This window comes from Bombus flavifrons, chromosome 8, assembly GCF_040668555.2.
Source record: "Bombus flavifrons isolate JBK064 chromosome 8, iyBomFlav1_principal, whole genome shotgun sequence".
Classification (NCBI taxonomy): Eukaryota; Metazoa; Arthropoda; class Insecta; order Hymenoptera; family Apidae; genus Bombus; species Bombus flavifrons.
The window spans coordinates 4,674,409-5,173,144 of NC_138449.1; the positions used below are offsets into that span (position 1 = coordinate 4,674,409).

At 36.7% G+C, this 498,736-nt stretch overlaps 5 protein-coding genes and 1 pseudogene across 12 annotated transcripts; 2 read left to right on the forward strand and 4 right to left on the reverse strand.

Moving 5' to 3' along the window:
* The first annotated feature begins 19,302 nt into the window (after window positions 1–19,302).
* On the forward strand, window positions 19,303–369,572 carry cv-c (RhoGTPase activating protein). 4 transcript variants are annotated; one of them, XM_069119364.1, is made up of 16 exons: window positions 19,303–20,085; window positions 50,144–50,383; window positions 142,028–143,620; window positions 144,135–144,309; window positions 145,096–145,335; window positions 146,252–146,491; window positions 147,476–147,669; window positions 156,478–156,520; window positions 291,603–291,674; window positions 337,433–337,593; window positions 365,328–367,038; window positions 367,230–367,567; window positions 367,784–367,935; window positions 368,253–368,534; window positions 368,669–368,848; window positions 369,166–369,572. In XM_069119364.1, the coding sequence occupies exons 2-16, from the start codon at window positions 50,186–50,188 to the stop codon at window positions 369,278–369,280; spliced, it is 5,694 nt and encodes a 1,897-aa protein (XP_068975465.1). In that variant the 5' UTR covers window positions 19,303–20,085; window positions 50,144–50,185; the 3' UTR covers window positions 369,281–369,572. The 4 variants fall into 4 exon arrangements, with proteins under 4 accessions (XP_068975465.1, XP_068975466.1, XP_068975469.1 ...); XM_069119365.1 differs by having other exon boundaries at window positions 19,303–19,561; XM_069119368.1 differs by lacking the exon at window positions 146,252–146,491 and having other exon boundaries at window positions 19,304–20,085.
* On the reverse strand, window positions 193,670–194,325 carry LOC138182610 (histone-lysine N-methyltransferase SETMAR-like; annotated as a pseudogene).
* Window positions 369,573–372,454: 2,882 nt separating the features above from the next.
* LOC138182277 (cilia- and flagella-associated protein 298) lies at window positions 372,455–486,253 on the forward strand. 3 transcript variants are annotated; one of them, XM_069117947.1, is made up of 6 exons: window positions 372,455–372,648; window positions 373,721–373,870; window positions 374,621–374,706; window positions 374,854–375,024; window positions 375,222–375,437; window positions 485,095–486,253. In XM_069117947.1, exons 1-6 carry the CDS (start codon window positions 372,510–372,512, stop codon window positions 485,203–485,205), a joined length of 873 nt encoding a protein of 290 aa, XP_068974048.1. In that variant the 5' UTR covers window positions 372,455–372,509; the 3' UTR covers window positions 485,206–486,253. The 3 variants fall into 3 exon arrangements, with proteins under 3 accessions (XP_068974048.1, XP_068974046.1, XP_068974047.1); XM_069117945.1 differs by lacking the exons at window positions 372,455–372,648; window positions 373,721–373,870; window positions 374,621–374,706; window positions 374,854–375,024; window positions 375,222–375,437 and adding exons at window positions 451,738–452,362; window positions 457,010–457,342; window positions 466,874–467,161; window positions 468,132–468,325; window positions 472,318–472,637; XM_069117946.1 differs by lacking the exons at window positions 372,455–372,648; window positions 373,721–373,870; window positions 374,621–374,706; window positions 374,854–375,024; window positions 375,222–375,437 and adding exons at window positions 457,241–457,342; window positions 466,796–467,161; window positions 468,132–468,325; window positions 472,318–472,637.
* Window positions 387,876–419,869, reverse strand: Teh4 (tipE homolog 4 phospholipid transfer protein). Of its 2 annotated transcripts, XM_069118574.1 has the most exons (7): window positions 419,311–419,869; window positions 417,119–417,296; window positions 415,659–416,054; window positions 414,457–414,667; window positions 405,254–405,708; window positions 394,760–395,057; window positions 387,876–392,049 (listed from the first exon to the last, which is right to left on the reverse strand). In XM_069118574.1, exons 3-7 carry the CDS (start codon window positions 415,799–415,801, stop codon window positions 391,780–391,782), a joined length of 1,377 nt encoding a protein of 458 aa, XP_068974675.1. In that variant the 5' UTR covers window positions 415,802–416,054; window positions 417,119–417,296; window positions 419,311–419,869; the 3' UTR covers window positions 387,876–391,779. The 2 variants fall into 2 exon arrangements, with proteins under 2 accessions (XP_068974675.1, XP_068974674.1); XM_069118573.1 differs by lacking the exon at window positions 417,119–417,296.
* Window positions 422,894–427,996, reverse strand: Teh2 (tipE homolog 2 phospholipid transfer protein). Of its 2 annotated transcripts, none has more exons than XM_069118341.1 (4): window positions 427,710–427,996; window positions 427,148–427,406; window positions 426,239–426,406; window positions 422,894–425,759 (listed from the first exon to the last, which is right to left on the reverse strand). In XM_069118341.1, exons 1-4 carry the CDS (start codon window positions 427,993–427,995, stop codon window positions 425,714–425,716), a joined length of 759 nt encoding a protein of 252 aa, XP_068974442.1. In that variant the 5' UTR covers window position 427,996; the 3' UTR covers window positions 422,894–425,713. The 2 variants fall into 2 exon arrangements, with proteins under 2 accessions (XP_068974442.1, XP_068974443.1); XM_069118342.1 differs by having other exon boundaries at window positions 426,228–426,406.
* Window positions 429,088–431,385, reverse strand: Teh3 (tipE homolog 3 phospholipid transfer protein). The gene is made up of 2 exons (XM_069118340.1): window positions 429,759–431,385; window positions 429,088–429,225 (listed from the first exon to the last, which is right to left on the reverse strand). Exon 1 carries the CDS (start codon window positions 431,110–431,112, stop codon window positions 429,769–429,771), a length of 1,344 nt encoding a protein of 447 aa, XP_068974441.1. The 5' UTR covers window positions 431,113–431,385; the 3' UTR covers window positions 429,088–429,225; window positions 429,759–429,768.
* Window positions 486,254–498,736: the final 12,483 nt, after the last annotated feature.

Consider the following 498,736-nt stretch of genomic DNA (forward strand, 5'->3'; position numbering starts at 1 on the left):
TTACGTAATAAGAATCTGATATTAATGTAAGAACACATCCCGTATTAATGTCTATATTACTGTCTCTCAATCGAATAACTATTGTCATTTATTTTTTGTTAAAAAATTGACATTTCGTGAACAAGACATTTGTTGCACGTATTGAGGCAGATTTCTCAAGACAGACGACCAAAATTATGGCAAGAGGATTGATCGTCGTGCTTACTTCGTGAAAAGGAAGTGCGCCGTTGGAAAGTTTGCGTCTGCATCGCATCGTGACAAAACAATAGACTGACATTTCTTTCCAAGCTTCAACAAGCATTGTCAGAAAAGTGTCTGACAGCTCCGGAGTGTATTGATACGAAGATCCTTGTCGCGTGATAATATATCGATAGGTGTTTGTGGCTAACGAGGCACCTGAATCATGGGTCGAGCGTGGCAATCGATTGGACACGCACTTGGGCACCGAATAATCGCCTCTCATCTTCACCGACGATGCCTTAACGAGATCACAAAGAGAATCATGTGATCATAGGAATGTTTGGAAACTGTAACCGATTTTCCTATGTCTCGTATTTGTCATATGTACATGTCACATGTACTTCTGGATCCATCTCTTGACGTTTCATGCCCCATAATATAAGTACATATCGTTCTATTTATTGTGATTGATCGTAAAATATCATTCTCCTTTCATTTCTACGAAAAATTTTATTATCTAGACATGTGGACATTTTTATCAACGAATTCTAATTGATTTCTAAATTACAGAAATTTTAGAAATTAGGATTAGAACAATCAATTTCTATATACGAAGGGATGATAGAAAATAAGAAAGAATTCCATATTGATGTTCTGAAAAACAAAATGACAAAACTTATGAAGAAATGTTATTGTTATGATAAAATAAAATGACAAAAATAATCTAATATATCCTTCTCTGTCAGAAATAAAGCGAGATACAAGATCCTTGAGATTCCAGGTTACCGTAACTCAGTGTGAAACGTGATTTGCACGACGTATGAAACATTCTGCTCAAACCGCAGTTTCCTGCGTAACCTCACAAGGAAAGAGCCTCGCGACGAGCCGGATAGCTCGTTTTCTATTAGCGTTGTTCCGCGATGGAGTTTCTAATCTCCGTAAATTGAACTTAGTAACGTTGTGGAAAACTCTCACGGAGAAAACACTGTGTGTTTCCTACTTTGGTTGGAGAGATCACATCGAATACCATTAGGGTTCGTAATAGAATTCGCGCCGGTGAAATTCGTGATCAGATTTAATCGAAAGGGAAAAAGGGAACCAACCGGGCGAAAGAGGAGGCAAGAACAAAAGGATGGCATTAATTGTACCCGAGAATTTGTTACATCGTTAAAGTATCCACTATTGTCACGAACCAACAATGAATCACACGCTGGCCGTAGCATTGTCAAGTGCAGCTATAGTAATTTATCGCGTTGCTGTTAATCCTGTCCGCTGTGTCTCTTAATGTCTTCGATTTAAAGTACGCGCAAATAAATTGTATAAGAACGTTAATCGCGAAATGATTGAAGGTTTATAAATGCTTTATCTTAACGTTCCGATTATTAATTTGCAAACAAACTGTAACTTGGCTTTGTCGTGGAACACTCGAACTTCATCAAATATAAGAAATTGCAAATTTTAAATTTCAAATTATTTGGGATTGTACTTTAACATCTCAATCTATCTCATTCCTCATTGATTCGTTAATGCAATACGTATTAGCTACAGCTATGCCTCGACCGTTTTCTCCAGCTCCACATATTCACAATTCGCCTTTCATTTTTGTTCTTTATTATCACCTTTCCTCCGCCCAATGTCGTTCGATACTGATTTAAAGAACCGTAGCACGTCGGACTCCTTGTATTTTTAAGCGGGGCCCGTCTGAATTTCTGACTCGTTCGAACATAAATTCTTGACTGGCAACAGGCGCGAGTTTCTTCGCAGGGTGAATTATGAATTCCACTCTGCTGCAGGACCCCTTTATTCTTCGATCCCCTTTGAAGAATCGTTGAAACTCCATTCGTTCGTATTGCCGCCACGCCTGACCAAAGAAGGTTGTTATACGCATTTTTCTCTTTTTAATCTCCGTGACCTTGTGCCTGGCACATTCCATTTAGATTCGGAGATCCTCTAAGAGTCAGGTTTGCAAAAACATCAATTTCAAGGAACAGGTGTGCAGAAAACTAACTGGTTCTGTTTCGTTTTAGGAATTCAATCAATTTTATGTCTCTCCTTTTAAATTTTATTCCTTTTATTTACATATAAAATTTATTGAATTTCATAACTTTATATCTATTAACTGTATACTTTTTTATTCCAAAATTTAATATTTACGTACAAGATTTCTTGAATTCTAAAACCTCCTCTAGAAAAAGACTAATACGCAAATAATAAGTTTTATTCCTTACTATCTTACTACAAGAAAATGTCTGCGACGTATCATTGACATTTCCAACGTTTACATGGAATTATTAAAAATATAAGAACATACAATTTTCTAAGTACTCGACCAAAATATTTAAGACATGTTTTTTGTTTGTATTTCTAAATTTTTAATTTTGTGTATTTATATCTTAGATTTCAGTGGTTCTGTACGCTAGTATCGTATTACATAAACAATTGTAAAATGGACAAATCAGCGTTTGGAAGTAAATAATTGTTAAAAAATACAAACAAATTGAATTCTTTAAGCTTTTTGTGTTTAAGGAATTTAAATGATAAGCACAAGATCCGGTTTTAAAGTTACCAATATGTATGTTGCTCTTATCTCGAGCACATAACAGTATCTCTTACATCACAGATAAAAGGCATCACAATCGAATTTCTTGTGCAACACACGTTCTTCCTTAGAACACTGTAGTCACGTTTCAACAGTCGGAAGCGCCGATGATTTACACTTAACGTAACTGATGGTTTGTAAGCGGAAAATCGGTAAACGAAGGAAATGGAAGGAACAGCCAGATCTACATCCAGATTTATCTGGATTATTATTAGACTAATGTTTATCGCGCTCAGGTTCTCCATTTAGATCCCCTATAAAACGCATCTGTTGCATATTGACGAAATATTGGTCACTTCCTTGTTGCTTCACACAAAGTGTTGTTTTAAGAATTTGAACAGTTTTTTATACAAAACTATGTATCACATGAACTAAATATAGATAAACGCTCGAATATGTAAGATATCTTTACTATCTTTTTCTTCTATTAAGAAGCTTTTAATATTGAAGACATTTTTCAATAAAAGATGATTTAGTCTAATAGAAAATATTAGTGTTCTGTAATTCCGTTAATCGGAAATGTATCATCGTGTGATACTTCACGTATTCCAAATCACGAGGGTTTACTTTCTTTTATTTGGATATCCAGTGTCTACTTAGAGGGGTTCCGACTAGAACTAAATATTTGAAGAGGCACGTTCCAAGGGTGAGGCGTCTATTTCTACGCGTATAATCCAAGAAACCGTACATTGGTTCCTCCTTAATAGACGTGTGAAGATTCTTTTCGATTTTAAAACTGCTACACCTACAGCTTACTATTTTGAGAGTTCTTATCAAGAATGAAGCTAAAACTCCGGAAATGTAGATTACGAGTGTCGATTCCGGCATTAAATCTTGAAAGTTGCTTTATTAAATGATAATTAATAACGACTCTAAAAACTACAAAGTTAAGAGAAATGCTTAATTCACATTTTATTTATTTATTTTAAATTCCACATTAATTAAACGTATTTTGTAAATAGTAAATAGAATAGAACATAATAGATTAGAGAATGAATATCGAAGTACAACGGCTAGCGATGTCTTAATATAACAATATAATAATAAGTCATTGTTAAAAACACTAAAAAATCTTTATTCTAAGATATGAAAAGAGAAGTAAAATTATAATTATAATTATAATTATTGTTCTTATTATTAATTAAACATATTTTATCTCTCCTGATCAATACCTAATATAAACCCTTAAGCTCCTAGATCTTCCCTAACATCATATATATTAGGTATTGATCAGGAGAGATAAAATATGTTTAATTAATAATAAGAACAATAATAATTATTATAATTATAATTTTACTTCTCTTTTCATATCTTAGAATAAAGATTTTTTAGTGTTTTTAACATATTTAACTATATATATATATATATATATATATATATAGACAAACTAATCTACAAATAAATATATAACTAGTAAGTTATACTTGTAGAACAAAGGAAACTCGATATCTATCCTCCAAGTAGAGGCAAAATTTCTTTACGATAACCAACGATATCATATCCGAGACAAATACTGTTTTGTACACTAAGCGGCATACGTATAATGTAAGAAACAAAGCTGGAGTTCTTCGCGCCAAGAAAAGGACCCTATCTGTTTAGTCCATTGGACGTTTTACAGCTTCGCGATACTATGTTTAGTAACCTATACTATGTTTAGTAGTAGAGTAATACCGTTAGTAGTAGAGTAATATCGTTTTATCATATTATAATGATCCCTTTGCCGTGGAGGGATCCGCTTACCAGCCAACCTTCTCTTTACCTCGAGGAGCAACCCTTGAAAACTGACCTTCCTGACCAACCCCACGTGCGCGCCACACAATGGCCTCTTTATTAGAACTCACATACACGTCGATTTTTTGACCAGAAGAGGACCATGCCCCTTTCAGCTTTTCGAAACAATCGTACATGGTATTTGAAAACCATGATTTATTTATCACACAAATTCCATTAAGCAAATCAGCTCGTTAAAGCCGTTTGTGGTAAGTGTTAAAACATTAATCGCATTATTATTCCAATAAAGAAAACAGGCTGGTTTTATTGAGCTGTATAGTCCAGATGGAGTACGATGGTTGCTTTCAACAATTCACGTTTGCTGCTAATGAAACTTTCTGAACTAGATTGACAGCTTTTATTAATTTCCTTTTCTGAAGGTAACCAATATTTTTATCTAGTAGTAGAATAATGATATATTTGAAATAAAAATTAAATTAGAATTTGATAGAAATCTTCTAGTAGGGAAATTTGTAAAGAAAGAGGTGCCAGAAAAGTTATATCGGCAATTTATTTTAAAAATGGTGTAGATAACTATTGCAAGTATACTTTTTCCAGTCAGATGTAACGATATATTCTTGAAATGTGATCTCTCCCTTTTATTTTACTCTAAGTTTTTTGGAGTAGGTTTCCTTAAATATTATACCAGCTGTTGGACAGGACACAGAGATAGGTACAGGGATAGATATCGAAGAAAGACTAACTGAAATAGAGATCCTTAATGGAAAAGTTATCAACAAACAGATTTTTGACGCCGGCTTTTAGCTGAAACCAAATAGCTTAAATCAATAATCCCTTTATCAATAATACTAAAATATATAGAACACCTTAGAAACAATTGTAGTAGTACGATCATACAAACCAATATCCGTAACAAATTTTTTTTTTTTTTATTTAGTTGTTTACATTCACAATTTGTCCGATTTGGACATTTGGTAGAATTTCCATAACAAATGCAACTAAAATTAATCATTTGTATATATCTAAATCAAATCCGTGTTTACATGAAATCCTTTATACCCACAATAAGCATCAAACTGGAAAAAATGAATCAAAAACTTTTTGACAACTCAACCCATCATAAAATCGCAGTTCATAAATCTGTCATTCTCACCCTCGAATTTCATAACCATTATAAAAGCACAACAATATCACGAAATGAGAAACACGTTTTCCAAGTAAATCTTAAATCACGCGGGTAGCCCACAATTCTCTGGTGAGTAACCGCGAGAACAGCTCAACGGTTGGAAGCAACTGTTCGTTGAATGGAAAACCCGCGCGTTCTACGCTAACCGCTTGGCGATTTATCGCGATCGCCAGTCTGTTTTTCAGCCAGCTTTATTAATTCCAGACCGCGAGACAATAGAACGAAATCTCGTCGACAGGCTGACGGCTCGCGGTCCACGAACAATGCTAGGATTGGCAACGTGCGGTGAATGTGGCAGCCACGACACTTTGTCACGCAGAAATTGTCCACGCCGCGGTACACGATGGCGCCGTACAGAAAGAGGGATGCCCCGCCGCCTGTTTCTCGATGCGCGTCGTGCCGGAAATAATTTATCGGCCGTCGCGTCAATAAATAATTCGTACGCGCCGAGATGGTCGTGCGCTTCTTTAAGAAGCTGTAGACCGAACGTTAGGGTGTGACTCGGTGTGACGCACCGTGCCACGGACACCCGACAACAAAACGGTATTAAAATGCACGACGATACACCGTCCCGACCCAAGGACGTGCCCTTTCGAGCTCCGTGTTTTTCCCTCCTTTTACGTCCCTGGGAAAGGTTCGTTGGAGAAGGCGGATAAGAGAGTAAAGGGGCTGCTTTGTTAGAAAATAGTACGTCTGCATTATTTTTCGGCTTACTAAGGGTTGCTTTGTTACAAAATACTATAAGCGTGAATTATCTTTTGAGATGTTATTATTAAGAGTTGCTTTGTTACAAAATATGATAAGACTGAATTATTTTTTAAAGTATTGCTATTGTTAACCTTCTATTCGCGAGTTACATAGAAATTGAGTTCTGTTTATTTTTTATTTCGTCGAAAACTTATTACGAAATCGAATTTTGTATAAATAATATTCTTAAATCTTCATAAATAAGCCATTAATAGGGAGTGTATCAAATCTTTTTCTGTGGGGGGGGGGGGCAGGTAAATGTTAAAAAGGTTGTTTCATCGACCGAGAGATTTCTTTGTGAGAATGGAAGACGGTCGTTGCTAAATAATCGTCGAGGAACAAAGATCAAAGGAGGCTTTGGTTGATAATTCGTCTGTTATCCTAGGTTCGATTTTTAGGTGGTTGAGAAGGGATAAGAATTGCCTGTTTGGACTATCCTCCTTTGTACGTTTTGGTTCCTAGAAATGCTACGGCGACGTTTGTTACGGTTGGAGAAAGTGGATTTCCTTGTGCTGTGATAATTTTAGATGGGTAATTTTGGATGTTGAAGGAGGTTTAAAAAGGGCGAGTACATTATGTGTAGCGTGTTCGAAACCTCTGTATAAAGGAACATGGCACTGTGCTGCTACAAGCAAATAATAATTGTACCATCTATGTAATTAAATTCACTATATCTACACCATTTAAAATTTTCGATCGATATGTTCACTTTTTACAAACAATAAAAATTTGCTTTTTTGTAAAGTAATTAAATATACCTCGTTATTACTGTGCTATTTAAAACATGTGGACTTATAACCTAACACAATTTCTACCTCTCATTTGAAGTGGGATTACGACTTGTATACCATTTTCGCCTTAGTTGTTCAACAGCCAATATTTCCTTGCGTACTTCACGCTATCTGAACTTGGGATTCCTAACGACGGATTCCTGACGAAGTTAGGCCACTCGTCGGCGATCGCTATCTTCTCAGACTCGCTGAAGACAGTCCTGGCGGCTGGCGGCGCTCGAAGACGCTCGGATGAAAAACTGTGACATGCACCGGCCAGACAACGGCGCACCTCTAAACACAGGCCAAAAGATAAAGAAAGGCTAAAGAACATAAAGGTGAGTATTCGTTGTCCTGTGGAGATAGAATGAAATGGGCGTCTACTACGCGTCCTCACAACTAGACTCGCATGTGGGTGGCAGACGAGCGACTTATATTATACAATACCTTTGTATCCATTTCTGAAAACTTTCTGCGTCTGCATTATAATCCACATAAATCTGTATGAGATTCTTTTCCTTTTTGTTACTTATCCTTTTTGTTGATACGATCGTACAAAGTGCATTTTTATTCTTTTATGAGATCAATTCTTTTAAAGTTTAAAATATGTACAATATACACAGGAAATGTATAAACTGACACGCGTTATGTGAAAAACAAGCTCATTATTTTGTTGCCTAATCAACATACTATAACACAATATTTTTACATGTATGTTACACTGGTACTATTTCTCGAGCGTAAATTATTTATAATCAACCGCATAACTTCCAAAGAGAATTACACACTAAAATTTTATACTCCATGACACACAAATACCTCTGGCGTAATCTTGGTTTTTACCACCGAGTAAATTTCGGTCCTGTCAACGAACGGTTCGAGAATCCCCCGAAAACTAATCATACGGATTAAATACGTCGTATTTCATTCCCGATTCACCGGACGCGTCTCTTTAATGAAGAAAAAGAGCCGGTCGGAACTTTATTCCCCTTTTATTTTTCGGCTGATGCTCGAGAAGTGTCGCCGCCGTTGAAGTAAGAAAAGAGGGATGAAGATGCATCGTAAACGGAATTCTGTCCAGAAGGAGAAGGAGAAGGAGAAGATGAGAGGGAGGAAAAACATGCGATTTTGTCGTTCACGGTTTTATCGTGTCGAGCGTGCCGTTGCCGAAATATTTTCAGTCCGTGCATAAAAGGGAGTCTTTACGGGTTACGTATACAGACGAAGGTAGCCGAAGCAACTCGTTAACCCATTTCGAAGTGGGTGGAGGATAGGCTGGACGACGATCGGGGAAGAGACGTAAATGCTTTATCGCTCCGTTTCGTGGAACTCCTTATTCAGTCTCGACAGCTTGACGAGGGAAAATGTACTTTAGCTTTCCTGCATCCCTTTTCCCGTTGGCTATCGTGCCACTTCTATTTCTGGAAGTTCTGTAAACTTCTCCTTTTGGTTTCCTTGGAAATTTCTGTACGATTTCAGCACGATTGCACGGCTACACACGTTTCGACGATTCTTTCGGAAGAGAACCCAGTCCGCGGCCATTCTATTTACGTTCATCTTTCATAAAAGTTATACGCAGAATAACGCATTCCAAAGTGATTTATGTCGATATTATATGTAGTAAATGGACCAAGCATAAGTTGTACGATTTCATGACGGTTGTAACATGGATCAAACGAATTCTTTCTAGGTGATGGCGTTTCAAAGATTTAAATACGGTGTTCAATTTTTTTATGTAAATCTGACGTATATTGTTTTCGGACAGGATTATAGCAGGTACTATTTTGGATATAAATATATCATTTGAATTTCATGAGGGTTAACTTCCAATTTCACTTTTGTATGGAATCCATTAGCTATTTTCCTATCAATTTTCGTTGTATTCTATATACATACATATTTCCTCATCAAAATAGTACATCTTTGATAGTCATCTAATAACCCAGGATAAAATTCACCATTTACCATTGAAGAATTCTGTCTTACTTCAATTTTCCGTCTGATCACGTTTCTCTTACTTTATTGAAGTAAATTTAAACTAAATTAAAAATTAAAAATAAATTTAAAGCTTAATTTAAATTAAAGTAAATGCTGTTAGTACAATTTTACAAATGGTAAAACATTTTATCCGATATAAAACTGTACAATTTCGAAACAGAGATTTATAACCTATAACTTGAAGCTTCTCAATTCGCTAATACTACTAGTCGATAAGTTATATTCTACAGGCACTTTCAACTACTATTTAAACGTCTATATTCACCGATAAGCATAATTATTTATTAATGATAAATCTATAACCCGCGACTTGTGACATGTCAATTCACTAATATTATTTGTTAGTAAATTATTGCGCACGACTAAGCAGGTATTTCAAGCTATTATTTACACGTCTCTACTCACCAACGAACCACCAATTCCGTGAAACTTCTCTCATCACTAGAGCCTCTTCTATGTCTCTTGGTTACCTGTGTGTCTCAGTTACACCGTGGTACCAACTGTTTGCATTGGTTCGCGGTTCTTTCGCGCCATTGCCGTTTTCCTCATAACGCGCGCCGGCGGCAGAACGAACGGTGATTTCCATTCGAGAAAATGTTCCTCTCGATGGTATCGAACCGGTTTAACGATGTTTTCCGTGCGGTAGTTAACGTCTCCCCTTCATAGATAGGCTCCTTTGCTTATGCACACGTCCGCATACCTGCGCAACGTTTATGCACGTTCTTATTGCGGCGTGGTGAACGCCGCCACGTCCCCCTGTGTCGCGTGCACACGCAAGCGCGCGGCCGTGCGGATAGAAGCGCAGCTGGCAAAACTAGGTAGCCTTGAGGGTCTCCGTTTTCTACCAGCGAATTCTATCCGGGCATCTGCATGCCAGCTACGTTCACCACGCCTCGTCCCGCGCCGTTTTTATTTAACAGAGAACTACTGACGTGTGTCATCGATTTGCATAGTCACTGTCGTGATACACACGCCTGGTTTCCGTTCGCGTAATCTTGTTTCCAGTCCCGTGGCAGGCCTCTTAGCTTGCGCTTCGACGCGCCAGCTCCAACGCGATCAGGTACATCGTAGCCTCCCTAGTGTTTTTTGGGAATATTTTATTCTATTCAATTTTGGAAATTGTTTTTCGAGGTAATGATTCGAAAACTAGACTAAATCTTTTGCGAGTTATTGCGGAAACGGTGACTTTTTAATATGTCAAGGGAATATGGAACTTCTATCTTTTAATATAAGAAGATGATTGATTACGTGAATATTGAAAGTGATGACGTATTCTATGATATAGATGATTTGTTAAACAAGTAACGATAAAGAAAACCGAGCTTTCCAAGAAGTCGGTTTGAAATAGAAAGTTTGAAACAGCGAATTATTAATTATTCAACTATTTAGAAAAGGAAATATTGTGGCTTTCGCAGTTTTCCTAATTGCCTTTGCGCTTTGAGGGTCAAAAATAGAGAGGGATAAAACAAAGGAGATTAACTTACATATGTAATGATTATTTAGAAGTTTACATACCACTACCGAAGAGTAATGAATAGTTTTAGTAAATTATAAAACAGTGTACAGTAAGATGAGTCAAGTTTGTGCAATCTATGTATATTTTATTATATCAAAAATGTTAGAATGTTCTAAACCAAACGTAATTTACTGAGATATCCACTTTGCACACAATCCATGGATTTTAATTAACATACCTATAAAACGTGTTTGTAAAGTAACATATATATTTACTATCGATATTTTACGACCAAATAAATCTGGAAGCTATGCTGTCCACGAACTTTTATTGGGTTGGTGTCTTTCAAAGAGAACTAACGAAGTTCGTAATTGTACAGTTATACGAGTTAGTTCCTGATCCTCAATTACGACAAAGTAAATAATCCGAAGAAAACAAATATTTTTCGCGAATTACATTATTACATCAACTTTCATTTCAAGGTTTAACGGGTCGTCGACTGTTCCCCTGCCGACGTCAGCCTACGTTATTATCAATTATCGTCTGAAAATAAGCTGAACCGCCGTACGCTGGATTGTAACACATACAGGTTTTGTTTATGCTGATAAAATACCAGTGATAACCGTAATGTGTTGCGACGTTCGCAGTCTGCATAATACTCTGTAATATTCAACATACAGCTGAGCAATTACAAAACTTTTATATTTAGAATTTACTTCCAATAAATTCTCATTCGTTTCCCAAAAATATCACAATAGTTTTTAAAATCGAATTTTAGATTAATTTACAATTATATTGAATTGAACTTATTGATTGTAATTATAAGTCAAAATAGAATACATGTTGCTATCTCTTTTCTTTGCATTTTTTCATGCTTCTTCGCAGCCTATATCGATTATTATTATTTTATGCAGTTGGTACGTTTGTTATGTATATACTGTGTAATTGAATATTCTACCATTACGATTAGATAACAATTATCTAAACGAACGCTTCCCTCTGTCACTCCGGCGACTATTTCTACTTCCTAACCATTTACAATATCTATTAGCTCATAAATTTATTGTAATAAATTCGACTATGCTCTGATATGGATCGATATAATACAGTGGTGGTTGGTAAAAAATGTGATGTAAAAGGAATCGTTTTACAAATGAACCGGTTGGACACTCGATCCTCCGGTTTGAAGTAAAGGACGAAACGAGAGCATCGATCACACGTATTACATCAACAATGAAGAACTTTTTATAGAAAACCAATTCCTACGGAACACCCGCCATTTCACAATTTATTCGCATCGTAGAAATTCGATGCCACATCCTAAAGGGGTGAAGGTACTTCAAGAAGGGAAAAATATTTCTATTGAATAAAATCGAAGGTTTCTGGTTTAGATACAATTGTAATTTAAACCTTGAAGCATGTTTTTCCCAGAATGGAACTTTTGTTAATTTATAATTTGTTTAAAGAATAACCCGTCATTTCCTACAGGACAGTGGAAAAATTGTCGGTTGAAGAACTCATGTGTAAAAGACACAAGGAACCATTGAAGTCATCATGATAAACCGTGTGAAAATCATTAGAAAAGGGTATCAGGCGACATCGAGCTTAGGCTGGTTGATTTCGTGTGAATAACAATTCGATCTTTATCGGGGTACGTAGTTTACAAGGTCGCCAGTAATCGAAAAAACAGCGATTCGTAGCGTTATTTAAATGATGAATTTCTCTCGGTTCCCTTTAAATAATTTCGTTTACTTGAATCTGATTCACGTTATTAGACTTACGCACGGTAACGAGCAGCCTAATAAATGTCCCTTATATGTATGTTTATAATGTAATATATCGATTACAACAGCGAGAGAAATATCCAAATACATGTAAATATTTAACAATGAAACCCTTGTTAGATACAAGTGTAAAACAATCGAATAAACTGCAGATGTGCCGCGGTTATCAGAAGCTTTTCTACAGAAATCACGTATACATAATTGGTTTATCAAGACAATTCGATAACTAGACGTGAGGAAATGTGTCATAAACAAAGAACTACACTTTGTACTTTTCACGCTGATTTCCTATTATAGACAAAGACTCCACCCGTCATCAGGAAGGAAACATTCTCGTAACTCTGATTTCTCACCACAAATTTTTCACTGCGATGATAATTAATTTAGTCATTAACAAACAACTACGTTTTGTTTCAAAACCCATCAATCAATTTCTCTCATATGAGGAATATCACAAAAATTAAATTGGTCAACTTCACCGAGCTTTCTGAACAAATCAGAATTGAACCAGTCTTCGTCATTCGAAGATTAAGAGAGCTCTTTTTCTTTTTATCCCTATTTTACCGTATCTTCGTTTAATTTTCATTCTTTTTACTTCAACTTCGGACAAGCGTTCTTCAAGAAACCGAAACTGGTCCTTTTAAATAAGGACATCAAAACGAAATGAAGATATCTGCACGAAATGCAAAGAAACTGAACGTAGAAGTGCCCATGGAAAATGATCACTTTCAGCTGTCAAGGGATTCGATAGTAGTAGCAAGAGGCGTCCTTATATTCAGCAGAACTGTTTATCGAGGACCCTGCGAAATGAAAAATTTAATGGCCACCGACTCACAAAAGCGAGGCTACATGACAGTTTGTAAGGTCACGTTCGGCAAAGATTCGTTTTCGTGGTTGTGGTGATGGTGCAAACCAGATAGTAGGTAGAAGCAGACACGGAGATACAATCTTCCGGTAAAAGGAGAAGGAACCCCCTGGAGTGACTTTGAATCTATGGACCCTTTTAAGGTGTCCCTTCGCCGAGGCTTGTTCAGTTTGGCTTAACGTCGGAAATGCAGCAAACGATTATGTAGCCGCCCAACGAACCGTTCTTCCTCTCCTTCTGCCCTATTAGAATCCACTCGTAGCGCGATATTAATCTAGATGAATCGATAAGTAACTTCACTGCTATTTTTCTATTTAATTCACAGCCAGTTCGTGAAAATTTGCGAGCTTCCATGATAGTTCAGAAACGATTTAAAATACCATTGCAACGTCTTTTTACGTTTCTTCTATTTTGGGAAATCATTAAGATTATTTAATCGTGGTCTATGTTTAGGTATAATGCAACGATAAGCGATAATTAATTGCAACTATTCAGGGAGGATCGGTATTAAAACTTTCCGGTCACCTCGAACAATCGGCACATAGAACTTCGTTCCCCGTCGCATTATCTTCACACTTGGCTCCTCCGGATGCTGGTTTCCATTGTTTGCTGAATCTCAAGTCCGTGGAAAGAATGTCAGAGAGATAGGGAGCGACGAGTTAAGTTTGTGTCAGTCCCTGATTTAACGCCCGCATTTTCATCCGACACTTTCCACAATCGCGAAACGAGCAATGCTTCTCCCCCGTTCCGATATTTGTCATTAATATTGGCTTTTTTGTGATATTCGACAATTCGATTATTTGTAGTTTTATAAAAGAGTCGAAGTGTTGAACTGGAGAGTCCATTGCGTAAAAAAATCATAAAGTCGGAAGGTCTTTGAACAATTAAAGGAAGTAGTATTGTATCATGGACTCTCTCTTGCTATAGCAGTGATTTTCTTCAATCAAATGCTCTTATTCATAATAATCGTTATTCCTTACTGGTTTGATATTAACCTTTCACAGGCAAATAATGATTGATTGAATTCTTTTTAAAGCAGTTTATTTAGTTATTTCAAATAATTAACTATTTCAAACTATATACTTAACTTAACGAGTAATCGTATAATATAACGGAGACGTAATATAATTCATAAGTATTTCAAGATCTTTTTAGATTTTTCAAGAACAGAATTCAGTGAGCTAAGTAGGGTTGGACATAAACAATAAAATTTACCTATAAGGGTCAGATACAATAAATTAAGTAAAAAATTATGTTTAGAAATTACGCGATTACGTAATATTATTTGAATAAGAAGAAAGTTTCAAGTTTAATAAGTACTAATCACTAATTCCTCACGTTTTATCAATATATCCAAAGAAGGATTTCAAAGTGGAAATACAAAATATGCTTCCCACGACCTACAACAGTCAGCATGAACGCTGAGCAAGCGGCGTGGTACACAGCAATAAAATAGTTACTACTCAATAAATCGTGTCAGTGACTTGCCTAGCAGTGTGTCATCAATCGGTCGGGTTCGGAGAGAATAAAAGGAGGCGAAGGGACCGGTTGCAGAAGGTGGGCACACACAATCACCGGTTCACGACCCCACTTTCGTTAACTGCTTTTAATTGCCCCGTAATTGAGATTAATGGAAAGGCATGCGGGCGTTCATGATATCACCCCTCAGCGAATTAAAATTAAACCATACGACTCCGGGCTGTAAAAGAAACCGCCGCGCTCGTTTGCTGTGAGTTCGTCACGCGATCCTCCGCGGTTCATGCAGACCAAAGAAATCATTATAAAACATCACGCTATAAAGCTTCATCGTTTTGTCGTTCGTTTCGCAATTTCATGGCGTACAGTGCATGTAGCTGAAAAGATTCAAGTGCTGGGAAGATGGTCACTCGATATCCTCGTGCGATCCTTTTTTGCTAAAGTCTCATTCGGTATTGTGCAACGCGACGGTCTCTTCGTTGCATGTCGTGCGAATTGCCCCCGTTATTACTTCATCTAGTTCAGAATGGTGACAGCCAACTGCTTTTCGCGGGACGCAACTGCGTAATAAATTTTATTACGTATTACACATTACACGCGAAAGTTATATGTCCGCTGGTTTTAATTCATACTATATTGAAGCTTTAATATCTTTTGGATAATAAATAATTTTTAGATAATTTAACTGGATTCTATTGATTCGAATATTATGTAGAACATTGATAAGTCAGACTGTAGAGCAATGAGACTAAATTATTATGTATATGCTTAGCGCGAGTAAAATTTCTTTAGCGACTTTTTTTTATTAAGGGAAGTTTCAAAAATTTGATGTAACGAAGGATTGTATAACTTAATAAAAGAAAATGATCAGTACCCCAGATAAATGTTGGAAATATTATAACCAGCGATTTACATTGTAACATGAAGTACATACGATATATTACAAATTACAATGAACGTTGAAATACATATTCAACACGTTGAAGAACACACAAAAATTTAGTGAAAAGAGTAAAAACACGAATTGTTCATACGAAAAACATTTTAGACCAGGTCTTACATAAAGCAAAACAAAATTCCACGAAGAGATTCACGTCGTCGGAATCGTCTCGCGAATATTACACATCTCAACTTTCCCATGAATACTACAAACGCTATCTTTTTATTATATCCATATCTGTCTACTAATACGTATGTTGCGTGGGTGTGCCCATCATTCCTTTGACTCGGACCAACTATACCGTCGCGTTGCTTCGTATAGTTCGTAGAGTTCGGGTGTCGCTTATTCCCTCTTTCTTCGCGTTCTTCTTAACGCGTCGACCGCCTTAAGGGTCCTTGAAATGGACCAAAATCTCCGTGGTTTTCATGACCATCAAGTGGCGCTAGGACCACCCGCAAATAACGCGTGCCATTAATTTCTAAAAATGAAATTCTATGATGCTGATTACTTCTGCTAATCTCATCCTTGATGAACATTCCGTGAAATATTTCAAAACATCTCAAAGGATAGTCATATAACGTATCTACACTAATTTTAATATAATTGGAAACAAAAAAAAAAAAAAACATGAATGAATTAAAGAATTCGTATACAGTTTCACGAAAGTATTCGACAATAACTCTGAAAATACATACGTATATTTAGAAATTACAAGATATACATTGGTTTCCAATTTTATTAATATAATCATGGCAGTCGTGTCTCATTATATAGTACCAGTGAAATTTCAAAATGGTTCATATAACACACACAATACAAACATAAAAGTTTCCTATGATAAGCATTCGAATGCTTTTCACGGGCCAAGGTATACATGTAAATTGTTGAACAGAAATCGAATATTGCTCCATTCTACCTACATCCGACACTTCGTTAAAGTGAATGAGCAATAGTTCTCGATCCATTCCCAATTGTATTTTTAAACTTTCTCCGATAATCGAGAAAAAGAATAACCCTTTCAAACAAGTAACAATCATGTTTTGCACACAAAGATCGACCAACGCGTCAAATAGTACCAGACAAAGCTCAATCAACGCCCATAGACAATAACGCACACTAATTTAGAAAATGTATTCTAACATCGGTTCATTGGCCTGTTAAGTCGAAATCGCTCGAGTTAACGTGAATACAGGCTATTAGCACCAACACAGGTTTAAAGCGAAGTTACTCGAGTCCCGTGACCCCATGTTTCGCCTACGAAACATTGTGGAGTGCAAGGCGGGAACCCGTTCGAGTGGTAGACCGTGAGGCGACACATCGTGCCGTAGTCTATTCACTCGAGATAGGGAAACGACGTTGCATACGTGTATACAGAGACGGTATACGGAGAACGTAGGAAACAGCTGAGAGCGGAGAGAAGACGAGTGTTCCCCGGTATGATACATCCACGACGAAATTAATGTCCCAGGATTCTCGGTTCCAAGGACAGGGGCTTGTACGTTTCGAGGACGAAACATTCTATCGCAACAGTGCCACCAACATCCTTGCATTCCGCCGATCGACCGATATACGATAAATTTTCCGCGGCTGTGCGATGTGCGGTGTCGGGAAGTACTGATCGCGTTTAAAGTATTTCAACCTATCATGGAAATACGAGAGGAGCCACTTCAATAGCCGCTTAACTGTTTATTAAGCTATTACGCGATCTGAGCTTGATTCATATATTTCAAAGTATGATACACTAACGTTACTTTGAAGTTCGTAAAAAGTGCGAAACGTGAGTAAATTTCTGTGTAAATATAATAGAACTTGATTTATCTGAGTATATAGTATAATATAGTAAATAGTATAAATGCTGAAGCACTTATTTGAACAAATCTTTCATAAAATGGGCTTTTCTTGATTGTATCCACCTATATAAAAAATTTTTATTATTTGAACAAAAATTTATAGGTAGTACTGACTCATAATTGGCGAACACTAATTAACTGAACTTGTCTAGGATATATTTATACTATAGTTTAAAGGTTTAGGGGTAATTTCAGGAAGCACTATTTAATCTATCTAGTAAATGTTATCACAATTACTAAAACAGTTCGGAAGTACATGATTCTTTGTTGAATATGATATAATTAACGTAACGAAATGTAAATTCGTCGAACGGGTGGCAACCGAATATTTTTTTTAATATGTTCAATGAAATTTAGTCAAATTTTTAATCACTTACCGAATTCAGCATTTGTAGACTATTTTTACTTACCGTCAAACACATCTACACAGGTGAATATAACATGTCAATGTAATATATTTCAACAATTACGACATATTTCAACAATTAATTACTACATGGCGATTCAGAAGCTGTATAACTACATTATTCGGAGCGTAACCAGATTTGAAGTAAATCAAGGGTTAAGACAAACTAAATTTGTTTTCTCGACAACTTAATATTTTAACCGAGGCGCATTATGTGCACTAATTTACAATATGTATACAGTATTTATCCTACACAGGTTCACCCAAACAGGATTGCACTGTACAACTAACGTGAACAAGCATCTGAATCTACAATCTATATCATAAAATAAATTTTCTCATCTGAATTAATTAGCTTGCTTACTTCCAGATGCGACGAAAAAATTTCAACAGCAGCCGGATAGAGCGCAATTGGAGGTTCGTCAACCTCGATGCATTCCAGCGTTAGGACTCCAAATACTTGAGAGGTTAAGTATACACCCGATTCAAGTTAAAAGAACGAACTGCATACTTCGTCACCAGAGGAAACTCAGACATATAAAACATCATGGTACATGTCGAAAATCTGCGGAACTTCTTTCATCGATGAACACCCACGTCCGGGAGTAACGTGCACTAATACCTTGATAACGTACGCGTTCACGCATGTATTTATGCGTACATGGCAAAAGAACCGCGCGAGAGTTGCAGCAAGGAACGCATATACGTATCACATTGACGAGTTCCCGCCCGAGTCGGCGGTTGGTCGTTGCTTTGACAGCTCCTCGTCTCTTCCAGGTAGCGCGCGAATGCAAGAAAGAGAGAGAGACGACAGAGAGGGGGTCGTGGCGACCAGGACAGAACGGAACGAGAGACAAGTGGATAAGGACGGAGATAAGGGAGCGTAGGAGAGAGATAGGCAGCGTGAGCGAGCGAAAAAGTGCGAAGGGAAAAAACGAGGGAACGAGGGGAGAAGATTATACAGAGGCACAGAGAGTCAGAAGAAGACGCATAGAAAACACAAAGGTACGAGAAGAAGAAAAGTGGCGGAAGGAAACGAGCAAGAACCGTTGATACAAAGAGAGATTAGAGAAAGAAGAGAGGAAACGGTAAAAACAGTGGAAAGTAACAAATACCTAGATTGGAAAGGTGAGAGGGGGGACTAAGAAAAGTACGGGAAAAAAGAGGAACGAGCGGAAAGAGTAGCGGTAGAAAAGAAGAGGAACGGTGGAAAAGGGACGGAGAACCCGCGTGTAAAAGAGGAACGCTGCAGGGGAGTGAAAGAGAGAGAAAGAAAGAGGGGTAGAGTGCTCGTATGGTCGGCTTGCCGCCTGCCGCGTAGTAGTAGCGTGCCGAGCGAGCAGCAAGCAGTGCTGAACGTCGTCGTCGTTTCTCAGTGTCGCCGCGGCGGTCGTGCCAGACGGTTCTCTTGTAATAGTTTTTCGTGGTGCGCGCTCAACGTTCCGTTTCGTTTCGTTTTGTTCCGAGCGCGTCAATTTCGGTGCAACGTGCGACTTGTTTGGATTAAATTGGATTAACGTATACTCACACAAGGACGTGTCTCCAGAGGATTCGGTGGCAGTCTCGTATCGCTGTAAGAAATCATTTAGAAAATCTTCTAGGGAGAATAGATTTTTGAGCAGCTTGTCCAAGGATATCAATATTCAGCAGTGTGTGACAGTAATTACGACTTTATTGGCGGTCCTCATTCCTCGTTGCGGGGCACTTGTCGTAGAAAGGATCAGAGTTTGAAACATGCGTGAACGAGGAAACACCGCACAAAACGAACGGCAGATGCGAGTTTGAAAAGTGTAACGACGCCAAACGCCACGTGCTACACAGGCGCCATCGCAGGCTGAATTTTGAATTTCGCGCGATACATACGGTGAAGTTTGGTTACCGTGGACGGTCCTAACGCGTTTTTCTCAGTGAAAAATCGTGGTTATTGGTGGTAATCTCTCTCGTGGCCGTAGAACACGGCGGGTGGCACATTGTAGCGTGTCTTGCGCCGCGTTTGTACAAGTGGATTTAACCTTGCGATCGAACACGTGGATGTACGCTGTCCTGTCGACGATGTCGTGATTCTGAGCGGCCAAGCTGTCTGCACGAAAATTCCAGGTTAAAAACATGTTTCGTCATTTTGACTTTCATCGCTTTGACTGATGTGTTTGCCTAAGGGTTATCTATGGTGCTATGTATAAGTAGCGTGCTTAATTATTTCTGATTATTCATTGCTGTTCATAATTATTCCAACATTTGTGATTCTAATATATGTACATATTTCTTTTCTTGTATGAATTAGTAACTCGAGTATATTTAACATATGCATCCTCTAGAAATGTATCATAAAAACTGAACTTTTTCAAAACAATACAAGAAATCATTTTCTTTTTTTCATATGTTCGACTAAGGTTAATATTATAGAATATAACTTAGATATACTCTAAGATTCGAATACTTACGAACAGTAGACAGATTTCGAAATGTAAACAACAGTCGAGCGTTGTTTATTTTCATGTCAACTAGCAAAAATATAAACGGAAATGATATTTATTTATTATGGTATGATTTTATCAAATCATTCGACACTCACGTACGCTATATGCATCGAGCTGTCAAACCTGGTTCTGTTGAGTGTCGAAAGTGAGGTGATAATTGTATTGACTTATCCCAGACCTAACCTAGATTGTGAAACCATTTGTTTTAGAATATTTCCCACAAATCCATCGTGGATGCTTGTACTGCAATTTCAGCGTTATTTACGTTTGACGTTAGATGCTATTTCAGATCGTTATCCTAGATAACCATCACTGTATTACTCTTATCGCTGGCTCCGTTATCACCTGACATTGGCGTTACATGAATATTACTATAGCAATAAAATCGGTGTTCTAAATTCAAGGTGACATAATTTATTCATTAACCGGAACAAAGAACAGCTGTTAACAGTATTCTTTCGAGATCTATCTGAAATTGACAATAGATATCTTTACGAATCAGATATTTATAATTGTCGTTATAGTGGTTACTTCACTTTCTTTATATGTAGATATCTAATAATCGGGGTTTACTTTAAAACACATTTATGAACCTTACAAAGGTCTCGTATTTAAGACTGTTTTCTTCTTTTTTATAAATATTTTTTGGGACCACTAATTATTAGAATTTTGCATAAACATTAGATTCAAATATTATATTTATATTCTACTGGCTTTTAATGTTCCAAAATAATAATAATATTATAGGAAATAGTGTAATGAAAATAATACTAGTGTAAAGAAAATAATACTATTTTAAAATATTAGATTAAAATGATTAGAATCAGAAAATAATATCAGAATACTTTTATTTAAAACAGATTATATTGTATTTTATTTGTATTAGGTATTATAACTTTAAAAGAAGTCAGCAATGAGTAAGCAATAAGTAAACACAATGCAAATGAATCTGTGGAATAATGTCGCTACTACTGTTAAGAAGAGTCCATTCGATTATCTAATACTGCTCATTATTGTTTGAACAATAGCTAATTTTAATTTTACTACTGTCGTATAATTATTCTTCATTGTCAAAACATGACTGTGTCGTTCGGTATCGTTACATTACGAAAATACGACGAAGTATATTCAGTTTATGCCAAGCTTCCTCATTATTTAGGTAGTTCATGCATATTAACTCGTATTATCATTGATTTTAAAACGAACTCAATTTGCGTTAAAAATTACAATCATCGTTTGTTTTGTTGCCTTGAAGATATTTATTTGAAATATAGGTCATATAATATCACATATTCTCTTTGACAATAACGAGCATTAAGCTTTTTTACAATTCTTTATTATCAACATTCTCATGGTAATCCTCATATTTATACTTTAGAAATATTATTTGTTAATAGTTATCATCATTAATTGTTCTAATATTTTGCAAATATTTTGGACGAATATTTTACGTGCATTATATCGATTGTCATAATTCACCAAAGTTTATACAGACTAAATTTCAACAATTTAACGTATTCTGCATCGAGAAAAAACAATCGATACTTCGCTTGATTGGGTTAACCTGAAAAAGATTGGAAAATAACCGCTCGTATCGACGGAATAAAAAGGATCGTGTTGTTTGCGACGCAGTCATCCGCGTGTAGCTTTTAAACGAGTCGAAGAGAGTTGCTGGCTGGTCGCTGTGTAGTGCGCAGCAGCGACAAACGGTAGTAGTGGTTCGTAATCGGTCGATTTATCGAACTGCCGATCGGTATCTGCCGACGAGTCGTTCGGCGAGTATGCGCGATTCTCGAAGGCGAAATCCTGATTACGATTCTGTTCAATGTCGCAATGACATCATCGAGGATCATCATCCTCTTGGAATTCCTTGCCGATTAAATCTGCACGCGTCAATTGTGACCCCTTGTGTTGCCCGCTTGTGATATGTACCCCTGGTCCTACATTTTCCAACCATGAAAAATTTACGTGCATAAAGATGAATAATCATTTTATGATTTAGATCTAATTAACTATGTCATAAACGTAAAACGAATGTACATACTACGTTTAACATTAAATAAGACCTCGGCATTTGTATTCGTTAATACTGTAAGATTAATTGATTTTAATATTAATACCTATTCTTTGATGTGAAACTAAGACTATTAGAAACGCTAAAATGATTTACCTATAAAATTTACTTCTACAATAAATACAAAATTGATTTCTTTTATTTACAGCATTATCAATGACAAGAATCGATATATGATCGAAACATTACCATTCGAAATAAAATTCCTTCTACGTTGTCAAACGGAAGCTCGTTGATTGAAACCGCGGTGCTCCTGTTGACCTCCCTTTCCGCCATCTATCGCTATTTATCGCTATTTATCGCGATCTATCAAATGTTTCGAACGAACCAGATACAGAGTCGACAAAAGGGTCTTGATGTCGACAAGAGTTCCGGTATCGTTGTAACGTACGGCCGTTCCTATTCCAACAGTGTTGTATTCCTTGTATTATCGCATAGAAGGGGTTCACATAGTCGCACAGAAAGCGAATTGTCGTCGTGTCAACTGCGAATGATTGCGAAACTAAAAAATCCAGTGCCGCGACAATGGCGCGTAGCCGGTACTTCATCCGAGCCAGGGGACCGAGCTATTTTCTGCGAGTCAAAACACACGCGATGCCGATGAGCAAATTTTGCGAACGTGTCTTGCTTTTAATCAACGATAGACCGTGTTTAAGATTTCATAACACTTGCTATGCGATGTGTCCGTATGCTATTGTTCTCGATTATGGTATTGCAAAGACACCGCATCGAAGTCGTAATTAGAGGAAGTTCTATGGATGGTTAAGTAAGAAGGTGAGGAAATAACAAAGACAAAATTAGGCAAATTTTAATCGACCTTCTCAACATATTTCGTAAGACTAGTGCAAAGTCGTGGTAAATAAGAGATCAGAGATGAAGGATTTATGTATCTTTACAGTATAGACAGTCATGTGGAGTAATAAAATAGATACGACCAAACTGATAAAATTGTATAAATAATGTAAGATACATGGAATTGCAGAGCGAATATAATATTTAACGAATAAAATAAGTAATTTGACAGGTTTTTCTACATGTTTAGTGTTTGAGTGGAATGGTGAAGTGTATAGACACGAAGAATAATTCTTGAAGACTTCTTTGAAATTCAATTTATAGATAGTGATATTTATACTACTGATATTTCTAGGTCCTATGTGAAATGGTGTCTTTATTTTCGTAATAGAAATGTTAAATCTATTTTGCCAAAGTTTACATTTCGTTGGAGTTTATACGAAAAGTAAGTTACAAGATGGATTCTTTCTTATAAAGAGTTACATATTATAGGTAGCGATTGCTACGACCGATCGAATTCTTATGGGAAACACGTGCGAGCTACCGTGGATGGGATCACGAAAGTATTTCTTCAACCATAAATCGTTCTTACGTGATGTTTCCGGCGTGATCGACAGTCTGCCGACTTGTGAATGGCGGTCGGACATTTATCACCTCCGAATAAACATAATGCGCGTGTGTTTTCAGACTGTCGAGTCACACAGATATTCGTGTTTGTCGTAAGACTTGTACCGAGGACTCTCGTCTCGTCTGTGATAAGATTGTGACTTCGATTTTTCTCCACATTTTTCTCTTTTTTGAAACACACCAACGGTTATCGATCACTGGAGATTGAAATAATTGGAAAGCAAACGAGTCTGTTATTGTTTTTCGCTAAAAAAAAAGACGCATTTGAATTTTCTCTCGTTTACTTTATGCAATGGTTTGACGAAACTCGTATTGGGTCGTTCATATATATTCACAGATCGTTATTAGCCGATCATGATTTTACAAAGTTTCGAAAATACAAAAAAATACTAAAATACTAAAATTTTTGGTCAGCTATTATACTTTTTCAATAGTTTACATTTAGATAGAGCCCAACGCAACTTTCGGTGCATATGAAAGACCACGTGGGCAACACGTGTTGTTTGTCGTTTGGGAAAGACTACGCCCCTTCGATGTTCTGTTCCGCGCTGCAGCCTCTGTACACCAAGGAACTATGTTGTTTAAAATCGCTCAGTCTCCTCCTTAGTTTCAGTACGTTCTTCATGAAGTATTTACAAATGCAAAAATTTTTTTCATTTAACATTTCTTCTGTTTGAGATTACTCCACTTTCGTTATACGTATATTTCATAATTCGTACAAGATCTAGTTCGTAAAACAACGAAACTCGGCAAATCGTTTGAGTGAGCAGTCGCAGCGTCCAGTCCCTTTGCTATTCCTTTTCGATTTCATTCATAAGATCGATTTGAATCGCATTGATCGAAAGAATGAAATCTACCAGTAACTCATCGAATAAAAAGAAAATGCTGGAGAAAACTATAAAAAGGAAACAGTTGTAGGTACGTGTAATCACGTACTCGCGTGGAATTCACGTAAAATAATCTCGAGTGACTGTGGTGAAGATAGCAGCCGTTGTTTATAGTCTCATGCCGTGCTGGTATTCATGATCGGAGATCGCGCTTTTAATGATGAGATTCGTTTTTGCCGCGGTTCCGTGGAAATACGTGGTTGGCATTCGTGTCCAGTGTCTTCGCGAAAAACTACATCGTGATTCACGATACACAGCACGAACCTCATACCAGCGGCTATAATCGAAAGGAACTTCCGATGCAAGACATTGCTAAATGTTTCTTTTCTTGACGAAGTGTAGGGACGATTAGGTTTGGAGCAGGGGAGGTCGATGTGTGAACGACTCAGCAGCCATACTGATCGACTGTATGTATGGTAGGTTAGTGTGAATTCGATTCGAATTCAATCAATTACGTATATTCGATGTCCCGACAGCAATCGAGTATTTGTTCTTGATTGCTGGATAAAGCTATGTGTAGTATTAAATTGATAATGCCAAAACTATTCGAAGGAAACATTGTTTAGAACATTTTGCTCATTTGGATGGTTTCTTGATGTCTTTTACATGGAATAAATATATCGACCCAGTATGTTTCTCTTTCCTCGATAGAAAAATTGTTAATGGTCATTGGTCAATAATTAGTTTCCAAATGACTGAAGAATAGTAATGTCATTTTCGAATAAGTATACCGCGATAGTTATAAATAGGTATTGTAGGAAAGAAGCTATTTGCTATCCACTGATTTATGATCGTAGCCAATAGAACTTTCTTCGATTTAAATGGAAACGCTGACTACGTTCGGAGAACCTCTCGGAACACGTCAACGCTTTCAGCAACGCTTTGATGCATCGCGTTGAAAAAGCCATGAAACCTGTTGAAGCAAATAAGCACACAAGAAACAGAAGCTGTCTAGTATCATGTGATTTACAATCGCAACCAGTACAATTCCTCCTCGATTCGAATGGAAACGCTGTATTCATAGAACCTTTTGCATCGTAATACCAATACCGATACCATGCTAAACTCTGACTGAAAAGACGTCTCTTACAAACTCAATAACTTACGAAACACAATAATATAATATTCTTGTTCTCACGAAAAATCATCATCGACAACCCAGCCTTTCAAATAAGAATCACTCAGCTTTATTATATAATATAATTTACGAAGCAGCAGTTTGTTCAACAGTCTCTAATTTACAATTACGTTGGGTACGATCCCTTCGATTCGAACGGAAGCATCAATCTCGCCGCGAAGGAAGCCCTTTCAAGTCGATTACCACGACGTTTTGCGTCGCCAACGCGTTTCGTCTTTTCCCTTTTAAGCTTGCTTCCCTCCCGCGTTCTGACTGTCATTTCTACTAAGCTTTACGCGCCTCTACAGAATCGACCGCATCACCGGTCATGATTTACATCCTGCATTTATGACGCAATGTAAAATCGCGCTGAAGTTTTCGCTGACTAGCGGACGCAGAGCCAGGAGCGGTTAAACGCCTTCTTCTCCTTCCGTGACCATTCCTCTCTATTTCCGGTGTTGCGCCTCTTCTCACGCACGCTACTCTCTTTCACTTGCATGTCTCTTGTAGTATATTATATGAAACACGATATTAGTTGGGTTGATCAACAAGTTCTATCGTCAAATTTTGCTTGTATATTTGCCACTTTACTCGGAGGTTTCTACAAATGGCAAGTACATTGTTGAATTTAGATGATAATTTATAAAGGTGTGGGCTAATATTGTTCTGTAACAAAAAATTGCAGACAATAAAATTTGTAAAATGTAGCTTTCATCGTTTTCTTCGTATGGATTGATAGTTTGACTAGATTTTTACGAAACTTTGAGTCAGAGGCACTGGAGGAATAATTTAGTAATAAAAATGAAAAATTCTACGTCGACAAAATCAGATTATTTCTAATATTTCATGTCTAATATTTCTACACGATCTGGATTTTAATCCTTAAGTCCGGTTGCTTCCACAGATAATACGTCCCTGTATTATAACTGAGATTGAACGTAAAGGATTTTTGGTTATTTATGTCCACATATCTCGGTTTTGAATGGGATTACCGCTTGGTTCTGTTTCCTTTCGTGTTACGAAGTTCGCACCGTCAAATGGAACTTGATAATGCCGAGGAAATAATGTAATTACTTATATAAAAATTCTAAACACAAAAACATTTTTATTTCGATTCTTTTTATTACTTATTATAAGTAGTTTGAAAGTAAAATATACAAAATTTTCTCGGATCTTATTGGATATGCCTTACCGAAATTAGTCTTTCTTTATTTATCTAAAAACGAATTGAAAGTTTCCCGATAATTTAATACAATTAATCGCGTGTAAAAGGTTTTCAAATTCTCAGTGAGACGGTCGAATGAATCGTTTAGCAGAAATCGAGGTGAAAGGCTTGCCTATCGTTTGGTGTTGCATAAAAATGATTTATTACAGCGACGATTGTACTCAGTGAAGAAGATATCACATCGACATTTTATATGCAATGCCGTGTTCCCTGCGCGGCACGCACCGCTCGCAAAAATGAGACGTCCGTTAATTTTTATGGAACAGCGCTGACGATGACTGACGCGGAGAACGGTTAAAGCGCATTCTCCTCCGTCTATCTTTCAATGGTTTATCGTATGACCGCAGACATCTGTATATCTAGCAGTACGATGTATGAAATATTTATGCGCAACCCGGCCTTTATTCACTTGACATCAATGTGCTTCCCCCTTTTGCGATGCGTTGGTAGCGATGCGTCCACATTATCGGATCGAACGTTCGTATACTCGCCGAATAATGCTTCTGCGTGCACGGATTTTTTTCTCTTCTACGATAAAAATCTCGATGTTCCATCGAGATGCATTTAATCGTTGACGTTCAGAGGAAAATAAAAATATGGGGCGTAGCATCGAGTAGGAGCTTGATATAGGTAGGAAGGAAGAAATGGTCATTGGAGTGATGGAATTTTTTCGTTGCTTGAAAAGTTTATGTTATAGAGAATTGCATGGCTGGATATTTTTTTGTAGAGCGATGATTAGTGAAAAACAGAATATTTGAAATCTTAGATTTTATTCATTTGTAACATTTTAATGAATTATATGCTACTTATATTTGCATTAAACATCGAGACATTTAAGTAAGTATTATTTGAGAGAATGTAAGAAATATAAAACCATCAGTTATACATACGTATTATATGTATACGTACTATATACGTGTACATAAATAGTTTCAAATTGATTGCACGCACATTATATAATATTGAACTATCGTTTCGTCGCGTTTATATTTCAATATTTTAATGCATATATTCGCGAGGTATTAAGTCCACGGCTGGCAACGCACCGTTTAGTTTCAATACTTTTTCCTTTTTTCCCTAGTAACAAGCGACTTGCGGTATGAGGTTTAAATATGTTGTAAATTCTTCGTTCAACTGATAGGTTTATCGACAAAGAAGAAGGCGCGCGGTGCATCTGAATGTACATACACGTCAGGTGGACGAAGTAATTTATTATTTGAGAAGTATTCGCTGTTAATAAAGCCCGGTACTATGTAGGAAGCTAAGCTGTTCGTGAACGCAAGAAACAATGACTAAAACGATGCAAAATTAACGAGCCTACTTGAGCAACAAGAGTTTGGAACTGACTTGTCGTTGTCGCTGATTCTTTTTGTTTTCCAACAACGTGATGGATATTAATAGTTACGCCAATATAGTACTTCTTATTAAGGAATACTAATAAGTCAGACTTATTATCGAAATTGAGAAATTTCTGTTTATTATCGTGAGATTGGTAGATGAAATTCTCAGGTGTATTTTAAGAATCTAAATAATACATACTGTACGATAAAATTTTTTAGAATGATTTACAACCTGATTGATGAATTATTATTATTTTACATTTACATATTATTATTTTATCGAACCACATTGACAGCTTTATTTTTAAGTAAATTTATACCAAATCCAACAGGTGTTCTAATACTTATAGCTGACAGTTTACAGGTAAAGTCGACTCTGTCTATTTTGTGACACGTTAAGACATTCAGTGACATGAAGTTTACAAGTAGTAGAGAAGTAAGATAGAAGTACAGTTATTAAGCAATCTCGTTCATCGTCTTTCACTGAAAGAAGCGCGGCCCGATATACTCAGCACCATTGTAAACGCATGGTTTACTTATGCGTGGCTCTCGATGAATTATAACCGTGCAAAACTGTAGCTTGACTTTTATCTTTTGAAAGCATGCTACGCTTTCTCGTGAATCATATTTGTTTTCCAGGCAGGGTTGGGATATACGGGTTCGGGTACAATTTTTATTCGCACGACCGATTTCGACATTGCGGAACGTTCGACTTCAGGACGCGGAAAGGATACTTCATCATCGTTCACGAAACGCGTGCGCGCTTGCGCGGTAACACGCGCTTTAAAATTATGCCTGACGTGTCTACTACTTTCACGTAGAATTACATAGCCGAACGAGTTCCGTTCGACGAGCTCTCGTATGTAACTCGCGTGGCTCTTGCAAAATCGAAACAACGATTCGCGGGACACGTAAATGTCGCTCCCTTTAGGGCACGGTTATGATTCTCGACGACCTCTTACTTTCGCTACGCGCGGAGCGAGAAAAGTCTCAAATTGCTCCATTAGTTACTTGGGAATTATCATTTCGCTACGGAACTGTTGGATAGGAAAAGAGGACGCAGACAAACATATGACTAACCGCTTTGAATTATCGATTTGTCTTCGGTAGAAATGCGCTATTATAGTATTTTTAAGGAATAAATCTTATTTGCTTTTTACCGAAGGTTAATTTAAATGACTCAGGAAATGAAGACGATCTAATAGATAATAGGAACGATAGATGGAGGTAAACGAGGAGTTGTGATAAAAATAGCATTCAGAGATGATGTTAAATAAAAAATATCACATGCTTTTATTACATAGATTCATGAAAGTGTTCAAACATTTATTGTAGGAAACTTTAATGGTTATATTATGTACATTATGTGATATTATGTATATTATGTAAAGCTTGTTGAAACTTCATTAGCATTGTAATGGGACACTGCTATTAGGATTATGTTGGTTCTGTGTACATCTTCGAATTTGTTTCAAATATTACTGATATCTATAATTATAATAACTGTGTTCGATCACAGTGGTGATAAAATGTTCATATTCTATTAATAATTCTAACTACTCTAATAATATAAAACATACGATACATTCATCAAGGATTTTCATTTTAATTGTTGAAATATTTCCACGGGTATATATCAAATTCAAAATAACAAATTATAGAATTGCTCGTCGAATATCTTTGTCGTTTGCTCAGTTGTCCACAGAAGTAGCTTCGAAGGAAATTGAAAACAATTATAGGCAATTAAAGAGCGAGGGGCTATTGTCGCTGCGAATGAAAGCTTTCTGTCGGCAGTCGTGCATGAAATTAAACAAAAGAGGAAGCCAAGAAACGGACGGGTTCCAAATGATGTAGATACTTGTGAAAAACATTGTCATCATGATTTTCAGGTCACAGGAAGTCTGGAAAGTGTGGGCCGTCTTCCTTTGATAGAACAAATAATGATACCGCGATAGCTGTCTTCAAATCTCTATCATGAAGTAGGAAATGAAAGTATTTCATGATAGGACTTCCTGTATTTCGAGAATCTGAGAAACTGAGAGTCATCCTGATAAAGTAAAATTAATTGCTTTGAAAAAGAAGGCCGAAGAATTTCTCTCAAAATGGATAATTTTCATATATTGATTATTCGGAAAGTTCATAGTATTTTTATTATGAATCTCTGGCGCGTAATGATATGGTTGTACAAATACTCTTTTTACATGAATGCTGAAAATAACGAAGGAGAAGTATAATCAAAATTCGTTCATAAAACAGGTTTTCTTTTTTCAACGAAACAATGCTAAACTAATATATTATTCAATAAAATGCTAATTCTTTGAAAATGCATATCTAACCCGAACCTTTCTTAAATTTCGCTATGAACATATTTTCTAAACAACCTAATAAAGTACGTAGCTTAACCCGAAAGCAACGTAGAGCATAACCATAATTCGTACAAAAATATGACTCTACGACAACTAACGATAAGTGCCAATCATGATTGCACGTTATTGGTCGTGAGTCACCAAGAAAATTAAATTCCCACGCGTGATTTTCTACTTCTTTACATCGCTGTACACCGCGAATAGACGCATCGCGTGTTCGCGGAACCGACATTATCACCGTGATTTCCACGTTAGAGCTCTCATCGAACAAACAAGTGAAACATCATCCTCGACACCAGACCTCGACGTCAAATAACGAGCAAATTAATTAGTGTTGTTGTTCGTCAAAGGCTCGACCGAAAAAAATAGCAATTCCGGTATAAGTATATGCAGAAAAAAAAGGAAGATTGTCATCGTTGTGTAGTGCTGAGAGAATACTCGTGCTTCTAATTAGACAAATAGAGGATCAATGGATCGCGAGGACCGCAGCGTCGTCGTTCATGTGAAGATCCTTGATGTTTCTCTCTTTGTTACCTCGTGGCTTCCTCTCTGTCTGTATCTCGCGTCCTTATATATATCGAAATCGACCGCGTGTAAAACCAGTTCTGCGACTCGAGGATCGCGAGAGGATAGAGCACCTTATACTCGGTGCACGCGGCTTCTCAAGCAAAATGGTTCACACTGATCACGCTTCATTGTATTTTTCCTGGCCTCACCTTCCTCTACGCGTGCATCCATCGTGGTTCTCCGGTTGTGGATAGTCTGACCCATTCAGGGTATCTCTTCGTTTAGCCGTGTATCGTGTGTCGCTTTTACTTAACGGCGAGGCCGAGCACTCCGCGTCGTGTTCGTCGCGATCCGAAGTGCTTCGAGACTTCTGCAATGATAGCTCGTCGTCGCTTTGTGGCTGCCAAGTGTTTTCTCGCGTGACACTCTGTTTTACATGGAAGAGGGAGTGAAATGTGACGAAGTGCGTCGAACATTTTGCCACGTGGTGTTGATTTCGTCTCGATGGAGCCACGAGCTCGATGATTTTTCATGTTAAGAAAAAATCTGGATATTTGCGGACGATGATCGTCGTTGGTTTTGAGAAATTGTAATCTGTTGACTGCGAATTTAATATATTCGTTTATGACTACATCGAATGTACTTTTTTTAAAGAAGTGTATTTTAATGACGGTCAAATGTTAGCTGGATTATGAATGGTTTATCACGAAGTGGACAGAATTATTTATATATTTTTACGGAGAAACGAGTATTTTTGTGTACAGCCTTTTTCTGGTTTTTTAAAATTATGCAAAGAATTTTGAATAAAATAAATTTTAAAACGTGATTTATTCAAGTAGCAGAAATAACTTGTCGCGCAAAAAAGCAGTATAATCACACCAATTAACTTATCACTAGATCTCGAATGTTTATGCAAATTTATTTTTTTATGAATTCGACTAAAAAGTGGAATCTAAGCAGAGATTTGTTTCACACGTTAATTACTAAAACCTGTGCTACGTACTTTATATATTTTTGCATATTATACGTATTCTATGCATTTTCGTATTTTTAAGTTTTGTATAAGTGCATAAACATCCGCAATCTAGTTATTACTCTCGATAAATCGGCGAACAGAGCCAGTCGTTCTCCCAGTGACATTTGAAACGAATTGGTATCGGAGCATATATTCCGCGCGTGTACTGTTCGGGACACGCAATTGTGCGGACCTTCGACTGTCAATCGACATTATGAGAATGTCAAAGCATAAGAGAACATTGGCTGAACAAAAGGACATTGACGATCGCGGCGCCGCACAATACTTGGTAATTAAAGGGTGCACGAGAGAGGGAAGACGCGAGCTGGAATCTAATCGCGCGTAGACTGCGCTTTCGATACGAAATCCGTCGTTCATCGGCATCCCATGAATCTCCGCTCTTTTCTTGGCGTCGCTTAAACAAACACCGCGTCTGAACCGATTCGAGACATGCCAGCGTTTCCTTATTCTCCTGCAGCCGAGACGACGCGACGTGCCGTTTATTTAAATTGCTGCAGTGCCTGCTGGCTACGGTTGAAACATTTTAATTTCGCATTATGGGAGACCGCCGTTTATTTTCCAGACGGATTACTCGGTTGCCCGGATAATCGTTTGTTATGGAATTACGCGAAAACCCTCTGGAGTCCGTGAACCTTTGTCTTCTCCTACCTTTTTTGCTTACATATGGAAGTGAAATGAAGGATGCTGTTCCCCAGAAATTTGTTTGGACAATTATGGTTCCTTCTTAGAGAAATTTGCTAAACTTAGAATAGAAGTTTCTGTTGAATATTCTTCTACCAGTAATGCAGTATATACACCTTACAATAAAAGGATAAATAAAACTCATAGTTGAATTTACTAGCAGTTAACACTAAGCGTTTCTCTATTCATAAGCTCGTCACTGTACAAACTGTAGATTATTATTTTTATAAAACAATAACCATCGATAATATCTTATCTCTTGGTTAGTTGTTTAACATGTTATTTGGTTAGTAATCGATAATCAAACATTACGTATTGCAAATAAAAGCTTTGTTAATCGTTAACGCTTATACTCTATATGGAATCGTTACAGTTAGTATAGAGTTTAAGACCTTTCTGTTTTGAATGCATATATTTGCACTGTGTGATAACTGAATGGCAGATGGAAATTATATCAAATTGGCCGTTTTATATCAAAAAATGAAAATGGTACCTTATATCTGAGCAATTAAATCTTGTAAACGTTTGAAGAAGACGAATGTTTGTATAAATGAGTCAGACGAAATCTCATTTCTTCTGTGTGCAACGTCATTACTTGTGCCTCTGCTGGATCATTATCATTACGATGCTGGCATATCAGTTAATTACTATGATTGCAAGGAAGGTTCATAGTCGAAATATTAGTCAGCGATTGTAATTTTTCTTTATTTTCAATTTATGGAGTTGATCAATGTGGCTTCTAAACGGCTTATTTATTATTCAATTAGAGAGCGAAGTTTGCAAACTACCACAAACGCGAATTTCTTTGAAATTAAAGATCCTGTTAAATTGACACTGATAACACCATGTTCGTTACCCGTGAAGATACCAACTCGATGTTTTCTAGTTACACGTTCCCTAAAACCTCTCATTAAGTACTCAAGGGGTAAATTTAGATGGTGCAAGCGGTAAACTGTAAGTCATGCTTCAGTAATAACCTTCGTCATGTAATCATCTCGATCGCGTCGTATTTTCAATATACCCTGAATTCCTCTAAGTGCGCGTCAGGATAATTACATGTTGCACACCGTAGTAACATTCAATTAACGATGAAGATGTAATAAGTAACACGACGTGTCAACATTGTAATGAAGGGAGTTACTTAACGATATTCTAAGTGGCGCCAAGTTTATGCCTTTTATTACAAAGTCGACTATCATTAGTTTTAAACGCATCCATTTTGCGATTACCAACATATACATATAGTTTTCCTCTAGCTACGAATCTGCTCTGTGATTATCTTTTAAAATCAATTTTTGCTCGACAATTATGTTACAATCGGTATAATTAAATACCTAGTGTAATTAAATAGTGTTTCATAAATTTCTCAATACGTTTTTTAAAAGACCCTTTGACATATGAGAACTGAAAGTTAGGTAACGTTAGACTCGTTAACACAAACTCGAAGGAGGTTCATAGACCTCGCTAAGAGATAGGTAACCTTGCAAGGCCTCCTCGCAACCTCTCTCTCCCAGCAAGGAACCCGCTACAAGACATTCAATGGAAGGAGACGAGAACTGGAAAGAGCCTGCTTACCCAGGATGTTGGATGCTCGCGGTATTTAGCAGCCGTTAATGGTTCTAAACAGCTCTTATGGAATGGGCAGTTCCAGTCTATTTCTTTCTCTTTCGCTCCTCCGCGAAGAGACGTAGATTCGACGAGTACTCAGAGAAACGGTCGTTCAGTTTGCGCCGACCTTCGTCGATTACGCTAATTCCGTAAGGTAACAGCTGAGCAAGGCCTGATTCGGATTCCGTCGAAAATCGCGGGGAAACATTATGATTACAACTCGCCTGTTACATTCTCATTTGCGTTTACAACCGGTCTGGCTGGCAGAGCTGTTGCGAATTTCCGTTTTCCTAAGCGATGTGGCTGGTTGACTCATATTTACGAAGCGAGACGAACGTCGGTTTTTCTTCGAACATTCCTCGTCAGTGAATCCGGAGTAGGTAAGGCAGAGAGTCAAGATCATTAACAATCCTTTCCCTCAGGCATTCTTCGTCACGGTTTACCGATCGATCAGATGTTCCGTCCGGCAGTGTATATAGTCTCTTTGTGCTTTACCAAGTTCTTGTTGCGGTAGCCAACAGACATGACTCAGACTTTATTAGACATTCCGTTGAACGTACGGCAAGAAGATAGTACGAAGCTTGCGTTCCCCGTTTTTACGCTTTCCTCCGCCAAGTCGCAAGATAAAACAAAAAGAAAAACATTTGTCTATCGATATTGAAGGCTCATATTGGTAGATTCAAGATCTATATAGAAATAATTGGTTTTTGTTGAAAAAAATCATAATTAAACTAGTATGTTTGTTTTTCTTATTTCTGTATACGTTTTCAAATTGCTATAAAATTTCATCAGTACAATCATGATAGTCGTGCCTAACTACGATGCTGAAGAACTTTTAAAATGTACTATATAATACATAATATACAGGGTGGTTGGTAACTGGTGGTACAAGCGGAAAGGGGGTGATTCTACGCGAAAAAAGAAGTCGAAAATATAGAATAAAAATTTTTTTTTTTTAATTTTTCCATCGAGACAACGATCTACAATGCGATCCGTTATAACGAGACGTGATAAAGTGCACGCGTACCGAGCGAAAATTCAAAGTCGATTTTCTCGAAAACAAAGCCTCAAACGAAAAATTTTTATTCTTCTTTTTCGCGTAGAATCACCCCCTTTCCGCTTTGTACCACCAGTTATCAACCACCCTGTATATCTACATAAGTATTATGTATGGTAAGTATTTGAATACTTTCATGAACCACTGTACATGTCTTCTATGTCCAGATTATTCCTGACCTTACCCATATGCATTTCTTTTGTTGAAGTTATTCGATGTGTAAACAGAAAAAACTGGATAAATTGTAAGGCAGAAAATATATTTAAATAGAAGTGTAATTATAAATAAGAATACAATTTGAGCTGGTCCAGATCCGCACGCTAGCTGTGTTGCCCAATAACTGAAAACCCCGAAGCCAATGTCGCCTGTCTACTGTTTATGGTCTGTCTTCGTCGCAGTCTTTTGTCTACACGCTGTCGATGACTTCAGTGCTTGAGAAAACTAAAAAGACCAGATGTAGAGTTTTCTTATAAGTGGTGACCACTTTAACATCTTTAATCCTTCGCCAAGAATATATATGTATGTCAAAACATGCATCCCTTCTTCCTTGACCTAAAGCGCGGTTGGTCGGCTACTCTTTGACACTTTAATGCGTAGGGTGCGAGGAGGCAACGGTTGTGTCGCAATCGTAATACACTTTGTAATTACCGGTCGTCATTATGATCGTGCTACTCGAGTTGACGCGATGATTACGGTGCACCGACGTAAATAAATCGCGAATGCTCGGCTACGGTTCGTGGCCACTGAACAGCCCGCAGCAACGAGCACGATCAGGTAGTGCACAGCGATTAACGCAGCGACGGCCTCGCTTGTACGGAGTTATCGCGGCTGAGATTGAATTTTACCTGGCAACCGTCCGAGTCGCGAGCTTTTTGTTTGTCGGACGTGTCTGACTCGACATCCGCCGTTTTTGTTCAGGCTACTCGAGTTGGATGGTGCGACGCTTTTTTCTAAGCTGCCAGCGTTTAAACCTCATTTACAAGGTAAATTTGGATACGCTGAGTGATCGTACATACATCGTGTTCCTTGATTTCAACTCATTAATACACAAGGTTAATAGGAAGTTTCATGTAACAAGATCATGACTTGTAGAAGCGGATTATAGCAGTTTCTTATTGTAGGTTACTGGGGCAAAATTGTGTTTATGGCTCGACATATCGTTAGCATCCTCATGTATTAGATATTAGAATTGAACTTTCAAATTTAGTGTTAAGATTTACATATAAATTACAGTTTTCGTGCGCCAAGTTTAGTTTCTCGCTGTTCGAAGGTGTTAAAGGATGTGGAAAATTTCTGGGCTTCTTATTAATTTTTATATTATATTGCACAATTAGTCGTTAAATATTTGTAGCATTTTCTGATAGTTTAAAAATATATACAAAATTTATTAATAAACAGAACTTAATTCCTATTACCTTTACCATAATACTATGATGATCTATTTCTAAATTATTTTATATCTGCCAATCATAACAATATTCTAACTACAATCCGTTTTATAAAATAGAGTGTCTGTCACATATTTTAACATCTCTCATCTACATTCATAAGTCTATCAAAATCCATCACAAAAAGCTTCCATTCAAATTTCAATTCTCCTTCCTATTACGTCTACGTTTCTCACAAACAAATGTCATTCTATGCAGATAATCTTTGAATCTTCGAATTTCGCTCCGATTGGTCTCTCGTACAAATCGGTATTCAGGCAATTAAGGTAGTCGGTATCGCCCGATCATCTACGTTTGGTTCAGAAGAATTTTCTATCTCTTTCCTCTGATGACACATAACGGCATCGTTGCTTTACGTGGCCAAGGATCGACGAATCCTCAAGACCCGCGCATAAGCGCCACATAATAACGAAGTTTATCTTCAAGGAACGAAGCTAGTCGGAATCGTAGAGTCGCGTGATTAACTAGCCAAGGGAAGAGGACGATTGTGACGGCGAGGTGTCCCGATGGGGAACAGCTTCGCGTAGGAATGGATATACCGTGTACCTCTAATTATTGTCGCTATCACAGCATTTATCATTCGAGCGTCAGCAATGGCGACTAGGGGGAAGCATTGCATTTAATTCCAATTAGTCGTCGCGATCCGAAACCAGTTTCGAAACCACCGAGGATCCATTCGATGAGGAACTATGTATTGCCTCTTATTCTCTCGTCGAGATATCCTTCGCACGTGTGAGATACAGTAGAACCACGCACCGCGATTACTCTAGCTCACGAGCTTTCCTATTCCTCCTCTTTTCTTCCTTCATTTTGTCTTTTTGAGATCAGCCACGCCGCCACTGCCTATCTCTTCTACCGTTGTCGTAGTTATCGGTTGTTTCGTAATTTGAATAATTTATAACGTCGATAAGGATAGAGGCAGCCAGAATAGAAAAGAATCTAGCTGGGTGTATGATTAACTGTTGCTTCCAAATCCTTCATCGAGCGCATGCTCGGTATTTCTATATATCGATAGATTCGTTTGTTTCAAAATCGTAATAAAAACCTTTACAGGGTATTCCAAAATATGAAGCTCTGCGATTATTGTCCGAACTATCTACTGTAAAAAATATTTCAAGTCATTTTATCATCAATACAAATTTTGTTTAGGTGGACGTATTTGCAAAATTTCCAAGAAATGGAGCTATACGTTTTCATTTAGATAAACCATTTCCTGATGAATTTATCCATCAACAATATGTTAGCCTTCCAAATGTACGAAATGTTAAGAGAAGTTTTGTGAACTTGTAATTTGAAGTATTACGACGATGCTTCCGTTTGAAGCTTAACATGTTCGAAACTTCATGCAGTCCTGAAGCAACTAGGAATTCTACAGACTTGTTCACACTGATGGAAGTAGCCTATGTACCTGTCTCGACTCGTACCTTTCATTACTCAACTAAATGTACACAAACGTTTAACGAGTGTTAAACCCATAAAGGTGTTGCTGACACTATGAGCTCGACGCCTCCGCTTCTTCAAGCCGAGGTATTCCGTTACTTTCTCAAAGTGGGCTACGCAGCACGTATCCAAGTCAGAAACGAGAACAATTTCATTTCATTTGTGAAAAATCGTTTGCTCGGTCAGTATATTAACGATCTTTTATCTGCCTTTTCTTCTGCGTATACTTTTACGTTTATTTATAAATTTCCAGACAATTAGAAGCACACAGAACGAACGATTCCACGTTAAAAAAATGAAGAACGTACTTGATGATTTATCTTGTGATCTTCATATGGAAAAACCATGTAACTCTGACGTGTGATTGAATTTTATCTTTGCAGGATGACTCGCGCGTCATATCGCACTGTCGTGTAAACGCTTTGCACAATGAATAGCTTCAGCAGTTCGCAAATACCTGTTCGTGACAATAATACGCATGGAAACGTTCGAAAATAACTCACATTTTCTGTTATTTACTGTATCGCGTGGAACACGATGGATAGTTACATAAAATGTCTGAACGATGTGTTCCTTGATATAATACCCCTTTTTCCCTGGATAGAAATGAAGAGACCGTGTTGACTTTTACACGTAATATCAATGATATGATCAGAAAATTCATTCGAAACCTACATCCAGGAAGCGTGACGGAACGTTCGATAAAGTGTGATGATACGCCGTCGTAGATGGTGACTATATTTCTTAACGAATAACTTTGGAGCAGGGGAAGTCCAATGAATTTACTTTTTTACAGCACCCGCATGATTGCTGCTAGTTCTATCAGATTAAATCTTTGGAATGTTTAAGTAAGCTATAGGGAATATGTCGTAAAAGCAAAAAAAAAAAAAGAAGCGTGTAATGTGATCAACTTTAGCTCGTCAGAGCTTTTCTAATTATCCATTTATGCATTAGAAAAACAACAGTTTCAATTTTCAGAATAAATTTCTTTTAAAAAGAAGTTTCAAGATTGCTTTCTAAATTATTATTACGACATAGGATTAGGTATCTAATCGGCTTTTTACTCTTTTTAGTTAAAACGTGTAATTCGGAAACTGAGGAGGACACAAGCTTCATTATTTTCTGTGGTTTCCATTGTGTAATTTAATATTAGATTTACTTATTATCGTATTATTCTACTTTATTTTTATATGTCTCATTAGGTGCATTATGACCATGCAATTTATCCATAAAAATTATTGGTTTATACTTCTCGTGTGAAAGCAAAAAAACTACATAATTAATGAAATACGAAGAAAACTGCGAGTTAAACAAACAATATAGTATTATTTTCCCTATGGAAGATAGTGCATAGCACGATTGTATCACATGCGTATATAAATATGGAAAAAACATCTTACTCCTCCGGCTCTTCCAGCTCGGCAGACTATCCTTCCAATAATTTGTTTTGCAAACGAGCCTTAAGGTGTGCGATAAGCATGACTGGTCGATGAAGCTTGTCATGCGGATTCTCGTCCTCTGTATATCTCGCTTTCTTTGCTCCTTCGCGTCCTTCTCTCTCTCTCTCACTTCCGTTTTCTGCTGTTCTCGTCCGCGTGCACGCCTTATGTGTACCAACCTGTCGAATCGGTTGCAACTCGACTTGTCCCTTCAGACGGAAGAAACGACCAGGACGGTCTCCATGGCCGCAAGATACCATCGAACTTTTTTGCGTGGGTGATTGATCGAGGACCCAGCTAGCTCGCCCTTACCAACCGATCTTCGCATAATGTGCTTTGCTCCTTCTTTCGTGGCTTATTGTTTGCTCGTTCTCGTGTATCTACGCGTGTAAGGGATGCGTAAGTTCAACGATAACGTTCTGCTGCACTTATGCTGCACGATTTTTTACGATGGCGATTTTGTTTATGGTAATTTGAAGCTGGTTTCTGTGGAATGATGAGTGGCCGAGATATTGTATTATATTTAGTAGTTGAGAATGATTGATCATACTACAAAATAGATTTATTGTTTTGTTATGCTGTGTTTAATATTTGGAAAGTTAATTGATTGTATTGTTAAATATAGTTAGTAATAGAACCTCGTTTATCTGCAGTTGGTTTATATGAACAAATCAATGATCAACTTTAAATGGACGTATTCTTATAATGAACATATGCAACCACTTCTTTTTATTGAGAATGAATTGTACTTATATATTAAAGAAGGGACAGTTGAACGTGATATAGAAGCAATTGATCAGCTTCAGTTTCCCGAATATCAGCACCTATTGAAATCCGCACTAATAAAAAGAGATTGTCGAAACTATTCGATTATCCAAATTGTTTTCTTCTCGACTTGTCCGGATAAACGAGGTTCAGTGAGGTTCTACTACGGTAAAATTCTACTCATCTGAACTCTATTCATTGGGATTCCTGTTGATTAAATACACTTATCTAAACGTAAACTCCTACTATTTGAATAAGAAATTGTAGGTAGTAGGGAGAATCAATGAACTCGTATTAATTCCAAACGTATGAACTGTTTGTCTCTTGACAAGTTCAAATGGAGTTCTCTTGTACGCACCAAAAATTCACCTAAATCTATTAACTTAATTCAACTTCATTAAAACATCGATTACGAATTTATCGCGACCATGCAAAGTTTTGAAAATCCATAATAAAAATCAGGTTTTGATCCCCATCCCTGTTCAAATCAAATCGTTTGTTAACAAGTACGAAACCTTAAATACTCCTAAAAACAATATGAAAAGAACAATTCAGGGCTCTCACGCGATTGAATTGCGTAAATATCGATGTCCTCGCCAGCAAGGCCCTAGTGATAACGATCGGCATTGATGCACGCACGTTTCAAGACACGCATCACACAGGTTGGCGAAGAGCGCGGAGCAGCCTGGCAAGCCGAACGACCGCAATTAACCTTACGTAACTTGTCGGGACGTTCCTGGTGGCCTCAGCAGGCTATGAGCCGCAAAGATAAACTGCACACAATGCGTCGCACGGAAGGCTGAGTCCGCCTTGGAACGCTTCGCGAAACCGGCCTGAAACGAGACGTAAGACGGTGTCTTCCTCTTCGTTTTCGTCCGTCCGCGTCTCGCGAATATATCGGGCGATAATTGTTTTTAGTGCCTCCACGCCACCAGGAAGGCGGACACGCCGGCCATATGCTAATCGAAATCGTAAATCCGACCGATAAGAACCGAGCCGCGGTTACAAGCTCGCGCGACGTATTCGCCGCGTGGAACGAAGCTCCGCTGGCAGAGAGAGACCTTTCTATGCTCACTGCATTATGATCCGGTTTCGATGCGGTGGGCAGACATTTTTGTCACGCTGTCATTAGCGTGCATTGCTTTCGCCGATAAACCGCTACGTTGTCCAGATATTTTCGTCCTTATTTATGTATCGAGCCTAACCCGCCTTTGGCCGGTGAGGAAAGTCGGCTTTTCACGCGCGTGACATTGATTTTCGAACTTCGGTGTTTTGCTTTATGTTTGTAAGATAGTTCAATGAGAGATGCTAATGGAGGCTCTGCACTGTTTGAAGTTTACGCATTTTAGCTCTTCCAGAATTATGGATGCACGCTATTATGGCTTATTTTATGAAAATATCGTTTTTCAACAAGAAATTTTTTACATTCTTATATTTCGATGGAAGAAATAAACAAAAAATGACCTTAACTCGAATGTTCAGAATTCACCAAGAATTTACATCATCGTTCAACTACCACTTATTCTGGTCTTTACAAAACGTCCTCTTCGTAACGAGAAGTTGAATATTTCAGAAACTCGCAAGAAACACTGGGAAGAATTCATTGCTACGAGACAAATTTTCCAGAATAACGGTCCGATCCAATAGTAAACTGTTATCTAAATGAAGCATATATACGTTATTCAATTAAATTTTTTCCTAAACTTACGAACTTTTCCAAGCAATAAATATCCAGAATTCCTTCGGAATATCTTAAAATTAGCAATAAAGGTGTTGAAAAACTTTGGAACGTGCCTAAAGATGCTGAAGATGAAACAGCTATGTATTTCGAGCGGTAAAATGAGCTACCTCTCGAAAAACTCTGGAATCGTATGGAGAATTCGCGAATGGAGAAAAAGCAGGGGAATGGATTGTTGGCCGTTTACGCGTGCTCCGCGTCGAAACTATTTGCACAAGCGGTCCCAGCGAAAAAGCGCGGCACCCACGGTGTCTTTGGCCGCTGGATGGAAAGAACACGGGATAATATGCAGTGTCGTATTGCTAATAATAGAGAGCAAGTATCCACGTGTCTGGCCAGTGCGGATATTATTATCGATTCCGTTACAGGGAACTGTCCTTAACGTAATGGCACGCTTCTAAAGCGTTACGACCGCGTGCTGTCTTGCGACTTTATGAAGGAGGAAGGCCGCGTAAAGGGTTTTCGCGGTTGTGTTTATGCGACCCTTAAAATTCGACGATTGCCTTTACGCCATGTGATTAACATACTTCAATGTACGTATCGTAAAAGCGCTGATGGAGAGTATCATCGTGGCGTTACAGCATTCGCGAATAAATAACCTAGTGTCACGTGCAATTGATTTTCTACGCGGAGATGAAGCTTTAAAAGTCGTCAGTCGTTTCCATGCGATTACTGTGTTCGTGTTCTATGCGCTATAAATATCTCGCTTCGATAGGATTGATTTAGAAAGATCCTTGTGTCAGCAAATAATAGATGCTCATTTGGTTTGTATTCTAACAAAAGTAATTTACGCTTGTGTATACATGTAGAGTGGCCCATGAAAGTATTATTCGAACACTTGTAGAAACCTTTTATGCATATACTTTGTAGGTCATATGAAACATGTTGAATGTCAGTGTATATAGAAAGCGTATATAGAGGCTACCGGATATTTAGTGCAAATACATATTTCGCAGAAATCATGAACGTATTTAAACAGCCAATTATCCATTATATCGATAAACCACAATATTCAGCGGGAGCATTTTTAATATTTAAGTACTGTGCGTCGAAGATAGATATTCATACTGTATACTATTTGCTTATTAAATATATGTTTGCAGTAATTATCTTAATATTCCTACATACATCTTCAGACTAGTTCCAAATTTTACCAACGCAGTTATCACACTCGTGTGTCATTATAATGCTAATGAAATTTTAAAACCTTTTATATGGCACACAATATGTACATAGAAGTTTTCCATGGTAAATATTTGAATACTTTCATGAGCCACTGTATAAAGTACAAAACTCCTCCTATCGGTAATTTACAGAAATAACATACACGCGTAATCGGATTAGTATCAATCATAATATAATATATATAATATATAATATATATATATATATAATATAATCATAAAGAGGAGCATGGAAAGAGCGAAAGAGAGAGAGATTAGACGTTGGTCGCGCATCGCATTATTTCTGCGCTGTAACGCGCGATAGAATTCATGATTTAACGCACGTCTCAACTCGGATTCCTTCTTTAGCAAGTCCCGACGATCATCGTAAGCGGAAACGAACAACGTGACGTTTCGAGAGGGAGGACAAGGAGGAGGAAATTTCGTGTCAGAAAATCAAGGAGACGCGCGGGGGGAATATAATTCGAACGCGAACGACTTCTCGTGTTCAGCCTGTGAAACCAGTGGTATTTGCATTGAAACGATAAGTTTATTCGGTAAAGACATATGTATGTAGTCCATTTTTTAATGTACGGTATGCAAGACATTTTAGGCGCGCAAGGATATTCGCGCGAAGACATAAAGGTTCGATATTTGTTGACCGTTGACACGTTGAGCATCACGATGGTCTAAATTTTTTAGACCGATTAAAATAAAGCAAATTTCATTAACCAAAAAGCTTTCAACAATGCAGATTGTCAGGAAAAGGTGTGCAAATACAATATAATATTTTTCAAAAATTAAATGTCTCGCTGTATATTTCGATCTATTGTGGCTCTTGGGGAAGATATATAAAATTCGCGTGACAGTCAACATGTTAACGAACCGCGATCGCGATCCTTTGTCGAGGGAAAGAAAGACCGTTCTGCTTGTTCCATGTTACCTGTACGGTTCGAGGAATTGTCGGCGAAATTACTGTTGGTGTCCGCTTGACAATGTCGGCGTAGGACGTGGGAATTTGTGGCTAGCGATAGGTCAGCAATGAACGCCTATTTCAATAGCCTTGATAGAGGTATCGCGAATGGAATTACGGCGAACAGTAATATTTCGTATTCACAGCTGGAGAGAAAATATTTCGTTACGGTTTCTTATGGCAGTGGAGCAGAAAAAATTGTCTAGTCGTGATCGTACATTTTAAATATAATTGTAATATATGAGACATTCTTCTTTTCATCATTCAGATCACATTTTGTTAAATTTTCTCATAACAAGCTTCGTTTAGATGAACTTAACTATCTGTGGAGGTCGCGTTTGATCTGATAGGTACATATGAAACCTTTTTATAGAACAATGTTTTCGAGGATAACTGTTATATAATGACTCAATACTACCTACACGTATACTGCGGACTGCAGTTGAAATTTACAACAACAAAATTGCAGCTGATGTCATTAAAAAAAGCGTTTCATTGCAATAACCGTAATGAATCGTATCTTTATTTAACGTTCCTTTATTTATGACATACTCTGCTTTTTTTCGAATTTGTATCTTCAAAAATAAAAAGCTTTAATTATGCCCTTGTTCTTTTACGGTACGCTAATAAAAAAAGAGGAATTCAAGTGTGCCAGGGGAATGAAACCACGAACTTACTCGTTCTTCCACTCCGTCTATTTAAAATATCCATATAACGTTAGCGATGTTAGAGATGATTGTTATCCGATGATAGCATCAAAACACCTTTTACCGCATATAAATTAATATTTAATTGATAAAAATGTTAGTTATTCAGATTTATCAAAGAAATGAGATTTCTTCTCATAATCGATTAACGAACGATGAACTCTTACTCCGATATAAGAATATATATGTATATTATCGCTCATTGTTATTGCATGGAACTTCTTTGTTCAAACCAATATAATGATAATACTAGCATTTTTCAGATTACGATACTGAAAACTGTTTAATTGCCAAAAATGGTTGCGCCAACAACTCTTCTTAATTTGTCTCAATCAGCTTCTCGCCTTGTGAAGAAAAGCCAGCAGTCGGTGAAATTCCAGTCGACAACTGCCTGTCACCGAGATGGCGTGGGACGTGGGAATTTGTGGCTCGCGATAGGGACGCGAGGGGCGTCAGAATGCTTGGCAAATAGCTTCGATACCGATGCCTCGAGTGGTATCGATACCTCACCCCGATCAAATGCCATTCTCGACCACGGTGGACACGACCAGTTGGTTCGACTGAATTAAAACTCGCCTTGAGACGCGTGTCTTTCTTATCGCTTAGAAATTATTGTCAGTAATTTATTCTCGATTGCACGAATCCTGCGAGACTTCACACCTGGATAGCTCAGATCGTAGAAATAACACGGATCGTTTGTGTCGACTGCAAATGTCTGGCAATGTAGCGTCAAAGTGGCGCCTCAAGCCTCCACGCACAAAGCTTTCGCGACGCCAAGCGCCAGTTTCCAATGTTTTTCATTTCTTTTTTCTCCTCTTTCTCTTATATTTCTCGTATTTTTCCCGCATTTTTTTTTCTTTTGAATGACAAACATACGATCGTCGTCGTTGAAATCGCAGACACTAATCGTATTCCCGCTAATAAATCAACGTCGATCGAGAAACTGGTCTACGAAACCAGGCAGACTTGGCTTGATTTGAGCGTGTGTGTTTTGATCATTGCGTAAAAATTAATTAAATATCGATGTTGTATATCGCCGTCACAGGTAGTTAACAGGGCGTCACAGGACCCGACAGGCAGATATAAAACGGCGGACGCATGGCTAATCACGGTTTTGCGGAATCGATTCGAACGTAGTCGGCGTTCCAACAACGCGTAGAGGCGTGCGTACGTCTCCTCGTATAATTATCCAGACGTACAATATTTTCCATCGTGCAATGTCTCAATTTTAGGTGTATGCAACAACGAAATACACTACAGAGCGCCGAGTTTCACCTCTGTGCCACGCATCGAAGTAGTCTCTGTTTTATAAATGGCTACTTTCTAACTATATTATTACCGCTATCTTTGATCGCCGCTGAGCTCTAATTAAAAGTTGGATCAATTAATTTCACGGTAGAGCGGTAAAGTGTAATGATACATTTATCAAAACGACGACCAAATTGTCCGTATATGTGTGCGTACATGGAAATAATTTTATAATTTGATTTCCTACCCACGCGCCGCTTTTTCTGGATTTTAAATTAACTCATAGCGTTAATGAAGTGGAAGCGAATATAATTACTCGAGAGAGGTAATGTTTTTCTTGCTTGTTGTAACGTCTTTATTCTTCGAATTCCAGCCAAGTTATATGCGATAATTACTTGGAATATCGTATACGAGGGAGCAAGAATTCCTTCGATAAACGATACGACGTTAATCAATTAATTTCGAGCTAAAGCGATAAATTATAATAACAAACTTTTATTACAGGTTCCGAATTACCTAACGTAGATACTTCGTAACTTGTTTTGCTGTCTACGTATATACTTACATTCGTGTTCATGTATATTTATAATTCCTCTTCTTCTCACAGCATTAACGGAAGAATCTATTACGTGTTAGACCATGTTGGCCTCGCGAGTTTCTCGCGCGGAAATCATGAAATCGCTATGACGTTGCTCGAGCATCATCGTTCACCTGTGAAATCACCTGACATATTGAGTGTCGACAGGTTATTGCGATCCAGACATCCGGCGATTTTCTAATATTACGTCTGCGCCTCTCGGAGCGACTCGTGCATAACTTTATTGTTGCCGGACTCACTGAATGAAACGGTAGTCATATCATGCCCTATAAGTATGCCACTTGACTCCGCGCAATCGACACACACGATCTCGCTGTAGATCGCTCGATCGTGATTCAGGTCTCTGATGATAGAGACCCGTTGAACTTAAAATGCTCGCCAAACTCGTGGAAACGAGACCCATTCACAAGAGACCGTATACTCCATGCGAATGTTCAGCAAGGAAATGGATGAAACTATGAAGTCAAGAGTCTTAGGGTGATTAGATTAGTGCTTCCATACGGAGATACGTGTATGAGAAACACAACTAAGAGTGAAGTATAGGAAGAGATTCAGGGATGCAGTGTTCATCCTAAGAAGGTAGTTGGCTGTTCTATTTCCTATAATTAATGACTTTGTAACAAAAGCTACTTTTATTAAATTATTGGGCTTGTTAGATACATAATAACGTACGCTAATAAACAGAAACGAGATACGTGATACGATGAAATTGATATTATAAAAAATGATCTATGTTATGGCTTACTGTGCAGTGAAAATTAACAACTTTGTCATGGTTCCACAACTCCACACTTTAATTAGATACGATTCTGTAGTCATTCAAAGTAGTTATAAAATCCACATATGTTTAACAAGAGACTGTAACGGAATTTCTCTGTAGATGGAGTGTTACGAAACTCGATTGTAAGAACGGCAAGAGAATCGGGAAGAGAATGTTGCTTGCGTTAATCAGTTTAATGATGTAAAACGATCATGAATAAAGAGAGAAGAGAAAGGGGCGGGGGAAAGACGCACAAACTGCAGCAGTAATTTCAGATCAGTCTTCTCGCGTTTCGGCGGGCAGACTAATCTGCGAAATATAATTAGCTCTGGTGACTAACGCGAACGGTTCTGCTAAATTTAGCCAAATGCAATCATAACAGCGCAGGTGGCCATTTTACCCTTTTCAAGTGTTTGACAAGCCGGGATTATACGAGCCGCTACACGCAGCGAGCCTAGTAGTGAGTCACACTAGGGCTAATTATAATCCTTTTGCCTGTAGGTATCCACCTGGTCTCTTCTTTTGTTCTCCTATTTCATCGTTTCAAATGCTAATTTGTATCTCCAACGATAACAATATAAATTATAGGCCTTTTTGAAGAGCAAATATGGATTAAAAGGGGCTAGGAAATCTTTTGCTGACTGAAGACCGTATAAATTACTCGTTGATTGAGAACTTTCGTTCCTTCCTCTGTCCTTGGGTTACGACTAGATTTACTAGTGTTACAGTACTATCAATATTGGTCCAATTGAAATTAAATATGTAATACTGTTGGCTTTGAGCGTGGAGAAGGTATTGGCCGGTACTGTTTCATTAATTACGTATTCTATTCCTTCAAGAGCTAGCGCATGAATTCTAATAAATCATATTTCTACGATGAATGTAATTATACACAGGCTATTACTATGATTATATTCAGCACAGACTATAATGTATTCAAGTTGAAACAGTATACGTTAATTATAATTTCGAAAATGGGATACCTAATTCTGTTTATAATGTAATTAGAACAATCCGCGGACATGTGCCTAAAAAGTTACTGTTTCTTCGACCATTCGCGGAGAGAAAGCACATGGCGAGAAAGCACATCAACGGGAGTCGTAAATTCCCGTTACGATTAGATAATCGACGCCACGAAATGATCGATCCCCTGATTTCTGTTACGATAATAGGGGTGGTTCAATTGAGGTTATACTGAATTAACAGGTATAAATTAATGTTTATTCCAACAATTTTGTAAAGAAGATAATTACACTGATGCGTATGTATAAGTTACATAAGTGATTGATTTAAGGATAGAAACCCGGTAATGACATGTTGAGTATTCTAACGATGAAGAATAAGTGAGGTACAGTGACGATGCTGTGTCGGAGGAAAGCTAGTCGTGGGTGGGTCTAATCTACAAGAAGGAGCTGATTTGTCAAGGGCAAGGTTTCATTGGGAGAGTGAGGGAAATACTTCGCTGTCAATTGGTTAACTTTCTAGGTTGGTTGGTGAGGAAGGGTGCTAACCGCCCCCGAGAGAGAGTTGCTAGTGGGAAGCATCATATGTGAGAAAACTAACTTTCCCGTAGTAACAATAAGCTTTAGAAACGATTCAGTAAAGAGATGTTTGTTCAGTCTGAAGGACCTTAGCTAGCAAATTCCTGAGATTTATGATGGGTCCTTAAGACTATTGAGGGTACGCAGTGAGGATGAGCGGACATCTGGTTCGCATCTTGCCCGCGGTGTGTGGCCTGGTCTAGGTAGAGTGTCGCCTGACATAACAGTTACCTTGATACGCATTGTATCATTCTAATAATAACCTGAATTTCAATTTATTTTTAAATGATAAATAATTATTTAAGATTCCACAGTTCACAATTCTAGCGAAGTTTAGGAAACAAATCAAGTGCGTGAAAGATGTCAGACGGATACATAATTGCGAAACGATAATACACGATACATGGCGCCACGATAAAGTTTCTATCTCAAAGGTCATGGAATTAACCGAGGCATATCAATATGTCGCGAACTTTCTTCCAATTATCCGACTGGATCGCTTTCTGAATCACACTGATCGTTATGTTCCTCGCTGTTACAGGTGCAGAAGAAAATGCGCGTGAGGTCAAGGTGACGGTAGAGCATGGAGACCATGCAAGACAGCGGCGGGCTGTATGTCGATGGCTCGAAAGGAAGTGTCGCGTCGGGTTTACCCATCTCGAAAACAGTGAATCAGTTGAAAATAGTGGAAAGTGGTAATGAAAGTGGCAAGGTGCTGACCGCAACTAAATCGGAGATGGATCCATATAAGGAATTGGAGTTGTATCTCGCCAAAGTAAACGTGAGTTTCCCACGTGAATTTTTATACGCGATTTCTTTTTATAAAATAGAATTGTATTTTGTGAAAGAATTTTATTTTATAAAAAGATATTCCATATGTGGTCAATTGAGAAATCTACATACATCCATTGAATTTTGTGTATCAAATTTATCGGTAAAAACTAAAAATGTTCTTTATTACAAAATCATTTACACTCGCAAATACAAAAGCATGTAAAATGACTTTGAATTTAACTTAGTATACCAACGAATGTCCAGTGGGAATTAAAGAGGTATTCACTTTTAGTTCGCAGAAGTCGCAGAAAGAAATTGCTTTAGAAATTAGAAGCCCTTTAATTTTATCATGTATAACAGGTACATATATTTCCTCTTTTATAATATTGCATATTTTTTTTTACTTTTCCTTCTTAGTGTTATTTTTTCAAATATGTGTCGAAGTTCAATTTGTTACAATATTTCAAGTTTAATGGGCGTATGTAGATTTTTGTAACTGACTGCAATTGTTTGCCGAGAATGTTGGACGTTTTATGTTTAATATCAAAGTGAAGTGATATCACTGACGCTGATTGATAATTTTAATCACGGTCGAACGTAAGCGACGTTTTTAATGAAGCGTTAATACGATCCTGTTCATAAGACGAAACTCTTCTTCGACACGACACAACACGGTTCAGTTAGGAATCGATCATCTACTTTATCGATGTTTTCGCTGAAACCGTGCACAACAAATTGAATGTGACGCCATGACCGCTGTGCAAGATTCCAAAACGCGTTCCGTCCATGACCGTCAGGTCCAACACGTCGTTTTCTTATTTCCCCTCGTCCTTTCCTTTTATTCTGTCTTTGCTTACCGCGGCACGGTTGTTTTAGAGACCTCGACTACGAAACTAAATGCCTTGAATGACACCCGAAAGCGTAAGCCAGTTTTCGCCTTCAAGTTTTGTCTTTCAACGTCCTATCGGTTTCGGGGACTGACGCGAAATCGTATTAAATTTGCATCTCAAGAACTTCCACTCTGGTAGACAAGGAATTTTAATAGCTATCGGATATTTTTCATAACTAAAGAATAATCTCTAAATAATTCAAATTGTTCTTCTTTTAAATTCTATTGTGGACTAGTTTTTATTGCATAATTATTTAGCATTTTTTAACAGGTAGGTATATTTTTCTTGCGCTTCTAGTACGTTTTAATGTTTGGATGCAGATTAAATATCATCAACGATTTTATGAAATCACGAGAAAGAGAGAGCAAAGGCTTACATCGATTCAAGCTCTAAAGATATTCACCGATAGCAACTAATACCGCATCGTTGGAATTCTTCTTATTCTCGCCGCCTAAATTGGTACACCTGTTCCAGAATCTCTACCCAACGAATTTAAACGGCACGAGGCTCCTGCGGTATGAGAAAAAGACGCGCGCGACCGGTTACCATTCGCGAGAGTCAAAAGCTTGTACCTGGCCGCGTACATGAGACCCACGGAGCAATTATTTCTTACGAATCGTGTTGGTGCGTCGATGTAGCTTGTCTAAGTAGTGTATATAGGCCTCGTAATGCACCGATGCATGTCAACACATTGCAAGGCGAGCATCGAAACCGATATTTACACCGAGCAAACAGAGAATTTCGATCGGTCGGCACACGTTGTTGCAACATCGAACGTTGCTTCTAAAAACGAAGACGATGCGGAAGCAGTCCGTCATCCTCCCACTATTTCTGCAGCATTGCGTGACTCAGAATTTTCTGCCAGTTTGGCGTTGTCTTTTTTTTATCTTGTTGCCATGATTTTCGCACAGAAAGTGATAAAAAGAAGATACGAAGAGCTTGAACGAATCTATCATGCATCATCAACATGTTTCATTATCTTGTTATGGATTACACACAATGAAGAGAGAACATACGTATATGTATGTGCTATGGCATCACAGTTCAATCTTAGCTTTGACTTTAGTTCCATATTGGAACAGTATGAAATATTGAATGTGAATTGCGTACGATATTTGAATGATTCGCTTCAGACACAGTATATAATACATTTACTGTTAAAGTCATAAGTAGTTAACGGCGATGAATATAGCCAGTGAAAAAATCGTAAGATAATTGGTGGCAATATGACTTAGCATATTTAATGTTCTATCGAGTGGTAGATCTAACGTGTGTTCTTCGAAAGGTCTTTTCCTGATATTCTATAAATCTGTTACATTCTATAGATGGTTTGTAAATAATTGCTACTTCTGTTAATTTCACTAATACAACTCCCCTTAAATATAGTGTAAATTTTGTTAGGGATTTAGTGATCCAATTTTCTTCATCTCATTAAAAAGATTCGGTTATTTAGGTTCTAGATATATGTATATTAAATAAATCCCGAATAAAAGGTAGATAAAAAGTCTGGATAGAAATTGCTAATGCTTTTCTAAATACACAATTTACTAAAAATAATCAGACATCAATTCACATTTATTACGACAGTAATACACTCAACTAGGTACAAAATTAGAATAACCTTTAGCAAATGCAAGCATTTCGATTTCGACAGAAGCTGTCGCTGCGAAGTTTCAACCGTCAAAAGTTCTACGTAGCATATTTCTTTCACGAGAGGGATCCCAGCAGTCAAAGAGATTTGGTCAAGGTTACTTTCCCAGTCAAGTAGCTCCCTACAGAGTTCAGTCTTCGATCCTATCGTACTCTCCCGCTTTTCGATTGCTTGAGAACGTCAGCTTCTCTCGATCCTCCGTATACGAATATTTCGTGAACAGAAAGAAGGCGAGGCGGGGCCCGAGAGGTCAGAGGCCAAAAGCGAAGAAAAATGATGAAATCGAGGGCTCGAGTGCGTTTCCCTTGGTTCGTGGATGGGCTTGGTGGACCCTCCACGTTCGCACGATCGGGAGAAAAAGCAAAAACGCTTGTGTCATCGCTCGTAAAAAGCAGCAGAGATCCGTTTAAGTCATCTGTTGCTCAGCTTGTCGTTGATCGCGCTATGGGTCCCTTCTTTCTAGGCGAATGACGCGAAACTTTACTGCTTTTTTCAAGCAAGCTAGATAGTCGAGGCTTTGTAGCCATGTTCACCGACACGGGGCCATGAGCGAATTAATTGCTTCGCGGATAATTAATTAAGCGGTTACGTTGAACAGCCGGAATTAATTGGACAGATGGTACGCGCTGGGACAGGCTAGTGCGTCTTAAAATATTCGCGTTGCTGCTAGAGAAATAAGCCACGAGGCATCAGGCGAGTGTTTAAATATGTCATAGGAGACGTTCGTGGAAAATTCATGGTAAGATAGTAACATAGATGAAGAGCTTTTGTTCATTAATTTCGTATATTGCGGAGTTACGTAAGCAGTTTTCTTATGACAAATGTAAAGTTTCTTTTACAGAAAAATAAGTTTTGTTGCAGTTGATACATGAACCGTACACTTATATAACGCATGGTATTACAAACTTACTTCTTACCTCTTTTAATCGCGTTGGTGTAAACCGCGCTAGCTTGACAGTGAAATTTTGTAGTATTTAGTTTTAATAGGAATAGCCTTTCTGTGGAGTGTATGAAGATTTTCACGAAAGATTATACACATCAAAAATCTTCTTTCAAAATTTACATATTGTAGAACCGCCTGAAATAAAATTCTATAGCTTCTAACGAAATTACTTGAAATATCAAAAAGTCATAGTTTACCATGTTAATTTAATTCAAAAACATTCATTCGTATTCACACTCATTTAAATAGAATATAAGATGAATATATGTACTAATATCTAACATGTAATAACAGTATAATAGTAGTAGTCTATCTTATAATTTATCTATCCGTAATATGTATCTATAATTAATTACTTAAAGCCCAAAGCTTGCACTGATTAAACGCTATTTTGAATAACATGCAATTCCCTCGAAGCTGGCGAATAATAAATTGATGAAAGTGATTCGTCGATCGGACAGTTGATTTAATCGGTTAACTCAATTGTTTGGTAACCGTTGGTTATTTTGAAAGTTTGGCCATGGAATTTGCGGCGAGATCAGTTACCAAGGAGCCTTGCGAACGTCGTACAAACAGGATCCTTGTTTTCTCGTCGCAAAAGGAATGAAGTAGCGCTCATCGACAGCCTCGATTCCAAAGTCTAAAACGATTAAGGAGACTTGTTTCGACCGTGTCAAATTTAGGGCTGATCTTGCAGTTTGTTGATATTCCCAACACTCGTGTGCAAATCACACGAACATGCAAGTTCTCGAAGTCTTTGAATGGCTTTCATGGAAAATATTTATTATAGTAAGGAAGATACGTAGTAATTGCGGTTGATGGTTCGCGAGAACGATGATTTAAATTTCCTAGATTTCCAGAAACTGTTATTCACCAGAGAGATGTGCAAAGCATGAAATCAACAGAAATTTATAAACTGATCTTTGAGTATTGCGAAGGATAGCAAATCTGATGTAAATGTTTGTCATCGCTTCACAGGTAAAGGAAAGGTTGCGAGGATGTTTTCGGAAATTTTAATACAATTGTTTCCAACAAGTATGTTAACGACCACTCAATACATACCTGCTCATTAGCTCCTCATAAATCGTATTTCTTTTTATCGCATACTCCTTAGGCATTACAAAAATTCCAAGAAAAATTTCACATTCCCACAAGTGTCTCAAAAAAGTCCACAAATCTCTATTTCCACGAAACAATAACTATAATAACTTCCCAAACGTTCTCTGTAAAAATAAATAGCTACAAGGGACTGGTATAGTGGGCTGGAATGTTGGGTAAATTAATTAAGTGGCCAACAGCGGAAAGGTTCCGTGGAACGATTATGCCGTCGAGTGGAGATTGTCATGCGCGGGAATGTCGTTCATTGTGTCAGCGATCAGCTTCTATTATTCCTACGCAATTTACGCCTCCGTGAACGCAACCGAGCTACCCGTTCGCATGGGATCCGCGTAGGAGGGACAAACTGTGTAACAGATTGGCCGAGTGGCCGATCACCAGCTCGGAATTATTGCTTAATGATCGTGTATCATGGAGAAATGTTTGCGGTCGGCGATCAGCAGCTCGATCGCTTGGCCGCGACAGCTTTTGCGACGCTCACCTGGCACACAGGAGACAGGTGAGTCAGTAGGTCGCCGAAAGTGAGCTTGCTTTTTACAGCACCTCGGTTGCGATTCTTCGCTTGAAATTTCTTGCTGGAACACGGCGTCCCATTAGCTCGTGTAGAGTACATCGAAACACGATGAATTGCGATCTTCCGGAGAATTTCGTTAAATTTCTCTGGGACGGTAACGAGTGAAAGTTCATTTGCACGGTATGAGGAAAAACATGCAACAACTTTATTGAGGAAATCAAGATTTAATGCTTTGGTTTAATGGCGAAAGAAGAAGGATCCATGAGTTTGATGGTGTCGTTTTATGAAGTTTTTATAGTAATCAGGAAGAACAATTAAAAACAAAATTGTTAGAAATTGTGAAAATAGAAACGGCGAGAATACTTCTTTAGTTGTTATACTTGGAGGCCTTTCGTTCTCCATTTTCAATTAATTCATCGAATCTTTACCGTATTCCTATGTGAAAACTTCTAATTTTGTGTAAAATTAGACATGTGACTCTCTAGACGTTTTTAAAATTGAAACTAGAATGTAAATCTCAGTCTACAACTTACATCGCAGCGAAAATATGTCAAGTCTTTTATTTGCATCAAAAGGCAAAATAAAATGTAGATTCTTCGATTAGTATATTTAGGAGTGAAGTGTGTTCACATTAATTACAACTCTCGTGTAGAAACTTGATCTAGCTACTTTTGGAAATTGCGTCACGAAACAACGGGAGTGCGATTTCTAATCTTACTAAACCAGAAAAAGGAAAAAAGAAGCTTGTAGAGATTTTGGGCTTGTTTTCATCGTATCGTTCGAAGAATTTATGATGGACCATCGTTTCAACCGACCTCGCGTATAAATCCTGGCGAGCACGTGTTTTCAGTCTGATGTAGAAATCGATTGGTAGTAGTCGGAACGAAAGGTTGTTACATCGGGCACGATGCCCGACGCATAATTTAGTTACATACGAGCGGTACATCTCCTTGATGCGCGTATCTGTGAGAGTTGCTGTAAATCGTTTGACCCTCGGCGACTAAATTACAAAATGATGTCTGTTTTAACCCTGTGCAACATCCTCTAATGGACGTCTATATAAGAAAACGATTCAGCTTGATGACAGTAAATGGGATTATAGTTTCACCAGCTATACGAACTATAATGAAAATATATTTCAAGCTTAGTTTTCTGCTAAGTTATCTGCGAATTTTGGCTTACAAAATAATCATATTCCACAGGATTTTAATTCTTTTGTGAAATGTATTTATCATAAAAAGCTTTTTGTGACATGTCAACGTGAATACAAGTATAAATTGTTATATCTGCTTCGAAGAGTTGTAGCTTGCACAATGAAAAGAGCTTGATCGATTCAAGCCTCTTTCGATCGCTGTAACTAGTAAGCCGTCAAGCGGTAGTATACTTCTAATTCAGTTTGAATTATACAACATTGGATTATTATTATACATTTACCTGATCTGTTTCATCCAAAACTGTTTTATTGCTACAAATGTAATTTTACGAATAAATATCATTTACAAGCATTTGCAAGCATTCACAATAAATTTCGTCAATTTACTTCTACTTCTACAAATCGTTTAAATCTTATTGAAATCTTTAACCACGACCATTTCTTTCATCTACCACGCACGAATCAAATAAACTCAGAACTACAATGCTTTGCCAGCTCGGTGATCAAGCTGCTCCGTGTCCTGCGCGGGTTCTCATGGTCGGTTCCCATAATCTGGGCTCGTTCGACGGCTTAAAATTTCAATCAGCCCCCGCGACGTCGAGGACACGAATTTATTCCGCGCTCGAGCCCGTCCGGCGTGTGCACGCGGTACGCGTACGTGTTACCGAGATCGGAAGATAGCTATGCAGATAGAGCGTTGCTGCGCGCGAGAACTGCAGCTAGCGTTTGCGTTTACGCTTCAGGTCGCCGCGTTCCGTTCTGATTATTATCCGCCACTTCGAGCACGACGTGTGCTATCGCATCCGTGCTGTACGAAACGTATTTGCATTAAAGCATCGTTCTCAACGCCTTCGTCGATCTACGCCTTCAAACCAAGGAAAACATACCCCCATGAACTTAGAGAATCTCGAGTAAGAATCGTCGACCGATTTTCAAAGTTATAAAAAATTTGGTACACGACACAACGACGAACTAACGAAAGGAAGAGTTACGAGAAATGCGACTGCACACTTGTGACTGTAGTCAAGAAACGTGATGTCCCTGTGGAATATGCTCGAGCAAAATTGTTTTCGAATGGTTTCACGATTATCGGTAACCTCCATGTTAATGGAAGCGAGTGGATCTGGAAATAAAGGAATCGCGTATAGATAAACGTGCGAACAGGTTGCAGTTTGCATACAAAATGTTTGTAGTTTGCATGGAATATTGAGAGACGAGTGGAATTCGTACGAAGATATGTAGGAATTGGATTAGTACTCGCCTTATATATTGAAACATCGGTTGATTCGGGTGTGAAGATTGCTGAGATCAGCCGTGATCCGAAATACGAAGACCGGAAATCTGAATGCATTCGTTCCTCGTATCACTCTGACTCGGGAATATTTCTACCGATTAGATAGAAATTGACTCCGTTGTTGGAACGAAATTATAGATTGTGTCTGGGTAGAGCAGCGATTTTTCTCCAAGTTCAATTTTCAATTTTTACAACGGTGTCAGTAGTTTTGGTAGTTTAAAAGTAATTTTATGTTGCATAGCGATTTCATGAAAATTCGTGTTTTTGTTATAAATGACCAGGAATATTGCAACTTACATGTAAAATACGAGATCAACCAAGACATATTTATTAGGTTGCCTGAAAAGTTTCTTTCGTTTCATAAGGTGATAATAGATGAACAACAATTTCTGTTTCATATTATTTTATTGAATTAGGTATGATCCATTTCGTTCTATTTCTCTTATTACGTTTGTGCATAATTCAATAAACTAATATAAAACAAAAAACATTGTGCGTCTATTATTTCTTTATAAGACGAAAGAAACTTTTCGGACAACCTAATAAATTCTTTCTTGTACTTTTTCTCAAAATAATACTATTTTCTTCTGTTTGAAGTCTAAATTAAATGTATCAAATAAATTGTTGCATTAGCGTATTAATTCTGCAAATCACGCATCTAAAAGAATAACGTCAAACGCGTGAACACCAGAAAAATAAAATTCCTTCAGCAAATATGGTAAACAACGAAACATCTAACAATTTTCCAAGGTTAAAAATGTCTTTAGCGTTCGCACAATTAAGTGTACAGGTGATTGTATAATTATAATTCAGTGTAAAGTTTAGTACGGTTTAGTAGCAGTGTATTGACTTGAAGCGCTTTTATCCCTGACGAAATGGCATAGATCACGTACGCGGAAAGAATCTCCGTTGGGGGCGCAGGCATTCGGGCCACCGAAGAGAATTCCAAAGAGTTTCAAGATACCAGGAACCCACTAGAGTCATCCAGCCGGATGTCATTCCGTATTCCAACGTTCCCCCCTGTTGTCGCGCTCAGGCGCCGCATTCTAACTCTTAGTTTGCTCATTTTGCATCCGAAGATTTTATCTGCTGGCGTCGCGCGTCACTCCAGAAGACGATTTATGCCGTGATGCATTGGTATCGGCGGCGCGGCGCGGCGGCGAGATCAAGTTCAACGCGAATGTCAATCGATGCGATCGCCGTATGTATATCGTTTCGATCGAATCTTTGTGAAAATAAATTTATTCCGTTTTATTTAGACTTTTGAGAGAAATAATATCGTAAAAGCTATTTTTCTTGGTATTATGTAATACACATTTTACTGGCGAATGTTTCGAATAAACGATTTTTTAAAAATAAAGTAATTATATTTTCTACATCCTAAAGTTTTTCTAATAAAATATTAGTTTTGTCATTGCAAATTATGATAATAGACAGTTATTCAAGCATCTTAATTATTTTGTCTAATTGCAAGTGTAGAAAATTAAGCTTATGAAACACAAGCTTTTGAACTATTCTTATAAATTTAAATTTATCAGTTTATAAAATAGCTTATAAAGCGATTATGTAAACAAAGTTTATTTGAATTAAAAGAAGTCTGTTCTGTTTTGAACAGAACCAACGTACACACAATTCGTCATCGAAACAATATACAGGATGTTTTTCAGTTTATTGGGGAATATAAATGTTTTCTCAAAGCATCAAAAGCAGTTTACATCGAACCGTGCTGCACGGCGAAGCGGAATAACAAATCGTAATTTCATGCGAACGCGGGTTTCTAGAAAACGTATACTTACAAGGAAAACACGATATTTTATTCATACGATAGCCGAAAAACGTAAAAAATATAATGCAAATAATTTCTCAAGAAGTCTAGAGGCAAGCTACTGTGATCTCTGCGTTAATTCTTTAACGACCAGCAGTTCCTCGAACATTCGTAGACATATCCATTCCTCAATCTTTAAAAAAAGGTGGTTTTATCGATTCCCATGAAGTCGTATTTTCGTCGAGCCTTGTTTATGGCTCAACTTCTCAACGATCAACATAAGGTCTTTTTCTTTTAAATCGATAACTAGTTTGTCTTGCATAAAAATATTTTTACTAGAACAAATACGTCTGAAATACAAAAATGAATAAATTCGCTTGAAATAAATTATGGAAATTATAGTAATCACGCGATCGATTATACGATTAAGTTAGGTCAGTAGCTAAGGAAATTAATACAGGTTAGCACGATAACTTATTGAAAACTAGCAATTAACGTTAATTTCACTGAATTTCTTACTGCAATCAGAACTCCAGTATTAGCCTCGAATTAAAGACCACCTTCCATGTTTAATAATATTCAAGCACATTATAAAGCAGTAATTATTATTAACCTAATTTTATCATTTGTAAGTAATCGCTGTTGCTTTAAACATTTCTATTGCTATACAGTTGGAAAGAAGCTATTTTATATCATAATTATCAATAATTACCAGTGGAAAAGATTTAATCTTGATTGGTACATATGAAATTCTACAGTGATATAAAAAGAAAAAATTTAATTAACACTTTCGTTATGAAAAGCCACTATAGCGACAGCTTGTGGCTCTATCGTTAAAACATTTTATTTTCCTTTAATAATCTCCTTAAATAAGTTTTACGAGGGAACGTATAATTACGAATAGTCTCGCTCATTGAAACCTTTTAATTAAAGACAAATTTTTTTTGTCCTATTTAGTTTTTCTTTTAGTTATCTGTAGACAAGTACACATTTGCTACACTAGCACTTTTTCATTTTAATTAAGCTTCAATGATAATTGCATCGATAAAATTGGGAACAGAATTGGCATTTTCCTTTCTAGATTATAAAAACAACATCCTGCGTTATTTTGATTTTATAGGAGAATTTTACGTAATCGATGAATAAATTTTTCGTCTCATTGGAATCGATTATATTAAGCTTTTTGTTCACTTCGTACGCCGTATAATGAGTCGTGCAACTCGGTAATGAAAGAAGGACAATAAAAGAGCAGATCGTACAAAGTTGCATCTCGAGTCGCGTTCCGCGACCGGTATCATTTCCAGTGCTACTTGAACACGATCTAATGTTCAGATGTAATTTACACGAGGCGAGCACTGTCGGCGTTCGCTGAGTCACGCATTTATTAGGCCACTTGAAATTACGGCATCCTAATGAGCATCGCTTGATGAGTATCGTTTTTAATAACTAGCGGCTCCCATGAATCCACTATGTTGCCTATGAGATGGTATCTGTTGCTAATGGCATGCATGGCAATTGTCGTAAAAATAGGAAAAGAAAAAATAAACGAAGAAGAGAAAATTAAGAACTGCATCGTTTTATTACTTCGATGTTAATTGCTTCGTTTTCGATTGTCTTTATTTTCCATGTCACTTGCGGTAATATCTCCATCGTGCAGACTGTATCTGTAGAAACTCGAAATGTAGCCGCACCGCGACTTTAGACGCAATTAAACAGCATGACCATTAGAATGTGTGCAATCGACTGGTTGTTGCAATCGCAAATATCCTGCGTTGACACTTCTCGTTAATGTCGCAAAGATAAATAGTAACGCCACGAACAATTAATAAGCGACGCGAAGTCGTATGTTTGTCGGTTCTTCGATCGTTTGCCGATTTTCAATGCATAATAATGAAAGGTTAACAAAGGCTCGATGGCGCTCGATCTGCATTGAATAGCTGAAATCAGCTTGAACGTTATCAAGGAACGCGACACACGTAGCAGTTGCGGATTTTTGCAGCGTAAGTAATTGCTTGATCGCCTTTCAGACATTCAGGTTTATTGTGTATCAGTCATTTCTCGGAATTGCTTTCTCTTCTTTGTGAACAACTTACCAGGTTACGTAATTGGATTAAAATTGCTACCATAAGGAGACAATTGGAATATTGTATCTATTTTATTGCAGGAGAAAAAGAGATATAAATTTCATATTTGAAAGATTCATATTTAAAAATGTCAAAATGTATTACTTGAAAGGATGATCTGGTTTTGAGTTGGTTTTTAATGAAATGGAGTAGCAGTCTCTTCAATCAGCAAACAATTGAAAACATATCGTGGAAGGAATTTTCGCCTCATGTTTCAACACTTTTTCTTCCAATTATTCTCTTTTTGTCGTATTCTTTTCTTACGCGAATTATTCCGTGGTGATCTGAATTTGTTTAAACCCTAGTACTCAGTTCAGAGAAATAATGTTCGTGGGCATTCGAAAGAACGTGTACGGCCTTGGAATTCCTACGTAACGTTCAAGTTCGCATGCAAATCTCTGGCGAACGACGAGAGGTTTGTGTACGCTCGGAGGCGGAACGTAAATAAAATTGTAACGCGCGAATAACGCGGTATATGGGTAAATAGAGCGGGTCGAGATGGAACTGGTGAAATATACGAGGGACGGCTTCCAACTGAATTTGCGAGGGACGCTGCCAGTCTACAGAAAATGCCACTTAAAGCGGTTCCAGCGATCCAGTACTTCGTGGCCTGTCTCGTTTCTCTCGTTTCACGTTGAACAGGTTCAATTGCTACGGAAAAATGTGTGTGTCTTTGGAACGTTATAAAGTATTCTATATTCTTGCGAAATACTATTACAAAATGCATGAAAGGTGTAAGGAATATTTGAATATAATATTCGTCACATATTTTAAAAAGAACAATTATCAAGTAATACAATGTTTCGTTTTTACGTATATAAATAATTTATGTTTATTGGTTAATTACAATTACACATAATTGGAAATTACGCATAAATATCAATGACAAATTTGTTGTAATTATATACAAATAATTACACAAGAGGTACAAAAATCAATTAGCAAACTTTAAAATTTTCCCCTGTTTCATCTCATGTTAATGTTTCGTTAATGAAAAATCTATTTCGACAAAAATATTTTATTGGTTTTCATTAATTCACAATTGACTCCATAGACATAAAACATGAATTACTTAGAAAGGGGAAAAGACTAATCACAGTAAAAAAAGCAGAAATATATGGCGTTCGCTAAAACAGTTCGAAGATCAAAGTTCATTCGGTGCAGGTTAAGCGATCGTTTGCATCGAAACGATCAGATGGTTTTCTGCTTCGAAGATCCTTAGTTCGACGATAGTCGTCCAATGATAGAAGGAAACAAACCGAAGAATGCCTAACCGGATAATACACATTAATACGCTGCATGATGCTTGTAGCGGTCGAGGTTAAATTGACGAGGAATATAAAAAAGACTCGGTTTATCCGGAAAGAATCTTCCAATTAGGATAACGAATGGCCAGAGAATCCGGTGGACTTACCGGACCTGTGACCGAGAATTAGCTGTTTGTAGCCAATCACAAACATCGGTGCGTGATTTCTAATTTATCTTACGATCGTTTGCGATCGAACTTTGACCTCCAATTTCATTTCCATTCCTCGAAAGGCAAATATCTTGACCATTCTTTACAAGATTCCGATAAAAATTCCTCTTATTTCGCTGGTGATTTCGCGAAACTGTTAAATGGATGACTGGATCTTTTTTATGATACTGTCTGCTAAAAAGGAAAGATTAAGAATTTGACTGTTAGTTGAAAAAGCTTTGGGTTTCTTGAGAGTTTTAAATGTTTAATCTTATGATGATGGCAAATTTATGATGACTCTAGGCAATTTAATAGTAGAAAAGCCAGTTTGGTCAAAATTATATTACAGGAACTCAAATGAAAATAACAAGGAATGAGAAAATGAAAATGCAGAAACTTATATTTCTGGTATCAAAGCGAATAATCAAAATCCTATGAAGCAACATTTATTTCAAGTCTGCCTGAAATACTGCAATTATAATAGTGACACGCTTGTATCGTAAAACAAACGTCGACAGTGCACCTCTCTCTGAAAAGATATTCGAGCGACATAATAATATCCCAATTACCATACATCTAACAACAAAAAACAGCGTTAATAACCACTAGATGCAAAGGTGACATTTATCGATGGAAAGATACGCGCCTATTAAATTTACCGTCTAAACCGTCCAATCGTTAATCAAACGCGAGCACATATATAAAATAAACGATCAGTTCTATCGACCTGTATCTCTTTCTCATTCATATCGACGATATTACGAAAAAATGAAGGGAAAAGGCACTGCTGATCTATATATAAGAGTCGCCCGCGTCGACAAGGGGTTAATAACGATTTAATAATAGACCACCTCGGGTCACGATCGAAAATTAATATTCAGCTGTATATCGAGAGTATTATCGGCATATCGTGCACGTTCGAATGCAGTTAGCCTTGCGTTCGATAGCTTGATTAACGCGAGAGCCACAATTAACCTTGCACTTCAACGCCTGCGCTGCAGTACCGCAACCTTGCCAGAAATGCAGAATCCTTCCCCGGCCAATGACCGTAACGTCGTTCCCTCGAATTCCTCAATGACTTCTTTGTACCCAGGCTCCTTGGTACTTTCACTCTTCATCTCCCAGCCAGTTCGAGCAACCAGGTATATAACGCAGAACCGTGTCTTCGTGTGTCGGTTCACCGAGAATTGCACGCGTGTATGCACGCAGCTGCGTGAGCAGCCGCGTCTCTCCCTGGGTGCTGCACCCGACCGCCTGTTCACACGTGGAAGCCAACTATTTGCCTGTGTGGGTGGAACTGTGGGACTGCCGCACATCCGGTTGGGTGTGTCGGATGCGTTCGCTGCTCAGATTACGTTCGTACCTCGTTAATTTTCAACCCCCATCGACGATTTGGCTCAAGCGAAACTGTGAAGAACGAGGAGGATTTGGAACGGTCGCTTAGGATCCAAGAGTGTAGTTCTTTTCTTAGTTCTTGGCTTGCTTCGAAATTTCATTTTAGGCTGGGCTTGTCGGTTGAGTAATGGGTGATTGGCATAGATATACAACGATTTTTGGTGCATTTTACAAGTAGATGAAGTAATTTTTTATGAATAAAATGAATTAATAATTCTGAGTATTCTCGGGACGTTTCAATTTTAATAGAAAAAAAAAGAATTTCTTCATTTTTTTGTTCCTATTTCTGCTGTATTATAAAACGGTTAAAAATGCTTCTAAGAATTCTTGAGAAGCCTCAATTGTAAAAAGAGAAAGGAATTTTTCAGTTTATATTTTAACATTTTGTCTGCATCTTTATGTTGCTTGTATATAGCAACTTATAAAAAAATCATCTTGTTAGTATTATAATTAATTGGTATAATTACGGTATCGTGAAATATGATCTTGCGATATACATATAAAAGTAAATTCACAGTCTCACAACAGCCATGAATATTTTAACTGAACCAGTATGTCGTCGATTCTAAAAACGGGCAATAAATTTTAACTTCACGTAGTGGATTAAAGTCAAATTCCATGGTGAACAAATACACACCACGTGTTCTATTATGTACAACTGAATACCTTAGCGTAAAGAGTAAAGCGTAGAAAGAAGTGAAACAATCGTTAGATTTGAATATTTCACACCGAGGAAATGGCAAACGTCGTAGGTAGCTCGTGTCGTTTGAATGTTACGCTTGTCGAAAGAAGCGTGTACAACTTTCCTGTCTAACGCGAGTAGAATTCTTCCAAGGGAGGAACGTGTCGGGGAGCTTGTTTTTGAGGAATGCGAAAGGAATGCAAAGGTGTTTCGAACCGCCATTTAGAGGTGTCTTAAAATGAAACTGTGTATTTAAAGGCTGGATATAGAGAAGGGAAAGGAACTCTGGTAATAATTGTATAAGCTTGAAACGTATACGCGGGAAGCTTAATAAATTTCAGTTGGTTCGGTGCTTCTGAAGCGGCGATGTTCAGGAATGCGACGGCAAACGTCGATATTCTGTTTGCCGTGCGATATTTTATGCATAGTTATAAAAGAGAGTACCGCTATTCTCGGTAATCGCGGCTAAACGTTCCGATCATTCTGAAAAATCTAGCGTAGCGTGCAATTACTTAATAAAGTTAAGCACTTTTCATGCATAAAACTGTTTATTATCTATTCATTATGTCTTTATGCGATGCATTAGAGATTTATGAAGGTTGATAATTCAGGTTGCACCGCGATCTCGTCGTAATATCTCGATTTGAATACAACGGACGCGGTGTCGGTCTAATCTTGATTTAAATGGGACAGATTATACCAGCGGAAAATCACTATGCCAGCGGATGTTGTATTTAACCGTAAAATATTACACACCATGAACGTTTAATTTTATTCCTATTTATCAATCGTCAGCGATCTCTTAAATGCACATTATGATTATATAATGCCTAGTGTATCAATGAATCCTAACTTAGGAAAACCATCGAAACTATTTCAAGAACTCTGTCATACACCAATCCCGCTATTTAAAAGTATTGATCTCGATTCTAGTCACCTGCGACGTAATTACCTTTCCATTAATTGCCTTTCGTACACCAAGATCGACGGTATCGATACAAACTGTCACACGCATTCGTAACTGTTATTAAAACAGCAATTGACACCGATTTGTCGACGACGAAGGCCAAGAATCCATTCTTATAAATTGTTTGACTGGTACGTTTCATTGATGAACAAGGAGCACTCGACCTGATTGAATTCAAGAGCGAACTTGCTGCGGTATAACGCGTTTCCTCAACGTGTGCCAATGTTAGTATTATGATAGCCGAGTGTGCAAGTGCGTGCGTGTAGGAAGGTATCAGAAAACGCAGCGGAGATCGGAAAGCCGTATTTTTTATAGAAATATTTAAAATTCAAATTAATATTAAAATTCAAACCGCTTGCAGATTTATGTTTATTGTCAAGAAGTAATTACTCGAGAATGATTTATTTTATTTTAAGGTAAAAGAAGATGCTTTTCTTATATCATTGTGTATGAAGATAAAGAAATTGATGGGATAATTCATTACTTCAAATCTAAAATTCAAAATAAAATTTGTCCATGCCCAATGTATAATTTAAAAAATTTCATTTTTGGAAACTTTAAACGACGAATCGTCGATTCTTATTTTATTATATCGCCTGCTAGTAAATTCAAAGAGTCGCTCGTTCGAGTAGATTCTAAGAAATGGTACGAATAACGAAGTTATATTATGCGGAGCATTTCAAATTACGCTTTCTGAAATTACATTACCGTACATGTTAGCTTTTATGAATGGGAGAATCCGATGTGTCAGTGAACTCATGACTCGAATTCACCGTTTCCTGGAACGTGGTTCTCGTGCACGTAGAAAACACGAGTACGCAGGTGCGAATGCGGATCACGCAAGTTCTCGTACAATCACGTGTTACCAAAAATGCAGTCAATCGCCTTGCTGAGAAGACGGCTTGGGACGAGTGGAAGTGTGTGGACACTCACTTTCGATATGTTACGTAAATCACTTCGGGGATCCGAATCGTTTTAACGAGTGTGTCGTAACATGATGTTATTATGACTTTTACTCGTTACATATGGCATCGTAATTTATTTTGTTCCGAGAAATATTTTATATAATTGTTTAATATGCAATATTTTTTTCGATAAGTTATAAACATTTATGCGTGAACTTAAATTAATAAAGAACGAAAGTTAATGAAATTGATAACTTCTTTTTTCTTTTAACTTATTCTCGTTCAATATATTTCCACTTTTTCATTGGAGATATTACAAACTATTTCTTAAACTTGAAAGAAATTTCTTATTTGCGAACAATTTTTTTTTTAATTTTCAAAGTACGATAGACGTTTACAATACTTCGTGTCATATTTACTTTTCATAAAATCTTCGTAAGAAGGTGCTCGCAGTTAAATGTCTAAATCTGGAACTTAATCGAGCGAATCGACGTTAAAACAACTAAGACCGCTTCAGCCATTCGTCTCTTCCTCTGGTTATTGCTGTTGGCTAAATTCCTGCTGCTTGCATAGAAGGAAAGAAAAAGAAGAAGAACCGAAAAAAATGTCCACGTGTGGAAAACAAAAACGCGAAAAATTATACGGCCGTCAAGAGGGGACTGGATCGCTTTCATCGTTCGCCGCGACGAAGCCGATTACGTCGGTGCTCGACTTACAAATCCGCTCGGGTATTTCCATCTTATCAGCATTGCAAATTGAAAATACGCCAAGCTAAGGAGAGACGGGCCAGTTTGACCACGAGGAAAGAAAAAAGAGGAAAAAGGTTTATTTGGGACCATGAACCCCGCGCCGAGATTAATACAACAGAACCAAACTTCGTTTCGTGGGTTGACATTTATAATCGACCATTGTTCCTTTACGGGAAATAGCGAGGCGTTACATCAATAAAGTATTAAGAAGAGGAATCTTAAAGGTATATGCGAAGTTTTGACTTTGTTCGAGAAGAAACATATAGGTTGCATAATTTTGTATTTCTTTAAAACAGCGCCGAAGATTGTTTGCAGTCTTTAAGTTATTTGACGAATACTCGAAAACAAAATTTTCCAGATATTGGAATGATTAATATTAGTAATTTAAACTTCCCATGCGATGTGTTTGGTCAATTTTATATTAATGGGAGGTCAACATAAATATTTCACGGTATCTGATATTTATGCTATAAAATATAGTTGAGAAGGATTTTTCGAAAGTTGTAATTCCACGCACGAAAAACCTGTTCCATCGACACAAGTTGGCAAGAGTTATTTTTCGAAGAACAACCTTTCATCCTCTGCTCTTTTCGTGTATCGAACGCGTGCGTCTTTCATGAAAGTCTCGTTAATTCCTACCACATTCCTCGGTGTAATAAACGACGCATCAGCGGTCCATCGTTCGAAAATCAGTGGTTTATGTATTACAAATACTGTCAGTAGTGTTTAAGCTTCATTACACTCCTGCGAAAATCCGTGACCAAAAACCAGTTGTTTACAAATTCCAAATACTGTCAGTTCTCGTTAAGCTTCGCCACATTCTCATTGCAACAGTGTATGATCACCTGTTGTTCATAAGCCATTTATAAATTCCAACTACCACAATCTATGTAACAATTGTATACAAATAACATTCTTTTTTAGGAAGTTCGTCCTAGAGATTCTTACGACTACTTAACAGTTTTTATTTATTAAAATATTTTAACTGACGAAAGATCTACGATGTTTTTATTGAAATTGGTTGCTATACGAATACTTTTAATATTCACTGTAAGAAATCTGTCGATTCTCATTAAATCCTATTGCGTTCTTCGAGAGATTCTCATCATGAAGGACATATCATCGTCCTTTGGGTTTAAAGACCAGTCATTCGCAAGTTGCACACGACGTTTTTCCCCGATGTGAACGACCTCGTGTAGCGACGTCGAAATTAATTCGCCCCCATCCCCTCGGCCACGGGCAACAGCCCTGATATATACTCCAGTTTTCTCTTTTTCTAGCCAGCTGCAACGCGGATGTAACCGCCGGAGCAGATGCGGCGAGCTGATCTCGACGTGTGGTTAACTCGGAATTACATCTATTTAGTGGCATCGCCGCGTTTCGTGGCGGCTTTGTGCCGACAATTTGCTCGCAACGAGCGCGCGTCGTCGGACCAATACACCATTTCCGGCGTTAATTCGTGTGCGACCGGTGTATATCTTCTCCCGTTTGACTACCATAAAGGAGAACTTTATGGTCCGTGGGTGGTAACTGATAAAGCTTGTTAACGTTCACGAGCGTCTCTTTGCATGTGGCGAACCGATCAACTCCACTTTCGCTGCCCCTCAATTTTTCGATTCCCTCTCCACCTTGTTTTCTCTATTCATGCGTTTCGTTTCGCTTTTCCGCGATTGCTTCTGGATGTCATATAAATTACTCCATTATATACGATTAAAGAAATATATTTTTTATCTTCATTTCTATGCTCTTTTTTCCTCACATGTTTTATTTCACTTTTTCGCAATTATTTATGTGTGTCATGTAATTATTTTATTAGTAGACTGTGGATTTTTGTCGCAATTTCATGTTGTTATGAACTAGAGAAACAAGATGAGATAGTTGTTTGTGGCGTTGCTTAATGAATTTCATTGTTTCTAACGCAAACCAATTTTCGTGGCATTTTCACAGTACGTCAAAGTACATTTGACGTACACGAAATTACATTTGAACCATTTTGGAGATAACAAAAAAGATAGTAGTCGTGCCGCAGTTTGCGGTAGCATCGCAAAAGGAACAGCGCAAATATAGTTTTCCTCGAGGATAAGAATTACGTCAATGACCGACTGTGCGATAAATTTCTCCGAAGCTTACGCAGAGAACCGCGTACATGACAAAGAAAAACATCATCGTACGTCACGAAGAGCATCCGTGACGATACATCTCGTAATTTTCGTCCAAAAAACATACTTCTTGAACTTACATGTACATAAAAAAAATCACATACCAGCATCCGCCAGAAAATTAAGTCTTCTAAAAAAATGTTGTTACGACCTGATTCGCGAAGAATTATAAAAAAGGTTATTACTACCTTGTTCGTGAAGAAATGAAGAAATAAAATTATTTTGCAACAATTATCAAGACTTTATGACGTGGTCGATCATCGGTGAGGCAATGATCCTAATGTGAAGGTAGTCTAAACATGTAGGCGATTATGAAGTGGTGGTGGCATTATGTCATCGCTAGAGTCACGCCAGCCTCTCGTTTCATACCGTTACGTTACGTTTCCTCGCCACGAAGCTAATTCGTGCTACCTAGCCGAGCCACCCTGTACTACATCTTGTAAGCAAGTTCTTTGTCGCGTGCCAAATGTTGTGTTCCGCATGGCGATTCAACGGAAAGCATTTTTACCAGGATTTAATGCTTTTGAAACGCTGGATTTTCTCAGATAGTGGGTGGATGCTGAGTTGCTTTAGTTACTTCCTGGTAGAACTGCTTTTATTTCTCCTTACAGTGGATTAAATAAATTTCGTTTGTAATCATCTGCAATTGTTTTCACGGGAAAAGTATGTGTTTTACTTGTGAAATGTGATCCTTCAACCTTGCATTTAACTTTGCACGCGAAAAATTTCTTTTGGTAGCCATACTGTCAACTCAAAGCAATTTTCTAAACAAAATTTTGTTCGTTTATGATAGATACTTCTAGTTTTATAAATAGGATGATATTGTCTGAAGAAATAATAGATGTTCGCTGACATTCTTGGCATTCTGTGTCGAATTGACGTCGTAAAACTTTTCTCGTCGCGCGTTCCACTGCGTAAATGAACATATAGGACGCATTTTTTTCAAAGCCACGAGTGCAGCAAGTTGATGACGCAAGCGATTACGCTTATGATTACGTGGAAAGTGGAAGAAGGGACGCATTATCTCGACGTGTTTTCACTATTTCATGTCACTTGCTGACTCTAATAGCATAATAATAATCGCGGTCGGTCCGCGATCGTTGGCACTCCCTATGTAGCGCTAGTTGCCAAGTTTCTGTCATCTGTCGATGTTACAAATTTTGGCAATCGTCCGGTGAGATATCCGTTCCCGAATTATTTCGGTTCTAATCATTTACTGAAATTTTTATATTTTTTACACACACTCTTTTATATTTTATTACACACACGCACACACGCGCGCGCGCGCGCGTGTATATATAAAAATGTATGTATTTTATTTAAAAAATATATATATATATTTATAATTTATAAGGTTGAGTTTTATTTATAATTTCTAGAAAAGTTTGATTTTGTTAAAAAATTTTAGCAGTTTTGAATAGAATTTTCGAAGTTTTATTTTATGAGACTTGATCCCAAGATTTTTAAGAATATGTATACATTCTTTTTTGTCAAAATATTTTAGATAAACAAAATTCCACGGTTTCTATTAAAATTGGTCATCGTATAAATATTTATCACATTTATTGTAGATGAGAAATGAAAAGAACAAGAAATATTTAGGACTGAAAACAAAAAGGACATTATCTATGTTTCTCGAAAAATTGAAATAATTTTTTTATCCTGTTATATCTCTTATATACGTTTGAAGTATTCGCTTATCAGTTACCATGTAGATACAATTGTGTTGAAACTACGATGCACTTTATGTCGACCTTGGAAACAGTGGATTACAACAATAAAACACTTCCTACTGAAGAACTTTAAAGACACTATAGAACGAGTTAATATAGCAATCTCGAGTCACAGCGTTGTCTTCGTGTCGTTGTCACATTCGCTGACATTATCGATACTTTCTTTTCCCTTTGCAATTTTTCCTCGATAACAGTCTTCTCTGCCCACCTGTTTACCTATCGAAAGCCCACTGGGCCACTTCCACGATATATACGATATGTATAGTTTAGCCGTGGTCGCACGATATATGCACTGCATAGAGGTACACCCTACACGAGTTAGGTGAAACCGCGTCTGTTAGAATATCTATCGACGTCGAACATTTTATCGGTAGATTTGTCGTTCTAGGAACGATAATGTCGTGTACCATGTAGTTGAAACGGTCGCGTTTGGACATGTTAGAAAATTTCTTCTCCTTCGTCTACTGAACTCGAAGATTTTTGTTTTCTTACTGACGCATAGTTCCTATCCTGTTTATGTACATAACGACCAAACAAACGACTTGAAGAGAAGAATATAACAAACAGTTCATTGGTACAAACGTTATTACTGTAAAAATATTTTCGATATAGAAATTTGTAATTCCAAAAATGAATAGCTATATCTTTTATCAATGTATTAGGTTGTTCGAAAAGTTTCTTCTGTTTCATAAGATGATAATAGACGAACAACAATTTCTGTTTTATATTATTTTATTGAATTAGGTATGATCTATTTCGTTATATTTCTATTATTATGTTCGTGCATAATTCAATAAAGTAATATAAAACAAAAACATTGTGCGTTTATTATTTTCTTATAAAACGAAAGAAACATTTCGGACAACCTTCGAATAATAAATTTTCGTGACTAAGTTTTTGCAAAGTGTGAAAATTAAATTGTTGAGATTCGATTAAAGTAATATACTCTTCGATAGTATAACGAGATTAAAAAATTGAAAGAAAAAGAAACTATTATGAAAGTCGTAACAAGTCTATACACGCTTTTTAGTACAATTCTTTACGTGTTTTCTTCATAACTAATGATTGATAAATGGAAATTTGCAATTTCTCATGAACACCTCATTTCTCAGATACACCAAGAATTGCCGGTTAGCCAGCGTGCTCTAATCCTGTGACGTTTTTCAGACACAGCTGTGTGCCAGTCTTTATTACAGCATTAGAAAGTTATGCATACACTCGCTATTACCTTTCTTGCGTTCTTATCATTCGGAATTACATTCTCGGAAACGATATTATACGCGAGTTAGTTAACACATTCCTGTTCGCGGGAAAATCAACGGCCTGGAAAGAATCCCGTCGTAAAATTATGAGATTATCCGTAACTCGAATGCCAAGGTTGTATCAGTTATTTCTTCGATGAGCAATGAAGTTTAAATAATTTTCAATTCGATTGCAATAACTGTTATCGGAAAACAGTTTCGAAAGAATTTAACAAATAGAATACGAGATCGTGTCGTTTCTGATAAGACGAACCAGTTTTAAAGATTGCGATGTACGCATCATTTGAGTCGTTAATTTTTGCCTCGCGAACTATCACCGCGAGGAGAAAATGCTCGTTTCGCTTTCACGATAATTGGATTACTTGCGAAATAATAGAAACCGTAAAAGCGTGTCAGATCGAGCAAACTTTGCTTCATCTATCGTGATCACAATTCACGTTCGTTTGGATAAGAACCTAGTGTCGGATAACGGATTTCAATTGCAGCGTTGATTTCGTTGTTCGCTCCCTTCGAGCTATTGATATCGTGTGTAAACACTGAAACTTTGTTTTCTTGTTTTCCGAAACGCTACACGAATCATCGATAGTTCTGCAAAATTTACTTCCACTGATAACGAGTGATAAGAAACGATGGCCAGTAATTCTGATGAAAAATAGAGTTTCCCTGATACTTTTAACTTTTCTTTTCGTATTCCTTAAAATCGTTGTACTAAAATCGTTAACAAATATTTCGTTTTCTATATGTACTTTTTCACTCTGCGAATTTGGATTAAAAAATCTAGACGTTAATTTAATGTCTCAAACTTGTTTTCGTTTTAAGAAAAAAAAAGAAATGATTTACAAAAATCTTGAGAAATCCTAGAGAAATATATGCAAAAATGTTTCTGTCGTGCTAAAAACAAAGGATGTTCGGCATGAAAGTATTGGCATACCGTTATATTTATTTGATAAGTTTAGTATATAATTCCGCTATAAAAACTCTGAAGGAAAACCGTAAAATCGCAGGGTCCTTTCCAAACAACGCAAAGTAATGGTGCAAATAATAATCTATCCTTGGCCTACACGCGATTCGTTTTATTTTTCTAATCAACCGGAGATTTATTGGCCGTGCGAGATTTTCCCCAAGCGATAGTGTCGGTAGGTTCAAGGATCAGACACGAAATAATCGCGAACAGAATACAGAGAAGTTCGATCTGCGGATTTCTCGCGGCGGACGATTTTTCGATGCATTCACTACCTTTCCACCGTTTATCGAAGCTCGCATCTAATTATTTTCCACTTCGTACGAGCGGGATCGACTCGTGTGTTCTATCTACCGTGACGCCGAGAGAGAAACGTGTCGAACATGAGCGCAAGACGTCGTCTTATCGAGCGGCTGTAAAGTGTGTGCCTTTGTCGAGAGCGACGAGTTTCTCGAAACTTTAATGTTTCGATCGCCGCACGGATAGCAACGATTGGAAACTACAAATTATTCGAGGCACGCGACAAACGGCGCGCCATATTTTTTCTCGCAAGCGGATGAAAGTCTGTTATTGTCTCCTGCCGAGGGAAATTAAAGGCTGATTTTAAATCTGTAGATGATAACGATCGGTGTTATTGTTTGCATTTCCGTTTATCGCCTAGGGCAAGTTATAACGTGTGGTCGTTGAATCAATCAACGTTTATTTACGGTCGTAATGTGATTTTAATCAGTGATAGTATATCTTTAGAATGACTTGCGAAATTTGTTATGCGGTCTTTTTTTTACACCGCGTGAGGTCAGATTTAGCTTTGACAACTTAAAAATCTGAAGATTTAATGATTTGAAGGTTTAAAGGTTTGGACGCTAACAAGTTTGAGAAATGTGAAAGCGTAGAAGTTCGAAGGCTTAAAAATTCGAATATTTGAATATTCGAAAGATGGAAAATTTAAAGATTCTATAAGCTTTCGAATTTTCCTTGATTGGCGGAATCACTACCTAGCACCATTTTTATAATTTCTCAAGACTCTCCTCTATGACACATGTCCTTTACTTATCATAGAACTTTGATATGAACGAAATTCCCACCAGTAAGCGTGATCAAAATAAAGCAAACGTTCACACCAATCCAATCGCTGAATCACTGAATGCGGTCAAACTTTATGTTTCCTTCCTCGCTCTAATCTCTACAAAATTCTCTTGATTCAGAACATTGAAATACCTCCCTTGAACTGCGTGTACGTCTAATCAAGATATCGCCATGCAACGGTATCGCGATCGCGTAATTTTTCAAGTGGGTACGTGTCGACGTTCCGCGAAAAGTATATGTTCCAGTGATTATACACTCCTCGATCAGTATCGATAATTGCTGGAAACGGCGACACCGGTGTGGAATGCTAAAATACGACGAGATTTATCCGTTTGGTCGTTGATAGCAGCGCGAGCGTTACTTGATTATCCTCAGGTGGACAGTGGTAATTTAACTAATACGTTTAAATTGACGTAAGTTGAGTATCTAGGTCGGTGCGATTAGAGGGAAACACCGTGTTACCAGATTAATTTATTGCCACGGCTTAACCCTTCCCATCTACAATTTCACATAACATTTAAACGAGGATAACACGTCGTTTTAGTCGAATTTTGTCTTATTTCTTATTCGTGACCGGTTAAAAAGAATCGAGTGAATGTTTATGTCTTGAAATGTCATCGCGTTGTAAATATGTGAAACTGGAAATGAAGATGCTCGCGCAGGTGGACACTTAAAGAGAAAGTATATAGATACTCATGGTTGTTAGCATGGTTGGCGACGTTTGCTCGATCAATCACAGATATATTAATTGCTCAACCGAATGAAAGAAATTTCATCGCGATACGGTATGTACGTGAAGATAAGGTGAAAGAAGCAGAGGAGTTTCTTTCGATTCCCGGATGGAATTTAATCGCATTGGAGGAGAGAAAAGACAAGAGGACGTTTCCATTAGCAAATTGTGAAGTTGAAATGGTAAGCAGTATAAATAATACAAAATTAAATCCAGATTTTTATAGTGGGAAGTGATGTCAATTCCACGCAGAATATATTGAAAGATTCATCATTAAATTCAGCTTGGAATTTATTATTATTCATACCATCTTTTTTATAATAAATGAACTTATGAAAATAATTAGTTTTCTTCTATACCTGTATAATGAAATTTAGGAATTTAAAAATAGTAGAATTGATCAATTTGTCTTCTAACATTCTGAAACAGTGCAACTATCACAGTTAACTGAAATTTCGCATTCACGTTTAACGGATGTCCTTAAGATCAGAATATGGATCGATGAAAGTAAAGTTTCATTCAGTAAAGCATGTCCACCTCACACGATTGCTTCTTTTGTCACGGTTTTTACGAAATGTTGTGCCATTAATCCTAAACGATGTACCGTTTGCTCGTTTCGCGATCTTTCTTCAAGAAGCACGGCCTCGGAAAGGAAGCCGACGATGCGCCGCTTATAAATGTATCACCGATCCATCCGTTTTTACCCTATTATACTATAAATTAAGCTTACGATTAGAAAGTTGTAAGTATCTATGTGAACATACCCTAACGAGAGAAACTCTCTGTCGATTCACGTGACGAGTTGCGGTTTCGGATTGAAGATTACGCGCTTCTCTGTCGGTAATGACAGAGAAGAAGTTTTCGCAAAGAAAGATTAAGTATAAGATAGGAAACGCACGATAGGAAGTGAAGGTGGGAAAAGAACCATTAACTTGAGATTTTAACTTTACAATTAAACGTCACGCATCTTTTTCTGTACAATTTCCGTAATGATTTATAGCCAACTTATTTAAATCAATCCTGTTGTTTGATATCATGCCTCTGAAAGGGGATTCCAAGAATTTGCTTAGTATTTTTTCGTCATTATTTTCTTCCACTTCCTATACCTTACAATTTTACGAAGATAGCAAAGTATAAATACTGGTATGGTAGAAATTTTCTAATTATTTTCTTTTTTCTAATTATCCTTTTCTAATTATAGAAATTTTCCTTATGCTTCTGATTGCTATAACGAATTCCTTTAAAATGTCTATTATTTTAATATATTTTTTACTTTGACGAAACTGTATATTTTTAACAGCGTTACATTTGCGCGAATTTTACTCTGCTACTTGGTGAATTAAGAACAATATTAGTATTTCTAAGATTAGTACAATCAGAAAGCATGAAGGAATGATAATGTTTGCATTGTGTTCTCTATATTTATCCGTTTAGTTTAATGCACTTGCCACAGATATATTTGCCTTTACCTCGTTACGCTATAAATTTGTTCCGGGATTAGAAAGCTGTAAGTTGTTTATAGGAGCGTGCCCTATCGAGCGAAATTTTATCGATTCGTCTGGCAAATGGTAGAATTGCCTGGCGTTAGACTCTAAATAATTGTACACCATTCAATGACGTAGATTTTCACCTGGCATCGTCTTGCCTCTTATTCTCTCCATTTCAATTAGGCGAAAAAATAGCCAGCAGATAGAAAAGCCGTTTAACGTGTCGATTAATTAATCATGAAAATCACGAAACGGGCAAGTTAGTCCTCTCGATTTCATTCATTTTAGTTTAGAATTGAAATTTTAAAGCTTTCACGACCAGTTTTCCCATCGGCACGCGTCCAACTGTTTAAAGAAGAGAATCGTTGCTCAACTTCGTTATCTGTATGTTTTCGAAATGAAATCGAGTTCTGTATAGAATAAAAATTCTCAGCTGTTTTCACCAAATGTTCACCGTTTTCTCGAAAATTCACTCGACTAATTACAAATTCTTACAGAAAATTCTTCTTCGTGACATATAACATTTAAAAATCACATTAGCACAGTAATAAGGTACGATCATCATAATTACATCGGCAAAATTTCAATCGAATTTGAAAAGACATGTAAAAGTTACAAAATATTAATTGCAAATATACACTTTGCATAACAGTCGATTATCCATTATATCAATACAGCTCAATATTTAGTGAGATTGTCTTTATATACATTCGGTGGATTTTTACGCTTTAAAAATAAATATAAGAAAGTCTGCGGTTTAATAATCGGATATAGCTCTGAGGAATTCACAAAATTTATTTCTCACATATTAGAAATTTCACTTTTTCTGCCTACAATCGTTAATCGTTCTCTCGTATAAATACCTCTAACCGAACGACCGTTCAGTATCAGCAGAAAAATCCACCCACTTACCCAACCACCGAACAAAATACCGTGTATACAGTCGGAACTCGAAGCCAGCAGCTTCAGAAACTGTTCTGCATGGTTCGAAAGGCTGCGTAGAAGGCACGTGGCTCGGCAGAGGCCTCGGTTGAAGGGTTACAGGCTGGTCGCGCTGGCATTTCTCATTAAAGGCGACCGCGCGCTCGAGCGGGAATGTCTCCGGGCATCCTCGTAACTCCTCGCCCGTAACTTTCCTTCCTTGTTCCGCGATAAATAACCGCGCGGTTGGTCGCGCCTCCGCCGCGTGTTGGTCCATGCCGAACCGGGCAGGCTTCTCTTACACCGAAAGAGAGAACGAGAGAGAGAGAGAGAGAGAGAGAGAGAGAGAGAGAGAGAGGAGAGAGAAAGAAATACCTTGGAGAGAAGTAGAGGAAGGGAAGAGGGTGGTAAGGCCGTTGGTATCACTCTATCAGCGTTCTCCAGCTTCAGGGTGAGGCGATGTGATCGGATTATGGCTTGCGGACACGCTTTACGCCCGGCGAGAATTTATGCGGCGCTGCATTCGCGAATAATTATGCGGGTCACTCTCGCAAGGATTACGTAAGCCGAACGTTCTTTCATTTTCTACCTGGCTAGGACCTCTCTCTTTCGCCTATCCCTTTGCTCTATTGGAAACAACCGTGTTGTCGTTCTCTCGTTTCCTCCCTTTGTACAGCTACTGCACTTTCTCGATCTTTCTAATCGCATTGTTTATCGTTTCGGGGCACGTCTGGTGGTCGCGCTTGGCGGATTCGGTGAACAGAGGGATATCAATGAGCGGGGGCTACCCGTGTCCATTTGTGGGTTTTTCGTGTAGGAGTTCATGGTCCGCTGATTTGCGCCTGTCCGCAGCGAATCGCCGCTTCCTTTTTGCTCCCGCCTTTCTTTGCTCCATTCTCTCGCTGCTATTATGAAACTCTTTTCCGTTAAATCTCTTAGAAGTTCCTTGATTGTAGGCAATGGACAGTGGAGAATTTGGTTAGACGGTTCGTAGGGTCTAGTTGTAAATGGACGTATCGTGGCTGCCAAAAGAAAGTTTAGATAGTAAGCAATGGGGACTTTAGCATATACCTAGACAAGTATGTATCAATTCTAATCTTTCTTTCGTTCGTTACCGAATGGAAGTTTCTATCCGAAAGTAGATCGAGAGATGCGTAAAACTTTACATTTCTTCGATTTACAAATTTTGAAACAATATTCGCTTATTTTTAGTTTGATTTATCGAGATGAAAAGTTTTTAGAGACGGTTTTCCCGATAATAGATGATCGTTGAGAATCTTTGTGCTACGACGAAGAGTAAAAGATCATGAGGATCTCTTTCGACGAATTCCTCGTTTGTCAAAAGGATAGTTCGAAGGATACGCCTATAAATCGTCGGCACTTTCGCGGGAGAAATCTTAAAATAAGCCCTGGACTCTCGGACCTCTCTCGTTCGGCTCGTTTTGTTTTGAGCCAGCGTTTGTTGAGTCACTAGTACGTTATGCGGCGATAAAGTGTCGCAATACATCAACCTGCAACAAGTTATCGCCGAACAGGCAGTATTTCTGCCGGCGATAATTACTCCTGAACCGGGCATCGTTATTGCTGGGATAGCAATTAGTTCCACATACATGAGCGATTTCTAATTGGAAGTCTATTAAACACGATGCCTGAGTATTTTCTTTTTTTTCTATTCCGTTTTTGTTTTCGTCTAATCAAAACGATATCAGACTTAACTGTGTACTGTCGGAAGTTTCCAAGATGTAAGCAATAGTTGTATATTTTTACATAACGAGAAGCGATTGAATGTTCGATAATTTATAAACTCTATGTTTTGTGATTTTATGAGATAAGTTTTTAGTTATTGTTCCTTGATTGTGAAATTTTTAAGAAGGTCAGGAGCTGCCACGATTTTTAGGACATTCCCATACCTATGTAAAACTTTGATTTTTTATCGAAGAAAAATTGTTTCGGCGGTTTTTAATATTGCACTTTTCGCTTTCTACCAAGCCAGGATAATTTTACCATTTTTTATATCTTTATTATTAATATCGCACTTTGTTATTGCATTATCGTTCATAAAGTCGATCTAGTACCCTATAAAAATGTATTACGAGTTATTTCATCTTGACTTATATTGCTTCTTCAAAACACTAACCTATTTCTGAGACAAGGAACCTCATTCATGCAGTCATTTAGATTACGAGGAAGCTTAGAGTTCATTCCAAAAATAGAACGCTTGTCAATAGGCTAAAGAGCTTTCTGCCAACTCGATTAACTATGTCCTGTTTGCTCCTCTATCTACCATGTCGCGGTAGATTCTTGATCGACCGTGCTTCAATCCAATCTCCTGTTTATCAGGATATAGAGTTAACGGGAATCGTTAATTACGAATCTGTCGCTGATGATCGTTGACATAATTCGATCGATAAGCTCCGAATACATTTTTGGAAAAGCACGTGTATTGCGTGTACGTTCGATCACTTTACCCACGTGTTCTCATTCACTGATTCAGTATTAGGTCATCTAAAATTAGTATTACATACTTCGATCGCAGCCGCTTCATTTAACTCTTTAACATTTTCTCTAATTATAATGTTCATATAATACTGTATAAAATTAAAAAACAAAAGAAAGATTTTAATAATCTTCAATCAATAGAAATCTATATTTATTATACGGTGTCCTAGTGTATGTGTACAATATGTAATATACAGTACTTTAACAAATTCTTAACTAACTGTATGATGTTCCATGTTAAAAGTGATCTTTATATTATAAATATACCAGAAAAATATATTTGCATTACTAATAAAAAACATTTTCCCACAATCCGGAAAACTATCAGTCCTTATCGTACTTATAGAACATCCTGACACAGTTTTCCCAGAAAAATGCCACAAACTGTATATTATTTGTAGAAATTACTAATTCGAATAAAAGTATTAGATTCCTGGGGAACGGCAAAACACTCAGTTGCTCAATCTTGAACGACTTCTCAAACGATCGTAAAACAATTATCAAGGTTGACAGGCGCTTATGAGAGACAAATATCGTACACGGATGTACAACATCGGGGAATCTTGATTATAATATCACCGATTGATTTATATCGTTTACGCGGCACGCTGTGAACGCGCGCGACGTGGGTTTTTCTTAAATCGCGAACAAGCCTGCAGATTCCGCGCTATCGCGTTTATAAATCACTCGGTTCCGTCTTGGTGTGCTTCCTAGAACCTGGTCTGGCGAGCCATTGCGTTTTCCATCTGTATCGAAAAGATTTTTCACCCGGTTCCACGGACCAGGCTGCTCTTACTCGCTTGAGCAAGGTGCGAGATGCTTACGGTGGACCATCGATATTTATCGACTACTCTAATGGATATGTATTTATCTCGATACGCAAAGCAGATGGAGAAGTAATAAAAAAGAAAAACGAGATGTTGGTTACAAATTCTACGGATATTTATAAATAATGTAACCACGAACTGCGCGCGCGCTTATCTTGTTTACGAGCACTCGTAATTGCACTAATATTTAACGTCGATAGACAGTTTTAATGCCGTCCTAAGCCGCTTTCTAGGATCCGCTTTGACTCACGTCCAGCTATCATATTTTGTTATGTACCTTTAAAACCTGTCCCCGATGCGGACAGCCGGCCGTTAGAAGAATGAATGGTACCGGCGGATGTTTCCGTTCTTAAAATGAGACATGTTATCGTCCATGAAGAAGTAACGTTCGCGAATAAACGGGTTTCGTAATTGTATTTTTTCCTTACGCGGTGTCACTTATCGCTTTTGGTTATATTATTACCGATGGAAATCAACCTCTTTTTTTTTTTAATACTAGAACTACTAAAAAGATGATTAATTACCTTCTAAAAAATTGGACGAGCGTGTATTTTTACATAATTTACTATTCTTTACCAGCACGTATACCAAGGTTTCTCCAGTATTCCATTTTTTCTCACATTCTTTATGAAACTCCTATGAATTCAATGGAATTATTCATCAGGAACATATGCTCTGTGAAACTCAATGAGTTCTATTGAATATTATTAATCCCCCCCCCCCCCCCTCCACGAAAAATATCTCAAAACACCTAGACTGCCGTTTAAAAAAAATCTGTATGACTTCTTCAAAGAAGAATTCTCCAGAATATATCGTTTGCTTCTTGAAAAAAATTACACAAGCTAAAACTTTCATATTATTAACACCCACGCTATACTTGCCCCTCCAATTTCAAGCTACAATCCCATACATCGCATTCTCACGCAGCGCACCCACCAAACCAGTGCACGATAATACATAAGAGGATAATCCTAACCACCGTTGCAGCTTTCTATTCATAAGTAATTTTTCCATCTAACGTGGGACCGGGGGCGGCGTGCACCGCACGGTGAGAAGTATCGATACTTATCGATAATTCTAATGGGTCTGCTCACCCCGTGATTACGGGGGTCGACGATGAGTTATGACCGCGGGGCGTATCGTCGAGTCCGAGCTGCTTCCACTCGTTTCGTAACACGGTAACGCGCGAATCGTGCCGCAAATTGACCGATTGGAACTCGGCTAGCAGGTATAACGGCTACTCGGCGTCGATCGATCGATCGGAATCGATCCTTGCACTCTCCTACACATGCGCACGGGCCACGAATGCATACCAGAGGGCAACCGCGTGATCGAGTCTGAAATCGTTCTGCACGTGCTACGTTGTCCGTGAACGCGTTCCAGCTGAGATTGAATTACCTGCCCCATAAGAGATAACACGCAAACCCTGGTTTTCCTGGATTACACTGATGATCCAGGCGTTCATGGTTCGCGATTAAATGGATTCATGGCTTCAATCTTCGATCTCTGAGAATTTTTGTTATCGTATCTTTGAAAGGGTGGAAATGTAAGGGTACGAAATAGCTTTGATATCAAAATGGAAGTACAGTCGTGTAGGTGTACTATCTCTTAATATAATATAATATACCAAGGAATGATTGACGGTTTTTTTTATTGAGAGTTTCTTAAATATATTCTATGTTTTTGTACTGCTGTACTAAATTGTTATGTTGTATTATTGCAGTAAATATGTTACTTTGCCTTATCTGCTTAATTTTGGTAGAGACATTTTTTTCACAAAACTTTCGTGGACGAATGTTACAGTTAACATTTTTATCGAGTTGGATTAAGAGTTAAATAGTCTCAGGAACGTAAAACAAAAAGGATATCGGCTAAAGAATTTACTTTTCCTTTCGTACACCAGAGACAGGGATTCCTTTCGCTTACAGTTTCCATGAATTTATGCAGTAAGATAATCACGAAGCAACGCGAAGTTTAACCTCCATCCGCCATTAAATATCCAGTTCCTTTTGTCACGCAAATCACGGAGGCACGGTTCACGAATATTTGAAACACGGCTAGTTCGGGCTGTTACTTTCACACGTAATACGCAGAAAATCCGACGTAGAGCCCAAAAAGACCACGGCATTAAATCAGCGTATAAGGAGGACATTGCGTAAGAACACCTTGCTTCTCAACGACATAATTTCATCACGATTTACTACGTGTTGCCTTGTGACCAGCCATGTTAGAATGTTAAAACGACCGCGTCTTGCCGCCAACGGTAGGCTTCGGTTAGTTCAGAGTTTCGTGAAAAAGATCGCTTGGTGGGCCCTGTAATCGGATCAGCCAAGAGGATACCTCAGAAAGCCGACAACGAGAACTCGTTGCGTGTTCCTGGGGATTAGAAACGATGTACGTTCGGCTTACCGCGTGTACTAGCCATGTTTACGGGAGTCTGTGCTTGAAATTTTGAGAGCAAAGGCTGGGCAAACACGAGTGTCATTAATAGATTGCGGATTTTTATGTAAATTTATATTTCAATAACGATCTAAGCATTTGTAAAAACTATTTGCAAGGGTTAGAAGAGAATGAATTAAGAATCTTACCTACGTGTTGCTCTTTACACTTTCATAAAAAATTCTAAGAAATTTGCTAGGAATCTATATAAATCGGAATTTGGAATTCAATAAAAGCAAATTTCACAGCTAATTTTGTAATTTTGCTCAGATTACCTGAAGGTAATTGTAAGTAACGACTTTCACAGATCATTTGCAACGCGTTTATCGTGTTGAAGGAGCGTAGGTATAAGCTGAAAATCGTCGGTATATTCGAAGCGCTCTTGGCGACGAACTAGAACGACCGACAATCTCGATTGGCACGGTAACGTTGCACCGTTATGTCATAAATAATTGGTCACGACCGTGCTATCACCAAATCCGCTTTAGACCCTTCCGTTCGGTTCACGGTTATGATATTTTTGTGTAAGTTTGAACAACCTTGATGATAATATTGTCTAATTGGGAAGATGATTGTCATTCTAGCGGTAATCGTGATTTTCCTTTCGAATCGTCTAGTAATAATTACTTTGGTTCATAAATTTTTGTTACTACGATTTCGTTTTTTTTTTTTGCTGCTGTATCTATATTTAATTCGATAATTACAAAGATAACAGCTGATTGATACTTATCGGATGATCTACTTATTACGGAAAGTAAACTGGATGTCTTTTTATATTTCTGTCATTAATCATTTTCCTATCGGCGATAAAGTTAGTCGCTCGTAAAAGGAAAAATATGCGATAGATACGAGATAAATAGAGATATATAAACGCATAAGACTTGCCTTTATACATTTTGACACATTTATTACACATTTTAATCTCTTTATTACGTATATTAAACTCTTATATCGACTATACACCAAATATTTCTTTTCTCAAACGTACGATCAGTCCACGCATCTCTTCATAGCATCAAACTTAATTTCAGTTCATCTTACTTATTAGACACAAATGGGTCATCTGGAAATTAAACTAATCGACTCCATCAAGATCAAGCATTTGATTTCTAAAAAGCAAAACATTAATCATGTGTAGTCCGATACTGAAATTAAGAAATCTTCACAAGACGTAGCATATCACTGTAGCATTTGAATGACTCAAATAATCATCCGACACCCTAAATACCACTTGCCTCGACTAATCCATCGATCTATTCGTTCAAAGATCTTCCACATCGAAGAATCTCTCTGCCTAATAAAACTTCCGTCACAATAATTCCTGGATCATTAAGGACGAACATTGTACATAAATCGTTCTCATTAGAAGCCGAATCAGATATCGGGGTCTTCGATCATCCGTCGCTATCGGGCCGCGTCCATCGGACCCACGGCGGCGGGTAGGAAAGAACTAGGAGAGGCTGGCGTACGAGTAAATTTCCCTCTCATTAAAATCCTTTAATTGCCGGTCAAAGTGAGCACTAATCGGTTCCTATCTTCCTGTGCGCCGCCCTGAAGGGAAGACCGCCTCGACTAGGTATTGAAGACGGTCAAAGAGGACACAGAGGCGAGGGGCACACTGGTAAAAAGGTAAGCACGACCAAAACAATCAGCACGGCGCTAATAGGCGTAATTACTGGCTGTACGGATCGAGCCTGCCAACGACTATCCATCTATTCGTGGCTTGATCCGCACGAATGCAAAGCACGCCTTTGCGGACCCTCCTCGCGATTCAACACCAGGAGTAGCTTCGAAGAAGACTACGATGGTTATAGTCAACCGTCTGTCTTAGAAATGCAAAGATATTTCTTTGTCGACAGGAGAGAAGCTTGATATACAAAGTAAAATCTTCGAGTTAATCGTTGAGAAATGTAGGAAATTTTTCGGAGAATCTATTAAAATAGAGCATTATTAGATTGGTGCGTATGAAATACAAAGAAAAAAAGGAAGGACCAAGGCAAAAAAAATATGATAAGTCATGGAAATTTATTGTGCGAGCGCTATATTAGAGGCTATTGATTTGATATGTTTATTTTCACACTAAAGCGTCAAGAACTTGGATTGAAAAGAATTCCAGCAATTTGATGATACATTTAAAAAATAGCTGATAAAGTATAGGTGCTGGAAGCTTTTAGTTTATTGGTTTTAGATAAAAAAACATTCTCATTCGATGTTATATACTTTGTATTTTATGTCTAAACTGTGAATGTTTAGGCAAATTTGTATTTGTGCAAACAGCTAAAAAATAGAATCTAAATGGAGTCTTTGATCATGTAAATATTACAATGAATACTTTTTTGTGAATATCTTGTTTACATCTATTGTATATATATCTGAATATTTATGTGTATTTAAAGTTTCCACGAATGCATAAACACGCGCAGCCTATTTATTTCGTGCTGTTTCTAAAAAATTTCGAAATATTGATTCCATAAACTTCAACATTCCACGGAATTAATTTTCTAATTCGCGCATTGTGATGACTAAAGGAATTGTTCGTGAACGGTTAACGTTTTTCATATGAAGTAGTAAACACGTAGAAGGAAGTACATTGGCGAAGAGTAAAGTATAAGCATGGATCGTGTCGCGTCGTGCGCTACCGATTATCAGTACGTGTAATTACTTTTCATGGCCGTCGACTCATTATGCAGGCCTGCGGGAACTTATTTGTTTTACTACAACCGACCAATTATGCAATTATCTTCTTGTCCCCTTGTTAGGAATGGCTTTTGCTTCGCGGGAAACAGGTTCGCGATAATGCTCTTAACGTTAGCGGTAACGTAATATCGATCGCTTTAATGCTGGCGTTTCGCTATTTTTTATTAGTCAGAAAAGAAGATGCTCGGCAGAGGTAATAGAATGCGTAAGGAAGGACAAATTGTATTCTAGAAGATGTTACTAAATCGATGGTACAATTCGAAGGAAAATAATTTTGTATGAAAGACGATGTCAAAGATATGGAAGGATCGAGAAATGTGGAAAAAATGGGGAAAAAAGAACAAGAATGGAGAAGTGGAAAGCGAAAAGATAAAGAGCAGACAAGAAAAAAAGAAAGAGTGTGGAAGAATATGCACGTAAATTTTTTACGAAGATTCCTACACATCATTGTAAGGCGTATCGTAAAGTTAACAAACAAAAATCACACGAAACAAGTTCCTGAAAAATAATTTTCCGAAATTATTTTTTTGTACTATTGTAACCAGCAGACACTTGAAATATGTTATTTAGAGTAAAATCGTTACAAAGAAACAGAGATATCTATCTGTTTTTACACGTATTGTTTATATACTATTATTGAAGTTTATTTGTTAATAACGTTTATATGTTTTACACATATTATTCGCATATTATTAACAGATATTGTTCACAACGAAATAAAAGAACAATAAAACAACTCAATTTCGAAACAAATGCATTTAGATTAATCTGTCTCTCAAATACAGAATTCTAATTCATTGGAACTGTTGTTCTCAAGCTCGAAGCGAAGAGATATCCTCCGGTTGACAACGGAACGGAAGAAGTATCATTTCTTTTACACGCATAACCACGAACGTCGCCGCGTCGCGTCGCGTCGGGACGGATAAATCGCCAAATAACCCTAATAAACCCATCGATTTTATTATCGACGTCCGCTCTTATTCAGCATGTCGTTTGGCTCGCTCATTGTCCGGGTGAAACCGCGTATTTATCGTCTTAGGAATCCTTGGCGGAGTTTTACGAGGCGCGGATATATTGCGAGAAGCGGTCGAGAGCGAACGAACTACGAGCGATCGAGCAGCCAGATTCCGAATTCGCACGCCAGAATTTTTATCACGCCGCGCCGCTTCAGAACGCTTGAGAGAGCTTGAATCAGCTCGATACATTTGCATCGTAGCCGTGCGCCTTTAAATAGAACGCTCTCGAACCAACCAACGAACCTTCTCTATAAATCTGCCCCGATAAGAACTTTCGTCATTGCCACGCCGATCAGCTTTTTTTCTTCTCCTGCCTCCAAGCAGGAGCGCCTCGAACGAATTTAAACACGTGCTCAACCCTTCCAGTTATACCACCTCTGTTTCTCACGATGATTATGCACGGACTGGATAAGAAAGGAGATAATTGTTGCATGCAAATTTCGTACGAATTTTCACGCGAGCTAAGGCGAGGCGAAGAGAATTAGAAGGTGGAATGGAAAGTTCCCGGTGACTATGTGTTTAACACGTAATTGCTCGTTAGCTGCTCCAACAACGACAACTGTGCTATTAGAGCAGGTTATTATACAAACTATTTGCATAGGATTTTTTAGCTTAAATTAAATTTGAAGTTAGCGAGTTAAAACGAGTTTAGGTAATTTCGCTTCTCACGAGATTTCTATTGGCATGTTAGGTGATCCTGTCGATCACTGGAATGAAATTTCTGTACTTATATAAGTCCGGTATCTGTTGGGTTAGATTTTATACACGTAAATCATTCCACTCATCTAGTATATAATAAAGATCGCTATCTAGTTAGGCAGTAACTTATATGCAACTCATAAACAAGAATTAGTTCTTAGGAAATTGTCGTAAATATTATCCGCTCATCTATTTCATTTTCTCAATTCTAATCCTTGGATGACTTTCTCAAACGTTTCATCTAAATGTCTGAATAATTCATACCTTATAATAATTAATATAACGGTATCAAACTGCATCTTGTGTTGCATTTACGTAAATCATTTTACGTCTTATTGTTAGAATATGATTAGTGGACACGTGCATCGTCCGACGTAAAATGATCATTCGATTCACGGTATGCGGAGTGTTTTGTAATTGATTGTTCAAATGGGTGTTCTACATTAAAAGACATTACTCGATATAATAAATAAAAATAGAAATATTAACCTAGATGGAAATTTATTACCCATTTCTACTTCAAAACTAGCGTTGCTATACAATTATTCCTTGCATTATTTTCACAAATAGAAAGGAGAAAATAAGAGTACGTTACTACATATACCTTTGATATCCTCTTTATTTTCAAGATAAAATTCTTGATTTCTTTTTTATATGTAATATAACAAAATAATACAAATTTATCATTTTAGAAAATACATTTTTAACAAATCTTATACATAAAAGCTCTCACTCGTATAATTAGACTCAATCGGTAGACTTTAATAAATGGAACGCTAAGAAGTTTTTCCAAAAATTGCAGTTTTATTATAGTTATTTATTATAGAATCATCTATTTATGAGACGGCATATATAGAAAACATCGTGTCGAAATCGCGTGACACGAACGTGGCTTCTTCCAACATTCGCGATAATGTGTAAACGCATTCACAGACTGACACGTGCGAGGGTGAAACACGCCAAAGTTCGCGGATGCACGTGTGATACACGCACGCGGGATGTTGTCGGACGCTCGTAAACCGGAGCTTTACTGCGTTATGCGTGCAGTATTTAAACCTGAATTTATACCCTGTCAGGACTCATTTATGCATTGCGGCTGCCCGTAACGACCGCGCCTCGTCGTTGTTGCATTTGGTAATGCGCGTAATTAGATAGTAATTAGCCATATGGTCGTGAATATGCGGGTCTGAATTTTACTATACGTTCTTGACACAACTAGTAGCCAATGTGTTCTATATAAATTTTAGTTAAATTCCTAGGTCGAATTTTGATAGTAGTTAACAATGTTTATGTATCGCCGATTCATTGGAAGTCTATTCTGATCGCGGATTTTCAGTGAAAGGTGAATAACGGTTGCATCCGAGCTGGATGTGTTTGGATGACATGAATGGAAGACTGACTGTGCTTTCTAGTCGATGAAAGCGATTAAATTGACGATTTTCCGGTTAACCGCCTTTTTACGGGTGTGGATCGAATCAATATGATTCGCATGTAGATGGATAATTAATTTTGAATTGGAAAAAACGGACAGCGATGTTCTAGGTGAACGATTTTACGGGAAATAAACTCACATCTTAATAAAAACGTTACGCACGAGATACATACCACTTCTTTAGAGTATAAAACTCCAAATTTGCACGTTCTCTGAGAAAGACACCTAGAGGTTTGTGGATCCTATCTTTTTTAAACTAACTAATTAAGAAAATATTAAGCTTCGTTCAGTATTCCAGAGACATTAAAGGAAAGGATGTGTGTAATTTAAACAGGTACATACTTGAACGGTGAAAGTTGAAAATGATTGGACACAATGTTCCATGAAATTACATTAAGCCTCGATTAAAAATCTTAAAATATTTCAAAAAGACAAGAGAAAAAATGTTAACCGTTCTATAAGTTGTTTTCCCAAAAAATCTCTCACATAGCCGTAACATAATTTTAATATCTATCACTATCAAAACAAATATATCATACCTCCCCTATTAAACCTCACTACTCCCTACCACGCGAAAATATCGTACCTTAGTCCAGAAAAAGGGCTTATAAACGGACCGTTCTTAAAGGTGTCGGCGCAATTCCAACGATGTTGCCTCATGGCCTGCAGGCATCCTCGTCCTGGTTATCCGTATCCGCGAAACACCTGAACGGGTACGTTTCATCGGGAACGTGCTCCTGTTTCTGCATTATTCTACACATTACTGTGCACAGGTCTCGCCGATTAACATACGTGTACACGTTGGCGATGTGTTTGCGTGCAAGTTGGCGAGACTGATTCAACGTGAAATTGGGTCGTTCGTTGGGCGTGAAATAAGAAGAGCACGAGTTTTGACCGGGAAGGAAGGAGATCGTGGAAAAAGAAGCCGAGATTCGTGTCGACCAGAGGAGCAACGATAGCTCGAGATTTATGCGGACTACTCGTGTAGCCTTCGAACGATTGATATTCGCCGACAAGCTTAACCCTTTGTACTTCACATATGGATACCATAGCGGCAGAATTAATTTTCATTGAACTAACATCGATAATTAGACTATCGATTCTTAGATAAAAATGTAAAAATAAAGGTTAGAATTGATAATTTAAAGATACGAAAATACATAAAATGCATATAACATACAAATTATATAATTATGTAATTGTACATATGTATAACATATCCAAAGTAGAGTATTCGTCATCATGTGCCTTTGTAATTCTTACAAATAATCGTTGCAAGTTCCTAGACTTGATTTCTTTGAACCAATCTGATGCAATTATCATGTTTTATACGAAGCCAGGAAGTATCCCACTACTTATGAACGGAATTATATAATCAGAATCATTCTTTATTTTAGTGACTAAGGGAGTAAACTGTATAGAACAATAAAAGTGTTTTCGTGGTCGAGAGCAGAGATACGGTCACAAATGGTTACAATTGAAGCAAAGCGGTTTTCCTGGACGAGGAATCGTCCGAGTCCCGAGGGAATAATGAATGTTGTTAGAGAACTACTGAAAGCCGATGCAGACGTTCGGTCAGATAACCGTGAGGTCGTTGATTAACGCGGTCTGGAGATAAGGGGTAATTAAGCGAGAGATCGGGCGTCGACGATGGGATATTTTCGGTCGTAGATAGAGATACGTCGATGGACATTATTGTGGTCCGTGAAGAAAACTAGCTGGGCGGCTTGGAATGACGGATGTTGGACTGTTGAAGCACCGTGCAGCGTTTTGGAGACTCAGAATGGCGTTATCGACGGCAGAGTGAATAGGATTAATTGTGAGTCGTAATCATGCGAAATGTTTGATGTTTTGAGCATGAGTTGGAACACTGAGAAACGCTGTTATTGTGTAGGATTTTAGAATGTGGAACTTTATCGAAAATGTACCCTTTCAAGAGGTAGAGATACCAATACGAAGAAGATGATAAAACTTTAGTTTTCTTCGAGTCTCAGAACGGTAGATAGGAGTTTGTTACCAAAGAAAACAGAATCATCCAAGATATCTCTTTTATAGTTAAACATTAACTGAAATAAATATTACAAAAATACTTTAAAGATAAGCAAGGGATACATTTTCTTATGTAGTATCACAAGAAGTAACGAGAAACATAATTACAGATAATCCAAAGTATTCTAAATCTACGATATAGACGATAAATGACTGCAGACAGGAAAAAATGACTTTATCTATATCTTTTACAGTAAATAATCTATAAGTAAGACGTTATAACATTTTTGAAACGGAAAGTAGCGTTATAAGTGAAAACAACGGAATTGATTTTAAATGAGCGATAGAGGAGTGACATTTCTATCCGGTCGTAGCTATCGATAATAGAGGGTTTGAAGAATAATCGCCATCGAATCGCAGGGTGAAGAACAATCTATCGTATAATGAGCGAGGAAAGCGGGGCTAAAGTGTATCAATACATAATGATTGGTGTCAAGTGAAAAGTGTTGCTGCATCGTAATCGTTTATCACTATAATCGTATATTTTAATGTACAGCTCAGTTACAATAGAATTGTACAGTGAATATAATGGCCACGTACGTCGAAACGTATCATTTCATAATTCACGGTTTCTTTAAATTAGCAGCCGATAACTATTACATATATCGAACAATGTCGTGGGATTTCAATCAGAAGGCTATAATGTAATATTTTAATCTTGCACTACTGAAACGTTGCTTCAAAATGATTTTTAGAAAGTTGATATGTGTAATTGTCATGAAATTTAAATTAATCATGGCGCCGTATAATTTGAAAACTACATACTTATTTACACGATACAAAAATTATTTGATATTTTTATCGCTATAAAACTATATTGTTTTATCATTGTAGCATTGCTGTATCATTGAGTAAATCATTCATAGTAGCAATTATTTCGCAGTTTCCTTATTTATTAGAATGAAACAATTGTTATCGGTATGTACATAGAAAAATTCGTACTATGTATCTCTATTATACCATAATCACGCTTGATAAACGCTGAAACGATTATATCAAGTCATTCACAGTTAATTCGAAAATCTATCGATTGAAAATTACAGCATAGGTTAATGGCGAAAGATTTTGCAACTCGAAGCATTCATTTGTGAGCCGTCGATTGCAATCTTTGTTTACGCCTCCACAATCGTTCTACGATTGCCTTTCACGATACCATTTCACATATACGATATAGTAATGGATTTACGATTCCTATATACAATCTATATATTGTCTGATCCTCCTTTTCGATCCTGGATTAAAAGCGATGTGAAAACTTCTACTTGCATTCTTCATTGAGAAATTCTTTAATTCCACGATATTTTAAGAAATTATATTTCTTGTAGGTCCGTGAAAAATTCATTATTTCTCCTCGTTAATCTTTACAAGAATCTGTTCCAAGATAATTTTACATATCGGAGAAAGTTCTCGAGTCTTTTTATCAATTCTTTTTTGTATTAAATATTTGCAACTTCAATAAAGGTTTGTTTTAGCTGCACAAGTGCATTTAAATTGTAAACTTTTATATAAATAGTTTTCTAATTTTTATAATTACAACTTTATTGTAACTTTTTTATCGATCTTCCTAAACAGTTCCAACAAATTACTAACACCTTGTATTTATTAATATTTAATGTGTCACTAATCTCCATTTACATATAACTGGTATTAGTAAAAGTAAATATACTAAAAGCAATAGAAATCAATATATAATCAATATAATATCTATTGAACATCGGGCGTCGCTATCGCTCAATGATTCTTTAACAACGTAAAATTGTGTCTTCCGATTATTATGATAGACATCGTCGCCGATTATCTGAACAAATTATCTTAATTATAAGTAACGATAGCGGATGTTCACACTTTCAAATCCTGTAAATCAAAGACAAGGGAAGAAACCAAAAGAAAACACAAGAAAATAGTTTCTCTAAGGCACAACTCGATTATCCGCCGTTTCCTTAATTATTAAGACTGACGACGAAGATATTGCTCAATCGATTCAAGATTGCAGGCAGGCCCTCTAATTATTATTACGAAGGCGTTGCTCGTTAATCCATCGAGCGTACAATCGCGAGTCCTTTGTTTTCTTCCGCGACACGACCGAAGATTGCTCAACCATCCGTAATCGTGTTCTGTTATTATAAAGTGTTCCCTTTTCCGTCTTCGATCCGCATCCTTGCACGATCCGTGAAAAATCGATCGATACACGAGCTAAGCGAAATTGCACAATTTTATTGGAAATCGTTGCCTAGGGAGTTAATTAACAGTACAAAATCGCGGAAGAAAAGTAGATAAATGTTACGTAAGCTTCTGTATGGAGAATGTGGACATTGCTTACGTAAAAATATGTACTAATTGGACAAGAAACAACCGTGATATTAATTTAAAAATTATGCAGTTTGTGATTTAAAATAAACGAAAAAAGAGACTTTTGCAGGATATGCTTCATTGCATAAGTTAAGTAGATACAAACAGTGTCTACATAGACCCGTACGTACAATTCATTAGATATATATCTTTCTCAAATTGTGTATTTCACACTCCGTTAATTTTCACTTGCGTCATAATTTACTGATTAATAATATTAATGAATTGACAAGTGACAAGCTGTAGATTGTGTTTACCCTTGTCGCATATAATTTTCTGACGAATACATAGTCAGACGGTTTGTAATTTTTAAAATCCATCATGAAAATTTACTTATTTCAACACTTCAATTATCATAGCGGTTAAATTGACCAGTCCGTAATGTTTCATAGAAATTTTTTCATAGCCGTAAGAAAAATCTACATCAAATTTAAAAAAAACACTTGATCTTAAGCAATCAACTCGTAATTATAGAACCAAAATCCAAAATAAATACTCTTACCGTGAAGACACTTTCTATCCACACTGTGCATACGTAGAAGTCGATGACACTCAGAATCCAGACGGGAGATTAATAAGTTGGCACGTTTCCTGAATCAGAGGAATTACAACTCTCGTTGCCAAATATCGTCGTGCCGGAGAAGTTGCGAAGGCGTGACTAATTATGACAGACGAGAATTCACGTGATAAATCATGTATCGTGTGCAGCATGTCGGGTTCGAGAAAAATGGTAGAAAATGTGGTTGGCCATTCGATGGACGAAAAAGGGAGATCGAGAGAGGAACCTGCTTGACTTCGTTTGTCCGCTTGTCACTTCGGTTTATAGTCGACTCATACAAAATGTTCAACTTGAGTCGTTGAAGCGCACCGCGCAATCGAAATGTCAACGTTCGATCAACACCGGCTGACAGCTTGTTTAATTTCGCGTTTTCGTTGATCATGAATTCACGCCGCTATCGGCCAATTGGTAGTTAATAATAACGCCGCGGGATGTTGCCGAAATTGTTACGTAACCGCGAAAACACTGCTAAAGTACGAAACACGCGGACCGCCCCAGTGTAAATGATGACGATTGGCAAGTTATTACAGTCGAATGACTTTTAATTACACGAGGAATGCGAAACATTGAGTAAGATTAAGGCTGGACATAATGCTTCTGTTAATGCCGAGATGCGAATATGCAAAATGTCTTCGAGCAATTATGTTCATATTTTGGTGAAGGAATTTGCACGCTTTCGAAAGTTGTAAAATATGCAAATTAAGATTGAATTTGGTTCTTGCTGAAGGGTAAATTAATATAGAATATCCTTTATATTAATGAAATTGCATATATGGTTGTTGCAATAAGCAGGTAGTTCCACTTTCCGGTAATTTGAATAATCCAACAAAAAATAACTAAAAATCAAGCATTTTTCAGACACGTTGTCATAGTCAACAAATTCGTAGTAATGGTAATTCGCTTTTGTACACTTTTATTATATATATTTTATTATATATTTTATTATATATTTTATTCGCACTAATACACTTTTGTAATTTCACACACGAAACTTTTAAAGATTATGCCTTTCTTTATTCTCCAATAAATACGATTTAAATATGAAAGCTGTTTGCTTGTTGTATGTCGTTGACTCTTCGATTGTCGATGGAGTAATTTCATTAATTTCGAGACAGTTATACGATATATCTTTATATTTTTAAATTATATAAGTAAACACGCCATTTGTACCGATTGAAATGATGAAATCCTTTAACGACCGCATTCTTGAAATCGCTTATTTCTCTCGACCCCCTACGATCTCCACGAATCACCTGTATAATACACCTTTTCTTTCAAGACCAGAAAGTAGCGTCTCTAATGTAGCGGCATCCGATCAACCGAGATGCTGGGTTTCCTCAATTACCGTGATTAACCATGGTGTTGCCCAATGGCTACGTAAGTCTGCGAAACCGTGACTAATTACTATAAACACGATGATTATTAACTACTGATTACACGTCGCAGTAACGCATACGACAGCGTTTGTAGCCGTTCGAGAAAAACTGATACGCCGATGTTTTAACATATTATATGTATAATAAACTACATCATGCTCATACTACATCCTTACATTTTTGTGAGTACGTTCACGGTTTGGGAATTTTTAGACGTTCTCGAAACGTGTGAGCGTTCTTTCCATTCGTTGTGTCAACGATAGTTCGTCATCCTCTCGTTGGACAATTTTGTTGCTTCAATGATCATCTAACAATCTGTTGTTTCTTTACGACCTCGATGAACATTTTGTGCTGTGGTCGCTATAAACATAGTTTTCTACAGGGAAGTTGAACCGTTTTTCTCTCGTCTCTCACGGTGTTCGCCGGACCGTTTCACAATCGTTGTGCAAGAATGTAATTGGTGCAAAGGCGGCGTTTATTAAGCGTGGATGATTTATTGCACGCTCTTGTGACGAGAGTAAAAGGGAAAGGGAACTGAGACTTTCTGTGCCGCGCGGAGAGACCAAGATTCTGACAGGTGTAATTGAAAACGATAGGTATATTAAGATAATGGAAATGAATTTGTACAGGAAGTAGAGATTTGATTGATTTATTCATTCTTTTTTAAATAAGGATACAAAAGCTTGTGATACCCAATTATTTACCTACACGCTGGTCTATACTAACAGCTATAAGATATAAATGAATCAATTAATAAGATGAAATGTTAAAATATAATATTTTTGGATATTTGTATTAAAAAAAATTATGGTCGTCGGTGTAAATATTACAAATGTAAAAATTTCTAAAACTATAAGATTTAAAGATACTGTTTGATCTCTGTGACCTGAAAACTAAGTTTTTTACCATGTTATAGGATAAACATCTTCGCGTGCTAGATTATGAAATTAAATTTCCGTATTTTATCTATCTGACACTTGATTTTACGATCCTCGTTTTAGTAAACACATTAGGAAATATTGACTTTGTATCTAGCTAGAGAGACTTTAGATGTAGCTACGAAGATATTGACTGTTTACTCTGTGCACATCGAACTGCAAGATTGATGTTCAGCACGTATAAAATTGAAAAGGTAGACACGATTGTCTGACGTGTGATGATACTGATGCAAAAAATTAGAAACGTTTTATCAATACGTGGGGAGGTCACGAGTGGACTAACGAACGCGAAGGTGCGTTCATAAGCTGTCTCATGAGTGGATTAACAAACGTACCGGTACATTTATGATAGACATGTTTATGGACGGGCATATGTTTGAGCAAGTGATTTAAGTGTGACTGATTTAAGTAGTATTTGGCGAAATCAAAGCAAAATTGCTTTCCAAATTGACAGTTTTCTATTCGAGTATTCAAATCTTTTCCAATGAATTTTTATTTGTAGCAGAAATGCTTCCATTTAATTCTATTATGATATTATAAAATATAAATAATAACATTCGAAGATAACTATGTTTTGTATTATTTGTGAACGAGAAGATGATACACTGTATCCATCGCGTGAAGTATCTTGTACACTCGACTTGAAAATGTACGCAATTATTCTCAACAGTTATACATATGCATTCTTCATAACGCATAAATACTAATTAATATGTACATCATTTATGATGACAGATGTTTCGTGCCATATCTATCGTAAATATTTCCAATTTTAATCACGCTGTAGTGGAACAAATGAAACACAGGTTACTTTGCATCATACAGTTGTAGAAATAAAAAGAGTAACATTTTCTATAATATTAGATATATTCGAATACGTATAACTATACACGAAACACTTGTAAAATGAAATATAAAAAAAGTTAATTACATTTGTACAGAAAATATTGTTCCTTATTTTCACATTCCTATACGAATAGACGTATTCGTCTCACAGTGTACATTCCACGCGTCCTTTTTTTCTTCTCTTCAAATTCTCCTCGCCAAAACCACACCAATTACGCCGAACTCATTATCCATTAGTCACACGTACAACTATCAAACGTAATTGTTTTCAAGCGAGTAAACGCTGCTCCAAATAGCCTTAACGAGTTGGTAGTCGAGCCACAGCAGTGTGCAGTTTGTTTACTCAGCGGCGGGTTGTCTCGTTAATTACCGCCAGCCGTCGAGCCGCACTACGTGGTAGTTTTTTCGCGATGATTCGTCATAATTCATCGAGCCCTTGCTCCAACCACGTCGCCGCAAAATCTAAATGATCCACCTTGTGCTTTTCATCGTGAATTTTGAAAAAGAACGTCGACAAAGATGGGAGAGTCGATGGACGTTAAGCGATAATCTCTGTTTCGATACGATTGCCACTCTCGCGGTTCCCTTGTTCCCGACGTACATATGTTACGTATGCCTTCTCGACGGTGATTCCTTGCAATCAGCTGAAAGGGTCATCGACCGACTTAACCGAGCGTGTGACGCGTATGGAACAGACCGGACAGTCAGCGATTTCTTATTTAAATCATGGCCAGCTTACCAATGATCCTCTATCAGTTTATTGTGAATGTTTCATTACTAGATGATCGATTTTAATAAGGTTTACTTTTACCTTGACATTGATGCGTATGAAAACTATAGCGATGAAGTATAAATACCTAGACAATAGATTTTTATGCAAATTTGTATTTTTATAAATACGATCGTGTTAGTTATAAATTCATATATTCCCACAAAAAATTACACGCTTTTAGCGAAAATACAATTTCATTCCCAACAAAGATACGGATTAAGAAATCTCACACAAGTTCAAATTAAAAAATCTTCATGTTTCTTCTCTATCACAAAGACGCACCAAATTCGAGATCTAAAGAGAACGTAGGGTTTTCCACGCAATCAGGCGCGCCAATTAGATCGGAAATGTGTCCGAAAGGCTAAATGGCGATCGCCTGTGATCTCGTTCCACTTAAAGGCAAGCCACGTTTTATATAGAAAAGGAAACCGAGAACGCACGGAGGGTCAAATGGCACGGGTGCTGCGCACAAAGGCAATATGATCCTTTCGCGGAGGATTCTGCAATGTAATCTTGTCGTGATCCTGTGTGGGAAGATTCTCGTGCGGCGATCTTAAGACCACCTTCTTTCGTTTCTTTTTTTTCTCCTCTCTACCTCGTATCTCCTTCGGATGGCTTACCCATCTTTCCGCATCGTCTTCTCTTCGACCACGATGCACCACCCCCGTGACGCGTTTTACTACTTCCTTTTGCTCCGCTCCGCTCTGTGTTTCGACGGCTGGACGTCGCTACGAGGACCTGACGCGTCAGACAAGCCGTGAGTGCCTCTTCTCGAGAGTACACATGCTCGTGACCCGTGCACGATAAGATAATTTCACGAATTCGATGAGTCCTTTGGCTCTCGTCGAATTTTCCCAAGCACGCACACTCTTGTATATTTTTGGCGTCAGCTGATAATCGTAGACGTATCGCTTTATTGCGCCGACAGTTTGCAAAAAATGATCTTCGTAAAAATGTGAGATTGTAAAAGTTAGTCAATAAAGTAGATTATCGCTAAAAGAATTGTGATTAAATTGATGACAACATTGATCGAAGGAATAGTAAACTGCAATTGGGGAAATTATTCTAAGATTTTGACTAACATTTATATGGACTCTTTTTTCCTTCTTTTACTTCTTGAAGCATCAGTTAGAAGTAGTTGGATGGAAGATATGTCTGATTTTTGCTTTCATGTTACATGAAATTGTTGATAATGCTGATATCTTTAAAATTTCAAGAGTTGGAAAATCGTGAAAATCAAGAAAAATAATCGTATTTTGTATTATTATAAGACTATTGAGTTTTAAGAAAACCGAATGACATAGTGGATTTAAATTTACGAAAAATATCTTTGTCTTTCCTCGAGGTTGAAGTAGCAAATTGTCTCTTCTTTTAAGATTGTTGAAGTATTCTAGCGATATTCTAGCATCGATTTTTACAGGGATTCGTCTTGTCGAGCGAGTGAAAGAACCAGGCAAATGGGTATGTGATTTCGTTAGCAGATGGCGGGATGATCACGATGGTGCGAGTTTCAGTCGGTCACGTTGGAATCTACGAACTGATCTCAAATTTTCAAACATTATATATTTTATTTCGTTTCTCTTCTTTGTGGTCACAGTCCTCGATTGATGTATTTAACGTTTCCAAAATTATATATTCTGATATTTTCTGGTATTTTATTCTGTACGAGATTGAAATTTAGATCAATATCTTATTACTCGTACAAAAATAATCAATCTTGTTTAAAAAGAGGAACAAAATTCAAAGTATCACCATTCTATACTTACTCGCTATATATCTAGTCTTCAAATACCTCCAAAACCTTTAAATGAATTATGTTCATAAAAAGGAACACATACACACACTAGAGAAATCCACAAACTTTTAAAAAAGTAACAAGATCTAAAATATCTATGTTTATTTATCTTCCGATTCGTTTCTAGACTTCCTGAAAATCTCAAAGTGTGATATATCCACAAAAAGAGACCCCCACACGAATGCAATTTATAATCTTGCAAAAATAAACTTCCATTAACAATCACCCGGGATTATAAAAGACAAAAACGATGTTGTTTCGCTTTAATTGAAACCAGAGATCGGTCAACTTAATTCAGATCCCTTCTTCCAAACGAAGAAAATGGAGCCGCGATTAATAGCATTACCGAGAGTCTAAGGATCGAGTGAAACAAACAGCGGTGTGTTGATAAATCGGCCCGTTTACAGTTGCTTCGATTCTTTCCTTTTTCCCTGCGCCGTTTGTCATTCCTGACCCGGTGCAACGCGTAACGATCTCAAAACGTATCGCGACCGTCGCTTTTTGTCCGGAACATCGTTAAGACGCCGCGCAACCCTCATTAGTCCCGATTTATCACAATTCGCTGACTGCTCCTCTTATTCCTCGAGATCTACCCTCTTGCCAAATCCCAGACATCTGCATCTCGTTTCGCTCAGTGATTCTGCTCTTTATTTTAATAAATGATCTCGGAAAATTGGTCGAAATTTGAGCAGTCGTTGGTCGCGGAAAGTATTATGGGTAATTTTATTTCAACGCACGACCGCGGTAACCAAGATATACATATCCTTCTCTTCTCCGAGCTCCTTATTGTTGGCTCGTTTGACTGGATTTCTTACAATTTGTCGAGTCAATAAATGGGCTTAATTCCATTTAGGTACTACCTAGAATTAACATCTTCTTTATCTCTATCTGCTTGATGGTATCTGACAGTGGACATTTATTTACACTTTTTTTCCAAACGGAGATATATTAATCCTGTCAAACGCAGTATGTAATCGTGTGTGATATAACATAATTATTAATATTTCTTTTTAATAGAAAATTGAAAATATGTATTTTCCGTATGTGGTATCAGAAATGCAGGAAATTTCATCGCGCTGTCAAACGTTCGATGTTACTAACTTTATGAATTTATATATTTTGATAAAAATACTTTTCTCTTTTTTCTTCCTTCTTATTGTTGGATTAGACAGCGACAAAATAAAATCTCGGTAGCATATTTATATCTACTCTACAAAAGTCTCAGTTATTCCAATTATTCAAATTATTTCAATTTCCGACAAATCGTCTCCGAAGACCAATCATTCGGATTATTCAATGCGCGTGAATTCGGAAAGTTTATTCAATCCACTTCGTTAATCTTCGCTAATTTTTGCGAACACTGTATGAAAAGGACAAAACGAGAGGGGGGATAACGAGAATATCGAAATAGTTAAATAAGCCGTTGAATTCGTTTGAAACCGACACGCGAAGCCAGTAGTCGGTGTTCTTACTGTCTTGGCGGGAGCACAAGCTTCTCCGTTGGTGAACAGGACCGTATGATCTCTCTGGTACGAGGCAGCAGTTCTTGCCAGGAGCCAAGAAACGACAAGTTGCCGTATTAGGGCAGGCAGCGGCGCTACCGTCGTCAATAGAATTCCCAATGAGCTTATTGAGAGTCTCGTTGCAATTGGCTGGTTATGAAACCGTTGAGTTCTGTTGCTGTCGTTGTTGTTGTTGCTGCTTCTGTTGCAGCTTGCCCGTTGCTGTCGTTCCGCGCGTCACGATCGATGAATTCCGATCCACCAGTAGGCAAAAAAAGCTCTGCGGGGAGTTTCTCGCGATGAATGGCGGTGCTCCTCGAGGAACATCGATCTCGAATCGTTCGGTGAATCGAACTTTTAGCTCGGAACGAGTGATTTCAGTCGGAAGACTAGACTGCGCGTTTGAAAGTGAAGAAAGCGACCGGAAACTGAATGTGGAGGAAAGTGAAAAGTTATTGATCGAAATGATTTCAGATGGTTTTTTTAAAGATGAATGCGATGATATAATATAGATGTTATAATATATGAAAAATATATGAGCTTATGAACCTTTCAGAAACCAAATTGATCAACTTCGCTTTCTATAAGCTTTTTAATCTCATCGTCTGAATATCTGATTACTATTGAATTTTTCAAACAAAATATTTACGTCAGAAGAATTACATAAATAATATATTCTGTAAAAAGTGGAAACTCTACGAAAGTTGTAACATTCGACACACGTTTCTTTGCTTTTCTATTTATGGATACTCAATAAAATATACCTTCTGAGCAGCTCATATATAAAAATTAATGACACATGTACGTATTTTATTTAGCTGTTATACTGGTTTGAAAGGTTGCTTATATATAATAACTATATAAGGGAATATTTGTATTTTGTTATACGTCGCAAGAGTTTCTACCTCAGTGTACAATCAACTGAAGTCGCGACCTAAATCCTTGATGTCCCAGTGAGCGAAGCAAGGCAGATTCTGGTATCTGCGGTCTAAGTAATACTTATGTGAACCTTTGCGGCTAAATACGTTTGATAGTTTCATATGAAATCAGTTTGAAAATGGGACGAAACTTCTAACTTGGAATGTTGTGCGTGTTAAAGCAATACTTTAACTTTTAAAATACGTGACATGTACATCTAAAAACTCGTTGATGTTTATTACGAAGAAGATGATGCAATGAAGTCTGGTTCATCGATGTAAGATTTGACGTCGATAGAATAATAAAATTACGAAAAAATATAAAATATAATTTATGATCGATTCGAAAGAAATAAAGATGTTAGTCACGATGTACCTACTTACACGTATAGGTTAATGCAGTTGGCTCCCTGATCGTCTATTTTTATTTTCTTCGCTCTGTTTCTTTAAAAAACTTCAGAAAAAAAACGTTGTCTTTAGAAATTATCCGAAAAAGAATTTCTTTCCGAATGTCAGAAATTTCTTAAGTGGATGAATTACATGGATGATGTTTCAAGTCAATCATATGGTACCAAATACGGAATGAATAAGAGTTTCAGCTTCGTTGGGGAAAAGAGGAAGAAGAGAAGAAGAAAAAGGAGAATAAGAAGAATAAGAAGAATAAGAAGAATAAGAAGAATAAGAAGAATAAGAAGAATAAGAAGAAGATGATGAGGTCGAAGACGAGGAAGAGGAGGGAATCATTTTCAATAAACCACACCCTTTCAGGTGGTACCAGAGATATTAGAAGTCAAGCACGTTGTCGTGGATCGTCCTAGAAGAAAGGAGGGAAGAGTTCCACCGGTCACGTACATCCGCATACGTGATACAAAGGCTCGAAATTACAAAGATGACTGTGCCTTGATGATGCAATCCACGTAATTCGACTGTATTTTTCTGCAGCTGCTTCCGATGTCGACGCGCATTCTTACTTCCTTCAACGAGCACGCGAATTTATCAAGAATTCCTCTGCAAGTGAAATTGTAGACCTCGCAGAATATCAATGATTCGGTTATTTGAAACGACTTTGCTTCTATCGAAAGCAATAACGAATCGCTCAATAATGGTTTCAAATCGATTATATATATTTTACGTAAAGCATATAAATATTCTTTTTAAACCTCTGATATTATTTCTACTTGCTTTAACTAGTTTTTTAGCAGTGAATGAAAATCTACTATATGTTCTAAGAAATACTACTATACGTATGAAGCAGAACTCTTAGATAAGCTCCATTTGTTGAAATGAAACTTCAGTTAGTGTTTGACTATGAACTCCTACCGGCTGAATCTACTTACAACCTGAACCTGATACTTCTATTGTGAATTGGAGGCTCTTTGCACTATTCAACTAATATTATCAACAAAATTTTACAAGTTACGAGACATCAATACTAATAAGTTCTCTTGTGCTATAGAGCCAATAAAACAAATAAAATTGTACGAAGTAAATTTTATAAAATTACAAATATGCAAGTCGCCATATTTAACGTTTCTTGATTACGTGCAATACTGCTATAGTTATAAACACTACTATATTATCCATACAGCGTTATCTAAATATTCATTTCATCTCCATTTCGTTAACAAATATCAGTCAGAAATCGAGCTTCATTATTCCACATTTACTTTCTTAAACCTCGTACCGCGAGCCAATGATTGTAACTTCACTAAAAGTTTTTAAAATTGTATAATTCTCTTACGTGACTTAATCGCTTGACCTATAATTGTAAGATATCCAGTGAAATGATCGGGATCGTCAAGTTCAAGCAGTCTTCGTGGATACGAGTTGAAGGCGCCGGCGATGGTCCCAGCAGAAGCTGAGTTGAACGATAAGGAGTTGGTCGCTAGCGCGAAATATCGGTGCTTTATCGCCATGCATTCGCCGGCTCGTAAATTCAGTTTTCAGCGGGTGCCTTGGTCAGTAATGTTTATTTATGAGGCGGCCTACAGGAGCATTCGAGTCGTCGGGATCGTGATCACGTTGTTACGTCATTTTCTGTGAACAAGACACGGGGACGGTGAGGACCGCGCGAATTTTCGATATCTCCTTTTGCCAAATAATTATCGAGAGACCTTACGAAAGCCTTGCATAATCGTATTGATGATTATTCGATGATTCAACCACGGTCGATGTGATTTCGTGCGTCACAACTCTTTTACTTTGTCTTTTACTTTTTACGTCGAGTGTTTTTCTCTTTCCGATCAGAACAATGAATGTGCAAATCACCTCGTAAATTTATAATATCGTATTTGAAGTCTTCTTCTTTGTATAGTATCTTAGAATAGCATCTTTGCTATTATTATTATCATATATTATTAATTTCTTAAATTTTGTTCTCCATCTTGATTATGAAAGTGTGTTAATTTACTTGACTAAAACAATTTTACCCGACAAATCGCAGAAGCATATGTAATTTCCTAAAAAATATATTTCATTTTTTACAAGTTATTAAATCGCACCTCTGCCGCAAAATTGTAACAGATGGATTATTTAACAGCGTACATGTTGCTTATCGCTCATCTTCACCGGACCTGACTCGTTGTGTATTCATCGATTCAGTGGAAGGGTTAGACAACGTTAATTCCTTCAAAGTATCCATTTTGGTCAACACACGAATGGTTCGGGCTCATTTTCTTTAAGATACTCGAGCGACAATGTTGCATTTAATCGGGCTTAACGATATTTCGTTACATGGCAAACGAGCATAAATTGCCACGATATTAGCCAGGGAGCAATGATTACCATAATTGAAGCATAATTCAGCTGTTCGGTTAATTAAGCTGGGCTCTAGACGGCAATCTGGAATGGTAGGTACTACTACGCGACGTTAGAAGGCTCGAGTACCATAAATGGTCTTAACAGTAAGTTTCTGGGATAGAAGGGTTGATTAATTTTCGAGGAAACTGGATCCAAGGTGTTCAATGTTTCGTGAATGAATGACAGGACGATTTCAACCATCAACGTCAGATCTAGCTTTATGAATTAGTTTCTTATAATGGATATTACCAAGCCGCGAATCATTATAGAATATATTATTATTTGACAGAAATTCTTTATGAAATATGTAATTCACTTTTTATTTGATTTTTTACCCTTTCATTCCAGACGCCACTTTAATACTGCATTAATTAACTAAGCTATAAATGTGGGATGGTGTGACGTCAGGGAAGGACGTGGTGTGAGGGGTGATTGTTTATAAACGTTGTCAAGATATGTCAATGTTGTGTGTGAAAGAAGTTCGTCGTGTTGTTGTGACGTAGAATTAGTGAGTAACAAATACGCGAAACGCGATATTGTATTCGATTTTGTGAGAGTGCAACGATATTGTGCTTATCATACTGTTCTTTCTGTTATTTATAATATATCATTCCTACATAAATGATGTATCTGTCCTTGGTAAAAGTGATTTCAGATTTTATTCCATGATGTTCTTCTTCATAAAAGCACTTGATTTACTTGTAATTCGTAAACAGAACAATCTTTCTCGTGGATGAAAACAAAAATTGAATTTTCAGAGGGTTAACATTCAAAAGAAACACTTCCAAATCTCCGATCTTAATAATGTCCTACAAAAGACATCATTTAGGTGAGAAACGTAGATGCTGATAAAACCTTCCTTATCCGTGTCTAACTAAACATTCATAAAAGATACTCAAACATACAATAACGTCTACCAATCTCCAAACCAAAACCACAGAAAGTACAGTGCACTGAACCACTACTTTCCTCATAGTCTTAGTTGTAGAAAATACTCCGTCAAACAGTGGCGCTTAATACGTGATAATGATACGAAAATCGGAACGGCAAGTGAAACCGTGTTTTTCTGGCGATTAGGATCTCTGAGGATCGAAACAGGCCGGGCAATTACCGCTGGTTGGAATCAATGGTGTCGCGGATTTGAGACGTGGTTTCGAACACGCGGCGCGTAAATACAAACGGAGAATCGAAATGCACATGCGGCGAGACAATGCGCCGAGGGACAATAAATAATGCGTGGCAGTGGCGGGAACAACGAGAGGAAAGGCGAATAATGGCGATACTGCGTGGTCCCTATGGCGCAACCTCTTCCTCTTACACGGGAATATCCTCTTGCTTCATCCTTCGTGCTCGATTTTACAGTGGTAACTCACGCCGGCGGTAAATTTCGAGGCCAACAGAGCTAGAGATACTATCGGCCGCAAGAGACGACCACGGAGCTCAGATACACAGAATTTTATTGCCATTTTTATGCTCTCCATGGTATTTCGTGGGCCTTCTTTTCTTTTGGAACCGCGCTCCACCGGAAATTTCGCGGACAAAAAACGCGACAACGTCGTCTTTCATAGAAGCTGTCACGGTCTAAAATCGCCGTAGCTTGTTTCTGTCGTTCGGGCAAGTTAGAGGTTAGTTCTTCTCTTCGTGAGTTTTAGGGAAGTTTGATTAACGGCAGGTGTGTCGAGCTTGGAGCTGGATTTAGAATGGCTGATCGGATATCGTCGATAAGGATGATTTGAATTTTGTCGAAATCGTGCAAAAATAGATGTTTTCTTGTGTCTAGTGAATTACCTTGCGCGTGTTTATAGCAAAATTCATGAAGATCTCTTCAACTGCATTATACTAATTTTTAATTGTTTTACTTATAAGTTATCAATACCGATTTTGAATTGGTAAAAGTACCTTTTTAATATCAACCAAATATCGGTATTAATTTGCATTATCGTATCATAGTTTGTGATTACAAGAATTTCATATATTTTGTAGTCTCTATACAGTATTCCATGTAATCAACCATCTTTATCGTATAATGTATAGAATGTAAATTGGAATTGGAATAAATTGGAAACAACACAGCGAAGTCAATCGAATGTTAGATAATATCATGGTAGATTTTGTTATAAAATCTGAACGACGTTTCTTCGTGACATTCCTAAGCATACCTTTGACCATTAACGACAAACGAAATCGATCATCATAAAATCACGTGTACCCCGAGTTTCTAATAGTTATCTGAACGCGAGAAAGACTATAGAGATCATGAGACTAGCTAACTGCAACAGAAAGGCGCCAACCACTCGAACGGAGCTATACAAGGAAACTACATGAAAATTCAAGCCGACAACACTCGAGACAAGACAGAAGCGAACAAGTCTCGGTGACGTAACGAGCGAATTACAATAGCGTACGAGGGTTAAAGTACCCGACTGTTTCTCAATCGCGTGTGCAACACACCGCGGCTTTCTACCTTCCAGTTTCCCACGCTTTTCGCCGCCACGTATCAATATTGTTCGTCGACGTTTTAACGACAGGTTTCACGCTTGCTGCTAGAGTTGGCAAATAATGATTTTTGCTGCGAGTTACCTTTTAAGTTATTCTCAGAATCAGAGTAGAAAGTTTCAATTCTCGTTAAATATTCTACAAATTTCTTCAGTTCGATGAAAACGTGACAGACGCGTGATTTCTCGTTTCAATTTTATGTTAAATTTTTCCCTAAAATATTAAAAGTCATTTTGTACATTATAGCAAAAGTCATATAAAAATGGTCACCGTCGCCTATTATCATACGATCTTACCTGTATATATGTCATACATTCGACTAAAACACGTGTTTATTTTTACGATTATTAAAAATAACCAGTCAAACTCGCATTTCTCCCGCTCTATAAAAAGTATCGGTAAAAGATAAAAAGTAGAATCTTTATTTTACGACCGGGATAAAAAAATGACACGACGGGTCGCAATTCTGTTTAGAATTTACGGAATGCTGAATGCTCGGTACGAATTGTAAAAGACGCACTCGCGTTGGAACGGCGGAAAATTATTGCAGCGGCTTAATCTTCGGTTGGTTCCCCTGGGGGTAAGATTTCCGAGAGCATTCCAGAGCTGGACGTGTTGCGTGCGCCGCGTGGAACTCATTATCGGCAGCGAAGGCTAGCTAGCGTTACATCGGAGAAATAAAAGAGACGATCGCGGATTTATGGCCGTTGTCAAACGACTGGCGAACTTCACCCTCTTGAACGGTTTTCGTTTCGCGTTTTATTGGTCGCAATTGAATCGATCGCCTTCGGGATCCTATTATCAGCCTTCCTCAGGACGCTCAGCTGTATTCTTCTTTTGTTCGACTCGCTGTTGCTCCATGATTTTATTTGTTTGCTTATGAGCATGTTTAGAATGCTATTGTAAAACAGCTTGGGAGGAAGTAATGTTGAAATAACTGGTCCTAATTTCTAATTTCTGTGTAAAGGTATGGGAAATGGTGCAATATTTTTGCTTTTATTTTCACAGAATCTTTTAGATTGTTACCTGTAAACATACAAATTATTCCCGAAATCTTGAAAAGCTTCTTTTTTTATTTATATTACACAAATAAAGTTGTGCAAGTGCGGAAAATATTTATAAATTTCTTGTTCCTCATGTATATGCTATATATAATAACCTTTTACGGATATTCTTCTTGTCAATTAATATATACTCCGTATATTTATTAGCTAGTGTTTTTAAATTATGACTGAATTATAAACCTGAGCAATGACTGAGTCTCATAAACGATAGTTCATCTGATTAGAAGGAGCTAAAAGCATTAGATTACTTTACTCTAGTTCGTTTTTCTGACCTTCTCTTCTGGATTCTCGTTCAGACACAACGTTCGAACACTAAAACATCTGGATTTACGAGGGAAAGTTAATTGAAAATTTGTCTCGCGCTACAGGCATAGATCTCTCAGAGCTGGCTGCGTTATCCTTTATTTTTAGATTTCGAAATCGTCGGGGAGGCGCGAGAGCTAGCCAAGATTTAGTGAACGGATGAAAATTCAGTTGCCTGTTGAAAAATTGCATTGTGGCTAGAAATATGAGATGTGGACGAACTGTTTCATGTAACGCTGCCTATCCCAACGTATTAATACACCCTTGTTCTAACAGATTTACTGTATGTTCTTTATGAATGATTAAAACGTCATTTATAATATCAATTGATCGAAGGAGAATATTAATTTAAAGGGTATTCATAACGTATAAGTAACAAATACTTGATACGTATTTGGTATTAATTGTTCTTTGTTATAAAAAAAAAAAAAAATGAAATAATGCATAAAAGTAGCGTAGGCGTAATATTATTGGAAACTCATAAATAAGACAATTTATATACATTATTGTATCGTAAATTGTTCTGCCAAGCTACGAAAACGTACTAGGGTAATAGATATTTTATAAGTATTGACTACAAATATTGTATATACTAAAATTTTTTCCGCAATTTGATATTTTGTATAATATTATACGATATGCATTATTTTTCATTTTTTACGATATTTGTATGATATTTTGTATGATATTATACGATATGCATTATTTTCTCCTTTTTTACGATATTTTTTGGCTGATATTTAACTAGGATGGTATTTGACCACGTAAAACGTTATTGGAAATTCTATATTATACGTGGGTGATATTCACGTGCATCATACACCGTTAATTCGTTGCATGCAAAACAATAATTTGTCCCGGTTTATAAATCCGAAAGATTTCGCTCCGATGTGAAAAATCTGCTAACAACATCGAAAAAGGACATAGTACTCCCGATGCACTTGTGATAAGTAGCTGAATTTCCTTATTCGAGTGTTCGTTTAACCCGTTTAGCCTTTAGCATGGAGCGAGCCTCTAATTCAGCAGAAAGTAAATTTTCTTGTTTTGCAATTCCATTGAACACCATCCGTGCAGTTTCGTCCCGATTGCAGCCGATAACGACCTAATGGCTTCCATGAAGGGAGATTTAAACGCTTGTTGAGCACGAACGGATATATCTGAATTTTATAGGATAATTTACTAAAATTGACGACACTACCAGGAAGATGCATAGGCTTCGTTTTCATTTGATTTCCCTTTACTGGTATTGATCCGAACTAGCTTCGAAAGTAAAAAGGTTTGTTTGCGAGCGAATTTAATAAGAACATTGGCAGATGGTCGTGTTTTGGAAGAGCATAAATTTTACCACGAATTGGAGAGTATATTTTGATTCGGGCCACCGGTAAGCATTGAAACATTGTAACGATAACGATGTCGCGATATTTTGAGCCACTTCTGAGCATGTTTCATAAATATGAACATCTGTTCGTAGCGTCTCAAGTTCATAAATATAACCGGTTAAGGAGTGAACGAAAATACACGGAGTTTTTGTTCTACCTGTTATTCCTCGTGTTTTGATAAATCGGAATATGTGAAACGGTAGTTTTGTCGTGGAAATACCTTACTATCGTGTTTCGATAATCAGACAAAGATTATATCCTTCTTAATATTGATTATTTTAACTACCGTTCTGTGTGTAAGAGCCCATAATTTAGTAAATTTCTCAACATTTTAAATATTCTTTTGCCTGTTAAATCGTTAAACATTACAGACGTTTTGCAAAATTTAATAATAGTGATTTATACAGTAATAATTAACGCTCACCACACGACATCACTATGAATGACTGAACAACTAGGTTGCGGATGTTCATGTCAGATTTCATATTTTTATGAAATTAGAAAAATGGAACTTAAATGCCCTCAAACACGTAACATATTTTTGCATATTACGTGCATGCAGTACATTTTTGTATCTTCGAATCTCTCATAAATGCATAAAAAATCTACCAACAACTTATACATTGTCGTTAAAAACATTTATTCATTTTTCTCCATCACGACACCATGTAAATCTAATAAATGCCAAAAACAAATGTATATTCAGGGTTGTCGTAACGAAACGATCTGGTCGATAGAAAATAAAGCAAGGCAATAGCGCGGAGAATCAATTAAATTGAGCAACACGAAACATCGGAACGGCGTAAGTGGCGCAGAATAAGTGGCGCGAGTTGAAAAATAAAGAGGAAGAAATGCGTCCGCGATTTTCGCTGAATTCTATTTTACAATTATCCGTCTGGTTATCATTCGATCGACGAGAGTAACAAGGGTTTGGCCTGTAGGGAAATAAATTTTCCAAGGCAAATAACGATAAACTAGGACCGCCAAGACGTTTATTCAAGCGCGAGGATTCGCGCCTTATTGCCGAGCGGAACGATTCGAAATCGCATCGATTTGTCCTCTCTCGCGGCTATTATTGCAAACGACGAGTTAATTACAATGTTTAAGCGGTACTTTCACCGCGGCGCGAAGCTCGAGGCCGCGCGTGCTTAGTTCGATCAATCGATCGGTTATCGATTACGCCTTTTCTTCGGTTTCTTATGTGGCCTTTGTTGCGTTCCCAATGGGATAAGTGGCACGGTGTGTCGAATGTTTTGATGGAATTTTTTTTCTTTAGACGGAGATAGATCTGCGCGGTGGTAAATATTGATTCGTTCAATGCAATCAGTGATAATGGGGTCTTAAGACGTAGGTAGTTATTGACTACAATATAAAAATGTAATAGAATGATAGATCAATTTAATCGATTGCAGAATGGAGGTAAAAGGTACTAGTACAGTTCATTTTCTTATTTTGACATTTATGCAAGAAATAACGATGATTAAGTACTTCAAATATTTTAATGTTTAAAATGTATGAAAAGAAGATGAAGAGACGTTGAGAAAGTAAATTAGGCATTCGATATTTCATTGGAAATTATCGATATGTGTAAATACTTCATCATTTATACAATTATATCTAAATAGTTAGCAAAATATCACAATGACATCTAGTATGAAAAAATGTCATTGAAATTTATGTTGCACTTCAACTATTTCGTAGTAACTTTGACTTTTCCAAGGTGCAAAGTTCAAGAGTCAAATCTGAACTTTCCTCTGATCCATACCATTTATGTTACCTTCATAGTTTTATTAATTTTCTTGAAACTTACGTGCATTTATGTCATTTCCTTAGAATAAATAAATTTGAGAAATAAATTTTAACAAGTTCAATACCAGTCACGTATCCAGATAACGAAACTGAGAAACAAAAAATGGAGTTGATCAGTTCTTTCGGGAGCTCATATATTAAGCATGGAAATTTGTTTCATCTACTAAATATTATAATAAATTATTACATTATATTATTGTGAATATTTGCAATATTTGAATGCATAAAAACCGGCAATCACTCATCACCCATAACGAACATCTTGCAATCCCAAATCTCCGATGCTCACCAAATTTCTTCGGAATAGCAAATTCATCTACCGCATTCTGTTAGCATAGGATCAATTATTCAGTACCTTCTTTTCGACGTACCTGTTCACGTCCTTCACTCGATCCCATTAATCGGAATCGATGAAAATATTAGCGGTGGATCGAGCCAAATGATGCTCACGATCGAGCCGTCGCCAACGTCTCGGCGACTAGCGCGAATCCGTTCGATTTTTGCCGAGGTGAGGCGCGTTATCGCAGCTAGTTCACCGTTAGAACGATTAACGAACCACTGCCGGACGTTGCATCGCGTTTGCACGAAAGTATTAATCACGCGGCCGATTGCCGACCGAGAATAATCGTGCCATTATTTACGATGAGCACGTTGGAACCAGTTTAACTTCACGGTTATGCGAATGATAAACGTGCTCCAGATCGGACAGCCTTTTGGAATCCCACTTTCGTTTGTGGATGGGCCAATCGCACGAGTCCCTTGCCTCTCTCCCTTTCTGCCGTCTTTTTATTTTTACTGTTTCTCTTGACTCGTTTTTACGTAATTCCTCTGGTCGATTTTTATTGTGCATTTTAATCGTACCCTCCGCGATCGTTGCGTCACGCGTGCGTATTGGAAACCGATCTTACCTTGCATCGGTTGCGTCACTCCCATTGCGTTTCGGCTGAACTTCCAAGGAACTCGAAGCGTTTCGACCACCTTCATCGTGAAAGACTGGAAAGTCCGATAGTTCACTGACACGAGAGAACGTTGAGAGATCAAGGATTCGTGATGTTCGAGCGTACAGTTGTGTTCCAGGATTGATCCAGGAGTTGAAGCGATAAATTGGTGCCAGAAGTGACAATTTCCAATAATTTGTTGGTTTTGATATTTCCATTGTTTGCCATTTGAACACTATAGATTTTCAGTGTTTAGTACTTTAATAAATTCAGGGGGAGAGTAAATGGTACAAAATGTATATGTAAATGAATTTATTCGAAAAATATAGCCAAAGGGATAATTTACTATAATCACTAAAAATACGTTTCCAAGACGGTGAGCATCGTTTGAAATAGTTTGTAAAGAATTCCATCAGGACATGATAAAAGTTCGAAATGCACTGAAACGTCGCATCCGTCACATTGAGCCTGGAGGGAGCGAGTGCATGAAATGTGCACCAGGTCGCTTTGTAATAATTCTCACGTAGTTTATACCGTTGTTTTCTTCGTTCTTTTGTTTTTTTAAAGCCCGGTGGGCGGACCAGTTTCATATTTTTGCGCCCACACAGGTTATTTCATATTGCGAAAGGAAATTATTGAGATCGATCTCACTTTGGGCGATCCACGTGTGTGGTTTTTCTAAATTTATTTTCGCAAATAAGGAAAAAGAGAGAAGAGAGAATCCGATGGAAGGTGTCCGAATGAAGTCACCGTCGATTTTGAAACCCTTTCGAGTCATTAGTTCGAGAAACAACAAAATTTTTAGAAGTTTGAATCAATTTTGTTGTGGAGCAATCCAATCAAATCGGAACTTGATTTACTGTTGCTAAGAATTTTAATATAATTTCGATAGTATCAGAGTAATAGCGTTGTTACTGAATGTAACGGTTTAACATTTTAAAAAGAGAATCGAAGGTACATTAATTATTGAGATCAATTAACTTTTGAATAAAAATTAACTACTTTGATGTATGTTTCTACTCTATCTCCATTTATCGATAAACTAAATGACTAAAAAATATCGTGGTACACAAAGAAAGATTGGTCCACGTATCCATTCGTCTCATTGATATTGAAATGTGAAATTCCCGTTGCGGAATTTCAACAAAAAGACAGGCTTCCAGTAGACATTCGAAACGAATATCGACGAAGCCGCATACAAAGGGTCACGATTACAAAACGGATAAAACCTTACGTCGTATACAAGAATCGAAATATTTTACATTCACAGTTTCAACAGAACCCGAAAAATATTGGGGAAGCGAAACCGGGCAATGAAAGTGAAATGGTATCTCCAATTCTCATTGAATTCCAATTGTTTCGTTATCCGGAGCTTACGCATCCATAAATCATATTAGAATAAGAATTGTAACAATCGAAATGCCACTTCGATTAATAAATCTACTCCCACGAAAAGTAAAAATTTGATGTGAACATTTCACACTTTATTGGTTAATATATGAAAGAAAATGATAAAATTGACGGAGCATCGATCGAAAGGCTTAATTATCAGCTGTAGACAGATTCGAGTTCGTTTACACTTCCGAAAGCGAACATCGTTCCTCTCGATGTCTGCCTCTTACTTTCACTCCCTTCGAGGGAATTTTCAGCGGCTGATATAATTGGATTCGTGACGCTGCTCCCCGCTAATCGGTCGATTTTACGGGGCATTCTTCTCGGAATCAATTTAGTCTCAGCTTCTGGGTCACAGCTTTCGGTCGTTTTCCGGAGAATGATCATTCTAATCGCAAACGACGATGACGACGTCATCTTCGTCTCCAGTTCCGGACTAGTTCTCGACGCGCTGCCCCCTTGAGAGACATCCCTCGAAACGCGACCACGGACACGGAAATGGTACCGCTCCTCGTCGAACTTTCTACCTCTGGACGGAATAGAAAGTGAGTTTTTTTTTTTCCTCCAGACAGCGTGTCGTTAGACGAATGACGCTCGGGAGCGTGCGAAGCTAGCCTCGCGACAGGTGAACTTGCTTGAAATAACGGGAAGAAAGCTTCGAGTTCTGATGCACGGAAATTTGACAGTGATTGGATTTTCATTTATGGCGATTAACATAGCAGAAAGCTTTCGATAGCTTTATAATTATAATTTTGCTTCTTGGAATTGCACATACTTGAATCGATATCATTAGTGAAAGTATTTATTTATAACTATTTTTGCACAACCTACATGAATTAGTTTAGTAATAAAACAAATTAAATTTTTTAAAGTTTGCTTCCCGTATTGTACCTCGCAAAATTGAATTAATATTATTAGCGTAATTTTACAAGTCGCAAGATACAAGTTACGGGTAGCAATAAATATCCTTGCATAACATTAATTAGTTTCGTAGTGGTACAACTGGAATTTTTACAGTAAAACTGAGAATCAGCATAAAATAATAAAACTGAGATTTCAGATAGAACTTTCCAATTCTCATGGTGAAACGTTCGATTAAATTGGGATCATTTAACCACAGATATAATTAATACGAAACGAGGATCATTAATAGTCTTGAAATTGTATAGAACCCGCAGAATCGGTGTAGCCAATACGAAGACGATAAGTAGTTAAAAAACAGTATGTCGAGACAGCCGTTTCACGTCTAATTGACTCGCCATTTCGTACGGGGTTCACGGTTAAACTTCTGCAACGATCCACCATAAGCACATTTACGGGTAGCCGGGTTAATCTTTCAATCTAGCTTTACCTTAACGCGGCTTGGTTAATCACTCGATGTGGTCGCGTGGAAGCCGAGTAGCCGTGGCATAAACGCACGAGCCTAGATCGATTCAAGACTGGAAGCTGTAATCCGCGTGCAAATTACCCACCTCGTTTATCCGACATGTTGATTCGATGATCCGCATCCGATTCAGTCACTGCATTTTACCTTTAATTTTCTTTAGTGGCAACTTTGAATTTTATTCGAAGTTGAACCTACTTTTTCAATCGTCGATATATTGGGAAGTAGCCGAAAAAACATTTCTTTTGTCTTCTGGAATTTGCGTAATGATCTAGACCAAAATGTTCTAAATATTAATTTGGAATTTTATTTGTGCTTAAATCTGTTTCTTAATTGCATGAATAAAAAATGTTGAAGAAGAGAAGCAAGCCATCGTATAAGAAAATTTGTAAACTTTCTATTCAAGAAAAATTTTTTTAGATTTCGTAACATTTTCGCTCCATCCAAAATCCAGTGAAGTTATTAATAGGCCGTACCATAACAATTTTCTGAGTACAAAGTGTTAAAAACATGACACATAGCACCGCAAAAAAAAAAAAAAAAGAAAAAGAAAAAATAAAGATGAAATACCGTGACTAACTTTTTACTCTACAATTTTTTCCAACATTTCATCCACTTTTCTCGGCTCACAAAACTTTTCACTATAACTTTTCCTCTTTAAAACCATGTTTGCGTTTTCTGTTTTACACGATCGTTTCGTAGTAATAGTCGTTTATCATGTCTACAACTTTTACGAAGCAGGTGTATGACGATGTTGGTTAAAAGGTAACTTTTTAACCTTCCCTTGAGTTATTGTGACGTTCCAGTGCCATATATGGGCGGTTATGCCTTGAATTTATAGGGTGGATCAATTCATCGTCCCGATGGTTCTGCGTCATAACAAACGTGTCTTGAACGATTTTCTCTTCTACAGTAGAAGGCTACCAGCAGTCTAGTCAAACGGTTGCGACGCGTCAGTAACTGCACAACGAGACAGTGTGGCTCTGTGCGTGTTTCAGTAATTGGTGCGCTGGTTTCGATCTTGCCTGGCGCTCACGTGGTTTCAATTTTACCCAGTTTGCGGATTTCTCCTCTTATTCTGAGAATGTTCATGTATACTGACGTTTTTGTTGCTTTTACTCGCGCATAGATTAAAAAATATAATTTTACGAATTTATTATAACTACGCTACATCTATTATAGCAATGGAGCTTAAGTAGAGATTTCTTTCACTAAATATTATAACGATATTGTACTTTAGATATTTTTCATATATTTGCCTATTATATTCATTTTATGTATTTTTGCAGCTTTAAATTTCTCATAAATGTATTGTGAATCTTCGCAATCTGCTTACAATATTTCGCTTTTATTATAACGTTATTTTATTATCTGAATAGATTCTAAATATTATCTAAATATTATCAAATATCCATTTCTATGATGGAATTTCCTCGGTAAATATTTTGATATTTCATAAAGTTGATTTTAATAGAGACATTAGGAGTGTATCAAACTGAATAACGGTTTCTATTATTATCTTGTCAGTGAATGGAAGAGGTAGGTTGTTCGTTAAGGTTACGTAGCCCTTCGTGTGCCTCGTGAGGGCTTCATCAATGTAGCTGTAATTCTATTGCGTGACCGATTCGTGATTTCATTCGGTGAAAGTATTAGATACACGTATTCTCAGGACTGTTATTAAGAATTAGGACTGAATTAAGAAGCGATTTTTATTTGACAAAATTTTGACAATGAAATCAATATAAAAGTCTTTTATATAATAAATTTATGAAAGCAGCCAGTAAATATAAACCACTCCCTAACATAATTATTTTGCAGGTTCTTTTATATCTAATTCTATAAAAATTACTGTTAAAAATATTTTTGCATCAAAAAGCAGGTTACTATTTAATGATCAATTTCAGCATAATTATGATCTTTTTAAATCCATTTGCCTTCAAATCAACGCAGAAATCAATCAACTTCATCGACGATAATCGTTTGTTTTCTTAAAAAAGAAAAAACGAAATAATTCTCGTGCTAAAACTAATAAATTTCCGTGAAACAAATTTTCATCAAATGATTCTGTCCGAGTCTGCAATTATGATTAATGTTTTCAAAGCATAGCCTGTTACCTTGAAGTGAGATGAACACGTGTTATAATTTTTCGTAGCGAAAACGACCAAGGGAAACCCGTGCGTTGCTGCTCGATCGGTGTCACCCAGTGATCCTTGAGCAGTGATCGTGCGTGCACGCTCGATCGTGGATCGTACGCACTCGCGTCTCCATCGTCGGACATCACGCTGCCTCAGTGTGTTTCTCTGTGTGTTAACTTGCGCTAGAGCATCGGTCGAGTGGTCGTTTCCAAGTGTTATTCGATTATGATTGAGCTGTAATCCCAGCTGGAAAACAATGGGACGAGTTATTGCTCACAAGAAGTGGAAACTTTCCAGTGTTAGCGTGTTATAGCACACTTAGGTGAGTAACTTGATCGAAGCTGAAAAATGGCCGATGATTTACTGGTTGGAAAGTCATTGTTATTGTTTCCATTCTAATCATCATTCGTTTTTACGATTACGAAAGGTTTTCGATCGTTTCGTCGGGATGTGTTCTTTCGAGATTGTTAAATGTCGAATAGCCTGTCTTGACAGTTTCGCGTGTCGAACAACATTCTTCGGCACCTCAGATTCTCTGGTCAGCAATCTAAAATGCGATAGATTGTATCTATAGGATGTTAACCGCCTTGGCATTTACCAGGGATCGTTAGTCTTGTATAATTTGACATTTTTTAAATCATGTTGGGATTGATTCTTCGTTCTTTTTGTTCCGAAAAAATGTTTGGTATCCAGAATCCATTGTTTCATCTTTTAAATGATATAACGGGTAATTTACTTTCGATATTGTATATATTTTGCGTACTACGTATATTCTACACATTTCTTCATATTTAAATTTATTGTAAATGTATGAACATCGAGGATTAATTAATTTCCCCGAGACTGAATTCAGATCGCAGATTCGTCTTCTTTTTCCTAAAAATGGATCGTCACGAAGAAAACGATAAAATATTTGTTCCAGCTAAACGGTTGAGTTAAAACTCAAGAATAGACCCAAACATCATATACATATCATTCACTAGCATACCGGTGAAAATAACCACGACGCCACCTACTCAAAATACCATAATCATATTAAAAATCCTTCGTTTCTTTCGCAATGAGCGAGACCGAGCGGATTACACAACGCTTTCACAGAAAATAGAAATTCTAGCGAGAAACCCTCTGCGAGAGCAATTCATCAACCGGTCGATTAAAGTAATTCGCGTTTCAGGAATTCCAATCGCGGCTGGTGATGTGTGCGCACACTTGGATCGGCGATAAAACGCGTGTCGAGTGCTCGAGTCTCACGATGGATCCCCCGGGCTGAACGTTTTCGAACGCTGTTCGCGCAATTACGGAATCGATTATCCATCGTCCGCGACCAGTCGATAGATTCATTAATAATAAATTCCCGACGCGTCGACCGAGAAGTAGGTTTCTCGCGGAGATTCTCGCGCGATAATGCGATTCTTTGAACCTCCGAACGGAAAGGCGAAGCTGCCACAAAGAAACTCGGTCGGAGAACCATTTCGTCGTTAGGACAACGCGACGATGTTCCGTTAAGGCAAGAATTTTAATGAACATCGCGATTGCTAAGGCGACAAACCTAGCCTATAATCGTCGGCATCGACCTGTCACGATTATGACAGCCTCGTTTATGGTATGAGTCATGTATAATTTGGACAACTAAATGTTGAAAAATTTGTTTGAAATGTTTTTTTAATACTAGAATTATCAATTTGTAATGTGTGTTTTCGAATATACAATACAGAGATGATTTTAGTTCAGACGAGATAATATGCAACGAAAGTAAATGAATACGTGAAACCATATTTTCATCTCATTAAAAATCGGTTAATTTTGTCAATGACTTGTACGTTTGTTAGAGGTTTACAATTAAAAACACATATTTGTGTTTTGTGATTTGCAACCGATTGAATTAAAGATAGAAATAGTATCCAAGAACAATAAAGAAATAGCATTTTTTTCTCTCAATAATATTACAAGCTGTTCGCTATACGAATTCTAAGTTCTAAGAGTACTATAATTAATTCTCTTTATAACCATATTTTTCTGATATGAAAATACCAGAGACTCGTTTATGATCGTTCAAAATCATTCGCAACGCACGAAGATATTATTCGATACGATATGGTCTGACCAGTTACATCCGTAACGAGCAGGAATAATTCATTGGAAAGGAACGGGCCAAGTAATGGCGTTGCAGATGTTACGCGTGATAACGAGACGTTACCCGTGGTAATTAGAATGACGCGCCCGTACACGGGGGAAAAATAGTCAATTACGATAGGGATGGATATGAGAACTGTGCACATAGCCTGGGGATATACAATTTCTTGAGATCCCTGTTTGTAAAGTCAAACAATAAATGATTTTCTGTTAATAAAAAAGATTATGTACAGTGGTGAGATTAGTATTTGAAATTACATTTTCCAATTATATGTTTCAGATATATTTTTACCTAATTATTTTAATCTAATCTATTGTAATTATTCAAATAATATTAATATAGAAATTGGCACCACATATTTCATGTTTCAAGTCATGAGAACAAAGTGTCCCTATTTATGCTTGCCACTACGTGTCTTTATACATCGAAGACCACACGCATTAAAAATTTTTGCACATTTCTCAGCACTGCAATCAAAACGTGAAAGCAATTTTGCTTTCAGAAACCACTTTAAAGATTGAAAAAATTAATGGTCATAAAACATCAATTGAACTTGACCTAAATTTTCATCACACACAATTCGCTCGAATAATTAACACGAGATATGTAACCACATAAAGTGTTTCGAATATTTAATCCAAAAATAAAATCTGTGTGTTTGACGTGAAGAACCGACCTCGAAACCGCGTACCATCCCAGGTAAAGCACCGGTCGCGAGTTGTATCGTCATCCTCGCGGATGATGAATGTCTCACGTCAACCTGGACGCATCAAGAATATCTTTCTCTCGGATAGAGGTGATCGGCAATTCCTCAAGTGCAGCACCTTCGGTCCGGTTCTAGATGCGTCGTTAATCGTCCCGTGGCGCGCTCGCACGGGGAAGGTTTCACGGCCAATTAAAGGTGAGCATCGGTTTAACCGCGGTTCAGCTCTCGGCCGCGGTTGTCGCGGAGGCGAGCGACATAAATCTCGTCCTTCGTGGTTCCAGTTTCTCGAAAGGAGTGAGAGGCGTTCGAGATTCTCTCCTCTCGTTCGCTGCCATCTCCGCTGGCCGATTTACCTATTCGTCGGTTTCGCTTGATTTTCTTGCTACTTCCTTGCTATTCCAACTGTTGCTAGCGTATTTTTTTTTAAGATGATTATCGATATTAATAAATTCGCGGATTTGTACGCATTTGTGGAAGATTTGAAGAATAAAACAAATCTCTATATCGATTCTGTTTCTTTCACTATCTCGATAAAAATACATAATCGCGTAAAAAACCTGCAATCCAGTTATTGATATTTTAGGAGTTGTTATATATGTTTTAGTTATTCTTTACGTAGATTGGATACGTATATCGCCTTTACTCCTCCCCCGATGATTTTATATTTCAGGCAATGATAAATATAATTTATTCCAAGAAACATCGATATTAGAGGATGTTAAAAAATTCTAGCTATAAAACAATATTTATGTATCTCGATTAAATATTTTTTGTCAGTCTATATAGGTACTTTCGTATTTATAATTATCAGTATACCATTCGAAAGGAATAAAAATCGCCTGTAATTTGCCACAATGAAAGAACAATTTATGTCACGAAACGGAATTGGATGTTTCGAATATATTTATACTTATTCAGAATCGCGATAGCGGTCATTTCAATACGACTCGTTGCGAATCATTCATTAGTGGCTCATACATATTAAGGTGCGTTCGCAACAGCATTCGCCCATGCTCGTTTGGTGTAAACAGTCATCAAGCAATCTGTTCGTAAACCCATTTACAGCAAAAAAGCTTCTTTACTGCGAACGTGAGAGAATGTTCGCAGAGATTAGAGCGAGTGTCTAGACTGTCCAATAGTTATTTCTAGTCTTCACTCAGACTCGTCACAACGATCAAGAAATCAAAATTTTTGGAGCTTTCTTTAAGCATTCGGAGTGTTCGATTTTTAAGCGAAGCAATGCTCGATTACGTATTAATTTTACTAACGCGAGGGGAAGAATTGGAAGAAGTAATCGCTCGTTTGGTTTAAACCCACCTTTATACTTATGTTGCGTTAATTTTAGATGTGCAAAAGATAACCCTATGAATTATTCAATCGATAAATTTTTCCCAACGTGTTTTCGTAGCCAGTTACAACATATCCATTTTTTAACCGGCTGAGAATTGGTCTCGTACCACTGGCGAAAGGCCGTCCCCACGCACCGGTGCGATTCTTTAGTTTTCTGGCGTACCTTGCCGGACGCAGATCGGTTGCTATTGCCGATTAATTCGATTAATCGTATCGAGCGAACAAACCGCTCGTTCATTTGTCCTTGCCAATCTCTTTAAACTTTGAAGCTAAACAGTGTTATCTATCGTCAGCGAACTACGATCGAATTATACAATCCAAACGTGCAATTAACGAAGCGTAGAAATTAAAGGGAATAAGAGTTACAACAGATTTATGTGTTCACGGTGAGTACGTGAAAATTCATTGAAACTTAGCCAGTGTTTAGCAATCGTTCGAACGTACGCGTTATACCTTTAAGGTTATCGTAGCATGTAATTACAGCAAACGCTGTAAAACGTGGAAAACGGTTGTAAACGATATTATGAGATCTTGTAAAATGCTTCGTAGAGACTCGTCGTTATTCGCGCCAACGGATTACTATTTTATCACGAACGAAAACAGTACTTAACTCTTAAATGTATAGTTCCTCCAAATATAAAATATTTTGAAACTATTAGTTTATGTGCAATGAAACGATAAAATGGAAGCTAATAAGAAAGGTCTGTCATCTTATTGCTTGTTTTTTTTTAATTGACACAAAAGTTAAGAAATAGCTGCGACATGTGCAGAACGTGTATGTAAACAAATCAGAAATTAATTATAGTGAAAATGCAATTAAGACTGAAGTATTATATTACATAATAATATCGTTAATCATATTATATCAAATAATAAGTTGCTTATGTTTATGATTATATAATATTATTTCCAAATTATTTTAGTCTAAATATAAAAAGGGATAGTTACGAATAATACTGAAACATTTGCATTATAACTCGTAAAAATTACAAAACAAAAACTAATTTATTTATGGATAAACGCTCTATCTAGTCGTTTACATAAATATTTTATAACCTAATATTGTGAATACAGAATACATAACGAAAGAATTGGATATTAAGAAATATAGGATCAGTACGCCTATCAATGTTGAATGGGACCAGATCAACTGGCAAAGAGTAATACTATGCATTTAAAGGTTAAGTTTCGTTGTAAAACAAAATGTCATTGGTTTGAACGATTTTACTAGGGTACAAAAGCGGAATTGACAACGTCTAAAAACTTCATTTCCTGCGTGTACAATACACGTGGTAGTGGTGGCAGAAAGTTGCAAGGTTTACGTGCACCGCTATGACATTTGAAATTTGCGTGGGTTTTCGACGAACGTTCAGTTGTCGTTGTTATTGATTCGACAACTTTGTTGGATCGTATTTATTAACATTTTGAAACAAACATACATAGAAACAAATTGCACGGAGCTTTTGTTTTTAATGATACATTTATAGTTACTTTTCTGTGGGCATTGTGATGTTTGTAATTAATTGTAATTAATAAAATTAAAGGACAACGTAGGATATATAGAACTAGGAACGTACGTAAATAACTACAGAATAGATTGGGAATCACAGAAATATTTCTCTTACAATAAAGTTCCATATACGTGTTGCGTATATTTCTAAGTATAAATATTTAAAGTTTCATGCTGACAATATCCGCGTCAAAAATTAGAGGAAAAATTCTGTTTAGTCAATCTTCGATGATCTTTAAGAATTTAGTATTATAGGGTATAGAATTCGTCTTCGAAACGGTTATTATATACAAGCAATTTTTCCTATTTAAGGAAAAGTTATCTCTTTTTATCTTCTTTTTCGTCTCATTAATACTTTTCAATCTTTTATCTACCATAAAACTATACAATTTTTGTAGAATACACTTTTGTGGAATTGTAGCTGTAGCATTTTCAGGTGATAAAATTAAACAAAACACTATATGAATCGACATTACTTCCAGAGGTCTTCACATTTCATCAGAGAGATTACCGTCAAATTCTATTTATGCTATGACCAAGTCTGGCACATTTTATTGAACGTTGGTTGAAGATGAAATTCAGCGAAATTTTAGTGGACCACAATGCACGCCAATGACAGTCTTCCAAATATTCTACGTGTTAGAATAATTTAGGATTGTTTGAGGCCAGTGGCTGCAGCGACTCATTAAGCCAATTAAAATGGTCAAATTCTCAACTGCTAACGTCATCGGTGATATTCAATGGCCATTCTCGGTTTCCAACAGTTTTCGTTCTTCGGCTGCGCAACAATTTAAACGAACAACCATAAATCAAAATTAAAACGATCCAAAAGTATCCTCAATACGTCGGTGTCCGTGGTCATTCACGAAGAGTCGCTTTATTTAAATGCTCTCTTATTTTAGAATCGAGTTTGTCATAGATATTAATCCATCTTGAACCAATTTATCTTTCCTATTTTGCGTTAGGCGATCCGCAACAGCGGATATACAACGTCAAATGCGCGCAGCTTTCGAAGCTCTAAATTTGCGTGTAATAAATCTTTGAAAATGCTGCAGTATGTCTTTTTAGCGATGATGAATTTTTACAATGCCACGTATTACGATGGTGAAATCGAATGATTGGAGCGAGAATGCCTATAAAATTATGCAGAGATAAATTAAATTATATACAAAATGGGAACATAAGTGGGCGTAGGAAAGAATTCAACTTTTTATATAATTTTTCAGCAATAAACGTAAAATTTTTATTTCGCGAGAAGAATTCATAGTAACGACTGCAATTAACTTTCTGAAACTCATTTATTTTTAAAATATCTGCTGCTACAATTGGAAATTCAATTGAATTATAAACTTAAGTCATTGATCGAGTCCCTTAATAAAAAATGTTAATAATTGCGAAATGAAACAAATAAAGATAAATCAACTGCAAATATAAATATGACATGCTCTATTTTTAACAAAAATGAAAGAATACGTGAAAAGATAGAAAATCTCTAAATAAACAAATTATTATGCCCACAAGATTTGCAACTCAAAAAACTAATTTTCTTATCATTCAGAATATGTGAACACAAGTAGCTTTCCCTTCTAACGTCAAAGAGTTGGAAGATCGATCCGATATTTTGTTGTCGATTACTGTCTTCTTACACCAAAGCGCAGGTTGCTCGCTTTCAATCGTTTTATCTTCGACATCGGAAGCAGGTTGCCGTTCCTTAAGAGGTTTTATAACCCGGCGATGAAATGGCCGGCCTTGATTCACCGATAGCAAAACCGTAAGCGCCGAGGATGAGCCGTGGTCCTTGGTTTGCCCGTAAAAAGGCAGGAAAGCTGTCGAGGAGGTTCCGATTCCGACGAATTATTCTCGATGGGACTCCCCCGGCCGCGAGTGTTGTTTTAATTCAAGGAAAGATTTCGACTTCGCGGGAGTGGAATCGAAGATAAATGAGCGAAGGAAGCAGCACAACGAGTCCTCCCGACGCGATATCATTAAATCGTTTAAGTTGATTTATGCGTGTGATGACGAATTAATTGCCTTCTACCTGCAACGCGTTCGATGTGAAAGCATAATGCAAGGGTGATGCATGATTATATAGTGTTGAAAGAACTTCGTTTTAGTACGTTTTAGTATAGCATTAGGACTAGTAATAGGTATCTAGCATCCAGTATTAAAAGAAGTAGTTACGTGTTTGATACTAAACGAAGCGGATTAGATGTTTAGAATTTGTCGTCCTTTTTTCAATTTTCTCTGCAAATTAATGTTGAATTTCATCGAGATCAAAATATAATTATACTATCTCAAATTTATATCTACATGATATCCAAATATTATATAAAATACATACAAAATACAAATACACCATATCCAATTATATTGTAAAAATACAATCAGTTACTATAATATAAATTTACGATCACATGTAGCCTAATAACTATGAATATTCGCACAGTCCTATATATCCTGCTAATAAATTCATCTCATTGTAGATTAACCTCTGCCAACCTCCCCCTATGGTGATTTACTATTAATTTATATTATGTCTCGACTCTCTATTTCCTCTCAACAGGCAGCATTACTTATACATCATGCAAATCCTCAATGTGTTCGACGACGTTCAAGCCATCGATCGTTACCGATTCCCTGTTAATATATCCGAGCACGGCGTAGCGGAGCGATATATTCCACGAACGTACCGCGGAAAGCAATGATTTATTCGTGTCCAGTCTCGGTTCCATACGTGACATAAGGTTCCGTGTGAAAGTCTTTTAACGAGGGACATTGTTCTATGGGAGGTGTCGGCAGCTAAAATGCTCCGAGCATGCACCACGACGCCCGTAGCTTCGAAACCGATAAGATACCGTTTACCATACGTGTACGCGGACGCGCCTCATATGCGGAACGGGGAACACGTGCTGTGACCCATTAATACGCACCCAAGGCTCGGATCCGTTGCTGCGCGCGTATATCCGTGAGCGCATCGCAGACGTGCCGCGCAGCTTCGATAAAACCAGATCGATAAATAAAGCGAAGGGGATTCGAGATTTTTACCAAGAAATCTGCAGCGTAGGCCGCGATCCTTTTGTATCTGAATTCTATATGAAGAAATGGATACCAGATTTCGATCGGTTTGGAGAAAACAGAACGATTATTTGCTTCTGTCGTTCGGGGGTGAAATAAAAGCTTTGGAAAGATAAGCGAGTAGGCGGATATTTGGCTAAATTTATATCTGCAAAATGTCTGGTATTAATCTTGCAACTTTAGATAGCAGAAGAACGGATTTGATGTCTTATTTATTCATAAAACACTCAGTGGCCTAATCATCTGTTTTAACGTTTGAAGAAAAATTTGAAATTAATGTTCTATCCGATAACTGACGTCACTCTGAATTACTGCGAGTTGATTCTTATTGTACGTCTAATGGGTATTTTAGCTGCATTATCCGAATGATAATACATGTCTATTTGTTAAACTATTCTCCCATATTACTAATAATATGAACAAATTCTTTCCTCCACGTTTAAACGGTTGTCCTTAATTCCCACGCGGACGAATCTGCGAACCATCGCAAATTGCCAGATAAATAAAAACGGCGCGTATAACGCAAGAAAGGACAGACGCATTCTTTTTCCATGGTGACAAAAAGGTGTACCTTATTGGTGACCGTGACAGCAAACAGCATAAACCTGGTACAAATACGAAAGGAAATGAAAAAAGAAAGAAAGAATGGCACACACCCCAAACACTTTCTCGTCATGAAGAATCAAGAACGATGATCGCGTCATGTCAGGCTGGTCATTATACGCGGCCAGTGAAGGGTCGACCGTGCAGCTCTTTCAGCTTTCTATCGGCCATCGACGGAAATTACACGTTGTATTCCCTTGTGTTACGAGGTACGCCGGCTATAATCGCATTATGCTTCTGCTCTGCCATCAGGAAGGCCATTACATGCAACCGGGTGCGCAAAAGAGATCGGAAAGAACTGGTATACATAATCAAACAAATGCGCTCAATTGCAGAGTTTGTAACACATTCTGAAACCGATACACGGATCGGGGTTTAAGGTCAATCATTGAAAAGACTTTTACGTAATACTCGCAGTTGAAAGTATACTTCACATTTTTACTCGTGGCTGTCGGTGCGCGTACGAGATGATCGATCTTGAAACTGAGCACGAAATTTAAGTTCCTTCTCCTTCGTTGTGTAGCTTCTGTGTAATATTGTTTACTGGATATTTCTGGATGGGAACGCGAAATGTCACGTTTCCCGGTGATTTCCTGATTTTTATATTGGCGAGAAAATGGTATTTTAATATTTTCTGAAAAGCTCTTGCTAAAAGAAAAATTTCGACAAATCATTCTAGATTAAAGAGCAACCACGTTATCGTAGCTTATATTTGCTCTCGACATTATTTATATTATTCCATCTACCTGTGTAAGGTGTTTTATCGTTACGAAGAATCAAGACGCATCAAATGATTTTTCTTCGATTTTTCGAACGCTGAGTATTGTTCCACCGATGAGCGTTTAATGACGTTTTATGATAATGCTGATATTCATAAAATTCACAGGCCGTCTGTTAGGTGTAATTTCTGCACGTGGTTAATTAAGAATAATCGTTATGCTTTATAACATTTACCGTTATTTTATCATCGTTCTTAGTATACAGTGTATCATTTCTGTTTTATAAATCAACGCGTGACAATCGAGTTATTAAAACTATAAGGTGTTTGTTACTTGCGAATCGATTTTTTTTGTATGACAAAGAATGCAATTATTGTTACATGGAATTTCGAGCACCGCGGAAAAAGCGATCGTTAAGCTTCTCACTATTTAAACAATTCTACTGTTTTATAGAATTCTTCACTGAAAACCCTACAAGTCAATTAATGTTTCTTTATCTCGAAATCAATAAAGTGATGTACGTAAAATAAAAATAGCAAGGAACGAGAAACATGTTTTTAGCAAAAATTAGAAGCAATTGTTAGACTACAGATACTTATGCAATGTTATATTTTCAATTTTTCTATAAATATATAAACTTCCAAGGTCCAGTAATTATTAATCAACTTAATATCACAATCATATTCGATATTAATATTAATATTTCCAGCATAAAAGTATAATTCTTTTAACGTTATAAATTAATGAAAACATAAATCAAGCTATAAACTACGAAAGATTGTTCCTTACAAGAATACCATGAAGAAAATTCTTAGACCTCATTATAGCTCCAAGAAAGTCGTAACAACAAATTTCTAATCACTTACCTATCGTTACTTAATGAAAAAAAAGAACAAACTCTCATTCCTAATAACAGATATTGCATTCGATGAAAGAACACTAAAAGAGACTTGCGATGAAACCGGTCAAAGGTAAATCCTAATAGGAAACTCAAGTGAAGATCTGTCGGTGCACTTTCATCGAAGTTCCGGTTTGATATAGACGCAGATGAATGCAACCACGATCGTCATAAGGCTGTTTTATGGTTGGAATAGCAATAAAATATCATGATATGACAACTGGTGAAAATTTATCGACGAGATTCTTTTTCCTCTCTGGTACGATCTTCGTTCATCCTCGAGGCGAAAAATATCGAAAGGAAGGAAAAATGCTGTTTCACGTATCATGCCAGCAGGTCACACGGATCGTGGTCTCATTCGCCTAGGGTACTCGAGAAATTGCTTCGAATTTTTATTTCGTGACGGTGGGAAATGTACAATTTTACCATTGCTTTCAGACCATCTTTCGTTTCATGTTTCATGGATCTTGTTATATTACTTCTGCTTACGACCAACTTTTATTTAAAAAATTTAAATACCTGCCGTATAGAAGTATCGATTTCTCATTTTAGAATTTACGATATATTTAAACTAGGTTGGTGTATACTATATATGTAATGTTATTTCTGCGGAAGGTGAATTTGATAGATCAACATCATCCGTTAGATTTTTCCTGTTATCAGTTATGACCCACATTAAATCAGGTGTACTTGATATTAAGAAGATTTGCAATAAAAATATCTAAGCCTTCACATTATTGGCAGTTTGGATGCAAATTCTCGAATCATTGATCATTGGAAAGCGATTATACGTCGTGTCATTCGTTAATTGCCTTCGACGGAAGGCAAATCCATTGGAAACACGCAAAATTGTTTCATGTTATGTCCATTCGACTTTTTTTTGGACGTAAATAAAAAGTTCATTGAATTTTTATTCGTGTTTCACGCAGCACAAGTACAAAAGACAAAGATGAAAAAAGAAGAAACAAGGCAAATGATTAGAATTTTCTGGTTCTCTTTAGAATTCGTTCACTGTCGTTGCAGTTTTCGCCTTTTTATCTTCCAGTTGGCAAGCGTGACTAAACGTGGGTAGCCTGGTTCATTGGACGAACGACATAACGAAAAGGCAAAGTGAAATCCAATGGATTTTTAGCCGTGCGTGAATTGCACGATTCCATAGGGGTTTTCAACGGATTCGCTTCTCTGTTGTCGATCGATTTTTCGTTTTACAATTTGTGACCCATTGTTTTCACCCTGATATTGAGAACATCGGAGAATGCAATGATAATATAGACCTTTTACCCTTTTTTCACCTTTATTTGAAATTTCGCAAAATAACATCGAAATACATTCATATCGTTATAAAGACGTAATTGGAATTATATGAGGCAGTTGCAATATAAGCATGTGATCCAACACATCACACTATTCTTATTTCTAATCAGAAAGTTGAGAGAGTTAAATTGAACTTCAGTTAAATCTTTCATTTAATTTCTAACGAAGCAATTCGTATTTCCAAAAGAAATTAAGAAGTTACATCTGATTTACTTACCCAAATTTACTTGTCCAAATGCGAACTCCTCTTAAGGGTAATGAGGAACTTTAGTAAACACCGAATATATTAACTATTTGTGTCTCGATGAACAAACCAAACAAAAATTCGTGTATTATAAAGTTAATATCGCTAATAACATATTTTAAAACAAAAATGTCAGCCAGTCTTCCAAAAACTAAGCCCACTTGCATTCCTATTTCTTCTTCTCCTGCATAGCCTAAAAAATTTTCAGAAACTAAATCTCTAAAAACTTCATTAATTCATATCAAAAACCTACAATTTATGCTCCCTTTCGTAACTTAGAAACCAAGCTACCGTTGAAGAACATCACACATTTTAAAAATTCCACGCACTCCAAGAGCAAAATCAATTAACCGAAAGAATTTTCTGAACGAGCGTATAGAAAAAAAAGTACGCTTGCATAACGAGCAGAAACTGGCTTTCGTCGCGTTTTAGCCGTGATGGAACGCGAGCGGATCTCGAAGACACGATGACGCGCTTCGCTCGTGTCCCCGGAGTAAATCGCGTTCCAGTTTCGTTTCGAGATTTAGAACAAGTGCAACGAACGTCTATACTACTGAGGATTTTCTTGCGTGGCGCCCCGCATTTAACGATATAATCGACGGTGCTGGACACGAGATGTCGATCGTTCACCGAACATGGAAGATTAATGTTTCCACGCGAACGAATGAACGTTCGACTCTTCGACGACGCGTGTTCCTGCCTGGAATGCGTCTTACGTGTCGCAACTTAAGCTCGAACGAGTTTCTGTCTCGCTTATAAATTTTAGTTGCCCCTGTAGTTGGGAAACTGCTGCTTGAAACCTTGATTTGCTTTGACTAATTCCGTCCGTGTCGTTTAACGTCTTTTTTATGTGCCAATTAGTGTCGGTATTTTATTGGAGCATAATTCGATGTTGTAACTTTTGTCAATCTCCTGCAGTGTATGAGTTGCTAGTTTTGGATGTGTGGGGCTGATGGGAAGATCGATAGTTAGCTTAGTTCTGGATATATTGAGTTAGCCTGAGAATCTGGTTGGATTCTCAAGTTTTGGGACCTTCTTTGAAAGTTTCGTTTTGACTGCAACAGCCAATGACGTTTAGTATCTCCTGTGATTAGAGTACCAATGACTATGCAAATTTTTGTTTTTATGAATACAATTAAGGAAATATACTACGAACAGCATGTCCACTTTGGATATTTTGTTGTATTATGTGGGCACATGTGTACATTTTTGTATATTTAAATATTTTATACAAACGTCCATAGTCTAATTACAAGAATCTACGTTCATAAATTCAACTAGAATTTCATTCCATTCTAATTTGGATAACGAAAACAATGAATTTCTATGTTTGAAGATCTGTATAAACTTTCCACATCAGAAAAATTCCACTGTACTTTCTTCTTTTTGAATCTTTTCTCGTCTTGTTAATCTTATCAAACAATACTTCCATGAAATTGGATTGACACTGTTCTTACGAAGATTTGAACTAAGAATCCATAGAAATCCCGACAAGGAACCCATCTAGAGCACAAAATTCGTTTATCTACCAACGTGACGCGTGATTCAGATCACGTCGAGGGCAAGCGTCAAAATAGAATTGATCATCAAAATTCAAAGGCTTGCTACAACGTTCCGATATTGTACGTTCGACGGACAGGCTGCTTTCATAGTAGTGAAAAGAAAAATGTTTCAAACGTAGCAGGTCACGGGCTGGTAGGACGAGTCTCGAAGCGATGATCGTCGCGTCCCTAGAGACCGAATGACGTCCTAGTTTTCCAGAAACGATCGTGCACAGCTTCGTCTTTCTGTATGCCCGCGAAGGGGAAACGGACATTCTTGATTGAAACGTATGGTTCGTTGCCGATTGTCAAGAATCAGTCGTCATCTGTTGGTGAAAGTGTAATGAAAATATCATTTTCTTGCGCAAAAACTCGATCAAGAGGCCCCATTGGAAATGTAGTGCAGAACGACGGCTGCGGTGAAATCATTTTTCAGTGGTTGATGGAAATTTAATGGACGTTTTCTTGCACGCTGAGTAGGATTGAGCTGTCATGCAATGATTCTGTTACTGGGACAAGCGGAGTTAGTCGATAATTTATGCGCCGCTATAAATCCTCTAATATTCATTTACCGGAAATTAATGTTCTGTTAAATCGGTGATTATCTTTCGTATTAATTCAATTCCTTTTTACCTCATTTTGCTGGTAGGTTTCTGTACACGAATGTAATAAAAACACGAAGTTCTATTTCATATCAATAGTATTATCGAAATCTCGAAGAATAATATCATCGAAAATCATGCCTTTAGTCCAATTTAACATTTCTATAGTCATACAGTGTACGGTTTTTATAACAGCTACAATAGACCTATTTATATCTTATTTTTCCAAGAAAAACGGAGGTAGCTCTATACCTAAATAACATTAGAGGTCATTTGTATCAAATAATTATTAGAAGTGAGAAAAAGGTATAGATTTTTTAGTACTCAATAGAAACGTTTACTACTATTGATATTAACTGCCTATATATATTTTCAACATTTTTATATCCTCTCAAACTGTTAGAAATGGTCATCTCTTCAATTAAAAAGAATACCCCGATCGTAAAACCCTCTTCTAAACGTACTACAAACAACTTTTCACCAGATACAACCAGGAATCGATAAAAGACATGCGATTATAGGTTTCTATGCGGCAAATCGTAGCGGACATACTATTGGAAGAAAGCATCATGAGCGAACCGCGCATTAACGACGATATAAACGTTTTCATGCGGTTTGATAAATACGTTAACGAAGGTGCTAAATTAAGCCGTGAAAGTAAATAAATTGTGCTAATTGCCGATGTATACAGGTGTCACATTGAAAAATCCTATTTTCTCCTGTTGGAAACGGTGTTTCTATACCTTTTCTTTCTTTTTTTTTAATCTCTTCTTCTTCTTCTTTCGTGAAGCTTGCTTCGGGTATGATGACACGGCCCCTGGGAAAATTTCGCGGAAACTAATGACTCGGGAAGCGATCGGTGTCATTAGCGGCCACGCTGTCTCTCTGTTCACCAGTGGACGTTAATAAAAACTCTAATGGACTGGTCGATGTTGTATATTGGTGACTTTGATGCGGTTCTCATACACGAATGACTCCTCACAACCGGATTCCGCTTCTTCTAACGAGCGTCTCCGGATATTTCTTTATTAATTTTTCTTTGTCGCATGCCACGACTGTGGCGAGTTAAAGGAGGCCGATTCGGCCCGACACACGGTGAAATCCCCGTAGACATTGAAAGGTCACTTCGCGGTCTTGTCCTCTCGTCGTCGGACTTCTAATTATTTCGTTTGTGTGTTACTCGAATCGGCCGGTGACTGATACATTACATCCTCCTGCAGGAAGTTTCACTGAATACTATCTTGTTATCTATATCTGGGAATTCGTGTAACGCCTGTTTGTTAGCTTTTAAAGGCAATGGTTCGAAGTTGTGTTGAGTATCGGTGTATGATTTCTCAAAAAATATGAAACAATGAGACAGCAAGTAATAATAATTGTATATGTTACTGGACTAACAGCTACGAAATTAATTTAGTGTGTAACGGGTTAAAAATTTACTCTATTAAAATCTGAAGTATTATCTGAAACATGAAAATTTTGTTGCCAACAAGCGAATAAACAGAGATATTTTTCATAGCATAAGTACATATCGTTAATTTATGACGTTGTACAAGTCGGATCATTGGCACGCATTCTCAGTGCGAGCGTGTTAAATAACGTTTATGTTAATGGGTATAGGTGAGCCAATATCCTTCGAGAGAGGTTAAGATATTGCCGTTTCGTAATATCGTCGACTTTGTAGGCGTCTCCCATAATAGTAGTATGCCTAGATATCTCTATTTGTGCTCAGCTAAAGGCGGAAATATACAAGCGCGATGAAGAAAAATATCGCGCGAGTCGTGAGTACGCCAATACGCGGTGATGTACGAGCGGGACCGTGGTCGCTAATAGCGATCAGGACAATGGTGTATTTAAAATTTTATCGTTTGCCCAACGAGCACCGTTATGAATCACGTACAATCGTGATTTAATAACTGAACGCGACTTCGCTCGCCAACTATTTCATTCCCTCTTCCAGTATTCATCTTATAGCTAGAGATGGGATTAAGTATGTTCGTAATAGGTTCGAATCTGACCGAAATGTCTCGAATATGTTGTGTGTATTTTGAAAGAAGGGAGAAGAAGAAAGAAAGAAGGTACAGGTTTGAAATAGAAAAAAAAAGAAGAAAGGGTGGCAGAGAATGCAAAGAAAGGAGGTAATAAATAAACTGTAGATATTTATTCATTTGCATATATGTGGAATTTAGAAGTGTATAAATATACAGGATGCAAAATGCATATAATGTGAAAAACGCGCTCACTTAAGTATTTAATATTTGCGGTCTACATCGCAACGAAGAATGGAAGAGATGGAAGGGAGAATAGGTAAAAGGAAAAGAAAATAGGAAGAGGGGGAAATGCATGAAGATAGGTAAGGGAAAAAGAAAAAAAGAAAGACACAAAGAATGACAGGAAGGAAATAGGAAAAAAGGTACAGAAAGTTTCTTGGTTGTAAGGAGACCTTTCCTCCAGGGTTAAAATAAAAGAAAACTAATACATGCTAACGTAAAAATTTCATAAATACTCTACGTTTTGAATATACTAAATGTCTGATAATTAGTGATAGTTAATAACGAACTAATGCTTTTTGTTAGATTTTAAAGGATAAGATTAGTATTTAGAAAGAGGAAAACTTAATGGTTCGAAGAGAATGTTTCGAATACCGTTACAATGTTGCCTTTATGCACATATAATTGGTTTTAATTTCGTTTGTATATTACCTCGTGTTTGCACTTTCCCCCTTTTGATAGAAGAGACTTTCCTTTTCGCTTCTCACATTTGTCGCTACAGAGAGCGGGTTAAATTTATTTTCTATTGTTCGAACAGCTGCAAAGGGGCTTCGAAGCACCCTATGGCATTTCACTTTAAAATTTATATCCTTTAATACTGCAGCTTCGAACGAAGAGGTTTTCAATCATTTTCATAGGTCCCACGGTAAATTGAAAAGATAAAAATTATTATTCGAGTGTATAACATTGGTGCCTTATACAATCATAAAATATAATAAAATAAAAAATCGAATCTTTTATGTCTCATAACTCAACTTGTGCATTACGATACTTAAGCAGATTGCAAAGTGCATTCTGTGAAATTCTATATTTACTTTCAGTTGCAATTGTTTATAGAACATTCATTATTGAACTTAATAGAATTCATCTCTCAATATTTTATAAATGTTTCCAATCGGATACTTTTATTGGTTACGCATTGGTATTGAAACTTTAAGGTAGATGGTTTGATTTCACCGTGGTTTCACTTATCCTCTGCCTAACCACAAATTCAAACGTTCAATTTGAACGTTGATTGCAAAAGACAATTAAAGGAAAGTCGGTCGTTAAAACGGTGCAATGTTTCCACTGTCTGACACGGAAGTGCTTGTGAATCGTCTTGATTGGTATTGCATTTAATCTCAACCAGATGCACGCCTACAATCGGCATCGCGATTCCATTCTAATATTCTCCATCCATAATGCGGCCGCCAGTGCATTTATCAAGCTGATATTTATGTGAAAGCTCGGTTCGTGTGCTTTTAGCGACCGTTTTCTTCCTGCTCGAGATTGCACGGATAACGAAGTGATTAGAGAAACGTCCGTGGAATTTTCTTGCGCAAGGTGGTTATTTGCTTAATTGCTATGACAATGACTGTCGTGGAAGAATAATCTTAGTCATAAGAAATCTTCATATTCTTCATGTAGTACAGGATACGTTTATGGTTTTCATTCGAAATAAAGTTTATATTCTTTTACTATATTTAAGAATAAAAAAACAATTTCTAGTTATCTTATAGATATCTAACGTAACCCCAACCTAACCCCAATCTAGTTATCTTATACATAGACGGATATTAATACAAGAACATTATTTAAAAAATTGGTTAATGTATGTAAAGCCCCGCTACAATAACTCACGTTACATTTTTCTGTACAGTCGCTAGGCTATTTATTGTCTATGAAACATTCTAATACAATACAGGCTATTAAAAAAAGAAATCATAAAATTGCAACAAATTAAACAATTCATCTAATTACGATCAGCCTGTGAACATCTCTCATTCCGTAGCGGTGAAGTCTCGGCTTTCGATCCTATCGCAATAAAACCATAGTTACTTCTCTGGCTGCGGGTTCGCATTATTATAACCAGTCTGGCGATTAATCATCGAGCACGAGCTTCCCATTGTCCTGACACGGGTGTTGCATTGTGCGCCCGAAGCCAGCAGCTGACTTACGTGGGACAACGGAATATAACTATCACTGCGTTGTCCATCGGATTCTTATCGGTGACTAATCTGTACTCCAATGTATCTATCTTTCTACCGTTTAAACGATCGCACCAGGCCACTAATTCTCCTTTCGATGCGTCGCTGACGCAACTGCAGTCGCTTAATTCATGCATCTAACCGCGATTGTCCATGGAAACTACAGTGAAACTTCGTTTGTCCAATTTCCATTTACAGTGAAGCGCCATTTCGCGATATTCCATTTATTTTGCGTAATGAAATTTTACAGTGGAACTTCATTTCTTTGTTAGAAAATATTCACGATAAAATTTCATTTATTTGGATTTTATCTGCTGGAATGAAATTGTAGGTAATTCTTAATTAACTCGCTATGCGTCCAGTGAAATAATGTATAAAAATAGTATAAACGCAATATTATTGAAAATGTGGTAAATTATAGTATCTAAGGTACGTATTGTTTTATATAGGTATAAAAATTTATTAAAAAATAAATAGTTTGAAAAACTAATTATACAAATCGATGATAATAGATAGAAAGTTTGGCTTAAGAAGCGCAACAGTGCAGTAAATACTTAAATTTCTTCAAACTTCGTAGAATTGTATAATCTACATGGAAAAAGAATTAGTAACGAGAAAAATATTAAAGAAATCTTTGGTATTTCTTTCCATAGTCATCATGTTCAACGACAGAAATCAATATTTTAAATTGAGTGAAAATCTTGCAAAAATATTAGATGACCCTTAATGTTTCAATTAAACTCCCGTCGATTGAAGCTACTTATTTGGATATTGTGAATAACGAGGAAAATCAATCAAATTCTATTAGGTATATGAGCTGTTTGTTCCACGATAGGTTCAAATAAATAGAATTCGATTATAATCTGCTTGACAATATATAGTAAATAGGAGAACGAGGTATTTGAAACGATGGAAGATGAAACTGCCAAGAAATCTTATAAAATGGAGCAAATCCGATTAAAATATTAATTTAATTTCCTTAATTTTTTCCAATTCTTTAAATTTCTTTAATTTCTTTTTAATTTTTTTTTAACTAATTGATTAAATTTCATCATCCAAATTTCTAGTTCAATAATTCGAAAGCGATTGAGAAATAGATTTCCAAGAAATCCTTCAAATGCTACAAATTCGATTAGCTAGTGTAATAATTAGATTCCATTCAATATAAGGATGAGTGAATGGCAATTTTGCGATGAACAAAATTCACGTACCAGATAACACGATCGAGTCCAACGAACGAATCAAAGGTAGGCACTTATATAGTCCGCTTCTGAGATCTCTCGATGTTAAAATACCGTCCATCCTCGCAGCAGGGATTGCAATCGATATCATCGTACGATAGCGCCATTGAATTGGCCGTGTGTCGATCGTAAGCTCGTATAAATTGAATTTACAGTTACTTAAAGATAATTCGAAGTCCAATTCTGACGTGTAAGAGAATGTAATTAAAATCGAGACGCGCCTTCGTAACGGAATAAATACAAATGAAAAGGCTCCTTTGTGCAGGTGGAAAAAGAATTCACGGTGAAAGATGCGATACGAAGACGATCGAACGAGGAGAGGCAATTTTTCAGTTTCATCTCGAGTTCGATGGGTCCGCGTTGCCGGCGCATTAAAAGGATCTCTTTAGAAGGAACGCGTGCACGAATATTATTCGCTCGTTTGATTAATGATAGACGCGCGTATCAGCACCTCGGTATCTCAGCCGCGAGATCACAATTCGACCTAGCCGCAAGTAGGTTTAATCAAGCTTTTCATTACGCGCGCCATAGCGAGCAGAATGCGTGGTTGATAGATCGCTGGTACGTCGAAGGTGATGCGATCTTTTGATTCGCTTATATTGACTATAAAACGTGAGTCAGTCGAATTGCCCTCGAATAGTGTAAATTCAAATTAATCTTTTTTGTATTAACCAGTTTGTGAAAACCTACGCAGAGCAAATTTTATTAGCGTAATGGGTAGATTCTAGATATTAATGCAAATTCCGGTTTTTATGAACCGGTTTTTATATATGAACAGGACTTAAATAGACATTCGCTTTACTCCTTACTCTAGCCTTTGCTTCGACGCTGTCCACTGTAAAACATGCATCTGTATACGTATGACTATATTACTGAAGGGGTTAAACAAACAGAGCATGGAATACGTTTCTCTAAAGAAATATATAACGATGCTTGACATGATGCAAAATGAAAATATTACTGTAGTAATGAGAGAAATGACTATTGGGTCGACGAACAAGCATTCGGTGGGGAAAAGAACGCATGAGATCGATGCGGCTCATTGGCTACTTGTAAGTTCTAAAATTGCATGTGGATCCTATTACAAGTATGCAGTTAATGATTAATGAGCTTGGAACAAAGAAAAATTTTTCTTATTTTTATTTCATTTCGTTGCTAGAGATACTAGCTTCTCTAGTGTTTCACTTTAACGGTTCGAAAGTTTTTGATGGATGGAAGCTTAGCCTCGTTCGCACTAGGTGAAAATTAACAGTTTTGACAAACTGTCAAAACCTGGAGAGAAAGTTGTATCGAAATGTTTAATTGTAGGAGAATAAATCGTGTCCTACATTTTGAACATTTTGTAATTTTTTTATATCGAAACAGGTCATTTTATAGATTATGTATTTACATATGTAAAATACATATTATATATATTAAAATGTAATTTATATATTTACTTATACAAAAACATGTAAAATATCAGAAGTAAAGTACAGTTTACGGTATGGTATTGCCAACATATAAAAAGTAAGACACGAAGAAATTCATTCAAATTTCATTTCTTTATGACTGTTAAAAAAATATGAATTTGCACAAATAGTCGCACTGTATTACCTTATCAATATAAATAAACAACACTCTACGAAAATAGATTCATTTTTTAAACCATGAAAGTGAAAGTGACTTAAAAATCGAAGTATCGGAAGTAAACGCAAAGCAGTAAGATCCATCAGAGTCTATAACTCGGCGATGCAATAAATATCGTTTTCAGAACGTTCAGCGACGTTGTATTAAAATCAGCAACACCAGTTACACGTGAATTTCATGTTTCCACGTTAGCGGCACGATACGTAAGGTCCTCGTTACAGCGTTAGCCGCCAGCTAGACACTATATCATCATTAACCGGGCAAGTTCTCCACCATGCCGCGTTATTATCTCTTACATAACCTTTTTAACTATTCGAAATCACTTCCATTACGGCTGGTACGGTGTCATGAAACCGAGGCAACACCGATCAGTAAACGCGTCCATAAGATTAGCAGGCGTCGAACGAGTAGAAAAGTCGAACAAGTGTCGTACGAACTGAACAGGTTTCTAAACCGGTGATCGAGGTTAATTGACCCTTGTCTACGGCGAAGATCAGCTCATAAATTAGAAGCATCACTTTCTATGGCCAGCCGTAAGCCAACGTCGGTTGAGAATAATGGGAAAAGAATAACATTCGTTCATTCGATTTTTCGTTCTACGACGTATATTAGGATCATCGAAGCTCGTGTCGTTACTGTCAGCAACATAACTACTTCATTATAAACCATTTTATACGCGTGTCGAACCGATTTCAACACTAGCTATTTCAAACGAATTAGTTCCATTTCTCGCGTTAAGATTTATCAGCGATGGTAGCCGATGAGATACCGACGCGTTGTAACTGGAAGTTTTCTTCGCTTTCAAGGATTAGAAATATGTACATTGCACAGAGTAGGAAACTGTATCTAGGTATATAGGTTGTTATTATCTCCTCGACGTTCAGCCTGCAATCTGTATTCGATTGTGATTTCGTTAGCTGACATTTCAGTTCGACGTTCTATGCGAGGCGCTGTTATTAAGTTGCAAGACGCACCGTTTCTCCGGATATTAATATTGATCTCTGACGGTTGCTGTAACATAATCGAGAGAAATGAGGCTCGAAGGAATCGTAATGCCAATGTCGATCCCATCAACTCTTGCTACGGCTATGTATACGCCGTACACGGTTTCCTTTCATTTAAATGTCGTTGTTTCTTCGCTGTTTCGTGTTTGGCGATGATAAGTTCATTCTACTCGTTACCTTCTCTGATTGGATATAACAGTGGATATAACAGTATTTAAAAATTAATAGAAAATGGTTTTTGGATGGTGGTTGAAAAGTTCAAAAAGTTATTCAAATCGCTTCAGCCATGCTGATTTATTCCAGAAAAGATTGTTTGTAAAATTGTGTCTAATAAAAATTGTAATGTTTCTAAGAAATTCATCGATCTTAATTTCACCAATCTCATACTTACAATTATCCATAAATATTTGAAAACAAACCTCTAAGGTTTTCTCCCACCAAACATCCGTTGCCCTTAACATATCATTAACGTATCTCTACTTTCTGTTCAACAGGAAGAGATTGGTGAAATCATCGAGTCAGCGCCGTCGACTCCCCTGATCATTACAGGCGAGCCAAAGTATCCCCCACAGACGGCGCCGGTACAGGCAACGTGCTACGCGACGACCGATCTGTGCAACGTGAAATCGCTTCCCGCAAAAAGCTTCGCGTTCAGACGACAGAACTCCGCTGGCAGGACCTGCAACGCCGTCGAGGACATCGGCGAATGGTCGAATTTCAACACGATCATCGCGAACGAAATCAACGAGCTGACGAAAGAGCTGGAGCGGAAGAGGAACAAGGAAGAGTTGAGGATCGTGCAGTACAAGGAGCTGTTGAACGAGTTTGGCATATCGGACAGCGAGAGTTCCGTTGGAAGCTCGTGCGAGGCGAGCACCGATCGATCATCGTCTCGGCCGAACAAGGAGAACCGTGATCGACGAAATGGAAAGTTGTTCAGCGACGAGACAGCCTATCGCTTCCTGTTGAGCTCGGACTACGACGAGCCACAGGATCGGATCGTTTCCGCGGAGAACGATCGAAGAAAGAGCGGAAGCTTACCCGAAGATCTGCAACGCATCATCGTTGCACATAGATATCAACGAGGATACCATAGGGATGTCTTGAACACCGACTACGACCAGCCAAATAATTCATCATTTATGAGCTTCATGGAGGATCACGGACAGATCGATCGAAATACTTCTAGTCTATCGTCGAAACTGGATTGCGGACGTGCGGTGAAGGAAGAGGAAGAAGATGATTCGCGCGCCAAGTACCTTGGAAACAGTTACGACCAACCAAAGAAACATGTAGAGATAAGTTCGAAGACCAATGAAGAAGTTGATGAAAAGAAAACAGTTGGACCTTCTCAGATCGGCTCGTACAATTTGCTCGGTATCGACATGGATAAAGACGAGTCGAGCGCGAAATTACCACCGAGACAGCGGTTGGACGCCCACAGAAAGACTAGCCTGCCGATGAATTTGGCGAACCAGAAACGGAGGAGAGTGCCGAGATTGGCTAGAATTCGGCGCAACGACGACCAAAACGCGGTGGATCCCGACTATGACCTGGATGAGGATAAAATACATTCGCCTGGACCGAGGTCGTTGGACAGTAACGGGCCTAAATCGGCACCAGTCACGCCAACGGAGGAGAAAAAGTCCCCATTTTCGAAGTTTCTGTGGAAGAAACATGCGCCTGTTTTTCACGAGAATACAGAGGATGTCGTTCTCGTCAGAGTCTCCTCGTTACCTGATCAAGATTTTCTTCATATGGAGAACGACACGTTGCAGGGGAAGAATGGTCGAATCAATTGCAAAGGTCTTTCGAAGAAAAGAGCTGTTTCGCCGTTGACTTTACGTTCAGATATATCGGCGAAAAGATTGTCGGAGTCTGATAAGGATGTGAGACAAGTTAGTCCTGTAGATTTGAAAAAATTCTCGCTTTCGAGATCGAGAGGGAACGACGTAGGTGTTAGCTGCGATCTTCCGAAAGACGACCACGCTGGTTCAATAGGAAGCGTCGATAGTGGAAAATTTGATCGAGTGGAGAATGTGGACATGAAGAAAATATTGGATGAACAGAATTCTAGATCTGGTTCGGTGAGCATTTATGAATTTATTTTTATTTTTTTTTAAGATTCGTTTGTAATATCATGAGCTATAGTATGCGTCACATTTACTTTCCTTTTTATACGTAGAACTACGATATATCAATGGAACTATCAAACCTATCGGAATAATAGGTTTCGGAATTTTTGTTTTTAGGATTACCGTTAATATTAAAATAATATTTAAAGTTGATATTATATACTTTTAATTATTTTATATACTTCAATATAGCATATATTATAGTTTAATAGATCTGATGTTGGTTTTCACAAAAAAATTTTATATAATATTTTGGACGTAGTTAATTTTCAATAATTTTACCAGCAATGTTTGAGATATTAATAAATATAGACACGCGAAAGGGAAATTTTGAAAAATAAATGTTCAATGAGTCGGAATTAGATTTATTTGTTCGATGAGCACCGGTTGCAGAAAGTCGACGGTAGAACATTACAGGTAACAAGATCAAATCTGTGCTTCGAGTAACGAAGTGAAACACTTTCAGCTACCGATTTCTCTTCAATCCCTGTTATCGAAGATCCGAAATGGCTCTGGTTCATGCTGCCCGAACAGCCCACCGATGGATTCGCTTACTTATGCCGACATGGCGACGCAAACTTCGCCAGCTATTTCGAGAAGTTCCAGCTTCACATGGGTCAGTGATTGTGACTCTCCACGAGGTAACTCTCACGTTTATTCGAGCGTTCTTCCTGCTCCATCAAGTCGTTATTTGAACTTCTACTTCTGTCCGTATTTCACAACTAATAACCAGTGCCAATAAAACACGATAACCTACGGAAGAAGTGAATTTATGGCATGTTCTTTTCTTATTTATTTATGGCTACTTTCAATATTTCATTAACTAATGTTATATACGTATATCGTTGATAGCTATAAGAGCGATGCAACTCAAGAAAGTGTATTTTTCAGGAAATGGATTTCAAATAAAAAGTATGAACTAGAACATTGTTAATTATCATGCTTTATCATTTAGGAATGAGAAGATTTCTTTTCCTTTATACATTATCTATTAGTATTTCAATTCTTGGATTTGAAGATCTCTAATAAAATATTGTTTATTCTCAGTTCAGTAATGGAAATTGAATTAGAAATGAGTAAAGACAAATCACACATATAAATACGATATAACTTATTTTTGACAAAACGAGCTGCAAGAAAATATAATAAGCTCTAAATAAAGCTTGGAATGGTATACAATCCTATTGATTTACAATAGATGTCAAATTCATCATAATTATCCGTAATTACAACAATTGATTTCATAAACCCAGTAGAAATAAAAGTTAATCATGTAATTAGCCAGTTTTTATAGTGTTAACCTGTTAATCAGTTTTCATCCTCAACTACCAATCGTGCGTTCATTTCAATGGCAAAAATGTAAACATTAAGAAATGGATGTTCGTCCGATGGATTTATTATTCTGGTCTATAAATGAATGTTTGCAGCTGAATCGCAAATGGATTCGCAATCGTTGCAAGACGAGAGCACATTGGACCCTGGCTCGCCGCAAGACACCGTGGACGACGACAATAGATCGTCGTCGTCGTCGCAAGATCTTCTGCAGAGCATGGACGAGATTTCCTCCGGAAGCCTGTCGCCGGATACGACTGACAGAGCATCTCCGCTCGAGAGCGGCATCGGCACCGCCAGTCCTCCTAGAAGTACCGATCGACGGATAGTTAAGCGTAAGTCGATTATTGTTTCTCCAAATGAAATTACGTATTGCGTGCACTTTCCTCGAGAACGTCGTTCTTAGCTATTTAACCGTGCAATTTGAAATGTTTTATGGTTATTGTGTGTTTCGCCAAAATTTGCATGAATTAATGCAAATAGTAGATTATGAATGTTTATGCATTTATGAGAAATTGTAAAATGTGAAGGAGTAAAGAATATATACAATATTCGGAAATATATAAAATATCAAAGGTATAATAATCACTATAATTTTTCGTGAATAAAATCTCTGCTTACGTTTTTTAGTTTTGTTCATAAAAACCTGAATTTGCATAAACATTCGCGATCTCATAATTCTAAAATATTGAGATAATAATAATTCGTAGTATTAAAAGCCTTGATACCGGGTTATATGGAATGTTACCATATAGTAAAGAAAGAATCAGTAGGAGGTTTTACATTAAGATTGGTTTTAACCCCAAATTATGTACGTATAATATAGCCCAAGAGATTATTAACGTGTTAATAAACTTACTTTAGTAAAACGGGACAAAAGCGTACTCATCATAACGAAAGCTTATCTTCTTTCTTCATATCAACATTTCTTTTCAAATTTCAATCCTTCGTTCTCCCAAATATCCGAATCACAAATTAAGTTATCTTCAGATCATCAACACATCTTTCTATTCCAAAGTAAACTGACACTTCATATATAATAACTTAATATTTCATTTAAAATTCCAATGTGTTATATGTTTTCATACATTCGCCTATGTCCATAAAAAGTTTCTACAAGTGTTTAAATACTTTGGTGGGCCACTATACATTAACTTATCCTCGGATAAACATATCTTCTATACTAATCCAAACACGTCCGAACACTCAAGGCTTCATTGCATCATCAAAGAGTCATCTTCTCGGTCACAGCCCCGTCCTCCAGCAAGTGTCACCGCAAAGAGACCTGGGAGAGGATCCGGCGGCGGCCATCGAAGTTGAACTCGAGGAACGACAAACATTCGCAGGACGTGTGGATCAAACGCGAGAGCGTACACACGCAGACGAAGGAAATCGACGACCAATATTCGCAGGACGCAGTGGACAGCAGCAGCGGGCTCGACGACACCCTGCCGAGGATCAAACCGCCTCGGCCGACCAATTTGCCTCTGTGTGAGTTTCATTAACGTGCTATGACGCGTGGACGGCGCTAATCGCGCCTCTAAACACGTCGTGCATTCAACGGACATGCAAATTGCACGGTTCTAATGCCGCTCGTTTTCGAGGAGACAATATTCTGCAAAGTCAAACACCGCTTTTGTCCTGTCCGTTTGCGAAGCAATTAACCGAGCCGCAACGTTTAATCGAGGGAAAAATTCTTCGTCGAGCTGGGGAAAGGTTTCGATGGTAATCGACGTTCCCCTCCAGCGAATGCAAATAGAAAGAATCTGCGACTGTGGGTATTGCTGCGTGAGATGTAATGAAGGAATAGGGGCAGGGATCAGTTGTGTATACATATTGGTTAAGTAGGAAGGTTCTTTAATAAGTTTGTAGAAATGCTGTGTAATTATTCTATTATGTATTTCTGATTTTTATTGAAATGGCGATGAGTTTCTTGGCTCCAATCGTTGACTACAAGGATTGTTATAAAGTAAAAATTTATGTAATGTTTGTATAAAGTAAAAATTTATGTGCAGTGAAAGCTAATTAAGAATCAAGAAGAATATAAATAATAGAATTGAGTATGAATAATGGAATAGAAAATGAAGAGAAGAGAAGATGTGTAGATTTCTATGAAGATAGAAAAAGGAAATAAAGAGAAGTGTTACTGTAGTAATTAGTATACATATGTATAATACTTTCAGGAGGAATGATCAAGTCCATTTTCTTAAATATTACATATATCACCACCAATATTACATATATCGATGCACCATCAATGTATTAAAAATTCGCCTTGTTATTCATATTTCATAATACTCCAAGATCGTCTCATATTCTTGTAAGAACTAAAGCTTATTAACTGTTTTGTGATCAGTTTGATAAGTCCTTCTTCTGATTCTTTAAAGCGAATGATGTGTTTCACAGTAACTACGTTTCGAGCGTTCTGTGACAATTTTCATGAGTGAATAATTTGTTTAATATTTTATTTAACAGGTCTGTCCACTACAGCGAGTAGTTCGCTAAGCTCTGGAGAATTATTGGAAACACCTCCCAGAGCCCCGTCGTCCCCTTCCGCGGCGAGTCTTCAACTAAAACCGGAACCCCTAAGTGTGGAGATGGGCGGAAAGAGTAGCAGTGCACCCCTGTTGGAGAACAACGATGTGGAAAAGACGAACGGGAAGGTGCCGGTAGGTTGATAAATCATGTAGAGTATATATCTCACATTATGATATATACCTAACTCTATCCCTCTGTTACCTAATTCTATCACCTCAAATTTGAATTTTTTTCATAAAAAATCTATCGAAGGAGATTATTTTAATCAAAATTTTACGTAATTAGGGAAATAATTTCTCTTGTTCTATGAATAGAAAAAGTTTTGTAGTTGAAAATCTGTATTCAGGAAGTACATTCTCGTATTGATTGATTAATTTTAAAAGTATTTATAGATAGCTTTTGGGGATATGATGAACATGAAGCCCCATTGAAACGGAAAAGATACGTAGTTTGTTCAAATGACGTACGTTCCTCGTAGCCAATCGAAGCGGCGCGCGATCGATCAACGCGAACATATCGATGATAAATAACAGCGTTCAGTCGGATAAACTGACAACTGTTCGTGCGAGACAGCAGCGTGTCCTGCTTGAGATATTCGTTTAAATATCGATAACAAGCTCAAACCACGAGTCCGTGAGTAGGAGAAGTAAAGTTCGGGGTTTTAACCGGGAAGAGTATCGTCCTAGCTTCAATAGGAAACATTAATCACGTGGCAGTAAAGCGTGTATGGCATTTGGCATCGAGATTACCAAGCTGAGATAGGTTGCTCGGACTGTTACTCCGTTCGGTGATCCGCGCTTATGGGTCACCATTAGTCTCTGCCCACGTGAAACGTGTATGTTGCGTGGCATTGACCATCGCGAACACGGTATTTGTATTTTACTCGCTGTTGTAGAACCGCGTGTGCAGCCCGTGTGGGCTGACGGAGGCCATCGTGAGATTGACACTTTGTTGGCACGATGAACCTTAATTTCCCTTTCATGACAGGTATCTCCACCTGCTACGAGACGAGGTGAGTCGAATATCTTGCAAATTAACCGATTCACCCTTGAATTGAATCAGCAAGGAAATCCGTGATCTTGCATCTATTCTCTTTTTACTTCTTTCGTTCTTTGCCTGGTCCATTTTGCTTTTATATGGATACACATTGTGTAACTTTGTTATATTAGTTTCGACAAGAAAAATACAGGAAATTTGCACTTGAGATGTATTGTAACCTGTCGGTTATTCGACGGGAATAAAGATTGTAAAATGTCATTGTTTTTTTATTCTGCAAACGTCTTTCATATTTTTCTGGGAATAGCTGTTAGAATCGAATTTTAAAGTGGTTAAAACAGAAATATACCAGAATATATTCAATGTAACAATTTTTAAGTGAAATAAAATGAAATATATGTAACGTTAGGCAAAAGAAAGGTTACTTCTTTAGCTATGGGAAATATAGCCGAGGGGATCAATGAGCAACAAAGTACGATTGATCCTAAGTGTAAAAAGAGTCTGTAGAAACTGCAACCGACTAATTAACTGTGAAAATGGTCGACGGAGAGTTTAAAATTAGCCAGCAGCTCCGGCAGCTATCGATCCCACTATTTTTGCTACACGTTCTTATTGTTTTCGAATGAAAATTGCATTCGTTTATTTAAGAGATGCCCATGTTTCAAATTCTACACGTTCCAGTCATTTCATTTGCAATTTTAGTGAAAAATCAATAATACAATTCATACAAAATGTCAGATATTGTTCTCTCAAAAATAATATTACGCAAGATCTTGTAACTATCAGGGCTTATAAAAGTTCTAAAAATTATCAAAAGCTGTGCAAAATAAATAATTATAAAATAATTCCAATAAATTACGACGAATTAATAAATTACAAAGATAGGAATTAAGTACGCCGTCGCAAATATAAAAAATATCAAATATCCAACAAATATAACAAAAGATAACAAAGAGGATAAAAGATAATTCTATTGGCATGATTAAAGATCGACAGATAATTTGGATATAAATTTTCCATGCATCAAACGTGAAAATAAAAAACCACTGTACTATCATCGATTCATCTATAATCGACGACTTATCCGAAAGATACATCGATGATCCGCGAAGTAGGTGGAGATACCCGCCGTGAGGAGAATTAAGCTCATCAGGCTTACGAAATATCAATTGTACAATCATCGTAGATACCTGTTATCGTATGTACGTTACAGTATTAAAGAAAATTTGATCAATTATCGAGATATCGAATACCAGCAGCCCTGCTGCGAAACGAAATTTAAGATCTCTACCTAGATCTCCCTAAGATCTCCCTGTTAGAAAAGTTTTAATTTTACAACAAGCATTGATAGCATCAGTAGTCCTCGATAATCTTTCCATCTGTAATGCTAATCTTGTTCGATGCCTTCCTATTTTAATGCCCGTAGAGAACGTGAAGTTTTGAACTTGTAATTGTAATTTGCTTGACTTCTAGATTGAGAGCTACTTCATAAATTTTCCCGAATTGGAGATCTTCCGGTAACTTTTTAAATAAGAAGAATTTATGTTCTGTTATACGATGATCGTTATAGAGATAGATAGTTTGATGTTCTTCGACATATTTCTAAATATCGGCAAAATGTGCTCCTATCTGGTTTTACGAGGTTGAATATTAACGACGAAAAAGATTTAGTGGAAATATCCAACGTTTATGCAATATTGCCCAAGATAAAGTTAATACGAATAGCTCTTAATTATTTCGTAATAACGTAATATCTTTTCCTGACAAAAGACATTTGAAATCCATCGTATCGAACAAAAATTGTACGTCGTTGCTCTATGAAATATTCTTCGTCATGTGAAAGAAAAAGAGTGATTCAAACGTTCCTGCGTGTCCTGAGGGATGCAATAAATTCTCGTTCGTTGACGCTGTATGAGCAAATAGCGTGAGATAGCTCTATATTTATCCGGTGGACCCTCTCTTTGATATCATCGGTCCCGTGTGGTTGCATCGCGATCGCGCAATAGTTTGTCGTGAAATCGTTTCACGACACCACAACGAGTCACATGCTTTGGGTTTGACTTCTTCTTTGAATATTTTCGCGTGCAACCGTGTATTGAATAATAGACGGACGTAATTTATGGAAACTTCAGCGCGACCCGGTTGGTAGCGCTTTTAACCTCGTGGTGGATGTCCGGTGTACGTAAATTGTCCAAGGTCAGCCTCGATGCTTTGATGCTAAAAACGACCTTTCGCATCGATGCACAACCACAGCAGCCGATATTCTGTGTTTACCTCGGCCATTTTTTACTCCCCCCCCCCCTCCAACTGCACGACAGAAAATAACATTCGAATTTTTAGCACAGAACGTGGAAGTTTCGTTTCCCACGAATGGTCCTGTTGATATTTTCCATGTATTTGAACAAGTAACATTTGTTTCTGCTCGATGCTGTATGTTCGAGAAAATAATACTTCTATTTGTTTCCATTGTAATAGAATTTGGTGCGCGTTTGTCAAAATTCTATCTTCTAGAGGAAGGATAGAAAATGTTATTTTGTATTATTTACTATATTTTTATCTGCTTGAGGAAATATGAAAACAATATTTCTCACAATTCATTAAAATTTATTCGTTAAACTTTAGAGAAAAATAAAAATAATAAGTATATATTTTCCGTGCTATATATCAAAATTCTAATTGTTTGAGGAAAAATATAAGATAGTATTTCGTACTATTTATTACGTTTTAGAAAGTTGACGAGCAATTTTGTAGCAACTTTAAATACACTGATACACATTGTGAAAGAAATTTTGTTTATTCCGCTTGCACGAGTGGAATAATAAATCATAACAACATACAAATTTACAACATTCTGTTTGTTCGTACGAGTTTTACTATCTTTCGATAGAAAAAAAGATTGGATACAAAATTTGTATCCAGTTGAGCGTTATTTATTCAGAATTTATTGATCAGCTCGCGGCTCAATATATTCAGTGTCTATAAATCACGAATGTATCCCATTGTTACGTTATGGAGTACAAATTGTTAATCGGTTGGATTGGTTTAAAAATGGTATTTTAGTTGAAGTAATATTTTTGGTTTCTCGAGGAACAACATTATTTATAGTCCCAGTTCGTGATGCAGCTTTTAATAAATTTTAAGTTGCAAATACAACATTAAAATATATATCATTATTTTTACATGATTATTCAGATCCATGAGTTGTATGAGTTGCATTAATACGACAAACGTTCATTTTATGTCGTTAAAAAAATTCGAAAATTATATTTACTGCAATTCATGGCTAGGTGAAAGTGAAAATACCTTGAGGATAAGTGGCGATTATAATAAATGCATGAATACGATTATGAACTATAAAATTCAACAAAAGTTTCCACATAAGTGGTTTGAGGATGTCTATATATTTATGGGTGATTTAAATTCACAATGCAAAAATATACCGCATATTCAAACATACCTGTTTAACCGTAACCGTATTTCACAGGAATTATAAAAATAATATTAATTTAGAAATTGCAAAATGTCCTAACGAAAACAAGATATTTCTAATTACACTTCCCAAACAGTAAATTCGTTAAAAAATTAACTTATATAAATTTTCTTTTTATTATTAGAACATAACTATTTTTTCGCCCACTATGTGCATTTATGTTCAACATTTTTACACTAAATCTCGACTTGATGTAGAGACGTAAGATAGAAGAATTCTAGAGGAAGCTTTATCAAATAGTTTTCGGTAGAGTTCCGTTGGTGAATGCGTATTATCAATGAAGTGTCGATACACGAGGAGGTAGTTTGTGCACGAGTGAGCATCATTGCCTTGGTAAACATACATTTCCACGATATACACACGTATGAAGGATCGGCATCTTGGTGATAGCGAGTGATCAAAGCTAATGGAGCAGCGAGCCATGTCGGCGTATTAATCGGTTGGCATCTCTCATAGCTCTAATAACCATCGTGTGTGGGTTGTACGTGCAAAAGGCCCTTAGGTAGAAGAGAACTTCCGTCGGACAGCGAAAAAATCATTGCACCTGTGATGTAGCTGACAAGCTTTCAAGTTGACCAGAAAGTACGATAGCTAATCTTACTTTCTACTTTGACACATGACGGTCCTAACCGTAAATTAATGTGACTCATTAGTAGAATATTAATTACGGATCTCTTAGAATATATTTGCATTTCAAGCTACATAGAAAGGAGACCACGATTCACATCAATTGAAAATCGTATATCCTTCTTATCCTGTCACAGTTTCCGAGTTTTTACATCCCCATTTCACTTTTATTTTAATAAACGAGATTCTTAATGTTTTAAGAAATATAATAATTTCAATTTTACTGTCAGAATGTTTTATTCGACACCAGATGCACACAAATGTTCGCACGATCTAACATCGCGCAATTAGATAAGTAGTTTTCACAATTTTATCCAGCCCCATACAACTACGCGATGGATCAGGCAGAAACAGAAACAAATATTTATCGAGAAAAACCGGTATCGATTTTACGATTTCGTTCGAGGTTGAAGTTAAGAAACAAAGACGAACTTTAACGTCTACCAGATACTTTTTTCCACTGTATGCTATGGATCGATGTTCGCAGTACGGTAAAATAGGACGAGGAAGAAAAACGTGTTAACAAAAACCTGGAACAGGAAATAAATTTCCTTGATCAGAGAATTTTATCGGAATTCTTTTTCGAAGTTATGCAGCTCGTAAAGAAAGAAACGCATGGCCTATTGGCTATTGTTCGAGAAGTATTTGCAATGCTGCTCCCGTTTCTTTTTCTTTTTCATAAATACAGCGGCAACATGTCGAAATTTACAATCCGAATGCGATTAACAGTCCAGTTTATCGTTTCGTATTTTACGGTGAAGGACAATTAATTTCGTCACATTCAAGCCATGTTGTGCAGACATCTTAAACCTTGATTTTTCAATATGCAAACACGAATGCAACTGTAATTCGCTCGTAAGGTCTACACACTGTTTTAACCGGAAACTAATGGCATTACGTCTACGCTGGTAGTTTTGGTATAGCATGGCTGAAGTTTCCATTGATTTTAATGCGATATAATATTAGATGCAATATGACGATAAACGGCGATGCAGTATGCAATAAATACTAGTAAATACCAGAGAAATTTGCTACATTCGATATCTCTTTGAAATTTAGTTGTATCGGCATGTTGGAATTATGTTATAATTGTGAGCAAACTCAGTGGCATTTTCTGTATCAGGTTACCTTTCTGCACTGTTTCTTTTGATTTTGAATATATTATTATGAATATACATATATACAAAATTATTATGTATAATTATTATAACAACGGTATAAAATATTTTGGAGATCTGTATAAATGTAAAAAATTATTTTAGGATTGAAACAACCAAACGAAACAGTTTTGGAGTCTCATTTTCTATTCACAGATTGTTCACTGTATCACTTCCCTGAATAGGTATGCTGTTGCGACACAAATTATTTTCGAATGTCACACTCTACACGATACCACGCAGTCTCTATATTTTCCTCAAAATCTAATTCTCAACGCTTACTTGGTTCCCTCTTGTCACGACTAATAACATTCATCCCTGTGAAAAGGGAACGCTCTTTCACATCGGTTCTCTCCTTTCTTATGTGTGTGCCTTGAGGTTCCAAGTAAAATCAAACTTCTTCAATTCATACAAGTCTACAGCGTTGCATGAATAAAATTCAGTATGACGGTATCCCATTCTTAAGTCTTAAATTCAATACCAACACATGATTTTTCCAGCTTTTCCATGGGAAAATGTCGTCTTCCTCTACGTTGCCTTTTTTATGAAATTATCTGTACACCACGCTAATCGATGAAGGCTTCGCAGCAGTATGGCATGGATAAGGTCATGGTCGTTCGTTTGTTCTGATGCTCTGTATCGGACCGGCTCGATATCTTGCATGTATGTAGGTCATGGTTTGACCTCTTCGCTTCGCCCGTTTCCCCATTGCTAAGCCTGTGTACGATTTTTCCCTTCTTTCCCTTCTAAAACACGCCCCCGCGAGTGACGCGGCTTAGTCTGTTTCATCGTCGACAAAACATGATAATAATGGCTGCCCACGTGAATTTCGACGACGCCAATTAATAGGCAACGCGGTGGAACGATTTAAATGCAATTTGAGACTCGCAATCATCGGCCATCAACCGATGCTAATTTTGTATGGAAAATTTTACGCGGCATTACCAGGGCCAGTGATTCAATTAAAAACTCGGGCAAATCTGTCTGTGGACATTTTGTTGCTAAAACTCTCGCAAAATGCCATCCTCGTCGATTTACTGTCGACGGATTAATTGAATTTTAATTTGGTCCAGGTTTTTTTTTTATTAAGCTTCATTCAGATTGGCCAGGTTGATTGGATTCGAACATTTTGAAGTCTCTTGATCAATATGAAATTGTTATTTATTTAAACTTGTTATTTAAAATGTCCTTTTGCATTTTAATAATTGTATTTAAGATCGTGCTATTGCTAAATTTATAGTATTTAAGATTTAAACAGAAGCCTTGCAATGCTAATTACCTGAATTCGTCTTTAGTTTCAATTAAACCAGCTTGGAATTGTTTTATTAACATTACAGTTATTTTACATAAATCGAAATATTCCTTTGAATATCTAGCGAAGCTAAGATTCATTTGATTAGGACTTGAACCATAGAACATATTTTGAACATATATTATGTACGTACAATATAAAGTACAAGCCAACAAAAACACATGGTAAAAAATCCAATGGACTTGGTTTATTTTTTCAGAATGGATTTCATGAACTGGGGATTTGTATGAATGAACAAGCTTGAATTTAAGTTACTATTTTAAATAAGTAGAATAGTCTGGACGAAGCTTTATGGATCGTTCCTTTTTGCTACCACCTGATGTAGGGACGTTAGTGGCGTCGTTGGTAGCCATCAACAGGACGACGCGACGGATCCATCAATCTTTCGGCGCAATTTTGTATTTAGGTAAATGCATCTGTCGATGCAGGCGAGGTCAGGCGTCGTCGTTTATAGCATGTTCGAATCGATGATAGCGCGACAAGGAAAGGAACCTACCAATTTTAGGGGTGACGTACAATTCCCGGAGTTTGTGGTTTTGCTTCATTGTGCGTTGTTCGACAAATTGATCTTGGAATGATGAAAATTGCAAATTTTGATTGCAATATTGTTTGAACTAATTGAAATACTTTTACCTTCAAACTGGAAACTAAATTGAGGCGAATGTTTGAGTTTTCTTATTTTTCATATTTTTGATACATGTTACATGGAACATTTTTATTAAATTGTTCTTGTAGTTTGTTTTACTATTCTTGTAGTATGTTTTTCTATGAATATGTAGATCTTATGAAATGTTCTTTTTCCATTACTTTTGCATGAATGCCCAATGTCAGAACATTCGTTTCAGAAAGAAATGAATATTGAACATTATGCAATTACATACCGAACGAAATAATAAGAATAGGCAAGCCTTTGATAAAGCAAAGTTGCGCAAGTTGAAATTACAATACAGTAAAGTATGGCATAAAACTTTGGCTGAACTGTGCATTAATGGTGGAAATGAAAAGTAACATAAAAATTATCATTCGAATAAGAAGGAATGTACACATCCAACGTTATGCGCATCTATGTCATTTCTTGCAAAAAATAGGAAACGAAAAGGAGAATATATTGTGAAAAAAAGTCCCATCACTGTAATTTTTTGAAAGCATTTTCTTGCATTGAAATGTGATTTTCTTGTGTTGTATTGAAATTGAAATTCGAGAACATCATGCTTATAAAATAAATGTAATTGAGATCAAATGTTTAAAGCTCTAAACAGGATAAACTTTTCAAAGCATTACTTGGAAATTTTATGTCATCTTATATGATCACGACGTTCTACGTGGAACGTAATCGGATTTTTTCGTTTGATTACAGAGTTTACAACAGCCACGCTCACAGTCGGAACGTCAATTGTCAGGTGAGTTTTCAACGAACAAGGTACACAATTCTTTGCAATGAAGTTAGACTCCGCTTTAGCTTTGTAGTTTGCTTTAACTATTTCTGAATTAGTTGAACTTTTGACAGAACTTTTAATCCGTTTTATTGCCTTCTTCTTTGCTGTAACAACGACTGATTCCAGTTATTTTAGTCGCAATTGTGCTAGAGAGCCAACTTATTTTTCCAAAATTCCTAAAACTCCTTATATATATATTTACGTGTTTCGATAAGAACTTAAATAAAGACTGGACTACTTTCATTATAGCTTGATATGTTTTAAATGTACGTTATACTACATATGAATGCTCCGAGGCCTACTAAATAGCAAAAGAAGATCACTAAATTGCACTAAATTTTTATCGTTATCGTAATTTAACATTATACATTGCTTCCACTTCGTTTAACTTTCTTTCATTGGAATATAAAATATATAAAGATACAGTACCTGACCACGCATATGTCCATTATTTTCTTCAGAAGTTTCAAAATCTTCTCAATACTTTTCTTTAACATTTGATAAATAAGAAATAGTAATCTTTTTTTGAACATAATAATTGGATTCTGAATTAAGATTCATAAACAGATTAGAAAGATTAAAATTCTATTTGTTACTTAATTATTAAATTCTAACTTGTTAGAAATTCAATAGCAAAAGAATTGCACGTTAACTAATTAAAATTACACAATAAAACACGTCATATCGAAATTTTACATACACGAAAGGTAAGTTATTCGTAACCACGTTTCATTCGTAAGAAACTTTCCGTAGCAGGGTCACTGCAATATCAGTAATATGTCCTGCGTTGAGAGACTGTCTTGTACAACCCTTCCTGTTCGGATCCTTTTCCTCCGTATTCTATTTCCGTCAAGCTTCCTCTCCACTCGTCGAGTGATTTATTCGATCGAAGTCCGAGCAATTTGTCGCCATTGGCGCGACACCGAGAATGAAAGTAGCTCGTACACGTCCGCGAAACTCGCGCTCGAGAGTGCAGGTTAATTCTTAATTTCAACCTTGGGTCAGCACACCTCCCACCGGAAGCCTTAATCACGACGAGACTTGAAGTCGCTCCTCGAGAAAGCAATTAGCGCTGCCCCGCGAACTCGTCGATAATTAATTAAACTTTCGCGATCGATTCCTCCGCTGTTCTTTGGACGCCTGTGCACCGCTTGTAAGCGCGGCTTGACACGCGATCTGTTCGACCCTTTCAAGACAGAACGTTGTTCGTTTAAACAACGAATATAATAACGGTTACAATGGTTATAATGGATTCCAATTTGCAGAAAATGTTGAGCGTGATTTTTAAAATGAAATACATAGTTTCTTTACGATTGATATATTAATTCTTTGCAATGGAATCATATACAGAATGTCATATAGAATGATTTTTAAAATAGGATTCATTTATTTTTTACGATGGAGCCATAAGTATCAAGAGTATTCATAAATGATAATAAGAAAAAAACAAAATGTTATATAAATGTTAATTAATTTTCAATTGGTATTGGGTCAGTGATAGATGATTATAAGAATTTAAGTTATGGTATTTAATTTTAAAGTGTAAGTATAATTTTATTTAATCATGTGTATCGTGCATGATAAAATTGCTATTAATGGGTTTCATCGTTTCAAACATACTTAGAACACGAAGTAAAACTAAATGCTTTAAAATTAGTTCAGTAATATAGCATTAATTGAGGATTGAGAATTAATTAGAATATAAGGCAGTAAGGAATTGGTTCTTCGTTCTATAAACTATATTAAAAATGAGATATTTATATTAATTCCACTCCAAAGTTTGCTTCATTTCTATAACCACCATTGATATTTATAAAAACTTGATAAAGTGAACTTCGCAATCACTTTAGACGATCGATGGATTTCCAACTTTTGCGAACACTACAAGCATTACGAGTATATTTCGAGGTATCGCGATCCGTTGACGAGCAAGCAAATAGTACAGAAAGCTGGCGGAAATGTCGTATAGAGAGACCGTTAAAAGGACGTTGTGGAAAGTGGAAGACGATGCACACCACCTGTAGACAATCCCTTGGGGGCTTTAATCTTTGATCCGACAGTATGATCTTCGTCGTCGCTTTGTTGTCCCAAAAATAATCCTCAGATGTTAAGGGTCGCGGATGTAATACGTAGATTTTTATTGGAACGACAGCTAGTAATAAGAGAAATGGATGTCGAAATAGAGTACTAGATTCACGGATATTATTATCCTATGTTAGAGTTTCTTAATTTGTGCTTAACCGGTAAGTGAAAAAATAAAGTTGGTTTGGTCACGTGAAATTGTTTAAGATGTGCAACTACTACTAGAATTTGGAAATTTTGTTAAACTATTGATAGTTTTAAAGTAATTTTAAAAGAATTTAGAACTTTAAAATTTGTAAAAGAATTAGGTTCAAGTTCTAATCTCAATGACTGTCCGACTGGGTAATCCTTTACTATTAATCCGATGGAATATTTAACATTTGTCGTGTAAATTTACTGTATTGGGATTTGTTAGCTATTTTCGAAGGAAAATCAACCAGATTTAAATTAATCTTTTAGGCTAAATACTTTTTTTTATATAATGAAAATTTTAGTTAGTCGAAGAGGTCACACAGAAAGAATATTACGAATTATATGGTCCAACTCACATATTTGGAGCTTTATGACAGAGGATCAAATTGTTCGTCTGTAAAATTTTTTCGACATTTACCGTCGTCTGTCGAAGGTTGTTATTATCAGAAAGAAAACTCAACAGAAACTTAATATACCCAGTATCGACAACGAAAAAAGATCTTCAGAATAGCGTAAAAAGATTCCAGATCCCTTGAATCCTCAATATGAAACCATCCTTAATAATATGAATAAGGTGAACAGTAATAAATGGTGGAATAAAACGAAGAATTATTTTCTACGATAAAAATAAAACTTCGCACCAAGCCATATGTCACAGCAAAAGTTTATGGTATATGTAGTAAATGATAAAATATATTACTGTCATCGTTCTTTATAGATAATTTACACTTATAGTCCGGTGATTTCATAAAACTGCAGTCTTCTTATCTTCGTAGCGACATAACAAGGGTGTTCCTATGCGAATTAAAGTTAAGGTTATTCGCTTCCATGGGCAGAACATCGAACGTATAGAGATGATATACATAGATCGTCGCATTTCCGCACGAAGAAGAATGTGTGTCACCGGATATTATCGATTCAGACGCACGTGTTAGAAACGCGGACGTCGCAAGTCGAATTTGAATATCGAGTCTACAATTATGTATATTTGCTGGCCGTGATTTATTGAAATTTTTAGAGTACCTATAGGAAGAAACACGGAGAGGCGTATACATCATGCTTGGAATTACACATTAATGAGGATTTTATTATTAGCTTTTTCTTTATTACCTTATTCATCATGTTCATCCAAATTATCTTATTCATGCAAACGTATCTAATACCTTTATTTAGCGAAGTTCCACAGGCGTATTAGATGGTGGAATTTGATTTTCCCGATTCCGCCCCCCCCCCGATCTTTTTATTATTTAAATACACGTCAGGCGTTACGATTTTTTGGAAAATCTGGATGAAGCTTGTTGTTATAAAAGCAACGTAGAATCATGAAATATTTAGGTAGAAATTTCTGGTCGTGTGTTAAACGTGAATTTTCTTGAAATTCAGCGTACGCAGAAATTTTCTTGGATTGCAAAGTAATATGATCGTTAAACCGGTACTGATATTTTGGAATACGCTGTTGACAATATCTTTTTTTATTCCCCTCGAAAAGAGAGATATTTTTTATTTTATTTTGAAGCAAGTTGCAATTCGTATTTACTCTACGTTCGAGTAATTAAAGATTTATAGATTAAACATAGATACTAACGTATAAATAGATATTTTGACAACTTCTATAAATGTCGTGGCATATTACTTCTCCTTTTTTCAAAACACAAAAAGGAAGCTCTCTAATTGTTTTAAGTGATAGCTATTTATTTGAATTCTGATAAGTAGAATTTTTTTGGAATCGTCAAACGTATTATTGTCATTCTGACACTTAGCGAAGTATATATAGTTTATCGTAGAGTATAGAGCTCACATTTTAAATCAAATTACCGAAGACGCTCTCAGCTCTTCGATACGGTAATTAAAAATCGATACGACGAAGCGCATTAAATTCTTCGAGAATTCTATCGAATATACGAAACGTTGAAACGTATTCTTCAAGCGATTAAACAATTTTTGCTGAAAGTCCATGAAAAAGAATAAAAGAATGTTCTTCTTCAGCATGTCTCAAACGAGGCCCTTAAATGTTTCTTTAAAAAATGTGGGGCATCGAGTACAACCAATAGCCTATCGATAATCGAATATCGAAGACAAGTGCCACATGGAACGATTTTGACCTTCTTCTTTTAATCTACTTCTGAAGCCTCGCCTCTTTTAGACGAAATTCAGATTTCCTACAAAATATTATAAGGGTGTAAGATTTTCATTGAAATTCTACGAATCCTCAAATATTTCTATTTTATTCATTATTGCATTCGGGAGTTTGTCTGATTAAATTTTCTATTTATATGTACGTCACTGTAACCTTTTTCAACATATTCCTCATAGACTTTACATCCTTTTGCACGAAAAATATTTCTTTTTATCTTTTTCTCATTTACATATCTTGGTATTTCCACCCCTTCAATTTTATCAACCATAATTTCATTGTTATGCAAATGTCCAATTTGATTTAAAAATAGAAAATAATAGAAACAGAAAATGAAAACTTTATTACCGCTACTCTTAGCGTTCTCAAAATATCGCGCGCGTATCTGCATTTAACTTTATATTCCTTACGTAAAACAAGATTGATGATCGTAAAATTATACCGGTTTAATGCATTTGCTACTTTTTGTATCACATAATGTATCACGAACCCTTCTTCGTCGGGAAATTTCCTTATTTTAAAGCATCTAGACGCGTATTTTTCTTTCATCCTGGGGAGAAAACGAAACGCGGTAAGAGCAGGATACCTCTTTTCGAAGCGTTTTGAATCGAATTACCGTAATCATCGAGCCAATAAATGTATTAATCACGTTTATCCGGTGCAAAAAGCGGTCGCCAGTAATTCTATACTTGTTTTACGTGAAATTAATTACGAATACGTTTATAAGCCTCAAGGATTATTGTATACAGAGGTTTAAACGAAAAGTGGGTCAAGTCTACTTCAATAAACCTCTGTTAGTACGGTCTCAAATCCTCGTGCAACCAGTGTTCGTACGTTAATGAATTCAGTTGCCGCATTCGTAGGCTATTAATCAATTTGTGATTTATACATTTGTCATATAAATTCATTACCTTGTGCGGCAACTAAGATAATATTCATTTTTTTCAGGAAGTTGTGGCTACTTAGCATTTTCTTGTCGAAAATGAAAATTTATGTTTAATGATTTATCGATATATCGGCGAAGCGATATTACTGCGATGTTTAAAAATTGTGGAAATCACACTTCCTTTGTTCTCTATTGAGAAAATTGCAATAACAAGGGGTAAGTTTAACTTTTTTTATGTCGATGAAAAATTTTATTTTATATGAGAACGAAGCTACTTTAGTCCAATTTTTGAATTTTCTACTGCTGGAAGGTACTTCATCTCACGATAGGTTATTTTGAGGATGAAACAAGTTTTCTCTATATGGCTTTCCTTTTTTTTTTATTATTATTCTTCATGCATTTTAATTGATTTATGATAGAAAGTTTAATCCGGTCTTAGCGGTGTCATTTTTTACCAATATGTTTCATAGTTAAACGATATTTCATTTTATAACCGGATGAGAGAATCAAAATTCCTGATATTTTAACTTCGTACGTTTTAACATTATCAGACCTATCAATCTCTTTTCATTGGAACCTCATTCGATTTTTGATTGGAATCTCTCAACAATTTTTCTCCGTTTATTATTCTCAGTTTTCTTCGTAATATTAAAAAAAATTCCCTTCCATATTTTTACCAAACTCTCAATTTTTAAAATTCACCACCATGTTCTATCATCTTCCCTCAATTCTGTAATAAGGATGTTTTACACTATAACCTACTACGTTAACATTACAAAATGAACAAGTGACAAGTCGAAAATTATAGACTTCCGGACAAATATTTGTAATTTTTGTAAATATTTATAATTTTATAATTCGATATTAAATAAGATAATCCACTAATAATTCATAAATTGATAACTACACTATGCACGTTTATACAAATTAAAAAATTAATTACACAATTAAAAAAAAGTAACCTTAATAGATATTCGTTTCACCAACTAAATGTTATAGTATATACTATACCTTAATTACGTTTATAATAAATACTATCAATATAAATACTATAAATACATAATATAGTATACAAATATATAAAAATATATAATAAATACTGTACTATATATTTTACACATTTTTAGCATATTATATGCATCCTGTATATTTTTACACCCTTAAATTTCCCAAATGCATGAAAATCCACAATCTAATAATAACTCAAGAATTAGTGAATACGATTGTAACAGAAATTACGTGATTTATATCATCAGGTAGTACAGTTAAAACAGTGTTCTTTGTCGGCATGTATCGAGCAGGTGATTTGATCGGTTGGCGAGGAAAAAAAGTGGAAGAGACGCTTGCGCTGCGGCGGTGACGGCGGCGGCGACGGTGGCTTTCGTCCCGTCGGCCAATGGAACACGGTGCCAGTCGTCGCTATCACGGGCACCGCGGCGCTGGCCGCAGTTCACCAAGCGGCGTCCACGCGACTCGCGACGCGCGTCTCCGGTCCTCGAGCTGGTTATGCGGCTTTCGAGAGGGCTTTTCGAGGCTCCCTCGAGGCGAAACTGTCGTTCTCGCGTCGACCTGTGCGCGAATCTCGTTAGACACTCGTACCAAACGGACTACACCGGTTCTCTTATCGTCCAAAGCCCAAGACTTTTGATTTTAGGTATCGATCGCAAACAGTGTTCGATATTCGTTTGGCGTGAAACGATCTGGATCAATCGTCAGAAAAGAGTATGCATCGATGTATCGAGTGCCTTTAGATTTCTTTTCACTTTTACCATCAAATATTTTAACACGTATAATTGTTCGTTTGCATAGTTCTCGGTGAAGCTGCAATTTTAGATTTGATGTATAAGACTGTATACTTGAAACTCGCGTGATTGCGCGCCAGTTTCTTCGCACAGATAACGAGTTCTGTTTTCTTTTTATCGCTGTTTGACACGGGTGTTCCATAGGTGTTATATTAGATACAGTTATTCATAGAAGTCTTCGTATGTTCTATAAAAAAATCATTTTTATCGAAATAAAATGCTACAAAACTTAAGTATAATGTTAGAGCTTTCGACGACGAGATGAATAATATAAAAGTTGTTTTATTATTGCTTTATTTAAATAAAAAGTATAGAAGTTTTATTAAAACAAAAGTAATGAAGAAACATTTTGGAGAAACGTTTGATGGCGGATGAAGAAAGATAAGGCTTTGGCACGTTATTACACTATGTTATAAAAGTTTTATTTAAATAGGAATGGGACATATTATAAGGTATATGGAGATATTTGTGACTGATTGATCTTATAAAGGTTTGTTTGATAAAGGGTGAAGAAGGATAAGAGATAATTTGACATTTTGTAGGTAGGAAACATTTTATGTTTGGTCTGTAGTAGTGGATGGTTTAGCGCGCCAATTTCTTACGGACTTTGCAATGCAAGATATTCATACGGTATCTATGTTGTTGATGTGGGTGATGAATTTAGTCAGTTGTTTATTTATTTTTCTCAGTCGTGTTTGTTAAATGATTTCGTTAATGATTTGTTTTTGTAAATTTTCTAATAGGGGTTACTAATATTCTCTTTTTTTCTTCATTCTCTATGAATAAATTTTGTAAATATTGATCTACTAGTAATTGCTGAAATTTAAAATGAGACAAGTTCTTCGTTGTAAAACTTTATACTACTTTCTTTTTTTTTTGCAAAACTTTCCGCTTCTCGAAGCTGCGTATCGTGCCTTATCGATGTTCCAGATTTTCCACGATATACAGAAAAATTAATATTCAGAATTATCTGGAGGGTTTTAGCAATGTCTGGCTTTATTTGAGTCTGGCCACGTTTGAAATATTGAATCAGCTGTTTATGAAAAAAATAATTCCGCGATCTCGTCGAATATCCTTGTCTTTTTATGGATATTTTGAATTGGTTTCATTCGATAGGGTTTCGGTAGAAAATATTTCCAATTCTGATTTTTAATCAGAAAAATACTCGTACTAATATCTTCAATGAAAAATGTTACTTTCACTAATAAATCTTGTTTTTTACATCGTTAAAAAGGCCGCTGGAACATCCTATCTCTTGATCACACTGCGCTATATTTATAGATTGATTGCGTAATAATCCGATTAATCGATTGATTAATTAAGAAACCTTTTTTTATCCCTTTTTTAATTTTAGTTGCTTCTTATTCTTATTTAAAATAATTAACATCATGACTCTTTCTGTCAAAATTCTTCACTTCCTTCAAAGTTGCGATTCAACGTTGAAATAACAAGAAAATATATTCTTTTTGAGATTATTTGAAATTGCAGTACAGTATAACAGTAACATTCTCAGAAATATAAATTCACGTTAACGGATTTGACTTTTTCTTTCGTATTTCCACGATGGAATAAGTTGCAACAAAGTAAGCATTAATTATGTCAGATTTCAAAGTTTCCTTCGTCATGTTCGTATTATCTATGCAAATAAAGATGGCAAGTCTTCGTAGCTGACGACTTTTACGGAAACATTTATTTCCAAGTATTCATGAAATTCACAATTACCGTGTAAGGTGCTTTCACAACAAACGACTGTTGAGGAAAGCTTCCTTTTAAGATGTATTGAATGTGCGATGTTAAAAATTTAACTGGATGTAATGTCATTTTTACAATTGAGTCTGAAACGTTCGCCACAAACACTTCTGTCAGATGAAAGCAACTTTCAATCTATCAACAGGAACAACATTGATAATATCTCCGTTTTCATCAGAAATTAGTCAGACTGTTATCAAAGCGCAACGTATTGCAGGATTGACGTCAGGTCATGTAAATCAGCGACATTATCAATCGTAATCTGTCATATTTGTCTCTTAATCAAATTTCAAACACTTGGACTCACAGCTTTGCTTGATTTTTCCGTGTGCACTTTATTATCTGTTTTACTTATACGTAGAAAATACGATCTGCGAAATTCATTCCAAATTTCTTAACAACAAAATGTTCTTCCAGGTACAAAATGAAATATAACGGTACATTTTCGAAAATTTGTAAGATATCAAACGCAATTTTTGGATAGAATTGATCAATGGTCTAGGAACTTCAAAATGTAAAAGAAGAATACTCTTCTTCGACATTTATCAGATTCGTTATAAGTTTCCAAATAATAAAAATCTATGGATGTTATAATGTAAAAGGAGAATACTTTTTTGCAAGTTTTGTTCGATATATTCAAATTCGTTTTCGAAAATATTCAAAAGAGAAAAGAAATCGCATCTGATAGAAAGGATTGTCCGATTTTTCAATGGGATCCACGTCGATGTATATGACTTTCACGGCGTTCGAAAGGAGAGTGGTGGACGAAGTTAAATATATATCCGCGAAGAGGACTGCTCGCAGGATCATAAAATATTTACCGCAGCGTGACACGAAGTCAAAGGGGCAGACTTTATTGACAGACGAAACGACGAAGCTTACAAAATTTATCCGCCGTTAATTCTCGCTCCATTTGCGTTTCATCCCAATTATTCATCAGCCGTCTCGCCTGTCTCTCATTCGCTTCCTGTTAAGCGGTCCCGACTTTTATTAAGTTTTCTCGACCGGTTCGTCATCCAGTTTCGCGTGTACGTTTCATGAAGTTAAGTGCTTCTTAAAAATTTGATTTTCATCGAGTGTTTATTCGAGTCGCCATGAATATTTCAGCAGTTAGTCTCAGTTTTAGAGATGTACAATTAAAGAATTTTGAAATTGATTTTTCTATTTCGTAGGAGATCAGGTGGGAGCCCTTAACGTGCATATTCTTCGTAAAAAATGACGAAGCAAAACTACTAACTGGTAACATTAGTGCATATCTGTTAAATGACAATTCAATTAAAATCAATTAAATATTATGTATGGATATATACTGCAAAATATAGTATATGTATAGGTGATTATCACTGTAGTAAAAAGAATCGTTGTATATTATATTAGTATTTGTATATTTAAAATTAATTTTCTGTATCAATAATAGTCATTATGTTTTTAATATATTTATAGTAGAAACAAAATATTGTAGCCTGTCATTTTGACAGATTTGGTAGTTCCATTCAAGTGCTAAAAAAAATAATTATACTCCTACGTCAATTTAAACATTGACTCGAATATTTTTTTTAAATGTGAGTCAATTTCGATATTTGAAGAGAATAGCATATCAAATTTGCAATTGATATTACATGAAAATATTAAATTTTAGGGATTAGAATTGCAGATTCAATCACAAAATTTCATTCTTGCACTGGTATAATTTAATTTCAATGTATGGCTGTCCGCCTTTACTATGGATGTAGGTGGGAAATTCAATTTCGAAGAGTCGTTAGTTCGCCTGATAGAGACGCGCTTCAAACAAACGTCTTTGGTAAAGTTCAAAGGTTTTCCATGAAACAAGACGGTGACAGTGATTACCTATAGATATCCAGCGTCGAACACGCTTGAATAAATATCAGACGCGAAGGTGTTGGACCTTGTGCTCTCCGATATCAGCCGTAAATGCATATTTGGAACAAGGAATGCGCTTTCAGCTCGAATTATGAATCCGATAGTAGGTATCCTCAGATACATTATTCTGCTGAAACAGAAGTGCTATTTTCTTCTTCGATTAAATAATCTCTACCTTGAAAATTGCTTTCTCATTGTATGATACTCTGCTTCGAATATTCTACTTGATAAATCGAGGATAAGTCAGACATATCGAATGAAAAAAACATTGTCTAGTTTTAAATCTGTATTATTGAATCTGAGTCGTAGAATAGTACATATTTTCTAAATTAATAGAATCTTCTAGGCTTCCGACTCATATCGTATTTTAGTATTTCATGCAAGCTTCGTTTCATACCACCTTTAGAAAATTAAAAAAATACACTGTCGCTAATAAATATCGGAACAAGTAATCAATCTTTAGTAACAATGCATGGATTTTACTAAAATATACGAGTTAATAATTAGCCAAATAAATGTTGTGATACTTAGTATATATACAAGTTGTCATTATTTATTAAAAAGCTAATTGATCGTCTACTGGTTTTATACGATTACTGGTTAAATATTGTCAATAATAAACGTGTGTCCAAATATATTTGAACGATAGTGCACATAATATCTCTTTCATCAATCAGTTAATCACGTTGATCAATTACAAATAGTTTTATCACTTACGTAACTTAATTTTTCTTTCCGAATAATATCAATGGATATTTACATATTAATTTTAAGTGTCAGAATGATACAATCTAGCAAGCTCTTAAAGGAAATTCAATTGACATTTTTTAATTTAATTTAGATATCTTCATTCAGCCTGACTATCCAGAATTCCTCGATTCGATCTACAATCATCTATTGTGTAATTACCAAATAAGACGCAATCGATTAAACACATTTGAAAGCAGAGCTCGTGGCAAAGCAATGGCAGACAGCGAGCGATCTGTCACTAATTGCGTGGTCGATCAAGTTTTCAGTTTGGAATCCGCTGTGTGTGTTAATTGCTAAATGACGTTTCGTAACAATACCGAATTAAGATCGATCTCTATCTTAACAGTAGATAACGGCGTTATTGTTCAGCCGGGAAGTGTTTTATCTTGCCATTAACCGCGTTTAAGCGTACACTTTAATCATTCTGTTTAGCAGGGCGAAAAAAGGCATTGGAATCGATGTTTCTTGACATTGTCTGCATTGTGAACTCGAATTCCATTGGTCGTGGGAAGGAAATTCTTCGTTGAGAAAAACCTAAATGCGCTTTGACGCGTCGAAAGTAAACTAGTTGGAAACTGGAAACGGTTGTCGATATCCTCTGATGAGAATGATGATGTTTTACGACAGCCAATTCCGACGGAAGTCGTTATTTTCAATTACTGATTTTAAGAACTGTCATGGGAGGATGATTTAGTGTCAGTGTCTTAATTTCTTTGTAAGTACAAGCAACTTCTAGTATTCCGGAGATCGTATGAATGGCACGTTTTTACTCTTTTGAAAAGATAAAACTGTCCTTTCATAATATCTGGGCATAGAGTGAAATTTCCATTCTATTGATTTGCCAGTCTAGTGACGACTAATATTGATCGTCCGTCATCGATCATTAATTATAAATATTGATCCTCAATTATTATTTGTTATCTTTCGATCGAAGTTTAATTATAGTTGTGATTAATGTATACAAAGGTGTATTATATTGTGTTGGCAACTAAGTGATTGCGGATTGTGTCATTAGGTGGTATTGACAAAATCCGCAATCACTTAGTTGCCAATCCAATATTAAGCGAACATTGTTGGTGGCTAAAGTTGATTAAATTTATGTTTCAAATTAGACTCATTGTCAGATATTACTTTCATAAAAAAGATGCTTCTATTCTAATCGTTATATATAATCCTAATTTACAATCAAATTTTTCATTTATATGCAAATATTTCGTAACCGTTAATTGTTAATTGCAATAAATGTTGCTCAACACTGAAGTATAGTCTGATATATTTCCTTTTTGTTACAAATTAATTGATCTTAGTTATCATCTTCTGTTTACGAAATTTTTTGATGTTTATTTTCAATGCTACTCTAAAATGATTACTTAATCTCATAGATTTTCTAACTAAATGCAGAAAATATGTTAGACAATACAATTTATTTCTTCAAGACTTGATGTATTTATAACACAAGTTTTATTAATGCGTTTTATATCGCCCTAGATTTATAAAACGAACTGTTTAATGCTCCAAACGCTTCCTCTAAATACGAATGAATCAGCATCTGCTAAACTTACGTCGAAGGGGTTCAGTCCCTTCGAAACGATTACACTTTCGAGAAATTTATATTTTCGGCGCGATGGAGGGCTATTTTTACCCGCGTTTGATCGTTCCACCAGTTTAAGTTCATTCCTGACGTTTCGACGTTCTTCATTCCATACTCGTTAAAATCTCGGAAGGGTTCACTCATCTATGCAGCCTAAAAAGACTGAAATTTCCCAAGATCTTTTTATGTTTTTCATGAATTATTATCGGCCAAATTTACTTTCGCATTAAACTTATTCATTTTATTTTTTCTATACTGAAATTTATGAATAATTAGATTGCCGATCTAAGCATTTATTTCATCTACTAAGTATTATAGTAGATATTTTATTTGATATGTTTTATATATTTTTGTATATTATGTGCACACTATATGTTTTTGCATCTCTAAATCTCTCAAACGTATACATTTCCATATGCGTTATTAGCATATTAATACAGGTTTCTTAATTAATAGTTTCTTACACAGATTACAGAAAATAATTCACTATATTTTCCAACAATTAAATCCCCGATATGTCAAAAGTTTCCAATTCTTCGACGTTTCCGTCAAAATAACCAATCAATTTTCACAAATTATCAATATGACCGAACCTATACTATATACTAACTGCTTAATGCTAATAACCAGTCAGAGAAAGCAAATTTGCCAACATAGAGTGCAACGACCTCCGACGATCAATCACATGGTTGACAACTAACTTCTTTCTGTTTCTTTCAAAAAGAAACTCGAATTGTTACACGAGGACGATCGAGTTGCTATTTGTCAGCGGGTTCTGGTTGAACGCGCGCTGAACCCTTGCCCGACTGACGATTTCACAAGCGTGACCGATTAGACAACCAGTTTTACTGGCTTATAAACAATCCGCATGAACGATAGCGCTAATCGAACGTATGGGACACCTGTTTTGATTGGTCAGTAAATAACGACAAAAAAAAGTATGTGGTATTCGCGCGACGCGATCCTCTCGACCACTGACAACACGGTGAATATTAATAAGACTTTGTCGCAATTAATTTCACTAAGTAGTGTTAGCAAAGTTAGTAGATTTCCAATAAATCAGTGAGGATTAAGTACTGAAATACTTCGTATGAATGAAGAATATAGTAAGGCAACATTATCGAAAAACGCAAATTAAATGATATATATAGTTTGCCCGAAGAAAGAAAAATGTGTAAGAACAACAGATTATTGAAAAATAAAATAAAATATATTATTGACTGAACCAATATCATAAATAGAATTTTGCATTGATACAACATTGCATTGGTCTCTGTTTTTTAAATTTGTTTGTTTAGTATCGCATCAGCTTATTAACCAAACATTGCGTTAATCCTTAATAACTTATAATCATTCATCTCTATAGCACGAGAAGATGATAGAAAATAGATTACTAGGTCCTTGTACTGATAAAATGGAAATTTCGGTGCAAGTCGAAAGGTGAAACTGGAACGAAGTTATTTCGTAACATAGCTCTAGAGTCGATAGAAGGCCACGAGTGGAAATACACGATCTTTCTAGGATGATTTTTATCTTCCAAGGTTGTTATCGAGAAAACACGATACCAGTAACTACACACCCGTTTGTGCATACTATGTATGGTTCGAAAATGTAGGATTGAAGGAAACGATACAGACATGGATAAACTAATCTGTATATACAGGGTGGTTGGTAACTGGTGGTACAAGCGGAAAGGGGGTGATTCTACGCGAAAAAAGAAGTCGAAACTATAGAATAACAATTTTTTTTAATTTTTTTTTTTAATTTTTCCATCGAGACAACGATCTACAGTGAGGTCCGTTATAACGAGACGTGATAAAGTGCACGCGTACCGAGCGAAAATTCAAAGTCGATTTTCTCGAAAACAAAGCCTCAAACGAAAAATGTTTATTCTATATTTTCGACTTCTTTCTTCGCGTATAATCACCCCCTTTCCGCTTGTACCACCAGTTACCAACCACCCTATATAAGTTGTAATCTTCCTGTATCCATGGACGAAAATTTCGTGCGTATAGCATTGAAAACTCTTTTTCGATAAATCGGAATCAGAGTCGAAGGAGAATCAAGACATTCGTGACAGATAAATTCATCGATGCTCATTTTTGTCGCGATTCGTTCTTCTACGAAGAAAAAGGGCTTTAAAAAAGACGTTTTACTCGGATTTTTCGAGATCAGTATACTATTTTGGATATTACACATATTTTTGTATATTACATACATTCTATGCATTTGCACATCTTCAAATTTCCCATAAATGCATAAAAAATCTGCAGTTTAATTATTGAGCTTCCTCCAAATTTTCGAGCTAAATTAACAGGCTATTAAAACGATCGAACCAAGAACAGGACGTATTCTCATTCCCACCCTGCACGAGATTTCGGTAAAATCGATGCGTAACGACTCACATGGCATCCTTGTCGGTCTAATTCGCTGGCAAGGTGACAATTAGCGGTTCATTGATTCGACAAGCGTAAGCAATTAAGGGAGCAGATTTTTTCGGCGAAGTAGAATATCCCCGGAAGTGTCAAACGCTGGTGAACAAGCTCTAATAGCTTCCTCCGGGCTGTCGCGCACCGTGATAATGCGACAAAGACTTGTTCAGCGGTAGCTCGAGAAAGTGACGGTAATTTGCATAAACTGTACTGGTCGTTTTAATTTCGTTGGCTGCGATCGTTTCACCGTCTCGCCGTCGCCACTACGCCGCGATGAAAATTAAACCACGCGAAAGCTAACGCCGCCTTCGAATCAATCTGGCCTCACTTCCGATGAATTATTCAGAACCGTTTCAGTGGCGATAATATTACCTATATTACTGATCGTCATTAAGCGGACTCGAATCCGACTCTCGGACTTTATTGATGCAATTAATCTTACGATACTCGTTCGACTTCTCATAGAGATATCAATGTTCCTGTATTTATAATTTTTTTCCAAATTTTTCCGTTCTGTTATTTATATAGAATTAAAATTTATGAATTTTTTACGTATAGCCTAGAAATAGGAGAATCAAACTATAATTTGCAAAAAATTAGAACTTGCAAATTTCTTTACCCATAATTTCGTAATCCGCAATTAATTACTTGAAAAGGATTTTAAACTTCTTCTCTAGATTTTCACCTTATAGGACTCTTGCAAACTATTTCACTTCCTCATACGATCTTGTAGTTTAATCATTAAGTAAAACCATATTTGGTTGAAAGCTTGATCGGAAGTCAACAACGCATTATAACACCAAATTCGTTATCCAAATTAAGTTTATTAGCTCGCGAGCCGCTTGTTCACGGAGCACCATTGTGTTAACTTCCGGTTAACAGGGATTGGCTTCAGCTGTTTAAACAGTCTCTGGTATTCAACTAAAATTAAAATTGAAAGCGAGGAAACGCCAGAAGGGCGCGGTTTTCCCTTTTAATGTTTACATAGGTTTCCCACAGATACAGATACGACATGGTAATCACGATTCAATGTGAAAGATTAAACCGACCCTTCCGTATTTTTGTATACACTTCAAAGAAACTCCAAAACAAATTCAAAGATCACAGTAATGAGAGAGATCACAAGAACGATATAACTAAACGAATTTTATGTTTCCGAATGACAAATATGACTGCCCAAATAGATCTTCTTTAGATCCATTTATGTGTATAATATATTAAATAAATTGGTAATAATATATATATATATATATATATATCAATTCGAAAGGAATATACCATTCAAAGAGAAGGCTGTATAAGTTGCTCGGTGGTCGAGTCGAAAGTTCGATGGCGTGATTAACCAATGTCCTCGAGAGATATCGCGGCAGGACCTGTTGAAGTCAGGGGTCGCTGCTTCAAGTGCTACAAATCGCTCGTTAGTCACCGTGATTACCGCTTTCCTTCGGCAAAATACATCGCGTCTTTGGCGATAAATCTTTCTCGCGTTTGTCGTCGTCGAGAGCTGTCGAGCAAAGCCGAATGGCAATACTCCTTTGTCCATTTACATCCGGGCGAATTTGCTTCAACTCGACTGTTGCGCCGTTTGCAAAGCGAACCTTTCTCTTGTTACAATTTCATTGTTTTTTAAATGATAAGAGACTTAAACGTATTGTAGAGATATTTTTTATGTTTTTCGATAGTTTATATGTCAGATAGGCGAAGCGAGAAAAGTTTACTTTGAGAATAAATTGCTTGATTTTTGCTATTCTTTGTTCCAAGTTCAAAAATTGTTAAATGTCGATTTTTAGATAATTTTAATTCATTATTTTTATAAATTGATTGCTTATAGTCGTCTTAGTTACTATAGCAGGTTCTAGATCACTATAGTTGGTTCATTTTGTGTGAGCTATTTTAATTCTTAAAATTATGATTTAATCCTGCTCTTAAATAAGGTTAAAACACATATTATCGTAAAAATTACCTGTAAAACCCAATAAACATTTAGACTTCAGACTTTGTATTTGCTGTTCTCTTAATTTTGCTTCTTCAATTATATTTGCCAAATGAAATTATATTTTTCCGAGCAAAATGTGTATAAATTAATGAATATATATATATATATTTTTTGGATATATGTTACTGAAAATTCTGACAAATTTAAACAGACAGCATACAACTTTCATGCAATTTTACGTCTGAATTACAAACAGCCTGGAAAGTGTCTGTCATGAATCATCGTCTTGAATTTCAGTAGCGTTTTCTGCTGGCAAGTCAATATTTGATGGCAAGCAATACGCGGTGATATTCGTCTCCTCGAACCGCAAATCCCCGATGTCGAAAAGCGAATTCCATGGTTGGCCCGTTTTTCGGTATTCTACTGCTCGTCGACATCATATTCCCACGTCTGCAAACAAACGTCTAGTCGTCTGGCGCGTATATCCCTCTCGATAAATCTGTTCGACAGTCAGAGACCATACGATTAATCAGCAAATAAAAAGTTCAATTTCAATAATTTGTGATATTTTTTATTTTCTGTAAATATAGAAAAAATATTGATTAAATAAAAAAAATATACACATTTTGAAATACGCAGGAATAACATTTCTGCTACTTAATCAACTATAAATTTTATTTGTATAACAGCAGAGAAAATCAAATTAGTTCAAACCAACAGGATATAAGTATTCATTTATTAACCGGAAATATATTTTTCGCGAATTCCCATCTACATTCGTTGCATACTCTTCTGTGCACGATCGATCAATTAACAAAAATTCCCAACATTTTAAACTTCTAAAATTACTCAAACTACATAGAATTCTTTTAAAGTTATTATAAATTTGTGGGAATTTAATAGTTTTTTGAATTTTGATATCAACTCTTCTTATTGAACTCAATCTTCACATATTCTACGAACAAAAAGAAATGTAATTTTAAGCAAGAAAAATGTAACTAAGGAAAAAGATGATTAAATGGAGCGCGTAAAATGTTTGACTCGATGTATGATAGGCTTCGACGGAAATAATGCAAGGTGATTCGCAATCTTTCGCGTCGTTTGTGAACGCAGGCACGTCTCGACTAAGTAGCCTAGTCCATCTTCGCAAATTCTGTCGAAATTCTCTTCGTCTAAGAGCAGAACATCGTGCGAAACTATTACAATTACAAGATAAGGACAGGAAAACGCGATAAAAGTTACAACCAGTAGTAATCTGTGTCCGCGAAAGAAAGGAGATTTATTGAGAAAACTAATGGACGATGTTCGAAAGTCTGAAAGGAATGAGAAAACTTAAAAATCTCTGGAAATCAATTCTATAATATTAACAACGATCTTCTGAATATAATTAACTTTAGCGAAACGAGAAAACGAGAAGTTGTGGAAATATAAATTTGCTGCGAAACGCAAATGAAAGATTTTTCATCATTTGTTTTGTGAAGCAGTTCAAGAATTCTCATTAATGAGATACAATTTTTAATAGTCGAACGGAAGAAATTAGTGGAGTTATTTTCAAAGAAAGCTTTACGAATCACGATAACGCTTAATTTATCGTTTATGTTAATTGAATGACCGTTATCGTTGAAAATAATTTGAATGAAGAGAAAGAGGATGTAAATTCGACGAAATTAAGAGAATTCGAAAATCTGATGTGAGAGGTCGGAGAGAATTCAATAGCTAGAACCGATAATGTAGAATTACATTGAAAATTGCAACAAGTGGTTCATTCTTCAAGCAGATGGGAAATCTCATGAGTTTTTCAAACAAAGTCCTTCCGGAAGAAAAATGGTGCAAGCACGCCTTGGAAGATAATACATTCTCCTCTTATTCGTTATCTTTCTCTAGTCAAAGTAAGAGATTTGAAAATCCAATTCGTTTCTTTATAATAAATCTTCGTGATCCATATATCACGTGGAGCTTCCATAGAACTATTCTAAAAAATAAAGAAGATTAATCTAAGAGTCAGAAAGTTACAAGAATAAGTATAACAAGAAAATTTCTTAGCGAATATGATTTACGTTCATCTATATACAATTTATCAATCAGAAATTAATTATATACAAAAAAGTTGGTTTCTTCGAATTCTTTTATCGTGAAGCTAAAAATTCCTCGACATAATTCCTGTTTCTTCGAGTGGAAAAGATTGAGAAGTAAAAAACGGCAAAACTGGAGGGGAAAAAGCGAGCAGAGAAAAAACTTCACAAGATTTACCGGAAGATGTCGACCGAGGATGGTCGACCTTCCACTCCTGCAGGTTCTGGTGTGATCGACGAAACTGGACACGGAGGCAACAGAAGAATGTCGCACTTCAAGGAATATAAATTTTTCCGCAGCTTCAGCGCAAAGGTGGAGAACTGGCCGATGCGAAAAGCGGAAGCTCTATGGCGTCGTATGCGTGAAAGGAAGATTGCAGGTGAGAGATTAATGTTCATGCGTTTAGCGCGTATTATTTTTGACAAACTGTTCTATGAATTAATCAAGTAACTTCATATAAAATATTCTTTTGTAAAGGTTAGGATCGATGTTTTTTTTAGAAAAATCATCTATTAGGTTTCATTATCTTAGAGTTTTTAAAATTAAGACTAACTTTATAATCTTTATAATTTGTGTTGATTGCATAAAACGATTAATAACTTGAAATGTAGGAATGATATATTATAAATAACAGAAAGAACAGTATGATAAACACAATATCGTTGCACTCTCACAAAATCGAATACAATATCGCGTTTCGCGTATTTGTTACTCACTAATTCTACGTCACAACAACAAAACGAACTTCTTTCGACCACGATAAATTCAACTCTGTCAGCATTTACCACGCTCATTTTTCCCTTAACAAGCCTTGGTAACGCTCACAACATTCCTTGACAACATTAACATATCTTGACAACGTTTATATACAATCACCCCTCACGCCCTTCCCTTCCCTGACATCACACCATCCCACAGAAATAAAGATTTTTTTGAAAGAGTCACAATTGATATTATGTTACAAAGAATCTATCCATTAGGTTCTTCTATTGGGTTGGCAACTAAGTGATTGTGGATTTTGCCATTAGGTGGTTGCCAACCCAATATCTTAGAATCTTTAAGAAGGAAATATAAGGAAAATATTCTATTTCTAATTCATAAATCAACTTCTACTTCTTGTGTACGTTTAATAAAGTTTCTCTTTTCATTGCTATAGTACGTTACTATAAAATTATTAATACCTAAATTATATTGATATGATTGACGAAGTTATAACAGAATTGTAATAATACACTGCATTAGATTCTAAAATAACGTGAATCTGCAAGTCAAAGTATACACAAATCTAATCATCGCCATTGTAACCTACTTAAACCTCGATCTCTAAAACAGTCTACATAATCCGTTAACGCGCGACATCAAATAACTGTTTACCAGACAAATTAGACATTCATTTATCAACGGACGCATCCGTCGAAGCTCGAACGAGCACACAATGGCGAAAGCGCCAGAATCAAATCGTCCTGAAATTACTTTTTAATACGACCTTTCCCCAGCCTTAATCCTCCTTTCGCCCAGGCTTAATGGCATTTTAATCGTACTATAGTCAAGTAATTGTTCAAATCGGTTCGAATCGACACGCACGTGCAAATTGATCGCGGAAGTCGGTTATTCTCCCCGAACAGGTTCCTCTTCGCGCAATAATTTATTCATTAATAACATTGATAAATCAAAATAATAATAGCAAAAATAAAGACAATATTAACAGTAACAATTTAAAATCACAATTTATAGGTTATAAACTTCAAATTTATGATATTATAATTTTTCAGCCAGTAAAATTACGAAATAATTTGGAATTTGTAACATTTATTCGTAAAATTCTTCATCTACTTCATGATCAAACTTGCTATTATTATGCAAGGGTATTTTTTAATACCGATAAGTTTTAGCTTGTAACTTCCAAAATTTTATTAATAATATTAATTCAATCGTGCAAAATGGTCCGGGTGTCCTAATATTAGTGAACAGGAGCGTATGTCGATGGAAAAGTAAATTCACATGGTTCATCGCTTTTCTGCGCCTCATAATTATTATCCTGAATAATTGCCAGAGTTAATTATCGCGCTCGACGAAGCGTTGGTATATTTCGGCACGATCCTGTGGGCGCTTGCATGATACAGAGGATGATACAATGACGCGAACTGAGGGTGAAATGTCACACGCCTCCACCATGTCTCTACATCCCGGTGTCATTTCATCGTCGTATCATGCAAATTTGCCGCAGTTCCACGCTTCTGGCTCCTTGTTAGTCGATTAGAAATTCGAATTACGTTGATGATGCGAAGCAATTAGTGAATCGTGTACTCAGATGGTTCTTAGATGCTTGATTTAATGTCAGACTTGATCTGAAACTTGATCAACTTGCTCCAGTTATTAGATAAACGTTATAACTGACAATGGAAGTTGGTTTATCGATGTTCGATCTATAAATAACTGAGAGTATTGAAATGGATATGGAAAAAAACGTATAGAAAAATAAAAGAATTAAAGAACTCGCTCGACATACCAAAAGATAATAGAGTGAACAATTTTAAACTCAAACATATTTTCTGCATTATTTCTTTAATATTTCTAAGAAACCATTGATCATGTCTGGATATGTAAAGTGAAATTGATTTTGTAAAGGGTAAATTGGACGCTATAAAATATCAGATGATACATGGCGAATTATTACCTTTCATAATCAAAACAGAAGATAAAAAAAACAATGTTTCAACAAGACAATGCTCCTATTCATACAGCCGCCACTACGAAAAGGTATTTTCAAGATTTCGGAATCATTACCACGGCTATTGAATTCTGATCTGAACCTGATGGAGAACGTGTGGACAACGTGCGAAAATTTTAGCAAGAAATGTTTACTATCAGAAGAAGTCACCTATAGAAAATATCGTTGAATTTGAAGAAAGAATAAAAACCGCGTAGGCGGATATTTAAAACAAAGCTTTAAATAAATTAGGGAATAGTGTACAGATTAATAATAGTAATCAAAGATAAAGAAAAATTCACTAAATATTGAGTGAAACGTAACAAACTTAACATTGAGTTCATATTTTTTTTACAACCAAAAATACGATTTCAAGAGAAGGTTTAATACTTTCCAGATTTCAATGGTAGAACATTTTTGTTTGTTGTATCTTTAGTTTTACATTATAATATGAAATTATACAAAGAATTTTGTAAGTTTTTGTTTCAATAGTATGAAAAATTTAAAAGTAGAATAGAGCTAATAATTATTCACGGGACTGTATATATTTTATTAGTTATAAATAAGAAATTTCATGTGACAAAATATTGTTGACTAAAAACTGTATTTTTTAAAGAATTAATAGCAGTACGATGAAGACATCAATATAGACGCTATTATGTTACAATGAAGAACATAATTGAAACGAAAAGTAAAGATTATAAAATATAAGTACACAAGTACATATAGTTTCCAAACTATACAGTCTCATAGAAAATTAATAATTCGAACAAACATCTCTTCTTCAACTTCTTTAAAAACTCCAAATAAAGAGCATAAATATTCACGAACTTAGAAAAGGAACTCATGAAGGAACCTTTATGGTTGTTTATACGGATAAAGCAACACAGTCTTATTTCCCTCGGAAGCGCAGCGAAAAGAGGAATGGATTACGCTGTCGCTAGTCTAGTTCCACTCGCGTTTTACATCACAAAGCGATCCGCGCATTTGTGTAAGACAACACGAGGATCGCAGCTTTCACCAAGACGAGCCGCGCGATTCGTTCACGATTTTTACTCGACAAGCTGCTACCGGTTTTGGCGAAACGCTTCACTCGCGTGTCGCGTGTAAATCGGAGACGCGAACATCGGCTATACTCTCGTCTCGTTTTCCTCTGTCTCCCAGGGGATTCAACGATCTCGTGCAAGACAAAATAAATTTTATAGATTTGATAGATTGACATATTATTCAGATCTAATAGACACAAGTAGTGGATAAAATCCAAAGTGATACAAAAACTGATTCTGTCGTTGTTTCGAGCAATGTATAATGTAGATATTAATAGAAAGCATTTTTCTGTATTAGATTTTTCTTGAATGTAGCAGAATATACGAAAAATTTTATATATTTGGATATAACGAAATAGTAATTTGAATGGATTTTGATAAGAAGTAGATGCAACGATCTCGTGCAAGGTGGAAACTTGTCGGTCACGATGATATTTCTGGTTATTTTGGTTCGTAAGGAATTCGCCACAATTCTCAGTCGATTGCGTAATCGATATCGAGAAAGCGGAATTCCACGACGAGACATTTTTCAAAGACGCTGCTGGAAGGAAACGAGACATATACTTTGCTCGTTGTGAAAGGATCGTACGTCATAACGAGACGCTACTATTGATGGTCTGAGCTCCGGTTCAGCGGGAATCTGTTTTTAGAAGTTTTATGGGGCTGATGCTGATACCTTTTTCTACTGAACTAAACTTTACCTTCTTCCTCATTTTGCTTCAACATTTTTCAGAGCCACAGTTTGGGTTTTTGGAAGAAATTGTTAATCGAAAGCAGAAATCAATTTTTAGAACGTGCATTTTAGAATATAAGATTTTATTTGAAGAAGAAGCTTGTCGTATTACATCTAACTCACTGAAAATGTGACGCTAACGTAAAAAATATAAATAAAAATTCAGGCATATCTGAATTAATGAAATATTACAATTGATATAAAATAGACTGATATAAATCGCTGAATATATCCAGCGAACGGATGCCTCTTAAAAATTAGTAACAATTCGTTGAGTTTTACACGATTATTTTTGAAGAAAAACGTTCATAGATTTAACATGTCTACTGAATTCGAACGCTGCCATTACGTGGTAAAAGCAAATCGATACAGCAAAAAGGAATCCTTTTGTTCTTCAAACATTGACATCGATGTGGATTGGTAACAATTCAGTGAAATTCAATCTCTTTCTTGTGTGCAACCATGTAGAAATGTAGAAACAAATGTTCATTGAAGAATTAACTGGCGTAGGAAGCTAACTGATGAAAACAAGTTCTTAACTTCTTTAATCTGTTTACTATTCAATAAAAATATGGTTTTTAATCAACAGTATATCGACCCATAAAATATTCATTACGTTGATAGTGTTAAACTTTTGTTTGTTAGAAAGAATACAGTTAATTCAGTAAAATTTTGTATCTGCTTGTTAAAATGCTTCAGGAGTACAATGGCAAATATAAACTAATTTCCAGACCGTCAACTGAGCAATGCACAATATCCGTAGAAGAAGGAACTATTGCTCAAACACACGTGTTACCATTATTATCAGGATGCTGCTTGTCTGTCGCGAGACAAATGCAATTGTCCTAGTTTGAAATTAGTTTGGCTTAATAGTAGCTAACGCCATAGCGAGTCTAGCACTTCTGTCCTAGTTTGAAATCGATTCCTTGTACGACTAATTTGAATCGCATGATAAAATTTTGGAATTTGGCGACTGATTGAGAAAATAGTTCTCAACATAATTTCATGGGAGCAAACGTATACGATTATTCTGTAAGCCACATTGTTTAAAATATTCCTTCGATTTTTATTCGTATTTGTTATTGAAATAAATCTAAAACCTTTCTCGTATCAACTTTTTATTGCAATTTTCTTCGGTTCTTTAAAATTCGTTAATCAATTCTTCTTCCCCATTGGCTTCATTTACGAACGTAACAAAAGATGCTGCTGTCTAAAGAGCACGGTATTTGACTTTCATAATAATGGCAATAATAAAACACGAATGAATAATAATCATAGTCGTTCTGTTTGATAAAAGATATAATCGAATGGATATAGTGTCCTCGTACCTATTTAACATTCGCGAAAGATCACTTAATGTGATTAGATTTTTCTTTAAATTCATCGATTTCAAGGGATTCCGTCGAACGTAGTTGGAAAGCAAGGATCGCTTAATATCAACAGACACCGACGACAAAATCATAGACCGCGTCAGATAAAGTCGCGTGATTACATCATATCAGGATAAAGACGATACTCTCTATGCCACCGATGACCGATAAGATTCCATCTCGTAAGCTTCCGCCATTGTTGAGACGGAATAACAGCAATTACGTCGATGCTGGTGTTATCGAGGATTATATCGTAGTCACGAGGCATATGTAACACAGAATCGCACGCGTTTCAGGATATTTCGGTGTCATCGAAGTTTCGACCGACTGAAAGGTTAGCATGACATTCTCTACATTTTTATTTTCACAAATTGACATTAAAAGGACATACGATTTTTTTTTCACTTCCTTTATTTCAATTTTTCGCGCAACTAGAATTCAGTTTCTTGAGGGAACTGTTGTTTGAAAGATTGATTAGAGATTCATTTTTATTTTAATAAGGAAGCTTTCTATAGAAATCTGCTTTCTATAGAAATTTTTTGTCTACAATGAAGTATGTATCTATCCTTGGAAAAAATTTTCAAGTTAACTTCAAAAGAATTCTTCCGAAAAATATAACGTCACGTTGAATGCTTTAGTAAAAAACGTAATGTGCAAAAAATTAAGACATCACGTGGACCGTAAATTTTATCGTATAAGATCGAGCTGCGAGAATTCGAAAAATCACGGAGAAGACGTTGAAATGCTATTGACGCATGGCAAAGCAAAAAGGAATTGCAATGTGCCTTCTGCAGAAAGATGAAACGTCTGTAATGCTGTGGTCCGTAGAGTGAATTCAAAGAAAGTAATGGGACAAACGAAAAAGAATATGAATTAAAATGAACTCTCTGCAGAGAGGAGGTACTGAGAATTTGTAGAGCGCAATTTGATATTTGATGTTTTTTAATCGAATATTTGTTCAGAATTATTCTTTCATTAACTAAACTATAAAAATGCTATCGAAAGTCCGAATCGATTGATCTTTCGATTTTTAAGCGAAACAGAAGAAGCTTGATGATGTATGAATTGTACTGGAAATACCTTCATTTTGTCGATTGTTTAAAAAATGGAACCACACGTATCACCGTTTTCACGATATGGAAAAACATTTTCTTTCGGATCCTGCTTTTACCAAACTGTTATTCCATTCTGTAAAGGAAATCGCCGCGTTCGGTCGCTGATGAATTTTCAGAGAAATCGCGTTTTCCAACTGCATGCTGGCCCGTGGTGTCCGAGAAAAACACCCGTTTCTTTTACGACGCCATAGACTCTTGACACTTGCCATGTGTGAAAATACTTTCAAGAAACGTGGCTCGCTGTAAACACGAACGCGCGTGTCTTACCGGATGATTTATTTCAGAAAAAGGAAACTTCGTAAAGTATTTTCACGTGATTGCGTCTGTTACTCGAAAGTTTGCAGTCACTATGTGAACCACAGAAACCAAAGTTTTAAAAAAAGAGGTCAAAAAGAGTGTTTGAAACGAGGAAGGTTTCTTAAAATTCTATACTAGAATTCTAACTTGGTATTGTAACTTCCAGTGTTAGTTGCTCGCAAAAAAAAATGTTTAATAAATGTTTGATGATTTAATTTATTTTGTTCTAAATAAGTTAATGTTTTCTAATAGTGTAAGAGAAACTACGAAAGTCGCATTCATAAAGTTTATATTGGATTTCTAACGAAGGTTGCGAGTGCAACATCGAAATTCATTAAATCGTAGAATGAGAGACGAGTAATGCGGTCGCATGTGCGGCTTTGTGGAAATTCCGCAAAGCTAAAACCGTTCACAAAGACGTTCATAATTGCACTTTTCCATTCGATCCACGTATAGTATATGGGTCAGCCCGTTCCTGGCAATGTCGCTCCCTCGTACAACGCTCGAGTTAATTATTGTTTGACAATATTCGACGCCTCGCTGGCTATTCGAACGTTGCTGCGCTTCAACGAGAAGCTTTATCGGACTCATTTAATTGAAAAGTATCGAGTACAACCACTCTACATCGCTTCGTGTTTCGGATATTTCTGTTCGGATTTGACAGAATAAAAGAAAAAGGGGGTACGCGTAAGATAGGAATACTCGAAACCCTCTGATTATTGTCGATCGTCGATCGTCATATTGACTCAACGTGTTGTTTCTCATGTGGAAATTAGTGGGTTTTGTACTTTGTGCGTTTTGGATTGCAAAAGAACGTTTATTTTGCCGTTGAATATTTTTATTAATTTACATATGTTATAGAATATATTGTATTTTATCGGTTTAATATTATTCTGCTCGTCGTTGGAAATTAAAATAAAATAAATTTCAAATACAGTTCTATTTCGAAGTAAAAGAGAGATGGAGTTTTATATAGAAATGAAAGTCTTTAATACAGAATTTATAATTTATCAAATACTTGTTGCTTAAGGATAAGTCTGTATAATAAATGAAGAAGAAATGATTAAATAAACTAAGAAATAAATTCTAACTGCAGCCAAATTGCTGACTGGCACAACGGGTGAATAATCGAATAACAATTAATATAAAATTTTATATCTTTGTCACAGTCGGAAAACCTAAAAAATAGTTCAATTTACAAATTAAGATTCTACAGCGATATCAGATCATCTTTTCTTTCCACGCTTTAAATTTTTCGTGTCTCTGAAAAATTTTTAATGACATTTATCCAAAGCATTTCAGCCTAGTAAACACACGACATATCAAACTTGTTTAACGCTGACTAATATTTCCAAAGTCTCAAAGCCAACATCATCCCTCCAAATCCTATTGCTGCCTCCAAGTATATTTCGAAGCTTCAATAGTATATAACTCAGTCAATCCCTTCGAGATTCATTCACACGTATGGAACAAGGGGGCGAGTACCATTTGATTGTGGCCTTCACGGTGTTTCAACTGCAACGCTTCCACGCAGACCACAATGTTACGAAAGTGGTCGCTGCGTTTGCGTTCCATTGTTCCAAATGCGTACAACAACGCATACTTTTCATCGCGACAACCCACAATTATTGCGGGTAGCTCGGTATTCTCTGGGTAGATTTAAAATCCATGATTTCGATTTCACGTGCCAAGATACCAGAGGCTGATAATTGTGTATAGTCGGCTGAACCGATATAGTGAGATTGTAAATGAAGGTATTCAATGGCGACATTTCATTGACATTGATATATATCATATGCGTTTTATAAAAGCATTTCAAATCTTAAGCTACAAAAATACTTTATCAAAACTGTAGGTACTATTTACAGTACTTCGTTAACAATAGCATGATCAACCTTTAATATATAATATGTAATTTCTTTAAATAATTAACATGATTTCAAATTAACACCATACGAATTTCTAAATGATGCTTTAAACCTCTATGTCCTCTGAAATATCTCAAAGATTGTTTGTTTCAAGTTGAACTTCTGATTGATTTTACTATACTGTACACGTTGGTGGCCTTTCACTGCCAACGAAAGTCGCCGTCCCTCGGTCTATCGTATAATGGCGAGGGAAATTTTAGCCATAGTTCGTTTTCATTGCATTGATTCGTCTCTCTGATAAATGTTTGCGAACAATTAAGGATATGCAATTACCGTAGCTGCCCCTTATGGAAGCGGAGTTTGTAGCCTAACGTATAATAATACGTCTAATGATAGACAAACCGCACCACAATTACTTCGATGAATCTCGATAGCCTTTTATTGCTTTCCACGTGGGCACCGTGTCGTTGCCTCCCGTTCTTTTTTTTTTTCTTTCTTCTCCTACCTTCCTTTTCTCTTTTGCCCTTTTTTTTTTAGTTAAATCGCCGAGAAGGCAAGTAGGGATTTAGATACAAATTCTAGTATTTTGCATTCCGAAAATTATGGTATCGTTCATTTGCTAGATGACTGTCACATCTAAAAAATTTTCACATATCGAAACATTTTAAGTATTCTATTAAAAGCACTAAAACGTTTTCGAAGTTCATTACCTAAATTGTGGAGGAAGAAAAATTCTTTCATTGCTAAATGCTTGAACTTTTTAGAATCTTATATTTCAAATAGAATAAAAATTTATTTCTCTTAATAGCGCCGTTTTTTGTAGCAAATTGATGATTGGCAATTCACTTTCAAGCTTTACTTTGCAACAAATATGACGATAAATATAATATGTAGTCTTTTTATTTCGTGCAACTCTGGGATTCCATAATTCACTAATCGAATAATTATTATTATTTATATTTATTATTTAATTTTCTACTATTTGATTCTGTTTATCCTCTTGAATAATATGTACGTTTTAATAACTTAGATTCCTTTCATACTTCATCTTGTATCATGAAACAGAACGAATTTTAATTAAGATTCGCTTATCCACGCGGATAATCCTGTCGTAATACTAGATCTTATTCATTTATGCAAGAATGATTTTTCGGCAAACAAGCACACGGCCCGGTTTCATGAAAGCATCGACGGTCAGTCCATAATTTATAGCTTCGATATTTAAACGGTCATAAATTATGCATAAACGTATTAACGCATCGATATTATTTGCTTCTATTAATAGACGCGTTATGCTTGATTATAATTGCAAATGTTAATGCGCAATTGAGTTTCTGGTCATCGTCGTAACTTTCGTTAGATTGACATTTTCTATCAAATAGACAAAAGTGTATGAAATCCAATAAAATATATAACAAAACAAACACTGGACACTATCGTCTGTACAATTTTTTTACAAATATCGTAATATGTAAAAAAGAAGTCACGTCGTTTCATATCCTCCTAGAAACCTAAAACATGGAGGTGATATTTTAATGAAGTCATTGACGCTCGAGAAAGTCCAAGTAACATAGTATTCGTCAGGATCAAAAGATTATGTCGAGAAATACTGTAGAAAGGGATGCAGCCGCTGAGTGGGTCACTCTAATCCTTTAAATCTTCCTACGGTTGTAACAGAACTTTTCCTTTGCTTTTTTTACACCTTTTGCGATGTACATATTTTTAAGTTTCTATCAATAATAGAATGTTCTTCGATATTTTCAGAATTTTTAAAAGGTTTTCTAGCAAGCTTTTAAAAGCTAACGATTTATTTAGTTTACTTTTAAAGGCTCCATGATTAATATTGTATCGTCGTTAAAAAATGTTCTTGTGGTTGTATAAAAGAAATTGCATCTCTGTGTATAAGATACAATGTTGAAAATTAATTTCTATATTGCGATATAATATATGAATATATGAATATATATAAATATATGAAGATATGAATAATGTTAAACACTGACTAATCTATAAAATAAGAGGTTACTTTAGACCAAAGAATTCTTTTGTTTCATGCACCTTTATTAACCTTCTTACTTTTCTTTAACTCATTGACGTATCATTGCCAATGCTTCTGTATCTTGTAATAAGCTCTGAAGCGAAGTTCGTGAATTTACAATACCAGGCTTCCTTGTCTCTCCTACAAATTTTTTATATGGCATACAAGATATGTTATTTAGAGCTTGAATTAAAGCTGCGTCTAACTGTACAAACTATCAAAATTTCTATTTATCCTTCATTTTTTCATGCGTGTCCTCAAAAAATATGAATTTTCATAGGCATCTTAACAATTCAATAATTTTTTAACGAAAAATTCCAAAAAATCGTAAGAATACTATAATTTGCAGATAACTTTCTTCATTTTTGTTATTACACATAAATGATCTATTTTAAAACAAATAAAAATAAAATTTGTTTGTTACCAACTTTTAAATATCTCTCACGGGCTAGATTGATACGAGAACGTGATCAAAATGAACTTGGTGAATGTTTCAAATTGCGTAAGTCGGATTAAATAGCCCGATAAAGGCGTAATGGAAAATGATTAATCGCGAAACCGATACTTAATAGCGTTGTACTACGCCGGAGGGAAAGAATTCGTTGGTTTAGGTAAAACTGTTGGCAACCAACACGTGCCGAAGGCTATTCACGAGCATAGCTGTAATCACGGTGAAGCGGAACGTAATTTCCATCAGCGGTTGCTACAACTGCGGGATAATCGTCATTCGACCCGAGACCGACCATTTGCGAAGCGTTTGCACTGGGACTGAATGTTAATTTACGGTTATTATTCTTCCCAAATATTTCGCAACACTAATCGAGAGCACCGGATCGTTTTAATTCGACGATGAAATTCGAATGTTTTTTAATTGATATTGTATAAGATGGTTAGGATTAAAATATGAAATATCAAAGTTAAAATATGAAACTTGTATCAAAAGATGGAAATAAAAGAATTTATAGAGAAATATTAGGATTTTTAGGAATGTTCCGAGGTGTGTCTGACAATAATTGGTATTTAGTTCTATTTTATATTTGACTAAGATGAAAAGTAAAATATAATTTACTTTAAGCCAGATATGCCAAAATTTTTATTATTGCATTTTTTAAAATAATATCATCCTTCATCTAGGATTTAAATTGACTGTTAATTGAATTTTTATACTATATGTTTATTGTACATTTGGCATTTGATATTATTTATATCTAAACCATCCAATGGTTCAAAGAAAAGAAAAATGTTTGAAAGTAATTGAGATTACATTTTAAAATTCGATTCTAGAAACTTTTACAAAAGATTTATAAAATACAGACAATTTACAAAAAAAAAAAAAAAACAAATGAAACACTTTCGTCAAAGAATTCCAATTTTCGAAGTTCATGATTCATGAAAGATGATATCTTAGCTAGATTTTATAAAAATGAGTTGGTTTACGGACCAGCCACGTGGTATCGATTTTTCACCCTAGTACAACATACAAACTGGGTAAGAAAGAGCAAGTTTGTCGTCGAATTTATCAGTGAAACTTTTCGTAACTTTCTTTCATCACACTAGTATCAATTCTGGACGTCTTTTTTCGCCGAATCAAAGGCTGCTAACATCTGGGTTTAATATCACGGTTTTTCTTTCGGCCACGCAACAGTTTGAAATATTTCGCGGCACATATACGTCGTTGGTGGGGGCTGAGCGTAACGCCGTGAGAACGCTAATGATTGCGATTTGTTTATCTGGATTCAGAAATAGACCGATGAGTCCGCCTACTTCGAAGATATGGTTTGGAGCTATACATTTTTGTCACATCATTAATTCTTTTTGCTTCAGAGAAAAATAAAGTTTATGTTCGTGGTCATTAATTCTCTTTTTAAGGCAAATTTATAAAAATATTTCTGACCTATAAAATGTTTAAAAAATAATAGATCCATAAAATAGAATAGACGTCTTTCTAAATCCCGCACTATTGAAAGGCGCGCCAGGTCGATGAGAAATGGACAGAGAAGCGATATAAGACAATGGTCCTCTTGTATCTCCATCGAAAACCTTGGCAAGCGTTTAGCAGATTCAGCGTCATGATTAAGGCACACCGTAGCTCTCCGCAAGTACGTATAGCGTTGTCAGTGTACATTACCGTGCCAAGTTGCTTGCGGAAATTGCACCTGTCTACCGCAGCCAGCGTGCAGCTATCGATCCCCTTCGAATTAAACGAGCAACGATTAGAACCGATTTACTTTCTACTGCAAAATCGATACGCTTTCCACGCGCCTTCGTTTCGTTTAATAATTCAAACAACGCCAGGAACGCAGATTTCGTTCCAAAAGTCGAATCACAGTCGCGAGCTACTGTTCGATTGCATAAACGAATCTTCATCATTGGACTATTCTCAGTATTAGCTGTTTCCATTTGTAAGTCGTAAGGTTGAATGTTTTAAATTGCAGAAATTGTTATTTTTGTGGTTACTTAAAAATATGTGGCATCCTGTGTATTAGTACTTTTTAATTCGATTGTAAATAATGTAATAAGTAGAGGCAGCAGATATTTATACAAACTCGTATTTTTATGGATATTACTAGAGTAATTGAATCTGATAGATATTTGTTTCACCATTGAATATAGAAACTAGTACTATATTTTATTCTATATATTCTAGTGTATTATTTGTATTATTTAAATTCTTGCACCGTTATATTTCCCATATCATCTCTCTTTCTATTTTTCGTATATTTTTTTGCACATATCTAAGTAAATAGCTCTTAGACTCCACTATGCCGTCTACAGTCTGCCTGATAAAATGACAACTATACCAGCTATGCATTAATAGTTTTGCTGATGGATCTACGTATAAAATTAAATATAGAAAGTATTGCTGGTAGAATTAGGACAATTGCATGTTAATGTCAAATTAATGATTCGGCTGAGAGATCTGTAACATTAAACATGCGACGTGTTATTAGTAGAATTAGGACAATTGCATGTTACTGTCAAATTAATGATTTCTTTGACGGATCTATGAAATTAAACATACGAAGTGTTAGTGGTAGAATGAGGACAACTACATGTTAGTGTCAAGTTAATAGCTTAGATAAGACATTTATAAAATTAGATATGTGACGTGTTGATAGTAGAATTTTGGATTAGTTGTCGCTTAATTAGGACAATTGCATATTAGTGTCAAGTTACATTGAATGATTTCCTGTTCAAATAAAATTAACAATAAGTAATAGTCTATCTATCTGCGTACTAATCTACGTACAGATGAAATTAGAAACGAATATAATTGGACATTCGTTAACGCGAATAACCTCGTAATCATTTTAAAGCCCACGAACATTGTACTATTCTAAGTTTATCTGTAGAAGCCTACACCTGCCAACTACGTGCCACGATATCCCTTGATTCCGTGAGGTTAAGCAGATCGATTAACCCGTTTGAAGTTCGTTCCCGTCTGCCGAAGACATGATCGTTGCGTAGATACGACATGAAGATGTTCTATTGAGTTTATTTGAGAAATTTTCCATTATGAACGTAACACAACGTGAAAAATGAAAAAGGTTTTCAATTCGAAATAGTAAAAGGAACATAAGCTTTAACATTTTTCTTAAATTTTGTTACAACTTTCCAATGGATTCAATAGAAACAACAAATGATTTAAGCTTCACCAACAAAGCCTAATACAAACTAGACGAAGTTGTCGCAAATAGTTTGAAAAAATAGTACATAGAAAGGAACAAGCCGCAAAACAATGAGGCGTTTAATTAGACAGGGATGACACAGAGGTGAGGCACGCCCTAACAAATGAGAACACCGCACACGACGACAAATCGCAGTTTAGAAAGCGCGTAACATTTGACTGCGTTGGAATGAACCGTGGTTTCACACCTGAGAATGTCCTGGCCTTCCGACGAAGAGTTTTTCGAGCGTATTACCCGTGGGAATGTCGCGGAACCACTTGGAAATCGCGTTCGTTTAAAAAAAGTTGGCGAATTGATACGGAATAAGTAATATAAACACGTGTTTTCAGCGTCCCAGGATCGAATAAATCCACTTGGGATATAATATTAGAACAGTGACGAGGATTATACTTAATCTTGTGAATTCGAAATATGACAAATTAGAAGCTTGTTTTTATTTCAAGAGATTAATAAGGATTAATTAATATTATAAAATATTTCGGGGAAAAAAATTCTTTAGCAATTTATATTGATTTTTGTTCCATATTGGAACTATCAATTTTTAATATCAACAAATTTTTATCTTAATAAAAGCTAACATTTAACGTCAGCTTGCATAACTCAAAACATCTGGTATAAAAACCGATTATTCTCAATAAAATTAGAAAAATAACAATAAACATGCGTTAATCATCACAAAAAGAGAATAACAAATATACAATGATCGATTGTATAATATCAAATCGTATTACATAATCTATCATCAAAAAGCGTAAACATGTCGAAAAGTGTTGCGAAAAGATTGAAAAGATCCAATGCCCTTCGTCTCGGATATTCGCATGAATAATAATTCAGAGGAGAGTTATAATTCCCTTGAAAATCGTAACGTTCACTTTCTACGCCGGTAAGCGGCTATTATACGGACCCTGATGCAAATCGTCGGATTTATTATGGCATGGGACGAGTATGCATATGAGAGAACTTCGCGTTTTGCGGGCGGATACACCCTGTTGATTACGCTTCTTCCGTCTCTGGCTGCCCTTTCTCCCGCTGTCTCCTTCGACTTTTGAATTTCACGCCATTGTTGTCCTCGGAGGATACCGCCTCCGGCTTCGTTGCACGTCGCGATCTAAAGAAATTATGGTGCCATCGGTTTGTTAACGTCACAAAACGACCGGCTACGATTACGCCATCGATTCCGGCTTTTTTTCAACCAGTGTGCTTCTTTTATATATTTTATGTCGCGTCAACTACGACGTTGATGGCGACATCATGTAGGAATACACTGGGTGTAATTATATTGAGTTAAAATTGTACTATTTTGCTAGTCATTTGGCTTCTTTAATGAATTTTAATAAATCAGAGATTTTTTTCTCCCAAGTTATTATTAGTTCGGCAATTGGACATTATTTTGAAAATCTTTATTTATTAGTTAGATTAAAAAATTCATCAATACATGTAATTTATTGATTATTCTTAAAATAATAAATTTCCCGATTCTTAAATAGACGTGTAGATACAAATACTTATACGAGAACTATAGAATTATTGATACGAAATTTTCAGTCTTCCAGCGATTAATAGGAATATTCGTTAAAAATGATAGGTATTATTTTTTCTTTTTGTGTTTGTTCTTTTAAAGCTTAATTCATGACAAGCTAAATAATGATGAATTTCAAAATTCTTTATTAAATAAATATAATTAATAAATATATTTTTAAAATCTTTCCTTACATGACGCATTCCATATCCACAACTAAAAGAAATTTGTTAAATGATCAGTGATTAGAACCACGAGTCGAAGTGTTTATTATTATACTTATCCTCGTCCCGGTTCGCCAACGTGATGTTATCTCGGTCATTTTCCTTCCGCACGCTTTATCATTATCGTTCCAAGAACTGTCATTTTCTGCGAAAATGTGGGAGGAAGGACGGAGTTCAGCCTAGAAAACCATTTTTTCCCTGGAATCACATCGAGGCCGATTAGTGCTGTATCAGATAAGGGAAAGATACGTCCTTCGGATAAGAATCTGAGCAAAGAACGTGCCGGAAATTAGAAACATTTTCAAAAGAGATCGAAATCAGGGTGTTTATCGTGCAACATTTCCTTTTCGTATATTATATATATATATATATCTTGTACAATTTTGATAACATAAAAAGGATTTTAATACATGTAACGATAGTTAAACGAAATTAACAAATAAATAAATAAAAGACTATTTCTACAAAGGTAAATAATTGCTACAGTCGTAGACTTGATAACTGTATTGGATAACAACAATCTAATTTATAAACAAGCATTATAAATATGTATAATAATAATTAAGAAATTTTATGCTTCTGATGCTCCATCCCTGCCTGTAGGCAACACACGATACACTCTAGTATACTTGGTTCACTGTTGAGTAAGTCTGTGTAGTAAGTAAGTCTCTTTCATTCATAGTAAAAGAATGAGACGTATAATATTAGGTTGGCACTAAGTGATTGCGTATTTTAAATAAGAAGGAAAATTCAGAACTTTTGCTTAAAAATATAACTTTATTCAATTAGGTATTGTCCGTTTTTGTCGATGACCTTTTGCCATCTTTCAGGCAGTGTCATAATTCCATGTTCATAAAACTTCTGATTTTTGCCAGCAAAAAACTGAATTAAATGTTACATCAGCGTCACTAAAAATTTTACTATTTAAGGAGTTCTGCATGGAACGAAATAAATCGTAATCTATAATCCCACCAAACTGACAGCATAATCTTTTTTTTAGTGAATTTCAGCTTTTGGTGTTGCCTGGGCTGGTTCATCTTGCATCACCCACGATCTTTTCCGATTAACGATCTTATAAGCTATCTACTTTTTGTCGTCAGTAATCACTCGTTTCAGAAATGGACCAATTTCGTTGCGTTTCAGAAGTGAATCACAGATGCTAACGCGTTGCGTCAAATGAATTTCCTTCAGCTGACGAGAGACCCATAAATCGAGTTTCTTAACATAGCCAAGCTGTTTTAATTTTTTTTTTTTTTAATGCATGTATGCGATACGTTAAGCTTCTCTGCAATCTCGCGCGGTGTGCTATGATGATCTGAATCGATAATGGCCTTGATATGGATCTCATCAACTTCAACTGTACGGCCAGATCGTTGAGCATTTTTCAGTGAACGAAATTCGGCAAACCAATTTTGACACTACCTTTCTTTCAAGGCTTCATTCCCATATACGGCACATAACTTCTTGAGTGCTTGCGATGCGTTCTTGCCTTTTCGGAAATAATACAATAAAATATGTCTGAAATGCGCGTCTTGTTCTTCCATTTTTAAATTGGGATAAAAACGAAACTAAATAACTAATCGATACTATTTTTGTACAAAATTAAAGGTCGAAGTCCAAACAACAAGAAAACAATATAGGTTAGGTGCTTTGAACACACAACACCGATTGACACCACCGACACCACCTATTGACAAAATCCGCAATCATTTAGTTGCCAACCCAATAGGAGACGAAGAATAAAGAATTGGCATAAACTTATGCATTTTTATATATTCCATTTATTTTAATAATTTTCTACTAATTAAATTTACGGAATTTATAAGGTAAATTATGAAGCTATTATTAGAGAATATAGAATAAACCACGGAAAAATCCGAATAAATGAAAGCTATGTACAATAGTAAAATAATAAAAATAAATTTCAGTAAAAACGCCGAATAAATAAAGAAAATGCAATGAAGCTAAATAATTATAAGTTGAACGATTCATATCAAGAAGCTTAAGAGAAATCTGAATGCTTCGAAAAATTAACGAGGATTTACTTGTAGTATAATTTCAATTTTACATTCACTCGATGCTATTCAATCTCTATCGAAGAGAATACGAAATGTGAAGAGACTCGCGTAATTCTCGAGAGATTGCGAGCAAAATATAAATCTCTCTCGTTTTATATCAAATCGAACAGTACATTTCACAGTTCTCCGTCACGGACTTCGGATTTATCGAGTACCATGCTAGGAATCGCTTCCTCGTTTCGAAGCAAATTGCACTCAAATCCTATCGCCGCCAGTACATAAAATCACTTTGAGGATCTTATGGCTCGTAGCTTCGATTCGATCGTAAAGAGCGTACCGCTGAAAACAGACTAGAAATTATTGCTTTCCTCGCGCTAGTATCTCAGAAGCGTGTCTCGAGTTTTTTCTTATAAAGAAAATGTCACTCGATATATATTTTGTACTAATATTTTACATACCGACAATTTCACTGAATTAATTCATTAAGCCACGATATTGTGTTGATACAACATTTGGTTTGTAATCTATCAAGTTCTATTTTTTAACATTGTGGTTATGAAACAGAATTTCAATTTATTTCCGACTTATCCAGAGTGAATCAAGTTTTTATTAGCAATACAAAAAGAAATTTATACGATAACAATTACGCCATTTCCTAATCTCCAATTACCGAATTCCTTCATTTCAATCATATGAAAAAACGAATACTGTAATGGTAGCACGATATCGCAAACATTTACTTAATGTCTTCTAATGCATTTTAAGATACACAAAAATAAACGAACAATAACATCCATAGCGTGCTTTACATCGGTCCATTCACTCCAGTCATTCACCAATCATTCAACTTTATTGATTAAATAATCATCGAGTAGTTTTTCACCGTTATTCAATCCGCATCTATCCGTGTCTTTCGTTTGCAACATAGTTACGCTTATGCAGCATTAATCAGGAAAGGCAGCATGTCCAAAGAGTTCACTGACAACCTAAGTTACCTAACCATCGTTCAAGAACAAATATTAGCCAATGAAGTTCTTTCTTTATTCACGGCAGTTAAACGCCGGACTAAGCGTGTTTACCGAACGACAAAAGCTATTCCCTCGAATCAGAACATTTTCCCCCTCGCGATTTAATTATATCTCGACCAAGTTAGACTACCCTGATATCTTTGCGATCACGTAATCAATCGCGGCCTCGTTAAACGGTCGAACCTCTCTTACGGCATTCACTTAGCAACAACCGGCCATTCAATGAAGCGTTACTTTCCAGTGCTTTCGCAAACGCAACGAATCAACGTTCCTTCACTATCATTAGACCTGAACCAGATCACCTAATCGCTTCCCCGATCGATTATACGGCCCCTGGGTCCTGTACGTACGATTCTTTTTGCTCTCATTTTCCTCCTTTTTCCTAGTTTTCTTTTTATTTTTATTTTTTTTTTTTTTTTATTTTTCTCCTAGTCACCATCCGCGAACTTTCATTCATAACTCCTTCACGGAAGTCAGATGAATCGAGAAACATTCATTTCCGTGGACTGGTTTCACGTTTCCGCGTTTCGATCGTCTCCGACTTCCGTTCGACATCTGGTTTGGTTTGTGCGAAAGGAGATGCAGATGCACGCCGCCGTTATGAGTTGTATAAAAAGCCACTATCGACGAACTGCTCGTAAAATATTGCCCCTTTGCATTGCATGGTTCGCCTCGTACGTGTGCACCGGAGATTATCTCTACTGGTATTTATCCCGGTTAATTGAGACCACACGCTGCATGTTTTAAAGAAGACAACAGGTTTTTCAAGCAGTTTTTGATTATGATCATTTATGCGGTGATCTTTTTCGAGTGAACGATTTTTTGTTTCACCCTTTGTAGTTCAAATTCAGAATATTCTTAAAATATGCTGGTTTTATTGTTTCAATCCAAATTAGTCCTAGAGCTTTGTATGCGATATAGGTAGTATATTTGCCGCCTGTTAATTATTCAAAAATAATTCAGAATTATGAAACAAACGAAAGGAACGTGCTCAAAATTTGTTTGAATTGGGATTCGCCCTTATTTCTACAACAAAATAATAATAGCGGATAAATTGTCCTCTAGTGCATCTTTTATTGAATACAACCTTTTTCAGAAATGATCATTGAATAGAATAGTAAATAAAATAATAAATTACAATACATGCATCGATATACTTTCATAACCCATCAATTTCTGCTTGTCAAGAATATACTACAAGTATAATCAATCATCGATCAATCCATATTATTATAAAAGTATCAAGAAGAATTTTCCAATTGCTATTTCCTAAAATTTCTCGAATTTAAATTCGTTCCATCTGCGCCTTATAGAAAAATACTTTATCACTCACATCGAACCATTTACGATTTATACATATTCTTTATCTCACGTAAATCCGTTCAAACAAAATATTTAGCGCGACCTCTTCGGGGAGTTTTCGCGTCAATCTTACACGCTGTTGAAAATTTTACACGTTTCACAGCCATCGGTTTCTCGTAAACTCGATCGCCCCGGTTCAATCAATCATTGTCTAGTAAACGCAACCAAGTTCGACCAAGCCCTTTACACTGAACTACCTCTAAAATCTTTCTGTTTCTCTCTCTGTTTCAGGTAAGCACCTTACGATTGTGAAACACCTTAGCGTACCGTGGTAGCAAGTGAAACACTAAATCGTAACGTAAGTACGTTCTACGTTTTAAGGCTCATCCAATCACCATAAAATAGTGTCCAAGGGCGCGTCGTTACAGAGAAGGGGGCGATGTACAATTTGCATTTTCATGGGCCTACGTACGCGCGGGTTATCCACCTTCAAGGTGGACTGCATTTCGACCCGGTCTCTTCGCGATGAGAATCGCGAAAAATGTCAGGTTATCGTGCACGCGAGCACAGGTGCGTTTTTATTTCGCGCTTCATACGAAATCTTGCGAAATTTATGCACCGTTGTGAAATCTTGATTGCGTTTTTCAGAATGAATTGGATATTGTTAGTTAATTTGTTGAAGATAGAATTATTTGTAAACGTTAACTACAGTAGAAAATTCTTTGAATATGATGCATTTCATCTCAACATAACACATAATTACTTTTCAAAATACAGTGGCTACACGAGATATTTGTTCACCATTGTATTTATCGTAGCATTTGTATACTAAATAGTTAGGTCCAAGCATATTAAATTTCAAATTATTTAATAATATTTTTACATGGCAACAAAAATTCGATACTGAGAATGAAACGTTGAACCTGATAAAAAGACGTTTCAGCGGAAAATAAGGGAATGTACAAGTATTTTTTGCAGCCATTGTAGATATAATAAGATAGTCGAAACAATGCATTTCAAATTATTATTTTTTATCGATCTTATTTCGAGTAAAATTTGCCCAAGCCTACGCGGTATTTCAAACAACACCATAGCAAACTTTGAAACGCGCTGTAAATCACGGTACACCGTGAAGGTGGACACTCGGGAGCCCGCGGAAGCCGTAATACAACATTAATCACGTGGGATTAACTGAAATTATTAATTTCTTCCTCGTAACGGGCGAGCGAGCCGCTTGGAACGGATCGTTGCACCGCAATCATCGCGTCTCGGAAATTGTCCAACTAATTCTGACACGACCGCGGCATGGCGTGTACGTGATCATCGAACGTGACGCAAAACGATTTACCGATGATGTACGTGACAGCGTTTGAAAAATCACTGACTCGAATCAGCAGCGAAAACTCGAGTTTTCGCGATTATATACTTCGCCTTCTAAAACAACATCGACAATAAAGGAGAAAAGAAAAAAAAAAGAAAAAGAATTTCATCTTCTACAAAGTTCGCGATTACAGTTATCGCGTATTCTCGAGACGAGTGGCACGATTCTATCAAAACACAATGTATGCTTAATAATTACATCTCGAACTATAGATACGTGACGCAGTACGAGAGATTGGATCCATCGTAAATCACGAGCGGTGCTATTCAGAGCACGTAGAGAACTCGAACTCGTGCGATTTTCAAACGCTTCGTATACGATATCATCGAATTAGTGTGTTCCGAGTGAAAGTAATTTCCAGATCCATTTCTCTGGGATCTCCGTGTCACACCTACTTGCGCCACGTTCTCGCCTGACGGTAAAAGTAATCGCAACAATGGGATATAAACCTTCGTCCCTTGCCAGCATGCAAATCCCTCGCTCCTTCTATCTCTTTAACGTCGACTCTAATACACGCTCCTTTTTCAAACGCCGATTCAATTATCCCTCTTCGAATAGGGTATCGTGTTTTTCGTTTCTTTTTATAAAAACTTAGTAATTGGAAAATGTAAAATTGTTAATAAATGGTAATTAGAAATTTCCATTCGTTAACTTGGTTATCTAGAAACTTCTATGATCGTGGAGCTACAGACTGATAAAAGTTAAACGATATTAGCTTTTTCAAATGCGTAAAAGTGACAATTGATTTAAAATATAAATGTGTTAAAAGATAGAAAATATCTAAATAAAATCTTTCCTAATTAGTAGATAACAAAATGTTTTTAACGAGCAAAATGATGTTTTTCGTTCGAATATCTTCAGAGGAATTTTTATTTTTATTATAAAGAACTTCAAACATCTGACTTGGAAAATGATCGTATAATATAGTAGATCGTGTAAATCACTCAGAATTCTCTCAGATTTTGTGAAAGTTCAAAACAGAAAAAGAGATTGGATTTGGACATACAGAAAGTAATTTATCTACGAAATAAAACGAAACTACATTCCTTTACATTTAGTTATCTCTATCTGTAAAAAGAAACAAAGTAGTTTATTTTTTAACGGAAATTCCTTTGTATGATTTTGCCTCAAAATAAAATAATTCTGAGATTCTTGCATTCTTTTTGTCCATCTTAATGAGCATAATCCAACGGTATAAAAATCGGAGAACAGAGTGGAGTACAGTAACTTTGCAAAGACGTGTAGAATGCGCATTGATAAAAAAAATTCCATTTGGTTTACGACTAAATTTGGCGCGACTTGGCCGGGTTTCTGCGTTATCGTTCCCATGTACGTCGTAATCCAAACACTCGTTAAAATCTCCGGTTCTACGGGAGGTTACAACAGATACGTTTTACAACCATTTCAACCTTCCCTTCGCGAATGAGTTCGCAATAAAGAAGAGACCAAGTCCATAATAAAAAAACGTACATTCTTTCGTTATCTCTCTTGATGGAATGGTACAGCTTCGTCTGTAGTTATAGTAAGTGTGTTTAGACGCGACGTAAAATAGCTTCTTTGATTAAACAAGCTCGATATCGCGATATCTGCTGTAATTGGAAAAATAAATGAAACGTTAGGTGTAGACAAAAATTCTGTAATGTTGACTTTATATCCTATGTGCCTCTATGGGCTTATGAGAAATTTTTATTCCTAAAGATTGGAATATTTCTAATCACTAATCACTATAAGGTTAGAAACATAACATTTCTTGTTATTATCTGAAAGAGACATATAAATAACTTGAATGAAAAAGAAATATTATATGTAAGGAATAGGGGCTTGATATAATGTTACGCAATTAAAGTTTTCTATTTTCTATAACAGCACTTTTATTGAAAGGCAGAGAAATGTGCAGTTAGTACATAATAAATTATGTGTTGGATATTGAAGAACCACGCTGATGATTGATCGATTAAAATGAAGAGAGTAATGAGGCAGATTCTAATAGCTTCTTTTCGATTGTATACCATCTGATTGTACATTTATGTTCTTCTGTAATGATAGATGACTTCTTACTTCTTCAACAATTGCCACGTAATTTGCTCGAATTGCTTGTAAATTACGATTTTATAGAATTCCAGTGCAATCTGCAAATCATTTTTTCTTGCGCCGTATTACTTAACTGACATCGCCATTGCAATAAGTTCTCTTGCGATTTAAAAAATTTGCATGTCTACATAAGCTGAAGGTATTGATTCATGTTGATTCAGCAAACAACAAGTACTTCCTTGTGATATTTGTTAGAATGCTTGAAACAAGAATAACGCTTCTTATGCTACAATTTAATAAACATAAATGATTCTTCCCAAAAATTAAAGCTTGGATAAATTTTCCGAACAAGATAGCGATGTTACAATGAAACTCTAAAATATGAAGCATGGAACAAGATAAGGACCAGTGGTGCTACTTCTGATTTCTGAGAGCGCGGCTAAATATAATGCAGGAGAATTAACATTAATAGCCGGTGACTTTTCACAGCTCTGAAGTTCGCAAGAAACGCGAAGCTTTACGAGCGATAAACGACCGATTGCCACTTGGCGGCTACGAAAACCGCGATTAACTCGAACGACGTCCCCTCTTTGGTTTCTTCCAGTATTTCGTTTACTTCCCGCGAGACCTTTACGACATGTCGTTCTTCTTCCGCGCGTAAACCCGCCTCGGTAGTCATGAATTTCAATGATTCTTAATAGAATGAATAATTCCGGACCTGTGTGTAAGATTATACGCGAAGATGAATATCAGTTTCCTTAGCATCGAATCGTGGGAGTCGTGGGATCATCGTAAAATTAATGAGCCGCTATCGTCGCGATTCGAAATCGCATGTGTGTTGGTCAAAGAACGTGTACACGCGTTAAAATATGCTGGTGCTTTCAACCAGCGTGGAATTCTACTATAAATTCTAGCACTTTTACTTTCTTCGCCGCTTTGCGGTCAGATTTGTAGGGAAAACGCCTTCTGTAGCTTTTGCTTAATGATAATCAAATAGATAATTTCTACAATGAAAAAAGTTTTGTTTTTGAGCAACTATAGTTTTATTTGCTTACTTCAAATAGATTTGACACATGATGATGTGCTGTTCTTCAAGTGTGTATTGTGGCATGATTCTACGGTTGATAAGCGTATAATTGAATTAATTAGAAAATTACGGAAGTTGAATCAATTTCTTCCATTGTCAGTTACGACCAAAATATCTACATACAGCAGAAATCCATTTATTGGAGTGAGATTCTAGTTAGTATTTGATTCTATTTAATTTACAATTTGATTAAGTAAGTAATTGAATTTCAAAGTGAATTTCTATTATTTGATCGAGAAATGGATAGTGGAGAGGATCAATGAACTCATACTAAATGAATTATTTACCTGACAGTTTCAGATTAATAGTATTTGGTGTTTTATTTTTTCTTTTTTTTTTTTTTGAAGTTTTGATATTTTCGCTTATCTAAATATGTTATTGACTTTATGATCTGAAAAAATGCTGAAAAATTAGCTGCTGTTGGAATTAGTTAAATTGTGGTCAATTATTTGTAGGTGGACAGCGATGAATAACTGACTGATAGACTTTAATTGCGAACATTACCTAGACTCTAAAGGACAATACCTTCGAATTTCCCCAAAATTAAAATGTCTGAATCTCGTTAACTAGATTTATTATTCGCTTTCCCACACTCTAACATCACTCAACAGATCTAATGCACCACACGTGTCAAACAACGAGCAAAAATGAAGAAATCCCTCCATCGACAGACAAAAAACAAACAGCGGGATCCGCTCGTCTCTATGTTCGCACATGCTAATACCCACGCAGAGCGAGCACATTAAGTAGCAGTACGCGTTGCGATTCCGAGGCATAAAGTCGGCGTTGATAGCGGCACATCAATTTTGCAAGATGATCTGGGCGCCCCTGCCGCCTTCGCGGAACGTGCACCCAACGTATAGTAGGTGGAAGCAATATAGTGAGATTGTAAAATCGGTTAGTGGTTAAAGTTTACAACTTTTGACAAAATCATCAAGAGCCAATTGACCCAATCACAGTTAAAATCGTACGCGCTCCGTACGCCCGCAGTTATTCGTGTGTGATTTTTCTATATCAATTTCCATCCTTCCTGGCAGCTCAAGGATGAACCATAATCCCAGCTTCAAGAATACAAATTATAAATAATTTATAATTACTCTCCTTTACAAAGGGACATTGTTTCCTAGATATGACATAAGGGAAGAATTGATTCTGAATTGTCATCGTATAGCCCTGAACGAGCCTCTATTAATTGTTGCTATTATCGAAAGTTGTAAACCATAATCACTGATTTACCACTTGACTATAAACAACACTAATATCGCTTTCACTATAGATTCTTTTAAATCATTTTCTATCATCCTTAGAAGTTCAACGTTGATCATAGAAGCCTTCTTTGAAAGAATCTGGGAGATACTGCAATATAAGTCAGAAAAGATAAGACTATTAATTCTCGCTATCATCCATAGTTGTAGACTTCAACTGCAGGCCGATTTTACGACCTCAGCATATCGCTTTAATCTACAGTACCGAAGCCTGATATCTTTATCCGTGATCACAGCCACGTCAATTATTCATCCGCGCTTTTCTCGAGCTCTCTTTCCGACCATGTTTCATCCTTACTCTCCGTCTTTTCCCTTCTTTTCCATCACTGCTTTTCCTCCCGTGACACGGCCAGAATTGAGTAGGGCTCTGTGTAATCATAATTAGCGACGTTATTAGCAGCCCATGCTTTCGTTTTGCCTGGCCTCTACCCCAGTTGAAGGTTCGTTACTTGGCTAAGGATAATTGCTCGACCTGTCTACCAGCCAGAAAAATTCCAACGCATTCGGAGATTGAAAGACGACGTCTATACGCCTTGCTATTGCGAGATTACAGAGATTGTTTTAGAGTTAATCAACGGACGAGGATTTTGTTAGAAACAGGATGGGAGCATGTTAATGGGACGTCTTTAGAAATGAGATAATACCGAATCATTGCGGAATGTGGAAGGGCTTGTTGCGTATGATGGGTCGGGCTAGGGCTGTTTGTTATGGTTTCAACGAACATCGAAGAGTTTCTAGTTAATTAACTGCACATACACAGAAGAATATAGATAGATAATTATAGATTCAATGAAAATGAAAATTGTGTGCAGTGAACTAAATGGTAGAAATATTGTGCTACTTTTCTATTATCTATTAATATTAATTGTGGGTTCTTTAAATAACTATACAAGCAAATAATCTCTCTATGTCTTTTTTATTTAAAATGACAAATTAATTAATCATCGAAAAGATCATTACACAAAGTATGGCAAGAGGAGAATCATATCTAAGTTATGTTAAAAGTAACCATACCAATTATGATGGATCATGGATGGATTATGAAAATCTTATTCGTTTCTCTTCATAATTTGATCGGTAAAGAGCAGGTACGTCGTCTTTTCTTATTTAGATAACAATATGGTGCTGCATATGCAAATATATCTTATTATTAGTTGTGTCCTGACTAGAAGGGTCGTTTTCCAGAGTTAAAAACTAGAAATGAGAAGAAAAGAACGCTGGAACGTATTTTATGAGCATTATTCTTCTCGTTCATGAAACTGATTTAATTATGATCAAAAACAGTTTTTCGCTTCTTCTGAAAAACATACCTTTTCGAGTTAAGTCACTTTCCTCGCGAAATACGTACGTATATTGAAAATCTTTTCTGACGTTTACGTCGTTTGCCGTTTTCAACTAGCCAATTCTCCTTATACATTAATTTCTATTTGCATCTCTTATCCCTCTTAGGAAAGAGGAGCGAAGAAAAGTCGGGAGCACTAGTAACGAACACGTTAAGCCGTTCATGATCGCCGTGAATCCTGCGATCTGAACGGAACACAGGCCCGACGGGGATGATAAAAGCGAGCGAAAACACGCGGCAGGCTTAAGAATTAAGTATAACGGCCTCGATACACCCTTACACGTAATGAACAAGATCACTCGGGGCTAGCGTTTAACCGGCACACGCTTGAACCCCCATACATAGACACGCGAGGCACGAGCAACCCTATAAACCCTGTGGACGGACACTAATGGCGCAATCAACTGGCTGAAGAGGACTGATCGCGCGTGCGACCGATCCTCGTCCTCCGCCACCTTCGGCTTTGCTTCATGGTCGTTGTTCCTTGGTCGGTTAACTTCGTCATTTCAATGGAGGGGAAAAAGCCTCGGGAAAGAATAAAAGATGCAATCTCTCTGTTTAGAAGGTGAACAGGCCAAGGAATATTGTACCTTTACGGTTTACTACCGCCATTACGATCACTTTAGTGCCTGGCCTCGTGTACACGCGTTAGAAACCTCCATGGGTAATGTTTTAGTTTGTTGCAGTAGTTGGTTCCATCTGAGGTAGCGATAATTCGATTCGGTGAATAAAAAGTATTTTCTGAAAACTTCCGCATCGATTGATTCTGCTGGATATATTTTATGAAAATTGTCGATTCACTTTTTTTTAGAAGTGTATGTAAATAACCTGTGGTTAGACATTTTGATGATCTTAAGAAAGAAGTTACGGCACATTATAATTTAATGGTTCTCCTGGAAAGGATAAAGATAAAATTAAATTATAAAATACAATATGTTTTACAAAGGAATTCAGTCATTTTTTTTTTTTTTTTTGTAAGCAATTACTTATTTATTACTTGTAACCAAATCTTCGTAATTTCTAAAAGAAAGTTATGTTTGATTACAATTTGATTATTTTTATAGGTGAAACAGGAAATGCTGGTTGCTTTAAATTACTAATAGAATACCGATGGATGTTTGAATATTGGAGATCTATAAGTTTTTAAAATATTGAACCATGTCAAACATTTTAGCCAACATCCATTATTTAAAAAATTGCAATTGAAGTATAACAAATGGTAATCTGAACAATTTAATCTATAAACCTTCACCTTCCTAGAACCAATCACCACATGTATAACACAGAAACTATCTCATCAATGCTTCCACGCCAAAGATTAGCAAACATTTTAACGAGCAAACATCAGCCAAGACATTTCCGCGAGAACAAAGGTGATCGACCTCTCAGCAGAAGCGTTCTTCCCAGGAAAATTCGTATCTACAGATACATATAGTTGTTGACTCAGGACACGAATCGGCGATTCGCGCAAATCGAATAATAAACTTTCCTCCTAGTTTGATAATAAACTCTTTAACGGGACAGTGTGTTCGGATCGTAAAAGCTAGGCGAAATATAGAAACAATTGCATTTTCCTTGGCGGATTTCCTCGGCGAGTCCTCCAGGTCGGAAGCGAACGAATCGAAGAGGTTCAACAATGACACCGTGGTGCACGCGTACGCGCACACGCCTTGCATCGCCTTCAGCCACCTCAGGATTATTATAGACCCATAATTTCCAAGCTTCGTTAGAGAAGCCAGGAGTGTGGCTGCTCGCGTTTAAACAGGACGCGCGTAGTTGTTTTATGATCGAAATATATTATGCAAATGCCGATCCGTATACGTGCGTATGATTTGTCGCCAATAGTAAATGCAAGCTCATTCACCGAGAGTTTCACCATGGACCGGAAACGTCATTCCTTTATGACAGACTAAGAAATCCTTTCTACGACCGCGATTAAACCTCGCTTCGTAGGAATGATTACTGATCGATAATATCAGCGCAGAATCGTATTCCCCCAAGAAGGTCTTAGACGGAATATGCTTGGAAATTACGTGAATAAAATCGCGTGAATAGAGAAGTAAAATTGTTCTGAAATTTCAATTTTGATGACAGCAGGAGAGAAATATGGTTTTCATCTTTATCCCACCAAACATTGTCAAAATAAACATAGTTATATATATATAGGGTCGTGAATGCTTTATTACAGAGCTATAATAAAGGTATCAAAGTTATAAACGACTGCGTTCTCGTTCGATCAATTGGTCATGTTTACTGAAGTTCCTATTCGAAGTATTGTCCGTTTTTGTAAACACAAAATTGACATCGTTTCCATGCAGAAGCAAACAACAAGTCAGTCAGTTATAATTTTGGTATCGTTGTTATAAATTTGTAATAAAACATTTACTACCATATATTTATATAACAATCTTTTCTCATTTCTGATCGTAGAATACATATGACGACACCGTTCCGCGGGATAAAAATGAAACAGCCTATACAATAGATTTTTGTGCATTTCTGAAAAATTGAACTATGCAAAAGTGCACAGAGTGCATGCAATACGCAAGAATATATAATATATTCAAAATATAATAATCGTTATGATATCTAGTAGATAAATTTTCTAAATAAGTTCCATTTTATTAATCGTTTATGAAAATATTAATTCGCACAAACATCCACAACCAATTAATAAGAATTTGCTGATTTAGAAAGATCTCTATATAGAATCTCTTTTCTCTTTTCTTTTTTTTTTTTTTTTTTTTTCTTATTTTGATTAAATTAGAAATTCCTCTTTTCACTTCGTAGCTTTCTCTTTTATTAGGATTTTTTTAAATTGATGACTTCCTAAGTTGTGCTAATTGCACTTTAAAAACACGTTGTAGTAACTGACTAACGTTAACGAAGTTTTACTTGGCTCTGTCGTCAAAGAGAAACACACTCTTGCATAGGTGACAGGATGGAGACCATAAAGTGGAAAGTTTTATTCGCAAGACTGTAAACGTAAAAACTTTGCACCTTCTTCGTTTTAGTCGGTATTGGAGGAAGCAACGTTGCATCGATGATTCAGCTTGCGAGCAAGTTTAATGAAAAATCTTCCTTGTTCTGTGCGATGGCGTTTTATGACCAAAGTTAATTTTGAATTTCTAATTCGAAACTCGTCGTCTGATCCTCCGAAAAGTTTTCTTAAGGCGATTGCGGTTTAGAAACCGTAAAATTAAAGTGTATTTAAAGTGAAAATATAATAGGAGCTGTCGTATCATTTGGAACATTTTTTTTTTACAAATTTAATTTCTTTGCGAAATTAAATTCATCGAGAGGGTAAAAATAGATAAATCTTCATTTTGTTTTCTTAGAATTATTCACCTATTGTTAATTAGATTTGTAACGATGTATAACATCTCTTGCTTGTAATAAAAGATGAAGGAAAATGACGGCTGAAGAGATAAAATTGCCCGAAGCCCTTGGTCGCTCAAGAGGCTTTGTTATTTATAATGCATTCGATTACTGCGAAGTCCTTGATTGAAGAAAGGGATACTGAGAAAAATAAACTTTTCGTTACGCATATGCGTTGACTCAGCAATTTAAAGCGCATCTGTACAGGTGGAGATTTTCAAGCAGCTGGAGAAGAGTCTTAGTTGCAACTCCTCCTTGCCAATTAAGGATTAAGCAATCAGTGTGCTTTACGATGTCAGGTATATTTTTTTTTTTTTTTACCATTTTATCAAGGACACGATACAATGATCAATTAAATAAAAATATATATACATATATAAATACGTTAAACATTTTTTTCTGCAATAAAATTCTATCAAAGTTCCATATTATACAGCTTGTTCTTCGTGGTACAGGGTGGACCGCTGAAATCTCTGTCGTCGAAAAGCGAAAGCGTTCTTCGCGACTGGTGAACGGTGAAGTGTAAAGCGTCGTTCCAGCCGGTTCGTTTATTTACGTTCGGTAATATACGATCGTCCATTATCCGTGGTACCGTCGGCCGCATCCGGAGATACCGTAATCCCATTTACACACGGCCTTTGCCAATCTATACCGGCCACGATAATGGCGCCATTTAAACAGAGCCGTACGTCTTGTTCCGGCCTGTTATTTCGACCTTATTCATCCGCGTCTTCCAGGAACGTTTCAATCGCGAAATCCAACTGGACGGGAGACGTGCCGACTGGAGAATCGCTGTTTCCCACACGTTACTCTCACGGTCTCACCAAACGAGCCATTCCGCTGATGAGGGAACTGATAGTTTGTTCAGTCGAGTCGATGGAGTTAAGAGTGTTTTTTCCTGTTTCAAGTTAGAATTTGCTTAATCATTTTGTGATTGTTTGAAGAAATAGTTTGTTTTATGGCTTGCATGAAACTTGAGTTTGTTGAATCGATTCGATTTACTTGGATAGGATGTTTTTTACATGGGGGAAAAATCACAAGCAAGTGTCTAGATACTTTTGAAGGATAGTGTATTATGTATTAATTTAATTCCTCATATATATATATATGTTATATTGTTTATAACAATGTATGTCAGAATTGTTTGCTTATTTGTTATTAACATGACGTATTGGTTAAATGGATGATATGATTCGATCAAAGGATGATCAAACATTCGATCATGTTTGTCACTCATGATTTAATTCTTGATATGAATTGTTCGGAATTGCTCACGAGTTGTTGTTCAGTAAGATTATACCCACATTTGTTAGTCAATTGTTAAATTGTCTGTAACGTTTGTACTATCGATCCTCGCGTGTGAGATGAGAAGCGTCTTATGCATTTACAAGCTTTTACGCGCGTGTTTTTCTTAGATCTACGATAAGATATCATCGGTTTGAGATAGATCGCTGGAGATCGTGTTACTTTTACTTTTTTGCAATACGTATACGAAGTACATGCTAATTAACGCGAGAGATATTTAATGGCGCGACGATACAATCTTTGCAAATTGAAAGGTTCTCTCCCGCAACTCTCAACAGCTAAGTAACAGAAATAACAATCTTTTAGCTCAATTTTACTTTCTCTTTTTATTCTTTACATCTTTTTTTCGTAGAATCTTCATCGTGAAATTCAATGGAGTGAATAGAAAATTATTTAATCTCCATTCAACCCTCATTTCTTCAATTATTCTTTAAAAAAAATCGTCAAATAAATGAGAGAATTATAAAATATTTTAATATTAATATTTTAATATGGAGTTTAACGCTTGGTGTAAATCATGGTTCAAACGTAATGAACACTGGTTCGACTTAACAATAGAGTCGAAGCTCATTCATTTATATTGAGATTCGTATATTAAAATTCTCCTACTTCCAAATTGTAAGACTGTAAATTATTAAATATAATTGAAATATATATTTATATTTATATTAATGCCTCAATGGTTTCCTTTGAACATAGTTTCAAATAAGTAGAAGAACTGCGTATTATATCAGACAAGAGAATACTTTTTCAAGGACCGTACTAGATGACATACAAAACGCTCAATCTTTATTATTTTTATTTGAAAATAATAGTGAACATTCCTCAAATATAAATAAACATATTTATGTAAATAACTAAAAAACGCTTTGCTCTCAAATAAAAATATGTCCAAATACTTTTCGTAACCACGGTCGAGAAATAAATTTACCGAAATACATATACGTACCCATTGAAATGACGCTATCGACTATAAAATATTCGTTGATAATCTGATGATAACTGGTGGCAATGATTCCGATCGAAGTCGCAATGGTCATCGACGATAACATTATTCAGATTACACGACCGTAAAATTGGTCATCGCGAAACGATCATAATTAGAAGTGATCAAAACCGTATGGGGGAGGGGGGGGGGGGAGGCGATAAATCGAAGAAATCAAGCGTTGAACATCTGTGTACCGTTTCGTTGGACGGAATCGTACGCGATTCTACAAAGTCATAAACGTTAAGAGTTGTAAACTATCGTCGGTGCTTAGTATCGCCATGCACGTTCATTAATTAATGCACGAGTTAAGCTATGTGGAACGGTGATCGGGACTCGATAGCGATTTAAACGCTAATAATTTATGTGGTTCTACGTATTTTTCATAGGGACGATACGTTCCACTATAAATAATCCTTTTACGTTTATTAATATCCTGAAATGATAATTCCCGTTGAATTTGCTTTAAACGACCAGCTAGTGCACGTTCGAAACGTACTTATTGTAATCTTTGTCTCGATATTTATTAACCGTGTAATTTTGACACGCGTATACTCCGCTATCCGTGTTTCCTCGTGTAACTTGGTTCGGTTAATTCGCTCCACAATTTCCACAGAGAACGTGGATTATCTTAATGACCGTATTAAAGAGTCGTTTGGCATTCCTGCGTTGATACCTAGTGTTTAGAAGAGGATCGCTAGTGTCGAGAGAATTAATTAGGAGAATCTTCTGTTTGGTATTTAGAACATCATGGAGTTCCGATGCTAATTCATTTTCTTCATCAACATTGAATATAATTTATCATTTTGATAAATTCTTTTTAGGGAAAACTACCTCCTATTGGGAAATTTATGATGTGATTTTATAAGTACTGTTCATTTTAAAGATATATACATTCTGACACTTATTCGAACTCTAAATGTAATTTGGTTCAATTAATGGACTGGAGGTTCTGAAGTGAAAGAAATAAAATCTCTTACTTCGTGTGCCGCTATTCTTCCTCCACTTCTTGTTTCAATCTTTAAATTTCATATTTTATAATTCAAACTTTGTAGAAACGCCAATCTTTCAGATGCAAATTTTTAAATTTACATTCTCAAATGCAATCTTTAAAATTTTAATTCCCAAAATGAAATTTTCAAGTCCATAAATCTTTCAATTCCAAACTTAATTCCAAATAAATAATTCCAAATACAATCTTCGAAATAAGATCCTGAAACGCAAAGTGCAATTTTCAAGTGCAGCTTTTCAAACGCAAGGCATTAAATATAATCTAATTTCCTCGAATTGCACGTAAAACAAAAAGACCTATGAATCTGCACGTGTGTAACGCGCCTCCAGAGCACTTGTCGATACGTTTCACCGCGACGTACATACAAGCTGGAGTTCATCCGCAACAACGTAGCGCCTCGTTCTTATTGCGTGACGCACATTCGGATCCGGGCATTCGTTATGTGAATTGCGTTCGCTTTGTACGCGGCGCTGGTTCGTGCACGCTCGCGGGTTCCGTATGTTAATAGTGAATTAGAGACATGCGTGTGCGCGAATAATTCCCGTGTATTTCATACGTGATTGCGCGTATGGCTGCATGTAAAGGAATCGCATGAACGCGAGCTTAATCGAGTTTGACGGACGGGGCGTGCCAGGAACCGATTATCGTACGGTGACACGTTATAGATTGTTGTTGAGCTGTTCTAGGCTAAAGTCTCCTAGGCTCGAACCTTTTACTTTTTTCTTTTTATTCTTGCGTCCACGGTGCATGTTTGCCCATCGATGATCTGGTTCGAAATAACGGTGATTATATTACCGACTTGCATGATAGTTTCTCGTTAGAGTCTCCTCTCGATGCGATTTTCCATTGAACCTTGAAATCGTGGATAATTCCTCGTAGATTGTTATATATTTGATATTTTGCTATATAATCTGAATTTGTAGCTTGGTCAACGTCTTTTTACCTTGAAAAATAGTCAACTTCCTTGTTTTAGAATTTTCCTATTACTTATTGCAATTGATAATCTTCAATAAACAGTTCGTATAACTCGTCACTATCTATAACTTCTCGTTAGTTCAAATCGACAGGTCATATAATCAGACGTTAATTGAAATTTTATTTTAGTAAATGAAACTCTACAAATATTACGAGACACGAATTGTCTTTTCATTTATTCAAACGTGTTTAAGTAATTCTTATTTGGGTTAATTACTTGATTTTTTATTCATTATTTTCATCTGAAATAGAAAGTGGGCAACCCTGTCCATTAATTAACAAGCACTTTTACCGTCAAGCCCTCCCGTCAACCCTTCCACTTACATAACTTGAGAACACAGTCACGGTGGCAAATTCTTCGCGTATGATACCAGACCGTGTTCGTTCACACGCACTTCTAGCTGGTCGATTCGTGCGTGTAGACGGAACAACGCGTTCATTGTCCATTCCCCGGCTCGCCAACCGAGCCGGAGACTTCTTTGCGTCCGCTACGGGGAATTGAAAGCGCACAAATAAAGGGTGGTGATTCGGAATGCCGATTTTTAGCTGTCCCCTCCGGTGTTCCGCGATCGAATGCCAGCCGTCCTTCCAGACGGCCTCTGAAAAGCTTCCACGTATAATAAATGGAGCTCGATAGCTTGTAATAAATCATCGAAACGACCCGGCGAATAAGTCGGCGCGTGCTCGCTTCTACAATTGACCTGACCTATATATCTGAGGAAAGATCATTCCAGGTTATGGCAGATTTTGATGATCGAAGAAAAGGTGAAATATGTATTTTCGTATAAAATATGTACTAGTTGAGATAGAATTGAATGGAATGAAATTTCAAATAGCTATTTTTTGATGGTTAAAGATTCGTGGAATATGTATTACTGATGAAATATTAATTGTGAGGTGATTAAATGGGATGAAACGGGAGTTGTATGAAAAGCTGATTGACGTTTTCAGATTTACTTGAGCCTTTGAGAACTGCGTAGTGAAATTTAAAGCAGTATAGTTGTACACTATCCCTTTCTTTATGAGTTATTTCAATCCATTATCGAACAAAATTTTCAATAAACAAATACCCCTCTTAATTTCTTTAAAAATCAAATAACTTTCTAATGTCATATCTTAAAATCTTATGTAATATCATATATCGGAAATGATTTATTATTCGAGAAATGTCACGTTCTAAGATAAAAGGTTTAAACGAATGGGAAGAACCACTACCGTCGATGAATATCGAATTTGAATACAATATTATTACGGACCGAGCGTTTCGACGAGGATTCGAACCACGTTATATACACTTCTGGTGAAGCGTGATTCGTATAAAATGCCAATAATCGCGAGAAGAATTTGGATATAAATTGGTGAGAATGTTCGTTAAAACGTATTCATAGTCGCGCGCTATGCTACGTGCTACAATTTCAGTGGAAATTTGATGTAGTGGTCGATACCATCTGCAAAGTTATTTATATGCAATGCTTTCGTGCATAAATCCGATTTCATAGCGGTGCCGCGAATACGCTTTCCAGAACTTCGTAACGGTTTAAAACGCGCCGCTCCAATTCGGCAGAGAACCGTAAATATCATCATCCTTATACGGAGTAGGATAAAAATGGCGGAGAAACTATGAAACAATCATTGAAGAAGGATCGATGCATTAGGTTTATACAAAAGTTCTGTGGTCGGAACGTTTTTGTTTTTTTGTTCGCTACTTCATTTGAACATTTTTATAAATTCTAGAATTTCCTTCCATAATATTGTACGTAATAACCGATGATATATTAGTAAATTGACAAATTACAAGGTGTACGGTATTTACTTCGACATCGCAATTTTACGTGAAATAGCAAAAAATGTGATAACAAAAATCATTAGCTAAAATGAAAAGTGATAAAGGTGATTATCTGTTAACTTTGCTTGGGATTTACGACGTAATTAGATTTTTCTAGCGAGGAAAATGAAGAGAAATTGTTTGGAAAATAGTGGTCGTTATATAAATTGGCTTTTAACGTGCAGCTGCTGGTATCCAGTCTTTAAATATTTCCGTTTAACGCAGCGATTGTTAACGATTCTAAATATAGTGAACTGGTTCTTCGAGACCGTTCGAACGTTCGTCGAGCGTTATACTACAATTCTTATTAACCTGTCACTTCATAAATTATGCATTTATCGCTGGATCTACAGAATCTGTTATTTACAAGTGTTTCTGATTTACCGAAGTCTGAATCACCTTACCTAAAGGTTAACAAAAAATTTAAATACCATAACGATATCGATCGAACAAGTATGAATATTAATTGTGCAAAATATCCTTGCAAAGTAATATCGAGGATTTTCTATTTAATAATTTCGAACGGAGAAGTCTGCGATACGATGAGAGAAATTAATTTTTTACTACCACACAAAGTCAATAGTAATGACCTGTCAGAAACTGTAAGGAGGGAATCGAATTTAAGAAAGAATAACGTGTACGAAAGAGAAACGTGTACGATTCGTTAACTAAAAAACGTTATTACCTGCCACCTTATGAATTATACATTTATCACGAAGCAGAGAGCTGTGAAACGTTTAATTCGTTCCGCTCGTTACATTTTTAATTGCGTCTCATTCCTCGTAGTGCTAATAAGGCAATAGAAAAGCAATTTCGAGAAATCGAGTGAAAGAGAAAGGTGCATACAGATGTCGTGGATGCATTGTTTTTCGCGTTAACGATCCAAACGTCTAACGTAGGTACGGCACGCGAATATATTAAGCGTATAATAGAAATATGGCACGGTCGATCGTTAAAATACCAAAGGTGCAATGTATACGATAATATCCGATTAAGATGCTTTTGTTTTTATTCACGATACGCCAAAAATGTTGACAAGCGTTACGGAACGAAACAACTCATTAGAAGGGAACGCGAATCATGCAATAATTCAACATCATAAATTAGATAACGTTTCTGTTATAGAAAGCTAAGGTTCGCCTACATTGTATAAGCAATAATAAAGGCACCTTATTATTAATTGATTGGTTATAATCAATTCTATCGATTTTCACGAAACGATATTTTTTCATTTTTTGATTTATGCTAGGAAAATGTTTCGTACTGATAGGGATCCAGAGGGAGATTTTATATCGTGAAACATTCTTGTAATATTTATGAATAAAGTATAAGGGATAATGGGGTAAATTTCTTTAAACAAAGTCATATCGTTACGATAGAAAATAATATCTCGTATTCGCATGGACTTTTAATGACTTTCTTGAAAAAACACACAACGTATAATAAAATTTTACTTTGCTCTTTTAAAATAGAGAATAAACGGAGTTCGTCTGATGAACAATTTTACAAATTTCAACGTATCTGATGAGATATTACGTTTGCTACTGTGGATCACAATTCATATTTTTTGATATAATATCAATGTTATAGAAATTTTTAATGTGACCTTTTCGAATATTTCTACATTGCACTTTCTAATCTAAGTTGTGGCTCTACGATTCTTCAAAAGAACTAATGACAAAGCCAAAATTTTCTTTGTAAGAAAGTAAATTTATACAAAAGCCATGTGACGAATACTGCAAACATTCAATAACGTAATTCGACATTTCCTCAAATAACTTAAGTTATAGGTAATTTAATAATTATATTTTTCCCTTTTTTATTCGTATATCTCTTCCTGAATCATCACTCGATAACTCAAGCATAAAAAGAATGTTCATTCTTCTCTTCATATCAAATTCAACCTCCATCTTGCACGTCAGGAGTAGTGTTAATCTCGATATAGTATCGAGACAATTAAAGTCGCGTTCGACAAGGGAGGAAAGATCCATGACGCGCCCTTCAAGTTGTGCACAGTCTCGAAAGGGAGTGAAAGACCCTTGTCCCGGAGTCGAGAGAGCAACCGAGGAGCCGAATAGATGGGAACAAAGAGGGATCCGCTTCTTTTCCATCAAAGTCCAATTACCACGATAGGATGGAAGGGTTCGTTAAATCTTGTTCCTCGGCAGCCAGTACGTCCGTTTTTCTACCTTCGTGTCATAGCGCGCAAGTCAGTGGCTCGGATTGATTTTGAGGCCAAGACATTTTTCGCGTTCCTGCCTTCCGAATAATCGACCTGTCAACCCATAGAACATTCACGCGTGTCTACTTTGCGATTTTTCCGATATTCAATTACCTCTCTCATGAAGGTAAGTTACCCCTCCGACGACGGTTCGATTACTGCAACGGCGGACTGGTCCAGCACTGATTGTTGCGCTCAACGTTAATTCTCTACGCGCAATTAATTTATTTGTCGGACTTCAATTTCTTGAGTAACGTTTGCTAAGATACGGCGATCGAACGTGCGTGTTTCGAGAGAAATGCTGTATTTAAACTTCTCATAGATAATATAGTACGTACTTTTGCAAGATAGTTCTCATATATTCTGGAATATAAGTTCATTTGTTCTAGGTTCTATAGTTTATTGATTTTCGATCGATCATAATTACATTTCTTTAATATCTCCAAGTTAATACCAACAGAAAATATATCGAATATTTTCGACCGCATAAAATCATTCACAAAAATCATAAAGCTGATATAATCTTTTCTAACAAATACTTACTGTCTAAACTACAGACAATCTCGCATCTTTACAACAGAAATACTTCAACGAAACCCATAGTTCTTCCCACGTCTCATCAATCTCTTCTGCGCCGAATTAGAAGAGGCTCATATACCGTTCGTTCGAGAAAACGTCAAATCCCGTTTGTTCTCCATCCTCGATCCGACACCGGAGCTCGTCGACGAGGATCGTGGGGGCACGACAGAATAATTTTGTAATTGGGTCGCCGGCCGATTATCTTTGTGGGCTCGTGGCTCGTTGTTAATCGGCGACGAGGCAGAAGTCGAAGCACTGATGTGGCCCGTGTCTGACAGGTGGGCCCCTATTAGCCTGCTCGCGCTCGATGACCAACATGAAATCTCGACCGATCTCACCTTCTTTCGCGTTCCGTCTGGTCGCCAGCAGCCCTCCCTTCCTGCCTTCCGTCGCGATTACCATAATCACGTGGATTATATATTTAAGCTAATTGCACGTTCGCGAGGCCAGGTACGGCCGCCCTCGATCGGCCACGCTTCTCTCGCATTAATTCGATCGGAGCCGCGTCGATGGAAAAAGTCATCGACCGGCCGGAATGCCGCCGATACCGACGCTGCCGCGCGTTTATCCTCTGAAACAGGGACGCGGGACGAAGAGGAGAACCTCGTCTTTATGGCATAATTAAATAAAGCCTGGACGGCCACGCTGCGAGTACACCGATTCCAAGAATCTGCACGGTTATGGAGATTCACCGAGAGATCTCGAGCGAGTCGCGTCTCGCGCTATCGAACGACCCCCGGCTGTTCGTTGAAAACGTGGTGTGATTTAGTGGATACCTTTGAAAGCATAGACCAGTTCGATCTTTTATATATGTGTGTTCAAAGATTTAGGAAAAGCTGTGACCTGTTCTAGGAATTTTGATTTTGCTAGAATATTCTAGATCGAAGATATTGCAATTAGAGATATTGTAAATAAATGGGATTGTGAAATGTGAAAAACACTGAAGGAAAATTCTGGAGATTCAATAGAATAGTGTAGATAACTTATCAGGTTGGTGGGAAAATTAATGAAAAAGACCTTTTTAGCAATGTACTTTGAAGAGAATTATGACAGTTTCGACGCTAAATTCTTCGAATTGAATTCCTCGTTTTCAAGTAGTTGTATACTTATACAAGACTCCACTATGTTTCGCTGTAAACTTGTAAAAGAACATCCTGTTAAAATTCGCGTGTGAAACCAACCATTAACGTCTTGATTTACAATCTAATAAAAGATTATCTTCTCTCGATCACAAGCCTCCGAGTCAAACAACCGTACAAGATATAAACGAGATACAACATTAACCCTTTGCATGAATAAACTAGTTTTCTACCAGTGAATAATTTCCTTTTGGAGAAGAAAAGGATAAATTATTCCTCATACTTTATTCCTCGCGTTAAGATATAGCAACATATGTATAGCGCAACATATAACAATATATAACAATACATAGATATGAGACGCAGTGTAGAATATTCTATCCAATTCGACATAGATCTCTAAATAGCTAATGCTGTCTGGACGTGTTTTCCACCATCGAAAAACCCTCTCTGCTCGAATTCTCCGCTCCGTTTACCATGCAAATAACTCACGGTAGTATAGGTATACGTTAGCTTCTAACCTACGGTCTGTCAATAACCAGCATCAACAATGTGAAGGTTGTGCGAGAGGAAGTGATGCAAGTGCCACACACGACCGCAGGCCGTCATACGAACGCACACACGTGTGCGTGTTTGAATGCACACGGGTTGCACAGACGTGTCTTTGATGAGTAGACTGATAGACGGCACGGGATTACGTTGCCGCAATCGCCAGCTGCATTCCAGCACCGGCAATGTGCCATTGACTCGTGGAAATTATTCAAATAAAATTGTGCAATTACCGGTGCTATGGCGCGTGCAACTGGGACGTAATCGGCGCGGTTATGCATCGCGTGATACCAAGCAACTCCAGTCACGGCTGATAAGCTGTGCGAGCTCGCATAAATTCGGAAAATAGGGAACGGTAGTGAATTAAATTTGCGCAACTGACTGGTTCCCGTGCCACCGCGTGCATGCCCGTAAAGGGAAAGGGATATTCCAACATCGAGAGGGAAATTTTTGGGTATACTGAACGTGATGATATGTTTGGAAGGATTATTATACGGATGTTTGGAATTATTTGTGTACAATTTAGAAAAACATCGTAAATTTGTTTCTGTTTCTCCTTTTTTTAATGGAAGAAAAAGAGATAATCCTATGACGAAATAATTTTTCAATATAGTAGATATATGAGTATTCTTCATTTACATTGTGTTGATAACAAATCATAAAATTCAATATATTTTATCCAATAATTTAAATTAAATGTTTCGTTATTTCTATACATAACGTTTAAGTTTTTATAAATTTTCATTCGGAACCTAAAGATAATATTCATATATATATAATTGTTTGTCTATCTTCTCGGATCACATTTATTTTACATATCTAGTATTATAATCTGCTTATATTTAATGATAACAAAAAGCAAGGTATAGTTTAGTCGGTATTCAAATTTAAACATTATAGAAGTTCTCCGGTATTATGCTTGATATTATTATGAGGGCAGTATAGTAGGTTAGGTCGAAACGTCAAGGCTAGGCTCCTGAAATAATTGTAACAGATTCAGAACAAAATTGCGAGATAAAATTAACTGACTTAAATGCTCTACGTTGTTATTATGTTTTATTATGCGTGCATGTGAGTACACGTAAAGCTAAACTTAGAATGTTTTATACACCACGCCTCTTCTACAAACATGTCGATACACTCTCGTAAAATAAAATAAACCAAATCGATTAACTCCGAGATTAGCGAAATCTTCATCCAACATCCAAAGCATCGTTTGCTGATCCCATGACATAAAACACTACAAAAATTCATTTTATTGCATCAGCGAACACGAGATGCAGACTTTATCGATCCATCGAATAATAATTAGATCCTCCTTTTTAGTGTAACGTCTCTAACATTCCAAGTACCCGTGGCTGATGCATCTATATCACGCGGGAATGCTCATAATCTTCGACAACAATTCCCATAAATTAAACATCAAGTCGAGATTCAAAACAGTTGGTCCAATATTTTCAAAGTGACAAAATTTCAACGAAAAGAAAAATTCGCACGGGAGATGGTACGAAAACGCACGAATAATCAAATATTTACGCGTCGTTTAATAGTTGTTTAAGAGCACGTGAACAGTGATTTCTTGGACGATCCAGTTCATCTGAATGCCAATTAAGTTTGTCAATGGGTTTTTTGTAAATATTCCAATTACACGGTTTTTCGTCCGGCGAGCCTATAATTATGGGTATGCTGTTTCGAATACGAACGCAAATTCCATCGTTGCGAGGCTTCTTGTAACACTAAGTGATACTTGATTTCTACTTATTGCCCCTGGCTGGCTCCCGGCAGCGAGTCCTTGGAGGCCTAGGGTTCTCCGCCGGCAGAACGAGAGAGATCTCAAGGATAAAATTGTCCGACGATCGTGCGTGGGTACGATATACCTACATATATACTCTTTCGAAACGATAAATCATAGGAAATCGTATATCATTCGTTCGCGACGCGAACCAGTTCGAAAGTCGTCGGGCGCCGCGTAGAAAACGCGGCACTTCTCGATATGCTCCTATGGAAAGTGTTCTTCAAATACTTAGAGAAACAGTTGCTGTTTTCTACATGTAATTTCCGATGTTGGGGAATTTTTGACTTCCTGGATATAGTGGCTTTGGACGTTATTAAATGAAGTTTGAGAGAAGTATCAGAAATAGGAAGTCTGATACATATTTGTTACTTAAGTGATAAATGCTTGGAAATGGATACAAGATTAAAGGAATTGCTTGTACATGAAATTTTTATCGTGATTGATTTATTGCGTGACTCATGGTAATTACTGGCATTAGTGAAGTTGTGAACAGAATCGATCAAATTTAATTATTTTAACTTAAAGTGTCGTTGCAGGATACTTCTAATTATTAAAAATGTAGCTTTTATATAGGAAAATATGTGCATAGAAATATTAACTGGCATATGAAGTAATATATATTTAATATCTGATGTTTTCTGATTGCTAGCATCCCATCAGAAAAAAAGATTTCACGAAGAATTCTTAAAAATACTACACAAACTGTCAGACTGTACAATTGAGTGACCAAAACTATGACGCAATGATATATAAATTATATATAAATTGAGATCCCCATTCTAACATTCTAAACTCCCAAACGACGTTCTTGCGATTTCTTAAAAATTTCAATATTCTCTGACCTTTCAAACTGACTTCATCTCCCACAAGTACCCCAATACTTACAAGCAAGGGACACATGATTACTCCCATTATCCATCCTTCACACTCTTCATCCATGTTCATACCCAAGCTCTCGTCTAGCAAAACTGCAACTCGGAATAGGACAAGCGATGGAAATGTGTGTCACTGGTGCCTATGTCGGGTAACGGCATTTCGTCCCCGCGGCTGTCATTGGGCCACTATAATAAATAGTAATATTCTATGCATCGCGATGCATCGCGTGGCGCATATGCGTCTTCATGCATAAATATCACCCGTACGTCCGCGTGACGTGTCCGAAGTGGACGCGGTCAAACCAGAAACGACGTGTGTTCGCCACGTGTTGCGCTTCTTCCACGCATCAGGGTGAACGCGGAATGGCTAGAAGCTATAGCGATCTAACTGCTTTCCAAGTATATAACTTCGCACGTATACGTGTAAGCACTTGGACCAGCCAATCAATGAGAAATCAGAAACGACCGCGTGATGGTCGTTAGAGGAACGCGATCCTCGAGCAACAACGTACATCAGGTAATTCAATTTCCGCTATTTCTGGTCCCGTACCCGTGAACCGGCCACGCTTCTACCTTGTAACTGTCCGAAAGACATTAATTCACAGGTCGTGTCACTGGTAATTCTATTGTTTCAGACTTGCAGTTGCATGCAATTTGAAAGACAGATTTTTGGAGGGGTTTATTTGTCGTGAATTCGAGAGCGACTTTGGTTTTAGTGTTACGTATATATAGCTTAGCAAAGAGATGACAAGAACTGTGAAATCTCGAATAAGTTGACCGTATGTGCATTTGATGCTTTAAGTTGATGATAAAATAGTTCCAAGGGGATTTACATGCATAGTCCTTTGTTTTCGAGAAAGTAATCGAGAAATTATGTTTTTGCTGTAGTAATTTCTTGTCTTAGACGTTTTTATTACAATTTCCATCCGCATTTCATATCGAAAAAGGAACATAATATTAGTAATAAAAGAATTTATAGAGTAAGATATAAAAAACTTATTAATTTAACCTGAAGCTTCGAATGTACATATAGCCAACACATTCGATATTTCGTAGTTTTTGTTATCTCCTTGTTAGCAGAAAAGGAAATTTTGTAATATTCGATAGATTATTTCAAGAGCAGCTCTGATTCTGGACCATGATGTTTTAATTAGTGAACGAGATAAATCCAGTCGATAGTAATTGATCGGTGGCCAGTGTAGTATATTTGCTTGTTTTAGGTGTTTCATTTTATCATTCTCTGTATTTTGTACAATTAATAGTAACAAGAATTTTGATGAAATTATCATTAAGGCATAGTGGACTAATTTTGTTAATTTTGTTAATTTTGTTACATCTCTTGAAAGGGAAATTTTCAGAATTCTCAATTCCTTAAATTTTTCTTATTTTCTTTCCTTTTCGTTCATTAAAATATTTGGTCAATGGAGAATTCGCTGACCGAAATTCCATTTCTTGCTGCGTATATCCTGTATACGCAAATGAGCGGCGACCTTCTAATTCGAAACAGAATTTCAAGCCTTGATTCGTCCTGCTGACAATACACGACGCATCGTGGCACGCTTTCATGTCACTTTTCATTCTACGCTTTGTATCATATGATGAGCCACATTCTTCATTTCAAAACAAAGATCATTCGTATTATATTTTATCATTCAACGAAAGTTTCTAATAGAGAAGAAATAACACAGTCGGGCACAGAAAAATTTAGACGCTATACAACTTCAATTTCTAAACTCCTCATTTTCAATAAATGTACAAGGATCAAGAAAAATGTATAATACTATGTTACACTGCATTACACAGATAACAGTAAAGAAACTGTGTTGAAAAACAATTTAAAAAACATTTGGAACAAAAATGGAAACAAATCAGTGATAATTGCTTCAAAAATGTTATTTCTACTATGCCGAAACATTTACACCATATTATCGAAACATATGGCATATCCAGTTAAATAAACATTCGTGAATAATCCTTCGCGAATAATCGCTTTAGTTTTATGTGTATAATTTAGTTCTTGTCTAATTTTATGTGTATGATTAGTACTAGTGTCCGAAACGTTTTTTTGATATAAAAATTCACTCTTTTTTCAGTGCTTTTTCTTCTCTCTCTCTCTACGGCAGTAATATATATATAATGAACATATAGAGCTTAGAAGTCCAAACTGTACCGTATCCGAATCTTTTTGTGACCGACTATACATCTACTACAATATTATTGTAGCACTTACCTTCCTTTTATCTTATGTTGTTAAAATTTAGATTTAAAATTCTAAATCGAATTTCAAAATTTAAATCAAACAATTTTTCTTTGATGGATTTCTAACGTTCTCTAGCAATCGATCTTTCTCTTTTTCCTATTTATTTCATCCGGAACAATACAGTACCCAATTACTTCGTCAATTTAAAATAAAATAAATTCCTGAAATATTTCACATTTTATCTAAATGATGTAAAATATTTCACCGGAAACGCAACACAAGAGTGCTTTTGAATCATAATCGCGCCGATCGAATTCCTGCGATTCATCAATTGGAGCTTTCCATTGGTGAACGTTTTCGGTGTGGACCGTTCTTTACCTCGAGTGTAGAATGCAGTTCGGTTAGCTGATCCATGTACTCGCATTGCGAAGCCGCGGTGAACTCGTGGAGTCTCGTTAAGCTCGGATTAGCTGTAACAGAAACTTCCGCAGAATGCGGTAACTTCAATCGCCGCGCTCAGAATGCAGTACCGTGAACGACTTTGTTAAATGAATTTTAATTATTGCCGCTCGATATAATATTAACTCTTTCCATTCTTTAAAAAACCGCAAAATTGGTACTTGGTTGTATTATATTTTGTTGCTCTCATATTCTTCTGAAATTCTTTCATTCCTTTCTCAGTTTTTATTCTTAATTTGCTATGTAAATGATATCTATCGATATGTAAAGAACTCTGGAAGAGCCAAGTTTTGTTCTAAACAATGAGGGTGAAATTATAGTGTCAAATAAAGAACTATGAAGCTGGGTTTGGCTGTACTAACAATACTACAATTATAGTGTATAACATAATCTACAACATATAATTCATAAGTGAAAAAATATCTTTAAAAAAATATTCTTCAACGATCAAAGGAAATTCAAAGGTCTCTAAAGTAAGAAAAACCACAAAGGTTGAACATTTCATAGAATAAAAAAAAATTTAGTATGCACGAAAATCTTCTAATTCACTTGTTCACCGTTTTCAATTCCATCGAGATAATTCGTTTGCACCATAGATTTGCTCGCTCACAGTAATTACAGCAAATCTCGAGGATAAAATTAGAAAATCGTAATTTCCTCGTCTAAGATTTGCGCTCGAACGAACCATTGGCGATATATCTCTTGGAAACTACAACGAGTCGTTTTCCGCCTGTCCGAGTCGATTTCTAAGTTGATGTATTTCCCGATTTCTTTCTAGAAGCTAGAGATATTTAGAGATTAATTTTCCCTGTTCCTCAATTCGTTGCTTGTAACGCTGCTCGATAATTGGAATCGTGATGTATTGCCCCGTGAAATTATTGTCGCGGTCGTTTAGCAAAAGTTGACAAGAGGCAACACGAGGTTAAGTGTTGTTGACTCCTCGGTTGTCCGTGGAAATTAATAGTCTGGCGATTCCGTTCCACCGTTGAACGAGTTGCGCCTGCTTTTACGATCGCGCGAGAAAACGTTTCGGCGATGCTTTGCATGGCAGTAAACTATCCCGACGTGTTTTTACGGAGAATGGCCGCTCAAAACGCGCAACCCCTGGGACTAGTCGCTCTCAAAGTCCCGCGACATTTGTAGTTTATCTAAGGCTTTTCGCGTGTTTTAATATTGTATTCCGACGGATGGACGCGATATAAATTTTTGAAACGTGTCTTTTGTAAGTGTAGACTATTATCTTCGACGTAGCAAGGTTACTTTGCTGTACAAGATCTTGCATAAGAATGACTTTTACCTTTAAAAGAAACATCGAATTTATTGGAAGGTCTTTGTTCATTTCTTGTAAATTAAAATTGAATATACTATAATATAATGTAATGTAATTACATAATTCAAGAATGAACGTGAAAAATGATCATTCTTTTATTAAAATATTTTTTAACATTCTAGCGTGTCGTATTTACTACAATATAATAAAATTGGACTATATAAATATGTCTTCGTTTATATATAATTCCATCACTAAATTTGATTTTATAATAATTTAGTTTGATAATTTAGAACCACAACTTTACCATCCCATCTTAATGAAAGATGCTATATTACATTTAGTATATTGTCGGAGATAATCTATTATAGAATTTTGTAAAAACAATTTACGTAATTAGATTCGTATCAACAAAACATGAGAATTTATCGCGCGCAAATCAATGATAATAAAAATTTATAGACTCGTGAAAGCCTTAAGTCGCGCGTCCATAGATATAGATAACCGAGCTAAAGAATATTTGAATGATTAATAAATATAATGCACAGAAATATTCCTAATTTTCTTGCAACAAAATATCTGCGCACTTTCTCAAATATTCCAAACGTTTAGACGATAGATATTATGAAAAAGTGGATACCAAATAACAAGATGAAAACGAAATTACGTTTAAAAATACCTGTAAGTTTTATGACATATTCATTCCCGCTGTTGAATTCCTTTGGACAGACGTGCTTCTGAACGAATATTTACGACGATCTGTTCATAAATATCTGACGAAAGACAATGTCGACGACTGCCAGCGCGGTTGCAACTCGAGCAGGAGAATGCGAAAGACACTTGTTATGCGAGAAGTATTTTCGCTTCGCGTAAGTTACGTCCCTTTATGCATATTTACCCGAAGACACGGAAGACTTAACGGGTCCCAGCGTGGCCACTTGTCGCCGTTTCTTGACGGGTTTTCACAGGAAACACAAGTGGTCGGGACGGTCGCTCTTTGTATCCTCTGATTTCCTCCTCGGTTTCTCACCTCTCGCAGAAGCTACGTATCATTGGACAAGTCATGTTTCTCGATATATTATTTTCAACGATCTACGTATCTAACGGTACGCCTGTCGCATAAAATATTTTATCTGGGAGATGAAGAAAACACGGGTGATATACATATTTTTTCTTTATAGTATTGAAAATCAAATATTGTATCGTGTGTCATAGGAGTGGGAGTAAAAGAATTTTGTTGTAGGAAGCTATTTTAATGTTTACCACGTTTGATTCCTCGTGAGACATTGGTGACTCACAATAATAGGTAGAAATAAAATTTTCATTCAGCGAATAAAGATATTCTCTGTTACACGTCTCTATTATGCGATGCAATGTATGCTTCGACTGAAGCACCTAGTCGTGTTATAAATTGTGTTACACGATGATAGATTTTAAGCTTAGGTGAATTTTATTTGAAATAAAAATAAAAAGGAAGAATTTGAAATAATATACTCTCATGATATGACAAATATTACACTATAAATCATTACTTTATTAGTTTTATTTTAAAAATAACATAAAGAACATAACTTTGCTTTATGTTCAGGTTAAATAATTTGATATGATACTTAACTCTTTCAAATAAAAGAACAAATAGTTTGGACTTCAATATTAATTTCTATTTTAAATACAATTATTTTAATAAAATAACTAAAAATAACAACAGTATTTACTTCTAAAATCCTTATTTTATGAAAAATATGATTAGTTACCATTATAGCGTCACTATTTTAAATAATCTGAGGTTTTTGCACATCGCTGTATGTCGCGATGGTTTTTGTGAAGAACGCGTGGAAGCGGCGACGCGTAAAGGGGAACGTACTCCCGGAGGAAATCCCTTGAACAGGCTTCGCGGACTCCGCGAGTATCTAATGTCTTCTGGAAGTACGCGGCTGGTTGTTTCACAAGCGGCCGGGATAAATGGCCGTTATCAGCTGATGGATTTTCAGCGGAAACTCAAGTAGTCGCGGCGCGGTGTCTCTTTGGTCTCTTTTGCCGGGTTTACTTACGAGACGTGGATCGCTATTCGCTATACTTGCACCTCGCGTAACGGGACTACATGTACGTACAAATGTAAAGGAAGTACAGTTATCGCTTACATGAATATTTCAGAAAATCTCATAATATAGAAAGTTCATGGGACAGCAGCCCAGGGAAGGGATTACGATCGTTTGTTCAACGTGTTAACATATTCTTATTTGCACGCATTTGCTTCCCCCGCAACCAAACTCGAGCAGTTTGAGCTGTATTAATCGCCGTTTATTAGTCTCCGCTATGTAAAGTACGATCTGAGTCACCGATAGATGATGCTAAAGTAAGAAGCCTAACCAACCTTTCGATTTGATTGGAACGGCTGAATAGTGGAAATGATGCGTGCTAAGGTGAGTAGGTGGATGAAATGAAATAATAGTGACAGAGGCTGAGTGCAGTTGGTCGTTTTGAGAAGTTTAATTTCGTCATCAAATATTCATTATTCTTAAGTGCGAAATATGAGAGAGAATATTATTTTGTTTTGCTGAGGAAACATCTTTTGCTGAGAGTTTAATAATTTTATATTTACTAGCTCATTCACTAGGTTTACCAGAAGAGTTTAAAATAAAAAGTTTGAGGTAGAGATTATAATATGAATTACTAATCTCCTGTTTTACTCCTGTAATCTCCAATTTAACAACAGGAACAAGAACAACAAGAACATTTTATTATATCACAAAATATGTAATTAGTTATTGTATTTTGTAATCCTGTTGAAATTATTGCACTTTATTTTCATACTCAATTATCATATTTTGTAGCAGTGGTAAGATAAATCCTTCAAGAAACACGTTTAATGAGAATAAATCTAGAAAAATGTTACACTACCAATAATAACACAAAAGCTCCAATAATCTAACGACAAATATATTTAAAGAAAATCTTCATATAGCGTATGTACATAAACCGCGAATACCATAATAGAATGCACGAGTCATTGACTCCAACCCTGGAAAACGAATCATTACACAGCAGAATATGCGACAAATTTTCCCAAGCACTCTGTTCATTCGAGGAACCATTTTCCGCGTAATCCAGCCCCTACGATGATCGTGTATTAAGCTCGCGTTTAATGAAACGTCCTTCCCACTGTTGGCCGCATAAATCCGTCCGGTGCTATTTAGAGAAGCCCCTAAACGTCCGAAAGTCTGGTGTTGGAAACACAGCCACGCTTGCACAAAAACAGAGAAACCGAGGTCCAGCGACTCCGGCCTTCTGGTGAATTATCCGTGTTTAAAATCGTGGCGTTGGTCACAACGAAAGCTACCCGCGAATGACGGAACATTAAGCGATAAACAGCGAGACACGGCTCGTTATTCACGGAAATGGCATCAGAAGTGGCCGGTGAATAATTTCGAGCGACACGCATCGGCGCGCCTCTGTCATCGGGCATTAACATCACCTGAATTCTCAGAAATCGTAGTTCAGACACACCAGTTTCCATCTTCTCCATCTTCTTCTTTATCTTCGTTTTCTTAATTTATTATATACTGGAAACGAACATATTTGTCTCTGTATAACTAAATGCTGCACAGGCTTTAGCTATTGCCAATTTTTAATATTTCTTTTTCATTCGTAAAATTGATAAGTATAAGTGAATTTTATATGATATTATATTAACCTTTTGCACTCCGAATTTTATTTTAATTTTGTTACCAACGGCTCCCAACGTTTTCAAGCATTTTATTTGAAATTTACTTTAACTAAAAAATAAGGCAATTTAAATAAATAAAGGAAGAAACAAATTCACTTAAATACCAGTTTTATTCACACTATTGTTGTATTTTGTAATTTTTAAGTCTATGATATATCTTGAAACAATTTCCACGATGCAATCCTGATTTTCTTTCGCACGTTTCACAAAAAAAGATGGGACTGAAAGAATATCGAGTGGGACTCGACAAAGGATCCCCTGAGATAAAAATTGATATCGAGTCACACTCGACATAGGAGTGCAAAGGATTAATACACAATATGCATTGGGTAGGTAACGAAGTTCACGAATTTTTTATTTTTTTAAGAAAAATGACATCCTGCAATTACACATATTGATAATTTTCCATCAAAGTAAATGTTATTCAAATTAGTAATCTTGTTATAGTTCTCACACAATTTTCAAATCTTTCTGGAATAGAATTTAGATAGATTGGAAGAAAAGTATGCAGTGAAGTACATTTTAATGTTGTTGATTTTGGAGAAGTACTTTTCAATCAGAGGATGCATGAAACAATGAAAAAGAATATAAAAAACGGGAAAATACAACGAAACAAATAAAAGTCAAGAAAAGAAAGGGCAACCTGGTGCGATTTAGAAATCGGCATGTCGAAATCGCATTTCAGATGGAAATATCAGGACGAGTTTGCACTTGGATTCTCGCTCCAGCGTAGCGAATAGAAACGACGAGATCCGTACGACAAGAATTTGACCTATATATGCCTGCCACGGTAACAACGACGAAGGTGTACATCCTGGGACGTTCGCCGGATCATTCGGATATTAGTTTACCGAACGGACAGCTTACACTGCGGACTTTCGACCGATTAAGGTTACATCCATCAGCGAAGCACGCGCCTTCTGCCCTACATTCAACCGGTGCCTTTTCGTTAAGCATTGTTGTGCCTTTTCGTGATCTCCTTGTGGTTTCGTCTTCGCTCTTTCGCGCGCTTGGAGAATAGAAGCGTGAATGTTCTTCTCTAACACTCTGACAGTCACCTTTTTCTTATCTTTTTTTGTATTATATACAGCTTTATAACTCAATTATCTTTGTATAAGCTTTGAAACTCACCGAGTAATTAGCGTTTAACGCGTTGTTGATTCTAACGTGGTTCTTTTTCAATAAAGCAATCTTTCGAGATATGAAATTTTCACTTAATATTTAATTTTCTAGAAACTTTCCTATGAAAATAATGGCAGCAGAAAATCATGTCTGTACCCACAGTTCAAAAATTCAAGATCTAAAGATAACACTCAAAAATATTCACTCGAAAATATCCATATTTAACATTAGAATGCATTCGAATCGCTTCATAAAAATTCAAGTTATCTCGATAAGAATAAAAATGAAAATAACAATAAAAAAAGTTCACTCACAAACATACTGAAGCTTCTCAGCCGACATTAGAATATTAAAACATATTCACCCTCGTCATTTTACCAAAACTCGTATCACACGTGCACACCCTTTTAATATACGTGAGTGCATTCGAGTGCATCAAGATGCACGTGCCGTAACCAGACATAGTCAGGTGATGCGTCGATTATCAAATCGGAGACGTAGCGTTCCAAAAACGACGGGTCGGACCCTTTGTCGTTCGTTCCATGTGGCACGTAGGCCTAGACTCGTCGTTGAATTCTTATTGGTCCCGATGAAACGACCTTGCACGGCACGCAGGTAGAATAACAGCTCGATGGTGCATCCGAATTCCACTGTTCGGGGCCTTTATCCAACCGCCTGAAAGTTCGGCGATCCAAGTAAAAAAGAGAAGAAAAATACTTTGGTCACCCGGGAATCTCTCGAGAATCCTCCGCTTAGGACATGCGTATAGTACCGAATTTTATGCACAGTGCCTTTCCTAAATTCTCCCTGGGTATCATAGTTGAACAAAGGATGTACCACTTTTTCCTCATCCCCTTGCGGGAACAGAAAGCAAAGGAGACTGTTTAAGCGCGGATTTATCTCGCGTGCCGGTTATAAATGCACGCCAGAGGCTTGCAATTTAGCTAATGCGGATGAGATAATGTTCGAGGAGTGACAGCACCACTTCTTCCAGGTCTAACATGCGAATATAGGGAAAGAAATCTGTTTAAGAGGATTTTTTCTTTTATTGCTTCTCTGGAATTCTTTTTGCTTTTTGAATTCGAGTTTGAGACCGTCCATTTTTGAGTGGAATGTAGAAGGGTATCAGTGGGAAAGATCTAAGGATTGTTGGGAGTAAATGAGTTTGAAAATTTTTACGTTTTTAAGGGGATAAATAATCTATGGTTTGTAGTAAAGCATATTTATATACAGGGTGGTTGGCAACTCGTGGTACAAGCGGAATGGAGGTGATTCTACGCGAAAAAAGAAGTCGAAAATATAGAACAAAAATTTTTCTTTTTTAATTTTTCCTTTTTTTTAATTTTTCCATCGAGACAACGATCTACAGTGAAATCCGTTATAACGAGACGTGATAGAGTGCACGCGTACCGAGCGAAAATTCAAAGTCGATTTTCTCGAAAACAAAGCATCAAACGAAAAATTTTTATTCTATATTTTCGACTTCTTTTTTCGCGTAGAATCACCCCCTTTCCGCTTGTACCACCAGTTACCAACCACCCTGTATATACATATAATGTATGTAAATTGATATTATTAGATATGATGGAAAGATTTGATGGAAATAAAACAATAATAGAAATATCTTATTCCTTCCGTTTAAATAATTATTCTGTTGTTTATAGTTTCGTTAGAATCGACATAATTTTGTCATCAAAATATAATGTCTCTGACACCATATTTTCAGAATTATTATATTTCATATCTTTATTGTTATTTGCATTATTATATTTTTCTTCTGAATTTTTTACAATTCTGGATTTTATTCATTTTTAAAGCTAACATGGCAAAGATAAAAATTTATGAAACAAATAACGAACGAACGAAGTGCATGCATAAATTGGTAGCAGATTATTTTGACAAATGAAGTGCACTTGAATTATTGAAATAAAGTCTTGTTTTTCTAAGTGAAGTTATTTGAAACTAAATTCCATTCTTTTATGGAATCGTACTTGGAAATCACTCTTCGCAGAAGAGCTAACAAGTTCACCTTTGAGATTGCAAAGTTTAAAAGCATACTTTAAAACGATAACGAAAAGTTCTCCGAGTTTGATTCTTCTATAATTTAAGGTAAATATTGAATAAGGTAATCATTTAGAACATCATCGAAACTTTCGCATTTGCAAATTTCTTACATTAAAATGAATCTTATCTTTGACTTATTTTTCTTTGTAAAGTACTAGTACTATTTCTTATCTTATCTATTCAACAAATAGAATATTTAAATAGAAAAAGATGCTTTCAGATTGAATAATTATATCTTTCTATTTAATCTACATATTTTTAAATAATTCATTCTTTTTATTATTTTTAATATCCTAAAATAACATCTCTTTATTACGTGTTACATATCGATATAGCAAAATGACAGCGTGGGTGTGGACACGTTGAACAGACGTATGAAACGAAGTTAATTGACCATATTACAGCGCACAAAGGAATCTAGTGAAAAGAAATGGTTCTCACGAAGCGTGCATGACGCTGTTGTAAGAAAACACAACACGCGTCATCGCAATAATGGTATCATTATCGTAAACAAGAACTAAGTTTGCGGCATTAATTATTCTAAAATAATAACGTTATGGGAAAAAATGGTAATTTTACACGCGAGTCAGTAATTAGTAGTGCAATTGAGAGTTGTGAGAAATTAATTTAATCAAGGTGATATCAGAGACACCACCGCGTCACGGCGAAAGTAAACTATTGAGTTTCGAGCTGTCTTGGCCTCTTTCGAATTCATTATCGCTAATTATAGGCCAGCACAAGGAAAGTCTTTGCTTACGGTGAGCCAACCAAAGATACTCAATTATAAAATTAATTAATTAGAAAAAACGTTAAGGATATAGATACATCACCGGCATAAATCGAGCAGAACCCATTGGTTTTTCCATATGATCGAAAATTATTTCTCGTTGGCGTTAACTTTCGAATAAAGTGTAGGATGTTTCGAATGGCGAAATATTCACACTGTCATTATTTCTAATCGATCTTCTTTTTCGAAGAAGCTGTTTACGTAATGTCAGAAACATTTATTCGGTAAAAAAGAATATGGTTAAGTGGAAGTCATAACCCAAAATAAATTTCACTATTATTTCATTACTATTGTTACGCATGTCAAATATTCATGTTGTTTTTTATGTTCAATATGAATAAAAACGTTTTAATACATTTACATAATACATTTTCAAATTCATATTTTAGTAACAAAAAATTTTTAGATTTCATATACATATTTCTACAAAAGCAACATAAACTAAGTACTAGGATAGTGCAGATATTTTATTTTTGTAATTACTAAAATATACATGCGTGCTTTGGACAAAATTAATGTTGACTTTCATTGATGGGGAATCGTAATTATATATGTGTACTTACTTATTATCATATCGCCTTAATTATAGTCGTTTATACACGGTATATTTAGCTACATATTGCCAATCAGTAGCTCTAGTGTTAAAAATTCCGTCATTCGCGCATTATATATAACTAAATTGATAGCCAATATCAACTATATAATTAGGACAAGTACAGTAAAGACGCTGCACATTTTGGTTAATTGATACTATGCCTATACTTTACGACGAAAAATCTTTCCGAAGGTATTTATAGTTAGTAGAATATCTTGTGACACTAATTCCATTTAAATAAATTACAATTTCAATGTATACGTGTAATTCAAAAAATTGAAATAAAAAAATGATGTCCTCTTTGAATATGGTGAACACGGTGCTGTTTTAAGAATCGTATTATATCGCAAAAAGTGTTCAATTTTCAATTAGATATCGCCAGTTTAAATCCACGATCGTCCTATTAGAACTTGAAATTGAGAGTCACTGATTGGAAGCTCCCACGCAATATGCGATATAGTCGGAACTATCAGTCGGTCCGATCTTCTGTGATTGGCCAAGGAAATCCACTTAGATGAACTTTCACTGAAATATCCTCTTTGTATCCATATTTTTCCTCTGACTCTGTCGTTTGATCGTTCGATTCGTCCCCGGTAGGACGTGAACGTTACACCGGTAGGGTCAATTGGTGGCCGTCTAACTGGCCCAATCATTATCGTATTAGCATGAAATGCCACGTAGCCTGACGTCACCCATCTCCTTCGACCAGAGGGAAGATGGAACGATCGCCGATCAGATCCCGATGATCGCGTGGGCCGCGTTCTTCTCCGCTCGAAACACGCGCGGTCCTCAACTGGACGTTGGTTCACACGGTTCGTAGATCTTCGTTCGTTCGTCCCGAAAGGTCGTGGCAGATAAGCTGGTAATGCGTAGTTTTAGCTTACGACCAGGTCCGTCGGCTTCTCGCGCTCGATATCTCTTCCAGGATATCTCCGCGATATTTCTGTCCGATCGCGACGAGGACTTTCGATAAGAGTTTTCCTTCTTCCGGTACTTTACGTTGGAACCAGAGAATTCTTGGATGGCCGACATTGTATCCGTGGATTGATCGCTGACGAGTATCGGCTGTATGCTCGTATACTATCGATCGCTAGGAAATTGTCGAACGAAGCACTTTTGTTTTTGTCCTGCCGCCGATAGCTGGCGAAATGAGAAGTTTGAATGGCGAAAGACACAAGGGTTGAAAAAATAGGAAACGAATTATTTTTAGTCGAATAGTATGCAAATTCGAAATGGTATAAGGTAAAATTCGTTATATAAATGCTGGAAAAATTTATTTTAATTTTTAAGTCTACTACAAGAAATATTACTTTAGGTATTCATTTGCCATTAGGTATTCATTTAAAGTCAGGTTGCGTGAGTAAGTAAATTTAATGAATTCGGACAAGTAACTTGGTTTGCATGAACACAATTTCGAAGTCCAGTTATTTAGATGCATTCGGACGATTCAAATTCAAATGACTTGACGGATTTGAACGGAACTTCACGCAATCCTTTGAATTCAGTTTTATTGACCAGAGAGTATATTGAAGCGGTTAGTATAGGAAAAATGGTTAGACTAGCTATTAGAAAGTGACTAAGGGTTACACGAAGCTGGCGTTTAATTTAATTTTCTGCACGGTCGCGTTACGTTGATATTCTCGACGACGTTCGTGGCTACGCAAGCTGCTGTCAGTGGCATCAGAAGCGCGTAATGATTTCTCATCTCGTCACCACGTGAATATTTAATGTAGGTTTCTCTGATTCGAATTGAATAGCGCAAAATTGGAATTGCGTTGGTGTATAACATGGAAAACTCAACTGGGATAGATAATTGGCTTGGAAGTTTTGTTCATGATTCCATGCCCACGTGGATATTGCAAATTATATGCTTTCGGTAATTAACAAGTTTAACCAATCGTTTAAAACGCACGAGTGTAACTTTCACTGTGTAATTTGCGATACCTTTCGACTTTACTGGTTTTGCATGGAATGATAATTTTACGACTCTTTCGTTCGACGAAGAACGCAGATAGGTATGTTTATACTAGCCTATAGGTATATACACGGCTGTTCAGAAACACATTAAGGCGTTGTTCGTTCGTCTAAATGTATAAAATCGATTTTGCAAGAGTACGAGAATAATTCTCAGCGAACAAGTTATTCGAGAAAGCTTACAGCCACGGGCGAAGTTTTTAATACTCGAGAAGGAAACTATTATAAATCTTAACTTCACTAACTGAGCGCTGCTTCCGAACTAGTATTTAATTAGCTTAATTATTGTTATGACACAAGTTGTTATTTAAAGTTTTTTACACTGAATTTTTAGTATTGCAATTTTTCGATACAATATTTATGACGAATTGCTCTCTGAAATTTTGTTTGATATATACTTCAGGAAATGAAAGTAAGAACTTATTATATTTAAAGAAAAGTTAGGAGAAAATAAAACTTAACAAATTACGAGACGTCGATGAATAAATGCATCAAAATTATGGTAACGTTATATCATAAAATAAAAATAGCTTGCTAAACATCCATTTGATACAATATTGTTTCTTTATAGACAATTAATTTTAATCAAACGAAATTTACTAATAGTTCTTTATTACAATAAGGTGAAATCAACCAAAAAATAAAATATAGAAGATTATATCATTTATATATAATATAAGATTATATTTAAACATAAGGTAAAAGACAGAACGACCTCTTGCAAAAACATTTATGGAGGAAAAAATGCACCTTGACTCATTGTACATCTTATTAATATGAGAGTACCAGACTAGTCAAAGTGGACAAATTAACAATTTTTCATAGAAATTTGATAGATCATTTATTTTTCATATACTTCTCATTTTAATTCCTTTAATACAATCTCCATATTTTTAATCGTTCATAGTCCTAATAATTAACATAATTAATAACAATCTTCCCCGATGGGACCCAGAAATTGGTCATATCCATTTATTCAATGATCCAATCACAATGACAAATTCTCCTCCGCCCCGTCACCCAAGTTCAAAGTCCGCAGTGCCATCGACTCTTTAATTTAAAACATGGCAATGATTGTTTCATCTGGCCCGCACGTCAAAAATCGCTCGAAGAATCTCAAGAGTCACTTCGCTCTTGAAGTGAACGGAGCTTCTCCTCGTTCTCCCTGAAGCTTTGATCCAACCGCGGGGGTCCATTTCTATCACTGGTCTGCAAACGTCGGTGGTAGTCAGTCGGTGTCCATAATGGATTACATAAAAAGCACGAAAATAGGCCCGTCAATCGGTGCCATCATCGAGATGGTTCGCGCGACTATTGGACAGAAGGCGAAGCTGGGGCGCATCCTGCGTCAGAGCGACGTCAATGCTTCTCAGGCTGGGTCGACGAACTCGAAGAGAGCCGCATCCAGCGTTATTTTCAACGGTCGACTATAAAGACGGACCGCTTACACGCGAATCGTGCTCTCACACGGAATCTCGCCTAGCGAAAAACTCCTGCTGTGCTCGTTCGAGTATCGTTAGAAAGAATCCGAGCTAGAGGACGAAGAAAAGGGGGGAATTAGGAGAAAAAATCGGTCTCACGTTCCTGAATGAACGAATTTAGACATTGGAGCTCGAAAGGTGTGGACCAACGAAGGTTGTTTAGACTGCACTGGCTCGGTCACAGAACGAGGGAGATCGTAAACTCGAACCGTGAGAGCGGTTTTCGCGACCAGACCTCCGGCTAGAGCTACTCTCTTGGGAATCGATTCACCTCAACACTCGCCGTTTTTATTCACAAGCTTTTCCTGTTAAACGTGTCGCAAGGTTATCGCGAGGAATGCTGATTTTCCACCACGGAGGTCACTATCGAATAATTAATAGCCTTATAATGGAGTTTTTCAAACTTTCTCCTTTGGTTACAGGTTGCAGCAAGAAGTAGTATGGCGTTGTTATTCGTGTACGTTTCATTTGTTGATTTTTCCTGGTACACGATTAAAATATATATGGCCTTTACGTGTGTTAATCGTATTACGAAGGAGAATTGGATATTGAGTTATCAGAAATCTACGATAAAAGGAGCATAAATATCGGAGATGATATGTGTTATATTAAAAGTTTTAATTAAATTTCTGATTAAAACTCATAGAATCTATGTTTAAGACTCTTCTGATAATTTTAGTTTCGTTTCATAGTTTTCTTATCAAGGATATCACCTTAAAGCAATCTTAAAATGAATAATTAAAAGAGTTGACGAGGTATTATGATCAAACATTGAGTTACTGTCATTTCTATGTTCAGTAAGTCTTGAATTTTATTCCATCACGCTTCTTAGTTTCTCGTACAATGACCATTTCGAAACATACGATACAGCCGACTTTTTATTATTTCCTTATGCTGTATTTGTTTTTCTTTCAGCTTAAAATATTTAATTATTGTTACATAGCAATTTGTATCTCGTTATGTAACTTTACGGAGAAGGTAAAAAACACAGGAAACTTAAATATTTCAACATATGTTAGAAAATGAAAAACTACTTTCATAGATGAAACAATTTAATTAATGAAGGAAGAAGTCACTGTTCAGAATCAAATATCTATAAAATAATAATTCAGGACAGGACGCTAAAATACTATTTGATGCACCGAACGAACGAGTATCGCCCCGCGATAAAGCACGGAACCGTCGATTCGCGAGATTCAAATTTAGCCGGGCCAAATTCGATTCGTGGAAACGCGGAGGCGTGTGCGTGTACGCGCTCGACGTGCTGAAATAAAAGTTTCACCGGTCTCGCGGAACATTTCCAGCCGCGGCGCCTTTTTATGCGACAGGGAAACGTATATAGAACGTTCGTGGAAGCAATAATAATACGGTGACGCAATTGGACCTCGAATCGTGCCGATTCGTTTGCCTGCGACAGCGTGTCGTCGCCTGGACCACACACACATATTTCGATCAAATCGAATACACGCGTAGATTTTAACCTTTTTCTCATATTTATTTCTGTTGTGGGTGTTTTACATTGTTTCGTAATCAACACATCGACTGGCCTATTTTATTGGGAACAATGATTTTGGTATGAAAATTTGAGGAGACAATATTTAAGAGACTTTGATTATTAATTCTATATATAATTATCCATTTGATATATTATATGTTATATATTATTTTATATTTAATTTTATTATATATTATTTGAAACAGTACTTAAGTTTCATATTTACATAGCGCAATATGATTATTTGACAATTGGCGTGCTATGTCGTCAAAGTATCGTAAATGTATATCATGTATATCATGTATATCATGTTTTGAATGAATATTATCTTGCAAGTGATTCCTTAGGTGCATATTATTTAGGAGTTACTTTAATAGATTAGAGTTAATAGTTTTTATTAATATCTCATGCTACACAATTTTATTATATTTTATTTTTATTTTAGTATTATTGTACAATAAAGTTAATTACTATTTTATACAGAATGAACATGACTTCAATAAAATGTGTATTTAAACATCTCCATAGAATCGAATAATAGAAACCTGCCGCGAGATACGTACGGTAAAGGGAACCTGATCGCGTCAGCGTGCTTTCCTATCGAAATCAGCGATGTTTATCGTCAGAATATAGTCATCCAAGCGATTGCTAAATGCATGTAAACGAGCGGTACCGTAAGAAGAAAGATTTAAGCGAGAATTTACGAATCTAACGGTAAAACCTCTGTATCTCTAACCACGCGATCTATGTTCGAAGGAGCCTACAGAATCATGAGTTGTAGGATTATTCAGACTAGTGGTATATATAAAGCTTTTGAGTCTTCGAAGCTTTAAAACTCAACCTTAAAGACTACATTTGTAACACTATCATTATACGAAACTCTAAAATTTAAGCTTTTAAGTTTTAAGCTTGAAAGTTTATGGAGTTAAAGCTATGAATCCAAAAAGGAACTCTCATCGGTACAGAAAGTCGAGGAATAAAATTTTCTTTGTGCCAGGGAGACGCGACGTTAAGGCGCGAAAAACAAACGAAACGTGCCGTTTGGCGTAAACGAAACAAGTGGCTGCCAATTGTTTTTCTAGCCTGCTAAAGAAGCGTCTGATCGCGAGACGTATCGAGTATCTTGCAAATGTTCCATTCGAATTAACGGATCGTCCGTACGTTCCTCGTGGAGACTAGAAAGATTTATTTTAAAAAGCGTGATTTATATCAGAGGTGCTGTTTTATATAGACTCTTAACGCTTATTTGTTTTCGTATGATTTTTGAAATAATAATTTCGCGATATTTCCAACGGGATTTCTAGGAAATTTTTCATATTTCAAAGAAGCGTAATTTGATAAAATAATTTAATAAAATAGGTACTGACATGAAATTTATGGATATTTCAACTAGAACTTCTGGAAAGATTGTGATATAAATATTTGCAAGAGAAACATAATTTAATAAAATAAATACTGACACCAAATATAAAACACTTTTCACATAGTCATGCTTCTAATCAATTTTCCGTATACATTGCATTAAAATACATATCTTATAACTTCTACATATATACATTTTTAGATTTGTTTCAAACTGTACAAACATAATCATGACAGTCAAATCTCATTACCGAGCAAATGAAGCTTCTAAATGTTTCGCATAACGCAAATAATATATTCATAAAAAATTTCTGTAATATCTCGAATTTGTGAGTTACTGTATCTTATTTCGTTCTTTCCTTTGTGTAAGAAATTCTATAAGGAAGGCAAAATTCACGTATCATATTGGAAATGGTTTTCTTGTGACGCGACGTACACAAGCGCATCATCCTTCACGTAACGAGTACAATGCATGACAAGCTGCAAAAGGAAATCGATCGTGATTGGACTCTATTTTGGAAATCTCAACAGGACTAGCGTCATTCCTCGACACACGATGACACCGCAGAACGTTCAGTGACGCAAATTATATTGCCAGTGTGCGTAAATTCAGATAATTTCTATCAGTTCTGGCTACGAGAGTACAGCTTGTCCGTATGACGATGATTTATTGCGTGCAGAAACGCGTAAACGGTACTAATCTGCCTGTAGCTGGAAAGTCAATATTTGCTCGTGGTGATCGCGCTTTTAAGACTTGTTTGTACAAATTGCGGTGAAAAGAAGATTGAATGATATATATTTACTTAGTAAAAATTTACTTTTGTTGTAATTGAAAAGAATTAAACCCAATGATTAAGTAAATCGCTTATATCTATCTCGGTTTTGTAGAGTTCTGAATTTTGCAATATATTTAAACGAATCATGAGTATACTTATGAATCTTAAGAGTTACTGCTGGATAAAACAAATGTGCGGGAGACAGAAAAAGATAAGTGTTTATTTGTCCTAGAAATTGCTTCTTACACGAAAGAAACACATTGTTTATGTAAAGTTATAGAAGAATCGAGAATTCATAACAATATTGAAAATTATTGTACCGCGTGAAAATAATAATTTAGCTGTTTACACGAAGCGGGGTGTTTATGTTTAATCATTTCACTGTTCTAAATTTCCAAAAGACATGAAAAAGTTTTGATAACTTCTACATTACATAACAGTTTGTTAAATCAATATTGGAAGCTTTCCTCAGTAAAAATAAAATCTTTCTTCTAAGAAACACAAAAGATTAAGATATATACTTCTAAAAAGAATCCTTCTTTCTAAAAGCTTTTGAAATTAGTAAGTAGAAATTCAGAAAAAAACTTCTTTGTTATATAACCTTAAAACAAACCGTTAAATTAAATATTGGAAATGGTTTTTAATAGAAATAAATTATTTCTTCAGAGAAATGCCTGCAGAGAAATAAGATATCTTTGGAAGTAATCTTTCTTTTAAACAGATCCTATATCTAATACTGTTTCCACCTTGACATCGTCCGGAAAGTCTCATTAATATTACACGAAGGATCTTTGAAATTTCTGTGCAATAACATACGCTTTTTATCAATTCAGTGTCATCGAGCTGCGTCGTCGTGGAATAATATATATGTTTGCGAAAAATCTTTGAGAAGATCAGCAAAGCGTGTCAAGCACCTAGGATGTATTCTTTCAGAAGCATTGTGAAAGATCGTACCGAAGTTCAGCGACGCGAAATACCGGCTCTCGTTTCACGGCTGGCAAATTCTGGTAATCGTCATACTTGGACCGTGTCCTCTTCCTCGTTGGAATCGTCCACAGAGGGTCGTTACTTGACAGTCTACAGTTGTATTGTTTCGATTTCTCTATGTTAAGCTGTGTGTTGTAATGCTGTTTCTCGGAGAATAAAGAATAATTAATAATTGTTTCTTTCTGGTATTGCTTTTCTTTGAAATTTTTCTTTGTAGTTAGTTGAATATATATTTGAAAGAATCTTTAGTCTTTTCTTTAACGAATAATCTTTTCATTAACTGGGAAGGTTTTCGTTATATAACAGTTAATATCGTTTTGTTATATCGAAGTAACTTTTAGTTAATAATACTAGTAACTAGTAGTTAATACATTAATAAAAAATGTACGTATTAATGTTTGAATAATAGGCATAATTAATTATGGTGTAACGCATACATGATAAGTGAAAATCGCTAGTTCACAGAACATTTCCCTTAACCATCGATTATTGAAAACTATAGTAGTACGATATATATGTTCGTATGACGTCTTTTTTTAGTTATTGTAATATGTGAATGCGCTTCCTAAAATATGGGTATGCATTTCACCCTGCATAAATTATGATCTCTATATGTAATAATTTGGGTCACCAATGACAAATTACCGCTTATGATATAGTATGAAGTGTTTGTATGCGGTTCTAATTCGATATCCAGTAACAGTAAATAACAGTCTAAGAACATCTTCAATCCTAACTACAAACTATTCAGCTACGAACCCGATCCTCCGTCGAATCTACGCAACAAAAAGCCCACATCGAACATAGATAGACGAAACGATCGAAGAACTAAATTGGCCGAGATCTGACGAAGAATCGTCGAATGTAAACGCATCCACGTGTTCGTGGACAGCCCCGAAGGATCGTCGGTGTTCTCCTCAGGGCCTGGCGCCGCTGATCTTCCTCAGCCGCTTACTTCCTGATGCGCCGCGAATCATTCGCAGCCGGACTGATTTACGACACGTCAGAGAGCTTTCGACGTCCCGAAATAGCGGTGGACCGTTTAACAAAAACAAACGCCGTTTATAAATGCCGGTCTTGATGCATTGTTGAGAAAATACACCCTGAGAAAGACGCTGGGTGACGTCACGGACGCACGCCACCACCACTCTTTGCTCCAACTCAGACGCCCCGTGTTATTTGTTTAGGTTTCCCGTCCATTCGCAGGGCGTCATCCCTTAAGCTCCTGATTATTTTATTGCTACGATCCTCAGGGCCGCTATAGGAACCAAACTGACTCCTCGACGCGGTGGTCAACGGCTCTGACGTGAAAGCCAACAGATACCCCTTTGTGTTCCGATCTATTATTAGAACCGACCGAGAGCAAGTAGAGAATATTTCGGAGCGTTGTTAGTACATAAAATAAAGGAGGAACTGAGGGAAAAGCAAGAGGAGTGAGAAGAGGAGGTTGATGGCGGTTTATAACGGAGGTATTCCTTGGCGTTTAGAGATCTGTACGTCAGCGCGTTTCGTGCTCGCTTCAGATTTTATCGTGTTTTTGCGATTGCCGCACGTGGCGTCGTTGAATGAGCTGAGCAACGTTTTGGAGAACGTTCGTTCTCTTTTTTATGGAATTGGGCGAATTTTGGGATGTGTTTTGAGACGCAATAAAGAATTAGACATGGGTTTTGTTTTTCTTCATGGCAATGAAATTGTTGGAATGAGGTCTTGGATATAATAATGATGAAGTTGAAATACTCTTTTGGAAATTAAGTGTTATTATTAGGACATAATATAAAGTTCCGCAAACATGCTGTACTTTCGCTTTGAAAGTAACTCACCTCAAAAATGTTAGCTTTTCTTACAAACTGCAAAGAACTGCTTATGAATATGTAACTGTAAATACGTACATTATTTTGTTAACATTAAAGAGATATATATGCTAAAAATAAATATATAAGAACATATATACAATCATATTCTGTGCTTCAAAAGCGTGTGACTCTAAAAAACTTTCAAACATTCTTCAAACTGATCCACTTTTGCAAACAAGGACGCAATATGTGAAATCTATAACAAAACTTTTAATAAATTACATCAATATCTGACTGCAAAAAGTTCATTACAAAAAATACAAAGAATAAAAGCCTGAAACCCTAATGAAATAGTTTGTTCTTTGTATTTTCGATATAGTGACATCACTAACGAATCTATTCGGTTTCTGCACAAAATCGTATACATTCTTTAGAAAAAATATTTTTCAATTTAGTTAGTGAACCTCTAGGCAGTCAAGATTTCACGTTTTTGCCAAAAGATATCCGTTAATGGAGTCACTTGGAGCCTGTTTGTTTAGGTTCTTTTAGTTCATGCGTCGTTCTTTCAACTTCGAACAGTTCCTCACGATTTGCAACGAAGATGAAAACTGCGTTTCATTTGATCAAGTCCTTTTCTACGGATCCTTTCGTCGTATATTTATTTAGAAAGAAAGGTGATCGATCATGTTGTTTGCACAGGACCTGTATTTGCGAATCATGTCATGGATCTCTTTGCTTTTCGACTGCTTTTACGATGTTCTTCGCAGAAATGTAAGATCAATTGATATGTCGCCTTTGCAAATAGCGAAACAGTTCTGAATGGTTGATTTGATAATGTTAACTTTACCACTTAACTTCCAATAACGTCGCTCACACTTGATCAAAATCTTCGGTAGAAGACCTTCGAAAAGTGAAGGTGGTCATGCAATTACTCACACAATTGACATATTCCAAGGCAAGTGATTAAAGATAAGGTGGGAGAAAATAGGATATAGCAAACTATAAAACAATTTTGTGCAGGTTCAAATTTTTATACTATAATAGCTAAAATTAAAGCTAAACTTTGTTTCACGTTTCTATGATTAAAAACAAAAACGTTAAATAAAAGCGCTTTAAAATTAATAGACTAAAAAATTAAGTAAAGATCACATTTTCGATATATAATTAAACTTCTTTTCTCGATTCAATTGAACTACAAATGCTGCATTTTTTTCTCTAAATAAATGTACACGCACGTTCCTCTGGAATTACAAACTACTCCTGTCATTGCGATGACGCACAGCCACGCGGCTTAAAACGCACCTATAACGAGAGAAGTTTACCACTGAACGGTGGTCCCACGTGCAACGTGCTTTTGAACGGTCGTGATTAGCATTGCCCTCTAATGACCACGGTATTAAACGTAAATTGGGACTCGGCTGGACTACCGCATGCACGTGCAGGATTTTCATCGTTTTGTTTGCGCCCTTTCTTAATCCTGTGAAAGAACTTTCGGGATTTTAAACACCTAAATTCTGACGGTTAAAATCCTGTTCTTTTCTCCTAGAATTACTATAATTTATTTTTTGCTGTATAAGAAACAGAATATAATGTTTTCCATGCAAATGTTTTGGACGGACGTTCAAGACTAAAAATTAAATTTTTTAATGTAGTGTCAAATGAATTGTGGAAATAATACGCACTCAAACTATATAATTGTTTAAACTATCAAAATTAATAAACTAAATTATTTGTTAATTTTGATTTTAATACTTTTTTTTAGACCTTGTACCATATATACTCTTCCATCTTCTCGAATCATTTAAACGATTGCAAATAGAAATACAGAATTCATAAGACAGGAGTTTGTCGTTCCGTGAATGCCTGGAGATAGGCACATTTTCGTTCAAGTTCGAGATCGAGGACGCGATTTCGAAGGTTGTGCACGCTTTTTTGCATGCGATTTACGCGCACGTGCGTAAGCACGTTCGGATGCAGTCGCTCTGATGCTTCGAGGCTTTTGTCGAAAAGTTTCCTGGACGGTCGATTCAGGCATTTGGGTCAAGGTTCCTTCAGGCTCAACGAGCACGATAATTTATGAAGCCGCTCCGGTGAATCGATTAGCCGATACTTTAGGGAACGGATTGTGGAGCGAATCGTGGCAAATGGAGTGTGCACAACTCTTTTGTGCTCCATTCGATCTTTTTGCTTCTTTTCTCTCGTTGTCATTCTTCGAACGGGTTACAACATTAACACGAATTTCCTTATACCCTCGAGAACATTCTTGAAGCATGTCCAACATTATTCTGAGTTGAATTTTTTTTTAAATGAACATATTAAATCCTATATATATTTTTTACGTGTTATATATTTTATCTTTCTCGATAGACAAGTAAGTATATCCTGCCGTATCATTTAACTATTCCATTATTTTATCCCTCATCTTTTTCTCCAAATCTCGAAAAAAGGAAACAAAAATCGATAGTCTGACGCTTTGTATATAAAATATATTAAGCGAGTTCCCAATGTAATTAAGAAAAATTAGCTCTAATATTCGTAGGTTTTGTAATTTTCAACCCCATTTTGTCACAATTGCCAAAATTCAATCATCTTCATAGAAATTCCTAATATTTTAAATTCAATTTATAAAAATGGTATTTTAATTTCAATTTATATAAAGCTTGTCTATTAATCTGTACATCTCTGATTTCCATTCAAGAGAAGTCTGACGCAAATATTTGGTTCTCGCGTTTAATTGTAAGAAAGTTAGCGAAATTTCGCATATATGAGGATCTTGATTTACGACACGTGTAGCCTCTCATTCCTCTACACACGTGCTCTGTTTACTCGTGAAGTTTGCGTCGAACTATCGAGGCAAGTGACGAGGTAAACCAAAATCCATCGACAAAAGGCACGATGTGGGTTGATCCATCGTACGATCCTGTAAACGTTGTCGACCAGTTCCACGACTGACCTATTGAAAATCAATGTCCTGGACCTTGGACAAAGCCTCTTCTTCTCTTTCTTTTCCTCTGTCTCTTTCGCTCTGCTTTTTCCTATCGTTACACGGATGATCGCATTTCATTCTGCTGTAAACATCGCGCGAACCCTGCAGAATACGAGGGAGGCAGGAACAGTTCCATCGATTTACACACGATATGAACTTCGTTTTCGCGATACAATAACAGCGAAAGTAACAGCAACCTTCCTGTTACGTGAACCTTCAGATTTGTCTATCATATTAACTAGTTCTTCAACTCTTTTGAACATTTTGACTTGTGAAAAAGATTTGTTCGGCGAATTATTACGCGCATTGCATGTGTGTGATATTACTTAATTCTACTTTTTAATTTTTAATCAATTTTCATTGTCATTTAATACATGTACCTATATGTATATGAAATGCGTTTTAACTTTTTAATATTTACACGTAATAATACGAAAAATGCATAAAAACGTATATTTTACCTATAACACAACATTTTCACGTACAGATATTTTTATTGCTTTTATACGTCGAATTGACTGTAAAAAATATATCGAATTTTTATTATCTTTCCATGTGCGCCACTTATTGTTTTTTCAGAGACGCGAAAAATCGAGACGAAATTTTCTTGTTTGAGTCTTCCATTCCTTCTCCCGGTTTCTCTTTTATTTCCATGAAAATAAAATACAGCAATGTATTTTTGTGGTTCTTCTTCGCTCATGTTTTGTTTGAAAGCGCAATACTCTATTCAACAAGGAAGAAATCACGTGATCTGAGTTTATTCGTTTCGAAATGTTTGTTTCTTTGTAAATGAAACAAATACCTAGCTTTTATAAACGAAGAAGTTTTATATTTTAACGATATCCAAACAAACTCAACGAACAATTTAATTTTTCCAAATAAATTTATAGTAAAAGAATAAAATTAAAAAAGAATGCTATTATACATTTATGCAGGGTGGTTGGTAACTGGTGGTACAAGCGGAAAGGGGGTGATTCTACGCGAAAAAAGAAGTCGAAAATATAGAATAAAAATTTTTTTTTTAATTTTTTTTTTTTTTTTTAATTTTTCCATCGAGACAACGATCTACAGTGAGATCCGTTATAACGAGACGTGATAAAGTGCACGCGTACCGAGCGAAAATTCAAAGTCGATTTTCTCGAAAACAAAGCCTCAAACGAAAAATTTTTATTCTATATTTTCGACTTCTTTTTTCGCATAGAATCACCCCCTTTCCGCTTGTACCACCAGTTACCTACCACCCTGTATACAGGAAGAGTTTGTACAACTCTGAACAAGATTTTAGATTAGAAATAATATCCGAAGATGTCCCCCAAAATGATAACTTAGATACTTGTTTGAACTCTGGAAATATAACAACCTTTGCTTTTGACCGATTTTACCGCCTAACTATATTTCTCATTCCAACTATAGAAATGCTGGAAACGTTGTACTGAAACGGTATAATGTCATCGTGAGCGCACATCGAAAGCTGAACAGCCCTTTCCGTTCTTTTTCTAAAATTAGCTACGTGTAAACAAGCGGCTGATCAATGATTCAGGCGTCGTTCAGTCTCTTTGTGCCAAGTGCAAGACGGGAAAAGGTACTTGAAGCTTTACAAATACACCTCTGCCACGAATGCTTCTATTTTAATTCGGTTTCGATCTACGCCCTTTATTTAGATCGACAACATTGTCCTGGGATAAAAACGCAACTAGAAATGTGTTCTGCCCGAAACCGACCCAAATTTACGACTTTAATTTCCACCTTGAAACTTCAAATCAGCTGCTTGATGAATTAATCCTTTGGTTAAAAGTAGCTCGTTAATTCTTGCACAATTTTCGGATTGTTTAATACCAGAACTGATACAGTTAACAAATGATAAAATCGTAATTTTTTATAGAAATTGTCTAGATTTGTGGATTTACATGATTTTTGCAATGTATGCGAATAAAGGATTTTTTTTAAAGGATATCACCTTAGGTTAGAAAAGTATTTTCTCATGAGCAATCAACATTCTACATATACGGCGTTGATGAATTTTGTCTTTTAATAATTCGTTTACGTCTTTCATAAAATTAAGTGTTAGCAAAAAAAAGATTTCTTTTAAAAACTCTGCTAGATTTTTCGCAGAATATAAATCTATGATTTCAACACTTATTATTAATCTACGGTCAGTCACTGATATTTTTAATAAAAATTCGACGATGTAATTTATCGTCGAGATAAGAAATACCCGTTCGTAGAACATTTGCAAAGTGAATCCGAGCCTTTAAGAAGATTAAGGAAACTCTAACTGCGACAGAGATGGGAGTGTCCATACTATGACTCTGTTTCAAGAGGATCTAAAAAAATGTTAAACGAGGTGTATCGAGTACCTGTATCGAGATGTGTCATGCATTTATATGCAGCCACGGCCGATTTACGGCAAAGTTTCACGGCAACCTTACTGCAAACGTTAACATTCACGATGGTGTTCGCACAGAGATTTGACACTTCTCGGTTAGCCTTAGCATAGACGAGCAAACAGGCTGACAGCGCGTGATACCGCAAACCTGTGGCAGTCGGATCACTGACAAACGTTCAGTGAGAATGCATCGCTGCATCGACGACGTCTCGATGGAATCAACACCACCTATATAATGGAATTCGTTCAGCGACGTGCGTCGCTTTTAACCAAAACGAGAACACGCGTACAACCTTCATGCTTGTAACCCGATACGTTGTACCTGCATACGAATGTTTACTTGTGTTGACTGTTAATTGAACGTAAATCTCTTGCGTTTTTTAAGATAATGCTATCACCCCTTTAATTTTTATTTATTAATAACTAGATTGATTAAATAGATTTTTGCATTTTTAAATTAGTAGTTTCGTCACGATCATATCCATCTCAGAGAATCTGTCGAGATCAGCACATTGAGTATAACAAACAGTACAATATTCCTACTTTTCTGTTTTTCTTATACGCCTCCTATAACGTTTATGAGAAATGGAAACTAATAATGTAAACATTCTATTTATTTACGTGCGTCTAACGTTTTAGCTTCCTAAAAATAACTTAGCTTAACTTTTTATAAATTTCTTTAGATTTAGGCTACATACACTTTTCAATAAAATTTCAAAAGGGATCTTCGATTACTGAAACGTATATATGTATATGTGTGAATATGAAAATTTTGCTATCCTCCGAAACTCGTACACTTTTCAATGGGATCGCAACGAACTTTATAAAATATCACGTAAGCTGCTTCTCAGCAGGAAAAATTCCATTCGTTTGAGAAGTTTTCTCGTCTCTCGCACAACTGACACATGACGTAGCAGAATTTTCAGTATACGGCAATTCATTGAGAAAATACACGAGGGAGAACAGTGGTATCCGGTGAAGTTCAACGAACGCCCAGCCCATTACATTAGAATATTGGCTCGGTTGACGCCTTCTCCTCCTCGTCTCCTTCTTTCCTCCTCTTCTTCCTATGTTTCTTCTTTACTTTCTCCCTGCGCTTTACCCTTGCTGAACGTCGTTCTTGTTTACCTCTACCAATTTTACACTGCACGTGCCCGAATCCCCTCTTGCGATCCCCATTTAGATGAGGATACGAAAAAGTTTCTACTTTGATATATTTTTGTACGCTACACTTATTTTTAACTATTAGAATGAACGCAAATGTAGGTTTCAATTTTTCTAGTGAAACTGCTGTCAGTGTCGAGGAAAGTTATAAGTACATTATCTTCCTCGGAATAATAGAAAAGGTTACCTGTTTCTGCCCTTAATAAATCATTCTCCGAGATATTAAAAAACTTCTTGCAAAATTCTCCTCCATTGCCTGTAATTCAATCTAAGAAATCCGAACACCGTCTAAACAATATGCACTTGATCCTTCTTTCGAGTCTTCAAGCCCCATCAATCTCATCGTAATTTTCAATCTGTTTTTTCTTGTTTGGTTTATTAGTAGAATTTCTATAAAATACCCTCTGTTGAACAATACAGTATAATAAATCAAGAATTTATTTTGAATATTCCTTCCCGAATATCTAATGTAGTTACATACATTAAATACATACGTGGAGATTAAACACTCAAAGGATTAACAAATCGATAATTGTAGCGTTAAAAGAATTTACTTCTCTTTACTTTCTAATAATAGGTACATTATAATATATCATAGCAGTATGTAAATATTCGAATCTTATTTACATTAGACACGAAACATCAAAATGTCTTTAGCTCAATTCGAGCCAATTCTACCCCAAGAGGTTCAATCGCTTGGATGTTGATATTGCAAAGAGCCTCCCCCGACTTCTCAACGCGTGAGGCGTTCGTTGCTTAAGACCGTTTATCTCAGGCTGGTAACGGCGTATTCATTCATGCGTGCGGATATTGTGTGCGCCGTTCACTCACCACCTACGTGCACCACGAACGTTTCGTGCGATCACCACGGCGCGAAGCCAATGTCATCTGCGAGAAGTTGGCAATTTCCTCGGCAATCCGAGCCATCTCGCGCGATTACAGACTTTACGGCCGTGTAAAAACGTGAAGACGATTATTAAGTCCGCGGGCGAAGTTCACTGCGGGATGAATCGTAAATTCTCCAACTTTTACCCTCGCCCTCTTCGCTGCTTAATATTCCTTGATTAATTGCCGCCGCTGTGGGAGGAAGGCAAGGTTAAAAAATTCCATTGTCAGATTGAAGATTCTAAGTATCGATGTTGTTCGTGGATTTACTAACTTCGTTTGCTATGATAGGCGGATATCTTTCTTTCTGTTTCGTAAATATTAGTTTCGGAGCAAACAACTTGTTTCTGTAGTAAGCGGAATAGACGAGTGGGTGAAAATTGATCGTTGCAAGTCGCTTATAGGTCTTCAAATCATTGATGTGTAGGTGGAAGTTAAATTAAACAGGATCCTAAAAGTTTTATAATATCGAAGTACAATTATATTATAGATTGTTTATTAATGGGAAGAGGAAATTGATGCAAAACAATAATGGATACTGAATGTAAATAAAGTAACACTAGAGCTTCGTCACAACACGAACGGATAGAATAATTAAAATCAAGACTAATATTTGTACGGTCGGACTGTATATAATTAGCAGATAGTTAAATTTCACTTCAGATTGAAAATTCTCAGCCTGAAACAATACAAATGATGTTTGTGGATTATTTGCTCCAATTCACAAATGGATCTCCTATATAAATTGTCAATAGTATTAGTATACAATACTTGGATGTTACAGTATTCAAGATTTCGATCTCTCCCTCTCTTCACTTTAACATCTACATTTTATACGATGAAAGTTTTTAATAATATTTATTACGTGAAATACAGATTATACACAAATTACAATTTAACGATTCCAAAACTGAATAACCTAATTCCAATTTTGCGAACGTAACTAGAATAGGTAAAACGGTATTTCCCAATTCCTTCAATTCCCAAATCTTCCATAGATGCACAAACCTCCACAATCTACTTACTATCCAACAGACAACAATCGATGGCTAACTTTTGTCAAGTTCCAGTCGGAAAATCGCTGTCTACCTGATCGATCGTATATTTTAAAAACCATTTTAGAAGGTGAGAGTGTACGTGTAGGATATCTTTTAATGGGCTGTACCACCCCGAAGGGTGCGGCCCACACGTGACGATAATGATAGTCACGTTCCTTTCACGAGAAACCGCGAAAACTAGGAAAACCATGCGCGTTGTGTACACGTACCGTTGAAACGGGTAATAAGTCCAGGTAATCGGTATGGGTTCTTTCAATCGGGCCACTTCTCATGACTCTTAGCCTCGCTTTCAATGACTTGATTGTAGCTCATCTCGCGTGCAAGATACTAACGTTACTACTAGTTTCTAGATTCTAGATCCTAGACACAGAAAGGTTTCTGTGAACTCTGTTCTCTCTCCCCTCGACACTCGTTTACCCGGCCATAGTCCGAGGAATTTGATGGAACGAGATGTATGATTAAGGTTTCTTCTTTTCCTGCTCGAGGTTGCATACAGATGAAGGGATATTGTGTATGCTGTACGTTCGCGATTACATCGAATGGAGGATACGATGATTCTGACTGACGTGATAAGATGTTGTAGGTTGTAATGGTGATATTCGCGGAATGCCAGCTGTTGATAGTTTGTGGTGACTTCGGTATTAAAATTTCCTATTAGAGGAAGAACGAGGTATAAGTGGAACGATTACGTAATTAAACCTTTCGCTCATACTGGATTTATGGAATATTTTTAGAAATAGGAAATTTCACGCGATTCGTTTATTGAACTCTATACATTTAAAAAATTTATTTATTCTATAGTTATATATAAAATTGGTATATTAATTTATTAGTGTGATGTATTTCTATTGTAAATATTGAATATATTTGGTATATCCTATCGAATGATATCACCAATGTAATTTCCGATATTTATACCCTTTATAATTGTGAAACTCATATATTCATTTATTAGTGATAAATATATTTTGTACATGTTATTGAATAGCATCGCCATTAAAATAAATCAATAGTAGACGAACGATTACAATAAATAATATTATCCAATGATAAATCAGTAATAAACAATATTATAGATTAGATGTATTAATATTATAATTAATTATGATGATACCTTTTTATCGAACGTAGTAAATTATGGCACGATATAAAGTTAATATGATATACATTCTACATGTTCATTTATATTTTATTTCGAAAGAATGTAAAATTTTCTTCGATCTATGCAGATTTGTACGACTTCGTTATATTACGATCTTTTTTGACTTGATGTTTTTCTACGAGAAGCTGTATTTTGCACGACAAGGATAATCGCAATACGATTGCCATACCGAGTTCAACATCATCGAGAGGAGTCCCATAATTCTTAGCCCACTTCGATGATTGCTGCTCGTCTGGTTTGAAATAAAACACAAGAGTTATTGGATACGTCTGAATTGCACCGTTCAAGCATAACAGGAAGTACTCTCGCGCATCCGCAATGCTAGCCTTCCTGTAGGATTGTTTCGAACGATTTCGTTGTTAACGTCATCCGCTTTCGGGCAAACTCATATCGCAAAATGTCTATGCAATTTCATGATATCTACGAAGTATTATAAAAACAGGCAAGCATTATCTAAATGGAGTCAGATATATTGCAAAATATCAGCTTTAAAAATATAACATATATAAAGTCTTATCCCATAGTTGTCTCTTTTTTCTCTTTGATCTAGTAACTAATATTATCAATAGTTTGATAACCCAAACAGTTGAACTACCAATGGTACAAATTACCAATAATTTATACTTCATAATTATTTACATCTTTTAATTCGTATTTGTATCTGTACCAAAACTAGGTTTCTATATTTACATCTACAGAGACTAGTATAAAGAGTACTTTGAGGTAAAGGAATTCTACGCTGACATCTTAATTTCTGAAACATAAAATAAACAAATAAACGCGCAAATAAGTCTATAATTTTGGTTAACAATGTATATTTTTCAGTGTATAACATGCTTTCACAAATAGTTAACTTTAACGCTCAGTGACATAAATAAATAAAAATCACTCTCAAAACTTTAATAATGCTTATGAACTTACTGAATCCATCAAACAATTGGCCAGAGAGCATGGAATGTAGGGAACATTGCACCGTGAAATATTAAAGCACGATCCGTCGCTCGAACGAGGTCATTTCGAAAGGGGAACAAAGCTCGAAACACATAGAAGCGATTATAGCAATTACTCGATGTCGGAACATGCACTCGGTTGCATCAACGTTTGCGTCCACCACATCTGGTATTCCTGACTGAATTGCGCGATACCATGCTCGCATCCAAGTCGTCGGATCGCGATAACGAAACGGCCAGCTGGTTAATTAGATACTGCCAGGCCTCGATAGACAATTAGGCTGTTCGACGGTCGATCATAATATCGCGAATTTAACGAACATCGCTCGTCTCCCCGACAAGCAATTATAACGTTGTTAACACTCCATCTTTCTCCTCTGTTCTAGGTACGTAGCTATGAACGAGGTACACAAAGTAGCAATGAACACAACTATGTTTACTGTGTGTGAGTAACAGAAAAAGTTTGAATAGTTTAGTTTATTTTCTTGTATGAGTTTCTTCGAAGGAAAACTGAGAAGAAAAACTTTTACTTTTTGTCAATTTCCCAATTCCATTACATAGGTACGTAATAAAAAGACCCAACAAGCAATCTATTTCTATTCTCCTTTACAAAACTGCGATAATAGAAACCCTGCCGAATTCTAATTCCGTCTAATTAAAAATTCTATTTCGAAATCTATAAAATGAAATATTACCGTACATTTAGATCTCGTTGATACATAAATATCTATGCATAATTTCAACCCAAATGTCAAATCATCAATCTCTCCACGGCCTTCTGTTCTCGATATCTTCAAAAAAACCACATATTCTCATCATTCCCACGTAAATCATAATTGCCGATCATCGTATGTTATCGTGTCTTCGATAATGTATTTATGATCGAAAGTCGCGAGACCTCGTTCGACGTAGGGTGAAAGAGGTTAGTTCGAAAAGGGGAGGAAACGAGCGAAGATTGAGGGAGAAAAATGGCGTAGTCGTACCGTTTGAGGCCGCGGGCTGCGTCGCTGCGGAATTAATGCCCACGTGAAAATTGATACCACGGCTTAGCGGCGTCGTTTCGAAATTTATGCGCGATCGCGCTGGCTTGCGTCCGTCATTCGCCACCTACGAATTTCCAGGGAAAGCCGATACACTGGTCGTCCCACTTCGACCGTTCCGTTCCATCGCGAGCGAGTGAAAACGAGAGCATTGTTCTTCGGGATTAGAGAGCGACGGGATGGCCGCTCGCTGGATACGGAATGAGGTGTTACGCGGAAACGGCGACTCGAATTGTTCGCCGCGCGCCATTTCCGTTCCGCTCCAGGATGAGAATTATGCAACGTAGAGATTGCGCGCCGAGGTTTTATATTATACAGGGTATCATATAAAATGCGATTTACCCTTTTCGACCTGAATTGCTTCTCTCCAATGGAATTTTAAGTAAAAAATACGTAGTAACTCGTAGAATCTCGGAAAATGAGAAAATGTAAAAATTGTGGAGAAGGAAATATAATGGAGTCTCGGTTATCCCAGTCACGTTTAGTCGAAGTTATGTATTACCCGAGGTGGTTTGAACTTTACCATAACTTCAATTTTTGTCGAAATTTTAACACGAAAAATACGGGAGTGTAAATAGTCAACTATTATAAAAGCGCTTAGATAAATTTTCAATTGATTAAATAATGAACTAACGATTTATTATTATTATTTTATATATATATTATATTATGTAGTATAATAAATTTTAATTAATTAAAATGATAAGTATGTAGTAAATTAATGTTAGCTGGAAAGTTTACAATTCCAACTAAGGAAAATAAAAAATGTTTGATCATCATAGACTTTAAATATCTTTCGTATAAAATGTGATTTATTAAGTCATTCTATAAGTCATTGTTTGTATTACTAATTGAACGACATGAATGAGTGGAAAATGTAGATGCGCGTGTCAAAGAATGTGGAAGTGCATCATATGTATTGACGTTGATTCATAATTTACATGTATGAATCAAACATCAACCGTGAAAGAGGAACTGCAATTTCATACCTTTCTACGAAGTTTTATTGAACGATAATTTTTTATCGCAGTATGATATTTTTCCTCAAATTTATATGATCAATATAGTATATATTTCAAAATTAACGTTCATGAAAAAGTTCATTTTAAGTTCAATTTCTGTTTAGCATCGTAATAACAATGTTTGTTAGTATCAAGCATCATTTATTTCTCGCAATGAGTGCTATAAAACCTTCAGATCTAAAATCTCTATTTCCTTTGCCGTGGAATAAGGAGATCGCGTGCGGTTACTGTTTAAACAATTCGTATTTACGTGTATCAACAATTATTCTCCATTATTATTACCACCCTGTACGTTATTACACTGTATACGCATTTTCCCCTGACGCGAGATATATTCAGCAACATAAGGGATGCTGTGTGTGTAAATATGGAGAAGAAAGAAAATATCCCACATATTTCCGTCGGTAACCCTTGAACTTTGACACTTGCAGCGTTTATGGTTGGCAGCGAATGAGACCATCAGTTTAATATTCTTTGAAGAACTGAGACTTTATTACAGCGACGGATACAATGGGGAGATTAAAAACGAAATAGAAGTGGAAATACCAGAGAAACTGTCAACCCAATATATTCGCATCTGTATTTCATTCCCAAGCTGACGTTTGCATTTCTTTGTTTTTAATAGTAACGCAAAGTTCTGCTTTTAACAGCAAAAAATAACAGCAAAAAGCAATTAATTTTGCAATTAATGAAACACTCTCACAATTCAAATAATTATTTAGATGTTAACATTTTTCACGGATCTAATTTATAAATTATAGTTACAGCGAAACTCCGTTTATGTGAAAGAGATTTTACTTAATGATTGATTATCTGAACTTCAGCTGAGAAAGGACAGCCTTTAAAAATTATTTCGTACTAAAGTGGCAGTCAAATTGAAATATAAAAATTCAGGGGTTGCAACGCGGTTGATATAAACGGAGTTTTACTGGAAAAAACAAATTAAAAAAATTTTAGCGTTGCAATTTTAAACTTTACACGAGACGCTTGGTACAAAGAGTATAACCAGCTGCTGTAAATGGTAACGTGGTATCTTTTCGTTTCGTCGAGTACAGAACGCGCGCGCAAACGATACTTCTTTGTCCGCGGTGAAACGTAATAAAAAATATTTATGGCGGCGTATTCGGAACAATTAGCATAACACGTATCGCCCGCGGGCTAACACTGCAGATGGCTCGACACGTAACGTGGCGCCGGTAAAATTCGGACCACCCGGGAACACTTGAAGCTTCGAGCCCATAAAGACAGATTCATGCGTGTATGTAGTTTCGCAATGTATTAATCCTTAAGGAATTGCGTCCGCACGTGGGAGTAACTAAGTAACTTGGCAGAAGCGCCGGGGCTTTCGTCCTGTTTCCTTTCAGGTATCCAAGATTTATGATAGCGAAAATAATAAAAACGTTCGACGAGCATTTTTCATACGATCTTCATGATTCTCGTGGGTGTGTCAATGTTGTAAGGTGGATGTTTAATATGTGTAAACGAGTAACAATGCACACGGTACTTGCACAATGCACTTTTTATATTTGACTTTTTGATTATACTATTGGTTGTTATCTGTTTCAAATAGTGATTATTAGCATAATATTAAAACGTTATCTTTGATTTATCAAGAAGTTAATTGAATAGAATTTATGTAATAACGTATATATTGTTCCAGGGCTGGAAATTATATCTTTCCACATTATTAATCCAATTATTATTCCAGTTGTATTATATCACAATATTTCTTTTCAACGACTAAATAGTAGAAAAATTGGAAAGACAACTGAAATGAACTTTTCATATCATCTCCGTGAAATCCTTATATGTATTCGCAAGCTTCGTACGATCTCCTTCCAACATTGAGTCAAATACATTCTTACCCCAATCTCTTCCTCCGTGAAGTACCGTAAAAATGATAATAACAAGGCGAAACAAGGAAAAAGCAAAATCTAATCCCTGGTCCCGATCTCGTCGGCAGCGCCGTGTATCGTTGCATCTTACAAGTCCCTGGTGTCGACGGTGCCCGTTCGTTGTAGCGAACTTGTATCTAAATTAAGCGACCATGTCGCACAATCGTGTCCGTACGCGGAAATGTAACATTTGTCGCGTTTAATTTGCCAGCGTCCCGATCAACGGCCACGAGAAACGTTCTTTCGCCTCTTTATCGAAGGCATGAGGCCTCTTAACGAGGCGAGCTACCAGGCCTCGCTGATACCGTTCGAATTAGAAACCATATAGCGGCGAAGAATCAGATAAGCGGGGGCTGTTATTGGCTGGCAATTACGGGACGTCGAATATGGTGGCATTTTACCGTTGATCTTCAATTAGAGACCAGACTGCTGCCGGTAGATTTCGTTCGATTTCGCTCGATTTCGTATACCGACGGTTGGGAAACCGGAAAAATTGCGGCATGATATGATACGCTTGATATACGCGCTCTTGTGCAAGGCTACGCGTGCCTCGTATCTCGCTGACCTCGGTAATTAAGAATCGTTCGGTACGGTGTGACGTTTTACCGTTGCTCGACCGTTGTTTCGGTTCTTGTTTCGTGTGTAACGTGCAGCGTGGATGTAGCCATGGTCTTGTTGCTTTCGGCAGGACTCGGCACTGGGAACCGTTTGGAAACGTTGCGTTTAAGTCTTTCGCATGAGGTTGATTAACCTCTTAACACTCACTATTTTTTTCACAAAAAAGTGATAAATTTCTTGTTTTAAGAAAAATTTCTTGAATATATAGAAATTAGGCCACAGTTATTTACACACTTGTAGGAGATTTAACGGCGAAAAAATAACCATAATACACATAATATGGGAAAACATAGAAAATACACAAAGTATGTCGTCGTAATAGAAATACGGAAAATCTTGAGGACAAGGCAGTGATTATTTTCTAAATCAAAATTCATTTTGAATTCTCTGATATTCTATTACACTGTCAAACTGTTAATTACGTTTTATGTTTATAATGTATTATGCTGTTTCGCAATTATAAAGTTATACTTTTGTATGGTTTGAGAGACGAGCTCGGGCGTTAAAGGGTAAAGAAGTGATTGCGGTTTTAAGCATCGGATTGATGTTTGTGGCTAAATTAATTATACGCGGTTTACTGCTGGTTCGTATTTCATGAGACGTTACATAACTGTTAGTTTAATTTGTTCGCACGTTTGTGTGATTAATGATTTGATTAATGATTGGTGGATTTGTGGTGAAAGTTTTGCTATTGGTGATCGATGCGTTCTGTGCTCGGTGATTGGATTTAGCGGGTTAGTTCTTAATTAGAAACGTCTTGCGAAATTGTACGTTAAAGAAGTTGCTAAGGAAACGCGTCGTTGGTGTGGAATATAAGAGAGAAAATGAGGAAGAGAATATTTATGAGAAGCAAATAAATGATGCTGGAGAATGTGAATTTTATTTTATTGGTAAGTCCCCAGTACCCCATTCTGCCGTTAGCTATAACCAATAATATTCCATATGGAAGTCCAATAATATTGCAATTTAAAATTTGAAATTCAAACTTTAAACTATATCACTTTTAAATTCCGAAGAAGGTCAAATATGAACAAACCACAGAATTTTTAACCAAGCGAACAATCCGATTCTAATATTCAAAAAATTAAATATGAACAAGCCGTGTAGCATAAATACAAGTATGAAAATCTTAAATGTAGTCTAACAAATCCAGGAACACAAATTCATCTACGATATTGACCAACAGAAAAATTCCCAAATTTTTATACGAAGAAATTCAAATCTGAATAAAACACAATATAACTTCAAGATCCTAGATATAACCATAAAAGAAGAATTGTTCAACTTATTCACAAATATACAGGATGGTTGGTAACTGGTGGTACAAGCGGAAAGGGGGTGATTCTATGCGAAAAAAGAAGTCGAAAATATAGAATAAAAATTTTTCGTTTGAGGCTTTGTTTTCGAGAAAATCGACTTTGAATTTTCGCTCGGTACTTTATCACTGCACTTTATCACGTCTCGTTATAACGGATCTTACTGTAGATCGTTGTCTGGATGAAAAAATTAAAAAAAAAAAAAATTTTTATTCTATATTTTCGACTTCTTTTTTCGCGTAGAATCACCCCCTTTCCGCTTGTTCCACCAGTTATCAACCACCCTGTAAATCCATTCACAGGTGAACCTCGAACGACGTTCAAATTCTGATATGTTAAAATGAAACAAGAGTATATACAACTACAAAGTCTTAAACGCAACAAAAGAGTTATACATCTCATTCACAAAATTTTTTCGCTTCCACCCACCAGAATCATCCGTCAATATAATTTGTATATCTCCTTAAACTTCCTAGTATTTCCATAACGTCTGCAACAAGTTCAATCAGCCGCAATCACACGGTTCGTATTCAGGGATGATTTCATAAGTTTTCGCATGAAAACCAGCTCTCGATCCGTGGTACGAACTTCATTATGCTGAATAATTATGAGTAGCAAGGAAATCCGGTTTCCAAAGGATTGCCCCGAAAAAAGAAGGCAAACGTAGATTGCTGAGTTCGATAGCATAGCACCGCCATAGCACTACGCTCAGGATTCGTTCTCCCTTCGCCATCGAAAATATCGGACTTAATTTATGCCCCGTAATAGTACTCTTTCTAATTCTGCTCGGAGAATGCGGCTCTGCGATCAGCAGCTTCGCTCTCAGCAGCTACATCTCGCGCACACGGTGGTTGCGTGCGAATCACTTCGTGAGCTGGACGAAGACTCACGGATAGCAAGGCCCTTGCAGCGCGTATATTCGCGCGGGAACACGATAGCAGCCACGGCACCAACCCCCTTGATTTATTTAAATCGAAAGCGTGCCATTAATCTAGCGCGAAACGGTGTCGGACCATAGCATGTAACGAGCCATCCTTAACTCGATCGTGCATACACGCTTCATTGAATCGATGGTTATTGAACGCGTTGCTGATAGATAATAAGGCAAACTTTCGTAAATGACTGTTGACCGTTCGTGGATGATTAATAGAAAACAAATGAGATAGTTTCGATGACGAGTGTGTTGGTAATTGAAAAAGTTGTTAGGTTAGATTTGATAGAAAGCGAGAGAGGCGAAAAGAATAAAATTTGGTACGTTATGGAATTGATGGAGCAACTATTAGGACGTTTAATTATGTCTTGAAGAGGAATTACAGTGATTTTTTAGCATTGGAATATGTTTATGATATCACAGTTCATCGTGTTTTATGGTATGTGCGGATCATGCATCTGTATGAAATTTGAAGGTATAAAAGTATACAGAATGTATATGATATGCAAGAATACGTAAAATATCTAAAGTACATTCTCATTGAGGTTTTATACTTTCTTAATCATGTTCATATAAACATGAATTTGCATAAATATTCGCTATCTATTAATTACAATTTGATGCATAATTAGATAGTTTACAGTTCTACGGTTTATCATATTTTATAATATATTCTCATTATTACTGTGATTTTAATGTTAACTGAAATTTCTTCATCCAATGCCATTTAAAGCGATTACTTTCAATGTTTGCATTCACGAATGAGATGGCCAATAAATTTTCAAGTTGTTGAAAGTTTTGAAAAGTTAAATATCTCGACGTACAATTTCAACAGCAAACGAGGAAATTTCACTGCAGTAATATTAAAATACTTTGAAAAGTGTTTAAATTCCAATTTTATATTTAATCTTATGATTTATTCAGAAACATTTTCAAGATTGCGTTGCAAGATAAATTTCCTTTGAAATGTTTTGAACTTACTTTCCAAGTAATATACATTGTTTTACAAGGAATACTAACATCTCTACAAGTTTTCTAATACCTCTGAAATGAATTTTTTAATTAGCTCTTTAACAACTTTCAAACTTGATGCGATATATAAAGGATAGCAGCAATGAATAATATTGAAATACTTCAACTTTCAATGTTAAAATTATCTCAGCTAAAAAATCACGAACGTACAATGTTTAAAATTCATTTTCAAATTTTCCAATGGACCAGGATAGAATATTCAGGCATAAACTCTTAAAGATTTTTAAACCTCTGTTACCAATTTTAATACGTATAAGTTATTCCTTGTAACTATCTACTAACCTATGATATCAATCTCTACGCTTGATATCTATTTATAATCGAAAACCCTACGAGAGGAACAGAATAATCTGGAAATGTCATCCATTCCACGGAAGTTGTCGTGAAACAATACTAGATACGTGTATACCAGAACTCGAGATAACTCGAATCGGAAAAAAATCGGGATCCCCGTGGTTCGCTTGGCACGTCTGGTGGCTCGCGTGCTATTTTAAACGGTACGTTACGTGAGACACGCCGCTCGCGCGTATATACACATGCACGTGTACGTCTCATTTGAATATGCGTACACGCAAGTGGCCGGACCGGCGACGATCCACGACACGCCGGGTCCGTTTACTAATGAACTGTATTATTCGCGATATACACTGGGCTGGATTTGCATTAACACGGCTTTTATTGCATTTCATTAAATCGCCTCTTAGAAGTGCCACGGGCACCGACGACGAAGCGCGGGTTCGTCGATCGCCCGCTCCGACCAGGTTCCCTTTAATCCTGACTAATTGCCCGGGTCCGATAATCGAGGGCCGCGCACACCGCTCATTTGCGACGCCGTCCATACGAATTATCCGGGAAATGCGCGTGAGAAACCAAATCGGCTAACAGGGATAAGAGGCTGGGAAAAGATATTGGCTAAGTTGAGAGGTTGGAGTGTTATAAATAACGTTTGTTTTTCCAGTGGTTTGGGAATAGTTGAGGTAAATGTTTTAGCGAGTGAGAAATATTTGGGCTACATATTTAATAAGGAAATATATTTAATAAGAACAACGAATGGATATAATGCTGGATGCTTACAATTTTTATTTGATGATCTATAGGAGTCTAATCCACAAGTGCAAATAAAAGATGCGACTAGAGAATCAAGATAAATTATCTTTCTGTACTCTCAATAATATGCTGTCTAAAAGTAAAAATATTAAGATTACTGAATAAGAAACTGCTTACTAAATAGCTTCAAACCTACTCAAATACACTTTTATTATTCAGCAACTGAGATACCATTCTTCTAAAAGCGATATCTATTCCAAATTGATCTATCTAAACATATCAACCAGAGTTTCCACTAATTAGATGTTACTCTTGCTCAATCGCGCCTATTCAGCTAAGTCGTTTCTTGTTAGTCATTCTTTCAATCTCCTCGCATCTAAAACAGCGCGATAGTTGCTTTGCCAAAATTCCTCGGGGAACTTTCACCGACACGCATGTTCAGGATGGTGATAGAGACGATAGAACGCTTCTCTAGGATCGATTAATTTTGACAGGAGTTGAGGAACCGTGTGTTCGATTTCACGGTTCCATAGCCATTTCACGATAATATAACGGAGTTCCATACAACCTTGCTCCTTCTTCGTCTCTCTTATAACGAACAGCTTGTACCGACTGCCAAGATCTGCCGGAAATTAATCATTGTCAACGGTACGACGTCGACTTGTCGAATTGTTCGCCGGACAAATTCGTAGCGAGCTTTCATGCACCGTTTGTCGGAAGTACGTAACGAAGCACGCCGTCACAGCGTTATATGAGCGGCACACGCTCGCAGTTTCAATCATGAAATCGCGTCAGGCCGCGATATACTCTCAAAACCGTGTCACGGTGGCTGCCACGACAAACCAGCGGCCACCAGAAGAAAAATCTGCAGCGACAAGTACTGTTAAGTCTCTAATTATCGGCCTAGTTTCTCATAAATCAACTGATCGCGCGCTGTCACGTAACGTAGCGCCGGTTCCCGTGTATCACCGCCGTAGAAAATTTCTTTACAAGTCGTAACTGTGACTCATTAGCACCGCCTTTTCACGGGGTTCGGCTGGAAACAGCCGATACGCCTTCGAAACTGTTAGCGAGGTTTTATTTCGCCTGTTCTATTGTTCTAAGACACGCGGAGCAGTCTCGTTAGTGGTGGAATTAGACTTCGGGAAAGGGAGATTTGATACCTCTTGGTTCGCTTAGGTTCTTTGTTAGGGTAGCTGCGTGGATTCTTGCTATTAGGAATTTTCCAGGCCATCTTAAAATATTTTAGTTCCTTTATATCCATATCGTAGATGTTATAGGTTATAAGAATGAAGTTATAAATTATAGAAATTCATAGTTGAATATAGAATTATCAAATAATTCTGAAGATAATGGTTTTGGCATTAAGAGATCGATTTGTAGAGATAATTAATATTTTACGATGATAGATTTATGGTACCATAACAAACTACGGATGTTTATGCGTCGATTGATGATTTAAGCTATATAAATTTAAATAGACATCGCTACGTTAATTATGAACGAAGTGAATAATCTTATGTCGTCGAAATGTACACAATTTTTATTTTGAATGGTAAAACTTGCGAATTTAAGTAGCTATAATATTTCTTTGAAGCTTCTGTTATTCGAAATGGACACGTTATTTCTACGATACTTCTCAGTGCTTGTTTGTCTTGGCCTCTCTTTTCTTCGGTGGACGTGAAGTTCAACGCTTTTAAAGATATTTATCAGGCGTTTTTATTTTCCTGCTGTCACGATAACCGTGCATTAATCGATACGTAAATCATCGTCTTGTCGTTGCCTCGTTACGATTGCCGTAATATTTTTAACGTACAACGAGAAGAAATAAAAAAAAAATAGCGTAGAACCAACGCGCACCGTCCTCCTTGTAATTTTGGCCTGTCTGTTTCGACGATGAAATACGATTGCCGCGTATTTCGGATGAAAGTTTCATGGCTTAAGGCGCGTTTAGACCGTCCCACCTCCAACAGCAACATCGTGAATACTTCGTATCCTTTTTACAAAGGCGAATTTTCAGTTTGTTCACTATAACGCTAAATATAGAATAATAGTTTCATTATTTATAGTCTATTTATAGTCCAAAGCCATTTATAGTTTAAATGGATAAATTATTTTTATTACAGAATTACGTAAATCATTGAGGTTTCGAAGCAAGAACAGACATTGATTAGTCTTCATTGGATATTAAAAGCATATCCTTAGTTAAATATTTGTATATCCAAAAATTGTGAGCACTACAGATTTTCCCACTTTTATTCTATAACATTTTGAATGAACAATCCTCAAGAATTCTCAAATAAAAACATACACACATTTAAATAAAAAAGAACATCGGAGAAATGAAACAGTTGTTAAAGGGTAAATCAAAGAATAAATCAAAGAGTAAATAGCTTACTCGTAAACTCGATCTACCAATCTAAGTTACTAACACAGGCTTCAACTCATATCATAAGGAAGAGAAAGTAAAATACGTACGCTGCTTAATAGCCCGTCTATCATAATTGAATAACAATTAACAGGTAGTCATAAAACAACACTAAAATGTTGCAACTCGAAAGACAAGCGACTGATACAACTTCAAAATCGCAATACTCGTCATTCGGGACTAGCTTAACTTTCTTATGCTCGTGGAGTCTGATTTATGGAGTTGCCCGGCGGACGTTTGTATTCAAATAAACCACATGAATTCTCGAATCTTTGAACTTTCGACGGGACAGCATCAAAAGGCATAAATCTCGGGCTACTTAAAGTTCTTAAAATTCACTATCTCTGCTGATTGCGGTGCGGTGCCGTTGGATCGAAGACCGCGAACGTTCATTAGATCGAGTGGTCTAAACACGCCTTTAGCCGAAGAAATGCAAGTCGAAATATCATTACATAGCACCGTAAATCATGCTGCCACGCACTAAATCGCGAAGTTTATTTTGTTAAGAATGGCGCTGGGAAACGACAATGCGGCTTGTTGAGGAAGTTCGTGATTTATGCAGAATGCAACCCTGTAAAAAGATTCTACTTGCATCCTTAAAGTTAGATAAACTTTAATATGAGTAAGTGGGTAGCTGGAGAAGCATTTCTATATATATATATTGTAGTGCAAGTATCATAAAATTGCACCGAGCCCTCGTTCTTTAGATATTTTATACGTTGCAATTGCAGAACTCATGCAGAACTCTTTAACTTAAATATTTTCTTTGAAATAAATATTTTGATTTAAAACTGGATTCATCCAGATATCTCTACAATTCTCTCAAAAGAATAGTTGAAAAGTAATTCTGTTACAATTTGCAGCTTTGGTAATATCCTTTGGAATAGATGATCATTCTTTGAGAAATAGTTTTAATCAACATGTTCAATTTAGATCCCAAATAAAAAGAAAATTTGACATTCCTTTGGAAAAGAAAGTTATAATGAAATTTAGGCATATGTGGGTCGACCCTTATCAGGAACCTAATTTCTTTTAAGTTTGCCGAAAACTATTGCAACTATTCCGATACATTTTAACACTCGACGTTATGAAAATATCCATGCTATTCAGGAGTGAAAGAAGTACACAGCAACCTACAGAAATTTGTTCACTATACTCTTCCTCTATAGAATCCCTTTCAAACGCACGAGGACGTATTATATCTACGATACTTCGATATCAGCTTTGCACAGCTCGCGCCAACGCAGCGCAGCGATTCAAAGTAAAGGCAACCGAGCACAATCGAGTGCAGCGGGCTGGCAGCTGGTTCAACGCAGCAACATCGAACCGACTCGGTTTCCCCGGAATAATGGAGTATCTCCCCGTCGGTGTTACAATAATGATACAGCGATACCGCCAGGATATATGTTTATCTTGGTCGATTGAATCATTCGTGAAAAATTATATTGAGCGCAGAAGGAAAAGGGAGGTTCATCGTCCAGTAGTGACTATTGCAACGAGTAAACGCACACTGTAGATCGCATTATCGCGCTTTATTGTCAATCCAACACGTCTATAGCTAGAACCAAGACGAAATTGAAATTTTCTGGTAAATTTTAGTAAAGAGGCGATACAAGGGCTTGTGATCTTTGTGTTACTTGTGAGTTTTACGTTGCCTTAATTATGTTCGTTAGAAATTTCACTTTCGCTCTAATAATTTCTTTGCTCTTTCTTTGATTTGTAAATGAAGATGAGATTTCTACATAAATTGCAACCGCTTCAGCCAATGACGAAAATACGCATACCCTATTTCTAAAATTTTTTCAAGAGGAAAATAGTTCCTATTACATTCATAGATCAATTAGATTTGCATTTTTTCCGATGTTTTTCTTTCCAGAAATAAAACGAGTAGAGTGCCGCGATTCAAGGCGTTACGTTGGTACGCAGCTAGCAGCGTCTACGCACGTTCGTTTCACGAATACCGTGGGAAGAGGAGCATAATAAAAAGGAATGGCTCGCGCCTGCCTTCCTGACTCGTTCTGCCTCGCTCGTGTATGCCTCGAGCCTCCGAAGAAATTCGTAAGCGGGGTTGGTTCTCTCGATTTTTTGTTCTTGTCCATTTGCTCCTTCTTTTTCAATATCCCCTCCCCCTCCCACTTTTCTTTCTTCCTCTTACTCTTTCTCATTGCTTACTTCGTCTTTCTTTCGCCTGAAGCATGTACCCTCTGGCGCTGGTTCGTGACTGGGGTCCAAAATAATCCGCGAAAAAGCAGCGAAAGGAACCGATCGAAGTTGTGTTTCGGGGAGGTCCGCCACGGAGATGTGAACACACGGCGATGACAGCGGGACAGCGACTTCGAGTATACGAGCGGTCAGATTTTGTCGTTTTCTTTAGAGGCGTTTCTTTATTACGATTGGGGTATAATGTTAATTTTAAGAGTATTTTGTTATTTTTATATGTATCGCGGTGCAAACACAAAATTTAGGAAATGTGTATATTTATTAGTCGATGTATAGTCATTTACAACAGGCTTCATATATTCTATACGAAGGCCATTCTTATCACTACAAAATGCTATATAATTTTAGTATAATGTTAGGATCTTCTATGCTAAGATGAGTTTAGATGCGTATATTATTCCTCTAAGATCTAAATAGAAACGAAATAATGATATTTAAAGATCCTTTTCTAATTATAGAATTTACTATACTACAACTTAGAAAATACTACCTTTTCACGCTAATTAAATTTTTGCTTTTAAAAATTACTTCTATTCTTCCTAATTTATACACACTATCTTCCCAGATTTTAGAAATGCAAATTAGAGCATATTATTCACGAACTATTATTATTTCCCTCCAATTACTATCGCAACGAAACATCAAAACAGGTTATTAAATACCAAAGTCGAGAATAACTTTCCATACAGTCTTCGCTAAAAAATGATATAAAATATAAAACGTCGGAAAATAGATGTAATATTCCATGGTGTAGATGGCAAATGACGTGATGTCTTCTGGATAATTGCAACGGAGGTTACGGAAACGTCCAATACGTTTTGCAGTCTAAATCCCCGTGCCAGTAAAGCTGTTGGAAGAGTAATAATTCCTGGAATCGTTAGTTACGATTCAGAGCTCGTCGTTCCAGTGAACCTCAACGTTTCGTCTTATGCTTCCGCCAGAAACTCTTTCTTGAACTCTGGAATTGGAGCACGAGAAATGCACTCATTTCTTTCGTCCCTTTACGTCCATAAGTTTCTGAATATAGGATATCGCACTGTGAATTCTTTGTCGATTCAAAGCGAATCCTTACAGTTAAAAGAATATTAGATCTTTTGAAATCATGCGTGCAATGATAAAATTCTGGCTCGTTGTTAATAATGGAATATATTGGAAATTTTCCTGTGAATATTTGCATTATATAAAATATTTTATTCGTTCAATTATGTTTTCATTTAAAAATTTTGCAAACAATATTTCATATTTAATATATGATTAAATATCGTATGATCAAAAAAATATAGCAGGCAAGAATGAAAAGACTGTGGAAAATAAATATCGCGTTATTAAATTCTAACACATAAAAAAATTTAAATAAACGCAACCTACATACCTGCTGCAGAATATTAACTCTTTATCTGTATAGCGACTTTATGACAAATAATAGTTTTATTTCAATCGTATCTTTTTACATTAATAAAGATGTTAATATGAAAATTTGAAGAAAGTAAAAATTTAAAGAACCTTTGATTATTTTTTTTATACTGTATTTTTAATATCATTTAAATTACATATTATATTTAATACGCTTATCTCATATTTGTAATGCAATTATTTCATATACAATACCCATTATCTTACTTCGTCGTTAAAATATCGATCAGCGCACAATACCTTAATAACAATTTAATACTTCATAAACTCTTGAAGAAAATATTTTTATCATAACAACTACTATAATACTTGGGTAAAAAATAGAATTATAAAGAAACGGTTATATATCGCGGTACGGTAGATTAGACAGAATTACGTTCGTTTCAGGTAAAAAGATAAAATCTTAACTGGTTCGCATACATTCTTTCGTAGTTACCATTGTACGCTAAGTAGTTACGGTTCCTGCCTGGGTAAGTCATTGTAGCGGTCCATCGAGAGTCACGGCATTCCCACGTTGGCATATTCGAGTTAATAGTTTTGACAGGCATGGTTATAGACTCAAAGTCTCGTGGCCGCATATCTCTTTTGTAGGACTTTTGTAGGATATAGACAGATACTTCTTTGGAAAGAAAAGAACACGTCTGCGAAGATACTTTCTTTTATGATTATATTTTTTGGCTGAATTATCGTCGGCGCCAGTATTATTTACCATTCCTTATCAGTTACTTGATCATTCGATGAATTTAGTGCATTGTATTGTACAAATTTAAGTACATAATTAATAAAGTGTATGATTCAACATTTGTAGAAAATTCTCAATTTAATTACTCATATTTTGGTTATAAAAATATAGAATTTTGGAATGTTATTTAAATACAACATTTTATCTCTAATTTTTTTTACTCGAGTTATATTACTGCATCATGTTTTTTAACACTGTGGTTATGGAAAAAGGCTCCACGGGTTTGTTTAATATATTTTTTCTCACTATTTCTTACTCCATCGGGATGCTACAATTTTATGACGTTCGAAGTAATTAAAGTACTTATATCTCTATGATAAACTAAATTATGAAAATTGCTTTTGTATTTTTGATTCCTAGGATCTTTCTTATTCTAAAAAAAATTTATCACACCTTAACAAAACAATATATGTTACTTTCTTTATGTTTTCAATAATGTTGCACTCATGCATTATTTACCTGTTTAAATCTTGATAGGCCAGTGACTAAAATCACAATCTACAATAGAAGAAATCTCAAATATACAATAAAATATAATTACTTCATCGAACAAAAATCCTTCGAAAATAAACATTGCCACAGAAAAAAAAAGAGAATAATTACGATTTTTACTCAAAGGCCTTGTATACGAGGTAGATTTTAGAGTGATGAATAAATAGTTGATTTCGATGTTTCAAAGAGCGCGTTCGACGGATTGGACTGTGGCACTGAATGGAAGTATCCATTAGCTCGAAGCTCGAATAGAATTTTTAGACCTCTGTCGCGAGTCTCCATTCGAACGAAGTATTTTTTTTTCTTTCTAAGTAGGCGCTCGTATCGGGTTCGTCGATGGCTTTAAGTAAATGAGACTGTATACGGTTAGCGGAACGTAGCGCGACTGTCACCGTGAATAATTATTCAGGACAATGGAGAAAGCCTTGGCAGCTGCCTATAATCGCAATATCTCCGTGACAAACACCCACATATTGTCGTTGAACGATCTACGACGACGCGGAAATGCGTGTTGTTGCTTTCGCGGTAATTATCCTTGCTTGTAGGAATTTCGCTTGGCGAGCATCCACTTGGAAAATTTCTTATGGTGCCTTGTTTCGCGTGAAGTTCGATCAGTGATGATTTTCCATGCAATGATATCGCATATACGTTCAATATATTGAACAGTGAACAACAAAATTCGCTTACGATATACATAATTTCTTAATATTGACTTGCTTGAATTTATAGATAATTTATTTTCATAATAATTATTAAATAGTTTCAAATAGTCTTCGTAGAATTTTAAAATATTTCGTTTCTTATTGATAAAAAGTTTTTATAAAAATCAGAATAATTGATAAGTTTAGTAAATAAGACTGATGGAATTGAACATTTCAGTCGGGGATCAAAGCATCTAACAAAAATCCACCAATTATACAACGATATCAGGAGGATTATCGCATAAAAGAAGAAACAAAGAATTCAACTAGAAACATCATTAATGTCGAATCTTTCCGTTACATAACTTCCGCCCGATGGCCCGGAAACGACGCTCTTTAAGTCACTCGTTTATCGGCCACGTGACGTGCTGGCTGTCAGGAGTATCGGGAACAGTGCGATAAAAATTCTTGTACGTCTCATCGAACACGATATTCCGATAATTCAAGCGTGGAAATACCAAGCACACCCACGTTGTTCTCTCTCTGCGAGATTTCACTTAGACTCGCAACGCAGATTTTCGCAAGAATACACATTTATAACAGGTGGTGGGACGTAAAAGACTTGTCAGTTTTCAAAGAAGCGCACGAACGACGCAGAATATGACAATTCATAAATTCCGCGTAATAACATTGAACTCTAATTAACAGCTATTTTCAAATATATATTAATCGATTTGATAGGGGATAACGCGTTCTCGTGTATTTTGAGGAATTCAATTATTGCATACAGAAAATGAAATAATGAAACGCTTTTCGCGATTCTTCGGGCTTTCGATTGAAATGAATCATCGTTCAATCAGTGATAATTATAATTGATCGATTTCTATTTGGTATTAATGATTCGAAAGATATTATCGTTCGATAAGTATACTATTGTCGTCTCAATTTAATAATAGGATTATTAATGAAGCCCAAGAAAATGTGTACGCGTATCGTAAGATAATTATCTTTTCGTGGAACAATGGTAATAATGCGAATTATGAATTTCAACTTGGGACATAAAAAATAAGTATAGCAGTGGAGCAATTATTTCGGTTAAATCTTATATTCATATTTATACTATTTTATTGGTATTTTTTCCTGATAATTGTATATTGAAATATTGATATTTTACTTTGTTAGTTTTACAGTCTAAATAAGAAAGAACACGACTTCAATATGATATGATAAATCGCTTGCTTATTACTAATATAAATCTGATTAACTGACCTTAATTATCATCAGTCACTCATAAACTGCACTTACTGCAACGAATCACTTCTTCAACGTAGTAAAAAGTAAATGATTTATCTCAAACTCAATTAGTACGTTTAAGGATATCTATCAGTTACCGTTAATAACTTGTTACTTCAGTTCTTGCTTAGTTCTCACGACGTCGTGACTAACTCCTTCGTTATAATTATTACATAATTTATTAATATCTAGTGGGGGTTCCGACATACCTTCCTAATTATATCCTCTCACCTCAAAACATCGTCCGGGAGTAAGAGGCAGCGTTCAACAACATATCTCCTAATCGTTCGTGTTAAGTAGCTCGTCGTGCTAGCCATTAATTTGTTCGATTAGCGTTTGGACGCTATTTTTAGGACGAATTTCATTTCAGTATTCGCTGCACAATGTACAGTGCAACATAAAATATGTCTACAACAGAAATTTGTAATTTATCATTTAAGAAGCCACTTGACGATGCTATTATATGATAAATTAATGTATAAGAGGATTCTAGAAACAGAAAATAAAAAGAATCATTGAAATAATTTAATTTAACAATATAGACACAAAAAGCAATACAATTACAAATAACGAGCGATTTGCCTGAAGAGTAATAACATCGATTTGACAAACATCGTAGAAATGGCACTTGTAAAAAAAACGGAACAATCAACGTCGTTTGTTGATTCGAACGAATTGCATACTCGCGCACAAATACCGCTTGTGCGCACTTGTTGGCCACAGGTCGAAAGCCCCCTGGCGTGCATTGTCCAAATTCGATCATAAAGGTCATCGTGTTGCGCAGAAAATTGTGGTTGTGGGCGTCGTAATCAGTTGTGTTTCGTTGCGTCGAAAAGCGCGACGCTGTCATCGGCAGACGTGTAATTTTCCGCGGTTGGAAAGCTAACCAGACCTTATCTGGCCCGTATGAATGGCAATCGCGAAAAATTGACCAACACCTGTGATTACAAAACATTCTCTAGGTGATCGTGCTTATTGTTAGCTGTGTTCTTCATTTTCTCTCGAATAAAATCGAACACAAAGCATACGAAAATTTTAGTTGTTTGTAAAAGCTGAAGTCTAGGAACTATATGTCATTTTTCACGAACCATAGTATGTCTACAAAATTCTCTTGATATACTGTTTCTATTATCATAATGTCCTGTAATATACTGTTATAATAACTACTTTCTTTCATTACAACATTTGTTTCCTAAAGAGTAACACGAACTTAATACATTTCTTACGATTTCTTCCTTTATTTAATGTGGCATCATTGAATACAACAAATTTATATTTTAATGTTTTATGCTAACAACGATCCTTCTTAAGAAGTATTTGATTGTGAATTCAAACAGAGTTTCTAATGAAAAAAGAACAGGTTAAAATTATATAGTACTGGTGACATAACATGAAATTTAGTGAATGGAGTCACGTACTTACCTAGAGCACGGTATTATTTACGCAAAGTTCGCGAGAGCTTAGGTAGCATATCATTTCTTGATTAGTACGCAGCAAAGAAATACCTTTGCACCCGTTCTTTTGCTTTTTTTTTACCGATTATCCCTCCATGGGCCTTGCATTTGACCTTTAACCCGAGATATTGATTATTCTTTCTTTCTCTCCTCTATCGTTTTCCTTCTTTTTTTAGTTTAGTATTAATAGAATTGATATAGATGGCGTTAAATAAAGATGGTTAAAACAGTAATGACGTAATAATATGCGACTAATGTCTTTAATACAATACTTAGGTATGGAGTTAGCAAGTAAGATTATTTGGCGTCAAGTTTTTCGTAGAAAAGTCCTAAAATAAACAGTTAGGGATTTGTTTTAAATTTTGTATTTATATAGCTCACCAAAATAGATCGCATATTTTGCAAGCTTCTGCAAAGTAAAAATGATTATAAATAATTTATTTACTTAGGTTATTTGTTTACGCAATAATCTCCCTGCACAAACAGGATATAGGGCATAAGTATAAAAATGGATTTATAGGACGTAAAATACAAGGGAAGGTATGAAAGGATACAAAACATTTTCGCTTATAATATTAAAATGTACAGGAAAGGGTCACCTTTAATGAAGATAAAAGAATTCATTTAACTTTCTATCACGATGAATTTTCTCTTAATAATGAATGCAATAATGCAATAAAGTCACAATGCACAAATCACATATAATACAATCAAATTATAAGGGAAACAAAAGGAAGAATAAAATAGGTTAAGAATAATATTTAAAGTAGGACGTATAGCTCCAATTATAATGGGATCATCTCTTAAAGCTTTATGTAGCAGAAGAAAAATTACAATCCAGGTCACTCTTTATAAAAGTTATTATTTTTATTAAAAGTTACATACTGCACTGTAGGTTTCAAAATAGTAAACTCGTTTCATTTTCGCGAGAAAATAAAAACACGAACTTTGAAAGAAAGTTCAAAACGCGATAATGAAAGAAGAAATAAGGATAAAAACAGAATCTGCATTATTCCAATCTTCTTTTATACATTTTTTGTTCAAAAAGATGCTACGGAAGGTCTTTCTTGCTCAATGAAAAATTTTGCCCCGATTTTCCTATCGTAGATTACTACGTATACTAGACACAATCGTTAATATCAACAGCAATATCGCAAACTTAACAAACAGTCGGCTCACCATTGTCCGCATTTTCATATAGGAACGACCTAATCGGATTTTCTTCGTTGAATTCCGATTGCATAAGCAACTTCCAAATTCCAATCAACGGAAGTACCGATAACACTGCAGTCTCGTAATCGGCTCATTGCCAACGCAGTAGTATGATAAGAAATCAAAGAAAACGAGCGCATGACAGATCACCGGCGTAAATACAACCCTCGCCCATGCCTCGTTAAAACGTAATAATATCAGCGGTCGCGTTCGCCACCTACGGTTCGTAACACCAACGACCTAACCTCGGTTCAGCAAAGGTAGGTTAGGTCACGCTACGTGTCTCAGGCTATTGCCAGTTAATGACTTCGACTATGTGTTCGTATCTCCCCTTCCTCGTTCCGCCCATCGAGTGTAGCTTTCTTCCTACGTCATCGACTTGTTAACCAAACATTGTCGAGTCGGAATCGTTAAATCGTTGCCCAGTCGAGTTTCGACTCGATAGCCTTTATCTTTTACACGCGTAGAAAGTATGAAAGAACCTGGAGAAGATAGCTGGAAAGTTTTGAACCTGGGTTTGTTCAAGGCTGATCGATTGATCGACACCTTGACGAATTGATAATCGGTCGTCTGGGATCTCGAGGATGGAACGATCGGTCGATGATCAAGGCAGGCTCTGTAAGAGGATTCACTCGTGCTTAAAACGAGAGCCTGAGATGCCATTCTATTATTCGTGATATAAAGAGCAACATCTGCATGGATTAATGTAACGTGGGATTTATGCAATTTCTGAATCTTATATATATTCACTGTTGAAAAAATTACGGAGTCTCAATTGGGATGAGAGAGTTACAAGTTCAATTCTTTAAAGTGAATCGGAAGTAATAGATATAATCATGACTTAAACGTCAAACTAAAAAGTTGAATATGCTCTCCATATACTTGTTGTATTTTGTTACGCTACTTGTATTTCGTGTCGTGTGCATTTTTACGTCTTAAAATTTTCTATAAATGCATAGCTCTATAAATAGCAGTAATAAAAATTGCCTAATAATTTTCCAACTCATGAAATTCTCGCTTGACGACGCTCCATTAGCCTGGAACCAAGGGTTTATGTGGAGAAGAAACCCTTATCCCTAGAAGGGTGCTAATTTTACCCACGACCGTAAAATGGGTGGCGGCTCAACTGGCTGTGATCGTTCGAGAAGATGGTGAATAGCAAACGGGACACTCGGTACGACGAAGAAACTCGTAATGAAAAGGGAACACTTGCACGCCATTGTGGGCTCCCGTACGTATGCGCACACGCGTCCCCTTTGTGTCTCATTGTTACCGGGAAGAAAAGGAAGGCAAGCCAGTACACTCGATACCAGTCGCCAATGCGAAACGGCCTTTACTTCAGGGACGGTTACGTGTATGCTCGCCCTTCGGAATGTGCACTTATGTATCGTGAAAAAGTACCGACCTTATATCTTTCAGTTTCATAGTCGTGCAGATTCGATCATTGCCATCTTTAACATTAGAATTATCAAACTTTTGTTTTTGGAATTATTAAAAACGTTATTGTTCATTTTTGTTGAAACAGAACTGCGTTTATACAAAATATATCATTAGATTTGATTGATTACCAGCACGTAACTACCTATTTTCATACAACATACACCTGTGAGAAATAGAAATATGGAGAAACGAAAAGATGCTTTTAGTATTGAAGAAAAATATGATACGATTATTCCTTATAAATTATGCATTTTTCGAAGATTTATCTTGTTACCAACTTATTTTTTAATTAGATCATTAATATTTGTATTATACGTTACAGAAAAAATGTGACGACTTAGACTTCTGTTACTTTAAAGCTTATGAAGATAAATTTACGAGTCGAATGTTCTTAAAGGAGTATAAAAAGTTTTACCATCTTTCAACTAATAATTCCAATGATTTATATTGGTCGAAATAAGACGACGAGATGGATACGTGTATTTCGACGTTGAGGTCTAACTTCTACGAAGGTCCTCTAATTTAGTAACTACCGCGCCATTAAACTAATGAAGTACTAAATATATTCATCTTCTTGGAACGCGTTCAGCGTAGAAGTGCAGTGCAAATCATCAAAAAAGGCCCGGTGAACTATGCAAAGAAGCAAACCGGTTCTGTGAGTTCCAAATCTCCATAGGGCAGGACCGAGTTTCTTTCCTCATTATTCTTTTTTTTTTTTCTTGCCATTCCCTTTTGCTTCCTTTCTCTCATCTTTGTCACCGTGACGACACCACGCGCGTTGCCTTATTCTAGCACAGCGAGTGGTAGTGTCTTTTACACCCTGCTGATCCGCATATTTCGGCTACGCGACTTGTTTCGGAAACAGTCGGCACCTTTTACCTAGGTATAATGCGCAGTTATCTTCCGAAAGAATCTCGAAATCGGAAAAGTGGGCGTCCTTATAGCGTCTGCAACGTTCTAGAAGGTCGATCCTAAATAACCGATCTTAAATGAGGATTTCGAAACGGTTTATTTGGGGTGAAAAGTGAGTAACAATGAATAATAATTGATAAATATGGAGTCTTTTGACAACAAACTTTCATCTTAAATAATTGTAAAAGACAAACCTCGATGTACGAGATTAGAGAAAACATATGGCAATTATATTACATGTTAAAGTTTCATGCATCTTCTAAATGTATTATTTTATGGATCTCTCTTTCTATTCTAGGGGAATAATTTTGAAAAAGAAACTCCTACAAACGATGCATGATATTAGAATATTTTTTATTTTTTTCTTTTATTTTTTTGACAATTTTTATAGTAATTCGTATTTAGAACACAAATAGTAATTAGAATATTGAAACTACATTGTTTTCCAAATAACAATTTTACCTTTTTCTCAAAGTCCCATCAATTCTATTGTAATTTTTATTACCCAAAAATTCCATTCACATTCAATGTCTTACAATTTTCACTTCCCCATATATACTTCCAGCTCATTGTGCATTATGCATTGCATTACGCAATCCACACATACATACATTATGGAACTGCTGTTAAAATAAAATGTCTCATCACTTATCCCGTATAAAAGTTCCCAAACAAGTCGTAATAAATGAAATAAAATTAGTCGAGAAGGATTCCAGAATTACGTTAACGTCTTTCATGGGTACAAGAGAAGCCGCCCCTTTTTGAAACGTGGCATTTATCGCGTCCTCGGACGTCGATTATCAGGCGCAACATGCCAGCAAAACGATGTATAATGTTCACTAATGCACCCTGCTGATCAGTTGTGAGTGGTTTGTCAGTGGTGTTCCATCGACATCGGCTAGCCTCCTGGTAAAATACCAACGGAATTCGTATTCTGTGTAGCCGAAAAGGTAAATCTGCACCGACCAATGGCAGCAAGGATGAACCAGAAGATGAATAAAAAGAGGGACACGCCGAGGGGAAGAGGGAGGGCCACGCCTTTGTCCTAGTACGTCCACCGATCTTTCACCGGGAAGATGGAAGAAAAAGAAGATTGAGGTCTCTCCTTCGGTCCCGGGATCCAACTGCACACTCGGACAACTTCGTCGATATGCTTGTTCTTGTTAAAATGTGTCTACTGCTCGCTGTCATTTTGCCCCTTATCACCGTTGTTTTTTGACTGCCTTGTATGGAACTCTTATTTGAGTCGTTTGGCATATGATCAATAGAAGTTTTCTGTTGTTTAATAACCTTTTCTATTTGTGACAACACATTTCTTTAGAAAAGGTAAAAGGTAAAAGACTTGTTTTTGGTTTGAAAGGTTTTAAGCTTAGAGTCCGGCATCCGTGACTTTTCAGAATCTTGGAGAGAGCGAAAGTTTGCATACAAGCGTATTAATTCATCCCCGGGAAGGCGTAAATCATTGCCCGACACACCCACGCTGGTAATGGATTTCGTCGCCAGCGAACGCATAATTCCGGTTTCACAAATGATACCTCTCGTGCCAAGTAGTTAGCGATCGGGGTTGGAGTGCTCTTGTACACAAGGGTGTTACTATCCCGACCTCAATCGTTTTTGAAAGTATGGAGTTAATACGTTGTCTCTTTTCGATTTTTTCCGAACTCTGAAAATTTCTGTTAAATCAAATTTCTATTGACTCCAGCAATCGAGAAATATTTTATACGTCCAGTATGCAATAATTTCAAGTAATTTTCTGAATAATCACTAGAATGAATAGGAATCCTAGTTCTATCATGTGAATTTTAATTCTAAATTATATTGAATTTAAAAGTTTTACAACTTGAAAATTCAAATTTCTTTTAAGTTCGAAATCCTATTAAGTAATTATATCAAGATTTTAATCATTCACTGTATATCGTGTGCGAGTCGTGTAAATCGTGTTTAGTTCAAAATATTCATTCATCGATAAATGTTGCGTAACGCAACGAAATGAAAATTCGACTAGAAGAAGGATGAAAATCGGTTAGAAGATACCGAGTTGGGAAACATGTGCAAGGAGTCGTGGTTTTAGAATAATATTTCCAAGTTGAAAATAAACGAAGCGTTCCTCGAGATCGAGGGCACGTCAGTACCTTGGCGCACGCGAGAGGGTGTGGCAACCACGAGCGAAGAGGAAACGCACGTTCACCGACAGCCATGAATTTCCGGTCCATTTAAGTCTCTGAATTGCTTCGGAACCGTATTGTTTCACGTCGCATTTTACGCTGCTATAAAAATTTGCATACTGTCGAATCGATGCTGGTTTTCTTTTGCCTTTAAATTATTAGGTTGTTCGAAAATTTCGCAGCGAAGTTGAGGAATAATTTAGCATTTTATTAACACGGTTGTTACCAAAGTGAATTAGAGCAAAACGGCCACTATAAACCATGTCTTGTTCCTTGTACTTTCGTATTATATATTTGATAGCATAATAGACTTTTATTATAAACAATAACTCTCCGAAATTTGTTCTTCAGAAAAGTTCATTTGGTTTATAGCCTAAACTTGAATTTAACAATGTTAAGGAGTAAAGCACACATAAACTTTCCAAATAACACAATATCGATACAAAACTTGACATTCTGAAAAAGAAAATAAAGCTGGATATGTTGTTATTAAAAATTTCTACGAGATAAAAATTGGTATAAAAATTGGATAAAAAATGGTACAATATTATATCTAGCGAAGCAAAGCCCGCAAATGTTTATTTCAAACAGAGACGACTATTTCGCTCGAAACGTCGAGGGACCGAGAGCTACATGGTCGAAGTTCTATACGAAACGAGGCGCCACGAACTGGTTACGAAAACGCGAATCACTTCCAGAACACAGTGCGATCATGTTAGTGGCTAAAGCAACTCATTAGAGTTACGTTTATGCAATGGAAGGTCATAAACAGTGTACAACGTTGCCATATATCACTGAACAAAGGTTGAGTTGTCGAGGAACGGGGACGAATTGCAAAAGAACTTTCAGTAATGGGTGCGGGTAGATAATCTCGCATTCTAGAAGCTGCAATAAACCAATGAAAATGATAACTAAATATCCAGACTGGGAACGATTCGACTCTACTTTGCCTCCTTCTGATAGCCTCTTTTATAGTTGCTCACCTTTGTTCCACGTAGCTATCGCTCCCATAAAATTCTGGACTGAATCGTCAATTAAAAAGTTGAAACGGTAAACGATATGGGTGTCCGTAAAATAAGAAACGGTTTTCTTAACGGAAAAGGATATAAATTTCACGAAGAATATGGTGGAAAAAATTATAAGCAGTAGAATAAGTAACAGTAGAATATTCCTGTAAGTTCTCAATTATATCTTTAGGAGGAATAATTTAATTATGGGAAGAAAGTATGGAACGAAAATTTAAAGCAAATAATCGCTCGTCCAGATTTAGGGTTTCTCGCAAATGACAGGGCATCACGAAACGCTTCAGCGTAATTTCCTTCTCTCGGCAAAGTGATTTCCTTTTTTTCTCGTTTCACAGAGTACTAATTCCGCGCGTTATTAAGAAAATTGCCGTGACCAAAAAAAGAACTTTTAAAGCTTACACGGGCATTTAATTTCGATTGTAATTCACCCACGCGACCGTGTTAATCGCTATGGCAATTTGTACCAGAGCGAAGTTCATCGTTGGTTCCATATTGTACTTCCTTTTTTAAACACACAACGTCTGCAACGTAAATAAAACTAAGTGAAATTAAACGAACTATATTTTCCAATTTCATTATTTCACTTTTCAGTTGAAATTTTACTTCACAAAGTTTAACACTGAATATTTACATTTCACATTAAGCAAAATAGAATGTCTGATTAACGATATTTCAGAAGAGAAGATAATTTTACACGCTCGAGCTTTATCGTTTTTACGGCTATTTACAAGTAGTTGAGAGTTGTCGTTGGGAAGAACCCTCTTTATGAGAAACAGAGAACAAGAGAGGTTGTACCAGGTCCCTCTTTATGTTACTCAAGGATTTGAAGGCAATTGGAGGGTACTTAGAACCGAGACACTTCATTTGCATCTCTATAAGTCGCAGACGTGCATCCACGTACATGTGAGACGGAGGCAACGAGCCAGTGAATCCACGTGTGTTTTCCTTGTATCTTTCCTATTCGGACATATTTAAAAAGTTTTAACAAGCTGATCGTTCTATTCATACCCCAACATTTTTAAAAAATATATGTAACGCAATAAACGATTAACTAATTAAATAGCTGATAGCTTCAAAAAACACATTGCATATAAGAAATTAATTTTTATGAAAATTTTAGATACAATAAAAAGACGTTTATTCTTAACAAATTCTAAATTGATTCTGAATAACTTCGCCTTATAAATGGAAGAAACATGAGAAAGCAGAAGATGTCATAAAAATTGGATTTGCTGTAAATTAATATAATCAATGACATCGAAATAAACGTCTTGACTGTATCGAATCGTGATTCCTGCGAGAAGATAGAGGGAAGTCAGAATACTGGGAAGTCATGCGAATCAATTGCGACTATATTCAGGTCCTGGAACCTGGTACTGACAATCTCAAACTCGTGAGAACCAATAACCACGACACTAGGATTACACGAATAGCCATCGACAGTCTGGCATAATTTGCAGGTTGTAGCTATTGATTCACGTGTTTTGGAGGTCATTACTATCGGCTCGCGTGTGATTTACGACTGTTCTAGTAATTTCTAGTGCCAACATTATTAACACCCAGTCTTTTATTTATTAAACACTCTCTGATGACTATTTTATTAAATTTTAAATGTTTATTTTTCAATCTATTCAGACTTTACATTTTAAAGTATATTGTTAATATTATCAGTTACATATATGTTTCACGATAATTCTCACAAGAATGTTTTAAAAGAGAATCAGTCATTTCAAATCTGTTTTTCCATAAATCTTCTTTCTGAGATTATTCACATCTCAGTCACGTAGCCTAAACAAGAATTCAGTTTACTCATATTGGCGATATTGTTATCAAGATATAAGATACAAAAATGAACATAACGTTCTACAATATTTACTACCACAATATTATATGCTTATAGAATAATTGTTACAAAAAAAATTGGGAAAACGCCATTAATCTTGAAACTATTTTTCCAGCGTAAAATTTGCTTCTGACATGATTCACGTCTAAATTACCATAACCAAGAGTCTATTCTAATCGCACACGTTCCGAGCTATTAAAATCGTTCGCTAAGAGAACACGCGTTGACTCTTGGCGCCGCATCAACAATACATCGCCCCTTTTACGGATGGACACAGTTCTGTGGAAACAACAAGAACACAAGAACATTCTGGCGACGTATGCAAATACCTGACCGAGAAGAGAGTCGACATTGATCTCGTTTCAGTTGGCTGGTATCGTTTTGCAATTTCTTCAGCGAGTGGCTTTTCGCCGTTTCTCGAGACAGACGTTAATTAAATGATGCAGCCGATGCGACAACTCGATCGACAGTGGTTGCTCGTTATCGAACGCGGTCCACGGGCTTTTTGCATTGTAAGCAATACTGGCTACGCATCGTTGATTAATGCGGAAGTGTGAACGCGAAGACGGCTACTCGATTCCGGAGTATCCATTGATTCCAATGCTGTCTTTGTATTTTATTAACGAGCTCCACAAGAATTCGCGTTGTCTCTCTCCGCAGGCATTGATTTCTAGCGAACGTGGACAGAAGTAAAACGACGATTTTTCCGAGATTTTGCTATTACGTTATACGAAGGTCGTCAGAGAAGGACATAATAAATTCGTTTTTGGTGATCATTTAATTTTGACGAAGGAACCACTTTAATATGATTAATCTTTTTAAAACGATTCGCTCTTTCGCGGCGAAATATTTTTTTCGAGCTGCGGGAGAAATAATAGATCTTTGTTGGTAATAATAGAAATAGAGTTGTTGATAATAGAAATATTTAATGTTTTTGTAAAAGGAAGACTAGAATTAGAAGCAATTTTATCGAAAACTGATTTTGTTTCGTGATTCTTTTCAGACTTCGTTGATTCCATGATTTACAATGTAATATGAGACGATTAGCAGCATATTATGATGTAATACCATAAAAAAAAAAAAATAAAATAAGTGAAAAGCGTATTTCGAGACACGAAGCGTTTTGCATCGAAATGCGAATTATCGAGTTATCAATTTACGTTCCAGCAGGAAATCGTGATGCAGGAAATGTAGGGAAACAGAGACCGTGAAACGATCGTTGAGAGGGACGAATAAATTTGTAGTAGGCTACGTGGAAGAGGAAGCCTGTGCTTACGTAGAGAAACATTTGGAACAGCCTGGTGTATCCATGCTTTTATGCAACGTGCAGGGGTTAAGCAATGGTGTTTACGGCCGACTTTTGACGTCAGAATCGAAGTAGGTCGGGCATTAAAAGCTGCAGCACGTTCGATGGAAGAGTCACGGGCAAGAATATCGCGCGTTTTATGCGACAGATCGAGAATCGAAGGGCAAACGTCAAGCTTTTTCTCGAAATTGTGTCGCGTAATTCGTGATTGTCCACGGTCTTAAGACGATCATATCAAGAATTTTCATTTCAATTCGCAATATCACGCTTTTCATTACAAGAAGTTCGTGGGCAAGAAAAATGGAAGTTTTAATAGATAAGATTTTCATTAATTTATTGTATTGTATCATGATATCGAACTTTTAATTTGAAATATACATTGCACAATTTAGTGTCGCATATCAGTAGTCTATTTTTTGAGAAATTTAATATTTAATGTCGAAGTTGTACAAATTTATATGTCTTGAACTTCAATGGTTTGGGGAATTTGAAACAAGCCTGATAGGTGTATTTTTTTCGTAGATTATTCTTAATTATGCTATACAATGACTCTTATTAATAATCGGACACTATAGTATTCTATCGATTACTACTCTGTATATTTGATCATAATTAAATTAACGTGTCTTTTGTTTTGTGTTCTAACAAAGCATGTATTTTTCTTGACGATAATGCAAACTTTGTTTGCTTGGAATAAAAATATTTATGGTATAACATATAATACGCTATAATATGTTAGGAAATATATTATTCGTACGTCGCATAAATATTCGAACATTTATTCATTCATATTTGTTGGTTACACTTCTACAGCTTTAATACTGTTCGCAAACATACATGTGTGTTGAGCAAGATGTAGAGCATACTTCTATACTATATAATAAATACTTATTTTGACGTGCGACGATTAGACATTTTCAACCGTGAAAAAGGAAAATATTTATCGAGAAATCGTCTCTCTCTTAAAATTAAGCAAGAGTATCGTGGCAGACATAAAAAGGTACAATCGTGAGGATCGGATAGAGTAAATTCTTCAAAAGAGACGACCAAAGATACTTAACGATCGAGATAAACGGAATATTAGGAGGAAAATAAAAAATCCTGACTTAAATACTCCTAAGTTAAGTGCTGAATTATTTGAAGAGTCAGAGAAGAAAGTTCATCCAGATACGACACGTCGAGTATTTAAAAGAATGTGAATATAACGGCAGAGTAGCGCGTAGAAAGCCGTATGTAAATGAGGTAAATCGTAAGAAAAGATTAGTATTTACCAAATAATTTATTAACGAAGGACAACCTTGGTGGAATGATGTTTTTGCCGATGAAAGTAAATTCAGTTTACTTGGACCTGATGGACGAAAAATAGTGCCGCGTAAAAGGAGTCAAGAGCTTAATTTTAGAAATTTAAGTCCGGCAATTAAACACGAAGGTGGAAGTGTCATGGTTTGGGGTTGTATTTCGTCGAAAGAAGTTGGAAAATTGGTTTTTATAGATGCAATTATGGATAAAAACAGGTATTTAGACATTTTAGAACAAAATCTAAAAAAAGATGTAACTGCAGTAGATATTGAAAACGCACCTTTTTTATCATGATAATGAACCGGAATATAAAGCCAGGATAGTTAAAGAATATCTGTTATACAGGGTGGTTGGTAACTGGTGGTAAGGGGGTGATTCTGTGCGAAAAAAGAAGTCGAAAATATAGAATAAAAATTTTTCTTTTAATTTTTTTTTAAATCTACAGTGAGATCCGTTATAACGAGACGTGATAAAGTGCACGCGTACCGAGAGAAAATTCAAAGTCGATTTTCTCGAAAACAAAGCCTCAAACGAAAAATTTTTATTCTATATTTTCGACTTCTTTTTTCGCGTAGAATCATCCCCTTTCCGCTTGTACCACTAATTACCAACCACCCTGTATAATTGCCCTCGTGTGTTACATAAAGCACCGCAATCACTGGATTTAAATCCAATTGAAAACTTATGTGACTATCTGGACAAGAAGATTCCGCAAACACTAATTAAGTGAAAGGATGAACTAAAACAAAGATTATTAGAAGAATGGAAATGTACCACGCAAAATTATTTGCAAAAAATTATAACAAACATGCCAAATCGATTACAACATGTAATAAAACAAAAAAGCTATTCAACAAGATATTGACATTTAAAAAATTCATATAATATACATGTATTTTTTATGTAAAATCATTCTAAACAATTAAATGTCCGAACATTTTTGCGACGTATGAATAATACATTTCCTAATGTATTATTTGTTATGCCACAAATTATTTAGTGTAAATAAATAAAATTTGCGTTATCACCAAGAAAAAATATGCTTTATCGTAATAAAAAACAAAAAATACGTTAATTAAATCATGGTCAAATATACAGAGTAGCAATGGATAGAATACTATAGTGTCCGAATATGAATAAGAGGAGTCACTGTATGTATATCCTAATATAATATGAATTTCAATATCCTTTCAGCTTAATGCAATAATCTTCAATTACATAGAACTGTCAATGATCGAAGAATTTTTATCATTAAACACAAAAGTTAGGTTTCAAATTTTAAAGCAATTTGAATAAGTTTATCCAAGATTTTTCTACTCGTTTCTACGCCTTCATTTTCACGACCCGCGATGATGCTTCTCCTTGATTCGCTCTCGCAAGCTCTGGAAAAACATCATTTTTTTCGATATCAACAGTTACGGGATGTACTCCACGTTGCAAGGGGAAAGTAGAATTAAATAAAGCTCGAGAGGATACTAGAGAAACAGGCATTCCTTTGCGTGTAGTTTCACAGTGATATTACTTTCATAGAGAAGACGGGCAGGGAGAGCATCTTCGAAACAATATCTTGGTCTTCGATTGAAACGAATACGATACAGAATTTCTCTCAGCTACGGTTTATTGCGCTCTTCGATATAAGACACTCGAAAGAAATTTTTGTACCATCGACGTTCGAATGTTTAATCAAGTTTGTTGACGTTCGGCTAAATACGATCACAAATTCGAGATATTGCCAAGATACCTGACGTGATGGATTGAGGTCTCTTTAATTTAGCGTAACAGCTTATTCTTTTGTACACCGATTTTTCCGTGTATTTTGTTGTATACGGAAGGATAAGAAAGTCCAAAACGTTATAGTTAATCAGTAAGCACATAGAAAGCAAAGATTAAGGTGTTATTAAGAAATGTTAGTTTGTTTGACATATGTTTCACCTATATTGCTTTGGAACGTGAGAGCGCATCGGAGAAGAATTTAACAAATAAGCAACAATATTGATCCTTAATAATATCATTAGTTACGTGGAAATTTTCGAACAGAACGTTTTAGTGTAATTTAATTAATAAATATTTTCAAGAACTATTTAGAAGGAGTTCGGTCTCGATGCTCGATCCGGTTGCCCGCGTTACGACGGCGATTCGTTCGGAAGGCGCAGCCGCTTTGCCGGTTTCTGGATTGTGGCGTCTGGCCGCTGTCGCCTGAATTGCGTAAAAGCAAATCTCCTTACGAAAGGGTCGTGTACCTACACGGCTACGGTACCGTACTCCACGGTCTTTTATTCCGCATGAAGTGACACACCTACGTGCCGCTTTATTCAGAACATAGCTGGAAGTCTCAGGCAGCGACCTACCGCAAAGCCGTATTATTTCGACGAGCTGGATTTCCGTGTCATCCGCCTTTCCAAGACGCGTCATGCTGGACGATGAATCATTAAATCGGCCTTCAAACGCGCGAATATCGCGTCACTTCTGCTATTAAGCATGAAACTCGATTTGGTCGATCTTGTTTAATGGCATATTCGATTAATTGCTTCGCACAATCGATGATGTTTGAGAAGATGCACGAATCTCGGTAGCTATGAAATTTTTGCTAAATTATTTTTGCTAAAACGAACAATTTAAATTTTGAGAAACAATAATACGAACTTTGTAGCATTTATTTTAATTATGTAATAGTCTTGGTATTTGCAACTTTACAGACCAATAACGTCGACGATGATTCAGTTGTATTTCTATAATTAGTGCGTGATTTTTCTGTTAGTTTTATGGGGATGGGCTTGTAAATGATTTTACGAAAATCCATGCCAGATATGAATTACGTTTGACGCGATTCCTATTGGGTTTTCTTGCAAGTTTAGAAAAGAATCAGTTAGTTCGTTGTTTGTGAAAGGAACGTACGATCATTTGAACTTTAATTGCACTTTCGAAGCACGCCTTTTCGTTTACATGATGAATAAAGAAGTTCGGAGCGCGCTTCATTGAGTAAAAAATTCAGTATGCGATAACAATTATCCCATGGCAGACTTTAAGATAACAGAAAATGTCTCTACTCACGGTATGCTCGTTAAAAACTGCCATTACCAGGGATCATGGAAAGGAATCGTTTATCAAATTTTATTCAAACATTAACCTTAATAGGAGGAATATTTGCACATATGCGTATATATTTAGTTTTTCTTTAATTCAAGCATGATTCTAAAGAATACAATGTACATCTCTGTGAATAAATACTCTTCAGTTTCTCTTCCATCCAATGGCCAGTCTAAATCTATATGTATAACCTTTTTTACAAAAGTAAAAAATGATTATCTTCCTCTGGTCTTACTAAATTCATCCCTGAATAGTTTAAAGTCGGGTAATGGTATGGTTTGCGCTTTATTTCCGACTGAACTTTTTAATTGTGGTGGCTTTGAAAATGAAAGAACGCTTCTTTAAAACTACAAAAAACAGGGAAATATTTATGGGTAAACTGAGTCATTTATATCCACGCTCATTTTTTCGTTCGTGAGATAAAGCGATTGCAATCTTTTTCTACCACACAAGAATTCGAAAAAATTAAAATGTAAAATTTTCCATGGATTATCGATAGGAATTTGTCTACGGATTATTTCTTGTTCAAAAATATTCTCGTATTATCCACCTTGCAACTTTCGCAAAGGCTTCACTACGCACACTACAAACACACCGAAGACTAAGAAAAGACTCTTAACCCGTCGCTTACCCTTCGCGCCCCTTAAGAACAAGCCCATCCCCATAAAACTAACAGAAATACGTTTCTTCCAGCACGTTCGCACAACAACGCATATCGGTTCCGTGATCGATCGACCTAATGAAAAGCGACGCGAGCGCCACGCCGTTCTGTTCTGCTAATTAATAAACTTCCATCGACACACCAAGAGTGAAAGGCTCGATTAAACGTCCTTGAAGGAGGTTGCATGTACTATATCCTCTATTACGCCCATTTATCGAATTTCACTAGTTTGGCCACAGAGACGAGATCGAATTCGAATTGGAATTCATCGCGGTCCTTTTGATTCTATGAACAGTTTTGCAGTAAATGGACTAATTAATTTTGCTGTGGTCCTTGTATGTTTTTCAATAGACTGTAGATGGAAAACATGATAAATTACATCTCCCATCTTTTATATGACAATTTTAAGATTCAATATGTCGTCAACTAATTACATTTTCATTTGATTTGAGGATTAAATATACGTTTTTGTCACTATCTTGGGAAATATTAATGACGTTAATTATGCCGCAATATTAATTAAATTAAATTAACACAACAATTAAACTAGCATTATTCGTTTCCTAGAAAACATTGTGTATTTATCAACTATTTTCGAAAGCTTTTCACCTTCGAATCTATCAAGATATTTTTCAGCTGCCTCATATTGAAATATTTCTTTTGAGTCATCAAATAACACTGAAATCGGAAAATTAGTAATAATAGCGTTATCATATTTTCTTGTATGGACTTCAATTTTGTACTTTTATTAGCACTTTTCTTAAATTTGGGACATCTTTTATCGTTAGAAAAATGTAATGGGATGGGAAATAACCAGAAGAATGTAGTAGGGTTAATTCACGAGAACGTACATTGTAGAACAGATCATGATCCACGATGTAGCGCGTGATGTCGTGCGCCACGGTCGAGAAGCTCGACAACGTAGCGGTCAGAAAATAAAGATGTTAACCACTCTCTCCCTCTCCCCCTCTCTCTCCATCACTCTCTCTCTCTCTCTCTCTCTCTCTCTTTCTCTCTCTCTCTCTCTTTCTCTCTCTCTCTTTCTCTCTCTCTCTTTCTCTCTCTCTCTTTCTTTATAGTGATAGCTATCTACGTTTTATCGCGTGGCAATGCGCGATCGCATCGGTATCACAGATATGAATTCTCTTTTCCGTCGCTACGGGTGGTCGAGGACTCCCTCAAAGACAGAAACGTGCTAGCCTCGACACCAAGTTTTCCCCCTACCCCCTTGCTTTCTTCTTTATACCATCGATCGTCTATGTCCTTTTCGCAACTTTCGCTCGTACCATCGTCGGTTATCCCTGTTCTCGTTTGTGGTTTCTCGTGGATCCCACGTGGGACTTTCGCGACTGCCTCCTGGCCAATTAACCATACGCAGAAAAAGAACTGCTGCTGAAAAATGATATGTCACGCTGACCCGTGTAGTAATTTCAGAAGAGTTGCAGGATATTCTCCATTTTCCTTCTTCCTGTTTCCTTGTTATCGGTATGCAAATCTTACACGCAAGTCCACCGGGTCTAAAGAGAGGTTATTGCAATTGAACTTATGTAGAGATTTTGAAGTTATGTCGCTTTTTGATCAGATTAGGTATATTCATTATCATAAGATATTTTGTTTTATCTAGGATTTTTCTAGCGGATACTTTGACTGTATCTGTTTTCATTAATTTGATGCGTGTCTTTTACAAATATTTCTATTAAAAAAATGTTTTGCTGAAATTTGTTCCATGTATTATTTTCATTAATTTTTGTGGTCAAGTAATGAAATATTTCTTATATGTTATTTATTGAGGTATTATTTTGAAATTGAAGCTTTTGTTGTGTTTCTTATTGAACCGTTGAATACACTACAGCCTGCTATGGAAATGTAAATATTTGGGATTGGTTTCATAATCGCTTGATGCTTATGTTATGTTATGCATTATGTACTGATCTCAATTTTTTTCATGCGAATTTAATCGAATAGATATAGAAAAATATGTCGCGTTTATCTCATCAAAAACAGTACCTCGTGAATGAAAAAGAATGATGAAAGAACGAGAGATCTAGTTCCAAGAACGTCGACGATCACACGTTTTTATGATAAGGAACAAGTGTTACTGAACTATGCCCATTCATAACCCATTTGGCATCTCAGAAGATTAGATACGCAGCTTGCTCAGATAACTTTTCTGATTGACAACCTGGAAACAGTGGAAGAGTAACGTATCGTTTCTTATCGGTTTCTAGAAACGAGCGAGAAGAAGCTGCATTGCAACACGAGTATAGTATATTAACCTTTCTGTGATCTATGCGCTGAGCGTTCCAAAAATCATCTATTATTGTCCTTAAAGTTTCTCTCGTTTTGTAAAGAAATAATAGATGTGCGACATTTCCTGTTTTGTATTATTTTGTTGAATTATGTATGCCGCATTTTGTCCTATTACATTGTTCTATTTACATTTGACAGCTTAGGTTTCATGTTTATATAAACATTACTGGATAAAGCAGATGCGTGCAGATAGCGAAAGACACTTTTGGGACAACCTAATACGATTCTATTTAAAAATTTAAGCATTCATACAAAGCTTTAAATTTAAATTCTATAATTCAAAATTCCATATTCTCAAATCTAAGTTGAAACTTTCAAGCCTCTAGTTTTAAGTAAAAACTATGTAATTTAAAACTTACAATGTTGTTTAATTAATATCGTTTAACATTCTTTTCTTATTTACATTAATAAAATACCCTGTTAAAGCATGACAAGCTAAAAGATTCTTTATATATATAAATTCTTCGTAACGAAAGAGTAAATTTCCCTTCTGACGGACATCATCCTCAAGAACAAAACCCTTCGAAATCGACAACGACTCCAGAACGGTTGACATCAATACTCGGAATTCCAGCATACAGATCGATCTCATTCCTGTCGGTCGCGAATAAATTCCTGCCTCGTTTTAGTAATTCCCTCCTTCGGGACGTCCGTTTTCCCTTGTCTCGTGAGTTTCATCGCGATGCATTCCTTCCGCGCTGCGACACACTCGCGTTCTCGCGAGTTTTTCACGTCACGCTGTCAGCCAAGGTATCTCGTCTCGCATAATGAAGAGCACCGTTTTCGTCGTGGTCGCCGCTTTTTCTGACGAGGCCTTCATCCACCAAACGAGCAGGGTCGTGCGCTGCAAGCAGAGGAATCCTGCCCCGCTAATGATCAGAATGTTTGTTCATGTAAATGCGGATCCCGGCCCTTTTTTCTTTCGCACACTTTGCTGAAAACGAGTTTATCGCACGAGCCTGGTTGTCTTCGATAATGATTCTGCTGTTCGTTGACTGGTGATCCTTTAATTTTGTCGAGCGAAGGAGAAAATCGCTGTTTCCTCATTTAATGGGACTGTGCCTTTGAGAGATCGGCACGGGATATAATTATGGTACAATTATGTTCAAACTTGACAGATTCCAATAATTTTGAATTATTTTTTCATATTCGATATATTTCGGAGATTTCTTGCATCTATAATTTGTGATTACTCTTTTGACATTTGATGTGTTGAAGATCTTTTGCTTTTTTAAAATTAAATAATGAAATAAAATTGAGAACTTTGAAAACTAACTTGAATTTCTATAGTTTATACCTAATAATGTGTGGGATAATTGTGAAGAAATAAATTAACTTTCCTAATGTACATGTGATTTCTTTTGTTGTAGAGATCGAAGCACAAGAAGCTTGCAAATGGCTGAGAGCGGCTGGTTTTCCACAATATGCGCAGATGTACGAGGGTAAGTTAAGCTCATTTTTCAATATTTAGCTATAATATTGTTTACAAAACCTAACTGAATATTACAACGCTAATAATAATAATAAGTAAAAATTGAAAATATTTTGTTTATAATATCGCTTCCTCGTACATTCATCTTAACACGTGAAATAACCAAAAGAAAAGGAATATAGTAAGATATCTTTTATTTCTGCCTACCTTCGGGTTCCAAGAATAATTACAGTCATAGAGGAATAACAATATCCATCTTCAATCATTATTCACCCCAGCAAAGGAAAGAAATAAAATGGAATGAATCATTTACAACCACATTGACTCATCTATGTAAAACGCATCCTACAACAGTCTAAGGGTACAAAATAGAATCTGTCATTGATAAAATCTAAATCTTCGACGTTTAAGCACGCTTTCTGAATTGGAAGTGCTCCAAAATATGTAATTAAAATGAAAAGCAATTCTTGCGGGGGTGACCGCTCGTTATTTTTGACAGCTCCAATTTACTTTCAATTTACCATGCATAATTCACCATGATAATCGACACGATCTCTTAGGAAAGCCTCTTTCGAGTCTTTACTCTCGAGAATCTCCTCGCACGACGCATAGAAAGTTGTCAGCTGTTGTCCAGATCAGGACAGATTATGGGTCGAAAAAAGTTTCACGAAATTCGAGCATCCCCTTTCTCGTTTCCTCTCGCTTTCGGAGCCATGTGGTTCTTTTCACTCTGAATGTAGTCCACCATTTTTCATTTTCAAGCGGTCACGTATAGCGAAAAGCGTGGTCACGTCCTCTGGCTGCCCGAAAAGGGGTGATGTTTCAAAGAGAGAGTGTCAACTTTTGAGGCTCGAGGCAAACAGCGTCGTTAGCTCGAGAGGGATCAGCACTTTGCGGTAGAAATAACTCAAAATGACCGGTTAGCACGGATTTTTATGAAGTGGATCTCTGTAATCCTCATAATTATTATGTTGGATAGATGAGTTTTGTTTACTCATTTTATTCCAGTAACTTTGCGAAGCAGTCGTTGCAGTTATATTTTGAGAAGCATACGTATTTAAGATAGCAGATGTTATAACAAATTATTTTAGTACTTAGGAGTTGATCAAACTTGTATGTAATTTTTTCGAACATGAAAGAAGGAATATAGACTTGAAATTTTTAACTAAAAAATTGAAATCGAAAATTTTAAATTTGAAAAATTGGATTTGAAATTGTTTATCTGGTAAAGTTTAGATTTGAGATTTTGAATTTGAAATTGTTTGTTTGGAAATTAAAACTTGGAAATACAAATTTTAAATTTAGAATTTCAATTCAACATTTGCTTTCATAAGCAATATACATTTAAGACAGTAACATGGCAAGTAATTATATTAATAATGTTACAAACACTGAACTACTATGATAGTCACAAGCAATACTAACAAAATGATAAAAATATTGATGATATCAGATTTATGTTGACATTTATGTTTCGTATATAATGTCTATCACATGGACAAATTCGGTTTCAAAGAAATGTCGCGTGTGGTCAAAGCACATTCGTCACGCATCCCTTCGAAAAAACGGACCAAGGCTTCGAAAGATGAAAATAAGAGAATCAACCCAAGTGTAGATTTACAATACCCTTTTAAATAAGAAAAATCGTCAAGTCAAAAGAGAGGGTGGTCCATGGACCACCGAAGCGGACGTATGCGAATGTTTTCGATGGCAGTCTGGTGTACGTGAGATTTTTACTAATATCCGCGGCCTCGGAAACAAAGGTCTCCCTGTTTCGTTTTTGTTTTTCCCTCAGCTACGTACCTCCATAATATTAGAGTATAAATTTCAAGATCTCATTGTTCGACGGCCTTGGATGAACCGTTTCATTTGCAATTCATCGATCGCGGAGAGGTAAAGAAATGTAACGAGTTTCGATTTTGTATTACCAATTATAATTATGAAAATCATCCTGCATGTTTACTTTCTCTTATATACTTTACGATATATTATTTCATGAATATCGTTTATAACAATTATCGAGGAATTTATAAAATTGGTAATAATTGCTATGAATATATCTATAAGTTAGTGTCAGGGAAATAATTACCAATAAAATGCAACGAAACGACGAATGATAAAATTAGATTTGAAAAACATGGATACCGAAGTGCTTGAACATGAAGTTTCTAAATTATATATTATTGTAGAACACTTATAATGTCTCTCATTTGAAGTAATACTACTAAATAAGTTACATTAATTGTTATGTTACAGTTACGAGTAAAATCACATCTTTTGACATAATAAAAGTTCAAATTACAGTTTTATTTTTCTAACTAAATTACACTTTATTCACAATTTTATACCTATAAATTATCATTTATATTTTAAATAAAGCTAAAGGAGGATCAAATAAAAATCGGCGCCTGTACCAGATGTCTAGATTCGGGAAAGCTTCCGTAGCACGTAATTTTATTCTGCTAACAAAACGCACTGTAAAATTACATTGTTCCAACGAAACGGCTAATCGTTTACAAATAACAGACCGTTTCCGTGCGAATTGCCGTAGATTGTTTAAAAATAGGTTCTCGGGGTGCACTGGCGCGGCAGTAGCAGGCAAATAAACAGCGCGATGAAACAATGACTCGCTAATGACGCCGTAAGAACAGTACCGGGCTGCCGCGAGTGCAAACGCAACTGCAAGAACGCATAGACGTGCGAGTGTGCAATAACGAATGCATTGTTGGCAGGCGCTGCGACAAAGGGCCCATTATGGTAAGTATTAACATGTCCGGACGCATCAAGCTGCTCCTTAATAAGTTACTATCGCGCCTGGCGTCGCGATTCGATTCGCTTTGCCCACGTGTCACTCGTTACAAGCTTTCTTTCGCGGCTTTTTTCTATCCTTTTATGAAATTTTTTGATCATACGCCATTTTTCGTCTTATGAGAATTCGCAGAAATCTAGCAGAATGCAGGAGTTTAACGTTACGGCTACCCGTAGACTGATATCAAATCTATTGGCTTCACAATTACTAAAAACATTTAAATATTTTTGATAATTTTCGACTTTATTTTTATTCGGGCAGAAAGAAGATTATTACATATATTTATTATTCTTAATTTATACCAAAGTTTTGGTATTGTAATACTTGGTGAATATCTTTTCGTTTCCTTTTGAAAAATGATATTTTTACGCTTCTTTTCGAATTTCCGTTGCTTTTTTGTCCATTTATCACTAACACCACCTGGAATTAAAGCAATAAGTGTGAAAAAAATATTGACAAAAAGATTGGGATATCTTGAGAACTTTTTGTTAGACCAAGAGAATTATTTCGATGACCGTCAAGTGGTTAATCATAAAATATCGTACACAAAATCAAAGTTTGGCAAAGATTGATATGTGGCCATGGTATAACGAGCAGGTGCAAAATTATCATGCACGTGAAATGAGATGTATTAACTGTAAGTACTATCACTTCATCAATGTATATATTCATATGCTACATAACTATATAGGCCCGATAAAGTATATTAATATCTGGACATGTAAACGTAACTCTTAAAAGCCATTAATTATGGTATTTATAAAAAGAACTTCGAAATAATCAATGTCATAAATCTTCAACCATACCTTGTTCACGCACGGTGCAACTTTACGGCAGCAGCAACTTCTTAAATTCTTGATACGAATCTTTAGACTGCGTGAAAACAAAAATAAAAAGTCAGGAACTGAGATCACGAAACCTTACTTCCTCGTTTTACTTTCCTTCTCCCATATCAGCCTCCCTATCATCGTCCTACATTCACACCCAAGGAATTTTTCGCTGCCAATTTTACACTTTCTAGACTTCGAAGTACTCCTTTCCCAAGAAACCTCTTCCTTTCCATAATTAGCTGCGCATGTTGTATGAAGCAAGGTAGAGTTATCTGAGTTACATAAAGTTCGATATCTTAAAATTCAATCTTGAACATTGCACGTAATTATGAGACGCCATTAGTCTTTAATATAATAATGAAAGAATATATAAACTAATTACTAAAATACTAAAATTACATCAAAAAATATATTCGGAAGAGGGCATTCAAGTATTGTATGTTTAAACAATTGATACGGTACACCAGTTGAAAATCGTGGCCCTAACCTAAAAGTGGAGCAGACAAAACAGAGCCTCCTTTCGTATCCTCCATCCGGACGCGTATCGCGGGTACCGGACACGGTATCATGTTCGAGGTAAAACGAAGTTGACACGCAACCTGCCATGGGAGCGTGTCGCGTGGTAGCATTGAGTCAGGTGTAGAACGATACCGGGGAAAGGACTAACAACTCGCGTTCCGTGGTCATTAACGTCCTTGGTGCCAGCGAGTAATTCCAGGTCTTTCTTCAATTTCAAGAGCTCTAATGCGGGAATAATAATGAGGCGTACGTCGCCGTGCGATGATTAATGACCGAGGCGATTTTTCAGCGGTACGGTGGCGCAACGCCGCCAATTTACGCCTGGATAGACTGTCGAACGACCAGCTGCCTGCTAAATAACACACTGTCCCACGAGATTTATGCGGAAACGGGGTCGAGGGATTTTAAACCTGGAGGAATTAGTAGGCCGTGCACCATAGCGTCGGCATAAATTCTCTACTCTGTCTCGTTACCGCGTTTATTTAAATCAATTTCGATCGATGTGCGTCCGGATACACTGACGGCGATATAACGCCAGTTAGACGGTTATTTAGTACCATTTAGTTGTGCGAATGGAGCGAACTTTGGTGCTGGGCGGAGGCGGTAAGTTGGTAAACGCGGTAGCACGACAGTATGCCTTTACGACTGCTGGTTTCGATGCGAGCCTTTCAGAAATCAAACTGACCGATTGTACCTTTTATTCGGTATTTAATTTCATTATACAAATACACGATTAATATTCAGTTGTCAAGAAACAAATTACTTACTTTCATAATTCATTCATCGTAACGTGATGTAAATAATGGTAAATTGTAAGGTAAATTTAAAAAACAATATTTTTCAAGTAAAAGTGATCGTCACTCTTCTATACTTTTTAACTTATAAAGTTGATCAATGTCGTCTCTGCACAAGTCATATAGTACTGTCCCATAAATAAAACTATTTTAGAAAAATTTTTGTTTGAAACGAACTGCCCTAACTACTATATTACAAAGATATCGTAAACGTCACAATTCATTGTTCGTCATTGTAAATTTCTAAACTTACTCTTTTGTACGAAATAATCGATGAGTAATCTTTTTAAAGTACTAAAGAATTATTCCTATAGAAATTCTGCCAACAGTTGTCAAATAAATAAACGTTTAAATAAATGTTAGTCTTGATTCAGCATGAATGTAAATTTATATTTCAATTCTATTTAAATCATATTACACTGATGCAACGAGGGCAGAAATCAAAGGAATATCCGATAAAGTACGCACGATATCTCTCCAATAACTTTCCTCGATACTAACTTATTCGGACTTTGAAATAGGAGACAAGTCGCGCATTTGCAATCGAGGAATATTTCTTGAAAAACTTAACAAGCTGGCAAACGTTCAAGCTTCTATGAATTCATCTAGTATTTCAACGTATCTATAATTCTTCTGTGAGAAATGTAGGCGTAAATAGTAGGAAAGAAAGTCGAGATCTTCGAGTCTAAATTCTGATCACTGGAAAGCTTCTCAAATTTTATTAAAGAAGCTGCTAAGCATCGAGTAGAAAAAAGATGGCTTCGTTGAATGAATGAAAAATTATTATTAGATTGATGTTATTATTAAACTTGATATCATTACGCAAAGTTTACCACACTATAATAGACGAACTATTAAGAGATAACGGGATTACATCGAAAAGCACTTTGCATGGTATCCGAAATTTCATCATGTAACCAAGACTTACGTAAAAAAAGCTAAGACATGGACGTTGTTTAAGCTTTTTCTAAGATATAATCAGCAACAAATTTCTTGATCTCTTTTGGCAAATTTTGGCAAAATTTTTACTCTTCGATAAAACATGTAAAATACGTAAAAATTGTTTAAATTAGTTAAATCTTCTCCAGTAAATTTTTGAAAAACTTTTTCTAAAATTATGTATAATAATACATCCACCAAAATCGCTGAACTACGTCATTTTTAACCTAATTCACGAAAAATAACACAAACACTATAAAATCAGCTCTCGTAACAACAACAAAATGATTCATCCTATCCAATTGCGTATAACACTCCGTCGAATACAGTCAAACGAAATCAAACCCCTAAAGCCAATCCTTCCTTTCCTCCTCTTACTCCTTCCTTCCAAATTAAAGGATAATAAAGCGCATGATATACATACATACAGAACGTGTATATCTCTGAAACAAAAAGAAAAAAGAGACAAATAATGGACAAGAAGCACGTTAAGAAGTTGGCGAACAAGCGACGATACTGTTCCTTCCCCTCGAAATAACGCGTGTTCGAACGAGGTGCGCTCGAGCGTTCAGCCGTGCGATGAAAAGCGGTCTGTCAGACGGTATCCATCCGTCGCTAATTAGTATACACGTGGATTAACCGTGGATCACGTGTAACTGCAGCCAGGGATCGTGGAAAGTATCGAGTCACGCCTCTCTTGTTTCCATTATATTAATCAAACGAGCCGATCCTCGTAGTCAAGGGAAAGAATCTAATCTTTGCACGGTCTCTCCCGGATCTCGTTGTTGTTTGAGAACGGAGTGATTAAACGCGACTTATTTCATCGCGGCGTTTCAAGCGTCATGTTAACACAGCGTGCCCAACGTTGTATGAAATCCAGCTGAGAAGTCGTACAGATAGTCGCCTAGATTTTTCGTATTCGTGGCTAACAACCGCGCGTAAACCGAGGGGCCGGCGATTTCTCGCTGGAGAATTGGGCTAATGAGCGGCTCGATCGTCGATTACGATCGGTTTTCGCGGCGGAACCTCGATTTCTGGCCTTTCTTTTCATTCGATCCTCCTTTGTATGCGGCCCGCAGGTTTGTAAGACGAGACTACGTCGATACATTCTGATTAAATAATAATGTTAGTAGGATAAATGGCACGGACAGGTATGGATTCACATTGGTAACTTAACTCATTAACCCGATAATCTCTTAATTAGGCTTCTATCGTTCTAGTTAACTTCTATCATCGTGAAGTTAAACATTAATAAAGACAAATCAATTTGGAATAAATGGATTTTAACTCTTTTAAACGTATGTATGTAGATGCGATGAAATTTATTCCACGACTAATTATACGAAGTATTTCAACACTCATAAGTATTTTTCTATATTAATAAAATGCTTCGATCTGTTTATCAGAAACACTTTCAATTCTACCTACCATTGCGAAAGAGTTAAAAATGTTGGTTACATATGTTATGCATATGAATATATAAAAATGTAATATATCAGATAATGAACAGAGATCTGAATATCATTCATGATTTAGTACTTGGAGATTTATTAAATTAAGATTTATGAATTTGAAATTCAACTTGGAAGAATCGTGGACGAAAAATGATTTGGTCATTATGGTCCAATTAATCAACTACAAAATTGAAAGCTTTAACGGTAAATGAGGACCATCTATGGTCGTTCAAAATTCGAATCCGTGAATTTCGTCCTATATTAATGAATAACCTAATAACGTTGTCCTCATTGGCACACGGCCAAGCGAGTCATTTTGCGTCGAAATGATTTTATTAACGGACGTCACAGCACTACGAACATAAAAATAAGAAAAATCGTTTGTTTCGAATTCAGACTCTTACATCCATTAAAGCAGAACATTAATTGGAAAAGTATTTGACATTTTTACGGTTCCTAAAATGATTAAGATAAAGATAAAATGTCTATTCACCAGTCCATAAAAATAAACGCATTAAGCAGGACCGTGTACGCTCGCACGTTAACTTGGATCTTACTATTTAAAAATCTAGCATTACAAAAAAAAAGGTGCCCTACTTTATTGGAATGACGTATAAGAAACCGCTCAAAGAAAGAATTTGGACCTCCTATATTTATCAATCGCGTTTCTACGAGATTCAGCGTTGACCACCATGGTAATTTTCTGTACTTTCATGCGTTTACGTATTTTCTTGGAACGAGACACGCTTCCAGGCTTTTCTTGCCTGATTTGTTGAGACTCCTGAATGGTTCGTTGAGAGAATGAAATCCATAAACTTGTGGAAAGTATATCTGTTTACATCGTACAGGCAAACGGCAAATAAAAACGGGAAATATAATAAAAGTGACGGTGACGCAAAAATATCCCATTACATATTCTACCGACAGTAAGTTTTTTTTTTATTGCAAATGTTCTATTCCTCGTTCTTTTTTTAAATTATAACCTCATGTGTCGTAAGCAAAGGATTTTATAATTTTAGAAGATTCGTGGTATCTGCCTAATGCTAAAAAGATTTTCTTGCACAGGAAATTAAATACAAAAATTACAAATAATGTGTACCTGCGTAGCTTGATAAACTTTTTACATAATGGACACGTCGTTTCTTGTATACTCTAATTATAAATTTCATTTTCAAATTGTGCATTTTAGTGCACAGTTTATAAAATACATATCACGCCGCTTATTGTAGGCATAAACATGTACCTTTGTCGTTCCGACAAATTTGCAGGTAGGTAACCATTCCACACCTTAAACACTGGCATGAAAAATATACTTAAAAGTTACATCAATAACGAACTACCAATCCGGAAGATAATCTTCTCCATTTTTTCTTTCGAACTCAAACTAATTGATATATGTATCAATGTATCTCACAAACACCTACCATGCCAGTATCGCATTACGAACCTCATGAGATCAAAAAATATATAACAAAATAACAACGATCAATCTTGCGTATAAACGTAATAAAACGGCGATCAATCACGTCAACAGTTACGTCCGCCAAATGTATCTCCACGATACTCCATAGCCCGTATCGTCTATAACGCTGATGCGATGGCCCAATTCTCAAGACGCCATTGAAAGGTGGCCTAGCGTCACGTGAGCTCGGTCCTTTTTGTACTATCGTGCTACTACTGCAAGAGTATCGCTCTGTATAACGTCAGCTGGTCATATTTTCATTTACCGTGCGAATTTACGATACTTACTCGAAAGTAATTTCAATTGGTAGATCTAAAATTACACGCGGTTCTGTAGTCACGATTCACGAAATACCGCGATGTCGGAAGCACGTGCTGCTTTTTCCTGTTCCTTTCATCGATTTGGAACACGTCCAGCGATGGTCTCTCCTTTATTTTCTACTCTTTCGTCTTGTTCCTCTCCGTTTAGCCTCTCCGTCTCTCGCTCTCGTCCCGTTGTCCAGCTCGAAAATCGTGATCATCCTGTTTCTGAGCAGCTAGACAGCCGGTCTATTACCCGGAATTGCGAATGGCACGCGGGCAGCTGTCGCTACAACGATTTCCGTGGATGGGGTTCGCTTAATTAGTTGCTCGAAACACGCATATAGAACGGTTCACGGAACCGGACGTGGAAGAACCCACCAAGAAGGATAGTCGAGAAACCTTCTCTCGCAGACGAGGTTCATTAGGTTTCTGGGGTATTTGCGCGACGAGAATATTTGGCGATGATTAAGAACAGGCACAACGACGCTTATTATTCTGCTGCGGCAGAGTCGTTACGAGGCGGGCCTTTGCACCGCGGATGGCAAATACAAATTAGCATGTGGATCGCTGGCCTTTGCGGTAGCCGGCTTGGAAACGCCATTAACGGCGTTTTTGGAATCGTTTAATTCAACTCAGAACCCGTGATAATTGGGACACCTGTAGAAATTGGAGGTTTGTGATATGGTCGAATAAATTCGCTGTATTCTTTGATTGACTGAATTAGTGTCAGTTTAGAAACAGATTAATGCCAGTTTTCTGTGATCTTCATACGTTGCCATTTCTATTAGGTTGTATAATTTTTTTTTTTTACGTCAGTTACTTCATTCGAAGTAAAGGGAAGGTAAAGCTTTTTCCAGAGACTCTTTCTTCAAAACTTTCAGCTGATTCCATAAAGCACAGCTAAAATATAGCCGTAGGATGCTTGAAAGAGGAACGGATGAAAGGGAAATTTAGAGCGGCGATGATTATTTAAACTAAGCAGTTGTTACGTTGTAGCTGCGCAAAACGGGACGTCCTAGTTAACCACGACCTCATGAAACATATGCGGTCATGACTTACAAGATTTGCCGGAGCGAAAACTAGAGTGCATACATATGTTCATAGAGGAAGTTAAAACTGGCCCGGATTCTGTTTAAAGTACTAATATTACGTCTCGTTATGAATTTTAGGCAAAAACTTATTCGTGAAATTTCGCGCACCTCGCGCGATAATTACTACAAGAGATAGTAAGAGCTTATAAAAATACATAGTTAATGTGAAATCGATCTGGTCAGTGGAGGATTCAGACTTTCTCAAGTGAAAATTTTATTAATTAAAATAATTAGGTAGAGAAAAATATTCGTGAGGTGAAATTTACTGATTAGATTATATCTTAGAAATTAATTAAAGTAGCTTGAATCTTTCAAAAAATTCTTTACATGATCTTTTTATGTTAGAAACGATATTTGAATCGAACAAAGTAATAACTTAAATCTTTTCAATTACACTTTAATAATTAGACAAATTAATGTAGGTTTATTCTCTTTAAATGTATTTTGATTCATCCTATATCAAAGATATGTTTCTATTTTTACGTAATGGACGTCCTTTTACTATCTATAGTTTACAGATGGTAAAAGGGCGTTATTATCCGATAATTTTTAGCACATTCATATTATTCTTGATACCTAGATTTTTTCCAAGCAAACCAGCTCTTTAAGTCATTTCACATGTAGAATCTTCCAATCATTCTATCAATATTCATCTGTCTAATATCAATATGTAAGCATATAATTATCTTTCACTATTTTCGCAATTACCATTCACAGAAACGTCATTCCATCATGACCATCCGCAACATGTGCAAAGGTACGACAAAAGAATCTTGACGGCGATTTTCCATCGAAGGCGCCGTGTCAGGGAAAGTGGGTGAAGGTTCTCCGCAGCGAAAAATTCTTTTCATCAGTGCACGCACGAGATTATTATTGTAGCCGGGGCTGTTTACCACCGCTTTATTTCCGACAAAAGTCCGCGTCCTTCGGTTCCTTTGCTGAATTGTAATCTAAGCAACCTTCGTCCCAGTTTTCGGGAATCGCCATCGATATTTCCCGATAAACGGCCATACGTTTTCCTCTATTTTCAGTGGTCCGATGTCAAATCGACCAAGGCTTCGCATAAAACGTAACCACATCAGGGTTCTCACGTTTAAACGAAAGAATTCCGTTTAGCATGCATCCGCAACCAGCAATGATCCGCTCGCGACTAATATTGACACTGATAAATGACGTTGAACTTGTTGACTTTTTTAATACATTTATACTTTGTTATACATTACGATAGAGGGACGGATGGTGTTACTGTTACGCTTGCTTTACAAATAGCCGACCCTGTAAGGAGGACGTCATTAAATTTAGATTTTGAAGGCAAAGTCGAGTGGAACGACGAAAGAAGCGTGTCGGATCGTTTGTCGTTACCGGCATCGTTACTTAATATTTTTTTATATTTCTTCGGCCCCGGTTCTGCTTCGTTCGCGTTGTATATGGTAGAAAATCGTACTTGAGGGGAATATCAAAATCTACGCTTGAAAAATATACTATATATATGTCATAACAATATTTGAATTCTGATCGAGGAATTTTTTTAGAAAAGTGCCCACAAATAAATTTAATTATTTAGTTTACCTCTCGTTTCTTAATACCAATTACGTTTGTATTCGTTATTATAATTCGACGAATAATAATTAAGATTGAAAAATGATTCTTAAAGACCTTTGTTCTTTCCATACTTACTAAAATAAAATAAACTACATCGGAAAATGCGTCGGTATACACTATTTACATTTTAGTTTAAACAAGACGGTTTTAGATCTTCAGAGAACAGCTTGGTAATTATAGCATGGAATTTTTCCCCGTCTAAGTTGCTCTGAAATCAAATAAAGAATAAAATTCGTAGACATACGGAGAGGCTTTTAATGAAATGAGCTTTGAAAAGATGAAGTTTTTGTTACAACGTTCCCACTTTGTCAGAAACAGATTAGGCGAATAGTTGTATATTGTTACAGCAAGAATAGGAAGAATAATATTTCCTTAAACTTAATTTAACCATGAAGCGTATAATGAGTCATAACGATGCATTCTCGCTGACTTGCATGTTGGTGTAGGCCAGTTGTATTAGTCAGACTATGGGAATATACGCAGCTGGAACAGTCCGAATTTTAAACCGATATATTATGCATACTAATTATGATAAATCATTAATAGCAAATTTTTGTATTCGTGAATGTAAATCAATTAAGTAACTGATTCAATCATCCGATTTATTAAATCAATCGAGTAATCAAATCAATTAAATCAGTTATAAATTAAAAGAGAAGGACATATATAATAATTCTACAGAGAGAATTTACACAATTAGAAAACTAATATTTGACGAATTATTAACAGAACGATTCATTCATTTAGAATTCTTCTTTGTGGCGAGAAGGTCAAGTTTAGATTAAAGTAGTAGATTAAAGTAGTGCCTACGTGACAGGATTCGAAATGCACTAATCGCCTTTCTCTTGAATTTCGACTGAGACGTTTTAACGTTATCTTTAAGCCACCAGCCCTTTGTTATTCTCCACCATCGAACAGATGATAATAAAAGATAGGCTCGATACCAGACCTAACCCAGCGCTGCCAGCACGTACGACGTTGTATAGTGTACACAATTAGTCAATGCGATGTTGATTCCAATTCTAACGTACTTTATTTCCTCCTAACGTTGCAAATTGTTAAAACGTTTCCTCTTTTCTGTCTGATAAGTTCGAGCCATCATTATTCGACCAATTGATAGTCGTCTCGTTTTGAACTTGTTTTTTAAATAATCTTATAGATATCTGTCACCTTTTAGTGCCCATGTACAGTAGAAATATAAAAACTATGTTTGAAATAGAAAATAAAAGAGAGATACAGTGGCTTCATTGCGAATGATCATGACACTTTTCAACGTGCTGACATTAATTGGCCAGCACGCTCTTGTGATTTAACGTCTATGGATTTAACGTATATTTTACATTTGAATACTCGATTAACGTGTTCATTGCTATTGACAGGTATGTTGCGTCCATTCCATTAATTCGCTGAATATAATGACGCAATTGTTGCATTTCAATTTTTGTGTACTTGGGTAAGACAACCTAGAAAGACAAACAAAGCAACGGCAGCGTATCGGAACGATCATCGTTATTAAAAATAAAAAGTTCTTGGTAAAAAAAGAAAAGAATATAACTCCGGGAATGGTAGTTTCTTATTTACAATAGAATTGTAATGATGTATAAAATACCTTTCAAACGCAAAATCTAAGTGGAAGAAGAAAGATTGTACGGCAAACCTGTTTTGAACAAGATGAAACGCAAAGAAAATAACAGAAAGATACTAGGACGTGAATTGATTATTATTACGAGTTGAATCGCTGATACAATTCATCAGAAATCAGTAAAAAAAATCAATATAACTGAAATGAGATTTATGCTTCGAGTTTGCCAGGTTTCACTGCCTGCAAAAAACACGGAGAAGGCACAACGCGGTGTGTTTTGCAGCACGGATTTCAGACGTAAATATTTGAAAATCGTAAAGCGATAAAAGTCGCGCGATAGAAAGATGGCCTCGTCATCGACGATTGTGTTCGTATCGGATAAACAAAGCAGCGATACGGGGTCTCCTACATCATGAATATGATGTACCAATCAATTCCATCGTTACAACTGGTTCGTAATGGCAAACGATGCTGTTACATCCATCGTGATTACACGAGGTACCAAGTACCATTGTAAGGCTGCGTCGTGATATTTCTCGGCCCTTGTAAGTCTTCGTTGTTCCTGTCAGTGTCAGGGAATATTATGGACAATTTTTTGATGTTTCCATCGACAAGATTGGAAATACCAAAACTCTTGTACTTCTGTCAAGATATTCTTGTTATTGGAAGTTATTGCCAAGCCGGAGAAAGTTTGTCTCAGCGAAATCATTATGATATTGAAAAAACTTTCTTCCTATTATGAATATCGTTCGCATATACAATAGATACATACATATGTATGATATCGTTTGTGAAATAGCCAGACCACGAGAATTCAAATTATACAAACTGCAAAATCTTTGTACGCAATATAATTATCGTTAAAATTCCGACGTAGCAATTGCAAATTGTAAGCATCATGAGATTCATGTTGATCATTGTATCAATATCGTTGCCCTATCTTCTTCCGAAACCAAGAATTCCTACCAATTTATTCCTGATCAAAGTGAATCTAGCCAGATAATAAAAACACCCTGTATACATGTTGGCATGATACACTAATTATCCGAAACTTAACCATATTATTTGCAAGCATTAATATTAATTATCGTATCATTCTCCGATTTTCCTTTAAATTTACCAAGTGATCAGTCGAATCCCTGCAACCTAGAATTAAAACACATTTCAAAGGAACCGAAATGGAAGATTAAGCCGAAGCGTAATGATTCCGGGAGCATAAATTCGCGTCTCTTCGGGCTCGCGCGGAAGGATCGAAAGAAAAACGAACTGCTGCTGGCGATCGTTAAATAACAACGCGCGTGCTTCGTGGAACCGGAGAAATGAGCAGCGTAACCCGGTTCTCTGGTCGGACGAGGTTCACGAATCGTCGTCATCGGCGTTCGCGGACATATTCTCATTTCCTCGTCTTCTTCCGGGTTGTTGTGCACGAGAAAAGAAACGCGGAAAATTTATACATACATCGGTCGACGTGGCGACGAAGTCGATGAAACGAGGAACAGATGCTCGCGCGAGCACCAAAATAGATGACTTCAACGCACGCGCGATATATGTATTTCTGTTCGATTTCGCGCGTACGCCAACTCCCCAGAAATTAGCTGAGCGACTGCCTGCAACCGTCTAAATGGCCATTCTAACTCCACTATGCGTAATCGTTAAGTTCTGCTCAGATTACTCAAGTTATAGCAGAACTTCATTTACTGGAACGAAATTTTATTTATTTTTTCTTTCCACTATATAAAACTTGGCTTTTTTTAGCACGATCGATGCAGGAGGATTTCTATGTTTACTACTTTGCGTGACGAAAAGATGGGAGAAAGTCTTCTACTTGTTAGAAAGATAGCCAGGACATACATTAGATTATTGAGAAAAGAATAAGAAAAAACAATGATGAACGATACGCGTATTATATTATTTTTTGATTAAATAAATTCCTGTCAATTGAATCTGTTCATCTGAATATGAATTTCTGTTGCATAAGTAACAGACACATTGCTAAACCCAATAAATAACAAACATTTGTAAAACGGATAAGTTCTAAGTTGAAAGTTGCACTTGCTTGAACTCAAGTAACTCGACTAATCTAAACGAGGTTTTAGGACACGGAATTAGAACGAACAACGAAAGATTTGTGGAAGGCAATTGTACTTTCCGTAAATTTTAATGTTTCTACGAAGCGCTTACACGCGACAGGTACGTTCCTGGTTCTTCTCACACAGAGCGAGAGGGTAGATCGTTGCCGCTGCTCTTTTTCACCGGATACTTTGATCTTTGTTAATTTAGACGGAGGAGTTTTTAGTGGCTACAAACACCGGATGAAAGAGAAAAGGATCTTTTTTCGAACTATTGCCGTTCGTGCTTGATTATTTCGTTTTCTTCTTCCTTCGTCGTTTTTCGGGCAGAGACGATTTGCTCGTGTATCAAGCTAAAGTCGCTGTAGGGTGCCGTTGAAAATAGTCGAAGGGTTTATTCGTTTAAAAAAGAACGAAGTTTGGAATCAGGAAACGCCTAGCATTTCGGTGGTTCGCTTCTTGTATTAGAATTTTTATATCTGAGCATTCCACCAGTCTATTATCAATTACGTGTCAAATCAACTGTTAAGAAACAAGCTTCTTTGCGGCCACGCTTTCCTACATCCCCCGCTATTATACGTGTTTGCATTACGTTCTCTCATTAGTATACGACAACGTTGTCTATCAAGATAGAACGAAAATAAAAACTGTAACCTACACTTGCTTGCTGTACCTCATATATCATAGATATATATGATGTGTCTAATAAAACTGGTCTTGTATATATTTAATAACGAGTCAATTACAAATTAATACATTAAAACAAAATTTACTATTCCACACTTACAAAACAGGGTAATTTTATAAAAAAACGATCAAAACTATTTTCAATTATCAATGTGATTTTATCTATGCATTTCAGTACTATTTGTATATTTTTAGTATAAATCAACCAAAGAGTCTAGATTATATAATTACGTTTCCACACTTAAAGTCTAAAGTCTAAGTACTTAGAATCTAAGCAAACGAATATTTCACTTTTCATATTTTTGCATATGTTTAATTTCTGCATTCAATACACCAAAATTCCCCATAAATGTATAAACGTCTCCACAGCTTGTTTATTACTTTTAGATACACCTCGTTTACGCTCATCGTGTGTTCACTACAATTGTTCGCGGCAACGATAAAAGCGGGCACCAAGACGAAGTCGAAACGCGAGGAAAAAACCTTGATCGTTCCAGTCTGACCAGCCTCTATCCTAAGCTGATTAAGTCGTCCTCGAGGCGGAGACTTTCATTCCTCGTGTGATCGCTCGAATAATTTCCATCGCCCTCCACAACCTTCCTACCCTTTTTCCCCCTTCTTTGCTCCGAGTTTCTTTTCGTTTCGGTCCCACGCGCGGTTCTCCCACCGCGACAAAGTAATCTCGGCCGAGATAAATTATTCGACGCGCGGCGAAAATGCAAATTCGTCCTGGCGGTGGGCGAGGGCGGCAATTTATACGCGAACCGCCGCGGATACTTTGCTCTGGCACTTAAGTGGCCAATCTCTTTCACATACGCGCTAATTTATATGGCTACGATTCACATCACCAACACCTCGAATCTTTGTGTCCATGGAATTTTGGAAATCCTGCAGTGGTAATCTTTGTTGATTGATTTGTTTAAATGGTTCAAGGGATTTTGTATCATGTTGATCAATTTTTTGGACGTAATTTAGGGAGTTGAATGGATTACTACAATTTTTGTCGTGTGACGTGTCGTCACATGTCGCACGGAGTTTACGATTACAGCTGGTTTTGAAATGAAAATTCACAGCGATGTCTATAAGAAGGAGCAAAGAGATTTGTGTCTCAAGTGGAGGAGTGAGAGATGCACTGTTCGTTGTATAGACATTTATAATTCTTAGTAGCTTTGAGATTGAGATCGGAGTTATAACTTACGTTACGTTACTAGGAAGCTCGAGCTTCAGCAACTAGGAAGCTGGGAACACGATTGACGCGCGTATTGACCGATGTTTGTAGCTTCTAATTGCTTTGAAATTAAGCATACAAGATACACGTTCAGTTCTTCAAGGAGAACAAGCTTTTAGAGAACAGAATGATTTAAGTCCAAGTAAAAGAATTGTATTACAATGCTTTAACTCGAGGAAACAGTTTAAATTTGAAATTCATAATAAACTTCTTCGTTTTGAAAGATTTTTGACAAAAGAGCTTTCTAAGCTAACAGAAGGCTAAGCTGGCATTCCTTTAAATTCATAGATTCTTTACAACACATAGTGATTCCAAGCTTTCAACCAATTGTATGTGCAAACCCACATTTACCAGAGCTCAAAAAGAGCCCACACTATTCATAGAACCAAGCAACGAATAAACAAAGCAATATTTTAAAGAGAAAAGAAAAGAGACGAAAAACGACACGAAAGATCACGGGGGGAACGTCACGTTTCCTTATTAGCAGAAGTTCTGTTAGCAAGGACGGCTCGGCCATGATACGACGGGGATTTTTGCCTCGAAGAAGAAGGTCAAAAACGACGACGGACCGCATCACCTCGGCTCGTTCATCAAAATGACGTCGATGCAAGCTCGATGACTCGATCACCTTACGTGACAGTCGCTGCCTCGTCTGGTTTGCACGCCGGTAATCCAGCGTCATCGGCTTCTCTCTGGCAAGAAATGGTCGCGGGAAGAAAGAGAGGAACGGCTGGGTCTCTCCTGAACCACTTCTTTTTGAGCTGCATGAGTAACGCACCCTTGAAAGTCTCGAAAGTCACGTGACACCGTAGACACATCGTCAGGCTTTAAAGGCTGCTTGGAAACGGAGCCCGGTCTTGAAAATAATCGGCCTCAACTCGCGCGTTCTACGGCTTTTGCTCTGACGTCACGCGGGCTCGCGATAGAACACGAGAAGCACCAGAATCCACCTATGATGCTCTTCAACTTCAAGTGGATAAGATACGCCTTTTTTTCTACCAAGAATCTTCCTTTCGTATAGACTTTAAAGTTTGAAATGTCGGAATAAGTGGAAATGTTGGTATTGAATAATGGTAATCCCTTGAAATTTAGTTTCAAAGAAGAGATACATTCGTTTATTGTTCATTTAGAAATAATAATGGAAGATTCTTTAACAAGAATAATAATGTTATGCTTTACGAAGTCGAGTAACATAAAAATTGAACAGGTACAAGTACGTGTGGGAGTACCTTGCGTAGGCACAGTTAGCTTTTCTGAAAACAGTATATTTTAAATAAATTATGCCCCGAGACATTCGCGTTTACACGGTTTATTGTTTAATCGCACACCTTTTACGTAGAATCGAATAAAAGAATCAAAATTGGTGGAACTTGTTCTCAAGTTAGGAAATATGTTCCAATGCAAAAGAAGTTTCAATGTGGCAAAAGGGAAATCAAATAGAGACGAAATCTTTAAAAGATTGCTTCTCTTGCACCGATTTTATTTAAAAATCAGTTACAGTGAAAAATCATATGCGATGTTTCCAAAGATCATCGCCGGCTAAAAGCACGAGATTTCACAATCTATCCGTGAAAAAGTACTTTGAATAAGTTTCTGTCATTTTGAAGGTCCGCGTTCAAATTGCAACGCTATTTCGTGAATATTAATTAATGAACTGTCACGAGAGAAGAGGAGGCTTTTGCAACTCGATGCGTCTTTCTCGCGTTAGGAACAACAGGGGGTTATTTCGGGCGATGACATTGAGCCCTGACAAAAAATGAAAAAGCGAAAATCACGGTTCTGCGACACCCGAGCTGCTTCGCAACGAGAAGCCCTACTTCTATATTCGTCGTAACGAATTACTTTATGCACCGGATTAATGTAAGTAAACCGTCCTGGCTAGCCGCTACACACAAGCTGATGACTACGTTGAGAAGACAAAGAGTGGGATTTTGTCGGCGTCGTGGAGTGATGTTTTTCTTTGCGCTTTCATGCGTCATTATATAATGAACGTGATAGAATCGGGTGATATTTTTCGAAGAAATAGAAGTAATCGAGCTATTGTCTGACAATGAGAGATCATCCTTCCATCATGTTATGAGCTTTTATTGAATAATGTATAAGCGTCTTCCATGTCGTTTAGTATATTTTATTATTAGGACAAATGACTTGTAAAGTTAGACAATTTTTCTACTGGCTTATGTAATATTTGATTAATAGTGATCAATATGAAACCATATTAAAGACTGTCAAAATGTTTATATGGGAATAAATACACATATTGTACAATGTTTATAAAGACAATAATGCATGATATTAGATATTGAAAGTTTTTATTACGTGTAAATGGTGATTCTTTTGAATTATAGCCATATTGTAATGCTGAATGTAATAATGCAAGAGATTATATGATATATATTATACGATTATGACTTGCGACACAGTTTGTGCAACCAAGTTTACACAAAACATCCTATTCGCTGAGGATCCGGTGTCCTGAAACTGAGTGGCTTCCGCGCATTAGGAATACGGCTGTTACGGACTTCAGATAGCGGGCGAATAGTGTATTTTCGAGCTGTTACGTCTGAAAATACTCTCGGTAAATTATATCCCATCGCGTAAAATCGGCCAGTCAACCAACGAGTGTGATCTCGGTTGAAAGAAGGGAAAACACGCGTTTATGGTTACACGAATCTCCTGCTCGTGCTCGTCTGAACGAAGTGTCGCGATCCAGGTGTCTGTTTTCGCGTTTCTGCGGCGAAACCGTGATCCGCACCGGATTAAACGCGGCCCAAACATGCCTCCGGAATTCCGGATCGTCGCGATTTCCTAAGTAGAAGCGCGACTGCAACAGCTTGGACCGTGGCCAAGAAGACGCGGTTTCGCTTTGCGAACATCCAAAAGGTCCTCGACGCGGTTCTTACTTAGAAATACGCTCGGTTCACCGATGCACATGCTGCCCCTTCCACGGAGAATATTAAGGGAATATTTTCATAGTGATTCGTCGTCTTCTTGATGGACGGTTTGTTGAGATTATATTGCATTATGGGAAATTGTTTTGATGGATCTCTTCACATAGAATGTTGAAGTGGGAAATGTGTGAGTTGTATTCTTTTATAAGAAAGTGGATAGACTTGTTTGAAATTATCATCCATCAACCGTGGTAGTAGATATAATTAGAAGTCGGAAATATAAAATGAAGATGTAATATTTTAAAGTAAAATTACATACAGAAATTTTACTTTTCCAGCTCAAAAGCTGTACAATGCATATATTAAATCGTTCTTGGCTGTCTAATTATTACTAAGTAATATATATAAATAGTATATATAAATCTGACAGAAGCTTATACATAATTGTTAATTTATTATTTGCTTGTAACTTTTGCAAATAATTCGTCCAAATTTTTGCCATGTATTTCTGATTATTATCTTACACGAATAAAAAATTCTGATTGATCAATCGTTTTCCTAACAATCTACGTTAATTATTACACTTTGTATGAGACTAGAAAGTATCGTTCACGTTTCTTAACTTCGCTAAAAAGATAGTTAGTCTTGAATCTCTAGAGTGATGTCAATGCAATAGCCCAGGGAGTTTCTTGACTCATTTTTTCTTCAGCATTAAACTAACAAGACAAGAATCCAAGGTAACAAAGTAACGTATTAATCTACTTCCAATTAAAATTCCCGCAAAACTCGAGCAACCACGATGCATTCGTTTGCGCAGATACAAAGGTATGCTCAGCGTGTGGTGGGTCGGATATAGTCCCGAAATCCCTCGATACACACTCTAATTTGGCCGGTCACTTCCACGAAACAGCCATCTAAGGGTTTGGTCGTGTGCCAACAGCGGGCGGCGGGTTACGTTGTACGCAGATTCGAACGTTGCAAAAAGGGTGCGTCTTTGTCGATGTGTCTTTGACACATCTGTTGGGGGTGAGCCAAGTCCGAAAACGTGTCCTGTACCCGCGGCCGCACCTGGATAAACCGCTTGCGATTCTCCTGCCAATGAGCACAAAGGCACGCGTTACGACCGTTCGTGAGCCGCGTCGGAAAATTACCGTTGCCAAATGGAATCAACGGGCGCAGTTGGTAGTCAACGTTCCTTAATGCGTTTCGATGGTAAATGCTATGTTCCCTGAAACGCTTCTTTGTCACACATTTCGTAGTAGGTGGCCAGTTTGTCTCGAGTCGAGCGTTTCTTCGCGAGACATGTTAATTTACGATAGACGCGTGGCTTGGAACTAGACAAATCGGCTTGGAATGGTTTTTGAGGAATGTGTGAGGGATTTATGAGGATTTCGCGTTATCCAATTGGTTTGAGAATCATTGAGGATGTTTGCTTTATAGAGATACTTGGTGAACGGTTTGTTTTTTTCTATAATAATATAGTAAATGCTGATTTTGGAGTTTCTACTAATTGGTTGTTTGGGATTTCTTAACTTTACGTCGAAGTGTGTTTCTACTGTCTTTAGATCATTTTAAATCTCAAGCATGGACAAAATGGTGATTTTTCTTTACAGTTTTTTAAATTTTCATTTCGTAAGTTTGTAATATCTTCCAAAAATGTGTAATACATATATTCTGTTCTATCTCTGTACAAAAACTAATGTAAGGGTAACATTATAAATATGCAATAACAATGCGCTTCTTAATCGAAATCTAGTAGTCTCGCAATCCAAATTATTATCTAAAAACAGAATATCAATAATCCAAGAGTTGCAAACAATTGCATTTCGGAAATGTATATTGTATATTGTATATTGTCCCTAGAAAAGAATTATCTACAACGATAGAGAAAAAATCTACGAACCTCATAATTTCAATCATCCACATATCTCTATTATCACTACAGAAATTATCAAAGCAAGACGGCCACGTAGCCGAAGTCAACAAACCTTTCAACGTCTAAACATAATAGATTCACTGGGTATTGTCTGGAATATCAAATCGAAAGGAGAAGCAGCGACGAATCAGAATGGCAATCACGCGACGATGTCGATGAACGTCGCGATAGGGTCGAATACTCTTCCCAACGATATTTTTCTTCGAATAATTTTATATCATTATCCCTTTCGCGACGCCGCGTCGTTTTCGTTGAAGCGCGTCGTGGTTTTTCGTTTATTCTTCATCACCACGGATCTTCTGAAAGTTCAGGCGAGACCGACGACAGGAATTATTATTGTTGAGAAAGATATTATTACGCGTCCGTCTGGGAAACTGGCCTTTGAATGAAATCCGCGAACGCGCCAGCGCGGACGACAGCGACAGACAGGCGGTCTTAATCACGTCTGGACCGAAAGGGACGAGGCGTCTAACGAAAATAGTTGGTAGGTGGACCGCGAATAGTCCCTTTGAACCTTGGTCGTGCTGAAAATCGCGTGTCGTGTCGCATAACCGATGGTTCCCTCCTATGAATCCTCGGGAACGCTTGCCAGAAACGCGGAAATTATCGGTTCCCAGTTCGAGATTCATTATGTGAATTTCTCTCTCTCTCTCTCTCTCTCTCTATCTATCTCTCTCTATATCTATCTCTATCTCTCTCTATCTCTACGTGCCGCTATGTATTATTGAGGAAATTTACGACTATAGGAAATCATCATTTTCTGAGAAATTTTAACTACAATAATTTCTATTATATCAAATATAAATATATATATTATATTTCTATTATATCAAAGACTGCTAGATATAATCTGTATATACACCTATGCGTAGCATAGTAATTGTAAGACCATTACTGTTCCATTTACATCTCTTATCTTTTCACTTAATTATACCGATAAAATATCGCTACAGAGTTTGCCTGTCAAACCCTTGGACACCGTAAAATTTTACATAATATATTTAGAATTAATTTAAATTCGTAAAGAAGTAATAGTTCTTAAAGCGAAAAATTAAAGTTGGAACAGCTGGGTTTATTTTTTAAAGAAATCAAATTGCACGTGTATCACATATCTTACCTAACCTCCTTATCTACACTACTTCTTATTAAGGTCATTTTCTTTTTCTGAATGAAACATTGTCGATTTTCTTATCGACATCTGATAGCACCTTCTCCAAAGCAGAGTTCAATGACCCGTAACCCAAAGGTGCTTCAAAGTTTCCATCGTACCTTCTGTAAAGATTCTCCTCGCAAGCCTAAGCGGCTATTGAACGTGAAACGCGATGAAGAACATGAGACCTCCCTGAATAGTCTTCCTCCCTATTAGCTTATACAATTAGTTAAGTCTTAAATTTCGACCTTTGTCGACCTTGAAGTACTTTTAAGGCGTGGGTCGATGAACCAGCTAGGGGAAACCACGCTGGACGCTAATGGGTAGAGTAAACCTTAATGGGTGAAGACAATGTTTCCGAATAACAAAATCTAATGACAAAATTTCACAGCAAACGTTATAACTAAAAATAACCGGAATATTTATTTATTCGTCATATTAAATAAGACATATCTTACTGAATTTTTTATGATTCGCGTATTTGTACATTTAATATAAACATGATATAAACTTTATCTGTTTCGTATCGTTGAAAGCGGGTAAAAAATCGTTAGTCATGATTTATCGCGACGATAATCCTCCATAAAATACTTCTTATATATAAACCAATATATTGCTGCATTTATTATTTTGCTTCGTATTAAATTATTGTTTAAAAAGAATGTACTTCTGACGAGTCAAATACATATATATGTCTATTTCTACTTTAGCCTCGTATTTTAAACATTTGCGACTATGTACTGGATGGTCTTAAACATATCTTTCGTCATTAACTTTGATTTTACTATTGAAAACATATTTTTCTGTTACGAAATTACATATTTTTGGAAAACTGTTTGCAAAAGTATAAATATCATGTAGCTGCGTTTTTTTAAATAATTCAGAGAATAATATGAATCAGCTAATAAATGTATGAAATACATGAACTTGCAAGGAAACATATAAATGCATATATTTTGATTTTAACGAAATTTTGCTAGAGATAATGCACAGAAAGATATTTGCCACGAATTTCTTTTTTTATCAGCAGTCTATATGTATATCTTTTTTAATGTATTGGATTACAGGGTTACTATACAGATACTAGGATTGCAGGGAGAACGATACTTTTGAACTATCCATTTTTAAATAGAGAATCCATTTATTATACATAGAAACCTTCACAAAAATATATTCATTCTAGTATCTTAGCTATTAATGAAAAGAATTGAAAACGCAACTTGACACTAAACACGTAGGCAATCTTGAAAATAAAGAGATAATTATTTTCCAAATTCTAAAGTCTTCCACATTTTATGATACTATCAGAATTAAATATTCAGAATTTTTACAATACTTTCCCTTATTACCTTTTTTTCTTCGATCCAATCCGCGATCTGAACCAATTCAAAATCTTAAAACATCTCAAATTAACCCAACTCACCAATCCACCGACAAAACTACCAAAACTTGCATCCTCGCGAGCAGTCGCAAATTCGCGGCTTCGAAAATACGATTCCGCGTACTGCGAGCGTGGAAGCGCTATGTAATTAATGAGAGGCGCAAGATCGAAGGACACAGTGTCTCAAAGGCTGGATTCCGCGAACGCGTGTCCTCTGGCTCGCGATGATCGTGGTAGGTGGGCCAGTGAATTCCGCCATGCCATATCAGTTTTCGCCGAGGGAAACGTCGGCCGCTTCTGACTGCTCATACGCTACTCGTCCGCGCGCTGATGGAGCGAGAAATTCACGCGGACGTGTTCACCGGCTGCCGCATCTATCCCCCGAGGCGAGGAATCGACCGCTTCCTTGGAGGTCGATCGGATCTGTCCTGATTCTCTCTGAACGCCACTCGAACCAGTCTGGTATCGCGATCATCATTAGACCTGATACATCGAATCGCGTTCACGGCGATCTCGCGTGTTACTCGTCTCGCCGCGCGTTTCTTAGTCGTCTTACGCGAAACGATCGACCCTCGCGTTTACTTTTCACGCGTCTTTGCTACTGTTTGGTTGAACGAAACCGCTATTTTTACAGGCTTTAACGAGAACATTCAATATTTGGGGAATTTAGTGTTTAGGTTAGTTCGATTAGGTAAGTTTGGTCTACTTGGACTCATTTTGTACGACAGTGGCTGATTGAAGAGTTATTTGGTTTTGAAATAATCGATTGGTAACGTTGAGGATGGTAATGGTAGAGGAACTAAGTTCTGGAGAATATTAACTTATTTCGGATTATGCAAAGCCGAGTGTTTTGAAAGATTTACTCATAGTTTTTTTCGTGGAATAAGATGTTTTTGGTTTATTTGCTAATTAGTTAGTTATTTTTGGTCATTGGTTATGACGTAAGATGATAAATCGAATTTAGTAAGAAAGAGCTGTTTGTTGAACTGTCAAATATGTGCTACTGACTGAATGTTTGAAATTAGTTTTCGAATTGTACCTGTGATATTGAGCTTCCTGCTAATTTAGTCCCAGACCCAGAGTATTGATTAACCAAGTAACTAGTTTTCCACAAAATTTCACCACAGAAGAGACAAGGTAAAATATTAATCACTTGCTATCAACAAAGTCTTAAACCATTACTCGTTTATCCTCAAAATCAAAAAGTAATTAATTATGCCCTCCTTCAAGTTAAAAGGACGTACCAGTATTATGGCTAATATGACATTCAAAAACAACTTGTTGAAATATCTCGATTCCACGTCGGGACACACTTGAGGCACGGTTACGATATGCATGTCTAGAAGACGCAGAATGTGCCGGCGATTCCTCGAAGGGCCATCGTTCACTGCGTTGTTGGAATTGCAAGGCACGAGTCGCGAGTCGGTCACTTATCGATGGCATCGATCGACGAGGGGGCTTCTTGGTGTGTATTTACCGCGAAATCCCAGATCGTTTGCTGTAAATCGTTTAATCGACACCTCTCGTGTCTCGGGACGAACACAAGGTGGATCTTTAAGGACCATCGATCACTGGCTCGTTGCGAAGACTAACAATGGATCCCGCTATCGTTCGATCTCTAGAAGGATGACCTGATGGATACTCTCTGTGAGACCAACGATGCATACTGTTGGCATGCATATCGGTAGGTACCCGACCGCAGATCTCGATCTCACTGGTACCATCGTGGACACGAAATTTGCTTCTGAATCGAACCACCATCGTTCTCCGGTAGAATGCTAATGACGATTTTCTTCGAAATTGCAGCTGCACCTAACTGATACCTCGCCATTAATTCCAGCTGCGTTTTCTGGATTTCGTTTCCGGTGTGATCGCACGATATATACGTCCAGGTTTTTTAAAAGTATCTTATTTGCTGTTGAAATTCTTATCGTTCCATTGTTTAATTATTGTTGTAAAATTATATGTGTATATGTAGTAGCAGGTGTGATAATTAAATAAACGCATTAATAGAATCTGATAAAGTTAATATTTAGAGTAGTAAAGTTGAAGAGCAACGTTGGATTAAGATTTCGAGTGTGTAACGGCCATAATTAAGGAAACAGCAAAAATTGGTTCATTTACCCTGAATCGTACCACGAGATCCTGACGTTGCATCATCCTCTCGAGAATCACCGAATTCTTTCTCGCTCGTTTTCTGTACTTCTTACTGCTATATTTTTATCTGGTAATCGAACTCCATCGTTCATACATAAAAAAGTGTACAATAGAAATATCTAAAATATTTTAAAGAAAGGAATAAAGCTCAGTTCCGCGGAAGAAAAAATAGGAAAAGAAATTATTGTAGAAACAAACTCGTTCGAATCCTTTCCAAATCCTTGAGCCTCCTTCTTCCCCACAAGCCATAGTAAACAATAAACCTGTATCGATGAAATCACCGAAACAGCAATAGGTAGAATAATAAGAACCGCAGGCTCTTTATCCAAATTAGAAACAAAGCTGGGCGCTCAGAAATAAATCGGATCGAAACGATCGGTTTCTCGCGATCGTGCAAGGATTATCAGCGCGGAACGCGGTCCGGAGCGAAGTCGAGCACAGGGCATGTACCCGTGAAATGCATCGGTTGCATCTCCCCTCCAGGTTGGCGGTCGTTCCGTGTGCCCTCCGCAGGATACAAGGTGCCCCACCACGGGCTTGACAAACACACATTCGTACACATTTATAGGCGGCAGGCCGGCGTCCTCCGCCGCCGTCCCTCTTTCAAGACAGCTGCCCCACGGGTACGAGTACCCCCACCCAACCATCACGCTACGTTTCGTGCTGTAGTTTCTTCGTACTGCGAGCTTCTCTTCTATACCAGTGCTACGCGCCGACGACCGCTAGTCGACAGGCAACCGGTGGAGGAGTTGTTACTCTCAAACCGATCCGCTTAATATACGTTTTCTCAGTGTTGCTCCGATTTTGCTCGAGTTGCGTATCTAATTGATCGATCTCCATTCGCGTATTCAGGAATTGTTGAATTTATTCAACATCAATACTAACGGTGATTTCAATTCGCGTAATGGATGCAGGTTCAAACCAGATCGTTTTCGAGCGATCCTATTCGAAAAAGTGTTTCGATATGTAAAATTATGGATATTTAATCCCAATTTTAATCGGTGGATTAAAAGATTATTCCACAATTATCCATCATTCGACACTAGTGATCTACCAATAGCGGTATCATCGTGTGTGCTTTTAGAACAGTGAACAGCTAGAATTAGGCTGAACTCGTGATCATGGACCGATATAGTGTCCCGTTCTGGTGAATGATACGGTGATTCGTTTTAGAGTGACAGTAGCTAAGAACGATGGTGAAAATGCTGATGAAAGTGCAGGGAACTATGCCGCAAACGATGGTACAGCGATCGTGTTGGTTTTAGATCACGTACAGCAGTTGCTTGCTGGTCGACCGACAACCGGAAGAGGAGCCGCGTCAATTACCACGGCCGCCAGTTCGTCTGACAGTAATTCCTACCGGTCTGCGCCGAGATCTCTTGGTGTTTCGTGCACTTCGTATTGTGCGGCCTATCTTTCCGTTGTGAAAAGAATCGGGGAACAGAAGTGCTATTATTCCAGCGGCTGTGTTTATACGCTGTGTTCATACGCTGTTCTCCATCGCGAACTCCTTCGGTGAAAATTCGTATCGCTAGCAGATATGATACTCCATGCCGCGTGTGCATCGCATATTACGCATTCTATACATCGTTTCCAGTTGGCGCGATAATGAACTCGTTCTTTTGCCATCCAAGTATCTTGGCAGAACGAAGTTTCGCGAAGAACTAAGTGATTTCTATGAATTCTCATCAAATACTTGTTATATGTCGTGCATATACCCACCAAGCTATTACTTTGTTTTTTATTCGTTGAAAGCAAACAAGCGAAAGGTACGCACTTGAATTGTACAATTCGTGTTTCGATTGTTCAATGTGGGAGAGAGAAAAAGACTCCACATTGTATTATTGGATCAATCAATAAAAGAAATCGTTCGACGAATGATCGTGGGTCACCGTACCGGTAAACCCGCGAAACACTTATGCCTATGTGAACAAGTGCGATCGATCGTGACGCTAGGAAACTGGTGGGAGCATTCGAAGACGGAATGCGATCGAGCAGTGCGAAGCTTATGCAAGGTTCCCCAGCTGATCGATAAAAACGACGCGCGACGCTGGTCGAACGATTGGGTGCTCGAAGCGGATGGTAGCCATGAGTAGCATGGGATTTTTCACGTTCGTGCGCCACTGAAGGCTAGTCGTTGCCGGAGAAACGAGGAATCGAACCAGCGCTGCCACGAATGTGTCGACACTGTCACGTAGGAAACATGAAAGGTAAACAGACCGATTTCCTAATAGACCGTGTTCAAAATAGCCAATACCTTTTTACCCTTTGAGTATTCAATACTCTGAATCGAATACAATGTTTAAACTTGCGTAATAAAAACTAGGTCACTGACGATTCAAAGGAAACTTCACCTCTGAATTTTTTCGAAACGAAGCGTTATTTCTATCGATAGAAACATCGAAGTTTCGGCTGGATGAATGATTGTATAACTCAGTAGAGACGTTGATAAGTATCTTAGAATATTTTTAGGATATTTGGAAGTCTAGAGCAGTAAAAAATTAGACTTTGTCAGAAATGACCTAGTTTGACTACGAAGCGTGAAAGATCATGCGAGTAAGATCGTACAAAAACAAAATAAATTGATTTGTTTTATAATAGATATATACAAAGATTGGAAATTCTATAATTCGTATCGTATGTATCTATAACTTTTAAAGAATTGAAAAAGATTTGAAAATTCCAAATCTAAAACCGCATCGAACACGCGTTATTTTCCATTGGTTTCCGCCCAATTTATTTGTAAACGCAATCATACTGCTATCTGAAGATTGTTTTTTACTTCCATACGATTTTATCTTCGCGTTTCTGAAAACGATATAACTTGATCGAAGACCGCTGAGAATCTACTGCATCCGGAGTCGGAATCGGGATCAAGAGATTGGCCGACACACGATGCGAGCTTGGCAAGCCTGATAAAGTTGGCAGACGTTCGGTTTCGATGCTCGTTCGGTGGCTCACACCGCGGCCTTATCTTCGCCCGCTTTTTCGTAATTGAAGTCTGTATTTGCATCGCAAACAGTCGGGCCGAGAAAGCGTCCGAGTATCCGGGCTCGATGTCGCCGATGTGTTTCGAACTAATTTTACAACGATGCCAGAAGCGTGTTCGTTATTCTTGCTTGCAACTTAGCATCACTAATATTGGAGTAGGAATTTTATTTTATATCAAGTATAGATTGATTGTTTTATTAAATTATTTATATTTATTCGATTGATAGCTAATCATTTCTTTATGTAATTTCCACGTAATCTAACGATTGTATTTTCGGGTCATTGTTTTGGTGATTTATCGATGTTGATTATCATCAATTATAGAAAAATTAGGATTATTTTAGAGTTTACACATAATAAGACATTTAATGTCTATCCTATATATGGCGATTTTTATCAACAGAAAACCCAAAATTAAGAAAATGACGACTATTAATACTTTAAAGATATGAAACCTAAGTATGTTATTTACAAGAGCAATATCACACTAGGAATAATCATGTTATAATAAGGTGAACATTGAAAATAATTTGGCTATCGAAAAACGATATGAAGAAAACGATCAATCATTTGTACTATTTTCGAAAAGTGTCTCCTTTAAGATCTCATTGTTCATAGTAAAAGTTATACTTCGATAAGTTATGTTAACATCAATACATTTAATTCCAAAAGCAAACTCATTCATCCGCGTTATTTCTACACCATTCTAACAAGATAAAAAAACGACCTCAAACTTCAATAAGGATAAAAACGATTTCGAAATTTCTTCTTCATTCAATATCATGCGATATGAACCACCGAAACAACCTCAAAAATCATGACAATAGTTCGGAGTATTATGTCGTATATTTTCCTATAATCAAATCTCTAACTGATAAGGGATATCGAAACAGTCGGTTCGTCTTAAAGACACGATGCTCTCGTCGATGTTCCCAATCGGTTTTTGCTTCGTTCACACATGGTCCCGTGTCGTTACTCGTTGTAATTCACACTCGACTCCCCTGGAGTACACGTGTCGCTCCACATACAAATCGATTTACGATACCGTATTCGCGTATCGCATTTTTATCACAGCCAGATGAACGACACCGAAACGTCGATATCGTTGCCCGATAAAAGTTGTACAATGTACAACGTTCGACCCACACCACGTGACATGGGCCATGCAACAAAAGACGATCCAGAGTCGCGTTATCTTCTGTTATCGGAATTTTTGCGAGATAAGACGCACAAATAGTGCATGAACCACTGAAACGTCTTCCGAGATTCGAAACTATAAGCAATCATACTGTCATTCATAAATCACTGAATTTTTGCCAATTTGGAACGAAGTGGTTGTTAAAGGTCATTTTGATAGAACTGCAGGAAAATAGAATAGTTTGGTTTCTTAATTATATTTTACGCGTTATCGTGGTATGATAAAATTCTACTCACTCTGCTACGTTAGGGGATAAATATTATAATTGAAGTTTATATAATAGAATTCCAATTCTACCTACAAATTACTTGTAATTCTCGATCAGGTAGATAAATTCAGTTAATAAAAGTCCATTTCGGGAAAATTTAAGAACTGCACTATGCAATGTACACGATATAATTCACCATTTATCAGAACAGCATCAATAAGTCGAACAGGTGCCACTGACAACTAGTTAAATTGCCTATTTTTGAAATATAGATCATCGAAAAAGTTTTCGTAGTTGAATTTAACGAGTTACAAGCAGATTGCTTAATTTGACTCAAATAACCCTATTCTACCTTGTTAAATGTAAGTGTCATAAACGCGACATAAATTCCTTCTTACCCTAAATCCACTAAACGTTCCGCCGTTATACTAATGTAGGGAGTGTGGGTGTGATCCCCGCGTAAAATGGCCAGTGTCGTAATCGATAGCAACGTCGTCGAAGAATCATGGTTTAATTAGATTGTCCATGTAACGATCGCGAATGAAATCACCGTTGCCGAGCGAAGAGAAACGCCAAGCGGATTCAGTGTTATCCGCGTTCTCTGTCCGCTTTGTGTGGGTGTAACCGTAGCGCGGATCGAAGGCTTAAAAATAAGAGGCTGGCCTTCGTCGCGGTGATCTCGCAATTTCTTGGCGTCCTACGATCTCGACTTCGTCCTTCCGTGTAGCGACTCGCACAGGTGTCCAGTACAGCGGTGATCGGTCAGCCGACTTCGTTACGTAAAGTCGGATCAAAATTCACGCTGGATGCTCGCGGAGTAGATACAGTTGCGTTGTAAGACTTGAACCGCGGTCGTGAGAAAGCGGAACAATTCCGTGGAATATCCAAAATTCGACTTAAGAATGTTATCGATTTGTTTCAGTTTTAAGCTTTGCTCGTGTACTTTAAAAAAAATCATTGAAATTTCCAGAGGTGCTATCGTAAATCTTTAAAATTTCTACGTAAAGTAACGAATTGGTTATTTTATCTCCTTCCATAATTCCATTGTAGTGTTAAACAAAGAAAAGATCTTCAATTGTTGTTCTAGGTAAAAATTTCACAATTACGGTATTACTAAACGTTATAAAAATTGTAATCTTAATATTCTACGGTACCTTTGTTAATGGCCTACATTAAGATTAAGTTATGGGTTTCAAGTACAGTTTTGTTTCATGAAACAGGCATCTTTAACTCTTGACGTCGTAAAATCAATTGACAATACGAATAATCGAACTACTGAACGTGATACATGTGGTTAATAAATAGATTTGCTATCATATAATCTTGTTACAATATATTCGTTCTCCACACTTATGAGACTGAGAATATAATGGTCATAGTTGAGTCTCATAACACTATCATTGAAGAAATTTGGAAATGTTTCCTACACATATATTACATGTATGTGAGCGTCAATATATTATATTGATAAAAAGTGTCTTCTATTAATATCCGAATGCTTTCTTCAGAATCTACACAGCACGAAACTACAATACGACGCACTATTGTTAACTGTTAGTCGTATATCTTGCATAAGAAGTGATGCATGGGTCACAAACAAATGGCAACAGGCCACATCGAGATTTACGAGACTGGCTAGTACTAAATGAGTACATATGTATATATATGTACATATATCCGTGGGTCGCGAATTATCGTAGTAATTTGAGCGCTGGGGAGACTTCAACGACCGGATTCTGCGTCGGCGATACGCTTGGAAACGTCGATTATTTACAGACGTTGAAGGCGCCTCTTCGAGAATGAATTGCTCGCCAGATGAATTGTCGTGACGCGTGATAGCTTGTGACGGTAGCGCGAATGATGCCCGTGAACTCATTCACTCACGGTGTGAAACGATGCTGGGAAATGTTACAACGGTGTCTTGTGTAATTATTCTTCAAATGTCACCGTGAATGAGCTGGTGTCACAGAGCCGATGTGAAATTTAACCTATTGAACTACATGTTTTCTAGTCAGTTAAGCAAAGCTTTTATGGACTTTTCTGGCATCTGTCTGTCATTTTCGTTTCATTAAACATTACACTATTACTTCGATACAATAAATTCATTTGTAATAATTATTAGTGTCTAACTATTAAATTGCAGCAGGAAGCTGTAATTACCTATAATTTCTTTTCCCACTGATTCTTCGAGGAACTTGTGTAAGTTTGTTGAACATAAATGTTTTTAATTGCCTGTTTCATTATAAACAATTTCTATGGAACCTTGACCCTCACTGAGATCTCAAGCTATTTACTTTCTATGGAGTTTTGATCCTCGTTAAAGTATCAAACCATTTAATTTTCATTTTTACATTTTGATTTGGAAATGATAACAAAAGGGTTTCGTCATACGTCATTAGCACAACTAACCAAAACAACCGAAAATAAGAATCTGAAGAATGTGACAGTATCCACGAAGTGACCTGAAATTTAGTAGAACAAGGCCATAATCGCGATTTCTGAGTCATAGCTCGGAAATTCGCACACGATGGCATCGGGATACGTAATAAACGAATGAATTTCGTCGTCTCGAGTTATACGAGCTGAGCATCAACACGTAATGTAATTTTTATCGACCGAGTCGTTTACGAGCGATCCGGGGCTCCCTAGTGTCATGGGGGTGAGACAGATTTATCATTTGTTTCGTAATAATGTGGAGTTATCAGATACTTCCACGTTGCGTCCGGTTGACGGGCGAGTGTGCTCGTTTGCACGACTCCGCGCGGTCGGTTTAAAGGTCGCGCGACGCGTTCGAACTCAATGTCAAGGGTCGATCTTCACGACCGACATCGATACGGGTAATTTGTCGCGCGTCCCGGAGTACTCGCAATGAATCTGCACGAAGTCGATTGCAACGTTATATTTGACGGATCGACGGCGTCTATCGCGTTGATTAATGAACGGAAGTTCGCGATGATGCGACACGCGAAGTTCCTGTTACTGCTCTTCGCGTTACTTCATGCGATGCATAGTAAAGTATAGAAATTTGCACTAATTTTGACATTAAAAGTTTGAAAATTTAGAAACTTAGAAAGTAAACATTTGAAACTTCAAACCTAAATTCACTTGACATCTCAATATTATTCAAAATATTTTGTTCATTTTTACTGTAATATTTTGCTACTTATTTGTGAAATGCAAACATGTAAAGTTACACGGGTTACTCATTACAATAAAGAAAAAAAACATTAAACGACTTAGTGGATAATAAAGCGGTCACGCTGCACATCCGCTCTGTCCTACCATTATCCCGACAGCGAAAACCATCGAAAATCGAGCACGTGTCCTAACGTGACATCTGTCATCGAGATTAGTTCCAACATCCATTATCAAACTATTTATAATTCCCCCTAAAATATGAAACTCATCATCTTTAGCTGCTCAGCGGTTCTTTAATTATGTCTAAAACCCTCAGGGACGTGCCTGACCCATCAAAATGTTCGGTCAATCTACCGGAGCAAGATTTCCCAAACTGTTTCACGCCCCATTAAACGCATGCACCCTGTTCTCACCGCCCATTCATTCTGCGCGGCAGGTAACAAACGTCCTCACGGCATGATGCAATCTTCCAAGGTTAACTTTACGCCGTGAAAAAATGTCCCCCGTTTCACATTTATATTGCTATATAGAGGATATTTGTAAGATTAAGATTGATATTTGTGAGATAAACGGGAAGGGGATGATTTTTTATAAAAAAGTAGACATAAAATATTTTAGTTGTTAATTGTTACAATGGAGTGGAAATTCTTAAATGTTAGATTCGGTTCTAAGATACACTAATAAGAAAATTTAAATGAGTTTGTAAATTGTAATTATAAGCCTGAAAGTTGAGGGTTAACTTTAGTTTGCTATAAGAATTAGTAGAAAAAAAGAACGATAATAATTTGAAAACAATGTATGTATTAATATTCACGAACAACATATGTTTATATAAGACTTGTTTCATATTTTTGGCCGCTTTTATTTATGAAACTGTAGCTCGAAATGATTGAATTCCTCCATGAAAAATTATATATTTTTTAAATTAGGATTTCTTAAAGATAAAATACTAGGAGATGTCACTGCAAAATTAGCGCATTTCGCCAAGATGTTTGATAGCCATTTTATTAATACTCTATACATTAACAAATACAATATCATATATGTTTTGTTCAGATAAAAACACCCTTTTACAAGGTACACGAAAGCGTCTATAGGTGACTGTATATTTATTTGAACTTTCACCTTTTTTCATTTACTGAATTACGCCCCTACATGGCCACGTGTTATGAAACACCCCGCAAGCACCATGCGGAGTGGGATAAGTACGCGGCACGAGGTAGCTGCTCAATTTTGCTTGATCGTCGATGGGGAGATGTTTGACGTGGTTTGGCTGACGAGTCGTTAGAAACACGGCCCATGCGACATTAGCTTTGCACGGTGAGTCAGTAGAGCTGACCGTTGCTTGGGTCGAGGCACCCATAAACATGTCCTGTACAATGCAGCTGGACAGGCGACACCGCGGTGCGTTGCAGCGACCCAGATGCCAAAAGCGGGAGCGAAGGTATGGCGCAAGTTACTAAATAACAGGTTCTACCCTAACCGCAGAACGGCGCGCAGCCCTCTCTCTCCCCGTTGGCGCGAGATGCCGCGAACGACCGGTATTAATATTTATAAATGCCACTTCGAACGAGCCATGGTAATCGTTTCCGTGGTGTTTCTGATCGGCGACGATGCTTGCTACCCTTTTTTTCGTCGCCTCGATTAAAAGGTGTGCGATGCATGTACAACCGGTGTTTGGATACAGTTGATGAACCGATGATACATTATCCTTCGGCTCGTTCAATCAAATGAAACTGTGCTTGTGGATTTGATTCCTCTGCATTTCGAGTGGCATTCGATATTTTATGCTAAGCGGTTCCTGTATCTGTTTTGAAGATGTTTATAATTTGAATATGCAATAGAAGTTCGATTAACGGAAAAATTGGAGATGGTCTCTTGCAAGAACGATTAGAATAGGATTTGGAAGAAATTGTTAGGAAATTGTTTCTTATACAGAAACAGAGTTATTCGGTTACTCGAACAGCATGTATCATGATTAATTTGGCTAGTCAAGATTCCATTGTAATTTCATATTTCCTAACGTATTAATTATTAATATTTTCCAATAACGTATTTATGTTGGAAAATTAACTTGCAACGCAATATGTTAAAACTGGAAAGATTAGAATAATAATAATGATAAGATAATAAATAATACAAGTGTGAAGATTAGTTCGATATAGAGCGGCAATATTAAGCTAGTTCCACTGAATGTTATTGGATATTGGACATTGATGGAAAACATCAAACGAAATTATTGCCAGATAATGTCAACTTGATATTGCTCGGCGGTGACTTAAAAGCTTATAATCAGGAAGTAGCCACAATTTCTTTTCGCCATGTGACACCTTCGACTGTAACAAGTTCGTTTATCGAATTATCGAACGCGTACCTCGAACTCATCCTCCCTCCTTTTTCCTTGATGCTTCGAGATTCTTCAGGCGCTCGATTTTCAAGAGCAATCAGTATGTAAATAAATGGTCAGACCCGCTGCTACTGAGAAACACGTTTGCCATGTAGCGCAGCTGGACAAGACACACGCAGCATGTGCACTGAGCAGTATGTTGCAACAACCCAGATGCCAAATGCAGAGGAAAGAATGGTGCAAGTTTCTAAATAAAAGGCTGGTACCCTTAACCGCAGCAATGTTTTGCACGGCTCTCGATGAGATGCCGTGGTAAAAAGTTACGAAACTTGCCAACTATTTTTAGACGATCGACAGTGGAGCAGAGAGCAGCAGCAACAGCGACAGCGATTTTAGCAATGTTACGATTCCTCAAGGGAAGCCTGGTCGTCTCCGCCTTCGGCGTGATTGCTTATCGTTATTTCTTATCGAGGCAGGTCTCTTCCTCTCTCTCTTGAAATATTCATTGGCGGAATATTTTACGCTTGCTGTGCCCGCTACTTTTGATTTGATATATGAGACCAGTGTAATTCAGAATACTCGGGTAGCAATTAAAGAAAACTCCAACCAACAAATTGATTTCCGCATAAAGATTCGTTTGATTATGGACGTTTCAGGGTTTATAAGTAATACGTTACGGTAGCTCAGGAGCGTGGTTCGATCCAATATTTGACACGAGGGTTTTGATCTAAGATCTAATATCTTTGCTGTTTATTAACTTTGGAATTATTCCTCCTATCATAATAGTTTGTTAAAAAGTTGTTTTTCTATTAAGGGGTAGAGATTGAGAATCATAGTGGTATAAATCAGTCCCTTGCTGTTTTTCATAACATGGTGTATTTATTATTATAAAAACTTCGATATATCTTTTGAGGTTACGAAAACATATGTGATTTCAAGGAAATTATTGAGGAAAAGTCAGAATATTCTGAAACATATTCTGAAAAAACACTAATTCTAGAAATGAAATACTCCGAATTCCGGATAATGTATATGAAGAAAACCACAAAAATACAATTCATAGATTGCCACTGCAATAAAGAGACAGCTGTACTTTTCAGTGTTGAAGTGAACCATTGACCAGTACACGATTAATATTCAAATTCCAAGAAACAAATGACTCGCTTCCATAAGCTACATAACATAATGACATAAGTAATAGCAAATTCAAAGGTAAATTTGGTGTTCGTAACATCAAACCTTTTCTCTACATTTCAATTTATGGAACTAAAGAATATGGCTCTTGAACCAAATAACCCTTCAAATAATCCAAAAATTCCCCTTCACCTCACCAAAATGACGAAAGATTCAAATAACACGTGCCTCCACAAAAATATCCGCGATTTCCAAGCACCCACAATCGTCGGCTAAAAACAAGTGAGCGGCTCGTAAATCAGGGCTGGCGTACAAGTTGGCGTTACGGTTCAAACGGCGTACGGTTCTAAGGTTAACGACAGAGCGTGTAGCTACCGGCGTTTGCCTGAAACATCAAACCGGAGGCGTCGAAACAGGGGAACCATTTCGCTCGATGCAACTGGAAGCCACGGCTCACGGCATCGCGATATCCGTTCGAAACATGATAATTCCACGAGAGAGGCGAGCCTGCGGCTCGGTCAAATCGGCGAGCGAAACCGATCGACGTGCTCTTGGGAGGATCGTGTTGGGGAGATCGCGTGAGAAAATCCGATCCACGCTTCTCTTTGACGTGCTGGCTCTCTTCTCTTTCTCCTCGGCCACGGTTCTTGTTGCACCGGTTCCACAGTGCTATGTGTGCAACGCGGCAAAACAAACGCGTTTCAAGAGGGAGACGACCCGCCGCCACGTTCGTTCCTTCGGCCGCGTATTAGCGCACGTATACCGGTTGGATCGTAACTCAACCGGCCTCTCACGATCGGAGCGCACTATGAATAGTAGCTAATTGACCCAGTTGAACTCCAGTCGGCCGGCACAAGCCGTGATATAAATACGATACCGATACAAACGGCGGATATACATAGAGATTCGATAGGTTGGGATGGTTACATCGATGTTCCTGTGCTTTTCGTTTTCCGAGCAAAATATTGGTGAAGCAACTGTGGCTTTGATAATGTTAGATGCGGTAGATGGACGAGGAATTCCATTTGAGATAGAACAGAGTAGAAAAGTGCTGTTGGTGAACTAACTGGACTTGTACTTCGTGCGGTTAAAAGCTACGCGTGAAAAAAGAAGTCATATTGAGTCCAGTGATCTGTTGCCGAACTCTCTTTAACTTGTAACTTGATTGATTGATTGAACTTGAAGTTGATCAAAAGTTGTAGGGTATCGAAACATGTAAGAAGTTTGAGTAGAAAAAGCGCTAATCTCAAGAAAAATATTGTCATATTTTGGTGTATTTATTTGTACAATTTACATAACTTTCAACTTCTCCAAACAAACGCTTTATTAACCATTAATTTGTAACTAAAAATTCCGACATCTATTAATTTTGTAATTTTTCTATATTTTATTTTAGTTTTATCTTATCTAAGAATTCATTCATTAAAACGCTACCTTGAATGAATTTCCTGCGTAGGAATCAAGTTACGAAACGATAGATAAGTGAGATCGTATTTACACCAGTTTTGGTTTCAATGGAATTCATAATATGTAATATATATGTGATACAATATTTTGGATGTTGCATACAAGCCAGAGCAAACAGGCACCACGAAATGGTGGTTTGTGAAAGAATCAAGTTACAAGATTTCAAAGATGGGGATGTATCAGATTCTGTTTATTAAAGAGCTTCGATTTCGATACTTTCTGTTTGATCACATGTTCAATACCACTTACTATTTTTTTTCGGTATTATTTAACACGCGTATGAAGTTACTTTTTTTGTTTGTTTTAAGCTATGTAATATCTCTGTGTAATACCTCTGCATGTAATATATGGAATGCTAAACTTTCATCGCTCTGTAACAGAATTTCTTTTCCGTGCAGAAGGTTAGCATACAGAAATAGAGAACAAGTATTGCGTGTCTAACAGACAGTTTTTATCGACCACATTTCTATCTTTAGCTGTACTACTTTTTATTCTTCCTAGAGTCTGAAGTACTCTACCATTATATTTAGCATAATCGTACGTGCTCTCGAATATATTTGCAAACTGTAATCTATCAAACCGTGCACAAACGCCAACTTCTTATTCTTCCAAGCACGTCACAGTTATTTCAAATTCCTCGCGAACCTGTTTCGAACACTAAAAAGCTAATCGATGTTACTAATACGAAAAGAATGAATCCGATCGAATAAAAATTGTACGGATCGTATACAAAAATTCACTACGTCGAATTTTATTTGTGTATCTCTATAATATTTACAAAATTTTAAATCGTAAAACGTTTCTTATTAAACTTTTAGGCAAACAATTACGATCTAAATCTCGTAAGACAATTAAATACTATAAATAATATAATAACGCTAAATAATATAAGAAACGTTTAGCTTAATAGAAAGGAACAGATTAACAGAAACTTTTCGAAAACGACGCGTTTCCGTGGATCCTATGGACCTCTCCATAGATCACTTGGCCGGTTGCGCACCGATAAATGGTCGGGTGCAAGGATCAAGAGATCACGAGATCTAGAGATCGGGGGACACGCACGGAATGACATGACGGTATAGAGGCTGCGCAGTTCCCGTGATAAATCCAACTCCAGTTACAGAAGATTTATATTGACCATCCCCACGGTGCAATCTCGTTGACCCACTTCTTTGGTCGCACGTGTACGCTAAGAGGATCGATAGTTAATTAAGTTACTAACGTTACGATCTTTCAATAGCGTCGATTTACCGACCGATCAATGATTCACGATACGATCAAACGAAGAGAAAAATACGCGTGGACAGCATTGACGTCATATTCACGTTTATGGTCGCTCCGTATATCGTATTCATTGATTCCAGTTGAGGGATCTGGTGGTGGTTGGGCGAATAGAATTCTCGACGAAATCGATGCTAGTCGATTTCTTTTCCTTTTAGAGAAGCGGGCCTCGTTCCAGGAATACCACGTTTATAATATAATGACGCGATCAACTAAAAAAATTCGCATTACGAAGTGATCGATGCTCGTACGATGATTATCACGAGAAGCATTTCGTTGCGTAAAGTAACAGGAAATCACGATGATGCGTGCTTTCGAGGCATCGGCTTTGCAGACACGCGATACGTTTGTCACACCTGGCAAATCGGCGTTTTATGTTCAGATGCTTTTAATTCGACTCGAGAGAATGTTTTACGCTCGGAAAGAAAAAAAAAAGAATTTTTACGGCAATGTTCGCGTTGATGCGAGCATTACATTCACTTGCATTTGCGATCCAATCAGTGAAATCAAACTCACGGTCAATAGGATGCTTACTTCATTCCCTATAATCGCCATTACGAAACGCACTTACTTCGTTTTATATACACAGGGGATTCGCATGAGTTCGATGGAGTTGAAATATCTCAAGAACATTACCACTACTTGAAACTATTTACGATATAATTCATACACCAAACATAAACTTCGCGAAACTAACAAAACTCTTTATACCTATCGATGTTCCATAAAATAGCCCTGCGCTGTCAGCGCATATTTTGCATCTACGAACGTTCTGCGCCTTATCGAAGAAAAATATTAATATTCAACTAAAATTCCATGTAAAGTACCGAGACCACTAACTTAAATCTTAAATTCTCTTCGTTCGGATCCCTCCAATTTCGAGCAAGAACAAGAATGCACTTCGATACACCTTATCAACTTGATATCATCTACGTTGATATTCTCTTCCTCGCAGAATCCTTTCAACCAAAAGACAATGGTCTTCGCGATCGAGAGAAAATGAGGCAGAGATACACGTTTATTTAAACTCGTGGTGATTATTTAAAATTGTTAACTCCAATTATCCTCTTCGTCCCGTTAATATTTATTGATTACGCTAATAACGATGGCGAGTGAGTGAAATCCAGTCCCCACAGATGCTAATTAATACGTTAGGCGAAGCAGAGATGGACGGCGCAGCTGGCAACGAAGATTTCCTCGCGGAACGCTCGGCAATTAGTACATCCAGGAAGCGAGAGCGTAATCGGCCAATCGTTAACGTTAATCTATCGATCGTGGAGCAAGAGTTATCGGGCAACGCGATTTTATTATAATTACGACGCCGCGATGCGCCTCGTTTGTCCCGGTTTAATAGAATATCGTCTGTGTATCGATGTACCACGAGAGCGTAGACCTCTGCCAGATGAAAAAGTAGACACACGTGAAACACAGATAATGAGCCGACGTGTTCATTAAATATAAAATCGTCGCGAAACTGCACTAGCCGCGCCAGCCTCGTTTTCTTTCGTACGCGAATCGTTAGGAACTTGAATCGTTGTAAACTATTAACGGCCAGATCGATTGATTTATTCATTAGAAAGTGGCTACTGAAAGCCTTTTTTTCTCCTCTTTCTCTCTTGAGAGTTGGTTTTTTAGGGTTATAACGATGTGAGTGTTTTAGAAATTTTGTTTAGTATCGAGATTTAAGCAATGGACGTTCTTTTTAAAGTGTGCTGAATTCGAGATTTAGAGAAGCTAGATTGAATTTCTGATTATTTATTCTCATTTTTTATCTCTAATGCCATTTATGAATGGATTCACTTATTTAGCTTTGAGATGATGTACATTATTTGAGTTAGTTGAATGTAGAAGATATTAAATGTAGTAAAGATCCGTACTGCTTTGCATGTAAAACTACGTGAATTGCATTTATCGCACGAAAGAAACTTGGAAATTTAGGATAAGAGGTTTTGCTTCATCCATCAAATCTCATCTATAGATCATCATCTTTTTGCGTGATTTAATAAATAGGTAATATGAAACAAGAAAACTCTAGTAACCAACTAGACATAGAAAACTCTTATACCGTGGAATAAAACTCATTATAATGTGCAACAAAACCATAAAAAAGCTGTGACAATTCTCTGCAAAATCTAATACTATTCAAAATAGTTACTTATCTCGAAAAATAACTAACACGAAATATTTCTATGTAATACCTTTTATTAAAACACTTTCGTATCATATTTTCCTGTTTGAGAGGGTGTTCCAACTGTTGAATCATTTATCACAGAGAAAGTGGATACTAAACTCGAGAAGGGTTTTCATATTAATGAGTTCATCGAAAGTGGTTTCAGGGCATATGTAAATTCGTTTACGTCACGTGGCGTAGTTTAATTTCCTGATTATCGCGGGGAACGTTAAATCACGAAAGGGAATCGCTGTACACGAAGCGCGTCCGTTACTATTAGAAGCATCGGACTTTTATAGAGAAAGTCCCGTTACGCCAAGCAACGTCATAATTGTAATAAAATGAAGCGAACAGGACAGAATAGTAAAACACGATAGAGTGGACTCTATTAAATTTCAAATAATGAAGTTAATGTTTTGATTGCCGCCCCGAACATAATTACAGATCCAGGTGTTCGTTTAAATAACAACGTATCTTGCGAACCTTCCTTCCTTATATTATGTGATCTCTTAAAATTAACCATATAAATAATTCGATAATAATACTTTTAAACATTTTCTATTTTTATGCAAATGTAATCTGACTGAATAGATAACGAACTTATGAGAAAGTAAATAGTTAGAATTGGAAAGTACAAAATACAACACGAAAATGATAAACAGTAGACGGTAGAAGAAAAAGTTTCTCAGATTTCTCCTTGTTATTTCTCGAAATCTCTCGCGTTTAATTTACCAACAAGATTCCGAATCCGACATACCGTCCATTTTTCATATTTCTTAGAATCCTTCACACTGTGTTCCCAGTCAGAAGTAGCAAATTCATTTAAATCTTTCTACTACCTGGATCAGTCATTTTTCACTCGTATGAAATCTCATAGCGTACCGGCACGTCTCTTCTCCGTATCGACAGTTTCGGTTTCGTAACTTCGAACTGTTCGTGCCTTGAGAAAAAATTTCCTTCGATGAAAGGTAATTCTTCTTATTTCGTAGAAAAATACGCAGAGAGAAAGAAACGAAAGAAAAAACGGTTTATTACGATCGAATGAACGTTACCGCGGACGTTAATAGATCGTCTCGATCAATCCGTGGTCCCTCGTTCTGAGATCATAGATCTGAGATCTGGTTCAAGAGATCTGGGTCGACATTGCGCAAGCCGCGATGGAGGCCATCCGAAGTTTCAACGGGGCATCCACGATCACGTATTCATGGTGTTTTGCAACGGGGTGTTTTGCGAACAAAAGGAGACAGAGACGGATGACCGCGACGAAAACGGCCAAGAATAATGTCATCTGCGAAACTGCACGAAATTTTCAAGTGAAAGTCGATAAGGGATAAAATAACGGTCTGGCGAAACGTATTGATGTTTCGCGAGTCAACTCCGAAGTTGTTGCGAGTCAAAAAAGAATTCCACGAAAGTCCCCTTTGTGTCCTTTTTTCCCCTCGTTTCTCCCAGTCTGCGATTCTTTATGGCGATCCTCTCCACCTTTGCGGGTACCCATATATCTTACGTTTCCTCGAATCCTTACCCACATCAGACATCGCGATTGTTTCGTTTACGCGCTAACTGAAAACCCGTAGTATCGATAGCGATCGCTAGGTTTTCTTTGAAGAATTAATTTTTTCATTTTTGGAAACATACCTCTTTGTGGACTGTAAATTTCCTCTGCAATTGAATATCGTTTTGAAATAGAAAAATTCCTCTTTTTTTGTAGAATATAGGGGAATTATAAGAATTATACCAAAGGCTATTATTAACTCTTTGCAAACAAATTAGTCTTTCATATATGCAGAACAACGTAAATAATATTAAAGATATTAGTAGTAATATTGAAAACAAGATTTTTGAAAATAAAGAGATATAGATAAGGCGATATTTGTAATACTTAATAATCGCAATAATTGGAATATGTATTTTTTCAAAGCATCTTTTTAAGACGCTCTATACCTTAATAAGAAAACACATCCATTTTGCAATTTTAAGCTTTTGTAACAATAACTATGCTCATTTATCTCGAGCATCATCGAACGATACAATCGCGCCATTAGAAGCAAATTAGGTTCTAATCCGAGTAGGAAGTTGGACAGACGTGTCCCCTGCGGTATAGAATTTACATGGAGTTCATTAATCAAATAATCGAAATTCATGTATCATGGTGGTGTCGTTGATACGGGAAGAGGACGATCGACTTTCAAGCACGTAAATGCATGAACTTGCACAAACGAAGATCTTGAATGGGCTTGGTCAGTGTCCACTTAGCCCGCAGGCATTAATCTCCTCGTAAACTCGATGGGCCCATAAAATCCTGGTCACAGCCATTGTCGGTGCCTTGGCATCCCTGCTCCTCTATTTTTCCGGGCGCGGTAGCGCTCGTTTAAATTCAATTAGAAACGAAGAACGGTAGGAACGCACGCGCCCTGTTTTAATTGATTTTACTAGCCATTATTTCAATTAGACTTCGTACACGAAGAATGATCGGTACTGGTTTATCGATAGAGATGTGCGGACTAAGCGGATTGTTAGTTGATAAACGGGTTTTGGTGAAGTATGTTATTTTGTTAAAAGGCTCGAAGAACATTTAGTTCTTTAATGACGTTTTGAAAACATTTCTTGCTCGATTTCGATACAATATTCTTTTTTCTTTTTAGAATTTTGATATTGTATATTTTACCATTTTCAAATTAATTAAAATATGCATTATTGTCAGGGTTCAAGATAAGTTTCATTTTTTAATAATATTCTGAACACATGTTTTGACACTATAACATTTTCTTTTTCATTTAAAACTCAAGTATTTTCTTTTCTTTCTAAAAGAGGAAATAACAGAAGGAAATGTGTAACTTCGCAGTTGGTAAAAGAAGAGTTCCATTTTTAATAAGTAAATTTTTAAAATCTTGATGCCGACTGCTTAAGTGGTGCAGATAAATGAAACGCTTGTTTCCTGTTTGTTCCAGATTACCAGTTCCCAATAGACGTTTCTGGCGTAGCCAAGGACCATCCCTTCCTCGAGGCTGATTCCCTACAAAGTCTATTTCGACGATTGCACGCACTTAATCGGTGTGCCAATATGAAAATCGACACGCATCACACGCACAGCACTAGTCACAGCAAAAGCGTAAGTAGTCTCTAATAATTTATAATTTTAAAAGGACAATATTTTTTGTATATCCCTTGACTGAAGGAAACAATTAAATCTTTCTCAAAACATTGTGATATAAAATAAATAAAACACACAACTCTCTTTAAGGCCTCGAATAAATTAAAAGGAAAGTTACAACCAAAAGTCAGTTTGATTGTATTTTCTGATATATCATTTGCATTGTATTATTTCTATCGTGTCGTTCCTGGTTTCTGAATATTTTTTGAAAGAAACTCATTGCTCATTTTCAAGTAGACCCTTTTGAGCTTTTAGCTATCCGAAAGGAGAGGATCTCCATAGGCGGAAATACCAGTCTAGATCAGGAATATCAGGATGGAGTCGGGGCTTGCCGCGACAAGGGTTCCTCCACCTAAATGCTTCTTAGAATCCCACGGTTTCTCGGGTGCGGTCCTTTCAAGGATCACGTCCCTTCTTCAACTTCCGTAGTATGGTCAGATTATCTGTTTGAACGCTGATTCGTTCCTCAAATTTTTGGGAAAGTCGCTTTGTCGCTCGGCTTCCGAAAGGATTCGTCATCTAAGGCGTACATTGCACGTCACCTGAGTAATCTCTTGATATGTCAAGAGCCACAAGAGCCACAGGAATGTCCAATATTTGACGTTGATCTGAGATTACCTAAAGTAAATTCGTTTAAGCAAGAGTTACTTCTCGAATCATTATTTTACATATTAGTCGAAGTAACTGGTTGTTGAATTTTTAGTAGGTAGAATTTTGTGAGTAGAATACGTTCACACCACAATAGAATTTTTGTTTTGTTATCTTTTTGATGATGGATCTTAGGATCTCTACAGGAACTCAGGTATCTTAGTTTCCACGCTGTATCTTCTGTTGAATCTTGTAGACATGCGATCCTCATGATAAACCTCATATATATTAAAATTCATACTCTGTGAAATGAAATATAAAGGAACCGAAGAAAGAATCATTTCTGAAACGTGATTTAAAATTCGATGAATTTTCTCATGAAATTACGAATTACGAAAATTTCGAGGCACTCTATGTATCTACTAATTTTATTAGAAAATTATTTTAAAATAAAGTGGAAAATTATAGTACGCTTGAGTGAAATTTAGAAATCATTTTCGTGCTTTCATTCTTAGAAGTTAAGGAAATGTTTTAGTAGAGCTGAATAAGATTTAGGATTTATTCTGTCCCCTTGAAAATCATTAACAAAAACAAATTTAATTTTCTAGCGGTATCCAGCCATACGAACAACACTCTAAGCCTTAATTAATACATTTACCGTCGATCGTATTTCAGCCAACATTCCATTCACGTCGATTAAATCCTACACAAAATAGAATTTACAGATTGAACTATGAGAAGCATAACTTATTTTTATGGTTAGTATTGAAATTTTCTGCTATTGTTTAATGCAATCATTATTTTGAAACATGCAAGTAATTACATATCATGCAATCTTAAGATCGAAACAAAAAATTTTCTATCGATCATTGCTGAACCTCATGGCGACGAATATAAAAATATTGAAATACCAAATAAACCTTCAAGACAGTGCAGTGACGACGTCGACTAATTCTATCTTCGACATTTTCCAATTTGCTTCGAGTAAAATTCCAGGGTCACAAATGTCATTTCGTCATTCCATCGTCCGTGTTTCGCCAAGTGGCGATGACATCGAAATACACTTCGTTATCTCGAATCTCTTTCTCCGTCGACTAATTGCAGGCTCGAGCTATCGGAATTCAACGAGTTATGACACGTTTCCATCGTGTATGGTCATTGTTATGCGAGGCTCTTGGCCGTCTCGTGCTATTCTTACGATTTGCTGAGGACGAACATACGAATGGAATAACAACTAACAATCGTCACGTGACCAGGATAAGACCAGAGTTAATTACCGTGGAAAGTGCTGCCAGGCATGGTGGAACGACGTCCTTATGGTGGTCGTACGAGAGTGGCATTCGAATTTTCCATTAGGATCGTTTCGTAAAATCTTATTTTTCGTAATTGATTTCCGGTTCGTTAGGATAGCGAAAAGACATTAAGATTGAGAAAAAACCGATGTACTTATTAGTAACTGATAGTGTTATCAAAAATAACATTCACTGCTAAATAAAAGTTAATGCCCAACGGGAGGGTTCAAATCGCTCCATTTCGTAATCATTCTTTGCGTTTCCCCCAAGTAACTCTCACCAATTTTATCACCATTGCTAAAACAATTTCGTTTAACACCACGATTACCTCCAATCTAGCGTGTTCATAAACTTTCATAAAAAGCAGTCGCACGTGTGATGTGTACAATTATCGCGAAGAGTGAAATGGAAGAATAATCGAAGAAATTGAATCGAGAGACCAACGCCAGCAGTGTTTGACATTTTTAACTTCTCGCGTGGAACACCTTTTTATTCCCGTCGTTTAATCGAACTATATGGCGCGAAATGTACATGCCTCGTTAAATTCAAAACTGACGCGGGTCGAGGGCGGGAATCGTCCGCGTGGTGTCACGGAACTCATAAAGATCAATCTTAAAGAAATTTTATTGTTCAGCCTCCGTCGTTCAAGCAGGAAGTGTTCCAAAATTATACAATGAGACGACGCACTACGAGCGTTCGCCTCGCAAATCAGAGTTAAAAGCGTTTCGTTGTGAGCTTAAATCAATTATACGCCGGGGCCGGTCGATTAAGATCACGAGGATCAATTCGTGCGATCTCAAGAGAGAAATTACTCGGATCCATTCACGCGCCCCTCGTAACAATCGTACAAAAGAAAGGAACGCAGAGTCCGATTGAATTCATTGCGAATAATCGCGATTGCTGTTCCTTTTTTTTTTCTTCCTCTGTCTCTTTTATTTTCATTCAAACATACGCGAGAATACCTTATGTACGTATCGATACGCGTAATCTCTATCTCCGTAACATGACGGTGCGAATCGATAAATCAATGGGAACCGTCTATCCGAGATTTCATCTCATAAATTGTTTTTATATCGTGCGATTTTTCTCCCGACTCCTCCAGGCAATTTTTTGCCTGTTAACATTTGCAATTCGTACAGTAAAACAATATTAGATCGTCATATATTTTGGAATGAAATTTCACCTTCTCTTCTGATTTTCTATCTTTATTAAACAACATTTCAAACTTTTAATTTAGTGAGCGGTTATGTAATATACTAAGAACGTTGATAACTAGCATAGAACTTTTTGAGATTTTTTTAAGTTGAGTATAGTAAAAAGGAATTGAAACGTAGAGCTAGGTTCCAAATTAATTTGAATATTTCATGCTTCCTGCATTACAAAATTTTTCAGCCGAATGCTACGCAGTATTTCCAACTACTTAATGCTGAAACAAACAATTTGCTAAAATAATAAAACAACCACGATTCTATTGTTACGAAAAATCAGCTAGATAAATAATAGAGCTTTCTTCAACGGTTGTCGACGTACGCGCCCGAAGGATCGATAGATCGTCGCGTTCACGGAGATCGAGGACTTTCATGCCCATAAACGGTGCACGGGCGCGCATTTTACCCGCTATTAGCGCGAGCTCACACGTGCGTAGACACGCGTGCAGCTGCAACAAGTGTCAGTGCTCTCACCGGAAGCGAGTGGACACTGCGTTATGCGCGCTCTGTATTTAATAAATAGAAAATGTCGCGAGGTCTCGTATAAAGCGACCGACAAGTACAGAAACCGTGCAACCACAAAACGCGAAAGAGAGAGAAAGAGAGAGAAAAAAAGCGCCTGTACCAGGGAATATTTTTCGAACATGCCTCCCTAGATGGAGAGAAAGCACGTTCGCACATTTATGGTATTAACCGTCGTGGCATACGAAATCATTCGATATCGTTGCCATTTTTTGCTGACAATTGCAACACGTGACACGTATGTATGAGAGGATCAATCATAACCGTTATGATTTTTGAGCCGTACGTCGAAGATCAGATGTGTGACTATTTATAAGTATGGTCGCCTTGTGATCCTCTTGCACAATTGAATTAATGTAATTGGCGAAATTTACCAAGTAACCAGTAATATTAATTTGATTAATTTGACTTGCATAAGAGTAATAAGCGTGATAATAAAATAAATGGAGTCTTACATAAGTGTATTTTCGAATTATGAGTCAGTTTTTTGGGTTATTCGATGTAAATTTAGAACTTAATTCATTACTAAATTATTGTACGAAAGAGCTTAAATCTTATAACATTAAATTATATTAATTTATAGTATGGATCGGACATGTTCAAATATGGCTCGCGCGTAAAGTAGGCTTTTTCTATTATCATAAATCATTTTCGTCGTTTGTACAATGAGACGGGGAATGAGAGAACTCACATTGGATCTCTCGCTCTCATTCTAAAGGCTTTTTTCCTATAACAATAACTCGTACAAGACGACAACACTGACATAGATTACGGTTAAGATGCATTCAAGGCAGATTATATCTATAATAAAGTTCTTAATTCTAAGATTTTCAGATATAAATTATGTATATTTCAACTTTCTTCTTGTGACATATAAGATCGTAAGATAAGGTAACCTGTGCTGTATCGCATACGAGTGAAGAAGAAATTGCTAATAAAAAGACATTGATGAGTGATATTCTTGATAACTAGTTAGGTATATTAAAAGTTATAAGATTCCTTAAAAATAAGTTATATGACCTAAATGTACTAATACTCAGAAGCTAAATTAAACTCTAAGAAGAAGATTTCATGTTATTATGCCCGATAGGTTATCTTATGCAGTTTATACTAGCTATATTTAAGTATAAAGTAAGTAGTAGTTACGTACTGGTTGCTGGCTTTTAGTGCTTCAATATTATTTCGCAAAATATTTGTTTCAAATTGGAATTGGATATTACGGCGAGTATTCTATTCACGTTTTATCGTTGCATTGACCCGATTTTCGAACGTAGCCTATCGATCCACTTTAGACCCTGAGAATTCACCACTATCATTCGCCATGATTACTCTGCAAATTCGGTCGATCGTAATTTTCATTGAAAAGCAAACTTTTCACGGACGAACGAACATGTTCAAGGTATCCGCAAACAGCTATTAGCTACAGGATCGACAAAAATCAACCTTGACGTTATATTTATCACGAAACATTAATTAAACGCGACTTTAAAAATTACTTAAAAGCAAAATTTCGCGATGAATTATGTTCCACGATGGGATAGAAGCTTTTAATCACGTTTTATGCTATTATTCATTTGATCTATTTACATCAGCTATTGTTCCATATTATCATGTGATTGATTATTTATCATGTTTCGCATAACATGAAATTCTAGATCCATGCCTCCTTATGCTTGCTATTATTTAAATATTTAATTTTCTAATTTTGAAATTTATATAAAAATGTAGTAACTTTACGATACTACCTTCAAATTTTAAAGTATCTTTTTTAGAAATTTTACGCAAAATTTGTCAGCTTTCCAAATACAAGCATAAATAACTCGAATTATTCTAGATGACAAATAAAATAAAATAAACATAACAAATAAAAACTAATTTTTTAAATACATTCACAAATTTCTTCTAAACCTGCGAGATTCATCACTGTACGTAATAAATAAAGTTTACTAAAATCTCTCATACGATATTCTTATCTTCGCTCATCGAAAGACACGTGCCTAGCTAAGTACACGACGTTTTACTTTCGACCATGACGCCACAGGTAGCTTCCTCAGACTGTTCACAACATGTACGAAGCGTCGCGTCGCGTCATTTCATTGAAACGCGGACAACGTTACACGCCACGAGTCTATCGTCTAATCAGCCATTTCGTAAGGAACGCTCGTTTCGCGAGACGTTTCACGAGAACGACGTCGATAGCACGGGCTTCGACTTTTGCTTTCGCAAGGCGTACGGTTCCGGTGGATGATCGTTTCCACGTGTCCACGCCTCATCTGCTTGCTTTCACCTAGTAGGGCTTTCCTTGGCCACGAGTGCAAGGTCGAGACTCCGACTTTTCGATTGTCAAAATTAATAGGCGCGCAACCGATCGCCAGGATTCAACCCGGAGAGAAAGTTAGAGACGATGTCCAGTTATTTCGCCTCGATTCCTTCTGGGAATCGTTTCGATCATCGTTGATGAAAAAAGAGAAAGGATCTGGAAATTAATATTTGTGTCATGATGTTGCGGAAGAGGGCTCGGTCTTGAAATATTTGTCAATCAGGATTTGGATGGAAGTGAAGGGTGTCCATTTTTCAATCACTGGTGACAGTCTAGATAGGAAAAACAAAATTATTCCTGAAGATTTATCTGTGTTCAGAGAAAAGTAGCGATAAAGAACATTTCAAATATACTTTCTCCTTTCATAGTGAAGGTAGGATCATCTTGAATTTTTTAGATGGAACTATACCTTTTCCTCATTGTATTATGGAAGACATTAAGATCAGTTAGATAAGCACAAAACATGACAACTTTGTACACACAATATTTAATTTTGGACAGTATAATAAGAACACAATTTCATGCTTAGTCATGTAAATTCATAAAACACAGGAGAAATGCTGTATAAATAAAAGTAGATCGCAGATTTATTGTCCAAATTCAAGTCTAAAATTCATTCTAAGAATCTGAATAACTAAATAAATTCTAAATCCACGAATAATACCAATATCCGATGCAATTATAATTTCTTGCAATCACTCCGAGTTTGTCCCAATCAGTCACGATATCGAGTCAGCCCATTTTTCCACACGAAACCTGCTCCTTTTTCACAAATTACGAAAAGAAACCTCCTTTCAAATTTTATCAGACAATCGTCCACTTTCCGAGGCATGCCAGGCCATGTGTACGCGCTTGTTCGAGTATACTGGAGTAGAATCGGGTACTTTCGCTGTCAGAAAGTGCGCCTTTCGTTTCTTCGATTTTCAACCCTGTAAACGTTGGCCAGCGAGATCGTCCGTTTTGATCGAAACCAGAGAATGGCGATTCGTCGCGTGTCGAGCGAATCGATGGTTGGCGGTAATTACCGATCGAACAGGAAACGATTGAGACTCGATTTACGGTTGTGTTATCGAACTCGTGGACGTCGTATAGCGTCCCACTTTACGGGGTTTCGTTCCTCGAAAGTAATTTGACGGTTCGCCCGGGCTCGACTCCTGGAAACGCAGAAGTAGATCGTCGACTCCGAGACGCGCACACACTTGGGGAACCTTTAACCCCGCGCTTTCCTTTACCTCGTTTCACAGCCAGATGGAATTCGATGGATTTCAGAAAGCAATGCTGGGCTCTTGGTGTTTTCTGAACGCGACGCCGTTGACCTTTTCTTGCGCGACAGGTGCGGAAAGGCGAGGTTCAGTCGAGCACTGACGTTTTTGCTTGTTTCTACTATATAACACTTGTAATTACTACACGCTTGTTCCAAACCATCTCCACCGAATCTCCTATTAATTTTATTATTGACTCGAAATTTACTATAATGAAATTGTGATCATAGAACTTTTACTTACTTCTTCTAACAATGTTTTTAAACAATTTTTTATTTTGTTTAATTTTGCTTATCGTGTTTTCTTATCTTTTCTTTTGTTAAACAACGAATACATATCGCTGTGTCATACTGCAAGTCATTTCTGAATTAATTTTATAAGGTTTTTATTCAACTGTTCCCAACAGTTTCCAATTTGGTAGTGTACGTCATGTAAGATACTTGTCCGCACGTTACGTTTGTATATAAATAGGTTGAAGATGAAATTCATAGATAGAAGAGTTAATTAAGATCGTTTGGCTACAAGATGAATCGCAAGTGAAAGTAGGAAGATTTACATTTTGTGTAGATATGTTTGGATTAATAAATGAAAATCTACATAATTAAATTAATATAAAGATTAAGATTTGTAAATGGTGACATTAATGGAAGGTAATGAAGCTAGCTAGGTATTCAGTACTTCTCCAATACATACAAAACGATAATACGGCCGTAAAATTAATTTAACTAACTGTTAAGTTAGAAGAAAATTTCAATTTCACTTTCCAATATCCATAAAGTAACGCCCGCTGGCGTCCTATATTCAATTAAGAGAACCAGTTTTAATCGCGACTACATATTTTTCTTCAAATCGATTTAACCATATCCAGTACAAAATCTAGGAATAATCTCGGAACTTTACTATTTAACGTCTCTCTTATCTTAATCATCTATCGTATCTTAATTTATGTTAAACTATAATAAATCTCTCTTTCCAAATTTCACAAGCAAATGTAGAACTGTTAAATGTCTCACTATTAAATATCTCATACAAAAAATAGCATAATACAAATATGAAATAGAATCTTTAATTTATGCAAAGTGTGCGATTTAGCGAACACATAGGACCATTTAACCTGTTAACTCGTCGTTAAAACTGTTGATCTTTTGGACGTATCAATTTTTTTACGTGTCATGTAATTTCTACTAAAAATGAATTATATCGCGTTTGCATGTATAAGTATTAAGTGTCTCGACTAGATTCAAATTCCATAATTACAAAAGTTTCTAATATACTTAATAAATAATCTAGTAGATAGATTAAAAATTTAACTCTAAAATAAGCCCCTCTAAACTACATCTTTATTAACCACAAATATTCACAATCGTTTATTCATTTGAAGAAACCTTTTCTGCAAAATGAGACCACGATATTCATTCCACACACACACATACCTCTTCCCTTTCTGTGTATAACCACGGAAACAAGACGAAGACTTCGTGGACTCATTAATTGGCGAACAGTTAATTACCGAGCAGAGTGGTTCGTTATAAAAGGCATTCTATGCAGTTACTGCCTTTCTCATTTGCCCCCTCTCGCTCCACTTTGTACCAATACGTCTCTAGTTTTCTACGTTACATCCTCGCCAAGGTGCAGGAGCAATAATTGCGGACGTGTAGCCGCGTTTCGAGCGACAGGGATGACGAGGAGGTGGACGACGACGATGACAGTCACGGTGATCGTTGTCGTTGCCGCGTAAAAGCTGGAAACTGGTTCGGTACACGCGAGACCCTGCTGAAAGTCGTGGCTGGCAGACTGCGCGGCACGGCTGCCAGTTGCACCTGCACCAGCCGCGTTCGATTGCGCAAATGCACGCCTGCTGCATACTAGAGCGTGATGAAATCCGCTCCGCGACGTTCCGTAGTGATGAGAGCGCCAGTTTAAAGTTTCTACGTTCTTTTCCAATTCTTTTTAAATAACCGTTTCACGTCTGTTTGAGGAAGCAGCCGACCGTGAAAATAGCAATGTGGGAACGATTCTTTTTTCCTTGAGTACGTCGGTGAACTGGTTGTAGTCTCTGGTAAGAGAATTTTGAATTGATAGCGTAAGCAAAAAATGGAATGGATGGCGGAAGATGTGAATTTAGTATATAGACAAGGTAGTTACCGGAGAGAATTTGATAATCTCTACATCTGTATCTGAATCTACAATGCCTATTTGGAACAATTTTCGTGATAAATGGAAGAATGTGGATAATAGAGCCAGGATGAGGTAATTTACTGTTAGTTTTTATATAGGTGAATTGGAGCATAGCAAATCTTTATCGTTTCAAGGTGCTCGTACATGGCACCTGTTCCCTGATGTAAATGGAATAGTGTTGATAACAATGCAACTTCTATTTAATATACATACCGTGAAAAATTATACAACTATAGAAAAGTAATTTTTCAATAAAACAATGAACAAAATGTTTGACAACGAACAATAAAACAATTATTAGTATTATATATCGTTTCGTATAGCACTTCGTTTTATTCGATGGATTAGATAAATTTTGAAATCAGTGAATCATGTGATCTAGAATGATCTAGAAATCTTGTAGCTGTTTCTCCATTGTATAAAATATATGAAATTTGATAAATCATTACGAAAGGTATATCAGACAATAAATATAAAAATTCTGCTACACCAAAGGATGAAAATGAACGATATATGCCATAAACGTGCTCGTACAAGTTTTATTCGGAGCACTCCATAAACTAGTACCGTTTTGGCGTTTCCGGTACGGTAGCAGTGGCTTAACAAATTTCCGTTCCAAACGAGGAAGCGACAACAGATGCGCGAACTTTTTGTCCATCAGAATCAGAGTGGAAAAAAACGCGCATTGGACACATATGTGAAACATAGAGAACCGAGTTTCGACCTGGAAAAGTTCGATTTTTGCGTGCTAATAAATTGTCGATGAATATTCATCTGTCGGGAAAAAGTCCAATTAGCACTGGAGAAAAAAATACGAAGATTGAGTGTTTCACCGCTTTTCCGACGACACAGATTAATGGAAACTCGTCAGATCTCTCACATACTGAAATCGAAAAACGAAACGACTCTTCGACACAAAGCTATCACTACTACCGTCGGTAACAACGTTTGAACGAAATTTTGATGAAAAATATTCTAACACGTGACGCAACTTCGAGTCAATATTTCACCATGCACCGGTACAGTCTATAAATCGTTAAAAACTTCGAGCTAATTCACCCGGGCGGAAATTTTATCGAGAATAAAACAGATAGAAACAAAGAAAAAAGAACGAAAAGGAGGTTATTTCAACGTGCAATCAACAAGCCTGTGGCGAACTTGTTGCAAAATAATACGGTTTTTGCGGTGGCGCGCGATTTATTCCGGCGATCGACGTTCACGCGTCTCGGATCGAGAAACAGCGTCCCCGCCGTACTAGGAGAAAAAGTACTCAGGCAAGCGGATACTGGTATCGCCGGCAGAAAATGCTGAAACGGGCCACAGGACAGTCGCGTTCGTTCGCGCGAATTTATGGCAACCGGTTTACCCGATTGACGAAGGAATGTCGGCTGCTGTTGCGCCTGTCAACCTGCCTCGAGGACCGACCACGACAGAGAACCGCCTCATTCCTCTCTCCGCTTCCTCTCAACCGAGCTTTCGTCCTCGACATAAGGCGCCGCTTTTGCGGATCATTTCTCTGGAGTTATAGATCTCACCATCTACCCAGTTAATCCTTCGTGTTTAGGTAAATGGAAATCGATTCAACGCGATCAGAGAATTCAAAGGATGATGGTTATGTTGATTGTTTTCAAATGTATGATAACCTTAAATAGTGTCTGAAGATGTAACTTTTGATTTGCTAACAATTTTGTTGTAGAGGTGGAACGTTTATGAAGACAGGTTTGTTGTTTTAGGTCTTTTGATTGCTTGTTTCTTCTTTAACTCACAATTCTTTTTCAATTTAAAAGATTCCATGAATAAATACTCCTTTCGAATAAAATCCTTTCACAAACAGTCAGCCTTGATACCCACTTGCTACGTATAAATACATATTATACATATATTATTTTTCCCAAAGAAATAAAAAATACTTATCTTATTCCCATCGTAATAAATTCGTTCTGGAGTCCAACTTTCCACGGAGGATACATCAAGATAGCTTATTAAATAAATAATTATCTACAGGAAATTTGACACAGTTCGTCGTATAATTATCGACAGATCGTCGATCATAAAATTAACGCCATGAATATCCAACAAAATTATCCCCTTACAAGATCCACTTCCTTTCCTGGAAATTCAACAACTCTCGTCTTACTTAAAAAAATGAAATCGTAGCAGGAAATAATTTCCGATTTCCCAGATCGAACCAATCATCATCTCGATCAGGATCGCTTTCCTAGTAATTATACGTTCTTCCTCTAATTGCGAACGCGTTTCGTGCGAACGAGTGCACGCTTATCGTATGTTCGAAACTTTTTTAGCTTGATTATAACACCCGATTAAACACCCGATTAAACGAACCCGAGTTCGACAGGAACCGTTGAAAGCGTTTCATTTTTCGTCTTGCGTCGTTTTTCCATTGGAAAGCTTCTTGGTTCGCTCGTTACTCGAAATTTTCGAGACGAACCTCGTCAAAAGTAGGTAGCTAACTGGAGCTATAACATGTTCTTGCCACGATGTGACATATTGTCCGGCTGGAAACGGTCATTAACGTGATATAAATGTCCCGCGTTCGCGTGAGGACATATATACGCATTTCTATGGCAGACCGTTATAACGATCCGCGGGGACGCAGCTCGTTGGATCTAGTTTTTAGTAGTCCGTTGCACAAGTTCGCACCTGTACGCAACGCGACCACGGGACTTCACACGGTTGGAAATTTAAATTATCTTTTCACGTCATACATAATTCGATCGTTCACCGATGTTTCCGGCGCCAATTTTCCGCCACCAGTTTTTCTCAGGTCGTTGAACTTGAAAATATTCTTCGCCTACTTTACGTTAAGTTGCCTTCTGTTCGTTTTATCTTGTTACGATCAGTGTATACGTTTCAGATATTGGTTTTGTAGAGTTCGTTTTAACACGTTGGATTCGTAGTTGACAATCGGTTGATCGATGTTTTCGTGTCAAGATGAGAGGGTCGTTTTCTCCACGTCGCGTTTCTTGTTCACAATCATCGTTTACGATATCGTGTCACGGGTATTCGAGTTCGAGAAATGTTGTCTGTTTGAGTTCTTTCTTTGGAGAAAGCCTCGCTGATCGACTGTCAAAGGTACAACGGGTCTTCGTATATGATCCTTTACTTTTTAGGCAAGCTTTTGAAACGACAAGCTTGGTTGTTATGTAAATAGAATGTAATGAAAATATGTTTTTTTAAATCTATAATTCCAACACAACAGTCGACCATATAGAGGTACAGTACGCTGAATATGTCCAAATTCACCAAGATTTAGGGAACAAAACTGTATTAATGTAACTACTAGCAGACTGATTAGTCAAATTGCATCGAAGTACGAATAATTTAGTTCCTTACATTATTGTCATATTATACTCAAATCTCTAAAATCCCAAGTCTATAACATATCCACCGATAAGATTCCAAACGAAACAGAGGCAGATCTTCGCAAACAGAGGCGTGTAATACGTTCAAGTTTTCGCGACCACTTACCACTGAGCCTATCATATCTCTGCTTTATTTAGCTGCAGTACGGTTATCAGGGATGACGTTCTCTGTACGCAGTTGGGCATCCTTCGTACAGGCGGTCGAGCCGACGATGACACTTGGCGTGCGAGAGCAGCAACAGAATATAGAACCGTGTGGTATCGTTAGCGTGCTCGCGGGCGAGCCGGCGTATTACCATAAATTTCCATCGGACCGTTCAGAAGCCAATTAGCGTAAGTCACACCGAGATGAAGACCGCGATATGTGGTTTTACTTAAATCAACCCGACCACGGGAGAGAACCGTTTGCTCGGCCACCGTTTTAATACCGTGCAATCGGTGCAGGCACCACGGGCATCAAGAATGCCGCTGGCACACTCAGATAAGCCAATGCGATATTTTCACGAAATTAAGTTAAACCTGTTATATCCTTTCGACCGTTTGACACGTACACGCAACAAGTCACACGATATTTCTCGGCGTCTTACCAATCTCACGCTGATCCAAACACCAACACCGACAGCAGTTTCAGTTGCCAATCTACGATTTCTGCTATGTGAACCTCGCATAAGCAAAACTGATCAACTTCGCTTTTTATTAATTTCTTAATTTTACTATACGAGTAGGTACACCATTCAATTTTCAAGAAACGTATGATTTACTTCCATAAGTTCATTCATCGTAGGAGGATAAATACGCGGTGTAATAAATATTTTAAATTCTTCGGAACTCATTTCAAAGCTACATGTAATCCAAATCTAAGCGGCTGTTTATGTATTTATGAAAAATCTAAATATATAACAATATATAGAATGAATGTAATATACGAAAATATCCAAAATATCTAAAGCAAAGTATATGGATTCTATGTTCTATAGGTTCTATATTTTTAATAATATATCCAAACATCCAAATTTGCATTAACGTCCGCAGTCTACTATTAACAAAGTGAATAGACACGATGGGAGTAAGTGAAAAATATTATATCTTTGTCGCTTGTTCTCGATAGATCTGCCTTTTAAATTCTCCTTTGTGACGAGACTAGTTTTATATTTTTAGAACAAAATCATTACCATTTCCGTGAAGATTATAATCCGGATCCTGGATTTATTGGAATTTAAGCGATCTGTATTGTATAGCTCTTCAACTCCAAGCTGGAGACTAACAATGGAGTCGCGTTAAAATGTATAAGTACACATTTAGAAGAACATTTAAAAGAAGCTGGCATCGTTGGCCCCGATAACCGATGTCGAATAAAGTTGTCGACTTATTGGCGATTCGCTAGGACGCAATCGATCGACGTTTTATCGAGCACAACGGCTGACCTCTACGGTTTATCGGTCCCGGTCTGATGTGATTTCCCGCAGGTGCTACCTCACTGTTAGACTATCGTTTTCGCTATCGCGATCCCCGTGTTGCGCGCTATGTACCGATAAGCGTGCTCGTTTCGTACGAGCGGGATTTTATCGAGTCGCGATCGTGGTGCTCGGTTAAGTAACTCGCCGCGACGATTTTCGCATTCGTTCCAGGTTGTCCTGCCGGCAGGTAACGTACGACGTCCGTTCGTTACATCTGCGCGACCTTCCAGTGAAGAGTGGTGTGGTATGTAAGCGTAATATGTGAGCACGAAGTAATATGTGAATGTAAAAGCACGTACTCACTAGTAAATGCGTTGGCAGACAGTGCCTGAATGATGTTTGCAACTTTTATAACTTCAATGGCTACTCTATAATTTTCATGCGAATATTGCTTGTAACTGACTGCAGATTTTTGTACATTAAAAAATCCATAGAATGTATATAGTAAATATATGAAATGTCAAAAGTATATTATTTGTTACGATATTCAGTAGGTGAGACAACTGTGTGCTCTGGTTCCACTTTTTTAATGCGTAAATGTAAATGTGTGTATCTTCTGTGTGTAAATTTAATGTGCGAATATAGAGTAGTCGTCTTAGAGTATAAGTGTCGTATGCAAGTATAGAGTAGTGTGTAAATGTCGTATGCAAGTGTAGAGGACCGCGTGTACGAAATCACCGATATTTCAAGGTTCGATAACGATCTCGACGGTATTTCGGTGGAATTCGAGGAACTGCAACGTGGTTTGAGCAATTTCACGGTGGAATTTTTCACGCTATTTTAATGGTGTGGCAGGTAGTCTTTTCAACGTGGTGGTCTGCGTTCATTAGAATGGAAAAAACAGGGAGTGTTAATTGCATTCTGCGTTGAAAAATTCCGAAGTTTACCTCGCGTCGGTTTGTTCGCGTTGCGCAATATTGGATGTTTAGAGAGGTTGTATGCACGTACTAGTACTTTGGAAACAAGGATAACAATCTTGATCTTTCTATCTCTTTCTTGACTGCACTCGAAAGTGAACGTCGAAGATCCTACGTTTCAATCAAACACGCAGAGGCATTACTTCGAAAACTGACATGTAAAATTCAAGATTGCTTAATAAAGGAAAGCCTATCTTGTTCCATCTGTTGTACGACAATTATTGGCTCGACGTTATGACTGATATTTTTAAAAACTGTCTTGTAAGATCGAAGGATCGCTCAATCGAGAATAACAAGTCAGACATTCTTTAATCGAACAATGTAATACTTTCCATTTATATAAATCAAAAGGAGGACCTTGGAAATTTCTTCATACGGAATAAGACATTACCTGTATTAACCCTCTTCGTGTAATACTACGTAGCTGAAGATTTTACGTATTTAATTTCTTATTAGGTATAAAAAATAGAAGATTTATTCAAAAGATAGTTTCTGATATAATTTTCTAAATATTTATAAAATAGAGTAACAATTATAAACTGTAGACTTTCATTTGCATTTAAGATTACATTAGCAATTTTAATATAATAAAAATCGCAATTTAATAATAATCTAAAGAGAGAAAATATTTACCTAAAATTTAGCGACCTCTTAGGAAATTAAATAACAATCCATCAAGGTGTCACGAGCGTTAAAGCATTAATTCGCAAGAAACGATAGTTCATTACCCCCCAACCTATACTTCAAGAGCCATTACATAAACCTAAAATATCAGCCGGGAAAATCTCGCCTAGACCAGCTACCAGAGCCTCCATTCAAGCATTCCAGAATCAAACACGCCACTATTCACAGCTCGCGCGATTAATTTCTAGCTGAACAAGGCGGCCCGAGGAAATTTCTCTCCAAAACGGCGCGAAAATTAAATAATGGCCGGTTGGAAGAGTCACGACGGAGTCTCGTTAATTCCCATTTACATTCAATCTGTTCGAGGTGAATTGGAAATGCTTGAAAAAAGGCGCAAACGGTTCAGCTTTCCCTGACGCGGATTCCGCGATGGGATGAGTGTCGCGGTCTCTCTTCCGTTTTGGCTATCCCGGCTCTGCTCTGCTGCGTGGTAAACAAGTGTCACGCATAGCCTCGGGCGGAACGACGAGCACCGCGAAATGATTTCACCGTGAGAGAGTTGTGAGAGAGCTCTCGAGGCCCGAGAAACGTGTATGCCAGACAGCGTGGCGTCGCGTCGTCGGCCGAGCGCCTTGGCACAGCGACCACGTTTCCCGTGTATATAATACGTGTACCACGGCCGTGGAACCGGAACTCGACCCGCCATCACGCGCCAACAGGGATGGGGAACTCGAAACTCGACGTACTCGATGAATTTTCAACTCCAAAGTCGCCTTCCCCAATTGAAGATCACAGGGGAAAAATTTAATAAATCACATTTTTCGAATTTTACAGGAAAGGATTTTTAAAATTCAGTACATTCTCTATTAATCTTACATTAATAATATATCGTCATTGAGTTTGAATTAGATATATATTTCCGTACATTACCGAACAAGATAATCTTAAATATATCTTTGATAGTTTAAAAAATTTTACAAATTATCAAGTAACTATCTCAACCAGTAAGTGATTAACCAGTAAGACATTGGAATAAAAGAATTAATAAAAATGAACTTATCATGATTTTTCCACATGTTCTTCAACATTGAGCCCTTGATTGAGAAATTTGTTCTTACATGACAAAGAAGGAAATAGTTGATTTACAAACTATGTGAAAACCATAGCAAATTTAAATGAATAGTTCGAGTAGTTCAATATACTTTTTGAGAAATTTTGAGGACTTGGAATTTTATATTTTGATTTTTGATTTAAACGAGATACTTGCAAATACGGGAATTAATTTCGACGGAAAACATACAAATAGGATAGATTCTTAGTGTATTCTAGTTCGCTCGGCGAGTAAACAAGTTCTTTTTGAAAATTATGCCCCGTTTAATACTTGTCGATATTGATCCGATTATAATCAGGCCTGATCAAACATGTTTATTTATTTAGTTGTTTTATTCGCTTTGCTAATAAACTGATTAATGAAAAATCAATATCGAATTTGTGAAAAATGCATCGGCAGACACAAATATCCGATATATGTAGAAATTCGAAACGTTTCATCGGGTAGGTATTTAGTTTTCATCGCGTGTCAGCGTTCTCATATTTGCCGCAAGCGTTCTTCTCAGCATTCTTGGTAAATGCAGACCGAAAACCCGCGCGTTATTTGCGGTGCAATTAATTCCGCAAAGATTTAAACTGAATCTTAATTGGAGCAAATCAAACAAGTTCTCTCGTTAAACTATATAGATACACGAGTATAACAAAACGCCCGCTAGCGAGAGTAATAAAGGAAAGAGCAGTAATAAAATGTACGATACGTTCCGTGAACGGAAACATAACTAACTCCACCCACATCAAAAAGTGAGGTCGATTTGCAAGACGGATGAAATTCAAATAAGAAATTTAGTTCTAATTGAATTTAAGGGTATAATAAAATAAGGTTACTTGAGTTGTCTTAAAATTCAATCTTGATCTTTGTACAGGATAATAATACTTTAATACGAGTATGATAATGAAAAAATGAAAAAATATTTTAGACACAACAAGAAAAAAACGGAAATGATTTGAATAACTCTGTGGTAGTGTTACTTAAGCCAGCGAGGAGGTACTATAGAAGCACTAATAAAATAAACTTCCAAAAATAAAGTAATATATACGCGTTATTGGATAATGATAATTACGATTGGGAATATTAACATTGAACGAATTTATTTCCTTTTGATGGGTAGAACATATATCATCGTAGAAATCTATGGCCATCGAGATGTAAATGTATACGAGATATTTCATTGTTTACCACGTCGCTAATAAAGAGGTAAGCAGTCTGTTTTATAACAGAATCTAACGAATCACAAAGCAAATTACTTGCTTGTCTCAAGTAACCCTCTTGACTCAAGTAACTCTATTTTACTCTGTTCAAAAGACAAAACACATACGTATTCCTTTAATTCGTGGCTGTGTTATCGGTTGGTTTAACACAGAGTGCTAGTTGCATGTCGACGATACCAGAGGCTCCTTTCTATTTTCGTTAATAAAACAGCCCAGCGCTGTAGCGGCGTTGGAATTTTGTATTAGCGGATAACCGTCCAAATTAGCAAACTCATTCGCTGATATCAGGGAAAATTTGCATCCCGATAGTCTAACACGTTTCACACGGACACTGTTGCTTGCTTGGAAGTTGCTTCTTCGCTTATGGTTGAGAGGACGATTAACGTAAAAGCGTCTGCTATTTACGAGGAGCGAACTAACCGCCGCGGGGACAGATGGAAATCGACGTCGAGTAAAATAGGAGCGAAGGAGAGAAAGGATCGACAATCGGGCCCGATCTGTCGATCAAGCTCGAGATCTAGATCTAGTAAATGAGGATTTAGTTCTTGCGAAGGCGGTCTAAGATCGGACGCCAGTTCATTAACGTGCAATGATGGCTCTTGAATGAATGGCTAGCTCTCGCGAGGTTGATTAAACCTTTGAGGGTGAAATCGTACGATAAAGCGGTTTTCCGTTTTCAGTGCTATAGCATATTCAGCTTTTACTCCTGTTCATTGCGAATATACAAACAATAAATTTGTGCTCGTCAAAAGTTACTCGACAATTATGTTTTAGTTTTGATAATTTTATTTCGAATTCATTGTAAATTGTATCTTTGTCCTCTTTATGATTTTGATATAATCAATTTGTATTCTTACTTCTTTGTATTACCTCTTCTTGAGGATTTTATCGATATTTAATTTGTATGATATTCGATTTCGTTTAATTGTTTTAAATTAAATATTTAAGGGTATCTCTTTTAAATGGTTTCAAACCTGATAGTCGAGTCGTAAATCTGTAATTGTTCAACAGAAATTAGGAATTACGTGTTAACTCGACAATCGATTTGCATTTTCAATGAATTACCATAATACTTCGAAGAAGATTTGAATATTCGATCACGACGATCGATTAAAGCTTCTTATGTGCAGTTAATCGACCAGCTAGAAACTGATGTTCTGTTTGTAACATAGCATATTACAAACTTGATTATTTCTTTTTTAGAAACTCACTTTCTATTCATATTTTAATATTTATTTTTATAAAATGATTCAAGGAAAAGTTTGAAGATTTTAAGAACGTGCAGGACTTGTTAAAGCATGTGAAAATATTTTACGAACATGGAATTTTTCTAAATTTGCGGAAACTAATTAATAGCGATAGCGTAGAATTTCTTTAATTGCGGAAGTTAATTAATAGCAATAGCACGAAACCTTTTTAATCGCGGAAGCTACATTAATAGCTATAGGTTTAGTCTTCTATAAATATATTTTCATATATTTAAAGTGTCTTTTTTTAAATTTCTATCTTAGTTCTCAGTTTATCCTGTACTTTTTTTTACTCGAAACGCGAACGTAGGCGAAGCTTGTCAGATTCTTTGGCCGAGAGTGGAAACATCGCGTCAGGCAGTTTGTATAATGAATGATATCCTTCACGTGGAATGGAATTCACATCTCGTAAAAGTATTCTCGGATTGACGCAACTGCTTGTTGTGCGAGAATGGTACCGGATGTGCGAGAAGTAGGCGAGGACAACTATACCGTGGCGGCAATTAATGGCATCAGATTAAGTAGTTTTCAAAGTTGCTTTTATACTATGCCAAGATTTCCGCTTTGAACCCCTTTTCTCTTGCCAATTTTTTACCGCACTCAGTTGATTGAAATTCTTCATTTTATTTTTAACGTACCAACGTAATCTACTTAAATTAGTCAAAGCCAATTAATACGAATTCATTACAGTATCTACTTCATCCTAAAATATTTTACAAAATTATCCCACACTTAAATACTTCTTGGCTTATCTCCAAAATCTACTCAACCAACTCTTCTAAACTTCAATAGAAACACTTACGGAAACATACTTTGCAGAGCATACATAGAGATCGACAACATTTATCTAAAACCCAGCATTATCGAAGAATCTCCCACGACGAATAAACCAAGAATGTAAAAACTTTTCAAAGTTGACGCCGGTGGATTGGGAAATGACAGGAAGTCTAGTATCGTAATCGACTGTACGTAAGCTAGCGTCAACGTCAAAAGACACGTGTATGTGTCGAAACGTCGCGCGAAGAATCTATCCATTCATCGTTGACCTTGTTAGAAAATGGAGCGGAAATGGTTATTGGTAACGATATGTCGGTGAGAAATAACGAAAAGCTCGGTCAGCTAGGGACAAATCCGTGGGCAAAAAGAGGTCGTCGTCGAGGCTGGAAATCCAGGGAACCAGATCTGGTTCGTGAGGTGGTTAATTGCCACGACTCGAGACGATCGTCTTTGTCGTTCGTCCCGTGAATCGACACGAAGCTGACGGAAAAAGGGAAAAGAAAGCTTCGCGAACCGTACGATTCCCGGAGGCTCGTTACTGAATCACGATTGTCAATGAAGAAATCCGCGGCCTGGCGAGCGGAGAGCAACCGCGATGGAAATCCATGGAATGTCGTTCTCCTCTATTTCTTTGGCTGGTCGAGAGATCGAGGTATCCCCCTCGTACAAACGATACCATACTTTCGAACTGGGAGGATTTCAACTGGGTAGAATCGATGAGGCTCGTGAGAAGCGTACGCCGTTTTTGTTCTCACAATTCGTTCGGCTCGCTCTTGTTTCTACCGAGGAGACACTGTGCGAATTCACCAACTCGCTTGTCCTCCTCCTTCCATCCTACCGGATGATACATCGTTCTGGACGTCATGATTTAAAATGCTGATACTCCTTTCAACCCCTACCTGTCCCAAACGTTCTTTCTTCGATTCAACTGTAAGCAGCCCATTCGATTGCGGAAAAGATTTCATTAAGTATTTTGTTTGGTACTGAACGTGTATGGTAGAGCCGAAAAGGGGTTCGTGATGTATTTTTCAGTGGGCGGTTTAAAATTCATTGGTAAAATACTTTGAGATGCGCTTCCTTTATTTTATGTGAAGTTCTATAAATCCTTTTGAAGAATGATTATCATAAAAACAATTAACTCATTTGTATTTCATGTAGAATATATATGCTGTAAAGTATTATAGGAAGATATAAACTGGGCTTAATTTTTAATGCGTTGTATTTTCTTTACAAGATCTTTAGAAAAAGCATATTTCTGTTAATGATAGTGGGCGAAGACAAAAATGTTCGTTTCTATAAGGGTTAATATGTCGGACATATACATTTTTATCGATATTCAAGATAAATTTATTTAATGTTCGCGATAAAAAAGAGATAGTGTAACGTAAAGAATCCATTCAACAACGTCATTAAAGAACTCCAGGGTCTCTCCAGATTGAATAACACCATTCAGGAATATTTTCAAACTACAACCAACTTTCCATCTACAGCAACTCCTCCGTAACTAACTTATTCATCTCTCAAATCATTTATTCCCGCAGTCACATCACATCAGATATTACATTATCTCGTTCCTCGTGTCAGAATCCTACTTTGACTACGTACTCTCAAGTGACACAAGCGCGCGGCCTTTTAAAGATCCAACATATCAGACCGCGGATAAAAGAATTTTTAATGAAGATCAAGCACACATTCGCACGCGATATTTTTCGCAGTTGAAACTCAGCTTCTTTCTATCTTCTACTTTAACTTAATCTCTTTCCGGTTGGCCCGTAACAAGAATGCAGCAACTGACATATACTCGAGTTAGAAACTAAGGAAAACGAGAAGAAGGTAAGAGACATTCGTACAAGATTCTATAGCAGAGTAAAGCCGTGTATACACTTACGACGGGGCACCATGGACCAAAATGGAAAGAACAAGTGATTTTGTTTTATTACTAATGTGGGTACTATATTTCAACTTTTAAATTCTATTTTAGTTACTTTCATTACGTTCTATTTTAGTTACTTTCATTTAGTTACGTTCATTATGAAGGCATTTAATAAACATAATTTTAATTACACAATCTTTTGCATAAATTGCAAAGTTATAGACTTAAAGCATTAGCGTTATTATGATCCTTCAGTTTATAATAAAAAATATTTCAAAAATGTTAATGGTGTGTAACGTAAAGTTGAAACGAGGAATTGTATACATCTATAACAACTTTTTCTTTTTCTTTTTTTTCGTAAACCTAAGATACCTCTCAACATTAAAGCAACGTAATTGGATCGAAAATGACTGGAAGAACGTAGCAGGGTTAAGTATATGATTTTGTACGGGTTTCTCATACGCGTTCTCCAGCGACCAGAAATATATTATCGATTTAGAGGAAGCGATCCATTGGTCTGGCGGACCAATTACAGGGGACGACGAGATCGGGAGCGAGGCAACGTTTAATTGATACTTAACGCGAGAGGGCTACGACTAATGTGCCAAGGGTCCTTTTAACAAGCGAGAACGGCGATCTGGGTCATTGTACCGTCATCGTATTCTAAATTCGGAGTGCAATGAACGTTGTGCGACTTTTATTCGTTCGAGTTGCCAGCTTGGTAATTTAGGAAGCACGCGAAGTATGCATAGTACGAATTTTAATCGGATGAGTACGTTGAACGATTGTCTGCGGTTTCTACAAGTTTAATTGTCTTCATATCCTGTGGTAAAGTTTATACTGTTTATGAAGGAACTTTAACTGTTAGAGATTTGACGTGGAGATTAGATGTAAGTTGCTCCGATATTACGGTAGATTGGACGTGTGCTTGGTTTAATCCCATATATACTTCTTGGATTATCAGAGTTGGAATTTGAGTTATAAGAATACAGAATCATCACAGAATCTTTACGAATTATGTCACGTAACTGATCTTCAAATATCGATCCTCAGAGCAAGCAATTCTATCGTGGATTGAAAAATCACAGTTGGCGCGTAAATCGAATTTGAAAACTTCGATCGACTCTAAAAATAATAAGAACGTGCGTCTTATTGGAGAAGGGGAGAGGGAAATTTTATTCTCTCTAGATAGTAGACACACGTAACCGGCAGTTAAAAAAGAAGGATAAACTAACATTCGCGCAGAATAAATAGTAGAAGCCCATAAAACTCGCACGAAACACTGTTCGTTTTACGAGTCCATTCCCGAGCCATTGTCACGCATAAAACACCAGGGTTTGTTCAACCTGCCTAGACGGAAGTGACGTCGTAGCAACGTGGGGCGACACGGCTCGTTGGTCAGCACGAACCCGCGCGGAAATAACTCACGTACGAGAATCGTCACGTCGTGTGGTAACACGCCGGAACGGAAATGCAGATATGTAAGAGAAGTATAAGTGGCGGATCGCCGATAATCGTACGCGAAACGCGGCTTCCCCGTCTCCTCCGACTCGACTTGCCCGCTTCTCCTTGAGGATAAGGTTCCCTTCGTTCGGACCAGTCGGACAACGAGGTGTACCTCGAGACACATTCTTCTCCTCACAAGAATTACTGCTCGTCAACCGTTGCTTCTCGATAATTTCGTTCAAGAAATATATACGGTCAAAAAGTGTGCGTTTAAGACGTTAAGGATTTAGGGAGCGTCGTAAAAAGAGTGTAGAATCAATTATTCGAGCTATTTAGATATAGATATAAATAGAGGAATCAAGTTTTTTGTAATGAAGTATAAAATTGTGTATTTGCAAGTGAATTAGTTACGTCTCGTGGGAATATATTGGATATGAATAAAGAAATAGATTTAGAAATATGTGTTTGAATAATATATTAGGTGTATATTGGTGATAAAGAATAACATGGGACATAATGATCATATTTGCATAAATAACATGAAACCAATCAACCGCCTTACTCAGGGATTGCCAGTACGTCAATTGAAAAAAATTAAGATAGGAATATCTAATATCAGCAAAAAATCATAGAAAGGCATGGAACATAATTTACAAGACTGTAATATGTAAATTATGTGAATCAACGGATGTGTATTTTTCAACATTTCCACCTTGTTTCATATTGTCTGACATATACTGCATTTTTCATTTAATATTCCAATTCAACTACGTTATTTCTTATGGACGAGTAAATGAAACTCATTAGCTACCCCTATAAGGAAAAAGAAAATTACATTTTACACCAACAGCACTGAATTTAGAACCTACGTTTACTCAACATTCTTCATTCCCCTTGATCACTACTATATACTAGAAGCCCTTAAATTCTTTGATTCTATTTTTACAACACGCTGTCCCTATACACGCTAGTAAAATATACATAATGTAGTGGAATGTTGATTATATTCGGATATAGCATAGCATGAAAAAAGGAACACTGTGTTAAAAACAGTACTATCTTAAGCCAGTTTGTAATTCATAGGAATCTTTCTATAAACAAGACCCACTTTTTTTTCTTTTTTTATTAATTTAAGAAGTGTGTATTTAGGATATAATATACAATCTTGTAAGTGACAAGATTGTCGTTCGTAACGAAATTCTAATGGACGTTTAGTATCACCTAAATTTTTCTTCTAATTCAGCGACAGGAAATTATAGCATCTGTTAGAATGAGCGATCGAATGGTGAATGTCTGGAGAGACATCTAAGATTCGAAAAATCTATTCCGGTCGGGAGTCCGTTTATTCTTAACGAATATCCCATTTCTGCAATGCCGTGTATTTTTAACTATGGCCCACATTCGAGCACGTTGATTATTTTCTCGCGTAATCAAATGGCCCTGTTGTCTGACTTCGTAACGTTCATCGATAAAGAATAAAAAAAGAAGACGAGGAGGAGGAAAAAAAGAAGAAGGAAAGAGGGAACACTTTGCATGTCATTTTACGCGTTTCCCTTTCCTCGAATGTTCTGGTAATTTCGTTTAACGATCTCACTGCTCGGCATGGCGTTTATGATTAAAATTTATCACCGTAATAACGTTACACCCCGAGGAAAAAGAACAGATTGTACAGCGTTAAGCTGCTAACGTAAATATCCATAAATACTCTTCGTCTATTCCTTGCATCACCGCAATCATTAAGGTTCAATCCTTTTAAGACGCGATAAGCTTTCTATGGAGTGATTTGGTTTCTCATAAGCGACATTCACGAATCTGTCGTTTATTTTCCCACTGTCGTACATTTATGCTTCGATTCAGCTTTCATTTGCAACAAGTATCAAAGTATAAACATTATAAAATTCATTATACACAGGAGAAGTCTTTCTTAATGTTCAATACGTGTATACAGTAATTTTACAGCAATATGCATTACATGAAAAGTTTTATTCTGAAAAGTTATTCTCCACCAGAATTTCTAGTTTCTACTTCACTATTGCAAATCCTTGATTTACTATTGTTTGAATATAACCACCCATACCAAACCCAACGTAATTCTTAAAAGCAAACTAGCTTTTGAACCGATAATTTCCTACATTCAGAAATTATATTACTCTCTACTCGTCAAATACTTTTAAAAAATACATCTAAAGATCTGTGAAGAACATTTGGTGTCCTAAAATAAAATTCAATACAGCTGAGTATTAATCATCACATTCTCTCTAACACTCAAGATCCTCCCACTCATTCATAACGATTTCATGAAAGCTAGGGAAACGGTACATCCGTGACAGCGATTAGACACATTTGAGGCCAAGTTTCGAATTCGCCGGCGTGCGCCAACGTAGAGGCATAGCTTCCATTATGTCCTCATGCATCGCCATGAAATAGAATGGAAAAAAATTGCGGTACTAGATGGTTAGGTCGTGATGCTCGCTTCCTGGACAGCGAGCGGCGCGAAGAGGAGTTTAGCTGTACGCCACGATGCCACCGATGGAAACCGTGCGAAGCGACACGAGGTGAAACTTGGTCCATTGTCATGTGGCGAAGATCACGTAAGGTCACACACTCTCCCGACTGACTCTCGCAGCCCTGCCGATGCCCTACGTGGAAACAACAAAGGCGTCAAGTTTCGTAACGAGCAACAGAGCGTCGGCTTTATTGTTAGAAAACGGACTGGCTTTGCCTACGGTCGTCAGAAGGAACAGCGTTTCAGTTTAGTCATCTGTGGCCCCGATCCGGCTCTTCCAGACGTCGAATCCCACGTTAGTCTCTCGGCTCGTTTGTCCGCTTGATAATAAAGCGTGAAATGGTAATTCAGAGTTGCATTGTGGGAAACTAGAGGAACATCGGATTGAGGCGAGGTTTGATGAAGAACTTACAAAGTTTGAGATGATTTTGTAGTTATAAGATAGAATCGATAGTTTGTCGGGCTAAAATGGATAGTTTCTCAAATTCGACAGAACATGAAGTTGGCAATTAACCAAATGGAAAAGTTGCAAAAATCGAGTTGATTTTGCAATAGTAAGTTGACCAGTATCAGTTCCGTAAAACACAAAATCAAGAAATAGTTGAATAGAGAAATTGCGAAATTTGTGTATTCTGTAATCGTATGGTGATAATTTGCTGGGTCCAGTAATTTAATTAGCAGAAATTATAATTGTGACACAATACTGTTAAAGGTGTCTGTGCTCAGATGAAGTTTTACTCGAGAGCTCTGTACATTTGCAAACACATACATTACGTAACTCTCCTTTCTCTTCTTCTCTTCTTTGCGTTTCTTCTATAGTATGTCGAATACAACAATTATAATAAAAAAAAAAAGAAGTTAATATAATTAGCTGCTGAACAAACAAGGAAGGCAAAATGCGATTGATGCCTTATTAAGTTCGTTATTATATACAACCGATGTGAAATATCAATTATGTAAGTCAGAAATTCAAGATTTCAAGAGTATTCAAACCAAAGTAATACTACGTTAAAACAGAAAGCGTGTAAAATGCATGGAAATGATTCGTTCTTTAAAAAACGGTATTTTCATGGCAGAACTGGTGTAACATAAAGGCGTGGTTTTTTTCTTCTCACGCCTGCCGGAAGAATCATTCATCTTCCACAACTTACGTACGGTGTCACAGCCGATTGCGAGAGACCATAGGTAAAAGCAACGGGGCTTGAAACACTTTCTACAATTAATTACACGACACGATAGCGTCCTCGACGGTGGTCCTTAATTTGTCGCTACATCAAACGCAAATTGATTATCAACCAGTGCCACTGGTGGCTGCTAAACATTCGCTACGAGTCGTTAATCTTGCACGAAACGTTTCTCCACACTCTCCAATGGTCGACCGGAGTGTATCATGAGTCACGTCTCCTCTGAATCACGTCATTAGCTCGTTGTAATCTTCCACGAGCCCCACTACCGTAATAGTATAAAAAAGATCAAGTTTCGAGGTAACCACATATTGCCGCGTGTAATCCAAAATTTATTGATATAGACGTAGATCTTGGCGTTCTTTTAATAAATCCCAAAACGAATCGTTGCATCGTACGTTATTGACGTCAAAACCTGTCAGGCATGGTCGAAGATGGAAGGAGATAGAATTCTTGGTTATGACTGTTACTTATGCAAATGAGACGCGCGATTAAGGCCGCGTTTCGTAACTTTCCTTTTAATTAAGGGCACCGTTGAAATTCGCTCTCGCTTAATTTTCACACGCTCGATACGTTTACACCGTTGCAGGGTGGCGGCGATGATTCGGACGAAGATACACAGTGCGCCCTCAGCGAGAATTGGACGTTCGAGAAGAAAACCAGACGCTGGTCCCGCGTGTGCGACGTGACGCAAACCAACGTCGAGAGGTTACAGGCGATTGCTGGGCAGAACTTGCAATCCGAGGAGGACTCGTTGGAGGATCGACTGGAAGCCGAGGAGGCCGAGGATACGATGCTGGACACTCTTAGATACAGTAGCTTGCCACCTGGTACGCTTCCCGATGAGATCGGCCCGAGATTTCGAAGAACCGGCTCCGAGAGACTGAGGGATGGAGCTAAAGCTTTCCTTAGGCGGGTCGAATCGTTGAAATCCCGGCGGCGAAAGCACCAGAACCGCGACGGCATCGTCATCAGTGGCCCGCAAATTCTAGACGTGATGTCGATGCAGCAAAAGATGAAGGAGTTGAATTGCGTGGACGTATCACCTACGGGGCCCGCGCCGGTGTCTTTCAACGACCTTTTACCGGGTTCGCCGCTTCACGTGCCTGGATCACCCGTCACGTTACCAGCTTCTCCTTATCACCTTCCACCGTCGCCTCTGACCAACGCGCCTAGTCCGTTCGGCGACGATTCGTCGAGTTATTGCTCGGACGGGTCACAAGGAGGTGGCCCAACGCCTACGCCGACACGCACGAAGATGAATCGAGCGAGAAGGTTCTTGCATCGTGGCCGAGAGGATCAAGGCGCGCTCAGCGACTCCGAGTGTCAACCTACCAGCTGGCGACACAGGTATTTCAGAGACGCGAATAGCAATCATGCTAAAGTGTTAGAGTACGTGACTGCCCATCCCCAAAGTCCCAAGGATTCGCCGACCAAAACTCCCATAAATAGTCGCGGAGGAAGCCTGAATCTTGGGAAGGAGTCGCAAAGGTACAGGGACAAGTTGTCGGGACAAAGTCAGGAAAGGTACAAGGAAGACAAGGTGGCCGCGTTGAAGAGGGAAGACAAGATGCACAAGAGCTTCAGACATCGCGACGATCCGTACAGAGAGGGTAAACCCTTGTCCAAGGAAGTGACGGTTTACAGAGAAAAGTCGAGGTCCAGGAGTTCCGAACTCGCTGGAAGTCAAGAGAGCAGTTCGACAGTAGCCAGTCGTGATTCAGATCAGGAAGAGGATTCTCCGAGGCACAAGGGTACCGTTGTTAGGTGGCACAGTTTTCAAAGGGGATCACTATATCCTGAACCGCTGGATCCTCTGTGTTCACGAGCTATGGCCTCGATGTCCTGCGGGCAACTCTTGGTACTGAGAAAATTGGCTCTGTTAAAACTGACCGCTTGCATGGAACGATACTGTCCAACTCATCGTACGGGTTGGAACTGGGAATTGCCAAAGTTCATCAGGAAGATAAAGACCCCTGATTACAAGGATAAGACAGTCTTCGGGGTACCGTTGTTGTTATCTCTGCAGCGAACCGGCCAGGCTTTACCAAAGTGTATTCAAATCGCGTTGAGGTGGCTGAGAGCGAACGCCCTCGACCAAGTTGGAATTTTTAGGAAGAGCGGTGTCAAATCGAGGATACAGAAATTAAAAATGATGACCGAGACTCTCGGGGATAACATTAACTTTGATGGTCAGCAGGCCTTTGATGTGGCTGATCTCGTTAAGCAGTATTTCAGGGAGTTGCCGGAAGCGCTATTAACCAACAAGTTATCCGAGACCTTCATCGCCATCTTCCAACGTGAGTATATATGTACATCTATATATTAGTATCCATATCGATGACAGAATGAGACCAATACAGAATCTGTAACGCTCTTGATATCCATACATCTTTAATCTCGTAAGCCTTCTGAACTAATGACTTATTAGTAAACTAAATTAAAACCGGCAACAAAGGTAATTACATACAGGTATCCATAATTGTTACAGATGTACCTGTTGATCTGCGACCGGACGCAGTGCAATGCGTCCTGCTGCTTCTGCCAGACGAGCATCGGGAGGCGTTGGAGACTCTGCTCGATTTCTTGAACCACGTAGCGAGCAACGCTCCCTACAACCAAATGACAGCCTCGAACCTGGCCGTGTGCCTGGCACCGAGCCTGTTCCACTTCAACCACAGTAACACGAACGTGACCAACAGGTCGAGCAGCGTATCGCCACGTAGGAGAAAGACCGTGGGCATTCCCGATCAGAGGGAACTGTCGGAAAACAAAGCCGCTCACGACTGTCTTCTGTATCTGGTCAAGATGCATCGTGAATTATTCATGGTGAGTGGCTCGATGCCGAACGTCCAGGTCGTTCGAGAGGAGCGTCATCCGTCGTCGTCTCGAAACGGCGATTGTGATCGCGCTCGAATCTGAGATATATATACATATATATTTATACATATGTATATGTGTGTATTATTCGGATATGTTCTCACGAATCATGAAGGGAAATACGAGTTAATCTCATCCCCCTTTCTCTGTTTCTGGTTGCATCAGGTCTCCTCGGATATGTTGACGCAGTGTCATTTCAATTACATGGAGGAAAGCGTACCGGTCGCCTTGGAAGAGCTGGGATCCGAACTTAAGCAGGATTGGAGAGGATATCTTTACGCTTGCACTACGGCCTTGTTGAAGGAGGCGCGTGAGAAGTACGTACATTTGAAGTTTGTCTTCCCTTTTGTCGTAATTTTGTTTATGATTGGTATAATGATGGATCTTCTTTAAAAAAAGTGCTTTCATTTACACTTTTTGGCATTTGGATGATTTCTCGTAAAGTCTTGTTTCTTTCATCGCGTTATATATTTTTTCATATACTATTCATTTTAGACTTTTTAATACAAGTTCTGGTATTATTTTTCTACCTAGAATTCTTCTATAATTTTCATCCAATTTCAGCGAAAATTATTCATTTAGAAAAAATATTATATACATGTAGCTAGCCATATAATCTATACTTCTTTTACAGAAGTCGAGGATGGGTCACTGTGCACAATCCAGCTGATAGCACAGTGGAGATGGCATACAAGAAGGTCGGAGATGGACATCCGCTCCGATTGTGGCGAGTGTCAACCGAGGTGGAAGCACCACCGAACGAGCTTCTCCATCGTGTTCTGAGAGAAAGGCATATCTGGGATCCTCAGCTTTTAAAGTACAGACTGGTCAATAAACTGGACACCAACGTGGAGGTCTTTCAATACGCCACTGGGAACATGAGTCCTCTTCCTGCTAGGGATTATTGTGTGCTAAGGTGTGTATTCGTGTTTGAGAGGCACGATATTCAATTGCATTGAGAAACCGAACGTGACAAATAGCAAGACTGATTTATAAGAGGTGTAAAATGGGAGGGTCGAGTTATAAATTATGTAATGTTGCATTGTACAGATCCTGGCGTAACGATCTCCCTAAAGGAGCCTGCGTCATCGTAGAAACATCCGTAGAACATCCGGATGCTCCTGTTATGCCTGGTGGAACACGTGGTATTGTTTTAGCCTCGCGCTATCTTATCGAACCTTGTGGTAGCGGTAAATCACGGATTATGCATCTCTCCAGAGTGGATACAAAGTACGTATTCTTTGGATTTAGGGAATCGATAATCTTCTTATATACACTGTAAAAAAATTTCAAATCCCTAAAAATATGAAAAATTATGAATTGGCGATTCAATATTTTGATTGATGAATCAATATCCTTGAAAATTAATAGCTTTAAATACTTTAAATCGCGTTAATCCCAACCATAACCATTAAATTTAAATAAAAGATATTGATTTTCTATTCTAATATGAATAAAAAGGTTAATGTACCTTTTTACAATTTTTATATTCATACATTATTTTAAATCATAATCCTTAATACTATTGTGCTTAATTTTAATTACAGAGGACGCACTCCAGAATGGTACAACAAAAGCTACGGCCACCTCGCTGCCCTTCACCTCAGTAAAATTCGCAGCTCCTTCAAGCATACGACAGATGGTCCTGAGAGTAAAGTCTGAGAGGAAGCAACCGTGCAACGAAGATTGTTGCACGGTCCTTTCTCTACTTTACAGGATCAGGATGATCAGCATGAAGAACACAGGATCCTGAAGGATGTGCTACAGGTTCAGCCTACCATAGACGAGGAATAAAGAAGAATTCAAATCGCGCCCACTTCATCGGTACCATGACCAAGAAGTTAAGAGATCTTGGAGAATGTAATGGGACAACTCGCTGTCAAAGATATGAATCCCGAATGAGATGATATTTATAATTGAAAATAGGGGAAACAAAAAAAAAAAAAAAAAGAAATGGAAAACAGAAACGTTAACGGTACCATGCACGAGCTTTAATTGATGTGAAGCATTTTTTGTTGAAGCCTGAGATGTATAGAATTAGACGAATTATTATTAATCGTGTTGTTAGAGGATGAAGAAGAAAGAATTTATTGTTATCGTAATTCTAGACGAAAATTCTCTCGGTGTGATGTTTTATTGTCTAAGGATCTTGCCGTCCAGTGATCGTGAAAGTCATTTAAAGAAAAAAAAATAAAATAAAAAATAAAAAAAGGCAGGAGACCGAGTCGAAGGAAAGTTAAAAATGGGCTAGTACGTGTTTCCCCCGTGTACGTAGGATACAGCGCACTATTTTTGCAAATATCCGTAGTCCGATGTTATAATGTTAATCGAAGTCCCACTGAGCGATGCTTTTTATCTTCGGCGATAACACATTGTGGAATATACAATCTTTTGCGATGTTTCGATGTAAAGAAGAAGAACGCTAACGTAGCAAATAATGTTGCCTTTTTCAATGGTTAGATAGAATGATTTCAATAATCGTATCGATTAAAATATCCGCGAAGCATGTGAGAGAATGGACGTAGAATATTTTTCGATTTGTAGTCGCTACAAATGCTGTTGCAATCTATGTATGTAATATTCCGCGTCGCACGATGTTTTAATCTCACCAAATGATATACAAGCGATCAATAGGAGAATGAAGCCGCGCACAATATTATTAATTCACTGTTTAGCACTTAAGAGTCCCTATTTTGTATGTTTCTTTCGGACCAAATGCCAATATTTCTATTGTATCATATCACGCGCCGTCGTAACGAGACATAGTTCTTTCAGATCGATTCTTTTTGTACATGTCACAATTTAGATGACCACGAGGACCGTGTGTGAAATTATTGTAGTGGATACGCAATTATACAATGTATTTACGAATATTCCATTTATATACAAAAATAGCTAACAACGTGAAAATTGGACGTCCAACGCGGTCCACTTGCGTTCGATATTTCTGTACGTGCAATTTCAAATTGTATTTCTTTTTCAAATCGTCGTAAAATTACGTCTCCTTCCCCTATAATGCCCTAATCTTACGATTAATCCGATTTAATCGAGCAATGCGAAAGGATTTTGAGTAAATGTGTAAGTTCTCGCGCCCGTTGCAATCAGGCGCAAACAATGTGAAACTCGCGTTAATTAAGCAATTGTCATTGTCACTCGTATTATCGATGTTGAAGCGTTGAAAAATCGTCATAGCGTCTATTGTTAATTGTCTGTCTGAAATTGTAAATGTCAATCGAGCCGGTGGTCCGGGGAACTGTTTTTTTCAATTGTTCTCGGACAGTCGAGCATTTAGAACGAATCCGTCATCGTTCAAGATACGTTTGTGCATGCACTATTAACGCATAGGGACCACCTTCATTCAGACTCCCCTTACACCTTAAAAGAAAATGAAGAAAAAGAAAAAAATATATTATACAAATATACCGAATCGGGAAAAAAAACGACCTGGAGAGATAATACACCTCATCGAATCGAATTATAAGTGTATTTTAACATAATACTAGTCATTTACAAGTTAGATGAAGTTACGGATATCGGATATAAGTGTATAGATTTTTATTCTACGAGCGCTGCGTCGAGAATATTTAATTATTATTATTAATATAATTATTATATTATTGACACATAAAGTAATTACATGGAAAAGAAAGAAATATATCGATGATATTTTTGTGTCCAAAAAACGCCAGTAGGGAGCACCGCGAATGTGAATGAGTGAGAGAGAAAGAAAGAACGAGAGAGCGAGCGAGAGAGAGAGAGAGAGAGAGAGAGAGAGAGAGAGAGAGAAGGCAAGAGAGCGCGTCTGAATGTTTCTCCGTTATTTGTAATGATATATGGTCGTCTTTATTCTTGTAATCCGTGTTTCACTAGAATATGTAAATATGTATATTATACAATAATGAAACACGATTATATACTCATTAAACAAGATTGTTTTATTTTGTACACCTCGCGTACGAGCCATTTAATTACATTCCAAAACGCATTTTTTCGAAACAATCAAGTTACAGCTCGCGTATTTACGATTTTCAGTTATGCAATGAACGATACAGTTAAAGTTAAAAACGATTTATCAGGAGTTGTTTAATCGATACTTTGCGTTACCACGAGCAATACATTGGCGTTTTCGCGTTCGTGCTATGATCTTGCCGTTTCTCGATCAGTTAGCCGGACACAAGCTGCTATTTTCGCTTTAAAGGGTACTGTCAATTTCTATTATCGTGTAACACGTGTTGCATACATTTTGTTTCCAACATCAAGTAGATACATTTTTCTTCGAAGAATAATTTACCTTGGAATTCTTAAGTGAGTTAAGTGTCAAACCAATTAACAATTTGTTTTATTGACTGACAGCACCAAATCTTTGGAACCGACTAGCTGTATTGAAAAGGTAACCTATTTACATTGTTATATTTACAATATTATAGCATTATCATATCACGAGAAGCGATAAACATACTCTAGAATTAATTAACTTCATTATTCTTATTAATGTTTCTAATATTTTATAATGAAAATGATAGTATCTCGTGTTACCAGCAATACAATATGTAGAATGTCTGTCACTGTAACGTTATCTGAACGTTATATGAATCCCTTTTAGTAACCATATTAATTCTTAATTACTAACGTGAAATATAACATATTACGTGATATATTTCCTCATGTAGCTGAAAATATACACCTTCTGAATTTGAAGTTTTACATTATTTTCTCAAAATTCTGTAAAAAAATTATGAATCGATTATTTTAATCACACTAGTAGAGTCTTCCAGCCTATCGTTAAAGACTATGATGTTTATCGTTCGTCGCATCTCATATAAATAAAGTAATACATGCTACAAGAAGCTGAAAGTGGTCACGTACGCTTTGTTCCAAGCTTTCTGAGAAAATGGTTCGGCTGCACGTGAAGAAAGGCGACGAGAGCCAGTTTCTGTACGATACACTCGTCGAGGCTCGGATTGAAGACATTATATACGACATTACTATTATTTACAACGGCCGGCTGAAAGTCTCAAGAATATGTTATGGTAATGATCGCTTGTATCTCGGAAAGGGGGAATCAGATCGAGAAAGATGACATATCTAACAGCGTGGCAAAAGAAAACATTCGCTTGTCCGTGGAAAGTTACACTTTATTTAGGCACAGTTGACTGCGGGATCGCAAGTTAAGTGGCATGAGTTGTCCCGAGGTAACAACGTAAAACGCATTATTACCGTTTTCTCGGCCTTTTTATTTTCACGTGTGTGTAACGACCTCTCGCAAACCGAACGCGTACGATTTTATCGAGTATTACCGCGGGCCGCACGAATGCCAATGATTTCATTGACGATAGCAAGTTACGTATCCCTTCATTTATTCTCCGATTGTGCCATTAATCCAATGACACGTTTTAACATTGTCTACATGCTGCCGCTTATTTATGAATTTTTCTTGACCAGAGAGATTTTACGTCTTTATTCTTTGTTATCTTCGAACCTGAACCTTTCTGGATATTGAGGGAACTTTCCAAGTATGGGATTTTTTCTAATATAATGAATGTTGTAGGACTTTTTGTTCTTAAATGTTTATATATATAGCATTCCAAATTTATAAATCTATATTGAATTACAAAGACATTAATACCAAAAAATGCTAATAATTTCCACCCAACGACTGATTGACCTTTCACATAGATCCGCGAAAGAGAATAACAATTTACGATCAATTAAATACAGCTAACCAAGGAAGCAATTCTCCATTAGCAATTACATACGTTCTTAAAGCAATGAATTATCATTTGTACGTGGTCGTATGTTCACACGAGTACTAGTCGAATCTCGACGATTTTTTTACCATTTCCAATGGACTCTTCTGCTTCGTTATAGTCGGTCTCGGTTCCTGTACGGAACGCTAACGCGAGAAATCCATTAACGATTATCTCTCGTGGAAGGCCTCACCCGCGGCTCGTAATAACAGCGCGTAATAAGAAGTCGAGGGCCGAGTTTATGAACCCATCCATCCTGCGCACCATGTAATATTAGTCACACGTCGCGCCGGGATAATAATTACGCGGAGTTACGCTTAACCGTGCACCACGGTCTGTGTTTTTCGAAAAATAGAAATCGAGGAGCTGATCAAGCACGGCACCATGCTGCCCCATGACATGATGGGCCTCACCGACGAACAGGTTGAGGAGCTCAAGCTCAAGGACGAGTGGGGTGAGAAATGCGTACCGATAGGCGGATGGACCTTTAACAAGGACGTCATAGGTACGTGGAAACGTATTTAGCTCCTTCAGAAGGATACTGGCATGTATGCGCATATTTATATTTAGCTTTTTCACATTAATAGACGAAACAAATAATACCTACACATTTTGCCATAGAAGTCGTTCATGAACGACATTTTAAATATGGTTATTTAACAATACGAGGTCATTGATGGAAATTATACGGATTCTGTAGAATTCATTCTGTGAAACATCCTTTCCGTGGATGTGAAAGAGTTAATTTATAGAATTTTATAGACATAATAGGATACAAGAGTACCATTAATATTAAATGAAATATCTTGTGTGCGTGAAATTTGTTTACGAAGACCTAATTACAATTTTATTGCCAATGATTATGTACAATGTACATTATTTTTCTTAGAAATGCTAAGATAGTTAGGAATTATAAATTATATAAATCAAAACATATATATCTAAAAAAAAAGTTAAAATATCGTAAAAAGGTGAAGAATTTTTTGATGACAAATTATATTTTTAATCTCGTATATACAAACGACAGACTTTTGAGCCAAGGGAAGGGAATAACGATGCAGTTTATTTTATGCCGCTCTAAACGGCCGCGCTTAGGGCGCATGCAAATGTATGGTTATCGGGAATGGAGCGTGCAACGCAGGCGAGAAATTGGCTCAACCAGAATTTTTGTTGCTTCGAATGGGCTTGTAATCGTTGCATTAATTGCTTGCCAGTCCCAGCCGGAATGTTACCACGAGTGGTTTCCATGTTTCAGGCCGCAGAAATGGCAAACAGCCTAACGTGAAGATGCAGGAGGTCTTGAAGAAAACGATCGAAGAGGCACGAACTATGGTTTCGAAGGTAATTTTCATCCTATATGTCTGTGTGTATGTGTATGTTCCTCGTTTCTTGTTTTTATCAACTCAAGGATAGACTTTTCTCGTTTTCACCCTGTGTGTTCTACTAATGTGTTTCTGGCGTCTTTTCTCTCGTTTTTGGACTTCGTAGAAGTTGGTGCAGCAAGAAAAGCTGGTGACACAGAAAACCGTGCAAGAGGCATTGGACATTCTAAGGGGTGCCGTGACGATTGTTTATCCAATGGGGCTTCCTCCTCATGATATTATCCGTCAGGAATTCGAGAACACGGAGGATTTGAGCGGCACTCAAGCATCGCTCGAGGTCAGAGTTCGACTTTATTTGACTAACATTTCAAATAGATTAAATCGAATCAAAGTTACGAATAGAATTTTATTCAAATGATACTCGAATAAATAAAAATTATTTGAAAATAACAAACAATTTTTTATTTATATAATTATTGGTAATTGTTCGATTAGAACTTTGTAGATGTTATAGAATACATTTGATGGTCGCAGGTTATAGATGTGCAACTGGCACAACTTTGGTTCTCAGGAAAAGAATTATTACCAGGGACGAAATTAAAGGATTATGTCGGGATGAACGAAAAGACAAAGATTATTATCAAACTGCAGAAAAGAGGAGGCGGAAGACCTGCTCGTGAACCATTAATGTCAGAAGAGGAAAGGAAACAACTAATGCTACACGCCTATAAACGACAGGAACAGCTCAAGGTAAGTGAAGTTTCCGTTTTGTTGATAAAGTAGTTTTCTCTTTTGTACGTACATATATTTGAGTTGCAACTTTGAAACGTTATCTATAATAAATTTCTGAAATAATTTAAAGTCAAAATTTAAATTTCCCAATTTGTACCAATACACATTGTTTTCTGAAAAGGTGATATTGTGATAGTTGATGTCTACATTTTCTAATGTACTAATCGATGCTAACTATGAATTGTAAGTTACGTTATTGATAATGTAGTAGTACTAAAGACATATCCTATAATTATTAAGATGCTTGTACAAAACAAGAAAACTATTTTCTATCTATATTTTGCATGCTAGAAAAATATCTACTGACGGTAAGTATTACATATCTTCCCTTCCAATGAGTAAGTATTTAAGTAAGTTTCATCATCCATTCTTATTATTTCACATTGTACTATATATTATTCGAGTATAGTGCTGAAAAGTAGAAACACAATACAATGTACTTTTTTTCTCCTAATTCTGGGAGGCATTGAAGCTCACGTACCATTTTAAGCCCTGTCATCTTCAATGTTGCCGATTCAGTATAGAATATGTAAAATCCCAATGTTATCAGTGGTTGGAAAAGAAATTTAATGTTGTTATGAAATTACAAATAAGATATGCATAGAACAGAATATTTTACAATTAAAAGTAAACCAGAGAATTTTGTATCTTTACAGTGCTTGTACATTGTACGTCCTTGTTTTATATATTCTAAATGTTATGAAACAGTTGATTGGAACAGTAATTCTCATCTACTCCTTTCTACGTAAAGGTTTATTAATCTTCAAATAAATTTTCCTTTTCTTATACATACATTTACGAAACAATCAATCCTTGCTCGTTATGCGAAAAAACAACCTGAATCTTAAGAAAAATTGATTAAAAAATCCTAAAGATAAGATTTTAATTAAATCTTTTCAGGTGGTTAGGTCATGATATGTGCTGAAGAAAAACTAGAGTATAGTTAACAATATATTTATTAACAAATATTCTCGTTGTACACTTTGCGTAGAGCTTGCGATTACAATTAGCGGTTCGCGGTTACAAGTTCGACTTCTAGACAATGCGTTACGATAGCAATTCAGCAGAGTGTGCGGAGCGAGTTCGGATGATGATTGCATCGAGGGACTCTAGTCAACTATCGACTACCAACAAACGACTGCTGACTGGAGACTATCGATTGACGACTCGAGACTCGACTCTTGGCTGACTTTCCGTCACGATGATGCAGAAGAAAACTATGATGGGTGTGTCTAAGGATACAAGATCATCGGCTTCGTCGAGGAAAATTTTCATTAGGAAAGTGAGGAAAATGGACGTTACTGTTAATTGGTTAATCTCTAGGTCGGTGGTTGAGGAAAGATGCTAATCGCCCTCGAGAGAAGGTTGTTAACGGGAAGCATCGTACGTGAGAAAAACCATATTTCCCGTATCTTTCTATAGTATGTAATAAACTTTAGGAAATGATAAAACAAAGGCTATTTGCTCGTTTGAAGAACCTTAGAGAAATCCTAAGGTTTATAGCGGCTCCAGCGCCGGGCACGGATAGTACTTGGATGGATGATCGCCTGGGAACTCCGTGTGGCGTTGGCGAAGCGCGCTGGGCCCGCCGCGCCCCCCGGTGGGGTTCGGACTTGGGCGCTGGCGGCTCGGCGCCTTGGGGCCGCCAAGCAGTCCGGTAGGGGAACCGGGCTGCCTGACACGGCGGCTCCGGCGACGAGGCGCGGTGTGATATGGCCACACGCCCGCTCCATCAGCGGTGGTAATGGACGCGGGGGGAAGCCCGGTGTGTCGCTCACACCGGTTCCCGGGCCCCTCTCTCGATCGCAGCCGAGACGGTCATCGTGGAGGTTTTAGTCGATTGGAGTCCGACACTACCACGCCGCTTTCCCCAGAAACGGCCTGGCGTCCGTGCGGATTTCCTCCACGTAAATATAAAAAAAAAAGGTTTATAGCGGGTCCTTAAGTTAGGTAGAAAATATGCTATAAAAATGTTCCGACGTCTGGCAATCATCTTGTCCGAAGGATTGAGTCTTTGTCGAGTGCCGCTACAGTACCTCCTTACGTTAACGTTTTTTTTTTTTAACACAGGTAGATCTTATGTACTAACTTATCTACAACCTGCCTACAAAGTGAACTTTCCTGCCCGCGCGCGTGGTGTAATGACTTCTTGAGTCACCTTCGCTTTGCTGTGCTCATTTAGCGTTTTGCGTAGTTGGGGTTTTGCGCGATGTGAACACGTCGTGAGTTCCTGCGCTATTTTCGAGTTGCTGATGTGCGATATGGTCGGTTACAATAAAAGTGGGTTTTTATCGGTCTATGGATACCTTTATATGTTTATTGTTTATTTCTATTGTACAATTTTTCTTGCCTCGCCGTATCACCTTATATTGCCCGTCGTAGGGTGGTTGTAAAGGCAGCGTAAGAATACATAGGGCGATGTTTTTAGTTCGCGGAAAACGAAAGTTTTCTTCTCGCTGTGTCGTGTGATCGGGTGTGGTCTGATTTTTTCTATCCGTTCTTTTAAACGATTCGCGTGTTCGGAATCGGCCTGTTGCTCCGCTGGTACGAAGAATTCTGCCGGCAATCGTATGCCGGTGTCATAAACCATTTTTGCTGCCGTTGCGTTCAAATCTTCTTTTATAGCAGTTCGTATTCCCAATAAAACAATTGGCAAGATTTCTACCTAGTTGCTCATATCGTGGCATTTGATTGCTGCTTTCAGTTGACGGTGCAAACGCTCTACCATCCCGTTGGACGCAGGGTGATAGATCGTCATGCGCAAATGCTTAATGCCGAGCAACCGGCATAATTCCTCAAATAATTTTGATTTGAATTGGCGTCTTTGGTTATGATGTTATTTTAAAAGACACGCCAAAACGAGATATCCACGTAGAAAGGAGGGCCGAAGCAACGATTGACGCTTCCATATCGACGATGGGAATGGCTTCGGGCCAACGCGAAAAACGGTCGATACACGTTAGACAATATCGGTAGGCTTGCGAATACTGCATCACGATAATGTCTATGTGTATGTGTTCGAATCGGCCTGCTAACTCTCCGAATGTTCCGATGGAATGTGTCCAAGTTCGGTAATCCTTGTTTATTGAAGATCAGACGAAACGCGTCGTCACGAGTTTTTGCGTAACGCGTATCCCTGGATGGAAAAGTCCATGTAACGAGTTATATACGCTGCATCGCAAAGATTTCGGAACATACGGTCGTACGGTGTCGCCCGATACGTCGCAATATATTTCTACGTCGTGATCGGGAAAACATATCTTTTTTAGGTGTAACGCGTATGTATCGGATTTGACTAATTCGCGTAGCTCGGTGTCATTTTCTTGCGCGGCGGCGAGCGTTTGTTGATCTACGGACTTTCCTGTCGCTGCGATGCGTGACAGAGCGTCGGCTACATCGTTGTCTAGACTTTTTATGTGACGAATGTCGGTTGTAAATTGACCAATATAATCTAAATATCAAAATTGTCGCGACGAGCATTTCTCTAGATTTTGATTGAATGCGTATGTCAAGGGCTTGTGATCGGTGTATATTGCGAAATTTCTGCCTTCTACGGCGTGTCGAAAACGTTTGACCACGGTGTACATCGCGAGTAGTTCGCGATCAGACGCGCTATATTTTCGCTGCGCGGGGGTCAAGGATTTCGTGACGAATCCTAGCGGCTGCCATTCGTCGTTCGCGCGTTGTTGCAATACTGCACCTATTGCGTAATCGGACGCGTCTACCGTGAGGCTGACGGGCGCACCTGGTATCGGATGCGCTAGCATCGTGGCGTTCGCGAAGGTACGTTTTGATTCGCGAAAGCTGTTTTCAGATTGTTCCGACCACTCAATGGGCGTGTTGCCCTTTTTTGCATCTTTTAACAGGTCATTAAGTGGCTGAAGTGTTTTCGCGGTCCCCGGTATGAAACGTCGGTAGAAGTTAATCATACCGAGGTACCTACGTAGCTGCTTAACGTTCGCGGGCTTCAAAATATTTACGATCGCTTCGACACGTTCGGCCAGCGGCTTAATTCCGTCAAGTTTACCGTATATCCGAGGAATGTGATTTCGTGCGCACCGAATTCGCATTTCATGCGGTCTATCACTACACCATAATTGTTGAGGCGGTTGAACAGGATTCGCAAATGTTCGCGATGTTGTTTTTCGTCTTCCGGAGTCATGAGAAAGTCATTGATGTACGCGTAGACGAAATCGAGACCACGTGTGATTTCGTCGACGAATCGCTGACGTGTTCGCGCGGCGTTTCGAAGTCCAAACATCATGTTGGTTGCTTCGAAAAGTCCGAAAGGTGTCGTTATCGCGGTTTTCTCGATTGTCTTCGGGCGCAATCGGAATTTGATGATATGTGCGAACAAGATCGATTTTTGAAAAGATATTCTTACCATGTAGATGTTGCGCGAAGTCTTCGATATGTGGCGGCGTGTACTTGTTGGGTACGATGCGAGCGTTCAATGCACGATAGTCGCCACATGGTAGTAGGTTTCCATCCTTCTTCACGCCTTGCTCGATCATCAAACTCCTCTTTAACCTGTTGAAGTCGATCAGGTGCGAGGCGGCGGGGTTTGCTGTAGACAGGTGGGCCGGGTGTGGTTTCGATGTGGTGTATCATATCGTGTCGAGTCTTCTCTTTTCCGAAAACCGGTGAACGAGTTAGGTCTGGAAATTCCGCCAAGAGTTGGTAGTAAACTGATTCGCCAATAATATTTTTTATCGATACTTCGTCGGCCGTGGCAGCGTATCCCATTGATGACAACTGGGTTGTCGTGTCGAGGAATCTTTTGTTTCGCGGGTCCACGAGCAACCCATAGCGGCTCAAAAAATCCATGCCGATGATGGGCGTTTGGACGTCGGCTACTGCAAAACGCTATTTGAAGGCTCGTCTTAGGCACAGGATTAGGTTAATCGCGATGGTGCCGTATGTTGCGATCCGCGTCCCGTTGGCCGCGAACAGTTCGTACTCGCTTCTGTTCGCGGGGCCATGTATTCTGTTGCGCGGATATACGCATATGTCGGCGCCGGTGTCCACTAGAAAGGAGATTTTTGAGTACCTGTCCATCACGAATATGCGGCGGGATACTAGGCCGTCATCGCTTGCCGCGTTTACGGACGGGTGGTTCTGTTTCTCGTATTCCAAGTGCATGGGGTACGGCACTTCTTCGCGCGTTCTTGAAATGTGTGGAATGCGTGGTAGTAACAAAGTCCGAACTGCTGTAGTCAGTCTCTTGAAGTCGATCTCCGACGACTCCGGCTTCGTCTTTGTGCAGGGCGAGTACTACCGAGGCTCAGCGCATTTATTTGCGCTTGCATTTGGGTCATCCGTTCGCTCAACACGTTGATGGTGGAGGCCAAAGGATCGCTTGCTCCGACGTTTTGTGCAGGTGGACTGATTACCGCAGTTATTCGGTCTGCGCTGGCCGCGACAATCCGTCCTGGATCCGGGCGGATCTCGTGTATACTATCGGCGATCCAGGTTCGCGTTTCGGCTTTCCTGTCCTCCACAGCGGCCAGGACATGCTGCACATGCACCGGTATATTTATGTTACTAATGAAAAATGAATCATCTCAATATCATATTATTGCTATGAAGTTACGCGATGCGCAGGAAAACCTAAAGTAATAAATGAAACACTAGAAATGTTTCTACTCATTCTGTATATAATAAATGCCATTACGCTCGTAAAAAATTCTACATAATACAACCAGTCATTCGCATCAATTCGGACCTTTCATCCCATGACATGATTAGGCGACTGGAGAAACAAAATACATCAAACTCACAGTTCGATGTGAAGGACGTTACAGTAACTCAGAGGTACTCGTCATCACGAATCAAGATAGACCATCATTGAGAAAGAATCATTGGACCCCATTGAAGAAGGTGGAGGCTGTAGAATCTTAAAGAAAACAAAGAATATTATAATTAGTTCCTGAAGTCACAGATTATTTAAAAAAATAAAAGTAGTCAAATATGGATTTTATCACATTTAAAACTCTAATAATAATAAAGGTTAAAATGCAATATTAAGGGTTTGTGTTAATCTGGATTTTATTTTGATAGAAGGATACAAATTTGAAACTTCCCAAATTACCGATTTACTTGTTCCTTAATAATAATTAAATTAAGAACAAAATTTAAAAAAGTACAATATATAGAAAAATATGTACGTCATTAATTTTTGGGACGCCATTACATCTTAAGAAAAGTTGATTATTGGCTCTAATACCGGAAACGAATATTTAAAAACATATATAATATCTACAAACAAATGAAAACTATTAACGTGTCCATTTAAGTAATGATCGGCGAATGTGCACTGATTCTAATTTCGTGTACACATTTCCTGAATAAAATTAAAATATATACTGGCATTAAATCTTCATTCTAATTGAATTTAGTGAGAGCTACTGTGCTCTTGAGCATATTAAAAATACTACTACGCTGCGAACATTGATTCTATCGACCGCACTGCGCGCGATTATGAACATTCTGGAAGTAAAAACGTTTTAATATCTTAATATAGATGTGTTAGGAAGGGAGGAAATATAACGGAAGAAACAAGATACTGTTTACATAATTTTTATCTTCTTCTTATTCCCCGAACGTTTGTTCAGAAAAAACTACTGCTTTGTAAAGCTTAACTATTAAGTGGCTGTTGTTAATTTTTCGTTAATATCATATTATGAAGATTGAATATGTACCTAACTGCGATGAACGTGCATTTTATTTTCTTAATAGTGTCAAATAGTTGAATCTACCGCAAGTTTCTATGCTACAATACAATGAAATAGTAGTTCCAATATGAGTTCCAATATATTCCTATTTAAGATAAAAGAAATGATCAAATGTATTTGAAGTAAAAATAGTGAATTTTCTAATTTTTATTACCTTCACTTTAACATTCTGAACAAGATACATATATGTATAATTGTCTATAATGAGATATATTAGATATTTATTACAAACTATAACTTGTATATCACAAAATAAATCTAAAATCTTCACCAAATACTACGTGCAATCTAATAAGAAAATAATAAAAACATTTACGTACATTTGGCTTTGTTACAATAAATCAAACGTCGCTAACAACGTGAAAAGTCATCAGATTAAACATCAATCGGCATGGCGTCGATAGTACAATCACCTCTGAAGTCAATCACGCAATCGCAATAATCTGTATAAAAGCAAATCAAGACCTTCAAACATTTGGATAAAACTAACACTAATTATGAAATACATATATATACAAAAATGAAGAAATAATCGAATTCTTAGATATCGTTTCGACATCTACATAACAATACAAGCTACCGGCGATTCTAACCTCTAAATACATAATAATCAAAGAAAGAACAAAAAAAGAACATAAAAGAATGATTGATTCTTTCATATAACGATATAACACTGAACAAGTCACTATATGAACGCACATTAATAATAAGTCAATAAGAGCATATAAATGTAGAGAGAATAACAATGAAAATATTATGACGTTAATACTCACATTACGGACGTCAAATAAACTCACACATCTTAAGATAAATCGGCGCGAACATTCGGTCTCCCCCTCCCCTTCTCATTTAAGAATCGCGTTCGAGAATCGCATTCAAGAATCGAAATTTCATACGTTGCATCATAAAACGATTATTAGTTAACGAACTTCGAAATAGAGTGGTACAAGAAATTTTCGCTGTTATAAGAAATATTCAGTCCTACGGTTTTTGTGTAATGAAATCTGTATTATATGGGCACGAATGAGTGGTTTCCTGGAAAAAGGTAAGTGTGCTAGCAAAACGTTTTCATTGTTAATACTATATATGAATATTTTAGAACGTAGACAATTTCTAAATATTTGCGTGCGTTGTCAGCCAAGTGAAATTGATTAATAAGTAATGGAAATAATTAAAGATAATTTTCATCTAGCATGAAATAGAACTATAGCTTTAACATGGAAATTTAATTACATTATTGGATCAGCTTTTATATAGGTTTGGAATTGTTATTAATGTCTAGATTATGTTAAAGTTGTACTATAATTTATTTATTATGATGACGATACAAAAAAAATTAATAATGGAATAAACATAGAAAAATATCATATTTGTTGTATTATTAACAATTTGAAAGATAAAATCACTTATCGAATCAGATCATGTTAAAATCGAAATGGAATTAAGAATATTGTAATTTCTGTTCAAAATTACTGTTCCAATCATCCATCCATCTATTCAACCTGTATAACGGATGAATAACATAAGTACTAAAGAAATACAGAATTTTGTGTCATCTAAAATAAAAATTTATAATTTATAATTTCATAGTTACATTCAATTTTTATTTTAACCATTATGAAGATTATAACCTTATTCTATATATTATAGAATCAATAATGTAGCATGTGACACGAGAATGAAAAGGGAGTCAGATGATCCCCTAAATTGCGTGTCAAAAATATCCAATATACGTTCCTATCTCTGTCTATGGTATAAAATATTTCTTCTGATACTTTGCACAATCGGTATTTCAGAATATGGAACTTGAAAGGGGGTTACAAAGGCGTCATAATTTTATCTTATATCTTGCTTGTGATTTGAATATGTAATGTATTAGATCACTTTACGCACGTTTCAAATGTAATTTTATGAATAACTCCAATAAGAAAGAAGCATGAAGTTCATTTTCTAATTAATCATTTTATATACGGAATATCTCAAATCAATATTTAATCAAAAGTTCATATTAATTATTTTATCTTCTGTGTTTTATGCAACCATTCATTCTGTCTCATAGTATGAACGGTACGGTATCGTTACCGATTTAAAGACTCAGATAGAGCAACATGTATTTTATTATCGACCATTACTGAACGTCCTTTTTAAAGTAGGTTAATTCATTTCAGATGCACACCTCATAGTATAATGAGTATAAATTGTATGTTGTGAGAGATCTAACTGGTTCCTTTTCATATCATATTTATTTCGCGTTAGCATGTTTGTAAAGGAAGAAATATAAATTGTTTAGACGTGATTTGACTGATTGAGCTTCATATGTTGTCGATAATTCAAAAATTTATTTTATTCAAATCATATATTAGAAAGAATCGATGGAGTCATAATTTTGGCAAACAGTGTAAGGAACTTCTGGCATACATTTATATTTTTTCAGTTAAATAAAACAGATTAAGTGGAATAAATCAAAACGTAATTAAATTTAACAAACACAATAAATAATGAAGTTCTGTCAGAAATACATGAGTTTCATGTTCAGAGGATATATTCGTGCCAGTTGAACAAACTCGTTAAACGATTCTTCTATTTCTGTTATCGATCAAGAGCCATAATTGCGTGATTTCCATTTATGTTACAAAGTACATTCAACTGTGACCTATCAATAATAGAATTTATCTCTCATAATTTGCTTTTATCGTTTCATGAATTTTATTTTTTTCCGAATTGATATTTCATAAATTTTCTCTATAGAATATGACATTTTTAAAAATAAAGTATCATATTGAATTAAATCTTTGACACAAGTTTGTTTCATGCAGTTTCCAAACAAAATTCTTCTATAAGTTTTTTAATTTATTGAAATTAGTCAATGGTATATAGAGACTTTGTAATTTAATCTGTAATACTAAACTTTCTATATTTGCAATTTATGCGTAACTGAATATCATTTTTATTTGTTATAAGGTTTTCCGTAATGTAGAGGGATAACGAGCGAAAGTTTTTACAATAAAGTTTTCTAATTTTTCCTATATTTTTCGTATCTGTTCGACAAATTATTTTTCAATGAAGAAATCGTATTTTTTCAAACTGAATTTTTCCAAGCTCCTTTCTTAACGTTATAAGAAAATTGTAGTAAAAAGTTTCAGTTCTTAATCCTGTTTGGAGCTTCAAAACACTTTTGATAATAACTCGAATCGATAGATGAATATTTAAAACAATGGTGCTTAAATTAAGACATTGTAAATATTGAACTTAATACATCACATTTGGTATAAGAAATCCCCCGTCATTAATAAATTCATGTTTTCCTATTTGCATAGTTACAAGCAACAGTTGATATAATAAGAGAGCGACATTAAATACAATCTCGGAAACTTGTCTCGTATCTCTAATGAAATAAAGAATCCTAGACTAGGGTAGATAAAAAGAATTATGGGCGAAAAAAGTAGAAAGAATGAATGTCATCCTTTCAGCTATGTAAACTATCCTTATAAAAAAGCAGCTTCTTTTATTTAGCAATATCATTATTAATGAGTAAGAGAATAGAAAGTAATTAATACAGATATCTAATGAGTATTCTTCCTATCACTAACTTATCTATACTTTAATAAAAAAAGAATTACTAAAATTAATTAGACTACTTAAATAACGACTATGCCTGAGATTAAAAATTCTTCGATCGATGAGAGAAAGACGCAATTCCATATTTCTCTGTTGTTAGGGCGTAGTTATGTGTGTACATTTCGTCAAGGTCTTTGATTACATTAGTGTATCGATCTGATGATTTCAACCCTTCGTGTAAGGTTTAAACTTTATCTAGTGTAAGAATACTCTTTATTTTAGATCATCACACTACGTGGTATATACAAAATATACAAAATATACAAAAAAAGATACAGCCAACTTACGATTATAGAATTATAGGAAAACGAGTGAATAAAAATTATTTGATTGGTTGGCACGTTGATTCGACATTGAATGTACTCGATTTCGACCTACTTTCAATTCTGATGGCTATTAATGTCGACTCGACTTTGTCTCCCTTTTTATTAAGGTAGTAGGATAGTGATTAATGTTAGATTCAACCATCGAATTTCATAAATATAGAAATTTAAGCAATCATGAATTCCAAGGTGATTAATGAACATAAATGTTGTTACAATTTCTTATACTATTACGTAGTCTTATAAAATTTAACCAAATTAACTTTTTATTCCTGGTTTATACATGGTATTAATTCTTTATGTTTAGTTATAGTTTTTTCTTCAAACATATTTAATTCTAAAAAAACAAGAAATGATTATAATCTATATATCTTATATTATTACATGTTCTTATAAAATTGATATTGATTTACTTATTTTTAGTTTATAGTATTCTGTATTATAGCTGGTTATAATATTCTTTATTTCGAAAAAGTTTAATTAAAAAATGTTCATTTATCGCATAAAAGAAAAAAGTACTTAGCATCATTACCAGTACACATATCGTAAGTGTAATCGCTCTATCGTTTGTTATTCTGTAGCTTCTCTGAAACGTGTCCTCGACAAAAAGTACAATAAGACACGCAACTCATGCCAACGTTATTGTACTTTCGTTCTCAATGCTTACATTATGTTTAAAAAAGATCAAAAGATATTCATTAAACTGATATATTGAGGTAAAATTCTCGAATCGCAATTTTTCACACAGCAAACAATGGATTCGTATAATTGAAAGACACCCCGTAATATATGCAGATCCAATAAATATTTCATCTACACGCAATTATGCGAAGAGTACGTACGTGTTCGTGATGGGAATACATAAGCAAAGAGAAGGAGAATAATACTGATTTTTATGCGTGCTCCAATTTTAGCTATCGTACACGATTCCTAAGAGTATTCATTTCTAACAAATTCTACTATTATTATTTTCGATGCTTTACTTATTACATTTCTAGTTTATGAAAAGTGAAATCCAAATCCAAGTACCAAAAATATTAAAATTTATGTATTAGTCGTGTAAGAAATACTAGATTAAGATTCAATTCAATCTACAATATATTCACCACTATTTTGTACAATTCCTTGTCATTTTTACGGTAACTTTTTAATTTTATTTTTGAAAAGTGTTCCTTACGATACATATGTTTGTAATACGTAAAAATAAGAATTTGTGATTCGTAAAAAGTATGAATGTATAAAGTGATTAGACAATATCAAACGAATAACGAAACTGATCTCACTTCTCAAAGAGATAACCATGAAAACCATAAACGCTTGACGCATTTACAATTACAAATATAGATCGCCGTGTAACATGCAAATTAATTGTTTCAGTCATCTCTTTCTGTCTCTTTGCTTCGTATAAATGCATTTCGATAAATGTATTTCGACATGCACGCTTGTTTCCTCCCAATGTAATGCATAAGAAATCGTGTAATAACCGCCCCTCACACGTAAAATAACGAAAGTGCTTTTCAAATATGCTATGTTTCTTAATTTATCGGATATACCATGGTATTTCTAACTGTTGTATAAATCTATATAAATCTACCCTTTCCAATGGAAATATATCTATGAAGATTTTAAGGAATAGAAATTATGTAAAATATGAAAGATTTTAAAATATAGAAATTTGATGAACAATAATTTTATTATAAATGATACATGTAGGTTCCGTTGTTTCATACATACATATATGTTATTACAAATATATTCAGACAATAAATGGATATAACATAAATATATTATATTTATATATATTGTTCATATAAGTACAGATCTCTTCAATTTGTTACATCTTAGCCGCAGTTAGTTAACCCTTTCGCTGTTTAATTCGGTAACACTTAATAAATGCTGTTGGCCCTTTTTCAATCGAAATGTGATTCATTTGACGATTGTATAAATTTATAATTGATGAGAGCTTTTATTTTATTATTCGCTATGAAGTTACTAAAGGCTTTCTTTGTAAGAATGTTTTTGATTCGTATAAGTTTCTAGCGAAAGAGTTACGTTATTCGAAGACACGATTGATTATATTTTATCAATTTTAGCGTAAACGGAAGAAGGCACATATAACATGACGAATATGATAGTGTATAGCTTTATCGGTATTTTACATGCATTGAAAACACAATTTCTTTTGTCTACATGTCATATACTAGCTTGTAATCTACATTTATGGAACACAAACATTAAGCAAAAAATTGTTCTTCAAATAAAATGTTGTCTTGAAACTGTCCAGAAAATATTTTTTATTCTTTGTTATCAAAATTCAGAAAAAAGTGATTGCAATGATTTTTGAATAACGTTTTTATATTAAATGTAATGATCTAAAATGTTGCTGCTCAATCGAGTATTGACATATTACAAGAAGTAAATTGTCTTTCATTATGTTACATAAATATACTTCAAATAGCAACTGTTGAATGACACATTTATTCACATAACTATCATTTCTTGTTCTTTATTCAATCTATTATATTTATTTAAATTTATCTTATGAACAAAAACTTTTATATAATACTATCGAGAGGATGGCATTAGTCATTTGCGATTATACTCTATCTTGTATATCTACAATGATCTTATTAAACAAATAATGTTACTATCAGTGAATTATAAGTAATCCAAAGTTTATTAGAAATAATAATAAAATGTGATATCTTTGAGACCTTCTATAGCTACAAGTTTAAGCTTTCGTAAGATCTAATAGCACGATTCAACATTGACAATCGAAGTTGGTGGCTGTAACACAAGACCAGCAAGCATTTCAGCTACTTTCATAAAAAATCGAATAACACTGCTATCCTGTAAAAGATCTAAATCTCTGATTAAGTTTTAATTGCATTTATCGCAAACGAACGATGCCATAACTTTTTTATAGGCAGTCGCAGCGTTTGAAATGAAATATTTGCTAATAACACTGGTAAATCGATATTTAATCTCTACTCGTTTATACTCTATATTTTGGTATACAACATCACCATCTGTGAAATATAAGTGTACGTTCGTTGACAGTCGAAACTCGAGATCAACCGAGGTTAAATCGGCTTCAATGTACGCTCGAAAACTGGAAACCTAACGAATAACTTCTACAGAATAAATTGTTTTTTTCTTTCTAATCTACCTTGTACATCGAAAGCATCGCGATACTTTTCGCTCGTGCTCTGAATCATCGCGCGCACGGAGAAACATGAATTTTTTACAATTAACCGGTTAACAATATTTCATTGTTGCTCTAGTTGGTGCTTTGTCTCATTCTATTTTCTTCATATTTCCTTTCCTACGAAATATCTATATCTATACAGTCAGAAAATATTTATCACGTGTATAATCACTTTTTAAGTTTTTATGAAACAATATTTCGAACATTTAATTCGAACTTTCTTTCTTTAATTACGATGTTTTGTTCTGAGTTAATTTTTAGAAGTAAATCTTTCAGTAGTTCATTAGTAATCTTATTTTTAGTATTAAAAAGACTTTCTTTATTGAAGGTAAAGTAAAAAGGTACTTTCTTAAATGACATATTAGTAGAAAAAATTTGAGTGTTTTTAATTGTATACACTGCATCATTATTCTATGTCATTATTTCAAATTGAGATATCTTACCGTCTATTAAAGTGTTTGATATTTAACTTTTACAATAAAGTGTCATCTATCATTCTATCTGCGATATAACTTGACAAATGATCATATATAATTAAGAAAAACATTGCTAAAGTTGTCGAAATGATCTATTCTATTTTTATACCAAAAATTTTTTGAAAGAAATTTTAGTTTTGAACCAATTACAAACTACATCCCAGTGGCCGTAAAAAATTCGAGACGTAAAAATAACAAGAATTGCTGAATAAAAACAGTCGAACAATAGAAAGCTTTCAGTTACTCGAAATATCCCAATTTTTAAAACTTGAGATAAAAATTTTGTACTAAACATGAAAGCAAAGACACAGAATATTTAAGAAACTGGCCTCTAATCATAATCTTTCAAGTATTACTTTTATACATATATTGAACATAGTTCTGTTAACATAATTAATCAAAGCTGTTACAAATTATTCAAGGCATCGATGATAATGTAAAATATCCATAGAATGTATACAAATATATGATTAAATGATTATTTAGTTACTTTGGCCACTAATGTGGGTGACTTTTAAACCTCCTACCTTCCTCGTACCTTCATCTTTTGTTTCCACCTGGAAGACGATATAAGATCCATCGCAAGCTTTTGTTTGGACACATTCGCGGCCAATAATTTTATGAAATTCCGAAAGTAAGAAAGCGTAAATTTCTGCAATTAAGGCAAGAATAAAAATTAGAAATATTTGCTTTAATATATTTATCGTATTTCATATCATTTATCATTATTAATTAAAAATTATTATTTAGTTTAATTTATTTCGTATTTAATTTATTATTAATACAAGAAATTTTTGTCTTCTTAGAAACATTAATATTTAACCTTTTTAGTCATGAGAAAGGTATCGGTATTATGGCCGTTAACATTTTATTATACATTCAACAAGTTATGAATTTATTACCCGTTGATTTGTGCTGCACCAAGCTTTTCTTCCGGTTTTCCATTACATTGAACGAACGATGAAATTTCTACGAAGACCGAATAATATTAAAAACAATAAAATATTCTGTTCGAACACATTTTATTGTGCGCTCTTACGGAAAGTGCACGAAGAGAACGCGTGTTGTACATTGCAATTGGATTCACCCATTCGTTTATTACCTATATTCGAACTCAACAACACTGAGTAATTTGTTCGTCTTCACTGGTAATAATATCTGCTAGATAAAAACGGTGATATTTCAGCAAAAAAAGGAAATCAGTCTTTTTTGTTAGGTCTTTAAAAATGTTATTAATTACAAATAAATCCACGCGCACCCCCCCCCCCTTTTTTTTATAGCCATACTCGATCAGAAACGCGTGATACACAAGCTGTATGAAACACGAACCCCTCGGTCATCGATTGTTTATTCCTCCGTTTACCGTTTTATACTTTTTACAAAAGTATACGACGATTAATCGAATTGATAATCGTTTGCGGAAAGCGTTTAATCGACTTTGTAAACAGTGCGATGCAGCTGAAGCGTTTGCACGATCAAAGAACAATTTACGTTCAATATTTCTACGTTTAACATCTTTCTTAGTACTGCCAATTAATTTCACACAAAGGAATACACACGTACACACTTTTTATTCGTTCCACAAATGACAAGGTTCGCTTGGTGAACAATATAATTTATTTTCATCACCGTAAGTAACGTTCATGAGACTACTTAAGGGCAAATTCTGTAATTGCTCTCACTTTTATCATAACTTTACACCGATTTCACAAGATTTCTTGTTAATTCGAATTGTAAAATGCGCGAGATACTATATATTTGACTTCGAGGTTGAAACACATTAATGAATGTCATGAAGGTAATTAAATTCACTGCTAATAAATTTTTAATGAAAATATAACGTTGCCCTTTTGTTCAAAATGAGTCCTCGGCTTCGTCAGTGTCGATCAATGGCACTCTCTCGTAACGGAGCACGGTACTCGTCCCGGATGGCTTAAACTGCTAAAGCGCCATGCTTTTGATCTCGTTCTCGTTTACCTGACCTTGGGACGAGTCCTCTACGAGTCCTTCGTCCTCGCCCTCGACCTCCTGCTTGTCGATGCAGTAACGGCAACGCATCTTCGCATCGTCGCCCACCTGCACCAATCGCGTTATGATAACGAGCGTCGTCAGGCTGATGACGAATGAGCCCGATGGCACGATGATGGCGATCAGCAATTCCGTCCGTGTCTTATTCAGGTCAAAACGTGCCACGACTAATAACGAGTTGTTCTGTAACAAATGACGTTAGAAGCCACGCGGGAAATATCGGAAGTAGGCACGTTACGTAATTGTTGATTGCTCGTCGTTGGGAATAAATGTGAAATAACGTGCCCACGATCTGCTTCGATTATGACTTTTCAGTTTGAAACGTGGAAATGATATATCGAATGAAGATTGGAATCTTTTCTACTTGTATTTACTGAGATATAGTTCTAGCTTGAAGCATGTAGAGTTTAAATCTAATGCGGTGTTCCGACTATTTGTAGCTCAACGTATTCCTAAAAATATTTGTAGGAATGCGAGGTTTGTATGAATGTTAACTGTAACTGAGTTTTTAGTGCTAGGGATAAGTGGAAGTATTGAGTACTTGGGATTAGGGTGAAAGGAGGGAGCGTAGAGATCCAAAGCATTAGGTGGACATGACTGAACGTATCTTGGGAATGTCTGTGTAATTTTCGTGGACTGAGTGAAATAAACTGCAGAATAGGCAGAGAGATTGTAGGATGCATATATATTATATGGAAGATCCATAAAATCTTGTGTTGTTCTATCTTGCCACGCATTGGATATCATACTTAAGAATTATTTCTAATCTATATAATTATAATCTTATTTGGCGTTAAAATTGATTTCCAACTCTGTTTTACATTTTTGCAATGAAAGTTTCTGAATATACATATATTCATTTGTAAATTAGATAGATAGGTAGCATAAATAGTAATTAATTACATAAAATGATTACATAAACTTTTAATCAAATGTTAATTGATGTATAGAAGCATACACTTGTTGTTAGTGATAAATCGTCCCAGGCGATATTTACTCTCTAATTACCCTATGTTGAAGGGAAACATCAAATGTATAATATGTGATTGCTACACATATGTATGTATGTGATACATATCTATAAATTTGTCCTGTATACTGAAATATAGCTACGTAATAAAACGGTAGTTTACGATTTCTTTGATGTATTTTTATATCCCTTTATTGAAAGGGTGTAAAAAGCATTGAAATGACGTTTTGACAATGCAAAGGCAAAGGCAGATAGAAGAAGAAGATAGAAGATAGAAGAAGGCTGGTTCTTAAAAAATTTAGGATTTAAATTGCCAACACGAATGTTTGATGAAAAATAAAACAGCTTCCTCGTACAATTTTCTCTCTGTAGGTTTGACTTTTTTATGTTTGCCCTATTTTCTTGTTTCTTCCTCAAAGAAAAATTATTCTTGGAATAAAGTTTAATTAAACTGAATATATTGTTTTTCATAAATCTTGTAAAAGTTTATTTTTTAAGGATACCGAAATAGTTAATTAAATTCCAGGAGTTTCGTGATGTTATCGAATTTTATATTCTCGAAAATTTCAAAATTGTTTTTTACGATCTTAAAGGAAACTTAATTAAAAGGACAGCAGTATAGCAAAATACCATTAATTGCAAAGAGAATTTTATTCCAAATAAGACATTGATTGATATTAATTTTGAATTAACATTCACATTACCACGTTTTAGTTATTTTCATTAATTAAACATAACATTTCTAGGATATTCGTACAATCTCAAACGTTATGTTCAGTGATTTATTCCATATTACTAGTTTCAAAATACGTTAAAATAAATCAATAATTGCTAGATTAGTAATAACGAAATATGCGCGAAACAGAGGTTCACGCTTCTCCATTAAAAATGAATATAACTCGAAGCTTACTTGAACCATGGCGCGGAAGTATGCCGGGAAAAAAAGGAATAATTAAATGCATAGGGCTTCGTTGGACTCCGTAATTTAATTCGTGAAAGTGGAAGACGAGGGAGCCGATCGTTGAGAGCTGCGCGAAACTCTCTGTTACAAAATAATTTCGTTGAAGATCCAATTAAAGGAAACCGAATAACGAGTGCAACGGTAACGTATTCTTTTTTGTAGAAATAAAAAAAGAAGAAATATAAAAACAGTTTGCGTTGTTTAGGATGCAGTTCCACTCGAGTCATTCATTAAACCTTACGTCTTGAATTGAACAAAACAAAGCAATTATTACGTAATATTTTTATTCCCATAGATACTCGTAGAAATGTTCAAAGGACGTAACGGTACATTTTCCCTGTTAATCTATACTTGAAAAGTTTAATTGCAGGAAAATTCACAGTAATTCTTGTTCAATGTTGCTTAATGCAATTTTCCACCAGCCAAAAGTTTCATTTCGCTTGATGCCGATTCTATCAAAGTTTGAGCGTATTAAAACATACCAGCCGGTGGATGGTTCGATTCAATTAAAAAGTTGATTAGGCGGTGTTGAAAGTACTGGTGTGTTTTTCTAATGAAATTAATCTTCTATACACCATGAGCCTTTGTTTCAAAGCTTTACGAAGCTTTCACGCGGAATATTTACATTAGAAAAGATTTCATGGTGGCAGAAAAACTCATTTCTTACTTTAATAACAGGGATACTACTGTAAAATTGAGAAAATTTTCTATAGAATCGTTCTTTATACGTTTCTTATATAATTTCTTTCATGGTTTTAGAGAAGTAAATGTCATGCAGAAACATTAGTTTGAAGCAACAGGTTCTTAAAAGCATTGCTAAGTAAAGACTTATGAAATGGAATGTGTTCAAGAAAGTCGTGTAAAGGCACAATATTTTTTTTTTTTAAGAAAAATGATTTCATAAGAGAAAATTGAAAAAGCTAATGTTTAAAGAAAATGAGATATTCCAGAAAATAGCATACCTTTATGTAGTAACAGGGGTATCGACTTTGTGCCGTCTGATTGTCACCATCCCGGCCATGAGTAGCGAGAAAATCTTTACATTCTCCTTTCAGGGTGTTGACACAGCCTTCGTAGTTGATATAAAGGCGGGAACTATTGTAAATTGTCAGCGATCGTTGTGCCGGCACGTAGACATTCGTAGGATCCACAGGGTATTGTAAGCTCTTTTCATATATATTCAGAAAGCTCGTAAAATTGATACTCGGCTCAGGTACTGAGATCTCCTTTAATAAGGTGCCATTCACGCAATCCTGCGTCCTGCGGAGAAGAAGCCAAAACCTGACTTACGAAACGACGTTCTAAAATGTTGTTACGTATTTTTCCCATTGTGTTTCCTCTTCAGAAAATGTGGGAAAAATACTTCCTCTTTTAACATTTGAAAGTTTCCTAATAAATTTCTTTTAGTAAATTAAAGAGTATGAGCTTGATAATAAATTGCCCGAAAACATTCTTAACATTTTTTCACACAGAGTTTCATGTTGGAATAAGTCGGAGAAGAATGCGTATAAAAACGTAATACACAGGGCAGAATAATGTTGGTAGAGACATTTGTAATAACTTTTACATTCAGAAAATGTTCTACATTTACAAAGTTTTTGCTATCTAACATGATGATCTGAAAGAACAATATAGACCATTCGTACTGACATTTACTAATATACATGTATGTGTAAGTACAAGCGAGATCACGTGTAAGCTCATCTGTAATCGACAAATCTTTAATATCGACATATTCGAAATCGAAGCTTTGTGTGTACAAACAACGTTCCACGTTTTATATAAGAATTCTATTCAAAAATGTCATTTTGAATAGAATAATCCTTACACGTATATAATAATCTTTACATGTTTCACCCAGAAAACAAGTTGTTGACAAAGTGGAATAGTCTATACAAGTTGCCTCATTTTCCTCATTGAAACATTCCTTCGTAAACACATTTCAAAAGAAATTTCGCTTGCTCCAACCGCGAATGCTTGACTACACATCTTTCGAAACGACTGTTTTTATTCGGTGATTCGGTGTAAAAATCCTGCCTCATTGTTCCCTGGTTCTTATACCCGTCGACCGTTTTGGCCCGGCGCCCTTAATGTGGGCGTTCGTAAATATAAAAGAAGAGTACAGATGAAGTATCGAAATAAAAGAAGCGAGGAGAAAACACACGAGCCAGAAAAACTGGAAAGATAGGGAATGAATCGGTGGGTAGAGCCGCAGGATCAATGGTTGCCATGGAAATACCCTTATCGGCGTCTTCTAGAGCCAAAGAACTAGAATATATGGAAACTACACGTGTCCATGATAAGTAAATGATACGGAATTGCAAAAGTACAGTTACGTACTTAAAGTGACTCACGAAAGCATTTGAACATATACCACAGAAAACTTTCATATAGTATATGTATTGTTACGTCACGTGAGATGGTCCGTGCGACATCCTTCATTGTCTGAACGTCAAGGCCCAAGCACCATTATACAGACCCTCAATAAACCTAAGGCCCCACCATAAACTGAATCTTATTAGTTTGCAGGAACCTTTAATCCTGTAAGTATTTTCGGTTTATAGCTGGTACTGAAAACAGTCCTTAGGTTTATTGCACGTTCTTACAAATTACGGAGAAAGCGAGTAGTTACCTAACGGAAAAAGTGGATACTTGTTTAACGGAAAAGCCGGTTTTCCTATGAACAAGGTCACCCCCGAGCCACGTCGGTAGGAGGCTTTCTCCTCTAATCTTCTTTTATTAACGTTGGCTATAACCAATGGGCATTGCGAATCGTTACTCTCACTTTTCTAACGAAAAGTGTGAACAACGAATCCACGTCCTTAGTTCAAAAGACACACCCACACCGAGCTTTTCGCCGTAATCACACAAGAACGAACTTCTCTGGTTCTCATCACTACAAAGCAGTCACTTCATCTCTCTAGACTTGTGCTCTAGACTACAGAGTGGTCACTTCATATCTATACTTAGTCTGTTCAATTGCTATTTCTGCTACATCAAGAAAGTCACCTTCTTCTTATATCCAACTGTAAGGGCCTTGCTCTATTACGAAAGATTCAGTGCTCATCTACCGGAGTGTCATACTTCAAAGTATCGTCTACGACATTTATATCATACGTAACGGTGTAACTCTTTAGTGTATTGAGTGTTGGAAATACAAATTTTATAACCCTGTTAATCGCAGTGTTATACCACATCAATCACCCCTATTATCCCACAAGAAATAAGGGGAACGATCTGTTCGTGGTGTCGATTCTTATAATTGTAAAGGGAATTTACAGACTCCCGTTAACGCGCTTCCTCGCGATCGTGTCTCCCCGCAAAAGATCGAAAATACATGTATACTATGCGTGTCATATGAAGTTTCATTTGAAATTTCATCAACGTTTCACTGCAATGCTAGTGAAATTTCAGAATTTTTCGTGTAACACTCATAATATATTCATAACAAGTCTTTATAGTTGTTCAAATATTCCGATGAGCCATTGTGCATCAAAACCTTTAAGATTTAAATTTTAAGACCTTTCAGGAACATAGGTCTTCGAACGGCACAAATTTGATCGAAAATTTTATATTTACGGATTTGTATAAGATAATTTCGGAAAACGGCAACCAGTCCTATTGATGCAAATTGAGGTGTGAATATGACGCAATTATCTGCAAGCACAGTTCTAAGAATACAAATTGTAGCATAATTCACGGTAGCAAACATGTTTGTACGAGCTTCGCGACCAAAGAATTTCCATAGGAAGTTTCCAAGATCGTACTGAGAGCCGATTGAATCGAATATTGACTTGGCCGCTTTATCGTGTGGGTTTGCGATCACCGAGAAATATCGCGATAGACAGCTTTTCGTTAGTCTATTGTGTAATTTCTCCTGTTACGTCGATATTCTTCTTTCCGAAAACTCACGAATCGTCAGCACTAAAAGGAACCAAATGCACGCGGCCAAAATACAGAAAAACGAAAGGCTCGGACCGTTTAACCTCAGGGAGGCATTGATCCCAATGTAATCAAGAACGTCGATCTTCTCTAGCCGACTAACTGCGTTGTTCTAGACAGACACACTGAATAATGTATCAACTATTTAGATATTAATTCGATGCATTAAGAAAAAAAATAATATTTACGCGTATTTTATTATTACGAGTATCTATAGATCACGTAGTAAAACAAATAATGAAAATAATTACCATTCTCTATAACCTTGGTTTATTTTTTTGATCATATATTAGTCAGTATGTTCATGTAAACACTCGATCGAAATCCAAATGCTTTACGTTGTATACTTTATATATCTTCGCATATTAATTTTTTCACACTTAAACTTCTTATAAATGTATGTCGGAGATGAGAGGACATCGGAGCCTCCCCTTTGGAACTTTGGGAAAAACCCTTAATATTATAATGTAGATTCTAATCATAGCCGTAATTAAGCAATTGTCGTTATTCGATTCGATTGTATTTGTTCAAGATTTGCGATAAAGAGCTTAGGCTCGAAGCGACAACCAGTCGCAACTTTGTCTAACAAAGGTATGGGGTAATAGTATAACTCTCCTTAAAAAGAAATAGTTGTAGCGGCACTCGACAGTAAACACTCCAATGGTTTGTGTCCCGTGGCTCGCCACACGCAGACCCTATTCTCCGGGTTAGATGATTACCTCCACAGTACATGTGCAGTTAGCCTGAGGACCCATTATAAATCTTAAGATTTAGTTAACTAAAGTCCTTCAAACAGACAAACAGTCTTTGTCCCAATTACGGGAATATAGGGGAAACTTAATTTTGTACACGAACGACGCTTCCCGCTAGCAACTTTTCCCAAGGGCGGCTAGTATCCTTCTCTGACCACCAACATGGAAATTGACCAATTAGCAGTAACGTCAATTTCCCTCACTTTCCGGACTTTTCTCCACGAATCCCATGATCTCATGCCCTTGGACACACCCATCATAGTTTTCCTCTACAGGGTCACTGTGACGGAGAGACACTCTCTCGCGTACGGTCTCATCAACGAGTTAAGTAACGTCTTTACGATCCGTGAATATTTCACGTCGTAACATATAGTCCAACTTAGACTTTAACGAAAGTAATAAATTCGCCATCCCCTTGACCGCGGATTCGTTATCGAACCTGAGGCCATTGTCATTAGTGTTACGAGTGCCTAATCGCCGCAGTTAATTGTCGAATCGGTTGTATCCATACTTGTGTTAATAAACTCTATCTTCATTGTATCACAACGATGGCTGATTCCAGTGGAGATTCATCAAACGCCCATAACCTTAATCCCAAGCCAACCCGACATCAGAAGTGGGATCAGTGCCGGTTATAACAATGCAAGAGCATATGACTATCATGCGCGAGTTAATCCAGACGCTGGTGCCGAAACCGAGTGCGGAACCTATAAATCTAGTGCTACCACGTTTTAACCCCGATCGCGGGCGCCGATCCAGCCGCATGGTGTGTAGCTGCTAATCTCCTTATGAAGGGCAATCCTTTACAAGACAACGCGCTAGTTTCTGCTTTAAATAGTGCTCTAAAGGGTTCTGCAGCGCATTGGTTTACGCAGATAGTGAACGGCAAAGAGCTTACCTGGCCGATGTTTAAGGAACTTTTTACTGCGCGTTTTGGTGGCAAAGATACAGCAACCTCGACGCTAATGAATATATCCAAAGAACAACCACAGAAGGACGAAAACATGGCAGCTTACGCCATTCGTCTCCGCTCCCTCCTGAAGACGAAGTAGCAAAATGTAACTATGGCGGAAGTAATCAACGCTATCATTCTTTGTCAAGTGAGCCCACAAGATCAGCGCATTGAACAAATAGCACTTGAGAAGGATATCAAGACCGAGGACCAATTTCTAAGTGAAATGGGAGTTCTCGCTCTCGCGAAGAGGCCGGCGTCTTCGACAAGTAATACATTAACTGGCCCCGAAACCAAACGACACAAGCTACCTGACTCCTGGAATAAGTGCCTTTACTGTGGTGTTTTCGGACATAAAATAGCGGAGTGCCGCAAGAGGATGAGGATCGAGAAACAGAGGGATACGCGACGCCTAGAAGGAAGCCGACCAGCTACATCGTCCAAGGTGTTTTGTTTCAAGTGTAGTGGGAAGGGTCATATCGTGCCTGATTGTCCATTACTGCGGAAAAGAAATTATGATTCCAATAACGAACGTCGAGTTGACTCCTGTGTGGTGGAGTCTCCAACTGGTAGATTAAGTCATCTGGGTGAGTCGTTCCCATTTTATTTCGATTCTGAAGCCGAATGCTCATTAATTAAAGACGCAGCCTCGAAATTTTCTGGCAAAATAACGACTGATATAGTAGTAATGCGAGGAATAGGAAATACTTGTGTTAAAAGTACATCTCAGATTTTGTCCATTATATGTATTAATGGTTTTACATTGGAGATAACTTTTCATATCCTTGCTGATAGTTATTTAAAATACGATATCATGATTGGTCGCGAAATTTTAAGCCAAGGTTTTGACATAAATATTACGCGAAATAGCCTCGTTATTTGTAAAACAAAGACAAGTAATGCCTGAAAAATGCACCGTCCGTTTTTCAGAGGGCCATCCTCAATGCCTTAGGCGACCTCGCTTATTGATACGTTGTTGTTTACTTGGATGACATCCTAATCATTGCCGACTCGATAGATCAAGCTTTAGAAATATTGGACACCGTATTAACCTCGTAAAAGCCGGATTTTCTATTAATTTTTCTAAATGCTCTTTTCTAAAGACGTCGGTATTCTATTTGGGATATGTAATTCATAACGGAGAAGTTCGTCCCAACCCGGGTAAAATACAAGCCGTGAGTTCTTTACCCGCACCAACGACCGTCACACAGCTTAGGCAGTTCATAGGTTTAGCCTCTTACTTTCGAAAATTCGTTCCTAAATTTTCACAGGTAATGAAATCTCTGTATGCACTTACTTCCGGTAACAAAAACGTAACTTGGACGGATAGGCATAAAAAAATAAGGCAAAAGGTAATTCCGTTCTGACTGATGCGCCGGTGTTAATGATATTCGACCCCAATTACCCGATAGAGCTAGATACTGACGCTAGTTCGGAGGGATATGGGGCTATTTTAATGCATAAGGTTGAATGTAAAAATAGAATAGTAGAATATTACAGTAAAAGAACTAGCCCTGCGGAATCTAGGTATCATTCCTATGAACTAAAGACATTAACAGTTGTAAACGCCGTCAAACATTTTTGGCACTATCTACATGGACGAGAATTTCTTGTCGTCACTGATTGTAATTCCTTGAAGGCATCCTGTAATAAAGTATATTTAAATGACAGGGTTTACAGGTGGTGGGCTTACCTACAAACTTTTACCTTTAACATTATGTATCGAGAAGGCAAACTAATGGCCCACGCAGATTTCTTTTCGCGGAACCCTGTAGACTTGGATCACCGTACGATCGACAAAGTTACAGTGAAAGAAATCAACCTGACCGAAATCACCGAAGTTTGGCTATTAGCGGAACAACGCCTCGATCCCCAAATCTCGGATATAGTTAATAAATTGTAAAACTAGAAGCTCGCCGAAGATATCGCGAATACGTATGAATAACGATCCGGTACCCTTTATCGTAAAATACAAAGAAAAGGCAGAACTCTCTGCTTGCCCATTGTCCCGAGAGGTTTTAGATGGTCCGTTATTAATCATGTGCACCAGTCCATTATGCACTTGGGTTGGGATAAAACGCTCGAGAAGCTGTACGAGTATTACTGGTTCGAAGGAATGGCGAAATATGTTCGTAAATTCGTAGAGAACTGTCATGCTTGTCAAGTTTCAAAGGCAAGTTCAGGTAAAATACAAGCTGAATTACATCCTATACCTAAGACCAGCATACCTTGACATAGAGTTCACATGGACATAACGGGCAAGCTAAGCGGTAAAAGTGACTTGAAAGAATATGTCATTGTTTTGGTCGACGTCTTCACTAAATTCGTATATCTGCATCATACTCGTAAAATAGATTCCCTTGGTATCGTTAAAACACTTAAGTATGCTATATTTTTATTCGGGAGTCCCCGCTGGATAATAGCGGACCAGGGAAGATGTTTTAAGGGCAAAGAATTTCAAGATTTTTGTCAAGATAGACACATTAAATTCCACTTAATGGCAACCGGTGTTAGTAGAGCTAATGGACAGGTAGAGCGTATTATGGGTACGCTAAAAAATATATTCACAACAACAGAAACGACCGGGCGGTCTTGGCAAGACGCGATTGGGGAAATACAACTGGCTTTAAATTGCACCACCAACCGCGTGACTAAGTCGAGCCCACTGGAACTGTTAATCGGTAAAACAGCAAGACCCTATGGCTTGTCCCTACCCGACAATATCGAAGAAAGAGAAGTAGGCATCTCCGATGTAAGACAGCAGGCAATAAAGAATATAGAGACTAGCGCTAAATATGATAAAGATAGATTCGACAAAACAAAAGCTAAAGTAGTTAGGTTTAATCTTGGTGATTTTGTATTACGTAAGAATGAGTAAGGAAATCAAACTAAGTTAGATCCAAAATTTAAGGGTCCATTTGTAACAGCAGAAATTTTGGAAAGAGATAGATATACCTTAAAGACATTAGATGGTAAACGATCATACAAATACAGTCATGATAGATTCAGAAAATGCCAGATAGTTGCATTCCTGCTGAATTGGATGTCTGTAGTGATGGCAAGAACAGTGACCATGACGATATGAGTACCCCGTTCTCAGAGGATCATTATTACCGTAGCATTTAGCAGAGTGACTTTACATGTGCCCAAGTGTGGCCGTGTGATGAAGTTCACGTGGGCCCCGGTGCGGCCGTGTAGTGAAGTTTACATGAGCCCACATGTGGCCGTGTGATGAAGTTCACATGGGCCCAGGTGCGGCCGTGTGGTGAAGTTCAGTGTTTTCACATACGCCCAATGCGACAATGTGAGGTAATAAGGTGTAAGATCGAGCATAATGGTTCACATACGCTTACGGGTGGTCATGTGGTCCAAACAAATTAGATGCGAGATCAACACAATTACCGAATTTAGTTTGGGTGTCATTAGCACTATGGCCATAACATCTAACATAATGTGTTCACATAAGCTCAAAGTGGTAATGTGATCTAGAAAAGTAAGATTCACTAGGTGCGATATCGAGAATGGTCTGTCATGTCATTACGATCTGACTGGTAATCAACAAGATACAACTAACACTTTGAATACTAACCATAATGCTACTGATTTCTGTTTTATTTTATTTGTTATTAAACATCCAATCAAAATTGTGTTGTTGAACTGGACCCTTGGCTTATTTGGACATTTAGTTAAATTGTAAATAACGTTAGTTGTATCGAGTCTAATGTTGGGAAAACCCAATATTTTAGTCATACCCGAGGACGTGTGATAGTCAGGATGGCCGTGTCGGAGATGAGAGGATATCGGAGCCTCCCCTTTGGAACTTTGGGAAAAACCCTTAATATTATAATATAGATTCTAATCATAGCCGTAATTAAGCAATTGTCGTTATTCGATCCGATTGTATTTGTTCGAGATTTGCGATAATGAGCTTAGGCTCGAAGCGACAACCAGTCGCCGAACGTAGCCGCGGTCAAGGGATGAACGCTTTGTCTAACAAAGGTATGGGGTAATAGTATAGCTCTCCTTAAAAAGAAATAGTTGTAGCGGCACTTGACAGTAAACATTCCAACGGTTTCTGTCCCGTGGCTCGCCACACGCAGACCCTATTCTCCGGGTTAGATGATTACCTCCACAGTACATGTGCAGTTAGCCTGAGGACCCATTATAAATCTTAAGATTTAGTTAACTAAAGTCCTTCAAACAGACAAACAGTCTTTGTCCCAATTACGGGAATATAGGGGAAACTTAATTTTGTACACGAACGACGCTTCCCGCTAGCAACTTTTCCCAAGGGCGGCTAGTATCCTTCTCTGACCACCAACATGGAAATTGACCAATTAGCAGTAACGTCAATTTCCCTCACTTTCCGGACTTTTCTCCACGAATCCCATGATCTCATGCTCTTGGACACACCCATCATAGTTTTCCTCTACAGGGTCACCGTGACGGAGAGACACTCTCTCGCGTACGGTCTCATCAACGAGTTAAGTAACGTCTTTACGATCCGTGAATATTTCACGTCGTAACATATAGTCCAACTTAGACGTTGACGAAAGTAATAAATTCGCCATCCCCTTGACCGCGGATTCGTTATCGAACCTGAGGCCATTGTCATTAGTGTTACGAGTGCCTAATCGCCGCAGTTAATTGTCGAATCGGTTGTATCCATACTTGTGTTAATAAACTCTATCTTCATTGTACCACAACGATGGCTGATTCCAGTGGAGATTCATCAAACGCCCATAACCCTAATCCCAACGCCAACCCGACATACATGTGAAATAACGTAGATGTACATAATATTTCTTTGAAATTAATAATTAAATAGAATTGGATAAGACAAGCAGTCTTTATCCCAAATTGACCAATTAACAGCAGCGTCAATTTCCCTCACTTCCCGAATGAAGACATCTCTCCACGAATCCTAGGATTTCGTGTTCTTAGACACACCCCATCATAGTTTTCCTCGACAGCGTCACCGTGACAGAAAGTCACTCTCGCTAGTGTACGAGCTCTTGGACTAGTTAACTAACTTCTTGCTATCAATTCCAACTTAGACTTCGACGAAGGAATAAGCCTATTAACCCGTTGGCCGCGGATTCGTTGTTGGACCTAGGATCATTGTCATTAGCTTCTCGAGTGTCTGATTACCGCGGTTACTTGTCAAATTCTGTAGTAGTCGTATTTACACTAGTCAATGTCTTCTTCATTGCATAGCAGCCATGTGTAGTTCAAATGAGGATTCGTTTCACGCCCCTAACCCTAATCATAATGAGAACTCGACATATATATATGCGACTGTTTGTTTTCTGACGTCTTAATTATGTCACCAGACAGTTCTCGAACTTATTCGAACTAATTTGAAGCCGTTACTCGAGTCTCCTTGGATTTGCATTCGAGATCTTAGTTGTCACGGAATGACGTCACTAAAGAGTATCGACTAAACGAGTGACACAAGGGTACGCAACAGTTTGATTCAATGTTACTTGACCTCAAAGTTACTCATTCATTACAGCTTTTTCATATCTATATAGTTTATCTGAGAAACGATTTAAATTTAATTCAACTTTTCATTATGGTTTACACTGTTCTGTTGAATAACTTCATTCAGGTTTTTTATATGAGAAAGAAAGTTTCTTACATAAATATGAACCAATTACAAAATAATTTTACTTCGAAATACCCAAGTGAAAAAAAAATATTATTACTGTATTTTACAAACCACAACAACTTCTATTTTCGTTGGAAATAAAAGTTTCAACTTCCATCGTTTAACTAATAGTAAATAATAATCGTTGATAAATATTTACCTTACTTCGTTGGCTTCTTTGCTCACCACCAAACAGCTAGCAACGATACTTCCATTTCGATCGTCCCAAAATTCTTCAGGCGTAGTTAATCTGACACCAAGCAGATTTCCATTTGCTTTGTTAAGGGCTAGGCCGCGTTGGCATTTCGCAGTGATGACGTCGTCGTCCTGCATAAGGAACACGTTTACGTCTGACGTGGCAATATTCGGACAATAACGATCGCAATTGAAGCGGCTTTTGATTTTCGTGCATCTCGAGTTCTGACAGCTAAAGAAGCCATTCAGCTTCATGTTGTCCTTCTCGCTGTCCACAACAATGCCGTCAGCCTTATGATGGCACAACATCAGCTCACTTATGTTGACACAGTGGCCAAGGCTGCAGTTGAACACCCCCGAAAGTACGCTACACTCGCTGCCATTGTTGCAGTTGTATTTTTTCAGAGACGCCACGTTCACCTGGAACAGGAGAATGCTTCGATTTCAGTAATTAGAATAATTTGAGTAGAAAGAAACAGAAGAAAGTACATTACATTGATAGATAGATTTTGATTTGTTAGGTTGATGCATAATGATGGTAAAAAATGTTGAGGTTTTGAACATATGTAGGTTTTTTGAAAGACCGTATATTTAAGTAGAATAATTTTCATATAATTTTATCCAATGTATGGAAATTATCAGTTCTAGACTCATGAAATTCTTTCAATTCTCTTCAATAAGAGAGATGTGTTATGTATATTCGACATGTATATATATAATATTCGACATCTCTACTAACTAAATTTTTTTTTTTGGACGTGGAGAAATCCTCATGGACACTCCGCTGCTGCTAATAATCGGTAACAGCAGAGTAGTGTCGGACTCTTACCGACTAAAACTCCACGACCATCCTACGCGTATGACAGGAGTGCTCCAAGAACCTCTTATGAATTATCTTCTGTTGCACCCCTTCCCGCGTTCTCTTGTTCGAGCCAATCCTAATAATTCTCTGACTGTTGAATTTGGCGTTAGAGAGGCCATTACCCCTAGCGCTATCCCCGCTTCTAGTCGTGGTCCGTTGGGACGGCGATGAAGCGGCCCTAGGCCGCCTGATCACCATCCTCCTCCATCGCGTTATCCTACAAGGGTGAGAGTTTTTCTTTCTCTCCCTTTCTGCTTGCTCTTTTGCGAGCATAACTCGCTCGCGGAAGAGGCGGACAGCCTCGTATTCCTGTGGCCAGCTCAGCATCACTTCTACAATTGCCGAGGGGGTCAATCTTTCGCCTATGACGTGCCGCAGGGTGTAGCGGGACAGCTTCCACGCCGAACACGCCGTGTCCCGTGAGCACCTGGATCATTCTGTAGGTGAGCGGGAGGCCGCGGCGGCTTCTCCATGTCTCCCAGTTTGGGAGGGCCGCATGCGCGCCTCGATGTTCGCCGCTCTCGTTGATCAGCTGGGATCGCCACTGGTACCACGTGTCCTCCTCGGCGGATCCTAAGTCGTTTGGAGCCGCCTGCTCGGTCGAGTCCTCTCCCAGGTCCCATACTCTCATGTGGGTGTATCTTCTCCTGAGCACCAGTGCCCGAAGCTTCCACGGCGGGGGGGGGGCGGCTAGAACGGTCACCGACGCGTGGGACAGCGTTCGGCATCCCATGACGATTCTGATGGCGGTTACCTTGTGCAGCCTCCTGAGGAGTAGGATGCTGCGACGACTCGCCATCAGATCGTACGCCCATACCGGGGCCCCGTACATCACTAGGGACCGAACGACGCCCTCGTATAGTCGGCGCATCGCGACTCTCGCCCCGCCGATGTTCGGCAGCAGGCCGCACAAGGCATTGGCAGCCGCCGACACCTTCGGAATCAGGGAGTCGAAGTGCAGCTCGAACGTCCATTGGCCGTCGATGACGAGACCCAGGTATTTCATCTGCGATCCCACCCCGACGGTTTCACCTGTCATGTTTATGCTCAGACCGGGCGAAGGAAACCCTCGCCTTTTCTTGTCGTAGAACCAGATGGCCTCCGACTTCGCAGGAAAGACCCTAAGGCCCAGTTCGTGCACGAATGGCGCAGGCCGTTGCGATTTCGTCGATGCGCAACGTCTCGTACCATCCGCGACCTCCGAATAAGAGCAGAGTGTCGTCCGCGTAACACACCACGGGCGCACCCGGAGGCAGCGGGCATTGCAGTACCTCGTCGTATGCGATGATCCACAGGATCGGTCCAAACACCAAGCCTTGCGGAACGTCGCGCTCTACGGGCCGCCTTTCTTCCCCTTCCCTACTGGCATACCCACCTGTCGTCGAGGTAGGCTCGGATCAGCCGAACGAGGTAGCTGGGAACCTCGAAGTGCTCCAGGGCCGCCATTATCCTGTCCCACGACATGAAGTTGAACGCGTTGATGATGTCCAGAGAGACCGCTAGCGCCACGCTGTCCCGGGAAACCATGTCCTCCGTGAGTGCTCGCACGCGTGTAACTGTCAATCGTCGAGCGTCCCTTCCGGAAGCCGTACTGGCTTTCGTGCCAACCTGGCACCCGCCACGCCATGTGTCGCTCCAGGCGGGCGGCAACCACTCTCTCGAGGGACTTGCCAGCCTCGTCCAGCAGGCATATCGGCCGGTACGCCGACGCAGAAGTCGTCGGTCGGCCCTCTTTACGGAGCAAGACCAGCCTCGCCGTCTGCCATGTTCGGGGGTAAACTCCCTCTCTCAAACATCTTGTGTAGAGGCGCCGAAGTTTGGGAGCCATGAACCCCATTATTTCTCCCCAGATCCGGCCCGGGATTGCGTCCGGGCCCGGTGCCACGTCGCGGGAGGCCATTCTTCTGGTCGCCTCCCACATCTCTTCCTCCGTAACTTCCGAGTCATCTGTCCATTCTACCAGCCATGTTATTTCCCGCGATTGTTCTGCCGCACTGCCCTTTTGCGGGGGGAAAAGTGTCCCGATGTTCTGCAGCAGCAGCGCAGGTTCATCGTTACCAGAGGACCCTTCGCGCGAAGTTTTCGCGTTGCATGGGTCAGATTCGACTGCTTCGACTAATTTGGACCAGGCACTGTCCTTCGCGATCTTGATCTCCTTTTGTAACGGGCGCCGTAGCACGCAGTACGCTTGGTAGCGCAGAGAGACTTCTTCCTCGTCGCGTCGTCGCCAGCGGAGGGCCCTCAGGTACCGTCTTCGGGCCCGGACGCATCTCGCTCTCAGTTCCGCGATGTCGGGATTCCACCAGTAAACTGCTCTGCTTTGCACCGTGCTCGGTGTGGCTCGCGGCATGGATGCGTCGCAAATTGCCGTCATGGCTCGGCGAAGATTCTCGGTCTCCTCTTCCACGCCTGTTTCGGTCGTCGTGAAGGCCTCCCAGCTCCAAGCTGTCGGTATAGCGGCCGCCCGGAGTAGATCTTCGTTCCTCTCCTTTACCTTCCATCTTGGCGGTGGGAGCGCGCGTCCTCTTCTCGGCCATCGCCCGCGGTCACCATTCCAGGTCCAAGTGTGTCTTTCACCTCTATGAATATGTAGAGGTGGTCCGAGCGTGTCTCGATTTCCTCGGCCACTCTCCAGCCTGAAATCCGCCTGAATGCATCGGGGGAGGCCCATGTGATGTCAATGACGGAGCTCCCTCTCCACGCCACGCAGGTGCTGGCCGAGCCCCTGTTCACCAACAGGAGTCCAAGTACCGCGGCCCAGTCTGAAAGCGCGCGGCCGCGTGCGTTGGTCCCGGGGTTTCCCCATTCCGTGGAGTGTGTGTTGAAGTCTCCCAGGACGAGCACTTGCCGGGGAAAGCACCGCCTGACGCGGTCGCCAACCCCGTCCAGGAACTCCTCGAACGCTGCCCATCCGCTGTTAGGTGACACGTACACACCCACCACCACCATCCCTGCCCACTCGACCACGACGTATCCGTTGCTGTGCTTCAGCGGGACTCCGTGGGCGAATGCCCCCGGCGTTGATGTCCAGGTGACAGCAACCATTTCGTCCGTATTTCCGGCCAATCCGGAGCATCCAGAACTCTGTATGGTTCGGCCACCACCGTTAGGGCGACCGTGCTCTCCCGAATGGTTTGGTGGAGCAGGTCTTCCGCTCGTCTTGACCGTCCCAAGTTGGTCTGAAGGATGCGCATTTTTTCAATCACGTAGGGTCATTGCTTCCATGGCTTCCTCCATACCAGCTTCCTTGCTCGCGGGCTTAGGGCCGGGGGTTCCCTGCGGCGGCGAGCCTTTTTCGTTGCCATTTGCGGCCGTGTATCCGCGGGCGGTTCCTCCTGTTTCCTTCTTCGGGGGGAGGGGCGCAGACCGGCACCCCCATCCTGTGTACAGATGCTCCGAGCATCTCGCAAAACAGGCATTTCGGGCTTGCGGCAGTGCATGCTTTGGCTTGGTGTCCCGAATTGCCGCATCTGTAGCACAGGTGCCCCCTGTCCTCCTTAGAGGTGCAGGTTTTGCTTATGTGCCCAATCTCCAGGCACCTGTAGCATTATAAAGGTCTTTGCTCGATGGCTTCGACCTTCTCTATCAACCAACCTATGGCGACCTTGCCAGCTTGGGCCAGTTTCCTCACTGCACCGGCCGGGCCTCGTATCCACACGGATCCAAGGCCGTTTCGAGCTAGGCGGATCTCTCCCAGTCGGACGTCCTCCGCCTTGCAACCGCTCTCCTTCACCAGAGTTTTCCTGATTTTCCCCTTGGTGACCGAAATATCTATCTTGGTCACCCTTGCTTCTGCAGTTCGGAAGGCTATCGCCACGCGGACCTTGCTCGAATCCAAGGTCCGGGTCAGCCGTGCTGCGAGCGCAGCGGCCTTCTCCCTCTTCTGGTCCTCGAAGACCTCCAGAACAATGCCTCCGGTCATAGTTTTGTGTATGTTACACCTCTGCGTAGGATTGGCCCGATCTATCCTTCAGCGTGATAGTCACCGCCGATGTTCACGGTGTACGTGGGGGGAGCAGCTTGTCTCCCCCTTTTCGCACGTTTTCTGAGCTTTCCTCGGGCTCTTCGCTCCTGTCCCGGGAGTTAGTTTCGCCGATTGTTTCTTCGCTGGCTCCTTTTTCTTCTTGTTTCTTCTTTCGACGGTCTGCCGATGGCAGCCGCTTGTCCTTCCTTGGTCGCTGGATTGTTTGAAACTCCAGGCTCCACCCTTCTCGTGGTCTCTTTGGGAACGACCTCCTTTTCTCTTCTTCTTTCTATAATTCGGAGGCGTTCTTCCATCAGCCGGATCAGCGAGGGTCTTAGTTCCTCCATCTAGCGTTCGATCGCGGCGAGACGCGCTGTCTCGCTGCTCTCCTCTGCAGTGAAACGCGAGGCCAGCTCTTTTCGGAGCGCCTCGTTCTCCGCCTTTAATGCCGCTATGAGTCCTTCCATTATCGCGAAGGCGCCAGAGGCGGGGTCTATTCTTCTCACCATCTATGTTGCGCCAGCGGCAATGGACCTCGCCGCTTCTTTCAACGTATTCCCATGTGTGCCCTTGAGGTTGCGGGATGTCTCGGCAATCTTGGTCACCTCAGAAGCTCGACGGATCAGTTCCGCTCCTATGTCCGCCGTAGTAGATGTTCTCATCTCTTCGGCCAAGTCCGTGGGGAGCTCGGGAGATCCGCTGGCCTTCCTTTTCTTCGCGCGGGGTGCTTCGACGGCGGGGGTCTCCTCTTCCTCCGTCGTTTCATCCGTCTGTAGGTTCCCCCCGTTCAGTGTGGAGCAGAAGAACCCCTCCTTAAGAGGGACCGCCTTGCTCATACTTCTGGTGCTGACGTGTGTCAGCTCAGCAGCCAACTCCGCTTCACCCCCTCTTATGGTTTCATCCACCTCTTTATCTTTCCCCGCTGTTATGGTTCAAATAGCCCGCGCGAAGCGTTTTCGGCGCGCGTGCCAATATGGCTTCCTCACCGTCATAACCTCACACTCGGTTTTATTTCGCCTGTAACGTTTTTCCAGACCGAATTCCGTTAGTTCTTACACCCACTTTTTTTCACAGACACTAGCCCTTCACTCTGGTTAACTTCCTTGTCCGAATTCTCCAGTTTTCCCGCAGATTTCGATCGCGCTCACGGCTCCGTCCTCTCTGCGACTGCTCCACGCAAATGCCCCAATGGAACTCCTAATAACTAATACTAGATGAAATTTAAGGAATGTTGTCTTTCTGCTGATTTCAATTCTCAGAGAAAACTACATTCAACTTAATAGTTTGTTTAAAGTTGCAATATAGAAATTGTTCGTCGATTCACCTGGCTTAGTTTATTAGTTAGCTTGTCGTCACATCAAACTTTGGAAAAGATGGTTGGTTGCTCATTTTAAAAATATAAAATTCATACAACCCATTTCTCTCTATTTTCACAGCAGTTCGCTTGAGAGTTGTTTATATTCCACCGTCTGACGTGCGTTCCCCGTGGATAGAAATTCAGTATGATTGACGTCCAGTTCTAGATTAGCTTCATTGCCTTTTGTCATGCACGAAACAAGCTGTTCGATAAACGAGACAAATTTTTTCGTACGCAAAAAGCTACATTTGTGTAAAAACAGAAAACGGAGCAAATCTTCATTACTTTTACTCCCTTTTAATGTAACATTCGACTAAAATATCTACTATCATTTTATATAACAAAATAATTACAAACTAATGAAGAACTAATTTTTATTTTCATTTTTTATATTTTCAAAAATAATGAAACAAACTTCTGAAAAGGTCTATTTTAAATCACGATGTGTGAGGTTAAAATGATCGATAAAAGGTGTGGCAGGCGAGTAGAACACGCCATTAGAAAGTAATTCAAGACGACGAACCCGATCGAAAGCGTTACGTAGCAGGTAACGAGGTTAGCGCATCGAAGTAACCGGCCAGCGGGCTATGTTCATTACATTAGCATAACTCGGTAATATCGTTTATGCCTCGCTGGCATGGGACCTTGGTTTTGTCGAAAAACTTCCGCCAGAAAAACGAGTGATACGATACATTTCACATGTATACGACCAAGAATTTTAAGTAAATTGACTTTCGAATCATTATAACAATTTCATCTATCATTTACGCTTTATGCCACATTTTCTCTTTTTATGTTTTTATTCGCTAGAATGATCTCTTCAGGAAACAACTTTTTTAAATGGCTAGTTGGTTTCCGACTATATTAACGGAAGTTCCGATCGTAAAATAGCGTGAGAGTTGCGTTAAAACGCTCTCTTTCTCTATCTCGGAGCCTTTCGCCGATGTAATCGGATTTTTCTCATTTAATTTGGTTAAAGCAATGTTCATTGAGCTAGTTCTAGTCGGGTTAATTAAAAACGTGGCTCGCCTTTGAAGAGCTATCGATTTTTCCTGACCGGGAGGCACAAAAATTCTGAGAAATAGTATTTTCGAATGTTCATCCATAAATCATTGTACATTACATACAGGATATCAAATCGATTGGTCGAACAATAAGCGCCAAGTGGTGTTGATGCGAAATCGACTTTGAAGTTGACAAGGGAAGAAATAAAATTCTAGAAGCCGAGCCACTGATAATAGCGATCTTCGTTGGCAATCACGATGGCGCCAGTTTAGGGTTTTTGTCGTCTGCAATTTAATCATTTCCGGTTTATCTATGGAACGACAGATAAGACAGGAGCGGAATCGTGTTGTGTTCGGCATGAGAGATAAAGTAATTATCTCATAATTATCACGAGCGAAATAATCAATGCAAAGAGGTAGAAAAGAAGAATGTGACGTTGAAGAAACATTTGGCGAAAGAATCGAGAGTATCATTTTCAATAAGAAGCATCGATTCTCGGCGATCAAGATAATGGAAAATTGTTGTTCATGGTGAAATCTATTCTGCTTATCACTTAACAATTTCCCTCTAATCCATGAAACTCATTCTTCTGCACGATCCCGCAGGACGCGTAATTTTAAAGTTATTCAGATCAATTTATTCCGCGTTGCATCTCCTTCAAGAGTGGAACAGCATGCAACCTGTCACAGAAAGTCATTTGCCTGTTCGGAACGTTATGCCTCTAGGAGAAGTATTCTACATATTATTATATATAGCTACATTATTATATATATATATATATATATATATATATATATATATATTATAGTATATATTATACGTGGATGATCGTGCGGGAAAACTAATATTGACGTGAAAAATTGGGAACCGTTTGACGATGCTTGCGCATGTAGATTTACCTTATGCGCTTTTTACGTCCTAAGGAATATAGAACGTGTTTCAGTAACTCAATTTTACGTGAATTTAAGTTATCGCTGATTTAAAGCGCCGTTCATGAATTGTTTCACGATATCTACTCGATCTTATAAAATTTATCGTGCATAGAAGATTTAGGTATATTGTAAAGAATATATGTACGCATGTTCTTCATAAAGCTAAATAAAAGTGGCTATAGAAATTTCTAATTGCAAAGCTCAACTGGATGGAATTGTTAATAATTTTTCAACTGCATATGAAGTTCTTATCTGCACAATTTTTACTGCAAGTAATTTGTGATATGATGCGAGTTACAGGAGCGTGTGAGCTGGTCGTAAAACGTATATACGATCTTATTTCCCTTGCTTGCTTATTCCGCAGGGTTTAAATCTATCATCAGTTTCTTGTCGAATATGATTAAAATTTTTCTACTGTATGGAATATGAAGATCTTTTTGCATGAAAAATAACGAAATAAATTTATCTCAAAAAAATTAAAAAACAAAAACAAATTTTATAAAAATTTACATAAAACATACAACGACTTTTTTATGTTTTATTAAATTTTGTGAAAGATATAGAACCATTCTATATGATGCAGAAACCTTTTTTCATTTTTTATATAACGAAAGTGGGAAAACAATTATAGATATTTATTACGTCAACCAGTGATATAAAATACAGTGATCCATTAAGAGCTAACGCTATGCTAACGTGACATTTCTTTCTTTTCAGTCCATTTATATTATTAAATTCTACTTTATCACATTGTAGTTATAAAGAAGAATGTCAAGAACTTTTTTTTAATAAGAATATCTTTTTCGTTACTACTTTTTTCTTATCCAGGTTTTACAATTTTATAGCGTTGAGACTATGATCGTAACATTTTTCTTTAAAACATAAATAAAAATATTTTTATACTTTAGCAAAACAATATATAAGTTGCTTTATTCGTGTCTTTCAGTACGTAAGTACGTGAATACGTGATTTTCAGATATTGTTTCAATGCTTCGCCTTTAATGGATTAAATTTGGATTCATCGAATATTAAAATATAAGTAACGAACCTGTGGACAGGATATGCTGCTGAAATTAGTGCAGTTTTCGAAAACGATGTCGGTTCCGTTCCTTCTTACTGTTGCGTGGATTTGAGGACAAAATCCTGTGGTTCTCGTCAAGCACCACTCCCCGCAACTTGCCCAGCCGCAATTATTGGCTAAGGTGGTATTAATGGTTTGGCACATGACTGGATCCGGATCAATCCCAGCGTTAAAGACTCTGGAAATTAATTGCGTCGCGTTCGTTAATATTTTGCTGCGAGTGGTTTGGTTTTTGCATGATGTGATACGATATACCGAGTACAAAAGCCGATGAATTTGTTGATATAGCATTATTATCGATCGCTCTCGTTTATAAAATTACAAGTGATTGAAAGATATTTTTAAAATGCGAACAGTCAAAAGCAGATACAAGTAACTTAATCAAAAAAAAAAAAAAAAAAAAAGAAAAATAAGACGTCTACATGACTTATAGTTCATAACAACCGAAAATATTCTAAGAAACCTTACGCGATTTAAGATTTGACCTTTAACCTATAGAGTTCCAAAGATCATACACTTATCGATGTTCCTCGAATTGAATCTACACTAATGTCTACGCTATTGTGTAGATGGAATCATTATATTCACTACCGTATTATTGCGTAACAGATTATTCTTCCAAATTACACTGACCTTCGCTACATCACTCTATAACTCATAAATATCCAGACATTCTGATGGTTATTGATTGAATGGTTAGTGATTTCTGAGGTAATTTTCCGCATAGGACAAATGTAAAATTATTAACGCTCTATAATGCCATGTAATTTACAATTGTATTGTACATTTACGCTCTTTAAATCTTCATTTCCTACTTATCTCTGTTCCTTTTACAAAATTAAAGCAATAGTATAAGTAAAATTTTTAAATCCGCAATTTGTTACTCGACAATTTACCAATATTAGTAAAATTAATGGATAAATTATTTTGTAAAGAGATACAAGCAATCTATTTATGACAATAACTAATTCATTATTTCTAATTTGAAATAAAAAGGCTGTAATGAATAGTAATTTCTTTTCTCATAAACAACACTCCTGGTATAGAAGGTTAAAGTTGGGGTCATAGAGTGCAAGTTATAGATCTCCTCTAGGAAATTAAGGCCGGCGGAGTCGTAACTTAATTACTACCGACCTTGGTCAATTAATCGATGCAGCCTTGTCGTTTACCTGTGGGCCGGCATATAGATTGCCACGCTCAGATAAACCAATGCCACGCAGCTGGTGACATTGGTGAACTGACAGAAACAGATAATTCCGCATATCCTGCGATCCTGTTCCGGTATCAGGCGACGTTTGTGCTTCCGACCCATCGCGAGCAGCCAATCAGATCTTCTTTTCCTTCGTGAAACCGTGCTCCAACAGTAATTTTTGAACGGATTAACCTAAAGTCTCTTCTCATCAACTTCGGATCCGCTTCAAACCGGACGATTTCTCGGCTCGCTCGGCACAAATCGTTTCTCGATAGAAAGAAACTCTATTTGTCATCGGCACATGTTTTATCACAGTTCACCGAAGCAAGCAATGTTCGCGAAGCTTTGAAGAACGCCTGTTTATACTAGTTTTCTGGAAAAGAAACGCGATCGGTTAGCATGACTTTTATTTATTCGAATGTTTCAGTGATGATGAATAAATAGATTGACATTTGAGGAATAGAATTTCGTAACGAATTTTATTCCGATATTTATAATCGATGTATCAAAAGTAATGTGACATGAATGATAAAATTTTTTAGTTTTCTGTAGCATTTTATTTTACTTGAAATTTATGATTGAAGGGTTGGAAGGAACAGTGAGGAAGATGAAGTGACAAACTCTTTCAAAAGAAGACGGATGATGAAGTTAAATTTTAGTAGAAAAGATCAAATAATTATTCGATCGATCGTTGATTGATACGAATTTCTACACAAAAGATATGAATAGATTAAAGATTGAGGAATAGACGCTTTTTTAATTGAGAATTAAAGCTATAGGAGTGACAGAATCTTTAATTTGAGAAAGCTGTGAATGAAGTGAAACTTCAATAAGACAAAATTGTACGCTTTCGATTACTATACGTACTAATAAATAGATTTATATTGCGGTATATGAATGAGATGGTGAGTTGACGGTGAGTGATGTATAAAGGGAAGAACGTTAAATTGTAGACTTTATAGAAGATATATAGAACAAGAACCTCTAATTAAAGGGGATCTTATGTCTATCCTCTGTACTTACATCGCACTTTTGTCACAAAAATAGTAAGAGTCGAAAATACGAGTTAAAAATGTTCTAAGGGTTTTCTATAGTTTATAAAATTGATGCAATTTTGTGAATACTATCTATTTTGCCGATAAATTAACCACATAGACGGTATATTGCCATATTCAAAGACACATTTTTTATTTAAAAAGACTTTATAAAGATTTTATTCTCGCTAAACACACTTGTACTATTTTTCTTGCCGAGTTTCTCTATTGCAACATTGAAGAGAGTTTTATTACAATTTACTGAAATATTGACTTATTAGCGTCATCGATTTTTATTCCCCGTAGATCGAGGAACCGAGGTAGTTATTTGCACCGATCGGTTTTATTACTTTCACGTGGAAACAAACGGTGGAGAACGTTTTAAGAATATAATTTAATTTACGATCCCGACGGCCATGAAATTTTCTCGAAGGAAGTTGCCACAGCTGTTGAATTTTCCAGGCTTGAGTCCGCTTCACAACAGGTGTCTCGATAGCTCGCCGGTCGAGTTCAAACATTCTTCTCGAGAATACGGGCCGCGTATCATCGATCCAGGAGTTCCCGGCGCGCTGGCAAGAATTCTACGTAACCGAGTCAGACATATGTATTAGAAACTGTTTACCTTCTCTCAAATATCAGGTTCCTAAATAAACCGATCGATCCAGTGTTCGAAAGTATATTCCACACGAAATACAAAAAATTTGACCTTGATTAAGATATCACCAGAAGTATGAAAGCTCGTATGAAACATTGATTTTCTGGTTATGTAAAGTGGTTGATTTTACATAAGGTCCCAAGACTGACATGCTAGCAAATAATGACTCAAACCGCGAATACCACTCATTCAACCAATCGTTGCTCGAGTTGAAATCGCCACGAAATTCAAGCCCGCTCGACTGTAAAATACCCCATTGAAAAGGGAAAGTTCACGGAGTTTCGAATCGCTTTTCTAGAACAGATACAGACGTCGGAAACTTTCTATCGATTCACTCTGTTGGAAGCTCTCTTCTAGGCATTTAGCCTTACACGCTGTCTCTCGTTAAGGAATCATATCGCGATGGTCTGGTAGCCTTTCAGAAAATCGATTTTCGACTCATCGTTCCTGCGAATCCTCGTAATATCCAAGAAGTCTTGGAAATTATCGAGTCGATTCACGGAAAGGAAGGTTAAAAGTGCGTCGTTAAATGATTAATAGATTTTAACGAGAAATACTTATGAATTCGTGAAGTAAAACATGTAAAAAAGATATTTTATTTCATAAATTCCATAACGTCGAATAAAACAATTTGACTTTTAACGGATGTATACGTTCTGTACTAAGATTATACTTCTGGAACGGTCGTAAACAATTATCGATCACTTTTTATCTTCAACTCTGATAGTTTTAGTCTCTTTCCCTAGATTTTTCCCATCGCCTTTTTTGCTTCATGCTATTCGCGTACCAAGCTTAATGCAGTTAAAGCAATTACCGGGTTTTAACTTCGTTATGTGTATCGCTAGTGTAAACAGGTGCACTCCACCGGATGACGTGCAATTAGATACTCGTAATCCCATTATTGCGTAAGAGACGATCGCTTAACGACCATTGGAAAATAATACATATCGATTCTGGGAAACTTTCAAGCTTGAATAAACAGGTCCGTTGTAGGGTATCTTGAAAGTTCTCACGACAAGACGATTCAACGATGTTTAAGTTGACATCAAAGAGAATTCAAGGAGTAGACGAATCGATGTTAGCATACGAATACCGTGATATATTTGCTATGCTAAATATAGTGCGTTATCGACGATCTAACGCAACGGTGGTATTTAAAAAATTTTCTGGAAGTAGTATATTGGATCCTGAGATTTGAAAAATTCTAGATATAAATATCTAACAACGATGATATAACTAATTCCGAAATGTTTTACTTTGGATCTCGGAATTTGAGAAATAAATTTCAATCACAGAAAAATCCCAAATATAAATGTAGATGTTTAATAATGATGATTTAACTAATTCCAAAATGTTCCATTTTCTAAAACAATAAAAGGTAGGTTTAAGTGGGTTTGTTATTAAATAATTGTTGTTAAATAATTGTTATTAATTAGTTATCTGATTTGCAATTCTTAAGCGTTTGAGAATTACGTTCTTTTGACGCAAGAGCGTTTACTTGGCTGTAAATGATCGACATAAATCAACGATAATATCTTAAGTTGGGGGTATAGTTCTAATATTATAGTTCGAGTGAAGATCGCGGGAGTAACGCGAAACTTTAAACCTTTGCAACGAAATACGTACGCGATTTCCATTGTATCAACTTTGAATATTACAAAACTTCTATGCACAGCGACACATCCTCCAAACAACGTTGTACAAACACATCTTCTACCTTCAAGTCTATCGAGACTTGCACTAAATGTCAAATATCTTCGATCACGTACAACATGCTAAATATCACTTCCTTTCTCACTTTAAAAAGTCAGTTATACTCCATTCACCCTAATATAACTTTTTCAAACATAAAACTTTCAGAACAATCTAAATGACAATTATTTCGATCAAACATGAGTCATCCAACATCAAACATGATTTATAAAATATTTAAGTTTTACCTGAAATCTTGAAATCGTGGCAGATGCATAGATAAAAATTTCGATTGAAATGCACAAGACTCAACGAGATTCACCGAAAAAAATTCACTCGAGTTTTACAGAGTTCTGGAACGCAACCACACACGGCGATATCGCAGGGATCCTCGATATGTATCGATACAAGCGAGATTCGCTTGCAGCGAAAGGTCTGGTCGATGTGATTTCGAAACGGTCGCGATAAAAAGACCAGTCAATAACGACGCGAGCTGCTCGAGTTTTCATTTCCATCCATCTTTCTCGATGTCATTGCTTCTCGCGGTGCGTTGACATCGGCGAGGAGAACAAGAAATCTCCTCCAGTTTATACTGCGTCGAACGACCGCGAGGTACCCACGCAATCTAGACGACTATTTGAAAACAAGGCTGGTCGTCGAGTATATGGCTCGCAAGCTCCCCCATACCGAGCTTGCGCCCTGAAGCACCGTCACGGCTCTGCGTTTATGGGGCCTAGCCGGTGTTCCTTTATATTACGAGAGCGGCTGACAGAACGCCCGAGGCGCTCGAATCTTCCCAACGTACCTCGAAACCTACCTACGACTGTTTTGCCCTCGAATGCGAATACGCGTTTGCGACTTCCCCTGCAAAAGCTGATTAATTAGTGAGGGAGAAGTCAATGCTGACCTCCGCTTCTTTCATGCTGACTCATGGTTTGTTGGACATTACGTTTCGTTGATTAAACAGTTTTCGAACGCTCTGTGGGGAGGATGGTGGTGTTGCGTTTTTGGTAGATTGGAACTGACTGTTTGTTAAACTTTTGGTTTATTAAATCTACGTTTCAGCTGGTATTGTCGCTTTGTATTTATTCATAGGTATATATAGTAGTTACTTGGTGTGTAATGTATATCATGATTTATTTTACTATACTCATAACCCCCATATCTTATCAGTATTGCAGAATATTGTTTTGATCATGCAGATGTTGAAAATGTTGAGGTTCCAATTTGAAAAGCTTCTCTTAGAAATTTCTTAATCTGTTTATACGTGATTTAATATTCGTATCTTAAATTAACCTGTTGCTAATTTTCACGATCGTCACATTACAGATCTTATTATCAGGTACATTATTTTAAGATATCGAGTTGACAGGTTTAATTTTAGCCTTTAAACTATTATGTTACGTGAAGAAATTCCTTGTACTTGTTAATAATGATTTATTATTAATATATAGATAATATTTCCTACTAACAAAAGTCGGAATATTCTTCAATTAGAAAACAGAAAAGTATCTAATTACGAACGTTTGACCATCTTGATCAATTCTGTTCCATCGTATATGTATATGATATTCGTAACAGTTCTATAGAACTTAGTAATAACATACATATACAATTTCCATTTCAGACTCATAGGATCTCGAGTAATTGCAGAATTCCATTGTTTCGTGTACCTGTAGTTCCCCTTTGTTAGTAAATTTCTCGCTCTTTGATGTAATTACATAATGTATTAAACAATCCGAAAATTTTCCCACTAGCAGGCATAATAGTCTTACCACAGTTTGAATAGTTTAATGCAGTACAAATGTTTGACGAACGATCTGGGAGCTTTAAGAGGCATCATGTTGATGTAATTGAATCTCCTTAAGCAAATTTCCTTGTGTAACGCTTGATTAAACTGGAGTATTAAAAAAGATTAGAAAAGAAAAATAATATTGAAAAACTCTGATGCACATCGTAATTACTTATCGTATTATTAAAGTTTGCTTTTATTTAGTAGTTCTGTTATAAAAAAAATAAACTTCTCGTTAATTCAACATTTTGTTACAGTGATTCAATATTTTCGAGCGCTTAGTAAGGATTAAGCGCGGTATACATACTGGAGCTTAAAAGCTTTTCAAAGAATTGCTGTCGTTACATAAAGTATAATCGCAAATAAAATCGCAAATAAATGAAACTCGAATGCAGAGTACATCGTTTCATATCGAAAAAGACATTTCGTCTACGCGGAGGTATTTTATGGCAAAATATTCATTAATCTTCCGTGATTGTGATTTATTGAAATATTTTATCACTGAAAGAAATTCATTTATTCATGAAAATTAAAATGGAAATTTAGTAATAAAGAGAAAATTTAAATTCTATGAAAAAAAATTGTACTGGATGTTGTAAAGGAAAATACATTTAACAGAAAACGTGTTTCTGTATATTTCAAACGAAATCGTACAACCTTTTATTTACAATAGTCCGTTAGTATCGCAGGAAACGAGTATGTTATATATAATATATTATGTACAATGTATTTAGGACTTTATAATGATTCGCACGAAGCGGTGAACAATAATGTTTTTTTCGATGAGGTCTAAAATTCTCGAGTATAGAACCAGGAAGCTCGTAGAGCATTCTTCCTGTTTTTGTATTTTTTATATCATCAGTTGGAAAGAATATTAATAGGTTAGGAGAAGAATAGGAAAGAGAGGAGGCGAAGGAATACTGATCGAGATATTTCTACAGGCTAGAAGAAATTTTTATCGAGAAAGGGAGGGAAAGAAACGAAGAGACAGAATGAAATAGAATATAGGAAGAAAATCGATGTAACAGCTTAACTATATTAAGTGCAGGTACGTTAGAATAATCAAGTAACATGCGATAGAGCGTATTATACATAAGTATCGATAGAAATAGATACTTTACAATTAATCGCTGCTTTCTAATCTGTAACCGTCTATGGAATTTTCATTTCATCTCTTTTCATTTCATTGATTAATTTCAACCACTGGTTAATATTTATTCTAGCTGTTTACCAATGACACTATCTTGTTTTCGATTATCACTTTTTAATAAATATCTCGATCTCCTAAGAATTTCGTATAATCTATCTAATTGTATCGACGTCTTCTCCCGCGACCGATGATTCTAAATACGTTTAACTCGATGGTCATTTGCGAGATTCTAATCGACTAACGAATTGGCACTAAACCGATCTGATATGAGAGATATGGAAGTGCTCGAAGTTGAATGAGCACTTTTTCCCATGGACGAAGAAGTCCACGAATTTGTGCTTGAATTTTTCGAAACGATACTCGACACTCGCGTGTATGTTGATCAAGCACAATGCATTATAAATGTATTTGTAATCATGATTCGATGATCGAAATTTCTCGTGGTTAGGAAACATTTACTTCGATCAAAGTTAAATAATCTTTTCTCATGTGTCCATCTAAGGGAGACGACAATCATTCAATAGTTCGACTTACAGGATTTTCGATGTTCGATCACTACAAAATTTTAACTCATATCGCGCTAGTTTTCTATGCGGATGTTTATGCAAACCCATACTTTTATAAGAGAAATAGAACTTAAACAGAAGTTTTAAACTTGTACTAAAGAGACAGAATTGAAACGTAGAATCTAATTACAAAACTGATTACTGAAGAAATAGAACCAAAAGCATCGTTTTGATGAAGAAACGGAATCTAAACATATATCTGTTCACAATTTTCATATCGTCGCACATTTCAATTTCTAAAAAATGTACAAATATCCGCAGTCTACTAATTAGTGTCTCAAATTCCATTAAAAAAATGTCCATATTTTTCAATTTTTCTTTCATTTTTGCACCGATTAATACTATTTTTAATCGACCTCATCGTCCCGTGAGTTGAGCGTCTTTGAGCAAAAGTTTTACGTAACCACAAAAAAGTGCAAGAGAGAAGATTTCGTCCGTTTAATTTTAGAAGGCGCGCTTGCGATCCATCGATCAATCGCTGGCACGCACAGAACGGAAATCGATTAGCAAGCTTCGAGTGGGGAATGAGTGCCGAAACCCAGGCTCCGTTGAAATTCGCATCTCATTCGAGGCGAATCGTGCCAACTTGCTGGATGCCTAGAGTAAGGCCAAGTAAGGATTCACAACCATTCTAGATGTACAGGTTCGCGATGTAGTTTCCGTACGCTTCGAAACAACTGCGTAACTCTTTGCTATCCCACCCATATAAAGCTAACGATTTAACGTAAGATATCGTTATATATAATTATATATAATTAATATATAATTGATATATAATTAGCAAGTACTGTACAAATAATATATAAATAATTCCACTGAATATATCGACAGTGGTCATTAGCCTAATAATATCAAATTTTGGTAAATATCTAAGATGAATGATTTGCAGATATATTTTGTACAAGTTTTCTCATATAATATGAATAAGATCTTAGAAATGTTGGATTTGTAGTGATGTCTATTTTAAAGTATTTTTTAATGTTGACTATACATCTTTCCTTAAAAAAATTATTTTGTACTCCTTTTGTATAGTAATTTTGCTTACAGCTTTTATGTAATTTCTTTTCATTAAAGTGCGCTAGGCATCTGGTTTCTAAGATTAAGTTCACATTTTATGAAATTCACTGTACGGCAAATAAATTGATTAAGCGTTTCAAAATTCTTTTAGATATAAATTGAGAATTATTGCTAATGAATTTACTAAGTTATTGGATCGGCAGGTCACGTTGTTTCGTAGCTTATGGAATGCATATCGCTTGTCCCTTTTGGAAAACTGAACTGAAAAACCGATATCTACAGCTATAAACTACTGCGCACAATACGTGCATGCGTGCACCTGCGCTTTATGCAAATACGTTTGTTTGTCCTAACTATACCACGACGTGACTTGCGTCCGCGTAAAAAATTTGTAACAATCATTGTATCGATCTCGTTACGGTAATCGATTATATTCACAGACTTAACTTACGGGCTAAACTTAAACTACGAGTTTTATCCTTTGGTGCGAAGACAGATCCTGGAGACGATCGCGTTACTGCCTCTTCTGTATTTCTTACGTTTCATTCACTTCGAAAATTAGAATTTTAACTACGAGTTTTTCCTTCGCTCTTATTGCAAAAATAGCCGTGTAGATTCTTCATTCTAACCTTGCGATCATACGCGAAAGCACTACGGTTCTCGTTTTTATTTTGATATAATTTTCAAGTCGAAAATATTCTTTTCCTTCTTCTTTATCTCACTGTTAACTTCCTTCGCCGAATATAATTATCGGTTTGAAACATTCCAAGTAGAAATACTGAAATGATCGTACTGAAATGTACGCTCGCGTAATACGAGCCTGTGCAGGATTTTGATTTTTTCTTTTTTTGTTGAAATGTTTGACGAATCGACTGTTCCTTTTCCGCGACGTACAAACCTTCACTTCCTTATTTTCTTCGATCATCGGCTCAGATACAGGCAGATCTGGGTAAAATGATATTTCACATAATAAACTTCCCAAATTTCGTTCAATTGTGATTTCAAAATATTCAAAGCAACATCAAATGTCAAATCGATACAGATACTATGCTGCTTCGAAAAATATTTCATTCCTCTCTTTTCCTTTTTACATTATCTTCTTATTTATCGTTTCAAACGTCATCTTACCCGAGTCTGGGGAAACATGACTTACAAATACGTACACAAGCACATCTCATTTATCTTATTACGAACGAATGCTGCGGTAAAATGTGCCACTTGAATATTTTGTTCCTTACGTTTAAAGTTATCACGTTGTAGGAAGGCGCACCATGTCACATCGTATCTTTGAATCTCGTTCGGAATACTGGTAGATGATCGAGACTGAGTTCTCCCGTCGATTAACCAAACTTACTTTACCTCTAAAAATCGATGAACAACTTCCTTTCTTCCCCATTGGAGTTTATTGCGTTTGTATATAAAAATCTCGCAAAGTAATTACGTGTGATATCGAAAAAACATCGCGATTATACCTCGAACAATAGTTGCACGATCGTTTGTGTCATTGATCGTTTCTGTTTGGTTCCACGGTAACTCGGTGTAAAAATATCGCAAACATCTCAAATATTAATTCGTAAGGGGCAGACACTTTCCCCACAGGGGGAAAATACGATAGCACTTTCGATGTACGATCCCACAATATGGTCGAACAGAACGATCTTAGATTAATTTCGGTTTGTACTACACTTTATCACGGGGAAGTCTTTAGAAAGGAATCGTTTTGCTCGCAATAAGGGTGTATAACATTAATTTTGATTTATTGCAAGTTAGAAGGGGAAATAATTTGATTAGACCGTGTAAGAATTGAGAATGGTCCATAGGCGAGGTTTAAATAGCAAAGTTAGCGTGGTTACCAATTTTCTTTAATGAAAGCAATCGATTAAGCGCAAGTGCAATGTTTTGCGACAAGTTAAGATCGATCGTAAGTAGTAGAAGTCGAAACTGGGTCAGACGAGCTGACGCGAGTTACGAGAACGAATTGCATTCTATGTCCGTTGCTGGAATTTCCTGAACGTTGCTATTGCTTTCGGACGATCGCTTACATTTAGAGCGTAAAGTACGCTGGGGGATTTTCAGTAATTCCTTCGGCGTCACTCCCGCGCTGGGGGGTGAGCCCTTGGTAGTAGTCAGTATTCTTCCTCGTCCTCCTCGAACTCGTCCTCTCCCAGGATACTGTACGAATGCAACAGAAAACTTGTGATAGAAAATACAGCAGGGTCTCTTTGTCAAAATATAATGCAGCAGTATTGCTTCGAGGAGTTATTGTATTTTTAGTTCGAACAAAGTAACTGATATATTAATTTTTTATGGTTCTACGTTGAATTGAATTTGGTATTGTATTTCTTTCTGTTTTTGTTATTTTTACTGTATCGTAGGTTTACTAGACGAGTGATACAAGTGGATAAAGTACATTTTTCGAGAAGTCGATTTAAAATAGAATCTTTTATTTAGAATTTGCGATAACATATTTTTCGTTTAAAATCTAGCAACGTAGGTAATAGCTTTTGAGCTTTACGATTCTTTAATGAAATATTATTTTAGCATATTTTATGGAAAAAAGACATTAATTCCTTGAAGCAATTCTAGAATGTAAATAAGGTATATAGGTTCTTCTAGCCTCACTGGGCACTGCATACATACACGTTACTTACTCTTCCTTCCTCGAGTACTTGTCAATCAGGTTACGACCTGGCCCTCCGCAGCTCTTGGCCATCGGTGGACAATACCAATAACATAATACACCGAGGGATACTCCAAAAAGAACTATAGGCACGACCAACGCTAGCACTAGATACCTCAAATTTTCATCCCAAGAGTACCTAGAAATATATCCATAGTATCACTCTACTGATTTTTATTACCCTATTAATCGGAGAAGACAGAAAAATTTCTTTATTTCTATTCTTTCACATATCGCTCCATTTTTATTAAAAATTATATCATTCTTATTAGTTCGTACTAATTTTTCAGTATGTAGAAAACAATATGTGCATCGTTCACTAATCTCTCATCAAATATCTTTTATGGACTAAACTCGATCGTATGAGATTAATAATTTTGATTATTTATCACTATACGAAGAATAAAAAACCATCATGGCGCTTATTTATTAAGCGCTTCTATCTAATGCGCTTACAAGAACCTAACAGAAATTGCTTTTATTAACTTGTAATACCATAGTTATAGAAGTTTCTACTTCAATGACCCGGTTAAAAGAAAGTAGGTCGACAAGAATTATATAGTACGAAACAAGGTCTCGTAACATAGCCTAATTATAGAATCATTTATAATTTCATAACCAGAGAAGAATATTTCCAATTCTTTTGATGTAGAAAAACACGGACTGTGATATTTCTAACAAACAAAGTTGATTTGCGTGAGCGTGTTAACACAGCAAACTTTCAGTAGAATATAGTTTCATACAGATACGAGAATTTAAATGTATTGAAAATCATAATGATAAAGTAGTATTTGCCGCATTAATGTCGATGCGCTGAAAGCATGACACGTTTCGTGCTTTCGCTAGCGTATTTATCACGAATATGATACTGTGATTATACCTTGCAACGACAGTCTCTGGGTGTGTTCTGCTGTAATAGCAGGGAAATATCTTTCCCATGTTCGAATATCCGTATTTCTTAGCAAAATCCGAACAGTTCACTCTGGGTGGGTAACCGCAGCCTTCCGTGTTTACGAAGAATTTCGTGTCCGAGACATCCCAGGAAATGGAACCCAAAGGTTTTGCCACGAATTCCTCGAACGTTAATCTCGTATAGTTCACCCTAATCTGATGACAACGAAGCGCGGCGCTAGTACAACCTACAATCGAGAAAAATCTATTAATATATCTATGCAAATTATTAGTACATAAATACTATTAAATGTATATGAATTTCTCAAATTTAGAATTTACATCAATTATTATTATTAGAGAAAGCTTCTTAAAATTATTTATAAATTAATAAAATGATTATTCACAGGATGTGATTCTTCACAGAGAATAGAAAAAAGGAGTATACGTTTAACTTTTTGCGATTCAAGCAACATTCCGAGCATAGAACCGAGAAAAATTAACTGTAATAGAATATCAAACTTACAGTGTTAGGAAAACTCAAAATTTACCTTCTCTACAGCTCGCCCAAGAGCAATTTTTTAGTCCCTCAGCGTAAACATGATCAGTGACGACACAGGCCACAGCGTGAGGAGAGAAATCGGCCAAAATCGTGGAAATTGCCGGTTCCACAACGAAAGGTATTAGAAAAAGGAAGGCGAAGACAGCAAGGATGGCTATGGTACCCAGGCAGAGGGACGTGTAAAATTTCGCTTTCTCCATCAAGGACGCTACTTCCACCACCGGTAGCACCCCACCCAAGGTGCTGGACTTAGTGTCCTCTTCCTGGGCACCCATGATCACTGTCGACTCGTCGGAATCAATGATTGCTTTATTGTACGGGTCACTTGGACCCTGTTTGTTCAAATATTAAAAACTTTCTTCGTCTCTAAAGATACGAGATTAATATCCAATCAACGTTATTTGAACTTTTCTGAAATTTTTCTTTTGATTTCGAGTCAAGAAACCTTATTTTCACACGTTCAACGCGTTTCAACGTTTTGCGAAAGAATTTTTCTTCTCCGTTTCCGTGTAGCTTCCAAATAAAATTATTGGAGTTTCCAAATTATCAAATAAATTACCGAATTGTTACGTGTTCCGTTCGTCTTCTTGTACTGTAAACTGACGATAAGTTTTGATTGTTCAACTTATTATTATTCTACCGATTATACGAGAAGCATCGAATACATTCAAAAGATGCACTAAGCAAGGAGTTTGTCAAATTACTCTGTTTGTTTCTCTGTGGGCTTGTTGCCAGCTGTGCAGGGATCGATCGATCATTTACCAGCAAGGTACGTCCTTCGGTTCTGAATGTGGTTTTGTGGTGTTAGTGTGATTACAATAAGAATTGCTTAGCCTTGATACGTAGAGCTATATGTAATAAATGGTTCTTATCTACTGTCACGGCGAATCAATCAGAAGGGGGACACTTAAAAACTACCGACGAATGTTGTGTCACGTGTAAAAGACGCCGAATTGTCTGCTTTTTCCTTCTATTTATTTTTTTTTTTTTTTTCTAGTTACGTTTTCCCGTCGTATCCGAAAAATGAATTGGTCGAGTCCAAATTCAGGATTCTTCTTCTTCCTTGTCAGCAGAAGAGAGACAGGCGAGAGCTATATCGCGCATCCGGTCGTATGAACTTCTCAAAGCGATTCATCCGCGCTCATGCATGCGTGCAGTGACGCGAATATTTGAAAAAAGCACGTGAACTCTCAAAAGTGTTCCTTTCTTTGTTTTTAGTGTGCAGGCAGTGCAAGTAGGAAAAATCTTGTTTGCTTTTTTTTGGTACTTGTTCTTGACCGCTTGCTCTTTCTCTCTCTCTCTCTCTCTCTTTGTATATTTTTGCTTGTTTTTCAAAGATAGTTTGCGCTTTCTGCAGAAGTATTTGTATATTTTGTTTTGTAGTTTTTGTTTTTTTGCAAGATGAGAATTTCAACCACGCGTTCCCCCCCTCCCTACACCTTAATAATGCCCGCGCAGGGAGAATATCGACTGACGAGCCGGACTCTCCTCCAGGAGGGGAATGCCTGCAAACAGAAAAGAGTATGTCTCATAAAATTCCTATTCTACTATAAAATAACTTTCTTCAAAACTCTACATAGTTTTCTGAACATTGGTGACTGTTGCTTTATCAGACTGTTGAACAAATTGTTCTAAACATTACGACTTAATTGGTTCTTAATACATGTTAATCTTAATTATCCCAAAAAACTCGTTTCCAATGAATTAAATAGGATTTCAATCTTTTTAGTGAATTGCATTCGAATGTAATTCTTCTACAACGACTATGTAAATATTGTGCAGAAAATTTCGTGCAATCGATAATCAATTTATCAAGTAGTTTTCAAAGGGAATAGCTTCTAAAAGCCTGCACATATTATCACGGTGAATTATCTAATTGTTTCCTTTCTATATTTTGCAAAACTCTTTATTTTCTCCAGTAGACGCTTGAAAAGTTTCAAAGTATATTTTTAGTGTTCTGTAAACCCATTTAGAACCCTTCAATGCTACATGTAGATGCCTTATAACCTTTGTCTCATTTCTATTTAACGATTCTTACGTGACGGATCTCAGAGCGCCATAGCAGAGTTTCCTCCGCCAGCATCCCCTAGGTTACCCGAAGCGCTCTTCTCTATCGACGTGAGGCCAGCACCAACTGTGCCCTTAAATCTCATCTTGGCATCATCTCCGACCACCACGGTCCTCTGACAAAAGATCAACGTCAGACAACTGATGACGAACAGTACACTGGGCAACACCAACGCGATTAGAAACTCCTTGTAAGTGCTTTCCAGGTTAAATCGGGATACAACGACTTCAGTGTTACCCTCAGCGTAATAACATGGAAATCTAGCGCGTGCGTTATGATCAGAACCATCCTTCCCATATACGTGAAGGAATTCTTTACATTCCTCGCGTAGAGTATTGACGCAACCCTCGAGATTAATTAGCAGACGACTTTCGTTAGCGATGATAAGATCTTGCTCTGGTGGAGCAACCATTCTGGTTTCATCCAGTGGTTTCGTCGCGAATATGTTGAGATATGACAGATAGGTGAAATTCGTCAGATCAGAGAGAAGATCTTTCTCTAAAACGGATCCATTGATACAATCAACAGCTTCGACGCCCAAGGTGGAGTTGAATATTCCATAACAGGACGCCATCATGACGTCACCACGATCCTCGTGCCAGATTTCCCGATTCGTCTCGACGTCTATAGCTCTCTCGCATTGACTCAGATAAACCTTGTCGCCGCTCAATAAAATCATATTTTTGTTCCTGGTCGGGATATCGACGCACCTACGGTCGCAGTTGTAGGGTGTTCTGATACGTTCGCAGGTTCCACGGTTACAATTAAACAGACCGTCTATGTCTATGCAGGTTATCTTACCGCGTCTACCGGAACATTTCAACGGTGGATCCGTGTCGTGGAATATACACTCGAACGCGTCTGTGATGTTAATGCATACACCAGACGTACAGTTGAACGTACCGGTGAGATTGCGACACTCGTCCGCGATGCATTTCGATTTCTTCGCGTTTTCCTGATCGATACCGTAACAAGTCTTGTTCGTGGTATTGGTACAGTTCGCTAATATGATCGCCGAGCCGTTTCTGCGGAGATTTACATGAATCTGGACGCAAGGGCCGGATGTTTTCGACAGGCACCACTCTCCACAGCTGCCCCATTCACAATTATCCGCGTTGATCGCGCGTATTGTCGTGCACATCACTGGTATCTCGCTGATACCAGATTGAAACGCTCGCGTGCTCGGCATGTAAATCGCCACGGTCAGATAAACCAGAGCGACGGAGGATAACACCGCCGTCATCTGGCAGATGCAAATCGTCCCGCATATCCGACCGTCCTGCGGCGGGATCACCAAATTCTCCACTGGCACTTGCTTGGGCATCGTGTCGAGTTTATCGAGCTCGATTCGATCACCAAGAAGATCCTGATGTCAAGGAACAATGAATTATTACATCCTACGTCAGCCTGTCCATCGTGTCTATGTACTACGCTGGTGAATTTTCTACATCATTGTTCTTTAAATATATGATCTTCCTTGTTCTTCCGACCGTTCGACGATTAAAGGGAATAGAAGCTACGAGGTGTGCACGGTCGAAGTCATTGACGTTTTATCAATACATGGATTTATAAGTTTCGTAGATTGTACGTACCATTAACGTACCATGAGTAGCTCGAGCATTTATTCAAGAATGCTTCTCCAGAATAATGTTTATCATACTCCAGCTGTTAGTCAATCGACCTGACGTTATTCACGAAGCTTCTCCGTGTCTGATTTTTTCATTATACCACTGATTTGGTCCCTTGAGATAGGAAGATAAACCGTTGCGAATTCTACCGATGAAATTCGAAGGGTCTCGACGAAGTTTAAGATCAGTCTAGCTTCCACATCGTGATCTCGAAAATATCCACGTCAGAGTTTCTCGCGAGTTCGTGTCACCGGTATTCTTTTTACAGCAGGACGAGGCTAGTCGCGCGCGTGTTCTGCTTTCGTTCGCTTTGCGCCTCGTGTGAGGTGCGTGCTCGAAAACTCGAGCAGCATCGCGCATCGATCGATGCCTCGCGCATGCTCATCCTCTGCAACTGCAACGACACCGTGTACTGCCGCATTTGACGTCATTGATGCCACCTTCGTGCCATCAGGAAGATCTCTGTTGCAGGATAATCGTCCAGAGATGGCGAGATTCGGCGGATCCAGCGGCAAGACATTCAATCTTTTCTATTATACAAAACTTACGTCTCTACATGAATGATTCCTTCTTGTTCATATTGAAAACTAATTTGCACGAAGCATTTAGTACAAATCATAATTTTTGTCGATCATTTTCAGTCGGTTTCCATTTCTTTGCTGTAGATTTGAGGATATCTATAGTCAATCAGTGATTTATCAAATATATTAAATATAAATTTAATCTTTTAATAGTGTAATAAAATTATAAAGAATGTAAAATTATCGCTTTATCCTCAAGATTTTCTAAATTTATGGTATCAGATATAAAAAATACATATTTTCGATTGAATTAATAATTGCTTTGTATCCGATGACATTTAAGACATGAAATTTGTGCTATTATATTTATCAGTTTGTTCGAGCATGTCTTAAGGTACAGTCTTAAAGAGTTAATAAATAAAGTGACTAGTTTGGAGCCTGGCACTCTTCCCTATGTTTTTCAATATATTTTCTTGAATAAAGAAATCGATATACTAACATTGCACGCAAATGCAACGCATTTCTGTGTAAACTTTACTTGAATGCGCATTAGGCGAAACTGGGTCGAAGATTCAAATGCGGTGAACTTTCTTTAATTATTCCAAGCGAGCTTCGGTTATTTTCGGGATATCTAGACAAAATTTTATTTTCATAATGCTGACGACTTATTTATTTCTATATAAGACTTTTAAACTGGTACGCTAAGAAATATTTACCGCGAAATAGTATATGCATAATCACTTTTTAAATCACAAATTTAAATCTGTTTATTATTCACTCTACTTTGCATACAGATTCTAAAGAGAAGTTTCTGGTAAAGATTGAAATCAAAAAGTCTGTTGCGATACCCAGTTTCAAGTGCTTTATGCAAAATCAATCTGAATTATTATCATGCATTTTATTACGTTCATCTTTCTTTTCATAAGATTCCTACGTAAATTTTTAAAAAATTTGGATACATTTTGTTTTACAAAAGAATCTTCCCTTCAAGAAGCGAACCACCAATTTTCATACTAGAAAGAATAAAACTTTAATTCCAAATAAATAATTTCTAATAAAATTTTCATCTGAAATTGTAATATTAACTGTTTAAATGTTTACTTCAAAATCATTAAAAAATTCGGAGAAACGTTTCATTTGCCAATTTCTCAAGTTCTTCCAATGTTAAATGGATAAAATATTAATAAATCTGAATCACGAAAATAAAGAGTCTACAAATAATTAGCAAGTGAGTTTTTCTCGACAGTGTGCGACACGGATCAGGTCAGCTTTTCCTTCGAGACTATCGATGTGCGACACGAACCACCGGTGTAACTGTGACACAGTTTTCCTCGCCATAGGGCTTTCAGAACAGGTGACACAGTTTGAAGAGCAAGTAACAGAAGTAGCGAAGACAAAAAGCACGAAATTCACAGCGCTAACACGTAATTAATTATGTCGATATAGAAATCGTTTTCCTTCAATTGTCTTATGTATTCTCTTGCAATTTTATTCCGATATAATTTAATTTTGTAAAAAATTTTGTAAACGGATAAAAGCATATTTAATTCAAGGAGTTAATCTTTGAAAAATTTCTTATATCGTCAAGCTATTATACCAGATTTTTCTTCATATATTTTCGTAGAATATTAAACAGTGAGTGCAAGCACGAAAACTCACAATTCCTGCAATTACCTGAAGCCTCTTACGAGGTCGTAGCACTTTCTTCAACGATTCAGCGGTAAAAAGAGTTTTTGTGGTAGTTGTACAATGAGAACACACGCGAAAGGATCGCTTGAGAACGCGACCCTTTTTTTTTTATCGCGAAATTAAAGCTTTGCTCTCCGGAACCACTTAATTATCAGCTCGCGTTTTCCATAACACGTACATTCCAGATTTTTAATTCCCGCCAAGTCGATGCCGCCACGGAGATTGTGACATAGTTTCTCCTTGCGATAGGACCTTCGTTCGTAGCTGACACAGTTCCAGGCGAAGGTAACGAGAAAGGAGGGGAGATCACGGGGAGGAAAAAAAAAAAGAGAAGAAGGTGGAGGAAGAGGTAGAAGGCACAACGCGTTAACACATAATGTAGTTTATCGAGCGTTAGCCGCAGACGGTGTGGCGCCTGCTGTTTTATGCCTTGCTTCTTTACGTCTCGACCTCACATGTGTTTCACCTGCAATTCCGATACTGCGAACACTGTGTTAAAAATTTCTTTGAATTTTTCGAATTTTTCCTCTCGTCTCTAGAAAAAATTTCTCCGATATTACTTAAGATTATTTCTATTTCTCGATAAATCTCCAATCAAATTTGAAATTAGTTCTGATATAATTTAAATTTAAATTTTAAAATTCTTCTACATTTTCATGATTAATTTTCATCTTTACTTTCTGATTTTTCGAAATCTACTTTAAAATATTTTCAATATTTTGGCACTATTTGTCATTTTTCATTTTTCCAAATTCTTTATCTCTTCAGATTTTCTTCCATATCAAAGGATCTTCTAAGGATCATTCAGATCTTAAAAACTTGCTCGTTAATTTTACGACGAATCCCCTGCACCTTTTTTGCCCTACCGATCGTGTTTCTAGTTATACGAGCAGACCACTCCCCTCTGCTTTTATTCTCCGCTTCGCTTTCCGCGTCTCTTTCGTTGCTCGTTAAACGAACACGACACTTTCATACGCTTTCCGCCGTTGGTGGCATAAATATTTCGGGGCAATTCCATGGCGCTCCTCCCATTTCCCAGCCTCGTGAACCTACACGAAGAAAAGCACTCGGCACTGCTCTGTTTTTTCCAGGCGAGCAGCAGTTTTTGTGCGAGCGGCGCCAAGGCGTACACTTCGTGCAAGCTTCGTTCGAAGCCAAACGCTCGAGGGAAATCCTCCGAGAAATTTCTATCGTTGTCTTTTCAATGTTAGGAATGATTGTTCTTGTGTGAAAGTCTTGGTTCGATTCATTCGATGTTGTTATTTATTGAAGACATACCGGCTTAAAAGGATTGCTCGGAAAATATTTACGCAGAAAATTGTAAATTATACTCTATCGGTTATGATAAATCGTTATATGGTCAACTGACAGATACTGTATATAGGCATAAACGGGTGTTATTTTAATAGTTATGGAACATGTAGCGGATAACGAATGATTATGTACACATGTGATTTTAAATATCTGTGAATGGGGTAAAATAACATTATAAAAATTGTAACTATTATTTTCTAAAATTATATCGTAAATCATAAAGTATCCAGTTTTCACGTATAAAATACAAAAATTATGTATCAGATTGTAATATGTGAAATATAAAATTATAAATCAGATTATATCATATGAAATATCATTCTACTTCGATTAAACTAAATATGGTTTTATGTTTCATTGGAATAAGCTTATTAATCGAAATATTATGTCGTTGGAATTAAAATTCTTGTATCACATCAAGATATTGTATAAATAATTATAAATAACTAATAGGACTACTATGTCTTCTATTTTTATGTAACATTTTTATGTTAATATAATAATACTATTTTTGAAAAGTGTTATTGCTTTGGTTCGTATAAAAACTTTGCAGGTTCTCTCCGTTCTTCGTTTCCAAAGCTAATTTTTATAAGAATGGTTTAGGAATCGATGATTTAGAAATTGTTTTTATAAAATAATAAATTGTGGTTCAAACATTTAATTACTCAATGCACAGAAAATACGTACTCAATGTAAAATTCACGAAAGCACATTTCATGTTATTCTTGGTGTTCATTGCTTGCGATGTAAAAATAATCAGGTTAATGTACTCGTAGATATTGTTGTCTATAATTCCTCTACATCATTTTCAAGTTACTCAAAATACAAAAACGTAATTTATGGATTACAACTAAAAGAAAATTTCATGTAACAAATTCTATATACATAAAATAAAACATGAATGTACAAGAGAAATGATTTAAAAATTTATCAAACAAAATAAAATTACAAAGCAAGAAATGGATTTAGATAGATACCATTTTATACAGCAAGCTTTCCATCGCAAAACAAGAAAGAAGATAATCACGAATACGATGCACTTATACTACTTCAATTCACATCACGTGCGATCGGTCTAATCAATTTAATCAAGTTTCGATGTATAAACAGATCACATTCTGTCGACACTCGTTACACAATATAAGATTAATCAGAAAGATTTCAAAACAAAAAAGACTTCGATTTCACAGGAAACCGAATTAAATCTTTCTAAAAACGACCGTTAAAACAGGTCATTACACGGCATAGATAAACCAGATAGGATTTTATGTGTTTCAAACTCATGAAACACGCCTTCACCGGAAGTAGAAACGAACTTTATAAACGCGAATACATGGCATATTATCACCACGTGCTGCGTCTAAGAATAGTCGAGCCGATCGATCGGTTAACGATCATCAATCTGGCTTTACACCAAATCAACTGCACATCATTACACGCTGGTTGTATCATATTTTATCCAGAAAAACTAATATTTCCATCATCTAAACAGACTAATATTTCCACACAACATTAAAATGTCATCGAACGAAACGAGAATGGAAAGAATGATCGCGCGACAGACTGCGTCATGCAAAGAATCCGACACTGACGGCGCGTTTTTCTCATGAGATTTCACGCGAACCGAAACAATAAACTTGAAACAAACTGTATCATCCTCTAATACTAATATGTAAGGATCACTCAAGCCGAGACAACCACCTGTCAAACAGCCGTTGCACGTTGTTTACACGATCCTGTTTGAAGAGACAGTCGCAGCAATCGGCGAGCATGTCATTCGCCGCAGCGTCGCGTGCCGATAAACCTCGTTAGAGATGCTTTACAAGCGGGAGAGGCCGAAAAGCGTGGGCATGAATGTATAGTCGTCAACTGGTCGTACTTACGTGAATCGGCGATAGATCAGCGACTGGAAGAAGCCCCTGGAAAATCCACTTTCCGCAGTCTCTCCCTGGTCTTCCTGGGGGAAACAAATATGGCGGTGCTACCATTGGAGCTGCGATGGCTCCACCTCGTTGTTGCCGTATCGTACCAGAAAATCAATACTCCTGTTGCCACCAATACCGAGGCTTTTTCCTCGGAACGTGCTCACGTCCACAGGCAACACTACGATATTTTGAGGAACGAGGACTCGAATTATGCCTATATAGAACGGCATTCGAGGAAGAAAGAAGAATTTCCGAGAGTTAACAAGTTCTCTCGCTTTATCTCATTTTCCCTGTCGCTTTCTATCGTTCTGTTTGGCTATCCTTGTTATGATAGCTTGGTTATATGCTTCTCTGTCTCTGCCGTAGCTTACCCTATTCAACGGTGGGAAAAAGTGGCCTGAATGGGAATCGGAAAATCAGATTTCCTGATCCCGTTAACGGGGCTCACCGACTGCTACCGTTCCTATTGTCGCCTCGGTTTACCAGTGTTTCTGCCTGCTCCTTTTTTCTTCGTAATTGTTCGCCATCCGTAGCCCACGGCAAAACACCGGTTTCTTTCACACAATCGAACTGATTCTTGAGTTTAGTTGGTGGCAGATCGGTAGATGAGTACCGCGATGATGAAGCGCGTGACGATCAATTGATCGATCTTTTCATTGTCTGGAACGGGACGTTTGATTTCGACCTGGGATGAAACAGAGCTTTGGAACGGGAAACTGGCCTGATTAAAGTTTTCTACAACAATGGTAGAAGTCAGCATTCCGTTTTATCGGTTAACTCTGCATCGTTGGCGATATCGATCCGTCCGGCCGTCGAATTCGATTCTGCGGTATTCTTTTCCATTTTACTTTACGTCACGACACGACAGTAGGAGGGATAATCACCGGGAGTTGGAATAATAATGAAAATTACTTTGCGTCCACGGAGTACACCGGGCTTTTTTAATTAATTAGTCTGACACGAAGCTCCGCGATCTGTTTAATTTCCCGCGTACTTTCGATGGGCTTTTTTGCTATGCGCTCTCTTCCTTCGACTTGTTGGGCAGAACCAATTACGGGTTTCAGTGTAGCTGAGAGAAACCGTATTTTTCACACGTCGAATTACTTACACGGAACTATGCGGAGTTACCTACGAAACATAACATCGTAATGAGACGAAACTTTTAGTTCATTTAGTTAACGTAACGATTAAATGGCAATAAGTAACCAATATATTTCATCCATAAATTCCGAATTGCTTCATTCACAATAAAATATAAGTTAGAAATCTCACCGTACAACCGTATTCGGATGTTGTAATCAATATTCTACTGTATTCAATCACCGAATTATACAAGATATTCACATATATTTCGTCTATCGGAGAAACCAGTTGTTTCATTACCATTCCGTTAGGAAGCGGAAGAAACTTACGAAGTATATCGTCAGAAATTGTTCTCCGTAAAAAGAACATTGCCTTCTTAATCTTACATGTTTGCAGACGTCTTCAATCTCTGCTTTCATTCGTTCCTTCCAACGTCAGGAAAAAGAAAAAGAGAATTCGCAGTCGATAATTTGTTTGTTCGACAAACAAATTATCTGGCGGCTCCGGTCAGACGAGGTACCAGTTATGAATGAAAGTACGGGGGAAGCTTTATTATGATTGTCTTTCTTTCCGCGTCGTTCGTCGTTTCCCTGAGAGGGATGCGACAAAACAGGAAAGCTGAAGAACGAAGCCGCTAGCGATTAATCAACACTATTTCTGTCTTCGGCTTTTTTCACCACTAAAAATAAACGCAAGTATCAAATATAATCAATAAAGGCGGTCACTAAAATTGCATGAGTCCTTTTGTGAAATGAGTGAACTAACATTATTAGCGATATTTACAAGTTGATTAGAACGCACATTAAAGTGTCAAAACACTTTTACAGTACCATGACGAAGCCCAGTCTGCTGTCTAAGCACTTGAACAATTCTTGGCACCGCCAACTTTTCTTTCAATTAAATTAAAGAATCAATTTTAGTTAAAGAATTAATTTTTATAATTTCTTTCCAACAATCAAAAACTTTCTTATTTGGTTCATTTAGTTTTCACGCTAATACATATTATAATCTCGCGGTAAGCGTAAATAAATTTTCTACGTAAATAAATATTTCAATATTCCAAATTATAATAAATTTTCCTGAAAGATTTTTCCAGTATCTCTTTAATAAACCGAAACCACTAAATTTACTTACCTCTACTCTCGTGTCGACATCCTCTCCATTTTTGTGATATATCTTATCGCGAGAAGATCAAAATTTTCATAAGCAAACGTAGAAATGAAGCGCACGTACGTGAAAGTATTACCTAAGGAGAAACAGAATTATGATAACGTGGTCGACGTGAAATTACCATAGCAAACACGAGCTATGAGTGATTTCTCTGCATTTTTTTCTTTATTTCTGTCCTTTGCACGGTAAATAACAACTGACTGACAAGGCTAGTTGCGCCTGCAGTGAGTAAATTAGAACGGTTGGCTTACGTGCCAAAGAAATTGGCGTGTAGCCCCTGAAACCGCCAGGGAATTGATATTTCCGTGGAGTTGGTGCATAGGCATGCACCATACAACTTCTCTTTCTCGAAACGGTAACCTATATACAGTTAGTAATATTTTTAGAGTTATGAAAATGCAACGAAGCGATACGTCAGTTTGAATTTCCCCGTTTCCTTTTAAAATTGACATGTAACAAGGGGAGGAAAGAAAGACAGCAAGGAAGAAAGAGAACGTGTTCGATACTCTGGCGGAATCGCCTTCAAATATATCATCGGTTTGCTAGGAGAATGATGTAACTGGGAAAATAACATTTTCAGGAAGTCAGTTCGAATAGAAGTTTGAAGTAAAAAATTATGTAGCTAATAGTTTTTAGATTTTATGCGTATTCGTTACTATTAGACTAACACAGAGGTAAGACAGTTCTTGTGAATTGTGACATGACAGAGCGAGTTCCACCGGTAACAAAAATCTATATGAATTTCTATTAAATTTCGCACATATATCTGTTCATACACACTAAATATACATATATAATTATGATTCAGCAAAGCACGGAATAATTTAGCGAATTTTAATTGCACGATAAATTTCAACCATAATATTTCATAACTTACGCCCGTGAATACATCTCTATCAAATGGTAATAGAATTGGCAAATAGCCGGGGATAAATTCACAAGAACACAATGATTTACAACAAAATTACATTCCCTGAAACAGTCAGCTCGATTCCACGCGCTTCTAAAAATTGCCGAGTGATAACACGCGGTTTTTATGACGGGCTAAAGCAAATATTATTGCTGAATTACCCGATCGAATCATGAAGTGGTCGATATATGCGTTTTCGTTGTATGTTTCATGAAACTATTCATCGTCAACAAGCGCAAGTTATTTTCGGTGTGAATTATTCCATTTCTGATAACCGTCGAACGATTTCCCTCAGTCGATGTATGGTCACTGGCCCGTAAACGTAAATCAATAACGAAACAGAAAATACCTGGCTCGAACATATATTCTTAGGTATGAAATCAAATGCGGGAAAAATAAGCCATTCACAATGGCCGCGACTCATGGTCTTTTACTTCTACGGAAAATCCCGCTTATTACGATCTATTGTTATGCCTATTAAAAAAGACTGGTCGTCTCAGATAATTCAGCACGAATTTTCTTAAGTCTTTGAATGACAGTATTGTTTGTTAATCATGGAATATTACAGTGGCGTAAAAAATTTTCGGAACATTTTTTCATATTACAATAGGTAAAAAAATACACACAGTATGTATTGTGTATCATGAACTGTAGATCTTTTCAATGATGACATATCTACGATAGATTGTAGTGTTTATGTTTAGTCTTTATTTTGATGAGAAATTACTAAGGAGCGAATATTGATGTTCGTATTTTTTCCGTTTTTCATCATATTAAATATACGTCATATTCTCCCAATACATAATAACGATAAAAACAATTTATTTTATACTTTCACTGTATAGTAAAGAATTAGCCTGCATGAAAAGTCGAATAGAACTGATTGTGAGTTACCCCCCAATATGGCGGCAAGTTATTTTAAAAAATTTGTTCACGCTTTGTTAATGAATAATTATGGTTTATTTGATATTTTCTTAAAAGTTGTTCAGGAATATAGTACTTTTTATAATGAGATATATTTAATATTTAATAATTAACAGATTTGGGCATAAAAAGACCCTCTACATATCTAAATGTCTTTTATTTCTTTATTCGTTGTAACATAAAGATAAGTTCCAAAATCTTTCGCACCGCTGTATAATGTAGTAGTGTGTGGTATTCGTTTTTGCCTTATTTATTTCTAGAAGATGGTCTTTGTTATTTAGAGGATTTAAAGAGTTTGTTTGGGAGAGTTGTGAAGATTTTTATTTTCTCTCGATATAGAATGTGATCACATTTTTCCATTTTCCAACTTTTAGTTTTGATAATTTTAGAAATGGTCGGAATAATAATCAGGAAACACTGGGTGCAAATATGAAGACAAATTATGTAAAATTAATTTAAACACACTTCCGCGTGAGCGCACTGTTACAATTTATGCACACCTCACAATTTAAATTATTAGAGTGAAATCCAAGGTACATGTTGAAGTTAAAGATACACTGTGCCTTTTAACTTGTTACACTTGTCAAAGCTGCGCCCATGATTTTATTCCGCGTTCCTCTTAATTGCAGCCAAACCGTGCTTAGTGTTGTAGATTTATCGGCGTCATTTGCATTTGACGCATATATGCAGATTTTCCGTGAAATCAGTTATGCGGAACCCTTGTATACCAGAAACCACGCTGAGAATTCATCTCGCTCGGGATGATCCACGAGTTTTGTTTTATGCTAACGACGTATAATCTTATGCATGTCGTCAGCTGTGTTTGTATTTCAAAAAGATTTTTTGTATGATGTCGTACTTTCTACAAAATTTATTACAATCTAAAAATATAATTTTAATATTTCAAAGTTGCTATTTAATCTTCTAGAAAATTAACAAAGGAAACGCAATAGAAAGTTTTGTCCATAAGAGAAGTGAAATAGGGAAACACTTGGAATTCAAAAAGTTTCCAAATGTTAGAAGGAACGAAATAAAGGCGAGAAGTTATCAGATGCGAGCAAATGGAAGACCACCTGCGTCGAAGACCCGGCAATGTCATTTGCATCTGACACGCTGTCAGTTAGTTGTGGGATTATCGATAATTCAATGGACATTAGATGTATTACAGAGGGATGTCCCATTTGCGACGCGTTTAGTTAAGGCGGTTTGTTAAAACGATAAGGTGGTTGTTGTTTATCGAAAACTTCGGGAAGCAATACTCTTCTCTCAAAGACATTTTTAAGAATTGCCTATTTACGAACATTAAATTTAAACGTACATACGAGTATGTTCTCATAAAACCTTTCCTTTATACATTTATTAAATTAACTCTATTATTAAATTTACATTTATTAAATTACCCTTATGGAAGATTTTTCCTTTCTGCGCCTGGAAAGTTATTAGAATTATTATCATCGATATTATTTTCTAAGACAAAATTGCAATTTGAGTGAAATTATTCGTTGAACGAGGCGAGGGAAAAGGTAAATAGGAAAAAAGGAGGATGTGGAAAACTAAGAAAGACGAAAGATCGAATAAAAAAAAATTGAAGAAAAAAGAGGAAGGAAGGACGAGAGGGAAAGAAGGAAAATTATTATATTCAACTGTTCCTTTCTTATATTCCCTCCATAATGGATGTATATTCCAGAGTCAAAAGAGAATATTTATATTCGATTTCATTTAGTATATTTCTAATCACAAAATTTCTATCTAATAATTGTATGTGATAAATAATAAAGTTAATATGGAAAGCCAAGAAAATCCAAGATACATATTTCTTTAGAAACTGATCGATCCAGAATTACCATAAACTACATAAGTAGGTATCATTAGAACCCCCACTGGAACTTCCACGAATCACACGACAAAAATTCGGTAAACGTGACTCTGCACGAAGAATCAAGAGAGAAAGAGAAAACGGGTCGATTGGGGGCAGAGTGTACAATTAATGTAGAAGATATACAGGCGTCATTTGCGTCGTATATTCCGCGAGGTATGGGCCACAGATTATCAAAGAATCCATGGAACAGACAACGTGCACGGACACGAGGAAGACATTTGGCCCACATTTCCATTCATTGGCTCCCAGCCAATTTTCCCGAGAAACCGTCGCCCTAAGAACAAACCGTCCTCTCTGAAACGACACCGGTTAAATTGCTCAGTCCAATCTTTTCCCTGTCGCTGTGACTTCCGTAGGTTAGCATGGTGACAAAGTACGTTTCACAATGGCGATTCATCGTCTTTCTGATCTCCTTTGCGCTCGTTATGCCGCAGGGTCTAAAGCTAGAAACACAGACCGCTGCTCCATCACGGGTCAAAAAGGCATTTACCACGCGAATTCGAGATGGAAGGTTCAGAATAAGTGGAGTCGCGACGCGGCTCCGTGCAAATCGATCGAGATCAGACGGTGTGGAGCCATTCGTCACATCCGGAGAGAACTGCCACCGGCGAATACTCGAAATTCATCGCGGATTATTACCAAAATTCCTGACATCCTTGCCTACAAGCCTTGTTGTCTTCTACGTACGTGATTCGTCGCGAGTCGCGTATGGAATTTCGGTCAGTATTATATTATTGCGTTCTAAGCAGCTGTCCGGCACTCAACGCTTCTGTGCCGTCGAGTTTTTTCGTAGAGACTGATTTCTTGCGATGTATACCTGTTTTTAATTGCGAAGTTTTTTATGATAATAAGAAGTTTCTCCTAAGGGTATAAAGTATACATCCTTCTCACCGACTATAATGATAGAGTTTGGCCAATTCCATACCAAGATAAATAAATCAGACGAAAATAGATACAATACGTAGAATGTAAAACATGGTCCAATGAAGAATACATTTCTCATAAGAGTAATCCTTAATTTTTAGTGCGTAAAGGTCTGACAATGTTTAAATACTTTGACTCATCTTTAATTTTCTTTAATTTAAAAAAGAGCAAGAATATCTGACTTTTCTTTCATTCGTCATTGAATTAATTTTTCTTCGACTATTTAAAGTAAAAAATAACAATTCGTGGAAGACCGATAAAATAACGGTGAACGTAACCCTTATGTTCTTTAACAGGAATTACTCGATATCTTTCCTCGAAGCATACAAACTGTTGCAACTTTAAGCAATCTCCTGACGTTTATTTGCGACTGAACGTGCTTGAAGCCAGCAAGGATTGCGCGTATAAATTTCAACTAGGTCCGCTGGTCAGCTTAAGGGAGTTTAAGAGCTTGTTAAAAGTTGTTAGTTCTTCAACCAGACTTCTTTGCCGTGTCACGAAATAATTAAATAACTTTCTTAAATAAAATGAACCGAGAAATAGACTGAGTCTTGACGAAATTATTTTTTTAACGAATTCGTTTTCTGCATAGATGTATATCAAACACCAAAAACCGCAAAAGATATTTCTCCTGCCAAATAAAAAGGGGTATATGTATACAAAACGAGTAAAAAGAGCGAAAAAAAGACATTGATTCATAACACGGCAACGGAATACAAGCCAATTTTTTTTGCCCAAGCTAATAGAGAAGATTCGTTGCCTCTTTCACGTTACCAGAAAAAGACGTAGCGCCATTGTTAGTATCGTGAATGCTGTTTTTACGAGTTTAAGACGAAACTAGAATACAACAATATCCATGACTCTTGTATAGCTCTTTTTCTCTTCTTCTTGTTGAAATATTCAGCAATATCTTGTTCTATCGAATACACAACGTAAACTACAGTTTCCTTGACTTGGCCGTAAATAAAAAAATTAAATTTATTTAAGGAGTAGTGTAATGTTTTTGTTAAGTAGGATTAATTATTTCTCTGAATCGTAATTAGGAAAGTGTGTAAGTACTTTGAGCTTGTAACTCAGTTTTTGAAGGATTGGAATTAGGTAGGTGCATATGAAATATCGTTTTTTCAAACTTTGATGAGTCAATATGATAGATTAAATTTTTTCCTATTATCAATTATCTACTATGATAAGGTGGAAGAAATTTGCCATAAATCATGTGCATTCAATGTATTAAGATTTTAATAGAAATGTTACAACCTTATTATTGCTCGTCATGAATAGGCAGAAGTTTAAGTTTAGGAAAACTGCTATAAAAGTTGCTGGAAATATAAATTTAGCATTTGAGAAAGATTAAAGATATTCTGCACAATTTTTGGCGAATAAATTATTTTCATACAATTGTTGGCGAAGAAACTATAACAGGTCAATTTTAAGATTTTTCGAATTTTGGAATTAATAATTCTTATAAATTTGAAATAATGAAACTAGATAGTAATTTATAAGTTTCTAAATATAAAAGTTTATTGATTATCTAAATGTTACCGCAAATTATTAAACATGGTTGATAAAACAATATTTGAAATGAAGTTATTCGCTTAAAATATCATACAGGTATAGTAACAATGAAAATGACTCCCAAACACTCGAAACCTCCACGCCTAGTCTGTGTAAACATGTTCTACTTACGGGACTCTCGGCTGGCCATGCTTTTGTCCTACTACTGAAGCCGGAGTTCGCGGAACAGTTTCCGCCACGATATAATGAGATTCTACACTACACGGAAGCATCAAGCAGATATATAACACCCACGATTGCATACAACGTTCTACCTTTTTCAATAGAGATTGAATCACAGCTAAAGTTTACTTTATGCAACCGTGATTCAGTTTTACGTTCTCTAACTTATATCAATTTGCTAAATTGTCTAGACGATGTAACTTTTACAGTTTGACTCTTCTATTTCATAGGTTTGCAATATAAGTTTGCAATATCTGGAATAAACATTTAAAAAAAGAAACAATATTTTTAAATAGACAATACGGTTAAATATCTAGACCAGATAAATTCGTACTTCTTATAAACAAATACTTTGAAAATTGTAAGAAGTGGTTTCAATTATAATTGATCTTTCTATGAGGACTTTATCCAAAAGATTTCTGTTTTGGGCAAATGTATGAATACCATAGACTGTTGTACCGTTACCATACTTTGCCATATTAAGAGTGGTATACTTTGAATATTTTATATATTTTTGCATATTACGTGTATTCTGTATATTTTTGCACTTTTGAACTTCTCATAAATGTACAAACAACCGTATGTTTGCTGGAATTGTATTGGGATTGACTTGAGTATGTAGGTACATATCAAACTTGATCCTATCCCTAGTAAGAAAACAATTCCAGTAGCGTAGAACCATTGATCATTATCAGCCGTAACAGAATCAAACGAAGCGTAAATAATTACTTTTGCGAAATATAGGTGGAAAAATTACAAAGGTCGTAAAACTATGCGTAAATACTCGTACCCAGATCGAATACCAGATGTCCAAGTAACAGCACGACATTTCGCAATAATTCCGTTTCTTCCATTTCCACAAACAGTGAAGAGAAACGGGCGAAGGAGTTGACAACATGACGCGACAATACGCTGTTTACTTATCGCATCCAGTTCACGGTGCAATCGAACGAAAGCAGCACACATTCGCGCGATCCTCCGGAACAATAGCCCCGAGAGTAAATTATTTTGCAGTCTAGTTAACCCAGTGAATTCTTCGAAAGTACATGAGCAAATACCGATCCCTGTTTCGTAACGGCCGAAACTCGCGATAACAGTTTAACTTTAGCAGCGAGCAAAGGAGGATACAGCGACCGTACTCTCTCTAAATATTATACTCGAACGTTGAAGGGAAGAATAAACAGTCGAAGGCGAGAGTACATCTGATCAGTTCAGTTTATTCGAAAACGCGTAAGTGCTATTTGTTGAGCTGAAACGCGAAGGAAGGGAATTATTTGATATAATCTTTGTATCTTTCTGTTTCGATAATTCTAATGATAATATTTTTGTTATTAATTGATACTTTAATTTGTTGCTGTTGTCGTAATTTTCCTACTGTTAAATTATTATTGGCCATAAATGTTTGATTATTTGAAGAATTCGTAGCAAGATATAACAAATATTTGTGGCAATGTGTTTTCATAGAACTGTGTCGTAACTAACCGATTCCATTTTGTTGTTTGAAGTTTCTAATGAATAATTCCCTTTCAATTCAGCCAAATGCACAATAGAAAGTAACCATTTGGGTCAAATAAGCGATTAAATTCTTCTAGTTACCTGGTTGAAAATATGGTGGCAAAAAGTCATTTCATTAGCTGCAACATCATTTCGCAGCAATTTGTATTCACAATTATTACTCTACTATTATTACTTCTATTATTACTAGTCTTATATTATAACTAAGATAATGTAGGGTAGTATACTCCACTTAACAGTATTGCATAATAAAAACAAATTTAATTTACAAATTTTTCATTCCTTTTCTAATCATCAACAGCTACTATTTTGTAATCAATACTTATACAAATTGTTTATTGTTATCAATACAATAATTCAGATAGCTATTCTCAAATAATTTAAAAAAAATTGCAATTTAATTTTTCACCATATGATTTCGTTTTATATAAAAGATATATCCAATTCACCAAGGAATACTCTCAAAAAAATTCTCGTTCACAAAGAGTTAATATCGATCACCAGAAACACCACGAACTTCCAGAAACCTAATCTATTATACACATTTTGTTCTTTCAAATCGAACCATCTTCCAATACGCAATGCTGGAAGAATCCTATATGCTATATCCTAAACACTCTGGAGGCTGTATATCAAACGGAAAGTAGGAAACGCGAAGTTACGAGTTTTGGTATTCCCTGGAAGACGCCCCGGGAATTTCATTTCACGACGGATCCCATCGGTAATAGAAAATAAACAACAATCAGGAATTGCATGAATGGATTCGTATCGTCGAGGAAACTGACAAGGATAAAACTTCGGCAACATCGATTCGTGGTTGTGTACAGTATTAGAAAGAAAAGAAAGAAAAAGAAACAATAGAGTGAAAAGTGTGTCGTGGTAATGATATTCCATATCATCAAGAGGATAAGAGTATCCGCCGTGCGGTCTGTATCAATAAAGAAACAAACCTAGCTGGTTCGAGCATACTTGGAGCGCACTCCACTTCCAATACAGCGAGGCGAAGCAGTTCACCAGGGGAGAGAAGGTTCGTTACGACATTGTTCAAAGTGCAACGTCCTGTGGGCTTGTTTTGATCGATCCATGTGTATGGCCTGTTGTTAGAGGCTAAACGCTTACATACTTGATATTCGAGTGCTAACGAGCAACGAATAGAAGGCACTTCTTCGAACAAGGAATTATCACCGAGCAACACGAAACAAACTCGTCAGAATGCCAGCCACGAAACGAAACTTCTATAATTACTCGATAATTATTATTCATGAAAATAATGGGTTCAATTTTCCTATCTAAATCGGCGATGATCGAGATTCAATAATATGCTCGTACGTGATAATGTTGCGAACATCTTGTCGGAAATTGCTAGTGACGTTCAGAAATATTAGATCTGTTCGTTTGATAAGAATAATACGTGTAGAAACGTTTCTAATGCGGTTTACTTTTAAGATCTAAAGTAGCTGAAATATATTGGACAAGCTGTTATGATCCGAAAACAGAGTCAGATACATATTTATATGTTTCTTTTGTTATAAAATATCTTTATTGTTTTCATTATTTTTATGCTGTGAGATTAACTTCGGTATTGTTAGACTACGGATGTTTATGTAAATTCGTACTTTTATGAACCTAAGTAAAGAAATAGGATGTAAGGGGAGATCTGTTTCATCCTCTAAATGCCATCCTTATACATCCTCTAAATAAAAGTATTACGCTATTTTGAATACGCGAAAAGAAAACAAACTTTTTTGCCCCAACACAAAATATAAGCTCGATAATTAGAGCAAAGCACTGGTATCGTGGAACAGAAAAGAGAACTTTCATAGCAGTTTCATGACATGAAATATTCGGTCCCATAAATTATGACAACGACAACGGAAGGCGTTTGGTAAAAACCTCGTGACAGCCTCGTCCCAGTTTTAACTAGTTCCGCGGGAATACCACGAAACGCAGGTGTAACAGAACGCAGACATCGTGATAATCGTAATAACCTGGAGATGGTGTCATCTCCCTTAATGGCATTGACGTTGAGTGACAATAGCTAGAATAAGCAAATGCGATAATCAACGAACTGTTCATCGGTAGACGGAAACAGACATCGAAACGCATATGCTGGCTTAATACGATTTGCGTGTTACGAACTGACCACGTTTGACCGCACGGAATAATTCTCGAATTTGGAACACGGCAAAATTGTTAATCTCTGGAAATTTTTCGTACCACGATACGTATGCGTTTTTGCACTATCCACAAGTTTACTTTAGCTTTAGCGAAGTAATTAAGGTCAGGGGACAATTACCTTGTCTGCACTTGAGGAGATCAAGTTTTAATACTTTAACCTATTAGAGACAAAATTCTATGGATTTAGCTATATTTCAAAATATAGCTAACGTAAGGTATAAGCAACGTAAGGTTGGGAAGGTGGAGAAGAAGCGAACAAAACATTATTGCTTTTTTCCGAGTTGGTAATTTAAAATAAAAATATTACAATGTCATATAAAATATTGGAGCAAAATCAGATACGAAATCCTATCTTGTATTATTATAAAAATGATAAACATTAGCCATCTTATTAGTAAATGTTATGTAGGACGATGTTTCTTATTTTCTCCTTATATTTTAATTTAACAGTCAGATTCAGTTTTCGAATCAGTCAAATCTTCTGAGGTTCATCCTGCTCACCACAGATAGACAGATTAATACGACGAATCCACGTAGAGCTAGGTTTCATAAATGAAACGGCATTCCTGGCGAGGAGGATCGATTTACCCTGCCGGACAAACTAATTTCTCAGGCTCGTCTCGAACATCGCTGCACTGGCTAACTTCGTTACAACGATTTACAACTGTTCCAAACTCATGGTAGACCGGTTCTTATTGGTTTCGGTTCCAAGGCTCCACGGCTGCATCAGCATTAGGTCATTAGGGAAACCCTGGAGGGTGCATACACGATCTTGGAGAACTTACCTTCTCGCAATTTCTTGCGACTCGTCTTAATCCGAGGATAAAAACTTGTCTCATTACTGAATTGTATTTTCAAGAGATCCTTTTTTTCTTTTCTCTTTTATTAATCGACGTTTGATATTACAGAATTAGTTGATTAAATTCTTAAATTTTATTATCTTATATTTAAAACATCTCCAACTGCCAACCAAATTGAAAAATTCGAGGAATAGACTTATATGAAATATAATTTACTTTTATTTGTAATTATTACTTGAAATAAAAGTTTAAAAACTAAATATAACAAACATACTTTTGAATCCCATATTATGGAAAAAATAGAAAGTATATAAAACTCTTAAAACTTAAAAAAGAATAGAAATAAAATTTTTCGCGATACAATTAGTTGAATTTACGAGTGTAATTTACGATCTTATTTATATATTGGCCATTATATTTAATTTTAATCCTTTAAATCCTTTTTCTGACGTAAATACAGTAATCTTTCGGCTGTATTCAATCCCATAAGTTTCCACTGACACTTCACTCTAATCTCTGCAGTAGTATTATGTAAATTGAGAAGCATCAATGCCCGGCTATCGATAAGCACATTGTAATTCGTCCTTAAATGTCAGACATCTATTAAAATTCCCTGGCTAATTTCCAATATGTAAAACGTTATCGCAAACCAACCTGATCTGTTACCAAAACGATATTTGATATAAATGGTAACAACCAAAATTCCACAAATCTGTCGACCTCCTAAGTTCGCCAGAAAAAACGAGTGTTTGTTACGAGAATAAATACCACCGTTGTGAAATGAATCATTCCGAATTATTGCAAGGAAAATCGCGGAGAGTCAGAGCTAAATCACTCGGATGCTTCCATGAAATCGCGAAACTTGGTAAACCAGTTTCGTCAAGTATTTCCGGTCGAGTGTTACGAAAAATACGTTTCGTTAATTTCAACCAGAATCTTATTGCGACCCTCTTCCTCTTCTCGAATAACGTCGCCCGATCGATACAATCAGGTCTTCGACGAGTTTTCTGCTTTCACTTTTCTGTTTTTAAACTAAACAACTTTATTAGAGAAATGGAAACATATAATTAAATTATGTAAAGGGTTCGTAACAATATTATGTACTTCTACAATATTGTCTATAAGTGTTTGAATGCCTCACGCAATTTAATCAAAATATTTATGTTTTTCCCATAACTCGGACTAAATACTCTGCTTTTAAACTAAAGCAAGAAATATGTCTAGATTACTATATTTAACTACATGTCTACCTATAATGAATAATTCGCATCTTATATAATTGATATAAACTTATAAAATGTTGCTGGAAATACATATCTCAATCGGTTTTCTTGGAAAGGAAAAAGATAATTTAACTTTTTAAATGCCTGTTTATATTATACAACTGCTGTGTGGGATTATATCGCAAAAGAACCATATCTAATTAAATCATGAAGTTGTCGATCTCGTAAAAATAGTAGCTCGTGTAGAAACGATTCAGAAATAACCAATACGAATATTCCATATCTATCAATGCTGAAAGCGTATATACACGCAGATATGCTAAGAAAAAAGGTATACGTGTAAATGCAAAGGAAAGAAGGAACGGGAGAAAGAAGGACTGAAAGCACAAGGTCGTGAAACAAGAAGTAGGAAGGCGTAGAAGATGAAGCGAAACCCAGTCAGGGGACGCCCTGGTGTCGATGTTGAGCGTCGGTTGGCGGCGTCGGCGGTGGTGGCGGCGGTGGCGACGGTCGATGCCACCAGATGCCACTGTGGCGCTAGCATCGCTCGAAAATAAGCTCGCCCAAAAGCTCTACCGACTGCAGTAGCCCGGCATCCGTCGGCGCCGCGGCCAGGACGAAAATTTCCCGCGGTTATATCATATTCCACCGTGTCGTGTGAGCCTCGCCGATGGAAGCTCGAATGGCAGCTCGAGGTTAACCGAGAGATACGAGACGATCGACGGAACACTTCGTGTCGGCCATCGAGATCGTACGATAAAACGGAAACGAGAAGGGAACGAGAGAAAATAAAAAAGAACGGGAAGAAAAGAAAAGAAGAAATAAAAGAACGGCGACCATGAGGTGGCAGCCACGATCAGTGGACTGAAAATTATTAGTCAGAGTTCTCTCTGGTTACCTGACCTCGCTGTGCTTCGACGGAAACAGCGGGTTCTTGGTTCGATCGAGGCGCGGTGGTTCGCGAGATCGCGCGACAAATGTACACGGGGGTGGACAGTGTGACATAGTGCCGCGAAGTAGGCGACGAAAAGCGACGGGGAGGGAGGAAAAGGCCAGTGAGCAAAGAACGCGGGAAGAGGAGGAGGTGGGACAGGATGCGGGGGCACAGGAAGAGGGCGCAGAGCCCCGACGATTTCTCTTCTTCTTCATAGGGGGTACCGTTCCCTTCCTTTCGTCGCGGAAACAATCGAGCTTTCTCTTAAGTTGACTCGTCTGAGTCTGTGAGCTTTTTCACACACGGGTAGGACGCGCCTTCAGGAGCTGCTTCGCGAATGGATGGGTCAGGGGGTGGTAGTCGCGATTCAGACCGAGACTCGGTTATTACTCCGCGTTCTATAATTCTAAAGTGTCTTCTTCCGTTTCCTTGTTACAATTCGTATAGTGTCGTATTGTCTCATTTATTCTTACAAGTGACATAAGCATTTACAATAGAAACTTTTAATAAAAATGAAAAGATGTGATTTCTTTAAGAACTCAGTTGGCCCAGTTTCGAACGATAGGAACCATCGTGTGAATGTTGCTAAAATCTCCCTAGAGAGGATCCCCGGTAGCACGTGAAAAGGGTGAACCTGGTCGACTGAAAAAAACGTTGCGAAATTGTTTTCACTCGTAGCTTCTTTGAATGTACTCAGAAATATACGAGTCCGATATTTTTCATAGTAATCAAGAGAGTCGAATCTCTAGTACACTTTCAATTACGTTTCTTCCGTCATTGAAAAGGATTCTCGAGATCCTCCATTGAGAAAGGCCAACCGAGGGGCATGCTGATACGCGGACGAGGACGAAATCGCGAATTTAAAAGCACACCCAAGCATATACTAATTGCTGGTTAACGAGGCAGGCCTGGCTGCTTCCATTTGCAGGCACTGGCGCAGCTTCTTGTAGATTGGATACTTCCTTTCGTACGGACGCGGCCACGTAATCAACGTGGACACTTAATGCGGAGCGTGTTGATTTACGTCAAGTGGCTCTGTAAATGCAAAGCGTTCTCCCTCTTCACCCTCTTACACGGCTCGCCCCTTTGTCGTGAAGGGGTTGCAGCGGGACAATTTGATCATTCGGGGCGGAGAACGAGCTTGTCGTAATTCGAACTGCTCTGAATCACACCATAGATTTCAAAATTTATAGAAACGATTTCCCCATAAGTTGAAAATGAAGAGCTTTTTAAATCCAATATTTTTGATACTTTAAACAGAAATTTGGAAACGTTGAAAGAGGAAAGACTATAAAGTGTTTCGGTATTACATTTTAATTGATGCTTTCGTATTTCGAGGAAGAAATTAAAATTGAATTATAGTTTGAATAAAGTAATGAGTGCGTACGTTTGGGTGATGAATAGGATCTTGTTCACCGTAAAAGCTGTTTTTATCGTTTAAATCGTATTCAGAAAAGGTGTTGCTAAATTTTTGATACTTGATTGATACTTGAATTTCAGTGTCAACGGAACATTAGAATAATGACGCGTCTGCCTAATAAGTGTAGCGGGTAAAAAATTGTAGGAGATATAAATATAGGCTGAAATTATCTTTTTCACTTGCAAGGTGATATAAAAATGAGCAAAAATGTAAAATTACAAAGGACCGATGAGGATGATTTTACACAAAACACTCCTTTGAGCTTTCTCTGTGTCTAGCTTAAACTTTCTCTGACGTAACTTGTCGGCACGAGACTCGTCAAGTCAATAAAGGAACACAGAGCACTTTGTGGCCGTAAAATCTAGCTTCTTTGTATTCCGGGCCGAAAATGCACGCCAAAGGAGGGAAAATGCAATTTACAAAATCATGAACCTGCTCTTTTTTCTAACGTAAGATTTTTCTATGTTCCTTTTCTACGTGCAACAACATAGAGACCTCGTTTTTATTTCTGCGCAATGCAAGAACGGTTTAGACATTTTTTAAAAGGTTTATATAGGCGACTAAAATTAGTAAAAGGTGTAAGTGATAAATTGTCATTTAGCGAGGAAGCAAACAAACCGTGTATTCAAGGCTTAAAAAACAAACTCTTCCATGGCAGATCAGGAGTACGTAAGTACTAAACAAGTCAATCTAATGAACTCAAAAAATTGCAACAACTTGAAATTTTGCATTTTGCAAGTAAAAAATTCATCCTGGCTTTCGTTTATCTACTAATCAATCAATTATTCTTCGTTACTTTATTTTAATCGTTCCTTCAAAACCTTGCTATCATTCGTCATCATTCTTTGCCATCACAATCTTAGTTTATAAATAACGATTAACGTAAAAGTCGAGATAATACTTATCCTATTTAATTGCGGGAAAAACAGATGGTGCCAGAAACTATACGGCAGAAGACACTATGCCACACAAAGCTCGGCGCTAAGTTTTATCTCTATAATACTGGCGCTCCGTGAATCGGGGCAATCCAATAAAACAAATCCGTAGTTTGCGGCCTAAAGTGCGCGGAAGCGTCGAGTGTAGTTAAAGTTCCGTTACCAGTCTTGTAGAGACAAGTAAAAAGAAAGGATGGGGAGAAGAGAATGCACGATCGTGCGTTTAGTTATTTTCGTTTCCTCGGATTTATTAAAAGGAGCTTGCGCGACATGGGCGTTTATCGAAAGCTTCAAGGGCAGACTACGCCCGCCACTGAGAGTTCAGTGATAGGCGAAACGCTTAAAATCCAATAAACAGCCACCAGTGTTCCATAATTTACGGAACACAAGAGCGCGAGATCTGACTCGCTTCCTCTTTTATAGAAAAAATTTCGCAGAAAAAGTTTCTTAGGTTCGGAGCGACTTATTAAAGTGTAAATCATATCGAATACTTTATTTCTATGTTTGTGTCAAGTCGAAGACCTCGATAAAAAGTTTTGTCTTTCCTTTGAAGAAATTTATTTAGCGTGAGTTATCGAAAAATATAGGTTTATTGGAAAAATAGGGAAATTTAAGGCAAATTCGGAGGTAATATATTTTTGTAGAAATATTATTTTATTAAACAGTATATGCATCGTTTTTTCAAGTGATATGTAACACTTTTTCGATAAATGTAAACTACAGCTCTCAAATTTAAGCTTAAAATCAAACAATCCGCATATTTACTTTTACGTTTTGTACTAGCAGAAAGTTCAAACAATCGGATCACGAAATATTTTTTTCCTGGTACGACGTGATAGTTTTCCCAGTGTAATTCGGTCGCACAAAGAGCGGTAAAGCTCGGTTGAACTCTGTCTACGCGAAGCAAACTTCCCCAAAAAGTCAAAGCAATGCTTCGTAGATGAAATACCGTAAAAGTTTCGAGCACAGATGGATCCGAATAGAATTATTCGTCGACTCAATTACAGGAAGACGTGAATGGAAAGTTCGTAGCTCGCGTATCGCATTGTTGGTTCATTGTCATGGAAATATCTTACGCGTAATGCTATGAAATTGGCACGTGCCTCTTGGATAAATGAATGGAAGGCATCGTGAACGATAGTTCAAGATCCGAATAGTTAAGGCTTCGTCTTATTTACAAGATAATAAAGACCAAGATATTGCTTTGTCGCTGAAGAAATGACCGTAAATATTGAAAAGCTTCATAAAACGCATTTCAATGTGTATTTACATTTCATTGCTTCCTATCAAGATTCCTATCAAGATTTTTACATAAAATTACACAAAAGCATTGTGAAAGTAGCTTAATTATCAACGTATTTTTCTTTGTTTTAGAAACTAGTAAAATTTAGGAACCAACATTTTTACCTGCAACTTCTAAAGTTTTAAAAATCTGTGTGGTTTAAAATTCTATTAAAATTTGTTAATAAAACTCTTGAAGCCTCGAAAATCATCTGTGGCATGTTTTTACATATAAAGCTCGTGGATAAATGAAATTAATATTTTCAATTGCTGTCATTGCTGAATATTCTTTTTCGATTTGCATAACTTCTGTTAGGAATATCTAGAATGGAAACATTGTGCTTCCAAATGTTGGTATATGCGGTTAAAACGGATCACAAGATCCTGAGAACGAAGTCGATACTGTTCCAAGAATCGCATAGCTTTCGGGGAGATTTATTGAATCTCGGTGTAGAAATCTCCGTTTCCTTGAAACTTCGTCAACATCGATACCATAAATATAGGAGCAAACTTGTGCGTTGACAACTCTTTACAGAGCGTAAAGTCACAACAGACATTACTTTAGGATCGTCGTTGTGTCTCTTGGGCTTTCTTAAATCCAATTTGAGAATAGAAAGTCTAAAAGATTTCGGGGAACCTTTATCTAAAACTCTGACCTTGCTGTCAAATATTATACCTTAACATCCATTAAATAAGAAAGTGATTAGCTATTTACAATCTGCCATAACTCGAGAAATTCTATAGATGTATTATATATAGTATATTATAAATAGCTTCATTCAAACGTTCAAACTTCATGATACTTAATGACGTTTAAGGCTGCAATAGAATTCCGGAATTAGATCAAGATGAAACAGCAATATCTGAGAGATTGCTCAAACGAAGCAGACTATCTTGAAACTTGATGGCTACCTTGACTATTTTTTACTAATTATTATCCAATACGATGAAGGGAAATCTTATCTTAGGAAAAAAATTAAATCTATCTTAGAGATTCTATGAGCTTAAACCTCACTCTTGAACGTACAAGTGCCCAACAAGACAGCTGGAAGTAACTCTCTGTCAAAATATTCAACCAACCATAAGAACCCTCGACTTGTTTGCTTTCAACAAGCTCGGTTCTAAATCTATAAGCCCGTCCAATCCGTGGAGAAAGCGTCTATAAGAGAAAGCTCGATCTCTCGAAACGCGATACAAAAGCAAAGTGGTGAAATTCGAGACGAATCCGCAGATCGTTTCGCCTCATCGACGTCGAACGTGACGACGGGCAGCGAGCACGCCGAGGACGACGACGACGACGAACACGACGACGTCAACTAGGTGCACCCCTGAAACGAGCACTGCCGTTTGTTCTCCGAAATGGCGGAGGAGAAGGAGAAGCAGACGTTCCTGCAGAAGCTGCTGTTCTACACGACCGCGTTCTTCATCCTCCTCAGCACCTTCAGCCTCTTTGCCTTCCTCTTCTTGGTCCCCTTCGTCATCGACCCCGCCTTCACCACCATCTTCATGCAGTTCGACACTCGGCCAGCCGAGTGTGTCACCATCGACGTTGAGTCCAGGAGAGGTGAACAATCGGCACCCTTCACCAAATTCTTTCGTCCGATCGGTGATCGCTTTCGTTGTGTCGTTGCATGTGAAGAATCCTCTTTTCTAACACAATTTTTCTCTTGGAGGTCACTTTTCTCTTCTATCCCTCGGATGATTACAAAGTTTTAGATCGATTGGTTTAGAGCTCTGAGTTTCAACGGTCCTGAAGTTGTTTTAGTGTATTGGGTTTTGTGTATAATTCGTTCAAGTTGGAATAGTCTAGTAATATCGTAGTTTGATATATATCTCGACTTTTCTTTTTGAAAAGTAAATAGCAAAGATGACGTATATAAGTTATGTGTTTAATTGGAAATTGGTTTTGGATTTAATATCGAACTTTGTCTCTAGTTTCTTGGTAGTTGTATTGGAAGTTCTATAAGTGTGAATTAATATTGGATGTAGATTCGAGTTTAGTTGAGATACGTGTTCTATGAACCTCTGAGGTTATCCTGAAATTTAGTTCTTGAATAAGCACTTTTATTCTAATGTTAAGAGTAATTCTTATTTTATATTATGTAATTTATTTATTTGTACACTATGTGAGAAAATGTTATATTTGATTTAATTTAATGATTATCTATTTATCACGAATCTTTCAACAAATCATATTTAAATTAACTTCGAATTTGATGGACAGTTTCTAAAATTTTTAACGAAATATTCTTATCGTTTCTTTGTATCTTTTCCTTCACTTCCATTATTTTAAATTTAATTCAATCATTTAAACATCTTTTTATTCTTTTTTGTATCCTATCTTCAACAAATTTCATTAATTGTAGCAGGACACTCCATTATCATAATTAAACGTTCATCGACTTTTATCGTAGGCGTACTTCATCGTTTAAAGTATATAAGTAAATAATTCCTTCTTGAACTATTTGATACGTTCCTTCCTTCCGATCTCTTTGATCTATATAAAGCCACGCCTGTGATGACACGAATTATCTTCGTCTCTATACTCCTATTTTTCTACTCTCTCATACTTTCTCCATAATTTCTCTTCTATGTGTTCCATGGTGTGATCATCGCGTGAGATTAAGCATCATGTAACTGTATGTAAGTACGTCTTTGGGGTACATTTAGCAGTGAATGAGTATTAACGATATACGGTACATATACTCGTTGAAACAAGGATGCACGGTGACGTAAAAATTTAGGAAAAATTGTCTTCTATGCAATTGTATATTTCACATTTCGCAAAAACACTGGTGAAAATAGGAATATATATACAAGATATATTATAGTAGTTAGAGAGTATTATATAAAACTATATGATAGTAAAATTTGAGATATTTTATTATCTGAAGGATTTAGGAAATATTCAACAAATATTATTTCAATATGATAATAAAAATGTTTCGATTTTAATTAAAAAATGTGCTTTTATTACATTCTTACCGGTCAAAGTAACTTGAATTAGATATTTCATTGTTTTCGATTTAGGAAATATTTGAAGAATATTATTCCAATGTTTAAAATCTAAGGTTTATATCATGGTTATTGATTAAAATTACACCAAGTTCAAGGGAAAATGTAACATAAAGAATGCAATAATATATTTAAAGGATAATGGATTTTCTGCGACTCCTCATAAAATATGTAACCTTCTATTGACACATGTCAAATTCGTGATATTTCTGTTCACCAGTATCGATTGTAACTTCATTAATCCTTTATGAAACGTTTAACCAACGATTGTTTGATTAATGGACAACATCAATCGATGAATTAATTAACGAAATCAACAACGTAGAACGTTCCTTAAAACCTTCAATGGAAGCAGCATCGATTGTAACTTCCTACAACAATTCTACAAAAACAAGCCTGCAGAGTTCGCAATTAATTTCCAAATAATTCAATCTACAGTGTTCTAATTGGGAACAGAACATCTCTTAATTAATCAGTCAGGTACGTCTTTTAAATTCAGCTTTTATGAACTCTGTCTTTCAACGTCTATTTAAAGTGTTCATGTTCAATTTACCAAGCGAGAAGCTTTCTAAAAAAGAGACTTACAATAAATCTGTATGATAAATATTAAATTGTCTAATAAGTGCTGCATTATTTAATTCTATCATCCTGTGCAAATTGATTAACTAACTTAGTCAGTCTATCACGTCAAAACTTTAGCCCTTTTATTAAAAAGTTTTATGCGTAATTTCAAATTCTTTAAATTATTTAATGACTACTTGCGAGAAAGATTTCCCAAATATTGAAACGATTGATATTCCAATATGATGATCCCAATTAATTTGCAAACTTCAATGAAATTTGATGTAATAGATCTCGACTGTGTTTTCCAGTCAAATAGTTGAATTAGATATCATGAAATATTTATTTATTTTGTAAATACAGAAAGAATGTTTCACTTGCGAAATATTACAATGAATATTCTATCCTGGATATTTTATATATCGCTGCATATTGTTTTTAAAATTCTTAGATCTTAAATTTTTTATAAGTTGCATAAAAATCTGCGGTCTAATACATAGTTATCAATTTAAACATAACGGATACTAGAAAATTAGAACTAGTACTTCTGTAGAAGATACAATTTATTCAAGTCGTCATTTTGTCCTATAGCCTTTTTTCCGGAAGTTCCCCATCCATATTCATAAATAAATATTTCAAGGTGACGTTGAAAATGTTGGTATATGTGTAATATTTTGTTCTAATCGTAGGAAAGACGGGATATGCGTGAAAGGAACTGCGGAATGTATAAATCGATTCGTCCTAATTCACGAAATAGGGTCACCATCGGAATATACGATTTGCATGAATGATTGAGAAAACTATTTCCAGCCAAGTCGAATAACGAGAGCTGTTTTGATAGACAGTCTTTCGACGGTTTGCACGACGAATTTAATATTGCATATCAGATCATGGATCGGAGGCAATGACATTTAATTTAATATTCAAACGGGACAGTTCAGATTCGCGGCCGAGAGACCTTTGCCTTCTGTTCATTATTTAAGAAAGGTAAAAATATGCGCATACACGGTATGACATCTTCCGAAAGGGCGTCGTGGCGTTCGAATTATACTTGTTTCATTGACACGATGATTTTTCGTCGGCTTGCATTATACTTATAGAAGCAACAACAATTCCTATGAACAGAATTCATTTTGTCTCATTTTATGAGAATTAAAACATAAAATGGGACAGTTTTTATTTTATTCAAAATTTTATTATCGATTATATCTGTTTCTTGATATTTATCGAAGTATCTAATTTCAGTACTCAAAATTTTTCACTGCAAATAAATTTCAATAGTTTCTGTCCATTTAAAGAATAATTGAAAGATTCAATGAATTTACTTACTATAGTAGATTTTTCCAACATATTTTCCCACATTTTTCCGACGGTGCAGTGTCTACACATGGCACTGGAAGATATCATGAATAAACGTGAATCTCCCGTAATAGTTAAATAGTACGCAACCAAATCTCCCAAAACAATTGATTCATGCGAATATGTACATATTTGGAACGTAAAAACCAGCAGAGATATACTGTAATATTTCCCGAGAACTCCTCTCATGTTTTTCGAGAAGCAAAAAAATCTCATAAAGTTGAACTTTCTTTCTTCTTTCCCATAAAAATGTACAGATATAGAATATAAAATAGGCATCTCCAGAAATATAACATTCCCTCTACGATAACTATTTATGCATATTGACAAATGGTTATCGTAGCGCTATTTATGCAACGAGATATTTATCGATAGTTCTGCTGAAGAACGATTACTCATTTCGATTGCGAACGTTTGATATCTCGTACACCACATTTAGATATTACTTTCATAACCATTTACAAACTCGTGTCGCTTTAATATGCCTTTATAGCCATCGTGGTAACTTATTGATTTACATCGTTACACCGCCTACCTGATTTTAAAAAAAGAACAAACAATAACGAAGAGTATACATATATATTTAAAAAAAAAGAAGAATTCACCAGATGAGAGTTTCATGTAAATATGTTTTATACAATAATAAATGATCGTGAAATGGGAACTATCGATAAATTACGATCGCATGTCGTATGGTAATGAGGAACAATAACGACGAGCATTAATATTATTTAAGTAGAGTAAGGGAGAACGTAAAAAGGTATCGACGTTTTTCGCGACCCCATATAAATTCGACCACCTCGAAGGCACCTAGTTTCCATCGATATTTCCGGCAGACATTGTGGTGTTGATTTTCATGGAAACAAGATTTAAACAGAAGGGTTAAAACGAGAGGCAGGAAGGGTTGATAGGATGGGGTAGCTTTCTGAACTGTGAAACGCTTGTAGCGGTTGTCATTGGACGGTCAGTTGCACGTTCAACGTCAATCAATTTCTCGAATACGATAAAAAACCATGCAAGGTGATAGTGACAATCATAATTCTTCTAGACAATATTTTTGTAACTATACGTATCGATTTTGGCAGTTATAGACGAGGAGTTATATTTGTGGTCAGTTGTCAGGCGAAAATCGTTGATTTTCCGTACAGGGAAATTCGTTTTGTCACGAAAGAATAGAAATGTTCCAATAACATGAAAGTTTCGACGTTTCTGTAAATAATTCGTTGGATATTTACGAACAATGCTACCGATGGCCATTGGAAACGCACAACTGTCTTGACGCTTTTAATATTTTATCGTTGTAACGTTTTATCGTTTTAACACAAGGTTTAGGGAAACATTAGTTCTTACCTATCTGATAATTTTTGAATACGATACAGTTAGTCTTTGGATAAATATATACGTGAAATTTGTTGAAAATGTTAATGAACCTCGGCTAGTGATAGTAACATTACGATTACAATGATAATAGATAGTAATATAAGAATTAAAATATGACAATACCTAAAAAATAATCAGTAAATTCTATTTTAATTGAATTTCTAATCGATCTATCGAATACATTCGTCTTAGGAAATATCAATATATTGCTTGAAGGAAAACAAAAGAAGCCTGATAACATTAGTCTGGAGAATTTTCTAAATCAAATACGAGTAGGTACTTCTTTAAATATTTATATATTAAAAAATACACATTCTGTTTCTACAATAGAAACTAAATTATGTAATCTGTGAAATGACTGCTATTAAAGGAAAAATTTTTTGTTTTCCCTGCAGCTATACATAATCCATATAATTCATATGTCACATAACGTGTGTACACACATATGCATGAAGAAGCAAAGGTCGAAGCATTCGATCGTTGGAGAATACTATCCGCCTACGGCTGCTGGCATTCGACAGAAGACCTAAAATGTAAGCGGAAGGGTGACGAAAGAGGGAATACACAGAGTGTAGGCATAGGGGCGGACACATGTTCGGATTGCTCAAGACCGACTTGAATGCTGTGAATACAAAGACACCAGTTGCGTCGATCTTAGCCTCGTCTCCGTCTAGTACCTCTTTAGCGGCGTTATTACGCCGATATATCGATAACGTCGACGTTTACCAAAGTTCTAGGTGACTCGGCGCGTCCAATCTGTTACCTCATTTCTTGTCGCGATCGTTTGCATCGATATCCACGGCGGATTCCATCCTTACTTAATTCTGCTGCGGTACGTCTAGACGTTAATTAGAGGGCGACCAAGAAAGCCTGTACTCACTTCACTCAAAAGAACGAAATCTCTCCCCTCGGCGGTTGTTCGTTTTCGACGCGACGCCGTTGAAGGGCTGAAAGAAAGGCATTTGAAGAATTATTACAAATATTATTATAATGTCTACCCAGTCGTAATTCTGTTTTTCAAGATTCTTACTATTAAACTATTATTAAAGCTATTAGTGAATTGATGAGTTGTATGTTGTAGGTTATAAACTTTCGTTGCTCATAGTTCCTACAGCCTTACAATTTTATAGTTTTATATTAAATAGAAAAATCAGTTATAATTCATATATTTTAAATATTCCTAATTTTAATATCAAATTTGTTACAGTTATGCAATAGAATCCTTTTTGGGATTAGTAATTTTTTATTTATATTTTATAAAATTTTTCTGACAATATTAATTGAATTACGTAAGGAGCCTTATCTGTTGCGTTTCATTTAACAGAAGAGAAAAATTATAGGAGGGTGGGTTAAGGATTCCAGAATAGGAATCTTTAAATTGTTCTTTTAATCCCATCTGTCCTTTTCTATAATTCTTAGTAATATTCTTATTTTCTGTAAGCAATAATAATAAGTAAAGAACAAATTTTTTAATTTTATTAAATAACTATAAAATGAAAAAACGCGATTTTTAACTTTGGAAATCGAATGAAAGTCGGTAATGATATATTTATAAAAGAAATACTGCCTAAAATCGTGATTAAAATGATGCTCTCCTTTGTGTGTGGAATAATTTAATTCAATTGCGAAATGTGAAATATAACTCTATATAATAATAAATATAAATATAACTATAGATTAAAGCTTTCGACTCTTTATTGCGTTAAACAAATTTACTTAAGTACTCATAGTGTGCATTATTTAGGTATTTAGGATACACTGTTCTACTTTCAGATTTCATGTATTGCATGTAGTCTAAATATACATATACACTAAATGCAATTTTCAGTTGTTCCAAGATCGGCGATATTTGTATATGAATGTGTCTCGTTTCTCTGGAATATGTCATCATGTTGGTTACTGTTGGTATTTGATATTCTATTAGTTGTCGTGGTTTCCATCCTCTCTCTCTGTAGATGTGTTTAATGTATTTTCAGACTTCTCGTAGATTTCTACTAGTTATGTTCGTGTTATATGAACTTTGACTGCATTATATAATCTGCTTTTTTGTATTATCTCTGGTATAAATTTTATATAGTTATAAATGTATCTATGCATATTTGCAAATCTCTTGAATGCACATTTGTCAGAAGCATTTATCTTAATTTATCATGAAAATTGCAGAAACGAATCCATGTTTCAAACAAAACAATTTCCATTTAAAATTTACGACTATTTGAAATTTAAATTAAAATGAAATTATAACTAAAAATTTAAATTATTTCCTGTATAAAACTTAATTATTATTACACTTTGCTATATTCTTTGGTGTTTTAATATTTAAATATTTCATTCTAATTTTCTATAGAACACATAATTTCACTGATTGATTAAATGTCACTTCAGAGGAACTTAATTCTCAAAATATTTGTCACTTAGTGATAACATTGTTCATTCAACACAAATACTTCATATGCAATTGAACAAGTGTCAGCGACAAGTACTGCTAAGATTATTACGCGTAGCTGATGTGTCGTAATAGGATTTCAGCGAGAACACGAACTCGGTGGCAAATTTGCGCAGGGAAGAAAATGCACGAAGTTAAATTATATTCATCCCTATACGACAACAGCCTTGCTACTGCGGTTAATTAACAATACGAATTACCACCAACGTTGTTGCGGCTCCATGTTGTTACAATTAAAATTTCTGCATGACGCAACCTCGCAAATAACTTTGCATCGTTATATTCCACAAACGACCGGACTATTTAATTTTGATAACTTGAAAATTCGTTTGATATTTCAATTACAACTTAGTCCTATTGTATACAGAATCTAAAAATATTGCATTGAGTTTTTATTTATCGTTTTACAGTAAAATTATTTTACAAAATAAGCTTTTAATTATATTTTACTAATCAAAGCTTGTCAACAGTCAATAACTAAAATTCAGGATGTTTACATTCCTCGCATCCGTTTCGAACTGAAACCCGTCTTAAAAGAATTAAAATTGTAACGACGTGCTTTTTAAGCTGGAATCTCCGAACGTTGGGCGTTATCCAAAAGTATGACCCGGTATGTCAACTACATCATTGCTGAAGCTTTTCTCTCCGAAAGTTTCGAGGAGGAAGACGAGGTCAGGGCAAGGATTTCGTAACCTGCCTCAGGGACTAAGTTGAGAACTTTACTACAATTTTCTTGTACTCGAGAATCTCGAGGAAGTCACCGTGCATTTTTCCTCCCTGGTCAACTTCGCCTTTTTCCACCTTGTTTATTGATTCTCTTTCATACGATTGATACGAAACTTGATCAGTTTTTGAGATAATGATGCCATGTGTGTCTTTCAACTATCTTTGTCTTCGTTTATTTCTTGATATATCTTCGTATGACACTATGCACGTCGAAAAATTGTGTATGTTCCATTACTTATCCAATGCTTTTTATCTAAGAATATCTAAGTTCTAAAAGTAGTTTGCTGTTTTTGTTTTTCTCATAAATGAAGAGTATTTCCTTGGTATTTGAGTTTCAATTTGCTGGTGCTAGATATTTAGTATCTTTAAATTAATGTTTTGATTGATACAAATTTTTAAACTAAGTATTAAAGTAATAACTTGTACTTAGTAACTTATAGCATATTATATGTTATATACATATAGTAATATAATATAAAATATATTTATATTTATAATATATATTATATATATACATATAACTTAGTAACTTGTACTTTCCTTTTTATTTTAATTATGTTATTACGTAATACTAATTTATAGCTAGATCGGGGTATTCAAACTTCCAGTTTCTCAATGTTTATCGACTAAATATAATTTACGTATATCTATATTCAATAGTACCAAATATGTAACTAAATTTTGTGCTACATAGAGCCTTTCGTAATTAAATGTAATAAATCTGCATAGTTATCTTCAATCTTTTAATTTATACAATAAATTCATACGTTCAAACGATATAGATTAATCTATCAAACCAGCTAGAATTATCAAAATCCTCCAAAACGAAAGTAACAGCAAACTACACACAATACTACGATTCATGTATACTTACCCAAATATTCTCAAATATTTATTACCTCAAAAATGAACACTTCCACAAGTTTTTCGATTCACATGTTAAATTCTTCGGTCTTCGATTCCACTTACTCCACGGATACACATAAGTTGCATCAATCAGAGATCTAAGGTTTTTACATCCCGGTATTACAGAATTTTTCGAATCGTTACTTCTGGGTGTGAGCCATGTTCTCGAGTAAAATACGTTTCACAGTATTACAGTTAGTTTCAGACGAAACAAATGCTTCCTTTCGAAACAAATTTTTCTGAGAAATAAGAACGTTATCAATTACGACTTCAATACTACAAATTAACGATATTACGAATTTTTATTCACTTAAACAAGTTATTTTTTTTAGAAGACCTACTATGCTCCAAACTTTTAGGCAGGAGTACGGTATTCTATTTTCTTATATTTTATTTATTTATTTATTTTTTTATTTTTTACATTCTTATAGATTTAAAATTCCCATAAATGCGTAAACATCTGCGGTACATCAATAGCCCCTTAATGATGGTAACTGCAACACTGATTAAACCTCAAAAATCTTCCTTAAGAATACGGCTCACACCCAGAAGCCTCGATTCTAAAACTTCTAAGTTGCATCGAATTACTTTTTCGGCGTGCACCACTCTTTGCTGTTAAAATAGTTCGTTTCTTCGTGTCTGGTCCCCGTAAAATTCGTGTCTTCAATCGATGAAAGTCCATGAACGATCCGTTGAGTCCAGGTACGAGCAACTGCTCATGGACATCCTGTAGAGAGGGTTGCACCAAAGAGCTGTACGATTGCACGCAAATACGTGTTAACTACAAGCTACCGACTAATACATCCGAGGATAGCGATGGACAGGGTGAGGGAGGCGGGGCGGTAGGAGGTGTCGAGGACGACGAAGACAGCACGATTATGGGAAAACCGCGTTACGAACGCTCCCTGAGGGAGTACGATTATGTCGAGGACCTTGACGACGACTTCGCCGAAGACGACGAAGCAGGACTGCCGAAACCCTTTCCTACAGGTACAGGGCAACGTACTGTGCCGTTTTCATCTACATATTTATTATTAATGTGATGTGGATGATCTAATTTAACACTAAAATATACGAGTGATAATTCTGACATGATCAGTTTAATAGTAATATTGGAAGGGGGGAAATTTCATATAGCACAAAGGTAATAGGAAAATGTACCGTACGGTGGAAGCGTGATTCAATGCGTTGAATGTTTAAAACGCGATTACAAGAGAGTTTCATTAGTTTCTATAATAAAATAGAACGATAAACGTAGAAGGAAGTTTGGTCTATCATTTTCCTCAGTTTATTTCAACCTGTCGACATAAGGAACTGCTATATGAGAACATCTTAACGCAGTATTCAGTTTCGTGTTTAGAAAGAAATTGTTGAAAATCTATTTCATGTATATTAGAAGGAAATTTTATATCGCTCTAAATGCCAATATGGTTTTTAAGATTGTATATGGTAATCTTTATATGGCAATACATCTTCATAAAGATGGTCGAAATTTAACTTCTCTGTATCTGGATTAACGTAGATATATATTTTTAATACACCAAATCACCGAACAGATGTATTTCAAAATACGTATATACACGGTACAAAACCAACTTACAAAAACATACTTAAGAGTAATAAAACAATTCTGCACGACAGTAGAAATTTGACCTACTTGCTAAATGTCAGAAATGATCCACCCCGCGGAGGAGTGTTACGAAAGACCGCGGAAAATAAAGGGTCAAGTACTGTAAACATGAAAACCTAACAACCATCGTGCAACACGTTCCACTAACGAAATAACAAAATTCATTATCGTTTGAACCTGCAAACTCTCGAATTCTCGAACGTCAGTGACCATATTGTCGCTAGAGAAACACTTTCTACTAACAATGTCCACTTTCACCCTCTCATTGATGGAAATGTCTGTCGACGGTTGGACGAGACGACTAGGATGATAACGAGGCGAAGTTCGCAGGGCTCATGGGCAACGACTCCGAGTGGTACTTCACCGGGGCCAAGCTGTTCCCCAACGTAAAAGGCTGTGGATACCCTCCAATGCTGAATTGCAGTATTTTCTACCGGCAGTACGCCAACATAGGGCAGAACTTTAGCTGTTACTACTCGAAAGTGGATCCCGGGATAGTCATCAGCGAACTCGACATGTGGCAGGTCTTTCTATGATTTCCTATTATTCTATGTGTGTATACAGGACATGGCAATATGGTACAACTAGATTGAAGATTATTCTATGTGTATATAAAAATAAATCGAAAATTTGAAATACAACTTTTTCATTTGGGTATTCAGGTCTGTAGGAAAATTGAGTTGGAAGATTTATCAAGTATGAGATATATGTAAATTTGAATAATTCCTGAAATGATACAAGTGGGTACGTGTAAATAAATTAAAAATGTGGAACAAAATTTCTAAAAATTTGAATTTGAATATATTTAGCTAATAATTTATCCTGTACAGGCGCAGTTGATACCTTTTTGTCAGTGCTATGATTTTATTCTTCATTTGTTATTTTATTTTCGCGAGTATAGTAACCTATTATCGATTGTGCACCTGTCTCCAATCGAAAATTAGTCGAATTTATATGTACTCGACAAGTACTTGACTTTTCTTTTGAAAATAAAGTTTCAAATGAAAAATTATCCTAGATCTTTGACTTAATTTTGCATGTGAAATAACCTTCTGTCCAGTTGTATCATACGTGTTGCCATATCCTATATACAGCCTACGACATAAGATTGTGGATTCAATACCTGCGAAAATCAGTTCTTTACATGTATCTTTTATCTATGTAAAACGTTTCATAAAAAAAATTAATTCCCGCAGAGAGATAATATATGTACGATCTTATATCATAGACTGCATGTACGTATTTACTTCAAATTTGTCTCGTACTATGCAAAACACTGATCTGGGCGGAACGTTGTTGCACTTACGTATGCAACGTATCTGGTTTTTATGCATATAATTCAGTTGATTTTGTATTCTGCGTTTGTTATGTGCTACGCCTCAAGAATTTTTCTATCATTTAAATTTATTGTTCTGTGTAAAAAAGAAATGGATATTATTATTGATTCACATTTATGTGCATCTGTCCAATTGGTATAGATAGTAATAATTCTTCCTGAATCTTGATCTTATTTAGATATGCAGGAAAAAGGATATTTATATATGATATGGATATTACAGAGAACATGAATATAACGATATTGAGATAACAAGAGAAATGCTAACACAAATTTAAACTACAAATCGTAAGTCATATTCAAATATTGGAGTGAGTAACAAAACCTTGATATAAATTAAATTAATTATAAAATATGTCGGCGACTTTAAAATGAAGTGAGAAGTATAGCAAGTAGATTCTGTCGCTCATGATCAGACATATTACCGTTCATCTTGATCATGTTACCTGATATCCTTCTAACCCGCAATATATTTATTTGTATCTGTATGAAGAATATTCAAGGATATTTATTATAACTAACAAAAAATTAAATATTTGTTTTTTAATTATCGAGCATCTTACAAAAGCAGAGCCAAGTACGTCAAGTACAATCGTAATCTACAAAAAGATCGAAAATTATATTTAAAAAATTCATTATAAATAATAAAAACAAGAGAATCAAATCAATTTCCCAAAACGAAAAATGTGATAATACTGTTTACTATGTCAAGGGTCCGACATCAAATGTCACGCTAATCATTGAAAAGTGAATTCAATATCCATTTCATCACGATGTAAGACTGAGCAGAAGAACAAATGGTATTGAAAAATCAGCTTCACGATATTATTTACCATATGAATCATTTGACAGTAAGTATCACGTTGATTGTCGAAACGTGAACTGTTGATGCTCGTTCCAGACAGGATTCCAAATAGAGGAATTGGTCTTTACGAACTGAATCAACATTACGATAATCGAAAGGGATAAGAATCGTATCTCGTCGCAGTGACGTGTCGTTTGCTTCGAGGTGTAACCCGGTTACCGCGTTCTAGACGTCGCCGATTTACACCCGGTGCTTGTACGTACAAGTCACGCGACAGTAGTCTTTATGTGTGTGACTTTCGTGCGAGTTTACCGTAGACAGGAACGTCGGACCGTGAATCGATACTGCAGGTGCTTATTGAGGGCATAGTGCATTATGCAGCGAACAACGTCTCCCCAGTAAATGGTTAAATACGTAACGACGCTCATTATTAACGGAGATCGGTATCTGTTTTAATTTGGACACAAAGAGACGGAGCCGCGAGCTAGAGTAATTGATGCCGATTGCATTGGCTGCATCAATGGGGAGAAAGAGTTACGAAGAAGAAAGGCGATTGTGCGCGTTTAAATTTCTCTCTTCACTTGTTATCAGGAAAGACAAAATTAAAAAGTACCTGGACGAACAAAAAAGGACGCCGAGAATGTAATTGCGTAATGGAATTTTATCTACGAGAGAGCGTAAAATGGTTTGTCTCAACGATCCGTTGATTATGAGATAGTGAACAATTCGTGAGTATCAAATTGGATTTTTGGAATATTTGAAAAATGGAATGTAAAAATAAAGCATTCTTATGAAACACAATAAATTGCTGAGTTTGCAGTATAAGAGGATAATACGAGAATGAATACAGTTATTCACAAACGGATTATAGAAGGAACAAAACAAATTCATTTAATTTATTATTTTATATATTAAATCGCAATAGTCATCGATCCGCCTGAAAGAAATTGGGCTTCGATATTAGTACTTGAATAAAATGTTTTACCCATGATTATTCAAATAATACATCGTTTTATTCGGCTACAAGTTACTTTGAAATAATTACATGAAAAAATTAACCAAAACAGAAAACTGTTTGAAAATGATTTATTTGATCTCAACACAGAATGTTATTATAAATAATTAAAATGAATTGATATAAAATAAAATAAAATAAAATGAAAATAATAAAGTAATCAATAATAAAGTCAAAAAGATACATTATTCGAAATTATTATTTTTCACTTTTATCTCAAATAAAAGTTTCCATAAATCTGGAAATATTCCGCATACTTTACTTAATTCGCGTAAATTACTGGTGGCGCGTCGATGGAAAATTCCGAAAGAGGATTTAAAAAGAAACAAGCGTCGCGAGTTGGAAAGAGCGATCCAACGGTATCTCGGCGTGGAAAACGATATTCCGGCGCGAGGCACAGTAAAATTCCGTTACGTTTACGGAAACGTAGCCGCTTGTACGGTGACGAACAATGCATTTCAAGCGGGCTGAATACCCGGCCTGACGACAAAGACGGAAACCATCGTACTCGATGAAACTCGTGCCGCGCTGTCCGGAAGAAAAGAAAATTTCTCACTCGTCCGCTCTTCAGCTGCGGTAGAATTGAATCCACATGAGCGAGAAAGGATGAAAATGGGCAAGAAGGGAGACCGAGAGAGATAGAACAAACGCCCTGACCATTATAAAGCGACGATAACATCGTGGATTTACCGGTGGAAAAGCTTGCCACTCCTACCACGCTACGTGTGTCAATTTCGTAAATTAACGGCGCCCTCGAGATGCGTTCAGACATTGGATCGTTTGACGCCACCGAGGAAATTTATTGGATGAAAATGTAAAGACGCGAATTTTGGTATCGGACGGAGATAAAATGTGTTGTTGGTGAAATAGTTTTTTATTAGCTGTTTTCTCTTAATACAGGTCTTAGAGGACATTTTATGGACACGTGTCTATGTATCGATAGTAAGATCGAGATTTTGGAGGAAATTTTACCTTTGGATATTTTAGATCTTTCTTTTATTGATTGCTAAGTAGGAAATTACTATTCTATAGTTATTATTCTTCTTTGAGTTTTAGATTATTTCTTTACATTATAGTTGCTCGGTTCACACTTTTCTATATCTCCCAAGAAATTGAATGAAAATTTCTCATAATTTAAAAGATACTTGTTCCGTGATACTTTATATTTATTCCGACAAGTTGAGACAACTGCTTTCATCAAACTGAAACATTCCATTCGATAAATTTTTCGCATAAATCCTTTCCACAAAACTCCCCTAACCAATTCAGTGCGTACGAGGTATTCTTTGATATGCCGCACGAAAGCGGAAGTGACGTTGAACCATCCAGTGAGGTTGCTCGCGTGACGTATTCCCCGCAGGTTTACATGAATCTGGTGTACGCGATGGCGATTCCGATACCGTCTTTCATAATCTCGGTGATATACCTCACCATCGCCTACTTCAAGATCTACAACGAAGAGGAGGTGGTCCTCGTGGGCGGCGAGGAGGGCGAGGACGGCGGAGAGGGTGAAGGAAGTAACGCGACACCTTTACCACTGACGAGCGGCGCCCTTACGCCCGGTAGCGAGGCTTTCAGGGAAGACCTAGCAAGCTTCGGGCATCAGCTGAAAGTCGCCATGGCCGACGACATCAGCAGAGAAAGCCTGGATGAGATACCTAACACATACTACACTCATGGGTAAGCGTGAAGATCTGTAAGATCTAAAAGGTCATTTGTTTCTGCGTTTTCCATTTTCGTTCTTACGTGCCTTACAATCTTGTAGAGAGAAAAACTGTTAGTTGCAATTGGTCGAGGAGAAGTGGGAAGTAGGTTAGAAATTTCATGCTTGAACTAAGCTAGATATCTCGAGATTTTATGGACGTGGAGTTGTTTGTAGCGTTGAGAATGTTTCGGCTTGTTCGGTGTAAGTTCAGTTGTTAAGTGTACTTCTGAGAGAATGTTTCGGAATTTCGGTGGTGTTGGAACTGGGTTTGTTAAAAGTGTGTGTTAATTCGGGTTTCGTAGTTCTAATGAAAGTAGTCGCAGTACTAAACAGGTACGAAAATGCTCTTATATTTAATTCTTTCAGGACCAAACGCTCCTGAACTCTGAGAAAGTACTATTGTCGATATGCAATATCGAACTTTATTAAATGTGGAAGCATCGTGTATGGAGGGACGTAATATTGGATGTTTGTTGTATCATGATTAATCTCTAAAGATTAATTCGACAGGAAGTAAGCATTTCGAATGTTCGATTTAGGGAGAAAGAATTTATCGATAGGTCAAATAGGTCAATCGCTTCGAGTAGCCTGCCAAACGAAAAATTGGGGTTCGAATCCCATTTCAGCAATCTGACTGACTGGTTCTTTTCTCTATCCAATTTATCGAGACTCTATGTATATAAATCTGTGGTATCACCACTTTCCGTTGGCGGAAGCTATTTGGAAAATTGGAAAATCTGAACGAGCAAACAACAGACAAATTCCAAAAGTTTATTAGTTAATTGAATCATATTCGAAATTAATACTTGCAATATAGAAGGAAACATAATTTCTGTATAATGTTGTTAAAAGTGTTAAAAACTGTTAAAATGCTACTACTGAATTAATCGCTAGTTAAAAATCTGACACGTGTGTATATACAAATTTAAAGATACTTTATTCTCCAATCTCTATTACATACAAATTTCAAAATATTAAAGACATTTCTACTTAAACAAACGTTTACACAGAATTTTTGTCGCTAGCAAAATAAAATACTCGTATCGACTAACAATAATTTCTAAATTTCAAACTCCAAAATCATCACAAATCTCCATTGAATGTAACATTCCTATAATTTTCTTGAAAAATGCATCTCAAAGGGTTAGTTTCGGACACGGCGAGATTAGCATACGCCTTTTGAAAACAGCTCTGAGAATTTATGATACCGTGTAACAAGAGTCATATTTTACTGGTTACATATCAAAGATTACGTATTTCTGTTGTTACGACTAATAGCGTAATAAACCACAGGTAATGGTCAGGATTCAGTCGAGCCAAAACAAACGTCGTTAATGGGACACTTGGGTGGTTTTAAGCGCCTTGGTAGTTAGAGTACCACGTTACTTGGATCATAGGGCTTCTGGTCAATCCAGCAACACTCAGCCGCATAGGGTTTAAAGAAATCGTTAATTCTAACCATGTAATCGTGTTAAAGCAATTTCCCCCACGATTTACTCGTTGAAAGTAAAAGAAGAAAAAATACATCAACGAAGTTGTATATTGTGACAGAACGTGATCTTGGACGTTTATAAAAATTTTACGAAAGAAGTAGATGATATTGAGGGACAAATAGCAATATTCGAATTGTAATTACGTAATACGTAACTGTGTAAAACTCGAAAAAGGAATGTAAGCCGAAATCCTTTGGGTATTTTCTTCGTTACTATGCTTCGGTAAAAATTTAAAAGCTGATTTTGTTAAGTGACGTTTGCATTTATTAACGCATGAGAATATAACAAAAGATTTGAAGAATTCAATACAGTAGAATGTTAGTGCAATTATATCGATTGTTATTTGTACTAATCTATATGAGGACCCTAAAATGGGTTAGGTTTTAGGATTTTATAGCGATAAAATTCTTTGACAAAGTTTATCACCAATAAAATCGTTATAATTATTCATAAATGACATATAGAGAATTAACCTTTGCTTTTTTTCGATAAACATTATAACTGTGAAATCTTCGGAGAAAAAAGAAGATATATAGATCATCATTGGATCTTTATTATGCTCAAACGAAATTTTGGCATCCTTGTTGAAATTCCATTGCATCTTTCTCAAAACTCTTAAAATATAATATTGGTGACAGGATCTCTCCAACATGTTAGGAATATCTTCATCACCTTTGAAACCTTCAGAAAGAAAGAAGAGTACATATACCTATATGTACTATCATTCTATCTTCACCGCGTCTGAAGAATCCTTCTACATCTGCATTGGAATTTCAATACACTCTCTCGTAACAGTTTAAACATTACACCGCTATCAGAACCTTTCCTGAACACACGAACACATATCCATCAACATCACAAAAGACTGCACGATACTACAGCAGCGTCAATCTCTTTTTCATCCCTTAAAAACTTCGAACACCCTCGGTTTTCCGTTTTAACTCGCACTTTCTCGCGAATCCATAAATGGAAGAACTCGTTTCCTCGCGTATCCTGCGGAGTATCGATCCGATCGGCGTAAAACTACGGAGAGATTCCTTCGCGAGGACAAAAAGCTTAGCCCAGAGTGCATGGCCATCGAATGGGAAGAACGGAGTGATCGTCGTTGGAAAACGGTTATCGAGCGGCCTTTGTGCGCGGGAACAGGCATAAAATACGCTCGAGATAAACGGTGCTCGCAGATCGTAGGTATATAAATATCCGTGGCACACGGTCAGCAAGCTCGACAAAGCGTCGATATCGGATGATTACACGGTCAATTTCGCCGGTGGCCCGCGACAAACCGAAGATATCCGATCACTTGGCTGCGCAAACATTGCGGCCTGCGCATCGAATACGATTAGCCATCGTTGAATTGGATCTATGGCCTCGAGATTTCCGAACGATGCTCGCCTGGCTTAACCCTAAACGCAGTTTAACCCTTTGTACGAAGATCTTTAACGTTATCGCATGTTTGTCGCGGGAAATCTGAACTGTCAGGATTCGTGCCATGAGGTAGAGAGAGCGTTTCGGTGGGAGTGGTTTGTTTTGATGCGTGGAAATTCCGTTTACGTTGCTATCTTCGGTGGTCGGGAGAAATGTCAAAGGATATATTAGCCACCTGCGATTCTACTTCGAACTGAACTTGACATTCTTGTATCGTTCGATTTCTTTCAGATTTCGTATATAAAGCATACTGTTCAGCAAACAGGATTAAAAATTTGGAGCAGTTCTTGGGAAAGTAGTTTATTAATTATGAAGTATTTGAAATGAATGGTTGAATTGATTCTAAAGCCGTAAAAGATTACTCCTTCGAAGCAAATAAGAGTCATAGTGTTGTCAACATATTTAAGAAAAATGACCATAAATGTCTGTGAATTTATTTATTCAGTAGCCTTCTTCCGTATTCTATCTTTATTGGTGAAAAGAATAAAAGAAACAATCTTCACATTATCAATGTCGCTGTAATGGTGCCAATAAACTACAAAGGGTTTAAAGGATTTACGTGAATGAAATTCAGGTTAAGAATTCTGTAGAATAAAATTACATTAGAACGTTTCTTCCAAAAAAGAAAGATGAGAAAATGACAAAAGAACGTGTAGAATGTAAAAAAAGAACGACTTTATCGATCAAAATAATTATTCTCGCTTACGATTACCTTTCATTAACGCTCGTCCACAAAATAAAAAATTCAGGAGCAAAGATGCTTTAGAAGCAATGTATTGGAGAGATTTCCCACCCTCCAAAACTGTGACTCTTATAAAACCAGTTTTTATAAACTTACTTCCTTTTAAGAAAGAAGCTAGTTACCCATGAGAGTAATTATTTTGTATTTGTTCTTTTCTATCGTAAAAGAATAGAATTTTCTTACTTACTTAATAATTCTGCAACTGAAATGTTCTAAAATTGTTTCTCTTATTTGTATAACATTGTTCGAAAGATAAAGCCACCCTATTTTCAGGTTTTTATTAGTTTACTTTTCATGGTATAGCGGAGTGAATCTGAAGGTTTAAATCTCTGGCAATGAAGAAATCTTGTTAAAATACACTTACGTATGTATATAACGTATTTTATCTTCAAAGAGATCCAATTTTAATGCTCGTCTTTTCTTGTAAAAGTATAATTAAGATATAGTTAATCTATATGAAAAGCTGTTATAAGTAGATCAAGAATGAAAAAAAGACTTTCCGGAATATGATCGTTTTTGTTGAGAAGAGGGACGATGAACTGAAGAGAATGCGAATTTAACGCAACCTCATTACCCGAAGCGAACGTTCAACTGTCTTTGCTTTTAGCAATACGAAAGCACGGTAATAGCGTTAACATGGAAACTTGCAACGTTCCTCCCTGTTTGAACTCGCTTATTATATAATGTTTCCACGAAATTGTCCTGCATGTTCAATTGCAAAACTTGATGAACCATTTTCATTGTGTCACAAATATTTTTATTAATTTTTCGACTCTTTCTAACGCTTTATTTTCGCAATTTTTGAAACATATAAACTTCAAGAAGAAACAAATAAGCCTGAAATACATGAAACATTTATTTTACAATTTCTCCGTACAATTTACTAATCGTTCGAAATTATAAGCGTTTCACTTTAGAAATATTTTCTATTAAATTATTTAATAGAATATCGATAAATATTAGACTATTTTCTATAAAAGCGTGAACCTTCACGATATTCCTTCTCGTTTAAAATACGCTCTCGTATGCACGCAAATAGAACAAAATCAATCTCCGCAATGCTCTGCTCCGTACACATACTTACGTTAGAAACGAATCGGAACCTATCCCTTGAATCCGTAGTACAACATTTTCTTTATCAACATCAATTTTCTTCACTATTTCCCAAAAATCCCTAAAAAACATGAGTTATCAATAGAACAAAAGGAATAAATCCTTTTACAAGAAATCAAGCTCAGTTAGACAATTAATCGACTTTCTTGCTCCAGTTACTTCAATCAGTGTTCATATCACTGTAGATGCGTTATAGTTGCATCGACAATAGTGTTACAGAGATGAAAAACGTGGGTCCAATATCAACAATTCGCGAGATAGAACGTAGAACAGAATTAAGTAGATAAATATGAACTGACGATAGATCTGACATATGTACACCAGTTTGAATCGCATCCTCTTATCGTGCAGAAATCTTTTGTTTCTATGTCGAACAAGATTCATCTGGATTTTCTGTTAGTGTTGATCGTAATTTTAAAAACACATGCTTTGAAGTAAAGAGATATAAAAGCTTGTCGGATAATAAATTTTGGATTTATTTCTAAATAAACTGTGGATGTTTATATAAATTTATATTTTTACGAATAGAAGTATAGAAATCCGACGTAAATAAAGATTTGTTTCAGGGATATTTGAATTTTGACTGCAAAAAGTGAGATATTATCTTTCGCTGTGCGTTGAGCGCGTCTGAAATTAAAACTCCATCGTACGATCGTGAAAGACAATTTTCCTCCTTTATCGTTAGCATAAAATAAGTAATTGGTTTTTATACAATTTATTTGTAGACACAATTATTATCAAATTACAGATATTATCGTATGTAGGATGATTTTTATTACTTCGATATCCGAATAAAACACAACTCTTTTCTCCGACAACGTTTTTTCTCCGTTCGTTACGTTGCATTAAGCAGAATTTAGCATCTTCACGCAATAAAAACAAGTGAAAACACGGTAAAATACTTATCTTTCTTTTCTGGATACCATTGTTCCAATTCCTTTATTCTTCGAACATATTTTTATTCTCGTAACGATAAAAAAATTGACGCACCCTTACGATTCCACCAAGATCGAAATACATTTTCAATGAAATTGCTTCGAGAATATGTGATAATCTTTAATTAAATTATAAAAAATAGTCCTTGTAAAATTTATTCTTCCTACATAATAGTTACGATACTTCCTATTTCCTCCTGGGAATCTTCATCTTTATCGAGTTTTTTCGCTGTCGATTGCAGTTTTCGAGTTGAGATCAAAAAACTAGGCGATTCTTTGCTTGATTTCGGTGTTGCCAACGAAATTATGAAAGTATAAAATTATGCTGTTCTCGTAGATAGCAGAAGTTCCAGTGAACGGGCAATAGGAAACTTTATTTTCCAGACTACCAGTCGCCGGAGTTTTTCCCGAGCTATGCTATAAATGGAAGGGTGCTTTGACTCGTCGAAAGAATTATACGAGAGCACTGAGAAGGTCGGAAATTATGATTTACTTTTTCGTTGTTCAATTATTGAGAGAAGTTGTAAAATTCGCAATGAAGATATCACGGAACTCTGTCGATTTCAATTAATTTAACTAACCTATTTTTAGCGTAAATTAAACGTTTATCTGAGTTAAATGAAGGTTCTTATCCTCATGATAGCTACATTTCATGCAAAAAAAATGTCTACCTACTCTTTATTCCCATATAAATATGTGAAAGTAGAAAAGTTAATAATTTGTAGATTTTAATTTTTTCGAAATATTGAACTAATAACTTTAGGATAGGATGATAAAGAATTAATAAAAAATAAAATTCTTATGAGAGGGAGGATTAGTTAAAAAATTGAGAGGGCGGAATATACATAAAGTACTTATCGAATATTTACAGAAGTGAAATTTCGATATTATTTTCTATAATAGTTAATTAAATCTTTCAATTCTTGTACATTGCCAAGTTATTAATTTAAAATATACACGATTCAATGTAATGTATGTAATGAAATAATGTAAAAAAGTTACATTTTGAAAATATCGATAGTAAAGAAACTATCGTAATAAAAATTGGAAATGCTTGAGAGCTTAGAGAATGTGATGTTATAAATACTGTTAATGACACACGGAGTCCCGTTTCCATATAGAGTGTAGTTGACAGGAGAGTGAGCGCCTTGTAGTCTACGGCGAAATCAATGGATTACTATACGACATTTCAAAATATGTGTTACATAAAAAAATTCACAATAGTTTCGTGGCTCATACTTTTGAAAAAAAGAAAGAATGTCAACAAATTTAGTTTTTATTTATTACATAAGATTATATTACACATAATAAATTTTTTAGTTGACATATTTTTAGAATGATGGATTCTTCTATATCAGAAACGAGGATTAATATAAAATTTTACGCAGATTTATAATTCTATTTTTGAAAACTATTATCTTTTTTGAAATCAAACCACTCTTTTGACAAGCTCTGTATTTTCGCGTGATCTCTATAAGAGATCATATTCCCCTTCCATAATTCTCTATCGTATCGTACAACTACACAATGTATGAATGAACTTGAGCATTTATCTGTTGATGGAATTAAACCAAAAATGTTATAGAAAACTGAAGCGCGCGAATTTATCATCCGATTTATTATTCGAAATGGAGAATATAAATTTCACCAGAGGCATTAAAATTTTGACAGTCAACGATATGCGATAAATTTTAAATAAAAAAAATAGAAGGATCATTTATTGATAATATTTATTGACCTTCTGAAAATTGAATTTTTCAGACACAGAAAGGAAATCAAACGACCTAATACAATGCAATATTTTATCGAGTTTACAGTCGCGATTGCACTTTCAATGGATAGAAAAGAGAAAAAAGAATCTCTTTCGGGTTCATTGTTAGCTCTCCTGTTTTATTGAGAAAAATGGAATTGTGGAGAAAGGAGCTCATCGAACAAAGCGAGAAGAGATAATAGCGTTGTTGGCTTGCCAAAATTGCTACTAAAGCTTTCTTCCTTAAGGATGCCTCACAGTTAAATAACTTGTCGCGTAAACTGTGTGAACGATTGAATTCAAATCGTTAAGTTTTATCCTTCTCGTATTGAGATACAATCAATCCTCACAAGTTCCTGAACATCGAAATATTCGTATTCAATAAGTTCTTATTCATCTTACCAGGAAATTATCATCATTGTTTATTGCGTTAAAAATTACGAGTAAATATTTATGGCTATTAATAATTTAGAGATAGAAGAGTTAAATAAATAAGAAAATAGACAAAATAATACTTGTGCTCTTTTACAATCTTCTCTCATTAATTTAAAATAACTTACAGTATTGCAGTCACCTTTCCAAAATAGATGAAAAACATTAATCAGCTTTATAAGAGAGGATACTTTCCTATCCTTTGATCTTCCAAGATACGTATATTTTATTTATATTGGATCGATATCTTACCTGAATTCACAGTGGAATTTCGATGATATTTACATTGCTTTTAATGGCTCGATACTGATTATGAACTTACGAAACCGATATCTAAGTACAACGAACAGATCTATCTGCTCGTCAAAGATTCGAATTGCTTTAATAGGAAATTCCCATCGGCTTTTCGGTGTCCCACGACGATTAGTTTACTTGCCGCAATGTAATCAATTTCTCTTAGGGGGCGCGTATCAGAATTCGAAGCGCAACATGTAATTAGTTACAGTCGTGGTACCAGAATTAATTCCCAGCAGACTTATTCTTTGGAGGTGGTGAGGACATTAAATTTGTTAAAAATAATTGTGGATAAATTATAGCAAGTATATTACAGGTTGATAAATTGATTTTTTATATTAATATCTTAACGATAGACTGAAACTACTGAACTTAACACGAATTTAGTCATACACTACATGAAATTATACGAAGTCAAATATCAGTTTATTTGACGTTTGCGACAACCAGAAACATGATGAAGTACCATAAACGATGCTACTTGCGTCGTGTATCTGAATATGTATTCATGTGTTTATTTAATTAGCATAAATGTAAAACATCATCCAGATTAAGACGAAAATAACGATGAATACAGTTTATGAAATTAAATTAGGTCAATTGATCTCTCTAATTCCAGTTTCGTGAAATTAAGAAATACATACTTACATTTTGTTAAACAAACAGAAAGAATAAGAGCTTTTATTTTCTCGCCCAAATGGATAAACTTTTATAAAACATAATCGTACAGAACTTTATCTCACATAGTTCTCATTGATAATTAAAAGATTGATAGATTTACTCCTTGTCTAGATATACATTTATATATTTATGTATGCACATACATGCATACATATATGTATTTACATTTAGCGATACCTATAGTTCTCGCGTATCATCCTACAGTAATCGTAAAATGAAAGTAGTATAAAATATTACATTCAAAAGAATTAAAAATTCAAAGGATGAAAATTAGAAAGTTACACATTAAATATTCCAAATGGTACAAACATCTTTTTCAACCTAATTTCCTGGACAAACCACAAGCAATTAATTCGTTTTAAATCTACAATGAAATGTGTACCGTGTACATACGTTTTTCTTATACGTAAATCAACCTCTATATGGGATGCGTGAGTAGCGTGAGTGAGGCCAGGCAAGGACGCAGGCATCGATTCTGACCTAACCACCTCCATCCCAGCTTCTAGCCTAACTCCAACAACTCACCCCGTTTCCACTTTCAACCTGCTCTTACCCCTTCTCTGTCAGGTCAACTCTGAACCTTGCGACTTTGTTTTACTTGACTACTCGTCTACCTATTCGTGGTCACCTACTCTTGGAGACCAGACAAATAGTAACATTCTTCTATTAATATCCACTAAAGATCTTAATTAGGATTTTGAAATTTCGCAATTTACGATCTCTAATTTTCTTTCGTTTCTCGACCCCAAGATATCAGATGAAACATGAACGTTACGAGTAGAATACGATATTACTGTTAGGTTAATCTTTAAACTATGAAGGTGAATATTTCATGCTGTTCCGTTTCGTGGCCATTTCGACCGGGTTGAGTTTCTCGCAAGACAATAGATAGAAAACTTTTATCCTACCGTTTTAATCTCGGAATGCAAGAAATAAAAATCACAACATACAATTAAGTCAGATATACTTATATTTCCAAAAAGCCATTTACAAGATACTTAATTTTATTTTGTGCGATTTCTCAGCACTGTTTCCGCTACCTCACACTATTTTAGAAGGATGAATCTCCTTTGGAAAATCAATTTACAATAATACAAAATTGCGAAAAATATTATAATAAAATTTGAGTGTTTTGAGATAATTCAGCAATAACTTCTAAAAGCAAAAAAAGAATTCCATATTTGAAACGTGGAACGACCTATCAGAAGAATTGAACATCACGCTATTATCTTTCATTCTCCACTAACGTTCTAAGCTATGTACATTCTCAATGTCCATGATCAATAAAACACACATTTTAACATGAATTTAATGCTAAATGAAATCACTCGTTAGCGAAACTCGATCGATAGGGCTGTCCGGGTTGAATGTTTGAATATATAGCCCCGATTCTGGCATCTTGCCTACACACGATCTTGCATTTACACTATTATCCCATTTCGAAGCTTTATTTTTATTCTCGTAACGGTACCTCCAATTGGCCGATTCGTTAACAGCCTCTGATTTCCGTTCGATTGACGTATCGAATTCGGTGTAACATTACTGCAGGAAATCGCATGCTGTTTCACGAAGTAATAATCGATAACCGCGTACAATTTCGAAGATTTTCAACGTCGAATAGCGTGTACACATTTTGATCAATAATACGGCACCACTTTGCGTTGGACTGGTTTCGAGCAGCAAGTAGAGCATGCGCCCGATAAACATTAAGGGATTTGCTGTCGTCTTCTCGTTCGAAACGATTAATCGTTCTACGTTCGCGCGATCGCTTTTTTTCCTTTTATTTCTCCTCGGCACACTAGTTTTTATTCGCTTTCATTTCGCGCAAACGATCGGTGGAATTTATCGTGAGAGTGTTGGGACAAATTGAGCGTTTATCGTTCCTTCATTAATTTCAAGATAGAACGTTAATTCACATTTTAAATGAAGAGATGTAGTTCTATAACAAGAATCTTTAGTAATTAATGAAAATAGTATTAGATATCTAGAGCTTTCGAAGAAGAAATGGATTTTAAAATTTTATTATTTTAGTTATTTAGTTCCATTAGATAGACGTAGCAAAGAAAAGGGAATTTTAGAATTTTGTAAGATAATTATATTATCTTAAATATGTTACTTTACATATTCAAATAAATTACATAGAAGCTGTTCGAAATATCAAGTATTTTTAGAATTTAAATAAAAACAGATTTAAAAATTTTATAAGATACGTTGTTTTAAATACATTATGGTTTTTTACATATTTATCTGAATTATATACAAATAATAAGAACTCTGAATTATCTTGAAAGGATAAAATTTAAATGCTGATGCATTATTCGTTATATTATATCTACATTATTAAAAAATTAAATAGGCACCTTATTGCGAATTTAAACAACGTTTACTGCTCCCAACAGTTATTTTTGTAATATTTGCGAATTACTATCTAGTGAATTCTGTACCTTATTCATTTCCTTTCTTAGTAAATTTTAGAAACTAGGACAGGAAAGGATATTAAATTTTGAAGAATGAGTAAGATCGAGGAAAAACGATATTACTTCGAAAATGAATTTTATGCTACATCTTATGAACCATGCAAAGTTTCCTTGGTCCAGTCTCTGGTCTTTAAGGTTAGATTACGAGACCATTCATTTGCTTAACTGTTTAAGACCATCGGCAAACTTGGATTATCTTTCGATCGTTGTCGTTGACGAGCTTCTTGGTGGTATTAAAGATCTTCAAGAGCCTCTTGGGATATCAATGAAATCGATGATAAAATTATTTCGTAGCATCTGAGCGAAGCATTAAAATTGCAATAGCGTCAGATGTACGATTTTTAAGGGATTTTAAAAGATTTCTTTTTAAAATATGTACGTATTATTTCGTAGTACGCAAATACCAATAAAAAAAAATTAAATAAAATGTACGTTATGGAAAATTTTGTTCGTTAATCTAAATCATAGCTTAAAAAAGAAAATTTAAAAATCCCAACTTTATACACAAATCCCTCGTTTTAAGAATGACGCTCCATCTTCGTTAAAATGTGTACATGTGTGTGTCTGCGAAGGATGGGTCAATGTGCGAATCTAAAAGGGAGAGTGCGAAAATTATGTACCTGAGATGAGAAAATTAATCACCTTTAGATCTTCCATTAACTTTTTCTTTCTTAAACAGGACAAGGTAATCAATTTACTATCATTAATTCGCTATCCGCTATAGTTGGGTCATTCAGAGTTCAGACGCAAATAATGGAGATTTGGTATCGATTATTATAATCTTTTCCACTTTGTGTATAGATGTGAGTAGATGTACGTAGATGTGTGCACAAGTGTAGATGCGATACTTATAAATTTTTGCCAATACTGAAAATTCAAGCGCCTTATCTTCAGAATAGCTTTTTCTTGTTTCAAAAAAAGATTAAGAACCAATTTTCATCATTCGAGACTGCCAAGTGGAAAAATGGTAAATTTACGTATCAACTGTGACTGTCCCAACTTTGCTAAATTATCATCTGACGCTTGATTTTCTTACAGTCTGCACTGTATACATTTACAACGTTAACCAACGCTGATACACCTGTTTCAGAAACTTGAGCAAGACGATGACGACGAGTATCTCAACTCCCCCTGGGCCGACGGCAGCAGTCTGAAGCGACACTTTCAAGGTCTGAACAACATCTCCTGGAAACCGCACTAAGCGAGAACCCAAGAATGGGACCTAGAAGAAACGAGAGAAAAAGCGAAAGAAAAAGAATTTTTTCTTCTACGTAGCTTGTTCGAGTTACCGACCGCAAATATAGCCAATATTCTCTCACCGACTATCAAAGATGAAGAACGAAAATTTTATGAAATATGTAATAGAGAAAAAAGACCGCAATGGCGACCGTATCTTCAGGTATTTCCACGGATTGAACCAGTGGTGTACGATGCTCAACGTAAGAGTTTTCGAAAGGAACGGGCGTTCAATTGCGTCCAATTAAATACAAAATAAAAAATAAAAGAAAGAAAATAAAAATAGGATATTCGTCGGCGTTCTCTCCTCAAAGCGAAGAAATGAAAAAAAAAGAATTCAATTGATATAGGGTTTGATCCAGAGTGTCGTTCAAGATGAAAGACAAAGGAAAGATAGAAAGAGAGTGTTTTAATAACATGCCACAACGCTATCGCATAATACTGTCCCACACTGTGTACGCGCTAATTATTATCCAATAGAGATATAACGATATTTTGTGACAGACTTTTTTCTACTCGACAACCGCCCGGCATCACGAGAAACGCATGCAAAGAACGTGACCTCTCGGTTCTTGCTGATCGATTAATCCGTCGGTGCCTCGCGTTTTTAGCCCGGCACCGAGGTCGAACGATCGGCTGTTTGGCGAGGATCCAGCGAGGAAACATTACATTCGGATTCGTTGCCGATATTCCGAGCATCTCTGGGGTCTCGTCGTATCGTAAAGGGTACTTCCGAAACATTATAGAAGAACTTCCAAGATAAATTTCCAGCACTACTTGATCGCCATTGAGGGAAGATCGATGCAAATGAACCATCGACTTGGAAACCATTCCATATCTAAACTGTATAATCCCTCTTCTTGACGATTTAACAAGTTTCCGAATTTGCTCACAGCGATGCTCGAGGAACGTTGTACAAACGTAGAAATTGTATAAATTCTCAACGATTGTGCTTTGGGGAAACGCGATTCGTAGCACAATATCAAAGGGAATTGCGAAATGGATTGATTTTGGAGATCGTGTCGAGTACAGGAATTATTTGTCGTTGAGCTTCTTCGGGAACACTCTGTACGGTATCGACGCCCTATAATCGCAGTCAGGCGATTTTTTCTTCGTGTATGCAATTCACGTAACTATTCTCACGGAAGCCTGCGAATGCAAGACAAATAAGGCGAATCGTTTCCTGCGGGTTGAACGTACCATACGATTCGATCACCGACAGAATAAATTATATGTAATAAACAGTCACGCTATTCACTCCTCCTCATCGTGATACTAAGTCGAGCGAAAGCATTCCTGCCCATTTCTTCGATAGCACGCGCCTGGTGAAAAAACACACACACACACATACACACACTTGGTCTTATTTGCACAACTCTGGCTGACTCTAATTTACTTGACCAAGGAAATGTAAAGAATGAGAAAAAAAGGAAAATGTAATCCCTGTCGTGATAATCGGCAAACGCTGAAGAGGAGAGAAACCGAGCTTGCGCGAAATGGTCGCGTTTACTCAAGTGGACTAAAAGCTTAAAACGAGTAAATTAATGAATTAAGAGTACCGTTACCAAGTTAACAAGTATTACTAAGTTAATCTGCTTGCTGTGTGATCATGACGCGCATCCGAGAAACGCCACTCCACGTGCATCGTAGACGAATCGTGAACCACACATGTATCGATATACTGTATCTTTCACGTACACAAAACATACATACACATACACTTACATGTACACGTCCGTTTTACCGTGAACCGTAAATACACGCTTCTGTCTGAGAATATTCGACGCGATTCACCGAGACGTAAAACGGCGAACTTCAAATTACGCTTTAGGGGTGCGCCCTTCCTCCATCGATTACTCGATTTCTGCGTTTGTTTTCTTTCGGCAAAAGTAAGATAAAGGTCGCTCGGATATGATAGAAACGACGAGTAGAACATTGTGATCGAAAATTTGGTGATTGATGGAAATCGAGTGAGAAGGCTGATTCGTATCTACTGTGGATTTGTCTGACTAGTCTCGGGTGATACTACTGATCTCCTTCTAACTCTGCCGGCGTATTGAATCAGTAGGTTGCTATAAGTATATTACTATAAGACTTGATATAATTTTCGCAAAATTATAAACAGTTATTATTGTATTACGTTAAAACATATGAAATGTCCGATTTTGAATGGCTGGCTGAATCGTAAAAGAATGTATTAATATACGTAAATGTTAGAAAAATAATATTATATATGATAGAGAAAATTCTCAGCTTTAAGATGACATATAAGGATAAGACTATTTGTTGAAAAGAAATTTTAGAAAATTGATGCAACAAAAATGGACATTTCATATATTACAAATTATTATTAACAAACGATCATTTTCAATAATACAACAATATAAAAGGATTTATGTAACAAATTATTGTATGTCAAAGTGGTTAGTGAGAGCTATCAATGAAAATACTGTCTGTAAGAGATACTGCCACAATGAACCTAAATGTTTCCTTCGAAATACGTTCATACTGCAACATATTGACAAATAAGATCCGATGAAGTGTCGGCGTTCAAATCGACGTTGTTTGTATGCTGAACGCTCAGTGAAAAGGTATCGAACGATACTTTATCAAACCAATATCAGTTCTTTATCAGTAGATCGACACACAGCACGAATCAGCCCTATCTGAAGCATATTGTATGGCATCACGATACAGTTTCGTGTCGCGAAAGAATGTAATTTTTCAAAGGTGGATCGGGTAACGTTTATCGATAGGAAGGAACGGAAAGTTCATTGTTCCCGCTTTGTATCTCTGGTTGAATAACGAGTAGCACACAGTCAGATGTTGCACGCGACATTTTTTAAAATTATAGATTTCGAACCGCTATCATAGCGGGCTCAAAGAAAACTCACCCCCGCGATTACGTAAAGGGACACAGGGTGCCACTTGCGCAGAGGGTGAAACAAGTAACGATGGTTTTTTCGCGGCATCGTTGCTGCGCGTGAATCGATACGAGTGGCGCAGGACAGGCAAACCTTCGCCCCTGAGATCGATGGCAAAAATTGATGCTGAACAAATTTTACCAACACCCAAATTCGAGTTATTTGATGAATTTCTACTGTAATATTCTTTAAAGTTCATATTCTTCTTTTTGGACAGGTAATATCATGATATTCGGATTAACTTGATCTGTTTCATGCCATTACTGTCCTTTAACACTGAAATTCAAAGATAATTGAAAAGATTTCTGGAAAAGGAGCTTATAAAATAAAATGGTAATTAAATATTTGATGCTTGCGTAAATTGTATCGAAAATTTTGGTTTTATTATTATTATATTACCTGCGTTTGAATTCATAATTATAATGGATCTTAAAGAAGATCGTTCTTTCGATATTTGTGGTATTTTATGATCATTCCACTATTTGAGTAAAAAATATGTTCGACACCTATATATTTACCATAGACTCTTACCTACAAGTTCTATTCTTAGAAAGCTCCTGCACTGTCAGTTTTATTAGAATTCATGAGCGAATTTAGAATAATATTGAACAACATTAATATCCACTTTGTACGAAGTACTAGTTATAATGTAAACATAGCATTTTATAAAGAATGAATCTTGAACACATTGTGTAATTAACTCAGAGATCTATGTTTAACGAATGTAAATTATAGTATGTTCCATTGCTCGGTTCTGGAATTATTGTTGAGCAGAGTATCGATCAAATAGTCGCACCCTGGGTACCACGCAACTTGAACCTAATCTTCTACATTCGAAGACCTGAAACAACACTAATTTCAGCGATTGAATTACTAAAAAGAAAATGGAAGCATAGTAAAAAACAACTAAGATTTCATATAGACTATTTTCCTTTCCGCTAAAGAACGCGAAAAGTGATTACTATGGTGCTTGATTCGAGAAACAGTTAAAATATCTGTATTAAAAGATAATTTTAATATATTTAACACAGCATCGAATTATATAAGATGATCTCACGTGTGATTCTCATTCGACGTGATCTTTCATCATTTTACAAGTTTGCGACCTGTTCCATACGTAAAAACGCCATACACACACGCACACACACAGACACACCTTTTCAACGAACATGTATACACACGTGTACACACGTATACGAACACACATATGACTAACACAAATATACACTGGTAACCTATGGAAAGAAATAATAATTGAATTGTTTTTATGGATTAAGAACAAGTTGTCTGTGATCTACAATAATTAAAAGAATATTTAATAAGTATTAACATGGTAAATGCATAATTGACATGTCGATAATGTCGAACGAATCGGTTTAGGGAATAATAACTAATAATAGAGCAAACAAAAGAAAGAGGAAGGAGAACAAGGAAGCGGAAGTAAAAGCAGTCAGATATCGGAATGATCTCAATGTTAATGGATAGAGCAATATGATAGAAGAGATGGTGGGCAAAAAATAATAACGATAACGTTTGTCGCATTAACGACATCACCGCAAAGGAATTCTAGAGAGAAGAGAGGTATATTATATAAATGCATATATAAACATTAAAATAATAAAGAAAGAAAAAAAATAGAGATTTAAAAATGGAACACGCCACGTCTAAATACTATGTAATCGCTGTTGTTAATCAGTAATAATTCGCGATGTAAAGAGAAGAGAAGAAAAATACCAATTTATGCGTGCTGCGTTCGAAGTACCGATTAAAATACCAAAAAAATTATATAAATAAATAAATATATATATATGGCACTTGACCGTCGCGGCTAAAAAAAGTACATAGGATAGATAGATTTATAGAAGCGCAAAAAAACACCAAAAATCGTTCCTTCCACCCGCTCCGGCCGTGTATTTGATTATCGATTTTAAATATATCGCATCTCATGTAAAAGTCAAAGAATGGCTCTGCGAACTTGTAAGCGCACCTCAGAATGCAATTAGTATGTCGTTTTACTAATAAGACAGGGAGGAATAAAGTTGTTAAACTGAATGAAAACAAGAGATTAAAAGGGGAGAGGAATGGAAATTACAGAGGAGAGAAAAGAACGAAGATAAAGAGAATGCTATATTAATGCCACAATCACCGAGTAATAAGTTGTTCAACGAGCGTTGCGAAAGATGTTCGAGATAATTTTTGTACAGTTTTGGCACACACGAGAACGTGCAACATCGTCGTCTTTATATTTATGTACAACATTCAATTATTATAAATTTTCGATATTATTACAAACTATGATCGATTTCGTGTGAAAGTGTATATGGCTTTTTCTGCGGTTAACAATAAAATGTTGTCAAAGCTTTTTCACGAGATATATATACATACATATTTCACTCAGAAGTTTGATTTATCTACTGATTATTGTCCTTCCCTTGTTCCACAATATATTATAGCTTAATGAATTATAATTTTTTCAACAAAATTTTTAATAGTCAAACTGTTTGAAGCTATCAATTGTTTATATGATACGTGATTTGTTTGCATAGGTGTTTTATTATCAATAACTTTTCCGTATATAGGATATTAAATTATACATTATCAACTATTATAGGACAACATGCAATAATTAAAGTGAAACATTTAGTTTAATAAAATACTGATTAGAATCTGAAAGAGTGATATGATTCGTACAGTTTACTTTTGCAAATAGCTGACTAAAAAAAATTCTTTCTATTATTATAAAACAATATAGGAATCTGATTTCTTGCTTGTTTAAGAATCTTCTCAAGGAGAATACGAAAATCGACTACTTTGATTTAACCAACAGCAGATATTTCATGATACAAGAATAGACATCAACCTCTTTATACCATTCTAATCTATTGTAGATTACAATTCTTACAGATTACCGACGTAAGAATAATCTAGGGATAATTTTAATTTTCTACCTTACCAACAAAGCCTCTTACTCATCCTAACAAATATTACTAAATAAATAATCTACATTTCTGCAAATCAAAAAGTACATGACGTTAATGAAGACTAAAAAATTAATCATATGTAACGACTACATTAAAAAAATATATATAGACAATTGTTCTTAAAAGCTATTATTAGCAGAGGGTACTAAATCCTCCAAAAATCGATACGCGAAATCAACTTTTTAGTTTCCACTTTTTTCATTTGGATCATATTTCAAGTCCAATATACATGTCCTTGGATTCTTTTACTTTCGTATCCTTCAGCTCGCACATACTCAGGATCCATTATGAGCTGTAGGCATGTCGAAATTATCATACATATTGGTTGGTCAGATGCCGACACGGAGATACCTGCCACGGTCCCGAAACGTCCGATTATTTAAACAAACCCGCGCGATACGATCGCGGTCGCCGGTCACACCCATCTTAGCTTGGCGAGCACCACAGAATTCTTCCAGACGAGAGGTCTTGAACAAAACAAAATTCACCTTCTTCTTATCTTACAAATAATACAACGAAACGGTATCAATAAACTACAAAGTCAATAAGTTACAAATTGAGCTCGACTTGTGCAATGAAACCAAATTAGATGTTATTCATTAAATTATGATACGTATGTAATATAATTATTTGCATAGCTCAAAAAGAAAACTACTTAGAAATAGGGAGTATATAACACAGTGAACAGTGTAACAGTGTGACATTATCAAAATCAATTGGTTCTGTCGAATTGAGAAATCGACGAAAGTTATATTCACTTAGAAATGATTATTTTCAAGTTTTCCACTTTATACAAAGACGAGTGCTTCTAATATTTTGTTTACAATAATGACAGAGTCTTCTTTACATTGATTTAAAGACACTTCGGTATTTCTAGTGTTACCAAAATATTTTCTCCAAATTTTAGTGGAACATAGGTCTGTGATAGCTTCATGCAGCATTTAAAAGTTTTAAAAGCGTAATTTCACAGTCAGTCAGTAGTAGAGATGTGAATGTATCGATGGCTCGCACAATTGCACATGAAATGACGCACGCGTGGTCTTGTCCCATCCCCTGACAAGAGGGTGGCAGCGTGACCGTTGATTTCCCTTCGTCGCGCGTGCACGCGGCGAAATTAAATGTCTCGTGCGCGGACATCGCGAGCATTACAGCCGCTTCACTTTCGCATATGAATAATAAAAGAGCCGGTAATGCGTGAGTTCGACACCCTTATTCGGCTCTTAACCGAGTCGGCGTGCCTGTCGACCACTGCTGTATAATCGAAATCTTCATCGTGCACCGATAATTTATGCATTATTTCGCACGCTAATTCATTGTTGCGCATCATTGGTGAGCTTTACAATAACTGTCCACCGCGATATTAATGAATTTATAGCTGCATGTCGATTCTCACGGACCTTTCTTCGGTATATCCAGCGTAATTTGTAGTAATTACTATTGTTTAGCGATTCGTTACCATGACGATGAGTTTCACTTAAATTTTTTATAATTGGAATTAGTAGAATGTCCATTCCGATAAGAATTCTGATAGAATTAGAAACCGCACGATTAGCCTCGGAAATCACTTTCTATTTCATCAAGATCAATCCTCCTATCTCTAACCTATATGAATGCGTTGACTAAGCATTTCCTATTCAACTTGGTGACTGATCTCTATAAACAGAACAGACATCCACTTCTTGTACTTCTACAAAACCCAGACTTGTCGGCACGATACCACTAATTGTTTACAAGAATTGTTAATTTTATTGTCAAATACGATATTCAAGAATATTCAGCTAACACCTAAAAATCTATTTGTGCATCTTACAGAAAGAGATCTTGTGTATTCTGATGCTCTACTCATCAATTACTTAATTATCATTTAACTGTGCAATTGCAATCAAGATTGACTCTCCATCCTTGTTGCAATAAACAAAAATACGTTTAATATTCCAAGAAGAACTTTAGCATAAAATTGTAACAAGAAATTGAAACAAGAAAACGTTTCAGTAGCAATTCTTTCGTACTCCCCTAAAACTTAAAGAAAATGTTTAACGTCGGAAAGACACGATTGAGGCAAAAATATCCTATCAGAATATAGAAACTTAAAAGAAATGTGCAAGAACTAAAAAAAGATTACTCTCGTCAAAGCAACGTCTTTGTACAACAACCTCGTACAAGCTTCACTCGCGATTCATCGTCGATCATCGTCACATCAAGACACAGATTAGACGATTTTCCTGGAAGCAGTCCGTTCCAGCGCCAAATGCAATTAAAAGCGACGCGTCACGGGCGATTTCTACGTAGGATTTCACGCGATCCATCGTCGGCGATTCCCCTCACCCCTTGTGGCCATCGTACCACGTTTTACGCATTCACGCTACGTGGAAAATGCCAGAGGACGGTATTAAATAAGTACAAAAAGGTAACAGACTGACAATGAGCGACGTACGTGCCCGCGAGGCGGAGAGAAGGCACGGCGCTACGGGGGCATCTTGATATGCAGACGGCGTGCGTCGCGGCGGCATTGCCGAGCAAAGAGCATCGGGCTTCGGTTACGAAACGATTCTCGAAATACGGGATCGGATAGCGGAATACCAGTAGCCACTGTCTCCTTGTCTTCTGTCGATAAATTTTCAACTGGCCATGATAGATCGGCGGAAAGGAAGCGGTGCCCTTTGACTCGCTTTCACAGAGAATACGAACGTTCTACCGGGTAGAGGACGCCTTCGTTTAAAAACAATTACCCCAACATATTGGTGTTTAGTCTTCGATCGAGAACGTTCTCTATACTCGTTGCTATTATCGTTATATGAATCTATTAAACGTGTGAAAATAAATTTTGTGCAGGTGGTTTATGAGAATTTTTATTTGTCTAAGTCGTACACGCGTAAAGGAGCTAGAGGCTAATCATTAAGTAAGTCAACCTTTCGTTAAAAATGGCTTTTATCTTGGAAATATCTCGTCGTTGTAGATACTTGGTTCAGCCGCTAAAAGTTTTGACAATGAAAAGGTATTTGCTTCACGTAACTCGTGTTTAACGAGACTAGGTTGTACCGATGTTTTCGAACCCTTCGTGTATTTCAAAAGTGTCGCAACCCGAAATAATACAGTCTTATGACAGAAGCATCCTTTAAAAGGAAGCCTTCAAAGGATATCTTCTGTCGAAAATATCCCCCATCTCGAAATATGCAATCATACTTCGTCACAATGAAGAAAATTAGATAGTTTTACCAATGATAATCTCTTCTTTCCTCAACTTAATTCTCACTAAATTCTACCCACGCAGAGTCTGTTTATGTCGGAAGAAACCTTTTTGCGTGCTGTGGTTATGAAATAGAAAGAGTCAACAACGATATCATATCGAAGAAACTCGAGCGCAGTTTGTGTACCAGTGCCACGTATCCTTTTTTCCTCGACGATATCGTTCCTTTACGCAAGAACCGGGACCGAGGACGGGCTCGTTCTCGTTTTCCGCCAGGTCATCGAGTCTCATTTACAGAAGGGACGTTCCTCGTTAAACGGCAAAACCAAGATCTCAACTGGCTGACCCTCGAACAATACGCCCACTCGATACCACGATCTGATCCACGAACAAATCCCCGACGTTGAATCGATCTGATTCGCTGTTTTCTTACTAGCGGTACGTTCGATCGATGGTGTGAAATGAATACGCGATTTCTCGGCTGTTCCCATTCTTGAATACGTTATCACGGTTTCGCGAACCATCTCGAGTTCCAACGAGCTGTGACGCGTTTATACAGAGTTTTTGGAAAGTTTGGTTCCTTACTTCTTTCCATCAGAAGTAATGATTTATAATTCCAGTCGTTTGTCATTTAAATGATCTGAATTTTTAGCATTTACCACGTTCGCGGATTTAGGAGGACGATAAATGGTGACAACTGCGTGCGGTCTGTGGTAATTAGTTGAATTTATTTATTTCTACAGAGTATACTGTACGTACTTTTATATTTTTCAATCGTGTCCTATATGCGATTATAATATTACCATAATTAACATCTTGCTTTCCTAGTGAAATAAAATGACGAAAAATTAGAACAAACGATTTAGAAAATAATTTCCTCGTCCTTCAAATTTCTTGCATTTCTATCGTCAGATATGAGAAACACGGATTTTCAATTCTTCATGGGCAGCAAATTTTAATAATTACGTTATGTATACGTATATAATAACATTTAAGTTATGAAATTTGTGTGGCGTTATATTTATTTACTTCTTTAAGCCCCTTCGTATTACTCTGTAGAAAAATTAATTCCTGAAATATAAATTTTTGTATAGTTAGGAAGATTGAAAGATAGAGGAGAGAAGTGACACGTGGAGAAACGCAAAGAATATTTCATCCACCTCATTTGCATCATCCTTTTTAATTCTACATTTTTATCGATGCAATATGATACTGTTGAAAGCGATATGGTAAAAGAATAGAAGGTTTATAGCATCGACAGGTTACGTTCTTTACATCTGAAGTTGTAAGATTGCTAAATATACCGCAAAATATTGATTCAGAAAAGAAGGATAATAAAGAATGTCGTAGTCGTTCGATGGGGATTGGACTGAAACCGATATCTTGGAATGAAACTGGAAAATCCTAGTGCTACTACATAAAGAATGGAAATTAATGAGACAAATATGAAAATTAATTAGTGATGAGAAAATTTCGAATAGAATATTCTCAAATAATTTCTCTCTCTTTCTCCCTCTCTGTCTCTCTATTTTTAATACTTTCATTATTACGCTGGTTTGTGATATGTTTAAGCATATAGAGGAAAATATCACAGTTAATCGTAGCGCTTCTGAATGGAATTTCTCAAATATATGAAACGTATCAGAAGAAATGTTTTATAGAAATTAAGATTGATTCTCCCGGCATAACATCAATACAGTGTATCTTCACTAACATAATTCTATTGTTCCGTATATGTAGCTGTATTCATAGACCTTTCAAGATGTATGACAGTTCTATTATCTATAATTCTATTATATTTTGTTAGCTGGCTCGTTTTATACATTCGTACATCATTCTTGTATTTCTACATTTACGCCGACTATTTCATATTCTATGTCGCTTGATTTTCTTCAGTTTCTAACATTACGTAAGAAATATATCGATATAAATAAAAACAAATATATTATTGATTACGAAAATATAAAAATATAGTTCAGATCTACGTCTCAGCTTTCGAAAACAGCTAATTGATTGACAATTAATTGAAACCAAATGTCAAATACTATTTGAGCTACGAAACGTTAATACATGCTGGATATATAAGAAGATGGTTTAATTAATTAGAAGTGTCAAAAAAAGAAGAAATTTATATAACAATACTTTGATACTAATACACAGACGAATCGATTCTTCTATTATCAAATGATAATAAATAGTGACAAGAACTGAAAACAAGGCAGACAGAAAGAGAGAAAGAGAGAAAAAGTAGCAATATTCTACTTATTCCATTCATTAGGCGAGACATTGGTAGATATGTTCACTTCGGCTAATAATACCTACGTTACAGCGAAAACTGCATCTAAATTTGAAATGGACGAAATATTTTGATCAATATTCCTTCTGCTCGCCTTTTTTTCGGCTCCATACAATGCCTACGTCCATAATCGAAGTGACACAATTAGGATCTCTCCATTTCTGTAAAAACCAGCATTAATTTTATCAAAAGCACTTGCATATTTTTGGTAAAGATGAAAACAGAAAATCCAAAACACGCTATTTTGACGTTTGGGTCTGCTATTTCCTACTATGAAAAGATCACATTAAACCGACTCGAAAATATCATGATTTCTTGTATTTAAAAAAATATCACGAAGTTGAGAATACCGTGACTTTTCGCAGTCAAATAAAAAATCGCGTCAAGTAGAAGACATTGTGATTTTGCATATCTCAAAAAGAAACACCTATATAATTTCAAAAATATCGTAAATATTCGTACTGAAGGAAAAGCACGTAAAATTAAGGGTATCATAATTTTTCGTACTTAAAAAGAAATCATAAAATGGCAGACACTTTAACTTTTCGTATCTAAAAAGAGACCACCTTCTTGTGCTTAAAAGAAAATCACATAAACTCAAGGATATCGTAGTTTCTGATATATTAAAAAAATGTTACATAAAATCCAAGGTACCGTGATTTTTCGCATTTCAAAAATTGCACAAAATCGAGAACACTGGCGCGCTTGCACGTAACACGAAGGGGCCGCGTATACGTTTACAAACGCGCTGCGCTGACTCGAACGTTTACTCGCCGCCGGTGTCTCCACCCACTTTATCCCTGCTTACAGTTGCAGACGGACTGGACTCCAGTTTTCCTAAGCTTCCCCTGGCCCCGCGCTGCCCGCTTTTTCCTAGTACGCTTCCTTTTTCCCCGTTCCACAGTTCCGCGTGTCCCCCGAAGGAGAATCGTTCTGTGGCTCGGGTCGATCTTTCGGGCGCGGTGGCAATAAAAAACAGTCCAGTCAGCGGGGCGTGGATCGCCGATGGCACCAGTACCCTGCACAACTTTCGTTCATCTCGCTGGCAATCACTTGACGCGCGCGATTCGCGAAAGGGGACAAACGAACTCTAACGTGGAACGCTGTTGCGTTTCTTTGAGAAACTTGAGAAACTGATGATTTCATTTCGTGAAAGAGAAAAGTGTGATACGTTGTTCGTCACGTTGTTTCATAATTCTTGTTTCTGTGGGAAGTATAACATAAGATAACAAAAAAACATTGTGAGAGCAGTTAGAAATCGTTTCTTATTCAAAAACTACACTTTTGGTCATAAGTAGACTGCGGATACAAATTCATACTTTCATACAAGTCATTTAAAAGATGGAACCTGGATAAAAAATTTATTTGATCTTGAGTTAAAAGAAATTAAGATATTGGAAGATTGATTTTGTAATCATGTGTATCATTTCCACAACCTGTACAATTTTCATTAAGAATTGTACATCGTAGTAAAAGTATTTGTAATTTAGAGTATACGTTAAATTTAGTAAACATTTTATGGTTGTAAATTATTGTTGATTGATTCGATCGGGGAATTTTAATGATAATTAGAACAATTTTTCTTATGTATTTATAGATTCACGAAAGAGGCCGAGTAGTAAATTTTAATGAAACTACTATACAAAGCAAAGATACGATCAAAATTGCAAGATTCGCAACACTTGAACAAAAGATTGAAAAATTTTTAGTTACGATAGAAATAATGTAGAAACAGGTATACCGTATCGTATTAGGCAAAATCAATGTAATTTTAATGAGAATTCATTGGAAAAGAAACGGAGTAGGTGAATTTGAAATTTCTGCACTCCTGGCAGTTGTCCACGCGATATCAGAAAGAGGAGGTCCCTTGGCGAGCTTTGATTCGGTTTCTCGACTTCCTCGATATCGTAAATTCGTATCTAAAGCTGAAGGAAGCAACGAGCCAATATGCATTGCAAGAGTTCGAGAGAAAGAGACCAGAAATATTAAGAACCGCGTGGAAAGCACGTTGGAGAAATTAAATTGTTAATAATATTCTGAAATGTTCCATTTAACGAATCAACTACTTGTGAAAAATTAATTCGACTTGATTCATTAACGAAGTCGAA

Bases quoted from the DNA above. Each gene is read 5' to 3' on its own strand.
- cv-c (XM_069119364.1), top strand. From the start codon at position 50,186: ATGGAGACCATGCAAGACAGCGGCGGGCTGTATGTCGATGGCTCGAAA. The intron at 144,310-145,095 runs GTAACTCTCACG...GAATGTTTGCAG, and splicing joins TGATTGTGACTCTCCACGAG to CTGAATCGCAAATGGATTCG. The intron at 156,521-291,602 runs GTGAGTTTTCAA...CTTTTGTTGTAG, and splicing joins GTCGGAACGTCAATTGTCAG to AGATCGAAGCACAAGAAGCT.
- Teh4 (XM_069118573.1), bottom strand. From the start codon at position 415,801: ATGGGTCGGAAGCACAAACGTCGCCTGATACCGGAACAGGATCGCAGG. The intron at 405,709-414,456 runs GTTCGTTACTTA...CTCCTGTTCCAG, and splicing joins GCAGCATATCCTGTCCACAG to GTGAACGTGGCGTCTCTGAA. The intron at 395,058-405,253 runs GTAAATATTTAT...TCTTCTCCGCAG, and splicing joins AAAGAAGCCAACGAAGTAAG to GACGCAGGATTGCGTGAATG.
- Teh2 (XM_069118341.1), bottom strand. From the start codon at position 427,995: ATGGGTGCCCAGGAAGAGGACACTAAGTCCAGCACCTTGGGTGGGGTG. The intron at 426,407-427,147 runs GTATAATCACAG...ATATATTTCTAG, and splicing joins CCAGAGACTGTCGTTGCAAG to GTACTCTTGGGATGAAAATT. The intron at 425,760-426,238 runs GTAAGTAACGTG...GCATTCGTACAG, and splicing joins AAGTACTCGAGGAAGGAAGA to TATCCTGGGAGAGGACGAGT.
- Teh3 (XM_069118340.1), bottom strand. From the start codon at position 431,112: ATGCCCAAGCAAGTGCCAGTGGAGAATTTGGTGATCCCGCCGCAGGAC.
- LOC138182277 (XM_069117945.1), top strand. From the start codon at position 457,138: ATGGCGGAGGAGAAGGAGAAGCAGACGTTCCTGCAGAAGCTGCTGTTC. The intron at 457,343-466,873 runs GTGAACAATCGG...CGTTGAGTCCAG, and splicing joins CGACGTTGAGTCCAGGAGAG to GTACGAGCAACTGCTCATGG. The intron at 468,326-472,317 runs GTCTTTCTATGA...TATTCCCCGCAG, and splicing joins GCGAACTCGACATGTGGCAG to GTTTACATGAATCTGGTGTA.